Source organism: Parasteatoda tepidariorum, chromosome 12 (genome assembly GCF_982258835.1).
Source record: "Parasteatoda tepidariorum strain Cologne lab strain chromosome 12, Ptep-v5.0, whole genome shotgun sequence".
Classification (NCBI taxonomy): domain Eukaryota; kingdom Metazoa; phylum Arthropoda; class Arachnida; order Araneae; family Theridiidae; genus Parasteatoda; species Parasteatoda tepidariorum.
Window position 1 is genome coordinate 35,152,578 of NC_141766.1, and position 539,923 is coordinate 35,692,500.

The 539,923-nt window shown below is 29.7% G+C and overlaps 7 protein-coding genes, 1 long non-coding RNA gene, 18 other non-coding genes and 1 pseudogene across 28 annotated transcripts; 3 read left to right on the forward strand and 24 right to left on the reverse strand.

The window, feature by feature from the left end:
• Positions 1-408: 408 nt before the first annotated feature.
• LOC107443352 (E3 ubiquitin-protein ligase goliath) lies at positions 409-56,058 on the reverse strand. The gene is made up of 7 exons (XM_016057197.4): positions 55,828-56,058; positions 39,737-40,189; positions 23,336-23,589; positions 18,560-18,631; positions 15,267-15,349; positions 13,112-13,208; positions 409-1,294 (listed from the first exon to the last, which is right to left on the reverse strand). The coding sequence occupies exons 1-7, from the start codon at positions 55,877-55,879 to the stop codon at positions 857-859; spliced, it is 1,449 nt and encodes a 482-aa protein (XP_015912683.1). The 5' UTR covers positions 55,880-56,058; the 3' UTR covers positions 409-856.
• Positions 56,059-64,950: 8,892 nt separating this feature from the next.
• Positions 64,951-117,025, reverse strand: LOC107443337 (uncharacterized). The gene is made up of 7 exons (XR_015430731.1): positions 115,776-117,025; positions 78,684-78,810; positions 76,132-76,250; positions 75,641-75,796; positions 73,343-73,646; positions 67,554-67,700; positions 64,951-66,121 (listed from the first exon to the last, which is right to left on the reverse strand). It is a non-coding gene; the product is annotated as an uncharacterized LOC107443337 (transcript).
• Positions 117,026-132,846: 15,821 nt separating this feature from the next.
• LOC107443350 (torsin-1A) lies at positions 132,847-155,706 on the reverse strand. Its single transcript, XM_087156171.1, has 5 exons — positions 155,264-155,706; positions 149,051-149,316; positions 140,829-141,004; positions 135,237-135,361; positions 132,847-133,958 (listed from the first exon to the last, which is right to left on the reverse strand). Exons 1-5 carry the CDS (start codon positions 155,457-155,459, stop codon positions 133,699-133,701), a joined length of 1,023 nt encoding a protein of 340 aa, XP_087012297.1. The 5' UTR covers positions 155,460-155,706; the 3' UTR covers positions 132,847-133,698.
• An 8,429-nt stretch (positions 155,707-164,135) lies between these two features.
• On the reverse strand, positions 164,136-177,124 carry LOC107443342 (uncharacterized). Its single transcript, XM_016057170.4, has 6 exons — positions 176,978-177,124; positions 174,947-175,084; positions 171,510-171,656; positions 169,819-169,933; positions 169,069-169,213; positions 164,136-165,811 (listed from the first exon to the last, which is right to left on the reverse strand). The coding sequence occupies exons 1-6, from the start codon at positions 177,030-177,032 to the stop codon at positions 165,740-165,742; spliced, it is 672 nt and encodes a 223-aa protein (XP_015912656.1). The 5' UTR covers positions 177,033-177,124; the 3' UTR covers positions 164,136-165,739.
• Positions 177,125-177,205: 81 nt separating this feature from the next.
• On the forward strand, positions 177,206-180,709 carry LOC147801012 (uncharacterized). Its single transcript, XR_015430983.1, has 2 exons — positions 177,206-177,299; positions 178,118-180,709. It is a non-coding gene; the product is annotated as an uncharacterized LOC147801012 (long non-coding RNA).
• Positions 180,710-200,666: 19,957 nt separating this feature from the next.
• LOC110283395 (uncharacterized) lies at positions 200,667-232,675 on the reverse strand. 2 transcript variants are annotated; one of them, XM_087155930.1, is made up of 3 exons: positions 232,488-232,654; positions 208,805-208,840; positions 200,667-203,655 (listed from the first exon to the last, which is right to left on the reverse strand). In XM_087155930.1, exons 1-3 carry the CDS (start codon positions 232,567-232,569, stop codon positions 203,471-203,473), a joined length of 303 nt encoding a protein of 100 aa, XP_087012056.1. In that variant the 5' UTR covers positions 232,570-232,654; the 3' UTR covers positions 200,667-203,470. The 2 variants fall into 2 exon arrangements, with proteins under 2 accessions (XP_087012056.1, XP_087012057.1); XM_087155931.1 differs by lacking the exon at positions 208,805-208,840 and having other exon boundaries at positions 232,488-232,675.
• A 3,886-nt stretch (positions 232,676-236,561) lies between these two features.
• LOC107439018 (zonadhesin) lies at positions 236,562-403,602 on the reverse strand. The gene is made up of 63 exons (XM_087155985.1): positions 403,343-403,602; positions 390,003-390,121; positions 387,654-387,788; positions 384,966-385,233; positions 382,594-382,709; positions 380,349-380,557; positions 378,579-379,120; positions 376,640-376,885; positions 375,387-375,622; positions 373,900-374,007; positions 371,130-371,274; positions 368,358-368,522; positions 364,865-365,078; positions 362,221-362,330; positions 362,041-362,133; positions 357,739-359,533; positions 355,406-355,599; positions 354,782-354,861; positions 354,089-354,179; positions 351,793-352,043; positions 351,261-351,354; positions 349,610-349,686; positions 348,679-348,775; positions 346,194-346,276; positions 344,933-345,032; positions 342,867-342,949; positions 341,888-341,984; positions 340,895-341,071; positions 339,742-339,918; positions 338,469-338,552; positions 335,490-335,662; positions 332,505-332,601; positions 327,629-327,714; positions 317,377-317,565; positions 314,938-315,114; positions 311,414-311,687; positions 308,574-308,753; positions 307,141-307,311; positions 303,866-303,948; positions 300,917-301,178; positions 299,210-299,386; positions 297,617-297,790; positions 297,367-297,540; positions 296,322-296,404; positions 291,437-291,616; positions 286,667-286,837; positions 285,276-285,446; positions 284,790-284,883; positions 283,282-283,364; positions 280,603-280,764; positions 276,165-276,258; positions 275,881-276,054; positions 272,558-272,829; positions 261,637-261,739; positions 261,418-261,503; positions 259,822-259,968; positions 252,827-252,980; positions 251,488-251,720; positions 249,497-249,601; positions 247,961-248,125; positions 243,676-243,786; positions 241,771-241,951; positions 236,562-236,807 (listed from the first exon to the last, which is right to left on the reverse strand). The coding sequence occupies exons 1-63, from the start codon at positions 403,437-403,439 to the stop codon at positions 236,611-236,613; spliced, it is 11,466 nt and encodes a 3,821-aa protein (XP_087012111.1). The 5' UTR covers positions 403,440-403,602; the 3' UTR covers positions 236,562-236,610.
• Positions 263,314-263,474, reverse strand: LOC147801013 (U1 spliceosomal RNA). Its single transcript, XR_015431028.1, has one exon. It is a non-coding gene; the product is annotated as a U1 spliceosomal RNA (small nuclear RNA).
• Positions 264,858-265,019, reverse strand: LOC122269168 (U1 spliceosomal RNA). The gene has a single exon (XR_006225017.2). It is a non-coding gene; the product is annotated as a U1 spliceosomal RNA (small nuclear RNA).
• LOC122269167 (U1 spliceosomal RNA) lies at positions 266,028-266,162 on the reverse strand (annotated as a pseudogene).
• LOC122269173 (U1 spliceosomal RNA) lies at positions 267,463-267,623 on the reverse strand. Its single transcript, XR_006225022.1, has one exon. It is a non-coding gene; the product is annotated as a U1 spliceosomal RNA (small nuclear RNA).
• Positions 269,180-269,341, reverse strand: LOC122269170 (U1 spliceosomal RNA). Its single transcript, XR_006225020.1, has one exon. It is a non-coding gene; the product is annotated as a U1 spliceosomal RNA (small nuclear RNA).
• LOC122269175 (U1 spliceosomal RNA) lies at positions 270,580-270,740 on the reverse strand. The gene has a single exon (XR_006225024.2). It is a non-coding gene; the product is annotated as a U1 spliceosomal RNA (small nuclear RNA).
• LOC122269172 (U6 spliceosomal RNA) lies at positions 313,281-313,387 on the forward strand. Its single transcript, XR_006225021.2, has one exon. It is a non-coding gene; the product is annotated as a U6 spliceosomal RNA (small nuclear RNA).
• On the reverse strand, positions 319,909-320,069 carry LOC122269166 (U1 spliceosomal RNA). Its single transcript, XR_006225016.2, has one exon. It is a non-coding gene; the product is annotated as a U1 spliceosomal RNA (small nuclear RNA).
• Positions 320,555-320,715, reverse strand: LOC147801014 (U1 spliceosomal RNA). The gene has a single exon (XR_015431027.1). It is a non-coding gene; the product is annotated as a U1 spliceosomal RNA (small nuclear RNA).
• On the reverse strand, positions 321,200-321,360 carry LOC147801015 (U1 spliceosomal RNA). Its single transcript, XR_015431023.1, has one exon. It is a non-coding gene; the product is annotated as a U1 spliceosomal RNA (small nuclear RNA).
• Positions 321,836-321,996, reverse strand: LOC147801016 (U1 spliceosomal RNA). Its single transcript, XR_015431020.1, has one exon. It is a non-coding gene; the product is annotated as a U1 spliceosomal RNA (small nuclear RNA).
• On the reverse strand, positions 323,103-323,263 carry LOC122269174 (U1 spliceosomal RNA). The gene has a single exon (XR_006225023.2). It is a non-coding gene; the product is annotated as a U1 spliceosomal RNA (small nuclear RNA).
• LOC147801017 (U1 spliceosomal RNA) lies at positions 323,749-323,909 on the reverse strand. The gene has a single exon (XR_015431022.1). It is a non-coding gene; the product is annotated as a U1 spliceosomal RNA (small nuclear RNA).
• Positions 324,394-324,554, reverse strand: LOC122269169 (U1 spliceosomal RNA). The gene has a single exon (XR_006225019.2). It is a non-coding gene; the product is annotated as a U1 spliceosomal RNA (small nuclear RNA).
• LOC147801018 (U1 spliceosomal RNA) lies at positions 325,038-325,198 on the reverse strand. Its single transcript, XR_015431024.1, has one exon. It is a non-coding gene; the product is annotated as a U1 spliceosomal RNA (small nuclear RNA).
• Positions 325,683-325,843, reverse strand: LOC147801019 (U1 spliceosomal RNA). Its single transcript, XR_015431030.1, has one exon. It is a non-coding gene; the product is annotated as a U1 spliceosomal RNA (small nuclear RNA).
• LOC147801020 (U1 spliceosomal RNA) lies at positions 326,328-326,488 on the reverse strand. Its single transcript, XR_015431025.1, has one exon. It is a non-coding gene; the product is annotated as a U1 spliceosomal RNA (small nuclear RNA).
• LOC147801021 (U1 spliceosomal RNA) lies at positions 326,975-327,135 on the reverse strand. The gene has a single exon (XR_015431019.1). It is a non-coding gene; the product is annotated as a U1 spliceosomal RNA (small nuclear RNA).
• Positions 403,603-412,679: 9,077 nt separating the features above from the next.
• On the reverse strand, positions 412,680-444,954 carry LOC107439021 (alanine--glyoxylate aminotransferase 2, mitochondrial). The gene is made up of 13 exons (XM_016051476.3): positions 444,715-444,954; positions 444,236-444,306; positions 441,295-441,479; positions 434,237-434,360; positions 433,556-433,650; positions 430,487-430,580; positions 426,139-426,333; positions 425,659-425,751; positions 423,891-423,960; positions 421,527-421,675; positions 419,514-419,663; positions 415,854-415,952; positions 412,680-412,990 (listed from the first exon to the last, which is right to left on the reverse strand). Exons 1-13 carry the CDS (start codon positions 444,749-444,751, stop codon positions 412,889-412,891), a joined length of 1,464 nt encoding a protein of 487 aa, XP_015906962.1. The 5' UTR covers positions 444,752-444,954; the 3' UTR covers positions 412,680-412,888.
• A 10,095-nt stretch (positions 444,955-455,049) lies between these two features.
• Mic26-27 (MICOS complex subunit 26/27) lies at positions 455,050-480,272 on the forward strand. 2 transcript variants are annotated; one of them, XM_016051475.3, is made up of 8 exons: positions 455,050-455,496; positions 461,598-461,720; positions 466,038-466,160; positions 468,697-468,751; positions 473,850-473,945; positions 477,239-477,385; positions 477,504-477,643; positions 480,095-480,272. In XM_016051475.3, the coding sequence occupies exons 1-8, from the start codon at positions 455,482-455,484 to the stop codon at positions 480,119-480,121; spliced, it is 726 nt and encodes a 241-aa protein (XP_015906961.1). In that variant the 5' UTR covers positions 455,050-455,481; the 3' UTR covers positions 480,122-480,272. The 2 variants fall into 2 exon arrangements, with proteins under 2 accessions (XP_015906961.1, XP_087012282.1); XM_087156156.1 differs by lacking the exon at positions 455,050-455,496 and adding an exon at positions 460,181-460,367.
• Positions 480,273-539,923: the final 59,651 nt, after the last annotated feature.

Sequence of the window (539,923 nt, forward strand, 5' to 3'; positions counted from 1 at the left end):
TTTATACAAAATACAGGTAGCAAAAATTTTAAAAGGATAATGACCTATACATTAATCTAAAATATATTTTTCAATTTTCAGGAAGGGAAGATTATGTAACACTTCAGCTTGAGAAAAAACATATAAAAGTATACTGAAGTTTAAATAAAATTTCATGAAATTAAACTATTAAATTTTCAAATTAAATTATAAATTAAAAAGAATTTTAATAAATAATAATTAAAGTTCATTCAAATAAAAAGGGTGAAAATAGTAAAAGCTACTTTTTCTTCATATATGTCATGTTCCAATTATCAAATAATTTTTAAGCAGCAAGGTTTAAGAAAAAAAAAACACTTTGACATTTTAGTTTGATAAAGGAAACTTTAAAGCTGCGCAAATTGACGAAAAATTACTAATCAGATGATATTAGATTTATTTTTTAATAACATTTTGACTAGATTAACATCAATTTAAACAATAACAATAGAATTTAAATATACATAAGATTAACAAAAACTACAGATCAATGTGAAAAAACTTCTTTAGGAAGATGCATTTAATAGAATAAAATAAAACTGTATTTTCTTATGATTAAATAAATCTATCAATGAAACATATTAAATCAAAATTTACATGTCAACTAATCTGGCCCTTTTTAATTTTGTAAAACGTATGATAAAATATTTTAATTACTAAATTTATAAACAATAAAAGCAAATACATTTGGTGCACACATCTATAAATAGGATAATCACTTAGTAAATAAGGTGGTTTAGGTAAATATCTAATATTTCTATAAGCAGATAATTGCATACATTACTTCTAACATACACTATCAATATTGAATACAGAAAAATATAATTACTGTTTAAAATTAATTTTCAAAACTTAAATCACAGACTTCAAAATTTGCCTCTTCAGTCTTTATAATAGTTGGATTATATGTGACGGACTCAAGGCTTTTAGATTTAAATCTATCAGTTAATGTTTTGGGAAAGGGAGATGTCCACCTTTCTTCACTACTTTCATAATCGGCTTCAGAAGGCGAATCCATTGTATTGATAGCAACATCTGCTACATCAACAGTTGACGTAACAAATGATTGCTCTCCAACAACAGCATTTGGATCTAATGAAGATAGACTACAAGGAGAAGTAGCTCTGTCTTCTCTTCTAGGGACAGCAACTCTCACACTGGAACGACGATGCTGATTTTGAACTAAGACAATTTCATGTTCTGTTAAACTTAGACGAGTTGTCCTATATTCATCGTCATCATCTATTTCAAGAACACTTTCTTGACTCCCAGTATACTGCAATGAAAACAAAATTAGACAAACAACTTCAATCATACATTAATAAGCCATTTAATTTTTAACTGCAATTTGATAAACTGTCTGATTTAACCCATTTTATTACACAGGCAAGGGGAAAACAAGATCTAAACACAAAAATGGCATTAGCAAAGAAAATAAATAGCACAAGCAAAAGAATTCATAACTTTTTTCGTTTAATAAAAAGAAAGATTTCATTTAGCAACAACCTTTACACAAGGGACACCTTTAAAGAACTACCATATGTTTATGCTAATCTTTTCCATAGGATTTACATGGGAGATAATATCTTAGAAATGATTTCTGAATTCCTGGTATGAATTATTTTCAGGGTAAACTGTTTTCACTTTTCCTACTCAAACTTACAATGGATTTTCTTGCTAAATATAGTTTAAAATGTTGTTGATTTTATATATGTTGACAAAAATGTAGTATTTTTATTTACATACAAAAAACTACAAGAATTAATAAAACACAAATCAGAGATATGTGAAGACAAAGTTAAAAAGTAATTAGATGTCACTGAAATGAATTTAGGCTGTAGAACAAAAACTATTCTGATGTAATAAGAATTCTTCTGACATAGAGCTTTTGCTCTTAAAAGTAATGAGAAGAACTGTATTATGAAACTATTGATATTGCTATGAATCAGAAGAAGAAAATTTGTTTAAAAAATAAGAGCCAAGAATAACTGATTTTTATATGTATAAGTCAAATTATAATAAATAGTAGGCAAGTGGAATTTATATCTTCTTATTTTTAGTCTTACATTTTTGTTGTTTGATATTGTTTCCAATTAATTCATTTTAAAATTTTTGAACAATAAATTTGATGATAGCTCAGAATAATGTGAATAGTGGCTACAACTTAACATCACTTATAAAAGGAACAGTACATTCCTAAAAGGTATATATATATATATATATATATATATATATACAGGGTGTCCCAAAAGGTCGTTTACAAACTTAACATGCTAGTCTGTCATATCATGATGAACAAGATTTACATAGGAACTTGTGTCCGAAAATTAAAACTGAGACCGCTAGAGGGCGATAAGTGCAGGTTTGGATGAGGAGAAAAAAAATGATATCGATAGCGGTGTTAATATGATTTTTATTATAAAACATCATTACATCACAGCAAATGCTCAAAATTCCTTCCATTCGCCACAATGCACGTTTCACAGCGTCGGCGCATGGATTCACGAACCCGTTCGAATTGGCCAGGAGTGTCACGGACACGTGCTGCCGCTTCCGCGATCCTGGCGATAAGATCCATGTCCGATGTTACAGGTGTCTCGTACACTATGGACTTCATGTGTCCCCACAGGTAAAAATCCAGGGGAGTCAGGTCGGGGGATCGCGGCGGCCATGGGACTGGTCCGCCTCTACAGATCCAGCGATTAGGATAAATCCTATCGAGGTATTCTCGAACAGCGTAGCTAAAGAGGGCAGGCGCTCCATCATGCTGAAACCAGGTGTTTCGGCGTGTAGCGGCTGGAACGTCACCCATCAGATCCGGCAAAACTCTTTCTAAAAAAATGCGATAGGTATTTCCGTCGAGGCGTTCAGGTGAAAGGTAAGGGCCAATCAACATGTCACCGATAATACCAGCCCAAACGTTTACGCTGAAACGTTGTTGATGTGCATGGGCACGTGTACATCTTGGGTTTTCATGCGCCCATACGTGCATGTTGTGCAGGTTCACGACACCATCCCGTGTAAAGCAGGATTCATCAGAAAGCAAAATCCATGATGGAAAATCTGGCTGTGCGTCCCGCTGTTGCAAATACCAACGTGACAATGCAATGCGTTTGGGATAATCGTCAGCGCACAAAGCCTGTACTTTTTGGAAGTGGTAAGGGTGTTGCATGTCATCGCGCAGTATGCGCATTATGGTGGAACGAGCTACACGCAAGACACGTTCGCCTTCTCGGAGACTTCTTTGCGGGTTGATGGCATACTCCTGTAGCACGGTTTCCTCTACGACAGGTGTGCGTGTAGCACGTTCTCGACCGATGTGGCTACGTGCTACGAAAGCACCTGATTCACATAATCTGCGGTGCAATCGTCCAAACAAAACATGACTTGGCTGACGTCTGTTTGGGAAGCACTCAAGGTACGTCCGTGCCGCGGCTCGTCTGTTTTCATCAGCGGCGCCGTATACGTAATGCATGTCGGCTATTTCTGCGTTACTAAACTCATTCATCCTTCTCCTTCAACGTCCACGCCTGAAATGACTGTTTTTCCCACTCTCCCGTTTTCGTGCAATTATCGCCCTCTAGCGGTCACAGTTTTAATTTTCGGACACAAGTTCCTATGTAAATATTGTTCATCATGATATGACAGACCTGCATGTTAAGTTTGTAAACGACCTTTTGGGACACCCTGTATATATATATATATATATATATATATATATATATATATATATATATATATATATATATATATATATATATATATATATATATAATTTATAAAAACAATTTAATATTATGCAAGTAAGTCCGAAAAATTTCTTTCTACAGATTTACGCAACTGATGTGAAAATGAGTTCAAAAATTGCCTGTTGGATACTTCTTTATTCATTTTTTTAAAAGGCAAAGAAACAAAACACAAAAACGATAAAAATTGCGTCATATTTTTCTATTTGTTTCCAACTAAATTTTTTGATTAATAGAAACATATGGTAAAGAATAAAGGATTTAATACCATAAAGAAAAAAAAAGAATCAGTTTTTTAAAACCATTAGAAAATTCAATTTAGAAAGAGCAACAAACTTTATTTTGACTACTTCTATAGTGATATGAGTAAATAGTTCAAATATTTCACTAGCTTTATTATAAAAAAATCAAAACTTTAAGTTGTTGAAGTAATTTGTAAAAACTTGAGAGCCACATTGAATCAAATTCGTTTATATATATGTGTGCTGTTTAGATGGTTGGGTATTGAAAAATAATTAAAAGGGTTAAATTAATGTGAATGATTAAAAATTACAAATTTAAAAAAGAAAGCATGGCGTGTGATGAAAATTAGTGGTAGTCCAGGATGGTCAAGAATTACTAAATAAAATGTGATCAAGAAAACATACCTTAGCCTAGATAAAATCACCTGTAAAAAATAATCCTTAGATGCACAAATGAAGGAGTCCAAATCGTGAAGATGTAAGGCACTAAATTTCATTTAAAATTCTTTAACTTTTAAACACAGCATCATCTTTTTTCAAGAGAAGTGGAAACCGTTGGTTGGTGGGCAGTCGTTAACTCAGTATCACAGAAATTAAATATACTAGGCAATCGGTATCACAGAAATTAGTGATCTTTTCGCAAATTGGAGTGGGAGGCGGGGTGCACCAAAACTTCCGTCAACCCCTGGTGGTTTGAAAACAAATGGATGACAAATTTTTACAAAAAAGGAGCAAGAATGATCGGTAAGTTCTGTCCACGTAAAATGGCGTGTGTCGTCATTCACATCTCCCAAGGTTTAAATCGTATTTTCTTTGTAGAGCACGATAAAAAATAAAAAAAAACTGGAATTTTTCTTTGTAAAACTTTAAAAATTAAGAGTCAGTTAGAACTTTACGGGAATATAAAGATGAGCATGGCTGTCGTAGCAACGTCGTTCGAAAAGAACATGTTGAAGATGTAGTTGGGTTATGAGGAAGCCAACGCTTAAAGCTTAAAAAATGGCAGTGAAGAAACACATCAATGGTGATGATGACGCCATGTTAAATTTTATCCCTGACCTCAGGTGAGGGGGGAGATGGAAAAAAATGCTCCTCGCGGGGACCGTAACTTTGCACTCAACTGAACTCGAATGCTAATGAGCGTCTTTCGCTCCTCATATTTATAGAAATGCTTGAAAGTTAAAGTACAATGACCTAATTTCTGAAAGTTTAGTTGTTACTGAAATTAAAGTGAAAGTGTTTCTCTCCCTAAAACTCAGCTATGGTTAAGAGCACTCGTAGCCTTCACGTGGAGATCACAGATACCACGCCAGGTGTTCTTCCAAGAAAAAGGGTGAGAATGGAATTTCCGGGGAGAGTGTCCCAATTGCACTAAGGCTTTAAGGGGCGATGTAAGAATTGGATCAGGATTTACTAAATTAGCCTGTGACTCGATGTCACAATGTAGTACTAATTAAACTTGGATTTGAATGTTGCACGAGTGAGTTCTTTATTTTGAATATGGCTCAAAATTCTTGTTTTAGAAAATGAACATAGCTCAAAATGTACATTTAAGAAAATTTACTCAGCTCAAAATATATATTTAAGAAAATAGACACAGCACAAAATGCACCTATTCAATGCTAAACTGAAATTTTAACAAATGAATTTGGAATTTGGCTTATTTTTCTAGGCACTAAAACTAGTCATTAGGGAGCAAATTTGAATTCATTACAAAAGGCAATTCCAACAAAAGTAAACCAAAATGTCAATATTTCAAACTTCAGCAAATTCTACATATTTTATAAAGCTTTAAAGCCTAAAATGTATATTTCAATGTTATGTAAATTGTTTTCTATTAAATTTATACCTACATTTTCAACCAAAAACTCATGTTTAAATTTTTAACATGTGAAATTGAAGCCTTAATTAAGTAATTCATTTACATATTTAATATATTTCAGAATTTTATCTATATTTTTAGAAGCATAATAATACAATAATGTGATAAATTTTTCTTTGATAAATATAATTTTGGCGATTGAACAATTAAAATTGGGCAATTCTTATTATCTCTGCAACACAAATTAAACAAAAGCTAATATTTTGTAAGAACTAAGCAATATTATTTAAAATATTTTCTGATCCTTTTAGTATTAGTAACATTAAGTTACAAGACCAGGACAATTTTTTTCCAACTTACAATAAAAAAAAAAAACTGGTTTTCTAGACGTAACATTTTGCATTATGAGTGTAGCATACTTTCATTTTTATGTCTGTAACGAATCAAGATTTTAAATTTAAAAGAAAGTTAATGCTGTAAATGACACTAATAGACATAAATATAATATAAAAGTAGAACAGGCCAAAGCCTTTTAACTGTTTCTGTTTGAATGTTTATGTTTGCCTCATAAGTAAGGTGATCTCCAAAGCAAGGAAAGAGGTTTAATAATTTTTATTATATAACAAGCACTATTTTGTGTATGTCTCAGAAAAGGAAAATTACTTCACACCTTTTATAGCCAGTTTTTCAGAGCAAAGGTGGTGCTTTATAGTGCTAATATTTACATTTTGGCTTTAAGCTGGATTAAAAGTTAACTAAATTAGTTAACAGTTAAAGAAAATTTGACAAGTTGTTCATTAAAGCAGAAAGCAGTGGCAAACTGGGGGAAAAAGCGTACTGGGTATAAAACTTGGCCAGTATTTCATAATTCTTGCCCTCTGCATACATAATAACAATTAAACTAAATTAATGTATCACATTTAATTAAATTTACCGGGTTTAATTAACTAAATTATATTTAACTAAATAGCAACCAAATTTTAAGAGTTCTGTGCTGGATGACAATACAAGTTTCAATTTTTCTTCAGTCCCTGCAAGCATACTTCATTGTCATTCTATATCCAAAAGAATTTATCACCAATAAAATTGCATTCAATTTTTGACTAGCAAGAGTACCTTAATTTAAACTGGATCTTTATGTGGAATGATAATATAAGTTTTAATAGTTTCCTGATTGCTACAAGTAGAATTGATTGCTATTTTATGGTAAAAAAGAATTTGATCAAATAAAATTCCAATTACTTTCCGACTAACTAGACTGATCAACCTCAACTAGAGCTCTGTGAAGAATGACAACTAAAAATAAGTTTAAATGATTTCTTGGTCACTTTAAGCAGAATTTTCACCAAAGAGAATCAATGAAAGTTTTGACCTCATTTGAATATCTAAAAGTTTCAAACGGAGTTGAGAATAAATGTAGATTATAGTAATCATTAATTATCATAGAGTCTTTAAATATTCATCACTCAAATTCATTACAGCAATCATTAATCGATTATAGTAATCAATTACTTGTGTTTGTGATTAAAGCTCTTCATAATTTTGATTACAATTGTTACTGTGATAAGTAATAAAAATATACGGTTACATGTAATCATGATTACATGTTACCCTAATTATAAATGTTCAAAATACATGTAATGAGTAAATACATGAGCAAAATATATAAGTAAATTTGACTGTATACAGTATGTATTATTAAACACTATTGATTGTCGAATGTATGATAGATACATTATGTACATTTTACTTAGAATCACTTATGTACATTAAATGTACATACATAGTATTACATACAATGTAAACATGTATGAACATACATGCATTGCATGTTGCTACAATTTCCATATGAAATTTGTATACAATATATATGGTTATACATTCAGTTGCATACAATATATATCTGCATATACATTGAATGTACATGTTTAATGTACACACATATATAAAGATAATATACATGCATTCTTCCCCTATGTATAATCTTTGCTCTAGATAGACCATTGGTGTAAGAATTGAAAACATAAATAATATCAAACATTCTCTATATAGACTGAATTTGGAAAATGGGTCAAAGCTAAATTTATATCAGTTCATGAGATTTCATTGAACAGGTTAATAAAGAACCTTCTGAAAATTCTGGAAAAGTTTCAATAAAAACTTTTATGGTCGTCCAGGGAAGGCTTAGCAATAAAAAAAATAATAATAATGAATTTAAAAAACATTAGCTAGACCTATCACAGATTGAAGGGGAAAACTTTTCTGATTTTTTTTCTTTAATAATATTCATTACAGCATTGTAAGTAAATTCTTTGGCAATAACAAAAATAAAAGCAGTACTTATTTCATATTCACTCACAAACTTGGTCAAAAATTGAACTTCTTACTTTATAAATTTTAATGTAATAATGTCTTAAATAAAAGATGTTAACAAAATATATTTGTAAAAAAATATGCCAGTTAAATTTCTTCTTGATTATCAAATATATTCATAAAATCATTAAGACTATTTTTTCCTAGTTATATGTCATTTTCCATTTGTAATCTTTTATTTAATTGTGGTTTCCATTTTGCAAGAACGAATCCATAATTTAAAATCATAGTGTTACTTCCATAACACCAAATATTACATTTGTAACAAATTTAGGTTTCTCATAATTATTACAAGTCACAATATTTAAAACTTGAATGTTCTTGAAATATCATAATCTTCTTCTGATAAAACATTAAAAGCTTTTAAATTTTTATATAATTCATGGAAATACGTAAATTAATTGCTTACATTAATTGCTTCAATTTTGACATTTGTGTGTTATTTCCATAATAGTAATTTCTTAAAAAATTTTCTTAATTCATGAAAATCAAAAACTTGGAACAAGTGCAGAGGAAACCAGATGTAAACCCGAGAAATGATATTGCCTTAATAGTGGAATTGCCAAATGTAACTTTTCATATGATTTCATTGAGTTACAAAATAAAAGAAAATTAGAGCCAGTTTCATTGAGAATTTTTATTTTCCCAAAAATTTTTTTGAAGCTTGAAAGATTATTACCAAGAAATATAAATATGTCTCAGATGTGAAAAAAGTCTTTCCTCTATTGTGCCATGGATTTTATAAATATTTTGCCCACAGAAAAATAAATTTAAAAATAAGTTTCAAATGGCTTTTACAAACTATAAAAATAGTTGATGAAAATGTAATGTATGACAATATTTTAATATGTTTTTGACCACCATTGCATATTATATTTGAAAAAAGTGCATCTGTATAAATATTCTTCTGATCTCTAAATGATAAAATAGCATTTAAAGACTAAAATTTCTGCGAGTATTTATGCACATTTACTACTATTATAAATTTATAATAGCTGTTGCAAACCTGTTATTAAGATATTATTTGAAATTAATCTTTTCACCTAAATTAGGCATCATTTAACATCTTTAAGATGTTTCTAATCACAACAAAGTAAAATAGATGGTCTTTCATGGTTACAACTTCTAATAACTTTGGAAACTTACAATTTTAAATAAGATAACAATCAATACAGATTTAAAATTACATTTAAATTTAATTATACGTTCAATTTTAGTTCCTTATTTTGCAGTTATAAAATGATATATAGAAAATGAAGAAATGGATTTAAAAAGTTTTTAACATAAGCTACCCTACAATAATGGAAGAGACACTTCCAGTTTTTGACATTTTTTTAAATTTCTCAAAAAATACTTAAAGGATTATTTTGTAACTTTAGTAATGTTTAATTCATGCGATTTTTCATACTTAGAAATAAAATTTAAAGGTTTCAGAGGTTTGAGCGGCCTACTATAAATTATGAAAGAAAACATGTATTTTTGAACACCTTATGCCAGAAAATCAAGCAATAAGCTTGATACTTGTGTCTTGAGCTTGTATCTTGTATCGATAACTTTAGTTGCTATTTTTAATAACTGCATAAAGTTTCGTAAACTTAGAGTAAATATTTATGAAGAAATTGACATTTTTATAAAAATTAATTTTTTCGCCTTAAGTGTTTTTGTTATAACCTTACAGATATTTTTAGATTAATTTAAGATTAATTACAAAGTTTGCAATCAAATTTAAAAAAAAAACTGCACAAGTTATGAGTATTTAAGCTAGTTCTTTTACACAGCACATCTACTGAAAAAGTTTTAAAAAGTTTTTTAATAATTTTGTAGTAAATCGTATTTGGCAACTTAAAAAAATTTGATTTGAATATCTTAAAAATTTAAAAAGTTTTAGGCTATTTTCTTAGTAGTTTTAGTACTTTTCAAAAGAAAGCTCAAAATGATCAGCGGTTTTTACAAAGAAATTTTCTTGAGAAATTTGAAAAAAATCTCAAAAACTGAAAGTGTCTCTTCTATTATTGTTGGGTAGTATACATTAACATTCCTATAATAGAACTGTAGAAAAATTTTATTTCCAAGATTTATGCCATCATAATAATAACAACGAAAATAAAGATATCTATAGAGTATTATTTTCATACCTTTTAAATATACTACGCATTTTTAAAAAAATATTAAAAGAAATAAATACAAATCATAGCCCAAATAAAAAAAGAATTTCAGCCATATTGTCAATGTTAAAAAGCTAAAGGAACAGAAAGGTGAGGAAAAAGACTCTAAATAGAATTAATTAAAAAAAACTTGCAGAATCAAGAAAAAAAGTTTTTTTTTGTATCAAAACGAAAGACAGAAGTGTTTTTTTCCTTCTAAAATGGGAGTGGTTCTCTTGTGTTCAGCGACTCAAACTATTAGGCATTCTCCACAGTTTCAGAAAAAAAATTTCCTGGTGGTAGGAAGAGTAATATATTAACAAATTAGAATTAATAGACTTTTGTTTCCTGCCAAACACAAGTAATTTAAACAGATACATATAAAGTTGTACAAAGGAATGCTTATGTACTTAAGGTTCAATAAGTTATTTTGAAAAATTCTGTTTGTTTAAAAAAAATTCTGTTTTAATTCACTATCGCTGAAAAAAATAATCCACAACAGCGCAGCCATAAATAGTAGGAGTCTCCAACTAATAATGTTTTTTGTGTGCATGTGTCTGTGTGTTTTTTGTAAGATACTTTTTTATGAATTACAAAATTGTGATCATGTGATGAAGAATTACAAGTGTTAAAAACTTTTTTGATTTTTTCCTGGGAACTGCAAACCCCAAATATGCCTCTGAAATTAAGGAAAGAATGGACTAAAGTTGTTCTTTCATTGCCTCATTGTATGATCTTCACTTCGAAGGAAAACCACCACTACAATTTTTCTCTCTTAGAATATGGAATGCTTCCCTTTCTTTTTCACTTTGTTAAACACAGTACAGATAAAAAAAAGTACATATTTGTGCTTCAATTATTCTACAGAATTGAAATTGACGTTTAAAATTTTTTAAACGATATTCGGGAAAAAATGCTTAGTCAGTGTCGAAAGATCCCAAATGTGAAACATTGGTTGAGAAGTAATTGTACAGTTTTTATAGCAGAAATTTTGGCACGTTAAATGACAAAAGAACAAAAAAGACAATGTTCATGATTTAATTGATCATAATTACACTGGACAAGATACAAGATGCTCTGATGGCTACAAAACCAAAGACATTCGTAGATTGCGATGGCATAGTGGCAGACCAAAAAACATCTATGAAACAAATCCATAAACTCTTTAATAAAATTTAAAGAAGTGAAGGAAAAGAAAACAATGGAGAGAAACAGTAATAGGGAAAATTCTCAAATAACTTTACAAAATACAAAAATTGGAGAGACATCAGCCTTCTTTGAATACCAGGAAAAATAATAGGAAATTTTTTTAAAAAGTGAATCAAAAATTAAACTTATGGAATACTGTGAGAAGAGCAAGCAGACTTTTGTAGTTAAATCAGGATGATTTAACACATTTTAAACTCAGAAATATTCTTGAGCAAAGGTTAAAATTTAATGCATGTTTATGCATAAATTTCAGTTTACAAAATATCATAAGAACATACAAATATAATAAAGGGTATGTATGATAGCAGTCAAGAGTGTGTCAAAATTAATGGACAGTAAACTGATTTCTCTTTGGTATAAACTGGGGTGAAACAAGTATACATTTTCACAGGATTTTTGTTTATTTTAGTAATTGACTGGATTACGGAAAAACCTTAAAAGATAAAAAAAAGAGAATCAGATGGAATTTCAACACAATTCTTAAAGATCTTAATTTTGCTGATGACACTGTACATTTTGCATCCTAACATTAAGACCTTCCGTTTAAAACACTTTTAATAAACTATCAAAGAGTGTAGGTTTATCTTTAAACAACAAAAAAAACTAAAACAATAAATTTAAAGAAAAATGACAAATTTAAAATTAAAAAGTAACAAATATATGATGTGGAATCATTTAATTATCATTACTGTTGTAGATAAAAAGATAGCAAGAGTGAAGATATAATGCAGAGAATGATTAAAGCCAATGCATGTTTTAAAGGACTGCAAAAATTCTTAAGAACACCGAATATTAAAATAAAAGCAAAAATAGAAATTTGCAAAACAATTGTCAAAGCAGTTCTACATTATGATTTAGAAATATGGAAATAGAAGAAGAAAAAAATAGAAAAACAGAAACCTTTCAGAACAAATGCTTCAGGTTTATTTTTATAATTCTTTGGCCATACAAGATAAGAAACGAAAATCGAGAAAAATCAAAATAAAGACAACAGAAGAGGAAATGTTTACACGGAGATGGAATTAGCTTGGCCATGCACTTAGAATGCTCAGAGAAAAAATAATATCTGTTGCTCTCACATGGGCCCCAAAAAGAAAAAATCACTAGAGGAAAACCTATGCTTACTTTACAGTGCATGATGTCAAATGAGTTAAAGATCTTTGGGATTTCAGGATGGGTGTTGCTAAGGAGATAGAGGCCATATTGATAAGATGGAGAGATATGCTGGACGCTGATGTGCCCAAAAAAACACAAAGAGGACAAATAAATAACATAATTGTACATAATGAAACAATTATGTTAAATTAGAGAAATTGTTTTTTTTTTAAAATGTCAGAGATTTTCTAGAAAGATTTACGGTTCTACCGAATTATATAAGCAATAAGTTTAATTTTTTCCACAGAAATAGCAGGCACAATAAATAGCGACTTCAAAGTTAATCATGTTATGAAATAAAACAATATAATTTATAATTATTATTAATTGTTAAAAACATAAAGGAAAAGAGTTAAGATATTAATGATGAAATAGGTACACATAAAGTTATGTGGAACTTACCACCAAACCAAAATGTAGGAGAATGTCTAATTTACACATTGGGCAAGACCTGTGTTCTAATAGCCAAGGATCAATACAAATTTTGTGAAAAGAATGCCTAAAAAGAAACATAGATATTTGATTTTAGTTATGTCATTGTAATTGCTTAAAATAATTTTTTAAAATTATATACTGATAATCTAAAAAGTAAAGTATGCAAAATGTGCATTATTAATTTTTTTTCACATTATTCTACATTTGTTATACCATATTTCAATTGGTTAGTAAGAAAAAAATTTGGAACTAAGCGCATGTTTGACTGATGTCATTAGACTGTGCTTAGTAATAAGCTTATTTTTTTATTGAATTCACTTAAAAGTTTATCAGTTTTTTGATTAATAATGTTGTTTTTATTGAATCTAAAATTTTTGTAGAAAATATTTCCAACAAAATGGCAATTTTTCACTTCAACTACAAAAATTACAAATATAATAAAGTAAAACAATATCCTCTGTGAAATTGAAACTGCATTAGTAATGTTATACATTTTGTTACATTTTTCTTTAATTACAGGGAAAATAGAAAAAGTTAGCAAGTTTATGTGTATAATAAATGTCATTTCAAAATAAACACCATTTAGATATAGTAAAGGGTTTTTCCCTGCATATCTGTAGTTTTATTAATGCAAAATATACTGTAGTTTTTCACTTCTAAATTGACTTTCCAAGAAAATTTTATTAAATATATACATTATAGATTTACATAAAAATAATAAAAAAACAGTGGTGTTTTTCTGTTCTTTAAATTTTTCATTAAAATCATTAGTAAGCAATTCACTTGCATTATCTGGGATGGTCATATCACCCAAGGTTGTCAGTAACATTCCTTCTTATTTCAAAAGAAATAACGACAAGCATAAAAATAAACTTAAAAATTTCATACCAATATTAGGTTTAAAGAGAAAAAAATTAATTTGTTTAAAACATAAGGTTTTTATTTATTTATTTATTTTTTGCTTCACAAATCTAGGTTTACAATTTTTTTATTATGCTTTTTAGAAACTTTGTGAATGCTGTTTATTAGCATGCTAATCATAAACAACAAATTATCAAAAATTCAGAAATCTAATAAACTGCAAATCTTCAGAGAAGGCAATCTTTTAATCATGAAACAATAAACTAAAAAAATATAATATTTTATTGTTGCTTAAATATAGGGCAATTTTTTTATAAAAATATAAAAAAGAATTAAAGGAAATTATTAACAATTTAGTTTATATTTCATAAAATTTCTGAAGTGTGAATTTTTTAAACTTTATTATATATTAACCATATCTTCAAGTATTTTAAATATTGTTGTAATATGTAATAAAAAGAAGCTAATTGCTTTGAACTTTTTCAGCTTTTCTTTCTAAAGACTGAATGCAAATTGATAATTTTTTATTTAAACTTAATAACAAGACAAGAAAACAATAATATTTTAGTCATAAAAGTTAAATTACACCAAAGTGAAAATATGCCCCAAGATAATAAAATAGTAAGCTTGAAAAGCTACTTTTATAAGTGCAAAATTCTTCACCACCTGAAATCACTACAGGACTGCCAACTACTATGGTTTTTGCGAAATATTTCATAGAGTGGTAAATAATTAAAAATTAAAACTTTCAAAATTTTTGATAGTTTTGCGAACCTTTTAAAAACTTCATACCAAAAGAGCCTGAACAAAGTGGCACTTCATATGACCTCATAATCATTTTATGTAGTTATTGGGAGAATAACTTCAAACCAAATTTACAAAACTAAGAATCATACGTTAAAACATGAATTCAGCTACATGAGGAAAAGTTTCTTTCAAAAAGTGTAAAAAGTTGGCAGCCCTGTTACTATCACACTCTAATGTGGGAATCCTTGTTTAGTACATCTCAATATAAAAATAAATAATATTAATTTAGTATTTTAGATATATAATATCTTACAACATTTAGATATTTAAACTAATATTTGTATAAGTTTTAGCACATAATTTCTAAAAATTACCTATTAAATAAAAAATGAAATGCCTTTTTTTAGATTATAATAATAAACTTTTGATTAAATTACTTTAAAACTTGTAAGGATGAAAAATGTCTGTGTACAAAATTAGATCAGATAAATTCAACATAGTAATTAAAATCTACCTGCAAGGAAGAGATCTTATAAGTTCTCCTTGTTGAAAGGATTCTATACAAATTGCACAACATTCATAATCTTCATCTTGATCCTAATAAAGAAATTAGGTCAATAGATATTGGATAATAATTAAAACTTTTATTTTAAATAAAAACTTAAACAATTTTAGAACAACTTTCAAAAAGTAAGTACAACAGTATATAATAACAACACAATATACAGGGTGTCTCAAAACTCATAGTGCATTTGTTAAGGAGTGATAGAGGACAACTAGTCAAGCACAAAACAGCAGATAATCCATGGTTGGAATGCAAGTCATAAAGCACTAGAGCATGAAATATGCTGTGTCATGAAATGATGAGAAAAAAAAGACAGAGATGGAATGAAAAGAAACTGATAAAATTAAGAAAAACGTTTTATTAAACAAAATCAAATTAAACAACACTAAGTTCTATATGACAGGAACTGTTCAAAATTGGGAACATCAACATTAACACAATCTTCCTACCATAAAAAGAGTGACTACCACCACCGTACATTGGCAAAAACACCAGGCATCCCTCTTATGGTATCAGCAGCTACGGATATCCAGGCAACAAGATCTTCAGAATCTGTGGAACTACTGTCACAGATGAGACTCTTCATGTGACCCCAGAAGAAAATGTCCAGACATATATATTTTAAAGCCCAGACTCAGAATAAAAGTCTGAGCCCTCTAGTGAATTACGACTTGTGTTCAGAACATGGATTGTATGGTGTTTTGTGCTCGTCTAGTTTTCTTCTAACACCCCTAACATATGTACCATGAGTTTTGGGACACCTAGTATAAAGTTATAAGCGGTAAGAATGAGGCCCATTCTCTAACTAGTGCATATAATCTCCACACTAAGGCCGGCTGCACACTGAGGAAGCGAGAGGGAGGTGAAAAACCCCCAGTTTGACTCTCGCCTCTTGACCAAATGGGCTTTTAGGAGGTGAGCTGAAAAAAGGGCTGCACATTGAGGAAGTGTACTCTTCCTCAACGAAGGCATAGATTCAGCAGATATTTGCGTGTATATATATATAGCATAATAAATAAATACAAAAAGGAAAAAAACGTGAAGAAAATTAAGAAAAACAATAAGTTTTATTTACTGGGCATAAGCTGCAAGTGAATAGAACTAATATATATAAATCTATCTATCTATCTATATATATGCCTAGCGATATAGAAAATATTAACAAAGTCTAAATTAACTGGAGAAAAAGTTTTTTTTTACTCTTCATTCTCAGATGGCGAAAAGCTATTTTCATTAATTAAATTAAAATGTTTAAAAAAAATTTCTGGACAATTTTAAGAAGAAAATAACTTTTAAAAATGAGAAAATAAACAGCTTTTCTTTTCTTATCTTTTTTTTTTAAAAAGAAAAAGAAAGGTTTATTTATTCTTGAAACTGATTGCTAATTTCTTAATAGTTCTCATTTCTTAACAGTTTTTTAAGAACAATTTTTGGTTCACAGAACTGATACACAGAATTTTGGTTCACAGAATTTGCATTTAATGTAATTTAATTTAGTACTATGAAATTGCAATTTAGCAACACTAAAGGAAAAGTCTTCATAGATATTAATTACCAAATACTATTAATTAAAAATATTTTTAAAAAACTTTATCGAAATTCATTAAAAAATAACTTTCAAAATAGAAAAAGAAATTAGAACTAAAAAAGAGCGTCTTTTTAATAATGTGATTAATCAGCTTTGAAAACTAATTTTTGATAGCATAATTTATGCCTGTAATATATTAATTAAGAACAATTTTGCGCACTTAAAATTGTTCAATGAGCACTTTTTAAAGTTCTTATTCAGTATACTACAAATTTATTTCTATTTGCTAAATAACAATTATTTCTTTAAATCATATAAAATAAAATCCTTGTATGACTTTATTGTAAGCAACTTCTAGAACAATATTGTCAAGAATATTATCCAAGAGAAAATTACTGAGAATTTTATAACTCTATTGAAATTATTTAATGTAGAGAAAAATATTATCACTCTCTTCCATTAAAGGATTTTGTTCAAAACTTATATAAAACTATTATTAATTTATTATTCGATTAACACTGTAGTTTAATTTTTTTTCTTTTTGGAAAATAGAAAGTAGACACAAAACTAGTACAGATTCTATTTAAACTTCAAATTGTCAGTGAAAAATAATTAAATTAATTTATTTATACGAAATATTATTTATTACATTTATATCCATAACATTACATTTATAACAAATATTGTTAATTCAATTGAGGATCGTCCCTCATTTTGAGTGAAACAAAGTCTCATGCAAAGAGGAGGCAAGGTTTTACAGGTGGCGAAAATAGCGTTGAACCTATTTGAGAGGTTTGTAGGAGTTTTTAGCCGCCTGGAGGGAAAAAACTCTTCACTCCCTCAATGTATGCTTGCTAGTAGAAAACTATGGGAAACAAATTTACCCCACCTTACGTATTCTTCTCGTTTCTCACTTGCCTCCTCAGTGTGCGACTGGCCTAAGAGTCTGAAAAAAGGCCAGGCAAAAAAAAAAAAACAATAGAAAAGGCAGAATTTCTAAGTGCTAGCAAAAGAAAGAGCAGCATTGAAAGAGCAATCATTAGTTTAAGAGATGAAATAAAAAGAGCAAGTGACAAAAACCTTAAAAATAATAAGATCAATAAGAAGACACCCTGCTGTGACAAAGAACTGATAATAATGTGGGGAAAAAATAAAAGAGCTCTCAGGCTCAAATTCTTAAAAATGTTCAGATCAAAATGAAAATAGCAATATAAGGTGAAATTTAAGAAATGCTCAATGGATTAGTCTAAGAGATGATATAAAAAGAGCAAGTGACAAAAACCTTAAGGCACCCATGTGGGAAAAGGAACTGATAATAATGCCAAAAAAAGAAGAAAGAAAAAAGAAAAGAGCTCTCAGCTTCAAATTTTGAAAAAATGTTCGGATCAAAATGAAACACAACAATATAAAATGCAATTTAAAGAATACTCATTGAAATCTAACATAATGATTAGAATAAAAAGCTATTATTATAACATTGAAACAATTTTTATTAAAAAAATATATATAATTTTAAATAATTCCAAAAATTTAAATAATTTCCTCCATTAAACTAAGAGAAAAGGTTTTGAATAAAAAAAATATGCATTAAAATTGGGTCAAAATTAAACAAAATCGTTATTCTGATTGGGACTCTACTAACAAACATTTACTGCATAATATTCAATAAAAGTTAAAAAGAAAATTGCAAATAATAAATGAAAATAGAGCTTACAGACTCATCAGTTTTGACTGTTTTTACAGGAATTTTATCTAAAGCTTTTTTTGCTGCACTGCATAGCTTTCTCTGAAAATAAAAGCAAATTGATAAAAATATACATCAAATATAAAAATCCATATTAAAAGTACACAATGACAGTAATATCATAAAAAGGTTTTTAACTTATTTTAAATTGGTCATTTTCAATTTGTTCTTTTAGGGATGGACACTTTACGCGGAGGTATCACAAATGAATGACAAGATTTTGAATATTTATATTTTTGAAACTGCGACCCATACTACAATAAATGAATAAGTGATACATTGAATGGAAGCGTTGAAGGGTTTAAAAAAGAACAATCTTTCATGAGCATGGTTAAGAGGATGAGGCAGGATTTTACTAGAATTCAACACGAATCTATGACAGTTGCTGCCTTTGAGCTCGGAATTTTTCAGAATGAAAGGGAAACTATTTCAATAAGTTTCATTTCAGGATACATTATTTAAAATTTGAGAAATATAAAAAGAAAACAGCAAAATTTTCTTGAAACATTGTTGTTTAAATTCATTAAAGTTAAAAACAGAAAAAGATAAAACTCAAATAACACATTTGCACAAATTAGATGTTTATTGTGTAACAAAAGATTCACACATATTTTGTATCGAAAAAAACTTACTTTGATGTTTTTTTTCAATATGTGCAATAATAATTGTAATAAGTGTAATAGTTTTAAATATATAAATATTTAAGGCATGGTCAACTATCTGTGCTAATTCACTTATTTCATTTAGGTAATAGTCATTCTTAACTTGTATTTTAATTTTTTACAATAATATTTGATTTCAAATTAGTTTTCCAGATTATCATATATTTTTCCAAAATTATGCTTAAAAAATGAATCAAAACAAAAATAAATAAATAAATTAAATAAAAAATCTTCAGTTGTTAGAAAGTGCATTCTCTTTTAAATCACGCAAGAGTTTTTAAATAAAGAAATCCACTTTCATCTATCCTCTCCTTAAGGAATTTGAAAATATGGCTTTTCATTATACTATTACCATAAGTCATTCACTAGTAAGATACAAAAATTTTCAGAAATATGAAAACTGTATTTTAATAAATAAAAAAAAAGAAGATAATTTCTTAAGAACAATATGATAAGATGTGTCACACTCAGGTTGGTATTGTTTACACAATTTCGTTCAAAACCACAAAGATCTAAATATTTTTTTAGAACATAAGAATTTTATTATAAAAATTTCAAAAAATGTTTTTAATTTTTTTTACGACTTACTTATTTTAGTAATTATTTTCATATTGTTCACAATTTATATTCACAGTATGCATATTTTAGAATATTTTCAAAACAGAATGAATCAGACAAAAAAAAAAATATATATATATATATAGAGTACATTCACAATTATACTTTCACAACTGTTAAGGAAGAACAACACAGTAAAATTTTGTGAAAAAGAAGAATGTTTCAATGGATTTTGCAATGATTACAATAAGCTTAACTGAAATTTTTTTTATCTTATTCTACATATTTTTATTTTAATTTTATCAAATTAAAAAATTAGTGCATTTTTAATAGAATGTCATAACTTATTTTCTAAATTATCCATAACTTGTTGTAGTTAGAAGTAAAAAAAAAAAATCATCCAAATTTGATTCCCTTTTGATCTTTTCAAACTACGTGGATGCAATTTTTGTTGCAGATATGATTTTTAAAAAAAATAATAATTTTCACAAAATGGCAGCGTTTTGAAAAAATATTCAAACAATGACATAAAATAAGTTGCATTTTCGAACATAACTCAAAGTCAGACAACCCAACTAAAAATTTCTTACGCACATAGAATTATATTCATTGTGAATATTGTGAGAAAATTAATTAGTTTAAAATTGTATTTAGAGATACAGCAAATAAAGAAAACAGTTTCGAGCAAATTGCTTTTAAAGTTTTGTAATCAATAATGCAAATAAATCTATAAAATTTTGCAACAAACTATAATGCAAACTATATACAAAGTCCATAAGATGCTTCTTTTCCATCATTTTAAGCCGTCTCAAGTGCTGACATTTTCAAAATGAGCAAATATATATGTTACTAATTTAAACTAACAGAAGCGCTTTCTGTTTACAAAAAAAGCCTTCATTTATAGAACAGAACAGTATATATTTTTTAAAATTATAAATGTAAGAATTTTTTTAAAAAAAATCTAAATATAAAAGAATACATATTCTAATATTATTGGCAATATTCTCCTGTTCTAAAAAATATTTGTATGGTTAACTTTTTTTAAATTTTTGCTATTTGGAAATTACTTTTTATAATATTAATCAAAAACTCTAGCTAAAGGCTAGAGTTTCAGATTGCAGAATTTTTTATTCTCAAAATTAGTGCAGAATTTTCTTATTCTCAAAAGATAATAGAAAAAAAATCACGAGCGTTTTGTTCCACCTTTGATATGCAAGAAAGGAATTTTCTGAATATAGTTCTGCAGAAAGGGGAAAAAAAGTTCTGTGAAAAAAAAAATTTTTTTCGAAAAACTCTGCTCATAAAAAAACGGAACTTCTTTGTTTCCCAAATAAAAAATCCTTCTGCAAGAACTCTGTAATGTTCTGTGACATCTGTGACAATATCGCCACGATTCTGAATGGGGGGGGGGGGCATCAATAATTGAATTTGGCATTGGCAAGCAATCTCTATTAAAAGATATGCAGTGGAATTTCATGAAAATTGGGTAATGGTATAATAAAATAATAGAAATTTTACTTAGCAAAAAAAAAAAAAAAGTTCCGTTAGGCAATCCTAGATATAACATTCCCTACAGCTTGGCATCCCAAATTCCTAGACTTTAATGCTTTTTACTTTTGGCTATAACTACACACTGAAAGATAGAATAATACATTATGGGTATATTCGCTACCACCAGTGGCATAGTTTTAGGAAGGGTTTGGGGGTACAAAACCCCTCCGAAATTATATATATTACTTGATTAACTAACTATTGTATGGTAAGTAGGATGTAAATACAAAAAAGTTTCATTATTCAGTTTTTTGTAGTTTAAACGTTTAGAATATATATATTAGAGGGAAATAGGGCCAAGGTAGCCAAGTTGGCAGGACACTGAACTCAGGTTCGTGAGAACAGGAGTTCACATCCAGCCGTCCGAAAACTCTCTGTGTAGTAAATGGTGACTGGTGCACCTTGAATATGTCGGGTCATAAAGTCCTCCATGTTGCCATAACAAATTAAACTCTGGGGGTGCTGAATTGGAGATTGAGCGTTCTATGGTTCAGGTCAAAATTACAATTGCAGATGAATGAATGGATGCATGACCCTATAAACAGGTATGACGTATGGGTGAGGCAGGAAGACGAATTCTTCGTCATAGATGGCGCCATTGGAAAACAAGAACAGTTGCATCCCATCTGCTTTAATGGCCAAAGACAAGAACAATAGGAGGAGATAACCAATAACCCCGTCGAACATGCATTGAAACTATGTCACTGGCTACCACACACTGCTTTCAAGAAATAAACATGGGATCTCATGCTTTCAGATGGTATTAGACAGCACAGTATTGGTTAGTTTCAGAAATAAGGCGAAATGTAGAAATAAATAATAAATAAATAAAAATAAAGTTAAAATAAGGGTTTTGTCTTTCGACCCCACTTCTGACTAAACAGTTGAGAATCGGGATCATATTTTCCAGGTAGAGGATACCAGAATGCATAAATCAGAAACTGTCATAAAAAAGTATATTTATTCAGTATAAGTTCGTATTTTTGTTAGATTTTGTAACTTAAAATATGGTTTTGACAAGGAAATTTAATATTTATATCTTGGACCATTATGATTACACGTTAAAGCGCGAAAATCTGATAATTAGAGTTAAATTTCATACCATGAGTCACATTTTTATTTTTATTTTGCACACTCTTCAAAGAAAAGCAAAAATTTTTTTTAATATTAGAGAGATTTTGCATAGCGATACGGTATCCCGCTGCCTGTAACGGTAACGTTATTTGATCTTCACAAGCTTCACAGCGTATGAGTGAAAATTTTTATGCAAACTGCAGAATCAAGGTTAGCGTTGTGCATAGCTTGAGAAAAACGCTATGCAAAATCTCTCTAACAATATTATTCGTTCGTAAACGCTAAGTTTAAAAATTGTTTTAAAAAGTGTTTAAATCACGTTAAGAATATTAAAAAAAAAAAACTTTCGTAAAAAACGTAAATTGGGGAACTTTCGTCTGATAATTGAGAAGCTGAGAGTATGAACATTTTAGAGACATTTTAGTGAATTTTGAGAAAATTAGTGAATTTTTAGTAAATTTAGTGAATTTTTAGAAAATTTTATACGTTGATAAAGAAATAAAGATAGTATTGCTTTTATGCTTTTGTCCGCAAGGCTCAACTTGGCAAAACTTTTGAATTTTCAACAATAATTTAAACTGTTATAACAATAATTTGAATCAGTTATAAAAAAAACTGTTTTTTTTTCTTCCTTTCTTTCAGATGCACTTGAAACCCTTTTCCACTCTAAAAACATTTAAAGACTATTACTTTGTACCTTCATCTACTGAGATTTACGAAATTTAATAACATACAAAATAAATTAATGTTGTATAGATAAATAAGACAAAAATAAAGTCTTTTCCCGAGAAATCTCATATAATTTCAAGGATATCATTTCAAATCTTCTTCTACTCTGCTAAAAATCTAAGAAACGTTATTTTCCCCCAAAACAAATATAAATACTTAAAATATAACTTACCGATAACATTTCCTTGGCATGAATATATCGAAATCTTTGAATGTAATAGAAGATAAGCCATGCAAAAGATATGATCATGAGAACGATGAAAGATAAAGAAACAAATAACACAGATGTCCTATTTATTTGTCCAAATCTAAAAATTCCACGAGGTCCAACACCGATTCTCATTATAATGCGGGTACCATTATCTACTAAAGATGCTAGTTGTTCTCCCTTCCTTTCGTTTATCACTACAAATGTTATCCGGTACGCTACAAAATAACAAATCGATACATTAAATAAAATAATTAAGTACAGGAGAGAAAAACATTTATGAGTAATGCATTACAAATGTCATGCGGTAAGTTACAAAATAACAAATCGATACATTAAATAAAATAATTAAGTACAGGAGAGAAAAACGCTTATGAGTAATACATTACAAATGTTATCCGGTACGCTACGAAATAACAAATCGATATATTAAATAAAATAACTAAGTACAGGAGAGAAAAACATTTATGAGTAATACATTACAAATAATATCCAGTAAGTTACAAAATAACAAATCGAAATATATTAAACAAAATAACTAAGTACAGAAGAGAAAAATATTTATGGGTAATAAATACACTATAAATGTTATCAGGTACGTTACAGAATGACTAATCGATATATTAAACACAATAATTAAGTAAACAAGAGAAAAACATCTATAAGTAATACACTACAAATGCTAACCGGTACGCTACAAAATAATTAATCGATATAATAAACGAAATAACTAATTACAGAAGAGAAGAACCTTTTATTTATAGGCTCTACTTTAAGTCAGGGCTTTTTAAACTATGGGTAAAGATAAGCCGTATGGTTAAACTTTGGGGTCGTAAAAAATATGAATTGTAATATATTTTCTACATGGTGTGTGTGGGGGAATAGTTAAAAATATTATTATTATAGGTATATTGCTGCTATATGGAGGGAAAAAAAACTGAACACCTTAACAAATTTTGACCAACAGGGATCGTGTTTTCATGTACCAAGAAGCAAATATAAAAATGCGATTAAACATGTCAGTTTGTGCTGATGATTTTTTAAGTTATAAAACAACACACAAAAAATGTAACTTCTCTGAATTAAAACGTAGCTTCTTTAATTCTTGACCTTCGAAATATGGTATCAGTCGCAATCTGGAAAAACAATTTCTCAATAAGTTTGAGATTTTGGCCATATTTCTGTAAATATTCAAGAGAAAATGAAGTAAAAGTAAAACAAACGTAAAGGCTTCACAATTGTGTGACCAATGGCATGATTGCGGCAATGCGGCCAGCATTGCGCATAGGCCACCTTTACTTCCCAGATAAACTAGTATCCTTCGACTTGAAGCTAGAAGGGCTTCAAGCCGCCACTGGGAATCGAACTTCAGTGCTTCACAATGACAATTCAGTGCCTTAACTACTGAGCCCTAGCGGCTCTAAGAGAAGATACAAAAAAAAAATGACCTCACTTCTTAAATTCGTTTATCCAAAAATAATTTAATAGAAAATGTCACTTTTTAAGCTTATTTATTTGTCAATAAAGATCGATACATTTTTGAATTGCAATTTATACAAACCTTTACAATTTGAAACAACAAAACGCAAAATATAAACTAAATAAATATAATAAATTTTGAGAAATGAAAAAAAAACGTTTTTTTTTTCTTTTAAATTTTTTATAAGTTAAAAAACTATTTGCCGATATTTTTTTTCAAATTTCACATTTTTTCATTTAAAATATTATAACTTTAAATGAAGTAAAAAATTTTTACACAGAACAAATCAAAATTTTTTTTCATATTTTTTAAAAATTCCCCACAATTTGAAGGTCAAATATTCGAATTAGTCAAAAAAATAAATTAAGAAGAGGAAATACGATTTTTCTACTAAAATTATTGTCTGCACGATTAATACCTAACGTTGTCATCAGCACAATTTATTTAGTCTAACTAAACGATACGATTAAACCAATGATTTACTAAGACTGCATCTTAGTACACGAAAATTCAATTACTAGATCAAAAGTTATTAATTTAAATCCATTTTTTTTTATTTTGAGCACTGTACTTTGCTTTTATTTGAATGTCTATAAAATCTCAGATTTCTAATCAAAGGGTATAATAACATTATTTGGTTGTTGCTACACAGCCAGAGATTAAATGCAAAATAATAACAAAAATGATTTTAAAAATATGTTCATCAAAAAAATTTTTGAATATTTTTTATTTATTTATTCACTATTATTACTTTTTCCCTTGATTTATTCATTTATTTATTTATTGTAAAAAGCTGCAATTAGGGTAGATTTCTCTTAAATACTTGTTTTGTTAAATGTCATGAAACAGTAAAGTGTAAAACTTTTTTTTGCATTGGTTGAGAATTAGGAAATAATTAACAATTTAGGACGAAAACTGATTATTAAGATTTAAAAGGGGAAAAGAAAAACCGGGTTTTTAAGCAATTGTTGAGTTAGAAATACTGTACATACATTCTTAAGCAAGACAAATTACTGATTAATGAAATAATAAAAAATTTAAAAAAAAAAAACGCAGCAATGATTAGATTAAATCAAAGTAAAGATTGAAAAAAAAGAGAGGAAAAATAGATGTTCATTCAAAAAATACCGAAGTTAAAATGGAAAGATAAAAATGAGAATTGATTAAAGTCGTGTTTTTAAAAATAATCGTCTGTTAACATAAACTTTAATTTTGTAACTCTAAATTTAGAAACTTTAACAAAATAATGACAGCCAAAAATGCAGCTTTGTTTCCTTTGACATTTTTATCAGTTTTACTTTTAGATATGTCAATTTCATAAATTGACATAATCATGTCAAATTTATAAAATGGTAGTTTGTTTATAAAGTCAAGGTTTCTAAACTGTAACAGAAGAAATCAAAAGTTGATTATTATTTTATGAAATAATGTGCAAGTATTTAGACATCTCACACGATTATATCTGCTAAAAGAGCCCTCTTTTTGCGGATATAATCGTTTGAGTTGGGTTTGAGTTATATCTTTTCCTTTTTTTGTTTTCCGACAGTTAAATTTTTTTTTTAATTTTTTAAAATTTTAATATTTTTAAAAAAAATTTTTAATAGTTTTTTTCTTTTCTTTTCATAATCTTTATACTTTTTTCATGCGTCTCTATATTTTCAACTTATATTTCAAAAAAAGCAATATCGTTCCTAAATTCTGGTGAATCACAATTGAGGAAAGCGGGGTTAAAAATATCAAAACAAGTTGACAAGTTCGATTTTTTTGATAATCACTTTTCAACTACTCCTTTTGATTTTCGTCAACATATATATACAGATTATGATGCTTTTATCCTTCCTCTCTAACCTCAATAGCAGTACGCCAGATTTAAATAATGTTTATTCTTGTAAATAATGTATGCTATACTCTCGGCGACCAAAGTTTTTTATACGGTCCCGGTGAAGTGTCAGTTTCCCGCCACAACAGTAAAAAAAAAGCATGCTCATCTTATAGTATTTAATAACTTACTGTTTATTTAGGTCTATAGACTTTGGAGATATACATTTTTAAATAATATTTTACAAATTGTGAAGTTTTTCCTTCTCAAAAAAGTATTTGTGCTTTCAAAATCCGGCATATTATGCTCGTTGAACTAAACTTTTTTACAACTATTATGACAATTATGTATTAACTTAATGTGACTGCAAGGTGTTACACCTTTTTCCATTTAAATACTATTTTTCGAATTTTAATACTTGCACATTTTTTACTTTTTTCTGCCAAGTATCTAAAAATATACAGGGTTTTTAGAAAGACCCTCCTTAATATGCATTTTTAGAGTCCTTATCAAAAATGAAATATATATATATATATATATATATATATATATATATATATATATATATATATATATATATATATATATATATATATATTTGTAATAACAGGGCTCCAACCCTGTTATTAGTGTCGTATTTAGCTTGAAATAATTGCAGTCTTAAGCCATCATACGTTCTAAACAGGTTTATTTAAATATAGCTGGTATCGATAACAGTCACGTCCCCACTCCTGCAAAGGAGGGGGAGTGGACAAGACTCCGGACAATTCCGGCACAGCTTATCAGGATCACATTATGATGAAAAGGACACGCAAAACTATGCGTTCTTAGGTTTTATACCAACATAGATTTGAAGTAAAAAGGCACATTCGTACATTCCTTGTATCCTTACGCATTAAGGAAAATCATTTCTGCTTCCTTATATGGAATTGAAAAAGGGAGCGATTCTAAAAATAACTCTTCCCTTGAAATATAAATCTATTTATATTTCAATGGCATGTTTTCAGCCTTGAATTCCTAAAATAGAATCTCTCTACGCTTATTCTTTAACAAAGACATTTTATGAAAACGAAAGAGTTTTAGTTCTTTTATTAATACAAAAGTATTTACTTCTTGTATTACATCCCCCCCAAAAAAAATTTTGGTGAGCCAAAAATAAAAAAAATTTAGAATACTTTAACTTTAAAATTTTTAGGTTGGTACGACTGTTCCTTTTTCCCTACTACAAACATTTTTTTCAATTATGTAAAGAAGAAAAAAATTATTTACAATGACAAAAATATTAAAAACATGATTATGCAATTTATCTATTTAGTAACTAAACAGAAAGAAAAATTAAACATTTATAAAACTAACCTACTAAAATTTTCAAAAAAATTTTTCACACAAAAATATACAACATTTTATGGAAACGAACTGGACAACAAGTGTCATTTAATCAGAATTTAAGATTCTGTGTGGTTAAAAATACTTCCTAAGCTTTGATACGATTTTCCACCCGTACTACTGGTACCTCGTCGCGCCTGGAATGCTGGAGAGTGTCCCATCCGATGACCCTACAATTCCATAGTGCCACAAAGTTGGAAGAAACATCAAACATGGTAGTGATTCGACACCGAGTGATCCTACAATTCTTACTACTCAAGTTGTGAATTAAAAAGTGAATGTGCGCGAATCTTAATCATGAATATTCATGAATTGCTACGATTCAAGTGCGCGAAAGGAAAAAAAAAAAAAGTGATATATTTTTTCTTCTTCAACGATATAGATGAAGGTCAAAAGTGTAGCAAATGGAAAGGATTGACTGTAGATATATTTTTTTTTCTCTCTCATTTTTTTTTCTTTCTCAATGTTGTGATTAAAAATTTTAGTAATATTAGATATGAGTAGTAATCTAAATATTTTATTTTGAATAATGGAATAGAGTATTATTATGATTAGATTGAATTTCTTGTGTTTATATATATTTTTTTTATATATAATATTGATATAATATTGTTTAGTGCATTTAAAATGTTTTTGAAGAAAAAAAAAATAATAAATGTGATTCAAACGTCAATTAAACTAGTGACGGCAAACTAAATTAAATTTTTTTTAAACTTTTGTTTTCTAATGATTTTTTTTTTTACGTTCTAAACAGGTTTATTAAATATAGGCTGGCATTGCTAACAGTTGACGTCCAAGCTGCCTACGGGAGGGGAATGGACAAGACTCCGGACAATTCCGGCACAGCTTATCAGGATCACATTATGATGAAAAGGACACGCAAAACTATGCGCTCTTACGTTTTATACTAACAGAGATTTGGAGTAAAAAGGCACATTCGTACATTCCTTGTAACCTTACGCATTAAGGAAAATCATTTCTGCTTCCTTATATGGAATTGAAAAAGGGCACGATTCTATAAATAACACTTCCCTTGAAATATAAATCTATTTATATTTCAATGGTATGTTTTCAGCCTTGAATTCCCAAAATAGAATAACTTTACGCTTATTCTTTAACAAAGACATTTTATGAAAACGAAAGAGTTTTAATTCTTTTATTAATACAAAAGCATTTAATTCTTGTATTACATATATATATATATATATATATATATATATATGTCATACAATAAGTAAATACTTTTGTATTAATAAAAGAATTAAATCTCTTTCGTTTTCATAAAATGTCTTTGTTAAAGAATAAGCGTAGAGAGATTCTATTTTGGGAATTCAAGGCTGAAAACATACCATTGAAATATAAATAGATTTATATTTCAAGGGAAGTGTTATTTATAGAATCGTGCCCTTTTTCAATTCCATATAAGGAAGCAGAAATGATTTTCCTTAATGCGTAAGGTTACAAGGAATGTACGAATGTGCCTTTTTACTTCAAATCTAGTGTTGGTATAAAACGTAAGAGCGCATAGCTTTGCGTGTCCTTTTCATCATAATGTGATCCTGATAAGCTGTGCCGGAATTGTCCGGAGTCTTGTCCACTCCCCCTCCCGTAGGGAGCGTGGACGTCAACTGTTAGCAATGCCAGCCTACATTTAATAAACCTGTTTAGAACGTATGAGGGCTTAAGACTGCAATTATTTCAAGCTAAATACAACACTAATAACAGGGTTGGAGCCCTGTTATTACAACCCGACAGGATTATTACAAGTCGACAGGATAGTTGCTTCTTGCGGAGAAAGTTTACCCATTTTGACTGCTTCGTGGAAATTTTCCATCACCCCCGGAGGAGAAAAAAATCGGCAGTGAAAAAAACGTTGAAGGAAGGAAGGATGGCGATTTTCCACCCGTACTACTGGTACCTCGTTGCGCCTGAAATGCTGGAGAGTGTCCCCTGAAACCAGTGAAAGTATCCCATCCGATGACCCTACAATTCCATAGTGCCTCTAAGTATGAAGAAACATCAAACATGGTAGTGATTCGACACCGAGTGATCCTACAATTCTTACTACTCAAGTTGTGAAATAAAAAGTGAATGTGCGTGAATCTTAATCATGAATATTCATGAATTGCTAAGATTTAAGTGCGCGAAAGAAAAAAGAAAAAAAAAGTGATATATTTTGTGTCTCTCGTCAACGAAAATAGATGAAGGTCAAATGGAAAGGATTTACTGTAGATATTTTTTTTTCTCTCATTTTTTTTTCTTTCTCAATGTTGTGATTAAATATTTTAGTAATATTAGATATGAGTAGTAATCTAAATATTTTATTTTGAATAATGGAATAGAGTATTATTATGATTAGATTGAATTTCTTGTGTTTATATATATTTTTTTTATATATAATATTGATATAATATTGTTTAGTGCATTTAAAATGTTTTTGAAGAAAAAAAAAATAAATGTGATTCAAACGTCAATTAAACTAGTGACGGCAAACTAAATTAAATTTTTTTAAACTTTTGTTTTCTAATGATTTTTCAAGATTTAACCTCATAAAAAGTAAAATTTTTCAAAACTTTCTTTTGAACCAAACAATGAAAAGTTTTCAAATAAACTTAAAGAAAGTGTAATACTTCTTTTAATTTTTCGGACTTGGTCAAAACTAAATATTCCTATTTTAAAAAATGTGAAACCCAAACAAACGGACAGTTAACACTTAACAAAATTGTGAGACTCCCTTATTACGATAGGCCAAATTGTTAACTCAGCTAGGTTTTTATAATTGATACTGATGTACCATATGCTTTAGTAGGGTTGTAGACTTGCAGGGATTTTTGTTTGTTTATTGATTGTGTCGGGCCAGTTGTTATTCTATTTGGTAAGAGACTGATCATCTCTGCTAATTCTAAAAGTGACAACTTATCTTTGCACATTAAACAGCAGAATTCTCAAAATGTTAAGGTTAAAAATGGTGAAAAAGATGTTTCAAAAAAAGTAAACATCGAAAAAAAGAAAAGAATGATGCTTCAAAAAAGTAAGCATCGAAAAAATGAATGTTAAGGATGTTTCAGTAAAAGTAAACATCAAAAAATAGAAAGAAAGAATGTCCAAAAAGTTCAAAAGATTCGAAGATAGATCTAGGTAATGGATGCGTTCATTATCAGGTTAATATCGACGAAAAAATATGTAAAGGGTAACAAAAATAAAAAATAGAAGGAAAAATAGGAAAAAGAAAGAATGGACCAAGAAACTGATTACAAAAACAAAATAAATGAAAAGAAATTTAAGTAAACAAAATTTTGAATAAGTTCATGTATCAAAGCATAGGAAATATCACAAACAACAAATGTTGAAATTAAATTCTAAATAAATGACACTTGTTGTCCAGTTCGTTTTGCATAAAAATTTTGTATATTTTAGTGTGAAAAATTTTTTTGAAAATTTTAGTAGATTAGTTATGTAAATATTTCATTTTTCTTTTTGTTTAGTTACTAAATAGATAAATTGCATAATCATGTTTTTAATATTTTTGTCATTGTAAATAATTTTTTTCTTCTTTACCTAATTGAAAAAATGTTTGTAGTAAGAAAAAAGGAACAGTCGTACAAACCTAAAAATTTTAAATTTAAAGTTTTCTAAATTTTTTATTTTGGCTCACCAAAAATTTTTTTTGGGGGGGATGTAATACAATAAATAAATACTTTTGTATTAATAAAAGAATTAAATCTCTTTCGTTTTCATAAAATGTCTTTGTTAAAGAATAAGCGTAGAGAGATTCTATTTTGGGAATTCAAGGCTGAAAACATACCATTGAAATATAAATAGATTTATATTTCAAGGGAAGTGTTATTTATAGAATCGTGCCCTTTTTCAATTCCATATAAGGAAGCAGAAATGATTTTCCTTAATGCGTAAGGTTACAAGGAATGTACGAATGTGCCTTTTTACTTCAAATCTAGTGTTGGTATAAAACGTAAGAGCGCATAGTTTTGCGTGTCCTTTTCATCATAATGTGATCCTGATAAGCTGTACCGGGTTTGTCCGGAGTCTTGTCCACTCCCCCTCCTTTTCAGGAGTGGGGACGTGACTGTTATCGATACCAGCTACATTTAATAAACCTGTTTAGAACGTATGATGGCTTATGACTGCAATTATTTCAAGCTAAATACAACACTAATAACAGGGTTGGAGCCCTGATATTACGTATATATATATATATATATATATATATATATATATATATATATATATATATATATATATATATATATATATATATATATATATATATATATATATATATATAGAAATCAGAGAAATCACACTATAGGGCAAGGGAATGTAATAAACAACCAGATAGGTTTGATTGCGGGGTCAACAGAGATAGGTTGAAAGACGACTAATAGAAACACCTTAAAGTTTCAACTTCCAATTAAATCAGCTTTGACGTTTATTATGTTCGCTTCCTCTACTGTAAATTGTCAGGCTCCGATAGCGTTTTTGCTTTATCCATCTAAAATACTAATTTGCGACCTCCATATGTATACTTTTTGTTTTTATTATGAAAGAGATTCTAAAAATGTACATTAAGGGCGATCTTTACACAACACCCTCCATACTGTATATATTAAGTGCAGTGACTATTGATCATTCTGAATAGATCTATTGATTCCCAGCTACTCACATTTTGAAATGTTTAAGAATTTTAGAACAAACACCTAAATTGAGTAAATTCATAATTTTATCTAATGACAAGAATTAACGCAAGTTATTGCAAAAGTTGCCATAAATATTTTAATAAATTATTTTTTCTAACCAAAACCACCAATTTTGGAGCAAATCTTACACCCACCCACCCACAAAATGTTTCTAATAGTATCTAGATGTTTACAGATAAAGGTAAAGCATTTCAGCAACAGCCCATTTGTGGACATCATGGATGTCCATAATTTCGAGACGAATGTGGAAATGTAGTCAGCATTGCGCACAGGCCGCCTTTACTTTCCAGACAAGCTGGTAGTCACTGATCTAAAGCTGGATGGGCTTCAAGCCGTAACAGAGGATCGAACATCTGTTCTTTACAATCACTGAGTAATCACTGATCAGCTGTATGGAAATGATAATAATAAAATAAAGATTCAATAGGACGATTATTTGATAATATTTTTAACAAATGGCAGCACTGGGTAAGCTTTATTTTACTGCGAGAAAGATTTCTTTTAAAAAAGATTTTATTTTTATTACTAGTACCAATAGTATTTCAATAATATTTTACTATTAGTATTTCCAGTATTGAATTACTATTTTATTCTTAATATTACTAGTATTTTATAAGTATAACTAATATTTTATTACTAGTAATTTACTAGTATTACCACTATTTTATTACTAGTATTTCCTGTATTTTATTTTATTACTAGTATTTTACTAGCACTTTATTACTATTTTATTGCTAGTAATTTACTAGTATTTTATTACAAGTATTTACCAGTATTACTAGTATTTCTAGTATTACAAGTATTTTATTGCTAGTATTTTACCAGTATTAATAGTATTTTATTATTAGTACTTAACTAGCATTACTAGTATTTCATTACTAGTATTTTATTTTATTACTAGTATTTTACTAGTTCTTTATTACTACTATTTTACTAGTATTTTATTACTAGTAATTTACTAGTGTTTTATTACTACTATTTTATTACTAGTACTTTATTACTACTATTTTAGTAGTAGTAATTTATTAGTAATTTCTTACTATTTTATAACTAGTATTACTAGTATTTCACTAGTATATTACTTGTATTTTATTACTATTTTATAACTAGCATTTTACTAGTATTTTATTACTAGTATTTTACTAGTACTTTATTACTACCACTTTATAACTAATATTTTACTCGTATAACTAGCATTTTATTACTTGTATTTTTATGCCTGTCAAAATGTCACGTCGAAACATCACTTCAAAAAAAAATCTATATCTAAATCTATTAATTCAAACAAAAACAGATTAAAGTAGGTTTTTTACACTCAAACTTGGGGGTCGTAAGTTTGATCTTGGTGGCTCACAAAAAAAAAAACGACGTGTATACGCAGATAAGTGCATATTAAATCTGATGTGGCTGAAAGTCCTCTCATAGTTTTTAGTGTTAGGAGAGAGGGGGTACTAGCTCAAGCGCTGTCCATGTCGTCTGACCGGGATCAAAATTATGTGGCACTCCTACCATGGCCGTTAAAAAATAGAGCTCTAAAAATGAAGCTAGATGCTAGGCCATGCCTGGGTGATGATGATCCTTAAAATAATTTTTCAAATATTTTAAAGTATTTTCTTATGTTTTAATAAACTTTTGTGATACAATAATTAAAATATTTTCTCAAGTATTTTAAAGCATTTCAGGGTGCGTAGACAAATTTTTCTACAAAAAATAAGCATCTTTCAAGTACTTTTTAAGCACTCAAAAAATATTTTTAATCATTTTCCGAAAAAAAAAATCATAATTACGATCAGTGCAGTAATAAAAAAAAATTTTTTCTATCGTTTAAAGCTCTTAATTTATAATCATAAAATCAATAAAATTTAGAAACATTTTAAAAAACTTTACATAATCATGATAAAATAACTAGTTTCTGATAAATATTGCAGAAAAAAATGTGAAGATCATGCATTTTTTGTAATTTAGAACAAAAATCGATACGGCAAAAAAAAGATCTCTTTTTAAAAGATAGAAAATTAAGCACTTTTTACAAACACCGAATAAAAAAAAAGCACCTTTAAGGGCTTTTAAAAAACGTTAATGAAAAATAAGCACATTTAAAGCACTTTTTAAAAACGCTACGCACCCTGCATTTTCTTATGTTTTAATAAAGATTTTTGCAATAAAATATCCATACTTAAAATAAAAAGCATTTGAAAGTATTTTCTTATGTTTTAATAAAAATTTTTTCCATAAAATATCCATCCTTAAAATAACTTCTCAGATATTTTAAAGTACTTTCTTGCGTTTTAATAAAAAATTTTAATATAAAATATTCCTCCTTAAAAAATAAGTTTTCCACTATTTTAAAATATTTTCTAATGTTTCAATAAAAATTGTTACAATACAATATCCATCCTTAAAATAATTTTTCAAATATTTTAATGTTCTTCCTTACGTTTCCAAGAAATATATCTGCAATAAACTATCGCTACTTAAAATTATTTTTGAAGTATTCTAAACTATTTTATCATGCTTCAACAAAAATGTTTGTGATAAAATATCCACCCTTAAAATAATTTTTCAAGGATTTTAAAAGTATTCGCTTATTTTTTAATCCCAACTTCTGAAAAGTGCCCTTAATTAAATCTAAGAACAAAGTGAAAATGACATCAAAGATATTGACACTATAATTAGTTTTCGAAATCTGGGCTTTTATGGAGCATAACCGACTTATAAACGCTAGCAATTAATTTGAAAAATATTAAACAGAATTATCAGTCACTGAACAAGAAATTTATTTCCCTTAATTTCATTTACTAGACAATGCCTATTTGAACCTAGACAAACAACTTAATAGCATCGATTGCGAAGACAAATGGTATGCGAAAAGAAATTGTAAGTCTTCAAGACAAATTAAATTATATATGAAAGGATTCTTTGACCTAATTCAAGTTAAATTGTTTTTTAGTGACAGGTTGTGAAAATAGAGATGGGAATCAAGAGTCTTTCAAATAAATAAGCAAAATAAATACCAAACCCGAATATTTGACAATCTTTGACACAGAATTTTAATAGTTTTCGTTATTTTATATTAAATTAGGTCAACACAAGTGAAAAATATTATACTTAGCATTTTAGTAATTGATGGTTATAAAATACAGCATTCAACACCGGTATCTTTTGGGCTCAAAAGTAAAATCTTCCAAACAATAATTTTTCAAATTTAGAGAAACATTCATTCAACATTTATTCATTAAAATCTAAGAGAAATATTTAATCAACATTGGGATTTATTTAATTTACAAACTCAATTATTGATGAATTTTAAAATATGAATGTAAAATTTTATATATTTGGTAATCATTAACACTTTGAAGCAGAATTTTTATATTTTTCATTATTTTATATTAAATTAGGTCAAAATAAGTGAAAAATATTATATTTAGCATTTTAATAATTGATGGTTATAAAATATAGCATGAAACACCGGTATCTTTTCTGAGCAAAAGCAAAATCTTCCAAACAATAATTTTCCAAATTTAGAGAAACAGTTCATTAAAATCTTAGAGAAACATTTAATCAACATTGGAATTTATTTAATTTATGAACTCAATTATTGATGAATTTTAAAATATGGAAGTAAATTTCTCTTCCAACTACTTTTATTGAATTATATATTTTAGTACAAATATAATTCAGATAATTTAACACCTTTTTTTCTAACTACTAGTCTGTTTTTTTTATAATTAAAAAATACCAAAATACATTTTTGCTTGTAATTAGTGCATCAGAAAAAAATATATAAAAGGGACACCGGTGTCTCATCTGCGTCAAAGGGTTAAAGGAAGCTAGAATTGGAAATAGGAAGAAGACATCTTTAAACCCTTAAAAAAACGCTTATTACTATTTGATTTATTAAAATCTGGAATAAAATTTTTCAAGAATTTGTTGTGTTTTGTGAGTTGGAATTTACTATAAACTCACTAATTTATTGTATGCATAAATGTATAGTAAATTATATATATATATATATATATATATATATATATATATATATATATATATATATATATATATATATATATATATATATATATATTGTAAAATAAACATTTTTTTTAAAAACATCAGATATACATATGCAAGATACTTAAAAAAAAATTTTAAATTTAGAGAAATATTAATACTCTTGTTTAATTACACACATGTTCTTTGCATAACAATTTGTCCTTAAATAATTTCAATTTCTAAAAAAATTAGTTCTTAATAAAACAACGACAAAAATGTCACATGAAATTACCAAATAATTTTAACGGAAATTAAAGAGAAATTTCTATTTTCAACATATAAACATGTATTTTCGATAGCATTTCATGCTATATTTGTTCAAAGTCTTATTCATGACCAAATTTAAAAAAAAAAAAAAAAAAAAAAAAAAAGAGTTTTAAATAATTTTAGCTTAATTTTTAAATAATTCATTTAGGATATCTCTTCTTAGTTCTCCAACAATTCCAGTACGAAATTGGAAGAATTAATTTCTTGTGCATCCGCATAGCTGATACACAAAAAAATTAGGTTTATTTCTTTATTTATTTATATATATATATATATATATATATATATATATAATAATTAAAAAAAATGAAGGAAAGGGTGGGCTTTTGAAAAAATTAGAATTGTTAATTCTCTAATCTCTCTAATTCGAATCTCTCATTTTTCTGAAATAATAATTCTAAATTAGATTGTAATTAAAAATAGACTCAAATTGAAATTAGATTCGAATAATTGAAATTACATTCTCTAAAATAAGGCATAGTTCTTTCACATATATTTCTAAGAATTGAGTAGATTATACAAAACTTTTATTATAAAAAACAAAACAAATAAATTGTTGCAATATTTGCTTGTAGTGGATAAAATTGGATATTTGTTTCTGATAAAACTTGATATCTCTTGGTTGCAGAAGCTTTGTTTCCACAAATCAAGCATTCTATATATTAGTGTGATTATAAAATAATTTCGCCAAAACATAACATCTTGCGAGCATACCGTTTGAAAGAATGAAATAAAATTCAGTCTAAAGGTATAAGATACTCATTTAAGAATAGCGTTTAAATCGTTTATCTACTTCTAATGACAACGATAGGATATTGAATTTTTCAACACCTACATTTTCTTATAGAAACGTGATCCCCACAGTAAAAAAACTTAAAATGGAACCGGAAAAATGATAAAGACGCTAAGCAGAAACGAAGAGAGCAAGCCTATGCATGCAGCATGCAAGCCTATTATTTTCTTTTTCATCAGAGAGCGCTTTCAGTATCGAAAATTTTTCATAAAATACTATTTTTTCATCGCTGCCTAGCGCCGACGTTTTTGATGGTAAAAATTTAGTTCCAACTTAATTTTAAATTTTTTACTGGAAAGATTGATGAAAAGAGTAGGTGTTGCTATTTTTAAATTTCGAAAGTAGGATAATCCTAATTAGAGTAGTTTGAGAGTAGGATAATCCTTATTAGAGCAGTTTGAGACTAGGATAATCCTTATTAGATTAGTTGGGATAATCCGTGGGATTGGGCAGGATAATCCTTATTAGTACTAATCTTGAGCGCATAGCTTATAATTTTTTTTTATCAACTTTAGTTTCGTTCTTATGATCGGTATGCATACTAAAATGTTATATGTCGCAGATATTTCATTACCACCCGGCATAAAAAAATTGTAAGACTTTTTTTCTTTTTTTTTTTTTGAACTAAAATTTAAACTTCGATAGACAATCTTTTTATATTAATTCTATTATTAACTTGATGTTCTATTTTAGTATACTACAATGAGAATAGTGATGGGTTTAGTCTTCGTTCAAGGATTGGATTGGGGTTCGATTTGCCGTATTAAAATCCGGGTGTCTAATTGGACTGCACTATCTGTGATCGTGTCTTATTGGTTCGGAATTCACTCTATAAAAAATCTCCCCGACGGTTTAAAAACCGAAAAATTTCACGCACGATTTTAAAGCGTGGTACTAAGACTGAGAGATTATTTCCAATATCTGTCCTAGGAAATAAATTCTGGTAGTGTAATGCGCGCATGCGTTAACACTGTCGTCATATTACCATTAAGATGAATTTCAAACCATCGCCAATAGTCCATTAGTGAAGCTTTTGTACGACCTTAAGCCCTTGACATATCATTTCTTGATATAAAAATGATCTTTGATTGCACTGAAAACAACAATTCGCAACGGAATGTTGACAGAGATGCCACTGCTCCGGACACGCCAAAATAATTAAATAACGGTAAATAACTACAAACTAAATTTTGCAAATATTTGACAATTTTTGCTTGCTTTTTAAAAGGTATAGCATGACATAACTACTATAAAGTGGTGAATTATATAAGCCTACGAATTATTTAGAAATAGTGATGGATAAAAATCTACTAAATTGAATTTATTAAACCAAGAATCACAACTGATAAACTACCACTTCAACATATTTTTTTGCTGTCCGGAGCAAGTTGGCATTTCTGTGTTGAAGACGCTTGAGACACGTCAATTATTGTTTTGACATAAGAAACAAATGACGTCTCCCAGACGTCTTCGTATGTCAAGTGGTTAACAACAAAACCAATCAACTTAAATTCGAAAGTAAACCTCTTCTTCTTTCACTATGAAATTAACAGAGATGCCAACTGCTCCGGACAGGCCAAAATAATTTAATAATATATGCAAATATTTGACTATTTTTGCTTGCTTTTAAAATGTATAGCATGACATATATACTCTAAAGTGGTGAATCATATAAGTCTACGAATTATTTAGAAATAGTGGTGGATAAAAACCTACTAAATTGAATTTATTAAACCAAGAATCACAATTGATAAACTACCACTTTAAAACATGTATTTGCTGTCCGGAGCAAGTTGGCATCTCTGAATAAATGTTTCATTTAAATCTATGAACTGAATTGAATATAAAACATTACCTTTACGTTCAACTTTAATGAATCTTGTACTGTGACTATCGCTATACAGCACAGCAGCAGACGCATCTTCATCAGCAACATGTTTCAACTTGACTTGATCACGACAATTTCCATGCTTGATTAAAGCAATGAATGGCTCCTTTGGCAAGTTATCGGTGTCTAATTTATCACATGCTTCATGGCTGGTATGGTTGTTACTTGTAACGTGAATAACAGTTCCACTAACTTCTTCCGTTTTTCCAGGTAATAATTTTCCCATTTCTAAATGTTCTTGCACAAGTAAACCAGAAGCAGGATCAACATAAGTCAAATTAATTATGGCAGAAAGATATTCTTCAGTCTCATAGCCAAAATTGAATTCACTCATAGCACAAGAATTAAAATAATGGCACTGCAATGAAATAAGTACTAAGAAGAGCATACCCTTTGGCCTTTGTATCCTGCTCTGTCCACCTAAGAAAAAAACATAATTCAATATGAAAATAGTGCATAATTTTTGACAGGGCATTTTGTATAACTCGGAAAAGAGAAAAAGGCGGCAGTTCCATATTTAAATAAATAATTCTAAGATACTGAAGTGATAAGATGTTGCTTGATTAAAAGAACTTAATTGGCTTCAAAAATATACAGATGAAAATAAAAGTAGGCCTGTTTCAAGCTCTTAAAAATAGGAACGACTTGCCAGACGTGATTGAGAAGAAACAAAAGTGATTAGAATGATCCATTTTTAGTTGCCAACGAAAAATGGAAAATAAAGGTGAAAAACAAAACTAGAAAAACAGTAGTAACCCAGAGTGAAACAAAGAAAAAGACAGAAATACAGAATAAGAAAAACCATTGTAGTTGAGAGGGACGAATCAGTGAAAATGCATTTCCACGCGCTATGGAGAGGAGGTGAGAAACTAATGTCATTAGCAAGGGAAACAGCATTCGTATGAATGAAACAAGATTCCAGGACATCAAGATAAACTGATAAGACTGCGGAGGAAATAATTTCAGCATCGTCAAAATTGCACATTGTTGGAATCTTGGGATCCATCTCAGATCTTATTTGATGCCCTGGAATCTTTTTTTTTTTTTCCTTCATATAAATGCTAATGCCCTTGTTAAAGACATTAGTTCTTCCTCTCCGCTTCAAAGGGTGTTGAAATTCATTTTATCCTGATTCACGCCTCTCAGTCACAGTAGTCTTTCTTATTCTGATTTTTTTTCTTCATTTTTATTTTTGCTTTACTCTTCGCTACTGCGGTTTTTCTAGTTTTGTTTATCACACATAATTTTTAATTTTTAATTGGCAACTTTACGTTTTACATTTCAATTCACTTTTGTTTCTTCTCATTCACGTAAGGCAAGTCTTGGGAATGGACGCCAATTATCCATCTGCACATTTTTGAAGCCAAGGGAATTTTTTAATTAAGTAATATTTCATGTCTAGTTTAGGGAGGTCTACCAAGACTTATTAACAGGTATAACAAATAAATCAAATTTGTTTTGAACGAGCGCAAAGGGACCGCAATATTTGCTCGCTATAACCAAGCGCTTGTAAAAAAACGGATTCGTGAAGAAAAAAAAATCTCAAAAGATTATATACATACTTATTAAATTATAAATAAAATTCTACAGAACAGTTCGAAAATAATTAGTTAATTTGTTTTGAACTGTTTTGTTTTCTCTTTAATGTTATTGCTCTTTAAACAAAACTCATCGCGCAATAATTTCTTTTTCCTTTGCACCCCTGCTTTCTTAAAAAGTTCACATGTTTTCTGAATGTATGACTCATATTAACTTTCAATTGTCTTCGAATAGTTAAAAGAATTTCTCCAAGAAGTATTTAGCTAAGCTGGAGAGATGGAGCTCGTAGAAATTTTATGAATCACAAAAATATTGCAGTCTAAAACCGGTGTTTGCTTATAAAAAACGAGGTATGTTCTAATAGTTTTAACATTGTACCAACCATATATTTTCAATTTATTCGTTAAATCCAGGTTCTTGTTAAATCAGAGCTTGTTAAAAGCAGAATTGCTGAACTTATGTCAAGCCAAAAATAAAAACCGCTTTATTTTTTTATTTTTAACCACATAAAAACCGGCTAAAATTAAAAAAGCCGGCTATTATGATAACTTATATTTTTCAAATGTTAATTGCTGCATTGATGTGATTGTATGTTAGGAAGAATTTGAAGAAACCGCTTTAACCTTGGAAGCGTTAAGAACAGTAATTTTAAACAACTTAGAACTACATTTGAAAATCAACTTATTCAATGCAGCATAAGCATATAAATAAAACAAAATTAACTATAATTACTAATTGTAGAACTTCTTAAACAAAATATATTAATTATTTCGAACAAATCATGTACAGTTTTATGAAAAATACTGAATTTATAGAAGATTTAGAACAATTTTTAAAAATAATTATTCTGAATCAATTTATAGCACAGTTGGGATGAATTAGAATAGGATTGATAACAATTTCAGTCAAAAATTTTTGGTTTTGAAGCAAATATGGAGCAATAATTACATCATTAAAAATAATAAAATTTTATTTATTTATGGACCAAAGGCCTTTAAGAGAAAATTAAAATAATACCATATTTTAATTTATTATTTTACTGAATAGACATTAATAAAAAAATTTTAAATACGTGCAAGGTTAATTTTGAATAGTAAAATATTAAAAAGCCAATATTTTTTTTGTAAATAAAGTCAGTTACAACCAAGGAGTTATAAAATCAAGGAGCGATTAAACCAGCTAGTTATAAAACCAGTTTTTTAATTAAAACCAGTTGCCATGTCCTTTTCAGAAGGCCGTGTTTTATACAATCCTGGTTGCAAGCGAGTACATAATATAAGTAAGTACATATATGGGACTGTTTTAACACCTCCTAGAAGAAAGAAAGCCTTCTCACAGGTTAATATAAACGAGAAATCCGATCCTTTAATAGTTAATGGGGAATTTATCTTATTTTTCCCCCCACTGCGCAGTTTAGTAGTCTGGGCGGTATCACATCTTTCTTATTTCCTCTATTGCGCAGTTTATGTTTGTTACATCGGACTACTAAAGTGATCCGTGCAGAGGCCCTCTCTCTTCTAGGATATGTAGACTGTTTCCTATGTTGAATAATAACAGTTAATAAGTCTTGAAAATCACGGGCATTTATTTTTTCCGAAAACAAGATAGAAATGAAATGGTTTTACAACCAGTTTTCTCACTTTTACGGGGTACAAACAGACCTGTAAACTGTCAAAACACGATTAATTGATAAATAATTTGAAAACTCTTTTCTATAATTTAAACTGAAAATTATGAAAAAGTGAACATTGAAAGGTGTATTTTTTTTTTTAAATAAAAAAAGGTATTTATTTAAAAAATGTTTTACCCCCCCCCCCCCGAAAAAAGATACTTATAAAATTTAACCAGTTACGAATAATCCTAACAAAGTAAATATTTGCGGTAGTAATCAGAATTAAACCTATAAACACAGATAATGTTACCAGTGGGTAATTATTATTTAAACAGTGAATTATTTTTTTTTCAAAATAGAATATGAATAAAAAGGAAGTGTTTTTAAGGGATGACAGTTATTTTTTTATTGGGATTATTTTTTTATTGACGTTTATTTTTTATTGGGATTAAATGGCAAGCAGGGCGGGCCGCTCTTCAAAAAGTGCTTAGGGAGAACACTGGCAAAACGTTGGCATGAGCTCCAGAAAAATTAGTATATCTTCGTTTAAATCTAGAGATAAAGCGACAAAACAGTTTTCATGAAAAATTGTTAGCCCAATTTAGGAAGGGAAAAAAAAGCATTTTTAATGAAAACGGAAGAGGGGGAAAGATATAAAATAATTAACTCAAATTTGATGCCGACAAAATTTAATCTATAATTAGCTGTCTTCAGGAACGAGATTAGTCTGAAGAATATAATAGTGGAACTGCCAACTTTTATTAATTTTTCATAAGACTTTTAACCGTATATTTAAAGTAGCAGCAAAATTAATGCTTTTTTTAATATCTTGAATTTATTAAAATGCTTTAAACATGTATATAATGTATACCACAGTTTTGTGAAACTGAAAAGCGTTTGTTATCTTATTTTAAAATGTTCAAAAAGTTGTTCCTACACTGCATTATTTGGTCTCATAAAAATTTACAAAAATTAAGAATTATTTATTGATTTTGATAATTTTTACGTGGCTGGAAAAATCTCCCCAATAATGGCAATTTTTTTAAAAAAGTTTTATAGCTATTAAAATATTTAATTTATTTGTTCATTCTAAAGCCCAGATAATTCTTTACGGTAAGATGATTTATATAGTTTAAAATTATAGCTTTGCTTGCTTCTGTTAAATTTATATTCTTATTAATGCGGATAAGTTCAATACCTCCTAGAAAAGAGAAAGCCTTCTTATAAATACCATAAATTAGGCATCCGATTTTTCAAAATTCCGAACGTTGGAGCATCTTTCTTATTTCCCCCGCAGCGCAATTTACGTTCGTTACGTCGGACTAATAAAGTGATCCAAGTGGAGGCCTTCTCTCCTCTAAGAGGTGTTTGATAAGCTTGTCAGAAAATAGCGAAACGACTGCAGTAGCTACGTATGTTCGTTACGCCGGACTACTAGTGTGATCAAAGTGTAGGCCTTCTCTCCTCTAAGAGGATTTTGAAAAGTTTGTCAGAAAATAGCGAAACGACTGCAGTAGCTACGTATGTTCGTTACGCCGGACTACTAGTGTGATCAAAGTGTAGGCCTTCTCTCCTCTAAGAGGATTTTGAAAAGTTTGTCAGAAAATAGCGAAACGACTGCAGTAGCTACGTATGTTCGTTACGCCGGACTACTAGTGTGATCAAAGTGTAGGCCTTCTCTCCTCTAAGAGGATTTTGAAAAGTTTGTCAGAAAATAGCGAAACGACTGCAGTAGCTACGTATGTTCGTTACGCCGGACTACTAGTGTGATCAAAGTGTAGGCCTTCTCTCCTCTAAGAGGATTTTGAAAAGTTTGTCAGAAAATAGCGAAACGACTGCAGTAGCTACGTATGTTCGTTACGCCGGACTACTAGTGTGATCAAAGTGTAGGCCTTCTCTCCTCTAAGAGGATTTTGAAAAGTTTGTCAGAAAATAGCGAAACGACTGCAGTAGCTACGTATGTTCGTTACGCCGGACTACTAGTGTGATCAAAGTGTAGGCCTTCTCTCCTCTAAGAGGATTTTGAAAAGTTTGTCAGAAAATAGCGAAACGACTGCAGTAGCTACGTATGTTCGTTACGCCGGACTACTAGTGTGATCAAAGTGTAGGTCTTCTCTCCTCTAAGAGGATTTTGAAAAGTTTGTCAGAAAATAGCGAAACGACTGCAGTAGCTACATACTATGCTCTTTACGTCGGACTACTAAAGTGATCCAAGTGGAGGCCTTCTCTCCTCTAAGAGGTGTTTGATAAGTTTGTCAGAAAATAGCGAAACGACTGCAGTAGCTACGTATGTTCGTTACGCCGGACTACTAGTGTGATCAAAGTGTAGGCCTTCTCTCCTCTAAGAGGTGTTTGATAAGTTTGTCAGAAAATAGCGAAACGACTGCAGTAGCTACTTTTTTTCGTAGTTTGAAGTGCAGCGTACAATTTTTTTTAGAGTTTGTGTAATGTCATTCAAAATAATAGTAAATTGTAGCGATTCCAGACAACTACTTTTAACGTTCTTCTAGTTACGAAACAAGTTGCAAACGCAACTATTTTTTCGAATCTGATCAATGCAACTCTTCTTGGGTTCATCAATTAAAAAAATGAGAATACAGAGCTTTAATTAGAATTATGTCTGATGCTCAAAAGCGGCAAGTCTCTTTCATAAAGGAAGCTAAACCTTCAAATGCGAATGTACATTGCACAAAAAAATAAACGGACCGCCCAGAATAACTTTTGATCTATTGATCGGATTTTCACATTCTAGGACTCAATCTTAATGGCTCGAGGAGGTGGCCTCAAATATACTAATGCTAATTAAGACGATATTTTAAGTTACGAAATCAGACACAAAAACGTACTTCTCTGAATAAACATACATTTTTTTGAGGGATTCGGATTTCTGCTCCCCGTCCCCAAAATACAGAAGGTAGCCGAAATCTGGGAAATATGGTCCAATTAGTTTGGTCAGGAGAGAGATCCAAAAGTTTGGACCCCCTTAATGTTAATTTCACTTTTTGCGTATTTCGCTAGATCTGGAAAACTTTTTAAGCGAATTGAAAACATTGTACACACAATTGTAAAACTTGTTTATCCAAGGATAATTCCATTCCAAAAATAACTTTAAGTAAATATTTATTATTTTTATTGAAAAATATTAAAAATATTCGAATTGTAAGGTATACAATTTTTTACATCATTTCAGAGAATGTAATTGTATGTGGCAAAAATACAAAATGCGAAAAAAATCGGTTGAATAGGTCCTGAGAAATGGAATTTCAAGAAAGTCAAATACTTAAAATTCGATTTCGCAGGAACAGATTTGGCTCAAATTTTGAATTTTTGCCGCAAAAAATTACATTCTTTAAAATGATGCAAAAAATTTTATGCCTTACAGTTCAAAAAAATTCTTTTTTACCATTCTTAAATAAAATAATAAAAAATAATCAATATTTACCAAAAGTTATTTTTTGCATGGAATTGTCTTTAGATAAAATAATTTTATAATTGGGTGCAAAAACTTTTCAATTCGCTTAAAAAGTTCTCGAGATATAGCGAAATACGCAAAAAGTAAATTTAAAATTAGGAGGTCCAAACTTTAGAGAGCTCTCCTGACCAAATTATTCGAACCATATTTCTCAGATTGCGGCTACCCCTATATTTAGGGGTCAGGAATCCGTCGAAAACATGACACTCATGACTCATGAAAACGTACACTCATGAAACAATGATATCGCAATGAAATATATTTCCTTTGTAATTTTGGATGTACTTTATTTCTTTGAGGAAATAAAAGAGCATTAAACACTTAACAATAACGCAAATAATTGATAATTTCTTAGCATTTCTTAAATTAATTATTCGCTAAAAAGTTGAGGGTTAAAAGAACGAGTTCGTAAAAAAATGGCTTAGAATAACAAACTGATTTATGTAAACGTGACTAAATATTTTCTAATAATACCTCGGGTTTAAATAATTCTTTACACAAAACCATTGTGAACATAAGATTGCTAGAAAATGCTGGAAAATATTCAAAACAATTCTGAGTATTCTCCAGCGAAGTTCCTAAACGTAGTGAATACATTTCGAAAGTAGTTGGTAGTCATTACATTTTTAAAAAAAAGTAGAGTAGTTGTAGTTAACACTACATTTGTAATAAAGTATTTGTAGTATCAACGTGTTTAGTACTGCTATAAAAGCATCTCTGCTCAACTATTAAATCTGATATACAAAAGATGGTAGGTAAACGAATCTTTTTTTTTTCTTCAAATTTTAAAGATCTTGCTATCATCAAAAACTATTTTCCTCAACAACCGCATATGCTGGTACTTATCTATATATCTTAATTTAAAAATAAAGATCTCAACACTGCATTTCAAAGCTTTTTCGCAAAGCAAAATACAGTCAAACCCCGCTATAGTGAACACGGCTTATAGTGAACGAAATGCTCGGTTCCGTGCGTTGCTATACACGTATAATGTTATTTTTAGTGGATATAGTGAACCAAAAAATTGAGGAAGTTGGATATAATGAACTTTTTTCTGTCTTCGACTGATTCCCCCCCCCCCTTTTTCTTTGTAATAATTATGAAATTTCTACTTCAAAATAAATACATATACCGATTTTTAAAACCATCTATAGAAACTACTTTTATTTGCTCGAATGGCAGGTTAGACAGGCTTAAAAGGCGGAATAACAGATATTCAGTAAAAATTATCTGAGAGGCGGGAAGTGTTTCCATATCTGATGTTGAGGATTGCTCATCAGCTAAAGATTACAAATTTTTATTTGTACGCAAGACGAAGAGTGATAAAAATAATAAATTTTTTGCTACTACATAATATTTTTCAGTCATTTATATGAATATAATGTAATAAAAGGGAGGAGTTTGGGAACCATTAGTGAAATTGCTTGCGTAACGGATATTCTGAACTCCCGGTTATGGTGAACCGAAATTTCAGTCCCTTGAAGGTTCACTATAGCGGGGTTTGACTGTAATAAAAAAAGTCACAGTTAAGTTAGCCTTACGAATATGGAATTTTACGCTATATATACCACTTGCTGTAAAGAATTACCTGAGATTCAGAAAGAACAAATAGCTTAAATAATTAAAAAATTATTACCACTAATTAGACGAGAATTTTTTACCTACATGAGAATTATCAAAATCAATGAATAATTCCTAATTCTTACAAATTGAGAGCTGGGATAATTCAAAGTTGGAGTAACTTAGCATTTTAATAATAAACTTAGACATACAACTTCAGCATTTTAATAATTTATAATTATAAAATACAGCATGAAACACAAGTGTTTTTTTCTGCGTTAAAGGAAAAATCTTCCAAACACGGAGCACTTTCAAATAATAATTTTCCAAATTTTCATTTATTTACAGTTATTTAAATCTAAGAAAAGATCTAAGATCTATTTATCATTGAAACTTCTTTCGTTTAAAAGATCAATTAATGATACATTTTTGAATATGAATGTAAAAAAAAAAAAAACTATTTTTTGAACTTTATACTTCAGTAACTATTCACTTGTTTTTTTTAATAATTTAAAAATACTAAAATATATTTTTGCTTGTAATTAGAGCACCAGAAAAAAATAAATAAAAAGGACACCGATGTCGCGTCTGAGTTAAAATATTAAAACGCCCTTTTTTTTAAGCATGTGAAAAGTTATATATACAATAGTTTATCAATATATCAAATCTTTTTTCTAATGTAAATTTGACATTTATTTTCACCAACCTATAAATAATACAAAGCCAATATAAGTTTTAAAAATAACAATTTTAGTGAATAGCACTAATATAATTCTAACTTGTCAAGACTCATAAATCCAAGATTAAAAAACGTACCAAGCTACGATTTTTTTTAGATTAAATGATAGAAAACGTTGTCATAACTAATTTGGGTGGAGCAAGTTACTTCTATAAAATATGTCGTTCATTTGTAACTTTCCCCCTACTTCTATAAATATCACAGCAGGCACCTGGTAAAAAAGTCACGCAAAAGCATCAACAGAAAATGACCTACATAAATTTTCAAGTAAAAATTCAAGTTTTTAGATTATAAGTTACACTGAAGAAAAAAAAAGATTTTTTTTCCAATTTCATTGCCAGCATTTCGTATAAAAATATAATCCTTTCCTTAATTCTAAGATGATACTTATTCTTATCACATGTAGCTAAGCCGTCGTAAGAGTCGGGAAACGGGGCATTTGCCCAGGGCCCACATTCTTTTAGGACTCAGAAGCAGCGGTTTCCAAAAGGTGTTCAGTGGAACCCTAGGGTTCCGTGGAAAGATCACAAGGGTTTTGTATTTATCAAAAGCATTGTATTTAACAAATTATGATTTTTGAAACTTTTAATTGTATTTATGTTCCGTCAATAACCCAATATTTATACTATAGTTGACTTATTTTAATGAAATTATTTAAGTAAAATATAGAGAAAAAGAAAAAAGGCAATGCATTAAAAAATAATGAAAATGAAACGCATGTATAAAATTTGTTTAAGCAATTGTTGCTGTTTTATTTTGTTATGTTGTTGTATCAAAATTTGTTGTTATTTGTTTTGTTTTCCAATTGAACTATTCAATCTGAAATAAAAGAAAACTAAATGCAACGATAAAGAAATATGCTTCTCTGATGACCATTCTCAACTTTTATAGCAGTTCTTTTTCATTTTCATTTCAACTTTAAACATAATTCAGCTTATTTTATTTATTTTTCAGCTGATGAGTACACCAAAAACAAATTCCGAAAAAAGACTAAACGCTGTTTCGTGAATTTAACTGACATAAATTTTAATTTTAAGCCTAGCACTGATAAAAACGTAAAAATTTGATCCTTCACATTTTTGAAATAATTAAGTCTTTTTTAGGTTAGTATGCTCACAATTACTATTGAACTTTATTTATAAAATCGAGGTTCCGCCAAATGATGGCCAATCATTTAGGGTCGTCCCACAGCCAAAAAAAATTGGGAACTGTTGCTCTAGAGCAGGGGTTTCCAACTTACATGAGGCCGGGGGCCGCAATTAAAAACACCAGTCAAATGGTGGGTCACAACTTTATCAAAATTTTATATAGGACTCTTTTATGTTTGAAGGAACATTAAATATTGCTGTCAGATTTTCATAAAAGTTTTTTAATATTAAAAAAAAAGACAAAATAACAAGCATTACAAATAATGCTTGTTACGTATCATTTTGAATCTTCTCTTAATCTGAAACTTAGTGACAATTTTTTTTTTACTTTCAAATTTAATTCTGTGATAAATTAACATTTTTTCGACTTGTTAGGAATTATAGCAACAACTAAAAAATTCTCGAGCACCTGAAATTAATTTTTTTTTTCTTTTTCGCTCATGCGATATTCAATTCAAGGTATTTAGATAAAACATGATATTCATTCCCTCTTTTATGCACTTTAAAATTTGCAAATGTAAATAATTTCGTCCAAAATGAGTGGTTTCAAAAAGCTAAATTGGAGAATCTCTGATACGCACATGCTAAATTATATACACAAAATAAAAAAAAAATTTAAAAAAAGAGAGCAACATACACGATTATTTTTGTATTGGAATAAATATTTTCTTGGATGCAAAACCTGAGAAATAAATTTTTTTTGCACCGTTGGTATGTTAAGTTTCACAGATGACAAAAAAGTTTTTTTTTTTTAACGAGAAAAGTATTTTAAGCCCTTATAGATTTTTTACGAAAATTGTCCGCTATGAAAACTAATATATTTTAGTTCGAGGGTCACAAAAAAAGGCTCCGCGGGCCGCCAGTTGGAAACCCCTGCTCTAGAGGACCCCCACATCGGTGATATTAAAAAAAAAAAAAAGCAAAATTTAAATTTGTTTTAGACATTTAATTTAAGCATTGAAAATTAAAAAACCTTGCTCTCTATATTTTATTATCATTTAGAGGTAATATCATACATAAGTTGTATATCATATAGAGGTAACAAAATATAAGGTAAAACTCTCCACATTTCTAGAGGAGGCACCTCAAAAAATTTCTCAAAATTTAAAATTGGAAAATAATTTATCTAACTATTTTTAGATAATTGTTTTTAGAGTTACCATTCATCTCAAAATCGTAACTTTCAGGAGCACTTATGTTGTGAATGAAATATAAAAATAAAACGATAATAAAAAGTTTGAAGAAAAAAAATTAAAAAAAGGTTCAGTCATTCGCTTTTAGGAATGAAATAAAAAAATATATATATCACATATAATTCAGTAATATATACGCGATAGCCGGTTATTTTGTGTTTGATAATATTAAATTACGTATATCGAAATACCTGGAAGTATTTTCATTCACAATCAACTTTCGATTATTTTGCAATGTTCGCAGTCTCTGTTTAAACAAAATTTATGCGGATCAAGCAGGGAGAAGAGTTTCGGAGTTTCGCAAAACAATGGAGCACAGTGAGATAAATAGGCGATTTTTAATTTTTTGTCGGCTATGGAACCCTAAATGACGGCTATGGAACCCGTCGTTTAGCGGAGCCCCGACTTTATAGATAAAGTTCATTTGTGATTGCGAACATACTAACAAAAGAAAGACTGCTAATTATTTCGAAAATGTGGAGAATGAAATTTTTACATATTTATCAATGCTAGCCTAAAACTGAATATTTATGTCAGACAGTTAAATATACAAAACAGCATTTAATCTTCTTTAGAATTTATTTTTGGTGTAAGCTGAAAATAAATAAAACAAGTTGAACTGGTTTCACGTTGAAATGAAAACGAAAAAGAACTGCTATAAAAGTTGTGAATGATTACTAGAGAAACATATTTCTTTATCCTTGCATTTTGTTTTCTTTTACTTTAGATTGAAAAGTTCGAGTGGAAATACTAATGCAAATTTTGCACATGCATATGCTTTTCATTATTTTCTTATTATATTGCTTTTTTCCCTATTTCTCTATATTTCCCCTAAATAATTTCATTAAAATAAGTGAAATATTAAATAAATATTGGATTATTGTCGGAACATAAAATACAGGTTTTAAAAATCATAATTGGTTAAATAAGAGTCCTAACTTTCGGAACACTTGTCCATGGAATCCTAAGGATCAACGGAATACCTTTTTTGAAACCGCTGGGATAAATTACCGATAAATTGGCAGAAAATCATGATATACTCATTCCTTGCCAGTCCATTTCAAACTTTTTTTTAAAGAAATAAAAATATGACTAGGAAAAAAAACAAGCCTATTTTAACTTTTAAAAATTCTTATTTATATAATTAAATCAGTAGCATTTAAGTTTCATCGAACATAATCGAGTCCCCTTTTCGTTCTAATTTTGGTGGTTTTCGTAAAATTTGAAGAACGCTTAATCGGTATTTCTAACTAAACAGTTACATGCCATATCATAAATATAATTTAATTAATATTTACACATATATTAATTATTTACAATAATAAATGCATGTTGGGAAATGTAATTTTTGAGACCTAATAACAATTTTGAATAAGATTTAAAGAATATTTATAAAACTGTATTAAATTCAGAAAATATAAATTATTATTTTTTATTTACTTTTTTATCGTTTTGTACAACTTAACTTTTAATATAAATAACTGTAAACAATAAATGTAACATCAAGTAAGACATTTTTCATTATAGGCAGATAAAAGAAACAATATTGTTGATTTTTGCAATTGGGGCTTAAATTACATGAGGACTCAATTCCTTAACTTTTTTTTTTCTTCAGTGAAGTTTGATATGTTAACTGGAGTGCAGGGAAGCTGATCAGTATTGTGTTCCGAAACACACCGACATTGCTATTTGGAAAGAATGAAGTTAAAACTCTTTTCTTTTTTTTTTTCTATTTTTGCAAAATTTCTGTTTTTCAGAGCAAATTATACATGTTACTTATCTCTAGTATATCATTGATGTTTATTGTTGCATATTTGGAAGTATGTAACTGTTACTGTGTTTAATTATATAAAGTAATCAAGGCTATTATTCAGCATAAATAGCATTTTCTCTGTTAAGGAAAAAATGTTTGAAGTGTTGATTATGCCTGGATTTAAGAAAATATGTTACATTTCAAATCAAAAATATATGCACATTTTACACTTTGTTTTTCAAAACTAGCTGTATGTATTAAGGTTCCCACCTCTTTCTTCCTAAAAATTAAGCTTTATTTGCACTTATAAATTCTTCTAGAATGTCAGACACTAAAAATATACCAATAACTTTAAGGGTGTTAGTACTTGCTTGCATTTTCTATTTAACCAGAGGATGCTTGTTAGAGATAAGTTGGGATTCTCTTTTTCCAAATTTTTAAAATTAAATATTCAAATTTGTTGTCGCAACTCAGTCTTTAGAAATAGAATAGTAATTGAAAAAATATCAACTAGCAATGCCTAAAAATCAAGGCTATGTCTGGAAAATTATTTCTTCCAGGATACTGGAAAAATCAGAAGAAACTGGACAAAATGGAGGAAACTAAAAATGGCCAATGCAGTTGTTTAGCAATTTGTATTATAAATACAGCTTCAATTTCAACAAAATAAATTTAATATAGTAACACAAAGCTGAAAGTTTTTACATCTAATTTTTAAAAAGTAACTCCACTTATTTATTTAATAACTACTGTTATTTATTAAATAACTACTCTTATTCATCTCAATTCTATATAGAAATTTAAAATTTGAGTATTATGTTTTTTAAGAGTCGTTTTGAGTATTCATACTTAACAGAAGTTGATTATAAAAATTAGTATGCTAATTGTTTATTTGTAAATACAAATATAGTATTTGATATTTAGAAGGATGTTGTTTGTTTTTTAATTTAGTTGTATTAATAAAATTTGATTATGCTATTTTAACAGTTCTTTATAGAATTAGGTTTAACTACACTCATTTACATAAAATATCAACAACAAAAAAAACTACCCTTATTTTATAATTTCTTAAAAAATACATTAAATTATTTTTGTTCCCATTTATTGCATTTTAGTTTTCTCATATTCAAAATGATATATTAAATAGCTTGGAAATTAGCATTTTATTTTATTTTATTTTATTTTATTTTATTTTATTACTAGATTGCAGTTATAAATGATTCAAATTTTTTTTTTTTAATATTCAATATTTCTTTTTAATAAGGAGTTTCTTTCATTTTTTCTAATTGGGTTGGAAGAAACATATTTCGTACTGGGCAGTTTTATCTTCCATGGAAGAAAGTTGCCACCCCTCCTGAAAATAAAAGGGAATATTAAATGTCCAAGAGAAAACCTAAAAACTATTATATTAAAGCATGCCCTATCTCTGATACTTAAGTATAGTAACAAAGCATAACTACATCACACGCACAATTACTTTAGTAAATTAACCTAACACATAATCTCCTTTAAAAGGAGGAAAAATTAAATGTCTAAGAGAAAACCTAAAAAACTACAACTTTAAAGTACACCCTATCTCTGATACTTAAGTACAGTAGCATAGCATAACTACATCACACACACGGTTACTTTGATAAATTAACGTAACACATAATCGTCTTTAAAAGGAGGAAAAATTAAATGTCTAAGAGATAACCTAAAAAACTAATATTTAAAAGCACACCCTATCTCTGATATTTAAGTACAGCACCATAGCATAACTACATCACTCACGTAAGTTACTTTGGTAAATTAACCTAACACAAAATCTTCGTTAAAAGGAGGAAAAATTAAATGTTTAAGAGAAAACCTAAAAAACTACTACTTTGAAGCACACCCTATCTCTGATAATTAAGTACAGCACCATAGCATAACTACATCACACACTTACTTTGATAAATTAATCTAACACATAATCTCATTTAATAAGCTCATGTATGTTTTCAACGAAGATAAAATAAAATATGGATGCTAACCGAATGTTATTCAACCTACAGCTAATATCAATTTGTTAAGAACACAAACAGAAAGCTCTTAAATGAGTGACACAAACTGGGAAACAAGTAGGCATAGAAAGCATATTTATCTGCAAATACAACAGTATTTACATAAAAAATATAGATATTATATGGAATATTATGAATAATAACAAAGGTTATTTGATTTTGATGAAATTTACTTATTGTATATTTCTATGGAATTAAAGTCTAAGTCTAATCCTACTTAAAACTATTGGGCACATTCATTTCTAGAACCTAAGTACTTCAGTATACTATAGAAGTACATCACACGCTAAACTTACGTAAAACATAATCTCCTCATTTAATAAGCTCATATATATGTTTTCAAGAACAATGTAAAAAAAAGCCAGACACTATTTTGGTTATTAGTAGGTTATTAAATTTTATTTAATAACCTACTGCTGATATCTTTTAGTGAATAACACAAAAAGAAAACTCTTAAACAAATATTTTAAAATTTTAGAGTTTTAAGCAACCATAACTGATCAAAGTTTCAACAAAAATATAATCAATACCATAAATTATTTTGCTAATTGAATGTTAACTAACTTACTACTGACATAAATTAATAAATTATGTAATAGAAAATGAGTAAATGAATGGTGTAGATTGTGAAAACTGCAATAAAAGAAAAGTACATTTATCTGAAAATCAACAGTACTTCCACTGAAATAAAGAGTTTCACATTGATGTTATGAAAAGTAACAACTTTAATTACTTTGATTTTATTAAATTAACTGATCATGAAATTTTAACTATCAACAGCAAAGAAAAATATCAAAATTGCAAAAGTTGTCAATTTCTGTGATTTAATTTTTTTGTTATTTTTATTTTAATCAATCACACAAAAGATGTTAAAAACTACATAAAATGAATGCGCTACTTATGGATCTGAAAGTGTAAACAATTTAAAAAACAAAAATATTTAACGCTAAGATTGCATAAAACCATAAATATGCAAGGAATGTTTATAAATACTCACATCTGGAAAAATAATTAAACCTTGCAATATTAATGTTTCCGAACCAATCCATTTCTGTAACTTGATTTTTTAAAACTTTTATTCACGATAAATTTTATCTAACCAAAAGTTTTAAGCACCTATAGTACTTCAAATATCGAACTGAATGTCCAGATTGATGCATAATATACTTTAATTGTTTACTGTTTTAAAACTGCGTCTGCTCAAGTTCCGAATCGCGAGCATACAGTTATAGTCAACATGGGCCAATGGCAGTAGCCGAAAATAAGCAATACCTCGGTGGCCAAAGCATGTTTTCAGAGCCATTCACACTACTTATAATTACCCAAAATGCGCGCGCTAAGGTTTAGAAATTAGCTCGAACATGCATGATTGCATTAACATGCGAATGAGGATGGGAATTACATAGTGAGAATGCTTTATAAAGAGTCATGCAATTAAGGGTCGATCTTACTGAATGTGGTTCACGCACTTCCGATTACTGTGATGGGAAAATGAGAACCTGATTCGTGGAAAATATTTAGTGGTAAAAATCTTACCAATCAGATTCTCAATTCTCTCTTTCCTGTAATCGAAAATGCTTGAACCATATTCAACAAGAATGACTCCTTATTGCAATTGCTTATTTCTTAGGCACCGTTTTCACTGTATAAGACAAAATTGTATTCAAATGAGAACCTGATTGGGGAGTTGTTCGCAGGAATATTGGCGATCGAAATGGGCTGCAGGTGGCGAAGAGCAGAACTCTCTACCTATGGCAACACTTGACATGCTTTCCCCATTAGCGTGTGGAAAGTCATAGAGAAAGGAAGTACGTTAGTTTCTCTCTTGATTTTCATATACATTAAAATTATTTAAGTTAGAAAACTGCGATACTGAAAACTACATTCAACAAAGTTCTAAAGAAAAGTGTCACGGAAATTTTAAAAATATTTTTATTAAATAAAAAGGAAAAATATTAAGAAAAGGGAAAACATCGTAGTACATCCCTATACAACTGAAAAGAGGAAGAGAGGGAAGAGAGAAGGGCTGAAGGCATGAAACCGGTTTCTCCCCAGATGGCGTATTCGAGTGTTGCGATCACCAATATGAAACCTGTTTCAAAGAGACTCAAATTTTTTAAAAAATGATTTAAAAAAATTGCCAAGTGGCCATCATCATGATAGTGATATACGTATTCTGAATAAGCATCTACAGTGACTGAACAGGTAAAAGATCCGATCGTACGATCAACAGGTAAAAGATCCGATACGTTTTTGTCTCTGATTTCATAACTTAAAATATCGTCTGTATTTATTAATTAGCATATTTGAGGTCACCTCCTCGAGCCATTAGGATTGCATCTTAGAACGTAAAAATCCGATCATTAGATTCAAAGTTATTCTGGGTGGTTCGTTTTTTTTTTCCTTTTTTTTTTTGCACACTGTACAGCGGTAACATAAGGTTGGACATTTTGTGAGTTATTTATTATTTTTTGCAATGACAAAATTCAAATGAAACTGGTTTCAATTTAAAGAGTCAGCGTCAATTTTCTTAAACACCCATGATAAACAAGAAATGTTTTTCGAAAGTTTTAAAATGACATTTGTTTTGTCACAAATCTGCTAAGTATTTGTGTTTCCAAAATGTAATATTCAGAGCATGAACAGCTCTGACTTAGGGATGGACACTTTGTGAAACTTTTTGTAATTCGTTCATTAACCACTTTTATTGTATGCAAACAATGCGTAAAAAAAATCTCACGCAAAGAAGAGCTTGTTTGGTGAAGTATTGGCGATCAAAACACTCGAATACGCCATCTGGGGAGAGACCGGTTTCATGTTTTAAGCCCTTCTCCCTTCCCTCTCCTCCTCTTCTTAGTTGTATAGGAATGTACTACGATATTTTCCCGTTTCTTAATATTTTTCCTTTTTATTTAATAAAAATATTTTTTTAAAATTTCCGTGATACTTTTCTTTAGAACTATGTTTAATTTAGTTTTCAGTTCCACATATTTTTTCAACTTTAAAGATTTTTATCTATATGAAAATCAAGAGAGAAACTAACATACTTCCTGTCTCTATGACTTTTCACACGCTAATGGGGAAAGCATGTCAAGTGTTTCCATAGGTAGAGAGTTCTGCTCTACGCCACCTGCACCCCATTTCCATCGCGAATAAAAGAGGGAAGCGAAGAAAAAAAGGATTACCCTGAATAACTTTTGATCCAATGATTGGATCTTTACGTTTCAGGACTCAATCTTATTGTTCAAGGGGATGACCTCAAAGATGTTAATTAATAAGTCCAGACGATATTTTAAATTATAAAATCAGACACAAAAACGTACTTTCGCTGAATAAACGTGTCTTTTTTCCCAACGGATTTGGTCTATCTGGGAAATATGTAACCAATAGTTTGGTCAGGAGAACGGTCCAAAGTTTTGACCTCCTTAATGTTAATTTTACTTTTGGCTTACTTCGCTATATCTCGAAAACTTTTTAAGCGAATTGAAAATTTTTTGCACACAATTATAAAATTCGTTTGTCGAAAGATAATTCCGTGCAAAAAATAACCTTTATTAAAAAAAGTTTTTACTTTATTTTTTCATTTAATAATGGTCTAAAAGATTTTGAAGTGTAAAGTATACAATTTTTACATCTTTTTAAAGAATATAGTTTTGCTTGGCAAAATACAAAATTTGAGCAAAATCGGTCGAATATATCTGACTTTTTTAAAAACAATTTCTCAGGAATTATTCAACCGATTCTGCTCAAATTTTGTATTTTGCCATATAAAATTATATTCATTAAAATTATGCAGAAAATTATGTATCTTAAAATCATGTACGAAAAAATTTGAATTGTACAATTCAAATTTTTTCGACTATTATTAAATAAAATAATAAACAGCATACAATATTGACTAATAGCTATTTTTCTGCAAGAAATTATTTTTAGATGAGCAAATTTTATAATTATGGGCAAAGATTTTTCAATTCGTTAATACGTTTTCGAGATATGGTAAAATACTCAAAAAGTGAAATTAATATTAAGGGATCCAAACTTTGGAGTGTTCTCGTGACCAAACTATTGGAACTATTTTTCCCAGATTGCGGCCGCTCCCTATATTTTGGGGGTCAGAAATCTGAATTCATCAGAAAAAAAGGTAGGTTTATTCAGAGAAAGTATGCTTTTGTGTCTGATTTTGTAATTAAAATATCGTCTGGACTTATTAATTAGCATATTTGAGGTCACCCCCTTGAGACATTAAGATTTTATTTTATTTTATAACCGTCGTTGAACAGCCGACCCAATTTCATGGGTTTACGACTACTAACGTTCAACTCCGTAGCCTTGTAATTTTGAACCAATCCAGAAGACAAGGATACTGCTGGATCAGTACCCCCAGAGGTATTGATTTGTTGTGGGAACATGGAGGACTTTGAGACTCGACAGATTTAACGTGCATCAGTCACCATTTACTACACGGGGAGTCTTCGGCCGGCGAGGATCGAACCCACGACCTCTTGGATATGGGTCCAGCGCCCGATCATTAGATCAAAAGTTATTCAGGGTAATCCATTTTTTTTCGCACTGTATATGCACTGAATATAATATTTTGGGGTCTAAGCAAGTTTTATTTTTCTTATTTTTCAAAAAATTTTGATTGTTATGTATGGAAGTGTAAAAAAAATTGATGCCCCCTCTGTTACATGAAACCTGTTTTAAATGGACTCAATTTTTTTTTAGAAAATTATAAAAATCACCAAGTGGTCATCATTATGATAACGATATGCATTTTCTGAATAAGCAAGCATCTTCATTTACTAAACAAGGTTTTTTTTCCAACTATTTTTAAATATTTCTTGTTATATATGGGAGTTTAAAAAACCAATTGGTGCTCCCTCCTTTATATGCAACCTGTTTCAAATAGTTTCAGATTTCGTAAAAAAAAATTAATGTTGGTTTTCTTGCTTGAATTTAAAACTTGTTAAAAATCCTCAAACATTTATCTGTTTATGTGATTTGAGTTTTATATCTCAAAACGCTAAATTGTGCATATTCTATCAAGAAAAGAAATAAACTTTTTGCCAAACACGGTAGACTTCAAAATAAAACTTAAAAAAGAAGATAATAAGAAAATAAATTTTAGAAATCTCACTATATTTGCTTAAATTTTCACATCGAGCTTACTAATTAAATAATAAAGAAATACTTTTTTAAGTTAGACCAAATGGTCATGTTATTTTCTGAAAGAGGAAAAGGGAGCGATTTTTTTTTTTGTTTACCTTTCGAAATTATATAAAGAAATTTCAACGAAAAAAGAAAAAAATCTGAAGTACGTGCTTGGAAATTTATTGAACCTAAAACTACTTCAAAATTTCATAAAAAGGAATTGGTTAAGATTCTTCAAATACAAGTATAAGAGACTACGAAAATTTATAGTTTTTTTGGTGACTAATTTTTCTTTTACGTTCAAAAAGCTGAAGATAAATTATTTAGTAACTCCAAAACTAATTCGAAATTTAAACGAAGTTAGACTTTTTCACCTTCAGCTACAGAGTACCTGGTTGCAAAGAATCATTATACTGCTGCTAATAGTTTAATAATTTGACTTACACATTTAAAAAAACTTGATCATTGCCTTTAAATGACTAAAAACTTTTTGACCTCATGCATAACTTCTTTTATAACAGAGTCTTCCTCAAACATTTCTCTAAAAATGGGTCAAATTTCATATTTTTTAATGTTCTAGTTTTTACGTTATGGTAAAAAATCTTAAGAGGCGGCATTTTTCTGAAACGGTAGTGACGGTTCGGACGTTAGGAACCTTTTTCTTTAATGAGAAAGATTAATATTTGGATATTTTAATTTAATAAAAATATATATGTATTTTATAATTTGTATGATTATGACTAACAACTGAGCTGTTAATAAAGAATAAAAAAAATGATCTAATGCCAATTTCCGTAGCCGTTCCACTACAAAATAATAGTTTAGATTTTGAAGATAGTAGACAAATTGTAAGTAAATTAGTTATTTATAGCCTATGTATTTTCCTTCCTTTTATTAATTTATATATTTATTTTTTGAATCATTGAGGATTGAAATAATTTTTCACCGTGATATTTTGAATATTTTTTTCTCATTAAAATCTTTTAGGGCAATTTTTTTCACATACGCAAGTAATTAAATTTTAGCATAGAGAAGGAGACTTTTGGTAAATATAGAGTGACTCACGAAGTTTAAAACGCTAAATTATTATTTCCTCTTCAAAGTATCCAAAATACGCAGAAAGGAAGTTTTCTTGTGTTGGCATTTTGATTTTTTTCTCTGAAGACAAAGATAATATATTTTTATTTCAGGATTTAAAGTAGCATCTAATTGTTTTCACTTGAACTTGGATATAAATGACAGAGATAGCTGTCCTGTAATAATCAATAAATAATGATACTAAAAATAAGCATTTCGTATTTTAAGATTACGAAAGCCATGTGTAAACATTTTTTTTCTCCACTTAGCAGTTTATGAAACCGTTACCCTTTAAATTAAATAAATCTCAAACTAAATGTAGATTTGAAGAAAAAATAGTAATTGCATTAATTATTAAAGAAAGCTCATTTCTTTAGGAATGATGATTTTTCATTTCGATACTTGCAGACACTATAGTTCTGTTTGAAATTTTTTTGGAAACTTTGTTGACCCATAAATATTATTTTTTTAAAACTCTTGGAATTGCATTGCCTTCTATTATGATGTTCAACTTAATAATTAGGGCATGAAAAAATATTGAAGGCCTCACCACAGGTTCTTTTAATTTTCTAAAAAAATTAGAAGACCAGTAGATTTAATAGTTCTTACCCAGATGTAATAAAAATTGTCGACCCTTATTTTACAACCTCCGTTATGACACAACTATTTGTTCTGGTTTTCTGTTTAACATAAATAAAATTTATGATTTTGCTTACTCTGAAAAAAAAACCCCTAAAGAAATGGTTTTAAAGGTTTTTATTAAATCTAAAATGATGTATTTATCTGGAAATGTGGAAATGTGATACATAAAACTTCCTTTACCCACTGTTCAAAATTCCGGATTAAATTACGGTAAAAGACCTTGGCACCCTGAGTGCAGCATCCCTAAAACCCATTTTTTACCGTAAAATTTTAGATCGTAGTTTTTTATAGTAATGTTTATTTCATTACAGTAATTCAGTGATTTTACAGTAAATATTACCGATATTTTTTAAACAGAAAATTTTGTTTTTAATAAAAGAAATAAATTATGTAATTTCTGAGCTCAAATCTGCTGTATTTCATAAAATATCAATAATATTAGGTAATTCTAGTGAGTTTGAAATGAAAATTTGTTTTAGTTATTTATAAATGCACAGATGGTTGACCATGTAAAGCGGAACGCAGATGGCGCCAGGGGTTAAAATTCGTCCTAAGATTTCTAGTTTACAACATTCGATTGATTTTTACGCATAAGCTTGAAAAAGCGGGCTATCCAAGGTTATTATATCTATAGTGATTATTTTTTTATATTTTTTATTTTGATTTGGTTATTCTAACTGTCACTATAACTATTTTTTATCTATAAGTGGACGTATCAATTTTAAGTCCAACTATGTGTATTTTAAGTTGCAATGCGGTTAGCAGGGAACATTATTTTTCTGAGCTTTTCAATTCTTATAATGATTTTCTCTTATTTGTCTGTCCATTATGGGGCCTCAGGCCACTGTCAGTTTTGGTTTTTCCAATGATAACAGAAAGGCTCCTATGTGTTGGAGGGAAGTGTGTCACCTGATAAAGTGCTGTCTTGCCAACACACATATCTTTATTTTCATTGCTTTTCCCTGCTTTTTTGAATATCTAAATAGTGATTATAATAAACACGTTATTTTAATTTAAATTTCATTGAAACAAACAACAAATGAATTCGGAAGACGCCACAAGGATGCTATGATGCTATAAAAAAAAAAATTAAAAAAATTTAAAAAAAAAACGCAATATTTTACACTAGTATAGCCAATAAGGGATAATACTCAAAACCCGACAAACTTTACACTTTATTTATGTTGTGACATTAATTTTCTTAAATTTGCTTCAGTCTCAAGATCTGTTAGAATTCAAAAATTACAGAAAACTCTTATGAGTGGTAAAATGACGGGTAAATTAAAACACAAATCACGATGAAAAAGGGATACTCCGAAAGTTTTCTAAACTGCTTCTGGTTGTAAGAAGATTGTTATTGTTTACATTCAGTCAACCATCCATTGTTAAAAAAAGGTGACATGGCTGCTAGGTTTAGAAAGAACTCGCTTTTTTGACAGTCCTGATTTGGTTTCTTTTTACTTGTTTATTACTGTTTGTTTTTGTTGCAAGCCGTGCACTATCATATTAGTGTTAGCATATTGTTCGAGCAGGGAGATTAAGTTCATTTTATAAATTATCATTTAAGTTTAAATTTCAAAGTTACTATATTGTTGACAAGGGAAGAATTTTCTATAATAGCGACTCTTTTTTTTTTTCAAATGACAATTTTTACGCCTTGAAATGACAAGTCTTCAACTGACGATTCTTATAACGACTCTTTTTAACACAAATAATAAACCAGATAACAAATACACTTATACAAGAAACACTACTCAAGAGAGTCACAAAACACAATAATCACGCTGTGAGCCAAATGGTTTAAAAATGAGCTAATTTTCTATTTTACTCCACTAGTCGGGTAATCGGGTGATTTGACTTTTTCAAGAAAAAAAATCCCCGATAAAATAGTAGTACATCTATGACTTTTCAGAAATAATATATATTACACATTTTAATAAAATCTAACAGTTTCTATGTTGTTTTATCTCAAAGAGGCCTTCGAATCTTAACTTCACGGTCTAACTAACACCTTCTATAACTGAAAGCCTCCACACGGTTTTTTATAGGTTGTCCGATCAGACCACTGTGAAGGATATCAACTTTCCGAACGAGTCATATAATACAAAATCTAGTTAAAATAAGAAAGTGGTAGCAAATATATGACTAAAAATTTGTTTTATTTATGAATATTATTGGTTTGCATACCTGCCAACTTTTAATCCTTTCAAGGATGATTTTCTCCAGTGGTAGTAAATTTACATTTAAAATGCAATTTTAGGCAGTAGCATTCGCTGTAATTTAAACAAGCTTATGCGGATGACTTCAGTAGTATTACATATTAATGTATATGCATAATTTTTCTAAAAATAGTGGTGGATTAAAAATGTTGTAAATTAAGCTTATAAATGCAAGGAATATATAGAAAGCATATATTTTACTACCACTTTAAATATAGAAATAAAATTTTACGCCAAATGCGTAAAAGTTGGCAGGTATGGGTTTGCCTTATTCACTTGTCAACCACTACAGATTCAATTCTCAAATATATATGATGAATTTCTCTCACTTACATTTATAAAAGGTTTTGGGTTCATGCGCACAACTGGTTCACTTTTTTAACAGTCTGCACTGACTACTTATGAAAGACTGCGGAGGCTTTTTGATGTAGGAGGTCTAACCCTACTTGTCCCTACAGTATCTATATTTTTATTTAAATGAAATACCCAAGAAAATAACAATATCTCTATATTTAAAAAGTTATTGTATGATTGTTTCCTCAAACGTGATGTTTAACAAAATGGAAAATTATATCTACTGTTAATTTTAAAAGGGCAAACTCTCATAGAAGTCTGTCAAGTTCTTCCCCTGTTACTACCGGAGACGATTCGTCAGTTAGGCGACTGGCCTGCAACGGAATGTAATAATTGATTAACTCACTCCCACTGACTAAAGATTAATGTGGGTTTGAAGGCGAATATCCTAATGGGCGATTCTCCCAATATTTTCCTTTCCATAGCTTGTTGAGATGTTTTTTCGGAATCTAAAAAAATATTATTTGGAATAAATTACCAAAACTGTATAGGGATAGGGGCTAAAACATTGAAATGGGGTTGTTTCTCTTTAAAATTCTTTTTATTTTCGCAAATTTATTTTGAATTGAAGAACAAATTAATAATCTTAACTTCTCTTTTTATTTAGTATTGGTATGTTATGTTGGCATGCGTTGCTTCATGACTATCGTAAATCAGCTGAAGAAAGAAATAGCGAAAAAGCACATATAAAATTTATTTAAGCCATTTGAAATAAAAGTCAAACATGTCACTTTGATAGAAACAAAATAAACAAACATATTCAATTAACATTTTGAGCAATTGATATTTATAATACACTTAAAGCATTTATCACACATATTTGCTTCACTTTTAATTGTAAAAATTTTTTTTAATTGTAGTTCTGTGGAATCTGATGAAAGTAATAGTATCTTTGAGTTGCCATTTAATTTTTGTAGTATTTCTTAAGATCTTTGAAATAGTTTCTTAACTGATTAAATTATTTTTCTGAGGGAAACAAATTTCATGTGTATTTAATGAGCAACATTGAATTCTAAATTACTAAATTGTAGCTTTGATATTTTAGATTACTGGATAATTGATTTTAAAAATGAAAAATTTTTAGTCGTTTTTCAAATTACTTTAACTACCTAATTTTGAAATATAAATATAACAGCGTGGTTGGATTTTGTTAAAGGTGTAAAATCCCTAGAATTAAAAAAGTTTCTAAGAACATCTTCAAAAAATGTATCTAATGAAGTTTTCATTGCTGGTTATTATTTTTTACTTGTAAATTAAAAGCTGATTTCTGACCGTTAAGATAAGAAATAATTTTCCATGCTAAAAATATTGGAAATCATTTTATCATATTTCAAATAACTATAAAAGTGTATTAGTTATATCTTACTAGTACCAAAATACGAGATGTACGTATCTCGGATCAAAATAAGTGAAATGATTTATTTTAATTTCATTTATTCATTTCACCAGAAAAATACAGCATTTGATTTCTTTGGTTTCTAAAATGTAGTTTAAAAAAATAATTAACATCAGAATTATTAAATTTAAAAAAAGTTCATTTTAAGCATTTTTTTTTTGTTTGCAATTTTGAGTGTTTATGTTTTTATCTTTTTTTTTATTGTGAATGTGATACATATTTAAAAATTATAATATATATAAGGAACATCTTTTCGTAACATATGTATGTATATATATATACACATATATCGATAATTACAATTAAAATAAAATACAGCTTCTTTTTATTTTTCAAATTGGTTGCTACGGATGCATCTCCACGACTTTAAAATTTAAGGAACATCTTTGAAGTGTAATACAGAGATATGGCATGAGCAGAATATAAGAACCATGATAAGTTAATATAATTTCCTGAAAAGAAAAAAAAACATTTACTAAAACAGGAACAATTCTACATATATATTATTATTATTAAAACAAACTAAATATTATTTATTGTATAACATACGATTGGTTATTATACACTACAATGTTACAAATATTAAGAACTGATGAGTGCGCTGAGGTGACTGCGTATACTAAGGTGACTAAGTTTTGTAGTATTTGTAGCTGCATATGTAGAATTGAATTTATTGTTAATTAGACATTTCATGTACCGATCAGCTCTAAATGTTTAAATATAGCAAGACTGAAAAGAGCAAGAACTGATACGAAAATCTCTCATCATAGCATGTTTTCAGAAAGATCCAAATATCAATGATTGCCAAGATTTTTTTTCAACGATTATAACTTATGAAGAGGACTATGTTTTCATTCTGCGAAATTAAATTATGAATAGTTTAGTGATGAATAGTTTATAATTTAGAACAGTAAAAGCTTAACTCAAATTTATTACTTCTCAATGAAATCAGCTAGCTATAAGCGAAATAGTTTTACTACCAATTTTTACTTTCTTGCCTCCTACTTTCAGCCTTGTTATTAGTATGGGTAAAACTTCTGATTAAGATGCCTGTTATCGCAGACAAATATAGGCACTCCTTTAATGGGTATAAAACTTCCGAAAGCGTTAGGGAGCTACAATTTTCGAGGATGGTAGTTTCAAGAGTATATAGAGAATAAATGGATGGTGGGAAAAGAATATAACAACTAACGAGTGGACAAACTACAAAGTACACCGTAAAAAGTTATGATTTACAGATGTCACCATTTTTGGTGTTGAGGGAAACCAAATAAATTTTTAAGTGCAGAACTGTAGTTATATCTCGCAAAAAAACTATATGGAATTGACAAAATAACAGCGTTTTGAAAGAAATTGTGCAAATATATTACTAAAAAAGTGTTCGTTTTTTAAACGATATGTTTTTACAATGAAATCATAATTTGATTCGAATGTGCATGAAAATACATGTTGTCAGTGAACAAACAAGCATAGATTGAATAAATAAATAAATAAAACTATAACATTGAAAAAGCAAATAAAAAATGTGACTATATGCACTGTAAAAATTTCAGTTTTCCTCACCATCAAAAATGGTGGCAATTATACACCAATTTTTTTGCAGTGTAAAATTAGCTTGAAAAAAACTTGTCGTGAGAATGCTCGGCCGTATTGTATGTAGCTAGAAAAGTCATATATTAACTCAATTGACTACCCACTGATTAACAACAACCACAGTACTAACTATTTTTGCAGTTATCAAAGTACTCTCAATGAGCGCACAAAGAAGCACCGCGCTGCACAATATGCATTTGTATATTATTGTCTATACCTAATTCAATGGCTTTTCAGTGCTTAGTTCAACTGAGGTGATTTGCTATCTGTTACTTTAACAAACAAACGTACCTGTTCCAGTGGCACTTGTTAACTCAACAAGTGTAGCTGTTAATGCATCTGCGGTCTTTTTAGCAAATTGCAATTTTTCAGGAGATATAACGGTAAGATCATCACATTTTGAATGGTAACATTTCTTCATTTGACCTCTGAAAGGACCTATTGATAAAAAGAGAAAAAATAATTATTCTAGGCTAGATTATTTTTAATAATATTTCGTAATATTTTCTTTGCGTGTCCTATGTTAATAGTATTCAGCATTGATCAATAGATAAACAAGCATTTAAAGAATTCTTTTGTTTAGATTTTAGCATTACCTCAAATTTATTTCTCATTTATTGGAGTTAATATGTAGTGTAAGTTCTCTGCTTTCATTTATGGCATATTACGGTATCCTGGAATCAGATTATACTTTCACCTTCTCCCATATTACCTAACATATCAATTCCCTATATGAAATATATAGTAGCAAGGAATTGAATTGGTAATGAGTACTTACCATTGAAAAAAATTATTTGTTTTAAAAGTATTTGAGGTAGAAAAATTCGCATGTTTCAAGCACGCAAAACTGGACCTTTAATTTCAAGACTCACCACCTGAGAATGATAAAAGCAAAACATATTTGAAAAAGAACAACATACAAAGCTGCCAACAAAAAGTAGCAACGAAAAGAATGGTGGAAAAAAAAAAACAAAGCAGAAAACCGCGGTAGCTGATAGAAACTGTAGAGGCCCAAAAATTCAAATCAGGATACAATTCTACACAGAATGAAAGGTACGTGTGAAAACTGATGTCATTAACTAAGGAATCAGCATTCTTATGAATGAAAGAAGATTTTAGAGCGTGAAATTGGGTTGATGTAACAAGCGTGGAAAGAACTTTGGAGTTATTAAAAATAAATTTATACTCAGGGTCCTGACAATCGATGATTTATTGAATTCTAGATGTCGAATATATCTGTCACGTTTCCTTAATTTATATTTTAGAGCGCGCTTGGTTCGTCCAATAAAGATAATGTTGCATTAGCTTGATGTGTGGTAAATGCCCCATCGATTATCAACACTGATACCTTTATCGCTAGTTATTAATTTGAAACATTTTTTAGTTAAATTTATTCATTAAAATGTGAATTATGAAGCCTATTATGTAAAGCGCTCCCGCAACTGCCCGTTGTGGACCAAGGGGGTCATGGAGGTTAAGGCCCCACAATTTCGTGACCACAACGCATGATTGTGGCAGTGTGATCAGCACTGCTCACCGGCCACTTTTACTTCCCAGACAAACTGTTATCCATGGATCTGAAGCTGGGAGGATAAAGCTGGTATGCATTGTAAACTGTATATATTTTTTTGCCAGATTCTTAATCCAAACTATAATTTAAGTTATGTTTTTAATTTCAATAAATTATAACTTTGAACTCTCTTCGACTAAGTTGCATAATTCCTAAAGATAATATTAAGAAAATGTTTACAAAATAAAACTCGAAATATTTTTTGTTATTCTCGAATACTCATAAAAGACAATATTTAATTTATAATATCCTTCCATTTTCCTAAAAAATATCTAACTCGAAAAATGATTGTATAAACATAGTGCTTCGTAATCGTTACTCTTAATATATATTTTTCGATTCAAAGTCAAAGAGAAAGCATGCACATTAGAAATCTAAATGAATATTTTAGCGAAGGAAAAAAAAATGCAAGATACATAACCTCTTCATTATCTCGATCCACATATGTGGACCTTCGCTTCTTAACATCTAAAAATACGCTATAAGAAAATTTATAGCTTTACCCTCACTGAAACATTCGTGGAAGTTTAAGCTTCTTTGAGTTTCCAATAGATACAGAACATGTAAGTTATTTGATTAGAATTCCACATAAACAGAAGTGATTTTCACAAAACGAAGCTAAATCCATTTGCTGGAAACGTAAGTAATTTTAAATATTATATAATTCAGATATTCTAAAAATAATTATTCTCCTTTTGACGTGGTCTGTGATCAGCATGAAGCCTTTAAATTTATATTTACTTAATATTTAAAAATAATACAATCAAGAACATGCAGGTCCACGTATGTGTACTTCTGTACGCATGGCGAAATTTAAGATAGCGTAGCAGTCAAGTAAAATATCATAGTATTATGAGTATTACATTTTATATCTATATAGTAATATTTTTATGAGTATTTTAATTAATTGTTCTATATTAAGGTACATTTATATATTTAATAACTTTAACTTTTTGTGTTTTTCCCATGATTTTGAAATTTAAGCCCCAAGAATTAAATATTTTTTAATGTTATGATTAGGACTGGGCTATAAATCGATATATCGCGACATATCGATTTAACGCCTATATCGGCAAACCGATACAGCAACTTTCATTCCAAGCGATGCATCAGAAATCTGATTTAAGCCGTCGAGTGAAGAAGACGATATAACGATATAGCGATATAGCGATACACGCAAGGACTTTCTCTTACGTTCCGATGCCAACTCGCGCTGTGGAAAACGATATTGTTTTAGTTATGTTGAGACGGCCTTGACTGATGAGCGGTAGAATCAGAATCACTTTTGAGACCTTATATCGTTATATCACATGTTCGTTTTCGCACCTTCGCGATTTGAAATCGTTTCTTGTAGATTATTTTCAATAGGATTAACTTCGTGATCGCCGTCGTAACCTTGTTCTGAACGCAATCTATTATTGAAAAGAATTTATAAAGAAAAGTTTCTTCATTAATTAGGTAAGTTTTTTATTTATTTTCGGACAAAACTTTTTTTATATTTTTAAATGTGAAAATTATCGGAAATCTAATTTAAGGTACCCATAAGGAATTAAATTACAAAGTAAATAAATTTGTTAGGTTATTTTTTTACTTTCTTTTCATTTATTAAAAACCTTTCGGATAAAACTTCTAATAATTTAATGGGCTTCTATTACTGATTTTAAATTTATAAATCTTGAGTTGTTTTTATTTTTAGAAATAAAGTTAAAACAAAACTTATTTTTTGGACATAAGTCAATAAACTTTATTTGTTCAAAAGAATTTGAAAAGCTTGCGAATTTTATTCATTTCTTTTTTTTTTTTTTTTTTTTTATCAATCACTACTTCGTTTTATTAGCGAGTAAAATCATTATTTTTTTTTAATTTTCGTTTTATATTATTAGTTAATTAGCTAAATATATTACCGAATATCACAATTCTTTTGTTTTTATTTTTAAGAATTTAATTAAGAAACTTTGCCTTACTTTGTTTTTCGTTCGTTCATTATTTAATTTAATTTAATTATTTATATGAAATAATAATAAAAATAGTGTTTAAGAAGCATTTTTTTTCTAAAATTTATTTAGCTCTTTGTTTTAAGCATACAAATAATTTTTTAACGAACTTATTTTTTAAATTTTGTTCCTATGCTGTTAGGTAAATATATTGATAAATTTCACTTTTATTTATTTTTTTATTTTTAAACTAAGAAATCTTTTGTTATTTGCGTGATCATTTTTAGAAAATATAACAAAACTTGTGTTTACTTCTTCATTAAGAATTTGAACATTACGATCGAACTTAATAATTCTGTAATTATTTACGCATAATAGTACAAGCAAATATTGATTTGTTAAAAAAAGTTTCTTTTTTTTAAAAAAAAAATATATTTTTAACACTTTGTTTTAAGTGTATAATGAATTTCTTAACAAACTTTTTTTTTAATTTTTTAAATTTTCTTTCAATAATTTCAGCTAGATATCTTTATAAAATTCCCTTTTTATTTTTAAACTGAGAAATCTTTCAGAGAACGAAAATTTTAAGAAATTATTACAATTCTTATGTTTACTTTTTAGTTTAAAATTCGAACATTTTTAATTTTAAACTTCGGCTTTTAGTCAATCTAACTTTTATTTTAATTAAAATATATTTTGAAATTTTAAAATCAGCTTTTGTTTAATAACAATATTTTTTTTCATTAAGACTGTTTTAGGGGTTAACTTAAATTAAGACTGCTTATACCTTATAAACGATAAAGAAGTGCAAATATTTCATTCTGTATCTACACACATTTTTTCAATAAATATTTTAAGTAAGATTTGTACATCTTAGTCAATTTATTTAATATCTTTCTTTAGCAAAACATACATATTTTCAAATTTATAAATTTATTTAAATCAATATGCGTATGAAGTCTTGATAGAAATCTGACTTTCTGTGCCTTAAAGTAAATGAAATTCAAAAATACTATATCGCGATACATCGCTATATCGCGATGCAAAACTGGCGATATATCACGATATATAATTTCTAATATCGCCCAGTCCTAGTTATGATTAATGTTAGATTATTTTCAATAATTATTTATTTTGCGTGGTTTGCATTATTAAAATAGTTTTGAAACTGAGATTTATTGCAATATTTCATTGAACTTAGATAATAGTATTTAAAAAAATTTTTTTTTTGATAATTATTAAATATATTCATCGTTGTATTTAAATAGACCATGATATAACAATATGCATCATTGTTCTTATTTTAGGTGCAGTTTAACATTTGAAATATTTATATTCTTTTACTTTGCTAAAACCTGAAGTCCACGTATGCGCACCTAAAATTGTTAGTCCTCTGGCAGTATAATTCCTATTTTGTTTATCTCATGGCAGTAAAATCGAAATTCGGAACAGTGAAATATTTTTTTACTATATTCCTTTATACTTTATACTTCGGAATCTTTATCTAGAGAGGTAGGATTAAAATCATCAAAACATGTTTGATCGCCAACTGAAACTTGAAGATGATTTTGAAAAACACCTTTCATCTCCACACAATATCCAATTAGACACGTTAAGGTTTTTTCTTAACCGGTAATGAGCGACCATAAAAAGGGGCCTGTATTTTATAACCGTCCTTGAAAAGCCGACCCAAATTTGCTTTGGGTTTACGACTACTAATGTTCAACTCCGTAGCCTTGTAATTTTGAACCCAATACAGAAGACAAGGGAAATGCTAGTCCAAATATTGAGAGAAATTTGCCTTCGTGGAGGACTTTTTGATGGGAACTAACCCGCATTTGCCTTACATGGAGAGAAAAACCACTAAAACCTCCCGCTGTTAGCTTGACGTCAAGGGGACTCTAACCCATGATCCGTCAACCACTGAGGGTATTTTACGTCAGCACTGTGATCGGTGCGAGCCGGATGTGGAATTAGTATCGACCAGCCATCGCTGGGATTCGAACTCGGTTCACCTCATTGGAAGGCAAGCGCTCTATCCCCATAGCAACCACGGATCAAAGGGGCCTATATGTAAGGAAAACGCACATGAAAAAATTTAAAAAAATATATTTGTTCTTATCAGGAGGATATTTTCTTCTTTTATTTACCACTTTGGTTTCAAAAACGAACTCTGTCTTTAATTCAAATCAAAATATAAAGTTTATATTATTAACATATTCTGGTAGAAAAAATGACTTGTTTCTGCAAAATAAATTTAATCAAAGAAACACTTGTGCTACCACTTTTTCTTTTTTTTTTATGAAAGAAACCGCCCTTAAAAAAACAATAGGCCTCAAATGGGGTAATATCATCTTCTTCGTTCAATATTAGTCAGATTTTAATAAAAAAAAAATTTCCATTTTCTATCTCAAGTATTTAGTTTGGAATTCTTAATGTGCAGATTCTTTTGACCTAATTTTTATAAGGTTTTTAAACATATATATTAAGGGCAGTTTTTACGTATCACCATCTGCAGTTGGGGTTTCCATAACAAATTTGAAGCTAATGGGTCAGAAAAAAAATTTCTTCCTCACCTGTATCTGTTAATAGAACAGCATTCAAAGATTCTGGGAAATGAGAAGATGAATTATGGTACCAGAATGTTGCGTGGTCACTTGTTAAAAAGTTGACATGTTTTTCAATCACAGATGGTTCTGGTATAGAATTTCCCATGTCTACTTGTAAGTTGAACAGTTTGTATTTGCTGTCTCCTAAATCTTGCCATGCATTCATGAGTTTGTCACTTAAATTGTTATCCATCTCATTTCTTGATATCATAGCCAGAAAATTGCCTCGATTTCCAGTATTATTTACGAAATACTTGAAACCTGGTAAAGACTTAAAAAAGATAATATAAGTTCTTCATAAAGCCAAATGAGTGCAGATAATAATTATAAAATAATTAGAGTTTTTCCATTTCACTGGCGCAATTAAATTCAGCTATTTAATTTATCTGTGTTTTACAATTGTTTTATTAAAAAAATAATAGTAACCTGAAAAAATAATAAAAAATAATAATAATAAATAATAATAATAATAATATTAAATAATAATACAAAAAAATAATAAATAATAATAAATAATAATAAAAATACTAATAAAAATAGCAATAATAGTAAACAAAATAAATTACATTACATTAAGAATTACATTTGAATTTACTTGAGCCCGGTGACTTTATATTGGCAATTTTATCTCCTGCACCGGTGAAATTGAAAAGTACGAAATAATAAGTTCTTCATATGGCAGAATAAATACATATAATAATTATAAGAATAATTAGATATTTTCCATTTTCCCGAAGCAAGTAAATTTAGCTATTTGGCGTGCGAACCTTGCAAAGAGCAACAAATTGATATGATATTAACTCCATAAGTCCTCAAAAGTTCCCCGAAGAAATATCAAAACAAGCACCATCAACAAGAAATTATGAATCTTGCTGTTTTCATGTCAGGTAATCTAGGTTGTTACATCATCCACTGGAATAGCCAAGAATGTTTTTCAAACGAATTGTGATTACTATTGGTCCGGTGGCAAATTACAATGTCATTTTTCAACCGTTATTAGAATACATGGAATACACCAAAGGTTACACATGACCACCAAGCTACAAGCTAACCGTATTAATTTGATGATTGGTCCATTTTGAACAAGAATCCATGCCATGAAGAAACATTTTTCATGGTTATGGACCCATCATTAATTTAAAAGAGTACTTTTTGAGAACTAGGATATTTGACTACTTCTTTGAATATGCGTCTCACTCAAACTCAACTATTAGCTCTTACACACTGAAATGACTCATATAATTAAGCTATTTCTTTTCAGTCATATACTGTTTAACAAAATAACACTTTCCACCTCTTGTCTAGAGCACCGTAAGCTTCTATAGTTAAAAGGTTAAACTATAGCTTAATTTTTCGGATAAGTAAACATTTAGAGTATGTTTTGATTCGATTTGGCATGCAAACTATTAAAATCTCTCTTCTTTGAAATGTACCGTTTTTTGTTCTATGGCAGCAAGCAGTCTTAAATTTTAAGGCGTGAGTAATTCTTTCCTTTGAAAGATAATACGGTACAACCAATATTTTCACAAGCCCTGAAAAAGAAATGCAGCCTATTGTCTCAAGCAGCGCCTTTTACTTTCCTAATGCAGTGCTGTAAAAAGATGCACATTTATATATTGCTAAATTATTCCCTTTTGACACTTCTATGTATATTTATAATTAGTTTTATTACATCAATTTATAATGAAGATGAATAATGCGGTGATGTCATTACATGAACATCTATATATTGCTAAATCATGCCTTTTGTCACTTTAGTGTATATTTTTTTTGCATCAATTTATAATGAAGATGAATAATGCAATGATGTCATCACATGAACATATATATATTACTAAATCATGCCTTTTGTCACTTCAGTGCATATTTATAATTAGTTTTATTGCATCAATTTACTATGAAGATGAATAATGCAATGCTGTCACCACATGCACATTTATATATTACTAGGCATGCCTTTTGACACTTCAGTGTATATTTATAATTAGTTCCATTTTTGACCTCAATTTTTGACATTACTGTTTGAAGAGTTGGTTACTAGTTTTGATTCGAAAAAATTACTTAAAATTTGAGATACATTCGAGTTTTTTTTATTTACAAATTGAGTAAAATATAGTTATTCTGGAAGAGGATATATTCAATTCTTCACGAATTTCTCACTATCAAATATAAATATACATGGTGTTCCGTAGTACCGTACTTAACATATAGCATTAGTACAAACAAAAAGCAGTAATTGAAATATTTACATGGAAAGAAACTTACTTCTGCATAATCTATTGGAAGCTCTTGAGTGTTAGGAACATCATTATAGTTAAGAATGCCATCTAAGATAAAAGCACCTTGAAAACGTGCTCTTGCTCGTTTCAACTCTTCTGGTATCAAATAATGATCAACAAAATAATTGCTTCCCATGGCACCCTATAATGAGAAATTGATTTATTAACATAAATTGAAGAAACTGGAAACCTGAAAATTTCACATAGTTTTAAAATAGAATATTTGATGCACCGATTTTTAATTTTTTTAATTTATAATGCAGTAAAATAGGGTCAAACCTGAATATCTAAAAGCCTTAATAAGCAGAAAAACGTCAAGTACCCTTCTCTTAGTAAGAGATAAAATGTTGCAAGAACTCAACATGAGTGGGAAAATGTTGCATGAAACTTTAATATTGCTATCTAAACAAATAGGGTATTGAATGCAGCTCTCATAGAATGATATTATTTTCATCATTTTAAAAATAAAATACTTACATTTTCTTCGTGATCAAAAGCTACAAACATAAGGGTATGATTAAGTCTGCAACGAGCTTCGGTTATAATTCGAGCTACTTCTAACATCACTGCCAAACCACTTCCATTGTCATCCACACCTTCAAAAATAAATTGATAAAGTTAATAAAAATTTAAATAGGACATAAGCTCAATTACTGTTCAATGCATAAATCTAAAATTTGACTCTCCTTTTATTGTTTGATAGGTAGGTAGGTACTTTATTTACGTCGCACTAGAGCTGCACAGTGGGCTATAGATGACTGTCTGGGAAACATCCCTGAAGATGATCAGAAGACATGAAATCGCAATTTTGATACTCTAAAGAGGGGATGGCTCCCCTGCTTTAGTAGCCCGACAACCTGCACGCGAAGTCGAGCAATTTACAGTATAACAGTTTAACGAGGACCGATACTATACGCACCCTCGGTTCCTAAGCAAATTAATCGAAGTGGTCACCCCCTCAGCTTGCTAAACGCAACCACTGATGCTTGACTTCGGTGTTCAAGTGGGAACCGTGTCTTTGCGATCAGTCCACTGCGGGACTTTCATTGCTTGAAAAGTAAAAGAAGTAAATATTTAATGCTACTGAAATTTCGAAGCTATGCATGCGTAATATTGTCTATAATATTTATTTAAAAAGGAAATAATCGATTTATCCATTATATTTAAATTTTTAAGCATTAAATATGCATAAAAGAAATCACATTACCTAAACATTGTCACGGAGTCCATCCAGAAAGAAGCACATTTTAACTCACAGTTATTGTTTTTAAAATTACCCAACAGCTTTTAGTAACCGGCTTTAAGCCGGCTACTTAACCCCTTCCTTCTCGCTCCCGTGATATTGACGAGCTGGAGTGTTCAGTAGTAACGCGCCAATAAGAATAAAACTAATTCATTTCTTTTGCCCGGAAAACATTTTATTTCTCATTTTGCACAACAGATGGCAGTACCAGGATATTTTTAAGGTAATTATAAATAGTTAATTTATTTTAAACTAGATGTCAGCACTAATCAAATACCTGTATTTGGCAAAATAGGCACTTTTATGACCGTTTCCGTGAAAATTAACCGATCGTTAAGAGGTTAACATGGCAATTATGGGCAAAGTGATTTACTTAAAAAATGAGAGTTCAATAATGCTTTTCTTCCTGCTACTATTTCAGTTTAAAAAAATTATAGTATCCTGTTAACAGTTTAAAATTTCAAAGCTTAATATGACTAAAATATCCTGTCTGTCAGGCATGCTTCGTTCTTTTCTAAAATAAAATCTATGAACGAAATACAGAGGATAGACAAAAATATGGAAGCACCTTTTTACAAAGTCTCAGAAAGGCCAACTGCTCCGGATTCGACAAAATATTTTAAAAAATGATAGAGAACTACAAACTAAAATGTGCAGATTTTCGGTTAATTTTGCCAAATTTTTACAAGGCTCAAAACGACTTGATGGTAACAAAGTGTTTAACCTCAATTAAACCTTTGAATTATTTAGAAGTACAGGTGAGTAAAAACCCTAAAAATTGAATTTACTAAACCAAAAATCATACATTAAAAGACTACCATTCGAAAATATTTATCCGCTGTGCGGACCAAGTTAGCCTCTCTGAACTTTATGTAAATAAATTTTCATTTAGCAACAAATGTTTTAGAAAATTTTACGTGGTCCAATTTGAAAGATCATACTTGAAGCATTTTAGAAATAGTAATATTTTTACCCATAAAAATTTTGCATCGATTAAAATAGGCGTAGGAAGTTAAGAGCTCTTTTCCGTTTTAATGCCTTTATAAATTAAAATCATTATTATATAAATTTCACAATCCTATAGTATTATTTCAAAATTTCTGGTATTTCCTCTAGAAATAAATTATTAACTTCCTTTCCTCATTTTGGCCGATCCAAATGTCGCATGAGTAAAAAAGCACACCATGCTTCAAGATAGATCTTTTAAATTGTGCCAACTGTTTTGCTATGTAAAATCTTCCAAAACATTTGTTGCTAAAAGAAGGATTACTCTTATATTAAGTTAGAATAGAATTGCTTCCATATTTTTGTCCAACCCCTGTAATTGGCGTACCAGGTTTTGGGTTTTTTGGAAATCACACTGGCAAGTTTTCTTGCCAACCTGCGTTCATTTCTATGATATCAGGGGTGTCAATTTGCTTCGCGTTGTAGGCAATATTTTTTTGTCGTAGCAAAATTTATGAATTAATATAAGATTCTTGGTAGTAAATTTTATTTAAATTTATTTTACCAATTTCTACGCAAAAGTAATTCAAACGTTTCTATAAACTGCCCTTTTGTTCTTGCTGTCACACGATGAGCCATTCAAATTGTCGGCTAAAATAACAAATATTCTACAAGTTTTAGTTTTTAATTCATTGCTACTTTATAAAAAATAACGAAAATACATATGTACAAATATTTAATTTGATTCAGAATATTAAATTTGTAATTATAATTTAAAAGTGAAGATTTGGTAGAGGTCGAGAGACTACCACCAGGGACTATATCTGTGACTACCACTTACCATTTGAATCTGGTACAGTATCGTAGTGAGCACCAACAAGTACGATTTCATCATCCAATCGACCTCTTTGAGATCCAGGAATTACGCCAATAAGATTTACACCTTCATTAGTTTCTTCAGTTCCATTCTGCAAGAAATTAAGAGACTCTTGAGACAAAAACATAGACAATGACACAATTATTTTGCATAGACTGATAAATTCTTCAATAATAAAAAAACACTAACATAGACTGGCAAGCATTTTATAGATAAATAAAATTTAAAAGAACTCTTTAAAACGATTATTTTTTAGAAAATAACTGATATATCAATTTCATTTCACGTTGTTTCTAATTGGGTCCTCCTTGGTCGAGTGGTCTCTACTAAAAGTTCTTTATAATTTGTCTAAAGTATGAACTCCCCTAGCCATTTGTTTTGACCCAGGGTGGTGACTATGGTAACAAGGTATAACTATTTCAAGTAGGGGTGTGGGGTCATTGTTTAGGGCTGGTTTTGACTCAGGTAGGCGAGAGAAAGGGAATGTTAGTCCTAGAGTGAAGAGAAGCTACCCTACCGAAATGCGTTATTCTTGTTTCCATAGCAACAGATGGCCTCAGATTTTGTTTGTGGGGAGAGTTCTTACAGTAGACAAACTATAGAGTGAAGGTTGCAGGTCAGAATCTCACCGTATACTTGGATGTATTTTTGTGATATCCTTCTCTAATTTGTGCTATCTGTTCTTCATCTTGGTAAGTGTTTATAAGCCGTCATTTTATGTGAGCATTCAAATCTGCTTATGTATGAAGTAAAAAATGCATAAATAAATTGTTAATAATATTCTAAGTTAACTGACATTAGTCAGTTAAGCTCCCTTTAGTTGTTAACGTTGAGGAAATTGATTACAATCGATTGGTAAGGCGATAACCTGCCCTCAAAGTTGAGCACTTTACAGTAGAACAGTTTAACGAGAACCGAAACCGTGCATCCTTGGTTCTTATGCAGGCTGACAAAAGTGGTCAATCACCCGCTTACTGACCGCTTGCCAGTGATGCTTGACTTCGGTGTTCTAGTGCACTCTAAAAACTGTACCTCTGATTTCAGAGGCACATTTGAATCATTTGTGCCTCTGAATTTTAAGGGCACAACGTACCTTTAAAAATGAAAGGCACAATGTACCTCTGATTTCAGAGGCACATTTGGATCGTTTGTGCCTCTGAATTTTAAGGGCACAGCGTACCTTTAAAAATGAAAGGCACAATGTACCTCTGATTTCAGAGGCAAAATCAGATGTACCTCTTAACTTGGAAGGTACATTGTACCTTAGATTTTGCTTTTATGTACCGCTCATTGAAACAAGCATTTAGTGGTACCAAAACCTGTTATTTACCAGATTTGAACACATTTTTTTTTACCTATTTGTAATTTGCTAGCATTTTATATAAAAAGGGACTTTCTGTTTGGTTTACACTATTACCAAGATATTAATTATAATAATTCTTAATGAAAAATATTTCTCAATTCTATGAATATTGGCCACTTGAAAGTAATCATTTCAAGGGATTCCATCTAAGGCTTTTTCATAGACAATTATAAAATATGTAAATTTATACCATTTCTTTAATTATGTAGCGTTTAATGATATTTCAACAACTACAGTAATGCTTTTCTAATCAGATATAGGTACAAAAAGATAATATTTATTTCTGTTAAGCCAAGTCAATATAATTCATGGATTTTTTTTCTTTTCCAAAAAGCATCCTCAAAATGGAAATTTATTATAAATTTAGATATTTTTTAAATATTTTGAGATTTCATAAAATAGTTTTATAAGGATCAAAAATTAAACACTAAATATCATGAAATCTAATATCTTTTATTTTCACACATAAACAACAATTTTACATAATTTAGTAACAGTTGCTATATGATGTATACAGTTGCACAAATTTGGAAAAACATAGAATATTTTAAAATGATAGATGTAGATTTTGACAACTTGGATATTTTATAACATGAAATATGCTTAAACAAATGACTTAAAAAGTGTAAAATGAAAGATTTCTTTCCATTGAAATGAATTTTTTTAAAATCCAGATTTTGGCGAAACATATTAACCCGTTAGGCGCCATCATTCCCATTTTGGGAACATTAGCTTTCAATTTTTTTAGAACTAACTGTACTTAATATTATTTAATCGATGATTTTATTTGAGCTCAGAATATATGAAAAGCCTTCTGCAATTTTTTTGGAAAGCTTGTTTCAGAATTTTTTTTAATTGTATTTTAAAAAACGTGAAATTCTGCATTTTTGCCCCAATCATTAAACATGCATTTGTTTTATAAATATTATTAAAATAAAAATTACTTTCGTGCTTAAACTTGATTACAACAATCGGATATAATTCTCTTTTCTATAATCCGAATTTCGATGTCTACAGTATTTCTTAAAATGTCCTCTTTCACCACAATAGAAACATTCACGTTCAGATCTAAATTTCTTCACAATACTTGGCGAATTCCATTTCTCATTAAAATGTTCTTTCTGGCGATCGTTATTACACGGAATAGCTTGTGGATCATACTAAAAATTGGCAATGAGATTTTCTTTAAAGTAATAATAATTATCATCCTAAATTTCTGACCTTTCAGCAGGAATAAGCTGTAAAGCACACGAAAACCAAAGATCGAAATTCACACTAAATCTCTTCGCTTTCTGTTCAAAGAGTTCGAAGTACCGTCGAATTCCACACTTCTTGGCATCAATTTTAAACATCTCATTCACTAATTTTTTCTAAAGTAGGAAATCCTTAATAACAATAATATTTGTCACCAATTCTTTCAAAAACTTAATAAAACATTTCTGGAACGGATCCCACCCCTGCCACCAATTAATACATAGCTGTAGCGTATCAAGCTATATTAAAGAACTGTTCAGTTTTTTTATAAAAACATTTTTTTCACACCACAACAAATACAATAACAAATATAAAGTACCCGTAACGGGATAGTTAAATCTTATAAAGGAAACTAGAAAAAGTGCCCGTAGCGGGATATATGAAAACTCACCCGTAACGGGATAGATAAAATATCATAAAACAAACTAGATAAACCCGTAACGGGTAATATGAAAACTCAAATTCAACACAAAACTAATTCTAAAAAATCAACAACTTTCTGCTGTTCTAATTTTATCGTCTGCTTTTATTATTTGTATTTCGTCATAAAATATTTCATTAATGTGCGCATGCGCTTCTTCTCCGTTACATCGTACCGAAGAAAAAAAAGGGAAGCCCATTTGAGAGGCACAGGGAACCGGTAAAATCCTTTCGTACCGCGCATTGACTCGCGTTTGCTTTGGTGCCTTTCATTTCTTGTGGTGCCTCTCATTTTTAAAGGCACATTAGTTATGTGCCTCTAACGCGAGAAAATAAAGGGTACATTTAGCTTGTGCCTTTTATTTAAGAGGTACAGTTTTTAGAGTGTGGGAACAGTGTCTTTACAGTCAGTCCACTGTGGGACTAAAGATTTTCGTTTGAGTTTCCCATTAACGGTAAATACCCTTTTGTACTGTTTAGATTTTTGAAAAAATCAGAATCGTAACATGAAGATAAGACAAAAGCATGAAGTTGAAAACATACTAGCTATCATCAAAAACTGGAAAAGGAAATAATTAATTTCAATTGAAAAAAAGTAATAAAATATTGAAATAGTGATAAAAATCAAGATACAATGCAAAGATTTTGGCAAAACTATAAAATTACATTAAAACTGGAGGAAATGGAAACGTGAAATGAGCATAATTTGAGAATTATGAGAATATGAACTATTAATCATGAGAATATGTAAAATAAAAAAAAGCGTAGTCTGACAATAAAAAAAAAGAAACGACTGTTGAAAATAAATACGATATTCAATGTTTTCCAAACAAAATACAATCACCAATGGTATCAATGCAATACGCAAGTTTCAGTACTAATTCACGAAATGAAACATATTACCATACCGAAAAATAGTTAATTCCACTTCTTTAAAGAGAATTACGAAAAGTATTTCACGTTTTAACATTTATTTCTCATTTATTGAAATCGTAACTAATAAGTTTTGTCTTTGAATACAAATCTTCATAATAGTTTTACACTAAAAAGTTGAGATGTTGAAAGCATAAATTGTACTTGATTGCAGTTGAAAACGTTAAAGACCGGTCATTTATAGCAATTTAGAAGGAAGTAAGGTAATAATGAAACATATTATCAAACCGAAAAATAGGTAATTTACTTCTTTAAAGAGAATTACGAAAAGAGTTTAACATTGATTTCGTATTTATTGAATTCGTAACTAAAACGTTTTGTCTTTGAAAATCCATCATCATTATAATTTTACACTAAAACGTTGAGATGTTGAAAACATATAAACTGTACTTGATTGCCGTGGAAAGTGGTAACGATGGACCATTTACACTGAATTTAAAGCAACTTCCAAGGAAGTAAAGTGATATTAATCTTCCTATCATGAAAACATCTGCTTAGGCACGTTTTTCACATTTTTATCCTTCATTAAATTCAAACCACGATTCTAAGTGCTCAACAAAATAAATCGCAATTGCATAGGTGAAGGTATAGTTTTCCAAGTGTTGTTCAATTTATTTCTTCATTTCGGGCGAAACAGAAATTTCTTTTCCAGATGTTAACATATTGAATGCCACGCAAATTTTACATGGCTCGCCTGTCTGGCTAAACGGCAAATAGCTACGAACTAAATTTGCAAATATTAGACAGATTTTGCTAGTTTTTAAATGGTTTAGCATGACATATCTGAAAAAAGTTGCGAATTATATAAGTCTACGAATTGTTTAGAAATAGGGATGGATAAAAATCAACCAAATTGAATTTATTAAACCAAGAATCACAATTAATAAACTACCACTTGAAAATATTTATTCGCTGTCCGGAACAAGTTGACATCTCTGTGTATATGAATAAAAATATTTTTGTGTGTTCTATATTGCATTAATTTCTTCAAACCATTTTAGTAATGATAATAATATTAAAAAAATAAAAAGTTTACACGAATTATGTGTTTCTAATCTTGTCTTGGCCAGTCACCGGTGACCCCCGTGACACTACGAACAAACTCAGTGCCGGTCACCGGTGACCCCCATCACATTCAACGTGCTAAACGTCTTTTGGATGTTTTTGTCAAGCATAAGAACAGGTGTTCTGATAAGATTTCGCAACCAAAATCTCGAGGGGCAAAATCTCGAGAACGAAATCTCATACAGACGAAATTAGGCGTGGATAAGATCTCACGCGGACAAAATCTCGCGTGGATAAAATCTCACGTTGACTAAATATCACGTGGATTAAATATCACATGGATTAAATTTCGTACGTGAACTATATGATAACAGAAAATATCATATCAATGATGCTAAAAATTTGATTATGATCCTGCTTATCTCTTTTCAAACGGTTGATTTTTAGAAGATAGAATATTTAGAATTTTAAATATTGATGATTATGGTAACAGAATAATGCATGACTGCATCATTGGTATTGAATATAATTTGAAATTGCAAGTTTGCGAACAATCTTGTTGTGAGATTAACAGTATATTTTTATCTTGCATATTTTGTAAAATATTTAAATAAATAAATTTAAAGAAAAAAACTTTAATCACCCCGCTATTGATCCCAAGTCCGAGAAAAATGAGATGGGAGCTTTTTTTAAAAGATGTCCTGTTACAAAATTAATAATCAGTATACACGGTATTATGTCCACGCGAGATTTTGATCTCTCTCGCATTTGAGATTTTATCCATGCCAGATTTTGACCTCGAGAGATTTTGACCACTCCAAATTTTGTCATATATATATATATATATATATATATATATATATATATATATATATATATATATATATATATATATATATATATATATATATATATATATATATATATATAACTAAGAACTAAAATTTACAGATACTTGTCTAATTTTACTTACTTTTTAAAAAGGTTTAACATAATTTAACTATAATAAAGTGGCGAAATATATATTGGAATTAGCGTGTGTAATTCGAATTATTTAGAAACAGTGGATAAAAACCTAATGAATTGAACTTATTAAACTGAGAATCACACATTAAAAAACTACCACTGGAAAATATTTCTCCGGCCTGATTTAGTTGAGGTTACGTTGGGAATATAAAGATAGATAACTTTGGAGAACGCTCTTAAATTAAAAATTGACTTAGATGCAAGGACAGGCCTGCCAGCTACTATGCTTTACGTAAAATATTTAACAGAGTGATCGGAATTTTAAAACCAAAGTTTGCGGAATTTTTGAAAACAATTAAAAGGCTCACCACAAAAGCTAGAACAAAAGGGCGTTGCATATGAACTTTTAAATTATTTATATGTAGTGGTGTAGGAAATGAGCTTAAATGAATAAGAAAATGATACATTAAAGCATTAAGTTAGCTACCACTAGAATAAAGTTTTACAAAAAGCGTAAAAAGTTGGCAGCATTGCAAGGAGGCCAATTTTATTCCAATTGCATTCCAATTACCAGAAAGAACCACCTTAAAGACCACAATACAAGACGAAAGGGGAAAAAGGCCGCTAACGGCCCCAGGCGCCCAGATATATGTCGATGATGATGATGATGAAGGAGGCCAACTGTTCCGTTTTCAGCAAAAAATTTGATAAAATGGGAGAAAATTAAAAACTAGAACTAGTAAAATTTTGTTAACCCTTTGCACTCAGAAGCACTAAATCATTTTAAATACACAATGCAGTATCCTTATGCAATTTTAACACTTTACCGACCGGCCGTCGATTAATCGACGTTTTGTTCTCAGCGCTTACCGACCGGTCGTCGATTAATCGACGTTTTGTTCTCATCGTATACCGACCGGCCGTCGATTATTCGACGTTTGCTCCCCAGCGCTTACCGACCGGTCGTCGATTAATCGACGTTTTGTTCTCATCGTATACCGACCACCCGTAGATTATTCAGCGTTTGCTCCCCAGCGCTTACCGACCGGTCGTCGATTAATCGACTTTTGACCGATCTGTGGTGACTACGTTTTCCACCAATTCAGCATGCCCTGAAAAAAATTCAGCTGTCGTTTTCTCGAGTGCAGCTGGGTGCGACCAGATTTTCCTGCGAAAAGAGTCGGGATTTTTCATCGTGCAGCTGGGTGCGACTAGATTTTCCTGCGAGGAAAGTCGGGATTTTTTCATCGATATGAAGGCAGGGATGCCAACTGCTCCGCTTTCTGGAAAAGTTCTAATAAAGTGGTAGCAAAATATTTTGTAAGATTAGTTAAAGAAAGATAGTTACGCCTACTTTTTAATACAGTAACCAGTATATTGATGATTTAACGTTGCATTTTATATCATATTTGTAATTTTTGATATTTAGTGGTGAAGACTGCGCGTCAGTCTAGGCCGAAACCGAGCCGGTGTCTCGGACGATCTGCAGCTGAACGGGCGGTGAAAGGGCATAGTATGTTCGAACCGCTACCGGTCGGTAAAGTGTTAATAATTCTTAAAATATTACGGTTAATTACAAAGATGCGTTTTACATAAACCACTGGATTATTTAACACGTTGAATGCCACACTAATTTTACATGGCTTGGCTGTCTGGCCAAATGATAAATACTAACTAAAATAACTACTAACTAAATTTGCATATGTTAGACAGATTTTGCTAGTTTTTTAAAAGGTTTAGCATGACATATCTGCACGTTCGTTGTAGTGGAACTGGGCGTCTGAGGATTTACGGCCCTTTATGACGTATCTTTCTTTCTTTTTTTCTTTCCTTGTTTATAAAAAATTGGACACCTGGCCCACGCAGAAAATTTATGACATATCTGAAAAAGTGGTGAATTATAAGAGCCTACGAATTTTTTATAAATAGTGGGGATAAAAATCTACTAAATTGAATTTATTAAACCAAGAATCACTATTAATAAACTGCCACTTGAAGAAAATTATTCGCTGTCCGGAGCAAGTTGGCATCTCCGTGTTTATAAATAAAACTATTTTTGTGTGTTTATATTGCATTAATTTCTTCATACCATAATAATACCATACGATAATAATATTAAAAAAATTAAAATTTTGCTCGAATTATGTGTTTCTAATTATCTTGGTTTTGCCGGTCACCGGTAACCCCATGGCGTGTAAACGTGTTAACTTTAAACCAAAATTACTAAAACAGGAAACTTACATTAAAACAAAAATATTGCTACCGCTAGAAAAGATCGGTGGTGGCTCAGGATTTAGAGCGTTCACCTTCCAATGAGGTGACCCGTGTTCGAATCCGAGCGATGTCTGGTGGATACGAATTTTACATCCGGTTTACACCAACCACAGTGCTGACGTAAAATATCTTCTGTGGTAGACGGAACATGGGTTAGAGTCCCCTTGCTGTCAGACAAACCGTGGGAGGATTTCGTGATTTTCTTCTCCATGTAACTCAATTACGGGTTAGTTCGATCAAATCAACCACCACAAAGGCAAAAATTTCATCCAATACTTAAGCCTGGAGTTCTCTTGTCTGCTGTATTGGGTTCAAAGTTAAGGCTACGGAGTTGAACATTAATAGTCGTTGTTGTTGTTGTTCATTTACGTCGCTCGAGAGCAGCACAATGGGCTATTGGCGACGGTCTGGGAAACATCCCTGAGGATGATCCAAAGACATGCCATCACAATTTTGATCCTCTGAAGAGGGGATGGCAACCCCAGTTTCGGCAGCCCGACGGCCTGCACGCGAAGTCGAGCACTTTACGGTAGAACAGTTTAACGAGGACCTATACCGCACACCCTCTGTCCCTACGCAGGCTGATCCAATTGGTCACCCACCCGCACACTGACCGCAGCCAGTGATGCTTGACTTCGGTGATTTGCTGGAAACAGTGTCTCAACGATCAGTCCACTGCGGGACCATTAGTAGTCGTAAACACGAAGTTCGGTGGGCTGCTCAACGACGGTTATAAAATAAAATAAAACTTATATACGGGCGTTGAAGAAACTCTTTTATTGTATTAGTAACAATTATAGTTTAAATTTTATTTTATTTTTAAAAACAATGAGTAAATCCATTTTCTGCAGAGAAGGTCGAATGTATATTTTTACACTGATCCGAAAAGCTCCTTCATGGGAAAAGTAGTAGTTAAATCTAGTAAATATTCACTTAACGCATTTCCATGGGAATAGGACGGAAATGCAACATTTTGTAATAATAAGAAAACTACCGCTATGAAAAAAGTGGAACAAAGCTGAAGGAAATTTTCTTCAGATTCGCAAAAAAATGTTCAATTTTAAGAAAATATTTATATATGGGTGCCAAAACCACTAGAAATGTGTTAACAAAGCTCAAATGGATGCTAACTTTCGCAGTCTTGTGAAACTGTAGCTGCCACTTGCTAATTTTATTCCAGGCTATAGCAATCTTCAGGGATGCTACAAGCGACTGAAAATGCAAAAAAAGTCCTAGAAACACAATTAATTTTTATTTATTTATTATCCCTTAATTATTCAATCGTAACTACCACGACGAATTACATTTCAAATTATTCATATTTAAACCTAAAACGTTATTTTGCGTAAGATACGTATTTCTTTAGACTATACTTTTATATCCAGTTTGCATTAGCAAACTGGAAGAAAAAAATATAAAAAGGTTTCTGCTTTTAATCTTTTTTAATAAAACTTCGAATTTTGGTAGTCACCATCTCTTGCATTGTCAGTCCCCTGTGTCAACCCTTAACCGCGCTTCAGATCGATTTAAAGATATTTGTACTCATAATATATTGTGGTGGTCACGAATAATTCAATTTTCAAAGCAAATGCTAAGACTTGAGTATTTAAGCTACCACTCTTTAAGGAAGGAAATGTCCCCCAAATGGAAAATTAGTGCCTAATGGGTTAAATCATCACTTCCTACATCAGAAAGACTTCACACGGCTTTTTATAAATAGTCTACGCAGACTATTTAAAAAGTGAACCAGTTAAGCGCATGAACCCCAAGTTTTATTATAAAAGTAATTGAGAGTAATTTATCTTATATATTTGAGAATTGAATCTGTAGTGGTTGACTAGTAAATAAGACAAACTAATCATATTCATAAATAAAAAAAAATTAGACATATATTTTCTACCACTTTCTTATTTTTACTAAATTTTTTATTAAAGGACTCTTTCGTATACTGTTTTACCTTCATAGTGGTCTAATCGGACTACCTATAAAAAGCCGCGTGGAGGCTTTCAGGTGTACTAGGCGTTGGTAAAGCTAAATGATATTTTCTAGCGTACTTAGTTTTCTAGAGTAAGTTTTGCTTTAGTAATTCTAGTGTAACTAGCGTATTCAATTTTTTTTAAAGACGAGCCTCTTCCTAATTTCAGCGAGAAACTGAGATATTTTATTAAATGCAAATTTCTTGTTTCTCCAAAAAAATTCAATTCAGAAAAATAATTAAAAAAACATAAATTAAATTAATATATTAAGTTCAAGGATTTGAGAGTATTTAATTCCTAAGAATTAAATAGCTAAGTTCCCAGTCTGTTAATCTGAATATTCCTTTAAATGGACACATTGAAATGTTTGGACAAACAAAAAAAAACATCTATCTTCCTGAATAAAAACATTTATCGCCCTGAATAAAAATATTTATCTCCCTGAATAAAAACATTTGTCGCCCTGAATATTCCCTTAAATGGACACATTAAAATGTTTGGACAAATAAGAATTTTTTTTTAAATAAAAGCATTTATCTCCCTGAATAAAAACATTTGTCTCCCTGAATATTCCCTTAAATAGACACATTGAAATGTTTGGACAAAGAAGAAATATTTTTTTTTAAAAATAAAAGTATTTATCTAATTTTAAAAACTATCTGAAAGAGAAATTGCGTAAGTTAAATCTATCACTTTATCAGGTTAGAATTTTTTTAAGTATTGACAGATTGAAAAGTATGTTTGAAACATTGACTTTTGTCTAGCTCAATTAATAACATTCTAGCTAAATTAATATTCAAAACTAAACAACTCCTTTTCTTCTAGGCATTTCTTAAACTGCACTTTGCAAGCATTGGTCTTGATAATGTTTTTCCTGGAAGGTCACTTTCGCGGAAAGTAACCGCTTGCTCCACCCTTCAAACATACGATGTCAAGGGCCTTAGACTATTTAAACCACAATGATTAAAAAGAACTTCTTAGTTCAACTGTTGGAATTGAATTAACCAGGAAAATGCGCATGACAACTTTTAGAAAGGAATCAAGAAATATTTCCCAAGAATTAGGAACTATCAAAGTTCAAATAAAGAAATACACTTATTTTCCTTGATATTCGCTTATTTTTTTGTTTTAGTTGACATTTTATGATTTAAACACATAATGAGGTGCGAAAATAAAATTTAACATTTGCGAAACCTATTATGAAAATTTCCTATCTTCTAAAACTACATTAATTTTTTTTTTAAATGTAATCGTGAGATTACATTAAAAATGGGTGTGTACTCGATCTAAATAATTAAAAATCTTTTTTTAATGCAAATAAGCGTAACTTCTTATTACGCCATCTTGGGAAAAATTAATTTATTTATTGTTATATTATTAGGTCTTGAACTTACTGAATTAAAAATGAGTAGGAGTTATGAGTTGTTGTAATTTAATTAGTTTTAAATACGTTTTAAATTGTTCTTTTTTCTACTGAACTAATATACAATGTGTGTATTGTAATCGTATATCTAGCGGTAACTATTAAATAATAAGAAGATATGCAATTAAACAGCTTTTTTAAATTTATTATCATGTTCTGTCAGGCGTTCTAAAGAATAATAATTTCATCTTTAACCTCATTTTTAGTGCGTTTCAACAGTATACATTAAATTAAGGTGTTAATAAATTTTTAAAATCCAATATCTGGTTCTTTCCCACGTAACGCTTTATTATTATTTTATTAACCCTTAAATGCACGCCCAAGACTGTGCCCTGATCTTCAAAATAAATAAATAAAGCAAATAAACTAGTAAATAAATAAATAAATAATTGTAGAAAAGTTGAAACTTGAAAATAATTGTAAAATCTAAAATTATTTAACTAAAGTTTACGAACTTCGGTGATTTTTTTATTCCTAACTCAACGTGAAATGCACGTTTGAATATAGACATAGCTGAAAATAGTATTCAAGAAAATAGATATAGTTTTAAATGCGTGTTTGAAAAGAATGGACATAATGTGAAATGTGCCTTTGAAAAAAATAGACAGGCTCAAAATGTGTGTTTAAGAAACTTAACATAACACAAAATTCGAATTTTTAATGCTAAACAATGAAATGAATTTTTAACATTGCTCCTTAGAAATGAGCATTTAAAATCAACCTGAAAATTCGCTTGTATTTTTTTTAAAACTTAACGAAGAATAAAGCTAAATTTTTTAAAAGTACCATACTCAAAAAGAGTAGTTTAAGAAATGGAACCAAATTTACTTTTTAATTACGAATTTTAAGCAATGTCCATTTCCTAAATCATGCATTTAGTGCTTTTCAATTTTTATAAATACACTTTTCAATTTAATTCCATTCTAAAAATTCTGTATTTTAAATTGAGTCCGAAATAAAAAAGTTCACCACTTTTTTAAGATATAAAAAGTTTCAGAAAAATATTTTGAAGCAAACGTTTTTCCGGAAGTCAGATTATTTTAAATAAACTTTTTATTTTCTTCAGAAAACTCTTATTTGATTTAAAATAAAAAAAATACATAACATCAATACGAACCTTACTTCTTTATTTCACAATACAATATAATGATGAGTCAAAAGCATTTAAAATTTATTTTTTGACCTGATTTTTCCCCGACCTCATCAGAAACTCTTAAGTAATCTTTGCCTTACTTTATTCTAGATTATTTCAATTCGATCAAGTCATTGAAATCGTCCTTTTAAAGTTTCTTTTGTGTTTAAAACAAGTTTCATCTTACAAAGAATTGAAAATAAAAATGTGTGAAAGGTATCAAATATCTCGACATATTTCGGTTAACATGTCTCGACAAAGAAGATAATTAAATTTGATTTCCTGGTAATCTTTGCTGGAGATAATAATTTTCGGATTCTATGGGAACTGGGTTATATATTTTTAATACTTTTAGCGGAATATATTAATTTTTAATTTGAAATGAAATTAGAACGAATGGAAGAATTATAAGATTATTACAGCAAAAATAATTTAATTTAGCACGTTGAATGCCATTAGGGTCACCGGTGACTGGCGAAGCCAAGATTTTTGGAAACACATATTTCGAGTAAATGTTCAATTTTTTTACTTTATTATCGTTACTAAAATGGTTTGAAGGAAATAATGCAATATAGAACACACAAAAATAGTTTTATTTACATACACAGGGATGCCAACTTGCTCCGGACAGCGAATAAATATCTTCAAGTGGTAGTTTATTAATTGTGAATCTTGGCTTAATAAATTCAATTTAGTAGATTTTTATCCTCCACTATTTCTAAACAATTCGTAGGCTTATATAATTCACCACTTCTTTTAGATGTGTCATGATCTCAATCCCAGTGAGTTCTACTTTTATTTTCAAGACTCTCAAGTTAAATTCACTGAACTTTTCACATCAGACTTTTACTTAAGTTAAATTAAATTACATTAAGAATTATTTTCTGATAATATAACCAATTTATGCATACATATATATCAACTTTGCATGTTAAATTCTTTTGAAAATTCTATTGTATTTAATGAGCAATACTTCTCTGATAAAATATATTCACTGCATTTTCTCCAAATATGTTATTTCATCATGTATCAAGGTATGATTTATCTATATTCATCAATTATGCCTTTCATTTTTCAAAAATCAATTACTGTACATATCAAATCATGTTTTATCTTTATTTTTAATTTAAGTCTACAATCAATATTTCTAGTGTTAAGTCAATTTGTCATATTAAATTTCATTGTTTTATTATTTCACAAGCAAACGGCTTAATTTTTTTATGGTTACCACAATGTATTCGAATGAACTTCAATGTATGTCACAATTAAATATGTGCTAGTTAAAATATAGAAATTTAATTAGTGAAATATGTATCAATTTATGTTATTATTTATTTATGTCAACTTATGTATATATATGTCAAATTATGTTTATATTTATATATATCAACTTAGATTCGATGAATCAGATATTCAAATGTTATATTTACTCAAGCAAAGTGCTTGTTTTTCTATTAGCTACCACATCGACTGCTAAATTCAAAATGTTATTACTATAAATTTTCTGTAAATTTCTAGATGTATGGGATAGGGGCCGCTAAGTGGCCCAGGTGCCCAATTTTTGTAAATAAAGTAAGTAAGTAAGTAGATGTGTCATGAGCTTGGTGCAATATCTCCACATCACTCCTTAAAAAACTCAAAATATGCCAGAATAAAATCCTCAGGAAAATAACAGAAGCAAGATGGTTTATCAGAAATAAAGACATACATCGTGACCTCAACATAGATTGTTTAGATCATCATATTGCAAAGCTAAATTTCAGACTTTTTTGAAAAGACCATAAATTGTGACACCGCAGGATTCAATGAAATTTTTACTTTTGAAAACTTAAGAGAAGACATAAACTTCAGGCCGATGGCAGCTCATTTTTGTAGAGACGTAATTTTAACTAAAATACAAAATATTTAATTTCCTTATACTCCAATTGCATTCCAATTACCAGAAAGAACCACCTTAAAGATCACAATTCAAGACGAATGGGAAAAAAGCCGCTAACGGCCCCAAGCGCCCACATATATTTTGATGATGATGATAGATGTGTCATGTTAAAGCTTTTAAAAAACTATCAAAATCTGTCTATTATCTGCAAATTTAGTTTGTAATTATTTACCGTAAGGCCAGACGGGCAAGCCATGTAAAATTAGCGTGGCATTCAACGTGTTAAAAATTTAAGCTAGTTTGTGGCATTTCATTTTACGATAATTTTATCATAGCGTCCTTATGTAAACTCAGGTTCTACAGCCTATGATATCCTAATGGTCTTTTCAAATTTATTTACACTGCTTGACGATTGCTGAAGAATAGTTACATTTTTCAGAAGAATTTGATTGAATATGTTGATTAATGAAATAAATAATTAAATTAAGCTGAAATTTGGCACTAAGAATCTCTGATTGCGATGAGACAAAATCACAGTCAAATTCAAATTTATGAAGATAGTGCTGCAGATTCATTCCGTAATTTCTACTTATGGGATTACACTTAAAAGAGAAGTTTATTAAAAATGCCGCAGTGAACTTTACAAAAGCTACCAACTCGAATATTTTTGTCATAGTAATGAAAATTCGAATGAATTAAGTATATTAATAATTAAGAAGACATCTGTTACATCCAAGAGCAGGTGATAATAACACTTTAGATTATGTTGCTTTAATTATCTAAAATGCAAAACCTGCTGACTACTTCCTTGATGAAACGTGAGAAATTAAGAAAATATGACAACAGAGCGCATGATGACCTCCAGAGAATAATGACAGAAAATGCGATTTTTGCCTTAAGTATTGGATTGTTCGAGATGTAATTTCGTTTTTTTCCACAACAAGGGACTTAAATATATTTTATCACAACTAACTTCACCTTATAGCCACATAATCATTATAGATTTTGAAAGCTGATATTACAAAGCGTTCTTATGAATAAGTTCGATTGCTTCTGCTCAGTAGTTTTTGATTGGTTCCCTTTCAAACATGGAAGTGAAACGCAGAATTTTTAACGTATTTAACTTTTTTACTATAAAAGCATAAAAACGCTGTTCAAGCAAGAAAAGAATTTTCCTATATGCATAAAGAAGATGAATTAACAGCGCGTCAGTGCCTAATCTGGTTTGCTAAATTTCGATCTTACAAAATTTTGATTAACACGTTTGCGCCGGGAAAAGAGAAAATACTGGTAGAAGAACTATTTCAATATTAGATAATATTCGGGAGGAGTTAATCTATTCTCAACAATTCACTGTAAGGAAATTTATCACGGCGAAGAAGCAATTCAATATAAAAATTGCATCCGTTAAAAACAATTGGTAGTTATGTGTTTTTATTATTCCCGGGAAAAAACTAAAAAATTAAATTTATTGTTACCAGTTTTTACTCCGGTGCGCTGCCAAGATGAGACAATCTTGCGTGACCCACCGGTAGGTCACCCCGGTGTGAACGTGTTAAGATGCCTGAAGATGCACTAGGCCAGTTTAAGCCGACACAATAAATGCATTAATTGATGAAAACAGACGAATAACAGCTCATGAGGTGGCTGAGAGATTAAATTATTGAATTCGACCATTCTTGATCATTTGAAAAATCTAAGGCTTAATCTCAAAGCTCAACTTATGGATTTCTCATGTTCTTACGGAAAGAAATTTGCGACGTCGAATTGACGTCTGTGATTTGCATCTCAAACGTCAAGAAAATTAGCAATTTTTGAAGAGAATCGTCACTGTGAACGAAAAATGGATTGTCTGCAATATTTGCTCTGGTTTCTACAAACTGTTTAGGCGGTAAAACCTTTACTTCACATAAAAAGTTCAAAATCGCTTGCATCAGTTTTTTGCCAGAGGGGAACAAATATTTTATAAGCGTAGAATTATGCAACTGCTAAAAATATGGCAAAAGAAATTGGACCAGAAAAAACAACATATGAATTAATAAAATATTATTTCCTTTTAAGAAAATCGCTTGTTATTTTAATAAAAAAACACCATTACTTTATGAACAGCTTAAGAACTTAAAAATGAAATCACTTCCCTTTTTTAAAAAATAGATAAATTTGAAAATACCATTCAAAATTTTCTCACATTAAATTTCTTTTTCCTTTTTCAATTAAAAACAAAATACTTTTTTTTCTCTATATTTTACACATATTCATACTTATTTCCTAATAGATGAGAAAATTTATTTGATATGATATTTAATTTAATAACATCTTATTAATAGATATTAATTTTCTTCAATATTTTCGTAGTCAGAGTAGTCATTAATTGCAAATATTAATTAATGTTCAATTAAAAAATATTTTTTCGTAGCCGACCCCAAAAATATTATTCTTTGTTAATTAAAAATTCAACGTTATAATTAGTTGAAAACCAATACAATTCTAATTTCCTTTTATTGTGATTGAAAACAAGCAAGCTTTGATATGGGTTTAGACGTTTGAGTTTTGAATAGGTAAAAAAGAAATAAAAATTAATTTATTTAGATAAAGATGCTCTGTCCTAAATTTTGTAACCATTTCTAAAGAATCAACTCACTTTGAAAGCAATTCAAGTTAAGACTTCTTTTTCCTCTATTATACATCAACTAACTAGGTGAAAGTAATCAAGTTTTAAATTATAATACCTTATTTCGTCACGATTATTTAACTATTTCCGAAGTTGTGAATTTTTTCTTAGTTATATCTTATGAGTTTTAAAACTTGCACTTTGAGGAATACAAAGATTAGTAATTGAGAAAAGTTGTTTTTCGGGGCAGTCATATCGATAATTAGGTTAAATCAAGACCAAGAAATCTTTATAAAAAATTAAACAATGCAATTTATTTATATACAAACTTATTTCTCATTAACATTAAAGAGAGTTTTCAAATCTAAAACAAGAAAAAAGATAACTAATTTTTGTTGCGTAAAAGCAAAAATAAATTCAAGAAGTTTAAAATGTAGGTTAAGACATGTTCCTAAAAATAAAATGGTTTTATGTAAAAATATGTCATCATTAATCCATCCCTTTTGATGTTGCGATGTAGTAATATACAGTTCGCCAAATGTAAAAAAAAATCGTATTTTTTTAATTCGATTTCTCAAGAATTATTTGACCGATTTCACTCAGATTTTGTATTTCGCCATGTAAAATTAATTTTTTTAAAATAATGCAAAAAATTGTTAACCATACAACTCCAAATTTTTTCGACTATTTTTAAATAAAATAAGGGGGGGGGGGGGAAATACATATTTACTAAAAGTTGATTTTTCATGGAATTATTTTTGAATAAACGAATTTTATTATTGTGTGAGAAAAAATTTCCAACTCGTTTGAAAAGCTCTTGCGACATGGCAAGACATAGCAAAAAGTGAAATTTACATGAAGGGGTTCAAACTTTCTACCCCTCTCCTGACGAAACTATTGAAACCATTTTTCCCAGATTGCGGTCACCCCCTATATTTTGAGTTTCAGAATACCGAATCCGTCGAAAAAAAGGAATGTTTATTTAGAACGTAAGATTTTGTGTCTGATTTCGTAATTTAAAATAACGTCTGTACTTATTTATTGGCATATTTGAGGTCACCCCCTTAAACCATTAAGACTGAGTCCTGGAATATGAAGATCCAATCATCGGATCAAAATTTATTCAGAGTAGTATGTTTTTTTTCTTTTTTTGGCATTGTACAAAGTATTTTTTTATACAAGTTGTAAGGAAAAAGCGTTTGAGCGAACACTATATCAAGGGAGAAACCGTTCATAACAAATTCTTTTTCACCTATATAGTTAACTTAAAATTTAAAATAAAGAAATGGTAAATTCAGACAAACCTAGAATAAACCAAATGCTGAAACTTTTTCTTAAAATATCAAAAAGCAAACAAACTATGAGGGGATGACTTAGAATTACTCAGCGGGAAAAACCATGCAATAATTATTTTGTATTTTAATATTTTGAAGAAATTTATTCAGCATTTGAAACGTCTTAGTTTAACCTAGTTTTACCTGGACTCATTTTTTTCTAATTTTAAGTTTCAAATCAACACTGGAAGTGAAAAAGAATTTGCTCTGAAAAGTTCCTCCCGCTCAAACATTTTAATAATTTCTAATGTGATCGCAACTTCAGTTTAAAAAATATTAAAAATGCATAGTTTCAGATCGAAACATAACTACTTATATTAATATATTTTGAGAAATACGAACGTTCTTGTTACACTGAGAAAAACTTTAAAATGAAATAATTAAGCTACAATTTTGATTCTTTGTGAAAAAAGTATACGAGAGAGTATGAGAGTTTTAGCGGTTAATGGGTTAAAGCTATGTCCTTCTTTATGGCTGAACTGAACAGTCAGAAGGGGAGGAAATGTTAAATATACTTTTAATAATATGTTTAATTTTCATAAATGAACTGATTATTGTTATTAATTTTACACAGCAACAACTTTCATAAACTGTAAAATACAGATTAGAATAGAAGAAATTTAGTGGGCGTTATTCTAGAATTTCTTTGGATTTTTTTCTACTACAATACTGCTATCCAATTTTTAAGGAAGTTTATTTAGCATTGGACATTTGCTTGCATTTTGAGTTGTGAAAAATATCTTTATTTTTGCGTAATTTGCATGTTGATTTTCTTTAACACGCATTATAAGCTGTTCCCATTTTCTTAAACATTTATTTGACGCTATGCAAAGTTTCTTAAGCACGCATTTGAGTTATGCTTATTTTCTTTTAAACACACATTTCTAGCTCTTCTTATTTTCTTCAACATGCATTTTGAGCTGTTCGTATTTTCTTAAACATGCACCTCAAGCAATGCCCATTTCTTCAAACACGCATTTGAGTTACGTCTTTTTTCTTAAACACGCATTATGAGCTGTTCGTATTTTCTTAAACATGCATCTCAAGCTATGCTCATTTTCTCATACACGCATTTAGTTATGTCTATTTTCTTTAGCAACGCAGTTTGAGCTATATCTACTTTCTTAAATACACATTTAGAGTCATGTCCATTTTTAAACACACTTCTTGAGTTATGTCTATTTCGTTAAATACGCATTTTGAATTACATCTATATTGTTACACGCTCATTTGTGTTAGGTCCAAAATAAAAAGGTTACCTACGAAATGCCAATCTTATAAAAATGCTTACTTTTAGAAATAACTTGATGTGCAACAACTTAAAAACAATGCCTCGTACTCTTATCTTACACTGCTCACAAAGTAGCTTCAACATCATGAAATGCATAAAAAATACTCATTTATTCAGTGTTTAGTATTGTACTCGTTCGTGGGTTTATCTAAGTTTTCAAAGCCGATTTGCAATTATGTTTCACTGTATTTTTCTTCCTTTATTCATTTTATACTACATTGTTTTAAGTTATATCCTTGGATTTAGTTTTTTTGAATGCATCTCCGTTAAGTCGTGCATTTTAAATCTTGTTTTGTTCTTACGAAAAGTATAATGCTTTGAATCTTACGAAATAATTACTTGTTTTTAACTATTTTCATATTCCTTGAGTGTCTACTCGATGATTAAAATTAACATACTATCTATATGCTACCTGCTACATGTGTTGCATATCTGCGTATTATCACACTATCTATGTGCTTGCGTATTTATGTGCAAATCCATCCTTTAAACTATTTAACTAATTTTAACCAAATAAAAACACTCATAAGAATTGTATTGCATGATTATTATAACATTTTCATAAATCTGAAATGTTATGTTTGCAAAATACATGATTATTATAACATTTTCATAAATCTGAAATGTTATGTTTTTAAAATAAAGTTATAGGAATCTGAATTTTTTGTTCTTTTCTGTTCATTTAGTTATAATTTTATGAAAATAATTGAATGATTATTTCAGTTATTTAAAAACTGTGTGTAAATCCATCCTTTAAACTATTTAACTAATTTTAACCAAATAAAAACACTCATAAGAATTGTATTGCATGATTATTATAACATTTTCATAAATCTGAAATGCTATGCTCGTAAAATACATGATTATTATAACATTTTCATAAATCTGAAATGTTATGTTTTTAAAATACATGATTATTATAACATTTTCTTAAATCCGAAATGTATTGTTTCAAAATAAAGTTACAGGAATCTGAATTTTTTGCTCATTTAGTTGTAATTTTGCGAAAATAATTGGGTGATTAGTTCAATTCTTTAAAAACTGAAAATTAGTAAATCTTACGTAAATAACAAACTCTTTTTCAGTGTTTCAAAATTTATGAATAGCAGGATTTAATGTTTTTTTAAGCAAAACTTTAAGGAAGAATTTATTCTCTATAAAACTTCATGAATCAAACTTTATGATTATCGTACTTTTTCAAAAAAACAAAACTTTAAATAATTAACATTTCTAGATGAAAAAAGTTTTTTCCTTGGATTTATGAATTTTATTGAATGATTGTTTTTCACTTTTTATTATACTCAAAATGTAATAATCGCAGTCACATGGTTGGGAAAAAAATATTCTAAAATTTAGAAGCAAGAAAGTTTTTGCAATGCCAAAACTTTTTAAGGAATTTTATAATAAAGGGAAACAATTTTTTTAACATATATATTCCTAACACCTATGTAGCAGAAGAGAATCAAAACATAAGCAAATTTATTTTATTGTTTACTAATTTTGAAGTATTATAAATAAAAACTAAATATTTTTGAATAATTTGATAAAAGAAGAGTTTAGTGGAAGAAACAGGTAAGTGACGTTTTCAGTGTAGCTATAATCAGGTGATGATGTAAAAAGTGGTATGCGAACTATTTTACTATGGATTTATTAATAATTCTTATTTAATTAATAAAACTTTCTGTATTTTATTTTCTATTCTCTAATTTGAAATAAAAAATCGTGCAAGCATACTCAGAATTAGTGTGGTTTTGTAATGTTGAAATTAAAGTAAAAGCAAAAACTATTCTGTTACATTATAAACGTACCCATAACATTCCATAATTTATTTTCCCTGACTACTAAATACCCCTGAAAATATCCCTTACCTGCTTCGTCCACTAAACTCTTCAACTCAAGTTTTTCCTGATTCATCTCACTATACGAAAAAAACATGTAATTATTTTATTTAAAAAATGTGGTTGCTTGTAATGGTTTATGGTTGTTTGTAATCAATAGTAAACAACAGTATTTTTTCGCGATAATTAAAAAAAAATATTATGTTTTTAACCTTCCGTTAGTCGCGCGCACCTCACAGGTGCATCCCTACTGCACTTCCACCTCCTTTGCCGTCAATAGATTTTTCCGGGGGTCGAGCCTAATGTTATCTTCCTAACTTTGGATTACTCAAATGTCCGTGTAAAACCGACCTTAGAACATGTCGATGGAGAGTTGGAACAGCTCAAATCACCCCTCTGGTGCAGCGCGACCATTGACGCAAGTATTATGAATATAATATTTTTATGAATTAAATATATATATTTTATCTCATTTTCTGTCCTTCTCAACGTAACAGGTATAAATGGTCAAGTTATATACACAGAAAATGGTTATGGAGTAAAAAACCGCAGAACCTTCTTGCGTCAATTGGTGGAACATCTTTTGATGGAGGAAGAGATCCGACGCGGGAGCAAGAAAAATTTATCTTCGGTACTTCGCTAAAAAAGTTTTTTGATATTTATCTCTCTAAAGAGTCTTAAATTGGTAACAATTAACTATTTAAACTAGACTAAATTTCATTTGGCTTTCAAAAAATCAGAAACACCTCATAGATGCAACGCGATTAACCATGTCGGAAACAAGTGCGCGACTAACGGAAGGTTAAAAGATGTAAATGCTTACACAGAGAAATAAAGTATGATCAAAACTATCATAATATAGTAAAATTTACAGTGTTTGTGGTTCAATGGGAACACCAAAGAGCTCAGTAGTTTTTACCGAAGTGCTTTGGTAATATAAGGGGGAGCGGAAAGTAATGTCGTTTCGGTTCATTAAGTATTCGTTAGTCTTAAAAACCAGTAAATTTTTTTCGAACCATTTCGATTCATTTTCGATCCGACATTGAAAGGTTGTTGATAACGAGGGTGAATACATTATTGATTTAAAATAAAATCTTCATAACAAATATCAAATGCATCGAAACGACATTACTTTCCGGTCCCTCGAATAATTTTGGTAAAATTAACAATAAAATATGGTTTTAGTAATACGTGATAAAAATTGAAAAATGTAGTAATATTTGGTAGTTTTATCATGATAACTTAGAGTCTGGCATAAAAACCATTTATTTGGAAAAAGTTTTCTTTTTAGTTTTGTACTTTTTACTTAATGTGTGTTAATACGAACTATAATTTTGAAAACCAGCATTTTCGGTAAGCAATCATCACGTGGACGGAAAATCACCAAATGAATGGTTTAAATACCGTATATTTTGGTTTAATAAACCAGAAGTAGTTTTTTTTTTTTTAAACCAGAAATGCACACATGCAATACGGTAATTTTAACTGGAATTTTTTCTCCGTGTATAAAAAAACTTACTTTTATGCTATATGTTTTTATATAGAGTGTAAATGATGGAAAGAATCTGCTGTTTGATTACACAAAATATTTCTCATTGTAAACAAAAAGGTCAAAATCATTACCAGTGCTTCAAACATGGCAAATGAGACCATGAGTACAAAAGAAAACTTCTGCATGAGTGATTTGGACAAAATACTTTCTTTTGAATTTTCTAACAGTAGCGGAACGCTTTCCATTCAATATTCAACTAAGCAAAATATTAATTGAACAGTTATTATTGTAAGTGTTAGGATAAATTAATACTTCTAACATAGACTTTATTAAGTAGTTTCAAAAACATTAATCTAAGCAAGCCAAATTTTTTTTCAAGTATATTAAACAGTTAAATGATGAGTCATACAAGCGATTCTCAAACTATTTACGTAATGCGTAGTTTATAATGTGATGCTTTTAATAAAATGATTTGTGATTAAGAATAAAAAAAATAACAAATAATAAATATTCTGAAATTAGCCTCTTAGGCTTAGGCCATAGTAGAAAACCTCATTTATTTTCTTTCAAAGGTGATATTTTTATATCATACTGTTTCTTAATACTGTTTCCAGTTAGGTATCTAAAAAGTTTCTTAAATGTCCTCTAGATCACAGCAGATTACACAGAAACATCTTTTTGCTGGCATGGAAATTGCTGTGTGTTTCACCAAAAATGCCCTTCACCAAATAATTTTAAAATGTGGCTTATCATTATATTCCCCCATGGTCATCAATTACATTTTTAATTTAGGAGTAAATTTAAAATAAATTCAAATTTAAAGAGTGTCATTTAGCACCCTTAAGTTAAGAATGATAATATTTAATTTTTGTTATGAAATGGCTTCAATCAATACAGCATTAAGAAGCACTTTTTCGAAATTTGAAAATTTTGCAATAAACTCCGCTCTTTAGTATTGTTTCTAGGTACATACTTTTTAAGTTTCAGTAATTTGCACCAAAAAAACCATAATAGTGGTAATCTTGATTTTTAAAAAAAGCTCTTCTGAAAAACTTGAAAATGAATGTGATTGATCATAATGTTACATTATAATGTTCCATACATATATAAAACTTCATACAGCAGTCATAAATTCCGAAAAAATTTAGCATAAAACTTACAAATCCTGTTTATAAACAAAACAACAAAATAAGACAAAAATGTATTAATTTGTTTTGCTTTGAAAAGTTTATTTACAGAACGCAATGTTATTATTTTGAATTAGTGTCAATTCTCGATAAACAAGGTCAAATGAATATTGAAATAATGACTGATAATCACGTATAGTTATGAAAAAAAATTCAAGGATTTTATTTCAATTGCTAAAACCATTTTAACACGTTCATTCTAACTGTTCATGAACACAATATGAAAATATCTTGCTCTTAATCTGTTAAGAACTGCTATATTTTCCATTTCAAAAGTTTAGTTAATTTTTTCAACAAAACTCGTTTCTATTAAAATTTAAAAGTTAAGTGTGTTCTTATCATTATATCTAAATGCTTTGAATTGTCATTAGAATTCTTACTCAGTACCGAAAAAGAATAAGGAATTTAACCATAACGGTAATTTTATTTTCCTTTAATTTCTCATAAATACTTTCAAAATTTAAATGAGATGAAGATTGAAACAATCACGCAAAGCAACACTTAAAAACCATTTTTAAAAAAGGTTTTATTTTCTTTCTTTCTTTTTTAACCTTTATTCTTTTGCGGTTTCCTTAACGAATCGCCATTAAAGAGAAAATGCTCGACCTTTTTTTCAAATTGCTTTCTGAGAAAAAAAAGTACGGTCAAAACTAACAGAACATGCCAAAATTTACCATGTTTTTGGCTCTATGGGAACACCTAAAAACTCGGTAATCTTTACCTAAGCGCTTTGGTTATGATTCTGGTAATATTAACAATGAAATATGATTTTATTATAAGTGATAAAATTACCTAAAAGTGATAAAATTTGGTGATAAACCTTAAAGTATTTATAAAAACTATTTATTCGATTAAATTTAGTGTTCAGTTTTGTATTATACAAAAAAGTGGTAATAAGATCTATTATTTTAAAAATCAAAATTTCCGGTTAGCTGTTACCATATGAATGGAAAAATCAGCAAATAAATAGTTTAAACACCAAATAATTTTTTTTAAAACCAGAATAATAGTTTTCTTAATCGAAAATGTCATTACAATACAATACGGTAATTTTACCAGAATTTTTTTCTTTGTGCAATATTGATTTACGAATATCTCCGGCAAATCTGATATCCTTAAGCCTGAATTTTAAATGATGATAACATATGAGCCATAATTTTTAAGAGTGGAACAAGTCTATTTGAAGCTTTAAAATAGTTTATTTTTATTTATTTTTTGATGTTCCATAAAAATGTAGTATTATAAACGTCACCTAAATTGATTAGCCTATGATAATATTTCTAAATTCATTGAAACACTATCTCTTAAGAGTCTGGAAAATGGGTGAGGAGAAGTATTTATTCCACTTATAAAAATAACTGCATGAATACGATTTTTATCTGTTACTTGGAAGTAAGGCTCTTATACTATCAGAGCTGACCTATCAAGCAATATTGGAGCAAACAAGTTCGCAAGTTAACGTTATGTTAGTATTAGCTATGTTATTACAGAGATGTCAACTGCTCTGGACACTCCAAAAAAATTTAAAAAACGGTAAATAACTACAAAGTAAATTTTGCAAATAGTTGACAATATTTTCTTGCTTTTTAAAATGTAAAGCATGTAATAAATACTATAAAGTGGTGAATTATATAAGCCTACGAATTGTTTAGAAATAGTGGTGGATTAAAATCTACTAAATCGAACTCATTAAACCAAGAATTACAATTAATAAACTACCTCTTGAAAATATTTATTCGCTGTGCCTATGTTAGCTCTTTGCTCCAACAATAAATGATAAGTCGGCCTGTCTAATTCAGAAGCTCTACTTGGAAGAAATCAAACGCATTAATGCGATAAAAAAAACTATAAATATAACTACAGAGAAAGTATCTATTTATACTTTATTATCTCGTCTATACAATTAGCGTACTTAAGGTTAGACCCTTGAACCATTAAGATTGCATCTTAGATCGTGAAAATCTAAACATTAGACAAAAAGCTTTTAAGGTACCGCACTGCACGCTAACTATTTATTTTAAAATGTTTACTCTTGGAGTAAAAATTCTAGTTAGATTATCGTACTGTGTGGTAATGACAGACGCCCGGCGGCTGAGTGGTAGCGCTCCGTGCTCCCGTGCCACAGGTCCTGGGTTCGATCTTCGGGACGGGCAAGGTTGACTCAGCCTTTCCTCCCTTCAGTGGGTCGATAAATGAGTACCAAGCATGTTGGGAACTAAACACTGGGGGTTTCGCGTTCGGCTGACCACCTAACCGGAACATCTGCTCCTGCACCCCAGAGCCCAAGGTCAAGAAAACTGAGATGATCACAGTAGGCCTTGGCCCTCTATGGGCTGTCACGCCACTGAGTTTAGAGTTTATGGTAATGACATTTCTAGTAAACAAACAAAAAACAAAACAAAAAACCTAATTCTGGTTAATATAACCAAAATATAAAACTAACCATTTCATTTGTAATTTTTCCGTTCATATGCTTAACCGAAAATTCTGATTTTCATATTTATAGTTTTTATATTTATAGTTTTTGTATTTGTAGTTTTCATATTCATATAGTTTTATGCCATTCTCTAAGGTATATGATAAAATTACCAAATTTTATCATGTATTAAAAAACCGTATTTTATTGCTAATTTTACCAAAAATCATTACCAAAACGCTTCGGCAAAAATTAAGGAGTGTTTTAGTGATCCCATAGAGCCAGAAACACGGTAAGTTTTACCCTATTCTGGTAGTTTTGACCATACTTTTTTATCAGCGCTCGAGACCCTTGAACCATTAAGGTTAAACCCTTGAACCATTAAGATTTTATCTTAGTACGTTAAACTGCAATCATTAAATAAGAAGTTATAACGGTACCGCGCTGCATACTAGATATTTATTTTGAAAATGTTTACACAATCTAACTACAATAGATATAAATGTTACTTTTCACTAAATTCATTTTACATACTTTTAAGATAATATAAGCAGCTTTGACATACTGAAACGTATTCTATGAACAATTACTGTTTAATTTCCTTCATTATTCTTAAAACCTTGAAAATCTAAAATCGCCATTTTAATACATCATTCTTTCCTCTTTCTTTTATATTTGGTCAATGATGTGTCCATTTCTTCGTTTATAAATCTTACAAAGCTGACCCATGTCCTATCTCTTGAATAGTAATTTCGATTTTATCATTATATGCTTCCGTTATAACGCTTTTGAATTGTTCAAAGCAGAATTTGAGTTTGCAATAAAGAAAACTTCACAGTTTCAATAGATGTTTATTTCTATTTCAATAGATTATCTTTTATTTTAGTTCAAAAGATGTATTTATTTTTTAAATTTACTTTCCGATATTGCAAACCAGTTTACTCATTAAAACATTTTATTTTTGCTGTTGCTACTTAATAAGGTAAGCTGTGTTACAATAATGGAAATAAATACTTCATTTTAAAGATTTGTATAACACTTTTTTTCTAAATTGTATTGATTTGTTCACGAAATGCACCAAATCAAAATTATTCTTTTTCTGTGATATAAAGGAATTAAAATTTAATAAATGCACAGAAATAAAAAAAATCATTTTTGATGATAAAAGACCAAAATATCTGTTTTATCCCATGCAAAAGACCGATTTGGATTTTATCATTATATGCTTCCATTTTTAATACTTTTGAATTGTTCGAAACATTATTTGAGTTTGCAAAGTAGAAAACTTCAATTTTAATCTACCAATTATTTTATTTAATGAAGTTTCAATAGATTTTTATTTATGTTTCAGTAGACTAACTTTAATAGGTTCTTCAGAAAATCAATACGAAAAACATTTTGATACTAGAAAACAGATAATATCTGTTTTATCCCATGTAGAAGAGCAATTTAGATTTTAATTATTATATGCTTCCATTTTTAACACTTATGAATTAGTCAAAACTGTATTTGAGTTTGAAAAGAAAAAAAAACTCTTCCGATTAGTTTATTTTACTAAGTTTCAATAGATTTTTATTTATGTTCCAGTAGACTGCCTTTAATAAGTTTATCGAAAAATCAATACGAAAATCAGTTTTGATACTAGAAGACCAAAAACATCGGTTTCATCCTATGTAGAGGAGCAATTAAGATTTTATTATTATATGCTTCCATTTCTAACACTTTTGAATTGTTCTAAACAGTATTTGAGTTTGCAGAGTAGAGAAATTTACTTTTAATTGACCAATTATTTAATTTTATGAAGTTTCAATAGATTTTTATTTATGTTTCAGTAAACTACCCTCAATAAGTTTATCAGAAAATCAATACTAAATTAAATTTGATACTAGAAGACCGAAAATATCGGTTTTATCCTATGTAGAAGAGCAATTAAGATTTTATTATTATATGCTTCCATTTTTAACACTTTTGAATTGTTCAGAACAGTATTATAGTTTACTTGACTACCTTTTATAAGTTTAATAGATGAGTATTAGTAATAAATTAAATAGAAATATAACATATTATTTGTGGTTTGTTGTCAATGATATTGAAAACCATTTTATTGATTTAAATTATTTTTCTTTTTGCTGATGTTATCTGACAAAAAAAAGCCACATCATAATAGCGTAAATAAGTACTTCGTGACTTAGCTTTTTTTAAAAAAAAAAAAAAAAATATTTTTTTAATTGTACTCAGGCTATTATTTGATGACTATTTCATACCATGAAAAAAACGGTTTTTAGATAATAACATACTTTTTAATGACTTTTGAAGGTTCGTAACTGTTATAAGCGTTCACTGTTATGATTTCATTACAGTTACTGTTAGGTTTCAATTTTCATAAGTTATAATTGTTGTGAGTTCGTAATTGTTATAAGCTATCATTGTTTTGAATTCATAACATTTACTGTTAGGTCTGCAATTTTATATGTTATAACAACTGTTGTGTGTGAGTTCGTTGCAATAACTGATATTTTATAACTGTTGTGAACTCATAACTGTTGAGTTCATAACTTTTATAAGCTCTAAGTTCTGTAAGTTCGTAATTGTTATAAGTCAGGGATGGGCAAACTTTTTTGGTCGAGGGCCAAAAATCAAGAAAAAAAATTTTGGTGGGCAAGTAAAAACTTCAATATTTAAAAAGAAAAAAAAAGCGATATACAAGTTTTAATTTAAATATTTAGTGAGATGAAGAAATTGCGATTTCATTTTTAAAAGCTCCTTATATTAAGGTTCGCAGTGAGACATGCTTATTTTAAGGAACAAGGCTAAATGCTTTTCTGTTAGTCTACTTCTGAAATGATTTTTTCTAAGGTTCATAGTTGAAAACTCTTGTTCACGTATATAAGATTAAACAAGCATAGCACTGATTTTCTGGGCATGAAATATTAAATTTTGGAAACTAGCTTTTGGTAATGATTTGTAAAACTTTGGCATATTTAGAAACAACTGCTTCAGATGATTGTTAGATTGTCCGCTCTTTGGAGCGTAAAATGCGCAGTCTGCCAAATGTGAAGAACAATTTACCTGTATTAGATTCCATAAGTCAGCTCCTCGCGAAAGACAAACGCTAGTTGGAGCCAATCTACGTCTATTCTATAAAGAACTTCTGCTTTCAACATTTTACCAATTGAAGCTGTCTGTGCTAACTATTTCCATCAATTTATGTTTTGTAGAACAAAAATAGAGAAAGTAAAAATGTCACCAGTACTTTGTTAAAAAAGGAGAAACAGAAATAATTTTAAACATAGTCGACAAGAAAATGGATGTATATTGTTTATATTTGCCACTGATCGGAAAATAAAAATTCTATCCGCGGGCCGGATAAAATCTTCCGGCGGGCCACAGTTGGCCCGCGGGCCGTAGTTTGCCCATCCCTGTTATAAGTTATCATAGTTTTAAGTGAGTAGCAGTAGCAGTTACTGTTAATTTTCGTCCATATCTTGCCAATGCCTTCTATGCAGATTATGAAAATTGGATAAAATTCCTTTATGAAAAAAAGTCACAATTTAAAAAAAAATTAAAAGTGTTAATGGTCTTTGTTTTTTAATATTTATAAAGTATCCCTAACAGTCGAATCACCGATCATCAAAAAAAAACTAATAATCATTCAGATATTTAAAATATTTGTTCGTTTAAAAGAGCAGTCAAGTCTTTTCAGTAAGATAACATGTATAGTTTAAAATTAAAGCTTAATTTCGAGTTTAGGGACTTGAACTGTGATGTTTTTTTATTCCTTGGCGAACTTTGTTATTAAGTACAGTAACTTTGCTTAGCTTATAAAAATCATCTCATATTTACAAAGCTCAAAACTATTTAACAAGCAATAGCCAGAAATCTTATTGAATACGTCCTATGACTCTAGAGCTTTACTTCTTACTTAAATATGAAGCTTAAAAGAAAGTAAGTTCATAAATGTGAAGAAATTTTTTTTTTAATTTGGTGAATTAAACTAAAATTATAAAAATCATCTCATATTTATAAAGCTCAAAACTATTAAGCAAGAAATAATCATAAATCTTATTAAGTACGTCCTGTGACCTAGCTTTAAATAATTGCAGAAAATGCGATTTTTACTTAAATATGTAGATTAAAGGAAAGTGAGTTTATGAATGTGAAAAAAATTCTTTTTTTTTAAAATTTAGTGATTTAAATTGAATTTATAAATATCATCTCATATTTATAAAGCTCAAAACTATTATCTAAGCAATGACCAGAAACCATATTAAATCGTCGTAAGACCTTAGCATTAAATAACAGTAGAAAATGTGATTTTTTTCCCCTAGAAACATGTAGCTTAAACAAAACTAAGCTCATAAATGTGAAGAAAAATATTTTTTTTAAAATTCAATTAATTAAATTTATTAAAATTATAAAAATCACCTCATATTTACAAAACTTAAAACTATTAAATAAGCAATAACCAAAAAACTTTTTAAATCGGCGTGAGACCCTAGATTTAAATATCTGCAGAAAATGCAATTTTCAATTAGAAATATGTAGCGTAAAAGAAATTAAGTTCATAAATGCGAAAAAAATATTTTTTTAAAAATTCAGTTAATTAAATTTAATTAAAATGTTTGATTTATTTTTTAATATCAGATAAAAAGGGATACATTTTAATTTTTAGTTCTTTTTAATCAATGTAGAATGTTTTTATTGAGTATTTTTATTCCTTTTAGTCATAAAAAACAAACTCACAAAACTCAAATAATAAGAAATTTATAAGCCATGAAACTGTCCAAAAAGTTACTCGGATCAAATTTTCCACCAATCTTATCATTTTTTTATTGTTACTAAAGCGTCCCACCAATGAGGGTAAAACCAATTACATTTTTACGTAAGCACTCTCTTAGAGAAAACATACAAACGAAAAAACAAATTTTAAACTATTAACTCAAAATAATCTATTTAAAGAGATAAAATTTTACAAAGCCTTGACCAATATATTGGATGCTGGATTTCAATGGGATAATAAAAGAAAAAGATTTTTTTAAACTAAATAAATTCTATTTTTTAATCTCACTCAAACCTAGATCCAAATATAATATTTTCGAAAAAAAAATATTAGCTCCTATTTGTTACCTAACAGGTTTCATGACCGATTTAAATATAATGAAATTCTGAAATAATAAAAAAATCGGCAATTTCAAGCCTTTAATTTACATTTTTCTGAAAGATCGTCTGATTTATGATTTGGAAACGATTTCCTCAAATACATAATTTATAGAATTAATTTTACTCGCAAAATAAATAGGCGATGCACCCTTTCGTATATTTAAAATTGCGGAAACATTAGATGCGAAACGAAAGTAGAGCATTGAAGGAAAAAAAAGTGTTTATGATGTAATAGTTTATTTTCTTTTGTTACGAAAAACGAAGAAGATAGGGTCGCATCATCATATACTGTTTTAAAAAGAAAACAAAGAAAAAGAAAAATGTAAGTCAGTTGCATCATATCGTCTGGCAAATCACTAGTTTTTTCGCAATCGAAGCTATCAATTTCTTTTATTGAAACGATGAAATCACTTTTCGTGAAATTACAAAATTGCTTTTGCCAGCTCTCTAAGAGAAAAATACTAAATTTTACAATTAGATCGTTTGTTTTTTATCGATCACGATCATAAATATAGGTTAAAAAATTTTTGATATTAATTTTTTAACGGGATTCCAGAGAAACAATTTATATTGTTTTCTAAGTTTCCGGCTTTATTTTATCTATTTTCACTGTTTCTTCAGAATTAGTAAATGAGGTTATTTAACAATGAAATTATGTTTTTTTGTGGTTCAATAAGTTTTAAACTTTTAGTTTCATACTTCATTTTATAACATTTAATAAAAATTTAATTAAAATTGTGAATATAAATATTTATGATACTTTACAAAATGAACTAATTTATTTTTTATAATAATTTGATCTTACGAATTACAAAAAGAAAAATTTTTGATTAAAAAATAATTTTCTTAATTTTTGTTATGTGCTTTATGTTTTTTAATTATTTTAGTTCAATTTTATTCAAAATAATCAAATTAGATAAAACTATATTTAAATAAAAGTATACTTTGTCAGGAAAATAAGTTTTAGTTTAAATTTCAGAAATCGTTTTATATAGCGGACATAATATTAAAATTGTGAGTTTACACTGTTATGATACTTAACGAAAATAATTTTATTTATTTATTCATCTTATTAACTTCTTCCCTACAGATGGTCTTTAGAAAATAATTTATATCGTTTTCTCACTTTTTTTAAAAAAAATTTTATAACAAAAATTTAAAAGTATTTTATATCATTTTCTAAGTTTTAAATTTATCTTTTTGGTATGTTATGTATCATATTTGCTCAGAATTATCAAATTAGTTAATGCTATTGAAATTTTTTAATAATTACATTTAAAAAATTTTAGAACATAAAAACATTTCAGTACGATTTTTTAGTATTGTTGCTATTTTTACGAGAAATATTTTTTATCAAAACCAAATTTCATTGCATTTTTCATATAGCCACGCTAAATCTTGCTTTTTTGGGGGAGGGGGGGGGTGAGAAGGCCCCTAAGAACCCTGCGCCTAAAATTCTACAAAATTCATGGAACACCGTAACAGAAGTAAAAATTCTGAAAAATAGCATGGAATGAGATGGATTGTTTAAAGTAACAAACCTATTTATATTCTAAGACCTTTAACCATATTATTATGCAAATTTGCTGCATTCTTAATTTGATGATAATTTTAACAATGTGTCTGTTTCAGTTGTATCATAGAGTCGTTTAATCGGATTTAAATGGTTTAATTTTCACTATATAATATGGTTCAATTCATTCCAAAAATTTTAACATTGAATACCGAAAATTTGAAGACATTTTTGACAGCATTCAATTGATAACAAATATTTGATTTTTAATTTAAGTTCTGACTTTTGGACAACAAAATTAAATTTCATAATCGAAGACTTATGCTTTTGTGAAAGATTAATAACTACTCTGTCAGTAATTTTAGAGGCTGTTGAACCTTAATATCGTTCAAACTTGTTGCCACCTTACTATATGGTACAAAGTTGAACCATAGTAGCGTACTTTTTAAACTTGATAAAACGATACTAGATTATGGTTAATATAGTGCAAATCTGAACTATAGTATCGAATTTCTTAAACTTGATTAAACGATATTAGTTTAGAGTTAGTATAGTGCAAAGTTGAATCACACACGGAGAAAAAAAATCCGGTTAAATTAATATGCTGTATGGTACTGGCAATTCCGGTAAAAAAGAAAAACGCAGTTCAGGTTAATTAAACCAAAATATACGGTATTTAAATTATTCATTTGGTATTTTTACGTTCATGTTGTAACGTTTACCGGCATTTCTGGTCATCAAAATTATAGCTCTTATTACCACACATTTAGTAAAAAATACAAAACTGAAAAGTAAATTTAACCGCATAAATGACTTTTATGCCATGCTCTAAGGTATTAAAAAAAATACCAAGTTTTATCTCCTATTTTTAAAACCATATTTTATTAATTTTACCAAAATCATTACCAAAGCGCTTCAGTAAAAACAACCAAGCTTTTTGATGCTCCTATAGAGCCAAAAACACGGTAAATTTTACCATAATTTGAAAGTTTTGACCATACTCTTTTTCTTAGTGTAGCATCGTACTTCTTTAACTTGATTAAAAGATACTAGGTTATAGTTAATGTGGTACTAAGTTGAACCGTAATATCGCTCTTCTTTAACTTGATTCAAACTTGTGCTTCTTTGACTTCTTCAAAGCTGAACCATATTATCGTACATCTCAACCAAGATTACACGATTCTAGAGCTCAACTTGTACGCCAATATAATTAATTCAATTTAACACCTTATTATGTCTGAAGCGAATGTGAACCAGATTATAATTCAATGTTTAACTGATTTTTCTGACTCGAACTAACTAAGTCAAAACTTTATTTTTACATTTTTTTAAATCAATTTTGAGAATAAAATGACACAATTGTTGAAAAGTAGAAAACCCTGCACCGTAAAGAACCATACGATATCACTTTCTAAAAAGTCAAAATATTATTTGACCTCATCATTAGTCCAAATGACCACCGTCAAGATATCTGTAATTATTACACAAATTTATATTGGGGAAATAAAATAAAAAATAGTAAACAATATAAATATAGTTTTGCTAATTTTCTTATTAATCAATTTTGAGTATAAAATGACAGTATTGTCGAAAAGTAAAAAACTCTTCGTCGTAACTAACCATACTATATCACTTTCTAAAAAGTCAAAGTATTATTTGACCTCATCATTAGTCCGAATGACAACCGTCAATAACAATAGGACAATTAAGAAGAAAAAAAAATCGCTCACGGTGATTAAGAAATGTCAAGGTTAAATACCTTATATTTTGTATATATATTTGATTCCATCACACAACAATGTCCTTCAATAAAGATAGAAGAAAACAATCTAGCTTAAATCAGAAATAATTTTAATATTTTTTGCATGCATTTATTTAATTATATCACTCTGTTTTGTTAGGGTGAAATATGAGGCAATAGCTTGCAAAAGAATAACACTTTATTACACAATCAATATAAATATCGTATTACCAGCATTATTTTATTGTTATTAATTTTTCATTTATTTATCTGATCAATTATTAAGGTCCTAAATTTTCAGAGAACTGTGCAGAATTAATATTGCATATTCATATCTGCCAACATTCACTCTTTTCGAGAATGGATTTTCCAAGTGGTAGTAAGACAATTACCGCAAAACTATCTTCCTCAAAAATATATTTATATTTTAATCAGGTTGAAATTCGCTATTGTAAGGACTAATATGCTTTTATATATTTGTTGTAATTATTTAAATGTAGTGGTGGTCAAACTGATTTAAAATTATTAATATAATTCAAACAGTTTAGTGAAATAACATGAATTTCGCTAGCACTTTAAATATGAAAATAAAATCTTCCGGGAAAGCCGGAAGAGTTGGCAGCTATGCATATTTAAAGACATTACCAATCCATTAATTTCAATCCAATACCTATTACATATACACATTTCAAATTTTTCCAATATTATTATAATTTAGGGAATTATTTATTTATAATTAGGTTTTGTTAAATTATTGGAGTATATAAAAAACGAATAAGAATTTTATTTTTCGAATGAAAATAAAAAATTAAGGAACCCACAGCAAACATTCCATACATTAAAAATGAATATGATTTTATATAAATTTTTTTTTTTTCAAATAAGAAATTATTTGAAAAAAAAAAAGAAATCATTATTTGTTATTTGAAACAAATTCTGATCAAATCTGAAACGAACAATAAGAACAGTGCTTAAAAAAATAAGCGAAATACCCTGAATAACTTTTGATCTTATGATCGGATTTTCAAGTACTATCATTCAATCTTAATGGTTTGTGGGTGGGACCTCAAATATGATAATTAGTTATCGGAGACTACATTTTAAGTTAAGAATTCTGACACAAAAATGTACGTTCTCTGAATAAACATACCTTTTTTCCAGACAGATTCAGATTTCAGCCCCTCAAAATATAGAGGTAGCCGCTGTCTGTGAAGTATGGTCCCAATATTTTGGTCTGGAGAGGGATCCTAAGTTTGGACCAATCGACCAATTAATGTTAATTTTACTTTCTGCGAATTTCGCCACATCTCCAAAAATTATTGAGCGAATTGAAAAATGTTTACACACATTTAAAAATTGGCTATTCAAAGATAATTCCAGGCAAAAAAAAATTTAAATTATTTTATTTAATAATGGTTGAAACAATTTTGAATTGTAAGGTATAAAAATTTTTGCATCATTTTGAATAATGCAATTTTATATGGAAAAATACAGAATTTGAACGAAATCAGTCGAATAGTTCCTGAGAAATCTAATTTTGTCGTAATTTAGTGGATTAATTAGTGGAAATCATAATTTAAAAAGAATTCTCAAGAATATTATTACATAAAATAATAAAAAAAAATAATAATTTTTAATAATTATTTTTTACGTGGAATAGAATAAATGAATAGTTATAAAAGTTTTTAGCGTTGAAGTTTGGGAAAAGAGATTAAGGAAATATTTTTAATTAAATAAATCCAATACAATTTAACCGCAAAAATGAAATAATTTTAAACTAGCATTAAGTAAATATTTAAGAATCTAAAAAAATTATAATAAAATAAGGAAAGGAAAAAACTAACATACCGCACTAGGCATCAGAGGTGTAGTGAAATTTTGAGTCCAAACTTGCAATCCGAAATTCCTAAACTTATTTATGATATCTTCTCTGACTTTCTCCTTACTTTCGGGATTGATAATATGCTCTCTTGGAAAACTAAACATATTTTCAATCATACTTCTTAAAGAATGGATATCAGTTCCAGACACTTTACAAGGCTCAGTTTCATTTTCATTTCTTTTCCCAAACCATCCACCAAAGAAGCTTGTCGAACTTTTCTTTTCCTGTTTTTCCTCTTCTTTAATTTTAGCCGAAGCTCTGTTTGCGCTACTGGCTTCTAAATCATTATCTTCATCGCCAACTTTAGACACTTCTAAATTTTCATTTTCATTCCTTTCTCGATCTGGTGCTTCGAAATCAACGTTAGGGACTTCTGGCGATGTTTGGCGCACATCTTCTTCAGTCGCCATTTCATTTGTTTCAAGAGATGTTGGGATTGAATTTGTGGCAGAAGATGTTAAAATACTGCTGGTAGTATCAGGAGCTGTTCGGATGCTACTTGGACGAGATGTTGTTTCTGCACCAGTGGTATCTGGCATAGGAATCATTCCATTTGTATCATCAAAAGGATTCTTTCTGTCGATGCTATTTGAACCAACTTGATTTGGATTTTGCGGCACTGTCTCATCCCCGACGCCTTTAGGAACTATGTTATTTGTATTTTCGTGCGGATTTGGAAGGTTTCCTCGATTGGTTTTTCCAGGAAAACCAAATCCAAACGTTTGAGGGAATCCAAAATTATGACTGTTGGCGTCTTTACCAAAGACAACATTAGTCATATGACGAATATCTTGAGGCAAAACCTGATTTGGCAACTCATTATTGTTGTTGTTGTTATTATTAGAGCTATGTTCAAACCACGTATATTCACTATATTCTTCAACATGAACGTAATATTAGGATCTTGTCTATGTATCATTTGCCTATACCTATATGTCGTCTTGGGTGCTCCACCTTGCGAAGAAAATGGCTGGAAATTATACTGCTGATTCCACCAGAACGGAAGAGCACATTCTTGAGATATATCAGCTAAAAGTAATACTTGTACTAACAAGTACCAAGGAAATGCCATTATTCCTCAATAAAATCTGATCCTAATTTTTAAATTATTACAAATTTGGCACCACGATTTAAAGATTAAAATGCATCAACAAAAACTTGCATGATAGCTAATATTCGAAAAATGCAGCATTCAATAAAATCTTACTCACAAATGAGCAGAAAAAGCATTCAAACCTCGCTCTATATGCTAAAATAAGTCAACAAAGCTTGAAGGAAAATGAAAGTTCGAACCAAAAAAAATGCCGGTAGAGAGAAATCGGAAGATAAAAAATGAAGTTCAATAGGCTATATGATCTTCAGAGACAAAGTATCATCAAGTTCAGCATGAACGATTTTTGGTCATTCATAGATAATCATTTCCAGCAGCTATGCGTGTTGTCCATCCTATCTCAGAGAGTGAAGTAGTGAAATTGATAGACAGGTTTCGCTTAGCACGTGTTGACCTACATTAGAAACTCTTTCTTTATCATTCATTTGGTCAGCAAACAAGTTTTGAGTAAAGAAACTGTGTCCTTTAACTGTCGTTGCAATAAATCTCCCGTGGGTTTAAATTTATTTTAAAATTTAAATAAATATCAATAGAAATTTAAAGTTCAGTGAAGTCTCTGGTTTATGGGCTTGAAACGCTTGAGCCACGACGGGCCATCATTAACAGTGATATAATTACAATAATGGATAGTAATGTTTCTCAAGGATTTAAAAGATTCTTTCGAAATTAAGTGTGAAGCAATAAAATGAGTGGCATTTATAATGAAACAACTAAGTTTATGTCGGTTTTTAAATTTCATTTACTTGTAGATAACGGTAAAAAAAAAACTTTACTAGATAATTTTTAGCAAAAAAATTAAATGGAAACTAATAATGAATCTATATGGGAATATTTTATTTGATCAATTTTTTCAATATAGCAATTTTTGAAACTCGAAAAATAAATTCATTGCAATTATATTTCATCTTACTACATATTTTTTTAAATAGTATTAATATTTATTTAATCAATTACTTAAATATAACAAATTTTTAAAATACGAAAATTCATTGCAATTATATTTCGTTTTATTACACGAGTCTTTAAATAATATTAATATTTATTTGTTCAATTATTTAAAGGCAATTTTTAAAAAAACAAAATTTCGTTGTAATTATATTTCATTTTATTACATGATTCCTTAAATAGTATTTATTTGAAAAAAATTTTAAAACACGAAAATTCATTGCAATTATATATCATTTTATTATATGTTTTTTAAATAGTATTAATATTTATTTAATACATTTTTGAAGATAGTAAATTTTTAAAACACGAAAATTCATTGCAATTATATTTCGTTTTATTTCATGAGTCCTTAAATAATAGTATTGTTTATTTGTTCAATTATTTAAAGATAGCAATTTTTTAAAAAACGTTAATTCATTGCAATTATGTATCATTTTATAAGATGATTCTTTAAATAGTGTTAAGATTTATTTAATTAATTTTTTAAAGATAATAAATTTTTAAAACACGAAATTCAGTGCAATTATATATCATTTTAGTATATGTTTCTTTAAATAGTATTAATATTTATTTGAAATTTTTTTTAAAGATAGCAATTATTAAAACATGAAAATTCATTGCAATTATGTTTCGTTTTATTACACGATTCGTAACGTATACTTTGGTTCAGCATATGTTAAACATTATATTTATAATTTTTCTTCGACTTGTTCGACTTATACCATATTGTACATTGAAAAGAAGAGCAAATTAAAATATATTTCTCACTTATGAAATAAAGATAGAACTTAAAAGTTTTCACTTTATATTTTCCAAAAATTGACGTTCCTGGGGATTCCCAGGGGACCTTATAAAAATTTAATATTGGTAACGATAAGTCGTTATTTTGTATGGACTGATTATAATTATATGTTATTTTGCAAAGAAATTTTTTTTTATATGGAAACTTAGTCCCACAAACGTTAAAGTAGTATCATATAAAAAGGAAATCCTTACTCCAATTAAATTTTTCTAAGAATCGAAAAAACGTTAGATATTCGGCATGAAATGAGATTAACACAAATTATAAATATGCGGTTGATACAAGAAATGATAATTCTCAACAAAATGTAATTAATATTGCCTTTAACATCAATTATCTTGGATGCGAATAAGTTAGATTAATTCTAAATACTGATTTGATGTATGAAATAAATGGTTTATGAATTAAGTTTTATCAGAGTCGAGCTAACCATTGAAGGTAACACCTCACGTTAAGCAAATACAGGTTGATTTCACTAATAAAAATCCCCCACAAAGACCAGCTTGCTTAATTCGGTCTTACATATAACTCGGATATTCTCTAGCAAAGTTAAAAATTAGATTGATAAATGAAGAGCTTAGTGGATTAAGTAGGTAAAGTGAAATTTTCAGGGGTGTTTATTTAAGGTTATATCTCAAGCAACACAAATACGGGTTGATTTCACTAGTAAAAATCCCCCACAAAGACCAGCTTGCTTAATTCGGTCTTACATATAACTCGGATATTCTCTAGCAAAGTTAAAAATTAGATTGATAAATGAAGAGCTTAGTGGATTAAGTAAGTAAAGTGACATTTTCAGGGGTGTTTATTTAAGGTTATATCTCAAGCAACGCAAATACGGGTTGATTTCACTAGTAAAAATCCCCCACAAAGACCAGCTTGCTTAATTCGGTCTTACATATAACTCGGATATTCTCTAGCAAAGTTAAAAATTAGAACGATAAATGAAAAGCTTAGTGGATTAAGTATGTAAAGTGAAATTTTCAGGGGTGTATATTAAAATTTACATCTCACGTAACACAAATACGGGTTGATTTCTCTAATAAAAATCCCTCACAAGAACTAGCTTGTTTAATTCGGTCTTACATATAACTCGGATATTCTCTAGCAAAGTTGAAAACTAGAACGATAAATGAAGAGTTTAGTGGATTAAGTAGGTAAAGTGACATTTTCAAGGGTATTTATTAATCAGGGAAAATAACATAATATGGTTGCAACAAAATGGGTAAGTTAAATAGTTTTTGCTTTCATTTTAATTTTATCAAAATTAATCCCTTTCAGTTTTTAGTATGCTTGCATCATTTTTATTCCAAATTAGTTTGTGGTAAATAAAATAAGGATTTTAATGTCTAGCTTGTTTTTAGGATTATCCTGACTTATTACAAATATATCATCATACCTGCCTATTTTTACTTTTTCTGAGAAATGCAAGACGCCCGGTGGCTTAGCTGTAGCGCTTCGCGCTGTCGTGCCACAGGTCCCTGGTTCGATCCTCGGGCAGAGCAAGGCTGATTCAGCCTTTCATCCCTTCAGTGGGTCGATAAATGAGTACCAAGCATGATTGGGAACTAAACACTGGGGATTCCGTGTTCGGCTGACCACCTGACCGGAACATCTGCTCCTGCACCCCAGAGCCCAAGAAAACTGAGATGGGCACAGTAGGCATTGGCCCTCAAGGGCTGTCGCGCAGCTGAGTTTAGTTTAGTTTTGAGAAATGCAAACTTTTCAAAGTGGTTGGGAAATTATAAAACGAATTACAGACAAAAATATTTTTTTAAAATATATTTCCAAAATTGAAACATATTATCGTAAGTTATCGTACATTTATATATCAGTTTTATTTATTCAAATCCAGCGATGGATAAAATTATTTTAAATAGGGTTAGGATACAGTTAGAAAAAAATTTAAAACTGGTACAAGTTTTGTAATAAAGAAACTGAGAGTTTTTATACGTATTAACTTCCATTTTAGAATTAAAAAATCAAATCTACATATTCCGGATTAAAATATAGTTACTAAGAGATTCAGATAATTGCAAACATAAATAAAATGCATAATATCGCCTTAATTTTACTAAATTTTTTGTTTAAATTAAATTTATATATCCAAAAATTTAACAAAAAAGCATAAATTTCACTTCCGCTTAAATGATAAAAATAAAATCTTCCGGAAAATCCGGAAAAATTTGTATCTATGGGAGTTTTAAACATTTATAAACATTTATCTAATGGAATATAACATTTATCTAATGGTTTATGAACATTTATCTAATGGAAACATTTCTATATTAATTTAATGTAAGCAATTTTTCGTTCAGCTACAAATATTTCGAGAATTTTGATAGTTAAAAACTGATGGCACAATTTGAAAGATAGCGCTAACAATTGAAAGATCATGACCAAGACAAAAGTCATGAATCATGATCAAGACAATTTGAAAGATCATGAAAGATCTAAGCATTTAGAAATTATGTTATTTTTACCCATGCAAAATTTGGATCGACTAAAAGGAGCGTTAGAATTAAGTTAAAAACTTCTTTCTAGCTTTTACCATCAGCAATTTTCAAATCAATCTATAGGATTGAAATATTTATAATAGAATGCTTTTTTAATTATAGTGGTAAGGAAAAAGGAAATCAGCTTTTATCTTTATGCACTTATTTTGGGTGATGCAAATTTTGTATGTTTATAAAGGACACCATTTCTAAAAGATTCAAGAATCATCTTTAAAATTATGCCAACAGTTTTGTCATGCAAATTGATTCACCTTCCATAGAAGTGTTTCCTTTTATTTTGTTCAAAGTATGTAACAGTCATGGTGGCTCAGGGGATAGACCGTTCACCTTCCAAAGAGGTGAACCGGGTTCGAATCCAAGCGATGGCTGGTCGATACGAATTCCACACTCGGCTCGCACCGACCACAGTTCTGACGTAAAATATCCTCATTGGTAGACAAACTAAAGACCCTTTGACACCAGGCGAACCATGCAAGGTTTTCGTTGTTTTCCTCTCCATGCAACGCAACTGCTGGTTAGGTCCATTAAAAAGTCCTCCACGAAGGCAAATGTCTCCTAATACTTGATTCAGGAGTTCCCTTGTCTTCTGGATAGGGTTCACAATTACAAGGCTATGGAGTTGAACATTAGGAGACGTAAACCTGAAATTAGGTAGGCTGTTCAACGACGGTTATAAAATAAAATATAAAACCCTTGCTTGTAGAGTCGATGTGGATAGAGCGCTCGTCTGCAAATGAGATGACTCAGGTTCAAATCCCAGCAATGTCTGGTCAATTCGAAATGTGCTCCCGACTCGCACCAACCATGGTGCTGACAAAAATATCTTCATTGGTAGACGGATCTTGGGTTAGAATTCCCATGCTGTTAGGCTAACCACTGGAAATTTTCGTGGTTTTCCCTTTCATGTAATGTAAATACGGGTTAGTTTCCTCAAGAAGTCCTCCACGAAAGTTAGTTAATCCCAATGCTCGATCTAAGAGTTCGATTGTTTTCTGGTTTTGGTTCAAAACTTCAAGGCTACGGAATTAAACTCAGAACTGGGTCAGCTGGTTAAATTATTTAAAAAAAACTGCATGTATTTACATGTGAAATATCTTTAACATGTATTTTTTTTAAAGCTTAAGTGAAAACTAATATTATAAGGCTTTTGCTTTTCTTTTTTATAATCTATTCAACACTATTTCATTTTATTTTATAACCTTCGTTGAACAGCCAACCCAATTTTATGGGTTTAAGACTACTAATATTCAACTCCGTAGCCTTGTAATTTTGAACCCAATCTAGAAGACAAGGGGATCGAAACTCCTGGATCGAGTACTGGGAGAAATTTGCCTTCGTGGAGGACTTTTTGATGGAGCTAACCAGCATTTGCGTTACATGGAGAGGAAGATCACGAGAACCTCCCACGGTTAGCCTGACGGCAAGGGGACTCTTACCGTTGATGGCTTTTTGCTTTCCGACTACAAACATTCTTACTTTAAGAAACAAAATTCAAAGCTTTGACCATTTTTTTATAATTAAAGTACAATATCTCTAAACGTACAGCTAAAGGTTTCATGATCTAAAATTTATATATAAGTATAAAATTATATTATATCATCGATAGTTCAATAGCGTTATAAATATTCGTATGCTCCCTTAGAACTGTTAGTAGTTTTTGTTTATTTTAATCAAATAATGAAACTGATTTAAGCAAATTATGAAAACAACATTTAGAATAATAATAAGTCAAAATGGAAAAGTGTTGTAAGCAGCTAAAACCAAATTTGTCTTATTTAAAGTATTTAGAAAGATGGAAACACAAATTAAGCAAAAGAATAGAAGAAGTTTTAAATATATGCATGTTAGCATAAACAGCACTTCATCTGGGGACACACTGTTGACTCACAGGAGCCTTTCTGTTGTCAGTAAGGGTTCAATCATTTTTTGGTATTACCCCTGACGACAGAAAGGCTCCTACTTGTTAGCCCACAGTGTGTCTCCTGATGAAGTGCTGTTTATGATAACATACATATTTTTAAAAATTCTTCGATTTTTTGCTTGATTTTTGTTTCTAACTTTCTAAATTGTTTCTTTATTTTTATTCACTTTTTATGAGGCGTGATTGCTCCGAGGATAGAACGTTCGTCTTCCAACGAGGTGAGCCAGGTTCGAATCCCAGCGATGGCTGGTCGATGCAAATTCCGCATCAGGCTTGTACCGACCCCAGTGATGACAAAAAATATCCTAAATGGTAGACGGATCACGGGTTAGAGTCTCCTTGTCATCAGACTAGCCGAGAAAGGTTTTACTCTCCATGTAACGCAAATGCGCGTTAGTTCCACCAAAACGTCCTCCACGAAGGCAAATTTCTCCCAATACTTGATCCAGAAGTTCCCTTGTCTTCTGGATTGGGTTCAAAATAAAAAGGCTACGGAGCTAAACATTAGTAGTCATAAACCCACAAAATTGGGTCGGCTCTTCAATGACGGTTATAATTATAATTTAATAATATGCATTTACTTTTAATATTTTTATTTATTTATTTTCATTTATATACTTTTATTTATTTATCAATTTTTATTTATTTATTTTCATTTATATACTTTTATATATTTATCAATTTTTGTTTATTTATTTTCATTTATTAACTTTTATTTATTTATTTTAATTTATTAACTTTTATTTATTTATTTTTATTTATTTGTTTATTAATTTTTAATTTATTATTCTATTTTTATATAAGATATGGTAAAAATGCAAACAAACACAGCTTGCTGTAAATAGTGAGAAAATCTCATAACATGCAATAATTTTAAATTGTAAAAACTTGATTAGCAAAGAGGGTTATAAAAAGGGTGTGCTGTTTTAATCACCTAATGTCAAACAAGGTCAAAAAACTATTTTAATGTTTCACAAATGGGCGTGAACTCACAATCAAAAGTCCTTCATTTTGCAAAATCACGGTTAAAATTGAGACCAGACGAACTGACGCATAACATTTGCATGTTCTTGTAAATTAAATCGTTCTTAAATAAGAAACATCCAGACAAATTGACATTAATCTTAAGTTTATATCAGAAAATTAAGAAATTATTACGTATTAGGAAAAATTTAGTGATTGCGACCAAGCTGCGTAAATTTAATTCACATAATGCTAAAAACAAATTAGGGGTAATATTGTTCAGGAAATTAAAATGTTTAGTCAATGGAATGAAATGTCTATTGGAATTGGTGAGAAGTATGCAATGGAAAAAAATTGGTGATTGTGGCAATCAGCGTAATAGATCCTCCATGGTGCTGAAAACAAATTAGAGGTCATATTGTGGAGGAAATTAAAATGTTAAGTCGATGTAATGGAATGTCGATGTAAAATCTATGTAATGGAAAAATTTGTTAATTGTGGTGACTAGCTTAAATGAAACTGTCATGGTGCTGAAAAACAAATTAGAGGTCATATTGTTTAGGATATCAAAATGTAAAATCTTTGTAATGGAATGTCTATGTAAAATCTATGCAATGAAAAAAAATTGGTGATAGTGGTGGACAGAGTAAATAAAACTCACATGGTTTTGAAAACAAATTAGGTGTCATTTTGTCTTCGAAATTAAAATGAAAAGTTCAAGTAATGGAATGTCTATGTAAAATCTCTATAATGAAAATATAAACGCAATGGAAAAATTTGGTGATTGCGGTGATCAGCTTAAATGAAACTCTCTTGGTGCTGAAAACAAATTAGAGGTCATATTGTTTAGGATATCAAAATGTAAAATCTTTGTAATGGAATGTCTATGTAAAATCTATGCAATGAAAAAAAAATTGGTGATAGTGGTGGACAGCGTAAATAAAACTCTCGTGGCTTTAAAAACAAATTAGGCGTCACATTGTCCTCAAAATTAAAATGAAAAGTGCATGTAATGGAATGTCTATGTAAAATCTCTGTAATGGAAATATAAACGTTATGGAAAAATTTGTTGATTGTGGTGACCAGCTTAAATGAAACTCTCATGGTGCTGAAAACAAATTAGAGGTCATATTGTTTAGGAAATCAAAATGTAAAGTCTATGTAATGGAATATCTATGTAATTGAAAGGTGCATGTAATGGGAAAAAAATTGTGATTGCGGCAAGCAGCGTAAGTAAAACTCCTATGGTACTGAAAACAAATTAGGGGTCATGTTGTCCAGGAAATTAAAATGCCAAGTCGACCGATAAAAAAAGATACAAAATCAATATTAATAACTTTATACATAACGATTACAATTCTGTATATTCAGTTTCAAACTCAAGGGTCAACAGCATTCAGCTTTAATTTATTTTTTACATAATGTAGGATATAGCATTTTTTTAATGAAATGTTAGGGATTTTAAATTAATAAGATACTCTTTCAGCAAATGAGACATGTTTTACATCAAGCTGTTCCTAAGTATTGTTTCCAGATGGATGAATAATTCATAAATTATTAGAGTTACCACTAGATAGCAGACAATAAAGGGGAACCTTTATTGCCGACATGAAAATAGTAGACCAAATCACTTCACCAAAATGCTATCCTGAAAAATTTAAAAATGTGACATATTCTGATATTGCCGAAAGCCTTTCAAATGTATAACCGTCGAGGGCTAGTTTATCACTTTATTTTATTGTATAACCGTCGTTGAGCAGCCGACCGAAATTTGGGTCTACGACTACTAAAGTTCAACTCCGTAGCCTTGTAATTTTAAAGCCAATCCAGAAGACAAGGGAACTCCTGGATCAAGTATTGGGAGAAATCTATCTTCGTGGAAGATTTTTTTGTTGAAACTAACCTGCATTTGTGCATGGAGAGGAAAACCACAAAAACCATAAAAACCTTGCGGCAAGGGGACTCTGACCCCTGATTGGTCAACCACTACGGATATTTTACGTCATCACTGTGGTCAGTGCGAGCCGGATGCGGAATTCTTACGGACCAGCCATTGCTGGATTCGAACATGGTTCACCTCCTTGGATGGCGAACACTCTATCCCATGAGTCTCAAAGCTTTAGTTAGCAAAATCATAGATTTTTAAAAATAAATTTTCCTTCTGTCAAGCGCTCTGAAACTTAGAGGTCCCAGGGCTTAATTTGATAGGATTTATTTCAATTTTATAAGAGATAAGTTATTCTGTATAGTAAGCAGAAGAGCATGCATAAGCATCGAAAATAAATATGTTTATTTATAGTTACACATAAAGTGTTACAGTGTAATTTGAACCTGTTACCTCCATTCGTCTCACCATTCGGGAGAATGGTAAAACTACTCTGTCAGGGAGGCATCAAGAGCATGTATAAGCATCTAAAATAAATTTGCTTATTTATCTTTACACATTAAGTGTTACAGTGGAATTTGACCCTGTTACCTCCATTCGTCTCACCATTCGGGAGAATGGTAAAACTACTCTGTCAGGGAGGCATCAAGAACATGCATAAGCATCTAAAATAAATTTGCTTATTTATCGTTACACATTAAGTGTTACAGTGGAATTTGAACCTGTTACCTCCATTCGTCTCACCATTCGGGAGAATGGTAAGACTACTCTGTCAGGGAGACCCTAGTAAAACGAATTAATAAAAAAAGCACACTATTCCAAGTATTTATTTATTTGCTTTTACCCATGCATATGCACGCTTGTGTGCTTATTAAAAAGTATGACTAAGAAGTCCTAGTCAAGTTTAAGAACAGTAGATGTCTCTAGTTAAAGAAGGACATTGCAAAGATGCATATCCATTCTTAAGTGGAGGCTCGAATTCTACCATATCTTTGAGACGCCCTTCCTTAGTTTGTGCTTTTTGTTCTTCAACTTGATGAGTCCTAATAAGCTGAATTATTAACTAGGCACAAAAGTCTGTATTTTTAAATGTGACAATAAATAAATATAAATAGGAAGTTGCAGAGGTAATTTGCCTTCGTGGAGAACTTTTTTGATGGAAATAACCTGCATTTGCATTACATGGAGAGGAAGACCACGAGAACCTCCCACGGTTAGCCTGATGGCAAAGGGGCTCTAACTCTTGATCCGTCTACCATTAAGGATATTTCACGCCAACACAGTAATCAGTTCAAGCCGGATGCGGAATTCGTATCGACCAGCCATCGCTGGAATTCGAACCCGGTTCACCTCATTGGAAGACGAACGCTTTATCCCCTGAGCCATCGCGGCTCTGTATCAAGGCAACGCCGTTATTGTTGTTGTCGGCCATTAAGGCAGAGGGGGTACGATTGTTCTTGTTCTCCAGTGGAGCCATCTATGGCCAAGAATTCAACTTTTGCCACATGCATAGGTCTCACCAGTTTTATAAGGCGTCACACCCATTCACACATCGTAATTTTGACCTGAACTAGAGAACGATCAATCTTCAATTCAGTACTCCCAGAAATATTATTTGTTATGTGAACATGGAGGACTTTGTTACCCGATAAATCTAATGTGCACAAGTCACCATTTACTACACGGGAAATCTTCGGCCGGTTGGATTCGAACTCCCATTCCCATGAACATGAGTCCAGTGCCCTGCCAACCTGGCTATCCCGGACCCGGCAACGGCTGTCACCTTTGTATTCCAATAATTTTGCTCCCAATTCCAAGGATATCTGAATTAGGAATGAAGTTAAACGCTCCATTACAGAGATTTTTTTGGGTGACACTAGTGTGCATTTCCATAAATAGAGAAGAATCCATCTGTTATCCAGATGACCATAGAACTCTAATGCAAGTTTTTTAAAGAGTACATTTTGAATTCAACGAATCTGGCACTGTTTTAAAAATTGATTTTCCGAAAAACTATTTATCGCTTAAAATTATAAATTTCATAGAGCAAATTTGTGAAATAAATTTCGAAAATGTTCCTAGTAACCTTTAAAATACGATATTTTATTGTAATTTCTTTTTAAAAGTTACTGCTTGAAAGCAAAGTAGGTATTACCATTTTTAAGAATGACACTTGCAGAAAATATTTTTCCCTTAAAATACAAGTTTTCGCAATAAAAATTTACGAAATTAATTTTTTATATGTTCTTAGTAATATTAAAAACACAGCCACGTTTTCGCCTATAAAACTAGATAATTAATAGCAAGATTTTTAAAAAAGTTACAGCTTGAGTGCAAAGCATGTGACAGCATTTTGAAAATTAATTTTCCTAAAAACTATTAATCGCTTAAAATTATAGATTTCACTGAGCAAATTCGTGAAATTAATATGTTATGTGTACCTAATAACATTAAAAAAAAAATTAGTAACGTTTATCCCATTTAAAACACTGTATTTTACTGCAATTTTTTTTTTTAAAGAAAAAGTTACTAATTGAACGCAAAGATCCGGCATTATTTTTAAATGACACTTGCAGAAAATATTTTGGTTAGTTTTTGCGATATAAATCTGTTTTTAGAAACTTTTACCCTTCTAAATCATGATGTATTATTGCAATGTTTTAAAAAGTAGAATTTTTCATGCGAATTTTTTTTTTTTTTGAAATTGGTTCCTGTAAAAAATTTTCATGGCTAATTTGGATTTCGCAGAACAAATTTCAGAAATTAATTTCGCAAATGTACAATACGCAAAAAAAAAAAAAAAACGAACCACCCTGAATAACTTTTGTTTTGTTTTTGAATGATCGGATATTCATGTTCTAGGACTCATCTTTAATGATTCGAGGGAGGGTGACCTTAAATATGGTAATTGATTACTGCTACAATATTTTAAGTTACGAAATCAGAGACAAAATCATACTTTCTCGGAATAAACGTACCATTTATTTATTATTTTTTTTACGGATGCAGATTTTTGACTCCCAAAATATGAGAATTAGCCGCAATCTGAGGTCCCAATAGATTGGTCAGAAGAGCGCTCCAAAGTTTGGACCCCTAAACGTTAATTTTACTTTTTGTGTATTTCGCTATATCTCGAGAACTTTTGACACGGAATGAAAATATTTTGCACACAATTATAAAATTCTTTTATCTAAAGATAATTATATGCAAAATATCACTTTTAGTAATTATTTATTATTATTTTATTTAGTTACGGTCGAAAATATTTTGAATTGTAAGGTATAGAAATTTTTGCATTATTTTAAAGATAATTTTACATGCAAAATACAAAATATGAGCAAATTTTGCCATGTAAAACTATATTCTTTAAAATACCTTGCTATTAATCCTTTTACACCTTACTATTAAAATTTTTTCGATCATTAATAAATAAAATAATAAATATTTACTAAAAATTATTTTTTGCATGGAATTATCATTGGATAAACGAATTTTATAATTGTGTTTATAATTTTATTATTGTAAATTGGTATATTTTCATAAAAATAATTATGCCACGAAATTATAGATATCATTAAGCAAATTCGTGAAAATAATTTCAAAACTGTTCCTTGCATTGTAAAAATTTAGCTACGCTTAACGTTTCCCTCAAGAAAGCTCGAAATTCTACTATCATTTTCGCAAAATTTAGAGATTGGCACTCGTAAAAAATATTCATGTCGTTAAGTTTGTGAAATTTATTTTTAAAATGATCCTTGCAACTTAAAATTTTAGACAAATAATTGTTCATTCTCTAAATTTAAGTTTCCAAACTATTGAGGCCAAATTAACTCGATAACAATGTAGACAGAATTTACCTTTTTGTCTGCTAAATGAAATTGAATACCTGTTTGTAATAGAGCATCTTAGCTCTAAATTCAATTAGATAAAGATTTTTTTTTCGCAACGGGAAGTTTATTTTATTTTATTTCTGTAATACAAAATTAAAATTTTTTTTTACATGTTTAAAAAGATAAATTCATTTAAGTTTCATTCGTAATTTGTTCCCAGTTAAAATATCTTTTTTTTAAACGATTTTCTTGTGTTTTGCTTGAGAAACAACCCATTTTAGTGTCCAGTTTTATTCTATTAAACTTTATATTTGACTGTTTTTTTTTTATTCAAAAAAAATGTTTTTACGTTTTTAAAAGACACACCCATAGAAGATATAGGTTTCGGGCAACAAATTTGTGAAATTAATTTCTAAAACTTCTCTTGTAACATTGAAATTCAGCTACGTCTTCATCTAGAGCATAAATAATCGCTGGTTCCATAATTGGCCCTAAATTTTAACTCTTAGTTAACTAATTCTATCATATGCAACATGATGTACTACTTATGTATGCTCCTCACACCTGTTTACTAAACTGCAAAATATTTTTCCAAAAAATTTAAAATAGTACTTCGTTAAAAATTCAAAACTTGATTAAAAAAATTAAAATGTCTCCAAAAAATTGGCCTATACTTCTTTGGGGTCAATACTATAGTTATAGATTTCTTATTGCAGAGGGTGAAATTAATTTCTAAAGCTTATCTTCTAACCTTTGAATTCTGCCATGTGGCATAAATAATCCCTCTGTGGTATTGGCACTAAATTTTAACTCATAGTTACCCAATTCCATCATGCAACGTCTACCTAACATCTGTATACTCTTCACATCCATTTACTTCACTACTAAACATTTTTGAAAACATATAAAATATGTAGTACTTCATTAAAAATTCCAAAATTGATTTTAAAAAAAATTACAATTCTCTAAAAAATTGGCCAATATTTCTTTGGAGTCAATATTATGGATATTGGTTTTGTGCCGCAAATTTGTGAAATTAATTTCTAAAACTTCTCTAGTAAAGTTGAAATTCAGCCATGTTTTCTATAATAGCATGAATAATCCATCTATAGTATTGACCCCAAATCTTAACTTATAGTTACCATGCAACATCTACCCATGTATGCTATAAGCATCCATTTACTAAACAACTAAATGCTTTTCGAAAATATTTATAATATTTCGTTAAAAATTTAAAAACAAATAATAAATTTAATTTCTCTAAAAAATTAAATTTTTTTAAAACTTTTTAAGAATTTACATTAGAAGGGTTCAAAGATTGTAATAGTTGAAAATTTTACATGCCTTTAAAAAAAAAAATTTCTTCAAAAAAAGTTAAGGTCATGGTTTTTAAGTATTTTAAAGAAATGGTATATACATATAATCGTTCTTATAATGGCATAGCAAATTATTTTTTATTTATTTACTCTTTACTGGTCTGCAAAACCCCTAAGTGACTATATAAATTGATTGGATAATCCATGATCTTAATATACGGAAGGATACCAACATGTCCATAAATTTTATTCTCAAATTTTCTTCACAAATTTAAGAAATAAAATAAGAAAAACTAAATGTTACTTTTGTGGATTTGAGGAAGCTTAAAATATTCATAGACCTTGGTTCTTTCCATAAATACTGCAACAATTATAAACCCCAAATGCAAGGATTTTTTCTTGTAAAATGTACATAATAAAATGTACATGCAAAATGTAAAGGGTTTTTTTAACGGTGGGCACTGAAGCTGTCATTTCTTTGCATGGAAGGTGCCGGAAGTGTTGCTCATTTTGCATTGCCTGGTGAGCACCTTGTGACCTAAGTCACGGAGGCGAGTGATATTACCCACACCACAATGCCACAGATACCCGTTTATAGGGAGGGACACATTTACACATAACAGAGGACAACACACAGAGAGAAACATCCATGCCATCCAAATGTAAATGCACATCTTGTAAAATGTACATCGAATTTTCATGAACGGATTTTTTGAGTATTGAGAATTTCTTACTCGAATTGGAAAATATTTGCACACAATTACAAAACTTGTTCATTCAAAGATAGTTCAGCACAAAAATTTTTTTAATTTTATTTTAATAAATAATAGCAGTAAAAACTCTTTTTTGTAAGGTATACAAATTTTTACATCATTTTAAAGAACAATTGGTATTTTTAAACAATTGGACATATTTGGTTCAAATTCAGTATTTTTCCTTAGAACATTACATTCATTAAAATCATGTAAAAATTTGTATATATAACAGTTCAAAATTTTTAAGTTATTATTAATTAAAATAATAAAAAAATAGATAACACTACTAATAGATACTTTGTTGTATTTATACAAATACTTGATTTTGCGTAATTCAGGTTCTGAAATTTTAAATCTGAAATCAGTTTTGCTCCTAAAGCTCGATTTTTTTAAATGGCATTTATACTCTATTTTTTGTAGAAATGTACAAGTTTAAAAACTTTACATAGAACAGAGGGTAGCGTAAATGTTGAGACCTACTTCGAGGGGAGTTAGGCCACATCATCAGGATTAAAACTGGAAAAAAAAAACCTGTGTCCTATGTTATATGAAGAAATTTTTGAGATTAATTTTACTTTTTGCTTGAGAAATATAGCAAACTTAGTATGGAAGAATTTCATTTTATTTTATTTTTTAAGAAGGCTTATTTTTTCTGTCTTCAGCACATGAAATCCCATTCAAGCTGAACAATTGTATTAAACAAAAACAAAAAACACAATTTTAATAATTTAAATCAATAAATTTTCTTAAAATATACTAAATCAATATTTAAATTATTGATTTCACTTATTTGATTTAAATTAACAGCACACAATGAAGCAGGGAGCAATTTTGTTAAACAGTACTTTGCTGAATCAGACTATAGTAGTACTACAAAAGGGAAAGTCATTATATTATGATTAATATTATGATCATTAATATCATTAATATTATGATATCAATATTATCATTAATATTATGATAAAAGTCTAATTAATAAAAGATATAAAATGAACTGATTAATTATATTACTTTAATAAGACAAATATACATTTAATATAAAACTCTCAATTAAAACAAAGACACAAAACATTTTGCATTGCACTGTATAAGTTAAGAACATAAATGCATCATAATCATGTCAGTTATAGAATTTCCAGAAAATATTCACATTATTAATAATGCTATTTGAGAAATAATTTGGTTCTTAAAACTAACTTCCAGTAAAAATTTAAAAGTCGAAAACATGTCTTAATCTTATAATTTAACAAAAAAAAAATGAAAAAGTTTTAGAATATATCAAATAAAGTAAGAATATAAATGCATTATTCAATACCCGTAATAGAATTTCCAGACCAAACAATTTGATAATTGAACTACATTATTGATGAAACAATTAACTTTTGCTAACTAACTTCCATTAAAGACTTTAAATAACTTATCTTCATTTTATTAATTATGTAAAAATATATTTTATTATATCATATAAGGTAAAGATATAAACGCATTATATTCAATGATATAGAATTTCTTAAGAAAATACTCATATCATTAAATCATATTATTTGATAAACAATGAATTTTTCAAAACTAAATTTCAAATAAAGAGTTAAAAAAAGATAACATATATTTATCTTTTAATTGACAAAATTATTTACACTTTTTAAACATTTATAGAAAAAATAATTTTTTACAGCATATTAAATGTCAAGCTATAAATGCATAGCTAATGTTACAAAATTTATTTACAAATCTATATGTATGTCTAGACATTAGAAATGTTAAGAAAGTTTACTTTGTACATGAGATCAAAATACAACCAACACCTTAAACCACTTGACATTTTAATGTTTGCAAATTATATCAACTTTCAAATTCATAACCATATATATCAACTTTACTTCCAACCTTTTTACATCCAGATGTAGAATATAATTGAAACTCAGGAGGATAATAGATCAACTGTTCCTCGATTTTATCAAGAATTTCATTATTTGCATTTAACCCTCTGTTTCGCATTTCATTTAAAATACATTTTCGTACATGCTGTTTCTCTAAAGGTAAAAATGGGATATAGACATCAATTAGATTTCGCTGAATGACTTCACTATGGTATAGTCCTCCTAAATTAAATAAAGATAATCACTTTAATATGATTTTTAAAATTGCATTAATATAATGTAAAATCTATAGTGATGAGAATAAATCATAAAGAGAATTTTTTAAAAACAATATAATTTTGTACAATAAGATATTACTACTCTAGTAATACGGGGGTTCCTAGACCTATAATTAAATTTACAGACTATTCAGAGATTTGTTCAATTTTTTAAGGCCATTTAAATAAAGATTAATTCATCATAAATATTTTGCCAAAGTAGTTAATTTTTAAAAGTTTCATTCATTTTTTTCTTGTTTAGGTTGAATATGCCAAGGAAAGGTTCAAAAAAAAAAAAAAAAAAAAAAAAAAAAAGAGGCACATAAATTAACTTTTTTCTGTAGTTCTCACAGTTTTATGTAATCTTTAGTGAAATAATTAACGGCAATAATTTTTTCTGCTAATGACAAAAAAAGAGAAGAATAGTATTCAAATTTTTGAAAATTAATTTAATACCAGCTGAATTTTTATGAAAAATATACTCAGGCTAATTTAGCTGAAGTTTACTCTTTTAACGATTTCTACCTAGAAATGAAAAAAAAATTGATGATTACAGTAAATTCAAAACCGTGGACTATAAATTGGCACTAAGACATAAAACCAAGCATTAAAACCATTACACAACATTTTAAAAATTCAATTTTTGAAAGTTAGCTTTGCTTCAAGTAGTTTTAAAACAACATAAATAATTTCAAACAACTTAATTTTAGATTGACAAACTTTAATACAAAACAAAATTTAAAAGATTATATCAAAAACAAGAAATTAATTTAGAAAAAAAAAAACATTATTGTATTTTATAATATCATTTTCTAATGTAAAACTTTAATGTATCTTCATAATTAATGCAATAAAATAGTAAAGTTTATGAAAATTCTTTTACATTTTTGTTAAAGAGCAAAAAAAAATTTGCATTAATAAAGAAATTCATAGCCATATATTATATAAAAATTATAAATATAACGGGGGCATTTCTAGAGAACAGTGATACGTAAGGAAACCTTGATTAGAATCGAAATTGGAGGTACTTTACATAAAAATCAGAGATTTGTTAAATAGAGCAGTGTAATTTTAGAAAGTAGATGATGAAATAAACAGGGACTATATATATGTTCCCATTCTGTATATCATTCCCAAAGTTTAAAAGCAATATTATTAAAAAAAATTAAAAAATTTACACAGTTTTCCTACTTTTTTTTCAAGAATTACTATTGAATTACTGAAGTAGAAACAAAAGACTAACCCTTTTCGTTAAATGCTCCTTTGTTGACCAAAGGCTCTATATCCTTCATAACTATGTCTTCTCTTTCTTTACCTTCCAACCAAAAGTTTAAAGCCACTTTAGTAATCTCGCTTCCACCTGCATTACTAAAAAATACATAAAATTAATTAAATTAGCATGTGAAATATTTAAAAACAAAATAAAAAACTTATATCTTGCTGTCACCTGAATGACTTAAAATAGATACAAACAGGGATGATAGTAAACTTAAGTAAAATTTTCCGAGCTTTATTTATACATCCCATCCCCGAAAAAAATACTCTTATATTAAAAAGAGTGAACTTTATTTTCTTTTTCAAATAATGTAGTTCAAAAGTTTTAATTAAGAAACTCTGGTATAGAGTAGAAAATAAAAGTTTATAAATCATTATAACAAATAGAGTATATGTAGCTTGCAACTCCAATTAGCTTAGACAGAAACTGGTGGGGAAAAAATATAAGTTTAAACTTTGAAATAATTTAGAGCAATTTTTTAAACCAAATAGTTTTTTTTAATTTTAAACCTCAATAATATTTTTGTAAATGATGGTTCAAATTTTTTAGATCTATCAGCACAAAATTTTCAGACAGCGAACACTCCTGCACTAAGTGAAAATTTAAAGAACATGGAACAATGATTTTGGGAACTTGAGCGAAAAAAAGCTCCAAGTGGAAAAGATAACAAATTAACCTTTTAATGTTGAGTAGCTACCATTTCAATAATTTTTAAAAGCCTATACTAAAGTTTAATCTGGCCTGGACAAAAACAAATTTATCAATAAAATAGTTTTAATGCCTGAGTAATAAAAAATTGAGCACAAATTGCTTTGAAAAAAAAAAAAAAAGATTTATATTTAAGATATGTGATGAAAGAAATCAGAATAGCTAAAGTATTAATGAATAAAAGCATACAATACAGCTGCTTAAATGTAACACAAATTATAATTTTAAAACTATACATAACCTATTTTGATATATATTGCTGTCAATAAATATCTTCATTCACATATACATCACTTTTATTAAAGTTAATATTTAACCCACTTTCGGCCAATGGTGCATAAACGCACCATTTTAATAAATAATTTTTTATTAATACCGTGGCGAATATTCTTGCATAATTTTATTTTTCTGTTGTTTAAAAGGGTTCTAAAAACATCTATAAAATATTTGTAATTCAATTGGAGTAAATAATTTCGGTTGGGAAATTTTCAAAACATGCTAATTTTTGAACTTGAAATGGTTATTGAAAAAGTCCATTATTTTAAAACGTATAATTATTCCACTTGCAATTTATTATATGTTTTTATAATGGGTTAAAATTGTAAGTTCTGAAAATAAAATTGAAGTAAAACAAATGTAACAAAAAAATTACAAAATTTTCATTCAAATTTAATGGTGTGTTAACGCACCATTGACCGAATCTATGCAAAATAGGAGAAATTTGAAAATCCACTTTTTATGCAAGGTTTAAGAGTTTTATTAAAGTTTTGTTGTATATTCAGAGTTTCATTAGTACCATTGTTAAGTTTTTATTTTTATCAGTTTTATTGTGCTGAGGCTAACAGTGTTCGACAAGATATGCCATAAGGAACAAGTGTTGTTCTGAAGTTTCTTAGCGTTGTTTCAATGCCTGCGATGGAAAAATATAAGTTTTGATAACTTTCTCTCCTCCTATACTTTATTTGAAATTTTGAAAGAAAAGGGTTTCTTTGCATGTGGCACAGCTCGCGAAAATCTCATAGGTGTATCATCTCAGTATATTGGATGACTACAGAAATAAGAAGAAGAAAAAAGAAAACATTATGGTTCCTACGATATTGCTTTCAGCAAGGATACAGAAACATATGCAATAAAATGGAACGACAATGCTGTGGTAACAATTGTTACTAATAACGGTGTCATTTTGCCCCTTGTAAATGCGAAACGATACAGTAGCAAAGAAAGTAAAGAAGTTTATTTTATATATATATATATATATAACCATTGTTGAACAGCCGAACCCAATTTTAGGGTTTACGACTTCTAATGTTCAACTCCGTAGGCTTGCAATTTTGAACTAAACCCAGAAGACAAGGGAATTCTCGGATCAAGTATTGGGAGAAATTTGCCTTCATGGAGGACTTTTTGATGGAACTGACCCGCATTTGCATTACATAGAGAGGAAAACCAGGAGAACCTCCCACGGTTAGCCTGACTGCAAAGGGACCATGATTCATCTACCTCTGAGGATATTTCATCAGCACTGTGGTCAGTGCCAGCCGGATGATTATTCGTATCAACCAGTCATCACCAATATTCGAACCGGGTTCGCCTCATTTGAAGGCGAATGCTCTATCCCTTGAACCATCGCAGCTCAAGAAAAGAAGTTGTGATTTCACAGCTCAACATTATTTTGGATAACAATAAGCATATGGCAGGTGTAGACCTGCATGAGAATACTATAGCTAAATACCACATCGATTCCAAGTAAGAAAAGGTGGTGGCCACTATTTACAAACATCATTGATAGCGTTATAGTGAATTTCTGGAAGATGCATAGAATTTTAACTAGCTCAAAAATATCACTTATAAGACTATAGATCTTATACAGCTATTGCCCAATTAAAATCTGAATCCATCTGGTGAAGTTTCATTACAAGTTACCCCTTCAAACAAAGGTAGCCCATCATCCGTAGCTCAACTAATAGAAGTACGGACTGATAGAATCGGACATACAATAAATGGGCATGGAAAAAAAAGTCAACAGATGATGTAAAGTGTGCAAAAAGCACAAGATTAATTTATTCATCAAATGCAAAGTCCATTTGCATTCAAAATGCTTCGAATGTTTCCATTAAAAATATAAGCGTTGAACTAAGCGAATTGTTCATTGATTCGGCCAAAGGTGCGTAAACGCACCATTTTATTTCTTAAATAAAATATTATTTTTCATGCACGAAACTTATTTTTTGTCTTAATGAATGTAATTTAAACATATTTCAATGAAAATAACATTGCATTTTACAAAATTTCTATCCTTGGCCTAAAATGGGTTGATGGATCTTTATTTATCATTTCATTAATTAAAATAAAATGGATAATGGAATTATTGAATTATTATACATTGAGCAAATACTTTTCTACTTGCCATACTAGGAAAAAAATTAAACACACTAAGTGATTGAAGGCTGAATAAAAACTGATATAAAAAATAAGGAGAAATTTTAATAACAATTTAATTGACATTGAAAGATGCCAAGAAAACAACTGCTATTGTTACATATTAGTACTGCAACTATCAAAAAATTATATTCATCATCGTCTGTTAGTTTTCTTAATTCTGATGTTACTATGAAATAAATCAATATGTATATTGTAAATATTTAAGCTTTGATCTAAAATATAAGATTACAAAATTAAATTTAGTCTGATTAAGTTACTTTCCAAAAACTTTTTTTTAATAATTGTTGTTGGCAATGAATTTCCAACAACAGACATCAAAGTATTTCACACCAATTAAGGACATGATTCCAAAATGATAAGTATAAAATGATAAACAAAATTGAAATGATTAAAAAATCGTATCAACAATTTTGGGTATAACACTAAATAACTAAAATTGAACTTAAACAATTTATCACTACAATCAAATTTAAAAACTAAACTCAGCGGCGCGACAGCCATTGAGGGCCAAGGCGTACTGTGCCCATCTCAGTTTTCTTGACCTTGGGCTCTGGGGTACAAGAGCAGATGTTCCGGTCAGGTGGTCAGCCGAGCGCGGAACCCCCAGTGTTTAGTTCCCAAGCATGCTTGGTACTCATTTATCGACCCACTGAAGGGATAAAAGGCTGATTCAACCTTGCCCGGCCTGAGGATCGAACTAGGGACCTGTGGCACGACAGCGCGAAGCGCTTCCGCTCAGCCACCAGGCGTCACAATCAAATTTGCTGTATCATTTTTCAGTATGAAAATTATTATTGGATCAAAAGAAGTAACTAAATGTAGGAGAATAAAATACAGACATGTGATTGCTGGAAGAAGAAATTAACTGATTTTTTTTCAGTTCTAAATTTGTTATCTTTTTATGAATTTAGAAAATAATAAATAAATTATCTTTATGCTCAAAAATAACATTTATAAAATTTAAAGAAAGAAAAATTTGTGTTGAATAATATTTTTTTCAACACATAAAAGAATATATACATTGAAAAAAATTACATATTCCTTCTTTTTTGCACTTTTCAAGTCATTAGCGCATGAAAAAAAATGGGCGAAAAAAGATTGATGATAATATCACGTGTATGTACAATGAACTCACATGAATCAGGCATGTTAAAAAAGGGTTAATTAAAAAAATTAATTATGTGTTGCAATAAAAAATATCAAGATTTTTTAAAAAAAATATATAAAAATAAATAGTGATAACTGGGAAAAATGATAGAATTAACGTGTTAAATGGTGAATGCTTAGGTACTGGTAAGGGCATAATAAATGTCTCATTAACAAGATTTTGGATAAATAACGAAATTTAAATTTTAAATCAAAGGAACTCCAAGAAAATTTTGTTGGAATATAAATTATTGAGAGTACTGAACTACACTTTCACAGAGCTATATGTAAAAAAAAATGCATCTCACTAATAATTATGAAATAGTAATTTATTCCATCCTTTTAAATAACAAAAAAGTAAATAATGTTGACATCAGCGAATACCAACATCAAATTTTGGAATCGTTATTAATCGATACACAGAGTCACACTGAACTAAAAGTGCACACATTATTTTAGTCACAACTGAGTAACGTCATTTCTTTTAACCAGTCAGCCCCGTGGCAGAATTTTTAACTTTCTGCAACCAATTCTCTCTAGTACTAATACCTTTCTAATTTTCAATAGTAGCAAATATATGTTACAAATTTAAAGTTACAGAAGCGCTTTCTGTTTACAAAAAAGCTTTTATGTATAGAATAGAACAGTATATAATTTTTTTAATTATAAATGTAAGAATTTTTTTTAAATTTAAATATAAAATAATACATATTCTAATATTATTGGCGATATTCTCCTGTTCTAAACAATATTTGTATTGCTATTTGGAAATTGCTTTTTATAATATCAATCTGAAATTCTAGCTAAAGCCAGTCATTGCAGAATTTTCTTATTCTTAAAAGAAAGTAGAAAAAATTGTCAGCATTTATTCTGATGTGTGAGAAAGGCAATTTTTGAATATAATTCTGCAGAAAGGGGAAAAAAAGTTCTGTGGGGAAAAATATTTCAAAAAATTCTGCAGATAAAAAACCCAAACTTTTTTGCTTCCTAAATAAAAAATCTTTCTGCGAGAACTCTGCAATGTTCTGCGACAATGCCGCCGTGTCGCTACGATTCTGCCACAGGGCCAATCAAGAGTACTCCAATCTGTAAGAAACTAAAAATAAAGTTTATAAGAAATATGTTTATTGTACCACAATTATTGATTCACTGAAATCTGTGAATCGACGGTCTTGAGATTGGTAGAATTCCACGAATTAGCAGAAGAATCACATGCCTGAAAATAATATATCACCCACTTTCAATTTTCAAAAAGAATGTTACCTCAGAAATACAAAAATGTTCCTTCTATAATCAATACCATCAATATCCTCATAAAAATCAAGAAAGGGCTTCAATCCATCAATCAGACCAGGGTGCATTTTATCTACTTCATCAAAAATGAACAAAGATTGCCCACATTTTTTTGTATACTCTGCAATTTCCCTTAGTAGTCTTTCCTACAAAATTTTGAAATAAAACTTAGTGACATTTAAAGATAAAAACTAAATTGTAGAAATTATTATTAAAGTGCAAGTAACAGCTTTTTTTAATGAATGCTAGATAAATAGAAAATAGAACAGGAAATAATGATATGTAAAGTGTGCAAAATGAAAAACAGACCAACCGGAATAACTTCTGATCTAATGATCGGATCTTCACATTTTAAAACGCAATCTTAATGATTGAAGGATTTAACCTTAACCCCTTCCTTCTCGCTCCCGTGAAAATGATGGGGATAGATTTTGCCCGCTATTTCTTGCTCCCGTGATGTTGACAGGCTGGAGTGCTCAGTAGTAACACGCTAATAAGAATAAAGCTAATTCATTTCTTTTGCCCGGAATACACTTTATTTCTCATTTTACACACCTGATGGCAGTACCAGTAAATTTTTAAGGTAATTGTAGATAGATAGTTAATTTTAAACTAGTTGCAGCACTAATCAAATACTTAATACAAATACAAAAGCCAAAAAAATAGGCACTTTTATGACCGTTTTCTTAAAAATTAAACGATCGTTAAGGGGTTAAATATGCTAATTAATTAATATGAACGATATTTTAGGTTACGAAATCAGACACAAAAACATACTTTCTCTGAATAAACATATATTTTTCCAAACGGATTCTGATTTATGACCCCCAAAGTATAGGGGGTAGCCGCAATCTGAGAAATATGGTCCTAATAGTTTGATCAGGAGAGCGGTTCAAATTTTGAACCCCTTTATGATAATTTTACTTTATACATATATCTATTCATTTAAAAAGTTCTCGAGATATGGTGAGATACAAAAAAAAAATTAAGATTAAGGGGTCCAAACTTTGGACCGCTCTTTGGACCATATTGCTATTGTATTTTGGGAGTCAGAAATTTGAATCCGACAAAAAAGAGGTATATTTATTCAAAGAAAGTACATTTTTGTGCCTGATTTCCTAACTTAAAATATGGTGTACCTTAATTAATTAGCATATCTGAGGTCACCCCATCATTAATATTGAGTACCAGAATGTGAAAATCCAATCATTAGATAAAAAAGCTAGTACCATGAACTATCGGGAATGGAATGAAGATTCCCGGCTGGAAAGTGAAACTGGGAAAGTTTGGTTCCATGAATGCTCAATACTGTACCATGAACACTCCCTTGGAATCAGATATTCCACGATAACTCACTCTCAGGGCGTGGCTAAAATTTAACCAATCACACAATTTACTTTAGATTTTCTTTTTGAGTTTGGCAGCATTAGCATGAGTAAAACGAAACGAGCTTCTGCTATTTAGATAATATTTTTGACTACTTATTGTTTTATTTTTATAATGTTTTTTGTTTTCATTAGACTAAAAAAACATGAACTGCGAATACTTTGAAATATTCTTCAATTTATTATACATATAGTTTTATTAATTAAAAACTGTCATATTTATCATGTATAATTCATAAAATAAAATCATTTTTTCATAATAAATATTTCTGATATATCCCTTAATACGTTTTCATTATTTATTTTAAATATTTTTCAAAAAGTACAACTCTTAAAATAATGATCATATTTTAATGAATTAAGATTCAAAATTTCGTGCCTGAGAACTGCAAGTAGATAGATTACTAATTATACTAGTTTTTAAATCAAAACTAATTTCCAGAAAGAATTCAAATTTTATCAGACAAAAAAAGCTTACCTTGATCTCTTTGAAATTAATTTAATTTCAAAAAAGTTCATTAGTTTTCAATTAAAATTGTAACAATATGAATGACTAAAAAGTTACTACTTTGCTTATTACTTTGGTTTATTTGTTACATTATAAAAGTGACTGTTTTGACAGATAGTTAAATAAATATGTTCACAAGAATATAATTTCTAGAACTGCGTAAATTTTTTTTCGTGATTTGTAAAATCATTTTACGTATGAAATACTTAAAAATTATAGTTCAGGGAACTACTTCCGCAGCTTTTATAGTATATATTTTAATGGAAGAATGAGAATAAAAATTTTTAAAATGAGTAAGAGAAGAAATAAATACAAATTTCATAAATATTTTTTGAAACATTTTTATTCTTTTTTGTATTTCTAATTATAAATAAATTGTTTACTTTATAATACATCATGCCTGTAAAAAAATCCTTTAAATGTGCTGCCATTGGTGTATAGTATAAAGAACTATCGTTCGAAAGGAAGTTAAATATTGTTAAATTAAAAGTTCATCGAAAGAAAATTAAAAAAAGAAATGATTGGAACTTCAGAAAAAGGTATTGGCCAAGTAATACATCCCGTAATAATAACATAGAAATAGTAACAATTATTATATAATGAGAGCATAATTATTTTTAGTTTGCCGTAATTTCTTAGTTAACTCTGAAAGTATCTTTTCGTTCACACATACTAATGAAACAAAACATTTCTCTTTTAATTATCGTCTTGAAAATGGCTCGGGCACGTTTATCTTTTAGAAATTTTGTTATCTTCTCTTATGAAATAGAAAAAAATTAAGACATTCATCGACGAAATATCGTATTTAGTCCTTAAAAATTCATCATTCCCTCCTTGGAACGACGATTCCAGGTGCCGGAGACTGGTTGGAATGAAACCGATTCCAATTCCAGCCGAGAAACTCTTTCCAAGGTGTTCGTGGTGGGGGGATGGTGGGGGGTCCCGTTGGAACGTGACGTCATTCCCAGATGGAATTTCATTCCATGGAGCTCATGGTAGGGTTCCAGGGTGGTTCATTTTTGATTTTGCGCACTGGTTATTCAACTTAGAATAAGTAATGTACAGAGAAAGATTAATTATGAATTTAAAAAGAAATTCAGGTTCAACTTGAATATTCAGCATTTACGTAGAGACGATATGCATTTTTTCTCGAGCAATGTGCAAAAAACATGTTTTGTTAAGCAAGATAATAAAAAAAGATGACAGAAAACCTGTTTTTGTCAGGACTGAAAGGGGGTGAACAAATCAAATGAGGTTTTCACTGGATGCTTAGCTATTTAGCAATTTAGTATATATTGAGACAATATTGTTTTGAAAAATGCTCTATATATAATATAAATTGATAAAGTTAGAATGTCAAATATTGTCAATTTTTGTAATGGTTTACATTACAATGGAATAATAACAAACTAAAATATATTTTTTTTAGATGGATGCTCTTAGCTTAGAAAACTTTTACTTAATCATATTAACAGAAATTTCTTTGAAAGAGTTTATCTATTATTCAGATATAATATTTTGAGTACATTAAAATATGCATTTTAATGCACTACACTCAATTAATCTTGCTCCAAGAACTTGAACATCGAAACTTTCACTTTCAAATTCTTGGACTTCAAAATAAGTATTTTCATCAGTTTAAAAATAATATTTCCCCTTAATCTGTACAAACATAAAGAAAAATATATTGCTTCATAAGAAAAAATTACTAAATATAAATAGCAACTGTCACCAAGTAAATTAATCCTATAAATAAAAAATAAGTCACTGTTAAAATGAACTTATTGTTAAACAACTTTTTTAATGCATTGGAAATAGTATAATAATTAGCCAACTATTTTTAACATAATGAAATTATGGAAATAAATATAAGAATTCTGGTATTAAACATGATGTATCGATATTTTCTCTATCAGTATATTGAGTATTAATCTATTATTTCCTTCAGACAAAAGCTGTACAAAGTCATGTTTTTACAGTGTTTAACAAAATTACATCTTGGACATTAAATAAAACTTTCCCTTCTTCAATTTTTCCTCTCATTTAATTGATCGGGTTTTCTGAACACTGCAATGAAGAAAAGTTCATACACTACCTCTGCATGAATGCTATGTGTTATTAGTAAAATAAATAGTATACACATTGAAATTTAATGTCAAATAATGCCATAAACATTCTCTACATTTCTGTTTTTAGACAAGATGAAGAAACTCAGTTTACAAATTGTGTTGCATAACTCAAAAAATACTTATTGCATCAAAAATTGTAAAGGAAAAAATGTGTTTAAAAACATGATATTTTAGTTCAAAAATGATATCCTGTGCTATCAAGCTTTAATTTCACTTTAGAGAAAGTAGAAATTGTGTTTTAACACTAATCTGTATTAAAATAATAAACAAACATATGTTAATAAGCTTAGAATGACTTGTGATGTAGTAATACAGTAGAGAACCAATTATCCGGGATGCTCGGGACCATCGCTATCCCGGATATCTGAATTTCCCGGTTTTCTGGATCGACCAAAAAGTGTCGATAATCGATGTTTTATCGCACCCGAAGTACAAGGAAAAAGTGTAATGCATAAAGTAAGAGAAAAAAGAAAGGTACTCCTAACTTTAAAAAGAAAAATGGTAGAAATATAACATTTAAAAGAATAAAAAAATTTGCAAGTTTAGACAAGAAATAAAGTTTAAAAAATACAAAATTCTCATATTTATTTTTTAAAAATAATTACAATTCCTAAATTAAATAATATAAACAAAACCAATGATTAAATAACGCAATATATTTCATACCTAATTATACGGGGGGAAACGATAAAATAAAAGGAAAACTTATTAATCTAAATAAAAACACTTGAAAATTATCGAACCGAAACGATAGTTAAAAAAAGCACTAGCATAAATATTAAAACCCGGAACAAAGCAAGATCAACGGAATTCAAAAAAAAAAAAAAAAAAACCCTAATGGTAAAATTTATGAATAAAAAGAACTAATTTATTGAGTGCGAAATTTATCGCGAAAAGAAAAAAAATCAAACGTAGTGGAATCAGAAAAACAAAACTGCAATCTGCTTCATAAAATAATCCTAAACTGCTGTTTGTAGAAAATGCAACACCATGAAAGAATCATCAGAATCAAATGAAATTTAATGCAGAAACGACTTGTACTGATACAAATAAATGATGAAATTTTCAAAACAAAAGAAACAAATTAAGCGTCCGAAATCAGTATTTGGTGCAGCCACCACGCGCTGCAATAAGTGCTGCTATACGACGTGGCATGGAGTCAAACAGATGTTGAATATCTGCTTGAGGAAGAGAATTCCATATCGCTTGTATGCGCAACCAAAGTTCGTCTTTGGAAACTGCAGGACGCGGATCACGAGTGAGACGCCGACCAACCATATCCCACACGTGCTCAATAGGCGACATATCCGGCGAATAAGCAGGCCAAGGAAGAAGTTGCATGCGTTGTGCTGAACAGAAGTCTCTAACAGTCCGCGCAACATGTGGGCGTGCATTATCCTGCTGAAAGATAGCTCCAGGGATGCCTTGAAGGAAAGGAACGACTTCGGGCTGTAGCACTTCACGGACGTATCTGTTGCTATTGAGATTACCCTCAATTCGTATCAAATTGGATCGTCCATGATACGAAATCGCACCCCAGACCATAACTCCGGGTGTTCGACCACTATGTCGTTCAATAATACACTCAGGAAGGCAGCGTTGACCGGCATAACGTCTAACACGAACACGGCCATCATGGGTCCACAAATTGAAGCGTGATTCATCTGAAAAGACAACTTGGTGCCAATCAGCTCGCCAGTCTCTGTGCTCCACAGCCCACTGCCGACGCAGCCGTCGATGATCCGCCGTGAGGGGAATCCTGTATAATGGCACCCTTGCACGCAATCCACGGCGCAGCAGACGACGACGAATTGACGAAGCCGACAATTGCACACCTGTAGCAGTAGACCAATGTGCTGCCAGCTGTCTGGAGGAAGCTGTGCGATCATTCACCGCCATGCGGAGCAGGTGTCGATCATCGCGCTCTGACGTCACTTTCTGTCGTCCAGTGCCTGTTTTTCGAGTTGTTCGGTGCTCGTCGGTCCACTGCTTCCAAACTCGCATCACTGTGGAACTGTTCCGCTGCATACGAGCTGCTATTGCGCGATAGGAAAATCCTCCTTCTCGAAGGCCGATTATCCTCCCTCGTTCAAACTCCGTAAGTTGCTTGAATTTCTTATTCTTCCGTCGTGGAGGCATACTCAGGTCTCACTAAACGTTTGCCACTAACAAATAATCATAGACTATTTTCAACGTCCCGCTACAGCACTTTATTTATACGCTTTCAGCATCAATTCAGAGGGCGCTGCGCGCGCCACGCACGCGCGATGGCTCTGAAACTTTATTAATTTGCATAATATCCTATAATTGACATTTGCTGCGAATTTCATTTGATTCTGATGATTCCTTCATGGTGTTGCATTTTCTACAAACAGCAGTTTATGTTTAAATTAATAAACAATTCTCCTTTTATTTTATTTTTTTTGTTGATAAAAACAAGATTTTTAATTACAGCAGATGTGATTCCACACCAAGAAAAACTTGCAATTGATACCGCTCTTCCAAAGAATGAGAATTTATTCAAAAGAAAAAGATTTTATTTTTATTAGTCGATGTCAAATAAATATATTTTTCTCTTTTCTTTTTCTGTTCACTGATATGCATGCAATGCATTTTCCCCACCCCCCCTCGTAAATCAAGCAGAAAACGAAATCAGTTTGCCACACCCTTGAGTTTGATTGACGGCCTAAAGGAAAAAATAAAACATTCCTCCCTTCCCTGCCTTCAAGGTCACGGAGGAAATGACGTTTCTCTGGGTAAACGGGGAAAAAATTTTTCCCCTTCCTTACATTTTCCTCTACTTAACTTCAAGGATGAGTCCAATTTGCGCTTTTTTCGTTCTTGTTTAAAATGGCGGGAAAATTGAGCAAAATTTTTCCCGGTTTTCTGGTTTCCCGGTTATCTGGATACCGGATAGATGGTTCTCTACTGTATTTCAGAATTGAATTGAATTGAATGTAGGGTTTAGTGGCACAAAGTCCAAAGGAGGACATGCTGAGCCAAACAGTACGGTAAAACAGTTAAAAAGGCAAAGTACATGCACCACTTTATTTGTTGTACAATTATAACTGATAAAATGGTATAAGTTTGTAAATGGTACAAGTTTGTAAATAGAATCAGATAAAAGGTATGAATAAAATCAGGTAAAAGGCATGAATAAAATCAGATAAAAGGTGTGAATACGATATAAAATACATGAAGTAAGTAAAGTGTTTGCGAAAGTGAATAAAATTGCAAATGTATTAAAACATTTATATACAGTTAAAAATACCAACAGCACGTAAATATGCAAAAATGTTAGGATGATGAATATCATCTAACAAATCCTGCATACATAAAATGGAACTCCCAAAAAACGTTAAACGAAATTGGTCAAAACATGGAAATGTTATTAAAATGTGATGAATCGAGAGAGGAACGTTACAGGTATTGCATAGAGGAGGAGGCTCTCCAAACAGTAAGTAGAGGTGTGCTAACCGGGTATGACCAATTCGAAGACGTGTAAGCTTAACATCAGCACTACGCAAGGGCAGTACTGGCAAATGGCCCAAATCGGTTTTAATGCTATGCAATTTATTAAAAACTTTGAGATCCCACTGTTGTTGCCACAATGATGTCACAAATTTCCGAATATGCAGTTTTACATCAGAGAAAGGTATGGACAATGGTAAAGTAGATGTGGCAGATCGTGCAGCTGAGTCGGCTAGGTCATTCCCTGGAATACCAACATGACTCGGTACCCAGCAAAATAAAATCTCAAAGCCATTCTTCTGAAGAGTGGTTAACAAATAAATAATGAAGCATAAAATTGGATGAGTGTCACAGTGAAACTAGTAATATTTCAGAATTTGCAACATTTTATGTTACTTTCCTGGTCTGTGTATTCTTAAACATCATGACTCCCCAAAACACACACACAAGGGGCTAATACAAGTATATACCAAATACCATTTTCCAAGATAAATTTCATAGTTTAAAAAAAATAAATTAACTTTAACCGGAAACAACATAATAATTTGGAAAATTATGATTAAACATTTTTCTCATTTAAAAATATGATTTTGAAACAGAGAAAATTCTATTTAAAATGCTGAAAATAATTTTAAAATATTTAATGAATTTCAAACAAAAGATATTGAACATTAAAAGAGATATTATACAAATTATTACTCTATATTTTTTTGTATCTTCAGCATGAGGGAAATCTCTCGTAGCAATGTACCAGTGAACAAAATCACTCTTTGAACCTTCTTCATACAAAGTATCAGCCAGAATTTTAGCAACAAAGTTCTTACCACCACCTGTCCAACCATGAAATGCCATAGATAGTGCTTTTTTTGGCTCTTTTCTCATAATGTGAGCTCTAACTGCATTAGTAACTGTTGATGCTACAAGATGTTGGCCAAATAAATGCTTTTTAAGATTGGAGTCAAGATCTACAAAGAAATAAATATTTTTTGCAAACTTGTTAGTAAGAAATATTTAATAAATTATAACTATATTACACGTATAACTATGCTTACTAACAAAATATTTTGTAATATACATGCTTTTAAATTTTAAAGCTTGACCAGGATAGCAGTAAAAGACACATATGCCAGTAGATAATATGCTTTTCATATCAAACTTCTACTGTAGTTTAAAAAATTAAATAAGCTTTTTAACTTAATAATATGTACCTCTATATGCTGTTTAAACCTGCTCAAACAAAAGTAATTATTTTCAATAATTTAGTGTAATTAAGCCTCTCTTTATTACTAAAATTACTTTACAAGAAGTCCACTATTCGGATAAATTCCCAAATCATTGTCAAAATACAGATAAGTCTTCCATTATTACAACAAAAAATTTCTAATCGAAATGCATTTTTCTGCTTTTTCAGTCAGCAATATTATATGTAAAAGATTCAAGTTGAAGACATTTTTATTTATTTCAAGTATCAATATAGAAATAAGGAAAACGAACATCACTTCCTTCTTACAAATTTAACGTCTTATTTTCATAAAGTAATGTTTGGGTGACTATTAACTAAGTTACCTTCTCATTAAAAAAAAAAGTTCAATTCTAATTTATAGAAATCCTGCTGCGTACTTCAAAAGAATGTGTCCTTTGTTGACCATATATTTATTATACCCACTTATTTCCAATCTTGACAACTTACTATTAAAAGCAACCTTCACTGTTTTCAAAGTATTGCACTTCATTTCAATTTCTTGGAAAAACTTCTTACGATTTAGAAACTTATTGTTCAAACATTCCTGCTGCAAACATTCTTAAAAACAGCCTTTCATTAAGTGCTGTGCTACATAATTCAGTCTACAATCTGTCGGCAAAAGAAGTCTACTCTAGACATGTATTTTAAATCAAAATAATTGTTTAAAATAAAAGAAAAAGAGGTAAATAAGTTTTTTTTTCCATTTTTTGTCTCCTTATTGCTATTGAAACATTCAATGTGTACTACTGATAAAAACAAACTCACTATAGCTACTATTTCAAGTTTAATAAATTTAATTGTCGCATTGCAAATGCTTTTACTGTATTTACAGACTAAACCTTTATTTTCACAAATAAATTCAATTATTATTTCATTTTTCAGTTTAATTGGTCACTTAAATTAAAATCTATACTCTCATGAGTATTTTATTTTCAAAGTTACCCTACTGTGTGAGACAAAAAAAAACAGACAAATAATTTTTTATATAACTTGGCAAAATATAACAAATAATAATTAGAGTAGATTTTTACTGATAAATAAATTTAATTGGTTTCAAAGTGGCCGCATTTTGTAGCAATGCAGAGGCGTAGGCACTTATTAAAATTTTCAGCAATAGGCCACATGTTTTTTACCTTTAGTCTATCACATTCCAGCCAAAACAATTATTTCAGAGCAGGGTTCCCACTCTTTTAACAAAACAAAAATTAAGTTCTTTTAAGGACTTTTTTAAAAAAAAAATAAAGGACTTTTTTTAAAAAATTAAGAATTTTAAAAATAGTATGATTGTTTATCATCGAATAGATATATAACATCAATGACAGTGCCAATTATTTACCTTTCTTTAAAAAAAATGCAATAAATAAAAATAATAAATAATAAACAATTTCAATATAATGAAAGTACTAATATAATTGAATTAATTAACAGGGTTCTATAAAGTAGGAGCAGGCAACTTTAGCCAACCTGGGATACAATTTTCCTTCAGTTTTGTCCAAGCTTCAGAACCTTTTGTTAAGACCGGCCTGACAAGAATTTTGTAAATTAAGAACTTTGTTATTCTAGAAATAAACCTAGATTTAGTAAATTTTCTCAGCCCATAGAATTTAACAGATAGAGACAGCTCTATTTGAAAGATAGAGTTGATTTTTTATTTCTGGAGACAAACTGTTGCTATTATTATTATTACCTTAAATAATTGCTGTTATAAGAGATTTCTTAGTCCAAATCTTTCTTTTTTTACTTACAGCAAAATATTTACGACGATTAATTCAAAATTATGAAGTTTAAATAGTAATTTTTAACAAGTTTTTGTAAATGTTTTGTGTGTAATGAATAGCAATTTTTATTTATTTCAAATACACTTTCTGATACATTTTCAGAAAAATAATACCAATAAAATTTAAACATGATAATGATGTTATGGGAAATTTTTTTGTTCAATAAGTTTTGTTTTCCTATTTCCCAGGATTTAAGAGAGCTAAGCAAAAAGAAGGCTGTGTAACATCTTTTCAAACTTGAACACAAACATGAGGAGTGCCTTGTATGGATATAATGTTTCCTATCTGAGCTGAATTAAATTTACATAATTATGAGAAGAATAAGTCATATTTGCATTTAAATTTAAATAATAAGGCTAATTTATATTTTAATTACTAATATTTAAATTATATGAATTTAACAATTGCATAGGGGGTCGGCCTATGGATCTGGTATAGCTCCGCTATCCCAGCAGGGATTGGAAACAACAATTACAAAATTTTAAAGATTTGAAATAATTTTTGAAAATAGAAAACCATTTCCCTGGTCATATACTATATTCGTAGAAGTTAGTATTGAGATATTATTTAGATTCAAGTAAAAGTATTAGTTAAAATGAAAATAATTAAAATCAAAGCAGAACACCAATTTGATAAAAATTATAAGTTTAAAAAATGCCCAAGCATAAATACAGTAGCTAGTGGACGTTTTTTCAAGAGGTTGCAATCTTTATATATATTCGCACTAGAATCTAGCTTGGCATCCATTTGGAGTGCACTTAGATGTAAACAGACTCTCTTCATAAGCATAATGGTTTTTCCTAATTTACAAGGAAGTATATCAAACATATAAGTTAGTTGAAGTTAGTCATTTAATTGAAATTAAGATAAATAGTAATAATAAACTAAATAAAACCAAATTATAAGGAGCTAAAGAATTATTAAAATCATCAAATTGGGTAATATAAAACAACATTCATGAATAAAACATGTAATATATTTGTTGTTTTTGTGTCCATGGATTTGTATCCATGGACATTGAAAGCCTGTATGATTGCGGCTGCTAGCCTCAATGCCTTGAAGCTATATATTTTATACCTGATTATAAATCTAAAACAAACAATAAAATACAGGGAAAATGTTTTTAATGAAATTGAATAAAAACATTTAATTACCAAAAGATAGTTAAAAGTAACATAAATATTATAATCCAGGACAGGGCAGGGTATAATGAAATGAACTAAATTAAATATATTTTAAAATTCATGAATAAGTAGAACTTATTTATTCACTGCAAAATGTATTGTAAAAGGGAGGAGAAAAAAACTCAAAATGTAGCGGAATCAGAAATGTATCACTTATAAAAAGATAAAACTGCAATCTGCTTCTTAAAATAAATATTATTTAGCAATAAATAAATGTATGCTTATATTAATAAACAATCTTCTGCTTTTATTTCTTCATAAAAGCAGACAATTTTTAATGAAAGTAAATATGACTCCAAATCAGGCCACATCAATATTCTCAGGACAGATGTTTCAAGTTCCTTAACTCGCACATCCAAGTGACATCATTCCAGAAACCCTTAAGAATAATAAAAGAATCTTGAGGAAGCACCCAATGACGGTCAGTTCAGGGAAAATCCTCTTTTTAATCCTCTATTGTGCAAACGCAAATTACGGCATTGAAAACGGAAGAGTGAATTTCTGACATTTGAAAGGGTGTCAAATTCCCTGACACATTTTTCCTTGACTTTTTTTAAAATCTTGTTTTCCCCCTGTGTACAAAGCCTGAAACCCTCAGTAAATATGTAGCTTTTTCTATTTTCAACTTCTTAACATTGAATCTAGAACATAAGAGCATTGACCTTCAAGAACTCTCTTAAGTGAAATTAATCATTATTTGGGCATAATAGAGGTAAAAACTCTGAAATCCTCTCGTGGTTAGCCCGATGCCAAAGGAGCTCTGGTATGTTTCTACCAAAGTATAATTTGCACCAGCACGACAATTGATGCTAACAGGAAGCAAAATAAAGCTTGATTATATGTGTGTTTCATTCAAATGAAGACTTAATTTTCATGAAAAAGTTGCAATTAGTTTTGTCAAACCTATAAGTACGCTTATTATTTTGGATTTAACACCTAATATTTTAAGCGAGTGCACACATTTTAAGGATTGTTGATGACCCTATTCTTATTTACAATTTAATATATAATAATCCAAAAAATAGAAATCGTAGAGATTTGGTAATCGGTATTACTGATATTAATTAATAGGTACTGTTTCAATATGTACTATATATACTAATATACGTATCCCAATACCGATTAGGAGTACTGTGGAAATAGGTATTTTACAGCCTACTAAATGGAATAAGTACCGTAGAAAAATGTTGACTGTAGTAATCTTTTACTATCAGGAGTTGGTCTGGAGCAATAGAATGATGCCGAATGATTGTGTCCACATGTCTCTTTTTAATTTTGTGCATGATTTTGCAATGTTGATCATTACGAATTTATTGATCATTTAATTTTATTTGAAAAAGAAAAACAAGGATTTAGCAAAGCAACAATAATAATAAACTGAAAAAGTTGCCTAAGCACAAGGTACTATTCATTTTCAACGTGACTTTGCTTTGAAAAAAAAATTACATTTTTTACTGTTTGCAATGTGCCTTAAACACAAACTAATGGGAACCAGAAACAAAAAAATTATATGATGAAGCTGTTTAAGGATTATTTTCCATGTCTTCTTTAATTATTGATTCATAAAAAAAAATAATAATAATAAATTTTTAAAAAAAAATCCACTTTAATGTAAGGAAGCTGCTGTTTCAAGTTTTTTGTCTTCTCCAATTTTTTTCCTTTCGTTGTCAAGCAAGAGATTTTCTATTGTTGTTTAATGACTACCTATTTGTTACAGAGTCACTTGGTTCTTCCATCCACTGAATACACAAATAAAGTTGCTTAGCCAGTTTTTCCACAGAGTATCTTCGAAATCAATAGATTTATCAATATAAATGAATGTTATATATTTAAATGAAACTAAAATAGGAACTTTTCACAAGCAATCCCAATTCTTTTAAAAATTTCACTTAGCCAGTTTTTCTACTAAGCTCTTCAAATAATGTAAAATGTCAATATGTTTAATTATTAGTTTAAATTGCTGAAGTTTATATGTGCAATTTTATGTTCAGTTTTATAAAATATTACTACTTTAATGGATTGTTATTTCTATTGTTTTTAATACCATTGCTAATTTATTCTTGAATTTTGTAAAATTAAGCAGGTTTTTTTTCTTAGTTCAAAAAATTTATGAAATTTTTACCAATACAAAAATTTTACTTTCTAAAAACCTTTTGAAAAGTTATTAAAGCAGGGAGATTTCAGTATAGTGATCTGAGGCAGAATGATCACCAAGTCTTGGCTATTTCCGGGCAGCGGCCTTCGAAAAACTAAAAAAAGATATCACAGAAAGGGACCATTAGGTAACTCGTAGCAACCCCCGAGCAAGCATCCATATGCTTTCTTTTTTAAAAAAATAGGACGTTTAAAATCTATTTGGCATCTTTGCGATTGTAGTTGCCACGACAGATCACGATACGGAAATATCCCCGGGGGTGGCTACGAGATATACCTTTCACGTTGATCATTTTTAGTTTTTTGAGAGCAGCTGTTTGGAAGTTGGACATGGACTTGGCGATTATTCGGCCACAGATCACAATACGAAAATCTCCCCAAGAAACCGCTGTATTTTTGAGAGAAATTACAAACCAACAAAACTATATTCTGGGGAAATATTAGGCTCTGAGAATCTTCCGCACAATGGGCAATAGCCTGATATCTTGCATAGCCATTGCAAATTTCATAAATTAATAAAGAAGCAAATAAGAGTAAAAATAAAGAAACTAACCAGTAGCAGTAAAATTATTCCATTTCTGGCCGCATTTTTCCTGCCAAGGCATTTTGATATAAATACCATAATAAACAGAAGAAACCAATGCTCCGATAGCTACACTAAGACCCGTGGTTATGGGCTCAATACAAGAAGAAAAAGGCAAAAAAACTAAACATAACACAAGGCATATCTTATATGAGGAAACAGACATGTTTATTTTAAAATTTTATTGCTTCGAACACATATGTCATTAATAACATATTCATTTCGTCATTTCTGACATGTTTTAAATTTCAAAATTGATCAATATTGATAACTTTAATATTTGCTAGTGATATTCGAAATTAGTAGGCTTGATCACTAAGAACTCCTTTAAAATAATAAACTTGCTGCTCAAACCGATCAATGAAAAATTTTGATAGCTTAGTCAATTCGCGATCGCAACACTCGAATACGCCATCTGGGGAGAGACCGGTTTCATGCCTTTAGCCCTTCTCCCTTCCCTCTCCTCCTCTTTTCAGTTATATAGGAATGTACTACGATATTTTCCCTTTTCTTAATATTTTTCCTCTTTACTTAATAAAAATATTTTCTAAAATTTCCGTGATACTTTTCTTTAGAACTATGTTTAATGTAGTTTTCAGTTCCATATAGTTTTTCAAGTTAAAAGATTTTAATCTATATGAAAATCAAGAGAGAAACTAACGTACTTCCTTCCTCTATGACTTTCCACACGCTAATGGGGAAAGCATGTGAAGTGTTGCCAAAGGAAAAGAGTTCTGCTCTACGCCACCTGCAGCCCATTTCGATCGCCAATCATTGAACCGATTCTTCTGAAAACCGATCGCAAAGAGGAAATGAATAGATTCTTTTGAGGAACCATTCATACTGCATGATATTCACGCATCTCCTCTAATCAACGTCAAGAAAAATGGAGAACGTCATTAGTGGGTTTTTCTTTTCTTTTTTTTTAATAACGTTAGGCACTGAACTTCTCGTTCTTCGCCTTAGAAGATGCCTAAAATATTGCTCAATTATCGTTACCCGGTGGGCACCTGTAACCAAGGTCACGGAGGCGAGCAACATTACCCGCGCTACACTCCCGCAGATACATGTTCATAGTATGGGTCACATTCACACATCAGAGGACAACACACAGAGAAACATCCATGCCCTGAGTAGGATTCGAACCCGCAGCCATTGGCTTCGCAGTCAGGCACTCTAACCACTCGGCCACCTGGCCAGCTATGTGGGTTTTTCATGGGAGAATATGGATGGGTGATCGTGTAAAGCTAAGGGTGGTGGCGCTAGTGGTAAAATTGCTCTTTCAAAACTTCCGGGTTACTGCTTCCGATATATTTTTACGCCGCAGATTGAAAAAACCCGCCATCATATTCACATGTACCGAGTTCTTTCTTCCAGCCTTTAAACTTCAGCATTATCATATTAATATTATAATCATTGGAATATTTTCTAATTAGGCTAACTTAAAAAGGTATTTTTAAAGATATTTTTGGAGACATTTTATTCAAATGTAGCCAAATAAGGAATAAAATACAAAACATGGCAAACCTTAAGAATTATTCACAATGAGATATTAACTTTCCAAAATTTGTTTTGGCCTTACGACCTCTGAGAACAAAACAAATATAATATAATAAACAAATATACGAATAAAACAATAACAAAACTGCATAGAATATTAGGCTTGTTCACACATCGCCTCGTAGTCATAACATAAGCGGAGGGATACACCGGAAATTTTCTAAATTTCTTCCGGTTTAAGGACGCTTGTTATTGTTTACATTAGACCACCCATCCATATTTTAGCAATCAAACTCTCGAATACGCCATCTGGGAAGAAGACCGGTTCCATGTTTTTGGCCTTCTCCTCCTCTTTTCAATTGTATGGATGGTGTTTTCTACACTAGGGAACGCTGCAAGCTTGGTACCGCCTTAATTTCCGGGTTACTGTTTCCGTTGTATTTTAAACCCATTTGGCATCATTGCGTTTTGAGATTCTTGCAAACAATGTATTTGATTACTTATTACTTGTGTTTACAATGCTAAAAATCTTAACACTAACGTAAGATGGTGCACAGCTTGCAACAAGAACAAACAGAAATAAACTTATGGAAGAGGCCATATCAAGACTGCCAAAAAAGCGAGTTATTCAAAATCTAGCAACCATGTCACCATTTTAACAATATATCTCTAAAAAACTAAAACAAATTTTCACTTCAAACTCACCAGAATTACATATTAACATTAATATCTTATGAAATATGGGTAATTGTGATGGCATGTCTTCGGATCATCCTCCGGGATGTTTCCCAGACCGTCGCCAATAGCCCATTGTGCAGCTCTAGTGCGACGTAAATTAACAACAACAACAACAATGAAATATGGCAGATTTGAGCTCAGAAATTATCTAATTTATTTCCTTTATTAAAAACAAAATTATCCGTTTGAAAATATCGCCTATCAGAATATTATGTAGTAAGCAGCTGCAACCGTTTTAACCGGAACTAGAGTAGGTGCCAAGCTCGAGATTATTATTGTCCCCCTTTCTTAATTCGCGATCGCAACACTCGAATACGCCATCTGGGGAGAGACCGGTTTCATGCTATTAGCCCTTCTCCCTTCCCTCTCCTCCTCTTTTCAGTTGTATAGGAATGTACTACGATATTTTCCCTTTTCTTAATATTTTTCTTTTTATTTGATAAAAATATTTTTTAAAATTTCCATGATACTTTTCTTTAGAACTATGTTTAATGTAGTTTTCAGTTCCATATAGTTTTTCAAGTTAAAAGATATTAATCTATATGAAAATCAAGAGAGAAACTAACGTACTTCCTTCCTCTATGACTGTCCACACGCTAATGGGGAAAGCATGTGAAGTGTCGCCATAGAAAAAGAGTTCTGCTCTACGCCACCTGCAGCCCATTTCGATCGCCAATATTTTTCGTATATAATTGTCCCAAATATTTTTTTAAATTTTCAAAATGCTTTCTTTTAGAGCTACGTTCTATGTAGCTTTCAGTTCCGTATAGTTTTCTAACTTGAAAGGTTTTAACGCATTAGAAAATCAGGAGAGAAACTGACGTACTTCCTTCACCTATGACTCTCCCCATGCTAATGGTGAAAGCATATGAAGTGTTGCCATAGGTAAAGAATTCTGTTCTACGCCACCTATAGCCCATTTCGATCGCCAATTCTCATTTTCCTTCATTCAGGTAGCCCATTGTGCAGCTCTAGTGCGATGTAAAGTAACAACAATAACAACAACCTTTATTCAGGAGAAGGAAGCATGTTAGTTTCTGTCTTGAATTTCGAATAGATTAAACTTTTTAATCTAGGAACTGAAAACTACATTAAACATAGTTCTAAAAAAAAGTTCTTGAAATTTTAAAAACTATTTTTTAGAAACTATTAAGGAAGGGGAAAATATCATTGTACATTCCTATACAATTGAGAAGAGAAGGAGAGGAAAGGGTCAAGACATGGTACCGGCCTTCTTCCCAGATGGCGTATACGAGTGTTGCGATCGCGAATAGTCTCCAGTTGTAACTAGGACTGGGCAATGTAAAAATTTTATATCGGGATATCTCGTCTGTTAGATATCGCGATATAGCGATTTAACATATATGTTTGAAAATTATAAATCAGAAATCTTTAAATCAATCAAAAATAAATAAAAGGAATAAATCTATAACAAAAGAATATGTTAATTCCAAAAAAATACTTCTGTAACATTAATAGCGTTGCTTAATTTTTTCAATTAAAATAATGAAAATGGATTTACTTAAGATCGATGTCTTAAAGTAAAATAATACTCAAGCTTTATTTTAATTTCTTTTTAAAATTAAAAATGACTTAAGATATTTCGGTTTGAAAATAATAATAAAACCAACAAAATATTTTACTGCATTAAAAATAGAAAAAGAACTAACAAAATATTTTGCATACATGTATTAAAAATAGAAAAAAAAATAAAAACGAAAAAAAAAACGAAGAAATTTTCACTTAAATGAAACATTTTTTAAATTATATGTTGAAAAAAACGTACGTTTTTTTCCATTATGCTTTTGAAACATTATTATACCTTCTTTTATTTATTTATTTAAAATAAAGTTGAATTGACTAATGGTCAAATGGTTTAAATAAACGCATGTTTTATTTATTTATGTATGTTTTATTATTATTGTCTTTCTTGAAAATAAAATCTACTAAAGATTTATTGGTTTAAAAATAATACTTATTATCTAAAAAAATATCAAATGGACACGTATTAAAATAATTTTAAGAAAAATTTTAAAAAATAGTTAAAAGCTCTATTGTTTATTGGCGATCGAAATGGGCTGCAGGTGGCGTAGAGCAGAACTCTTTTCCTATGGCAACACTTCACATGCTTTCACCATTAGCGTGTGGAAAGTCATAGAGGAAGGAAGTACGTTAGTTTCTCTCTCGATTTTCATATAGATTAAAATCTTTTAAGTTGAAAAACTATATGGAGCTGAAAACTACATTAAGCATAGTTCTAATGAAAACTATCACGGAAATTTTAAAAAATATTTTTATTAAATAAAAAGGAAAAATATTAAGAAAAGGGAAAATAGCGCAGTACGTTCCTATACAACTGAAAAAGAGGAGGAGAGGGAAGGGAGAAGGGCTAAAAACATGAAACCGGTCTCTCCCCAGATGGCGTATTCGAGTGTTGCGATCGCCAATTGAAAACTGTCAAAACAATGCTTAGCTTTTAAAAAATAAAAATTTAGTCGTTTTAACTAGAAGCCAATTTTTTTTTTATAAAAAATAATGCAAACTGTGTTTCAATTTCTTTTATAATTAAAAGCGACTGAAGATTTATTAATTCAAAAAGAATCAAATTATTATAATGACGTGCATTAACAGTGGAAAGACTGAAACTTGGTATATACCTGCCCAAAAGCAGTCAAAATGACTGGATTGTGAAAAAATAACTATTATGTAAAGAAATTTGTTTAAAATTAATTGTTACATTATTTACAGTTATATAACAAGTTATTAGTAAATATTAACAATAAAAAAAATTCTATTTTGTAGAATAAGTCATAAAATTCTAAAAAATTGTGTCATTATATACATCATTGTTTTTCTAATTGAAATTAAAAAGCAGTCAAAATGACTTCCTTGGGCAATCTAGTGTTAAATAAATTTAAAAATAAAACTAACTTTTTGTAACAAAGTATAAATTACTTAAATACAAATTACCCATATAAAATTGTATGGCTTAAAATGAAAAACAATAATTAAAAAATCAATGCAGAATCTTTTTTTTATTCACAATTTCTTTTCATTAATAGATTGAGTTCAGAACGAAAATTTAAGATAACAGGGATTGAGCAGAAATCGCCAAGTAGCAGTAGATCTACTAAAAATAATTGATAAGAAACGTTAAATCCCGAGAGACAAAAGAAAGTGACGAAATAATGCACAACGATCACTAAATATAATAAGTTTCACTGAAAATAATTTACAAGAAACGTTAAATTCCGACGAAATAAAAAGCACAGCGATCGCAAAATAACTTATGCTGAAACGGAAAACCCCAAAGACAAAAATGGCGCATAAAGAAACAAACCATTACGTTATATATTTCAAAACTGGTCCTTGTGCGAAACCGAGAGTTCTGATTCAATTCGCTCTTCATCATTCAACATCACGAAACGAACAGTCTTCGAAGCTAGACGAAATCAAAATAGTCTTCGTTAATGTGGTGACAGCGTTAGCGTAGGCAATGATCCTTGCATGTTAAATCGATAAACCGCGAGCTTCGTCTTATATCGGAGGCCTAAATTAGATTTCTGATGCATCGCCAAAATCGAAAGTCACTATATCTGCGTGTTGATATGTGCGTTAAATCGATATTCCGCAATACATCGCTTTATTACCCAGTCCTACTTGTAACAGACTACAATACTGATGAATACATAAAGCAAACTTTCAAAATATATTAATTCACAAATAACAAAATCCTTTTAGACAGGGTTGCTAACTTTCGACGCTTTCTTGGAAAATTTTGAGTGGAGCTAAGTTTATGTTTTATTGTATGATTCTTTGTTTTATAAATTTGATTTAATATTTTCTACAGCACTATGAAAGATAATTCAAAAGCGCATATGAAACACCATTTTTCTCCAGCTATTTCGTGGTGAGGGTTTTAAAATTTTGAAAAAAATAAACAAAAATTATGAAATGTTTAGTTTTTAATTAACTACTCAATAAAATATTTTGCAAAAAGCTCCTTTTACAGACACAAAAACATTAAGAAAAAATAGCGACTCAGATTTGTTACTTTTCTCCTCTGTATCCAGTAATATAAGTAAAAAATCAAATATTCACAATTGGACAAGACTTTATTATATTTTCTCAGGCAAATATATACATATATAAACAGCAATGCTTGCATACATATATGACTCAAAACATGGCACACACGTGACAAATGAAAAATACATTTTACTATGAATACAGCTGTGGTACAATATATACAGTGACAAAACGAAGGAAAATTTTCACAAAAAATATGTTTAAATAATATTACTTGCTGCAGGGTGTAAATTTAATTGTAATCTTGTAGATGTTTAGTATCAGAGATTCAAACAGTTATCACAGAATGTATTTATAATGAAGTTGTGAATAATTTTATTGTGTTAGTTTTATTTCAAATAATTAAATATTAATTCAGCATAATGAGTAACATTTCACAATATAAATCAATGAAAACAATTGTAATATAAAAGTGTGGAAGTATTTAAGTTATGAGTTTTTAAGAACAAAAAATCCAACTTATTTTTTTTCCAGATAAATAACAGTAATAATCTACTGGCACTCATCAATTGGCTGTAAATTATCTGAACACACAGACTAGCCTACATTTATTTTTAATCTGTATTTCATACAAGAATATAACTAAGCAAACCTAACAGTCCAATATAATAATACATTATGGGTAGTTAGAAGAAGGTGTCTAAATAGTACTTCTAGTTTTTAAATATTTTTAACAAAAAAAAAAAAAAAACATTTCAAAAGAGGAAAACTTGAAAATAAATTTTAGTTTCCATCCAAGAATTAATTTTTAAACAAAATTTGTGACAAATAATAATCACATACATAAAATAATTTTTGTAATCACACACATTTGTTAAAAATGTGCTAAAATCAGCGTCAGCCTTTTGACTCTTTCAGATTATGTCTCCTTAAATTTCTTTTTAACAATAAACAATAACATTGAGCCTCAGTATAAACAAACAAAATGCATCTCACGTTAGAAAGAATTAACTCAATATAAAATGTATTTTTTTAAGCTCAGTTAACTAAACCCTAGACAATAGTGTAAATAAACTCAAATAATAAAAAAAACGGAACATTGTTCACATGTTTGGATAATCGAAATTTCTAGATTACTAATTATAATATAGTATACCAAACTCAACTTAAATGCTTGCTGTCAAACTCAAAAAGATTTTTTTTTATAAAAAAAATTAATATTAATATTAGAAAGATTTTTTAATTTGGATCAAGACAGGACAAAAAGAAAGTCAAGAACAATAAAATTACTGGAAAAAATAAATTTTTAAAACAAATTACACCATCTTAAAATTTCTTTCACTAATACATTTGAGAATGATTTAAAAGTTGTAATTTTAAGAAAATAACAGTGAAAAAAGATACAAACAAACAATGATGGAATATGTCAGAAAACTTAAAAAAAAAAAGAAGTTTTTTTCTCCTTAATTCTTCAATAAATAAGAAAACAAATTATTAAATAAGAAAATTGAATTCTGGTTTCCTTAAACATCATATTACTAAAACATAAATTAGAATAATAGTTGGACACTTTTGAGTTTTAATATGCTATAATTTTTCAAAACATATTTTATTCAAATGATGATATAGATTTAGGAAACTTTAAAAAAAAAATAATAATTAAAAATATAAGTGAGAACTAGACTTTTTTAAAACAATAAATGAGTTCCACATTTCAACTTCATGGGTTTTTTAAACAAAGTGGGTAACAATGGTTCCAGCAAAGGAATTTTTTTTATGGCACTCAGCATTGAAACTTAACAAGTCAAACTTTTACATGTTTTACAAGTTAAATATAACAAAATTACTTTGAATATACTAACCTTTAAACTTTAATATTTTCATAAAAAGCAGCATTTTATAGAAAAACTATCTAAATGTAAGAAAAATATGTATTTTTGTAAATGAAGAAATCATTTACAGAAACAGTAATATTCAGGCACATATCTATCAGATATATATCTTGAATTTCTGTCTATTTTTGCAAATGACATCACATTACAATGCGTTTGTACAAGAAGGTAAAAAATGTCTACAAAATTAAAAAATATCATTTTTAAGGAAAAATAGCTTATAAAAATTATTAATCTTTGTTATTTTATATAAAAGTTACCTTCAGATATAACTTCTGTAAAGTTAGAAGTAACTTTCAAGTAAGCTTCACGTTTAATATCTCATAAGTTCACCTACAGTTCAAGTTCATATATTCTACATATATGCTTATTTTCATGAACATCAAAGCACATTGTATATACTTAGCATGCAAAAATAGGTAAATAATGCATACTAAATTATAAAAAAAGTGCAGTAACATCACATTCAAGATAAAATAGCTCAGACAAAGGAGTAAATATTACAAACATTATACTTAGATTAGACTTCTATAACCTTACACCAGTAAGATTACTATTGAGCTACCAGCAATTTTTATAAGTATCTAAAAATAAGCTACAAATAAGTAATTCTCAATGACATAATTCAATGAAAAAATATCTTAAATAGATACATTATTTAGCATATATCACTGCTCATCATATTATGTTTGTACAAAAAAGTATATCATCATTTATATTAAAAAAAGAAAGCTCAGATTAAGAAATATTATCTAAAATATTTATAAAAATTATGTTTAGTTGTCAGACATCTATAAGGTTAGTATCAAAAATACTGTTAGAGGTGTATTACAATGTGACTAATAATGTGTAACTGAGATGATTTAAAACTCCCTTTGATTTTAAAAATCAACTATAAGCAAAATTATTCATATAATGATTAACAAAAACTATGTTTAGCTGTCAGACATTGATAAAATTAGCATCAAAATATACTGTATATAGTGTGACTAATGTGTGTTAATAGTGTTCTGTGTGTGTTATAGTGTGACTAATAATGTGTAACTGAAATGATATAAAATTTTCCTTGATGATGAAAATCAATTATGAGCAAATCTATAATATTTCTCTAAGCAAAAAGAAGCATTTTAAGCTCAATTATGACACATTTAATAAATGAAAACAAATATATCTTAATAAATGATAAGGATTTCAATGCGAAGTTGTCAAAGATAAAAAAATGCTAGCAAATGTAAACTGGTATTGAATCTCTTAACAACACACGGATACCAGTTTAAAAAGATAACTTTTAAGTCAATTATGAATAACATATTTTTTTATAGATCATATTTATTAAAGTTAATATTGTTAACCCTCCATAATTTAGATCTCTGAACAAGCTTGTGCAGTTTTCCCTACAATACACAAGATTCTTTTCAAATAGCACAAGGAAAAAGCTATTTGCTATGCAGTGAAAAAGGTGGGTAAAATGGCAAAAAATTCTGAATTCAAATGTATTTGTTTCTTACAAGTTTCCTCGATGAAATAAACATAATTACTTTATTTACACTACTTTTATTTTTAAGAGCAGCTTCAATGTACTAGCTTAGCATTACAAATTGTTTCTTTATTCTTTAGTAACACTAGTTTAGAGGGCTTATTTTTCTTGCATTTTAAACTAATCATATGAAAAACTCAAATTGCTTAAAAAACTAATTTCAGATAAAAAGATAATTTTGAAATCAAATAATGCAGGCAATCAATGATTAATTATTATATAAGTGGCCATTTAAAGTAAATGTTGTAAAAAAATGCTGCATTTTCATTAAATCGCTATCAGGAATTTTGAATTTTTGCTTTATTGAAATATAAATACTAGTAACAATTACAAAAAAAAAATGTGTAAGAAAAAAAAAAGACTACCATTAATAAAATTTATCAATTCCCTAGAAAATATGACATAAGTTATTTATTTTATTTCGTAATACTGGAAAAATTCAAACACAAAAATGATATATATAAAGAAAACTAGTTTAGAAATAATTGAGCATTTAATTTACAAGTCAAATGAAAATTTAAGCTATACATTTACATGATTAAATGCTTTTTTCTTTTTTTTAAAAAAAATATCTGTAACGAAACTTTAACCATCATATCACATTATACTTGAAAAAGATGACTTAATTTTTCATTAAAGTAATTACAAATTGACAGAGAAAAAACTGCTGTAAAAAATATGTATATATTTTATCAAAAATTGGTTTGAATGTGGCACTCGAAAATTTCCTTGATAAATATTCCAATCGGGTCAAGTTTTCGTTGTTTGTTCCTGGGAAATAACTTCATCATATGATGGTGGTGGATCATGATCTTCAGAATTCTGAAAAAATAAGTAAATTCAACATAATTAGCTACTTTTTATAGCACTGAGAATATTGGAATCTATAATATATAATGCATATATAAATTACATTTATTGAAAATTCATGTTTTTACTTTGTTAATGACATGTATACATGTTTTTTTTCTCCAAAAAATTTAAATTTTTTGCATCTGAAAAGTTTAGTTGTACTTTTGTTGAGAATACTAGAATAATATAGATATATTTTTTTGAGCTAGTTGTCAGAATTTTAAAAGCAAAGATGAAACAAATGTCAAAGGTTTAAAATTTTTTTTAAAACTTTCAACTTATTGGCAGGTTCATAAAATTAATGTTTTATACAAGAACTGATGTTCTTCAACTTTTGGAGAATTCTTATTCATCCAATTTATTTAACTTTTCCTGTTATGAGCTGAATTAAATCAAAAACATAATGTTCATAAATATATTTTTTTATTAAAAAAAGTAAAAAAAAAAAAAAAATTAGTCAGCAGTAAAACAAAAAATGTAGACTTTTGATTCCTTTTAAATGCACTTTGTTTACCCACAAACAAATTTGTGGATGTTGATTATGGCTTTATAAAACAATTTTGGAATACAACAAGTTTAATTTTTACGATAATCAAATGAAAAGTTTACTCCAACAGCAAGAATTAGCTATACCGCATTAAATTCTATAGGTAAGCTCGAAAATTTGTCCCGTCAACTATGTCTGATTTTTAAAAAAATGGAAAACAGGAAGAAATAGTTACTAGAGTATCTCTTGGTCATGAAAATGTGACCTATGTTTAACTTAAAAAGGCCAACACCTTATGAGGCGTAAAAATCTAGTACACTAACTTCTTTTTCGCATTGCACTTTCTTTTTCAAATAATGCATCAATTCAAGACATTTCTATTATGACTCCCCATAATTAGGGTTTATTAAATCATGAGGATAAGAGTCAGTGACAGTATAATTTTTATAACAAAATGTAAAGTAGTAAGTTAGAAATTATATAAATCTTACATTTAAAAAAAACATTCACACTTATGGTACGAAAAGCAAAGTTTAAATTAAAACCATATAATCAGTGTGATTTAAAAAATAAATTAATTCATTGTTAGTCATTACTAATGTATGATATTACATAATAGAGTCAAAGTAGAATAGATACATCATTGAAAATATAATGTAAAACATTTACCACAGTAAGTCTTACATGAAAAACATTAAGCTCCAAGATATATAGCGTCATTATTTATTAATTTAAAAAAGCAAGTTGATGTTTCAACAAATTATTATAAAAAACATATTCAATTTATGTTTATTCATTTGTTTCTCTTGTTAAAAAGTTTTATAATCAGAATTAATTTAGAAGAACAATATTAAAATACTAACCACTTGTAATAGTTACAACTATGATCAATTACAATATTTACATTTTTAATTCCTAAGTATTGTATTGAGCAACTGTTCAATATGTTAATAAGTATCAGTATTTGTATGTTTATAAGTTTTTTTATTTTACCAGGAACCTTCAAATAGAGTAAGACAAAAACATGCATCTTCTGCGTTCTCTCTCATTCCATTAAAATGAAATGATTTTATTTTCTTATTATAATTTTTAAACTGTTTATACATGCATGCAGGGTACCCTAAAAGTCATCGTATATACGTAAGAGGGTGGAAGAGAACAAGTAGATAGTCACAAATCAGCATAAAATCCATGGTCGTAACACAAACCGTAAAGCTCAAGAGCATGAAACATGCTGTGTTACAAAATGATGGGAAACAAGATGCATAGAGGAATGAAACGAAATGAATAAATGAAGAAAAACATTTCATTCAACTAAATGAAATTAAACAACACTAAGTCCACCATCACAGAAACTGCACAAAATTGCAGGCACCAACATTAATGCAGGCGAAACAACAGAGATCTCTTTTAGGATGTCAGGAGCTACGGATATCTGGGCAACAAAGGCTTCTGCAGATTTATGGGACCGTTGTTGTGGACGAGGTTTTTCATATAATCCCAGACAAAAAAAAGGGCAGACATGACAAATTGGGCGAGCAGGTCGGCCAATTGATTGGACCATCACAACCTATCCATTGACCCAGATACATGATATCTAAAGTGTTATGCACATCCACGATGTCATGGAATGTTGCTCCATGGTGTTGGAATCACGTGTGATGTGTGCTGAAACACGGTTTAATAGTTTGGGCAACACTTCTTAAAAAATCACAAGGTATGGATCTCTATTCAGGCATGCTGGTAGTAGAAATGTCATTATCAGATAATTGTGCACAATGTCTTCACATCAGAGGCACATATTATAGAAAAATGCTCGCTGTGCAATCTTTCAGCTTCCCTTGAATTGCTATTGGCAGCTTTGCGCATGTAATGCATCTCGGCTTTCTCCTGACTTGAATTTGGATTCCTAGCATCAGTGATCCACAGAGCGAATGAAGACAGCAGCTAAGAACAGCCTGATAATGGCAGTCACTGGTTGGTGCTTTCTAGCGCTTTATAACTTGAGTTTAGACTATGAATTGTGCTTGTCTAGTTGTGTTCTCTCACAACTACCATGAGTTTTGAGTACCATGACTTTTGAGACACCCTGTATGTATAAATTTTGATTGGCAGCGTAGAATTTTTTAAGGACGGTATTTGCTCCATGAATTTTTTTTGTTTAATACTAGAATTTAGAGCAACTTTCTCTTTCATAACTATTTATAAGATTAGGTGCAATGAACTAAATGGGTTGGTATTATTGCATTAACCATCAAAAAAATCTTAATTTTTGATGTAGCTTGCATAATTTTTGTTCATAATTTCAAATTTCTTTCTTTCCAGTACCTTTTTCACCCGTATGAATTCGGTAAAATATTGGGCTTACAGAAAAATTTGCAATAGGAGCCGACAGAAAAAGGTGTTGAAAAAGTTTAATGCCTTATGCTTTGATATTTTCCATACTTATATAGTGCAATAGCAGAAAGCTAGCACAAAGTTTTTGAAAAGCACAAAGTTTTAAAGTTAAGTAATTGCGCTAAGTTTTTGATAATTTAAATATATTATCTTGAGTTTGGAACATGTTTTTTTTTTTTTTTAAATAAATTTAAACTTTGCATGCATCCCAGACAGCTAAAAACAAGTTAATAAATTTTAGATGCAATTCTGTTGTTAGAAATAGTAAAATAAATGGGACACAAAACTCTATAACATTAATTCAAATGTACAAAGAGTACTACATTCATTAAAAGTATTTTACTTTTAAAACCGTATCATAATTAGGCAAAGCTTCGTCCAAATGAGGTGCACTTGGCAGTGGTCTTTGACTATCCCTACTTGTAGGTAGATACTGAGAACGTGATGTCACATTACTTCTACCAAATATACCAGGGTATAAATTTTGCCTGAAATACAAAAAGATAGTTAACATTACGAAACATTTAAGTGAAAAAAATTAATACATTTTTGAAATGCACTATTTCCCTAAATTTTTAATACAATAATTATTTTCTTATAAAAGAAAAACTTACAAAACTACAGCATTATTAGTGTTAAAAATCTTGACACAGTCTTTTAAATAAGTTAAAAACTTAAAGTAGTAAGAAGTAACATAAACACAGAGCACAAGAACATAGTGTTTCAAAATTTATTTCACCATACAATACAATAATATCTAAGTTTAATATCCAATTCTTAAACAAAAAAAGTAATAATTTCTGAAAAATCATAATATAAGATCATTATTTTTTATGAGAAAAATAGGTTTTTTAAATTGCTAATTTGCAGAAGCGCTTCAATATAATTTAAACTTGCAGTTTTGATGCATAAAATTGCCTAGATAACATATAACTTCAACTTCATAATTCAAAACTATTTGAATTATTATTTCATACAAAACTATTTTAACCATATGTATGTAATAATAAAAATAATTATTAATCTTAATTAATATTTTTTTTGATAAATAAGTTTTATTATTATGCAATCAGTGAAAATTGAAAGTAATTACCTTTTACAAACTTGCCAAATAACTAAGCAGAAACAAAATATACTAGCAAAGGCAAAAGTAACCCCTATTACTGTAGGAAAAACTCTATTTGTTGGCTTTGGAGGCTCTCCACCAACTAGAATAAAAATATGAAACAAATAATTGAAATTTCCATCATAAATTATGCAGGGGTGATTGTGAGTCAAAGTAAAAATTCCGGAAAATTTCTTGAGTAAGAAAAAAAAAATCTGTTTAAATTGAAAAAAAATTTAAACAAGGTTTTTTTCCCTTCTTCTCAATATTTCTAGTCTTACTTAAAATACATTTAAAATTTTACACATACCTATACCATTTACACATACCTATGATGACCTGGAGAAGTAATTAAAATTTATAAATACGTCTTTCTTTCTTGAGTTTATGATTATAATAATTATTTACTGATAAAAAATGAATATTAATCCTGAATATAAGCTTATAAAGTATCTGGCTCTCCCTTACAAACAAATAAAGTAAACTGTGCTTTTAAGTTTCTGTGCCCATGATCCACATACCACAGAGGATATTTTACGTTAGCACTGTGGTCGGTGCAAGTCAGGATCAGAATTTGTATCAACCAGTCATCACTGAGATTTGAAACTAATTGAAGGAGATAAATTTTAATTTAAAGAAAACCAATAAAACAAATCAGGGATAAATAAAATTATACTAAGATAATTCAAAAGGATCATCTTCAAGAAAATGGTAAGATAAGGATAGATTCATTGAATTAAAATTAATTAGAGTTTTTATCTGAAAATATTTTTCAAAACAATTCTTATTGAAACATGAAAAATATTTATTACTTATTTCACATTACTTTTTTTGTATCTTTCTTAGTTTTCTTAAGAAAAATTATTGTTTTTAGTATGGAGACTGAACAAATTCATTCTCATGCTCATAAAAACAACAAAATATTAGTTTTTGTTTAGTAATTAAATTAAGCATTCAGTCAATAATTTTATGTAAAATGAGGTATTTGACAATCTATTCTTTTATACAAATTCTAATATATTCATAAATAATCATCATCAAACAAAAACTATTTGAATGCAATATTTGCAAGGAAACATATCTGTGAAATTTTCAAAAAATTTTACTTTTTATAATTATAAAATTTAACGGTTCATACTTTTGAGAACATTTACTCAAAAATAGAAATTCATTCAAAGTTAAAAAAAAAAAAAAATAGTCAAGAGGAAGGGCATTTTGCACCAACAAGCATATGAACAGAATATGATATCATAAATTTTAAATGGTGCGGTCTTAAAACAATAGAATTCAAACTAGTGAGTAGACAATCCACCCAATAAATGTTTGGATACTTTTTGTTTAGAATGCCATGATTTTGATTAAAAAGCATTTAATAAAAAATTCTACATGCAACAAAAATTACTTCAATGCAAGAAAATTACTTTTTGCAAGTATATGCAACAAAAATTAAGTTTTCAGATGTCTTCAATGATAAGTTTTAAATTCTTTATCATAAGTCAACTTAATTTAGCATAGCGTATTTATTAGCTATGTAACCTGTAAAACGCAACTCTTTCAATACACATTAAAAAAAGCTTTATTTATCATTTTCAACTCTAAAAGGTATTATTTGTGATAAAAAAATGTAGCAGTAGTTATTTTAAAAAAAATACACGTAAGTATAACAAATATTTACTTACTTTTCTCACATGCCTTGTCGCCTTCATTATATATAAACCCTGCATGGCATTCACACGTGCTTCGATATGGCAATTGTGAACAATAGGAATTACGGTCATAATATGAACATTCTTCTGAATAATCACATTTCTCACTATATTGTTTACCTATAATTAAAAGTTTAATGTAATTCACAAGAAAAAAGTAAAAATGAAATGCATAGTTTAATTCTGCGAGTAAGAGGAGCAATGAATGACAACGTGACCGAATAAGAAGCAAAATATTTCTTTTCAAAATTAAAATAGTATCATTTACAACTTTTTGGAAATTTAACTGGTTGCTTATTACATTGTCAAGATAAATAAACAATAAATTCAATAAAAATTGATATAAAATGAAATGACATTAAAAAGTTACATTCATAAAAATTCAAATCACTTCAATGCTCAAAACATGTTGCAAATTTGTTTTTAGTCATTCAAAATATTCTATCATGTTTTGTAATTGAGCAAAAAGGTAACATATTTGATTTAAATCACCAACAACCTAAATTTACAAACATGGGTAAGGTCAATCAGATGATCAAAATGTTAAAATTAATATTTTTATGCAAATAAAGTGTCATTTTAAAAGGTAAAAAGCAGAAAATTTATAAATAATAACCTTTAACTTATTAATATCAGTTTTCAATGAGCTATAAGGCCATAAAATGAAGAGCTACATCATTTGAAATGTTTAACCATTGTGAGTGAATCTCTAGCAAATACAGTTTTTTGTTGAAAACTTCACAGCAATAATAAAAAATGTTAAAAATTTTTTAATAAAGTAAACTGGATCAACACAGGTTATCGTACACAAATGTGTAGAAATGTGCACATTGTAATTAAAAAAAAAATCCAAAGATGCACTTTTGATAGTTCATGTTCGACAACAATATTTATTATTAATTGTTAATTATTTTATTTTTTTTTTTCGTTGAAAGATTCCATGCCTCATTTGTATAATCTATTTTAATTTTAAAAATAATGAATACTTTTAATATAAATTTTAATAATTAATTATTTTTATGTCAGATACCATTGTTTTTCTTTTCAATACTTTTCATTTATTTTTATCCTATATTTTGCTGTCTCTCTATCAATTGATATGAAATATGAATAAACCCTTCTAAATATTCTTTTGCATTTATTTAGAATAATATATTTTTCCTTAGAAAAATGAAATCTGCGTAGCTGTACAATACTTAAATAGTATTTATATGAACTTAAAACTGATTTTGCTTAGAACAGCCAAAAAAAGGCATGTAATTGTAACAAAACTGTTTTTTTGATTTGGAATACTTCACAGACTTTTTTTTGTATTTGTTTCTTAAGGTGAGCAATTCAGGTTTGCATTCAGAAACCATTCTTAAGTTTAAGCACATGTTTATACTTAGGTAAGTAAGAATGCTTGCTAACTACTTATCGTACGCATTCAGATGTAAGTACTAGACCTTGTTATGACAAGTAAAAGATATAAATAGATTAATATCGTCAGCTTTGATTTATAAAATACAGTAGGGAACAGATTATCCGAAACGATCGGGACCATCGATATTCCGGATAGCTGATTTTCCGGTTTTCTCAATCGCCACAAAAAGTCGTTTTTTTTTATAGTTAAACCCAACTAAAAAACATTTTTTTAAAAATAATCTTAAAAAGAAGAAAAAACGATGAAGTAATACACTAATGATTATTTCCAAAATGATGGTAAGGTAAACATCTTTCAAAAAAGAACGAAAAATCCTAAAATCTTATGAGGAAATTTTTTTTTTTTTTTAAAATGGCGGGAAAACTAATCGAATTTCATTCCTTTTTTTTGGTTTTCCGGTTTTCTGATTTCCAGATAACGGGTTCTGTACTGTACAATACTTATAAAAACTGTATCAAACAAATATTTAATTTTATGAAAATAAAGCAATAAAATTATCAATTTCCAATCTGAAGTGAGAAGATCTTTTTTGGAGAAAATTTTTCAAAGATAGTTAATATAAATTTTTTCTTCTTCTTCATTTTATAAAACAGTAACATATTTTTGAATAGATTTTTTTATTGTATAGTTAAAAATTACAAAGCTGCAGTTATTTTGGACAATTTTTTCCTAAATTAAAAATTAAAGTTTTCAGACTTACAATTGTTATCATTAACTTAAATTTATATCCAACCTGAAAATTTACGTGTAACACCAAAAAGTTAAATTCTGGCACCGAAGTAAAATTTTTTAAATGAACTATAGATTATTTTTACAAGTTTAGAACTGCCTAGAATGCTTCATTATAATGATAGCTTCTAAAATCAGCTAAGTTTACATTTGAATTACAAATAAATTCACAGAGTATTGATAATTGTAAATGAATGTGATTTACGTCTGACATCAACAATTTAATCTGTTTAATTTCAACTTACTATGATCAGTTTTTATAAAACAAATGGTTTTTTGATTGATCACAGCATACTAAGTAATTGATATAAAAATCTGATCATTGTAAACTTAACTTAATTTTTTATGTTTGACACTATGGAATTGCCCATATGTGAAAGTTATTTTTGAGATAAATGCATTTAAAAAGCAGGGAGCAATTGACAAAAAGGTTAAAAAATAAAGTTAAAATTGTTAAATTTGCAAATGGTTTCTTTGTGTGATGTCAATGATATATTTCTACAAATCAAGGAAGATTTAGCATTTTTTTGTTAAAAATATTTGTATAAACAATAACTTTTTCTTAAACAGATTAAAAAAAAACCCCTTCTATTTTTAAGTGATTCATTTAAAATTAGCAAATCCTTTGATACATGAACATGAATTCAACCATAGTTTCTTAATAGTGTAAAGTACAAGATTATTATTTTTTTTTCTTCAAAAACCTGCAAAATCTACAGATTTATGATACACAAACATCTAACAATGAATTATAAAAACAATTATGAGAAACTAACATAATATGAAAATTCTTTAGCAGTTCATAATGGAGTTATAATTAATATAATATGAGAGTAGTAGTTATATGTCATGAAAAATGAACATTTGATAAAACTCTCTATCTTTAAGATATAAAAACCAAGAATCATGAAAAAAAAAACAATGAGAATTCAAGATTTGTAAAGTTTGCAGTTATATTACACAAAGCAGTAGCTGAACTTCAGAGGAAACAAGTATTGTTAAAAATTCTCCATTTTTATTATGCTAAAAGAGAAATAATGAGAATCTCGATTTTTAAATTCTTTTGAAGTTAAATCACACAAATCGAACAGTAGTTAAATGACATGAAAAACATGTATTGTATATTAGTCCTTATCTTTAATACATGTCTTTAATAATAATAGTATTGTTCGTTGTTATTGTTATTGTATTGTTATTGTTCGTCCATTATCTTTAATAATAATAGTATTGTTCGTTGTAAAAAGAATATTTAACATACCTTTTTTACATGAATGCACAGATATATTCACAGGAAAATCTGGTTTACATCTGCAGATATTTTCTTCATCACAATAGGAATTGCTAGCTAGGCATATTCTAAATATTTTATTACAAGGCTGCCCAACATGATTTCGACCTAAATGAAAATTAATATTCACATTATAAAATACTCTGGCTATGTTAATATGATTTTAGACCTATATGAAAATGTTTAATATAGATTTCACAAAATCAGATACTTTGACTAAATAAGTGTCATTGTAGTGGAAAAGATGTTTATAACTGATGCCTTATAAACCAAATTCTAATTATGATCAGTTTCAAATTCTATAATCTAAAATTCTAATTAATCATCTTATATGTACAACAAACTTAAAAAATTAGCTAAGAATAATCATTATATTTTATAATAATACTCTACAAGGTTTGATCTAGATGAGAAAAAATAGGAGAACATGGCAAAAAATTATATTTAACACAGATAAGGAAAGGTTAATTGATATTACATTAAGAGAATGTAACGAATATAATACAAATGTTTTGATACAAAATACTAGTTAGCGAAATTGAATTTTGCAACTTGTCATGCCTGTACATGACTAATAGTTGTGGACATGACTAATTTAAAAATTCCTTAATAATTATTTAATATTTTTTTTAAAAATCATTCATAATAATACAATGCAAATAGTCGAAGGAAATAAAATTTTTAAGAAAATATATCTTTTAACTGCTTTGATTTAATAAAACTTGAAAATAAAATCATTAAGAAGTAAACATGTTCTCTTAAAAGTATCCCATATTTAAAAACTAAATGTAAAAATGACGTTTTTTCTATCACTAATTTTGCAAATACATTATATCTCCTAAAATATCATGTTTAATTACAAATATTAAATGCTGCAATTGCATAATTTTTTTTTCTCGCTTTGTCATATCCGCAACTTTTAAACTCAATTTTAGCATTTTATGCGATTTAAAGAAAGTGTATCATGTTTTTTAAAAAAAAACTAATTTAATATTTATAAAATACAGTCAATGACTTTTAATTTGATATATGGTTAGTTAAATTTATCGAATAAATTTTTTTTTTAGCATGCCGGGCTACAAATAGTGTGGAATTATCCATTAGCTTTGAAATAATAAAAGTTTTAAAAAAGGCAAGGGGTATAAATTTAAATATTGTATTCCAATGACTGTTTCCCATTGTGAAATTATTAAAATTCTTATGCAAAATTATAGTCAGTTCTTACACATTATTATAACCTTAATGCAAAAAGATGATTACAAATATCACTTTTAGAAGCTTATATTAAAACTAAAGCAAAAAAAGCAATTAAAATATAACACTACGAATTCGAACTAAAGTGAAAGTATCTTAATGTTTGTCATGAAAAAAGAAAAAAAAAAAAACTGTAATGGAATCTCGTTATTGAAATCAAACATAGGCATAATAATTTTTGTTTGACGGTAATAAAACTCCTTAAATATTTCAACGAGACTTCGAACTGTTTGTTTGTAAATATATTAGAGATAAAACATATGCATATATTTTATTTCTATATATTCATAATAATAAACAGTTCAAATAACAGATAAAATATATGCATATATAATAAACAGTTCGCGCATAAATGACACGACGAAATTTAAAGAAAAAAAAACCCCTCACGAAATGGGAAAAATAAATAATTTGAGATTGAGTATATAAATGATCAGCAACGATTTACATTACCTTGATTTAATTGTAAGTTCATTAATGATTATTGCAAAATATAAATAAATGTATAATAATTCGGAAAATGATAAAATTAATGCTGCAAGAAAATCATAAAATTCGAAACATTTCCCTCGTATAAACTTTTTACTACGCCCGATATCAACAGTTGCGACACTGTTTTATTTTTTGTCTTCACAACGTTGTTTACATACTACAAGGAAAAATAAATATTAAATTTAAACAAGAAAAACAGTAACTAACTACGAATACCTAAGCATTATGGTTAACTATAATTATTTAAATAATTACCTTCTGATATGAGATTTAGAAATAAGAGCAGTAACAGTAGGACACTTGTAAACATTGCAGACAAACATAAACAAACTAGTATCCATTACTACAAAGAAGAAACTTATTGAGTTTCATAGATATAAGGAACCCGTAAGAGGAAGTGAAGGTCCTATCTTCCCGGTGGCAACGAAAAATGGGTTACTTTTTTCAATCATCATGGCGACTTTTTCTATCTGTTAAATCGCCACATCGCCAGCGTTCGTGTGCATATTTGTTGTGATGGCTTGTTAATTCACGTGTAGAAATTTTGTTGCATGGGATAGATAAGTAATCTGTTTTGGTAGGTATAAATTATTAATATACTAATTTTATGTAATCATTTTATTTATTATTAGCTAATTAAATGTGAAAACATTGCATAAATGTTTATATATTACGTTCTATAATGCGTGAACATTATTCTCGTGTTATTTTTCAATGAGAATGAATTTTATAATGCATTTATAACTCTACTAGAAAATTATTTTTATATGCTTAGCATTAATTGATTGAGTGGTTATTGTTTAAAAAATTCGTTAAATAATTTTTGCAGAGGAAAATTTCTGAAAACCAAAAATGTTTTCATATTGGAATATTTATTCTAACGAAGGTTTTGATCATTAAAAATGTTTTAGTAAAATCAGCGTTAATATAGCGAAAATGAGCTTGCATAAATTTTAGGAAATTATATAGTTTTTTATTTATGTATAATAATAAATGAACTTATATGGAGATAAATGCTTGTGTTTTGTGCTGTTTGTCATTAGAATACAAACAGCACATACTAAATTTTATATTATGAATAGTTTATAATAAGGAATATTAAAATATGAAGGTTGTATTTAGCTATATTAAGAAAAAGTGGTTATTAAAGTTATGAGTATTTTAGATCTACAATTCATCTTTATATATTTCTAAATTTCCTAGCAACTATCATAGGAATTGTATGCCTTGCATTCAAAATTGATAGATGAGATTAATGTATTTAAAATAAATTAGTTAACTCTCTAAAAAAGAGTAACAACATATTGGGATTTTTTGTCACTGTGAGAAATTTATCTCTTTTGACGTTGTAATTTTTTAATACAAGTATTGTTAATGTTACTTTTTTTTCTCTAGTGGTTCATGATTTGATTCATGTATAGGAATGACTGGAAGCATGTCTGTGTACCACATGCAGTTGGCCGATCGTGGAGAAGATAAACTTGGTGAAACAATAGCTAGAGAACTGCCTATTTGGATAGTTTATTAAACTTTCTATATAGATGTTTTTAAAGTGGTTTTCTTTTTATTGTTTTTTCCAAGTTCAGTATAACAACTAAAGCTCACTTGCAAACTTAACTAGATGTTAATTACTTTCTAGGGTATGTCATTCATTAACATTTTCAAGTACTTAAAAGTTTAAGAATGCTGACATTACTATATTATGTTCCTCTTACTGCAATTAATATTGCATTGATGACATCAATAAAAGTTAAGTGACACTGACACTTTACAGACTCCCGAAACTGGTAAGTTCCCATTTTTGGGTTAAACATTGCAGTTTCATCAAAATATTTTTAGTTTAATTTTGATCTTTAAAGATATGAAAGTTTTCTGTTATGCATATATGATCAACTTAACTTCTAGAAATTTTATAATATTTATATTGCCAATTATTTATAATTTGCCCTTTATATGGATATGTTTCTAAACATTTGGAGTTTTCATTATTCTCCCTTTGTTAGTTGTGTGCATATAATCATATGAAATGTAATCCCAAGTTCTGATTTTCGCAATTCTTGCATTGTTTCTCTGGTTCATTTTAATTAAAGCTGGAAATATTTTTCTGTTAAAATTGATTAAATAGTAACTTACAATTCTATTATAAATTATAGTAAAATGTAGTTCATTAGTCAAATAAAGTTATTGTGGAGTAAAAGTACAGTTTGTTAAAAGTAAGATTAATTTTGTGTATGAAATGAAAAAAGCACATATAATGTATCAAACAAATGCATGATCTTATTTCACAGCGTGCATATAAACTCCTCTCATATAGCATTTTTATATGGTATCATTTTTGTGTAATGAGCTTTAGTAATGAGATAAAAGTTATAAATATTGTGTTTTATGAATGTTTTTAACTGTGTAAAAGCTAGTTATTGTGACATCCAGGATCATAACTTTTTTTCTTCTAAAATGTTCAGAATTTTCTTTTTAAATAAATTAATAAAATCTTTTAAATATCTTTGATTGATTAAGTGCCTATTAATATTCAAAATTATGAGTAAACATAACACATAATATTTCAAGTATGTTGTCAATTTTAACTGGAGAATATTGCAATTTTTCTATTTTGATAACTAGAAAAATCTCTAAAATTCCCTTTGTGTGAAATATTTAGTACATTCTGCTACAATTATCATAAAATTTATATTATTTCGTAAAATCTACTGGATTTTTTCATATCTATGTTGTCAGCTATGATTTCGCAATTTTTCAGAGGAGAGTTTCGTCAATTTGAAATATAGTTATTAAGATTTATACTTATGTTTATGAAACATTATTTTTTTCGTATGCTGGAAATTTATTTAAAAAGGAAAATCCATGCAATGAAATTCTAGAAACCACATTAACTTTTACAGGTGTAAACAATAAATATTTCAGTTAAAATTTCTGCAATAAAGCAAGAATAATGAGCATTTTTCATAATTTGTCTAATAATTTAGGCAATTTAGTTCAGAACTATATTTAGGTAAATGTATTTCCTTAAATATCTTTCTATTTTTAAGTCTACTCTACTTGATTAAGCAAACTAAAGTTGATAAATTTATTGTGTTATGTTAGTTGTAATGTTCTCGAAAGTTTAAAAAAAAAAAAAAATTCTGTTAATGCTTAAGCACATATTTATGTGTCTAAATATTTGAATCTTAAAATTATATTAAGCATTTTATATCTTGTCTTTCTCAGACTAATATTACTGTCATGCTTAGTAGGTAAGTTTAAAGATAAGTCCAATGTTCTGTATGACACAAAATTCTATAAAATGCAAATTAAGTTTTTTTTTAAGATATTGTTTTAATAAACTTTGAAAAAGTTACTATTAATCTTATAAGTAATATTCTATAGTGTTGAACGCCTAATTAAAATTATTCGTAGGCTTTAAATGAAATTATTCTGAATTTTTGTTTTATTTTCAATTGCACATTATTTGTGAAAAAAAATTCTTTTTTTTTTCTTTTGAAAACCCAGACAAAATTTAATAATTTTCTCTTCTAAACTAGTTTCTTTAAGCATGTAAAATATAACGTTAAAAATTAATATAATAGATTTTCATATAGAATTATTGGGTGAATTATGTTAAACTTCCATTTTTAAATTAGATGTTTATTGTAAATGACAGTTTCTTGGATTGGGTAGATTTACATAATAAGTTTTTTCTTGCCTGACAAGAGCTTACTGGTACTATTTGAATGTAATGTTTGAAGAAGCTACCACTAAGTAATAATTTTTAAAACCGTTCTATCAAGGAAAGAATCCTTATGTGCAAAATTCTTATTTATATTTGTTATTTGTATCTAAAACTATTTTTTGTATGCTTATTAATACATTTATTTGAGATTATGCATTTAGGTGAAGTGTATTTAAGTTGTGATGTCTGTCTGCTGAAATTTCAGAAAAATGAAAAACTGTGCAACTATTTTATTAAATAAAGTTTTAAATTGTTCATATTACCAGTAGTAATTTTGACTTCTTTCATTTATTATAGCTTCGTACTTTAAAAAAATTTATTGAAGTAAAAATTCATACCCAATGCAGCTACAAGAAGTTGATTACAGTATCTTTGTACAATAAATAAATAAAATTAGTAAAGATATTTTATATATATATATATATATATTTTGTAAATAATGCTTAAAATATTTAATTGAAAAAATCTGCTGAGATATGTTTTGAGTTATCACTTTTGAAATATGAAAACAGTGTGTAAATATCAATTTGCGATATCTACCAACTTAAAATTCTACACTTTTAAATTTTATTAATTTTTATTGCAATTTTTCAAATAAATTTTCTATCCAATTTTCTTTAATATTAGTGCATTTTTTAAGCGTTTGATCTTCAGGTAATGAAGTAATTTGGGAAATTCTATACAAAATGCATTCAGATCCATTAAAATGGAACAATTTCTTAGTAATAACTCTACTTGGGACAATTTCTCTGCTTCTGAGCAAACACCTAGAACACTTTTCAGAAGAATACAAAATACTTATAAAAAAAAAAAAGCATAATACACTCTGAAAATAAAGGTTTTACTTTTTTTTATGGCACATTTCAATAAAATTATTTTTTCTCTTGTGAAATAATGGATGTGGAATTTTTTAAAATAGCCTTGAAATATTTGAAGTATTTTGTATGCAATTTTTTTTTAGTTTATTAAGAGTAATTAATTATGATGTTCTAAAATAAATTTAGGAAACCTTTACAAGTTCAGACCATATATATATATATATACAACTGAATTTTATAACCATTTTGAGTGTAAAAGGGGTTCTTTAAATCTTGTTTTTAATTTATAATTTTAGAATTGTTTTCAAAAATAAAGCCAGAATTAACATTAGCGGTCGCAGATTACTTTTCAAACAAGGAAGAAAATAAGCTTTTTGAAATCTGATGAATCATCATTGAGGAAAGCAGGATTAAATTTAAAACTGATATTCAAACATTTGCCTTTCACATCCTCCAGGTTTTCTTAAGCAATCTGCCAGATTTTATTGCTTTAAAATTTCGTATTAATGATTTTTCTGATTTTCATAACGTTTCTGCGTTAGTTTTGTTGAACTTTATTTAGCAACGCATGTATGAGTTTTCATTTAATTTTGCGCATCCTAAAAAAGAATATTAAAAACTGTGGTATCAGAGCTTCTTATATATGAGCTTATCAAAATATATGATAGCATATATATAAAAATTTTAGTTCAAATAATTAAGTAAGATTACAAAGAGTTTTAAAATTTTGTTAAATATTCTTCCCCAAGCCATTAAAACAAATAAATTTTCTAAAAATGTTACTATTCCGTTCTCACCTTTCACCTGATGCGTGTAGAAGATTCGCATCATAATATATATTTGTAATTATTAGATTTAAGATATCAATAAAAACTAAGAAAATACTTAATTATGGATCGCATTTTTCTATCATCCTTTGTATTTTGAAGCATTTTGCAATCTGATCCTTCCTAAATACGCTGCTTCTCCAAATTATTTGACGGTCTAATAAAGTATTTTAGAATACATTCGATGCAAATATGTCAAAAAATTTCACGCGACGTATAAAATTAACCAGTAAAAAAATATAAAAAAGATATTTTGTTTCATATTAACTTTATTTCAACAATGGTTAAAAAATATAATAAACGCAGCGGGAACAATTTTTCAAATAGACATTTTTTTTTTAGAAACTAGTTCATTTTAGATAAATAATCTCTTTGTCGAGAACAATCAAAATGTAAAAAAGCTAAATACAGTTTTTTTTCATTCATAACTTATTTCCAAACAGTTTTGAGAAAATAAAGACATTTCATCACATACATTTATTATTTAACCGTGTAATTATTAGATATGGAATGTCCTTAAAAGCTAGAAGAATAAAATTGCATAATCTGCCACTTAATATTGTTATGCATTTGACGCAATCCGGTCTTATAAAGTCGAAGCGAAATTTTTTTAAAGTTATTTGATAATGAAATAAAATAGTTTTCAACACCAGCCTTTGCTGAAATTTAAAAAAAAATCGTACGCCATATTTCACATTAATTAGTAGTAAAAGAAGGATACATCGTCTGAAATGGAAATTATTAGTTAAAAATTCTAAGAACATTTATCATAGGCTATCAAGAAATTAATCCTTGAAACAAATCAGAATATAAATTTTGAATTCGATAATGCTGTAAATTATTTAAAATTGTAAAAGAAAAAAAAATCAATATTGAACTTTTGATTTCAACAAAGGTGTCTTTAAAAATTATTTCTCTGTATTAATGGAAAATAAAGGTAATTAAAAGAAAATTAATCTTTCGTAAATAGCAACCAACTCCAATTATAAACGAAATAAATGCAACATTTAAATACAACAATTAACAATGATGCATAAATTTTGTAGCATTATTAAATTTAAACTTTTATTTTGCTAAATTACATATGAATTATATAATTTTGAATTCATAAAAATATTATTTTATGGATTTAAAGAAAGAATTTTAAAAAAATCAAAAGTTTTGAAAAATTTTGGGGTTATGGCACGTGTTTCCTTAGGTCCCTTCCCTAGGAATTAATGATCCTAACAAATCAGAAAATAAATTTCGAATTCCAAATCATCCTGCCAGTTTCGTAGATAATTTGAATACTATGAGACAAAATTTATTTATATTACCGTGAATTAAAGAAATTGGTGGTTGTTAACTTCCACCGGTGAATGTTGACAATAACATAATCGCTTTGGTAAATGTCCGAATTATATACTTGCTCTGGTTAAGTGCAACTACCCCAACTATTTTAAAGGTTCAGTGCCACTGCCCGGTATGTCCTACATCGATGTTTTTTTAAGGTCAAGTGCCACTGCCCAATATGCATTAAATCGGTTCTCCGAACACTGTTGTTTCACCCAATCTATCCCAAGATATTAAAATAGCGAATAAATAAAATAATATTAACGAATAAATTAATATGTAATGGGATGTAACAAATATTTCGGACATTCACCAAAGCCACTATGTGATTGTTGGCATTCACCGGTGAAAATCGACATTCTCTTGATTTCAGTCATTTACGGTAACAATTATGCTGTAAAATATTTGTCAGAAGTATTTGAATTAGTATGCAATTTTTAAAAAAAATCTTTAAATGATACTTTCACGAATTGATAACACTTACATGAATGTGATAATCGTTAAATTAAAAACCATCTAAACTTTTTAAATTGTTAATAAAAAATTATCTTTTAGGGTGAAAAAAAAATTACTTTGAAAAATTACATGCTTACTACGCCTATGCTTAAACGAAAAAGAAGAAGAAAGAAAAAGAAAACAAACAAAAAAAAACAAGATCATTATTAAAATCTGATAATTTAATTTCAGTCACGTATAGCATGTATGTAATCAAAATCATAAAAGACCAGTTAGTATGCCATAGACTAAATGGGGAACAAAGGATATTATTTGGATTACTAGATTTATTAGTTTGACTAATTGAATTATTACTATTTTTCTAATTAATTATGAATCCATTTATGCTGTGATTATCCTTAACATTGACTCCTAAGATTTTGATAAAATTCTGACTGAGACATTTATTTGCGACACCAAAACTTAAAGTTTTTAATCAAATTGCGACTTCATGTGCCACAAGCATTTTTAAAATATGTGAACAGAGTGTTCCGTTTCCTCGTTCTTAATATAAGTTGTTTAAATATTAATTAAGAATTTAATCTAAATAGTACGCAATTAATTTCGTACTATTTAGATTAAATTCTTAATAAAATAACCTATAATTATAGGTTATTTTATTAAGAATAATTATAGGTTAATCTATAATTATAGGCGACCTATAATTATAGCAAAGAATATAGAGGGGTTCTATAATATTCTTTGATTATAGGTCGCAGGCTAATATGCGAGGAAGTAACAAAAAGATAGTTGGAAACTATCGAGTCCCTAAAGATGAAAAAATGGCAAAACCAATTTGATTGCTTAATGATTCTTAGATATAGTTCTAACGATCGCCTTTCAATTTTTTTCTGTTTCACATGAAAATCAAATATGTGTCGTTATTTACCCCAACTGGGATTCGCTGGTTTTCGCAGATAATGTTTTGTTCTCGCTTAAATTTTAATATGCATGAAATTTATTTGCAGCCTCTGTCTATAGTTTCTTTTAAGTATAATTTTGACTATAATTTATTTTCCTTCTTCAGAAGAAGTTAAAAAGCTGAAGCGTCAAAACAACGAATTTTCGAAGGACCATTCTTTTTCAAAAAAGGCTATCATTACACACAAAATAATTTTTAAAGCTATAGATTAAGAATTCGAAAAATGTTCCCCCCCCCATTTGTTTAAATTTAAATATCTAAATCCATAAACCAACTCATCATGTATATGTGACCAATATGTTTCGTTATTTTCACAGAATTGTAAATGCATGTAAATAATGCTTCTTCGAAGAATGTTGAGGGCATTTTCAGCGTGGGAGGAAAAGAAAATCTTTGATGTCAAGCTTTGTGCTCTCGAAATGGTGTTCAAGCACAGTAAAATCAACACGAACTACAATTCAATTCGTAATCAGTCCCGCAGTGGACTGATCGTTAAGACACGGTTGCCAGCAGATCACCGAAGTCAAGCATCACCGGCTACGGTCAGTGTGCGGGTGGGTGACCACTTGGATCAGTCTGCGTAGGGACCGAGGGTGTGCGGTTTTGGTCCTCGTTACACTGTGCTACCGTAAAGTGCTCGACTTCGCGCGCAGGTCGTCAGGCTACCGAAGCGGGGGTGCCCTCCGCAGAGGATCAAAACTGTGATGGCATGTCCTCGGATCATCCTCCGGGATGCTTCCCAGACCGTCGCCAATAGCCCATTGTGCAGCTCTAGTGCAACGTAAATTAACAACAACAACAACAATTCATAATCAAATACTTTTAAAGGTAAGTGTAAAGCGAAATGTCAACATAACAGCAAGGAATTTTTCATACAAATTAAACTATTTTCTAAAAATTATTTTTGTTTTAAGTTTTATGAAAGAAAGAAAAAACATTATTTAAATTATAAAAGTTTCATTTTCTTCAATAGTCTTTTCTATTTCGGAAAGATTTGCTGGTCAGAATATATTAGCAATTGTTTCCACACTTTATGACATAGTCAGTAAATTCTTCTTTTAAAATGTAAAAATTTTTTAAACAACTTATTTTTCAAGGGAAAAAAAAAAAATTCATCCCTCCTAAAATTAAATTTTCTTTTTTGTACACTCCTTTCTATTTTCATTTCTTTGCTATAGAGATTTACTAATTCCATCACTAGATGGCAGCTCTGCATTAGAGTACACTCTACTAAAGGCTTTGTTAGTAGTTTAGAATTGTAAAATTAAATTATCAAATTAATTATTAATGCGCAATTAACTAAGTTAATACATATTTCTAAATCGAGTTAAAAGTTTTATTAACTTTGATAGTAAAAATACAATTTATCGTCCATTTTTTATATTTTATTATATTGTTATATTCTAAATCAGAACTAGTACAACTAAACACTCAACAAAAAAAAAATGGTAGTAAATTTTTTTTAAACGCCAATAATAAGATAAACCACAAAAATAAGGTAACCCTGAAAACCGGTTTTTCGTTGCCATCGGAAAGATAGGACCTTCACTTCCTCTTACGGGTTCCTTATATCTACGGCACTAAAACTTATTACTTCTGCTTTTGACTTGTTGCCAAAATCATAATAGAAAGTTTTGAATAAATGGCTTCCTATAAATAAAGTAGGGCAATGGCAAATTTCAAAGAAAAGAAATTTGGTTAGACTGGTTGGGCTTCAGAGGAAAGGGTTCCTACACGTACATAAGTTTCATATACATAACTTTTCTATACATACTTACATTCCATATCATTCCATTCCAATGATTGAGGTCCCGCAGTGGACTGATCGTTAAGACACGGTTCCCAGAAGATCACCGAAGTCAAGCATCACTGGCTACGGTCAGTGTGCGGGTGGGTGACCACTTGCATCAGTTTGTGTAGGGACCGAGGGTGTGCGGTATTGGTCCTCGTTAAACTGTGCTGCCGTAAAGTGCTCGACTTCGGGCGCAGGTCGTCGGGCTACCGATGCGGGGGTGCTATCCCCTCCGCAGAGGATCAAAATTGTGATGGCATGTCTTCGGATCATCCTCCTGGATGTTTCCCAGACCGTGGCCAATAGCCCATTGTGCAGCTCTAGTGCGACGTAAATTAACAACAACAACAACCAATGATAGAGACCTTGACCATTCACACTGAGTGCAAAAAAATCCCTTAAGCGAATTTGGAGATGCGAGCGCGAACCTGATTAGTGAGTTTTTCGCCGGAAAATATATTTCGCCAATCAGATTTTTGCACGCATAAGCCTTTTCCCCCTCGTAATTATGTGAATGTTCCTTAATATCCAGTTTTTGGTAAATCAATCTGTGTATGTGAATCAGATTTAATAGTTTGTTTGATGGAAGTCACAAAATATGCAACTGTTGTTGTGATAACTAGTTGGTTCGCGTATCGACTGCATTTCTTAAGAGTCACTGTTACGTACACATGCATGTATGAATAGCATAATACTTTACTATTTTATCATATACATATCTATGAGCAGATAGGATACAAAGAGATTGCCTTTATAGCGTGATTACATGTTAAAATGATGGACCCAGTGTCGTCTTGAACATTGCACATGCAGCTGTGTGCATTAGCATGCACAGAGGTGTGCACACCACTGTGTAATCAAACATATAAGAATTCACTTCCCATATGACTCACTTCCTTCGTTTTTCCTCAAAGTGCAGTTAGCATTATGGAGCATTCTCACTGGATGTGACTTGCATTTACGATCGCCCGCCAATTCCATTCGCGCAAGAGCGAGCAGTTCTTCTTACATGAAATTTCTAATCATATACACGAGTGTCTGGGGCAATCATCTGTAGTATGAATGCTAATATGATCGTTTATCGTTCATCCATTGATGATACGTGAGTACAGCATTGGTATGCACGCGTCATTAGCAATTATATGCACCATAGCTTTGCAAGATGACACAAACACACGTCCTTATCCGTTTGACTCATTAGATTGCAACAACGCATCACACGTTTATGATTAACGAGCCCTTTTTTTAAAACAGAAAACCATATATTCCGAGTTGTTTTGTGATGGTCTTAATGACAATGTGAATAACGGTTTTTGACTTTCATTCCTTTAATTTTGAAAGGAAAAGTTACTAAGGCTTTTGAGGGTAAATGTTAGTGATCTCATTAGTTAAGAAAATCCTGTGGTCTTTCTGTAGTCAACTACGACTATTTAATTACAAATGAATATTTTCCATCGATTTTGCATTGAAGAAAGACTTTAGGCCCTCAAAACCTCTCCCAGATACTGGGCAAACAAACCTCTCTGCACCAAATGCGAAAAAGATCAAAGTAAAAAACACGAAAAAAAGTCAACACAAAAAATATTAGCAAAACAAAAAAGTTTATTAAAATGTATTCAAAATATTTGTGTGAGGCTCTTATTTAGAGTGCGCTTTTTTGGCAATCTCTGAAAGAGATCTACAGCCTCATGACGCAGTCAGAGTGCACTAAAGACGATGCTATCAATGATTTTTTTAGAATTGAAAGTTAATAATTAGAAAAAAATTTCGTTTTGAAGAAACTAGGCATTTCAAACAAACAAACCTCTTCTACTTTTATTAAAGCTAACTAATTATTAAGACACAAAATTGAATGAAAACTTAAACGAAAAGCATAATTGTTTATTTACTTAAAATAGTTTTATCATTCATAATTGGTAACTTTGTTTTCACACATAAATATGTCAGTAGTGATCAGTTTTATTGACTCTAAATTTTTTTCATCGATCTGGTTTTCATGACGCCTAAAACACAAGTGGCATTTCCTCACCAAGAAAAATGTCACTGACTAAACTTAAAATCGTATGAGAAAAATCATGAACCTTCGATAACATTTTGAAGTCAATTTAGGTACCCCTCAGAACGACCAACCTCTATTAACGACCATTTTACTGTGAAACAGAGATTGTTCGCTAATCAGAGGTTTCACTGTAGTACCTTATTTACGTCGCACTAGAGCTGCACAACGGGCAATTGGTAACGGTTTGGGAAATATCCTTGCGGATGACTCGAAGACTAGCAATTTCCGTTTTAACTCTCTGCAAATTAGATGACTCCCCTGCTTTGGTAGCCCGAAGACCAACCGAGGACCGATTGAAAATTTTAACGAGTACCGATACAGCTCTCCGTCGGTCTCTTCGTCTGCAGGCTAATCAAAGTGATCACCCATCCGACCGCTAACCGCAGCCAGAGACTCTTGACTTCGGTATTCTGCTGGGAACCGTGTCTTACGATCTGTGGGACTGAAGAAATAGAGAATCCTATAGTTGGCGTGCTCTCAGAGGTTGATCAAATCGTCTGATCATAAAAAAAGAGATGTTATGGCTATGTTAGAAATCATTCTCGCTTACTGCATGCAAAAAATTCACAAGCGATAGTAGCGATATAAATTCACGCACTGAAAAATCGCCGATCAGGTTTTCATTCGCATACGGTGAAAAAAATCCCCAAGACGAGCTTTCCGAGTGGTAGAAATGGACAGCCAAAATAATTTTAAAACCAAGAACTTGGATTCACAAAAAATTTTTTTAATAAAAAGTTTTAAAAATATCTATGGTTATTTTTAATTAAAAAGTTAAATTATTTTTAAATATTAAAAAAACTAATTTCAAAAATATTTGATCGTTATAAATAATATTATATTGATCCACAAAAATGATTCGTACAGAGTGAAAAGTAAAAAAGGTAAGGAAAAAGATTTTTGATCTAATGATCGGATTTTTACATACTAAGTTCCAATATTAACGGTTTATAGGGGAGACCTCAAATACGCTAATTAGCTAGTGCTAAGTACTTATTAAGTTGTGGAAACTGTCGCAAAAATGTACTTTCTCGGAATAAACTTATTTTTTTCGTAACAGATTTGTATTTTTGAGCATCAAAATATAGGGGTGCACATGTGGCCCCAATAATTTAGACAGGAAAGCGGACCAAAGTTAGTGCCCCTTAACTGTCATCGTGAAGAACTAGGGTTTGATCCCTAGTGGTGGCTTGAAGCCCTTGTTAACTTCATGTCGATGAGTATCAGCTTGTCTGGGAAGTAAAGGTGGTATGTGTGCATTGCTGACCACATTGCCACAGCACTGCCGTTGGACACAAAATTGTGGAAGCTATACATGCATTACCCCCTCCCCCACAACGGGTTGCAGCTGAATTGCTTTACTTATCACAAAATTAATTAAGAAATATGTATAATTTAAATACCTATAACTCTAATTATATATAAAAAATATAAATATGTCATTTGAATTTAACATTTACTTAGTAATAACATTAATACTTAGATAGGATTCAGTGAATATGCTAATAGAGTTTAAATCGGAGTCTAATATTTCAACGACCAACTTCACTGCTCTGGTGAAGACATCTATACTAATTAAAAAGCTTGAAATGTTAGATAATGAATAGTTAAACATGATTATTGAATTACTTTTGATTTAACCCTTTAACGGGCCCTTTATTTCTAGTAAAGGTAAATTAAAGTATTTTTGGAATTGAAATTGTTTTAAGAACAGTAATTGATATTAAGAAAAAAAAACTCATTTAGTTTATAAAAATGCAATTTTTTCGGTGGTAAATATATTTAACATGACCTATTAGGAACTTACTGACTTTTATTTTTCTTTATTTATAAAATAAATTCTTTAAATGCTACAAACTTCAAAAGGAATTATGTATTTTATAGCTTTTATACGTTTTTTAAAAGTGACAAATGGTTACCAATTTTATTCAAACTCACTTCAAGAAAGCTGAAGTTATTGAAAAATGGAAACCTAAATTAAAAGTGGTAAAACGTGGTGGTAAGTATACTTACCACGGCCTTCAAAAGGGTTAATGATTGGATTACCGCGTTCTAGGATTCTATCTTGCTGGTTCGAAGGGGTTGTATATTTGAAGTCACTTCAAATATGCTCATAAATTAGTGCAGACGATATTTTAAGTTACGAAATAATTCGCAAAAACGTACTTTCTCTGAATAAACAAACCTGTTTTTCGAAGGATTCGGATTTCTGACCCTCAAAATATAGGGGATAGCCGCAAGCTGTGAAATATGGTCCCATAGTTTGGTCACGAGGACAATCGTAAGTTTTGACCCCTTAATGTTAATTTTACTTTTTGCGTATTTCACCATATCTTGAGAACTTTTTAAGAGAATCGAGAATTTCTGTATTAAATTTTTTGAATTTTATCTCGAGAACTTTTCCTCTTATTTATAGTCTTAGTTTATCCAAAGATAATTAGCAAATATAGCTTTTAATAACTATTTATTATATTTTTATTTTATTTAACAGTAGTTGAAAAATTTAGAATAGCAAGGTATTCAATTTTTTACACCATTTTAAAGAATGCTATTTCAAATGGAAAAATACGAAATTTGAGCGAAATTGGTTGAATAGTTCCAGAGGAAATCAAATTTTGAAAAAGTCTTATTTTTAAAATTTGATTTCTCAGAAATTATTCAACCTGATTTATCATGTAAAATTACATTCCTTATAATGATGTAAAAAATATTGTAAACCTTTCAGTTCAAACTTTGTTCGATTGTTATTAAATAAAATAATAAAAAATTAATAAATATTTACGTAAGGCTGTTTTTTGCATGGAATTTTCTTTGGATAAACGAATTTTATAATTGAGTTGAACCCTTAAAAAGCTCTCTTATGTCGAAATAAGCAAGAAGTAAAATATACCTAAAGAGATTTGACTGCGTTCCTGCCAAACTAATGCGACCATATTTTCCAGATTACGGTTACCCCCCCATATTTTGGCGGTCAAATATCCGAATCCCTCTAAAATAAGTATGTTTATTCTGCGAAAGTACGTTTTTGTGTCTGATTTCGTAACTTAAAACTGTCGTCTGCTTTAACTTATTAGTATATTTGAAGTCATCCCTTCAAACCATTAAGATTGAGTCCTAGAACGTGAAGATCTAATCATTAGGATCAAAACTTTGGGTGGTTTGTTTATTTTTTTGCGCACTGTACATTATTTGAATTATGTAAGCAGTAAGATAGGAATATGAAAAAAAAAAAGCAAACGTGTTTCACCGTCTAAGCGGAAGCATTTATAATTTATCAGACAGTGAAAAAAATGAATAAATAAATAAAATTATAAAATATATTGTGTCAACACATCCTGTCAACTCCTTAACAAGAAAATAAACTGAAATCTTCGATGAGTAGTATTTCGGGTGTTCATAAGATTGATTACAGATAATTTCCTTGCACTTTGAACTAGGAATTTTAATTAAAAAGAAAATTTTAAAGAATACTTTTTTTTCTTTCATTATGTTTTCTTGCATTACTGTCTTAACTCATAACTTCTAAACATTCCTAAACCTTTGAAGAAAAATCTAATCAAGTTTTGTACGGGTCTACCGATTTATTTTGAAAGATTATTCAAACGATTTTTCAAATTGGAAATTTAACGAAGCATTATTTTGGACCTATTTCCACGAAATTTCATCATTATAGACTCTTATAACCGTATTTTATTTAATAACCGTCGTTGAACAGCCGACCCAGTTTTTGGGTTTACGACTACTAATGTTCAACTCCTTAGCCTTGTAATTTTGAACCCAATCCGGAAGACAAGGGAACTCCTGGATCAAGTATTGGAAAAATTTGCCTCCGTGGAGGACTTTTTGATGGAACTAACCCGCCTTTCCGTTACATGGAGAGGAGGACCACGAGAACCCTCATCCGGTTAGCCGGACTGCGAAGAAACTCTAACCCATGATCCGTCAACCACTAACGATATTTCACGTCAGCACTGTAGTCAGTGTAAGCCGGATGCGGATTCGTATCGACCAGCCATCGCTAGTATTTGAATCCAGTTCACCTCATTAGAAGGCGAACTCTCTATCCCCTGAGCCACTGCGGCTTATCATTATAGATTTTTTATTCTTATTTTATAACCATCGTTGATCAGCAGACCCAATTTTGGGTTTATGACTACTAATGTTCAACTCCGTAATCTTGTAATTTTGAACCAATCCAGAAAACAAGGAAACTCCTGGATAAGTATCCCCAGAGGTATAATTTTTATGAGAGCATGAAGGACTTTGTGACTCGACGGATTTAACGTGCATCAGTCACCATTTACTACAAGGGGAGTCTTTGGTCGGTGGGGATCGAACTCACGACATCTTGAACACGGGACCAGTGCCTTACCAACCAGGTTATCCCGGCTCTTCATTATACACTTGTAATATTCGTGTCAACCACGCTCAAATAAAAAGTTTTTTTTTTTAGGAAGAAAAATAATAATAAATACGAAGAAGGAGTACATTAAAACGAGAAGTTGTTCCATATTTTCTTCCGAGTGGCTCAGGCTCTTCGACTCAATAATACCCTAGTGATCATTCATCCTATTAACTGTTTGCACTGTCAAACATAGTATATAACACTATTTGATTTCGTTGCCATTTGATTTCGTAAGCAATGTTGTCACTATCTGAGTAAGAAACTTTCGTGAGTGGGTTACGAGAGATTATTAAGTCTGACTTTTCATTTAAGTGCAATCAAAACTACTCAGAGAAGTAGTATAGCGAAATCATTAAACTCTTCATTCAATCCAATATAAACTGTAAGAAATTTTTCCGAATAAAATGGTTAAATAACAATTGATTTAATTGTTATTTTACCATCTTCAAACAAAACAGTTAAATAACCATAAATAAGATGGTATTCAAACTGTTAAATGGGAAAACAACCGTCTGTTAATTGTTTTCACATGATGCGGGTGAACAACCAGAATTTTATCACACCAACTCGACTCACCTAATAAAGTCACTTAGTTCCTCGCAGCTGGGTGCATACCACAGCCGAGAGGACTTATCTGTAAATCTCATGACTGACAGAACAGGAGTTCGTGTTCCAGCGTTGACACCACAGTATTTCCTCCATTCACTTCAACACATGAAAACTTTAGAGTGTTCTGCACTCCCCAATTTGTGATCCTGGATTATTAGAATGTGGTACTCTCGTACATGCATAGATGGCAGCACCATAAAGCTGCTTAACATAAACAAGTCTAGTATTCCCCATCTCTTGCGATAGGTCATCAATTGATATACATCAATTGTTGTCAATTGCATCAATTGATATACATCAATTGTTGATTGCCAATACATTAATTGCATATATTGCATCAATTTATATACATCAATTGTTGGTTGCCAATACATCAACAATACATAAAGATCCTTAATTTTGAAGCTAAACTGAACGGATTGGCAGAGGTAGACTAGGAGATTCGTCCAAAAATTAAAAAAATATATCTACCACAAGAGTACACTTGAACTTGGATCGGAAATTTGGTACAATAATCAAGTTAGAACTTTAGCCAGATTAAAGAAAATCGAAAGAATTCCTACATTATCCAAGGTCTTACAAGAAATAAAAATTCTTGTTTTTAGAATTTTCTAGAAATAATATTAATTTGATTTAAATCGAAAGACAAGATTTTCTTAATGGTAATGGTTTCTTAATGATTTGGGTTTAGAAAAATGTTTAGAGGTGATTTATTGATCATCTATATTTAGTAAAGGTGAAAGTTAGGAGTTGCATATTTGCGATGTGGATCAGTTATTACTATTTGGTATTGAGAAGAAATAATAATATTTGTTTTTGGATTTTTCAAGATATAATTTTAATTCAATTCAAATCTAGAAACCATTTTTTTAAAATGGAAATTGACACGTGTTTAGAAAAATGTTTTGAGGAGATTTATTGATCATCCATATCGGATAAAGGTCACGGTTAAGTCATATTTGCGATGCGGATCAGATGTTATTAGCTGATAACGAGAAGAAATGAAAATGTTTGTTTTTAGAATTTTCTAGATATAATTTTAATATGATTTAAATCTGGGCAACATTTTTTTTGATGGAAATGACATGGGGTTTGAAAAATGTTTTGAGGAGATTTATTGATTATCTGTATCTGATAGAGATAATCAATAACGTTAAGAGTTGCATATTTGCGATGTGGATCAGTTATTATTACCTGGTATTGAGAAGAAATAGTAATATTTGTTTTAAAATTATTTTAGTCATAATTTATTCATTTAAATAAAGGGACCATTTTTATATGGGAATGATATGAATTTTGAGAAGTTTACACTTTAGCAGGCCTATAATAATTAATTCATTCTTCAATAATTAATTGCTTTTGTGAGAAATTTGCATAACTGTATCGTTCTAATTGTTTGCTCAAATATCTGAATTCTAAAATACTGTACGCTATTTTTCTCATTCTGATTAATGCATATAAAAAATAAATGAAGATTAATTTAATATACCAAATCAAAGTATATATTCCCAAAGACAACGCAGAAAATAAACTTGAAAAAAATATTGCGTTAAATAGAAATGAAATAAATGAAACTGTATCGTTTTAATTTTTTGCTCGAATATCTGAATTCTAAAATACCGTACTCTATTTTTCTCATTCTAATTAATGCGTACAAAAAATAAATGAAGATTAATTTGAATATACCAAATCAAAGTAAATATTCCCAAAGACAGCACAGAAAATAAACTTGGAAAAATATTGCATTAAATAGAAATGAAATAAATGAAACTGTATCATTCTAATATTTTGCTCGAATATTTGAATTCTAAAATACCATACTCGATTTTTCTTATTCTGATTAATGCATATAAAGAATAAATGAAGATTAATTTGAATATACCAAATCAAAGTACATATTCCCAAAGACAACATAGAAAATAAACTTGGAAAAATATTGCGTTAAATGGAAATGAAATAAATGAAACTGTATCGTTTTAATTTTTTGCTCGAATATCTGAATTCTAAAATACCGTACTCTATTTTTCTCATTCTAACTAATGCGTACAAAAAATAAATGAAGATTAATTTGAATATACCAAATCAAAGTAAATATTCCCAAAGACAGCACAGAAAATAAACTTGGAAAAATATTGCATTAAATAGAAATGAAATAAATGAAACTGTATCGTTTTAATTTTTTGCTCGAATATCTGAATTCTAAAATACCGTACTCTATTTTTCTCATTCTAATTAATGCGTACAAAAAATAAATGAAGATTAATTTGAATATACCAAATCAAAGTAAATATTCCCAAAGACAGCACAGAAAATAAACTTGGAAAAATATTGCATTAAATAGAAATGAAATAAATGAAACTGTATCATTCTAATATTTTGCTCGAATATTTGAATTCTAAAATACCATACTCGATTTTTCTTATTCTGATTAATGCATATAAAGAATAAATGAAGATTAATTTGAATATACCAAATCAAAGTACATATTCCCAAAGACAACATAGAAAATAAACTTGGAAAAATATTGCGTTAAATGGAAATGAAATAAATTTTTCATATCATAGAAATGGGTTAAATATACAAATGTCATTTATACTTCTTCTCATGAATACATAGATCCTAATAAATTATTTCGAAAATGCATTTTTGGAGGTCGAGTCTAAAAGGGTTCACAGGATCAGCGAGAAAGAAGGTATTTGTATGTCCAGACAGGATACATAATTCACACATAAAAAAAAAGCTGCTTAAAGAAATGAATTTCCGTAAAGAAGCCAACAACATAAAAATCACCAAAGAAGCTTTATTTGTGTATCTGTAAAATGAGGTTTTATATTCACACATTAAGAGACATATTAAGAAACGTTTTTCTCGCTGTATTAGAAAATTGATTCAGAAAATTGTTCTTAGAATGCAAAAATTATAGAAAAACGAAAACTATTCACATTTATTTACTTATTTCTTTGATATTGAAATGTTGTTTTTTTATTAATCCTTTAATTTTAAATTTAAATTTCAAAATAATATTATCAAATACATAATTTTAAATATCAAATTTCAGAAAGCTACCGTTTCAAAGTATTCTAGAAATCGATTTTGTATTCTCTGAGATTTTTCTCGGTTTTAATAAGACTGTGTCTTATTTTATGTTTGTCCCATTTTTTTTAAAATTTTGATTTTTAATCTTTCGTTTTACTTTTTTGTTTTTATATATTTTATTTTACTAATTACTTTGTTTTCTACTATTGTATTTCTTTAAATTTTAAATTTTTTTTATATTTAAATTTTTTATAGTTTGATAATAAGAGTATTTTAATAAAGAAATAAATAAACAGAAATAAATAAATATTTTACTCTTAGAATGCAAAAATTATAGAAAGACGATAACTATTCATGTTTATTTACTTATTCCTTAGAAATTGTAACCGTTTATATATCATTTATGTTTTGTTTTTTAATAAATTTTTTTGTCAAAAGAGTTTGGTTAATTTTAAATATCAATTTCAGAATAATATTTTCAAATACATAATTTTAAGTATCAAATTTGAGAAAGCTACCGTTTTAAAGTATTCTAGAAATCGATTTTGTAGCCTCTGAGATCTTTCTCGGCTTTAAAACTTGCCACTTTAGGAGCAAACAGATTTTCTTTAACAAATTCAGGATTGTGTCCTATTTTATGTTTGTCCCAATTTTTAATTTTTTGAAAATTTTTGTTTTTAAATTTTTGCTTCACTTTTCTATTTTTTATATATTTTATTTCACTATTTACTATATTTTTTTATTATTTTCTTGTTTTTTATAGTTTGATAATAAGAGTATTTTAATAAAGAAATAAATAAACAGAAATAAATAAATATTTTACTCTCAGAGTTCAAAAATTATAGAAAGACGAAAACTATTGTTATTTATTCACTAATTTCATAGAAATTGTAATTGTTTATCTTTCATCTATGTTGTTTTTTAATTAACATTTTTTATCAAAAGAATTTCTTTAATTTTAAATATCAATTTCAAAATAATATTATGAAATATATAACTTTAAATATCAAATTTGCCGTTTTAAAGTATTCTAGAAATCGATTTCGTAGCCTCTGAGATTTTTCTCGGTTTTAAAATTCGCCACTTTAGGAACAAACAGATTTTCTTTAACCAATTCAGGATTGTGTCCTATTTTATGTTTGTCCCAATTTTATTTTTTTTTAAAATTTTGTGTCTTATTTTATGTTGAAGAGGAATGTATAAGGAGCGATTTTCTTTTGTGTGTTATACGTTCATTTATTTGATTATTTCTTATCGAGTTTATTGATATTTGTAAGCATAAAATTTATGTATACAGTTATTTATAAGCTCAGAAATTCAAGTTAATGGCCAATTATTTACCGTGGGTACAATTTTGAAAAATTCCGATCCATAATCCCCACCATAAAAATGACCCTAAAAAATCAAATTAATTTTAGGAAATAAGCGGTATGTATTTCTTTTTAATAGTCGATCTCAATTCTGAAAATATTTTAGCATATATTAACATGCATTAATGCCCTTATAAAGTAATATTGTTCATCACTACGTATAAACAGTTCAAATAATTATACATTAAAATAAATATATTAACTTAGTTCCACATATATTGTAGTGTTTTAAAAATTTAACAAAACTCCTCAAGCTTTTATAGAGTGTTATATAGAGAGCTATATAGAGTATTATATAGAGTGTTATAGCAAGCTTCTATAACGTGTTTTAAAAATTTTAAAACACTCTGCAAGCTTTTGTTTTAACTTCCGACCATTTCTAAAAACTTTTGTAGAAAGTGATGCAATCGACATTTTTTCATATGGAAAAATGCTAAAAATTAATTAATTAATTTAAAAAAAATTTAATAAGACCTTATTATTTTATGTTATCATAAAAAGTGATTAAAATAATTTAATGGAAATTAATATATTTTTTTTTAAATATTCAGTCGCATTTGCGAGTTTATTTTCTTTTAAGAAGTGCGTTACTTAAATAAATATTCCACTTTCTGCCATTATTTAAAGCTTGGGACTCAGAAGGATATATTGCTGTTGAATAATTTATAAACGAAACAATACTGCCTTTTATTCAAAATTATTATTTAAAAGTGAGAAATAAATAAGTACATTTTTGAGAATAAACTTCAATAATAGGCTATTTTTTAGAATAGTTTTCTTTGAATTTTATGTCTTTGTTATTGAATAAATAAGACATATTTTAGCATTTTTTGCTTTTTGCTTTGTTTTGAGATTTGATAAAAGATTCAAAAGCTCGCTTAGTGTAAAATACGAAAATCTTCTTTATTTAATTTAGGCTTATCCTCGTGTTAAAAGAATAAAATTAAAGAAAAAATAATAAATAAAAATAATAAAATACATTGTAGAAATTACTAAAATAAATCTAAAAATCGTTTTAAAAGTTTTGATTTGGGTCCAATATGAATATCTGAAGTTTATACCTTCTTATAAGGTGAGCTTTAGCCGTATTTTGTATTTACTGGGAAGATAAGATCAAAAGGTGTTAAACACTGCAATCCAGACAAGTGAGGTATTGTTTACTATGCAGATTTTACGCTGAGTCGAATAAAACCAAACACAAGGCTAAAGAGTTAAGAATGAATATTTTATGCATACATTTTTAAATGTGCTCATTTACGCTTCCTATATTGCTGTCTAGATAAGTTAGGTATAGTTTCCTATGTATTTTCGAATAAAATGGGATAAAATTGAAGATAACCGAAATATTAGCTTGTAAATTAAGAGGTCTTTCGGAATAAGAAAAATAAAATCTTTGATTTATATCCTTTATGCAAAAACCTGACAACTTTATGCAAACCTGATAACTTTATGCAAACCTGATAACTTATGCAAAAACTTGATAACTAATCATTTTATTAGGATTTCATTAGAATGAGAGTTAAAAAATGCTCAAAAACAATGTTTCAGTTATATTTTATATTTTATAACCGTCGTTGAACGGCCGACTCAATTTTATGAGTTATACGACTACTAATGTTCAATTCTTTAGCCTTCTAATTTTGAACCGAAACCAGAAGACAAGGGAACTCCTGGATCGAGTATTGGGAGAAATTTGCCTTCGTGGAGGACTTTTTAATGGAGCTTACCCGCATTTGCGTTACATGGAGAGAAAGACCATGAGAACCTCCCACGGTTAGCCAGACGGTGAGGGGACTCTAGCCCATTATCCGTCTACCACTGCGGATATTTCATGTCAGCGCTGTGGTCGGTGCAAGCCGGATGCAGAATAAATATCGACTGGGATTCGAGCCAGGTTCGCCTCATTGGAAGGCGAATGCTCAATCCCCTGAGTCATAGTGGTTCATGTCTCAGTTACATAGCAATGTCAGACGTGAAAATAGTTATAAGTAAAAAAAGGTAATACAATATAATTTTTATAACTCTAATAGCTCCTAACTATTGGATCTATCGACTAGATTAAATTCAATTCAAAGTAAGATAGAACATCAAAAATGATATCTCTCTTCTTTAGATATCAAAATCTAAGTTCAGTCAACCATATTAAGTTTTATTAACCATTTATTAAGTAACCATAATTTTTAAAACTGTTTCCGTATTCATATTTTACTTCCTCTGAGCTGGTCTATTTAAAAATACTAGCTCAAAAAAAAAAGATTCATGAATTTATTAATGAAGTTGGAAAAAAGTGAAACATTTCCGCAACAGTCCGTCGAGGGCCAGGCTATCAAAAAAAGCTAAGGATCAACAATTTCGTGACCATACCCAAATGATGTTGACAATGTGGTCAGCATTGCGTACCATCTGCCCTTACTTACCAGAAAAACCAGCTTATGAATAAAGTTGTGAGTGTTTAGAATTTGGGCTTAAAGATGAATTATTAATACTACCCTGAAATTAGATGAATTCGTGAAATTAAAAGTAGAATGAAATAATGCTACAAACAACATATGTATGCTACATCAAAAGTGTTTTATTGTGCTTCAAATTTATATGCATTTGCTTAAAGTAATTAATATTGCAAAAAACACAGATATACGTTTTATTAACAGTAAACTTAACTTAATTATTATTTAATATTGCATCAAATATGAAGTAATGAATATCGCAAAAACATTGGTATTCTTTATCAGTTGTATCTCATTTCATTGTACTTTAATTATTCCATTAAATTTGAAGTAATAAATATTACAAAAAACATAGATATTCTTTATTAACAGTATTTTGTTTTATTGTGCTTTAATATTTCATCAAGTTTGAAGTAATAATCATTATAAAAAGCATAGATATTCTTTATTAACAGTATTTTATTTTATTGTGCTTTAATATTTCATCAAGTTTGAAGTAATAATCATTATAAAAAGCATAGATATTCTTTATCAATAATATTTCACTTTATTGTGCTTTATTATTTCATCAAATTTGAAGTAATAAATACTACAAAAAGCATAGATATTCTTTATTAATAGTATTTCATTTCTTGAGATTTAATATTTCACTAAATTTGAAGTAATAAATATTACAAAAAGCATAGATATTCTTTATTAACAATATTTTATTTTCTTGTGATTTATTATTTCATCAAATTTGAAGTGCTGAATATTGGAAAAATATAGATATTCTTTATTAATAGTATTTAACTTTATTGTGCTTTTATATTTCATTAAATTTCAAATAATAAATATTGCAAAAGAAAAAAAAAGACTGATATACTTTATTTCAGAAGTTCTCAATCTCCATTCTGCGAAACACTTGGTGCTCTGCCAAACATTTCGCAGTTTTTTCCCGGAAAAGTAAGATACGTTAAAAAAATGAAGTTAATGAAAAGAATAATATGAAATTTAAAAAAAAAATACTGTGCTATTTCTTTGAATATTATTAGAATCAAGTAAAAATTGGTTATAGTCGTTCAGTTGCAGCTTTGTCTGTGAAATTGAAGAAAATGAAATCACTTTCAGGTTCTTTATTTAACAAAGCAAATTCATATCAAAAGTCAATCCAACCAGAATATCAGCTAAATATAATCCAATTATGAAGATCAAATTAACATCGTCCTTCATCGAAAATTTTGTTTAACGCAACCAAGTAAAAATTAGCAGCATATGTTAAGTATCAGAAAATAAAGTATCAACTTGTGGATGATTTCTGCACTATTTATTGTGAATTTTTTTTTCGCGTATGACTTTAGCGTCATTAATTTGAAACTAGTCCAAATTACAAGCTTTTTAAGCCGAGAAATCTATTGTTCTACAAGTTTAAATGACGAAAAGATTTTTCATAGTTAGAGCTATTTTGTCAATCAACTTACTAAATACAATAAGTAGCTGTGAGACAAAGTTAAAGGTTCTTCTTCTTGCAGAAAAAGGAAATTGCTTTCTCCATGTTAACCTATGGAAAATAATAAGTACGGAATTTCCTTTTTCATTCAGTAATTATTATGTTTGAATAATTTTTGTAACATTTGAACAATTCAACAACAATTTGTAACAATTCAATTGATCTTAGCTAAATCTTTGACAGAGAATTTTTATTAAACAAAGTTATCATATTTTTTTTCAGTATTTTGTGTTAATTAAGATCAAAATAAGTGAAAAATATTATAAACTTTTTTATAAATTATGCTTATGAAATACTGCTTGAAACACTGGTATCTTTTTCTGCGGTAAAGGTGAAATCTTTCAAACACGAATCGCTTCAAAACAGTAATTTTTCAAATTTATACTTATTTTTTATTATTTAGATCTAAGAGAGAAAAAATATTTCATCATTGAAATTTCTTTAATTCAAAGAATCTTTATTGATAAGTTTTCGAACATGAGTGAAAAAAACTTTTTTCAAATTACGTTTTTTGGATTTTATATTTTAATATAAATATAATTCTGATTACTTAACAAATTTTTAGTAAGTATTAGCCTGCTTTTTTGTAATTAAAAAGTAGCAAAAAAATATTTTTGCTTGTAGTTAGAACATCAGAAATATATATATAAAAAAGGACACCGTTGTATTATTTGCGTCAAAGCGTTAACGAATTATTTCCATTAAAAGAATTTAAAAGAATCCATTAAAAGAATTTGAAAGAATTTAAACTTTGAAAGGTTACGAAAATATTTCAGAAGCTTGAACTTTGATTGACTTTAAACAGGTTTCAAAAATACCTAAAATATTAAAATTAAAAATATGATAATTATGATCAATTGAATAAATTTGAATGAATAAAATGAAACAAATATTTTTAAAAAATATTAATTGGTTACGAAATAAGTAAGAGCATACCATAGGTAAGTTTATATGGAGGAAGTAATCTCGTCTTTTAATGCTCCGCGAATTTTCAATTTCAAAAATACTCCGTGATTGATAAAGTTTGAGAACTTCTCATTTATTTCCTTTTTTTGTGCTCTAATATTACCTACATTAGTTAAATAATTTTAAATGTTGGAAAAAACATAGATATGCTTACGTAAACAGGCTCATTCTATTATACTTTAATACAGCATATAATAATTTAATGTAGCAAATGTTGTAAATAATATAGATATGTATTAATGGTGATTCATTTTATTGTGCTTTAATACAGCATATAATAATTTAATGTAGCAAATGTTGCAAATAATATAGATATGTATTAATGATGATTCATTTTATTGTGCTTTAGTACAAAATCTATTAATGGGAAGTTTTTTTGATTAACTTGGATTGAATTGGAGGTGCGATGATTTCTACGCTAGGTGCATTTCAATTCTTGGAGAGCTTGAGAGTTTTAATTCTGCCCATCTACCTTCTCTTCCAAAGCTTTAATGTTGTCTGTGAAGCCTTTTAAAATATCAAATGCATCTCGTTCAGGGATACGATAGTCAACAAAAGGAACAGGCTCCCGAGCTCTTAAGATTTGTTGCCACAGCAATGGCAACGGGACAGAGCCCGCACTACTACGTTTTCCATGTCCTGAAACAAAAATAAACAGCATTTAAGAAGCAAACAAACATAGATTTCATTTTATTTCATAACAGTCGTTGAACAACCGACCCAAATTTGGGTTTACGATTATCAATGTTCAACTACGTAGCCTTGTAGTTTTGAACCCAATCCAGAAGACAAGGGATCTCCTGGATCGAGTACTGGGAGCCTTCGTGAAGGATTTTTTGATGGAGCTAACCTGCATTTGCGTTACATGGAGAAGAAGACCACGAGAACCTCCCACGATTTGCCTGACGGCAAGGGAACTCTACCCCATGATCCGTCTACCACTCAGGATGCTTCACATCAGCATTGTGGTCGGTGCAAGTCGGAGGTGGAATTCGTATCGACTGGGATTCGAACCCTGTTCGCCGCAATGGAAGGTGAGCGCTCTATCCTCAGAACCATCGCGGCTCAACAAACTTAGAATTTAAAATGGACTTGACGGGGAAAAATCTAGTTTTGCAATTTTTTTTTGTAGACAATATTGGTTAAATGACTCATCCAATTTTATATGACTGTTTATTTAAAGCAGACGACGGATGACGTAAAGTGCGAAAAAATAAATGAAAAACTCAGATTAACTTTTGATCTAATGATCGGTTTTTTATGTACTTAGACTCAACCTTAATGAATCAAGAACCTAACCTTAAACACAATGTAAGAAGTATCGACACTTTCAGTGCATCATCCTTAAAATCAATTTTACCTTCAAGTCCCTCTCTACCGTAAAATATTATACTGTAATTTTTACAGGGATATTTATTAATTTGGTGTGATTCTGTTATTTTACATTGATGATTATTGTAAAAACTACAGTACGTCAAATTTTTGTTCGGTCTCATTTTCCACTAAAAATGGATTTTACCGTAAAAAGTGCAGTAAAATTTGATCAGGAATATTATCAGGAATTATGGTAAAATTACGGTACGGTGAATATTTTTTTATCTGATCAGGAATTACTTTTCGGTATCTCCGTAATAAATGACGTAAATCAAAATTTTGTATGCACTATTATTAAATTGTTTATCCAAAAATAATTCAATTTAAAAATTATTTTTCATAATAATTTATTATTTTTTATTATTTAATTTACTAATGGTTAAAAAAAACTGAATAGTTAGGTTTAAAAATATTTTACACCTATTTAATACGCATATTTTTAAATGATAAAATCCAATAATATTCGAATTATAATGAATAAATTCGAATAATATAATAAAGATGAAGATTACAGAACAACCTATGTACAGGATGATGACTACCTTTAATATATAGCTCTAGAATCCTTGTTAAATATAAAATAACAAAAATATGCAACATACACAATTGATATTTAAGCCGTGAATGCCTTTGAAATATAACAAGGAATGTGGGATTGAAAATATCACAACATGGTTGAAACCCGGAAGAAAAAGAAAGGAGTTAATAGACATACTTAGATATACCTCTAAGACTTACTGGGTAATTAAACTGGTTTTTATGTTTTCCCCTCCCACCTGTCTCACTAGTGTTTCGAGAAATTTCGGTAGCATTTTTGTTTCTTCTATACTTAAAGATTAATTTGTGACTCTAAAGTGTACACTTTTTTGACATGTATTACAAGTTTACAAGTATATTAAAAATATGCTATATGGTGATTGTCAGATCAATGATATGGTGATAGTCAGAAACTATTACAGTTCATTTAATTTTTATTTAATATTTTATGATCAATCTTTCATTGCTTATTTTTTTCTTTGACTAATATTTTAATTTAAAAATTCAATTAATGTATAGAGAACGTTTTTTGTGTGGATTTAGCAAAAAAATTCATACTACTTCAAACACGAATTAAATTTTAAACTGTGATAAATTAATTGAAGTTTTATTTGTTTCAATTATTATTATGAATTAACTCGAAAGACGTTATTTAATCCTAGTGTCCTTTAATTACATTATGAGCTCTCATTAAAAAGTGCTTAACATCCCTTTTGACAGAAGGAGACGAGATTTAAGAGCAAAATTATTTCACTCCTTATGAACATTAATACTTTAGTAATTACCTACATTATATTACGAGTTTTTATGAGCTATATTGAAGTAAATCAGCGTAGTAGGCTTAATAGGCTTAGCAAATTAAGAAGTAGTAGTAAATAACAGGATGGCAGGCAGACAATCATGATTTTCCACTTGAGGGGAAATAATAATTATAAATTGATATTAATGATATCCTTCTTTCATCACGGCATTATTCATTTTGAATTATCATGTTTTACTATCTTTTTGTTTCATTATTTTTGTGAACAATCATCTCCTCAAATCATTGAAATTATATAATTATCCAAATTATGAGGAATAAATAGATTATTATATTAAATTACGTTTGATGAATAGCTTTCAATACATTCAAACATTTCAATAACATTATTTTAAACTCGAAACAATTACGTGAATTTAAAATTTCTGAAACAAAAATAAAACAATAATGAATTAAAAGTATGAATTAATCTTCTTAAAAATAGTCTTTTTTCTGATAAAATTTTTTATATTCCGTGAAATATTGAATAATAATTGGATGAGCTAATATTATTAATAATTATATCCTAACAATGAAAAAGAAAATATTAAAATTCAAATATGAAATATTCAGTGTATTCCGTAAGTACAACCATTAAATACACACTCAAAATCCTTGAAATATGAATGAAAACACATTAGGTATCGCAAATTAATATGTGAATAAAACAAAAACGCAATCAAAATCTTTCAAATCATTCGTGAGGAAGTCGGAATTAAAAGCATCAAATCCAGTTCAATTGCAGGATAAAATTTTAGTGTGCTTCTAAGAATTACTTATCAACTTTCTTTTCCCTTCCTTCGGCAATCAAACATGTTTTGATATTTTCAATATAGCCTTCTATAATAGAGATTCATTAGATTTCGAAAGAATTTTGCCTTTTACTCGTGCTTTATATTAGTTTGTGTTCACTAATTGTGTATATACTTTTGTTTGTAAAGGATTTCGAAATTATATATTAGAAGTGATCACTACAGAACACCCATGTACCAAAAATATGATAAACTTAATAATTTCGTATTGCAATACTTTTTATTAAGTGGATTTCTTATTGAAATAATGTTCACATAGTATTATTGAAAAACGCACTATACACATTACAGCATGAAGAAAGCCTCTGGTTCAAAATGCATATCTTGACTAATGTAGAAGTTTTAAACTGAACACATTACAAGACTAATATAGAACTAGTAAACTGAAAAATATTTATCTCGCTGGAAACATATATTTCACCGAAAAATATTCTTTCTAGTAAAAATCTCACTAAATTGATTAAAAGTAGCGGATAACATAAAAGCTAATTTTAAATGTTAATTTTTTTGCAGTCATTCGATGATGGATTGTTAATGCTTATTTTCAGCACAAAGTTTAATTCTATATAAATAATAATATAAAAATACAAACCCATAGAAATAAACTTGAAAGTCAACTAAACATGAAAGAAAATTCGTGTAAAAAAAACTTAGAATTATGTATTTTAAAAAAGGTGATCAAATCGAAATATTTCCACTCAGAGAAAATTTTACTTCATCAACGAATGCATTTTGCTTAAAATTGAGTAAACGCTGTTTTGATTTTGAATCGATGGGGTTTTCAAATTCGATTATTATTTGTTTCGGTGTTATTTTTGCACATTTTTAGTTTCCGGTTTTAAAGTAATAGCATACAGAGAGGGGATAGAAGTGACTACTAATAAATATATATTTACTTTTAAGCTGACTTTTAGTCTGAAAATGTATCAAACTTTACCTGCATGTAAAGGATAAAGAGTCATATATAAACTATTCATTCCTATTTTATGTAATATGGTGACCTTCTGGAGAAAAATTTAATAATATTTATAGTAAGGAGCAGTAGTAACAAGCAAACTATAAGACAACAATTTTATGATGGATTGCGAAAATAAAACGAAAGGCTATAGGACAGAAAAAGAATACATTTCTAATAACCTGAATATTTAGTAACAGACAAAAAACAACAACAACAACAACACGTAAAATGTTTATTTAACATGCTCTGTAATTACATTCAAGACTTACCTAAATAGAGACAGAAGTGGCAAAGGAACAATAAACAGAAGTGACATTTTACATATTTAAATGGAGTTGTTAGTCAAAAAATGTATGATATAATAATTTGGATGACTTTAATAGTTTTTAAGAAGGAAAAACTCTTTGTACAAAAATAAATTGGATACAAAAATCGAATTTTTTGAGAATAGCCCATAATAAGTTATAATAAGTTATACACTGTTAGAATTTTGATCCTAAACTTACGGTAAAATAACCAGCAGCAGCCTGTTTATCTGATTGATTACCCGTAAAGTTTACGGTTAGGAAAAGTTCTTTACCTTTACGGTTTTGATACCGTTTACAATAGGTATGGTTGAAAAGCCGTGAAAACAACATTGCATGGTTTTGTAACTATTTACAACTAGCATGATTTCAAAACCATGAAAATGAAATTTAACTGGACATTGGAGTTTGGTTGCGGTTCAGTCTAGTTAAATGAACCGAAGAAGGTGGCTTACTTAGTTTATTTGATGGTGTGGTGCTGCCATCTATACGTGAAAGTGAGTGTCTTATTCCTATAGTCCAGAGTCACCAGTCAATATTGGGATTCGAATCCCCGTTCTGCCGGTCAAGAGATTGACAAGTTATCCTTATCGGCTAACGTATGTACACAGCAGCAAAGAACTAAGTGACTCCATAAAGTGTCCACACACTTATTATAAGATTATTTGGCATCCGAAAATAAGAACATAAATTACTAATCCTTATTGCATGACTTAGCTTCCAGCTTTCAAAGAACGTTAGTTTGATTCTAATAGGCGTAGGGTCAAGTTTGCGCTGGTAAAACTCTAATTCTTTAACCGTAATAGGTGAAAATGGTCAATAAACGATTTTCCTCACTGCTTACTGATTAGCAACCCTCTTTTTTATGGTTACTTGACTGTTTTGATTGAATATGGTAAAATAACGATTAAATAAATTGTTATTTCATAATTTTTTCTGAGAAATTTCTATCAGTGTATCTCTTATGCAATTGTTAATAATAAGATTATTAACTCTTACTTACCTCCTAAGCAAGAATGACCATAGCTTTGGCAGCTGCCTTTATTGATAAGGAGAAAAAAAAAGAAAGTGTTAATTTCTATGGAAGTAAATCCCAAGTTTGTTAAAAGATAATTAGAGAGTGTAACAGGGAAACAAAAAATTTGGAAGTAACGAAATTTATACGAATCAAAATAAAAAAATTTTTTTTTGACAAATTTTATTTGCACTAATAAACAAGAAAAACACGTATTTTAAGTGATCACATACAGTAGGCTACTAATACTTTTATGTAAAAAATTGTGACACTCACTTAAGGTCTTTTACCCTTTTTTTACGGTGTACCATTTGTACCATTACATGTGGTCCACATGTTGTACCAGCCGTAAGCAAATGGCTAATATGTCATCGGAAAAAAAATATGTTATACCAAGTAATCCGGAGTTGAAATAACTGTACGGTGTACCATTTGTACCATTACATGCGGTCCACATGTTGTACCAGCCGTAAGCAAATGGTTAATATGTCATTGAAAAAATATGTTACATCAAGTAATAAAGTTAAAGTATACCGTATTTAAGTCATTCATTTGGAAATTTTTCATTTCATATGGTAATTGCGTACAAGAAATTGTGGTTTTTAAAATTTTACATCTTTTTACCACCCATTCTGCACAAAACACGAAACTGAAAAGCAAATTTAACCAAAAAAGTGGTTTTTTTGCTATCATGATAAAATTAGCAAATTTCACCTCATCTGCCAAATTTTATCACTTATTATAAAAACATATTTTATTGTAATTTTATCAAAATCAAACCAAAGCGCTACCGTAAAAATTACCGAATTCTTTGGTTTTCCCATAGAGCTGGAAACATGGTAAACTTCACAATATTCCGGTATTTTAGGCCTTACTTTTTTCCTCAGTGTAGCTATTAGAATGGTGTTTTCCCAAAACAATGCTTTCATATCGTCAAGGTCCCGCAGTGGACTGATCATTAAGACACGGTTCCCAGCAGATCACCGAAGTCAAGCATCACTGGCTACGGTCAGTGTGCGGGTGGGTGACCACTTGGATCAGTCTGCGTAGGGACCGAGGGTGTGCGGTATTGGTCCTCGTTAAACTGTGCTACCGTAAAGTGCTCGACTTTGCGCGCAGGTCGTCGGGCTACCGAAGCGGGGGTGCCATCCCTTCCGCAGAGGATCGAAATTGTGATGGCATGTCTTCGGATCATCCTCCGGGATGTTTCCCAGACCGTCGCCAATAGCCCATTGTGCAGCTCTAGTGCGACGTAAAAGTAACAACAACATCATATCGTCAAGATTTGCCTTAATATGCTTGAGACTTACTTAAATAAAAATTATTTAATACTAGAAAAATGCTTAATACTTAGAAACCTAACATTTACTAACATAAAATTTATTTGAAATTTTAACAGCAATTATAATATTAGATAATCCAATTGGCTCTCGTGTTTTTCGATTCGTCTTCCACATTAGTGTTTCGAAAGATTTCGATGACGTTTTTGGTTTCCACTAGCTTAAGTATTAATGTGAAATCCTTAATATATGTATTTTTTTAATAAAAAATCACTTTGATGACTAAGAGACACGCTGCATATGTTTCTATTTTATCCGAGATCAATTAAATTTCTTAAAAATTTTATTCCATTCTTAGAAAAAAAAAAAAAACAATTGAGTTCCCTTTAATACGAGTAACACTCCGTTTGTCAGAATTAAGCTAAATGTAATTGATTGTATTAATCAATCTCTGTTAAATTAAGTTAAGATGGTTTCTTTTGATAAGGAATACAGTTGTAATTAATAACTCTAAGGAACAATTCTTTTTTGCTTTCTGTTGCATATGATTTTCTTAACAAATTTTGGATATTTCCTCTTCGTTGATTTCAAATATGCAATCGGTTTCGTTCTCCACGCTACAGATTTTTTTTAAAAAAATGATATTTTTAGTCTATTATTTGCAGAAATGTATTAGTTTAAAAACGTTTCATATGACAGAGGGTCGCATAAATGCTGCTACAAACTTCTAAGGGAGTTGAGGCACATCATCAGCGCTCGAACCCATATCCGGAAATATCATCATACGCTGCTAGGTGCGCTTTCCTATTATGAGCTGCTTCCTTGTGTGCTTCTGAACAGGTCATAATAGGCCCTTAGCCGGTACGACGACATTTCCGGACATGGGTTCCTAAGAATGTTGATGTGCCCTAACTCCACCCGAAGTTTGTCGTAGTTACACGACTCCTTGTTACATATAACGTTTTCATACTTGTACATTTCTCCAATAAATTGACTAATATGTCATTTCAAATGCAGTTTTAGCAGTGAAACCAATTTCTGATTTGAAATTCCCACACCTGAATCAGGCAATATCAAGTATTTGTATAAATGCAACAAAATTCCCCAGTGTAATAAATGTAATCATAAAATTGTAATTAAAATTTTGTGATAATAAATTATGATTGCATGATTAAAATCATAATCGGTTTTTATGACTACCTGTGATAAAATACACTTTGTCCAACTCAGCCGTATGCAAGGGGAAAAAAATATTTATCGAAAATTGAATTAGTACCAATAAAAGTCACAAATTAAAAGGGAAGAAATTATTGTAAAATAAGCAGTTTCAGAGTTGGGGTCAAAAATTTTCTAAGCATTTAAGGATTTTTTAAAATAATTTTGAAAAATAATACTGTTTGCTCTCATTAAATGATTTAAAATTTATATTTGCAATTGAATTAAAACGCAAAATTATACTTAGTTTTGCATTTTCCACCTTTTGAGCTGAGATTTTGAATACTTTATTTTAATAGCCAATTTTCTCAAATTTCTCAAAAACGTGAAAACGATATTTTTCATAAACTGAAGAGATAGCTAAATATAATTTGGAATATGAATAAATTATGTATATTTATATATATATTATATATACTTTGTCTTCAAGAAATTGAAAATTTTATTTTAAATTTCGATATATAATTTTTTTTAACTGTGTTGAAAACCTGCAATTATAAAATTAGCATATTTTTTTATAACTTTAAAATGCTAGTAGCAAAAATGAAGGCAAATTTAATTTTGTACAATCTTAATAAAAATAGATAGAGATTGGTAATATTAATGCATAAGCCTTACAGAAATATAAGGTATTTTTGAGGTTGTTTTGAGGTTTATTTGAAGTTGATTTAAAAAACAAACTTAAAAGTTCAATCTATCAAGATACAATTAAGGTGTAGGAAGTTGTTTTTTTCACACTTGAGGTTGTTTTGAGATTGATGAAAATCTACTTTAGAACAACCAGCTTAAGGAGGTTGTTTTTGAGGTGGACCAATTATTTTTCTACACTTCAAGCAAATACTTATATTTGAGGTGTGAATAATTTCACCGGATCTACATTAAAATTAATTCTGAGTTATATACGAGGTTGATTTTTTGATGTGAAAATGAGGTTGAAATTGAAGTTTATTAAGGAGGTTACTTTTGGTGTAAAATATAACCTCATTTTATACCTTAGGGAAATTATTTTACATCTGTCAACCTCAAAACAATCTCAAAAACATCTTAATTTTTTGTAAGGGAATATTTTAAATTATAAAAAAATTAAAAACATCATATTTTTAAAATTTTAAAATTTTTAATTAAATTTATATACGGTTTGCTCGCATTAAACGATACCGAAGTGCAAAAAAATAATATATGCATTTTTAAAAATAGTTCCAATAGCCATTAAAAACACGTGAAATATTTTATATAACAGAAATGCGAACTACATATCTGAAACTACATATCATTAAAATATGAATTTAAAAATGGCACGCATTTGATCTTTTTTATAAAAAAATGATCGGCGACTTATAAGCATGTTTGATGTTTGTAAACCCTTTGTATAATTTCTAGGAAATCATTATTTTAGATGATCTCATTCAACGGTAAATATTCGTGACGCATGATTTTCCGGTTTGCAGTTACGCATAGAACAAAAAAAAGTCTCACTTTTTCTTTCACTTGGAAATAGATTTCTTGGAACTGATATAAATATAGATGATTAAATTTTTGAGAAATAGTCCTATTTATATCAGATGGACTACCTATTTGTGCGATTTTCTCACAATTACAGGAATTCCAGACTGTGCGGAAGCTTTTGGAATTGAATTGTATTTTTTTTCTTCTAACCTTTATTCATGATTATGATTCATAATATTGAGGATTTTTGTTTTTCGATTTTCGTAAAAAAATAAAAGTTGTTGATAACGAATCAAAGAATAATATAGACAATTATTATGATTTATTTTATTCTTTTCAAATAGATAATTCCTTTTTATTTTTCAAACTTGCAACTTTTTGATAAGTTCAGCAAATATATGGTTTATAATTGATAATTTCAACAAATAAATACAAATGGTTTGATTAATTTTAACAGCAATATTGAAGCTACACTGAGAAAAAATTCTGGTAAAATTATCGAATTGTATGATAATTACATTTCTTTATAAAAACCATAATTCTAGTAAATAAAACCAAAATATATGATAATTAAGCTATTCATTTAGTAACTTTTCCGTCCATATGGTAACGGTTTACCGGAAATTTTGGTTCCTTTTACGATAAATATTCATGATATGTTTGATAAAAATATATAACTGAACAGTAAATTTAGCCGAATAAATAGTTTTTCTGCACTGCTGTAAGATATCATTATAAAATTACCGAATTTCACCACATTTACCAAATTTTATCGCATATTATAAAACCATATTTAACAATTAATTTAATCAAAATCATTACCAAAGCGTGTAGGTAAAAATTATTGAGCTTATTGGTATTCCCATAGAGTCAGAAACATAGTAATTTCCCCCATATTTTGGTAATTTAGACTTTACTTTTTTTTTTTCAGTGTATGATTGCAACAATGGGTTTATTCACAATTTGCTTCAAAACACTATACAGCTAGATATCTAAATGTATATTCTTTAATTAATTAGCTAATAAGTCAAATATTTATTTAAAATTTTAACATAACTACTTAAAGTAAAAATATAATGTCTTAACTGATTTTATTCAACGGTAATTAAAATTTCGATGTTTATATATTTTTTATTTTTTGAAAACTATTTAAAAGATTTCTTTCACATTTTGGTCATATAGTAAATCAACATTACATAATTCTAAATAACTTTTTGTACTTTACAAATTAAAAATTTTGTGATCAATATTAAATTTAATAATAAAAAGTAATAAATAATTCACAAAAATGCTTTTGTTTAAAATTATTATTGCATAAATTAATTTTTAATTGTATGCAAAATTTTTAATCAGTTTTAGTCGATACCGTTTATTTAATTTTTGTTATTTAATTAATGTTTAATTTAATTTTTAATCAATTAGAGATCCAAAGTCGATACCGTTCTTTACTAACTATGAGGACTGAACATTCTAAATTGTGTGCAAGAAATCTGAATTAATTGTTATTGTTGTTGTGGTCGTCTGCCATTAAGCAGAGGGGGTGAGATTGCTCTAATTTTCCAGTAACGTCATTTATGGCTAAGAATTAAACTTCTGCCATACCCATACGTCACACCCATTTATAGGGCATACCCATTCATACAGTCAATCATTCATCCACAGATCGTAATTTTGACCTGAACCAGAGAACGAGAAATCTCTAATTCAGTAGCCCCAGAGGTATTGATTTGTTTTGGAAACATGGAGGACTTTGTGAAGCGACAGATTTAAAGTGCACCAGTCGCCATTTGCTACACGGGGAGTTTTATCTGAATTAATTGATAAAAGGATATGCCTTTTCATATAAAGTGTGTCTGATTTCGTAACTTAAAATATCGAATGCACACTTCATTAATTAGCTCACCTAAGGTTTACCTTCAATCCATTAAGATTGCATTGTTAGTACACGCAAATCGGATCATTTGATCAAAAGTTAATTAAAGAGTTTATTTTTAATTTTTCACGTTGTAAATGCAATTAAAGTGATTCAGAGGAAAATTGACGAGTTTAAAATGTTTTGATAAAAAAGTTTTACACTACACGCTTTTAGCTTCTCCAAATGTATAGGTAATTATTTTTTTATATATATATTTGTAATTTATAGTTAAATTTATTATTTATTATGTAAAATTAACAATTAGAGAGCCACATCGCTCTACTAACTTTTCCTTTTTTATATATAATCGCAGTTGAACAGCCGACCCAATTTTATGGGTTTACTAGTGTTCAACTCGGTAGCCTTGTAATTTTGAACCCAATCCAGAAGACAAGGTAACTCCTGGATCGAGTATTGGGAAAAATTGGCCTTCGTGGAGAACTTTTTGATGGAGCTAACCCGCATTTGCGTTACATGGAGAGGAAGACCACGAGAACCTCCCACGGTTAGCTCGACGGCAAGGAGACTCTAACCCATGATCCATCTAGCACTGAGGATATTTCACGTCAGCACTGTGGTCGGTGCAAGTCGGATGCGGAATTCGTATCGACTGGGATTCGAGCCCGGTTCGCCTCATTCGAAGGCGAACGCTCTATCCCCTGAGCCATCGCGGCTTCTCTCTACTAACTATAAAGACCGAACTTTGTGTATCAAAAGTCTGAATTGATTGAAAAAAAGATATGCTTTTCCATGGAAAGTGTGTCTGATTTCGTAACTCAAAATATCGAATTTGCTAATTAATTAGCACACCTAAGGTCTACTCTCAATCCATTAAGATTGCATCGTTAGTATATGCAAATCGGATCATTTGATCAGAAGTTGTTCAAAGAGTTTCTTTTCTATTTTTTGCATTGTAGTTACAATTAAAGTCCTTCAGCTGAAAATTGACGGTGTTTTTAAAATGAATTAATAAAAAAGTTCTACACGCTTTTAGCTTCTCCAAGTTTATTTTATCAACCAACCTTAAAAATACACTAGTATGTTTCATGAGATAATTATACATACAAAAAAAGTAAGAATTGTGAGAGAAAGAAAATTAATAAGTTTTTGATTAGTAGTTTGATAAAAAAGTTTAAGATGAAATTAAAATTAATTTTTAAGTTAAATTTCCACGATTTTTTAAACTTTTCTACATTTTGCATCAGTGTTAAAATTAAAACTTATTACCATCAATTAATATTATGTGTACAGATATTACTTAAATTAGTATTTTTTTCATAATTATGCCCGTATAGTGAGTAACAGTACATAATTTCGCAATCTTGCTCTAACCCAGTGTTTCCCAAACTTATGAACTTTTTGTACCCTTTCTAAATTTTTCGTAAGGCTGTACACCACTAATAAAAAAATGAATGTATTTTTTACTATAAAAAAATTGCAATAAAGTTAAAAATCACAACTGGCTGTGACACCATTAATTATTAACTGTTAACTCTGCAAAAAATAGCCGATAGAAAAATACATAAAGGTAAATTTTCATGACTAGATTTGTTTTTAAATAAATTTTTTGAAATTTTTGTCAGTTGTAAGATATTTCGCATAAGAACGCATACCCCCGCTAAACTGTTCCCGCACCCTTGAGGGTACGTTTACCATACTTTGGGAAACCCTGCTCTAACCTATAATACCTAAAATTTTGAAAGTTGCTAGAAACGAAAAAAAAAAGTTATCAAAATCTAATGTACATAATAAAGGCAATGACATTAACATATACAATAAAAAATATTCGCATATTTGAATAAAATTATATTTTTTATCAAGTAAAACGTTGATAGTATAGTAGAGTCATCATTTATAAGTTTCCTTATTTGCACAAGGAAATAGTAAATATTCATCTGTGGTTACTACCTGGAAGGTCAAAGGTATTATTTCTACGAAAATAGAGAATGCTTTCAGTTTTCTTCTTATTCATTTGCATTTCGGAGATACAATGAAAAGAATCCTTTTTCATTTCGTGAGAGTTCAGATTAATTTCGCTTTCGTAAATATCTTAAAGTACTTTGCCAACAAAGAAAATTATTATTTTTCTAGAAAAACTTATTTTTCTTGAGTTCCTGTGTAAAATAAAGTGAAAAATATTTAAGTTTCTGAGAAATAAAGTGATCTAACTATAACGGGTTCCGGATAATTTCAATACTACAGTCATATATTCACATATATTCAGTCTTTATGGGGGTGATATCTACTAAAGATTTGTATTATTTTAGATTTATTTTTTTAGGGGTATACTATTTCATAGATGTATTTTAGCTACTTACGTTACACGTATTGTCACGAACACATACAGACAGTTTTAGTCTTTGTGAGTTATCTCTTTATTTTAAACTGTTCAAATATACTTCTATATATACTTCTATATATAAATATATATATATATATATATATATATATATATATATATATATATATATATATATATATATATATATATATATATATATATATATATATATATATATATATATATATATATATATATATATATATATATATATATATATATATATATATATATATATATATATATATATATATATATATATATATATATATATATATATATATATATATATATATATATATATATATATATATATATATATATATATATATATATATATATATATATATAATAACACAATAAAAACAAGAATAATAAAAGAAAGAGAGATTAAAGAAGAAAATTAAGAAAAATAAGTGCTATTACTTATTTTATTTTAAATTTTTTGCTTTAATAAGTTCCATTTTCGGTTCAGTTTTCGGTGCCTTTCACACTATTGATATATTTTGCTTTGACTATATTTAATACAACATTAGAAAACACTTTTTTTTATATAATCGTGAGAGCTGATGGCGAGAATATATATTTTCCTTATTTTGTTTTCTGTTTTTTTTTAATCTATGAACATTTATAAAAATGTTTTTTTTAAATAATAATTCTTTTTCTTCTTCTTTAGAAGAATCTTTACATCTTTTTTCCTTGTTTGCTCCATATTTTTAACAGCTATTAAAATCACAGTATACAATTATTGATTCACGATATAATTGTTATAATGTAGTTATTGAAATTTAAGAAAGTTTTCAAAGTTTCTGAAGAATCTAAATCATTTAATTAAAAAGTATGATGTGTGAAAAATTTCTTTTCGTGGCATATCAATTAATTTTTTAAAATTATCTAATTATATTCGAACAGACATTTATTCACATTTAATTCATGCACAAAGACCAGAAACGAATCTACAGTTAAATTCATATACTTGATAAAGTTTTGCGCTTTTTCGCTCCCCTTTTTGAAAAGTATTTTAGTTTAAATTTTCTATGGAAGAAGTTTTTGAAATTTTGTTTATTCTGCAGTTTTTTTAGAATTTTTTATTATTTTAATTTATTGCATTAATTCTAAATCCATAGGTTTTTAAATTATATATTTTTTATTTTATTTTACATTGTTTACACAAATTTTTTTAAATTGCATTTGTGTGTGTTCAATCCCCGTGAAGTATTTTTACATTTATTTAACTATTTAATGAAGTGTAAATATTTTGAATTAGAAAATTAAATTAATTAATATCACACAGAACGTTTTAAATGCATAGTTGGTATTATATATATTTCTTAAAATAATTATTGAGAATAAGATAACAATCCCTAGAAAGTAGGTGACACAAACGAGCATTTAATAAAAAATTCAAATTAAAAATAATGAATCCTAAAGCAGTAGAATAGTAAAATTGACATTAAAAAGTTTAGTAGACACAGTTATTGCTTTGCTCTGTCTAATCACTTCAACAAAGAGAAATAAATCGGACCTACTTTCTATTTCCCCATTGTGTTCGATTTTTTTTTCAGTGAATGATCGTAGTACTAATTTATCAGTTTTAATAGTGAACATAAAACTAATTTATTAAATTGAATAGCATTTTAAATTTTTTCTCAGTTTAGAATTAATTATGTTTTTCTGTACAGTTATTCCCTCGTTTTTAATCATTCCAACAAAGAGAAATTAATAGCATTTACTTTCAATTTCATCCCTCATGTTAAGTAACTTTAAAGTTTTTAGTTCGATTTCAGTGAGTGACCTAAGAATTACTTTATTAGTTTTAATAATGAATACAAAACTAATTTAATAAATTGAATTAGCATTTTAACATGGGAAATTTTGTCATATTCTAGTAGTTTTAAACATAATTTTTTTTCTCAGTGTAGTCTAATTGGTGACTGCTTAAAAAAAAACTTTTTATTAAAATATTTTTTTCGTTTTTAACTTCGAAAATACCCTAAATGCGAAAATTTTTTACTTCATTCTTCTATTAAAAATAAGTTTATGAATAAAACATTTTTCTTTAAGTCATATGTACAATAAAAAGACAGATAAAAGATAAATGTTTCTTTCGGTTATTGTGAATCAACAAAAAATATAATAAAACATAAAACAATTACATAATGCAACAGAAAATTTAATAAGTTAATTAGAAAATTCAGTCTTTTTTACAGATAAAAAATTATGAACTAAATAAAAAAGTTTTCGAATTTAATTCTTTTCTATTCTACGTTTTTACTGAAATGCATTTCACTACTTTTACACAGCTGTAAATTTATTACGTAAGCAATTACAACAAACAATTACATAATACAACAAAAACAATTACATAAAACAACAAAAAAATTAATAAGTTAATTAGATAATTCAGTGTTTTTTACAGATAAAAAATTATGAACTAAGTAAAAAAGTTTTATAATTATAATTATTTAATTCTTTTCTATTCCCCGTTTTTACTGAAATGCATTTCACTACATTTACACAGCTGTAAATTTATTACATAAACAATTATAACAAACAATTACATAATGCAACAAAAACAATTACACAATACAACAAAAACAATTACATAATACAACAAAAAAATTAATAAGTTAATTAGAAAATTCAGTGTTTTTTACAGATAAAAAATTATGAACTAAATTAAAAAGTTTTCTAATTTAATTCTTTTCTATTCTACGTTTTTACTGAAATGCATTTCACTACATTTACACAGCTGTAAATTTATACTAAGAGAAATAAAATTTATTTCCTGGTAGCTGTAATTATCTCTCTCACAGCAAACAATTGCGAGGTTTTTTAATGGTCGAATTTATTTCAGGTTATCTGACTCAAGTTTTCTCTCCGTTGCATGCAAACACGTCATTAGAAAATATTTGTCTCATTTTGTTGCGTGATGTAATGAAACGTGTACAAGAAAACAAACCCCTAAGTAACACATTTCCATTAAGTGTTACTTAGTATTGATGTATGAAGATGAAGAACAATGCTATGTTATTTTTATTTTAGTAATGATTCAATTAGTTGATAGATATGACTACTGTTTTTTGTTATAAATGCATTGATGATATCTATATTTTACTCTTTAATTTAATTCCGGATATAGATTATTTGAAAGACAGAGACCAAAAAAAATGCACGATTCAACTTCCGGTACATATTTATTTTTGTTGTTTTTTTTTCATTATGTACTGAAAGTATGGACTAAACTATCGGCATACAGCAAAATTTATCATGTTATGGAGACACATATCCCCATAAACCAAAATCTCGGCAGTTTTTACCGAAGTTCTTAGGTAATGATTTTGGTAAAATTTAAGATAAAATAATGTATTTTTTAACCATATAAATGTTTTTTTTTATCATGTAAATTTTTTTTTACCATTTGTTTGGTATAGAAAAATCTACCGGAATATAGCAGAATTTATCATGTTATGGAGACACATATCCCCATAAACCAAAATCTCGGTAATTTTTACCGAAGCGCTTTGGTAATGATTTTAGTAAAATTAACAATAAAATAATGTTTTTTTTTACCATATAAATGTTTTTTTTTACTGTATGTTTGATAGCTTGGTATGTTCGGTATGGACAAAACTACCGGAATGTAGGAAAATTTATCATGCTATGGAGACACATGTCCCCATAAACCAAAATGTCGGTAATTTTTACCGAAGAGCTTTGGTAATGATTTTGGTGAAATTAACAATTAAATGATGTATTTTTTTACCATATAAATGTTTACTTTACTGTATGTTTGGTAGTTTGGTATGTTCGGTATGGACAAAACTACCGGAATATAGCAAAATTTATCATGTTATGGAGACACATATCCCCATAAACCAAAATCCTGGTAATTTTTACCGAAGCGCTTTGGTAATGATTTTAGTAAAATTAACAATAAAATAATGTATTTTTTTACCATATAAATGATTTTTTTACTGTATGTTTAGTAGTTTGGTATGTTCGGTATGGACAAAACTACCGGAATATAGCAAAATTTATCACGTTATGGAGACACATATCCCCATAAGCCAAAATCTTGGTAATTTTTACCGAAGCGCTTTGGTAATGATTATAGTAAAATTAACAATAAAATAATGTATTTTTTACCATATAAATGTTTTTTTACTGTATGTTTGGTAGTTTAGTATGTTTGGTGTGGACAAAACTACCGGAATATAGAAAAATTTATCATGCTATGGAGACACATATCCCCATAAACCAAAATCTCGGCAATTTTTACCGAAGCGCTTTGGTAATGATTATAGTAAAATTAACAATAAAATAATGTATTTTTTACCATATAAATGTTTTTTTACTGTATGTTTGGTAGTTTAGTATGTTTGGTGTGGACAAAACTACCGGAATATAGAAACATTTATCATGCTATGGAGACACATATCCCCATAAACCAAAATCTCGGCAATTTTTACCGAAGCGCTTTGGTAATGATTATAGTAAAATTAACAATAAAATAATGTATTTTTTACCATATAAATGTTTTTTTACTGTATGTTTGGTAGTTTAGTATGTTTGGTGTGGACAAAACTACCGGAATATAGAAAAATTTATCATGCTATGGAGGCACATATCCCCATAAACCAAAATCTCGGCAATTTTTACCGAAGAGCTTTGGTAATGCTTTTGGTGAAATTACCAATAATGTTTTATTTTACCATATAAGTGCTTTTTTAACCATATAAATGGTTTTTGACCATATGTTTGGCAGCAAATGAGGTAAATTTTAGAAGTTTTACTATAAGCCAGTCAGGTGGCCGAGTGGCTAGCGTGCCTGACTGCGAAGCCAATGGCTGCGGGTTCGAATCCTGCTCAGGGCATGAATGTTTCTCTGTGTGTTGTCCTCTGATGTGTGAATGTGACCCATAGTATGAACAGGTATCTGCGGGAGTGTAGCGTGGGTAATGTTGCTCACCTTCGTGACCTTGGTTCACAGGTGCCCACCGGGTAACGATAAATAAGCAACACTTCCGGCATCTTCTAAGGCGAAGAACGAAAGTTGAGTGTTTGCCGTTATTAAAGAAAAAAAATATCATAATGCTTACAGTCGTACTCTTCAACCTTTTTATCACCTCAAACCGGTTAACGCTTGATAATTTTACCACTGCCTGCATAAGGGGGGGGGGGGCATTGATTGTTTATATTTAAGATAGTTTTGATATAATAATTTTAATTGCATTTAAAAATGCCTTCGAAATGAAATACAACTGCATGTGCATTATTGGTGCAGCTTTATGTGATGTCTCTCAGCTCCCGGTTAACTTCTCGTCCATGGATTGTAGTACAAACCCGAGAGAAATACTCCACAAGAACGGGAGCTTGAATCCAACTGGCCGAAGACTCCCCGCGTAGTAAATGGTGACTGGTGCACGATAAATTTGTCGGATCACAAAGTCTTTTACGTTCCCATAGCAAATTATACCTCTGTTAGTACTGGATTGGAGATTGATCGTTCTCTGGTTCAGGTCAAAATTACGATCTGAATGAATGAATGGGTCCACCTTATAAACGGGTGTGACGTATGGGTGTGTCAGAAGTCGAATTCTTGGCCATAGATGACGCCACTGGAAAACAAGAACAATCGCACCCCTTAACTTCATTGCCTACGACAACTAGTAATACTCCACAATAAATAAATTGGAAATAATGCAATGTTCCTTGGTTGGAAATCACTGCTTCAGATGCGCTACGTAATGCTTTTAGTAAAATTTTCAATAAAATATGATTTTGTAATAGGTGATAAAATTTGGTAGCTTTAAAAAGTTAAAGCATGACATAGAAAACATATATTCGGTTAAATGTAATAATAGTTATATGTAATGATTTGTAATAATTAATAACTGTGTATCAATGTGTCATGGTGGTACCACCTGTTGGGAAGATAATAAAAGTAACTGAGTTCGAATCATATTGAATTATACCGATTTCTCTTTGCTTTCTTTTAATAAACTAGCAAAAATACATGGTTGAAAATAAATAAATTGGAGTATGGAAGTTATCAATGATTTTTATGCCATGCTCTAAGTTATGATAAAAGTACCAAATTTTACCACATTTACTAAATTTTACTACATATTATAAAATGATATTTTAATGTTAATTTTACAAAATCATTACCTAAGAGCTTCGGTAAAAATTGCCGAGCTTTTTGGTATTCTCTTAAAGCTAGAAACATGGTAAATTTTATCATATGCTGGTAGTTTCCTCCATAATTTTTTTCTCAGTGTATTTTTAATTATTTATTTTCTCGTTTTATGCATAAATTTTAACATAAGAAATTGATTTTACCTTTGGAATTCTTATGATTTCTTTTTGACGAATTGATGTATAAAATAAATTGAAAAAATAAATATCCTTCGATCTACGCATTAGTTTCACAAAAACCTATAAACATTTTTTTTTAACTTAAAAAAACTAATGCGCATTTTAAAATGCGCTATAACATTGACATTAATAAGTTTATTTTATGCAGAAAAACTTGACAGCTATATATTTTTTCGCTGCTAATAGACTATTGTTTGAGAGGTATATCATTAAGCGATACGTTTTCTTAAGAAAAGCGAGGTGTTTCTAACTCATTACGAACGTCAAAACTGAAATAACTGGTATATTATAGCTACTGTCTAAATAAGAATAAATGGGACAAGGAATAACAGGCTAATTTGAAGTTTTTCTAGTTATCTTAGTTGATGTGACGTGCTCGTTCTTTTTCTCTTTTTCTTGAAAATAAATAAAAATTTATGAAGCATTGTTATTTTTGAATACTGCTTTGTTTGCCGTTTGAGTTATTTATTTTATTTCAAATAACTATAATGAGTTAGACTTTTTCTAATTTACTTATATTAACATCAGCGTTGCTTTTAAATCGAAACTTTAATCTGAAGTTACTCGCTTTTGTGTTAAATATAATTTATGGATAGAGACATTTCACAAATACGAGTTACTATTTTCTTTTCATTATATTTTACAGTTTAACAGCGTTTAGTTAAATAAATTTAATGTGCTTTTTACACCATTATGTTGGATTTATTTGCTCAAATATTTTACATCGTAAAAGTAATAGTGTGTATATAATATTTATTTACTTATAAGTACTGTAATGGATTGGATTTTCTCTTACAGTAGTTGTAAAAACCATTGAAGGTTTCAAGAACTCTTTAACTTTTTGAAGCTTTAATGCAAACATGTCAAATAAATTTCTTTGCAGGTCGAATTACGAACAGTTAATATCCTTGTTTGAAGAATTATATGTCAATGTTAAACACCGACATTTTATTTTTTATTGAATGATAGTCGCTTAACAGTCGATCCAAATTTTCGGGTTTACGACTACTAATGTTCAACTCCGTAGCCTTGACATTTTGAACCCAATCCAGAAGACAAGGGAATTCCTGGATCAAGTATTGAGAGAAATTTGCTTCGGGGAGGACTTTTTGACGGAACTAACCAGCATTTGCGCTAAATGGAGAGGAAGACCACGAGAACCCCCATGGTTAGCCTGGTGTTAAGGGGACTCAAACCCATGATCCGTCTACCACTGAGGATATTTTACGTCAGCACTGTGGTCGATGCAAGCCGGATGCGGAATTCGTATCGACCAGAGATCGCTGGGAATCGAATCCGGTTCACCTCATTGGAAGGCGAACGCTCTATCCCTTGAGCCAACACGGCTGTAAACACCGACATTTTATATTCGTCGTTGAACAGGAGACCCAATTTTGGGTTTACGACTACTACTGTTCAACTCCGTAGCCTTGTAATTTTGAACCAATCCAGAAGACAAGAAAACTTCTGGATCAGTACCCTCAGAGGTATGATTTGTTACAGGAACATGGAGGACTTTGTGACCCGACAAATTTAGCGTGTACCAGTCACCATTTACTACACGTGGAGTCTTCGGCCGTCTGGGATCTAACCCATGACCTCATGGACATGGGCCCTAAACAACGACATTGTGATACATTGTCGCATTGAAAGATGCATGAAATAACTGTTAAATATCATTATTTCTCAATTACACTAGCCTATTTCTACAATCAGCATGGCATTTCAGAGAAGTGTACTCGGTGCACAGGTATGAAAATTCCTCGTCTTATAAAACATCATCGTAAGGAATACAGAGCAATGAACCTTAACCTCACAATAATTTCAAAGTAGGGTATACCGGGCAAGGGTGCTTAATTTCTGTTATTATTATATATTATTACACTGTAGGAGTACTACCACATATTACACTTCACAACAAAATATTTGTTTTTATATGTTTAAATATATTTTAAAACATATAAAAGCAAATTTTCTGTTTTCGCGTCTCTGAAACTGGTACTGTTATTACTCTAATCTTTCTTAATTTTATGTTAGCTTTACTTCAATTATTATTATTGTCAAAAATTGCATTAAATAGGCTTAAAATAGTTAATTTACGTAATTTTATGATTTTGTGATATCTTAGCCAATTTGGTCTCCATGTCATTAAATTATCATGAAACAGATATTTTGGGGCCTACTTAAATGCTTTTTGGACAATAATACCTGAAAAATATTAACATAAAAAGGATATTTTTAGAAGAACTGTTTTAAGAGCGCATAAACAGGCAGTTCATAAGGAAGAGAGGCCCCAAGCAGCATACGATGACATTTTCGAACATGAGCTGTTAAGCAATATTCAATCCTTATTGAAGTGTATCAAATTTGAAACCGTTGCACTGAATAACCCTGTATATAATTTATGCTTGCAGTTAAAACAATACCCTCCTAATTCAGCAAACTGTTAGTTCTGATCATTAAAATTTCATACATGGTACATCTTAGCGAAGCTAAAAGGAACGACAGTAAACGACCTTTCCTAGTAAAAGAATTAAAATTGTCGTAAATTATAATATTTCCATCGAAATATTTATTCATCTCAATCACATTAGTTCAACTAGCTCCTCGCATCTTTCGAATTAATCTGAAAGATAAGACCTTCTATTGAAAGACAAAATGTTATCTTTTGTTTTTGGAAGTCTGACGCCTTCTTGACTAAAAGCCAGTGTCTTGCCATCAAAAACATTTGCGACAGTTTTGACAGAGGTCTTTATGTGACTCACAAGACATAAAGAAAAAGATATCAAGAAAAAAAAGCTAAGTTATCTTCCTTAATCGTCTTGGCGATATCTTAGAAAGAAAAAAAAAGCTCCTGTGAACAGACTTGACAGCACGATACAGATTCAGAAGATTAATTATCAGTTAATTTTTTTTCTATTTTGATCTCACATGCTCCAAAAAACAAATTATGCGGTGCATGACTTTATGGTCAGTTGTAAAATTCGCCGAATAAGGCTTTATTTGTTAAGATGAAAAGATTAATTTTGTTCAGCTGTTCGGAATTGTGTTACATCCGCTGAACTTTCATTATTAGAACGTACATAAAGCTATTAACCCTCTGCGGTATAGCTTATATTGTTTTAGCTTACCCACTGAGAACATTCACAATTTCGGAGAATATTAATTACTTAATTAAATACTTGAATGATATTTCCTCTTTTCGATTTAAGCTATTTGATTTTTTTATTTGGGGATTAATATTCTAAGACAAAAACAAAGTTTTATTAGCATAATTGAAAAATAAATTTAAGCTATTAACCCTCTGCTGTAGAGCTTACATTTTTTTAGCTTACCCACTGAGAACATTCAAATTTCGGAGAATATTAATTACTTAATTAAATACTTGAATGATATTTCCTCTTTTCGATTTAAGCTATTTGATTTTTTTATTTGGGGATTAATATTCTAAGGACAAAAACAAAGTTTTATTAGCATAATTGAAAAATAAATTTAAGCTATTAACCCTCTGCGGTAGCGTTTATAATGTTTTAGTTTGCCCACTGAGAACATTCAAGCTTCGGAGAATATTAATTACTTAAATAAATACTTGAATGAGACTTTCTCTTTTCGATTTAAACTATTTGATTTTTTTTATTTGAGAATTAATATTCCAAGAAAAAACAAAGTCTTATTTGCATAATTGAAAAATAAATTTAAGCTATTAACCCTCTGCGGTAGCGTTTATAATGTTTTAGGTTTGCCCACTGAGAACATTTAAATTTCGGAGAATATTAATTACTTAATTATACTTGAATGAGACTTTCTCTTTTCGATTTAAATTATTTGATTTTTTTTATTTGGGAATTAATATTCTAAGCAAAAACGAAGTCTTATTTGCATAACTGAAAAATAAATTTAAGCTATTAACTCTCTGCGGTACCGTTATAATGTTTTAGTTTGCCCACTGAGAACATTCAAATTTCGGAGAATATTAATTACTTAAATAAATACTTGAATGAGACTTTCTCTTTTCGATTTAAACTATTTGATTTTTTTACTTGAGAATTAATATTCTAAGCAAAAACAAAGTCTTACTTGCATAATTGAAGAATAAATTTAAGCTATTAACCCTCTGCTGTAGAGCTTACATTGTTTCAGCCAGCCCACTGAGAACGTTTAAATTTCGGAGAATATTAATTACTTAATTAAATACTTTAATGAGATTTTCTCTTTTCAATTTAAACTATTGATTTTTTTATTTGAGAATTAATATTCCAAGAAAAAACAAAGTCTTATTTGCATAATTGAAAAATAAATTCAAGCTATTAACCCTCTGCTTCAAAGCTTACATTGTTTTAGCTTACCTACTGGGAACATTCAAATTTCGGAGAATATTAATTACTTAATTAAATACTTGAATGATATTTTCTCTTTTCGATTTAAAATATTTCATTTTTTTATTTGAGAATTAATATTCTAAGAAAAAACAAAGTCTTATTTGCATAATTGAAAAATAAATTTAAGTTATTAACCCTCTGCTGTTGGGCTTACATTGTTTTAGCTTTCCCATTGAACGCTTAAATTTCGGAGAATAATAATTACTAAATTAAATACTTGAATGAGACTTTCTCTTTTCGATTTATATTTGATTTTTTTATTTGGGACTTAATATTCTAAGCAAAAACAAAGTCTTATTTGCATAATTGAAAAATTAATTTAAGCTTTTAACCCTCTGCTGTAGAGCTTACATTGTTTTAGCTTACATTCAAATTTCGGAGAATATTAATTACAAGAATATTAATTATTCTAAGCAAAAACAAAGTCTTATTTGCATAACTAAAAATGAATTTAATATTCCAAATATCATGTTTATATTTGAAATCAAATTTAAGTCTAAAAAACTCTTAATCATTGACAATACGTATCTGTTCTACTAATTAGTTTTTATAGCATAAAGGGGATTATTAAAACGGAATGATGTTCTTAAAATCTAAATCTTGCATTACACAGAATAATTTTTTTAAGAAGTCGTGAAAAAGTAAAAATCTCTTTTTTAAAAATGTTTTCTTAAATTTTCTTGTGAATTAGCAAAGTAAATACAAATTAAGCATACAAAGTATAAATACAATATAAATATAAGTATGTAAAAAGTTTAATGAGCTTGCACAATTTTTTTCAGTCCTTCTGGAAGATATTTTAAAAGAAAAATATTAAAAACTTAGAAACTTTAAACTGGAAATAATTTAGTATTGAATACAACTGAAAATATTGACCTTTTTAGTTTTAATATGTATTTGATATTTTTTGTTATTAACGTTTAAAAAAATTTCTGTATGAAGACTTTATATGAACACCGAAAAGCTTGATGAATTTTTACTGCAGCACTTGGTTATGAGTTTGGTAAAATAAACAATAAAATATGGTTTTATAACCAGTGAAAAATTTGGGTGAAAACAACAAGTGAACAAGCGAAAAATACTTTTCATTTTTTTTCCTAAGTGGATGGTAATAAGAACTGTAATTTTGAAAACCAGAATTGCCGCTAAGCCTTTACCATTGTAACGGAAAAATTATCAAATGAATAGTTTAAATACAGCATATTTTAATTTTACTAAATAGATTCTTTTTAAACCAGGAATGTAATTACCATTTAGTACAGTATTTTGATCAGAATTCTTTTCGATTTGTACAAAATATAAAGACAATTTAAGCAATATAAGTATACAATATTGTTCACACCTCATCCGCGAGACATTTTCGAAGAAAAAAGTTCAAAATTTCAGAACTTTAAAATAAAGATGTTTTTAATAATTTGATATAACTGACAATATTTACTTTTAATTTTAATTTTTTAAAAATTTCTCTAAAATAATCCATACTCCAATATATCTCAGTATTTTTTGCTATTAGCATATAGGAATTAAAAAAAATTTTTAAATTTAAAATTGCATTAAAAAATTGCTTAATTTTTAATTTTCTCGTGAATCAGAAGTAAATACAAAATATGCATACAAAATGTTCAGACAAATATAAATGCGATATAAGAATAGTAAAAATTTTTAATAAGTAGACAAAATTTGCTCACTGATCTTCTAAATGACATTTTCAAAGAAAACAATTCAAAATTAAGAAACTTTAAAATATAAATCTTTTTAGCATTTAAATAACTGACAATATTAACCTTTAATATTAATTTTTTTAAATTTTATAAAACTTTGTCTTCAAAAATTTCGATAAAACTAAAAAGCTTTAAAATCTTCGGAAATTTCTGCTATTAGCATTTAAAGTATTAAAAACATTTCTAAATTAAAAGTTACATTTTTTTTATTTCACTATTATTTTATTATTCATATATCCCAACTCAAAATAATATTTTTTATTTCCTGAAAACAAAATAAAATTAAATATCTAGTATATATGGGAGAATTTTATATCTTGTATGAATCAATTTGATAGGAAAATAAAACTCTTAATTGCTTACATTTAAAAACACAGTCCTGTTAGAAATGCTCTAAATTGTCATTCTTCTTATGGCAAAATAGCGGGTGTTTTTGAGAAAAATAATTTATTATAAAAATTAACAGTTAATGTATTTAGTTTAAAAAAATGTGTATGCTTGTTCTATTTTGGACTAGTCTAAGTAATGAAAATCGGACCGGACCAAGTTATGTGTAAGGTCAGTTAGCAAAAATACATTTCTGCTTGAACTTTGTCAAACAGAATACGTAAACATTTTAATAGTCTTAAAGCAATAATTATTTGAAATATTCCACAAAAATATTATTTAGTATTGTATTCTGATTAGTTTAATTTATTTTAGCTTATTCAGGATGCTTGAAAAACGAGTTTTAATTTCCTGAATATCTAAATGCATTTAACTAGCAAATTTAAGAGAAATTAACTCAAAATGAGTGTTATCAATGAAAATTAAATAAATAAAGGAACAATATTAGCAATTATTTCTGAAAATGCATATAATTTTTAGACTGAGTACTAATTAAAAAATACGCAATTAGTATTTAAAATTTAAAAACTATGCAAGTATAAGCAAGCAAAATATTTAATAAGAATACAATTTTTTTTATAGATCAATAGATTACAGGTATTCAATAGAAAGAAAAATTCAAAACATAAAGATATTTTAAAATAAAGATATTTTTAGTATTTGATATAACTGACAATATTGACTTTTAGTATAAAATTTTTTTTAAAAATTTTTTAAAATTTCTTATGCTTCAGTTTGTCATCAGCATTTTTTGCTGTTAACAGTCAAAAAATTAAAAACATTTTGAACTTAAATTTGCACAATTGTTATTTCATCATATTTCAAAAGCTTTATATACCAAAATAAAAAACAAAACTTTTTTAATTTCCTGAAAACAAAAGAAAATAAAACTGTAAAAATTTCTGAACCAAATTACAGAAAAAAAGTACCGACACTTATGGTGCTGGTGCTTTATACCGTAAAATTCATTTTTACCAGAACATGTTACGGAACAAAAAATCTGATGTACCTTAATTTTTACAGTAATATAAAACCATTGAACCACTCTGATTAAATAAATAATACTCTAAAAACCACAGTATAATATTTTACGGTAAAAACGGATTTCACGGATGGTGCACCTAAAGTGCTGATACTTTATACCGTAATTTCAACTGGAATTTTTTACAGGGAAATATATATATATATATATATGGGAGTGTTGTAAAATTTACAAATAAGAAAAGGAAATAGGCCCAAGATACAACGCCATTGTGTACCATAAAATTATTTTCTGTACTTGAAAAAAAAAATTTTTTTTGAAGTGTGTAACAGGAAACGTTCGCAAAACATTACTATTGACAAATGTATAACATATTTGCTACAATATTTCGTAAATTATTTTAATTATAATTTTTTGCATAAAAAAGTTTAAATTGATCGAAAAAGCTACATTCTCTGCTTATCACTAAGTTGATTTTGAAAAGTTGATTTTGAAAAAAATTGATTTTGGAGAAAAAAAGTATTCTAACTATTAGTACATCACTCGCATTGAATAAGAAGGAAAAAACGAAACTTGTTTTTTATTCGGATATTAACATAATTTTTTCCTCAATTTAAAGAAAAATAATTGCATAATTTTATTTAAATAATAAAACAAATCTTCAAATTTTCGAATTTTTTTTTTACCTGGAACTTTTGAACTCGCTTTTCAGTTATGAAAAACTTCAATCTGATAAAATTGCCCCATGGTTCTACAGCTTTATCCTCGAACTACTGCAGAATGTCTGCAGTTTGAGAAAATATCATCCATAGTGCACTGAGTAAAACAAATATGGTCAAAACTATCAGAATATGGTAAAATTCACAGTGTTTCCTTTTCCATGGATAAACCGAAAGGCTCAGTAATTTTTACTAAAACGCTTTAGTAATGATTCTGGAAAAATGAACAATAAAATATGATTTTACAATATGTGGTAAAATTTGGTAAATGTGGTAAAATTTGGTAATTTTATCATGTTACCTTAAAGCATGGCATGAAAACCAGTTATTCCGTTAAATTTACTTTTCAGTTTTGTATTTTTTGCTAATTGCTTGATTTGCAAAATTAAGGGATAATTTTGAAAACCAGAATTTCCGGTAAACCGTTACCATAAGGACAGAAAAATTATTAAATGAATGTTTTAGATGTCGTATATTTTGATTTTATTAACCAGAATTTTGCTTTTTTTAAAACCAGAAATATCAATACCATACTACGCTAATTTAACCAGAATTTTTTTCTCCCGGAAATTAGGGCAATGTATTAATATTTTAATAAGTTATAAATAAAAGAATTTTACTCCTAACTACATATCAGCAATTTGAACAATCATAAGAAAGATCAGGCAGAGAAATTCTTATGTTCTCCAGATCTGATAAAAGTTTTATTAAAATTCTATTTTATTTAAAAATATCCTGCTTTAGTTCATTACCACTGAAACAAACATTTTACAAAAACTTCAAATAATGTAGGGTATGGCCTCCTTTTTTCCACATGCCGTCATTTTTAGCAAATGCATATTAACTACCGAATTTTATAGATAATTAACTGATAAAAAATGGACATTTAAAATATAGCTACTTACCTCCTGCAGGTGTAAGTCCGAAGCAAGTTATAATCAAGAATGTTGCAGCAGTAAAGAGCATGATTCGGCATAAGAAAGACATTGCAAAGTTGATATGCAAAGCTAATTACGTCCTAGGTCTGCTAAAATTAATTGATTAAAAGACTTCGTCTGACAAAACCTTCAATATTTATAGGCTATCTTTTTCCCACCCCCCACCAGTTGCCAAAAATGAGGGGGAGGGCAATCAAGCATGCATTAAAGCATACAGGATGCTGAAATATCATTGTCATGTTAAGCACTTTGAGCAAACGTAAGATGATAATGGAATTTGTTCGATACTCCCAGCGGGGAATCTGGATCACAGGAATGTACTTAACAAAAAATATGTTACGATCCATATTATTAATGTTTTTAGATGATAAATAACAAAAATACTATGGACTTCTGTTCCTCAAATGGAAGTAAGATCCCTTTGAGAATTATTGTATTCTAACAATAGTTCGACATATGGCATTTTAATTTTTTTTTAATATAAAAATCAAATATGAATCTACATTAACCATCCGCTTGATTTTTCTCGAAAGTCCAAATTTTAAATTAAATTCATTCAAATTCTCTCTAGTGGTTTAAAGTATTATTCAGAAAAAAGGTTTTTAATATACAAAAATGCTGTAAACAACATTTAAGGATTAAGTCGTTTAAAATGTTTTTTGCACAGTTTGTCACGATCGTGGTAAATAATTATTTAATCTCCTTTGACAATTCTAAAATGAATTTTAAGTGGGATTAGAGTTTGGAAAAACTTTTTGAATAAAGATGGAGTTTTTTAAGCGGAAGAAAAAATATTTATAGAAGAACTTTATCGAAAATGGATATTTTTTTCTATAAGAAAACGAAGAGAATTCACGATTTTCAATAGCTCTAAAACTAAATAAGCTTGCAAATAATTTCATCGCTTGATATTGATTTTAGAGTTAAGTACGAGAAAGAATTTATAATAAGACTGAATATAAATTTAAATAAATTTCTTTTTGGAGATCTTTATAAGTTCCCCTTTTAAAATTGAAAAAATCTTTATTTTCAAGAGGAGAATATAAATTTAATATCGCTCAAACTGATTTTACTGATTCGTGAAGAAAATAACTATAATTAAAAATCAAAATTAGTTATATCGAATTTTTATTTTTTGAACTGTTACTTTATAAGAAGAATTAAGCAGTCAGTTTCTTCTGCTTATTGTTAATGCAAATTTTGTATGATGCAAAAGTAATTTCTTTTGAAACATTAAATTATGCTTGTTCATAATTGACTGGTAGTTTAAAAAAATAAAATTTCCGAGGCAATATCAATCGAAGAAAGTTATATCTTTAAGGAGGAGAGACTATTGCTGATGCAAATTTTGCATGAGGAAAAAGTCACTGTTTTTTAAATCTTAGATTATGCTCGGTCATAATCCACTAGTAGTTTTAAAACATAAAATTTCTGAGGCAATTTCACTGGAAGCAAGCAAATTTTATTTCTATAGAGAGGATATGAAGAAAAAGTCATTGTTTTTGAAATCTTACATTATGCTCGTTCATAATCCACTGGTAGTTTTAAAACACAAAATTTACATGGTAATTTCACTGAAACAAAATTTTATTTCTATAGAGAGGATACACTATTGTTAATGCAAATTTTGTATGAGAAGAAAGTAATTGTTTTTGAAATATTGGATTATGCTCGGTCATAATCCACTAGTAGTTTTAAAACATAAAATTTCCAAGGCAATTTTACTGAAGCAAAATTTTATTTTTATAGGGAGGATACACTATTGTTAATGCAAATTTTGTATGAGGAGAAAGCAATTGTTTTTGAAATATTGGATTATGCTCGGTCATAATCCACTGGTAGTTTTAAAACATAAAATTTCCAAGGCAATTTCACTGGAGGAAAAGTTTATTTCTATAGAGATAATGCAGAGCAATGCTGCCTTTTTGCTCCTTCATCTATCAAAATGATTTTTTGATCATTTTTATCTAGTGATGTGACTACTTTGACAGGAATAAAGGACAATGGCATAAGAAAAACAAAAAGAGTTGATTACCAAAAGACGTGGTTATTGTTAATAATTGCCGATTATTGTTAATAATAACAAGACAAGGATGTTTGTTTACACTTTCCCGATATTCCCTAAACTGTAGTTTTTCTAAGATTATGAACCCTCCTTTAAGTGATCCACTGATAATTTTACTGATCTATTCAAAGTGTGAAACTCAAAACTTCTTTCTAGAATAAAAAAAAATTAAATAAAATACGAAAATAAAAGGTAGTTCAATTTAAATAATAAAATAAATCATTTAACTTAAAGTATATCTATCTGTAACTATTAGTTTCCCTTATGATTTATTGATTGAATTTATTTAAAATGTTGTCTGCAGTATAGCAATTAGCATGTTATATTTTCAGTACATAATTTTGCTTTTATATTGCCTTTATTTCATCACAAGGAAGTGAACATCATGAAATGGAGAACTCTATCTTTAAGTAAATGTTTATTATTTTTTTTCAGACAAAAATTATGCTCAAGAGTCAAAATGTAGTTTTAATACCTATTTAATCGAATAAAAAATTTTTTCTTAATAAATGTGATTGAATTTTATTAATGGGTATCCTGTCAAAATCTCGCAAGGACAAAATCTCAGGCGGTCAAAATTAAGCTGAACAAAACTTCTTTAAGATATTTTCTCACTTTGGCAAACTATTGCGGAAATAATTTTAAAAAAAGATTCTGTACTCACGAGATTTTGTCTATTCAAGATTCTGTATCAGTAGCACTTTCTAGAATATTACAAACAAGTCCATCATGCAAACTAGAGTCTGTCCTAGCTAGATTTTGTCGATTCAAGATTTCGTATCAGTAACACTTTCAATAGTATTACAACAAGTCCAGCATGCAAACAGGATTTTGTCCTCGCGAGATTTTGTCTATTCAAGATTCAGTATCAATAACACTTTCTAGAGTATTACAAACAAGTTCACCATACAAACAAGATTTTGTTCTCGCGAGAAAAATCAATTCCTAACTTTGTCCTCGTGAGATTTTATCTAAGTGAGACTCTGTACTCCTAACATTTTCTAGAGTATAGCATACAGACAAGATTCTGTCTCATCGAGATTTCGCCAATGCAAGATTCCGTATTCGTACGCTGTGTCCTCGAAGCTCTAATTATATTTTTATAAATAGATACGAATTAAATCATGTAATGGATTTCAATGAATTTGAAATCATTTAATGAATAACGAATCCCTGCAAGCATTGTATCAAAATATAATACATCAAAATATAATTCTTCATCATAATTTATCTTAGCAAGACTCTGTATACGTTACACACTCTAGAGTATAGCAAACAAACAAGATTCTGTCCAAGCGAGATTTTACCTATGCAAGATTCTGTATTCGTACGCTTTGTCCTCGAAACTCTAATTATAATTTTATAAATAGATACGAATTAAATGACTTGAAATGAATTTGAAATCATTTAATGAATAACGAATCTCTGCATGCATTGCATCAAAATATAATACATCAAAATATAATTCTTCATCATAATTTATCTTAGCAAGACTCTGTATTCGTTACACTCTCTAGAGTATAGCATACAAACAAGATTCGGTCCCAGCGAGATTTTGCCTATGCAAGATTCTGTATCCGTACGCTTTGTCCTTGAAACTCTAATTATACTTTCATAAGTAGACACGAATTAAATGATTTAATGGATTTCAATGAATTTAAAATCATTTAATGAATAACGAATCCCTGCAAGCATTGTATCAAAATACAATTCATCATCATAATTTATCTTAGCAAGACTCTGTGTTCGTTATACTCTCTAGAGTATAGCACAAACAAGATTCTGTCCCAGCGAGATTTTGCCAATGCAAGATTCTGTATCCGTACGCTTTGTCCTCGAAACTCTAATTATAATTTCCTAAATAGATACGAATTAAATGATGTAATGGAGTCCAATGAATTTAAAATCATTTAATGAATAACGAATTCCAGCATGTATTGTATCAAAATATAATACATCAAAGCAATCTTGAACACTGTATTAAATAAAACGTTTATTTACATTACAATATGAAAAATATGCAAATTATGGGCAACGTTCTGGACGAATACATCTTCCATTGTGAAGTACTTTATCTGCAGAACATTGGCATCCAGGAACGCACGGCTTAAAACACTGAGACGCTAATAGTTCGATGGGCATGTTTATATTCTCGCATGTTCTCGAACATGGTGGACCACACTCATCAAACACTAAGCCTTCTTCTTCAGAACAATGAATGCCTAATGAGAATGATCATAAAAATCAAAATTATTTAGTGAAATGAAAGTATACATTAATGAAAGAAGAATATCGTAGTTGATGCATAAAGAACATAGAGAATGACTGATTACTTATGTCCATGCTGCATTATATGATTTAGTTGCAAAATTTCAAGGAAATCTGGAGTTAGTATATAAAGAATTACCATAGCAAAAGCAGCTAGTAGTTTTTACCGATTTTAATAATTTTTATACCAGCCGTTTTGCTTCAGATGGAGAAAAAAATTCTGATAAAATTATCGTATTGTAATGACATTTCTAAAAAAAAACACATTTCTAATTAATAAAACCAAAATATACGGAATTTGAAATATTTATTTCGTAATTTTTCTGTTTATATTGTAAAGGTTTAATCATAACGATATAATTATATCAACTGTTTCGCGTCACGAGAAGAAAAAAATTCCGGTAAAATTACTATATTGTATGGTAATGACATTTCTAAAAATTAAAAAAAATATATAATTCCGGTGAATAAAACCAAATTAAAGCGTATTTAATCCACTCATTTGGTAATTTTTCCGTTTATATGACAATGGTTTTCCGGAAATTCTGGTTTTCAAAATATTGTTTATAATTACCACACATTTTAGCGAAAATACAAAACTGAAAGGTTAATTTAACCGAGAAAATGGTTTTTTCCCATACTCTAATGCATCACGATAAAATTATCAAATATTACCGCATTTACCAAATTTTACCACAAATTATAAAAGAATACTTTATTGTTAATTTTACCAAACTTATTACAAAAGAGCTTTGGTAAAATTTACCGAACTTTTTGGTGATTTCACAGAGCTTGAAACCGGTAAATTTTATCATATTCTGACCACATTTTTTTTTCTCAGAGCAGGTTTTGCAGGTATATGAATCCCAAACTGGGCAATTTAAAAACATTTTTGACTTCTATTTTTAAGGCTACTGTTTGTAAGAAAATGTCATAAAAGGAAAAAAAGTGAAATTTTTATTTTTTAAAAGTAATTGAGAGAAAATAATCATATATATTTGAGAATCGAATCTGTCGTGGTTGACAAGTAAATAAGACAAGACAAACATATTCATAAATTAAAAACATATATTTGCTACCATATATTTACTACCACTTTCTTATTTTTGCTAGATTTTTTATTAAATGGCTCTTTCGTAAACTGGTTTACCATCATAGTGGTCTGATCGGACTACCTAGCAGAAATCGTGTAGAGGCTTTCAGTTACAGGAGGTATTTGATGTGATCGACTTTTACGACGGTAACACATTTGTTTCTGAAATCTGATGCTTAAAATACAATAACAAAAATTCCTAATCTATAAGATAAATACAGGCATAATAAAAGTAAAGTTTTTATAACACAATCAAAATTTTTATGTAACAACAATTAAATTCTTTATATGTCACTATGAGCGTTCCATTTTACAAGGCATAAGACTTCCACGGTTGAGTTCCACAAATTTAATTTTCGGTACTCAACGAATTGTGGAGTTACTGCAACGCTTCCTATAACTGAAAGCCTCCACACGGTTTCCTATAAGTAGTCCGATCAAACCACTATGAAGGCAAACCAGTTTACAAAAGAGCCATCTAATAGAAAATATAGTAAAAATAAAAAAGTGGTAGCAAATAAATGTCTAAAAACTTGTTTAATTTATGAATATCATTGTTTTGTCTTATTTACTTGTCAACCACTACAGATTCAATTCTCAAATATATATGATAAATTCTTCTCGATTGCTTTTAAAACAGAATTTGAGTACATGCGCACAACAGGTTAACTTTTCAAATAGTCTGCGCAGACAACTTATAAAATACTGAGTGGAGGTTTTCGGATGTAGGAAGTGATGGTTAATGACGTATTTCTAATGATTTAGTCGTAGCCTGGGGAACAAGACCAGGATTCCAATCTACAAAAGTCATAAATGAGAACAGGCCTAAGAATTACGCCATCCCTGTCGGGATTGCACAGTTCAAGAGATGATCGGGAGAGGCTATCACAGAGTTTAATGTACTACAAATTGGAGAAGTTTTCTGTTCCTTTTCAGAAGATAGACACTTAATGTGTTCATTTGCAAGCCGACTAATGGTAGACACAACAACTCTATCAGCTTTGATGATAAGGGAACTACCTGGAATTTGCTTGTTATCTCAGGGATCAGTCATTGAAGCATTTCCTTACCAAGAGATCAGAAATATTTCTTTACCAGTTTCTTTGTAGGCAAGGTAATAAGAATTTGATTTATTAAATTCACCACTATTTTGTTCAAAATAAAAATTACATAGTTACGCTTCAAACAAACATTGAACTGAAGTAGATAACATGTGCACTTGGAACTAGACGAAGAGGTCTCGGCCTCTGACTCAGAGAACCTGAATAGAAGCAACAAGGAGTATCCTGTTGGAAAGAAGAAAAAAGCTCGCTGATGTTAAAGAAACTAATGATACTAATGATATCTTTCCTCCCATGACTACAAAAAGCTGCTCTCCTTCTGAATCTCTTTCCCCGCTGGAGTCCACCACTTCAACTACAGAGAAGAACACCGAGAAAGCATTGGAATCTTCGACAACTGTCAGTGTTTTAGATGCCAAGGGTTTGGACACTCTTAACGTTCCTGCTCTACCAAAACCAAGATGCATGAAATGTGCCGAAAAGCACTAGTCATATCAGTGGGGAAAAAGACGAGACACACCAGCCAAATGATGTAACTGCATGAAAAATCATACCTCCAACTACTATGGGTGCAAGGCTCGCCCCAATGGAAGGATCCCCCGGGCAAAACCAACTTCACCTGCCTCATCAGCTCATCGACTCGTATCCTTAATGAAGGAATAACAAGATCTGCTGAGGAATGAAGTGCTACGCCTTCTTCAAACCATTCTCAAGGGGATCTCCCCAGCTCAATGATGATCAGTCCTGTCATGTTCCTGCAAAGACTCTGGAAATTTTCTACATTTCGGAACCTTTTCTTTTGGTTTTATGACTCCACATCACAGAACATTACAGAATCGATTAATCTGTTGGTGGCGCTTCGTGTCAAATATCGAGATACACCTGATATCCAGAATCCAGCACATTGAATTAATCCATCAGATACATCCTGCCAAATCCTACAGAATATAGAGTCCGCTGGCCATATCACCTTACAGCATATAAATACACAGTCAGAACTCAATGATCATCTATCCACATGAATACTCCTTTACTTCATTTGCATTTCACCATCTCATCGAAACACCATAAAGTTCAAGTTAAATTGCCTCAGCTTTAATACAGTTCAGTTCAGAATATCGAGTTATCCGGTTTTATCCTCATCCAGATAATTCCAATGAAGAGAAGAAATGGTGATGAGAGTCTTCTAACGATTTTACAGTGATCTTCAAAGATGAAAATAACACCAGGGAGAAGCTACAGAGCACTACTCAGATTTACTTTCAGCGGTCAATCAAGATCGAGCATTTCTGTAGTGGGCGTAGTTCGCTCAACGCTTCCACTGCTAGAAGTTCGTCTACACTCAAAGATCTTGCAACAACGCAGCACGATGTGTAAAATGTGCAGGCTATATCACGGAAGTTTCCTCTATAGAGAGATCTACACCAGCTTTATGTGCAAATTGTGGAGAAAACTATACTACCAACTACTTAAGATGACCTTCACGCCAGTATTCGAAAAGGAGCCTTAGAAGCAGCAATAACATCTGATCTAGTAACACCAGGTCCCAAGACAACAGAGGTTCCATTGCTCTCACTGCAAGACTGCTTCTACTAATTACTGAGCTGGAGAAGTTAATTAAGAATGAAGTAGTTTTTAAATTACTTCAAGGACTTGTCATTTCTAAAGATCTTCATCAGCAGCATCGAAGTTCCACTTAGCGAGCAAACCAGCAAATCACCGGTCTCCCGTGCACTAGCCCCCCCCCTTTTCTCTTAGATCCAGATGCACTCAATTTCATGATCTCTACATCAAGACTTTTCTTTCTTTCTTTAAACAAAACTGGGTGCCTAGGCCGCGCAGCGGCCCCTACCCCATTCATCATGAAAATTATATACAGTGAATAAAACATTTTGAATTATGTAACAATGCGGTAACATTATAATAAAGTAACCATAATTAGAAGTATGTACAAACTTGATCGGAGATTTACATTAATTGCCATTGAAAAATGAATACAGCCATGATTAGATGGTCTACATCAAGAGAGGGCTGAAAGCCCATATATATCAAGACGGAAAAGAGTAAAAACTGGTAACAAATAAATTTCATTTTTTAATTTTTTTTCGGGAATAATAAAAATCTCTAACTACCTATTGTTTTTAACGGATACAATTTTTATATTGAATTGCTTCTTTGCCGAGATGAAATTAATTACAGTGAATTGTTTATTGCTAAGAATAGATTAACTCCTCCCGAATATTATCTAATATTGAAATAATTCTCCTACCAGTATTTTCTCTTTTCCGTCTCGCTTTCAGGCCTGCATCAAGATGAAAAAGTAAAAAGCTCTCGGAATCACATCAAGAGCAACATTCCAAACATCATTATTTGAGAGGAAAAGAGCAAAAATTTCCTACCATTCTGAAGAGATCATATTATTTTATTTATAAATAATATTTTTTAACAAAAAAAGATGGAAAAAACATTGATTTAAATGCTTAAAAATTACGTTTTGCTCATTATTAGATAATAGTGTTTCATATGTGGTTCGAACTTTTTTTTTAAATATTTATTATAACAAATATGAAATTAAGGCTCAACTTAAATATTATACCAAATGTATACAAAATAACACTCCATTTTGAAATTGAAAATGAAATTGTCAATTTAATCAGCAGGTCAACTTGTACTATTTATTACTGCTTTTATTAGAAACCTAAGTTAATAGAAAGGTTTTATTTTATCAAAAGGTATATTTTAATCATCTTATTCTTAACTTACCACACAGTCCTTCACTTCTCCAATTTAAAATAACACCAGCTTTCGAACATTCTTGAGAATAAGTGGATAAAATATCACACAGACACTCGTCATTTTCTGAGCAAGCACACACATCATATACACATGCGGCAAAATATGGTTCTGGACGAATGAACTGATGACAAGGAGCAAATAAACTTTGCTGAAAAGGAGAAAATTTTAACAAATATTTTTAAATTAGAAAACAGAAGATCTTTTTAATATAATGTCTTTTGTACTAAATGCCATAAATTTCCATTGCGGATAAGGATTTAACAAAGAAAAGATAGTTCCAGAAACGCTCTACTAAATGGTCTACTAAAAATGAATTAAATCTAAAATTTTTCGCAATTGTTAAACATAAAATATATGGCGTCAAAAATCTTTACTTATTATCCAAAATTCCATATTTGCTGTCACTCGTTATTCGCTATGAAGTAATCATTTCTGCAATAGCCCATTGTAGGCTATGCTTTCCCGAGTCAAAATTCTTGATGGTCCTATCAAAAATTAGATGGTTTATGTTAGTTTCAGTGCGACTCATTATGGTCCAATATCATTTAATGGTCACCATCATCCAACATCTTCCCTTATGAGTTCGTGAACTTATATGTACGTTATTACAGGTACCGTAAACCGGGGCGAGTCTACCCATTTTTTCAGTTTGTCAACTTTCAAGTGGTCAAACTTTTGTAAATATTAAAGAAAAAAGGCTTTCAATAGGTGTTTCGGAATCGCTATTTATCCCTCTTTAAAGCTGTGATATCGATTTCAGAAAATATTTACAGTTACGCTGTTACTGTATATTTTTATAGAACTGCTGACAAATCTCTCGTATGGGGCGAGTCTACCCATTCTACTAAAATGAATGTTAACATTGTAAATAATCAAATTTTACTATTAAATTGTTATTTTAGTTACTATTTAGGATATTTATGAAGTAAAATTGATAACTTTATTATATATTCCATTTTTTTTATTCATAAAATAACACAAATTGAGTATTTGATCGATTATCACATTTTGATCACAGTTTTGTTTTTATAATCATTAACATTATAAAATAACATTTTTTTCTGACTATTGTTGATAAAAATAAATTAAAATTAGTATTGTCATTGTTTGGCTTTTATCCTTTGGATAGCTTTTTCCATCTCAGGTGGCATTTTTTTGTAACATTTAAATCCATTTGTTTTGCGAATATAATTTCGAACCATCTGTAATAATGAATAATAATTTATTTAACTTGCATTAAATAAAAAAAGCTAATTTTGTAATATAAAAATTGAAAAAATAGGTAAAATAAACATATTTTATATTTACATTTATATTTAACCTATAAATTTTCTTATTAATGATAAATTTATCAATGCTGAATTAAAATAATATACTCAAATTCATTTAAAATGACTTAATTTTAATATAAACAAAGTTCTAAATTATATTTGGCTTTTTGTTCACAACAGCGAAACTTACATTCTTTTCGTTTTTTCTCATATAAAATTAATGTAATCTTAGTCTTAGATAAGTTTATCACTTAACCAAAGTGAAAATAGTAATAATAATAATATACTTACGGAGCACCAACTAAAAGTTGGCTGATTTTCAATACAAATCTCTCAAAAGACGTTTGAACAGGTCGGTTAAAAAGACAGCAAATAAATAAAAACGGATCAAACTACTACAGCGCCATCTTCCTTATAGTCTGAACTAAGTTCTCCGTCGGTAAAATTTTTTTTATTTGCAATTTAAAATAGTGAAAATTAAATAAAACTAAAATGGATAGACTCGCCCCTGGATGGGTAGACTCGCCCCGGTTTACTGTATATGATGTTTTTACAAATCAAATAAAATTTTACAAAGATTATTCATGAGTGAATGTTTTACTTTTAGTATGGAGCATTTATTATTTGCCATCTTTCTGATTCGATAACCTCCTTTGGAGCAAGGATCTATGTCCACAGATTCTGTGCAGCCACTTGGTTGAACCTCTCCATACTGAAATACAACAAATTAAAACTAATTAATTTACTGTCAACAATAATAGTGGGGAATATCAAAATTTATATTACTACGTATATTGCCAAAAATATCAACATTTCCTGATTTATTGCGTCATTTTCCCCATTTGAATACTTTGGATTATTTTTGCAATGGCTAACATTTTTATTGCCTAAATGCAAATTTTTTTTCCAAACGTTTCGTAGATTGAACGAATAAGTCATACGGTTTTTATCTATAATCATGATAGTATCGCATCATCTTATCACATTAGATAATTATCGTTATTGCGATATATCGTAAGAAAATGTCGACATTTCCCGTTATCTCTCTCAATTTTCCGAATTTACCTAATTTGCACTGTTTTTTTCATATGGCAAAATTTTAGCTCACCAAATAAGATAAAAATATTTTTCAAACTTTTCGAGGGTTTTTACAGAGTAAAACTGATATGAAACTTATCGACACTCACAATGATATTTCTGTTAATACTTATCATGATATCATCGTATGCTTCAATTATCGTTATCGATAATCTTAGATTTAGAGAATTATCTGAGTAAATTTGACACGCAATACGACTTATTAATAAGAAAATAAGTTAAATAAATATAATTAACACGTATAGTTACAGACTTACAGGGAATTACTTCTTCGCAAGAAGAAATTAAAGTCAGATGAAGGATCTGACAAAACTGAGTGATGCAGTATAGAAATTTTTTTTCCTCTTAGTGACAAAAGCATGACATTTGACAAGCATGATTAGATACTGGGAAGCAACGGTACATTCCATATTTCAGAGTTATTAACACGATAGAGAAGAAGGAGAAAAGGCTGAAGGACCTAAACATTGCTATCTAGACAAATGCAATCTTTTTCACATGTATTTTTTAGGCTGAATCGAATAAAAACCAATCCTAAGTCAAAAATATCAATGGTTAAAATTTATTTAAATTTTTTTTGCATTAAAAATACAATTTAGCTCCTAGATTAAGTATTGGGATAAACTAATCTTCGTGGAGGACTTTCTGATGAAACTAACACGAATTTGCTTAACTTGGAGAGGAAAACCACGAAAACCTCCAAGTGTTATCCTAGTGCCAAAGGAACTTTAACCCATTACCCGTCTGCCACTGAAGATATTTTACGTCAACACTGTGACTTGTGCTAGCCGGGTGCAGAATTCGTATCTACCAACCATTATTGGAACTCGAACCTGTTTACCTCATTGGGAGGCGAGCGCTCCATCCTCTGAGCCACTACGACTCTTGTAATTTCTCTTACTTCATATTATTAAGTTTCAAAATCTAACTTTGAAAAATAAAGCTTAATTAACTGAAAAAAATATTGTACCGCGCATTCGCTAAATATATTTCGCCTTGCATTTTTGTTGCGTAATTTTACTCACTACATTGCGCCTGTAACATAAAATTATCATATTTCCAGAAATAAAGAAAAGGAATTTCTTTCACCTGTTTTTAAAAAGCTCTAGAACCGAAGTAAATATCAATATAACACACCACTGTATTGGATACAGAGAGTTCTGACATCATAAAAAGGAATTATTTTATTTTACCGTTTTGGAAAGGTAGCACAATCAAAATAAAAGTTGAAGTTAGGGCTTTTTATTTATCATAGCAGTACACAGTACATGTAAGCTTTTCGTAGTGATTAGTTGCAATTGTTAAGACTCAATACAATATCTAAGTTCTTTTTCAAATAACACCTAAATACAGTTGAAGTTCTCTTTGCAGCAATTCTAACAAAAGAACGAGCTTAAATTAAGATTCAAGGACTCCTTTTTATGACTTTGACTAATTTAATGCCTTTAATCAAATGGATTTTCCTTGCAGTTTCAGCGTTATTCATCGTAGATTAAAGACATAAAAGTGCTTGAAAGTTCCTGCAATTTTTATTTAAATGAAAACAATATTTAAAAAAATTTTGCGGTTACGAAATTAATTGAAACGCAGCATTTAAACATCATTATTTTGATGACTGTAAAAAAAAGGTCGTCTTTTTTCGTTTTATAGAAATATATGGAACTTATCTAATTGTTTACAGTAAAATGTAGAGGAGAGTGAGCGAAGGGGGATTCCAATTGACAACATCATCCTAAACTTTTTTAACTATTTTGTTTGTTTTGTTATGAAAATAGAATTTTTAAAGAGGTTAAATTGCTTCAAGTAAAATCACCAATTTATGCAGAAGGAATTATGATTTTCAAACAAATATAACTTCGAAGTTATTGGTCATTATAAAGTCAATATTCTTCTTATTTAAGAAAAAAGTACATTTTGTTTGAAATAACATTATTTTGTTATCGAACAATTTTTCCTAAAATTTATATAAGTTATGGATTTAATATATAGATCAAAATTGTTATAAATATATAATTTTCTTACGCTTTTTTTCTTTTTCTAGAGTTTTACACTCTTGTTTTCAGCAGGGGCATCTAATACAGAGATAATCTCGGGACGCTAATTTGCAATCCAGCCGCCTTTAACGACTGAAAACCTTTTTTGGAGATTTTTCTCTTGGCTAGACTTGGTCCCAATTATAATGCAATCTCTTGTTTCTATTAAACATTGTTACCTGAACTAAAAATAAAGTCAAGGAGAAAGTTGTTTCTTATTTAAGAAAATACCATTGATCGGGTTGTTAAATGCAGCTGGATTTTATAACCGTCGTTGAACAGTGAATCCAATTTTGGGTTTACGGCTACTAATGTTCAAGCCTTGTAATTTTGAACCCTATCCAGAAGACAAGGGAACTCCTGGCAGAAGTATTAGGAGAAATTTGCCTTCGTGGAGGTCTTTTTGATGGAACTAACCAACATTTGCATTACATGGAGAGGAAAACCGCGAAAACCTTCCATGATTAGCCTAATGGCAAGGGGACTCTAACCCATGATCCGTCTACCATTGAGGATATTTTACGTGATATAGTACTATGGTCAGTGCGAGCCGTATGCGGAATTGGTATTGATCAGAGATTCGAGCCCGTTTCACCACATTGGAAGGCAAACGCTCTATCCCTTGAGCCACCACGGCTCAATAAAGGCAATAATGGTCAGTTGTTTGTTTCTCAAACGTCAAGAAAATTATCCATTTTTGAAGGGCAGCATCACTAGGGGTGAGAAATGGGTTGTCTACAGTATTTGTTTGGGTCTCTACGAAATGCTTTAGGCCGTAATAACTTTACTTCAAATGAGAAGATCAGAGCCATGATAGCTCAGGTTATAGACCGTTCACCTATCAATGAGGCGAACTGGGTTCGAATCACAGAGATGCTTGGTTAATACGAATTCCGCATCTAGCTCGCACTGAACACAGTGCTGACGTAAAGTATCATCAGTGGTAGACGGATCTTGGGTTAGAGTCCCCTTGCCGTCAGGCTAACCGAAGGAGGTTTTCCTGGTTTTCCTCTCCATATAGCGCAAATTCGGGTTAGTTCCATCAAAAAGTTCTCCGCGAAGGAAAGTTTCTCCCAATACTTGATCCAGGAGTTCCCTTCTCTTCTGGATTGGGTTCAAAATTAGAAGGCTGCGGAGTTGAACATTAGAAGTCGTAAACACAAAAATTTGGTCGGCTGTTCAACGACGGTTATAAAAAAATGAGAAGGTCAGAGCCAGGATAGCTCAGGTTATAGAGCGTTCACCTATTGATGAGGTTCGAGTCCCCTTGCTGTCAGGCTAACAGTGGGAGGTTTTCGTGGTTTCCCTCTTCATGTAAAGCAATTGTGGGTTAGTTCCATAAAAAGGTCCTCCACGAAGAAAAATATCCCCCAATACTTGATCTAGGAGTTCTCTTATCTTGTGTTCTCGAGTGGGTTCAAAATTTCAAGGCTACGGAGGGCAACATTAGTAGTTGCAAATCCAAAAATTGGGCTGGCTGTTCAACGACGATTATAAAATAAGAAGGTCGAAAATCACCTGGATTTGTTTTTTTTAATGTAAAGTACAAAAATTTTATGAGCTAGGAATCATGTTATTACCTGAACGATGGCAACAGGTATTGGACCAGAATGGACAATGCATAATTGAATAAAATATTTTTTCACTATACGAAAGTTTTTTATTTTAATACGGAAAATACGAAATTACTTTCCGAACAACTCAATAGTAGTTTATCAACAAATACGTTTTATTCTCAATTAATTGAAAGCTTACTTTCCAGCTATTCCCAAACATAGCTTCGGATGTCGCAGTTTGGTTGGTTGGTGTTCTCATATCATCTTCCGGATAGTAATTGAAATTTCCACAAAGGCCACAAGTTTTGCCCCTATATATACCAGATACAGTAACTTCCACGAAGCCATCACCATTCCACAATACCTATTGGAATTATTTTTAAAGAATGTAATAATCACAGTAAAAGAACTTTATTAAATTAATAATCCTTAGAAACTGAAGCGGAAAAATATACTTCTCTACAGAAAACTTCATTAGCTTACACTGTTAGAATTTTCTCTCTAAAATTATGGTAAAATAACCAGCAGCAATGTGTAATCCAATTAACCGTCACGTTTAAAGTAAAGAAAATTTTTTTATCTTTACGGTTTTAAAACCATTTACGACTTGTATGGTTAAAAAACCATGATTACAAAATTACATGGTTTTTAAACCACTTACAATTAGTAGGGTTTCAAAATTGTTAAAAAGACCTCATTAGGTGGGTATTAGTTGGTGCTATAATATTCTGGTTATTTAACTGTATTAGGTGAAAGTAGTAAATAACCGGTTTTTCTCACAATTTACAGTTTGAATACCATCTTATTTATGGTTATTTGACTGGTTTGTTTGATATGGTAAAATAACAATTAAATAAATTGCTATTTAACCATTTTTTCCAAGGAATTTTCTAACAGTGTAAGAAATAATGGTGGAAAAAGTCAACATGTTAGTTGCTCTTGCTCAAGACCCATCACATCTGAAATATGTTATGGATCTTGAGAATGAGCGCCTTGTTTTGTTCACTTTTCCAATTAAATTTTGAAACTAATGAAGTTTTTCATTTACATTGAAAGAACGATGGGTTTTAATGTTAAGGTGGAACAAAAAGTAAAAATAAGACAAATTCTTCATTTCCGCCTTACAGAAATGTGACTTGTTAGATTTCTAAAGCGTTTTTGTTCTTTAATCTCCTAAACATTAATTTTCGGATTACTTTTGTCTACCCTTTAGATAAAATAAGTTAAAATACATAAGGGGCAGTCCATGTATAAAAAATCAAGGACAGTTACAGTTTCGTTTCTAATGCTATTCTTACAAGATAATATTAGAGTTTAATTACGTTATGTTTTCTTAATACAAAAATATTCAAAATAATTTCCATTATTCTTAATTTAGAGTGAATAGCCAATTTTTTTCCAACCGGCAATCGAAAGGTGGTTGCACAAGACTTAGGTAGTTGAATTATCTTCATAATAACTGGATGAAAAGAGAAAACAAAATTAGATCACGTGGCACCATATTCTGAAGAAATCCATGCCCCATCTAGGGCTGTAGTGCCATTGAGGAGGGAAAGAAGAATGTATTTTGCAACATGTGTATTTTAGGTAGAATCTCCAACTATTACTTTTTACAAACTGTATAATGATTGATAGATTTTAAACTGGGGATGAAAGAAATGGGAAAAAAATATAATTCAATCATAAATTTATTTTTAAGTTTTTGATTTTGAGACAATGCTAATAAAGTACTCACCTGAACGCCAACGTCAGTAGTTACTAAAACGGATGTACCAGTTTTTTCAACATATAGAACTGGTTTTTCAAAATATGGCAGTTGTTCAATTAATTTACCACGAAGCTAAAAGGAAATTTTTTTTTCAATTACCAAATATCATGAGGGAAAACAAAATTATCTTGAAATGAAAACATTTTTTTTACATGGAGAAAAATCAATAAATTTCTTTTCTATCAGGCGAGTTCCTCGGATTTGAACCAATTTTAAGAAAGTCGTGTATTTAAAATTTGATTTCTCAGGAGCTACTGATTTCAGTCATTTTGTATTTTGCCATGTAAAATTAAATTCTTTAAAATTATGTAAAATATTGTATACCTCACAATTCAAATTTTTTGGACTATTATTAAATTAAGCAATAAAAAATAATAAATACTTACTAGAACTTATTTTTCGCAGGGAATTATCTTCTGATAAACGGATTTCATAATTTTTTACAAAATTTCTTAAATTTGAGTTATCTTGCAAAGTTCTCGAGATATGGGCGAAATACGTAAATAGTGAAATGGAGTCTAAACTTCGAACCACTTCTTTGACCTAACTTTTTGGACCATATTTCCCAAATTATGGCTACCCCCTATATTTTGAGGGTCAGAAATCCGAATCCGTTGAAAAAAATATATGTTATTCAGAGAAAGTACGTTTTTGCGTCTGATTTCAAAACTTAAATTATCGTATGCACCAATTTATTAGCATATTTGAGGTCACCCCTTCGAATCATAAAGATTGAGTTCTAGAATGCGAAAATCTAATCATTTTAGATCAAAGGTTATTCATGGTGGCTTGTTTTTTATTTTGCTCACTGTACATGTCATTAAGTATATCTTTATATTCAAATATATCTTTATTTTCTGTTGTATTTTCTATTTATCGCACATTTATTAAAAAAAGTTGCGACTTGCACTTTAATATTAATTTCTACAATTTAATTTTTTCCTTAAAAGTCACTAAATTTTATTTTAAAATTTCTAAGGAAAGACTACTAAGGGAAATTGCAGAGTATACAAAAAAATGTGGGCAAACATTGTTTTATTTTGTTGAAGTAGATAAACGAATTCGGAACTGTCGAAAATAAAGACATGCTTGTCTAGAGAAAGTACGTTTTTGTTTCTGATTTCCTAACTTAAAATACAGTTTGCACTAATTAATTAGCATAATTGAGGTCACTCTATTTGACCTTAACAACGAAGTGAAGAACGTGAAGATCCGATCATTAGATTAAAAGTTATTCAGAGTGGTCCGCTTTTTTCCCTTTTTTTTCGCACTGTGCTTTGTTTACATATCTACAAACTTTAAATACTTGAATCCTAATAATTAGGAGAAATGAAAAAAAAATTCTTGCTGAAATTGCATTTAGTGAACGAGAGAATTTTGAAGCCATTTTTTTCTCATTATTATAATAGCAGTCATGAAGTTTTATAAGTCCTTCATGTTCCCATAACAAATCAATACCTCTGGGGTACTGAATTGGAGATTGATCGTTCTCTGGTTCAGGTCAAAATTAGGATCTGTGGATGAATGAATGAGTCCGCCCTATAAACGGGCGTGACGTATGGGAGTGGCAGAATTCAAATTCTTGGACATAGATGGCTTCACAGGAAAACAAGAACGATCACACCCGATCTGCCTTAACTGCAACAAAATTAAATTGTATCATTTGTTGATTTAAAAGCCAATCAGGTTCGACACACACGCTCGACGTCGCTTACAGGTATCCAAATAAATCCGATTTAAATCACATGGTTAGGCATAATCACTTCACTCCTTCTCGAGTTGCAAACACCTAATTATCAATCTCTTCAATTATAAACTTGATCAATACAATAACAGCCAAAAAGTGATAAAAAATGTAAACGCTATTCTTATATGCATGGACATAAGATATTTCTACATAATAGAAAATACATTTCCCAGTACTGCTAAGCAGATAGTACTGAAACACAATTACTCACATAGACAGATGGTCCAGCTCGCAGATCAACTGATGCGTTTTGCAAAACAAGGACCACTCGATGAGTCCAAGAGACCCCATTAAATCCTCGATCATTATTTTCAACTACAATGGAAAATTTCTGAGTATAGCAATCTGCGGTCAGAACATATCTGCATGTTCCTTGAAAACTTATACTCGCTCCATCAAATGTTCTGTAATGTGGATCTCCGAAAGCAAGGCATGTTGCTGGTCCTATAAAAAAACAGATAAAAAATAAAATACTAATCAAAAACTATGCCATAGATCTAACTCAAACGTATGGATGGATAATAAATTGTTTATCTAATAAAACAAATCGCTGTGTAATAATATTACAGGGACATTTGTGAAAGAAATAATAACATCCGGAAACAATTATTTTTGTCACAAGAGATTTTTTAACAGATTTTAGATACTCTCGTATCGTCGATTTCAAGTCTGCAATCGGTTTCTCGGGCCGGGATACCCTGGTTGGCAGGGCGCTGGACTCGCGTTCGTGAGAACGGTAGATAAGCCGAAGACTCCCCGTGTAGTAAATGGTGACTGGTGCGCGTTAAAGCTGTCGGGTCACAGAGTACTGCTTGTTCCCTTAATAAATTATACCTTTTGGGGTACTGGATTGGAGATTCATCATTCTCAGGTTCAAGACAAAATTACGATCCGTGAATGAATATGGATGCATGAATGGGTCCACCCTATAAACTGTATATGGGTGTTGCATAGGTAAAATTGTTGGCCATAGATGGCGTCACTGGGAAACAAGAACTATTGCACCCCCTCTACCTTAACCGACAACAATAACAATCGGTTTCTCTCTCCAAGCTACTACAGTTATCTTATTTTAAAGTACAGTTATCTTATTTTAAAATGGACGACAGGAACATATAAAAGTAACAGGAGGCCACATAAATGTTGAAAACAAAATTCTAGGGGAGTTAACCCATGCCCAGAAATGTCGTCATGCGCCTCAAAAAGCGCTTCCCCGTAATGATCTGTTTCTTTGCGTTATTTTTCAAATGTACTTCAAAAATAAATTTAATTTTTTTATTATTTGTTTGCTCAAAAATTACTTTTCGCAACTCTTATATATACATTTGTGAAAATTTTATACATTTCTATAACTATGAAATAATTAATTCGTATTAAAATGCAATATCATAGAGCAATATCATATCATAGAGAGATTTGTAATTGAAATTAATTATAAAAAGTATCATTTTCTTCAAATGAAAAGTAGCGTTTGTAGAGCAAAAAAGGATATTTCAATTCTATTTTTGACACTTTTCGTTATACAAAAATATAACTAAGTATGAACTTACGTGGTATGCATTTAGGACAACATTGTCCAGGATCGACTGATGGAATTTCATCGGATGTACAATGCAATGGTATGCATCTTTCATTGTGGCAATTCATTTTACCATGAATACACTGGCAAGTTGTACAAGGATCAGGATTCCAGCTTTGTCCGTTCTATTTAAAAAAAATTGACATAATGAGTTCAATAAATTCTTTCTTACTTTCAGCTCATATACCTGTACAACAGAGTGTCTTAGGAGTCAAATGCTTTATATTGAATAATTGTCTACTCACAAGGATTAAAAAATATTCACCTAGAATCTCTATTTTCAATTTTAATCGTTCTCCTTGCTGAGTTGCAATCCATTTTGAATATTTGGTTACTTTGTCGGTCAATTCAGAGGGTTTAATAGCACAGTAACCAGACGCAGATATGCAGCGCTAACCACTAACGAAAGTACTGTTTACTCAATAGCTTTTTGCTGGAATATTGGGCTTAATGACAAATACATTTAGACTAGCGCAGAATATGAGATTTAGACTTTGATCCTGATGGAAATTCAGTCTGGAATTGGTATGAAATTCATGGCCTTCCTTAACTACAGACTACAACAATTACATAGGAATAAACAATTTTCGAGATTAAGTTTTTGTTTTTTAGTCACAGGTCTATAGGTGACTGCTCTGGCTTTGAGTGACCAGCCCTTGACACGCTTTCAAGTACAAGTATTTGACCACAAGGAAATTGTAGTTCCACATCTTATATTCTAAACGGCATGCACGCGAGAATATTCGGGGATCTCACCTCCCCGAATCACATAAATATTAGAAAGATGGAAGAAACAGCAATTTGTTTGTAGCCAAGAACTCGTGCCTGAGCGCTTGCGGAGACGAAAGAATTGGTCGCTCTCGGCTTTCTTACTCTTCGTGTAAATCACATGCAAGTTAGTTTTACTCATAAAGTTCTTCACGGTGAAGAGTTTGTTTCAATACTTTTCCCAAAAGATCATTTAACTTGCGAATTGGAAATAAATTTTAAATTATGAAGTTGAATGTTAAGAGTGGTACATTCCCAATGTGATTTAGCCAATCATCATTCACTATCGCAACGCTCGAATTTGGAGAGAAGACTGGTTCCTTGCTTCGCCCCTGCCATCTTCATCTCCTTCTCTTTTCAATTGCATGGGACTGAACTACGATATCTCTCATATTTTTCGGTATACGATCATTATTTTTCGTCTTTTAATGTCAAAAATATTTTCTAAAATAAGTTCCAAGAGAAGTGCGTAGATGATGCACAAATGGGACGACATTCACCAGAATGGGACAAAATCCTCCAAAAAATTCTTAAATATCTATTTGAATTCTTTAAAGAGTCATATTTACTTCATAAAATGATCCACTGTAGTCACAAGAGAAGTGTGTAGATGATGCACAAATGGGACGACATTCACCAGAATGGGACAAAATCCTCCAAAAAATTCTTAAATATCTATTTGAATTCTTTAAAGAGTCATATTTACTTCATAAAATGATCCACTGTAGTCACAAGAGAAGTGTGTAGATGATGCACAAATGGGACGACATTCACCAGAATGGGACAAAATCCTCCAAAAAATTCTTAAATATCTATTTGAATTCTTTAAAGAGTCATATTTACTTCATAAAATGATCCACTGTAGTCACAAGAGAAGTGTGTAGATGATGCACAAATGGGACGACATTCACCAGAATGGGACAAAATCCTCCAAAAAATTCTTAAATATCTATTTGAATTCTTTAAAGAGTCATATTTACTTCATAAAATGATCCACTGTAGTCACAAGAGAAGTGTGTAGATGATGCACAAATGGGACGACATTCACCAGAATGGGACAAAATCCTCCAAAAAATTCTTAAATATCTATTTGAATTCTTTAAAGAGTCATATTTACTTCATAAAATGATCCACTGTAGTCACAAGAGAAGTGTGTAGATGATGCACAAATGGGACGACATTCACCAGAATGGGACAAAATCCTCCAAAAAATTCTTAAATATCTATTTGAATTCTTTAAAGAGTCATATTTACTTCATAAAATGATCCACTGTAGTCACAAGAGAAGTGTGTAGATGATGCACAAATGGGACGACATTCACCAGAATGGGACAAAATCCTCCAAAAAATTCTTAAATATCTATTTGAATTCTTTAAAGAGTCATATTTACTTCATAAAATGATCCACTGTAGTCACAAGAGAAGTGTGTAGATGATGCACAAATGGGACGACATTCACCAGAATGGGACAAAATCCTCCAAAAAATTCTTAAATATCTATTTGAATTCTTTAAAGAGTCATATTTACTTCATAAAATGATCCACTGTAGTCACAAGAGAAGTGTGTAGATGATGCACAAATGGGACGACATTCACCAGAATGGGACAAAATCCTCCAAAAAATTCTTAAATATCTATTTGAATTCTTTAAAGAGTCATATTTACTTCATAAAATGATCCACTGTAGTCACAAGAGAAGTGTGTAGATGATGCACAAATGGGACGACATTCACCAGAATGGGACAAAATCCTCCAAAAAATTCTTAAATATCTATTTGAATTCTTTAAAGAGTCATATTTACTTCATAAAATGATCCACTGTAGTCACAAGAGAAGTGTGTAGATGATGCACAAATGGGACGACATTCACCAGAATGGGACAAAATCCTCCAAAAAATTCTTAAATATCTATTTGAATTCTTTAAAGAGTCATATTTACTTCATAAAATGATCCACTGTAGTCACAAGAGAAGTGCGTAGATGATGCACAAATGGGACGACATTCACCAGAATGGGACAAAATCCTCCAAAAAATTCTTAAATATCTATTTGAATTCTTTAAAGAGTCATATTTACTTCATAAAATGATCCACTGTAGTCACAAGAGAAGTGTGTAGATGATGCACAAATGGGACGACATTCACCAGAATGGGACAAAATCCTCCAAAAAATTCTTAAATATCTATTTGAATTCTTTAAAGAGTCATATTTACTTCATAAAATGATCCACTGTAGTCACAAGAGAAGTGTGTAGATGATGCACAAATGGGACGACATTCACCAGAATGGGACAAAATCCTCCAAAAAATTCTTAAATATCTATTTGAATTCTTTAAAGAGTCATATTTACTTCATAAAATGATCCACTGTAGTCACAAGAGAAGTGTGTAGATGATGCACAAATGGGACGACATTCACCAGAATGGGACAAAATCCTCCAAAAAATTCTTAAATATCTATTTGAATTCTTTAAAGAGTCATATTTACTTCATAAAATGATCCACTGTAGTCACAAGAGAAGTGTGTAGATGATGCACAAATGGGACGACATTCACCAGAATGGGACAAAATCCTCCAAAAAATTCTTAAATATCTATTTGAATTCTTTAAAGAGTCATATTTACTTCATAAAATGATCCACTGTAGTCACAAGAGAAGTGTGTAGATGATGCACAAATGGGACGACATTCACCAGAATGGGACAAAATCCTCCAAAAAATTCTTAAATATCTATTTGAATTCTTTAAAGAGTCATATTTACTTCATAAAATGATCCACTGTAGTCACAAGAGAAGTGTGTAGATGATGCACAAATGGGACGACATTCACCAGAATGGGACAAAATCCTCCAAAAAATTCTTAAATATCTATTTGAATTCTTTAAAGAGTCATATTTACTTCATAAAATGATCCACTGTAGTCACAAGAGAAGTGTGTAGATGATGCACAAATGGGACGACATTCACCAGAATGGGACAAAATCCTCCAAAAAATTCTTAAATATCTATTTGAATTCTTTAAAGAGTCATATTTACTTCATAAAATGATCCACTGTAGTCACAAGAGAAGTGTGTAGATGATGCACAAATGGGACGACATTCACCAGAATGGGACAAAATCCTCCAAAAAATTCTTAAATATCTATTTGAATTCTTTAAAGAGTCATATTTACTTCATAAAATGATCCACTGTAGTCACAAGAGAAGTGTGTAGATGATGCACAAATGGGACGACATTCACCAGAATGGGACAAAATCCTCCAAAAAATTCTTAAATATCTATTTGAATTCTTTAAAGAGTCATATTTACTTCATAAAATGATCCACTGTAGTCACAAGAGAAGTGTGTAGATGATGCACAAATGGGACGACATTCACCAGAATGGGACAAAATCCTCCAAAAAATTCTTAAATATCTATTTGAATTCTTTAAAGAGTCATATTTACTTCATAAAATGATCCACTGTAGTCACAAGAGAAGTGTGTAGATGATGCACAAATGGGACGACATTCACCAGAATGGGACAAAATCCTCCAAAAAATTCTTAAATATCTATTTGAATTCTTTAAAGAGTCATATTTACTTCATAAAATGATCCACTGCAGTCACAAGAGAAGTGTGTAGATGATGCACAAATGGGACGACATTCACCAGAATGGGACAAAATCCTCCAAAAAATTCTTAAATATCTATTTGAATTCTTTAAAGAGTCATATTTACTTCATAAAATGATCCACTGTAGTCACAAGAGAAGTGTGTAGATGATGCACAAATGGGACGACATTCACCAGAATGGGACAAAATCCTCCAAAAAATTCTTAAATATCTATTTGAATTCTTTAAAGAGTCATATTTACTTCATAAAATGATCCACTGTAGTCACAAGAGAAGTGTGTAGATGATGCACAAATGGGACGACATTCACCAGAATGGGACAAAATCCTCCAAAAAATTCTTAAATATCTATTTGAATTCTTTAAAGAGTCATATTTACTTCATAAAATGATCCACTGTAGTCACAAGAGAAGTGTGTAGATGATGCACAAATGGGACGACATTCACCAGAATGGGACAAAATCGTCCAAAAAATTCTTAAATATCTATTTGAATTCTTTAAAGAGTCATATTTACTTCATAAAATGATCCACTGTAGTCACAAGAGAAGTGTGTAGATGATGCACAAATGGGACGACATTCACCAGAATGGGACAAAATCGTCCAAAAAATTCTTAAATATCTATTTGAATTCTTTAAAGAGTCATATTTACTTCATAAAATGATCCACTGTAGTCACAAGAGAAGTGTGTAGATGATGCACAAATGGGACGACATTCACCAGAATGGGACAAAATCCTCCAAAAAATTCTTAAATATCTATTTGAATTCTTTAAAGAGTCATATTTACTTCATAAAATGATCCACTGTAGTCACAAGAGAAGTGTGTAGATGATGCACAAATGGGACGACATTCACCAGAATGGGACAAAATCCTCCAAAAAATTCTTAAATATCTATTTGAATTCTTTAAAGAGTCATATTTACTTCATAAAATGATCCACTGTAGTCACAAGAGAAGTGTGTAGATGATGCACAAATGGGACGACATTCACCAGAATGGGACAAAATCCTCCAAAAAATTCTTAAATATCTATTTGAATTCTTTAAAGAGTCATATTTACTTCATAAAATGATCCACTGTAGTCACAAGAGAAGTGTGTAGATGATGCACAAATGGGACAACATTCACCCGAATGGGACGAAATCCTCCAAAAAATTCTTAAATATCTATATGAACTCTTTAAAGAGTCATATTTACTTCATAAAATGATCCACCATAGTCACAAGAGAAGTGTGTAGATGATGCACAAATGGGACAACATTCACCAGAATGGGACAAAATCCTCCAAAAAATTCTTAAATATCTATTTGAATTCTTTAAAGAGTCATATTTACTTCATAAAATGATCCACTGTAGTCACAAGAGAAGTGTGTAGATGATGCACAAATGGGACGACATTCACCAGAATGGGACAAAATCCTCCAAAAAATTCTTAAATATCTATTTGAATTCTTTAAAGAGTCATATTTACTTCATAAAATGATCCACTGTAGTCACAAGAGAAGTGTGTAGATGATGCACAAATGGGACGACATTCACCAGAATGGGACAAAATCCTCCAAAAAATTCTTAAATATCTATTTGAATTCTTTAAAGAGTCATATTTACTTCATAAAATGATCCACTGTAGTCACAAGAGAAGTGTGTAGATGATGCACAAATGGGACGACATTCACCAGAATGGGACAAAATCCTCCAAAAAATTCTTAAATATCTATTTGAATTCTTTAAAGAGTCATATTTACTTCATAAAATGATCCACTGTAGTCACAAGAGAAGTGTGTAGATGATGCACAAATGGGACGACATTCACCAGAATGGGACAAAATCCTCCAAAAAATTCTTAAATATCTATTTGAATTCTTTAAAGAGTCATATTTACTTCATAAAATGATCCACTGTAGTCACAAGAGAAGTGTGTAGATGATGCACAAATGGGACAACATTCACCCGAATGGGACGAAATCCTCCAAAAAATTCTTAAATATCTATATGAACTCTTTAAAGAGTCATATTTACTTCATAAAATGATCCACCATAGTCACAAGAGAAGTGTGTAGATGATGCACAAATGGGACAACATTCACCAGAATGGGACAGCATTAACCATAAAATTTCAAAATGTCAATATGAACTCTTTAAAGAGTCATACTCAGGGGGAAAGCGAGACGGAAAAGAGGAAAGGCTGGTAGTAAAACCATTTCAGTTATAGCTAGTTTTGGGGAGGAGTTTACTTATTCTTTTTTTAAATTTTTAAACAATATCTACTTTATCTTGGAAAAGAAGCAGTTTTATATATATGCCAGAATTATAAAAGAAATCTTGATAGTTACAGATATTTCATTTTTTTCGAAAAAAATGCTGGAATGAAATGTTTTACGTACCAGGTTTTTCTCTTTTCCGTCTTGCTATATAAGGGCTTTCACCCATGGTCATACTTACTTCATGAAATGCCCCACCGTAGTCAAAAGGGAAGTGTGTAGATGATGCACAAATGGGACAACATTCACCAGAATGGGACAGCATTAACCATAAAATTTCGAAATGTTAATATGAACTCTTTAAAGAGTCATACTTACTTCATAAAATGATCCACCATAGTCACAAGAGAAGTGTGTAGATGATGCACAAATGGGACAACATTCACCAGAAGAGCGATGCTTAATTTCATTGGATTCACAGTTGATTTCTGGACAGATAGTTTTCTCACATTTGATAAAACCATACTAAAAAGACAACGTATTTTTGTTATAATTTCATACTTTGAATCACAAATACATTTTACAATGGGAAAGGTTTAATTTATTTTCAAGATTTAAAGTATACATTTATATAGCTCTAATTTTAGCTAATACAAGACAAAAATTACGGAAACACTTCTATACAAACTCTATATAAACAATTTTTCTTTTAGCAGAGCAAAACTGTATAGATGAACAAGAATTTGCTGTTGTTGATAGATTATTGGACGACTTTAAGACGTCTTTGAAGATTATTAAACGACATTTGAAAGCTTCATTTTAGAGAATATCAAAACTGAAGTAAATTAACAAAATATCTTTTTCTCTATTAATCACTGTAAACAGCCCTTACCATGGTGAAGACTATCATTTTGGTTCACTTGTTGTACCATCAGTAGGCAATCTGATTAAAATAACATTTTTTAAAAACATAGACAATGGTTCAATACTTATAGTATTTAGTTCATTAATACTATACTATAAGTATTTATTTCAATACTTATAGTATAGTATTTTAGTATTCTCCAAGTGCCATTTGCTATATATTTTAGAGTTCCATAAGTATAGAACCTTAGTGGAATTGACTGTTTTTAAACAGGTTTTTTTTCCAAACTTTTGCTTACGACTGGTATGACAAGTGGACCAGGATTCCAGGCTTCACCATGTACTGTAAGCAGAGGTTAATGGAAAACGATATTATGTCATTAATTTACGATAGTTTTGATTTGTTCTAAAATTGATTCTGTGAAGTTTTCCAGTTGTGTAAGATTTTATATTTTATAATTTTTTAACCGTTGTTTAACAGCCGACCCAATTTTCGGGTTTACGACTACTAATGTTCAACTCCGTAGCCTTGTAACTTTGAACTCAATCCAGAAGACAAGGGAACTCCTGGATCAAGTATTGGGAGAAAATTGCCTTCGTTAAGGACTTTCTGATGGAACTAGCCCGCATTTGCGCTACATGGAGAGAAAAACCACGAAAACCTACTCCAGGTCTCCTGACGGAGAGGTGATTCTAATTCGTGATCCGTCTACCACTGAGGATCTTTCACGTCAGCACTGTGGTTGGTGCAAGCCGGAGGCGGAATTCATAACGAACAGCCATTGCTGGGATTTGAACCCGGTTCACCTAAAAGGAAGGCGAATGCTCTATCCCCTGAGCCACCACAGTTCCGAGTCGTGCAATAATAATCAATTGTCCAATAAATAATCGCTGATATCGTCCAATAATCAGTGAACAAGAATCAATTCCTTTTCTTCTAGTTAGCTTCTTTAAAGAATCGCCAAATACAAATGATGTTATCAGTAAATGGCACTTAATTCTATTTATAGAACGAATTGTAAATTAAGTAAGTAAACTATGGTTGATTTCATAAAATATTGAAATAATAAAAATACAGGTTTGTAAGATTATATCAAGAAATGTACTTACGTCACAAAAGCATCTGTTACAAAGATCGCCATTTTGATGCCATGAATCTCCATGTAAATGGACTTCATGTCCTTCAGAAATACAAACTAAATGAAAAAAAGTAATAATTGATTAAGATCATGCTTACTAATGATTATTTAAATCACTGAACTCAAGACTGTTATTAATTATTAAAATAGTTGAGCAATGTAGTTTAGATAGTAAAGAGTTTTAACCAACCTTTACATTTAGGACAGCAATCTTTCTCAGTTTTTAGTATCTCAGCAGGAGGGCAATTTAAAACTGGACAAAATTCTTTCGAACAAATCCACATAAAGTTTTCCTGAAAAATATATTTGACATCACAAACCATAAAGTTGCAACTAGAAAAATTATTTAAAACAATATATAAATTAATTATTAAGTTCCATTTGTAATTATAATACAATACATAAAAAAGTTAGTTCTTATTTCAATTCAGTTACTGAATTCACAGTGTACAAGCATGGTATTTGTTATTCGTATAAATAAATATGTCGTTTAAAAATTTGGTACGTAATATTAAATTGGAAATTATCTTACAAAATATTAATGCTTTCTGTCTTATAAATTGTGCATATCTTTTCTTTTTAAAGGTTTCTTGAGCTACTAAAGTTTTGGTGGTCAGAAAAAAGAGCACCGGACGAAAAGCCTGAAAAAACATCCGAATTAAAGCACCGGAAAAAAGCACATCGTTGGTAATTTTATGACCTAAACAAATTTAATGCCATGGGGTCACCGGTGACCGGCACTGAGTTTGTTCGTAGCTCCACGGGGTCACCGGTGACCGGCGCACCCAAAATTATTAGAAACACATAATTCGAGTAAATTTTTAATTTTTTTATATTATTATCGTTACTAAAATGATTTGAAGAAATTAATGCAATATAGAACGCACAAAAATAGTTTCATTTATTTACACAGAGCTGCCAACTTGCTCCAGACAGCGAATAAATATTTTCAAGTGGTAGTTTATTAATTGTGATTCTTGGTTTAATAAATTCAATTTAGTTATATTTTTATCCAAAACTACTTCTAAACAATTCGTAGGCTTATATAATTCACCACTTTTTTCAGATCTAATATTTGCAAATTTATTATGTTGTTACTTACCGTTTGGCCAGACGGGCTAGTCATATAAAATTAGAGTGTCATTCAACGTGTTAATTCTGTTTTGAGTTTGTTTTAGGAACTGCTTGTATTCCAGATCATTATTCGTCTTAAACATGACCGAATTTAATTGAGAGTCATAATTGCTCACTTTTAAACTGATCACGCAGACTGAAAATTTTGCAACATTTATTTAAATACCTATGAAAAAGAACTTTTGAGTCCACCATAAATGAACGAAGAATTTCTTTGGTGCTTTTTTTATAAGCATCTAAAATAATTTTACTTAGAGTTAGCAATAAGAGCTCGGACAAAACTACTAACAAATATCAATCACAACTGAATGTTCAAGACATCGGGGGCCCATTCTAGCAGGATTACGCTAGAACGGACTTTAATTCTCAGCTCAAAGAGTTGCAAAGATTTATGCATAATTATTTTCAAAGGTATTAAAAGCAAAATTCAAAAAGTTTCATTTCAGAAAAGTTTTAGAATGTAAAAAAAAGGCATTTTTAAATATAAATGGGGAGGCGTGCAAGCAGTGACAAAAATTATGCACCCCAAGTAACCGCAATTCATGAAAATGGCGAACGCTTACCTCTCGTCCTGTAATGAGATACTCGTACTCAGAAGAGCCTCCTTAATGATAATAAACGAAATTGAAATAAAAAACAAAATAATTCCGTCCCGTTATTCTAAAGTAAAGATAAATATCAAAACCCTTCATCTAAATGCTCGTAAAAATTAAACAACTTTTTGTTCTATAACATAGGACAGCGCGTACGCTGTCCCAACTACCAAAAATTACACACCCCAAGCAACCACAATTCGTGGAAGTGGCAAGCGTTGATCTCTTGCCGTGCAATAAGAGACCCGTGCTCGGTGGAGCCTCCTTGTTGATCAAGGCATCCCCGGTGCCAGGTAAGTATGCAAAAATCAATATTGGTGGAATATTAGAGAACAACAATTTATTTTTTAAATTGGTAGATCATAAAAACTATTATTTTAAGAGTTTTGTGGGAAATATCAAATTGGTAGATCATAACAACTATTACTTTAAAATTTTTGTTGGGAATATCAATGAAAGCAATCATTCATATAACAAGAATGCAGAAAAAAAGAAAGAAAAAAAAAGATAGGTCAGCTGCCTCTTTACTAACAATTCTGTGGATCCTGCGATACATCCAATAAAATCAATATTACACTATATTCAAATCTTGAAAAATCTTTTTTGCACATTAGAAAACTATTATTACAAAAATAAAATTGTTTTTTTTTGTTTCTCACATAATTTGACTTATAAATTATTAACAAATTAATTACGTATAATCCCTATACGAACAAGTTTCTTTGCAGCATATCCCTTTTAAAAACGAAATCTTTAATTGAATACGTTAAATAACTTACAAAAGGTTTTTTCACAAAACGAAAATGTTTTCAAACTGTAACAAATCTTTTGGAAAGTTATTTAGATAATTTAAATTTTTATTCTTTTCATATGCGTCAACTTTCCAGAAAATTGCATTTAAAACCTAATTTCTTATCAATAAATTAACTCTCTCTAAACAATAAATATGCCAACACTTTAGATTAAAATTCAATACAACATACAATAACTCATCTTTTAAACTGTTATGGCATGTTTACAGTTAAACCTGTTCTAAGAACGATTCAATTTACTCATTCCAACGACTGAATTTATACGTGGCATCAAAAAGAAATCAGGAGAATTTCAGAAAATAAAACACATTGCTCAGTAAAGTGCAGAGGAAAACATGATGTATACTGAAAACTAAAGTGGTAGATTATTTGTGCTCAAAAATGTAATTTGTAAATTTTTATTTCAGTTCAATTATTCTGTTTATCAATCGTAAGAGGTGTCAATTACTTCAAACACCACACAACAAAAGATATTGATAAAAAAAATATACATAGTTTCAGGGGTGAAAGCGAGACGGAAAAGAGGAAAGGCTGGTAGTAAAACCATTTCAGTTATAGCTAGTTTTGGGGAGGAGTTTACTTATTCTTTTTTTAAATTTTTCAACAATATCTACTTTATCTTGGAAAAGATGCAGTTTTATATATATGCCAGAATTATAAAAGAAATTTTGATAGTTACAGATATTTCATTTTTTTCGAAAAAAATGCTGGAATGAAATGTTTTACGTACCAGGTTTTTCTCTTTTCCGTCTTGCTATATAAGGGCTTTCACCCATGCATAGTTTTAACTAAAAATGAGGTCATGCCGCAGTACGGACAGGTTTTTTGAAATGCATGTACGGACAAAATTCAAAACTTTTTTTAACATGGAAATGGGACAACGCGTGCGCAGTCCCAACTACCGATAATTATGCACCCTAACCAACCACAATTAGTGGAAGTAGCGAGCATTGATCTCTTGCGGTGCAATAAGAGACCTGTGCTTGGAGGAGCCTTCTTGGTGCTCAAGACATCCCACGGTGCCAAGTAGTTCACATTCGCAGAACATTAGACAGCAACAATTTATTTTTTCAATTGGTAGATCATGACTACTGTTATTTTTCAATTTTGTTGGAAATATCGTTTAAAGCAATCATTCATATCACAAGAATGTGAAATATTGAAAGTCATCAACCCTTTAACTAAAAAAATATGTGAATCCAGCCAAACATCCAATAAAATCAATATTGCACTATATTAAAAGTCTTGAAAAATCTTTTTCACACATTAAAGAACTATTATTACAAAAATAAAATTGCTTTTGTACATAATTTGATTTGTAAATTATTAACTAATTAATTACGTATAATCATTGTAAAAGCAAGTTTCTTTGCAGCATATCCCTTTTAAAAACGAAAACTATAATTGAATACGTTAAATAACATTCAAAAGGTTTTTTTCAAATAAGAAGTTGTTTTCAAACTGTAACGAACCTTATCTTCCTGGTTTTAAATTCTATTTTTTAAATTTTATATACGTTAATTTTTTAGAAAATTGCATTTAAAACTTTGAATTTCTAGTTAATCAATTAACTCTCTCTAAAAACTACACATACCAACACTTTACAATACAACATACAATAACCGATTATGGCATGTTTACAGTTTAACCTGTTCTAGGAACGATTCGAATTATTCATTCCTGCTAATCAATTTAAACGTGACATCAAAAAGAAATGGGTAGAATTTAGGAGAATAGAGTACATTGCTCAGCGAAGTACAGAGGACAAGACGACGTATACGAAAAACTAAAGAGGCAGAATATCAGAGTTCAAAAATTTAATTTTCATTTAAGTACAATTATTTATACAGTATTAAGTACAATTATTCTTTTCACTAATTGTAAGAGTGTCAATGAAAGTAATTATTTCAAACACTATAACAATAGATATTCATAAAATAACGAACATGGTTCTAACTAAAAATGTGATGAAACCGCGGTATACGAAGATTTTTCGAAATGAATTTATGGACAAAATTCAAAAACCTTTCTTTTACATACAAACGGGACAACGCGTACGCAGTCCCAACTACCAAAAATTATGCACCCTAACCAACCACAATTTGCGGTGCAATAAGAGACCTGTACCCGGAGGAGCCTTCTTAATGATCAAGGCATCCCCGGTGCCTAATAAGTATGCGAAAAACTGAATTCGCAGAACATTAGACATCAGCAATTAATTTTTTAAATTGGTAGATCCTGACAACTATTATTTTTCAATTTTTGTTGGAAATATCGTTGAAAGCAATCATTCATATCACAAGAATGTTAAATATTCATAAGCCAACAGCCCTTTTACTAAAAACTCTGTGAATCCTGCCATACACAGACATGCCAACTGCTCCGGACACGCCAAAATAATTGAAAAAACGGTAAATAACTACAAAGTAAATTTTGCAAATATTTGACTATTTTTGCTTGCTTTTTAAAAGGTATACCATGACTTAAGCACTATATAGTGGTGAATTATATAAGCCTACGAATTATTTAGAAATAGTGGTGGAAAAAAATCTACTAAATTGAATTTATTAAACCAAGAATCACAATTGATAAACTACCACTTTAAAATATATATTTGCTGTCCGGAGCAAGTTGGCATCTCTGCATACATCCAATAAAATCAGTATTACATTATATTCAAAGTCGTGAAAAATCTCTTTTGCACATTAGAGAACTAGTATTACGAAAATAAATTTTCTTTTGTACATAATTAGACTTGTAAATTATTAGCTAATTAATTACGTATAATTCCTCTACAAGCAAATTTCCTTGCAGCATATCCCATTTGAAAATGAAAACTGTAATTGAATTCGTTAAATAACATTCAAAAGATTTTTTTTCAAATAATGAAGTTGTTTTCAAAATGTAACGAACCTTTTGGAAACTTATTTTCCAAGTTTTAAATTTTATTTTTTGATTTATACGTTAATTTTTTAGAAAATTGGAATTAAAACTTTAAATTTCTAGTTAATCAATTAACCCTCTCACAATACAATAACCGATCTTATAAACGGTTATGGCATGTTTATAGTATCACCTGTTCCAGGAGCGATTCGAATTATTCATTCCAGCTAATCAATTTAAACGTGTCATCAAAAAGAAATGGGTGGAATTTAGGAGAATAAAGTACATTGCTCAGCGAAGTACAGAGGACAAGATGACGTATACGAAAAACTAAAGAGGCAGAATATCAGAGTTCAAAAATTTAATTTTCATTTCAGTACAATTATTCTTTTCACTAATTGTAAGAGTGTCAATGAAAGTAATTATTTCAAACACTATAACAATAGATATTCATAAAATAACGAACATGGTTCTAACTAAAAATGTGATCAAACGGCGGTATACGAAGATTTTTCGAAATGAATTTAAGGACAAAATTCAAAAACCTTTCTTCTCCGTGCTTGATAAATTAGGAAACCCTTCTTTTACAAACAAACGGGACAGCGCGTACGCAGTCCCAACTACCAAAAATTATGCACCCTAGTCAACCACAATTAGTGGAAGTAGCGAGCATCGATCTCTTGCGGTGCAATAAGAGACCTGTACTCGGAGGAGCCTTCTTAATGATCAAGGCATCCCCGGTGCCAAGTAAGTATGCGAAAAACCGAATTCGCAGAACATTAGACATCAACAATTTATTTTTAAAATTGGTAGATCATGACAACTATTATTTTTCAATTTTTGTTGAAAATATCGTTGAAAGCAATCATTCATATCACAAGAATGTTAAATATTCATAAGCCAACAGCCTTTTTACTAAAAATTCTGTGAATAATGCCATACATCCAATAAAATCAATATTACATTATATTCAAAGCCTTGAAAAATCTTTTTTGCACTATTATTTTAAGAGTTTTGTGGGAAATATCAAATTGGTAGATCATAACAACTATTACTTTAAAATTTTTGTTGGGAATATCAATGAAAGCAATCATTCATATAACAAGAATGCAGAAAAAAAGAAAGAAAAAAAAGATAGGTCAGCTGCCTCTTTACTAACAATTCTGTGGATCCTGCGATACATCCAATAAAATCAATATTACACTATATTCAAATCTTGAAAAATCTTTTTTGCACATTAGAAAACTATTATTACAAAAATAAAATTGTTTTTTTTTGTTTCTCACATAATTTGACTTATAAATTATTAACAAATTAATTACGTATAATCCCTATACGAACAAGTTTCTTTGCAGCATATCCCTTTTAAAAACGAAATCTTTAATTGAATACGTTAAATAACTTACAAAAGGTTTTTTCACAAAACGAAAATGTTTTCAAACTGTAACAAATCTTTTGGAAAGTTATTTAGATAATTTAAATTTTTATTCTTTTCATATGCGTCAACTTTCCAGAAAATTGCATTTAAAACCTAATTTCTTATCAATAAATTAACTCTCTCTAAACAATAAATATGCCAACACTTTAGATTAAAATTCAATACAACATACAATAACTCATCTTTTAAACTGTTATGGCATGTTTACAGTTAAACCTGTTCTAAGAACGATTCAATTTACTCATTCCAACGACTGAATTTATACGTGGCATCAAAAAGAAATCAGGAGAATTTCAGAAAATAAAACACATTGCTCAGTAAAGTGCAGAGGAAAACATGATGTATACTGAAAACTAAAGTGGTAGATTATTTGTGCTCAAAAATGTAATTTGTAAATTTTTATTTCAGTTCAATTATTCTGTTTATCAATCGTAAGAGGTGTCAATTACTTCAAACACCACACAACAAAAGATATTGATAAAAAAAATATACATAGTTTCAGGGGTGAAAGCGAGACGGAAAAGAGGAAAGGCTGGTAGTAAAACCATTTCAGTTATAGCTAGTTTTGGGGAGGAGTTTACTTATTCTTTTTTTAAATTTTTCAACAATATCTACTTTATCTTGGAAAAGATGCAGTTTTATATATATGCCAGAATTATAAAAGAAATCTTGATAGTTACAGATATTTCATTTTTTTCGAAAAAAATGCTGGAATGAAATGTTTTACGTACCAGGTTTTTCTCTTTTCCGTCTTGCTATATAAGGGCTTTCACCCATGCATAGTTTTAACTAAAAATGAGGTCATGCCGCAGTACGGACAGGTTTTTTGAAATGCATGTACGGACAAAATTCAAAACTTTTTTTAACATGGAAATGGGACAACGCGTGCGCAGTCCCAACTACCGATAATTATGCACCCTAACCAACCACAATTAGTGGAAGTAGCGAGCATTGATCTCTTGCGGTGCAATAAGAGACCTGTGCTTGGAGGAGCCTTCTTGGTGCTCAAGACATCCCACGGTGCCAAGTAGTTCACATTCGCAGAACATTAGACAGCAACAATTTATTTTTTCAATTGGTAGATCATGACTACTGTTATTTTTCAATTTTGTTGGAAATATCGTTTAAAGCAATCATTCATATCACAAGAATGTGAAATATTGAAAGTCATCAACCCTTTAACTAAAAAAATATGTGAATCCAGCCAAACATCCAATAAAATCAATATTGCACTATATTAAAAGTCTTGAAAAATCTTTTTCACACATTAAAGAACTATTATTACAAAAATAAATTTTCTTTTATACATAATTAGACTTGTAAATTATTAGCTAATTAATTACGTATAATCCCTCTACATGCAAATTTCTTTACAGCATATCCCATTTAAAAATGAAAACTGTGATTGAATTCGTTAAATAACATTCAAAAGATTTTTTTTTCAAATAATGAAGTTGTTTTCAAAATGTAACGAACCTTTTGGAAACTTATTTTCCTAGTTTCAAATTGTATTTTTTGATTTATATATATACGGTAATTTTTTAGAAAATTGGATTTAAAACTTTAAATTTCTTGTTAATCAATTAACCCTCTCTAAACACTACACATACTGACAATTCACAATACAACATATAATAACCGGTCTTATAAACGGTTATGCCACCTGAGCGATTCGAATTATTCATTCCAGCTAATCAATTTAAACGTGTCATCAAAAAGAAATGGGTGGAATTATGAGAATAGAGAACATTGATCAGAGAAGTACAGAGGACAAGATGACGTATACGAAAAACTAAAGAAGCAGAATATTAGAGCTCAGAAATTAAATTTTTTATTTCAGTACATGTATTCTTTTCTATTGTAAGAGGTGTCTATTATATAGTAAAATTCGTTAAAGAAGGATAATTACACCTACTTTTTAATAAAATAACCAGTAGATTGATGCTTTAACGTTGCATTTTATATCATACTTATAATTTTTTATAGTCAGTGGTGAAAAAAATTACTTAAAATGAAAAATACTAAACTAAAAGTAACTTAAATTTCGCTACCATTAGAAAATACTATTTTACAAAGCGGAGCAAGTTGGCATCTCTGCAATTGCTTCAAGCACCTTAACAAAAGATATTGATACAATAATGAATATAGTTTTAACGGAAAATGTTTTCACGCCTCGTTATACGAAGGTTTTTCGATACGTATTTGAGGACAAAACTCAAAACCTTTATCCTCCGCGCTGAGAGAAATTAAGAAGCCCTTTTTTTTAAATACAAATGGGACAGCGCGCACGCAGTCCCAACTACCAAAAATTATGCACCCTAAACAACCACAATTCGTGGAAGAAGCGAGCGTTGATCTCTTGCTGTGCAATAAGAGACCTGTGCTCGGAGGAGCCTCCCTGATGATCAAGGCATCCCCGGTGCGAGGTAAGTATGCGAGTTTTCAATTTGGCAGAATATTAGAGCACAACAATTTATTTTTTAAATTGGTTTCTCATAACATTTATTATTTTCAATTTTTTCAAAGTATCTATGAAATCAATGATTCATAACACAAGAATATAAAATATTGCTAAATCCGCTGCCTCTATACTGAAAATTCTATGAATTCTGCAATAAATCCAATAAAATCAATAGTTCATTCATTATATTCAAATCTTCTAAAAAATTTTAGCACATTGCAATAATATTATTATAAATAGAATTTGCATTAGTGCATAATTTACTTGATAAATTATTAACTATTTAAACACTTTTAATCTCTCTTCAAAAAGTTTCCTTGTAGCTAATTCTTTCCGATAACTAAATTTTTATTTAAATGCATTAAATAACACCCGAAATATTTTTCCTGATAACGAGATTGTTTTCTACCTGTAACGAAATTTTTAGAAATTTATCTACTTAATTTTCGAGTTCTTTAGATATTTAATCCTTCAATTTTCAATAAAGTTTCATTTAACACTTTTTTTTTTGTTCAACCAATTAACACTCCCTTGAGCCTGTTTCTAGGAACCACTCTAATTATTCATTGCAATGACATGACTCATTTTAAACATATCTTTATAATTCGTATTAATTTTATTTTTTAATTTAGAGCCACCAGGATCGTGGAGCTTATTTGATGTGGAGTATCCTTATGGGCATCCTCTATGGAAAGTATTTTGATGAATTTTTTTTCTCTATTTAATATAATTTCCTTGATCAATTCTTTTCTTAACCCCTTGGGGACGGGTGATTCAGAAAAGCATTCGTACAAAATCAGAATCAAGATGCAATTAAATAAAAAACGGTAACTTAAATGTAGTCGTTACTAATTTGACAGACTTACTTTGCTTTTATTTTAATTATTGTTAGTTTAATCATATATATAATCAATGTTAATTCAAAGTATAACTAAATAGTTTTATTTTGAACAAAGTAATGGTGAATTAAATAAATCAAAAAATTATAACTCCGCCTACAAATAAACTGATAAAGAAATACTTTGATTACCAGTTTTATCTTCTTAATCTGATTGATACGGTTTTTTGCTGTCACGTATTTGTGACAGTCGGCGCGAAAGGGTTAATTTAAAGCCACCAGAATTGTGGAGCCTCCTATACGTGGAACATTCTTTATGATTAAGGCATCTTCTGTGAAGTATTTTAATAAGATTCTTTTTCTCTAGTTTTTTTCCCAATGCTCTCTTCTTTGATTTTAAGTTTTTTAATTATTAAATTTGCATGATCCCGCTTGCATTGGTTAAAAATCTTAAATTTTTAGAAATGCCGATTAAACTATAAAGAGCTTTAAACTCTTCAAATTCACCAAGTTTGCTTTTGTCCAGCAACTAACAGTGATTGTTTTTTAACGACTCTTTAAACAAAATCGACAAAAAATTTAAAATTTTAAAATTTGACATTCAATTTTGGAATATTTGAATTAAAAACAGTTTGAATGTTTGATGAGATATTATATTAAGCTACACAAAGTATTAGCTTCTGTTGGAGAGAAAAACCAAACTTTAAAGGAATGGTCGAAAATCATTTTCTTCCAACAAATACTATCTCCAAAACTTATCTCTGCATTTCCTTTTAATGACCCCTTATTTCTCTAGAAATCGAAAACCTTAGATCACAATATTTTGATATTTTAACATTAGTTGCTCTTGAAAAGTAATTTATAATTCTTAGTAAAAATGCAGGATTTTCCTACACTGTAACATTTGTATGTAAAAGAAAATATGTGAAAAATACTTAAGAACCCTACTTACAGAGCATTGACAAGAAAAGCAAGGATCAGGATATGGATAGAAAAGTTGCCCAATTTGGTCCCGTGTGCATGAAGAACCAAAAGCTGCACAAGTAGGACAGCATTCACCATTGCTTGGAGGTTTGATAGACTCTTCTGGACAGTTTATTAGAATAGGACATTCATGTGTCAGACAGAATATATTTCCAGAATCACAAACGCAAGAATCACATGGCTTGGATGGAGGTATGAAACGTTCGCCAGATTTATACTTGACCCCATCTCTTTCACAGCCTGGAAAAGATATATAAAGATTGGTTTAGTTGTTAATGTTGCAAGAGGGGAGATACACTATTGGCAAAGGTCTTTGATTTGTCTTTAACCCGTTTTGTCCCGAACTTATATATTTAAATGATACAAAAAGTGGTTTTATGGAAAAAACGGTATAATATAATATCGAAATTAATTGTTTTTCTACTGTTAGGGCATTGAAAAAGTCTTTGATATATCAAAAAGTACTTCGTTCGTTCGTTGTTTTAGAACTGGGCATCTGAGGCCTAAATGGCCCTTATCCCATTCATCATGAAATATCCCAACGGGACATACATAGGAAAGTTGTATTGGTGGTTCGGAAAAGAACCTGAAATGCGATAAAATAATGAAAGGCATCATAAAACATGTAGCAGGCTTGATGGTGAGGCTCCTTATCTACGTCTTTAGGGCTGGGAGATGAGTAATGAGATGATCCTTAGGAACTTCACTGCACTGCTGGGGGCATATCAAAAAGTACTTGCTCCTTATTCTAGATCTACTCAGAAATAACTAAATCATTGTAGTATCTGAGAATATCTTAATTCACCCAGATAAATGAAAATGCTGAAAAAAGTTTCCCACCACAATGAACGTTTTTGAAAAAAGGAACTGTCCTAAATATATAACGCTGGGCGTTAACCGGTTCATGATGGTCCAAAGACAATACTGGGTAATGCGTGTTTTACAATAAACAATTTATACTAGGCCTGAAAGCAAGAAAGAAAAGAGAAAAAACTGATATTGGAAATATTTCAATAATTGATGATTTTTGGGTGGAGCAAATCTATTCTTAACCCTTTACAGTCGAGAGGTGACTGTCAGTCACCACTGTCACATCACCTCCTACATCAGAAAGCCTCCACCATACCTGCCAACTCTTCCGGATTTTCCGGAAGATTCTATTTTTATATTTAAAGTGGTAGTAATTAGATACTATTTTTTCTTTTATAAACTTAATTATTAAATGATTTTGATCACCACTATTCTTACAAAAAGTAAGCACATATATTAATATGCATTACTATCATGGTTGTCAACTTAAGTTTTCTCAAATACAACGTATTTGTTTGCTTAAAATTGAAGTTTTAATTCCATTTTAATACCACTGGGAAAAATGATAATGGAAGGGATTAAAAGTTGGCAGGTATGCTCCACACGGTTTCCTATAAGTAGTCTGCGCAGATTATTTAAAAAGCGAATCACTTGTGCGCATAAATCCAAATTCTATTTTAAAAGGACTTGAGAGAAATTTATCATATATATTTGAAAATGGAATCTGCAGTGGTTGACAAGTAAATAAAACAAACCAATTATATTCATAAATTAAAAAAATTTCTAGACATATATTTGCTACCACTTTCTAATTTTTAATAGATTTCATATTAAATGGTTCTTTCACTAATTGGTTTACCTTCATAGTGGTCTGATCGGACTACCTGCAAAAAACCGTGTGGAGGCTTTCAGTTACAGGAGGCGTTGACTGTCACCAATAAATTACCCACCACTCTAAATGTGAGATTTTTTTCACCTTAATGTTTAGTTACCACTTCATTTAGTGATCTCCGGGTATTCTAAGGTAAATTTGTAAAAAAAAATCTTTCAAAATGTTGGTGGTTGCGTCCATTTTTTTTAACAGCTGAGAGTGCAAAGGGGTAACAATAAACGATTCATTGGTATTAATTTTTTTTCTAGTGGAAAAAGCAATTCAATATATGTACTATATATGTTAATTGATCGGGTACGGCTCTATCTTTCCTTGGCTGCTCGCACCTGCATCTAACCCCGTAAGTAAGTTTCTCTCACACCTACCTTAGATTAACTCCCCTCTTATCAGTTCAAGATCATTAGCCCTGGTATATATGATAGGAGAGATAATGGTAGTAATAACCTAATCCAAAAAAGGATATTCTGACTCTTGTATAGGGATAAAAGTTTATTGAAAAATTAAATAAAAATATAGTAATAAGGAAGGTTATACAAATAATAGAGATGAGTAGCCTTAAATCTCTAAAGATTGATAGATAATAGATTATTTAAGAGATTTAAGCGCCGCTCATATGTGTCTGTGTGTGCTCCCGTGTCAGCCCAACATGCGTTGCGTTTCGGTTGAGCTAGACTCATATATAATTGCTAAAAGATATCATAAAAAGCATAAGTAGAGAAGCAGGATGTATTTAGAGAAGCTGGCAAACATCTTTAATTCGAGAAATTTTTTTTTTCAGTTGACATGATTGATATTTTAGAACAATATCTCTATTTATTTTGAAATTGAAAATTATATTTTATAATTGATATTTTTGTGTCACCTTATTTTTTCAATATTAATTTTCATCATTTTATAAATTATGCCTCATTTTTTGGTATTTTTTCATACATGAAAAATACTTTTTCATCTTTTCAATATAAGTTAAGTAATTTCCAGCAAACTTATTCTTATGTTGTATTGGAATGGAGGAAAGAGAAGGTTTTAAATTTATTTTAGCGCTTTAGTCATGATAAATTACTCCAAATAGTCCAAAAAACTGTATTTGAAAGTACTTCCTATACAACACTATTTGTCCATAAGACGTCTAGACGTCGTATTTTAAACATGGATGAATAGTAGATGTTTTTAACTTAATTTATTGATCCATAATGATTGACGTACAAATATCTGGTAGACAGTCATATAATAGATATAATGAGGGCAAAATATATGACGGAAGCCTACGAAACGACTATCAGAAAAAAAATAGAATGTCTCCTTAAGATTGAAAATTATAAATAAAATATTTATTGTTGATTTTAAAGAAGAGCGGAAATAATTTGTGAGAAAGATATGTTCCCACTTTGCCGACGATCGAGGAGACCTCCCCGTTTGGCAGCAGTTGCAGCTGTTAAAAATTTCACGGTGGTTAGTTTATACACATGCGCAGTTCACTCTGTCGGCATAGTATTAAGATATTTATAAATTAAATATGGCACATTATAGATATTTATAACTTTTTTAACACTTTTCGTGTAAGTTATGAGCATGTTTATAAATTTGTTTACCAGGGCATCTGGGACAGCAAAGACCTGGAACGGGTATCGGCTCAACACATTCTACAGGACACACAATATTTGTACAGGAAACTGTTCCTCCTTTGCACATACAGGATAAGCATGGATTACTTGTAGAAATCCACATTGCATCGCTTTCATATTCATTACCTTCGTATACGCAACCTATAAAATTTTATACTTGAATCAACCAAAAATGACAAATATAAAAAATACATTTTATTCATAATATAACTAACGACCAATAAAAGTATAGTAAAATATTTTCAGTTTACCTCTGCATGTTTCACAGCACTGCCCTGGATTTCTGACTCTCAGTTTACAATTGAGTTCTGGGCAAATTTCTGATGAACAGTGAACATTACCGTCCTATGTGTGAAAAAATTAGAAACCAGTAGTTATCTTTCTGTTAGAATACCATAATAAAATATCTTTACAAAGGTAGTAATAAGTTTTTAGCCTAACTATGTTAAAAGGGTTAACTTTATTTTTTTTGTTGTTGAGAGAGAGAGAGGGTGACAGAGGGACAACGGAGTCAATTTTCAAAAATACAATCCTTTGAATCCTTCAAAAAAGTAAACAAATAAAAGATTTAGCTGATTAAGACTATTTTTAATGATAAGATGTCAAAAGTACACCGAGTTGACGAAAGTCATGGAATACCTCTTAATATCATACCGAACCTACTTTAACACTATGAAGTGCAGTAACTTGACGTGGCATAATCTCAACAAAGTTTCAAGTTTCTGGCAAAAATATTCAGCGGTATAGCTTCAATAGATGTCAGTAATTGCGTAAGTGTTGCTGGTGCAGGATTTTGTACACGAACTGATCTCTCAATTATGTCTCCTAATAGTTCGATGGGATTCTTGTCCTACGATTTATATCGTCAAATAATTCGCTAGAATAGTCTAGAATGTTCTTCAAATCAATAGTGAACAATTGAGGTCAGGGACATGGCGCATTATCTTCCCATAAAAATTTCATCATTGTTTGGGGACTTAAAGTCCATGATTAGCTCCAAGTGGTCTCCAAGTAGCTGAACATGACCATTTTTAGTCAATGATCGCTGTGATTGAACCATAGGACCCAGTCCATGTCATGAAAGAGCAGCCCACACCATCATGGAGCCACCACCAGAGCGCACAGTGCCTTGTTGACAACTTGGGTTCAGGGCTTTGTGGGGTCTGCACCACGATGAAACTCTCCCATCAGCTCTGACCAGCTGAAATCGTATCTCATCTGACCAAGTTACAATTTTCCAGTCGTCTAGGGTCTAACCAATATGGTTACGAGACCTGGAGAGGCACTGGACGTGATGTCCAGTCGTCTAGGGTCTAACCAATATGGTTACGAGATCTGGAGAGGCACTGGACGTGATGTCGTGCTATTAGCCAAGGCACTCAAGTCTGTCTTCTGCTGTCATATTCCATTACAGCCAAATTTTTAGTCACTGCCCTAACGGGCTCGTCCATTGCTCATCCCGCATTAATGCCTCAGGTTATTTTACGCAATATTAATGGTCGTAAACACTGACAATTTTACGCACACGTCGGCAGTCTTGATCATTAAGAGCAGGCGGTAGGTCACTAAGTTGTTCATTTTGTGAGGTTAGGTCAGAAATTTGGTATTTTCAGCACACTCTTGACACTGTATATTATGTGGTTATTACTCAATACAAGGCCGGGATAACCTGGTCGGTAGGGCGCTGGGACATGTCCGAGAGCTCGTGGGTTTGAACCCCATTGGCCGACTGATGCACGCTAAATCTGTCGAGTCGCAAAGTCCTTTATGCTAACATAACAAATCAATATCTCTGGGGGTACTGAATTGGAGATTGATCATTCTCTGATTCAGGTCCAAATTACGATCTGTGGATGAATGAATAGATGTATGAATGGGTCCGCCCTATAAATGAGTAAGGCAGAAGTCGAATTCTTGGCCATAGATGGCGCCACTGGGAAACAAGAACAATCGCACCCCTCTGCCATAACAGGAATACGAAAACAACAACATTACTCGATATATATATATTAAACAAGATAATAATCAATACTACCTAAATTATGATAATTAGGAACTTTACATATTTTTGAGATCGTAAATTATTAATAATTTAATATATTGTCAGTAAAAGAGTTAAACTGAATAAAAAAAATGTGCAGCAAACTTGTTAAGATAAAAAATTACCAGTGATCCATCAGGGTTGACGGTTAAAGTTCATCCCAGAATTGCTCTTTTCGGTCTGTGACCAAAGTGAAACTGCTCCTGTGAAAGAATCATTACAGTCTTGACTAAGTCTAACTTTTATTTATTCAGGAAAAGATCTTCAGATTTAGAGATTCCTAGGATGCCAGTATTTCTCAGTCAGGAGGTTGGTGGTTGTTAAATTAACTTGCAGATCCTCTATATAATCGATCAATTGCTTACATCTTTGTTTTATTTTAAAATCTACTGAGATCGCCATTCAGGTGCAGAGTGAGCCAACGTGTGGAGACGCCAACATGGATCTCGCGTCCCTTCTCCATGTGCTGTATGTGTGGGATCCAAATTAATTTTAAGTTACTGAAGTCAACAATAAGTTAAAAAAAAGTAGTTGCATATTTAAATTATATTTAATCTTTTTAAAAAGAGGCCCGGATTTCCTGGTTGGTAGGTCACTGGGCCCATGTCCAAGAGTTCGTGGGTTCGTTCCCCGCCGGCCGAATACTCTCCGTGCAGTAAATGGTGACTGATGAACGTTAAATCTGTCGAGACTCAAAGTCCTCCATGTTTCCATAACAAATCAGTACCTCTGGGGGTACTGATCCAGGAGTTTCCTTGTCTTCTGGATTTTTTCAAAATTACAAGACTGAGTTGAACATTAGTAGCCGTAAACCCAAAATTGGGTTGGCTGTTCAGCAACGGATATAAAATTAAAAAAAGAGATAAGCAAATAAAATCTTTGTAAAAAGAGCATAAATCCCAGACACACAACGGAGAGAAGCACTAACAAAAAAAATGAGAGAAAAAATTACAAGGAAGGTGGGTAGGTTAGAACTTTATTTACGTCACACTAGAGCTACACAATGGGCTATTGGCGACGATCGGGGAAACATCCCTTATGATGATCCGAAGACGTGCCATCGCAATCTTGATCCTCTGCAGAGGGGAGGGCTCCGCTGCTTTGGTAACCCGATGACCTGCGCGAAGTCGAGCACTTTGCGGTAGAACAGTTTAACGAGGACCGAAACCGCGAACCTTCGGTCCCTACGTAGGCTGATCAAAGTGATCACCAGCCTGCTTACTGAACGCATCCAGTGATGCTTTACTTCGGTGTCCTACTGGGTGCCATGTCTTTACAATCAGTCCACTGCGGGACTACAAAGAAGGACTAAACTTCTTTTAAGAAATCAAATCAAAGGAGTGAACTGCAACTGTCACGTGGATCGGAGGTATGCTAGGTTCGGTTACAGTTAGAACAAAGAAAATCATCAAAATAAAAAGGTGATAATGCCATCGCGGGAAAAAAACGGAAACTTATAAAACTCAGTTAAGTTTGTGAAACGGAAACGGTTGTCTAAAATGTGATGTGAGCAACATCATACTGTAGATCTAGTAGTGTTGAATTCCCTCACAATTTCTGAAATGGACTGTCCCATGCGTCTAGCTCCAACTACCATTCCACGTTCAAAGTCTGTTAATTCTCCTCCTGTGGTTATAATTATATCAGAAACATTCTCAGATGAATAGCTTGAACACAAATAAAAGCTTGACACAAATAAAGTATTGCCAGTGATATACATTTTGTACGCGATGCTACCGCAATCTGCATTTTTACATATTGCTATCCCATGACTTTTGTCACCTATTTGTATTAGAAAAAAATTTAGTTTTTTTTTGTAATTCAAGAAGAGTAAAAACTATTTTGAACTTTTCAGACTAATTTAAAATTGTTTTGATTGATGCTAAGGATATCGCAGATTATAAATGTAAAAAGAAACAAAAATAGTTTACAAAAATTTTTTTGAACGCAGAAACGCTTTTAACTTATTTATTTTATCAAATTCTATCGTAGCCAACTTTAAAAACGTTGAAAACTCAGTTTGCTTTTTTGAAATTACTGAACCGATACTAAAAAAAATTTTTGTGTGAATATTCGTATAAATAAATTTCTTTTAATTTTGGTAAATTTGACTTTTAGGATTTAAAATTTAAGAATATTTTTGTTAAAAAATTGTTTCTAAACTTAGAAAATCAACCGCAGAAAATTTGAAAAAACCTAGTACTAAAATGTGCATCAAAATATTAGAAGCAAAACACAAAAAAAGTTTTTGAAAATAGATTTTTGAAGTAGTTTTTGAGAAAACTAAATTGTAGGTTGATATCAAAATTGTTTGTATATAATAAATCTTTTTAAAGCGTGTTCTTAAAAAACAGGACCAAAACAATTTCTTTTTAGAAAACTAATTCGTTACTTTCTCAGAAAACTGTAAAAAATTGGTAATTTTTACACGACAAGATCCTTAATAATAAATCACCTGTATTACAAATTGTAATTTTGTACATTACTTAAAATAGAACATTAAAATAACTACTGATTGGGAGGCTTTAGGATGCCATAAGAAACCTATTTAAAACTTTCAAGCTGGAATTTCTTAATTATTTGCATGTTTTAAAATTATTGTAAAAATTGAGTTAAAAAAAATTATTTTTGGAATTATAATTTCTTACCTTGCATTCACATTTTCTACAAGCATCAGGTCTAAACACTTCACCATTGGAACGGTGGATGCTTTCAAAAATGCAATCATCACACATTGAGCAACAAGGATCTGGTACTGGATGAGTGCAATTTCTTGTACAGATTTGCCTTTTACAAGCAACTTCTCCTACCTAGCAGATTAAATGCTAATGTATTACACAATTTATAGTCAAAAATTTATTCGATGAATGCATAATGGAGTAATTATTGTTCAAACAAAAAATGACGCCAGCAAGCAACTTCTCCTACCTAACAAATTAAATGTTAATATATTACACAATTAATAGTCAAAAAGTTATTCGTTGAATGCATAATAATTATTCTACAAACAAAAAAAGACGCCAACAAGCAACTTCTCCTACCTAACAAATTAAATGCTAATATATTACACAATTAATAGTCAAAAATTTATTCGATGAATGCATAATGGAGTAATTATTCTACAAACAAAAAATGACGCAACCTTTCTAGGAATATCAATCTATTAAATTATTCTTTTATTATTCTACAAGGATTAAATTGTTATTGGAACAATTAAACAAATTAAATTGTTATTTACAATTGTAATTAATTGTAATTGTAATTGTAATTAATTGTAATTAATTGTAATTGCAATTAATTATAATTATTAAATATAATTATAATTATTAAATATAATTGTAATTATTAAATATAATTATAATTATTAAATATAATTGTAATTATTAAATATAATTATAATTATTAAATATAATTATACTACTATGTATCAGAACGTGGACTGTGTTTTTGTGGAGTAAAAATTAAGCATATCGTGCAAAAAGGAGGAAAAGGAAGTCCTTAAAAGGAGGTAACTAAAAGGAGGTAACTCCCTCCCAATGAGGTAACTTAGGTTCGAATCCCAGCGTTGGTTACACGATATAAATTCTGCTCCCGGCTTACGCCGCCTGAAGAACTGATGTATAAAATATTTTCAGTGGTAGACGGATTATGGGTTAGATCCTCAATGAAGTCGACGACAGTGAAGAAGTTTTCGTGGTTGTTTTCTCCATATAACGACGTTTGCTCCAATGCGTGATCCGGGAGCATCCTTTTTATTTTATTTTGTAATCGACATTGAGCAGCCGACTCAATTTTGAGTTTACGACTATAAATGTTCAACTTCATAGGCTTGTAATTTTGAACTCAATCCAGAAGACAAGGCAAGTTCTGAATCAAGTAATTGGAAGAAATTTGCCTTCGTGGAAGGCTTTTCGATTGAATTAACCCGCATTTGCGTTACTGGGAGAGGAATACCACGATAACTCCCGCGGATAGTTAGATGAAATGGGGATTCTAACCCACAATTCATCTACCACTGAGGTTATTTTAGATTAGTACTGTGGTTATTATGAGCTTGTAGCAGTATTTGTTTGCCCACATGTCTGGGATTCAAACCCGGGTCACCTCATTGGGAAACGAGCGCTTTATACTCTGAGTCACCATGGCTCCTAGAAGCTTCCTTGTCATTAATGTAGGGTTCATAATTACTAAGCGGGGTTAAACTGAACCCTAAAATGGGTCTGTTGTTTAACACTGGTTATAAAACAAAATAAACGATAGTTTACTAAGATAATATCTTTGGTTTTAGGAGATTTTACTTAAATGCTCTAAACAATTTGTGCACGCTACATTTAAAGTTACAAAGTCAAGCCCTAAAATGTATTTTATGAAAAGTAACATACTTTTTTTGGTGGATTGAGACTTATGAACATCAAAATTTACAGGACAAACGCAATCTAGATTATATAGTCCTATGTGGTTCAAAGGTTACAGCTCTTTAATTTTAATTTAAACATCATTTCATTATATATTTATTATTCATTATCAATATTCATTATCATTATCATTATTCATTATCATTATTCATTATCATTATTCATTATCATTATTCATTATCATTATTCATTATCATTATTCATTATCATTATTCATTATCATTATTCATTATCATTATTCATTATCATTATTCATTATCATTATTCATTATCATTATTCATTACTCATTATCATTATCATTATTCATTATCATTATTCATTTTCATTATCATTATTCATTATCATTATTCATTATATTAACATCATTTCATTATATAAGAAGAAACTGCTTGAATTGATTTGCAGTAACAAAGAAGACTTCATGCAAAAAATGATTTTTTTTTATTATTACTGCTTTTTTATTATTTTATTTTGTCCCTATAAAATGATTTGTAACTGTTTTATTGAAATGATAAAAAATATTAATTATTAAATGATAAAAATTATCTTATTTTGTAATGATAAAGTGAATTGTAAGTTTACATAAATTTCACATTCTCTTAAATATCATTGTTTTAAATGACAAAATCAAATTTTTAGTGATAGTGGAATAATGTATAAAGTCAGAAAAATAATTCTAGCGGAAGACAAAAATTATAAAAATTTTCAGATATGTTTGCTTGCAGGACAGCATTTCATCTGAGGAGACACTGCCAAAGGCAGAATTTTTGATTTTGCACCTGTTCAGTGTAGAACTTCATCATGTGATCTTTTTTTCGACTAAATTGTAGATAAACTACTAAACAAACTACTTAAAAAATTGTGACCAATTCATTTTATAGTAATAAAGAGTGACTAAATATGGTATTTACCTGGCAGATACACTTTTCGCAAACATCATCAGGGTGAGTGAATTCTTTGTTTTGTTCGAAATGAATTCCTGAAATAATGCACCCTGAAAATAGTAATGAAAATCAACAACTTTTTCGAAGAAATATTCGATATTTTATTATTAAATATTATTATTGTGATTTTTCAGTTAAGGTAATGGTTATCTGATACAGTCACAGTTAAAGAAGCTTTTTTTGAGATTAACATTTTAGATTTTTTAGTTAAGATAATTTTTTATGTTACAGTTAAAGAACAGGTAAAGATTTTCATGGTTTTCCTTCTTTATAATATAAATACTGTTTAATTTACTTCAAAACTTAAATCAAATAGTAAAAAAATCCCCATTGATTGTTATCACTGATATAAAAAACTTTAATATTAGACACATGAGTAAAATAAATCCCCATTGATAGTTATAGCTGATATAAAAATATTTAATATTAGACACATGAGTAAAATAAATCCCCATTGATAGTTATAGCTGATATAAAAATATTCAATATTAAACACATGAGTAAAATAATCTCCATTGACTGTTACAGCTGATATAAAAATATTTATTATAAGACACATAAGTAAAATAAATCCCCATTGACAGTTGTAACTGATATAAAAATGTTTTAGTAATTACCAATGAATAACATACATCCCCAAATTTTTTGTATTTATACCCTAACATCTAAAAAGAAGGATAGGTATACTTTGAGCAACATAGACAAAAAAAAAAAGAAGAGAAAAACGTGAATAAAATGCAAATAAAGTACATGAATGGACATACTATAGTTTCGGGTTTTCTAAACAAGAACCTTCCTCAGTGTCTAAACACTAAATGGTTACGGTTTTTTGATATTTAGACACTATAAGGAAGATTCTTGTTTAGAAAACCGAAGTCCATGTTATGTCCATTTCCGCACTTCGTTGATTTTTGCTTTAATATATTCCAACAATTTCTATAAATTTTTGAAATCCTGCTTAACAGAAACGGCTTGGCTTTTCTATTAAGAAATCTAAAATTTTGACGGGGAAAGGGCTAGAAAATACAGCGGATGTTGAAACATTTGTATTGTCTGCTAAGTGACTCGTTGTATAGCGTTGTTATACTGAAAGATTGAGTTGTTATTTGGACATAATCTTTTACTGGCGTTGTTATAGTGAAATGATGTCCAAATGTAGGCATTAAATCTCCAATACTCAGATGAATTCAACAAAGTACTATTTTACTATTGTATCAGTTATTTGGAAAAACCTATAATTTTTCCATGTACTATCCCTTCCTATTAAAACAACACATTCATAAAATGCAATTTAAATGAATTATGGTTTTCTTTACCATAACCTAATAAAAAATATGCTTGAAACTACAACAATGATCATTTAATCAGTGAAGCCATTATTTCAAACTGATACCAAATCAACTTCAATATTAATTTTAAAAATGGACTCATTGTAAGCATGAAATCTTTGTTAATTATTTATAAGTTGTACTTACCTGGACATATAGGACAACATGTATTTGGCATTAAAATAGGATTACTGCAAATAGGTTGGCTGCATTGCAGAGAGTGGCAGGTAACTGTTCCATTCTTCAAAAATTGTCAAAATTAAATTAGTTACAAGAAATGCGATTGCAAATTCAACAGTCAAAAATACAATTGCAAATTTAAAACACAACTAATTTAATACACAAAAATACGACAGCAAATTCACCAGTCAAAAATACGATTACAAATTTAATACACAAAATACGATTGCAAATTCAGCAGTCAAAAATACGATTGCAAATTTAACGCACAACTAATTTAATACACAAAAATACGATTACAAATTTAACGCACAACTAATTTAATACACAAAAATACGATTGCAAATTCATTAGTCAGAAATACGATTGAAAATTCAATACACAACTAAGGTGATTGAAGAATAACAAGATCTATGATAAAATTTTGAAAATTATAAAAAAATCAAATCTTACTTTGCATATGCACTCGTCACAAGGATTACTAGAAGATATAAATATTTCTTGGTTAGAATAATTTCTTCCTTCAAAAGAGCATCCATCACAGATTGGACAACATTTTGAATCAAATAATGTAGGATGAAGACATTGAACGCATGAATGTCTTGCACATGCTACTTGTCCCTTCTGGAGGAAAAAAACAAGGAATAAATTTAAAAAATTTGCAGATGAAAATCGATAGAGGGTATTGTGTAATGATCACTCTTTATCATGTCATTTTTGAGCTTAAATAGTATATTTTACTGTAAAAAAATCTTTTCAAACAGCTCACAAAGTTTGATTTTATATACAGTTCTTCCATTATTTATTATTTGGACTCGAAACTTTTTAATTCAACTTTTATATATCGATAAATAATTGTCAAAATATCAAGAAAGTTTGATAGGTATTATTTGAAAATCTGTACTATTTTACTGCATGTATTTTTTTTATTTTTTATAGAGCCATTTACGTATTAATCTCAGAACTTTTTGACCATTTCCATTTCCAAAGCCAAGTGAAATGCCATTTTCAAAGTCTTAACACTTATTATTAAAGTCGATAATAGCAAAGGAGAGACTAAAATTATCAAAACCATTTCAGATGACTTCATTGTTAAAGACTGTGTAAAACCAGATGGTAAAATGTTCATTCCTTTTAATTTTCTTACTTTTTTTTTTAGATTTCTTTGCTTTTTTTTTATTCTAAACCATCTGATGAAATGTTGTGCATTCATAACGAGATTGTAAAATAAAATTATATTAAAAGCATTTGACTACTACTATTTTGAAAATCCTATAGAATCATTACCGTCAAATGGTTAATTGAATTATGAAACAGATACGGAATATAATTTTTTAAGAAGGTTTAGAATGTAATGAAGAAATCATATTCCATTTTTATTTTATTATTTTATTTATTTGATTGCAGAAATCTTAAAGTTTTGATACTAAATCATCCGATAATAAGCTGTGCAGTCACAAGGAGGTAGTCTAATGAAATGATGTTAAAAGTATTTGATTATTAATATCTTATAGAACATCTTATGCAAAAGCATAAACATTAACTCTTTAATTGAATAATAAAATCAGGGCTGAACGTAAGCTTCATAAAAAGGTTTATTATGTAATGAAAAATATTAGAAATGCTTGCAAACATAAGCATGTTTCGCATGGATTTTTAGGTTTTCTAAAATTCTTAATGTCTGCATAAATTTGTTCATGATATCAAAAGTTTGAGCAAAGCAAGACAGCATTCTTATAGAAGAATGACCATTAATTGATTAATTAAATTAAAGAACCGAAGCAGAACATAAGTTTTTAAAAAAGGTTTATTATGCAATATAAAAAGAAATTAGAAATACTTACAGAACATAAACAAGTTTCGCATGGATTTTTAGGATTTGTAAAATTCTTATTGTCTGCATAAATTTGTTCATGATATCGACAGTTTGAGCACTCAAGACAACATTCTCCGGGAGCTGGATTTAAGCAAGTTATTGGGGGACAATCTCTAACGTCACATAAAACATCACCATTCTGAAATAAATATCACAAAAATACAAAATTATATACAATATTCTAAGTCTGGGTGCAAAATCTACTAATTGCACATGTTATTAAGAAAAAATTTGAATTAAATTTAAAAATTTATTAGCTCGATGTAAACTTCGACATGAGAGCACACGAACTTTAAATTTTTCGTTAGCAATAGAAGAAAATCAAAATTAAATTTAAATTTATTAAAAAAAAGTTAAGCGGTTTCCTAGAAAAAAGTAACTCTTTTACATTAGCTTGATTTTCCACGCTTTTTAAGTAAACAGAACAAATACTACTCTCATCTAGGACTGGGCTATAAATCGATATATCGCGACATATCGATTTAACGCCTATATCGGCAAACCGATACAGCAACTTTCATTCCAAGCGATACATCAGAAATCTGATTTAAGCCGTCGAGTGAAGAAGACGATATAACGATATAGCGATACACGCAAGGACTTTCTCTTACGTTCCGATGCCAACTCGCGCAGTGGAAGACGATATTGTTTCGTTATGTTGAGACGGCCTTGACTGATGAGCGGTAGAATCAGAATCACTTTTGAGACCTTATATCGTTATATCACATGTTCGTTTTCGCACCTTCGCGATTTGAAATCGTTTCTTGTAGATTAGTTTCAATGGGATTAACTTCGTGATCGCCGTCGTAACCTTGTTCTGAACGCAATCTATTATTGAAAAGAATTTATAAAGAAAAGTTTCTTCATTAATTAGGTAAGTTTTTTATTTATTTTCTGACAAAACTTTTTTTATATTTTTAAATGTGAAAATTATCGGAAATCTAATTTAAGGCACCCATAAGGAATTAAATTACAAAGTAAATAAATTTGTTAGGTTATTTTTTTACTTTCTTTTAATTTATTAAAAACCTCTCGGATAAAACTTCTAATAATTTAATGGGCTTCTATTACTGATTTTAAATTTATAAATCTTGAGTTGTTTTTATTTTTAGAAATAAAGTTAAAACAAAACTTATTTTTTGGACATAAGTCAATAAACTTTATTTGTTCAAAAGAATTTGAAAAGTTTGCGAATTTTATTCATTTCTTTTTTTTTTTTTTTTTATCAATTACTACTTCGTTTTATTAGAGAGTAAAATCATTATTTTTTTTTAATTTTCGTTTTATATTATTAGTTAATTAGCTAAATATATTACCGAATATCACAATTCTTTTGTTTTTATTTTTAAGAATTTAATTAAGAAACTTTGCCTTACTTTGTTTTTCGTTCATAATTCGGTCATTATTTAATTTAATTTAATTATTTATATGAAATAATAATAAAAATAGTGTTTAAGAAGCATTTTTTTCTAAAATTTATTTAGCTCTTTGTTTTAAGCATACAAATAATTTTTTAACGAACTTATTTTTTAAATTTTGTTCCTTTGCTGTTAGGTAAATATATTGATAAATTTCACTTTTATTTATTTTTTTATTTTTAAACTAAGAAATCTTTTGTTATTTGCGTGATCATTTTTAGAAAATATAACAAAACTTGTGTTTACTTCTTCATTAAGAATTTGAACATTACGATCGAACTTAATAATTCTGTAATTATTTACGCATAATAGTACAAGCAAATATTGATTTGTTAAAAAAAGTTTCTTTTTTTTAAAAAATATAAAATATTTTTAACACTTTGTTTTAAGTGTATAATGAATTTCTTAACAAACTTTTTTTTTAATTTTTTAAATTTTCTTTCAATAATTTCAGCTAGATATCTTTATAAAATTCCCTTTTTATTTTTAAACTGAGAAATCTTTCAGAGAACGAAAATTTTAAGAAATTATTACAAATCTTATGTTTACTTTTTAGTTTAAAATTCGAACATTTTTAATTTTAAACTTCGGCTTTTAGTCAATCTAACTTTTATTTTAATTAAAATATATTTTGAAATTTTAAAATCAGCTTTTGTTTAATAACAATTTTTTTCTTCCATTAAGGGTGTTTTAGGGGTTAACTTAAATTAAGACTGCTTATACCTAAACGATAAAGAAGTGCAAATATTTCATTCTGTATCTACACACATTTTTTCAATAAATATTTTAAGTAAGATTTGTACATCTTAGTCAATTTATTTAATATCTTTCTTTAGCAAAACATATATATTTTCAAATTTATAAATTGATTTAAATCAATATGCGTATGAAGTCTTGATAGAAATCTGACTTTCTGTGCCTTAAAGTAAATGAAATTCAAAAATACTATATCGCGATACATCGCTATATCGCGATGCAAAACTGACGATATATCACGATATATAATTTCTAATATCGCCCAGTCCTACTCTCATCTTAATGATATTAAAAAGATTCTTTTCTCAAGCATAAAAATGGAACACTCTCCATTTTGTCTGTGATCTTCTCCAGTTTTTATAATCATATTTTGCTTATAACAACATTCAGTTTAATTATTATGAGTATGTAACATTATTAACATTGCCATTAAATATGATGAATAAAGTAGGACAGTTAGTTTAAACCCTAATATCTTTAATTCAAAGAAAAATGATGATATTAAAGGATTAAAATTCTACTTAATGACACTAAAGAATGTTTCATTTTAATCTAAAATTTAAAACCAAACTCTTCAGTTTTAGAAACGATTCAATAAGAAAACATGTAATTTTATTTTGTTTTTGAAATATGATTTTTTTCATATTAATCAGTCTTTTCTACTATATTTGTTAAAAAATAAAAGTAAAAATATAGTATTGGAAAGAATAATAAACATAAGAGAAATAGAAAAAAATAAGCTAAAAACTAATATATAAAAATGAATTAAAGCGAGAAAATTTATTAACCACTTGGTGCAGTTTGGACAACGGTGCAGGGCTCGAAAAAACTCAAAAATTTTACCCGTCCCCGAGGACGGCTTGTCCAACAATGCACCCGTCCTCCTTTGAAACTAACCCGTCGCTTTTAAATAAATAAAAATATATTTTTCTCTTATTTATTACAAACATTTATATAAATTGCACAATGAATTAGTCGTTACTAGGATTACATTATACTGTAATAAAAGAAATACTAGGTTACTAATAGTAGCCTAGTACTTCTTTTATGAAATAATTTAAATGACAAAAGTCAAGTTATCTGGAATGTCAATTTATCCGAGGGTACTGCGTTTTTTAAATGAATCAAATATGACGTTTGCCAGTTCAACAATCAAGCCAATGATTTACAGAGGTTTCTGAACAGAAATCTGAAAGGGGTTTTCCATTTAGGTAGATGTTCATAATTGCTTTTAAAGCTTCTTGTTCAAGACCAGTACGTATTGTGTTTTTTTGTAAGTTTATTGCTGCAATGTAAGTTTATTGCTGCAAAGCCCCTTTCAACCGCTGCAGTACTCCCAGACCGAGAAAACATCAATATATACGCAGTATGTTGCTGTATTGTGGGTCATTTTGCTGCCTTGTAACTTACAAGACTCTTGTAAGATAACAAAAATTGAAAATGTATCACGAACATTAACGGGAAAATGGCCGTCCGCGCGGACGTCGGATTCGAGAAATTCGTTGTCCGCGGAGAATTTTTGACCGTCGAGGACGGGCTGTTTTTCGAGCCCTGCAACGGTGTTCCTTTTATGTATTCTTTCTGACGCTCTAATAACAAGCAAAAATATATCTTGGTACTTTTTAATTACAAAAAACAGCCTAACCGTTACTAATTTTTTTTAATATTATCTCAATTACATTTGTACTAAAATATAAAATCAAAATAGGCAAATAATAATAATAATTTGAATTTTTTTATACATATTCAAAACTTTATCAATAACTGATTTTTTAAATTAAGGAAATTTCAATGATAAATAACTATTAATTTATCTGAATAAATGAAAATAAGTGCAAATTTGAATAATTATTGCTTGGAAGGGATACGTGTTTGGAAGATGACACAGGTGTTTCATGCAATATTTCGTAATCGTAAATTATTAAAATGCTAAATATAATATTTTTCACTCATTTTGATCTAAATAAATACAAAATAAGGACAAAAAAGTAAGAAAATTTATTTAATAAAATTTCTGCTACAAATGGTTAAGGACTGACATTTTTGACGAAGTATAACGATTTAATAATAAAACAATACTATTAAATAAAGAACAATTTTAAAAGTCAAAATAAATGAATAATATTTCAAATTAGGAAAGAAAATTTTACTTAACTATTTTGTCCGTAGATTCATATTAAATTAGATAATTTATAAATAATCATAAGGAAATGTTTGCAAATCAAAATAAATGCGGAAAAAATTAAAAAAAATTTCGATGCCAAGGGTATGGTTCTACTGAAATTAAGCTTTTTTGATTCTATGAACGATATACATATTGCTACCAAGATTTAGAATTATTTTACATATTTACTTTTTAAGAGTGAGTTCGATCATTTCGATGTAGAAACTATTAGCTTATAAAACTAACGCATTCAATTCTTAATTTCTATTTATAAAGAAGTTTTTTTAAAAATTTAATTAGCAATAGTCCAATAATTATTTTTATTTATTTATTTAATTATTATTCTTTTTTATTCACTTATGAATATGCCTATAAAAAATAACGCACTAAATATAATTACGTTGCAAGAGCATTCTTTGCAAGGATCACTTTCGTCATTAAACACAGCGTCAAGTTCATATCTTAGTCCATTATAAATGCAATGATCAGGACAGTAAAGGCAACAGTGTTCGTCATCTGTAATGGGATTCATGCAGGTAACAGTTTCACATGGCTTTTCTGAACAATAAACTGAACCTTCCTATTTGGAGAGAAAATAAAGTAATAGAGTAAGTGGAGTAATAGCAAACTAAAGTAATAGAGTAAGTAAAGTAAAAGCAAACTAAAGTAATAGAGAAGAGTAAAATTAAAAATTTAAAATATTTGATATATTTAATATATTTTATGCTAATTAAAAATTTAAAATATTTAAAGATTAGATTTTGTACTTTAATAAATTTTTTATGAACTCTTTTTCGTTAATTTTTCATAAAAACTAGACCTTACGTAAAAACTATTATAGATAAAACTTGACCAAAAATTAAACTTTCTCCAATAAAATTCGCACAAACATCTGTTTTACTGTTTCAAGTAATTTGAAAGTGTGAAAATTAGAGAACATTTTTCTGGAAACGATTCGAAACTCAAGTAAATGAGAAGTAACCAAGGTTTCTAAAAAAACCTTGTTTAAACCTTGTAAGCCTTATATAATGATTAACCCCTTAACGATCGGTTAATTTTCAAGAAAACGGTCATAAAGTTGTCTACTTTATTGGCTTTTGTATTTGTATAACGCATTTGATTAGTCCTGACTAGGACTGGGCGATATTAGAAATTATATATCGTGATATATCGTCAGTTTTGCATCGCGATATAGCGATGTATCGCGATATAGTATTTTTGAATTTCATTTACTTTAAGGCACAGAAAGTCAGATTTCTATCAAGACTTCATACGCATATTGATTTAAATCAATTTATAAATTTGAAAATATATATGTTTTGCTAAAGAAAGATATTAAATAAATTGACTAAGATGTACAAATCTTACTAAAAACATTTATTGAAAAAATGTGTGTAGATACAGAATGAAATATTTGCACTTCTTTATCGTTTATAAGGTATAAGCAGTCTTAATTTAAGTTAACCCCTAAAACACCCTTAATGAAAAAAAATATTGTTATTAAACAAAAGCTGATTTTAAAATTTCAAAATATATTTTAATTAAAATAAAAGTTAGATTGACTAAAAGCCGAAGTTTAAAATTCGAACATTTTTAATTTTAAACTAAAAAGTAAACATAAGATTTGTAATAATTTCTTAAAATTTTCGTTCTCTGAAAGATTTCTCAGTTTAAAAATAAAAAGGGAATTTTATAAAGATATCTAGCTGAAATTATTGAAAGAAAATTAAAAAAATTAAAGAAAAAGCTTGTTAAGAAATTCATTATACACTTAAAACAAAGTGTTAAAAATATTTTTTTTTTTTAAAAAAAGAAACTTTTTTTAACAAATCAATATTTGCTTGTACTATTATGCGTAAATAATTACAGAATTATTAAGTTCGATCGTAATGTTCAAATTCTTAATGAAGAAGTAAACAGAAGTTTTGTTATATTTTCTAAAAATGATCACGCAAATAACAAAAGATTTCTTAGTTTAAAAATAAAAAAATAAATAAAAGTGAAATTTATCAATATATTTACCTAACAGCATAGGAACAAAATTTAAAAAATAAGTTCGTTAAAAAATTATTTGTATGCTTAAAACAAAGAGCTAAATAAATTTTAGAAAAAAAAATGCTTCTTAAACACTATTTTTATTATTATTTCATATAAATAATTAAATTAAATTAAATAATGACCGAATTATGAACGAAAAACACAGTAAGGCAAAGTTTCTAAATTAAATTCTTAAAAATAAAAACAAAAGAATTGTGATATTCGGTAATATATTTAGCTAATTAACTAGTAATATAAAACGAAAATTAAAAAAAAATAATGATTTTACTCTCTAATAAAACGAAGTAGTAATTGATAAAAAAAAAAAAGAAATGAATAAAATTCGCAAACTTTTCAAATTCTTTTGAACAAATAAAGTTTATTGACTTATGTCCAAAAAATAAGTTTTGTTTTAACTTTATTTCTAAAAATAAAAACAACTCAAGATTTATAAATTTAAAATCAGTAATAGAAGCCCATTAAATTATTAGAAGTTTTATCCGAAAGGTTTTTAATAAATTAAAAGAAAGTAAAAAAATAACCTAACAAATTTATTTACTTTGTAATTTAATTCCTGATGGGTGCCTTAAATTAGATTTCCGATAATTTTCACAGTTAAAAATATAAAAAAAGTTTTGTCAGAAAATAAATAAAAAACTTACCTAATTAATGAAGAAACTTATCTTTATAAATTCTTTTCAATAATAGATTGCGTTCAGAACAAGGTTACGACGGCGATCACGAAGTTAATCCCATTGAAAATAATCTACAAGAAACGATTTCAAATCGCGAAGTTGCGAAAACGAACATGTGATATAACGATATAAGGTCTCAAAAGTGATTCTGATTCTACCGCTCATCAATCAAGGCCGTCTCAACATAACGAAACAATATCGTCTTCCACAGCGCGAGTTGGCATCGGAACGTGAGAGAAAGTCCTTGCGTGTATCGCTATATCGCTATATCGTTATATCGTCTTCTTCACTCGGCGGCTTAAATCAGATTTCTGATGCATCGCTTGGAATGAAAGTCGCTGTATCGGTTTGCCGATATAGGCGTTAAATCGATATGTCGCGATATATCGATTTATAGCCCAGTCCTAGTCCTGACATCTAGTTTAAAATAAATTAACTATCTACAATTACCTTAAAAATATCCTGGCACTGCCATCTAGTGTGTAAAATGAGAAATAAAATGTTTTCTGGGCAAAAGAAATGACTTAGTTTTATTCTTATTGGAGCGTTATTATTGGACACTCCAGCCCGTCAATATCACGGGTGCGAGAAATTGAGAGCGAAACCTCACTCCGTCATTTTCACGTCATTTAAACACAAGCGTCATCGAAGCTTGAACGCCTTCCTGAATCAGCAGATTAAAGGCAACTATTGTGAAACATCTTGCATAGCATGTTTTATACAGTATGGACAGATGAAAAGCAGCCAGTAAAACATTTAAACTATCACTGATAACTTAAATTTAACTTACATATTTCAGTAGTAACTTACATTTATTTTCTTGCCACTTTTATTTTCGCCACCCTGCTTTAAAGCGTGCTTGAATGAAATAAGTCTCTAACTTTCAAGGTTGTTTTCTAAAACTATCAGGTTTCAAACTTGTAAATTCGAAACTACTTATTCAATTTTCGTGCAATTTATTTAAAAATTTAACAGCAGACTCATAACTATTTTCATTAAGCTATTAAATCAATTATATTTTAAGTTATTAAATACTAAATCTTAACATTAAGAGTAGTTTTTGATAAAAATAATTAAAAATTAAATTCAAACAAAAAGCATTTCAAAGTAAGCGAAATAAATTTTTAGTTTTTTTTTATAAACATTAAAAAAAATAATAAAAATAAAAGCTCGATAATATGAGGACAGCAGGTTACTAAAAGTCTGATATTGCAACAATTTTCCGTCAAAATGCTAATAATAAAGATACAGATTGCATGTTTATAACAAGTTTAAAACTACTTGACCTCCGTTATGGTGACAAATGTTTAACAGGGAAACAAATTTTCCGCTGTTCAAGTGAGGAATACTATACAAAAAATGGCTAAATGGGAGACATTTTTATGTATTTTTAGTATTAATAAAGAATAGGTGAAAAACGGACATCATCTCACCTTACTTCCTACCTACAATATCAATCACTTATGCTTATAAAATTAAAGTTAGGGAAATTATCAGTTAAGTTATCTTGCTCCTTCCGATAGAATACTTTTACAAATTTGTGGACCTCATACTTCAAAAGAATACACCACATATCTACTATACTTCTCCTATTATCCTATATTATTTCCCTTCTAGCCCGCTTGCCCGTTTTCTATCGTAATCAACATTCAGTGTTATTAATAATGTCAAAAACTATTGTACTTCATTTCATTCTTTTTCTCCTATTTAAAATTTAAAAATTGTATTTGCGTATCACGACAAGCTCACTATAACGTCGATTACATTTGCTATTGAGAATTATCGTTCTAACGGAAAATGTATATGCTGGTGTTTTTGGATAACTTGCTAATCTGGATAATAGATCTGGATAATCTATCAGGCTAAAATCCAGATTAATAGCGAAGAAAAAAATTCTGGTAAATTTCTCGTACTATATCGTGTTGTAAAATTTCTAACAATAAAAGTAAAAATAAGTAAATAAATAAAAATTTTAAAAAAATTAAAAAAAATTTTTTTTTCAATAAAACCTAAGATATACAGTACTTAAAACATTCATGCGGTAATTTTTCCGTTTATATGGTAACTGTTTACCAGAAATTCTGGTTTTAAAAATTATAGTGCATATTACCATACATTTAGTAAAAAATATAAAACTGAATAGTAAAATTAACTAAATAAATGTTTTTTGTGCCATGCTCTAAGTTATCATGATAAAATTGCCAAATTTTACCACATTTATCAAATTTTATGATAATTTATAAAGCCGTATTCTTGTTAATTTTACTAAAATTATTCCCAAAAGGCTTCGGTAAAAATTACCGAGCTCTTTCTTGTTCTCACAGAGCCAGAAACACAGTAAATTTTTTACCATATTCTGGTAATTTTGACCACCACACTCTGTTTCTCAATGCCAAACTTTGACTATATATGCTAGTTAAGTGACAGCAGTTATAATAGTTATACATATTCTGTAATTATTTATTCCGAGGAAGAAAAAAAACGCCATTTGTTAGCTTAAAATCATTCACTTGCTTGATAATAAGGTTTGGATTTCTGAATTGATAAACTTACCATGCAAGCACATTCTGAACAAATATCTTTTGGATCATCAAACTCTGCACCAACATTATAAATTTTACCCTCATAAAAGCAACCTAAATGAATAAAAAAAAACATTAAAATTATCGTATAAGCGATTTCTTTTGAAAGAAAATAGGATGTTTTGAAAACACCAAACATATTATCGATATTTTAAGAATTCTCATTAAGAATGAAGTTAAAAAAAATATTCAGATTAGAGATCGCATAAAACAAGTATACAAAACTCACGCAAGTATACAAAAACTCAAATAAAATTCTAGGAATTAATATTGAAAAGTGATGTTAAAAATATCAAAACCTGTTTGATTCATGGAAGGTGTTTATACTGTTTGTTTTTACCTCCTCTAAATTTAGACAATCAAACAGACTTTCATGTTTTTAACCTTGTCTTCTGTGTTAATAATTGTTAGTTTTGAAACAGTTTTTATTTTTTTTCTTTATGCACGTATTAATTAGCAATCACAAATAGGCATATTTTAAAACTAGGTTTTGACAAAAATGCAAAAAAATATTGTTGCCCTTCAGGATCAATAAAAAGAGAAAGAAGTGCTTCTAATGTCCGCACAGATTAAAGAGTAAGTACATGTACTAACACGAGAGTACCGAATTGAGATTACATCCATGTGATCTTATGCCGCTGGAGTCAGAAAGGCTAGTTTCATGTACGGTACCTTGGGACGTGAATGGAGAATCGTGTGATAACGTATGCTTTATTACAGTCCGGAACAGGTTAAGGCAACACCCCCTGAAAGAGAGAAGGCCTCCGCACGGTTTACCATAAACGAAAAATCTGATTCTTTAGTAGCCCGGACGTAGTGACATTTTTAGTATTTCCCCCCATTGCGCAGTTTAGTAGCCTGAAGTTAGTAACATCTGTTTCATTTTTCAACTACTGCGAATTATGCGTTCGTTAAGTCGGATTACTAATTTGATTTGTGAGGAGGCTTTATCTTTTCTAGAAGTGCTGGTTAAGGGCGAAACCCTGTATATTATTTAGAAATTATAGAAGCGATACCTGAGTCACAGACAGGACAACAATCCTTAATAACGGGATCAGTGCAATGAACAATGTCGCAAGCTTTCGGATTGCATTCAATATTGCCTCCAGTACAAATACAGATTTCACAGGATTTAATGGAAAATTCAATCTCTTCTCCAATGTTATAAATTTCACCATTGTGCGAACATCCTAAAAACAAAAAATGGAGTCTAATAATTTATTTTATTCAATAATATTTAGGAACAATTAATATTTTTATTATTACCTGAATCACAAACAGGACAACAGTCTTTTATGATTGGATTGGAGCATTCTACTTCATTGCAAGTCTTTTGTTTGCATTCTATACTACCATTTGTACATATGCAAGTGTCACAGATACTTTCAGGTATCAGTATTTCAGATCCAAAATCATAAATTTGACCATTATACAAACATCCTGAAATATAGTTTCGTTTATTTAACTTATCTTTGCTTTGCGAAGAATTTCATTGGTATACAAAAAAGGATTTTTAGGTTTGGTTGATGATTTCAAGAACAATTGGGCTGATTTTAAAAATAATTGATATGAATATAAGTTAGAGTAATACTAATAGAGAAACCAATTGACAGTTATAATACGAACTTATATCGTGAGTAGCACTAATGCTAATCTTTTCAGGGGTATGGTTGGCCATGACTCTATTTGAATGGACGGCAACGTGCGTCTACGTAAAGCTCACCTAATCCAAGATTTCCAGACAAGATATCCAGACTTGAACTTTAAAGAACTTTTGGAGAAGACGATGGCAATTCACAATTCCTTTTCAACTATCACCCAGAGGTTCATGACAGTAACTCACAATCTTCCCACAACCATAAAGAGCTTCCAAACAGTAACTCACATCTCCCTCCGACTACTACTCAGGGCTACATAACAGTAACTCACGATTCCCCTCCGACTACCACCCAGGGCTACATAATAGTAACTCATGATTCCTCTCCGACTACCACCCAGGGCTCCATAACAGTAACTCACAATTCCCCTCTGACTACCACTCAGGGCTACATAACAGTAACTCACGATTCCCCTCCTACTACCACCCAGGGCTACATAACAGTAACTCACGATTCCCCTCCTACTATCATCCAGGGCTACATAACAGTAACTCACAACTTCCCTCCGACTACCATCCAGGACTACCTAACAGCAACTCACAATTCCCTTCCGACTACCATCCAGGGCTACATAACGGTAACTCTAGATTCTCCTCTGACTACCATCTACGGCTTCATAACAACATTGCTGAAAGATTGAAAAAAACGACACAGGGCTTTGGTTCAAGCTTCCAGGTTGCAAATCTGTAAGAGAGAACCTTTGTTTTTTTGTTCAATTATTTCTTTAAAATCACCCTAAAAGTTCTGTAGATAATATACCAAATCAGAAATTTTTCTTCATTTTGAACCCAAGTATATAGATGTAACGTTTTTTTATGTATCTCTGTAATATATGAAATAAAAAAATTGGTCCCATTTTAGGTCGTAAGTTGCATTTTTAAGTTTAAAAAAAATGACATTTCAAAACTTTTACCAATCGTTATTAAGACGGCAAGAACAAGGGAGGGATTTAAATCATCATTAAGACCAACCCTAGTACATGCTTGGGTTTAAGTGTTCAGATTTTCAACCTGTTCTTATTATTGCTTAAATTTAAAGAATCTTAAGTAACAAACTGTGATTTTTCCAACCCACGTTACTTAAAATCACGTCTATATCCCCCGAGAATTCAAGAATAAAATAAAATAGTCCCTATTTGTATTCGATCTACTCTGGTATCTTAGATAAAATGTAATTATATTAATAACTATTATAAACATACCCATATTGCATACAGGGCAACAATCGATAATTACTGGATTAGAACAGTGTATTTCCTCGCAAGTTTTTGCATGGCATTCAATATTGCCATTTTTGCAAGAGCAAATTTCGCAAGCATTTGAGCTTATGTAGTCCAGAACTTGTCCATCTGGTATTATTTCACCATTTTGAGAACAATCTAAAAAATAAATTTAATGTTACGGAAGTTTTTATGACATGAATAAGTAATATTTGCACACACGAAGAACTTGCATACTAACATTTTCTCTTATTTAGGAGAACAAATTTTCTAACTTAATTTAATTTAAAATTAGTATTCAAATATATTATTTTTTGAGAAGAACAAAGATTACAATAAGTAAATAAAATAAAATTTAGTACATTTCCAGAGAAACCAGCTTGCTCCGGGCTAATGATAAATATTTTCTAGTGACAGTGTGTATGATTCTTGGTAAGTAAATTCATTTTATGGGGCTTTTACTCACTACTATTTCTAAATAATTCAAAGGCTTATTACAAACGCCTTTTTGTGACAGCTATGCCGAGTTGAGCCTTCTAAAAAGTTGCCAAAATTAACCGAAAATCTGCAAATTTTGGTTATAGTTCTCTACTGTTTTTTAAAAATATTTTGTGGAATCAGGAGCAGCTTGTATCTCTGTCTTTTTTGTTTCGTTTATGTGAAGGCGTTTTTATACAAACAGACTAAAAATTAATCTAATAAAGTTATCTCTTATTCATGTGAACAAATTTTCTATTCAAACGAACTAAGAAATAGTAAAATAACGTTTATCTCTTATTTATGTGACGAAATTCCCTACCACAATTATTTAAAAATCGGTATACTAATATATTATCTTAAGAGTGAGAAAAAATATTTTCATATTTTGAATTGAGCCGACCGGCCTGTGTAGGGGGCAGGAAACTGTCCTTGCATCAGAAAGGTTCTGGGTTTGAATCCCGGGCAAGCCATGGATGTTCCTTCATTCTCTGTACTATCTGTCCTCACTGTGGGAGCGACGTTGGCCCACCTAATATGGTGCCCCTGAAAGAGAGGCCAACAGAAGCGCCTTGTATATGCCTGAATTGACGGATGTTAACACAGGTGGGCATTGGGGAAAAAAAAGAAATATTTCGAATTGAAAATTAGTATATAAAAATTTGCTTTTATTTGTAAGAACAAACTTTATAATTATATGTGAAAATTAAATTAGTACACTAACATTTTCTCTTATTTATGCGCATTTTCCTACAAATAGTTTTATAATCAGAGTTATAGTTTTTTCTTAGATGATTTTGAATTATAAATTTTTAGTTATATTTTGCCATTCTATAAATGATTATGTATTTTAATAATAACGCATCTGAATTTAAGAATTTTCGTTTTATATTATTTTGTATATTTTTGCATTTATTTTGTTTATATTTCACACAAATAAAAATTACACATTACTGCTGAACTGGTAAAAATACTTATCAGCATTTAACCGTATATTTACTGGTAAATATGTCAATAAATATGCTTGTTACATGTATGCCTGTGGTTTCAAGAGTACTTTTAAATAACTCATAAGAAGGAAAAGAAACATGCAAAATAAATTAATAATTGTTTAAAATAACTTCTAAATGTGCAAATCTGAAATATTTTTGCAAAACTTTTGAAGGCAATCTAAGACTATTAAAAAATGTTTTTAATAAATCTTAATCTCACCTCTGCATGTAGGACAACAGTCAAGTATAATGGGATATTCACAGTCAACTTTCGGACATTCTTTATTTCCACATGTAACATTACCATTTTGACAAGTGCATTCGTTGCAAGGATTTTGAGGATTGGCAAATACTTGCGATTCAGCGTAAATTGTATTATCAAACCAACAACCATCAGTGCATACAGAACAACAGCTTGTTTGAACTGGGTGAGAACAACGAACTGCTGGGCAACTTCTTTCAAAACAAGTAGTTCTTCCATCCTTTTTAAAACAAGATTTTGTGTAAAAATAATATGATAATGGAAAGAATATGCCACTTAATTTTATAACTATCTCTGAGTGTGAAATTTGTTTAGATGAAAGTTTTGAATTACACATGATGTGGGGTATCATAGATGTCTAGGGTTAACTAATGATTGTTAACTTTTTTCATCTATGATACCCCTGCCATTGTCGAAACATTGATTCGAATTTAATTCGATTATTCCGTGATAATGTAGTTTTTTGTATTCGCAAGTGTTGTCGGGGATGTGTTCCAATAAAACAACTGATCGTTTTTTGAATAGAGTTTTTAAGAGGGAGCAGTCGTCTAAACGGATCGTGCTTAGAATTCCGAAAACTGTTATTCTACAGTCGAATTTCCATTCGGATGGTGATGAACTTGTACTGGTTCCAGGTCGAGGCATTTTAGAAGGAAACTGGCACTGTTGGTGATGAAAAAGGATGAGATGATGCTGACTACATTAGATCCTTTCTGAGTTTGTTATTTTCGTTCGGAACGCACTGCCTTTTTATATTCATCTTCAAGGCTGTTTTCCTCTTCAGACAAGTCTCTCTTCCTCTTTGAGTCCCGCAGTGGACTGATCGTTAAGATACGGTTCCCATCAGATCACCGAAGTCAAGCATCACTGGCTACGGTCAGTGTGCGGGTGGGTGACCACTTAGATCAGTCTGCGTAGGGACCGAGGGTGTGCGGTATTGATCCTCGTTAAACTGTGCTACCGTAAAGTGCTCGACATCACGTGCAGGTCGTCGGGCTACCGAAGCGGGGGTGCCATACCCTCTGCAGAGGATCAAAATTGTGATGGCATGTCTTCGGATCATCCTCAGGGATGTTTCCCAGACCGTCGCCAATAGCCCATTGTGCAACTCTAGTGCGACGCAAATAAACTACAACTACAACAACATTTTCCTCCTTGAACAAGTGTTTTTCTAGAACGCTCGACGTGATCCGTTGGTTTATTTTTAACTTTATTGATCTTGTCTGGGATGAACAAGTATCCTTCGGTTTAATTTAATAAGTGATATAATTGATATGGTTAGTTAATTCCGTAATTAATTACATTTTCTTAATTACTGAAATAAATCGATTGTCTGATCTGATTATTGATCTTGTCTGAGATGAATAAGTATCCTTCGGTTTAATTTAATAAGTGATAAAATTGATATGTGTAGTTAATTTCCTAATTAATTAAATTTTCTTAATTACTGAAATAAATCGATTTTTTCCTTAATTTAGAAAAGCCTGCTTGAACATCACTACCTCCTATCCTGCACGTTAGGGTAGGAGGGTGTATAGTGTATCTAGCTCTAATATGTATGACGTAAGATATGACGTTATGAGAATATTAAGCTAGTAACTAAGCCCTCCCTCCTCTCCTTCAGGGATAGAGCTAGTTACTCTATGCAACCTCCTTCCCTGAAGGGAGTGTGGAAAGTCTGTATACTAGATCTTCCCCTTACAGGAAGGAGGGAGTATAGTATGTCTAACATAAGAACTCTTCCAAACATTCGTCTGGATCTGTGGCGGTGACCATGGTAACGAGGTATGATTATTTTAAGTAGGGGTGCTGTGGTCACTGTTTTGGAGTGGTTCGGCAAGAGAAAGGGAATCTCTTCGAATTATTGTGTTAGTCCTAGAGTGAAGCTACCTTCCCTAAAATGCGCCATTCCTGTTTCCATAGCACCAGACGGCTTCAGACTTTGTGGCAGAAGGAGTTCTTAGCTTAGACAAACAATACTGCTATACTAGAGAATCCTCTATTTATTAGATGTAATGGACTACCTATTCTCTCTCATACAGCCCCGCCTGTTCTCCCTATACCCCCCATTCACCCTCTATGTATCCCTATGTAATATAAGCTATAGGAACAAAGGAGGTTGACCTCCTTTGTTCTGTGTCTGAGTTTGAATATAGTTCAGAAGAAAGTTTTGAATTATACGTGGTTTATGGTATTATGGATGACTATAGTTAACTAATGATATTAACCCTTAAATGGGCCATTTATTTCTAGTCAGGGAAAATTGAAATATTTTTTTGAATCGAAATTGATAGAAGTAAAAAATTCCTTTAGCTTATTAGACAAAATTAATTCATATTTAAATGACATTTTTTAGTCGTAAGTATGATTATCACCACCTCTTAGGTGTTATAAAAAGTAGGAAACTTAATGACATTTATTTATTTTTATTCGTAAAATAAATTTTATGAATGCCACCAACGGAATTTTTGTTATAACTTTCATGAACTTTCTAAAACTGGCATATTGTTACCAATTTTATTCAAACCTACTTCATCAGAGGTAAAGTTATTTACAAATGGATGCCCAAATTAAAAGTGGTGAGCTAGTTTACAATGTGCTTTTAAAATTAAAACTTTTATTTCATTTATCGGTTATGTTTTATTCACTGGCAAATATTATTTTTTGATATTGAGTTATTGTAATTTTTATTATATATCGAGTTAAAAAAATAAATCAAATACGAAATAGAAAATATTTAGCTTCTAAATATTTTTAAAAAAAAGTTAAGGAAATTTTTGACATTTTTAAAACAACATTTTATTCACATTTAGATATTGTTCATAGATTTAAATAAATAAACATTACAAGATAAGACAATAAGACCAGAAGTATTATTTGTATTACCATAGTTATTATTTATCTTACCATGCAACTGCAAATTTCACATGCATTTTCTGGATGAGTAAAAACTGCTCCTGACTCATATGTATCTTCATAAAAGTAGCACTCTGCAATACGATAAGATTTTATTTTAATAAATTATTTTGAAAAAAAATAATAATAAATGAAACGAGATGGGATAGGATGAATTATATGAATAGAAGAATGAATTCCTTTAAATAAAAAACAATGTTTATTTTGATGATTTTTTTTCCTTTTACAGAGTAATTTTGTAGTGAAGTAGTTCTTTAATGTTTCACACAACAATGCTTTCATTATTAAAAAAAATACAAATGGCCGGCAGATGGCGTTTAACAGAATTCTTTATCTATGGTAACACTTGGCATGCTTACAGCAACATGTAGATAGACATAGGAGTATGAAGTATGTATGTTTCTATCTTGATTTTGAAACCGAATAAAAAATTTTATGTTTAGAGGCTATAGGAAAACTCAAAACTGTATTGTTCCTAGTGGTGAAAATGGTTATTTTATAATCGACTTTGATCAGCTGACCCAATTCTAAGATTACGACTATCAATTCAATATATCTGTTCAATACCGTAGCTTTGTACTTTATTACCCAACACTGAAGACAAGAGATAGACATTGAGACAAACTAGCTTTCGTGGAGGTCTCTTTGTTGGAACTAACCCACATTTGCGTTACATAGAGTAGAAAGCCACGAAAACCTCCCACGGTTAGCTCAAGGGAAAGAGGATCGGGTGCAAGATTATTGTCAACCAGCCGCAGTTGGGATTCAAACTTAGGTAACCTCATTTGAAGGCGAACGTTCTATCCGCTGATCCACTAGAACTTTGAAAATAGGCATTTTATTTTATTTTATTACCGGCGTTGAGAAGTTGAGTTTACAACTATCAGTGTTCAACTCTGTAGATTTAAAATTTTTAACTCAATTGAGAAGGCCAGTGAACCCTTTGATTAAGCATTGAGAACTACCCATCTGGAAGACTTTCGTATGGAGCTAACCCACATTTGCGTTGTATGGGGAGGAAAAACATGAAAAGTTTGCCAGACTGCGAGGTGATTCTAACACATGATCGTTGCAAGTTAGGATCAGAATTCATATCAACCACTCATCGCTGAGATTCGAACCAGGATCACCTCATTGGGAGCTAAATGCTCTTTCCCCTGAGTTACCACGGTTCCAAAATCACCATTGGAGAAATTTTAAAATGAATTTTAATCACTCCTAAAATGAAAAGCATTGTGGAAGATTAAAAAAAAAAACAGAATTCATCATCGAAATGTCCTACATGCGGTGCTTAGCAGAATTCTTTACTTGACGTTATTTTTTGAAGCTCTGCCATCAAGGAAAATTTAAAAAAAGGCCACAGTTTAAGTGCTTTACACTTAAAGCAATGCGATGATTTTTAACCCTTTGACGGTCAGGGAAGTGAGCAGTTTTCGTTTCATTAATTCGCGCAGTATTACGAGCAAACAGTAGTCGAAAGTGGCAGCTGTTTTCCACCGCCGTTCTTCCGAAAATGTCACCCTTCTCCGGCGATGCCAACTGCTGTGCTCTCTGGAATTGTTATAATAAGGTGGTAGCAAATTATGTAGTAAATTTCGTTGGAGAAGGACAGTTACGCCTACTTTTTAATAGAGTAACTAGTAGACTGTTGCTTTAACGTTGCATTTTATATGATACTTATAGTTTTTGATATTTAGTGGTGAAAAAATTACTTAAAAGGAAAAACACTAAACTGAAAGTAACTTGACTTTCACTATCACTAGGAAATACTATTTTACAAAGCGGAGCATCTCTGGATGCGGTAGATAGCTCGCCTCAAGCGTTTTAAAAATTTCTTAAAGTACTCGTAGTACATAAATAACAGTTTTTACGTACTTCTCGTTTTTAACATAGCCAATGCAGAATAATAATGGCGAACGAGCTCAGCTCGACAGTGCGCATTGGGGAAAAATTTCACTACGCGAGTAGTGCTCGTTAATAACCATTACGGTCGAAATCTTGCTCCCGAGCGGAACTCGTTTGCGCGCATTATGAGGCACGATTCAATTGCGAGCAGAACTCGTTCATAACCGTCAAAGGGTTAAGCTATATGCATCATCCTGCCGTGAGGAATTTCCTGGGCTTTAGAATGGACACCTAGCACAAATATTTTAAAAGTTAAACTTTTTTAATTGCCAATTTGGTGACATTTTCCCTCCTAGATTAAAATATTCAAAATCACTGCCTTATTTTTAGTTTTTACAAATTTTTATGATCCCAAATACCATTGGAGTAAGCTTTTAAGTATTAAAAAATCAGACCACAAGCGCTTTTCATTTTCACATAACTGTGGCGATTCTCTATATGGACTTTTTGCACCTTTTTCAAAATAAGCATGGACATCTCTGGTTTTAGATAGGCTAAACTTGATCCAACTAATATGATTGATTGTTGCAAATTCACAGCAATTATAAAAATAGCTTATTATTCGCAAGGAAGCATCATTTCATAAGAGACTTCGAAAAACAGCCTCAAGGCAGCACTATCTAGCATGCTTTCAGCTTAAGCATGTGGTGAGTCATAGGAACTCTTGTTTCCGTCTTGATTTTGAAACAAATTTTAAAAAAAGTAAGCATTAAAAACTATATAGAACTCAAAATTATATAAAATATAAAACTTAACTACATATTTAACCCTTTCGCGCCGACTGTCACAAATACGTGACAGCATGAAACTGTATCAATCAGGATAAAAAGATAAAACTGGTAATCAAAGTAATTCTTTAGCAGTTTATTTGTGGGCGGAGTTATAATTGTTTGATTTATTTAATTCACCATTACTTTGTTCAAAATAAAACTATTTAGTTGTACTTTGAATTAACATTGATTATATATATGATTAAACTAACAATAATTAAAGAAAAAGCAAAGTAAGTCTGTCAAATTAGCAAAGACTACATTTAAGTTACCGCTTTTTATTTAATTACAACTTGATTCTGATTTTGTACGAATGCTTTTCTGAATCACCCGTCCCCAAGGGGTTAATACAATCTAAATGTGAAAAGTATTGTGCATGGTGAAAACAATGTAATACATTTATATACAACTAATTTAGTGGAAGGAACGAAAAAAGGGAAGATCCAAGACATGGAACCTTAGTTTGCCCCAAGAGAGGTATTCGAGATAACTATTTGGAATGTAATTTTAAAATTAAAAAAAATATCTCTACAATTTTCATTTCTTATATGTGTCGAAATGTAAAGATGGGAATAGTCAAAAATGTAGAACCTGCATTTCTGATGTCACACATGTTGTTCTGGGTATCGAGACAATCATTATTAGAACACTCTGATAATTCGCAAATTGTATCTGGGTATTCGCAAAAACATTCGTTGCAAGGGTTGTCAGGATCTAGAAACCTTTCACCATTAGGATACAAACGGCCTTTAAAGAAGCACTCTGAAAATGAAAAATAATTTTCCATAAAAAATAACATTTTTCATTAAGGTAACTAGTAAATAGAGATGATAGTTTATGATTATAGTTATGCTCTCCAGAAATAAAACTCTCCCTTTTGACAATTCAGCAATTCTTGAGTAGTATTTCGTTCATTTTAAGAATCATTTCGTCACGAAATCACTCGATTTGTGACGAAACGCGAACTCTCAAATGTATGAGGAAATCGTTTCCTCAATTCGAAGACCTCACCATAATGCATTGTTAACTAGAATGACGAACCAAGAATAAATACTAGACAATCGAAAATAAACTGACAAATTACGCTGACCGGTTTGTACGGGGGTCAAGATGTTGTCCTTGTACCAAGAAGATGAGTTCAAATTCCTCTTCGGGTATGGGTGCAATTTATTTATCTGTCCTTGTGTTGTTTCATGTGCATGGTACACACGTTAAAGTGACTATTAAAAAGTTATATACATTAGGCAATACAAGTTATATACATTAGGCAATACAAGTTATATACATTAGGCAATACAAGATATATACATTAGGCAATACAAGTTATGTACATTAGGCAATTTTGGAAAAAAAAAGAAAGACGAAATATTTCCATTATTTTGACGAAATTCGTTTCCTGGAAGAAGTGACGATAGTTATTTTGTCACTTTGACGAAATTTTTGCTCGGAGCATACACCAAGAAACAGTTTCGTCAAAAAGGAGAGTTTTAGGATAATCGAGTATCCATTTTTTACAGTGTAATTAGCAAACAAATCGATTAGTTGATTAATTATATAAATATGATTCTTTTTTTAAGAAACTTTCTTATTGAATCAACTGGTATAAGTTCTTATCCCAGCAACAGTTGTTATTTTCGGAACATACCTTGTAAAAAGTTTTTTTTTTTGGAAACAAATATGTTACATACTGCTAAAAATGTCAATAAATCAATAAAAGTCACAGTAATTATTATTCCTCTAATTCTTTCATTTATGAATAATAAAATAGATTCCTGAATCTACGTTTGTATAATGTCAGTCAATAATTATTTTCATGTCAGATTAAAACTTAGGACTTTTAAATGCGTATGTACAGTGTGCAAAATAAAAAAGGACTTACTCTTTATATGTCGGATTTTTATGCAATTACTTGAAATCTTAGTGGTGCAAGACACAAAAATTAAGTACACTAGTTAATTAATAAAAACGATAAATTGAATTACAAAATTAAGTATATCACCTTCATAAGTATATAATTTACTCACCTTCGCAAACTGGACAACACTGTCCTTCAATGTAAATAGGTTTCAAGCAGTCTGGAACCCCAGAGCATGATTTCTGTTGGCATGATATTATTCCTGTTTGGCACTGGCATTCCCGACATGTGTTATGTGGATCATAAAATGTAGCATGATCAAGATAATTCTTTTCACCATAAGAACAACCTTCAAAAGTAAAACTTATTCTTAATAAGTTATAACTAGTAAAACAGAATATTCAGGGAGAAGAAAAGCCATTCCTTTACTAATTGACTATATTTGCCCTTAATTGTGGACACCATAGTCATTGACTACTGGTGATTCCAAATATGAACATGAAACCAATCGAACCCAAATGTGGACACTAAACAGATTGATTAATAGTCACCCCAATTACGGATACCTAACCGATTGAAAACTGCTGCCTTAAATTATGAAGACCAAAGTTATTCATTATTGATGCCCCTAATAATGTATACCTAACTCATTGACCCCCCGATTATAGATATAGATTTATTACTGATTGTCTGATTATAGAATTATTTCTGATTGCACCAATTATGCAGATTTGGTCTATCATATCATGATGAACAAGATTTACAATAGAACTTGTATCCGAGAATACAAACTGGAACCCAAGTGGGCAATGTTCGTAGGCTGATAAGAGAATAGGAAGTGTAACGATTTTACTCGACGACGTTGCAGAGGAAGGATGAATCGGTTTACTAACGTAGAATTGGCCAATATGATATACGTGTATGGTGTTGCGAATGGAAATGGACGAACAATGGAACAGATCTATTTTAGGACCCAAACAGACTTCAACCAAGTCATGCTTGTTTGGAAAATTATTTCGCAGATAGCATAAGCTTGGAGTTTTCCAGGTTTCGTTGTGACATCGGTTGAGAACCTACTACACACACACATGCAGTAGAAAAAGCTGTATCACCGTAATTTGAGAAAAAACCCGGACACAAGCCTCCGAGCAATCGAACAGGTCTTGGGCAATCTGCACATACTGTACGAGGACTTGCTACACCCCTACACGTCAAAAGAATGCACTGTGTGAGGACAATTATCTTTAACTAGTTGTATTCGCACGATGGTTTTGGCAAAAATGGATCGCAAGTCAGATTTTCAATCGTGGATTTTGTTCACTGATTAAGCATCTTTTACATGGGACGGTGTTCTGAGCCCGCATAACATACACGTGTAGGTGCATGAAAACCCGACGTGTATACGTGCCAATACAACTTAACAACGCTACCCAATAAAAGTTTGGGCCTAAATTATACGTGGCATGTTACCTGCTACTCTAACGCCCAGACGGGAATACCTATCATACTTTTTTCGAAAGAGTGTTGCCGGATCTGATAGTTGGCGTTCCAGTTGCAACACGCCAAAACATGTGGTTTCAGCATATTGGAGCACCTGCACATTTTAGTAACACTGTGTGGGAATACCTGGATAGGACATATCCTGATGACTGGATTGACAAGGGTGAATCAGTCACATGGCCACCGTGATCCTCTGGCCAAATTTCCCCGGATTTTTACCATGGTGTACGAGACGCGAGTAACATTGGACACGGATCTCATTTCCAGGATCGGAGAAGCTGCAGCATGTGTCCGTGACACACCTGTCCATTTTGAACGGCTCCATGAATCTATGCTTCGAGGTTGTGAAGCTTGCATTGTTGCAAATGGAATGAATTTTGAACATTTTCTATAGTTTAATAAAAGTCATATTAACACCTCTTTCGACTTCATTTCTTACTCTTCCTTTACGCTAGTGAGCATTGTTTACACAGTTTACATTTTCGGATTCAAGTTCCTATGTATATCTTGCTTATCATGATATGACAGACCAGCACATTAAGTTTGACAACTATCTCCTGTGACATCCTGTAGATTTATTATTTATGTCCTGAATTCTGGACACCAAACACATTGACAATTGGTGTTAACAATTATGGACAGCAAGCTCATGGACTCATTGTGCCGGTGCTACTAACTATTGAACTGGTTTTACCTTTTTGGAATGATGGAATTTACATTATAAATATTTTTAATATAATTTGTTTGACACTTGCATGCCATATTTTTAAAAAAATCCTACAAATAGCAAAATTCAAAACAAATTAGCTTTCAGTTGTTTTAAAATTACTTCAAATAAGTGTGGCTTAAACTTTTCGAAATTTTTGCATTCAAAAATAGTATTTCGATTGTTAGGAACTCTATGAAATTGATACACCTATTAAATAACAATTTTTGATAAAGCATAGATCCTTTAAAAATGGAATATTAATTTTTCTTGGTCACTAGATTGAATAAAGCAAAAATATTGCAGCTTCCAGCCTTTCGTCCTAAGAGGATTAAAAATTATGTTTTAAAACCTTTTTAAAAAGTATTGTCACTTAGGTAAAATGGAGACTTAGGTCCATAATGACGTTTTAGCTAACGTCACACTAGAGATAGGACTAAATTGCATTGTCCATTAAAATTTCATGACAAGGTGGATTTTAGCCGAGCATACAAGACGTTGCGTAAAGAAACGTTATAATGACCCAGATTTAAGATTATTTTCACCTTAAGACTAGCTTTATTCAAAGATTTTCAAACGCTTGAAAACCCTAAGACAACCTCGATTTAAGGTTTTTATGTAAAAGGTTTTTTTTAAGGTTTTGGATTAGAGTAATGTGCGTAGAATAGAGTAGATTGTCACAAATCTCGATTTAAGATTCGAAGGTTTACACATAAACTGCATAAAAAAGTGTTTTAGGTTTACATTAAAAGGCTTTTGCTGAGTGAAAATAAACCTTATTTTGTTATCTGGGATATGTTTACCTTCGCATGATTCACAGCAGTGTCCCAATTGTGGATTTGAGCATTCCGTATTCAAACAAAGAACAGGATGACAGCTAAACACTCCATCAACACAAACACATTCACTGCAAGGATTTTCAGGATCTAATACATTCTCCCATGCATCATATGTTTTACCTAGATGATGGCATTTCACTTCAGGACTGCATATTGGACAGCACATTCCTTCTAAATTCTCTGGATGCATGCAAGGTAAGGGATCGCAGACTATTGTATCACATGATACAGAACCATTCTAAATAGAATAATAATTACAAGATAATAATAATTAATTATGGATAATAATAATAGAATAATAATTAATTATGGATAATAATAATAGAATAATAATTAATTATGGATAATAATAATAGAATAATAATTAATTATGGATAATAATAATAGAATAATAATTAATTCGCAATGAAATTCAAAACATATTTTATTAAAAAATATTTGATGTAACCAGATTTTATACGTTTATCATTAATGAATAGGATATCACCTATGCTATATACTACAACTCTAATGTACATTGAGCAAAATAAAAAGTGGAATTCCCTGATTAACACCGGATTTGACCGGATTTTCACTTACATTCCCTGTCGAAAATATTAGACGCACTATACGATTCAATGTAAAATTGTAATTATCAGTTGATAATATACAGTTTTCACGTGATTCGAACGAGTGACGACAACACAATAAAAAAGATACTGCTTTTTAGACCCACTGGAAAAAGAAAGCGGGGATGGCCGCGGTTGAGATGGGCTGACTCAGTGGAGTCTGATTTTCTCGCAATTAATGAAAAAAATTGGAGATCAAAGATAAATCGGAAGTTTTTTTATTTTATTTCCAATGAGCTGCACAAGTGCGCACACATGAGCAGACCTAGTGCGTTCTCCAGAAGTGGCATCCACTCTTTCAAGACCACCACAAAGGGTGAGATACCGTTGGCCATGTAAATTTGGACGTCTACTGTCTGCCACACTAGATGTCAGCACCGAGACTCTTACTTGGATGCTAAAGTGCACTAGGAATTTAATTTTGCTGGAAATGCCAAGAGTAAATCGGAAGTCGTCATGGAGAAATTTTCAGAGGAAGGCATTGGCTCACATTGGGCTCTCTGGCCAACTATGATGATGATGAATATATAGTTTTATTGATTTTAAGCTGTTGAAACCGGTTTGCACTTGCTTACGTTCTTGTATTAATTGGTTAACATTGTAATGCAATATGCTAAAAATAAATACAAATAGGAAGTATATAAAAAATCTCCTGAATAAAACCTCATTACATGTATGTTTAAATATAAAGTATTGCATATAAGCTCGTGCTAGATGTAATTAATAAAAAACTACAGTGTATCCCATAGTTTGATCTACTTATTATAATATAATAATATAATACCCAATGTAATAAATATTATATATTTATATAACATATCACCTAATTTATCCAAACGTCGAATTTATATTGCATATCACCTAATTTAACCGATTGATACACGAAAGCAAACAAGTGCAAACCGGTTTGAGCCGAGTAAAAACAATAAAGCTGTATATTATCCCCTGATAATTGAGATTTTACATAGAATCTTATAGTGCGTCGAATAATTTGGCTAAGGGCTGTATTTTTAGAGTACATACCAAAAGGAGTCAAAATCAGATGCACATTTCTGAGTCTTAGATGTTTCATAGAAAAGAAAATCAAAATCTAACGAACACTATTTAGGACATTCATCAACATTTTTGGTTGCCAAAAGAAATTCAGAAGAAGCGAAAATCTATTTCTAGAAATACCCCCAATTTTAGTCTTTCGAGTAAACAGACCTTCAAGCTTACCCGTTTTGCTTCGGCAGTTCATAGTATACTAAAAAATGGAACGATGCAAAGGAGATTAGCATGGCCCCTACGCATGGATGATACGCATATTCAAGAAACAAACCTCCTTTTTATGAAACGCGATGGCACAGTGTTCGAGTGCATCCTGAAATCCTGTGCATCCTGTCATCCTGAAGGATATAGGTTGTCTTCCTGGTAATGGCGTGTAGTCCAGGTATAGTTTGTCTATATAAAGAACTCAGGAGATAGAGTGCTTGCCTCTCAATGAGGTGGCCCGGGGTCGATCCCAGTGATAGCTCGCAGATTCGAATTCCACACACGGCTTGCACTGACCACAGTGCTGACGTAAAATATCGTCAGTGGTAGACGGATCATGGGTTAGAGTCAAACTGACCATGGAAGGTTTTCGTGGTTTTCCTCTCCATATAACGCAAATGCTGGTTAGTTGCATCAAAAACTCTTCCATGAAAGCTAGTTTCTCTCAATTCTTGATCCAGGAGTTCCCTTGTCCTCTGCAGTGTGTTCAAAATTACAAGCCTACGGAGTTGAACATTAGCAGCCATAAACCACAAATTTGGCCTGCTGTTCAGCAACGGTTATAAAATAAAAAATAAATTACACAAAGAATTTCTTTTCCCACCATCTGCAACTACTGAAACAAGAAAATAGCGCTTTTCAAAGTGGGGAGCTGCTCTCTCCCGTAATTCTTTAGTCTCGCCGATCTGAGCTAAATTCTCTCTTAAATATTGACCCAACTACGTGAAATAGCTAAACCTTGTATCCATGATTACCATCACCACCCCAGATGAATACTATAGATCAAATCTGTGGGTGCCAGTTTCTTTGGGAAGAAAAAGCAACCGGTACACAATGCTGACCTTGTTGCCCCCATCATACTCTTGGTTTTGAAATTAAAAAACATTATTCAAGATCTCCTTGACCGACAAATTTTTGTCTTAATAGTTATTTGCCAGATTTTGATAACGTTTTCTTTTTTATAAGCTTAAACAGTGATTTGCAAAATCTAATGCGAAAATAATGATTAAGGATTCTAAAAGGTATATTAAGGGTGGTGATTATGGAACGTCCTATATTTGACTATCTCACATATCACGAATATTCCCTCGACAAAAATTCATTTGATTCTGCATGACACCTATTTATGGACTTAATATGATCATATAAAGTTAATTTTCGATAATCTAGTATACAAAATGCAAATGAAAATATTTTATCACTTGAGCCTGCATGACACCTATTTATGGACTTAATACTATCATATAAAGTTAATTTTCGATAATCTAGTATACAAAATGTAAATAAAAATTCTTGATCATTTGAACCTGCATGACACCTACTCATGGACTTAATATGATCATATAAAGTTAATTTTCGATAATCTAGTATATAAAATGCAAATAAAAATACTTGATCATTTGAACCTGCATGACATCAATTTATGAACTTAATATGATCATATAAAATTAATTTTTGATAATCCAGTATGCAAAATGCAAATAAAAATACTTGATCATTTGAACCTGCATGACACCTATTTATGGATATAATATGATCATATAAAGTTAGTTTTTGATAATCTAGTATACAAAATGCAAATAAAAATACTTGATAAAACCATTGATGAATATTAGTTTTTAATACCTGACATTTACAGATTTGGCACGGATCGTCTTCATGAGTAAATTCTTGCCCATTTCTATACAATCTATGAGTAAATTGACAATGGTCACATTCAGGACAACATACCCCGAATGGGGCAGCTGGATGTAAACAAGATGTAGGTGGACAGCTAGCAGGTTGGCATCGTATAATTGAATCCTATAGGAAAAAACTGATAATTATATACATATACAGAAATATTTTGACGTCAAGCATGCGACTTAAATTATAAATTTCAATAATCTGGGTACAAATTAATCTGTATTTTTTACTTCCTATCTTATTAGTATTTTTTGTTTGATGTTCACCTTTTTTTTTGTTTAGTAATAACCCTGGAAGAACAGTTTTCTGATCCAAATTGCTGCACCATCTTCATAAATTAAAATTTATCTGCTCGCAAAACGCAAACAAATTTAGATTACTATTGTAAAATTTACACTCACCTAAACTTACAGCAAAATTTGAGTTTGTAGATAGTAGATAAAAATTAAATGCATGTTTAAATTTAATTTGAAATTTATATAATAAGGCTTAAAAGAAATATTTAATGAAACCATAATTATCATCAATATAACTAATGAGGAAAGCATTGGTATCTAGCTCTAGTTGATACAATAAATAACTCTAAGATACATAACTCCAAATAAAACTGTTTCAGGCTATCATTGGAATATTTTGGCTTATTAAAAAATTAATAGCGGAATTTGCACTTGTAAACATAGGATTGATAAAAAAAACATATAGACTTTTTTAAGTTTAATTTGAAACTTACACAATAATACTTTAAAAAAAATAAGAAAAATAAATAATAATAAGGCTTAAAAGAAAGATTTAATGAAATCGTAATGATCATCAATATAACTAAAGAGGAAAGCATTGGTATCAAGCTCAAGTTGATACAATAAATATCTCTAAGATACATAACAACAAATAAAACTGTTTCAGGCTATCATTGGAATATTTTGGCTTATTCAAAAATGCACATGCGGAATTTGCACTTGTAAACATAGGATTGAAAAAAAAATGTGTAGGCATTTTTAAATTTAATTTGTAACTTGCACAATAATACTTAAAAATATTAAATAAGCCCATAATTAGAGTTTCTAAATATTAAATGAGGTTTCTCTAAATATAAAATGAAATCAAAATATGATACTAATTTATCAGATTCAAAACTGAAACATGTGTAGCAATTTGAAGTTTGGGTAAAAAAATTTAATATTTTTTCTCCCTTTTTAAAAATTTTAAATGGGTTTTTATATTGAGTATGCAATAATGTTTCTCTTTGTTGCAGTACAGTTGCTCCTGGCTCCTGCGCCAGTAAACTATTTAATAATAAAAATCATAGTTATTTTAAAAATATAGGACAGCAATGTTATGAATTTAATACAAGGTAATTCATTCACTCAAAGCAGGTATACATTATTTTAAATAATTTTCGTCTATATATTCTTCAATTACTATTATTTAATATCCAAACTTTTGATGAAACTGAACTTTAAATAAACACTATTTAAATAAATATTATAATAGCACTAACAGTTCTTTAATTACGTTGCTCTAGAGCTGCTTAATACGCCATTAGCGACATCTGGGAAACATCCTTGAGAATGATCCAAAGGCGTACCATCATAATTTTGATCCTCTGCGGAGGAGATGAACCACCCGTTATGGTAGTCCGACGAACTGCATGCAAAATCGAGCATTTTACGGCAGAATAGTTCAATGAGTTATAGTTGGTCGCTTCGCAGGCTGATCAAAATGATCACCCACCTGCTCACTGGCCGACAGCGAGTGATACTGGATTTCGTTGACCTACTGGGAGTCATATCATACAATCAGACCACTGTCTCCCATGTAATGCCCCTACTGACCCCCATGTGACTAGGGTTCGAATTCCAGAGGTGGCTGTTCGATACGAATTTCACGCACGGCTGCGTGACGGTACTGACGTAAAATATCCCCTGTGGTAGACGGATAATGAGTTAGATTCGCCTGTCGTCAGACTAGCTGTAGAAGGGTTTCGTGGTTTTCGTCTCAGTGTAGCGCAAATGCCGGTTAGTTCCCTCAAAAAATCCTCAAGAATACAAAGTTCTTCGAATACTTGATCCAGGAATTCCTTTGTCATCTGGATTGGATTCAAAATTGCAAGGCTATAGAGTTGAACATTGGTAGTCGTAAACTCAGAATTGGGTCCGCAGTTCAGCAACGGTTGAAATAAATAAATAAAACAGTCCACTATGGGACATAAATATTATAGAATTTTGATATAGAAAATGGAAATACTATATTATATAAATTTAATCTTAATTTAATATTAATTTAATCTTAATCTATATTATATTAAGTCTATATTAATTTAATCTCAATCTATATTATATAAAGTCTATATTAATTTAATCTTTCGAATTGAGAACTCACCTTACAAGTACAGACGTCACATTTATTTTCAAAGGATACCCACACTTCGCCTTCATTGTGAACTTTATTATTGTCTTTTGTGTCCATGCAGTAGTCAACGCATTCTTCACAGCATGTATTTTCTAATCGAACAGGATTTAAACAGTTGAGTTGAGGACAAGGCTGCTTATAACATCTGATGTTGCCATTCTAACATAAAATAAAAATTACAATAGGAATTACACAAAGCTGCTCATTTAACTACTCTAAAGCAAAATAAAAATTCCAATAGGGCATATACAAGGTTACTCACATTACCATTCTGTCACACAAAAAAAATCCGAGTAGAACTAATGTTGGGTTTACACAAGATTGATTAAATTAAGAGCTCATACAAAGCTACTCACATTATCATTCCAACATAAAATAAAAATCTCTATGCGCCTTACACTGTTAGAATATTCTTTTTGAAATTACTGTAAAATTACCGGCAGTATTCTATTTATCTAATTAACCGTAAATATTACGGTTAGGAACATTTCTTTACCTTTACGGGTATGAAACCGTTTATAATTGTTATGGTGAAAAAACTGAAAAAAATTGAATTTCAGCTGGACACTGGAGTTAGATTATTTTCGGCTTTTCATTAGATAATGGATATTGTAGTTAGGTTGCGGTTTAATTGTGTTTTGTGAAGTGAAACGTGGAATGTGGTTTTGTTAATTTAGTAGTGTCATCTATCGTATGAGATGGAAAGTACTAGACTTTTGTTATCTATGTGCGAATGAAAATTTCGGTTTTAATAGTCTATGGTTGGTCACCAATTGTGGAGCGCAGGACTCAGAAAACTCCACATATGTTGATGAAATACTGTGGTGCCATAGCTGGGATTTGGCTTACAGCCGGGCATGAGATTGCTAGTTAGTCCCCCTCTACTAAATTATGTACCCAGCTGTAAGGAAAGAAGTGGCTTTATAACAAGCACACTACATGCATATTACTATAAAATTATTAAACATCCAACGATGGAAAATAAAAATATGAAAATGTAATTTAACTCTTTTTCGCAGAAATTTCTAACAGTGTATAAAATACTCCCGGCATTACTATTCTAAGATAAAATAAAAACCACAACAGGACGTAATACAAAATTGCTCCGCAACGCTAACATTTTAACATAAAATATAAATCACAAACGTACATATGTAACGCTACTCACATTGCCATATGTATATAAAATAAGAATTTCAATTGGACTTATATAGATGTTTAAATTAGAAGAAGACGTTTCAGAATTGAATTTTAAATGTGTAGAAATTGCTCTTTTTATTTAATTTACAACGCAATTTATTTATTTTTATAGTATTTTTTAATTTCCTATAAAATTGCACATTATTGATTTGTATTGTTGTGATATCTTATTTCTGTAATAATAGTTCTTATTATACAAATTTATATTCTTGTAAAAAGGAAGTTAAAAAATATGCGGGCCGTAAGCTAACATTGGGGCGAAGGTAAAACTTTTCGAAAATTGGGAATGGTTTGATTGGAAAGTCATTGATTGATGAAGAAGTTGAGGTCTAAAACATCAAAACCTGTTTGGTTGCCGGAAGAAATTTTGAAAGGTCTGTCATTTAAAAACTTTCAATTTTTCAGCATTTTAACTGGTTTTGATAATTTTAGACCCACATTCTCAATAGTTGTTCGTAAGATTGCGATAACGCTCTTGTCTTCCTCGGTTAAATAATAATTGCTAAATGTGTAAATCTATATATATATATGTATAGATATAGATAGATAGAAATAGAAAAGAAATCAAAAATCATATATAAAACAGTTAAAAACTACAATTCGAAAGGAAAGTTGCGAAATGGAGCAGAAATTCCATAAGAAAATTGAAAAAAATAGAAAATTTCAAAGAATAAAACAATAAAACTACCAAATGTTTTGCACCCTAAACAACCACAATTCGTGGAAGTAGCGAGCGTTGATCTCTTGCAGTGCTATAAGAGACTTGTGCTCGGAGGAGCCTCCTTGATGATCAAGGCTTGCCCGGTGCCAGGTAAGTATGCGAAAATTCAAATTGACAGAATATAAGAGAGCAACAATATATTTTTTAAATTGGTAGATCATAACAACGTTTATTTTTCAATTTTTGTGGGCAATATCAATGAAAGCAATCATTCAAATCAGAAGAACGAAAAATATTGATAAGTCAGACGTGGATAAAAATCTACTAAATTGAATTTATTAAACCAAGAATCACAATTATGAAACTGCCCCTTGAAAATATTTATGCGCTGTCCGGAGCAAGTTAGACTCTCTGTGTAGATAAATAAAACTATTTTCGTGTGTTCTATATTGCATTAATTTCTTCAAATCATTTTAGTAATGATAATAATATTTAAAAAATTAAAAATTTATTCGAATTTTGTGCTTATAGCAATCTTAGCTTCACATGTCATCCCCAAGGCGTTCAACGTGTTAAAAACAAAATTCAAATCCTTTTTGACCGCGCTCTGAGAAATTATGAAGCCTTTTTTTTACATACAAATGGGACAGCGCAAACGCAGTCCCAACTACCAAAAATTTTGCACCCTAAGCAACCACAATTCGTGGAAGTAGCGAGCGATGATCTCTTGCAGTGCAATAAGAGACCTGTGCTCGGAGGAGCCTCCTTGATGATCAAGGCTTGCCCGGTGCCAGGTAAGTATGCAAAAATTCAAATTGACAGAATATTAGAGAGCAACAATATATTTTTTAAATTGGTAGATCATAACAACGTTTATTTTTCAATTTTTGTGGGCAATATCAATGAAAGCAATCATTCAAATCACAAGAACGAAAAATATTGATAAGTCAGACGTGGATAAAAATCTACTAAATTGAATTTATTAAACCAAGAATCACAATTATGAAACTACCCCTTGAAAATATTTATGCGATATCCGGAGCAAGTTAGACTCTCTGTGTAGATAAATAAAACTATTTTCGCGTGTTCTATATTGCATTAATTTCTTCAAATCATTTTAGTAATGATAATAATATTTAAAAAATTAAAAATTTATTCGAATTTTGTGCTTATAGCAATCTTAGCTTCACATGTCATCCCCAAGGCGTTCAACGTGTTAAAAACAAAATTCAAATCCTTTTTGACCGCGCTCTGAGAAATTATGAAGCCTTTTTTTTTTACATACAAATGGGACAGCGCAAACGCAGTCCCTACTACCAAAAATTTTGCACCCTAAACAACCACAATTCGTGGAAGTAGCGATCGTTGATCTCTTGCAGTGCAATAAGAGACCTGTGCTCGGAGGAGCCTCCTTGATGATCAAGGCTTGCCCGGTGCCAGGTAAGTATGCAAAAATTCAAATTGACAGAATATTAGAGAGCAACAATATATTTTTTAAATTGGTAGATCATAACAACGTTTATTTTTCAATTTTTGTGGGCAATATCAATGAAAGCAATCATTCAAATCACAAGAACGAAAAATATTGATAAGTCAGACGTGGATAAAAATCTACTAAATTGAATTTATTAAACCAAGAATCACAATTATGAAACTACCCCTTGAAAATATTCATGCGCTGTCCGGAGCAAGTTAGACTCTCTGTGTAGATAAATAAAACTATTTTCGTGTGTTTTATATTGCATTAATTTCTTCAAATCATTTTAGTAATGATAATAATATTTAAAAAATTAAAAATTTATTCGAATTTTGTGCTTATAGCAATCTTAGCTTCACATGTCATCCCCAAGGCGTTCAACGTGTTAAAAACAAAATTCAAATCCTTTTTGACCACGCTCTGAGAAATTATGAAGTCTTTTTTTTTACATACAAATGGGACAGCGCAAACGCAGTCCCAACTACCAAAAATTTTGCTCCCTAAACAACCACAATTCGTTGAAGTAGCGAGCGTTGATCTCTTGCAGTGCAATAAGAGACCTGTGCTCGGAGGAGCCTCCTTGATGATCAAGGCTTGCCCGGTGCCAGGTAAGTATGCAAAAATTCAAATTGACAGAATATTAGAGAGCAACAATATATTTTTTAAATTGGTAGATCATAACAACGTTTATTTTTCAATTTTTGTGGGCAATATCAATGAAAGCAATCATTCATATCACAAGAACGAAAAATATTGATAAGTCAGACGTGGATAAAAATCAACTAAATTGAATTTATTAAACCAAGAATCAGAATTATGAAACTACCACTTGAAAGTATTTATGCGCTATCCAGAGCAAGTTAGACTCTCTGTGTATATAAATAAAACTATTTTCGTGTGTTCTATATTGCAATAATTTCTTCAAATTATTTTAGTAATGATAATAATATTAAAAAATTTTTCGAATTATGTGCTCATAACTATCTTAGCATCACATGCCACCGCCAAGGCGTTCAACGTGTTATATACAAAATTCAAACCCTTTTTGACCACGCTCTGAAATATTATGAAGCATTTTTGTTTACATGCAAATGGGACAGCGCAAACGCAGTCCCAACTACCAAAAATTTTGCACCCTAAGCAACCACAATTCGTGGAAGTAGCGAGCGTTGATCTCTTGCAGTGCAATAAGAGACCTGTGCTCGGAGGAGCCTCCTTGATGATCAAGGCTTGCCCGGTGCCAGGTAAGTATGCGAAAATTCAAATTGACAGAATATTAGAGAGCAACAATATATTTTTTAAATTGGTAGATCATGACAACGTTTATTTTTCAATATTTGTGGGCAATATCAAGGAAAGCAATCATTCATATCACAAGAACGAAAAATATTGATAAGTCAGACGTGGATAAAAATCAACTAAATTGAATTTATTAAACCAAGAATCACAATTATGAAACTACCACTTGAAAGTATTTATGCGCTATCCAGAGCAAGTTAGACTCTCTGTGTAGATAAATAAAACTATTTTCGTGTGTTCTATATTGCATTAATTTCTTCAAATCATTTTAGTAATGATAATAATATTTAAAAAATTAAAAATTTATTCGAATTTTGTGCTTATAGCAATCTTAGCTTCACATGTCATCCCCAAGGCGTTCAACGTGTTAAAAACAAAATTCAAATCCTTTTTGACCGCGCTCTGAGAAATTATGAAGCCTTTTTTTTTTACATACAAATGGGACAGCGCAAACGCACCCTAAACAACCACAATTCGTGGAAGTAGCGAGCGTTGATCTCTTGCAGTGCAATAAGAGACCTGTGCTCGGAGGAGCCCCCTTGATGATCAAGGCTTGCCCGGTGCCAGGAAAGTATGCGAAAATTCAAATTGACAGAATATTAGAGAGCAACAATATATTTTTTAAATTGGTAGATCATGACAACGTTTGTTTTTCAATTTTTGTGGGCAATATCAATGAAAGCAATCATTCATATCACAAGAACGAAAAATATTGATAAGTCAGACGTGGATAAAAATCAACTAAATTGAATTTATTAAACCAAGAATCACAATTATGAAACTACCACTTGAAAGTATTTATGCGCTATCCAGAGCAAGTTAGACTCTCTGTGTAGATAAATAAAACTATTTTCGTGTGTTCTATATTGCATTAATTTCTTTAAATCATTTTAGTAATGATAATAATATTTAAAAAATTAAAAATTTATTCGAATTTTGTGCTTATAGCAATCTTAGCTTCACATGTCATCCCCAAGGCGTTCAAGGAGTTAAAAACAAAATTCAAATCCTTTTTGACCGCGCTCTGAGAAATTATGAAGCCTTTTTTTTTACATACAAATGGGACAGCGCAAACGCAGTCCCAACTACCAAAAATTTTGCACCCTAAACAACCACAATTCGTGGAAGTAGCGATCGTTGATCTCTTGCAGTGCAATAAGAGACCTGTGCTCGGAGGAGCCTCCTTGATGATCAAGGCTTGCCCGGTGCCAGGTAAGTATGCAAAAATTCAAATTGACAGAATATTAGAGAGCAACAATATATTTTTTAAATTGGTAGATCATAACAACGTTTATTTTTCAATTTTTGTGGGCAATATCAATGAAAGCAATCATTCAAAGCACAAGAACGAAAAATATTGATAAGTCAGACGTGGATAAAAATCTACTAAATTGAATTTATAAAACCAAGAATCACAATTATGAAACTTCCCCTTGAAAATATTTATGCGCTGTCCGGAGCAAGTTAGACTCTCTGTGTAGATAAATAAAACTATTTTCGTGTGTTCTATATTGCATTAATTTCTTCAAATCATTTTAGTAATGATAATAATATTTAAAAAATTAAAAATTTATTCGAATTTTGTGCTTATAGCAATCTTAGCTTCACATGTCATCCCCAAGGCGTTCAACGTGTTAAAAACAAAATTCAAATCCTTTTTGACCACGCTCTGAGAAATTATGAAGCCTTTTTTTTTTACATACAAATGGGACAGCGCAAACGCAGTCCCAACTACCAAAAAATTTGCACTCTAAGCAACCACAATTCGTGGAAGTAGCGAGCGATGATCTCCTGCAGTGCAATAAGAGACCTATGCTCGGAGGAGCCTCCTTGATGATCAAGGCTTGCCCGGTGCCAGGTAAGTATGCAAAAATTCAAATTGACAGAATATTAGAGAGCAACAATATATTTTTTAAATTGGTAGATCATAACAACGTTTATTTTTCAATTTTTATGGGCAATATCAATGAAAGCAATCATTCAAATCACAAGAACGAAAAATATTGATAAATCAGACGTGGATAAAAATCTACTAAATTGAATTTATTAAACCAAGAATCACAATTATGAAACTACCCCTTGAAAATATTTATGCGCTGTCCGGAGCAAGTTAGACTCTCTGTGTAGATAAATAAAACTATTTTCGTGTGTTCTATATTGCATTAATTTCTTCAAATCATTTTAGTAATGATAATAATATTTAAAAAATTAAAAATTTATTCGAATTTTGTGCTTATAGCAATCTTAGCTTCACATGTCATCCCCAAGGCGTTCAACGTGTTAAAAACAAAATTCAAATCCTTTTTGACCGCGCTCTTAGAAATTATGAAGCCTTTTTTTTTACATACAAATGGGACAGCGCAATCGCAGTCCCAACTACCAAAAATTTTGCTCCCTAAACAACCACAATTCGTTGAAGTAGCGAGCGTTGATCTCTTGCAGTGCAATAAGAGACCTGTGCTCGGAGGAGCCTCCTTGATGATCAAGGCTTGCCCGGTGCCAGGTAAGTATGCAAAAATTCAAATTGACAGAATATTAGAGAGCAACAATATATTTTTTAAATTGGTAGATCATAACAACGTTTATTTTTCAATTTTTGTGGGCAATATCAATGAAAGCAATCATTCAAATCACAAGAACGAAAAATATTGATAAGTCAGACGTGGATAAAAATCTACTAAATTGAATTTATTAAACCAAGAATCACAATTATGAAACTACCCCTTGAAAATATTTATGCGCTGTCCGGAGCAAGTTAGACTCTCTGTGTAGATAAATAAAACTATTTTCGTGTGTTCTATATTGCATTAATTTCTTCAAATCATTTTAGTAATGATAATAATATTTAAAAAATTAAAAATTTATTCGAATTTTGTGCTTATAGCAATCTTAGCTTCACATGTCATCCCCAAGGCGTTCAACGTGTTAAAAACAAAATTCAAATCCTTTTTGACCACGCTCTGAGAAATTATGAAGCCTTTTTTTTACATACAAATGGGACAGCGCAAACGCAGTCCCAACTACCAAAAATTTTGCTCCCTAAACAACCACAATTCGTTGAAGTAGCGAGCGTTGATCTCTTGCAGTGCAATAAGAGACCTGTGCTCGGAGGAGCCTCCTTGATGATCAAGGCTTGCCCGGTGCCAGGTAAGTATGCAAAAATTCAAATTGACAGAATATTAGAGAGCAACAATATATTTTTTAAATTGGTAGATCATAACAACGTTTATTTTTCAATTTTTGTGGGCAATATCAATGAAAGCAATCATTCAAATCACAAGAACGAAAAATATTGATAAGTCAGACGTGGAAAAAAATCTACTAAATTGAATTTATTAAACCAAGAATCACAATTATGAAACTACCCCTTGAAAATATTTATGCGCTATCCGGAGCAAGTTAGACTCTCTGTGTAGATAAATAAAACTATTTTCGTGTGTTCTATATTGCATTAATTTCTTCAAATCATTTTAGTAATGATAATAATATTTAAAAAATTAAAAATTTATTCGAATTTTGTGCTTATAGCAATCTTAGCTTCACATGTCATCCCCAAGGCGTTCAACGTGTTAAAAACAAAATTCAAATCCTTTTTGACCACGCTCTGAGAAATTATGAAGCCTTTTTTTTTACATACAAATGGGACAGAGCAAACGCAGTCCCAACTACCAAACATTTTGCTCCCTAAACAACCACAATTCGTTGAAGTAGCGAGCGTTGATCTCTTGCAGTGCAATAAGAGACCTGTGCTCGGAGGAGCCTCCTTGATGATCAAGGCTTGCCCGGTGCCAGGTAAGTATGCAAAAATTCAAATTGACAGAATATTAGAGAGCAACAATATATTTTTTAAATTGGTAGATCATAACAACGTTTATTTTTCAATTTTTGTGGGCAATATCAATGAAAGCAATCATTCAAATCACAAGAACGAAAAATATTGATAAGTCAGACGTGGAAAAAAATCTACTAAATTGAATTTATTAAACCAAGAATCACAATTATGAAACTACCCCTTGAAAATATTTATGCGCTATCCGGAGCAAGTTATACTCTCTGTGTAGATAAATAAAACTATTTTCGTGTGTTCTATATTGCATTAATTTCTTCAAATCATTTTATTAATGATAATAATATTTAAAAAATTAAAAATTTATTCGAATTTTGTGCTTATAGCAATCTTAGCTTCACATGTCATCCCCAAGGCGTTCAACGTGTTAAAAACAAAATTCAAATCCTTTTTGACCGCGCTCTGAGAAATTATGAAGCCTTTTTTTTTACATACAAATGGGACAGCGCAAACGCAGTCCCAACTACCAAAAATTTTGCTCCCTAAACAACCACAATTCGTTGAAGTAGCGAGCGTTGATCTCTTGCAGTGCAATAAGAGACCTGTGCTCGGAGGAGCCTCCTTGATGATCAAGGCTTGCCCGGTGCCAGGTAAGTATGCAAGAATTCAAATTGACAGAATATTAGAGAGCAACAATATATTTTTTAAATTGGTAGATCATAACAACGTTTATTTTTCAATTTTTGTGGGCAATATCAATGAAAGCAATCATTCATATCACAAGAACGAAAAATATTGATAAGTCAGACGTGGATAAAAATCAACTAAATTGAATTTATTAAACCAAGAATCACAATGATGAAACTACCACTTGAAAGTATTTATGCGCTATCCAGAGCAAGTTAGACTATTTGTGTAAATAAATAAACTATTTTCGTGTGTTCTATATTGCATTAATTTCTTCAAATCATTTTAGTAATGATAATAACATTTAAAAAATTAAAAATTTATTCGAATTTTATGCTTATAACAATCTTCGCTTCACATGTCACCCCCAAGGAGTTCAACGTGTTAAAAACAAAATTCATATCCTTTTTTGACCGCGCTCTGAGAAATTATGAAGTCTTTTTTTTTTTACATACAAATGGGACAGCGCAAACGCAGTCCCAACTACCAAAAATTTTGCACCCTAAACAACCACAATTCGTGGAAGTAGCGAGCGTTGATCTCTTGCAGTGCAATAAGAGACCTGTGCTCGGAGGAGCCTCCTTGATGATCAAGGCTTGCCCGGTGCCAGGTAAGTATGCGAAAATTCAAATTGACAGAATATTAGAGAGCAACAATATATTTTTTAAATTGGTAGATCATGACAACGTTTGTTTTTCAATTTTTGTGGGCAATATCAATGAAAGCAATCATTCATATCACAAGAACGAAAAATATTGATAAGTCAGACGTGGATTAAAATCAACTAAATTGAATTTATTAAACCAAGAATCACAATTATGAAACTACCACTTGAAATTATTTATGCGCAATCCAGAGCAAGATAGATTCTCTGTGTATATAAATAAAACTATTTTCGTGTGTTCTATATTGCATTAATTTCTTCAAATCATTTTACTAATGATAATAATATTTAAAAAATTAAAAATTTATTCGAACTATGTGTTTCTAGAAATATTGGCTTCTCCGGTCACCGGTGACCCCCGTGGGATTTAATGTGTTTAAAATCTTTCATAAACTTTAAAATGTAACAAAGTTTTATCAAGAACAATTATTATTTTTATTTACTTACAAGACACTCACACATGAGGCATGGCTCATCTGAGTTAGGTATGATACGTTCTTTATTTTTCATAGTTCTTCCTTCATAGAAACAACCTAATTTTACAAATTAATAAAATTATAAATGCACGACATATTAGAAAAAGCAATTAGGAAAGAATATGAGACAAATTTATTTTTTAACTGAAAATTGCAATAATGTTTAAAATTATCAATTAACTATTGTTTCAAAATGTGGTCCCAAAGTGGGAATGGATCATAAAGACACGTTTCGCATTTGAAAACCAAATTAAGCAGCACTGGTTGAGGTCAATAAGCGGGTGGGTGACCACTTTGATCAGCCTGCGTAAGGACCGAGGGTGCTCGGTATCGGTTCTCGTTAAACTGTTCTACCGTAAAGTGCTCGACTTCGCTCGCAGGTTGTCGGAATACCAAAGCAGGGGAGCCGTCCAACACCTCTTAGAAGAACGAAGGCCTCAGCGCGCATCAATTTAGTAGTCCGATATGACGAACATAAACTGCGCTGTCGATGAAAAAGAAGAATATGTCACTTCGTTTGGGCTACTAAGTTGCGCAGTAGTGGAAAATACGAAAGATGTCATTAATTTTGGACTACTAAAGGATCAAATTTCTTGTTTATGGTAACCCATGCTAGGGCGTTCTCTTTTCTAGGAGGTATTGAGTCGTCCCCTCTGCAAAGGATCAAAATTGCAATGGCATGTCTTCGGATCATCCTCAGGGATGTTTCCCAGACTGACGCCAATAGCCCATTGAGCAGCTCTAGTGTGACATAAATAAAGTACCTACCTTCAAAATATGAAAAATCAGATATAAATATTGAGATCTAAGCGATCTCACTATCTATAATTTAACACATGCAATAAAAGAACACAAACACTATAAGCATTTCACTAACTAGGCTTTCCTTGAATTTTAATTGTTTTTTCTTCTGATGGCAGGCATTGAACTCTCGTTCTTTCGGAAGATGCCGTAAGTGTGGCTTTTAACCCCTTGGGGACGGGTGATTCAGAAAAGTATTCGTACAAAATCAGAATCAAGTTGCAATTAAATAAAAAACGGTAACTTAAATTTAGTCGTTACTAATTTGACAGACTTACTTTGCTTTTATTTTAATTATTGTTAGTTTAATCATATATATAATCAATGTTAATTCAAAGTATAACTAAATAGTTTTATTTTGAACAAAGTAATGGTGAATTAAATAAATCAAAAAATTATAACTCCGCCCACAAATAAACTGCTAAAGAAATACTTTGATTACCAGTTTTATCTTCTTACCCTGATTGATACGGTTTTTTGCTGTCACGTATTTGTGACAGTCGGCGCGAAAGGGTTAAGTGTGCCGTAAGTGTGGCTGTCCGTTGGGCACAACCTTAGTCACGGAAACGAGCAACATTACCCACGCCATGCAGTCCAAACACCCGGTCATAGGACGCAGCACATTCACACAACAGAGGACAACACCATACCTACCAACTTTTAATTCCTTCAATTATGATTTTTCCCTGTGGTATTAAAACGGAATTAAAATTTCAATTTTAAGCAACGAAATACGTTGTAATTGAAAAACATTGAGCTGAAATAGTTGAGAGTAACGCATAATAATATATATGCGTAAGTTTTTTAAAAATAGTGGTGATCAAAATCATTTAAAAAATAAGTTTATAAAAGAAAAAATAGCATATATTTACTACCACTTTAAATGTAAAAATAAAATTTTGCGCCAAATGCGTAAAAGTTGGCAGGTATGCAACACGCAGAGAGAAACGTCAACGTTCTACGTTGGATTTGAACCCGCAAGCATTGGCTTCGCAGTCAAGCACCCTAACCGCTCGGCCTCTTGACCGAAAATTTTACACTGGTTATCATAAATTAAGGAAAAATCACAAAAATAGCGATAACTCTTTCAAAAGTAAGCCAAACCGTGCAAAATTTGCATATGTTGTCCACTAAGAGTAGCTGAGTAAAATTGCAATATGCAAATTAGTGGCGCTGCACTCGGCTTACGTCATCTGCCTGGAGCATAAAAGTCCAAGTTTGAGAGAAAGCACACAAATTTTACTGTGATTGCGACATTGAAAATCTGAGATAGCCAATTCGTAATAATGACCTCTAGGCATCATTTGCCTGAAAAACTACGATGGAGAGCCATCGGGAGACTAGAGGCAGGGCAGAGTCAATCAGAAGTGGCCAGATGGCTAAATGTGAGTCCATCTGTGGTTCATAGACTTTGGAGGCAATTTCAAACCACAGATTCGGCATCTAGGAGGTTCAGTCAAGGACGGCCAACTGTTACGACCAGTGCCGATGACCGATATTTGACATTAAGTGCACGCAGGAATAGAACCGCTACTCCGACACATCTTAGATCCTCTCTTGCTGCAGCCACCGGAAGGTTGGTGTCAACGTCAACTGTGCGCAGAAGGCTCCACGAAGGTGGTCTGTATGCGAGACGACCAGCCATTTGCGTGCCGCTCACATCACGCCATAGGAGAGACCGTTTGCAGTGGGCCCGACAACATGTCCACTGGACGTCAGATCAATGGAGGCCTGTTCTCTTTACGGATGAGTCCAGGTTTAGTCTAGAAAGTGACAGTAGACGTTATTTGATATGGAGAGAACCTGGGACCCGTTATCATCCATCAAACATCCGTGAAAGAGATGCATACGGAAGAGGCAGTGTCTGTGTTTGGGGAGGCATATCCTTAGGAGGGCGCACATACCTCCATGTCTTTCCAAGGGGAACCGTGAATGCTCAGGTTTATCGAGACAACATCCTTGATGCTTATGTGCGCCCATATGCCGGGGCAATTGGTGATTGCTTCCTGTTACAGGACGATAATGCAAGACCACACAGAGCTCGCATTGTTGATGATTATCTTCAACAGGAAACAATTACTCGCATGGAGTGGCCAGCTCGATCCCCGGACTTGAATCCTATCGAGCACGTTTGGGATGCTCTAGGGAGGCGTGTATCTGCCATCAATCCGCCCCCTCAGACCCTTGCCACGCTTGCAACTGCTTTACAAGAGCAATGGCTCTCACTTCCTATTGAACTGATAGACCGCATAATTGAAAGCATCACACATCGCTGTTTGTGCTGTATTGCTTCTAGAGGCAATCATATTCCATATTAAAGGTACTTTTTCTATTGCAAACCGATACTTCCAATTTGTTTATTTTATACATGTGCTAATTTCTATACTACTATTAATGTCTGATAATTTCTTTTTATGTTGTTTAATACCTTACTATGTGTTGTATATTGTGGGTAAGTTTCATAAAATTCCATGTGTAATTTCTTGAGTTATCGCGATTTTTGTGAATTTTCCTTAATTTATGATAACCAGTGTAGTTACAATTGCATCCCTGCCAACTTTTAATCCATTCGAGGTTGATTTTTCTCAGTGGTAGTAAAATGGAAACTGAATTACAATATTCGGCAGAAAAATACGTTTTATTTTGAAAAAGCTTAAACAGACAACCATGATAATATCACATATTTATATATATGTTTTATTGTTTTAAGAATAGTGGTGGTTAAAATCATTGAAAATTAAGTTTATAAAAGTAAGGATAGCATACATTTACTACCACTTTAAATATAAAAATAACGTTTTACGCAAAAACCGTAAAAGTTGGCAGGTATGTAATTGTAGTTACACATTGAGGATTGCATCTAGTAACGACTCTTGATATCTTTGCAGCATTCTGAGTAGCATAACTGCGCAATGACCTTTCGAAATGGTATCTTTCAAAACAAGGTCAAATAAGCATTGTGATCTAAAATGAAACCATTGCTGCTGTTTATGAAATGAACAACGAAGTAATTGAAGAATTACAACTCTTGTTATTTGTGGAGCATTTAGAGAGAAGGAACAGGGCAATCATCTTCAGAAGTTTTCTCTTTAGTTACCCTTCGAACAAAAATCCATTTTTGGTAACTACAGTCGAACACCGCTTTAATGAACATGGAATATTATGAATACTTGGTTGTGATGAACATTTTGAGTGGCCCCTTCCGAATTTCCATTTAACTAATGTTATTTTGTACGCTTATTATGGACAGCTAAATAATTGGAAGTACGTTTATAATGAACTTTAATTTCATTTCTACAGTTCTTTTTAATTTCCCCAATTTTAAATTTGCATCAGATGCAATTGCAAATAACGGCATTTCGTAACATTTTGTCAAATCTTACTCTAGCACGCTCGTCGCTTATAAACTAGGGTGGACAAGTTGTTAAATAGCCCATTCACCCCTCTAAGATAAAGAAATAAAAAAAAAGATATGTTAGCAACTTTTATCTCAGAAGTGAAATTGATATTAAAAGACCTATTTTTTTTCACTGAAAGAAATGAAAGCTAGAAAATATTTAATTCCTAACTAAATGTTGATACGGAAATTGGTAAACTCATCCTAAAATCAAACTATAGTTAATCGAAAGGTACTAATTTTTTCTATAGAATGTAAAATTTAATTTATAAAATATTTCTTTAATATTCGATGTATTATTTATTTAATTGGTAAATAATTTATAAACAAATATGTACTATGGTAATCAATTTTTCCAGCAATACTGCTGTCATTGGCTAAATAATAATTTTTAAATGATTTGGATATAGTGAACCCCCGTTTATGGTTAACTTATTTCTGGATCCGCAGACAGTACACTATAACGGGGTTTGACTGTATTTAAAAGCCTTGATCAATTAGAGATGAAAATCAAAACATGAAATTTTGATCTTTTTGTTGGATATTTTAAGGGATTTTAATCATCATATGTCGCATCAGATGTTTATTATCACTTAATTTCAAAGACAATTTTTTAAAATTTAATTTTAGTAACATTTTTGTCACTTACCATCACATACTGGACAACATTGATCGGGTAGTTTTACAGGGTCACTACATTGAGGATTGCATCGATCATCACGCCTTTCACAGCTAACAGCTCCTTTCTAAAAGACAAAAATTCAATGTATTTCCATTTTTTTTGCATAAATTTTTTGTTAGTTCAAAAGATTATTAGTTAATTAATGATTTTTAATAATTTGAGAAATAACAAAATTAATTCTGATGCCAAACCATTGATTAATAAGTGCACAATAAAACATAACAAAGATTAGTCAACTGAAATGGCTATCAAATTATTTAAAAATCTCGACGTAAACGAAAATTATTTATTTCCCTCATTCATTAAGCATTCAATAATATCATATACTTGCCTTATTTTCTTCAAAATCATGCAAATAGCTTGCATTTTCTTAATCTATAGGACACCATCTGGATGTTAAATACTCCTGAAACCTGAAAATTTAACAGAAATGTATGAATACTTTTTGTATGAGTGTTCTATATATGAAAATATATAATTAGCACGCGTAACATCCAGATAGCTGAATCATAGGCTAAGAAAAAGCTTTTTATGCTATTTACACTTTATTTAGAATTAGAGGAATTAGAAAAGAAAATTGTTGGCTTATTTCGATGCTTATAGGTTTCTATTTCTTTAATTTCTAAAAGTATTATTCAATTACATTATATTAGTTTTATCATATTATTTTGATACTATTTTGCAGTCTTATCAAAAAAGAGTTACTTTTTTTTAGCATTTTGAGTTGTGAAATTTTGCTTTCTAACTGTAATAAACATTCTAAGCTGAAAGAATAAACATTCTAAGCTGAAAAAGTCTGGCATGAAAAAATAACATCTGAATCAACATCTGAATCAAGCATGCAAATAGCTTGCATTTTCTTAATCTATAGGACACCATCTGGATGTTAAATACTCCTGAAACCTGAAAATTTTACAAAAATGTATGAATATTTTTTGTATGAGCGTTCTATATACAAAAATATATATTAGCATGTGTAACATCCAGATAGCTCAATCATAGGCTAAGAAAAGGCTTTTTATGCTATTTACATTTTATTTAGAATTAGAGGAATTAGTAAAGAAAATTGTTGCCGTATTTCGATGCTTATAGGTTTCTATTTCTTTAATTTCTAAAAGTATTATTCACTTACATTAAATTAGTTTTATCATATTATTTTTATACTATTTTGCAGTTTCAAAAGGAGTTAATTCTGTTCAGCATTTTGAGTTGTAAAATTTTGCTTTTTAACTTTAACAAACATTCTAAGTTGAAAGAATAAACATTCTAAGCTGAAAAAGTCTGGCATGAAAAAATAACATCTGAATCAAACATGATAGTTTGTCTTACTCGAATAGAAATTTGAAATAGCTTAGTATTATTTATAGCAGTTTTTAGAGCAAATTATCATTGCTGTTTAATATTTTTCTTAATTAATATATAAATATGCTTGCAAGAAACAAAAATGAAGTAGAACATTAAAAAATAAATGAAAAACTATATTTCATACAACCGTTAAAAAAAATCAGAAACCCGTCAGTTTTCTGTACTATGAACAGTGCTAAAGAAAAGAAGAAGAAAAAACTCGACCAACCCAGAATAACTTTTGATCTAATGATTCACAGTCTAGGATTCTATCTTCATGTTTTGAGGGGGTGACCTCCAATATGCTAATTAATTAAGGCAGAAGATATTTTAAATTACGAAATTAGGCACAAAAACGCATTTTCTCTGAATGAACATATCCTTTTTTTTTAACGTATTCGGATTTCTAACCCCCAAACTATAAGGGGTACCCGCAATCTGGGAAATATGGTCACAATGGTTTGGTCAAGAAAATGGTCCAAAATTTGGACTCCTTAATAGTAATTTTATTTTTGCATACTTTACCATATCCCGAACACTTTTTTTTTTTAGCAAAACTAAACATTTTTGCACACAAATATAAAATTCGTTTGTCATTCAATGATTTCCCAATAAAAAAGACTTTTAGCAAATATTTGTTGTTGTTTTTTGAAACTTTTATTTAATACTAGTCAATAAAAATATGATTTATAAGTTTTCACAATTCTTTACATAATTTTAAAGACTGTAATTTTACGCGACAAAATATAAAATTTGAGCAAAATTGATTTGATAGTTTCTGAGAAATTGAATTTTAAATATACGACTTTCTTAAAATTTCCTTTCTAAGGAACTATTCGAATGGTTGCTAAATCATATTTAATATATATATATACATATATATATATATATATATATATATATATATATATATATATATAGCATATTCAATAGCCTTTTCATATTAAATAACCTTTAGCATATTAAATAGCCTTTTTCCACATGGAATAACGGAATATGTTAAAAATGTAAATAAAACTCCACATTTAAAAGAAATGACAGAAAAGAAGTCCTATGAGGAATGATAAAAATGAGAGAATTTGAAATATCTTCTGTTATCATGTACTTTAAAAAGCATAGGTTAATTTTGTTTTATTATTTCAATTTGCATATGAATACTTAAATATACTCGTAGGATATATTTCTTTTTCTTATTCATTTCTTTGAAACAACTTTCAGGTAGGAAGGGAATTGTGTTGATTTTTTTGATCGCACAATATTTTCAATAATAATAAAAACGTTTTCTTTAAATTTTTTATTTTTAAAAATTGCTTTTGTCATTGAAGTGATGTTCTATTCCGATATAGATGTAATATAAAAAAAATCCTTTGAAATTTATGCCTTGTTTTAACTAACAAAAAGAATTTTATCGTGATATTTGGAAAGAATATTACAATTATGCTCACATAAGAAGTTCTATAAAAAAAAAATTTGTTGGATTTTGTATTGGACAAATTATTTAAGTATTTGGATTCCTAAAGTTGCGTTTTTAGAAACGGTATAGAATTCTAATTATAATATTAAGTTAAATAATTTTTTTTTAAATAATTAGTTATTTATCATACTTACATCGCATAAACAAGAGTAGCAAGAATCTGATTTAGGTGTAAACCTTTCTCGATCTTTGTAAACCAAACCCTGAAAGTTGCATTCGTCACATACTGGACAACAATTATTTGCTTCTTTTCTTGGATTTGAGCAAGTGACAGTCGGACAGCTTACGGATTCACATTCCATATTACCTAATATACGAAATAAGTAAAGCAAAAAGCTGTATTCACACTGTAAGAAATGGATACTCATTCATATTTCACAAAACTTTCTTCGTTTTTGATGATACTGTTTTCTGGTATATGCTCCGAGCAAAAATTTAAAAAAAAAAGAAAAAACTGTCATCAGAAGTGAATAAATAAGTACTTTATTTTATATTTTATAACCGTAATTCAATAGCCGATCCAATTTTATGGGTTTACGGCAATTAAAGTTCAACTCCGTAGCCTTATAATTTTGAATCCAATCCAGAGAACAAAGGAACTCCTGGATCGAGTATTGGGAGAAATTCGCCTTCGAGGAGGACTTTCTGATGGAGCTAACCCGCATTTGCGTTACATAGAGAGGAAGACCACGAGAACCTCCTACGGTTAGCCAGATGGGAAGGGGACTCTAACCCATGATCCGTCCACCACAGAGGATATTTCTCGTCAGCACTGTGGTCGGTGCAAGCCGGATGCGGAATTCATATCGACTGGGATTCGAACCCGGTTCGCCTCATTGGAAGGTGAACGCTCTATCCCCTGAGCCATTGGGGCTCAATAATAAATAAGTATTGTCACTTTTTCAATATAGCAAATTTCGTCAAAATTAAATATATATATTTCATCATTCCATTTTTTCCAAAAAAAAAAAAAAAACTCGTAGCGCCTATTGTACCTAACTTTTCTACTAATCACTTTATCGTGAGCACCGTACAGGTGGATCAATGTAGCCCAAACAATACAAAAAAGAGTGATAGAACCGAAAGATAAAATACACCGATGCCCAAAGCGGGATTCAAATCCGGAATCTTCCTTACTCGCGGGCAACTCTCTGACCACCAGGCAAGACGGTCGACTTTATCGTCACTTTATTTTCATCGTCTACTCTTCATTTCACATCTCCCACTGCACTACAATGAGGTTCCGTAATTGAGAAAACATTTATTTGAAAGTTCATGTTTCGTCACAAATCACGTGATTTTGTGACATAATGATTCTCAAAATTAAGAAAATACAGCTTCAGAATTACTGAATCATCAAATGTGAGAGTTTTATTTCTAAGAGTGTAAGTAGAAGAAAAATGTTTTTTTGGCATACATAAAGTTTAAAATTCTGAGCTTCTTATTTTGCAATAAAGGGCCGTACAAATATTTTGTAAGCACGTAATGGGGAGAGAGAGGGTTTGTAATTTGCTTATTTTCGCTAATAATGAGAGAGAAAAAGTGTAAATCCATATATACCCCCTTATTTGCATCCTTTTTAAAAAATAATTACACAGAAAAATAATGAAAAAAATAGAAAAAATACACATGGAAAATTTTTTAATTTTAAAAGAAATTTATTCTGAGAAAGTAAAAGTTGAATAACATTTCTGCAAGTCGTTTGAAAATTATGTAAAATGAATTAAAGCATAAAATTTGTTCTATGCATCTTTTACTTGAATTAGTCCTTAGTCCTAAAATTCTTAAAATTAGATATTACTATAGTGGAAGTCACAGTTAAAGCAAAAATTAAGAAGGATTATTGCATCTTTCCTAAATAAGAGAGGGGTTTTGTGATTTCCTAGCACTTTTTTTTTTTAACAAGAGGAAATAACTAAAATTGCCAAAAACATGTTTACCTAATATTTGAACTGCCTTTTAATCTGATTTATTGTTTCAAAACTCAAAGATGTTTCTAATGATCGCCCTTTTCCTCTGGCAAGATGACGGGCTCATGTTTTTAATTTCGGCATCGTTATTAATGATTCCTCTGGTTTTCATTACTTTTTTCTATTTTTCCTAACTATTATTTCGTGACTCTTAACGTATATATTCTTTCAGTTTTTGAAAAGCATGACTAAAATTTGTAATAAGGGTGGTGATTACAAAACACCCTGCATTTACAAGAGCTTAATTAATTTCCCTGTAATGATTTTGCCTAAATTATAACATATAATGAAGTGCTGAGTGGATTCCCAGAAAAGTGAGATTTCCAATCATGCTAAAAAAAAGCCGTGGTAGCTCAGGGGAAAGAGTGCTCGCCACTCAATAAGGTGACCAGGGTTCGAATCCCAGTAACGGCTGGTACATTCGAATTTCCCAACTGGCTCGCATCGACAACAGTGCTGACGTAAACAACAGTGCTGGATCATGGGTTAGAGTTCCCTTGCGATCAAGCTGATTGTGAGAGGTTTCCATGATTTTCCTGTCATTGTAACGCAAATGCGAGTTAGTTCCATAAAAAAAAAATCCTCCAGGACGGCTAGTTTCTCCCAATGCTTTATCTAGGAGTTTCCTTGTCTTCTGGATTGGGTAAAAAGTCACAAGGCAAAAGAATTGAACAACGGTAGTTTTAAACTCAAAATTGGGTCGGCTCTTCAAAGACTGCTAGAAAGGAAAATCAGGGTAAACAAAAGTAGTATACAAACGATTTTATCATAGATTTATCAGAAGATGGGCTGATAATTCCTTGTCTTATTTTAAGTATAACTACATAATTTGAAATAAAAATTATGCAAGAATAATTAAAGCTTATATGCATTAGTTAAATTTAAATTAAAGTAAAAGCAAAAACAATTGTTACATTAAATTACCCATATTGATGCAACTACTTTATGTTATTTTCCCTGATTAATGAACACCCCTGAAAATGTCACTTACCTGCTTCTTCCACTAAGATCTTTATATAATTTTAAAAAATTTCACATTTACAGACTTAGCTACGAAGTAAAGGGTAAGATATAATGCTGAAAAACAATATAACATGGAAAAGGAATACTAAGATACAGGTTTTATTAAAAGTATTTTTTTACCTCCATAGCAAACACATCTTCTGCATCGATCGCTTGATGGTATCTCTTCACTGTTTTGATAAATTCTACCCAAAACCTGACAGCCTAGATTAAATTAGCTTGATTAATTATTTAAAATAATTTTTTTCCTGAAACATATATGAGCGTTTGATTTTAAAACCATTTTCATATTTAAAATAATAGCTGTAACTAAATCATATTTTTTTCTTGAATAAGTTTAAACAACGAAGAAAAATATGACATAAACAGAAATATTATTCTTTTTGACCAATGGTAAACAAATGTTTCCAGTATTCAAATACAGAGGGAAACAGAAAAGCACCTAGATGCCGAAGAAAATTACAAAAAACTCTGTAAAAAAGGGGTTGACCGACTAATAGTTCAAAATAAAGATATTAAGGCTGTTTTTTGAAAGCTCTGTCGTCATGTGAAGTAGTAAATAATATGCTATTTCCTTAACAGTTGTGAATTTGTAACATGTATTCATAACCTTTGGGTCAAGTTTAGGTTCTCTTTGGCCCGAGACTTTTATGCTATTTCTGAAAAGGATGGAAATGTCAACATAAAAAAAAAGTCGCACTTTTTGAATGTAAAAAATGCTTGTAATCTAAATTTTATGTGTTTAAAAAGTTATCTGGGAGCATAAAAATTCGCAAAAACTGAGAAATATTTACTAGTTTTAATAATTTTTATGTAAGTAGAAAAATCTTGCGAAATTGGCAATTTCTTTAAAAAAGTTTGATAACTTTCAAATAATTCAAGCTATTTGCCCTTTCTAAATCTCAGATAGCTCTTTATAGCAAGAGGATTTATATAGTATAAAATTATGGCTAGTAAAAAATAAATAAATAACGATAATTCAGGTTAATAAAATCAAAATATACAATAATCAAACCATTCATTTGGTAATTTTTCCGTCGGTATGGTAATGGTTTACCAGAAAATATTGTTTTCAAAATTATAGTTCTTATTAACACACATTTTGTAAAAAACACATAACTGAAAAGTAAATTTAACCGTTTAAATGGTGTTTATGCCATGCTTTAAGGTTTCATGAAAAAATTACCAAATTTAATCACACATTATAAAACCATATTTTATTGTTATATTTACCAAAATTAGTACCAAAGAGCTTTGGTAAACATTTTCATGCTTTTTGATGTTCCCATAGAGTTACATTCTTTATATAAATTATGTAAATTATTAAATAATTCTTTGTGGCATTACATCATGTATAGGTAAAATTGACATCTGTATTATAACTTTTTTATACCATTGCACTCAGGACAGCAAACTTCAGGTTTCATCACTGGATGTGTGCAAGGAATTTTGCAAGTAATTCTCTCACATTTGGTGACGCTATCCGAGCAAGAGCAGATTTGACAGATGTCTGAATGATGAATCCATTTTTGGCCATGTTCAACAACTTGACCTACACTATTGACACAACCTAAAAAATAATCATAGCATAAAAAGCATTCTTATGGATCAAAATATATAAGATGGTGAATAAACAAAAATATTTAACCTTAATTATTATTTGAAATACATCAAAAATTACTTTATTATGAACTCCTCAAATCATTGCACAGCAAAATCATTAATTACACCATCGTTATTAATAACGGTTGCAGTTATTATGTGCTTTAAAATGAGGCCACTACCTGGAGAAAACTGAATAGAACGAAAAAACAGGGAGTTACAGGGAGTTATAGAATAACTTGATGAGCAACTATCATTGATATAGCACAAAAGAGTGAAAATCCTCACTAGGAGAAAAAAGTTTATCACTAAGTGATATTGCAATAGAGATACTCCCCTAGAAGCAAAATAACTTGGGCCCTCATTGGGCCAATGTTCATGAATCTTGGCTCAGCAAAGTTCAAAGTGCTTTTATTTTTCCGATATTGACATTATATAGAATTTTCCGATTCACCAGATATTTTACAGCCACTTTACAGCCAATATCGGTCTTACATAGAATTTTCAGATTCGCCCGATATTTTGCATTCATTATTTAGCCAATGTAGGTTCTATATTTGCCAATGTATGCCCTATATAGGCAATTCTAGGACAAATTTAAAAAATCTAGATATCCCAATATTAGTCCCTCGGTGCATGTTCTTATAGGACCCATATCGAGCCAGTTTTGAACCCAATTGTGGCCAAGGTAAAATTGTTGCTATGGTCTTGTACTGAAATGTCATTTTACTACACATAGACGCCATTTCTATAACTATGACTTCAAACGTTCTGAAGTTAAGAAAGTGGATGCGCACTTCAGTGTGCAACCTGTCTTTTCAGATACATCAAATTAATATCTTTTTTATCAATAATAGAATAAAAATCTTTTAAAATAATTTTTATTAGTTATAGATAACTTAATAAGAAAGATATATTTTGGGTGGAAACTTTATCAGTACAACCTTTACAGACTGAGCAGCAAGAACCAGCCGGTAGTTCAGTAACAGTACAAAGAAGAGTTGGACATTTTTCTCTCACGCATGTAATATTTCCTCTTTGACATTGGCAACGTGAGCAAGGATCATCTGGTGGAGAAAACTGCATTTTATCTGGAACTAAATGATTCTTGTATCTGCAATCTAAAATTAATTTAAAAATTCACGTGAGCAAAAGTGTATGGTTGGTTATTAATATAAAACTATTAATATAATTAATTAATATTAAAATATTAATCTAATTAATTTAAATTTAAATATTTATCTAATATAATATAAATTCAAATTTAAATATTAATCTAATTAATTTAAATTGAAATTAAAATATTCATCTAATATAATAAAAAGTAAAATTAAAATATTTTTCTAATATAAAATAAATTTAAATTCAAAAATTAATCTAATTAATTTAAATTTAACTTAAAATATTTATCTAATATAATATCAATTAATATTCAAATATTAATCTAATTATTTTAAATTAAAATTAAAATATTTATATAATATAATATAAATTAAAATTCAAATATTAATCTAATTAATTTGAAACCGAATACTAAATATTTCGAGCATTCAAAAGTAATATTAGATAGATCAATTATGTAATTATTAAAGCTTAGCTACTAAGCATTATTATAATAAATCATAAATTATAAATTATAAATAATAAATCAGAAATAATAAATCATTATAAATATTTTTAGATGTATATCTAAACAGAATGTCAAATATTTACCGCATTCAAAAGTGATATTAGTTGGATTAATTATGTAATTATTAAAGCTGAGCAACTAAGCATTATTTTAATAATTCATAAATAATAAATTGTAATAAATTTTTTTAGATTAGTATTAAAATCAAATATAAAATATTTTAGCATGCAAAAGTATTATTAGTTTAATTAATTATATAATTATTAAAACTTAGCTGAGTATTATTATAATAATATTGAATATATACCAATACATGATGAACAACATTCACCAGGTGGTTTGACACCATGCGTACAAGTTTGGTGAGGACAACTTTCTCGTTCAGAGCACATAACAACTCCATTCTAAAATATTGTATAAAAAGGAAAATGTTATGAACTTATACAAGGTGATCTTCAATAATTACCCTTAGCATCTATTTTTTGAATCCTTGACAAAAGTGTACACATTAGAGATCACAAATTATTATTTAAGCGAAAAAGAATATTATCGAAGTTAAACGAAAATGTACAGAGGAAATCGGACTAGAAAATCAGATCATCAGAAATCAGATTGATTCTCTGATGAAATTTCGAACTTTTTCCAAATAGTTCCACTACTTTGTTCCACACTCAAACAAATTTTGATACTTTCAGTCACATCTTATAGTGAATTGTTAGATTTTGGTATAGGATTTTATCAGTTTGTGACTCAAATTGCTTTTTATTGCATTTTTGACATTGATTCTAACAATATATATTTAGAGTGGCCATTACGGAACATCCGATTTCATAATAGAAACAAGTTACACATTTTAAACTGAAAAATTAAGAAAATAATATATTGCAATAAAAATATAATCATACTTATTCTAAAATACGTGAGTTTTTATTAATACAACAGAAATGATTAATTTTCACATCATAGAACTCTTACAAAATCAATACATTTTTATATGTCAGCATAAAATTTGAATTCTGATGACATTTTTACTGTCTTTGAAAGATTAAAATCTGAAAATATATTTTCAAGTTTTCAAAGAGTTAAGGCAAAATTGAAGCAGTATGAGCTTTGTTCATGCCTGAAGCATTTCCTGGTAAAACTATTAGTACTTTTTTTCTCAGATGTTCAAAGTAATTAAGTTGAATGCATTTTGTTTATAAGTATTTATATTTTCTATTCCAATATTTTGGAATTGAAGTTAAAGATATATATTTCATTAAATTTCAATGTGTGAAAAGACTTACCATGCAAACACACGTTTCGCAAGAATCATTTGAAATTTTCCATCTTTGACCATTGGTATACTCTTTATTTTCAAATGTACACTCTGAAAAGAAGCAAGTACAGGCAGACTTAAAATTAAATCAGCACTAATTTCTTAAGCACAAAATATATTTTGACCTGGATCCCATATTATCCCATTCGAAAACATTGTGTGTCCCGAAAATTAACGATGATTTAAAGAACAATTTAAGAAAAAAAATGGAAAGAGTAAAAGGAAAAGTACTGTTAACTGCGTTCCGCTTAAGAAACCAGAAAATTTATCATCCCTAAGTTTAAAAATTAAATGCAAAGTTCATCAATAGATGGGGCTGTTGACTAAGAAAAATTATACAAACCTAAAAAAGCAATGTTTTCAAAATAATGACTATTTTTATAGCACAATATAACCACCAACATTACGTAGTCTACACTGTAAAAACTTTCAGAAACTAATTTTGACTTGACAAAAATGTTTCCGAAAATCTCAGAGAACAATTTTTCAATATCGATCAATTGAGAAACATTTCCGTTATTTTCAAAAGTAGGAAACTGAATCGCATTGACACAGATTCAGTTTCAGATACCGTAGCTACCACTACAAGTGTTAAATTCTATTTCACTAGTATATAAGACATGTTAACTCGATTCTATCTTGGAAGATCTTTCGATAGATAACGTTGACTTTACTGGTAACGAAGTCCCACAAGAGGTTTCCGAAATATTCAGAAACGCTTATGGGAAACGCTTCATATTAAAAAAAATTCGAAATTACAAATAATGCTTCAAAATATTAATGCAGTACTGCAAAATGTTTCTGTATATTGCAGAAAGAGGTTTCCGAAATATTCAGAAACGCTTCATATTAAAAAAATTCCGAAATTACAAATAATGCTTCAAAATATTAATGCAGTACTGCAAAATGTTTCTGTATATTGCAGAAAGAGGTTTCCAAAATATTCAGAAACGCTTCATATTAAAAAAATTCCGAAATTACAAATAATGCTTCAAAATATTAATGCAGTACTGCGAAATGTTTCTGTATATTGCAGAAAGAGGTTTCCGAAATATTCAGAAACGCTTCATATTAAAAAAATTCCGAAATTACAAATAATGCTTCGAAATATTAATGCAGTACTGTGAAATGTTTCTGTATATTACAGAAAGAGGTTTCCGAAATATTCAGAAACTTTCTTGAAAACTACATGCACCGTAGCTACCCCATGTATTCAGAAACGTTTCGTGATATTTTTTACAGTGTACTGACAACGTTACGCTGACAAATTACGTCATTAAACTGAAATGGTTTAGCATACAGCAGTAAATTTTGCTTTACAATGTTTCCGACGGATCAGCGCCCTCTGTTGAGGAACTTTGTAACTCATTTTGAAACTTGATGAGAATAAAGAAATATTTTGTTTAACAGAATGCAGTAAAATAAACATTCTATATGGTTCGTATTGGCAACATTAATGGCTAATTCGAATAAGCGATCCAACTCATTTGATTCGAATAACTTTTTACGAATTATTTGATTCGAATCACTTCTCATGAATAATTTGATTCGAATTTACGGTCCGAAACATTTTATTGCAATAGTGATTAAAATTGCTTGATTCTATAAACGATCTGAATCAGTCAATTGAATTAGAAATCTCAAAACATTTTTCTCTAATCAGTGAGCTGAACCACGAGATTTGAATCAGTAATTCGAATCAGTAAATTCGAAATATCTATCCAAATTACTTGATTCCAATCAAATAATACCTAAAATATTTTTCGTATAATTTACTTCATTCCAAATTGCTATATATTTTTAATTGTGGTCATTTAAAAAGAATACAAAGAAACTACATTATTTATTAACTACATTATTTTTTTACCACAAATGTCATTACCGACAGTACAGTAAATTTACCACTTTTTTTTTCTTTATGCATTATTTAAGAAAAATAAATTTATTTTAATTTAATGCAATACACTCTTACTTTCATTTAATTTAATACAATACACTCTTACTTTAATTTAATTTAATACAATACACTCTTACTTGGGCATTGTGGACAACATCCACCTGGTGGAAACACAGGAATTTCACATGTATCTTCTGTATCTGGACATTTAATAGGTTGACAACGAACTATACTTTTCTGCAAAAAAAATCAGTATATTTTCTTTAAAAACTATATCCGCATTATTTCAGCTAAGAACTACGAAATTATATTTATTATTGTAACTTTAATTATTGTTAAAGTATTAACTTCAAGATAGTAATGGAATTAACCATTAAATATGTGTTCCACTAAACTAGCGTTTTTGGTTAAGGCGTCACCCATACCGCTGCTAGGGAGCTGCTGGGTTTTGAGTGCGATCCTAGCAGCCGATTAACCGGCTTGTATAAATACAGAATGTTTCATGTTTAATCATCTGTAACTGAAAATACTCTCTTTTGTTGTTATGTAAAAGTTTGGAGAAAGGTATACCAGCTGAAGCATTGTCCTTTTCGTCGGACCGATGTCAAAAATAGGTGAAATTCTGGCCATGACTTTTAAAAGGGCCCAGAAAATTTAGATGCTTATCCATGATTGGTTGTGTACTGTAAAAAAAATCTGTTTAATTTACAGGAAAAAAAAACTGTCAATTAAAAATGGACGCCAGTTCCTTAAGCATATAAGTACTGTTATTTTAACAAATTATCTCCATTATTTTAACAAAAAAAACTCTGTTATTTTAACATCAACAACGAATTTCGATAAAATAAGTACGACTGCAGTGCGTTCGGTGCGAGCCGAGTGCAGAATTTATATAACCAATCAATGTTGAGGTTCAGACCCAGGTCAGCTAATTAGAAAACGAGCGCTTCTGTGTCTTGAGCCACAGCAGCTTTAGGGTTTTGTCATAAAGTAAAGTTTTAAATTGTCTTTATCTAAGATGGCTTATTAAAATCGTATTTAAGTGTAAATATGCTTAAAACTAGATTGCCAAATTCGCAGATTGCAGCTAACTCTTATATTTTGGGAGTCGGAAATCGAAATCCGTCAAAAAAATTGTATGCTTATTCAGCGAAAGTACGTTTTTGTGTCTGATTTCGTAACTTAAAATACCGTCTGCTCTTATTACTTAGCATATTTGAGGTCACCCCCCTCAAACCATTAAGATTGAGTCCTAGAACGTGAAGATCCGATCATTAGATCAAAAGTTACTCAGGGTGGTTCGTTTTTCTGGTGCACTGTACATATAAATGTAAGTTTTATTAGTGCTAGCACCTAATCATAAACTAGAGTGCAATAACTCCAAAAAAAATATCTTACTTCGCAGGAACAGTTCATACAAGGATTAAAACTGGGTTGAAAAATGGTACCATCTTCATACACTTTTCCGTCATACTGACAATCTAAAAATAAACAAAAATCACATGATTGTTGTTGTTATCAATTCTTCGTGATGCAGTACTAGCTAGATCAGATTCATGCGCCCGTTAACTGTGGAAAAATCAAGCATCAAATGCGGTTGCAAGGATTAATCTTTGAGTTCTAGATTCATGCAAGCAAGGATACAATCAGGAGAAACAGGATTGATTATGCACTTTGTACATGAAGGGAGGACCCTGCTCCTAGACTCGAAGGCCATTGATTTCAAATGTCTGCTAATGAGTCGCTAATGAGTCGTGATGCAGCATTTCAATGGAATCTGTCTCCCTTTAAATCCAAGACACCACCTGAGCGCTGTCGAACATACCAGAGGTGGACGAGGGGAATAATGATTAATAAGTAATCTTCATACACAGTAAAAAATGGATACTCAAATTTCATGAAACTTTTTTCGTTTTTGATGAAACTATTTCCTGGTATATGCTATAAGCGAAAATATTGTCAGTGTGACGAAACAACTGCGATCACTTCTTCCAGCGAACACCTTTCGTCAAAATTAAGGAAATATTTTGTCATTCCATTTTTTTCTCCATAAAACAAAACTCGCTGCACATAATGTATTTAACTTTTCTAATAAGTGCTTCGTGGACGCCATGTAGATGGAACAATGTCGCCTAAGCAACACAAGAAGGACAGATAAAACAGACTGATAAATTACATCACACCTGAGGCGGGATTCTAACCCTACATCTTCCTGATGCGAGACCAACTCCTTGACCACCATACATCCCGGTTGACTTTTACCATTTTAATTTCGATCACGTAGTCTTCACTCTTGTTTCGTCACCTAGTTAATAATTTTCCTCTACGATGAAGTTTCGAGTTGATGAACTATTTTCGTCATACATTTGGGACTCAGGGCTGAAAGCCCATATATATCAAGACGGAAAAGAGTAAAAACTGGTAACAAATAAATTTCATTTTTTAGCTTTTTTTCGGGAATAATAAAAATCTATAACTACCAATTGTTTTTAACGGATACAATTTTTATATTGAATTGCTTCTTCGCCGAGAAAAAATTACTTACAGTGAATTGTTTAATATTAAGAACAGAATAATTCCTCCCGAATATTATCTAATGTTGAAATAGTTCTCCTATCAGTATTTCCTCTTTTCGGTCTCGCTTTCAGGCCTGTTGGGACTTCGCGTTTCATCACTAATTACGTGATTTCGTTGCACAATAATTCTCATAATTAACAAAATGTAGCTCAAGGATTTCTGAATCATCAAAAGTGCTGAGAGAGTACAAACAAATCAATACAGTAAAACTTCAATAAAATGAGTATGAGAAATGAGAAGTTGACTATTATGACAACTTTCCAAGTCACTGTCAAAAGTCCAATAATAAAGATACAAAAATGAATTTTTTAATAAGCTGAAAATTACTAGTCTATCGCTATTGCGATAATTATTTTTAGGAAATGCATTTCTACTGTTTTAGTGAGCACAGGTGAGTACTTCATTTACGTCGCACTAGCGCTGCTCGCTAGCCTATTGCCGACAGTCTGGGAAACATCCCTGAGAATGATATGAAGACATGCCATCGCAATTTCGATCCTCTGCAGAGGGGATCTCATTCGGGAGGCTAATTTCTCAATTTAGACACAGATATGGAGGAAAGGATATTTCCTCCAGATCCCTGTGTCCATCTACTCAACGATAGACCAGATGACTTTCGATTCCACAGATTTTACGAGCACATATATCACTTGTACTTGGTGGGTCTTAATAGAGTCGAGAATCGAACTCCGCTCCTCCGGCCTAGAGTTAGATTCTCTAAACACCGGACTAATGCGGTCCTTTAAGTGAGCAGTATTGTACAAAAAAAATTGCATTTATATTCGTTGTTGTTGTTGTTAATTTACGTCGCACTAGAGCTGCACAATGGGCTATTGGCGACGGTCTGGGAAACATCCCGGAAGATGATCCGAAGACATGCCATCACAATTTTGATCCTCTGCGGAGGGGATGGCACCCCCGCTTTGGTAGCCCGCCGACCTGCGCGCGAAGTCGAGCACTTTATGGTAGCACAGTTTAACGAGGACCAATACCGCACACCCTCGGTCCCTACGCAGACTGATCCAAGTGGTCACCCACCCGCACACTGACCGCAGCCAGTGATGCTTGACTTCGGTGATCTGATGGGAACCGTGTCTTAACGATCAGTCCACTGCGGGACTCATTTATATTCATTTATGCTATCAATATAGAAAAGGTAAAAATTATTATGATTTCATCTTAATTTGTAACCTTTTATGTATATAATATTACCCGTGTGTGACCATTGTACTATTTTTTTATTATTTTGCGCACTATACAATTACAAATAACCAATTTTTTGTTGTTGTAGTAAATGCAAACATACCTTTCTGACAAAGACGGCAGCATTCTTCATGTTGAGCATCAGGGTTTTTGCAAATAGAATGAAAGCAGTCAATTTTCTGGCAAGCAATATTCCCTTTCTACTGAATAAAGAACGAATAGAAAATTAAATGCAATACAACCTGATTTATTTTTTTCATTAAAAAGTTATCTTCAAGTGAAATATATCTTCAATAATATATCTGCATGAAACGAATCATACCGAACTAACTAAAAAGAAAATATACTTCAATTAAAAATTTTATTATTGTTTCATAAAAAAATTAGAAAGAAAATCAGCAAACTGCGATCGCTCGAAACATGACGCTCTATGGGAAGACGAAACATGGAATTCGCGTCCAAACGAGAAGCATCGTATTTTACACACTCGAAATATACAGACATTTTTCTATTTCTAATATGAATCATGATGAAGAAGTAATTAAATGATGTATTAAACGATGACTTAAAAGATTTCCTAATAATGGTCAATACAAAAGAATAACAAATTATAGAATTATTAATTAATCAATTAACCCTTTAAGAACTAAATTAGTAGTAAATGATAGGAAAATTTAAATTTTTCACCATCTTTTATAAATTGAGTTATAAACCTTATTGAGGAAAAGCTTTATTGTGTTGCTTATAATTTTGATAAAAATCTTTATTAATGAATTGGTTATAATTTTGACGAAAAACATTATTCATGAATTGATTATAATTTTGATGAAAAAATTTTATATCAATTTTCAAGCTTTGTTAGAGTTTTTAATAATGTAATTAAACAGCCTATGGTTATTAATAGATAATTTCTAAATGCTAATATAAATAATTTTATGTTTAGGTATTGAAATATTTATAATACTTTAGCAATTTCAATTATTTTTATTTCGTCAAAACAATATATATTTTTTAAATAATTAAAATATTGTTACCTGACATACACATTCGATACAACTTTCAGGGTAAAATTCTTCCGAGTGTTTCACATAATTTCCTCTGTATTCGCAATCTAAAATATTGTATTTAATTTATTGATTATAACATCCAGTAAATTTCTTAAGCAAAGATGTAAACAGTTATGTAATCAAAATTTACAAAATAAATTCATAATTGTAACGAGGTTCATGCATACATAATCTGACTCTTACAAACAATATCAGTCTTCTAATTAAAAAACGGGAAATTAAACTGCTTTGAACACAGAATAATTGAACATTTGAACAGTAAATTCAGCGCAATTTTAAAAAATGCAATTTGTTTATAATCGAAATCTATGAATCTAATTTCAGATACAATGTGATTCGTATTCACTTACCTTTCTTGTTAAAAATGTTGAGAGATGTGAATTAATAATTAAATAATTTATGTCTAAAGAAAAAAAATATATAAAGCAAAAACGGAAGGACGAAGGATAATCCAATAAATACAGTGTTAGTGTGCTAAAATCCGATCATTAGATTAAAAATTATAAAATTGTTCCGTTTTTTATTTTACTCACTGTATAGAAAGACAAAATGGCCGGTCGATACGAATTCCGCACCCGGCAAGCACCAATCACAGTTCTAACGTAGCAAGGGGACTCCGAATTTCGTGGTATTCCGAATTTCGTGGTTTTCCTCTCCATGCTACGCAAATGCGGGTTGGTTCTGTCAAAAAGTCCTCCACGTAAGCAATTTTCTCCCAATACTTGATCCAGGAGTTCTCTTGTCTTCTGGACAGGGTTAAAAATCAAAAGGCTGCGGAGTTGAACATTAGTAGCCGTAAAACAAAATTGTTCGGTTGTTCATCCATAATTATAAAATAAAATAAAATAGTTGATTAAATATGAACAATAGTTGATGTCAACGGCCATACCATGATGAAAATACCGGCTATCGTCCGATCACCAAAGTCAAGCATCATCGGGAACGGTCAGCACTTGTGTGAGTGACCACCTAGAAAACCGTTGGTATACCTTTTGGGTCGGGATAGCCTAGTTGGTAGGGCATTGGACTCGTGTTCGTGAGAACGGGAGTTTAAATCCAGCAGTCGAAGATTCCCCTTGTATTAAATGCTGACTGGTGCACGTCAAATCTGTCGGGATCACAAAGTACTCCACGCTCCTATAACAAATCATTACCTCTAGGGGTACTGATCCAGAAGTTCCCTTGTCTTCTAGATTGGGTTCAAAATTACAAAACTATGGTGTTGAGCATTGGTAGTCATAAACTAAAATTTGGGTGAGCAATACAACGACGGTTATAAAATAAAATAGTTGATTTTGAAAAGGAACATTTTTTTCATTTTGTTCCAATAAATTTGTACATTATGATAATTCTGGACATAGATTAAAAAAAAGCAGTTTCACTTCTACCCCTTAAGCAAATTTTATTATCCACAAATTGTAAATACAGAAAATATGTGAGGTCGCTTATCACTTTATGCAAACTTCAGTTTCAAATAATATTAATATATTCAAGAAAACTTTGAACTACTTCTTCATCAGCAGAAACTCTTCACAAAGATAATAAAAGTATTCGCACATTTAAATGAGGAGAAAAGATTAAGAAGATTACCTCTTAACTTAGTAAATAAATGTCCTACCTTCGCAATGTCTGCAGCATTCTCCTGGAGTTCGTGCCGGATATTGGCAACCAGGTAAGGAACATTCGATGACGGTACAATGAACATTACCACCCTGTAAGATCAATAATTTTCTAAAATACTCAAGAAGGTTATACAATAGTATAACAAATGATTTTAATGACTTTAAAAGTTAGTCAAACATTGAGTATTTTACTATAAACTGGACTAGTAAAAAAGTATTAAAAATAAAGTGACCGCCGACATCAAAAAATTATAAAACCGGTAGCAAAATGCCTAAGAAAACATTCAAAAACTCACCTCTTTAATTTTCGAATTACTTAAAAAAATTATGAAATGTTTAAAAAAATATCCTTCAAAAAAAAACCACGTCTCTATCTTTCTAGTTATTAAAAAAAAATACTTATTAAAAACAGTGTGGGGGGCCTTCTGATGTAGGAGGTGATAATACAGCTAGCCAGAAATATATTTAGAAAAGAGCCTACGGTACTCCCTAGAGCAGAAAATGCCATCCATTGATTTAGAAATTTACCTTGCATGTGCAGTTGTGACAAGGACTCTCTTTCCAATGAGAATTTTCCTGATGAGGTCCACACATCGAGCATTTTGGACAACATTCTCCTGGCAAAGTCACAAGAGCGCTTTCCATACATGGCTTCATTGGATCACATGTCACAGAAGTGCACAGTATTGAACCCTTTTGACATAGACATTTTAAACAGGGATTGTGAGCATCTATAAAGTCTTGTCCATTTGTATACATTATATTATCCTTTTTACAGCCTAAAAAACAAAGAGAAAGTTAGTGAATAAAAAAAGAGGGATTTTACGTGATTTTATTTTACTTTTCAACGGGATCCTTTTGGATTTCCGATTAAAAATGTTCAATTCTATAGTTTTTCAAGTTTTAGGCCAACACAGAAGACAATAGAGCTTCTGGGAGCTACTGTGGCTCAGGGGATAGAGCGTTAGCCTCCGAATGAGGTGATCCAGGTTCAAATTCCAGCAGAGGGTGATTGATACGAATTCTGATCCTGGCTCACACCGACCACAGTGCTGGCTTAAAATATCTTCATTAATAGACGGATCATGGGTTAGAATCCCCTTGCCGTTGGGCTAACCTACGAAAATTTTTATAGTTGTCCTCTCCATGTAACGCAAATGCCATCAAAAAATCCTCCCCGAAGGCTAGTTTGCTCCAATACTTGATCCAATAGTTTCCTTGTCTTCTGGTTAGAGTTAAAAATTACAAGGCTGCAAAGTTGAACATTAATAGTTATAAACTCAAAAATGGGTCGGTTGTTCAACACCGGTTATAAGATAAATTTTTAAAAAAAAAATTCGAGCCTTGGCACTATTTTAGCAAATTCTTATATAAAGTTCCCGCCTGAATCTAAGTATGACCCCCATTTTCCTCCACCACCCGCCATTTCTAGGAATACCTTTCCCTATTATTTTATCACTTTTTAATAATTTTATGAATAGGGGTAAAAAGAAAGAATTTAATCATTAAATTTTTAAATTTAATCATTCATTTTTTAAAAAACGAGAGCTACTAAAAGATTGTTTCGTCTGGATTTTCTCGCAATTTCTTAATTTATTTTCTACAAATTCCAGTTTTCAGCCCCTTTTACCTTTCTGAAAGTCCCCCAAATTATAACATTTTTACTGTCACAATTTTTTCTAAAAATTGAAGGGGGAGAGGTCCTAAAGTTCTCGTAAGAAGGATATAATCTGTTTCAATGATTCAGTACCAAGACTGCCCTCTCTATCAGATATTTTTACTAAAATCATGGATAAACAATTATTTTTACTGGTGTTTTGAAGGAAAGGAAAAAGTTTTTAAAAATTTCAGGGAATAATAGAAGAAAAAGTGATCAACTTTAATGATTTCTTTTTCATTACTTGAGAAGTTCAATCCCTTTAAGTCCTGCAGAGGACTCGTCACTAAGACAAGGCTCTCAGTAGAACACCGAAGTCAAGCATCACTGGCTGCGGTTAGTGTACGGGTGGGTGACCACTTGGATCAGTCTACGAAGAGACCGAGGTTGTGCAGTATTAATCGTCGATAAACTGTTCTACCGCAAAGTGCTCGACTTCGCGTGCAAGTCTCAGGCTACCCTCTCTTCTGCAGAGGATCGAAATTGTGATGGTATGTCTTTGGATCATCCTCAGGGATGCTTCCCAGACCGTCGCCGATAGCCCTTTGTGCAGCTCTAGTGTGACGTAAATAAACTGCAACAACAGCAATCAATCCCTTTATGCTACCTCCTAAAATCTCTCTCCTTGTTGCAGATTTTTTGATGTTTCAGAAGCATTTCTCTTTCAAGTCCTCATAAAAAAATTAGAGGTTAAAATAATTCAGATCTTCCAAATCAAAGTAAAGGTCACAAAATTAATGAAAAGTGATTAATTTATTGCTAAAGTGATAAAATTAAGAATAAACTTAATGGTGTTCCCAAAAATAGTGTATGGAGAGAGAAAACAGAAACCATATTAGAATTCAGGTTGTTTCACATAAGAACCAAATGGAATAGTTTAGGGACTATTTATAATGCTGCACAATGGGATTTTGGTCTTCCTACTGCTTAACTTAAGAAAAATGGTGAAATAATATTTAAATAAAATTTATTAAACCGTTCAATTTTTTGCACTATACGTTTTTGCTACGTATTCATGACTTCCCTTTTCATCAAAATTGACAATTTTGAAATTTACCGTTAATCAGAAGTTTTATAATCATTTATAAAAATTCTGATTTTTTATTGAATCTAGGAAAATTTAAAATAACACAACTTCCATCCAAAATATTAGAATAAATATCATACCATCACAAATTGGGCAGCAGGAGCCTGGAACAACAATAGGATGATCACATTCTGTTTCACACTGAATTGATGAGCAAGAAACTAATCCTGACTTTAAAAAAAAAGAAAGATTATTGTTAGCTTGAAAAAAATTGTAGCTAAAAATCATAGCAGAAATTAAACCTTTATATTTCTGTGAAAAAGAAATTATTAGTTTCTTATAGTATAGTCCGAGCAAGCCAATACTTTCATATTATTGAAAGTAAAAAAAATCGCATTGTGGGTTATTTTTTATTTTATTTTTTTAACTGTGATAGAAATTTTATACCTAAAAATAATATTTTAAATGAATATCTATGAATTAATTAACTTACTCGATAAAAATTTAAAAAAAAAAAAGAGTTTCTCCAAAAACGATGAAAAGTATTGTTCTTTTTGAAGGAAAATTTGAAATAATATTGTGTAATAACTTCCAGCACAAAAATATTTTCTTTTAATAAATTATTTTTTTCATATCTTATATTATTAGAAATTAATTTTAATGCAATATCCTCATGTTTTCAAAGCCCGTAAAAGTTCATACACGATTAGGCGGTGAAGGAGTGCGGAGATCGGGTGATCTCAGTATTGACTTATTGGAGGTGAGTGCATGCACCCATATTTACCACAAATATCAAACTGTTCATGAAATAAAAATAATAATACTTTTACAACCTGGCAATTGCAACTGTAGCACGAATCTTCTTCCCAAACGTCTCCATCAACTTTTATATTTCCGTCCATTGAAATACAATCTGTAAATAATGGTCAGGTTCACACAGATTATTAAAAAAAAGTTGACTTTGTTTATTTATTAAAATAGATAATAATTTTACTTGATTAAAAACTTCACTCGCTTTAAAAAAATATACAAATAGGAAATTACGGTCGACATGTTTCAAGCTCTCAGAAATGACGCCCATTTTCAAGATTTGCCAGACGTTAATGAGAAAAAACAAAAGTGATTTGAAATATAAAACGTAAAGTTGCCAGCGAAAAATGGAAAAATAAAAGTGAGAAATAAAACTAGGAAAACAAAAGTAGCCGAAAGTGAAAAAAATATTAAAAGCAGGACAAGAAAAACCACAGTGGTTGAAAGGGGCAAATCAGGGTAAAATGCATTTCCACGCGCTATGGAGAGGTAGTGAGGAACTAATGTCGTTATCAAGGGAATATCCAATTTGTATAGTTGCAATTTGTATATTTTTGAAGTGAATGAACTTTTTAATCAACTAATTTCTCACCATTTCAGTTTCTTGGGATTATTTTTTTAGATAATGATCTATTTCTTAATCTTACCATTTTGATTGCAAGATGTTGGTTTCTGTGTTATGACATTCAAATAATTTGCTTCACACGACCCGCAGCCAAAACTTCTGCATCGAGCACTTGGGACAGTTGGGCAGACAGCAGAATTGCAAGTATGAAATGGACAAGGTATCGGAGGTTTATTCAAATCACATTTTGAGTGATGATATAGACGAAAACAGAATCTATATATAAAAAAATAATAATAACAATTATCTCATGTATAAGCTTGAGGTAAAATAATTGTTTCATTGACAAATTGATATTTCCGCATTTTGTTTACAAAAGTCTTTGGCAATCTATCACTAGGATATTTTTTATATGAGAATAGAGGTCGATAGGGCGCTGGGCCCATGTTCAAGAGTTCGTGGGTTCGATTCCCTTCGGCCGAGGACTCCCCGTGCAGTAAATGGTGACTGGTGCACGCTAAATCTGTCAAGTCACAAAGTCCTCCATGTTCCCATAGCAAATCAATACCTCTGGGGAAACTGATCCAGAAGCTTCCTTGTCTTCTAGATTGGTTCAAAATTACAAGGCTACGGAGTTGAACATTAGTAGCCTTAAAGCCAAAAAATTGTGTCGGTATTGGGTATATATATATATATATATATATATATATATATATATATATATATATATATATATATATATATATGTGTGTGTGTGTGTGTGTGTGTGTGTGTGTGTGTGTAAAATGATGCAGTCGGACCGAGCAGGAAAACAGACACAGGATTTTAATTAAATCAGAGTAACTTTTATTTGATCATTCTTAGTTGAGTGTGAGCGACGAAGTGATGTTTACTCCATCAGCAAACAGTTTTTCTGGTAGGGAAAATCTTGCAAAAAATCCTAAAATGTCTCTATTTAGGGAAAAGAGGGAAATCTCAGAAATTACTATTGGTTAATGAACTTGCTCGAGTGATTCCCACGGCTTAAAAGGGAAAAAAGATCTTTATTTAAATTTATGTATAGTTGGGCCAAAAATAGATTTAGAAACAGGATGTAGCTTTTAAAAGTGTGAGAAAGTATTTCGATTTGAATAATTAATTAGTAATAAAGTAGAAGTTGTTTTATAGCAAAGAAACTAACATAAAAAGATTAATAAAAGCTTTTTATGTTACATATATATATATATATATACATATATATATATATATATATATATATATATATATATATATATATATATATATATATATATATATATATATATATATATATATATATATATATATATATATATATATATATATATATATATATATATATATATATATATGAAGATAGAAAATTTATTAAAATATTAATAAAAAGTTAGAAGAAAACGCCAGTATGAAAGTAAATTAAAGAGTTTAATGACAGAAAAGTTTAAATGATAAGGATAAAAAAATACTGAAAATGGGAAAATAATCCTGTTACTTAACAGAAATGGTGCTCCTGTTGCGTTTTCATTATATGTTTTTAAATATCTGTGTTTTGCATATCGCTAACAAGTCCTAAATCTCGATAGCCCTAGGGTTCCATGGAACACCATTTGGGAACCTCTGTGGTAGAGAATATAGAAGCTGTGAATCCGCTTACTCTATCAGTAGATAGATTATTTATGAATGAGAATATTAATAAAGGGAGAATGATTGAATGTGATCAATGTGATTGTTAATGAATGGAGAAAAAAGTGTAAAAATAATAATTTAAATCGAGAACGCTTTTAGTAAAAGGGACCCAGAAATAAGTCCTGGTTCCAAATGACCCATATTTTCATAAGTATCCCAGAATCACTATATGAGTCAAGTTATAATGATAGACATTCTATCAGTAAATATATTTTGTTTTACTTTATAACTGTCGTTGAGAAGTCGATCCACTTTTTTGGTTTACAACTTCTAATGTTCAACGCCAGAGCCTTGTAATTTTAAACGCAATCCAAAAAGCAAGGGAACTCCTGGATCAATTACTAGGGAGAAATTTGCCTTCGTGGAGGATTTTTTGATGAAACTAACCCGCATTTGGGTTACAAGGAGAGGAAAACCACGAACACCTCCCACGGTTAGCTAGACGGCAAGGGGAATCTAACCCATGATCCGTCTACCACTGAGGATATTTTACGTAAGCACTGTGGTCGGTGCAAGCCGGATGCGGAACCCGGTTCACCTCATTGGAAGACAAACGCTCTACCCCTGAGCCATCGTAGCTCTATCAGTAAATATAGTAAGAAATTTATTTATCAATATAAAGATAGATCAACTATAGGTAAAACAAAAGTTTACCTTTCTATATGAAAAAATTATTTTAGCAATGCAAAAAGTATATTAAAATATATATACCTCTCATCTGGCGTTGGTGCCAACCAAATTTGGTTTTTTCCAAAGAAAGGAGAATATGAATCTTCTACAGCAGCAGAAATGTGAATTTTTCTGTCGGGATTTACTCTATTCATCCAATAGAGATTTAACCACCATTCTGGAACATCGGATATACCAAAACAAATCGTTTTAATTTGATCAAGTTCCTCCGGATGTAATGTATTTAACTTCCGTTTGGCATTTTTCATGAATATCGGATAAAAAGGACCATTAAAAAAGTATGAACAATTATTTGCATCACGCCCGTTAGAATCAAAACCGTATATGTCATAGCCATGAAAATCAAAACCGGTCGGTCTATAACCTAATTCACTGAATTCCTCCCAAGGAGATGGCATTGGAATAGCAGCAGAACCATCAAGAGAGTTTGGAAAACAAAATCCCATAGAGTTGCATCCATATCTATCAAACCCATAGCGATTGAATCCTTGTTCATCGAAACCTGACGCATCTAATCCATCTCGATTAAAAGAATTTCTAGAAAATCCTGTTTTTGTATATCCCATGCGATCATATCCAAAGGAATCATAACCATCTACATCATAGCCACTTATATCGAATGTTTTGAATTGCGAGTTGTCCATATATTTATCATGAAAAGCAGCCATGGAGTCATCGGTACATGGTGCCCCTTCTGTGATTTCAATGTAATGTACACATAGCTGAAATTCACTGAGAAACACATCATCAGGCAGTACACTAAAAGGCGCCAAGGGTATATATCGCTTATCTTGTGGGTAAGTCAGCAAACGGTTTGGGTCTCTAGCGACCCATATATCCCAAAGTTTATCAATAAAAGCATAATGAGCAAAGAAAATGGGATCATATGCAGCTTCAGCTGTTGCCATGTGTCCTCCAACAAATAAATGAAACAAGCTACTGATCTCCTCGATTTGGTAGTTAAATTCCTCATATGTTTGCAATCTTAAAACTTTTTCAATCTCTACAGCGTTTGGCAAAGACACTGAGAGATTAAAATTGCGTCTCAAACAAGCACTCCAATATGGTGGTTCGTGACTTTTAAAAGGGTGGTTCCTAACGCAATAATTTCTAGTTCTGTCACCATTCCCGCCGAAAATATTTGCCTGCCAAACAAATGATGAATCTAAGCTTCCAACATCCATAGTCCATTCAAAATATGGTAACGTGACCGAGCAATCGATTTCTTGTAATTTCATTTCGACTAAGCGTAAATAATATCGAATCCATGGCAAGAAATATGGGTTTCCATGAAACTGTGGTAAAGCATTTGTAAATATATTCGTTAAATTTTGCCAAATTGATGGATGACCTTTTAACGCAAGGTACTTAACAGCATCTTGAAATCGTTTCAAATCTTCAGTTGTCATATCCCTAATTTCTTTGCGCATGCTCACTGTAGCACACGGGCAGGAAATTCGACCAGTTTCCGAACATTCACAATTACCACAACCAATAGGGATTTGCTCATGTATTGAGTAGATATCATGAAGAAAATTGCATCCGCATTTCTTTTCACAATTTACTTCCTCGCATCTTTTACCAGGTGTAAAAGATATTACTTGGTACGATGTTGGCGAATCTTTCTCCATCTTCTGACAGTCTTTCAGATTCATTGCTCTGCAATCAAAATTCCATCCATTACTTGTACCATAGTTATCCCATCCTTCTACATTATTGCCTTGACAATTGAAACCTGCTCTATTATATCCTTCATTATTGTAACTAGACTCACCAAATTCAATAATTCCATCATAATCTCCGAAAGAATTGTATCCTAAAAGTTTAATAATTCAAATAATTATAATTTATAAATATACAATGAAATTATATAGTTCCTTTGCTCATTTAAAACATTATCACTTCAAAATTTAACCTTAGTAGACTCCGTTGAAATGACATCACAAATCACCACTCAATTTTATACTTTAATATTTAAAAACATTATTTTTGGTCATTTAATATGAAATAAAAAGATTGCATACTATTTGAGAGGGGCTGTGTTTGGAAGATTTTACCTTTAACGCAAAAAAGATAGAAATACAGCAAACGCAGAAATACAGCATGAAACGTGTTGTTTCATGCAGTATTTCATAACCAAAAATTACTATTTTTTTCCTTATTGCTACTTAATTTAATATAAAATAATGAAAAATCTCTTTAATACAAATTCTGCGTCAAAGCGTAATTTAACGTAGTAATTTACTCAGAGTGCAAATGATTAAGAGGGTTAATTAGTGCAAGATACTAGGCTACAACTCCTTTAACTAAAATAAAATTGTATTTTGTAACGAATGGGTAACATTTATGATAAATACTAATGATTAAAAGAGTAAATAAAAATGTGACTAATACCCAGTGAGTATTTGGAATGTTGGCCGGGATAGGCTGGTCGGTTGGGCACTGGGCCCATGTCTGAGAGTTCGTGCGTTCGAATCCAGCGTTCGAAGACTCCCCGTGAAGTAAAGTGACTGATGCACGTTAAATCTGTCGAGTCGTAAAAGTCCTCCATGTTTCCATAACAAATCAATACCTCTGGGGGTACTGGATTGGAGATCGATAGTTCTCTGATTCAGGTCAAAATTACGATCCGTGGATGAATGAATGGATGTATGAATGGGTCCGCCCTATAAACGGGTACGATTTACGGTGTGGCAGAAGTAGAATTCTTGGCCATAGATGGCACCACTGAAAAACAAGAACAATCGCACCCCTTCTGCCTAAACAGGCATACGTCAACAACAACTTGGAATGTTTGTAACTTCAATGCGTCACCGTTTTTTTATATAAACCGTTTAATGGAGTGTATTTTCTGTATACATTAAACGACACTCTGGAAGACAAAACGACTAAAACAGAAAATTCAATACTTGCTAAGGTGGTTCTGTTGATATTTTTTTCCTTGATGAGTGGGGAATTTCTCAAACAATATAGTCAAACAATATGTCGAAGAAAATGTAGAAAGTATATAAGATTTACTGAGAGTTGTAATGAATATTAATGAGAAGGTGTATACTTCCTTATTCTAAAAACATCGCAGTAGATTAAATTCAAATTTTTACAGGCACCAAAAACCATATTTTAGGAAGCCAGCTTGTCATGAAATAAAAATAGTTAAAAATACTAAAATGCAAATGTCAGTTAAGTGACCTCTTCCCTCGCTATCTTAGATGTCAGGTAAGACCTCATTTTAGTTGTTTTTATGTTCTTAACAAGCATTTGACAGACTATTATTCGGCAGTACCGAATAATACCTCTAAAAAGAAGTCGAAAATAAAGACGTTGGTTAAGATTAAGTCTATTAAGAGAATAAGTCTTCGAATGAATTTAAGAAATGGCGCTTTAGAACTTTTAGATATTTTATGGATTTTTCTCAAAAATGTAAAGCAATAAAATAATGCGATTGGTAAGTAATCGGTTGTCTGTGTTTAGATTTTTTTTAAATTTTATTTTATTTTTCTTTAAACTGATAACAACTAATTTATGGGATGCAGAAAAAATCTGATAACTAAAACCACGCAAAAACAAAGATATTTATCTAAATTCTAAAAACAGACTGACGAACAATACTGAAGCTGACGTACAATACTCTTCAAAACATGCTGAATTATATGCACATAATTTTGTGAGAAAAACGAATAATGTTGTTGTTTCTAATGAAACTTGGAAACGTCAAGCTCTCCAGCCATTGGCCTTGAGAATTCAATCAGGAAGGAGCCTTTTCGTTTGACAAGAGAGCACCACAAGGGTGAAAGCACGTCTTAGCTTTGCACCCTCCAGAATGACGGCAGCACTACTCAGTCGTGAGGCTTCTTCCACAATTTAGACATAGATCTGAAGGGGAAGGAAATTTTCTTCAGATCAACCACTGGACTTTCGATTCCAAAGATTTCACGAGTACGTCAACCGCATGTACTCGGTGGGTCTTGGCGGAGTCGAGTATCGAACTCTGACCCTGCCGGACCTGAGTCTGATTCTCTAACCACTGAGCTACCACGCTCAAAATAAGATTGTAAAATACCACATGATTTATATTTATATTTTAATTGAATTTCGGCCTTGTATTTAGATGTTTCGAAAGATACTAACGAACTGAGAAATATCCATCGTCAATTAATTTGTGAAAATGTAATAAATATGTGTAGAAGGAGATTTAGAGCTTTACTCTCCGTCCCCACTTCTTTGACAAAAAATGTCTCTTATAAAAAATGTAGATATTGTTGTAACTTGGCACTTGTTTTTGGTCCACCCCAACTAAAACATCTAATATTTTAAACAGCTTACCAGACAAATTGAACTTAGTTTTAATGTGATATCCATCAAAATTATAGCCTTGTCTGTCTAATCTGGATGCATTAAATCCTTTTTTATCATAACCTAGAAAACATAATAAAACAGATTATTTAAAGTTGGTAGATTTTTGCAGGAAAAAACATTTTTTTTAATTTATATTTAGATAAATACCTTGATAGTCTAATCCATTAAACCTGAAAATTCCTTTTGAACCACCAAAACCATTTTCTGCATTTCGTTTCTCGTTTTCTTTTGATCTTCCATCCAAATTAAAACCATACCTAAAGCAAATATGGTAAGATGAGGTGCAAAATATCAGATTTGAGCAAGGTTGGTATTTCGACTAAAATGCTATAATTGAAAGATTAATGAACTAGATACATGTTATCGTTGTTTCATTTACTTCCAAGTACACAAGTCGATATCTTTTACATTGTTGCAAAAAAATGAACGGATTACCTAAATAACATTTGATCTAATTCAGATCTTTACATTCTAGGACTCAGTTTAAATGGTTTAAAAGGGTGATTACAACTGTGCTAATTAATTAGTGCTGTCGAAATCAGCACAAAAACGCAGTTTCTCTGAATAAACGTATAATTAATTTTTTTCGACAGAATCGGATTTCTGACCCCCAAAGCAAAGGGAGTTTAGACCACTTAATGCTAATATTTTACTTTTTTCGTATTTCACCACAACTCAGGAATTTTTAAGCGAACTGATAAATCTTCGGAACACAGTTATATCCAAAGATATTCTATGATATAACTTTCAGTAAATATTTATTGTTTTCTATGTGAGAGTGTGTGTGATTATATTATTTAATAATGGTCAAAAATTTTTTGAATAGTAAGGTATAAAAAATTTTACATCATTTTAAAGAGTGAAATTTTAAATGGATAAATACAAAATTTGAGCGAAATCGGTCAACTAGCACTTGAGAAAAAGAATTTTGAAAAAGTCGAGTTTTTCTTAAATTTGAGTTTTCAGGAACTACTCGACCAATTTTGCTCACATTTTGTATTTTTCCACTTAAAATTGCATTCTTTAAAATGACGAAAAAATCGTATTAATTTTACTATTCTTAAATAAAATGATAAAAAAAAATAATAAATATTTACTAAAAGTTATATTTTGCATGGAATTATCTATGGATAAACAAATTTGATAATTGTGCGCAAAAATTTTTCATTTAGCTTAAAAAATTCTCGAGACATAGTAAAATTTACATTAAGGGGTCAAAACTTTGGACAGCTCTCCTGACCAAATTAATGGGATCATATTTCACAGATTGCGGCTACTTCTTATGTTTTGAGGGACAAAAGTCTGAATCTGAAGAAAGAAAGTAGACGTTTACTCAGAGAAAGTACATTTTCGTGTCGGATTTCGTAACTTTAAATATCGTCTGCATTAATTAATTAGCATATTTGAAGTTACCCCCTCAAACCAACAAGATTGAGTCCTAGAACAAGAAGATCCGATCATTGGATAAAAAGTTATTCTGGGTGATCCGATTTTTATTTTGCTCACATTACAAAATATTTTTTATTTCGGCCTTAGTGGAAGCAAGTTTATACATATATCTATGCAAACTGGGTTATAAGAAATATAGAAGGTGTTCCATAGTTACCGCTCCTTATCTATATTTTTAGACATTATTTATGTATTTTTAGATATATTTATCTATATATTTATATTTTATCGAAGTAAAGACAAAAGAAGTTAACACGTTTGGCACACAATATGCAGACATGCTAACTTCGCCTGTTTAAACTTGAGATTTTTGTTAAATACTTTAAGTAGTAAAGTTTCATTCCTTATCATTTTACTTTAAATTTAATAAATTTAATGTACAATAATTTGAACCACTGCAATATATAAACAATTTTAACAAATATATACGACCTTTCATTTGGTTTTTATAAGTTTTAACCCTGGTCAAATAAAACAAATTGAGTGGAAATTAAAGGTACTTCGCAACCACGTAAAACATGGTGGGGAGTTAAGGCATCTATAAGTATGTAACTGAGATTTTTAAAAAAAGCTATCAAAATATGACAATCCTTTATTGAAGAAGTCTGGTATCAAAACAAAAAAAAATCTGATTGTCTTTTAAAGTTTGAATTTTCTAATTATATTCTTTTAACCCATCCTTTTTTCTCGCACAATCAAACGTCCTGCCTCCCTATTTTTAATCCTGCCTCCCTATTCGTTTGACTTTAATAGCATTTTTTTAAACTTCCCTATTTGAATGTTAATTTAGGTCTTTTGATGAGAATATGTTTTCAACGTCATTTTTAACAAGGATTCTAAAATATATATTTACATCATCCCGTTATCATATATTAAATATCATCCTGTACATTGTGTATTGTTAGAATTAATTCATAGCCTAACTGAATTCTAGGAGCATTCGAAATTAAGTGGAGAAAAAAAAACAAAATTAAACTTTACCAATATTTGTATCAATACCGAAAATATTAAATATTTTTTTAATTTTGATTAAAATATATTTTAAAACATGCAGGGTTTGAGTCAATACAGTGATAAGCCACGTTTTCATAACTGTTCAGATGCGTTTTGGGTGATAACACCATGATTTCCATGCGCGCAATGAGATGTTTTTTTGAATTGTGCTGCTATCTAGTTGGAATTTCTGTAACTACATAATGTTTGGAAAATAATATGTTTGGAAACAATACTAAGGAAAAGATTGATCTAAAAAATCCCCTTAAGAAAAAGAGTGGCTTATCATTACATTGCTCCAAACTCTTCATATAACTAAAAAATTTAAAAACTTGGAAATAGTTTTAACCTGTCATATCCATCGGTGGTATATCCTATTATTCTGTTAGGAAACAGAGGATATCTCCAACAGCAAGCACCAATCATGCAAGACACGCGACAAGCATAATAAGAAAAAAAATTATTTGCATTTCCAACACATCCTTGATAGAAAAACGATACACAATCTTGTTTCTGAACGTCAAAGTACCAACGTTTGATAGGAGAACCACAGCCATTAATCACTAAATAAGGGTATAGAAAATAATAATATTAGTATAAATGAAAGATAAAATATGTAACATAATAATTAGTTAGCATCAGATGAGTTCGAAACCAATAATTTTATAGCCAATACAATAAAATTTGTGGATATTAATTCCAATTCAATTTGTTTATAGAAGTTTTAAGCATTGTCTTATGAATAGATGAGAAAGTATGCGTTATTATGGCTCGCTTGTGCAGTATTACGTGTAAGCAATTTCAAAAAAACATTTGTATTATTATAGCTCTTTCATGTAGTATTATGTATGAGAAATTTCAAAGAAACATTTGTATTATTATAACTATTTTGTATAGTATTATGTAAGAGAAATTTAAATGTATGAGAAATTTTAAAGAAACATTTGTATTATTATAGCTCCTTTGTGAGTTTTAAGTTCTCTATTTTGGTTAGTGATTAAAAATTACTTCATGTAAATGTAAGAATTTCAATAGGCTATGCAGTGCAAGCCTATTTCTTTCCATAAAGATTTGATAAACAATACTGAACACAAATGTCAACTTTGGAGAAAATCAGAGGAAAAACAGGGTTCCTTGTGACGTTAATATGTTAATATATATATATACAAAGGAAATTCTGATTCAGATTCCGTATGAATCACTTTCGAGGAAAGCGTTTTCAGCGAAATGAACACACTTTTTTGTTACTACAATTAGCATAGCTATACGGAAACTGACATGCATTTGTGTTAAAGCTTCATGTTTAGATTGTCTAACCATAAAGTTGTTATACAAATTAACCAAACTAATGCGATGACTCAGGGGATAGAGCGTTCACCTTTGAATGAGGTGAACCGGGTTTGAATCCCAGCGATGGCTGGTCGATACGAATTTCGCATCCGCCTTGCACTGACCAAAGTGTTGACGTGAAATATCCTCAGTGGTAGACGGATCATGAGCTAGAGTCCCCTTGCAGTCATACTAACCATGGGAGGTTCTCGTGGTCTTCCTCTCCATGTAACGAAAATGCTGATTGGTTCCATCAAAAAGTCCTCTATTAAGGCAAATTTCTACGATCCAAGAGTTTTCTAGTCATCTGGATTGGGTTCAAAACTACAAGGCTACGTAGTTGAACATTAGTAATTGTTAACCCAAATTTAGGTCGGCTGTTCAACGACGGTTATGAAATAAAATAAAAGCTAACCATGAAGTCAGCTGATTTGGCTAAGACTAGGGCTGCCTTTTCTCACCATTGGGGAACAGTAAATGCAAAGAATCACTATACGAGTGCATCTACGCCATTCAGTTCTTGACTTAAGATTCATTCTATATTCAAAATAATAACGACATATTTAAGCTGCAATAGATTTTCCTTTATTTTTGCTACATGCCTTACTGTTAATATCTTATAGCCTTTGCCCGAACACTATAATACAGGTTACAAGCAATTATGCTTTATAAAATTGTTTTTTCTTTCAAGTAATCTGCAAAAAAAAAAAATTTTTTTTAAAATAACGTAATAAGCTTACATCAACAAGTTAAAGAGAATTATGATCTTTACATCACCATCATTAGAGTTAAAATACAGATTTTCCTCAATGATGATGGTACTAGCGCAAAATACCGCGCTTGAACTTGTTCATTTATGTTTATTACGTCGAATCTATGTTAGTCTACTATCCTACTTTTTTTGGATAACAATATGTCATTGAACTGGCAACTGTCTGTAGCCAACTTGTATTTATGAAGCGAATTTAAATTTTGTTTATAAATACTGTTTAGTTTAGTAATTTTACCTTATTTTATAACCAATTTTCGGGTTTCAGACTACTAATTTACGTAGCCTTGTAACTTTGAACCGAATTCAGAGGACAAGAAAACTCCTGGATCAAATAATAGGGAAAATATGCCTTCGTGGAGGACTTTTTGATGGAACTAACCCACATTTGTGTTATATGGAGAGGAAAACTACAAAACTCACCCACTGTTTGCCTGGCGGCAAGGGGGCTGTAGCCCATGATCTGGCTGTCAAAGAGGATATTTTATGTCAGCACTGTGGTCCGTTCAATCCGGAAGCGGAATTCGTATCGACTGGCATAGCTGGGATTCGAACCCGGTTCACCTCATTGGAAGGCGAATGCTCTATCCTCTGAGCCATGGCGGCTCTAGTTTCATTCTTGTAAAGAATTCATCAGATGTTAGTTTCTTGGACTGCACCTATTTGGAATTTCATAACTTTATTTTCCAAAAATGGGTATCTACCGCATCGATCAGACGCAAACCAGGAGAATTAAGTTACTTAATCTAATCATCATCAAATTGAACCCAATAAGATAGATTGAGCACTTATTTAGATCAGACCCTAGGAAAATGTAAGTTATTTTTGAGGTTTATATGAGGTTGCTTTTAAGTGTCAAGGTTGATTTGAGGTTTATTCAAAGTTGATTTCAAAAACAACCTTAAAAGATCAACCTTCCAAGGTATATAATCAAAGTGTATGAAGTTGTTTTATTCACACTTGAGGTTGATTTGAAGTTGAGGGAAATCTACTTTAGAGCAACCAACTTAAAGAGGTTGTTTTTTAGGTGTGCGGAATAACTTTTTCTACACTTCAAGCAAATACATACATAAGAAGTGCGAATAATTTCCCCCGATCTGCACTAAAATTATTTTTTATTTATATAGTTTATTTCGTGAGGTGTAAATGAGGTTGAAGTTATTTTTGGTGCAGAACATAACCTTCTAATTGTTTTGAAATCGAGGGAAATCTACTTTAGAGCAACCAGCTTGGAGAGGTTGTTTTTTTTGGTGTTCGGAATAATTTTTTCTGCACTTCAAATAAATACATATATTAGAGGTGTGAATAATTTCCCCCGATCTACAGTAAAATTATTTTTGATTTGTATAGTTTATTTTGTGAGGTGTAAATGAGGTTGAAGTTATTTTTGGTGCAGAACATAACCTCATTTTCTACCTCATGTGTATTTTTTTTTACATCTGTCAATCTAAAAACAACCTCAGAAACATCTTTTTTTTGTAAAGTGAGGATAACAGACCCACTAAGACGCGCTCTCAGATAGTTTGACCTACACTTAGCCTCTTCTTCTTTGACCTTCACCTTCAGCTGGTTTGACGACGTCGAGAAAGATTTGAAAACATTTAGGGCGACTAATTGGAACCTGCGTGCATCTGATAGACTACGTTGGAAAAAACGTGTTAGAACGGCTCTGGCCTACTCTGGACTGTAGTGCCCAGAAACAGAAAAAGAATGTTTAATTAGAAACAAACTACTTACTACTTACATTTTCCTTGATCTAGGGGTAAAGAGCAACGTTGAACTGAAAGCTGTTCACAAAATTGACCCTCAAAACCTGGCTGGCACTCGCAAGTTATCAAATGTGGAAGAGTTGGCCATTCAGATGGTTGGCAAAGGCCACCGTGTTTACAAGGATTAGGACTGCAAAAATCTACAATAAGCATAATTATAGTCCTTGAATGTAAATATTTGAATTTAAACTGCAAACATGAACTAATAATATTAATTCAAGTTTATTTTAAAACATACATTTAAAGTATTACAGCCTGTCTCATATTATCAAGCACACAAAGAAATTCATTCCAATAATATTATACAGTCAAAAAATATGTGCCGTAATAGCGGTAAATTCTCCAATTTAAATTCAAATTGATTTTTAAATTAAATTAAATTAAATTTATTAAAATTGATTTTTAAATTTAATTAAAATTGATATTTAAATTTAATTAAAATTGATTTTTAAATTTAATTAAATTTAGCTTAATTAAAATTGATTTTTAAATTTAATTAAAATTGAGTTTTAAATTTAATTAAATTTAACTTAATTAAAATTGATTTTTGAATTTAATTAAAATTGATTTTCAAATTTAATTAAATTTAATTTAATTAAAATTGATTTTTAAATTTAATAGAATTAAATTTAATTAAAATTGATTTTTAAATTTAGTTAAATTAAATTAAATTAAAATTGATTTTATTATTTAATATTGTGCTTTTTAAAAACTTTGATTAAAATGACTATTTCAAAAATTTAAGCACGTTAGGAACTTCTTGATAAATGTGGAATTGGATGTTTTTCTTGCAAAATATGATGACTGGCAAATCATATCTAATCAAGAGCTCCAACACTCACAATGCTGAAAGCAGCAGAATTGATTTTTAAAAAAATGAAGTTTGGAAAATCTATAGGTAAAAATTCAAAAATAAGAGTGTTTCTAAAATTTCTAGATTTTAAATAATACCATTTTAAGGCGAAATATTGATCAAGTGTTGAAGAAAAAAGATGATTTCGTATGAAAACCGAAATGAGGACAGCACCTAAGCTGGTACCTCCGTCTCCAAACTTCCACACTACAGCCAACGAGAGAATTTTCAGCCACAACAGATCTAACGTGCACCTTGCTGCGATACACGCTTGGTTGTTTGTTTTATCGGCCACCAGGAATTTTTAAATTTATAACATTATGGTATGCACCGAAGAGCCATTACATTATAACCACCCTCCATCTATAACAATGAACTCGCCCAGGTTTTCATGGTTTCTCGCCCAGGAACAATGTTTTCATGGGGCACATTAGGACCCATAATCCTCATAGAACAATTCCTGACGTCTGTAAGCTACTTGAACATAGTTGCAGACCAGGTTCACCCATTCATGGCAACAGTTTTTCCAGCTGGGGATGGTGTTTATCAACAGGATAATGCACCATGCCATAAGGGTCGAATCGTCGAGGAACATTCCAGTGACTTTCAAATTATATCTTGTCCCCCAAATTCAACTGACCTTAATTCAATAGAGCACTTGTGGTCCTACTTGGAGAACCGAATTCGTGCTGCCACGCTATCCCCTTGCAATGTGAGGGAATTGCAGGACCAGTTGGTGAGCGCTTGGTACCAGATACCTCAGACTACCTATCAGCACCTTGTGGAATCAATGCCACGGCGGGTGCTAGCAGTTTTGAGGGCTAAAGGTGGTCTTACAAGTTGTTAGCAGGGTGATCATAATGTAATGGCTCTTCAGTGCATTTTAAAAGCTTTTTCATTTGCTTTATATTTTTTGAAATACTTTTGAATTAACTATGTTAACTTTTCTTAATCTTAATTTTTCTTTAAGTATAACTTAAAGTATTTTTGTAAAGTATTTTCTTAAAGTATTTAAAGTAATTTAAAGTATTAAAAAAACTTAACTTTCAAAATTAACAGAATATAACATATTAAAAATAGTTTTTAAAAAGAGTAAACTTATTCAGAGTTATTCTTATTATTTATAATGGTCGATATTTTACGATCAATGAATGACCGACTCTTTTACCGGTGTATAAGTCGACAGCCTGATTTTTGCAAAATTTTGGGTGTTTAAAAAGTCGACTCATACACCGGGATATACAGTAGTTTTAAATGCCACTAGAAACTTTTTTTGAATTATTAATTATTTCTCAAAGTACAATATGTTTTAAATATACTTCAAAAATCAAATTAAAGACAACAACAAAAAAAACATGAGATTGACCAAATTCAATTGTTTTTGGAATGAAAAACAGGAAGATTTCCACCAAGTATCATTCTGAGAGACTTTAGGCCCACACTACGGAGGCTAATTTTGATGATGCTCTTTCTATTTATTTATTGACATACGTAAGTTCTGTTATTGTATCAAGGATAAATTTTTTAGATAGCTAAAGGAAGGTATGTGCAAAACTTAAAAAATATTGCAGGCAAAAGATTTTGTAGATAAGTTTCGTTTTTTATTCATGTCAGTGGTTAATCTGCTTTAAAATGTATATTTTTTAAGTAAAACGTTGCTAAATACTTCCAAATAGCTAAAAAGTAGTCCTATAATAATGAAAATGTTTCTAGGCTATTGAGTAGTTTTAACATATTTTAAAATCACCAAGGATTGAAATTTTTTCTGGTGTCAAAAAATCAAACTAATTTAAATTTTTGTAGATTAGGTTTCATACGATATCTAATGAAAAACAAGACTTAAGTTGAAAAATATGTTTAAATATAGAAGCTTTCTTAAGAATATGAACTTTACCTAATGCTGATTCTTTGCATTCTATATCCTGATTATTCACGTGACAAGTTAGGGAACAATTTCCACATAAAGAAAGTCTGCATGGAGCGTAAGTGTAATAAGGACACTTTGATAGAGCTGACTCATCACATACGGGTACGGAAAGCTAGAAATATTCAAATATGTAATGTAAATTAAACATTTATATGCGTGTATAAGTGTAATAAGAACACTTTGATAGAGCTGACTCATCACATACGGGAACGGAAAGCTAGAAATATTCAAATATGTAATGCAAATTAAACATTTATAAGCATGTATAAGTGTAATAAGAACACTTTGATAGAGCTGACTCATCACATAAAGGAACGGAAAGCTAGAAATATTCAAATATGTAATGCAAATTAAACATTTATATGCATGTATAAGTGTAATAAGAACACTTTGATAGAGCTGACTCATCACATAAGGGAACGGAAAGCTAGAAATATTCAAATATGTAATGTAAATTAAACATTTATATGCGTGTATAAGTGTATTAAGGACACTTTTATAGAGTTGACTCATCACATACGAGAACGGAAAGCTAGAAATATTCAAATATATAATGCAAATTAAACATTTATATGCGTGTATAAGTGTAATAAGGACACTTTTATAGAGTTGACTCATCACATACGAGAACGGAAAGCTAGAAATATTCAAATATATAATGCAAATTAAACATTTATATGCGTGTATAAGTGTAATAAGGACACTTTTATAGAGTTGACTCATCACATACGAGAACGGAAAGCTAAAAATATTCAAATATGTAATGCAAATTAAACATTTATATGAGTGTATAAATATGCTTATAAAGTATTTGTTACCTAAGAAAATATTCATCTGTATAAGTTAAATGAAATGTTCACTTGTAAGTAAAAATATTGGTATGCATATCCTGACTTCTCCCTAGGAATAACAAAGGGCAGGGCGCTTCCTCAGAGTAAAGGGCACTTTGAGTTTTGAAAAGGCACTCACTTAACATTTTGGAAATTTATCAAAATGTGTAATATTATGTATTAACTAAATTTGATACTTAACAATTTTTAAATTACTTTCTTATACTATTTTCTGTACATATTTCAAAAAGTAATTCTCACTCATTATTAAAATAAGAGAAAGATTTATAGTCTATAAAGATGATTAAAGGCAAGCCAAAAGATAATCACTGTGCACAAATTTTTTTTCAAACAAAGTAAACTAAAAAAGAAATCATTATTAATAAATAACTTGAAACCTTTTTTTTTTTTTTTTTGGTAATTTAAGCTAAAAATTATGAGAGAAAAAAATTTAAAGATGTCATTTTCTTTTAAAAAAATTTATCAAAAAATAATTTCAAAATTTAAAATCACTTAAATTCCTTAATATAACTCCGAAAAAAGAGAAATTTAACCAGTTGAAAATAATTCTGGCAAAATAAACATTTGTAATGGTAATCAGAATTAAAACTATAAAAACATTTAATTTAGCCAGTGTGTAATTATTATTTATACAATTAATTATTTTTTTTTAAATGAATTATGCATATAAAGGCTGTATTTTTATAAGATGGCTGCTTATTTTTACAAATAGGGTGCATCAAAAGGCAGGCAGAGCTGGCCGCCCTTCAAAAAACTCTCAGGAAGAACACCGCATATCAACTAATATTGAATCAAATAATATTCTACAGTTGTAGTTAAAATTGTCCTTTTTAAATAAAAGGTATATTAAGCAATATACACTTATTGCCATAAAAATTGGCACACCTAAAAAGAATTGTTTTACATACGCAAGTATAACACTGATATATGTAAGTGATTAAAAAATCAAATAAAATCAGCACCCGGCTCTCTCCGACCACAGTGCTGACATAGATATCGTCGGTGGTAGACAAATCATGGGTTAGAGTCCCCCTGCCGTCATTCCAATCGTGGAAGATTTCGGTTGTTTTCCTCTCCGTGTAACGCAAATGCGAGTTAGTTCCATCAATATTAGTGCAATAATATCAAAAGACCTTCACTAAGTTAAAATTTCCCGCAATACTTGATCCAGGAATTCCCTTGTCTTCTGCATTGGCTTCCAAATTATAAGGCTAAGGCTCAAAAATTTGAGACGACTGTTCAACGGCAGTTATAAAATAAAACAAGCAGTGCTCGGTGCAAGCACACACAGCAAGAGTGTCACAAGAATTCCTCCTTGATGCTACCACCTTTCCCTGGCCTGCACGATACCCAGATTTGCCACCGAACAAACACATCTGGGACCACTTGGAACGGCAAATTGACCAGCTTCCGAGTTTAGTTGATTTAGTGCTGCTTTTACAGCAACTTTGGAACTAGATACTGCTGAGCATCAAGCAAAAAGCGACCCACTTTACTGTCCACACGTAAATTTTTTTCTAAAACTTATTTCTTTATATATTTCAGAATTTTCATTCTTTTTTTTAGCTTCTAATATTTTTGTGCTATTCAAATTTTAAAGCCATGTTTAAATGTTTAAATAGAATAGTAGTTATCGATTATAAGATCAACTGATGCATTCATTTACCATATCTCAGTCATATTACATTTTTTATAGATTATGTTACTGATTAGGCAATCTTCGAGATTAACATATAAATTATTGAACTATCATACTGTTAGTTAATTTAAACCGAGTAATGTATTTCTATTATTATTCCTCATAATATTAATTTATATATGGTTGGCACTTTGTTTATTGATTATTTTAAAATTTCAAACAACTGACTACAGTGTGATATTCTTACCTCATTAGAAGAGCAGGAATTTTCAGAAGGATTACTTATTTCAGGTGAAAGGAAAATATCTGCAGTGAAGCAAAATTTATCACACAATTCTGATTTCATTGTAACTGGCTATAGAGAATGCAGAGAGAAAAAAATTTACAATTTCAGAAAAATATTTACGGTAAAAAAGTTTAAGCATATTATGAGGAAAATTAATTATAGAAAATTAAACACGCTTTATGAGAAATTAATGTAAAATTATTATTGAATTGTTCGCAAAGTGATTTCATTTTTTCCCAACCAAAAACTTCCTTTTAATTTTTCAGTCAATTTCACACTTAAGCTGCATAATCATTATATATTTTGACAGCTGATACAGTAAGGCTTGTTTGTGAAAAAAAAGTTCTAAGGTTCTAGTAAAATAAGTTCTAGTTAAAAAAGGGTTCTACGCAGTAGTTTCTAATTGGAGCCTTTTCAAGTATGAAAAGTGAAAAGTAGAATTTTCAGCATATTTTTCTTTTTTACTATCGAAAAATGTATAAATGCTGTTCAAGCAAAGAAAAAATTATCCGATGGATGTGTATGGAGAAGATGTATTCGTTGTATTGGTCAGTGATAAAACTGATTTGAAACATTTCGATACGGCAAGCAAAATTTCGATCCAGCAAGCAAAATTTCGATTACGATGCACAATGATGCACCACGCCGTCTTAAGCTGACGAAGACAAAATGAAGGTAATAGTTGATGCAAACCTAAACAGCTCGTGAAGATCATGAGACATCAGATTTATCGAATTTGACCGTTCGTGATCATTTGCAAAGCCTTAGATTTAATCTCAAAGTTTGACATATGGATTCTTCAAGTTCTTACGGAAAGAAATTTGTGCCGTCACATTGACGTCTGTGATTTAATTATCAAATATCAAGAAAATTATCCATATTTAAAGCGCATGATCACCTAAGACGAGAAACGGTTTGCCTATAACACTGTTCTGTACACAGTTCTGTACTTCTGTGCAGTCAAAAATCCCTTGAATCAGTTCTTTGCCAGCAAAGAAAAAAATTTTATGCCCCTGGAATTATGCTACTTCCAGAAAAAAATGGCAAAGGTTATTGGATCTGAATGGACAATATATGATTCAATTAAATATTTATTCACTATAATAATGTAAGTCTGTCATATTTTTAAAAAAATTAATTTACTTAAAGAACAACCCAATAATATAAGTCGATCAGTTGCAAAATTGCTCAGCACCATGCAGAATTTTTTTACCCACTTGAATTGAAAATAACTTGTTTACAAACAGGCTTTCATTCTGCTCTGTATTTTTTACAGACTACGAAAATAACTTAGATTACAAACAGTCATACATTTTGCTCTATTCTTTACAGGAAGCAAAAGTACCTTCAATTGCAGAAGTTATTTCATTTAGAAAAATTAGAATGGTACGAGATTTGCAACTGGACGTCTCATATGATGATATTAAATAAAATAGAAAAAAAAATACTTGAAAATTCGAATGCATCTCAAAATCATCAGGTTGGACATTCCATATCTGATTTGTGTAAGTGGTAGGTAAATCGGAAGGAGACAAGCATGTTCTCGGAAGAGTTTTTAGAAATGTTTCTTCCTGATTATAAAGAACTGATTGAATTCTACGTCCAGCATCTAAAACATTTCGAATCTCTTCTTCATTTCCACACTCGTAAGCACATCCAGATGAATAACTGTTCTGATATGTCGCTGTAATAAATAAAAAAAGAATAACAATTATTTTTTATTTTAGGTACCAGAAAGTTTATAAATTCAGACTCTCTCTAAAAGTGCCAAAAAATAATGTAATTTAAATAAAAACGAATGGAATTACTTTTTAATTTCAGATACCAGAAAGTGTATAAATTCATACTCTTTCTAAAAGTGCCAAAAATAATTTTAATTTAAATGAAAAAGAATGGACTAAATCAAAAAACAAGGTGAATAAAGAATAAATGAAAGTGCAGAAATGAGCATACTATAGTTTCAGTTCTTTAAACAAGAACCTTTCTCAATGTCTAAACACCAAATGATGTTTGAAAAGTAAAAAGACAAACACGAGCAAAGTGATTTAACCAATAGGAACAGAGGACCAAGTTTGAACTAGATAATAACAAAAGGATCTAAGGATCTATCTGACGGCAAGGGGACTCTAACACACAGTCCGTCTACCACTGAGGATATTTTGCGTCATCTTTGTTGTTGGTTCAAGCTGGCTGCGGAATTCGTATCGAGCAGTCATTGCTGGGATTCGAACCCAGTTACTTCATTGGGAGACGAGTGTTTTATCCCTTGAGCCAACACGAAGCACCCGACAGTTTTATCGTGCATTCGTCTCTATTATAAACACGGGAAGTCTACGGCTATTGGGATTCGAACTCACGACTACTAGGATATGGACCGACACCCTACCAGCCAAACTTTCCCTGCCTCCAAATTGTTTTACAACACCTGATTGATAGAATGTGGCAATAATGGCTGTTCTTACTTTCCTAACCCGCTAAATATGCACAAATCGAGTATATAGGCGTCAGGATCTTGCTAAATATAATATTTTACATTAGGAACTAAGACATGTTTCCTATATTTATGTAAACTTTCCTTTTTTAACTTATAGAACTCAGTTAGAAAGATACAATTGTATGATGTAATTAATGTATAAGAGAATTATTCCTTGGTTAGACACATAATTTATGTGAATATAAAAAATGAAACAATTCAAATTACCTCTGTTTGAAGTTGAGAAACTTTCTCTATTTGCTCCTCTGAATTCTTCGGAATTATAAGATACACAAAGGTTCTTTTCAGAATCAATAAGAAATTTTTGTTTTGTATTGAAGGGTATTAAATTTAAATCCAATATATCAGCTCCGTAATTTTCTAGGCTTTGGTGGATATGACGCTTTTCCCACTTCCAGAACAGCATATCAATATACGCATGCAGAGAATAATAGATTGGATCAAAAGGACTGTCTAGAAAATTTAAAAAATATATACTTTTAATTCAATAAAACCAAAACACGAGTATTAAACAGTGTGACTGGTGATTGTATTATATACTCTCTCTGCCATATAACAACTGTGTCAGATGGATATATTTCGCGAATTGTATACATTAATTAATATGATTCAATCGTGTCTCCTGAATATCAATATTTGCATGTAGAGAATAATAGATTGAATCACAAGGACTATCTAGAAAATTTTAAAGAAATATATACTTTTAATTCAATTAACTAAAACATGAATATTATACAGTGTGACATGTGATTGTATTACATTACTATCTAGAAAATTTTAAAGAAATATGTACTTTTAATTCAATTAACTAAAACATGAGTATTATACAGTGTGACATGTGATTGTGTGACATGTAACAACAGTGTCAGATGGATATATCTCGTGAATTCTATGCATTAATTAATATGATTCAATCGTGTCCCCTGAATATCAATATTCTCATATAGAGAATAATAGATTGGATCAAAAAATTTTAAAGAAATATGTACTTCGCTTTATTGTACTGCTTTTAAATCATTTATAACTCAAAAAATCAGTATGTAACATCTGCTATACAGCAGTTCTCACTCTGTTTATCAAAGTTTCTGCTGAAAAGTAATTTTTTACGCAAAGGAAAAAATTATATATAGTAGTTTGAGTTGTATCCAATGCTCTTATTTGCTAAAAACTAAGTATAAAAAATAAATAAAATATGTCAGTAACAGCAAAATGAAAATTTAGAGATATTCCTATGCTAATTTATTTTTCTCTATTATTACATAATAACTATTTCTAACGAATAATTAAACAATGGCATTTATTTGGACGCAAAAGCTATCGTAAAACTTTATTAATGCAAAATCATTGTAAATTGACAAATGAATTACACTGATTTTGAATTTTACAGCACCGTTGCAACTGAAGTTCTTGGAGGTATACATTCGCATATTTTGTTTACAACTAATTTATTCTTTGACACATTATCCAGGGTGTTCCGCAATCCTCACCGTCAATATGTATTTACGTTTTTTTTTTCTTTAATCATTGTCAAAAATGAAGTTAAAATTATTTACCCATTAGAAATATCTCAAATTAACGCAGTGACAAAACAAAAACGTTGTCAAGATTTAGATAAATTATTATTGAGGAAATTGTGATTAAAGTTCTAAAAATCTCCTCGATTGGTAGAGGACATTAAGATGAGGTTGAAAGCAATAATCGCTACTTATAAACATTAAACTGGCTTAAATATTTTTATCCCATCTTCCTCACTAGTAATTTGGCAGATTTCGATCACGTTGTTTTTTTTTTCTATTTAAGTTTATTTATTTTTTTCAGGGATTCTTAAAATATACGTTATTGCCCATGATTACGAAACATCATGTATACATATCAATGATTGGAATAGTGCTTAGTTGGCTTCTACGGAAAGAAGCATTGGTGCTTTGCAAGCTTTCTCTTTATGTATTTTTTCTTAATTAATAGTTTATTGTTATTATGATCCTGTCACGTGATTGATCTTCAACTCTTTGCACCTAGATACACTGTTCTTATTCACCAATCATCTCCCATTAATGTAATATTGTTTATCCTTACCATACAATTAATAAATGACAGATAAAGTATTTTTTATGGAATCAAAATGAAAACACAAAATTAAACTTACTGGTAGTTTCCATATCCCCTCCTATAAAATTATGCAAATAACTAGAAATTCCTTGAAGCGCTGTCGTGAATTTCATAAAATCTGGTTTTGTTAAAGCTAAAGCTAGATCTATCATAGTTGGTGAATTTCCGTTTGTTTTTACTTTTCTTGTAATGCAAGGTGTCCAAGCAATTTCGGTATTTGGAATGAAACGTTCTTGACAACCATTTTCATTGCAATGTGCTGACCCAAAGAAATCTGGTCTCCAAATTATTGAAGATGATAAATTACCAGCATCCAAAGAAAAATCAAAATAAGGAATGGTGATGGAACAATTCCATTCTTGCAAATGTCTCTCAACAGTTCTAAGAAAGTATCGATTCCAGAATAGGAAATATTGAGGAGAGTTTGCGTGCATCACGTGGGTAACATATAAATTTCTGAAAGATGTCCACAAACTTTTATCCTTTCCTTCATAGAGATGAGATATTGCTTTTTGGTATTCAAGGCGTTCAGCATAGCTCAGGTCACGAATTTCTCGGCGTATGTTCAGAGAGGGACAACTAAGAAGAAAATAATAAAAATGGGATATTAACTTGTCTATCACCTCCAAAATCCTTCGAAAAATTAGAATCAAAATAGATTCAAAAAATTTTATTATATCTTAGCACCAAAAATGGTTGCAACTACTTTACACCAAAAGTGGTGCAATGAAACAAACTCTTGGTGTATCAAACATCATGGACAATTCTTAGTTTTGTTAAACGCCTGGAATGTTCTTATATATTTCAGTTCGTGTTCAGTAGTTGCCACCATTTTTAGTGTTCAGTAACACTAAAACTTATAAGTTATAACAGATGTATAAAAATTTTCACTAAACTGTAACTATATTTATTCACTAAACTCCATAAAGAGAGATGAAAGAAGAAAAGAAATCGAAAAAATGAAAAATAAGAAAAAGCTTTAAATATAAACAGAGTAGAAAAATTTTTCCTCGAATATTAAAGCTTATTGATATAATTCCTAGAGTATACTCTTTTAAACATAAAGGTTATTTTTTAACCCGAAATCATAAAGGAAAATAATTTAATTTTTAAACCAAAATTTTTTGCATATTTATATGCCTTGAAACGCCATCTTTATGGTTATAAAGTGATAGTTATAAATTTCATTGTAAGTTTCAATAACTAAACGTTTCTTCATAAAATATTCAAATTGAACTACCCCATAAAAAAAAATTTCTTATTGATTTTCAAAATTATCTCCTTATCTTAATTGTTATCATACTTCCTTGTTTTTTTTTTTTCATGTTTTGCAATAAAAAGCAGAAAAATGAAATGAAATAAAATAAATGCCCTACAGAATTTTGATAACAAAAGAAGCGATAAAAGTACTGTGTTTATTTTTATGTCCCGTCTTATTATTCTTTTAAAATATATTCGAGTAAAATAAACATTATAATTTGACTTATACTTGATCTAATAATCGGAAAGAATTGTCAATGGATAGAAACTGAGGTATGTAGAGAATTTACAAATTGGCATTGTTGTGCACATAAATATGAATACAACTAATATATTTTTTTTTAAAACTTAGGTTTAACTCTTAGGACTAATTTAGGACTAATAGATCAAAATTAATGCAGAACTCTATTTACATGAATCGAGTGATAATTTAATAAACATGAATGTATCTTAAGGCTAATATAAATGAATTTATTGATAGCTTAAATATGGAAGCCCCGATTATATCAATCGATGTTCAAAATTTCTGAAATGGTAGTCAACTTACGTGCATGAGATATGTTCATCTAAACATTCACATTTGTCGCATCCAAATGAAAATTCTGATCCAGGACTATATAGAGATATTCCTGTATGGCAAACTTTTGATGCTATCATTCCACAGCCTTCAGGGGGACATTTTATTCCTGGATAATAGCCTAAGACTTCCACATTTTCATCATGACACAAAACTTGGCAATTTTTCATTGTTTCAGCCTGCATATAGTATATAGATAATTGGAAAATGTCTTAGTTATGTTCACACACTGATAGCTGAAATCAGTCTTTACAGTAGTAACATGTTAAAATGCGAAATATCTAAAGAATACTAGATACCGAAATCAGTTTTTACAGTAATAACATGTAAAAATGAGAAATGTCTGTAGAATACTAGAAGCCGAAATCGGTTTTTACGGTAGTAACATGTTAAAATGTGAAATGTCTAAGGAATACTAGAAGCAAAAATCAGTTTTTACAGTAGTAATTTGTTAAAATGTAAAATGTCTAAAGAACACTGATGGAAGCCGAAATCAGTTTTTACAGAAGTAACATATAAAAATGAGAAATGTCTAAAGAATACTAGGATCCGAAATCAGTTTTTACGATAGTATCATGTTAAAATTTGAAATGTCTAAAGAACACAAGAAGCTGAAAACGAAATGTCTAAAGAATAGAAGCCGAAGTCAGTTTTTAAAGTAGTAACATGTTAAAATGTGAAATGTCTAAGGAGTATTAGAAAGTCGAACTCAGATTTTCGAATAGTAACATGCTGAAATGTGAAAAGTCTAAAAAGCGCTAGAAGTCGAGATCAGTTTTTACAGTACTAACATGTTAAAATGTGAAGAGTCTAAAAGCATTCATAATTCTACGTTTTTAAGAGGAGATTAAAAAAAATCGAAGTTTGAACCTAATGTCGGCTATTCAGAGTAACGTTTAGTTAGAACCCGTACTTACTACATGTATGGCAGTAAATAACCAATCGGATCCAGCGCTCGAATCCCCAGATCAATGAAAGCGAATTGATTAATCACTGAATTAATAAATAAGCATATCTAGTGTCTAGTCACCGAGCCTATGAATAAACTAAATCAGTGAATCAATGAAAGAGCGGATCAAGGAATTAGTGATTATTTGACCTGAATTATTCATTAGTTGGCAGGTTTATTGATTCGTTAGCCCACTAATTCACTATTTTATTAATTCACCGACTCATTGTTCCCTCTGATTCATCAACTCGCTCATTCTATGATTCTATGATCTTACTCGATATTTTGTTTACTCGTTGATTCGTTACTTCGTTTAATCGTTGATTCGAGGGTATTTAATTCACTGATTAACTCTTTAAAATATTGGTTTTTCAATTCACTTATTTATCAATATTCCCATTCAACAATTGACTGATTTATTGATTCACTTATTTTTAAAAAATTAGCCGATTTATTTATCGTTTTGTTCAGTCGTATTTTTCTACCTTTATACCTATTTTATTATGAGTAATTTAGTTACGAACTGTTACACGTATAGTAAGAACATATTTACAGTAAGCCAGATTTTGATTCGGGTCTTTCCTATACTGTAAAAAAATTTCTAAAAATAAAGAAAGAAAACCGAGAATTTTAGTAAAAGTACATAAGTGCTTGTTTAAACGCACATAACCCAATTTCACGTAAACAGATTTACAAAAAACGCAGTGTTCCCGAATATTTCTCCAAAAGTATTTTCTTTCAGATATTTCAATGTATATTGTTGTTTATTTCATAGCCAGGTAATCACCCATGAGCGTGGTGGGTAGAGGCTTCGCCTACTACGTCATCGAGTTGGGTTCGTCGACCCCTTTTAAAAGCTGGTTACTTGATTGATTAGCACGTTCTTCGATCATGCCTTTGTCCTCCAATCGTCCCCACTCTTATATAATATCTCTGTCGGTTAAAGAACCGAAAATGTCTGCAAGTCGGGAAATATTTACTGATTTTTACAAGCTTCATTTGTGAAAATTTACTAAACCTTCTGTGAATATTTTTCTGTTTTTCTTAGGAAGATTTTCCGTTTTCAATTCTCTTTAATTTTACATGATACTCCTAATAAAAGATTTTCAGTAAATTCTCATGTAAAATAGTCACGTCTCCGTAGTAAGAAAACGGAATTGGGAATGATTATGTGTGCTTCGCAATATCACTAGAAATTATGCTTAAAAATGGATTTCGGCTGTTTAGAGTAACATATTTAATTAAATGTTTAAAAATTTGTATTACCTGGCAAATTACATCGTGTAAATCTCCTATCTTCATACGGTAACAGCAAGTTCCTTGTAAGCATGACGAAGAACACTCCTCAAAAGTCGTGAAGGTTGAACCATTTTCAAAACAGCCTAAAAAGTTTTGCTTGATTAATAGTGATGAGATTGGCTCATATTGAACGGAAATCTGGCTCAATTTCACATCGTAATTAAGGTTCTAACAAATTTAAACCATCTAAATTATTCAACACGCAAGAAGGGAAAATTTTTCGAAGAGTGTAACGTGTAGCGCAGAATGTTGTAGCATTTTTCTTTTAACCTCTTTAAGAATTAACTAACAGCTCCAAATGTCTACACTATTTTTGACAAGAACTCACAAAATATATATTAAAGGTATCTTGCATACGTATTGTTAAAATAGTAAATCGGAGGAAAATTAAATGCGTAGTATTTTCTGCTTTCATGAAAATATTTATTTTAAGAAAATGCTAATTAATGTATATGAAAGCAATAATTTTTCCAACATTTTAACCAGTACATTCCTTTTTTTCGATGCATGTTTCATTTAAACAATGGTGATACCTTATTTAATCTATAAATTCTTTTAAAACTATTTGTTACATGCATTCTAAAATCACCCATTAAAGATGGCGTTTGGGGAGTTCGCTGTATTATTCAATTTATGTATGATACATTATTATGACTATTTTTTTTTCATTTTATAGTTTTTAGTTATAATTCTTTGAGATTCTTTTAAAAATTATTTGTCTTATCTGAGGAACTAGAATAATACAGAAAAAAAGTGGAACATTTTTATTTATTTATTAAAACTGCTTCCATTAGTGTTTCTTTTTTATCTATTTTTTTTTATTTCGACTACTTTTCCCATTAATCTATTAAGATCATTTTTTTTTTTTTCGGTTTTGAGTACTTTTCCTACTGGTTCATTAAATATTGGGGAATTTTAAGCTCTTAGATTAGGAAAAACAAAACAAAAATCGCCGTTGGATTAAAGGGATTTACTCTTCAAAAGTTTTGCATATTTAGGGATTTGCTTTATTACCCCCCCCCCTCCAAAAAAAGTAATAAATAAAGTGATATATTGAAAAAATATTTGTATTCGGTGGAGAAAGCGAAATTGTTTTTTTTTTTCAATTGATTCATAATCTTCTAAAAATAATCAAAAAAAAATTATATGAAGAATTTTAATAAAATAATAAACAGTAATAATTTAAAAATACCATTTTGAAATCAGAAATTGTTTTAAATGCTAAAAACAAAAAAATGCTGGGGGAAAATTAAATTAAAATTAGGATAATTTTAATTCAAATTAGCAATAAATTATTAATATTACAGTAAAATATTTTCATTTATATCAAAAATCAAAAACATAACTGTTTTAAAGTTTTCGCATTTTGATTTATTTTTAAATGGCTCGCAGAAGATTTGTGAACAAGCTATACGTTATTAAGAAATGATGCATGCAACATCACAAATTAGGTTAAAAAAATATATTCATAATAAAAATTCGATGCATGTATTAAAAAAATTTTCAAAAACGTGCCTTGAACCATCTTAAAAAAGGGATCTAAGACTTTGAAACAAATATTCAACTTACATAATAAATATTGATGCATGCAACATCACAAATTAAGTTAAAAAGATATATTCATAATAAAAATTCGATGCATGTATTAAAAAAATTTTTAAAATTTATCTTGGACCATCTAAAAAAAGGGATCTAAGACTTTGAAACAAATATTCAACTTACATAATAAATATTCCCAAGATACTGAAGTGATAAGATATTACTTAATTAAAACTTCATTCACTTCAAAAGTATACAAATTGGAACTTATATCGAACAAACAAGACGCGCTTTAAAATTTAAACTTAAGGAACACGATAGATATGTCCGCTATCAAGAATGTGAGAAATTATTAATTGCTGCGCATTGTTGGAATCTTGGGCATAAATTCAATTTTGAAAATGCCAAAATTATTTCCACCCCAGTCACATCAGCTCAACTTGATGTGCTGATTCCTTTATTAATGACATTAGTTCCTCACCACCTCTCCATAGCGCTTGGAAATGCATTTTACTCTGATTTGGGCATCTCAGCCACTGTGGTTTTTCTTGTTCCATTTTTCATCTTTTTTCTCTCATGACTACTGTGGTTTTTCTATTTTTTGTTCCTCGTGTTAATTTTTCTATTTTTTTGAAATTCAACGTTATTGAATTTCAAAACACTTTTGTTTCTCCTCATTCACGTCTGTCAAGTCTTGAAAAGGGGCGCCTTTTTTGGAGCGCTTGAAACATTTTGGCTGTTATTTCAAATTTGTATATTTTTGAAGCGAGTGAAGTTTTTAATCAAGCAATTCAGCTTACCTGTTTTTGTTGATTTACACTGATTTGAGTAGGAATCAAAGAACCAAATAGACTGATTATGATTGCAGTTATTTCCTGTTCTAGTAGGAGTGCAACTAGTAATTGATTGTTCACACAATGGACCTGAAAATCCATTTGGACAATCACATTGAACTGAATGGCTTCCAAGAGAATTCATACAAGCCCCACCATTCAAACAAGTATTTTCATTACATTGAAGTTCACAGTGAGATGAATGGAAAGATGTATAGCAATTTATTCTATGATTCTGAAGGGGAAAAAATATGTCTTTTAAATAATGAGATTGACAAATCAAAAAGTGTTAAAGTTATTTAATTAATTATAATTGATTATCGCTAATTAAACTTTTATTGAAATTCTTTTTTAAAAGAAAAAGACTAAGTTCAATATAAATTTGTATACACTGAGGATAAATATTTTAAAGACAAGCACACTGTAAAAAATTGATGCTTAAATGTCATGAAGCGTCCCTCATTTTTGACGAAACCGTTTCTTGCTATATGCTACGAGTGAATATTTCGTCAAAGTGTCGAAATAATTATCATGGAAACGAATTTCGTCGAAATTAAAGAAATATTTTGTTATTCGATTTTTTTACCAAAAAAGTCGTGGTGCACAAAGTATCTAACTTTTCTAATAATCTCTTTATCGTGGGCACCATATAAGAGGATTAATGTCACCCTGACAACACAAGACACAAGTCAAAATTCTTAGTTTTTCCATCAAAACATTTTGATGGTTTATGTTAGTTTCAGTGCAATTCATGATGGTCCAACATCATTTGATGGTCACCATCATCCAACATTTTCCATTATGCATGATTCATGGAATTTTTTAATACACCAACAGACTTCCATCATTCCATGATGGAAAACGCTACTTTAATGCTATGATGGTTAACCATCAGGAGAAGTTTGATTCTTATCGACCAATAATCCATGATAATTCGTGGTGGTCAACGATGGTTCCAACTATTCCATTTTTATGATTGTTTAATGGGAATTCTTGCTGGTTCTCAGGAATATAACATCAAAACAGTTTGGGTCTTTTATGTTGGACCATCATAAATCTGTCCGAATTCCTACATTAAGATGATGGTTGTTCATGATCGTTCCAACATTTAATTTCTAAGATACTGTGATGGAAATTCGTGATGGTCCATAATGGTACAACAATGCATTTTTATTGATGGGTTAATAATATTTATTGTTGGTTCAGCAGGAATATACCATCAAAATATTTTTTTAAATGTTGTTCCATCAAAAATTAGTCCGAATTCATACATTGGGGTGATGGTAGTTCAAGATCATTCCAACATTTGATTTCTACCATGTAGCAAAAAGACTTGATTATAGCATAAGAACTTTATTTTCGATCGTCTATTATTCTAGTTTCGCCACATGACCAAATTACTTTTATAATTAACGAAATATAGCTCAAGGAATGATATAATAGGTAAATTTATTGATTTAAAATATTTCTGTTCCCTGTAACCTTTTTTCTAATGACAGTTGATCAAAGGAAAAAATATTGGTTAATTAATTTGAAATCAGTACTTGAGTTGAACAATATTTTGAATCATTTGATTCGAATAACGCGAGTCACCATTGTTTGTTTACGTCACTTTATTTGCATCACTGATCCGAATCACTTTATTCGAATAGAGATCTGAATCACTTGAATTGAATCAGAGTTAAAAATCACTGGGCTCAAATCAGTGATCATCATCACTTGTTTGGAACAGTAATTTGAATCACTTGATTTAAATAAGCAATCCGATGGTTTGATACGATTCAGCGACCCATATCACTTAATTTAAACCACTCTTTTGAATCAGTTGTTTACTTTTACAGATCACTGATCCGAATCACATGATTTAAATCAGTGATACAACTCACTTTATAGGAATTCTTCGACGGACTTGCTTGATACATATCACTTGATTAGGATAATGGTTTAAATCGCGTGATTCGAAGCACCAAACAACTGATCTGAATAGTTATTTGAATTAGTTTATTCAAATCACTGATCCGAATTCCATGATTTGAATCTCTAATCTGAATCACTGATCCAAAAAGTAATTTGAATCACTTGGTTTCAATCTAATCACCTGAATTAAATTAGTAATCCAAATCACTTGATGAATAATTTTTTTGAATATTAATTTGAATCATTCGATTTAAATCATTGTGGTGAATCATCTGATTCAAGTACCTATCCCGAATCACATGATTTGAATCACTTATCCAAATCACTTCATTCGAATCATTGATCCGAATCACATAATTCAAATCATTAATCCGAATCACTTGATTCAGATCACTGATCTGAATACTTTATTTGAATATGAGATCTGAATTACGTGATTCAAATAAGTGATTCAATAATCAACGATCAATAAAAATATGAATAACAAGCATTTATTATCATTTTTATTATCTAGGATAATAAATATGTATTCTTGATTGCCTTTTGTCTGCTATAATGGTTAAAAACTATATTTTAAAAAAAAATCGCGAAAGATATAAGTTTTAATAAATGTCTAGTCTTGAATGAAGTTCGTTCTTTGTAATGATTTTATATTATTAAGATAAAGATTTCCGTTTTTTGTTTGATTTTAAAAATGGTTTGAGAATATTTTTTCTGAAAAAAAAATTTTATATTTACCTCACACCTGCATGTTGTACATGGATCTGGATACCATATATCTCCATTAGCATAAAATATGCCTCCTGATTGGCAGTGTTGAATAACTCCACACTGGCCGGATAAAGAATTTACTTCTAACTGTAATTCTGTATTCTAAAATGACAAAATTGATTACCAAAAAACCCATCAAAATGTATAAATATTTTAAGCGTAGTTATCGATAACCACAAATAAATGAGTATACGCTACCTGAGTCAACACATCCACACGGTTTTTTATAAATAGTCCGATCTGACCACTATGAAGGTAAACCAATTTATAAAAGAGTCATTTAATAGAAAATCTAGTAAAAATAAAAAAGTGGTAGCAAATATATGGCTAATTTTTTTTAAAATTTTATGAATATTATTGGTTTGTCTCATTTACTTGTCAACCCCTACAGATTCGATTCTCAAATATATATGATAAATTTCTCTCAAGTATTTTTAACACAGAATTTGGGTTCATGCACACAACTGGTACATATTTTAAACTAGACAATAAACGTAGACTACTAATAAAAAACCGTGTAGAGGCTTTCTGATGTAGAAGGTGATAGCTGAGTCTGTTTTGACAGCTGCACTAAGAAAAAAAAGTATGGTCTAAACTACCAAAATTTGGTAAAATTAACCATGTTTCTGGCTCAATGAGAACACCAAAAAGCTTGGCAATTTTACCAAAGCGCTTTGGTAATTATTTTGGTAAAAGTAATAATAAAGTATGGTTTTAATAATATAAGATAAAATTTAGTAAAATTTGGTAATTTTATCATGATACCTTAGAGCATGACATAAAAACCATTTATTCTGTTAAATTTACTTTACAGTTTTGTATTTTTTACTAAATGAATCAGTGTGTAATCATTGTTACCACACATTCAATAAATGTGTGATAATAAGAACTATAATTTTGAAAACCTGAATTTCCGGAGAACTGTTATCATATGAACGAAAGAATTACCAAATGAATAGTTTAAATGCTGTAAATTTTGGGATTTACTACCAAAATTATTGTTTTAGTTGTTTTTTGCCGGAAATGTCATTAACATTGAAACGGTAATTTAACTAGAATTTTATCTCCGTGTAATATAGCTTCAAAAATAGTATAGCTTTATTCCCTATAAAAAAAAATTTAACAATTAAATATGCATGAATAAATAAATACAGCTGTGAAAATGAGAGTTAAACCAAAGTACTCAAACGGCATCAGTTTCCAAAATAAAAATTGTCCCAAAATGAAAGTTCAAAAAATTGAACACATCATTTTATAAGACTTGTATGCAATCTCACAGGCAAATGAAACGTAAATCAACTTATAAAACAGCTATAACTTTTTTTAATTGATTCTATTACTATATATTAAAGGCGGAGATTAAAGAACACCATACATAATTTAAAAAGTGTGCCTAAAAAATTTAATTAAACTGCAAATCACATTTTATACAAAATGAAAGTTTGTGAAAACGCATTATTATTAAGTATTTGAAAATTTCAAAAATTACTTTAAAACCGTTAATTTGTTAATAGACCAGCTGAACGGGGATTCGAATCCCAGCGTTTACACCACTGTATTTCCTCCATTTCATCAGCACATGATACGTTTCCAGGGTCCTGCACTCCTCAATTGGTGACCGTGGACTATTGGAATGCGAAACTCCCATTCACGCATAGATGGCTGCACTGAAAAGCTACTTAACACAAAAATATCTAGTATTTTGAATCATTCACGACAGATGCCATGACTAGATAAACTAATTAGGCCACATTCTACTGTTCACTAGGCAAAACACAACTCAAACTCCAAAGTCCATTACCTAACGAAAATCTTAACGTAACTCCAGTGTCAATTAAATTTCATTTTCACGGTTTTGAAACCATTCTGGCTGTAAATGGTTACAAAACCGTATAATTTTGCACACATGGTTATTTAACCATACCATTTTTAAGCGATAAGGTTTCATAATCGCATAGTTAACCAAATCTTTAAAGGAAAAGAAATGTTCCTTACGGTAAATTATTGCTGTCGGTTATTTTACCATAATTTTTGAATGAAAATTCTAACCGCGTGAAATTGCCCTTAAACGTACAATTTTTAAAACAATGCTAAGATGATGATATATCTGAATATTTGAATGATTGTCTTCTTTCATTTCTATTACATAAATTCAATATTTATAGCTTCCATCTTTCAATAAAGCTCCGAAAAATGCATGCATACTTAATTAAGAAAACTATTGTATTTCGTTCAAAGTAGTTGATATTATATTGTTTGAAATATTTCAAAACCCAGCAGAAAAAGCGAAAGAATAAAATAGAAATGCTTTCTTACTTTGTACTTAAAAAAATCCAATTCTTGCTGAAGTTTTTCATTTTCTTCTTTTAAATAAATTACATGATTAACACAACTATTTGAATATTGACTACCAGAAAAGGAACTAATTTCAGAATCTGAAAAGTAAAAAAAAATTTAAGTTACTATTATAATTGAGGCTATTGTTCAATTACATTCATGCTTTTTTTAAGTAACTATCATTATTCTAATTTTTGTTAAGTACTGGTAATGGTCTTTTGATCTTTATCTATTTCCAATTATTATTAACTATCTATGGACATGGTATATCTCATGAACACGGAGATGCTACTTGCTCCATTTTGTAAAAAGTGTATATATATATATATATTGCGTTATTTGCGTTATTTTATTGTGCATTTATTGCGTTATATATATATATATATATATATATATATATATATATATATATATATATATATATATATATATATATATATATATATATATATATATATATATATATATATATATATATATATATATATATATATATATATATATATATATATATAAATTTTCTAGTGGTGACGAAATTAAAATAAAAAATACTAAACTAAAAATCACTTTAAGTAATTTTTCCACCTGTACACATCAAAAATTCAAAGCATCATATGAAATACAACTTTATTGCAATTATCTCGTGGGGACACTTTTAAAGAGTGGGCATAAATATCCTTATTCAACATGTTTTGTTATTTAATTCGCTACTAATTTATTAAAACTTTTATAAAACTTTTATTTAGAAATTTTAACTTTTAACGTGTAACTTTTAAATATGTAATGTATTTGAACTATTTAAAAGCTTTATTACGTTAATTTAATACATTAATTGGAATAAACATGCTTATTGTTTATTTGGCATTTCGAATACGAGTACTTAAGATATTTATTTTATTTTATAACCGTCTTTGAACAGCCGAGCAAATTTTTTAACGGTTCAACTCTGTAGCCTTGTAATTTTGAACCTAATACAGAAGACAAGGGAATTCCTGAATAAAGTATTGGAAGAAATTTGCCTTCCTGGAGAATTTTTTGATGGAACTAACCCACATTTGCGTTACATGAAGAGAAAAACCATAAAAACCTCCCACTGTTAATCTGACGGGAAGAGGACTACATGATTCGTCTACCATTGAGGATACTTTACATCAGCACTGTGGTCGCTGCGAACCGGATGCGAAATTCGTATCTACCAGCCATCGCTGGAATTCGAACGCAGTTCACCTGGTTCACCGCAGTTCATTGGGAGGCGAATGCTCTATCCCGTGAGCCACCACGGCTCTAGATGATTTATTGCATGTAAACTATTTGTAAGATTTTTTATTAATAGGTACATAAGCTGTTTGCTGTTTCTAATGACACTTTAGTTGCAGAACAGCGGTGCTGCCTCACCAATCCAGATAGTATATAAAGACTTTACTATTTGATGTTCATCGCTAATCTTCTGCTACCAATTGCTAGCATGTTATTTTGTTATACAACTATGTTTTGTTGGTTTATTAAATATACTAAATATAATTCAAAGTTATCCTGAAAAATCCTTAACGAAGGCAGATTTCTCCCAATACTTGATCCAGGAGTTCCCTTGTCTTCTTGATTGGATTCAAAATTAGAAGGCAATTCAAAATTAGAAGGTTAATTAGTTATCGTATACCCAGAAACCAGGGTTTGCTGTTCAACGGTGGTTATAAAATTAAATATCATAGGTAAAAATAGGTAAGAACCCTTATGCGATAACTGTTACTCATGGACATTATGAGTTTCTATTGATGAAAAATACATACCGTCATATACTTTGTGCAGGATTTCGCAGTTTTTGAACTTTGACATGTAAAAAACTATGTTAATTCAAACTTTAGTAAAATTTATCGATATTATATTCATAACTGAACTCAGACGAGAGAATTTGATCAATATTGGCATTATTTGTATGTAATATTTACAAATAATAAGTCAAAACATACCTTGCACAAAATAGCCCGCAAGTGGGGCTACTTTGTGCAGCGATAGGAATTCAGTTTAATAATCATGTTTTTAGTAAAATATTGATATAAAATTGTTAAAAAAGTTAATTGTTAACATTTTTAATAACAAGATATGTAAAGATATTAGTTTGAAAATAATTTTCAGCTTTAAAAAACCATTTTTTATAAAGAATTTTTTCTTAAAAATAATGTTTATTTCAAAACATTTGAGTTTAGACAAAAGGAAACCATATACATTTTTGAACATTGAAATGGATGAAATTTTAAAAATAATAATTATTACATATTCATTAACATTTATAATATTGATAAATTTGAACATAACATGCTTGAATGAGCACGACCGAACTTGCTCTTCAGTTTCTGTCAAAATCACCTGATGTCCTATAAAATATATTTTTATGTGTTAAATCGTTTGATTAATTCATTAGAAAACCTTTGAGGAAGAAAAATAATAGTTTACCAGCACGTTTCACGTGTTTCTTGTGACTTTTATTAGAGATAGTATTCCTGTGGATTTTATATTTCCGAGAAGCTTCTGCAATCGACATACCACCAGCAACTGCTTGCAAACATTGTTGCAGCTTTTTTAAAGTGGAATCACGGTAATTTCTCGTTTGAGGTATTTTTTTTATAACATGTGACAATTTTTCTGTCGAAAAAAAAGCGAATGAAACTTTGCACAAAGTAGCCCCACAGTGCATTTTTTTCTCATTTTCCGTTTATTTGTTATTAATTTTAAATTTTTTTTAACGCTAACATGATATAATTGTTTATCAATGTAAAAATAAAAAATTTTGCACTTACGACAATTGTTTTATCAACGTCTTTGCATTTCACAGCTAAAGTTTCCACGCACACTTTTCGACATCCGACGTTCTCGGAAAGTTGTTAACATTGGATAAACAAAACACACTCTGAGATTGTTTTAAAATTCGAAAAAATGTTTGTAGTAGTAGAGGAGACTTCTATCTTCAAATTCCACACATTTTTAACGTGAAAAAAAACATAATACTGAATAACAGCACTTGAAAAGTGCCAAATTCGAATTTGCGCAAAGTAGCCCCACTTGACGGTACTTGAAAAAGAGCTTTAATGTTCAAAATTATGATTATGATTAGACTTACAATCATAATCATAATGATTTTATTATGATTTGATTATGATTATGATTTGATTATGATTATGATTTGATTTATGATTAGATTATGATTAGACTTACATAATAGGATTATTTTTCAATTTTCTATAATTTAAGAATGTATTACAGTGATATCTCTAGAGAAAACCTACAGCACAAAATATCTATCGGTAAAAATGGGTAAGAACCCTTATGCGATAACTGTTACTCATGGACATAATGAGTTTTTATTGATGAAAAATACGTAGGGGTGAGTCGGGTAGCCCCACCCACCTAAGGAGTTTTGCTTATATTTCTGTATAATATTGAGTAATAATCAATATTTTTGTATGTTTCTATTGTTTTACCATCTAGTTAAATAATGCAAAAAGAATAAACCAAAAAAAGAATAGTTTAACTTAAAAAAATAGAAATTTAAAAAAACATGTTTTTTAGCTCCTTTCAAGATGTGTCGGGTAGCCCCGCCCAGTTACAAAAATTGGGTTTTTTGGCTATTTTTTCAGGTGTAAATGAGAATGACCAATGTATCGACAATAGATAAACCTCATTTATCATTTTTATCACAAAATTATTTTATTTATTACATATTTATATACTTTTAGTGAATTCTATCATTTAATAACAACAAATGTCATGCTTTTTATCATTATTAATGTATATTAATATATTATAATATTAATACATATTTATATTAAATATTTAACGAAAATAATTTAATTTAAGTAACAATAATTAATAACAATAGTTGCTTTTCTATATAAACTTATTTGGTTGATCTCCTCTTATAAACTTAATATAAAATACTTTTTATAAAATTACAAATTCACTTTGTATTTTAATTGCATTCAAATGCTTCTGTAGATTGATTCGTTCACAAATAAGTAAGCAAATAGCTTATCATAATATTTATGATTTCTTGATATTAAATTTAATTAGAATATATCAATTACATTTTAAAAATATTTAACTTGCATTTTTAAATATATAAATTTTTGCATTTTTAAATAGATAAATTTATGTTTCATATAATATTAAAACATATTGGTAATTGATATATCCTAATTAAATTTAATATCAAGAATTCATAAATATTATGATAAGCTATTTGCTTTCTTATTTATTTTCACTCATTTGTTAACGAATCAATCTACAGAAGCATTTGAATGCAATCAAAATACAAAGTGAATTTGTAATTTTATAAGAAGTATTTTATATTATGTTTATAAGAAGAGATCAACCAAATAAGTTTATATTGAAAAACAACTATTGTTATTAATTATTGTTACTTAAATTAAAATATTTTCATTAAATATTTAATATAAATATATATTAATATTATAATATATTAATATACATTAATAATGATAAAAGGTATGACATTTGTTGTTATTAAATGATAGAATTCACTAAAAGTATATAAATATGTAATAAATAAGATAATTTTGTGATAAAAATGATAAATAAGGTTTATCTATTGTCAATACATTGGTCATTCTCATTTACACCTGAAAAAATAGCCAAAAAACACAATTTTTGTAACTGGGCGGGGCTACCCGAAATCCAATTTTTTTGTAAATTTGTAATTACTAGAACAATTTTTTACATACAAACTTCTTTCTTTGTGCAAATTAAACTTAAGACTACATACTTTAATGCTGTATGTATAAAAAAAATTATTTTTTTAGTATTAAAATGAAGTTTAATCGAAACATTCAATCAATTTTTCTTAATTTCATGACTTCTGTATTCAACATATTTTCAAAACTATTGCTTACCATGTTACCAGCTGCATAAATACTTGAAACTTTGAAAATAATCTTTTTTTAATATAACAATTAATGTCCGATGGCCCATTGACTTGAAAAAATATTCTATACACATGAAATTGACTGTGGGCGGGGGTACCCGCTTGGCGGTGCTACCCGACTCTCCCCTACATGAAAAAGAGCTTTAATGATCAAAATTATGATTATGATTAGACTTACAATCATAATCATAATGATTATGATTAGACTTACAATCATAATCATAATGATTATGATTAGACTTACAATCATAATCATAATGATTATGATTATGATTTGATTATGATATGATTATGATTTGATTATGATTTGATTATGATTTGATTATGATTTGATTATGATTTGATTATGATTTGATTATGATTTGATTATGATTATGATTAGACTTACATGATAAGGTTATTTTTCAATTTTCTATAACTTAAGAATATATTACAGTGATATCTCTAGGGAAGACCACATCTGTGTAACGACCTCCTCCATTTACTATCATTTTTGGGAGGTACGGAATTTTTTCCGTAGACTTCATGTAAAAGAAAACCTTTAGAAGAAACCATCAAAACCTCTCCCAGCGATCGGGTAAACCTCTGCACCAAATGCGAAAAAGGTTAAATAAGAAAACTCGTAAAAATATAATAAGTTGTAAAAAAATAAGTAGATTTAAATGTATTCAAAATATTTATGAATGTCTATTATTTAGAGAGCTCTTTTTGACGATCTCTGAAAAAGATCGACGATATCATATTGCATTCAGAAGGCGTTAAAAACGATGTTATCAAATATTTATTTTCAGATCTGAAAGTTAAATTTCAGAAAAAAAATTTTTTTTTCAGAATAAAACTAAGCGTTTCAAGCAAATAAACCTCTTTTCATTTTTTTTTAAAGTCAGCTGATTTTTATATAAAATTAAATGCAAACTTAAACAAAAAATATAATTGTTTATTTATTTAAAATTGTTTATCTATTTAAAATAGTTCTATAAATCATAATAGGAATTTTTTTTCTGGAAAAATTACCGTACTGCATGGTAAAAACATTTCTGGTAAAATAAATAACAATTATGGTAATCAAACCAAAATATGCGGTACTAAAACCATTCATACAATAACGTTTTCTGTTCATATGGTTACGATTTACCGGGAATTCTGGTTTTGAAAATTATAGTTCTTATTGTAGCACATGTAGTAAAGATACAAAACGAAAAGTAAATTTAAACCGAATAAATTATTTTTATGACATGCTGGAAGATATCAGGATAAAGTTACCAAATATTATCACATTTACAAAACAGTAACACATATTATAAGACTATATTTTATTATTAATTTTACAAAAATCATTACCAATGTGTTTTGGTAAAAATTCCGTGGGTTTTGGTGTTACCATAGAGCTAAAAGCATGATAAATGTTACCATATTCATGTGGTTTTAACCATACTTTTGTTGGTTTTGTATGATTAACAGCAAAAAAATCTTTAAAAATATAGTTTACTAATATATTATTTGCCGAAGTAAGATTTTATTTACATCGCACTAGGGCTATTGGCAACAGTCTGGGAAACAACCTACATATTATTTAAAAATATATTTAAAGTATGAAAATATAGCCCTCCAATGAATCGTATATTACTATGTTTCGTAAATATATGAACCCATAAATACCATAAACTGAACGTGTAAATTTTCCGTTACTCTTTATATTTCGATAATAAAGAAGTAGAAATAATACTAACTCACGAAAAACTGTAAGATATACGTTGAATATACTATATATAAGTTGAATATACTAGTACCTAATTACCAACAGTAAATAATTATTTTAAGTATTAAAAACTGTCTTCGCAAATTTTTCTTTGTGATATTCATAAAGCATTCTTGTTGTTTATTTCATTTTTACTTTTTTTACTTAGATTTCTTAAAAAATAGCTTTAATTTGAAAGTATTTTAAATAATTTAAGTCTCTTAAAAATGGCTTACATACGGGTCCAATGGCTAGAAAATCGGACAGCGGTTCGGAGGGACTGGGATCTGGTCCTAGACTCTGCTAAGACCCACTGAGTACATGCGATTAAGGTGCTCGTAAAAACTGGGGAATCGAAATTCCCGTGGTCTGTCTCTGACCAGTACCATGGGTACAGTGATCTGGAGAAAATTGCTTTCCCTTTTAGATCTATGTCTAAATTAAGGAAGTAACTTCACATATGAGTATCGCTGTCGTCTGTGAGGCTCTGAGCTAAGACGTAGTTCCCCCTTGCGGTGCTTTCTTGTGAAACGAAAGAAGCACCTTCCTGACTTAATTCGTAAAAAGCCTATTGTGGGCGAGCTTCGCTTTTCCGGTCCTGGATTCGAAACTCGGACAAGGCATGGATGTTCTATCATTCTCTGTACTATCTGTCCTTACTGTGGGAACAACGTTGGTCCACCTAATATGGTGACCCTGAAAAAGTAGCCAACAAATTTGCCCTACTGATACCTGAATGACAAGCGTCCATCCGGTTGGCATTGGGGGAAAAATTCTAGAGTCTGCTAGACCAATGCCTCCTATAACTTAAAGCCTCGACACTGATTTTTGTAGGTAGTCTGATCAGACCACTATGAAGGTAAACAAGTTTACGGAAGAAGCATTTTATATAAAATCAAGTAAAAATACGATAGTGGCAGCAAATATATGTCTAAAAATTTCTTTAATTTTTGAATATGATTGGTTTGTCTTATTTACTTGTGTCCCATTACAGATTCAATTCTCAAATATATATGATAAATTTCTCTCAATTATTTTTTTAAAAAAATTTGGATTCATGCGCACAACTGGCTCACTTTTTAAATAGTTTGCGCAGACTGCTTCTAAAAACCCGCTTTCTGATGTAAGGCAATGGCTAGACTCTTATAATTGTAGAAGGTTATATAATTATCAAACAATTTGTGTTTTCTTTTGGCAAGATGAATTACCTTTTTATGACAAACCACTAACTGACGTCAAAGAAGGTTTTTTTATCGAAGGATATCCGACTCTAATCGAATTCCAATCTTCCACCATTAAAAGTGGTTGATTAACGCAGTGTTCGTCACTCTCTATTTCAAGACATGGATCCATATCACAAATACATTCTCAGAAATAAAACTCTCATTTTTTTATGCTGTAGCAATCCTAGAGCTGTGTTTCGTTATTTTTGACCAATTTTTTCATTATGAAATCACGTGATTTATGACGAAACGTCTACAGTCTCGATATTTTACGAAATTTTGATTGTATGCTCTATAACTTTAGCTCCTTTTATTTAATGCTGAATATCCTAGTCAACGGTGTTAATCGATATGTAAAATTAAATATAATGTTGTTGAAGAAATTGGTAAGCTAATAAAACAGGTGAAAATAGTAATTTTCGCAATTTGTCGAAATATTCAGATGGAGCATTTAACGGGAAACGGTAAAAATTCCTGAATTTTGAGCATTCATTTTGTTCAATACTTCCACGACGAGAAAAAAAGTCAAAACTACCAGAATATGATCAAATTTACAGTCTTTCTGCCTCTATGGGAACACCAAAAAGCTCGGAATTTTTCACTGAAATGTTTGGTAATGATTTTAGTAAAATTAACAATAAAATAAAGTTTTATAATATGTGATTCGATTTGGTAAATGTGCTGGAATTCGGTAAGTTTATCATGATACCTTGCAACCTGGCATGAAAACAATTTATTCCATTAAATTTATTTTTCAGTTTTGTATTAACAATAAAATATGGTTTTATAATATATGATATGATTTGGTAAATGTGCTAGAATTCGGTAAGTTTATCATGATACCTTGCAACCTAGCTTTTTCGGTTAACCGTTACCATATGAGCGAAAAATTTACCAAATGAATGGTTTAAATTCCTAATATTTTGGTCTCATTAACCAGAAATATGTCACTATCAGAAATGTCATTACAATACAGCACGGTAATTTTACAGGTTTTTTTCCTCAGTGCATGAATAGACATGCTTTTTATTTTTCGACGGATTCGAACTCCTTAAAAAAATGGAGCGTTTGGAATCTTTAATTTTAATCCGTACACCAATCAAAAGTCTAGGCCCTTTAACACTGTAATTAAGTCGAAAGCAATATATAAAGTCGTAGTCATGAAATTTTGAACCCAATCCTGAAGACAAGAGAACTCCTGAATCAAGTATTGGGTGAAATTTTGCCTTCGTGGCTGATTTTTTGGAAGAGGAGAACCACGAAAACCTCTCATGATTAATCTGACGTCAAGGGGACTCTAATCCATGATCCGCTAACCACTGAAGATATTTTACGTCAGCACTGCGGTCAGTGTGAATCGGGTGACGAATTCGTATCCACCAACCATCGCTGGAATTCGAATCCAGGTGACCTAATTAGGAGGCAAGCGCTCTATCTCCTGAGCCACCACGGCCCAAATACAAATAATTATAAAAGACAAGCGAATGTCTGAGTACTATGTCAAACTGCTCTTTCTTTTCCCGTGTGCAGAAAATTGTCCTGAAAATCATCAAGCGCAATTAACTTACTACAAAAAACTTACATCGATATAGTGAAAAAGAATCGATGTTTCCAATCGATACTTCTTTTCTATTATGCTATACACCGAAGAGGCATTACATTATGACCACCCTCCATCTATAACAATGGGCTTGCCCAGGTTTTCATGATTTCTCGCCCAGGAACAATGTTTTCATGGAGCACATTAAGACCCATAATCCTCATAGAACAATCCCTGACGTCTGTAAGCTACTTGAACATAGTTACAGACCAGATTCACCCATTCATGGCTACAGTTTTTCCTGCGGGGGATGGTGTTTACCAACAAGATAATGCACCATGTCATAAGGGTCGAATCGTCGAGGAACATATCAGGGACTTTCAAGTCATGTCTTGACTCCCAAATTCACCTGACCTTCATCCAATAGAGCATTTGTGGTCCTACTTGGAAAACCAAATTCGTGCTGCCACGCTACCCCCTCGCAATGTGAGGGAATTGCAGGACCAGTTGGTGAGCGCTTGGTACCAGATACCTCAGACTACCTATCAGTACCTTGTGGAATCAATGCCACGGCGTGTGCTAGCAGTTTTGAGGGCTAAAGGTGGCCCTACATGTTATTAGCAGGGTGGTCATAATGTAATGGCTCTTCGGTGTACTTGGTTTCAATAATTCCGTCCGAAAAATGAAAAAGAAAATTGTCTTTGTTTTACATTCTTATTAATTTATTAGTTAAATAAGGCAACTGCATACATTGTTCTTATGATAAAGTACTTAAATTTTTGCTTATCCAAACCATAATTAGATAATTAACTTCCTTACTGGATATTAGTATAAATCATTACTTTTGAGAACCGCAGTTACTTATGTAATTACCAAAACAGGAAAATGGGGCTCGCTAAAACACAATTCGATGACGATAATAATATATTACTATCAATAACAATAAACTAAAACATAAATTGAAAATAAGTAACGATACTATGAGACATCGATACTTTGTTTTGATATTATCGTATAATAGCATTGATATTTTTTTCGATAATACCGATATTTCGGTACTTTTTGATGCTAAATATCGATGCTTTTTCTTGATTCTATGTTACTTAATGTTGTAATTGAATTATTAAATTTTGCATCACAATAAACTAGCTGAATTAGTAAAAAATTACTAAAAATAAAATTTGTTGAAACATAAAGCATTGATTTACTAGTTGCGTCTTGAAATACCGCCACCGGATCAAAACAATACTATTAAAAGCAGGAATTGCATCCGGCATGTAATTGTTTATTTCATTATTTTGATAAAGAACTTCCGTTCAGCTTTTTCTCATTTTAAAATATATAAATCAATAATAAATTATTGCAGATTACATTTTGATTATTTCTTATAATTTCAACTATTATTTTTTTTAATTTATTTATTTATTTATTATTTAATTATTAATTTATTTATATATATTTTTTTTATTCATTTTTATTTTATTTTTTGAAAAACTGAAAGTAATTACATAAATCTGAGGGTCAATTTTCATTTACTTTTGGAAAATTTTACAATGCATCAAAAAAAAAAAAAAAAAAAATTCCGACAAATACTAAATCAAGCAAACAACGTTATAAATGAGTAGTAATGTGGGGCAATATCGGAATTTAAATATGGCATAAATCTTCAGATTATATTTGACGATTTATCGGGATATTTTTACACTTTAAGAAATGTAGATTATTTTTACATTGGTCAATATTTTCCTAACCCAAATGTAAATATTTAAAAAATTATAATAGATAATTATCTTTATCGTTAAGATTCGATAATAATATGATAATATTAACTATGCTTATCATCGTCAATAATGATCACGGTATTATCGTATTCGATACTTAATATTAAGCATGATATCCATGATGTATCGTTAGAATATCTTTTAATATATCGTTATCGAGATGTATTTTTTTAAAGAAAAATATCTAAATACCTTCGAAATTATTTAATTATATCGATCTCAACCATTACCTCCTACGTCAGAAAGCCTCCACGCTGTTTTTTATAAGTAGTTTGCGCAGACTATTTAAAAAGTGAACCAGTTGTGAGCATGAATCCAAATTCTTTTTTAAAAGTTTACTTACTTACTTTATTTATGAAAAATTGGGCACCTGGGCCGCGCAGCGGCCCCTATTCCATACATCTAGAAATTTACATAAGTTTAAAGTGATAACATTTTGAATTTAGCAGTCGATGTGGTTGCTAATTTTTATTTTTTTATTTTTAAAGTAATTGAGAGAAATTTATCAAACGTATTTGAGAATTGAATCTGTAGTGGTAGACCAGTAAATGAGACAAACCAATCATATTAAAAAATTAAACAAATTTTTAGAAATATATTTGCTGCCACTTTCTTATTTTTGCTAGATTTTCCATTAAATGGCTCTTTCGTAAACTGGTTTACCTTCTTAGTGGTTAGATCGGACTACTTATAAGAAACCGCGTGGAGGCTTTCAGTTATAAGAGGCATTGGATTTGCCCTCAGAGTGAAAATGAAATCAAACTTTAACCCCTTGAAGACGGGTGATTCAGAAAAGCATTCGTGCAAAATCAGAATCAAGTTGTAATTAAATAAAAAACGGTAACTTAAATGTAGTCGTTGCTAATTTGCCAGACTTACTTTGCTTTTACTTTAATTATTGTTAGTTTAATCATATATATAATCAATGTTAATTCAAAGTATAACAACTTTAAAATTCTTTTTGAAATTATGATTACTTGCTTCATCAATATTATAAAAATAATAAATTTAGATTACCTGGTTTTTTAATATTTTACGCTCTTATATTTCTTTTTCACTTACGGTAAATTTAATAATTAAAATCAATCAATAATTTAATACGGTTTCAATTCTTACAATATTAAAGCTAAAGAATTTATAAATAGTAGAAAAAAATTGCGTTTTTAGACTTTTAGCGGACAAACAGAAATCACGAAAAAAAGCACTAGAAAAAAAGAACGGGAAAATACCAAAAAAAGCATTAATTTATCAGTTATATGAATTTAACGACCAATTTAATTTGAACCTTTGAACTTTATGTCCTTAATTATTTATACGAATGGAATTGGGTAGTTTATTAAAAAAAAATTAATGTGCAAGAGTTAATAGGAAATTTACGGAATGAAATTTTTAATATTTTTCTTTTGTAAATTTCCTATAATATCATTATTATGCAAAATGTATAAATTAGAATACTCTCTCAGGAGATTAATTTCGTGTGAGTTAAGTATATTAACAAAAAAGATGGAGTTGTTTCAGTTAAATACAAATTGTAAAAAATTAATAGATAAAAGATTATTATTTCCATATCAGAATTACAATCAGTATAATTACGAATTCGGAACATTTTTAGGTTAGCTCAAGAGTTCTAATCTTAGTTTTAAAAAATAATATGAAGCCTGAAGAAAAGCTCCTTTCTGTAAACTATAAATTAATTCGCTAAAATTAATTAATTTATTAAAAAAATAATTAAATCTGAATAAATATTTAATTACATTGAATTCGGTCTGGAAGTCCTCCCTAATTTAAACGATTGTTACACTAAAATAATTTTTAACAAAGAGCTTTTATTCTAGTGCTGTCTTTTTTTTCTTCTTTTTTTTTTTGTAAATTTCCGTTAATATTATTATGCAAAATGTATAAAATAGAATAGTCTTATATATTTTTTTTTTTTTTTTTTTTTGTAAATTTCCTTTAATATTGTTATACAAAATGTATAAATTGGAATAGTCTCTCAGGAGATTATTCTAATTCATACATTGCTTTTTTTTTTCTTTTTTTGTTTGTTTACCAACGTATTTGAACTTCAAAACAAATTGGAGTGAAAAAAAAAATTACTTACCTCTGTCTGTGTAAGTATTGCCAAATACACTTCTATAATCCCAAACATATAAAACACAAAGCCAAAAAGTAACTGCACTAATTAATTTGCTGTCCATTTCAGAGTAAATTTTTTATTTCAAAAATTTTTTGAAGTTCGAATTTTTTTACTTTCAAATCATGAGCATTATGCAATGGACTGAGTATATTCCTTGCGACCAAATAACAGTTTACCGACTCGCTAGTGTAATTTGATATCGCACTTCCTTTGAAGTACACAACATCCCCATTCATACAACCTTTGACCTTGTTACTTCCCTTTCGTCATACTTAAGATTTGAGAGTCAAGAAAGGATCATGATAAAAAGGGGAGCAATTTATCAGGAAATGAAGTCTTATTACTTGGACATCAAGACACCAACATTTTAAGAAACGCTTGAATAGCGTAACGCTCTGACACCTCAAAGGTCCACCGCGCTTTAAGCATCTATAATTATAAGTGTAATCAGTTCCCCAAAACAAAAACTTCTTTGTCGAGGAAAATGAGAGAATTTTGTTGAAGAATATTATACCGCTTTTATAATAAGAAAATATATTAAATTCCTTCCGAAAAGATTACCTGACTTAAAAATGTAAATGTGATAGATAGACTGAGAAAATTCATTAGCTTACCTGAGTCGTCTTATCTATTTCGATGTTTTGGGATAAATTTTGTGAAACTTTATTACTGTTAACTCATACGAAACATAAATTTTTCGACCTTTCCTTCAATTTCATTAGTCAAAGAAAATCCTGAAGAGAATTTTTTTTTAAAGAATATTATGCTGATTTTTTTATAAATTTAGATTACCTGAATCCTCTCATCTATTTCGATGTTTTGGGATAAATTTTGTGAAACTTCCTTTATTATTGTTAACTCATGCGAAACATAAATTTTTCGTCCTTTCCTTCAATTTCATTAGTCAAAGACAACACTGAGGAGATATTTTTTCAAAAGAATATTAAGCTGATTTTTTAAAACGAAAAATAATATATTAAATTTCCAACGAAGAGATTACTTATCCTTAAACTAAAATTTGATGGACAGAGAAAACTCATTCGATTTTCTTTCCCTTCTGAGTCCTCTCATGTATTTGGATAATCGAGGGTAAATTTTGAGAAACTGTTGTTAACTCACATGAAACATAAATTTTTCGTCTCTTCTTCTCAATTTCCTTTGTCTAAAAAAACAGCCAAAGAGAATATTTTTATGGAGAATATTAGACCACTTTTTTAATAAAAGAATAAAATATTAATTTTCCACTGAAATTACCTGTTCTGAAACTGAAAAAGTGGTGGATTAGGAAAATTCTTTAATTTTACTTTACTCGAGTCATTTCATCCATTTCGATGTCTTAGGATAAGTTTTGTGAAACTTTATTGTTAGCTCATGCAAAACATAAATTTTTCGTCTTTTCCTTTAATTTCATTAGTCAAGGAAAACCCTGAAGAGAAATTTTTTCTAAGGAATATTAAGCTGCTTTTATAATAAGAAAAATAATGTATTAAATTTCTAAGGAAGAAATACTTCTCGTCAATTTAAATATTTGATGGATTGGGAAAATTCATTAAATTTTCTTTCCATTCTGAATCCTCTAATCTTTTGATTTTTTAGGGTAACTTTTGTAAAACTTCCTTTATTATTGTTAACTTATGGTTAACACACGCGAAACATAAATTTTTCGTCCTTTCCTTCAATTTCATTAATCAAGGATAACCCTGAAGAGAATTTTTTTTTGAGAATATTAAGTTGCTTTTTAAATACGAAAAATAATATATCAAATTTCCACAGAAGAGATTACCTATCTTTAAACTGAAAATTTGCTTTCCCTTCCGAATCTATGTATTGGATAAACTAGGGTAAAATGTTGAGAAACTATCATTGTCGTTAACTCATATGAAACATATATTTTTCGTCCCTTCTTTCTTTATCCTTTGTCAAGAAAAACGACTGAAAATAACATTTCTATGAAGAATAATAAACCCCCTTTTAATAAAAGAATAAAATATTAAATTACCTGCTCTAAAACTGAACAAGTGATGGCCTAGTAAGGATTTTCAAATTTACTTTCCAAGTACTCTCATACATTAACTAGTAGGGTAAACTTCGTGAAAAAAAAAAAACTTCCGTTGTGAACAATGCTTATTCTAAAGACATCTAAATCACACATTTTTCGTTCATGCACATTCACAATGCGATTATCTGGGTGAAATTGAAATCGATTTTAACCATAAAAACCAGAGTTTTAAAATGAAAGACATCAAAAAAGGAAAATCGTCAGAAAGGGAAGAACAAAAAGAAAGAAAAAGAATTATACAAAAAGAATTGGCTCAAGTGTAAAAAATAATATTCTAAAGAAAGAAAAAAAAAAAAAAAAAAAAAAAAACATTAAATTTCCTCTAAAAGATCACCGGCCCTAAAACTAAAAATATGATGTATTGAAAATATTCATTCAAGTAGCTTTCTCTTCAGAGTGCTTTCATCAATTAAACTAATGAATGTATTTTACTGCGAATTTTTTGAAACAATAACAAACATTATGAAACACAAATTTTTTGTTTGTGCATATTCACAAAGCGATTGTGTGGGTAAAACTGTGATTGGTTTCGACGTTAAAAAGCAAAACTGTTAAGTAAAATAAGTTAATAAGAGAAATTTAAAAAAAAAATAATAGGAAATTGAACCCTCGTTATTGAAACTAACTGAATAGTCACAAAATAGCACTCAAAAATAATAGATTAATAATTTTCAAGGAAGAGATACCTGCCCCAAAACTGATACAGTAATTGATGGAAATAGTCATTGAATTTCCTTCCCCTTCTGACTCCCCTTTTCCATTATGATAAATCGTAAATTTCATAAAATAAACATAGTTAGAAAAACATGTGAAGCATCCGTTGTTAACAATACGATTAAAAAAACAATTGTTTTGGTAAAATTAGGATTGATTTTACTCTCAAAAACCCAAGCTTTGAAGTAATAAACGGACGAGTAATTGTGAAATTAAAAAAAAAGGAAGAAATCGGACTAATTTTGGTTATTTGCTCAAAATGAGACAATTCAACAAAAAATAAGCACCTTTTAAGTACTTTTTAAGCACTCAAAAATATTTTTAAGCACTATATTCTTTAACAAAATACAAAATAATTTTCAAAGACTTTACATGATCGTGATAAAATAACTAGTTTCTGACAAAGAACTTTCTTTCTTGATCATATTAGCCATTATAAAATGATCAAGAGATTTTTCGGTTCGACATCAGTGGGAGGAAAATGAAACCTGAAATTGAGAATATCTTGCAAAATGCAGCAGATTTGCTCATGAGAGTGCAATAATCTCACCGAACCCACTTCAGGAGACGCACATGCGGACTCGCAAGTATTTAATCAATCATGTAAAATGATTGGCGCTTTCATACGCTATAGACCGACAGTACGCCGAAATGAATTGTGAAAACGTTGAATAGAAAAATGTGAAAAGCATGCTTTTGCATAGTACGTGGCTCATTTTTTAAAAGGGAAAATTAAGCACTATTTAAAAACGCCCAATGAAAAAAGCACCATTAAGGGCTTATAAAAAACGAAAATCGAAAATAAGCACCTTTAAGTACTTTTTAAATACGCAACGTACCATGTTCTTCGTTATTAAGCAATTGTTACAATCATATAGTTTTTGTTGCTCGCAGAAAATGTCCTAAAATGAATAGTAAAAGTAACACATTCCTGCGAAAAATCGTTATGGCCCTAAGACGATGGAAGTCAAGCTCCACAATTTCAGGACATACGTCATGATTGGGGCAACGTAGCCAGCATTGAGTACAGACTGCATTTACTTCTAAGACAAGCTGGTACCCATAGATTTAACTCTAGATGGGCTTCAAGCCGTCACTGGGGATTGTAACTTCGAAACTTAATCCCTCCCCATGGCAGCTCCGTGCCTTGACCACCCAAATCGTAGCGGCTCAAGATACATCATAAACTATTTTATATGCTTTACAGGGTAAAATTTATCAATTTTTTTTAAAAAAAAAAAAACATTAAAACTACTGTTTTCTGCTGTAGAGAATACAATATGTTGTAATTTAAGAAAGATAGAAAAAAAAGACCAACGAGGAAAATAAAAAAAAAGTTAAAGAAAAATAAGGGAGAACTATACAGTTTGCTGCGTTTTGCTTACATCAAAAATTTTATTCTCCATTGATTTCAAATTTTTACGAAGTTCACAAACAAATGGCCCTGCTAATTAAGAAAAACAATTCAATGTTTTCAGACTAACCATCATTTATAGCATGGTGTAAAATTGACAGATATCCGATTAACTATGTCAGTTGAAACAGCTTGACTTGCAATAGAAAACACTGTTTTAAAGTTTTTTCAGTCACCTGTTGAAAAACAGCGCAACCAATTTTGAAGTTCAGCAAGATCAGACTTTCTACTTTCAAAAAGAATGCAACAAACTGTACATATCTATTCTCTTCCTTTTGTATATATTTTCAACTCAAAATGTCAAAATGTTTTCTAGTAGCTAATTATTGTTCAAGAGGGGGGGGGGGGCGGTAAAAAAAAGAATTCAATTAAAATTTTCTGCATCGTAATTAAAAAAGGAAATTAAAAATAAGAAAAATTTTATTTATTTTAAAAAATATTTTATCTTTTGATTTTTTAAAAACAAAATAAAAATACAGCGAGTTTGATTTTACTGTCCTTAAAAGTAAAAATATCAATATATTGCATGTGTAATGTAGTGTGCTTTTCACATAATTTCAAACCAATATACATTATATGTTTATATATTTTTACAGATTTAAATATTTTTAAATACGAAGTGCATTTTGATCTATTTTGAACATTTGACTTTTTGATTAAAGTATTCTCTCTGGGTACAACACAAAAAAATTTATGAATATAAGTTCATAGCCCTTAAAATAATACAAAACGCAATACCGAAGAAACTTACTAGATAATGCTAACTAATGCAATTTGCACATGGTGAGTGCAACTCCATGATAATGAGCATGGCTTTTGCCCTTCAAATATCACAGCATTGGCAAGGAGTTAGTTAGGAAAAATACTTTAGAGACTCATTTTCCAAGAACTCACAGATATAAACAGAAATAAATCATGGTTTATACAGATTATTGAAGTAAGTACAGAACCCGTTATCCGGAAATCAGAAAACCGGAAAACCAAAAAACCGGAACGAAATTCGCTAAATTTTCTCGCCATTTAAAAAAAAATTTTTTTTTTTTCTTCATAAGATTTTACGATTTTTCTTTCTTTTTTTAAAGATGTTTACCTTACCATCACTTTGGAAATAATCATTAGTGTATTACTTCATCGTTTTTTTTTATTTTTAAGATTATTTCCAAATATTTTTTTTTTGTTGGGTTTAACAATAAAAAAAACGGCTTTTTGTAGCTATTCAGAAAACCGGAAAAAGCAGTTATCCGGAATAGCGATGGTCCCGACCGTTCCGGATAATCGGTTCCCTACTGTACTTAGAATAGAAAGAAATCTGTGGCAATGCTCTATCTTATATCTGGACATGACTGACTTTTGCAATATTGATGCCCTTGCAGTGCATCAATATTGCTCCTTTCCTAGCCCCTTACACAATCTTAAGGAATATTTAGGCTTACCATATCTCCACATTTACCCTGCTCTTTCTCTTATCTTGCCAAAAGAGCTAATAAATGCCCTGAATTTATAGAAAGACTGATGCCAACTTATAATTTCTATTGTATTTTGTTGGATGTTCAGTAATCTTGTAATGAGTTGCAAGAAAAAAAATATTTTTTGTCAAATACCGTAAGTACATAAATATTCATAAAATTCTTAGCTTCATGCGCATTTTACCTCATCTATCTCATTTTATCAATTTTTTATCATCACATTATAATATTTAATTAAGAATTGCTGTTAACAAACTGTAAATACTTCATGATCAAAATTGCAAAGTTTTAGTATATTACATTCAGCATTCATAATACAAATAGAAAATCTACCTCATCAATTTGTTTTTCAGATTGGATTGTAGTAAACAGTCAACTTTTAAAAGTATAGCTTTAATAGGAAATGTATTTATTGTATTTAAATTTCATAAAAAATTTTTGTGTTTAAATATATTGTCTAACTATTACATTATATTAAATTTTAAAATATTATCTCAGTTTTAGATATAAAAAAAATTGCGTCTTCCATCCTTTAAGATCGATTCTGTTATCTTTTCCGTCCATTTACAAAACATATTGTTGTCTCTGTTTGCATGCCAAATCCATAGTTTATAATTTTCCAACTTAAATATGTTACATTTAAAGCTAGAAACAATAAAATGGCTTTATATTTGTTCAGAACTCAATATTCTAAATGAAACAAAGGTAAACAAAGACATTACCCAAACACAATTACTTTAAGGTCAATCGCAATGAGTTTTAGAGTTTAAATATTTTCTAACATAGAATAAATATATGAAGAAAAAAATTTAATTTTGCTACAATTAAATAAATATACGAAGGTTTTAAAACAAAAAGATCTCAAACAAGCAATAAAAATAAATTTTTTTTTAATTATAAAATCAAGAATACTGCAATTGTAAGCCAAGAAGTAGTATCACCAATTATAAAGCAAAGAAGTTGTTACCCAAAAACCTCCCAGGTTTAGGGGATTCTAACCACCTATCCCGTAAAGATTGTAGCTGGCGAGAGTCAGGAGCAGAATTCAAATCAACCAGTCATCGCTGCGATTTGAACGTGGGTTACCTCATCGGGAGGTAAGCGCTCAATCCCCCAAAGTCCTATCTCTAGCACTTTAAACCAAAATAATACATTTTCCATACAAATATTTTTAAATAATTACGATTCTGATCTTCACCTATATTTTTTTCAGAAATTGAGTAAAAAAAAAAAAACATTCCTTTCTTTTATTTTTTCAACTGTTATAAAAACTGTAAACACAAAAAATTTTATTATTTTACAAGAATCCCTTTAAAAAAATTTGAAAAAAGAAATTTTCATTAAAAATACTTTAAATCTCTATATTCTTACTAATTTGGTGACAAATTATTTGACAAGCAGCCAGCTTTTATGTAGCAATACAATTCCTTGAATCAAGTTAAAGTTATAATATTTGTAAGATAATTTAATGCTCATTAATACACTTTCATAAGGTCAACAATAAATTGATTTTGATTTGATTGATGAACTTAAATTACAAATGCTTCACTTTGTTCTAGAAAAGCATGAAAATAACATTTGAGCTTTCATTCAGATTTATTGAAATTGATAAAGTTATTTTTTTATTTGTTTAAACATTTTATATGAACTTTTCTTGTGAATATTAAAAAACGAGTAAAGAATTTTTTTATTGAAATACTACAAATGACCTCCATAATGATCACCCTTAACATGTATTTTTATAATCCTCATAAAAAATAAGGTAAAAAATTACGCAAATTAATATTTAGGTAGGAACAAAAATGTTTTCCCAATTTGACCAATCATTGTTGAAAATAACAAGAGCAAAGTAGGAATTAAAATAATCTTAAAATAATCTTAATTTGAGGAAAAAATTAAAAGGCAACTTTTATCAAAAGATGAACAAATTCTGATCTTAGTAGACAAACTATATGACTTTTTGATCATTTAAATCCATCCTGAGCTCTTCCAAACCTTGATAAAATTAGTCAGAGTTTAAAAAGGTCGTTTAGTTTTTCACTTAAATATTAATTTGCAACCCTTAAAATTTGTTACTTCATAATTTATGCTCCCTTTATCAGAAGATTACTAAATGTAAATATTAAGGGTAATTATTAGGCAACAGCTCATATCTTACTCTATACTTTTATTTTAGTGATGACATTATTTATGTAAAATTTGAAGGAAGTTCTTAACAGAAATGACAATAAAATAAAGTTAACAATTTCTATATCTTAAGAATCTTAAAAATAAAGTTTTTAAAAACATACAGATTAGGGTTCACAAATTTTAATTTAAATAAGAAAAAACAAAAACATTAATAAAACTCTGACAAATGTTTATTATAAAGGATGTATTAAAATCATTAACAAATAGTCTGTCTTGTGGTATAGGGATATATTTGTTTCTTTTTAGGAACAGTCTTTAAGCTTCATCTATATATGAACTGGTTTTAAATAATCTAACTTTTACCTCTGCTCTCATTAACCTAAATGATGACCAGTCAAAGTATGGAAACGTTTCTGCAAAAATAAATAAATAACAAAAAGAACCATCTAAAAATTTAATTCAAACTTGTTGTTTTAAAATTATGGGACTGATTTTTGATATGCTATCTTTTCATTTTATTATAAGTGAATATTTATTTAATGCTATCTTTTATGCCCAAAATAACAGTGTCAAGCTTAGAAGACAAATAATTTGGCATATGCTTTTGTTAGAAAAGCAAATTAAGTCAATAAATCAGAATCTTTTCATTCCTGTACAAGGCAAGTTCTTCATTAAACTTGGTAAAACACTAAAGAAATTTAAGAAAGATTACTAAGAGTTTAAATTAATCATCCATCAAGACAATTGATAGAATTAAATATTCTAAAATTATGAATAAAGCACAGATGACACAAAATATTTGCGCTTTATTAACATTATTAACTTTATTCATAAATAGCATAAAGTATACCCTATCATCATTTAACAAAAACCTAATTAGTCATAACAGTTCTTGAAATAAAATTCAAAACATTTGTTCATGAATAAAATGGATCAAAATTTATGGATAAAGTAGGATATTCATCTAAAGAATTGATGAAAATTCCTTTTAATGCAAACATGTTTTTGAAATAGAGAGATTGTGTTGGATCTACAAATAAACTTTAATCATACATACTAAGTTTCTCTAACAAGACAACAATATTCTAATTCAGCTAAATTTTACCTAAGAAAAGATACTTAACTACTCAGACTAAAGGAATTCACTTTCTGCCTCATAATTGATGTTGAAAGTTAAAGTACTTTTTTATTAAAACCAAGATGAAATGCAAAAGTAGTTCTCTTGTATACAATTTTGTAAGCATTTTGAAAATCAAACAGTTTGCACAAAAACAAATAAGCTAAAAACCATATGTAGTTAGTATTTAATTGTAAGAAAGAATTAATTCATGCAATATCCCAATATACAAAAGCACTTGAAATATCAGCTTAGAAAATACAGCGTTTTAAAGCCTATTTTAGTTCCCAAGTAAACTAAATTATCTTATTAAATATGTGTAACTTAATTTTAATTAAGTAAAAATAAAATTTAAAATATGTGGATTGTATTTTTCAATATAAAATATAACAAACAAAAACTTTTAAGTTGAACATAGAAATATAGATTTATTAAAATTATAAAAATATACAAGATTTATAAAATTTGCAACAAAATTGTCAAAAACTGAGCAGAACTTACAATAAATAAATCTAGTTTGTACCATAATGTATTTTGCTTGCACCATAATGTACTTTGTTCGTACCATAATGTATTTTGTTTGTACCATATATATATTTATCAGAATTAATTACATATTATTAACAACTTTTGAGATAGCAATATCAAGAACTTCAACGCAAAATTTCGCATCAGTACTTGTAATGCACATAGGAGGCTTGATTCTAAATACCTGAAACAAAATATTAAATAATTATTTCAATTTTCTAAGAAAATTAAAGACTGTTGAAAAATTGATGTTTTAAATGAAAATGCAATATTTGAGGAGTCCAGTTCTAAGACAAGTACACTGCACTAATTTCATATAAGCAGTGTTTAAATAAACACTGCTTTTATGAAATTACTTTACTTTCAATTCAAATTACCTAAAAATTTCAATATTTTAGAGAAAAATATTAGCTAATGCACTTAGTATCATGGTTTATAACATTCTTATTTCTTCCTTTTGTCAAAATTTAGCTGATTTTTCCATAATTAGCACACAATAATTATAAAGCATTAAATCATGTGAACATGATATAAGTATATAAGCTCTTTTGAGCATGAAACTTTTTTTCCTGGGTCTTTTTTTTCCCACTAAAATATAATTTTTCAAATTTTTTAAAATTCTTTGCATTTTTGAAAAAAGGACATGTTCTTAAAAATATTACAATTTATTTTACAGAAACAAAATATTAGTGTCAACCACAAGACATTGTAAATATTAATGTTTTTATTTTACAGAAGCAAAATATTAGTGTCAACCACAAGACATTATTAATATTACTGTCTTTATTTCAAAATGAAATCATGTGAGTGTTCTGATTTTTAAAACTTGGTAGCTAACACTAAAATATCCAATAAGACTGATCATAAATATTTTACCTTTTTTTCATAAATACACATTTCACATCAGTGCAAAAAGTTGCTATGTCAGAGAATGAGTTAACACAGCCTCGTGTACATTAGATGTTCTTAGTTAACACTGATTACAATGCTAAATTGGATATGCATTTTATAATATATAAATATCTATGACTTAAACATATTCTATAAAATATATAATTTAAATATATAAATGGACCCGCTGTATGGTGGTCAGGGGATGGACCTCATGTCAGACAGATCCTGTGTTGGAATCCCTATCAAAAGCATGAATGTCCTTTCCCTCTTTTCTGTACTATCTGTCCTTCTAACTGTGGGGATAATATTGGCACAACTAGTATGGTAAATCTTGATAGGGTATTCAAAATTTCCTTTTTAATAACCGAATGATGAATCCCAATATATGAGTGGGTAATAGAAAAAAATAATCAAAACTAAGAATTGAAAATATTTTGATATAGTAGGAAACTTTTTGCCTAATGTTAAAATTTCAACAGTTATAAAGAAATCAATGGAATAATTATACGAAACAGAAATTTAAAAATAGTTTTAGAGAAATACAGTAAAAGCTCATTTAATCAAAAAAATATAATGGAAAATTTGTTTCAATAAAATAAGGGTCACATTACAGATAAATAAAACATTCTAATATCACCACATTAGCACACAACCTTATAATTAATTTCTTTACAAAATATAATAGTTTCAGTACAAGTAAGAACAAGAAGTATGTTCAGTACAAGAAGTAAGTTTGAGGATCAACAAAATTGCTTATTATCTTTCAATACTTTCATTAAAAAATTTTAGAAAAATTACATATTTTTTATTCTTTATAGCATTGCTACACGAGAACTACAATTACAATGAAAATATTTCATGTAAATTATGAAATTTTCAATAGTTCAGTGGTTCAAATCTAGAGAGAAGAGGATGTTTTAAAAAGATGGCTAAACTTGCTTTGCAGACAAGAAACCATGGCCAAAAATATAAAGATTATCAAACTTTTATTTCATATGCATAACCAGAACAAATGTATTTAGATGTTTTTTATGAAGATGAATGACTACTATGCCTTTTGCAAAATATTTTTATGAGTGGTAGATAGTTAAAAAACCAAAGTTTTTGGAAAATTTGGTAATTTTCTCAACATTTTAAAAGCCGCATTACAAGAGAGATGGAACAAAGTGACCTTTCATATGAACTCTTAAATCATTTACATGTAGTTTTGGGAAAAATAACTTTAAATCAAATTTACAAAACAAAGAATTTTACATTAAAACAAACTTAGTAATCACTAGCAGAAATTTTTGTAAAAAGCATAGAACATTAGCAGTCCCGTAAAAATAGAAAATAAATAGCTGGAAAATAAGAGTAATATATTTTGTTTATTAAAAACTAATGGCTTCACATAAAAGGCTTTATAAAAAAAAATCATTAATAAATTCAACAATGATCTGTTAAAATCTCAGTTAATTTCTTTTAATAGTAAACCTGATAATTCAGTAAATGTGGAATTAATAAAAAATTTTATTACTTTGCAAGTTTGAAAAAAAATTTCAGTACTGTATTATTAGATTATAATAGCATATGACAAAATTAAGCAAACAGTGTAGGTATTTATCATACTTGATAATTTTGAGAGTCACTTTACAATTTTTGACACTGATGCAATTAGAGGATTCACAAAATTTTAAGTATCATTCCAGAACAGAATTTATATTTTGCATACATTTAAAAAGTAAAATAAAGGCATTAAAAATATTAATCGTAAAGCACTTAAAAAAGGGATTATTGTCAAAGAGTTCAAGCTTGACAATGTCTGGGTAAACTTCATTGAAATTAACTTTAGCACACTGCCACCACTTTTACTTTCAAAAAAGCTAGTATTAATTGATCTGAAGCTGGGTGAGCTTAAAGCTGCCACTTAAGTTAGGACATTTCAGAATGGCAGTTAAATGGCTTAGCGACTATACCATCTCAACTCAAAAATATCAATTAACAATATACTAATTATGTGTACTTGTTACAGAAATGTATTGTCTCTGAGAGCCAATATTATATTTCTCTTGTTTTATCACAGGCTTAATAAGGAAAACAATTTCTCTAAAAAAGTTAAAAAAAATTGCAGTAATTTCAGAATATAAAATATATATTTAAACTCTGGCACTTACATTTTTATAGTGACCACCGCGTCCTATAAGCAGACCCATGTCTTTGGTTTCTTCTAATATTGATTCCATTATATCGGAGGATAAAGGTTGACGACTTTCCTAAAAATGTCATATTAAAGTTCTAATCTATTCTTTTTTTCCACAAAAAATAACAGATTTCAATCTTATTATTTAAATTACAAAAAGCTATTTTAATCTTATCACTTAAATCACAAAGAGATATTTAAATTTTAAAATTTCAAATTGCGAAAACAAATCGGAAATTTTACAAACATTATAAAGAAAAAGTGTAAAAAGGAGAAGTTTAAATAAATAAGGTCTCATCCGTTTTATGTTTGTTACTTTTTGCATAAAAAAATAATTGATTCTTAGGTAATTTTAAGAATATCTTAATAAACACATCATTACTGTTAATGACAAAAGTGCATCAAAAAGGAATATTAATGGGTGGCTCGCAAACAAAAAAATTGCAGAGATAAAGGTATTAAAACTCAATATATTTAACAAATCTTAGCAGTTTCAATCAAAAAAGAGAACATGTAGGTTTAAACACTTATTCTAAAGCATATGTACATAAAATTTTAGGGAAATCTTGTCCCCCATTCCCAAATCCTGTAACCTGTTGTGAGTTTACGGAAGTATAACCCACAGAAGTGTTTTTTCAAAGGGAAAATAATGGGCTGATTGGTGGCTGATCATGCTCAAGAATTTTTCATTTGAAATCTTACAAATGTTTAGTTTGATTGGGAAAAAATGACACTGCACATCTTCATCTTTAAATAATGTTCACGTGGTGCCAGGCATGGTGCGTAGTTGCCAAAGGAATCAGCTGGATGATGTACACAGAATCGGCAACCTTGTATCGTTCCCCAGTATTTAGGAAGCTTTGAACTTTGCTCTGTGCACACTCATACTTAATTTTACTTTTCTGTTTTTTATCTTGTTATTTTTCAGTTGCTAATAAATGTTTAGTTAATTTTTGTCATAGTTTTCTTCAACTTAATGTGAGAGGGTTCCTCCCCCTCATTCATATCAAAATAAAATACTGTTCTGATAGACTCAGATAAAGTTTGTGAAAACGCAGCAAACTAAAAAAAACTAATAAAAATAAATTTCTTGAAAAACTAAATAATAAGAATAAGTTTAATGTTCTGATTTCTATTTCTATTCTGATTTTTATATTCAATAATTGTGATACACGTCATAATATCATGAATAATGTCATTGAAAGCATACATAGCAAAACTGAAAAATAGATATTTAAGACTTGAAACAATATCCTCTCCTTGTCAGCACAACAGCCCCTTGCAGGCCTTGGCTGCCTCAACAGCTGACAAACGCCAGCACCTCCTATCCATAGCAAATCCCTTTTAATCATTTCCGTTTTCAGATCATTTCCGATGGCTTTGGGTCATATAGTAAGGGGTCTGCCTCTGGGATGTAACCACTCAGGGCTCTTAAAGGTGACGATTCTCATAGCGCTATTTTCAGGGCTTCTCCATATATGGCCCAGCCATCTCAGCCAATTACTGAGGATTATTTGTGTAATTTAGGGCTGTTCATAGAGTCAGTAGAGCTCGAAGTTATACTTGGTTCGCCAGCATCCCCTTTCTTGAAGTGTGCCAAAGATGGCTCTGAGGATCATTCTTTCAAAGGTGTCCAGTGTCAGCTGTATATCTGAACTTAGGGTCCAAGTTTTGCTTCCATAAAGTAGCACAGGAAGTATCAGTGTCTTATAAAGCTTTAACTTAGGAAATAATATGGTGATAAATAAAAATTCTGCATGGAAATCACCAAGAACATTAACCACTCACAAAGATGGCTGAAAGTAGATGCAATGAGATGTATCACAAGTAAAACTTTTTATACTATGGGGAATAGAATTACTTTATAACTGTGATGACAGTTTAGATAATTTTGAAGATGATTCAAATAAAAGTAAGGATTACCACCCACAACATGGTGAATCCTCCTTTTATAAATAAAATTAAATATATATTAATTGCGGCCTATATTTTTGCCCAAGCAAATTTTCTCTGCTTAAGTTAACTTGTCATCAATAGTTTCATAATGTTAAAGTCACAAAAATGCTAAAAAAAATTCTTAATAAATGCTTAATAATATTAAACAGAAAACTCTAAACTCAAAATTTGGAAAGCATTAAGCAAAAAACATTTTTTCATGTGAAAAGTCTACCATAGGTGTGCCCAATCAACTATGATTTTTTTATGGACAGATTATAAATTAACAAAATTAAAAGTTAATTGTGGTTTGTCATTTTCTGCCACAACAGTTTTTGTCTGCTTAAAACAAACTTGTTGAAAATATTTTTATGGTGTTTAAGCACAGAAATGTTAAAAAGATATTCTTAATATGCGTATAATATTAAAAATATTACACTGAAAAATCTAAACCCAAAATTTGGAAAGCATACCAATATTAAGCTAAAGAAATTTTTTGATGTGAAAGGTCTTCCAACACATGTGCAATCTAGTATGGTTTTTTTAATGGATTGATTTGAAATTAAATCAGTGATACAGCTGATGATGGCATAAGACATATTTTGTGTTTTCAATTTGCATGCATAATATGAAAAATTATATAAAAACTTTTTTATAATTCACAACGGACAATAAAATCAGCCATAAGAAATTGCGTTCAGAAAGTATAGTATATATTATTTACAAATCCATGGTAACATGATCTCTTATTCTCAATTCTATAATATAATATGATCTCAAATTCCAAAATATTATTATAATATTATAGAATTTTTTAAAGCGTAAAAAACACTTTCCAGGCTTACCATTACATCGTCTTAAGCACCTCATTTGTTCCAAAAATTCCTATTAAAAGCCCTTATTTCCAAAACCACATTTTTGCTTTATTTATTATCAAGAGAGAATATTTCAAAATAAAACTAAGTTCAAGCAGGTTTAAAAATCACTCTTCAAAGGTTTGAAAATGAATTATGCTAATATGATAATAAAAAAAATCTACATTTAAAAGTGCATTTTATACAAAGTTAAACATGTATGCTTGCAAAAATGTGAGGTATAGCAGTTGAATTGCATTCATAATTTTTATGACTTTTGAGAGGAACAAAAATAATGGGTTGGTTAGGGATGGAGTCAATTCCTAGTATAATTATAAAGCAAACTTGCTAATCCTTTCACTTAAAAGGGGATAGGAATAAAAGTTTAAATTTGGGCACAAAATGTCTTTAATTGATACTGTTAGTGCGAAAATAATAAAGAGTATAATGCTGTTTTGCAAAAGTCTGCTACCTTTTGATTTGATGAAGTTGCGTGTATGTTTTCTGTGAAATAATGAAGATCTTGTGATCTCTTACAATGGAAACAGATTTAACACAAAAAATATGTTCAAATTCGTCCTCATAATCCATGTTTATGTGCCCTGAAAAAAATCTAGTAATTTTATGACATTTTTCTTTTTACTCTAGTAATGAATTGCATACAAAAAATGTATTTAAATAACACAAATTATATTACAAATATTTCATGTCAGTGATATTTGAATTAAGTATTATATAATGTGCTCAGTACACTGACACTGAATTTTTCTCACTTCACCTAAACATTATATGACAATAAAAAAAATTAAAAAAAACTATTAAAATTTCAAAAATTAAATTCATACTTTATCTTTCACCATTTCAATACCAATCATGAGGCCTTTACCACGAACATCACCCACTATTTCATACTTTTCCCTCAGTTTGGCTAATGAAAGAAGAAGTTCTGTACCAACATGATGGCTATTTTCCATTAATTTGTCTTCATCAATGGCCTAATTTTAAAGGAATGAAACATAGATATTAACAGAATGACATTTATAAATGCAAATTAGTTCTAAAAATGTTATTCAAAATAATTAGGATATCTTCATCATTAAATTACTTTGCTTAGAAGATATTATGTAAAATAAAATTTCATATACATTTCTCAACAGAAAGAACCCAATAAAGTGCTAGAATATAATGGCTTCCAGATAGGCATTTAAACATAGAATGGCTTTTTCACAGTGCTCAAACTTGGATATAAATTTCGGTGAACTTCTTCATTAAAACAAACGCAGCATTTAGCTCAACCAACTTTATTTCATAGAGATCTGTGTTTCAAAAAAACTACCTCATGTATGCAATGTTTACTTAAAACAGAAACCAGATAAATTTGTTTTCAGAATACAAATAGAAAGTCTTGCAATTCTCTAAAATTTTAATGTGTTATTTAAAGTTATATGAAAAAATTAAGCATAATAATTGTGCAAGTCAATTATAAGATTGTACAAAAAGTGAATTTAGTTTAGAGAATTTCCTTTTCTGTTTATGGAAATTCATCAGTATTAATTTCCCATTTCACACATTATTATAGAACTGATTTTTAATGGGCACATATTTATAAAATTCAACAAAAAATTGTCCATTTCCTAAATGTGATAAAAAAAAATTCATTCAGTTTAACTTTCTGAAATGTACCTTTTATAAAAATCTTAAAATAAGAGATTGGAACCAAATGTATATTTTTTCTGGTGTAAATCCAGACAGTTAAAAAATTTTAAAAAAATATTTAAAAACTAGAGATTTTTAATTTAACGATCTAGAGTAGTGTTTGTGATGAATTAAAGTGCAGTCAGGGACAGTTCAAAGTGATATGCATAATCTACCAATGATGAGGCACATTGATAGTGGAATCAACATAGTCTTGTTTACTGGTAAAGAAAAATGAGCGGTAAAGTTACTAACATCTTTTATTTATTAAAATCATTCCATAATGTTCACAATCCTGAAGAAAACACTTTCTAAATATATAGTAATACCAATTCATGAGCTCAATTTTTACAACTTCAGCCAGTGCATGCATATCCACATTTATTTTAAACAGCAGTACCTTTTTAAAAAAAACTGCTTTATACAATTTATCTTCTTAAACTTTTAAACATTTCCTGAGGTCAAACTGAGAGGCCATGGACAGATAAAAAAACCACCCAATCCTAACCCCACCAATTTTAAATCTGAGGTGCACGTGTATATTGACACTTAGGAACATGGAAAGAGATCCAGTATTGGTGAGTTATGCAGAAATAATAGATACAAAAATAAAGCCAATCTTGTGTGATTAGCTTTAAATTTAAATAAACTTGGTTACAAATTAATCACCATAAAGACTGTTTGAATTTAATATAATCCTGCAACCAAAAAATTTTCTGTGCTAAAAAAATAAAGACACTTAAAAAGAGTAATATTCGTATTATCACGGCATTGAATTAAAATATTATACACATGTATTAAATAAAAAACTAGTTGCTACATTTATTAAAAATGAAAAGAATTGAAATATTTACTTTTATGCAATAGGATAAAAATTAGTTGATTTATTAAATTAGAATAGGATTAGAAATAATTAAAAAAAGGATCATAAATTTATGAAATCAAGAAAAGTTAGGAAATATGTAATGAGGTAAGTTAATAAGTTAAATTATATTTTGTGCTAAGTTACTGACTCAGCTCAAAATTCAATGTTGATTTTATGTACTAAATCAATGTTTCTTCTACATAAAAATTGATAAAAGTATTTGCTTGTAACCTGTTTCAAAAGCAATAAAGAAATCATAGAATTATTTTAATTAAACAAAAATTGAAAAACACATTACATCCAGAACAGCTGATCCAACTGCACATGCAAGAGGATTGCCCCCAAATGTATTAAAATTATTAGCTTTTTTCATGTGATCAGATATTTCTCTGCTAGTAATAACAGCAGCAAGAGGAAATCCATTTCCTATTCCTTTTGCAACAGAAACTAAAAAGAGTGAAGAAAAAACAGTTACTCCTTTATAATTCCTTTTAAAACTTTAATGCAACATACTCCTTACATAATAGCTAAAAATTAACTATAAGTAAATTGAAACTTAACTGTAAGTAAAAAATAATTTTTTTTTCAAATATAAATACATATGCAAGAAAAATTTGGGAAAATAAAAAGCCTATGCAAATGCCCAAATCAGCATCATTCTTAATTTGAAGATTTTGATATTAAAATATATACTAGATAAATTTTAAGACTTGTACAGTTTTATTTAAAACACTTAAAAACTACTGTTAGCTAATGATAAAATTAACCATATTCAAGACTTTGTACTCAAATAAATACTGGCTTAAAATCTAATAATTTATATTTGTTTTTGTGACAGAAGAAATAGAAATTTTATGAAACAGCATTCTAACGATTAGTTTAAGAAATGCTGCGAAATCTTTATGAATAAATCATTTGCTTCAATAAATAGAATAAGTTTTCAAACTTTCAGTATATGATGCCAAAAGAAACCAAATATTTAAACATTGATATTAAAAGTAGAAAAATAATTATAATTAGTTGTAATTAATTGAATGAGTTTAATTCGATGATTAGTTAATTAATCAAAAAATAATTATTATAATAATCATCAATGTCGTAATAGGTTTACATCTTGTGATTCATTATTGGAACAATAGCCAGGAAGAAGTACTACATAGATAATAATATAGGTTACTGTTTAAGAACATCAAAGTGCCAAATTTAATACCATACGTATGTGATTTGCAGAAAAATGTACTATGTAGTAGTACACAATTGAGGACCACAAACTTAGTAATATATATAGATCCATTCTAAACCAAAAAATAGGACTACACATTATATAGTAAATGGCATTGTTTTGCACAATGATAAACTTTTTGGAACATTATTTAATATGCAAATATCTATCTTCAAATTGTTGCTTTAGCTTTTTTTGGAGGGAGGATCACATACTAAGTGTCTCCCAATTGGATAACTTTTATTTTAGAACGGTCAGATAGTGTATTTCTTAAACGATAAATTATAATCAAACTACATTAGATGCCTGATTTTATGTTTTCCATTGGAAAATGTAATATGTAAGAAAAAATGTAAGCATATTTTCAAAAATTGGTACTTACAAGAAGAACTATTAGAAAAAAGGAGTAACCTTATATTTTGTTTTTAGATAAAATTTTTTAAATAGTAACTATTGTTAGAAAATTTGCATTTTGATTTACATTACTTCAGAGATTTTTGGTTTGAAACTCTTGTTTGTACATGATCCAATACTTGTAACTCATTTTAATAATTTTTTTCACTATCATTGGGAGCAGGCATTCAATCAGATATGAAAGAAATTAAAAAGTAGTAGGATGTTCGTTGCAATCAACATACATGTCATTCACTTTGAAAGATCTTCAGAAATTTTATTTCAACTAGACCAATGTTCCCATTGGGTACCAAGCCTTTGTATTTTAATCCATTTGTAATGCATTTTAATCAAATTGTCAAGCACTGAAGCATTTAAAGTCAGAGATTCCAGAAGATTTGTTTTTGCTTCAGAAACACCTTGCTGCTCACCGAAATAAAGAACCATTTGTTTAGTGTAATATTTAAATGATTGGATAATTTCAATATTTAAAGGTTTAAGTTTTCTGGAAAAAATTTCAGTCACAAACTTTGCTAATTAAGCTCACATACTTTCTTTATCCATCCTTCTGGTTGTGTCTCAAGGAGGAAATTAATAAACAAATCGTGCTTTAAAAAAAATTTAAAAAATGATGTAGGAAGATGTACAAAAAAAGACAATGTAAAAATGGGATTCCACTGTATTAGAGAATGATGAAGTTGAAGAAACGAAGACAAATATCTCTATAAATTCTGCAAACAAATAAAAAATACTTTAAAAATTATTTCAAAATTTAAATACTTTAAAAATTATTTCAAAATTTAAATACAATAAAAATTATAATAAAAAAATACTTAAGCTTTCTAAGCATTATTTCTCTGGGCATAGTAGCACAGAATTTTATTTGGTAAGCACTACTTTATCTTGGGCAAGCTGGTTACAAGAACGCATTCAACTTAAAATTTGAATTAATATTTAGAGGACTTAAGTAAAATAAATTAGCATTATAAGAACTACTTTCAAGAAAGGAAAAGTACTCAAAATAAATTTATAATTCTTAAGAATTACTTATGTCTGGAATAACACCATGATTCTCGAAGCCCCAATACTTTCCTGTTCTTCCAAAACCAGTTTGAACCTAAAATATAACAGATGAAATAATGATAAACATAACAGATGAAAAATTGATAAACATAACAGATGAAATAATGATAAACAAATCAATAATCGATAAACAGCATAGTAAAGAGACAATTTTTGACAATTCTTTCCAAATTCAATATATAATACCTACATAAAATCCCAGTAATAAGCAAAAAAACATTTAAAAACAGCATTTACCATTTATTTAAAACCAAGCAAAAAAATCAGCTAAAATAGTAATACGTGTTAAGAAATTATTAACTTGAAGTTCATATGAAGTTAATAAAGGAAAGCTCAGAAATATATTTGGCCCTTAAACAGACTATTTGTAACCATGATTAAAAAATTTATTTTGCATGGAATTGTTACTAAAGGTAAAGACACAGACAAAAAGGCATCACAAGTAGTGTGCACTAAAATGCCTTAATAGAATGTAAATGACAGAGCCTGCGTGTCTACGTAAAAGTGTCAAATGTTTACTAATTTAACTCAAACATACTTCCTCAGAATTGAAGCGACTAACAGTTAACAGAACAAACTAAAAGTGGCAAAATGGTTTACCAAGAGCGTAAAAAAATTTTAAAATTGATAGCCAGTATTATAAAAGATTTTTTAAAAAAAGAATAAGTACAAAAATTAATATAAACACAAGTAAAATAACATTTTTAATCAAAGAATTTAATGATAAAATTTTCAAATAAAAGTAAATTGCCAGGAAAATATCTACAATTTGATAGACTCACAATACAGTAGTTTTTAATTAATATTATTTTTATAACTGATTGCATGTATGTTTATAAGATCCTAAACCATCTTTTAACAAGAAATTTTTGTTTCAAGTATTAAAAAACTACAAAGATGAATTTGAATGTTATCAATAAAAATTTGAGTCATGAATAAAAATTTGATGACTAAGAGCACAAGGGGACAGTACATTAATTAGGACGGAATATAAATACAGTAGGGAACCGATTATCCGGAACGATCGGGACCATCGCTATTCCGGACAACTGATTCTTCCGGTTTTCTGAATCGCTACAAAAAGCCGTTTTTTTTATTGTTAAACCCAACTAAAAAAAAAAATTTTGGAAATAATCTTAAAAAGAAGAAGAAACGATGAAGTAATACACTAATGATTATTTCCAAAATGATGGTAAGGTACACATCTTTCAAAAAAGAAAGAAAAATCCTAAAATCTTATGAGGAAAAAAAATTTTTTTTAAAAAATAGCGAGAAAATTTATCAAATTTCGTTCCGGTGTTTTGGTTTTCCGGTTTTCTGATTTCCTTATAACGGGTTCTGTACTGTATAAGTAAAAGATGAAATACAACAATTCAATACAATATTTTAAAGTAACATACAACTGTGCCAAAATGTTTGGTATAAATAAAGAGGGAAAGCATCTCTTTTCAATATGTTCCTCAAATTAGAAAGCTTAATTTCAGTATCAGCAGCTAATTAGTTTTTATGGAATAAAAGTGAACATAATAGTAAAAATTTAATGATAATAGCACAGATAGGATGTTATTACCTTATGACAGTTGGGATTAAAATTTATTAAGCAAAATGTGTTGCTAACAAAGTATTTTTTGAATTTTGTGGACTATAAATATAGAGAAAAAGTTAAATAACACACAACATGTCTTAAAAATAAAAACAAATATAGTCTAATAATTTATAAAACAATAGTTACCTCATCAAGAATAAGGAGACCACCATGTTCATGAACTATTTTTTGTGCCTTTTTAACATAATCTCTGGGAAACTGCACAGTGCCACCACCACCCTATTGAAATATAAAAACAAATCTTGTGTAAAAGGATCTTATTAATGGGTCAACTGTGGGCATTTTTCCCAAATAGTTTATTAATGTTTTTTTTTTTAACTAAATTAGCTTGTTAAATCACATATGGTGTGAAATAGCATTAGAGATCTGTTAAGTTTTAATAAAAACATTCATAAACTAATTTAGAATGTTTAAAATATAGCATTAATTCCTATTTTTTCAAGAAAAATTATGACATTCTTTGTTTTAAAAATAATTTTTTTTTCAACTGAAACTTTTTAGTGATAGTATGTAGAAGTATTTGCTCATTTCTCACATATAACACTACTAATCAGTATGAAAGGAAAATGTTATGGATAATTTTGTCATTTAGGAAGATTGATTTACCTGTATACACTCAAGAAATAAGGCAGCAACTCTATTTGGTGTTGATGATGCTATAGTTTCCTTAAGTTGTTCAATATACATATCATTTGCAAAGCACTGACCTTCTCCACAAGAACATTTTCTATCGACCTGAACAGGAGAGTCTCGGCAGTTTGAACCTCCCCATAGTCCTCTGTATGGATTAGGATTCATTACCTATTAAGAAAAAGTCAAAAATGCTCTACAGTATCTCATTTTTAAAAAATTAAAGAATTATTTTATAGATATGAGTGGGAGATAAAAAATACTAGTTTAAATTGAAGGATTAAAGAGTTATGTGTATCTTCATGGTATAGCATAAAATAGTTTTGGCAAATGTTCAAATCTTGGAATATTCTAGGACTTTTCAGTATTTATTATTAGATGAACATACATACACTTTTAAGATCAAGATTTATAAATTTGAAAGACATTTTATAAGGAACTGTCTTCCTAGAGACGAAGGAGTAAAAAAAATTCCCTTCTTCATTGAGGTTTCAAAATTATTATCATTATTATTATTTTCATGTCTGTAATGAAAAAAATTTTTAAAAAATATCTATTATGAACTGTTTTAATAAATCTGTATATGATTGAGAGGAAAAAAGTCATAAGCACAGAGGCAAAAATGCACTTTACTATTCTTGTTTTAAAAATATTCAATAAAAAAACTTTTTAAATGTAAGTGAAAATCATAATTAAATTTTAATATTTTAGTTAGTTTATAAATATTAAAATTTTTTTCAATATATCAACTGATGTGAGTTAATCAAAATAAAATGATTATAATTTAATTAAAAATAACCTGTCTCCAGCACACAGTGGGCCAGCATCCAAGGTTTTGTGGCCAAAATTAGTATTTCAATAAAATTTGTTTCAAAATTTGTATTTAGGAGTTTTTATGTGCAGGTAAATTGAATTCATAGTTGAAATTTTGAAATACACTAAAAATACCCCAAAAAACAAAATGGCGGCTGAAATATGGCAAGCAAAAATAAATGTTTTCCAGTATATTTAGTCCACCTTTGCAATACGGGCTAAATGGGCAGGTTTTTTCAAAAGAAGAAATATCAAAGAAAACAATAAAAGAAAGTTTAGCTAATTACCTCGTAGAACTTTTTGGAACTAATTTTCAAACATTGTAAAATCTCAAATGATAATATATAAACTATAAGTTTGTCAAGAGTATTAACTAATCCAACAAATTAAAAAATTTTACTATAATTTAACCCTAATTATTCTGATAAAAATGTAACACTAGGGTGAAATTCCTAAATACATTTCGGAAATAAAAATTTTAAAGCTACATTTAAAAAAAAATTTTTAACATATTTCTCATTAAACACTCATCAGTTAAAAAAGTAAATTATAATGTTTGGAATGATTATGAATACTTAATTTAGGATATATTAAAACTGCCTACACATATTTTAGTTGAAAAATTAATTTTTTACTTTAGGCCAACGATCATAATCTCCTGGCCCACTTGGCAACAGAATGGTGAAATAAAGTTAATAATGCAATTCCAAATTTTGAAAGAAAATATTATTTAATAAACTTATCAATTTTTTAAAAGTTAATTCAAAATACCTTGGAGCAAAGAAACTAATATTCACTTAGTTATCAAAGCTTTTGATCAATTTTGAAAAGCAAAATTTTAAAAATAAAGAATACAATAAAGCTGCATTGTTTTTGACAAGTTTACTAATTAAACAGAAGAAATGAGCAAGGAGAAGAAAAAATGACTATAACACACACTATTTTAACAGTGTAATAAATAATTGAAAAATATTTTAAATTTATTATACTAAAAAATAAAATGAAACTATAAGCTCCTTGAAATTATTTGTCCATGTGGTTGTTGTTGCTCATTTATGTCGCACTAGAGCTGCACAATAGGCTATTGGCGACGGTCTGGGAAACATCCCTGAGGATGATCCGAAGACATGCCATCACAATTTTGATCCTCTGCAGAGGGGATGGCACACCCGCTTCGGTAGCCCGACGACCTGCACGAGAAGTCGAGTACTTTACAGTAGAACAGTTTAACGTGGACCAATGCCGCTCACCCTCGGTCCCTGCGCAGGCTGATCCAAGTGGTCACCCACCCGCACACTGACCGTAGCCAGCTGGGAGCCGTGTCTTAACGATCACTCCACTGCAGGACCATTAGTAGTCATAAACTCAAAGTTGGGTAGGCGAAGTTGGGTTGGGTAAAATAAAATAAAACTTATATACGGGCGTTGAAGAAACTGTTTTACTGTATTAATAACAATTATAGTTTAATGTATAAATTTCAGTTTTAAAAACAATGAGTAAATCCATTTTCTGCAGAGAAGGTCGAATGTATATTTTTGCATTGATTCGAAAAGTTCCTTCATGGGAAAAGTAGTAGTTAAATCTAGTAAATATTCACTTAACGCATTCCCACGGGAATGGGACGGAAATGCAACAGATTAAAAAAGTGCGGTTGAAGTTAACCTATTTGCATCATAAGTAACTATATATTTACTTTACAAGTATAGATATAGTAGCATTGAAAGAACCCATTGCTTTACAATAAAAAGTGCATGCTTTTTGTATGTCAATGGATATGGAAATAATATGACCACATGAAATGAAAAAATAGAGGTAACAACTGAAAATAAGAAATGTCTCAGAGTTGGAAAAAACTCAGCAGTTAAAAAAGAAAACAGTTAAGGTGATAATTAGTGCTTACTAATATTTTATAGAAAAAAATTGCTGGTGATTTGCACACACAAAGCAAAGCATGCCAATTATTCAAGTTAATACATTTTTATAAAATCATTTGCTTTTACAGTTTTAATGCTTACATATTTATAAGAAAATCTTTTCAAAAATTAACTAAAAGAACACCAATCCAAGAATGAAACATTTAAGTAAACAAAACGAAAGAAATAAGGTTGGGGACTCCCACTTCACGTTTAATGGAGCTACAAAGTGGAGGTGCATCTAAAGATAATGACAAAGATTTTTTATATTTTGTCTTAATGTATTTGATATTATCATGTAAAACCAAATAACATAGATCAAAAATGAATCATTTCTAAATAAATAATTCACTTACGAAACCAATAGGCTTAACTGGAAGCGCAGCTATTAAGTTGTCATATGCACTGATTTTAACTTCGCATATTTCTTACGCACTTTGTTTCAATTTTATAAATGAGAAATAAGTACATAAATTTGTATTTTTAGCCTAAAGTTTAATTCCTGAATTGTGAACTAAAAAAACTTTCCTAGTTTAAGCAAATTTTAAAAAAAATGAAAAACAATCTTGATAAGAAATGAAGTAACTTAAACAATTAAAACAACAATTTCATGAGAGATTAGCTTGTTTCTATAGAACAAAATTATTTCAATTCAGAACTGTATTAATAAAATGATACATAAGCTTAAAATATTTTCCAATGTAAAACATAACAGGAATATGCATTTATAAATCATGTGGAGCATAAACATGTTTTTCAATTAAAAATTTTGAATGAAGGTATTCGTCACCTCTATGCAACAATATTTAACAGGTTTTTATTGCATCATATTACTACTAATCTGAATAACAGTACATATGATAAGAAATATATAACTAGTTCAGTGAATCAACAAAGAACAGTGAAGAAAGAAAGAACTTTAAAATGTTAAAATTATCAAAAGTCCCTAGACATGCTTAGGTTAAATGTACATGACTTTTGAAAGATCAATACAGTAGATAATCAGTTCTTTAAAAAATGCACTAATGAATTTCAACTCAACAGTAAGAAATTCTCTTAACTACATATGCATTTTTTTTTCATAATGTTGTTAATTTTAAGCTTCAAAAAAGCAACATGCAAAAATGGAAGCACAATATAAAAACAAATTGACTTTAGAGAAATAAATGTTAAAAAAAGTTTAAAGTAAAAATACTTTTAATATTTAAATATATATATATTTACTAGTAAACCTCATGCCAAAAAAAAGATCATTCAATCAGTAAAACTACTTCTACAAGATTTCAAGGTATATTACCACTCTAACAAAACAATCTTAAATAAATCATGAAGTGAAGAGATTCTATTAAAACAGTACATTCTTGAAAAGGAGAGCACAAAGAATTCTACTCCCAGTAATTATGGCACCTAATATAAGATAAGAAGCATGAATAAGAACACTGAATTAAGATTTAAAATATATTGCCTTTAATTATACAAATTGTGAAAAAAGTTCAAATATATCACTAAAAAAAGCTTAGGCAACAAAATCATACAACTCAACAATATAAAATAAGAGAAATCTCTGAAATGAACACAGTAGGAGAATGAATACTTACATGATGCACACCAAATCCTTGTGGACAACTGTGTTTCCAAGTACCCATTCCACACAATCCACCTGAAGATGGAGTATCACCATGATATGAGTTTCTAAAAGTTGAAAAACTTAGATGAAATAATATAATCATTACAAGCACTACTCATGTTGATAAATTAGCATTCTAAAGAAGTACAAAACATAATAAACTTAAATTAAAATAAACACAGAAAAACAAGCAAAAAGAACACAAACTTGATGACAACTTCAAATATGTAAATCATATTGACCCTCTGAGAAATAGTCATAGCTTTTTTTCTGAACCTACAGCAGCAAACTTTCACACATTAAAATAAAATAAAAAATTTGTTCATTAATGAGAAATTAACACATGGAAAAGAAATTTCAGTACAATTTTGACCAGGGGCTCAATGCTTGGAGGGTTAAAATGAAACTTATTTTGTATAATGTTTATGTGAATAAAAAAAGTCCATTCATACTTCATATAAAGCAGTAAACTTAAGAGTTATTTTTCTAAACATTATGGTACAAATATACAAAGACTTGCGTAGGCACTCAAATTTTGTCTTGAATCATCAGTTTTTACAATAAATTACCTAATGCAGATTTTGGAGAGAACTAAAAACTTTTCTTGGCGCAATTAGCCTTAAGATATGACATTTTAAAAGATTTACCATATAATTTCCTTTCATAAAAATAATTGAATAAAAGACAACGTAAATAATAATTTATTAAAAAAATTAATTGGGAACATAATTTAGTTTAATGTCACAAGAATGAATAAAAAATATTCACAATATCAATAATTTTTGTGTGCAAAAAAAATTAAATATGCCAAAAAAAATCAATTTAAAATATTAAAAGTAACCAAAAAACAGAAAAAATGAGACATAGAATCAAAAATATTAAAAAAAAAATCATTCCAGCAAGAGCAAAAAGATGTGTTACTTGACCAGTATTCATTGCAAAAAATGATTTTTATTACCATAAACAGAAAATCAAAAATGAAGATTCCTTATAGCTTTATTTTATTAAATAGTTATCAAGCAATAAACCAGCATAAAAAATGACTCAAAATTAACTATTGTAAAGTATATGCAATACTTAAAATAAAAGCATTGTCAATATTTTAATTATTAGCAGTTGTCTTAACTTAGCAATATTGTAAAAGCTAGACCATGCAATGTTCCGTTCCACAAAAGTAGCTTTTTATATGTAGAAATTGTGATTTTGATTATTTCATGCGAAGAAATAATATAGATAAAATTTGAAATCCTTCAGCATTTTAATATTCTAATTCACATAAAATTTTAATGTTCTATTTCACATATAATTTGATTTGTATGTATGCAATCTAAAAATCGCACATTGTATTTCGTATTCACACAATTTAAAAATCACCTATCGCAATTCGTATTCACACATCTGGAAAAAAACCAAGCATTGTGCATATTCATGCATCGAGATTCATAATTACGCAATTCAAGAAACACACACGGCAATTTGTTAACATTGCAATTTGCATTCACACAATTTAAAAATCGCATATCATTGAAAGAAACAACACTCTCTGGGATGAATTTCTAAAACTGATGAAGTTATGAACCCTAAGTCTAATACTGCTCACATCTACAGCATCTGTAGAAAGACTACTTTCCAGGATGAATTTGGTATGTTTAAAATTGAGGAGCAGTTTTTCTACTCAATCATTAAATTTTCATTTATTGGCCCCCAAAAACTGTAAGATTATCAAGTAGATCTAATTATCCCAATATTTAAAATTTTTGAAAACTGCAGGACAACTTTTTAAGCCATTTTCTACCTACATGAGCCATTTTATATAATTTATGATCATATGCTCAGAAAAAATTTGCATATTGTTAAATTTTTCAATTGTAAAAAAGTGTAATCAAGATAAGTATTACAAAGTAATGTAAATTTGAATTAATTGTAAACATATGTGTGCATTAAAGCTAGTAAGTGTCGTGCTAAATAAGTAGTTGTCATAAAGAATTATAAATAAATATCTTTAAAGTATTTTATTATTAAGGAAAATTGTAAGGAAAGTTAATGTTTCTTTTTTTTATCTTTACTTTGGAAGACATTTTCTCGTGGAAAATTATGATGCACTAAAAATTTTCACAAAAATATAATATCATTAAAATTTTTCATAGAAATGGGTACGTATTAAGTTAAAAATCCTGGATTAGCATCTGCAGTACCAAAATATTGCTAAAATCAAAAAGTTCAGAAACTGTTTTATTTTAGCAATACTATATGTGAAAAACAAAAGGAAATCTTAGCAGGTAATAATATTTGTATATTTGCTGAAGAGGCAAACAATATGTTTTACTTTTCTTGCTACAACAAAAAGCTGTACCTATTATGAAATATATTTTGAAGTTAAAGTTATAACAAGATTTTAAATAAATTGTTTAATCCTGTTATGAACAATAAAATATATTCTACGTTTTTATTTTAAAGTATTTTTAAATGAAATTAAAAACAGTTTAAATATTAATATATAAATTAAACAAAATTTAAATATTTATTTACTTTAGCACTAAAGTGGCCAACTTCACATGCATTTATATTTCTTATTTGCGACAGTGAATTATTCTAACAAATAAGAACAACATATTCCAATAAACAATGCTTGCACATAAATAAAATAAAAGTATTTTTATTTTAAAACAGACAATATATAAAAAAGTTATAGACACAATAGAAACAAAGGATTAAACATAAGTATAATATTTATTGATCATCAGAAGTATAAAATTTGGAATATGGAAATATGATCCAAAATAACGAAGGAAAATTGATTGCTAATTACTACATCCTTAATTGTCTTCTTTTTTTTGTTCTTTTTTTTACTTTTACTGCAGTCAAATTTCTATGAGGTTATTAAACTTGACGTATACATACCTGAATTTTATAGTTTTCAATGGAAAGTACTTAGAAAAAGATTTTACTATGTAAAGTAACAACTGTATTTACAATACTAGAATACACCTGAAAAACGGCAAAAAAGAATGAAAAAGCAAGCTGCATTAAACAATCCTACCTCAATGATAAAACATCAAAGGAACCAGTACTGAGTCTGGCAAGCTCAAGAGCTAAATCATTTGCTTCAGATCCACTATTACAAAAATAAACTACCTAAAAAAAAACTTTATAATAAGAGTTTAATTGATAAACAAAAACTAACATTGACACCAATTGAGAGTAAAATATAATTTTAATAATTTAAGCAAAATACCTTACATTTATAACACTTAAAAAAGAGGCCCATATTTTTATGTTGCACTATTCTTAATTTTTTAATACTTTTTTCCAAAAAATAGATGTATTATAAACTGTCATTAAAAATTGTTGTAAATTAAATTTATTAAATAAAAAATACAATGGTAAAGCAAAAAAATTTCCCACTGTTTAATATTCAAGAAATAACTCTCTCTAAAATTAAAGAAGTTGGCATACATGCAAAATCAGCATGATTATCTTTAATAACACTATTTATGCCTTTATATATTGCTATTTTACTTCATTTGAAATTGGAGAAAAGAGAAATGCATATTTTATGCTTTAAATAAATATAATAATGTTTCTCTTGACTGTTACATTCACATTTCCAAAAATAATAATAACAATATTGATAATAAAAAAACTAATTTAATGCAATTAATCAGATATTTAAAAAAAACTATACATAAATGAACCACAGAGAAATAAGCAATATGAATACCTTTAGAGGCTCTGGAAGACGAGCTACTAATTTTGTAGCATACTCATGAAGTTTTGGATGCAAGTAGATGTTTGTTAAATGCCATATCTTATTCATCTGATCTACTGTTGCTTTGAGTACTTTTCTAGAAAAGAAAGACATTTTATATTAAATACAAATATAATATTTTATATTGCATACAAATATTAAGTACGATTTTAAACATCATAAAAACTTAAGAATTTTAAAACGATGTATAATAATTTATTTTTAAAGTAGGGAAACACTAACTAAAAATACAATCGATATATCAAATGTCCCCTCTGTATGCACAACACAAAAACAAAAATAAGTTTAAAGAATAACTTAGTCAATTCTCCAGGGTGAACGCCTCACATTAGATAATATTCGAAATTCCGAGCTATCATTTAGGAATAAGCAATTTTCTGCTCCCCTCCTAAACCAGGCTCTAATTTGCATCAAAAGTATTTTTTTTTTTTTTTAAATCCCTTTGAAGCAGATATTCTACATTTGTATCGACAAACTTTTGTATGAGAAGTGGGAAACATGAGATTGAAAAATAGCATTCCTTTATGGCTTTTAACTAAGGATTGATTATATTACTCTGAGCTCTTTATCATATGATTGTATTGTGCATTGCAATAACTATTTTTTAAGAGTTCTTTATATTTCGGGGATCACGCTTTCATATAAACATTTGAAATCAAAATTATTTATCACTAACTTCTTAAAATTTGTAACAATAGTTCAGGAGATTCTAAATGAACTAAGACACTTTTATGTTTCAAAAAATGATGAATTTAAAGTTATAATGTTTAACCAATTGATAATGCATCACTAAGGTCTGATGAGGCAAGGTACAAAAGTAGTAACTTTCTAATAAATTAAAGTATAATTTAGAAAATATTTAAAATTTAAACTTAACAATGCTATTTCTTCAACTATTATAAGCTTAATTATGCTATTTCTACAGTGAAATTGTGATCTATTTTGTTAAAAAAAATTTAAAAAATTAAATAGTTTTCACCATTTAGACATTATTTTTCTTCCTTTTTTCGGTGGTAAACAAGCTAATTGTAAATTTTATATTATCCTAAATCAATAGCAACAACGATAACTTATTTTTTTTTATCTGGCATCATTACTACATAGCAAGCAGTTTTTTTCTCCACGCTAGTCAATGGGAAGGAAGTGTTTTGAGTCAAAAATTCAGTAAAAAAGTTTTGAGATAGTTGACACTGGAAAGATTGCTGATTTAGATTCAAGTAATTAAATCATGAAAGGCTGATCATTAACCTTTAGGGGACGGAGGGGACGACAGTTGTACCCTAAAAATAATTTTATTTTAAGACGGTTTTGGTACAGCATTTGTACCACACATTTCTTTCCCCTTTCACTGTCAAACTTGCTCTTCACCTCTTGATGATAAGTGGTTTAAGTAGTTCCCTCTCTATTGTTAAGGCTTCGAGGGGAGGATTGTAGGAGGGTTTCGTGAAATTTCGCATTGAAGGTTGGCATAGATTGAACATCGGTGTGAAAATAATACAGCCAAATATTCCTTAGCTGTCTTTTCTGTTTTTTCCTCCATGTTAGTAAGTTATTTTAGCAATTCCGATGGCTCCTCGTAAGCGAGATTTGAATGATGAAGAGATCTGCAAACTCTTAGATGAATTAGATAAAGAAAATTATGCAGATAGTGATTCTGATTGCTCTGATGAGGAGGATGACGTAACTGTAAAAACAATTTTTGGAGAAGATGAAGAAATTAATTTAAAAAAATAAGCAGTGCTAAATTTAAAATATTAAGTATTGCAATATTAAAATCTATCGATAACTATTACTTGCAAAATTTAATAAAGAACAAAAATATTATTATATATTGTTAATCCAGGAATATATATACAGTCGACTCGTGTTATAACGACCCTGTGAAGGAGTCCCAATTCACGTCCATAAAAGATAACGTTATTTTACTCTTGCTATAACGACCGTAAAAAAGGTCAACTCTTAATATAACGACCCTCTCTGAATTTGAACACAGCTCTTTTCTAACTTCCTATTGGAAACTGGGGTTGAATGGTTGACCTTGAACAAGCACACCTCCGTTAAGTCCTGTTAACATGTAACTTCTACAAATTAATGCACATCAAAAAATTAATGTCTTCGTCTAATGAAGCCTCGTTTATGTTCCTCGGTTTACTCTTCTTTATAATACTGCAGATTATGTACATAAAAAAAAATTCGTTATATATACCGCAAATTATGTACATCAAAAAACTAATTCATTAGAAACTAGATTTTTTTTGTCACACTATGTTTTTCAATCTGTACTTTAAAATAAAATTCTTAATAGTTAACAGTTGTAATTCAATTGTTAAAATGTCATTATGTTTTAATAATGTATGTATCTTATCCTTTTTTGGTTTATAACATGTATACCACAAATAGTATATGCATGCATTATGACGTTTAAAACCATTATGTGACCGATTTTCAGAGGAAATTTGCTCATTTTGATATAGCGACCATTTGATATGACGACCAGACTGGGGCAGTCCCGATGGGGTCGTTATAACGCGAGTCAACTGTATATATAATCTTATGATTATTATATAATAATCTTTATGACACATAATGAAAATAATTAAGAAAATACAAGTGCTTATAACAAAATTTGCTATTATTATAATATTATTTAATCAAAAGTATTAGTCTTCCTTGCAGACTAGCTTGGATGTCTATAATTAGATATTTTTCTATTTTATAATATTTGGATTTTCATAAGTATGTTAACTATAATATTGAAATTTGAAAAAAATGAAATTTTACTTCAAGCAGTTAAACAGTAGTTTAACAAAACGTAATTTGGAATAAGTGAATAGGGGATTTATAAATTTACCGTATAATTATAATTGTATATTAAGTTTTGATGTTTTGAATTTATTAATTTTTTTAATTGTATAATAAACCTTGTTTAAACTATGTAAGTCTTCTTTTTTTTTCAAACGAAAATTTTAATTTTCTACAAATTCTTGAAATAAAGAATTTTTATTTCTCGCTAAACATAAAAATTTGTTTTATGGTTTTTGATTTGTAAAAAAAAAATTTTTAAATATCCGTTACTATGAGTTTTTAATTTAAAAAAGTAAATTACTAAAAAGTCGGAATAAAGTATATTTAGATGAAATTAGTTACTAATTTATAAATAGTTACAAGACTTTATTTTATCAAAGTACATCTTTTCTTGCGCAGTTATTGGATTTGTATTTTTATCTAATATAAAATCGATAATAAAAAAAACATAGTACAAAGGAAAGAAAAAAAGGTCTAGAGTGTTATGAAATATTTTAGAAATTCCAATGTTTCTTAAAACATCCTAGTTAATATAATTAAGGTGAATAGAAAATCGATAAAAATAAAAGCAGCATTACAGAATTTGAAATTGAATTGAACTTTATCATAAGACTTTTTAAAAACAAACTGAAATTTTTTTAAGATTTCAAAAAAAATAAGATCGTGCATTTTTTTATATCTAAATATTACATAACTTGAAAAAATGCTTTATAGAGTTGCATTATATTATAGGAAATAATAGCGTAAATTAATAAAGTTCTAAACAGCAGTCAGCTAAATATTAAATGCAAAAATAATTTTTACGTTTATAAAAAAAGTTTTGTACTTCTTTATATTTATTTCTTTTAAAAAAATATTTTCAACAAAGTTACATATTTATCTAATTTCTTTAAAAAAAAATCCTTCAAAATACTCCTGCATTAAACTTGTAATATAAATATTTTTATTTTTTTAGTCCTTTCAATACAGCTAAAGAAACTGGACAAAATAAGCCGAAATTTTTTTCTACTTTATGCAAAGCTTTTATATTGTGTAGAAAATTATTAACTTTTATGAAAATAAATTCTGTACTCTTACAAAGAACATAATCAATGTAAGTTTTTATATTTCTTTTTAAAAATTCTAATGCCATGTAAGAGAAATATTTCCGATATATAATATTCATTCTTCTTAACTCTTGTATGATTTGCAAATTCAAACCCCTCATCAATTATTAGCTAGACTGTCTACTTTTTACAATTACATTTTGAATGTAAGCATTTCCTTTACTTTCACACATTTCCAGCAATTTCTTCCTAATGGAAACAACCAATAATTCTACGTCCTATTGTCAGGTTTAACTTCTGGGTGTCTCTTTTCAAGTATGCCACGTTATGGTCTCTTTTCAAGTATGCGACGTCAAAAGAAATCTCATATATCATGTTATAAATTTCTTTCAAGTTCCTATGAACTTTCTATTGGCGCTAGCACAGCTTGTTGCCATGCAACTTACTTTTCACATAATGAAATTATTATTTCTTCTCTAAAAGAGAAAGATACCGAAACCAATTAAGTATTGCCACTTCTACATGCAAAGTGCTATTTCTTGGTGTATGGGGTTATCTTGTCAGAATAAATATTCTTGATAATATATATTGAGGTCTGTCGTTTTTAAAATTCTTAACAATGATTAGTTCACAATACCTGAGGAAAAGACCACACCATGATCAACGGAAATGCATGTTTTACCTTGAACCAACTGTCAACCAAGCTTGTATAGGTGTGTCTTATAACAATCGATGACTTTAAAGTTTTCATCTTCACATGCAGGTGTAAATTGTGAAAGACTTCAGCTCTGGGAATATTTTATTTTGTACTAAACTTTTCTAATATATATTCTAATCTATATATATATATATATTCTCTTATAAACAAAACACAAATTAGGAAAAATACTTCTTTCTGCCTAATAAATAAATTTAAGGAAAACATTAGAAAATGAATCAGTTTAAAATAAGTAACTCTGATAATTAGTGTTATTTTGCTTTTAATAATATATAATACATTATTTTGAAAATATATTAGACTTTAAGATCTGACAATAAGATCTTCAGATATAAACTTAATAGAAACGTGGAGTATATTTTTATTATTTAATATATTTGTTGGAAAGGATGCTTTTCTTTAAATTTATTGTAAGCATATTCTTACATATTTTTAGAGTCTTTGCACTTATTATTTTATGTAAAGAAATATTCTGGTAAAATATTCATGAATTCCTATGAATACACGCATGATGTAATTCTAAAATAAATAAAAACAAAAAGCTTTCTGAAAATTTTTATTTATTTTTCATATTAAAAATTTAAGTAATTTGATATATCTAAATAGTATTTTTCAATGTCAGCACAATTTATGTATATAAAAGTTGGTAGCTTTTTTTTTGTACAATATTATTTATTGAAAAAAAATTGGTCTCGAAAATTTTCAATTTTGTTTTTCTGGTTACAACTATTGATTAAATGAAAAGAAAAAAAGTAAGCATTTTTGTTGAGCAAAAAATATTTTATTTATATATTAAGTGTTAAGTTAAATTTAAATAACTTTTTATTCAGCGTGAACGTTTCTCCAGGTAAAGGTTGAGAAAAATTTTAATAATAAAAAAAATTTTCTTGCAGAGGACACTTGATGCATTTATAATAAAAAGTTAGTTAGGTCAGTTTAAGTATCAAAAATACAAATATTTTGCCCTTAAACTTTTATTTACTAACTACTAGTTTCCACAGAGAAATTTCCAGAGTTTTTCTTTTCTTCCAGCTTTTTACATTTTTTATATAAGAATAAGCATATTCATTTAAGTAAATGTAATATGACTTCTTTTCTTTAGAAACATATTTTGCATCTACAGTTTCCTATGACTAAAGTTTTAACAATAGAAATTGAATATTAGCTCATCCAAGCTAAGCGATGTAGCATAGGGAATGATATGAAACATTTAGCATAAAATAAGTCACGTGATATATACTATTTAGTTTTGACGAAATTTATTATTATTTATTTTTTTAAGGAGGTACAGAAACTTTTATCTTGGAATTTTGTTAGGAGTAATTAAAAATGAGACAGCCCCTTCGTGTGTATATATATATATATATATATATATATATATATATATATATATATATATATATATGTATGTATGAAAGGTAGGTAAATATGAAAATGAAATAGAAATAATGTAGTTAAAAAAGTATATATGTATGGTATATTTAACATATATCATATATAAAAGGATATATTTTTACAGAAAATACTTCGCTTACTCAAAAATTATTAACTGGATAAATTTCTTTCAAGAAACCACATGATATAATATTATAAATTATCTGCCGGAATAAAATTTTTGTCTCGAAGAATATTTATATTACAATTTTGTATGAATGTAATGTATGCGACTTTAAATTTTAAAAAAAAACTCAAAGAAAGATAAAAAAAATCCATTCAGTAAAAAAAATTTATGTAAAAAAAAAAAATCTACATTCGACCAAATTATTTTGACGGATAAATGAAATAAACTATTAGATTCGAAAAAAAACTTTTGAAGTATCAGGCGCATCTTATTTCTAAGTGATCCAAAAACTATGCTTTTTAAAATTAGCTATCAGAATAAATTTGTTTAAAATTTTACAACAATAATTTATTTATATCTTTCAAAAACAGTAAAAAACGCTTTTAAAAAAATCAGTAAAAATTCTAAATAACTTTTTAAATATGAGTTTGATTTATTATAGAGAAAAAGTTTGTTTTTCTCGTAAAAAAAAAAAAAAAAAAAATCGAAAAAAAAAGTTCTATTTTTTACTTTTTCTCATAATTTGTTACATGTTACAGATAAAGTATGCCAAAATATTCATAACTAAGTCAAAATGTTTGCCGATAACGATGCATGCTGCAACCCTTCTACTGCTCCCTTCTTGGAGAGTGATATATAAATTACAACAAAACGGTACCCATTCATAAGTGGTTAAAGTAGTTACCTCCCACTGACTAAGTGAGGGGCTGAATTTCTGCAAGAAAGCGCCGGACAGAGAGGAGAATTTTTTCACCTGAGTAACCGCATCCCAAAGGTTAACCAACTTTATATATAGGATTGCAAATACTCAAGACTGTGAAACAGCCGACACAAAACTTTCATAAATATGAAAAAAACTCCAAGAAAAGACATAACTCACGGATGGCAATGCCCAACACTTGTCGTAACAATACCAGCATACATATCAAGATATCTTTTTCCTGTATGGTCCCATACATATTGCATATGCCCCTGTGTTATCATTACTGGTTTTCTATACATCAGAGGAATGTAATCGCTATAAATATGTTTCCTAGTCTTAAGAACATCATCATAGCTGCCACCCTGTAACGAAAGTGATAACTAAACTTTTAATTTGCTTTATTTTTCGACATCAAAATTTCACTAGTCATACAACAGTTATTTTTCATTACATGTACATTAACTCAAGGTTAGCATTTCATCAGGACAAACTTCATTCTTCCAGGGTACTGGAAGAAAGTGGAAAAAAACAGAAGTAGAACATACTAAAATACACCAATATTTAAGAAAACAATTCAACATTTTAATTGTAAAATGAGAATACAAAAAATGCTATTCTCCTAAGTTTTAAAAGGCAAGAATGGGTACTTTTTGGTTATAAGGACTATGAAACAAAAATAGCCAACACATAAAAACAATGTCAAAGTCTGATTTGCACAAATCACCAGATACTGAAAATACACATAGATTTATTATCAACAATATCATGATCATTAACAATATATATTAAACATGATAAAATCATGATCATTATATATAACTAAAATTATCAAACCCGTTAATAGCACAATCGTTATTGCAAGTGTTGATAAATTCAATTTGAATAACAAAAATATTGACCAATGTAAAAATAATACAACTTAATTCAATTGGTAAAATATCAAGATATATATTGTTAAATATTGATATTTTTGACAATACATCACAATATTAAAATAATTACTTAATAGTTAAAAGAATAAATTTTCATGTTGGCAACAACTGAGAAGATCATTTGCCCAAAAGAATGTTCAAATAGTGTTATAACTGCACTACAAGACACACAATGAAATAAAATACAAACTACATGATGAAATAACTGCAATGCAAAAGAAAATATTTGAATTTAATTTATTGAAATGGTATAAATTGAAATTTTTTTTAAAAGAAAAATTCTGCAAGTTAAATTAAAATGGAAAACATTAATTTAAATTTTTTTTTACTTATTGAAATAAATCAACATGTATATCACAGAATTATCGAGCAAGTCCCGTCTTGTATTTTCTTTTTAAATTATTTAGATACTTTAGAATCTAAGGTTTTGTCAAAGTTGCATCCCTTCTTACAAATTTTCATTAAAAAAACCAGTTATAGTCAGTTAACGAGAATTCTGTGACATGATAACAAGCTGTGAAAAAATTTTAAAAAAAGTGTGAGATCGTTTTCTTCATAGTTAAACTTAATTTTTCTCAACAATTTTTTTTAAAAAAAAAATAGGTTTAATTATGTGTGCAAAGCCAAAATGAATCTGCAGCATACACTGTGATACCTCACTATTTCTGCTAAAAAGGTGACTCCAATACAAAATATATATATATACATAAAGTCGGACTTCTATTTAACAAACTTCCATTTTGAGAATTTCTTCGAAGAACCAAGAACATTTTGGAAATTTCTTCGTAAAATAACTTCCAAATAGCGAAATGAATTTTCTATTTAACGAACTTTTCATTGAGATTCACTTTCTGTATTTTCTGAAATATTTCAGAACACTTTAAACTTGTTAACGCATTTTATGGGGGAAATGACCATGAGTTAATTTTCGAAGCCACTGCTTTATGTAATGTTTTACTGCTTTCTCTAAAAGTTATTTTATAGAAAGCAGTAAAATCTCTTTCCCTTTTTGTTTGCATTTCAAATAAAAAACTCAGTTCAAGTTAAAGGATTTTATCAGTAGCAATTAAACATAAGAACGCATGTGGTAATGTATGTATAAAATTACTTTTGTAATAAATGCAGCTATAATTTTATACATAAATTTAACTTTTTATTTTAGGTGAAAATGTATGTAGCATAATAGTGAAACACTGGATAATGTTTTGCTCTATTTTTGCTTTCCACGCAAATTTCTTTGATGATTAAGATTTATAAAATAAATAGGACATAATAGTTTACAAGATAACAGTGCATCAATTAATGCCTAGTGTTTTTGAATATAGAATCTGTTTTGTGTTGTTTATGTATTTTAAAAGGTGATTTTCCATTCAACAAATTTACCATATAACGAACTTACTATCGGGATTTAGCGACTTCGTTAAATAGAGGTCCGACTGAATATATACCTATATAGCCTTATCTTTCTGATTTCCAGTAAGAAAGTTATAGCTAACTTATTACTTATTCTATGAGTCACTATTTTCAAGAAGCTAATTTCATCGTTTGCAAAGCAAATAAATAAAAAAAGATATTCAAATGTACAATTATTCAAAAGATAATTATTTTTTATTTGATTCTGATAAATTTCGAGTGAATGTTATTACAAATAACTTGCAAGATATTTATTTAAAAATAGGAAGCCTAATTTAAATAGAAATCATAATTTCAGCATCATTGATTTGGCTTCACAGTCTGGTCATATTATCTGAGCGAATGTTAATAAGTATACTGTTGATTATTAATTTGAACAGAAAAGATAACACTAATAATATAAAATTCAACACATAAAACACAATAGAATGAATACAATAACCTAGAAATAAAAGAAATAACAATGTCCTCCGCTGTGTAAATGGTGCAAAGATATTATCTTTGCAAGTTGATCTAAAAATTGTTTCAGGAGCTTTATTGCTAAAAGACCATTGGAAAAAATTATGATGGAATTCAACAGCCAAAGATGTAAGATCAATAAAATAGATTAAAAAAGACATATTGTAATTATGAAACATTTTCATCAAGCAGTATAAAATAAAAGGAAAAGCTAGTTTCATTACAAAGCAAGAATGATTTACATAAGATCATTTTGTTAAATCATTTATTAAATCAAAAATAATATTTAAGAAATATTAAAGCAAAAATTATACCTTATAAGGTTCAGGTGTAAAAGAAAGTGCAGGTAAGCTTGGTATTGTAGTTGAACTGCTGAAACATCTGGCTGCAAGTTACAAAAAAAAAACACATCTTATGTCTGTTATTATTTTCATTTTACATAATTTAAAAGAAACCTTAAGCAAATAAGATAATAACAACTTTTATAGTAAAAAAGGGGGTTTTTTAAGAAGAAGAAAAGACGATTTCATTTAAAAAGACATAGAAATTGTTCTAGTTATTGCTGTGTAAACAACTCGAGCAATTTATAAGTTGTTGCTACATATGGGTAAAAAAATTAATTATTTCGCAATAAACTCCATTTTCTTCTACCTTTTAAACAACTTATGAAAGTAAGAAAAAATATAAAAGGGAAGATAAATCACATAAATAAAATACAAGATTAAAATTGTATATTTTTAAGTTTAAATTGTATATTTATAAAAATCAAAGTATAAATATGGATAGTTTTTACCTAACCAAAATGTCTTGGACATGCGGAATAAATTCATGGTTTCAATTGAAAAATTAGAAGAAACAAACGAAAAGAGAGATAACGAGGGCTTCTAGTCTAATACAAGTGCATATCACTTGTGTTTACATTTGTTTATTCAAATTTCACGATATTACCTCGCTTGAATTTCCGTATATAAATAAAGTGATTGCGCATGTGCCGTGACGCAATGAGCAGACGAACTTCTTGTTGAATACGCCCCCATGCTCCGAACCTATGACCTTTGCTATTATAGCTCAGAAGTTAACTCGGGTCGTTGATTAGAAATAAATTATCGTACCTAATTATGTAATAAAAAGAATGACCTTCGATTTCTTTTATTTATTCAGACTATACTATATATTTATACATGTAAACTGAACTAATTATGTTATATAATTCAAAAGATAAAAGAATAAGAAATCAAATTTTAAAGTATGGAAAAAGAGTTGACCGAATTGCTGCATTTTCTACAGCATACTAATTATTTTATTCTGTTTTTCTTCACCTTTTTTCAAAAATTAACCTCTCTTTCATAGATAAAAGCTTTCAATTTCATTTCAAAAGTTCAACATTTGACTTTATTGTCCAATTTCACCACTAGATGTCAGTGTACCCATGCAGAAGAAAAATATATACAATCCAAAAAAAAATTAAAACGAAAGAGGCTATTGTGGCGCTATCTGTTAGTATTTAAATGAAATTATATAATTCGCAAGTAATTTCATTTAACCTATTTTTACTCATTAGTTTATTTTTTTACTAGAATAATTGTGTACGAATGAGATATTCAAAATTCATCTATGAATATTAGTAATATTTTTTTCAAGTTAAGAAATGAAATAAGTTTCATTATATTTATTATTCCTGGACATTTCATAATATCAATATTGTTGAAACCTCTTTTTTTTTTTACTTCGTGATTTCATATAATAATGAGTTATAAATAAAATATTTTCAACAAGATAGCAAAACTCAAGTGGTAAAACTATATAAACAATATTAATTTAATCATTATTAAAAAAAAATACTATTCAAAAGTGAAATATATTTTCTCGTGGGCTCTCATAACCTTTGAAGTGCTCTTTCCCAATTGATGTTGAGTGATATTTTTCAATCATATTCTTTTTTAATTTATAGAATTGATAATCGATAGAATACTTACTTTATCAAAAAATATACAATTAAATATTAAAATTATTCATAATAATAAAACTTAATAAAAAAATTCGAAATTATTGTAAAAAGTGAAAAACAATATAAAATAAAATATTATATGGATATATACAGCAGAAACTTGAAGTAGTTAGTAACTTTAGCACTTATTTTTATTAGTTTTAATAACTTAAAGATAAAAAATATATATATAACACCATGAAAAGTTATGGTGAAGTCCTTTTCAATTAACAAACCCTTTTTTTAACAGTCGTTCTGTCAGTGATTAAGGATTTGTCATGAAGTTCAAATTAACGCAATTAAAATTAACATATTTATAATTTTTATTAATAATGTTTTACAGACGTTTAGTATACTAAATTTGTATAGTATTATAGAAACGTTTAGTACATTAAATTTGAATAGTATTATTTGAATACAAAATATAAAAACATTACTGTAAAATATCATTTTATAAAAATATTGTCATAGATGCCCAGAGTACTGAAATCATAGAAAGTAATTTCAGCACGTATTATAATGTTTTACAGATATTTAGTAATTTGAATTTAAACAGTATTTTAAAACATGAAAATATTAATATGAAAATATTAATATAAAAATATCGTTATAGAAGTGCAGAGTAATAGAATAATAGAAAAAACTTTCAGTACATACAATTATGTTTTACAAACATTTAGTAAATTGAATTTGAATAGTTTTTCTTAAAATATATAAATATTGCTATAAAAAAATTATATCATAAAAATATTATATTATAAAGATATTATAATATAAAAGTGTTGATTACGAAATGCAGAGTAATACAATCATAAAAGGTAATATAAACTCATAATATTGTTTTACAGACATTTAGTAAATTAAATATGAATAGTATTTTAAAATATAAAAATATTATGCTCATGTGCCAAATCTGAAAAGTAAATACATTTTCAGGAAGAACTCAAATAAATAATGAACCATCAAAGTATGACTAAAACGATTAATAATGAATTCATGACTCACGAACTCATGAATCATGAGCACAAAATCATGCAGGACCGGATTAAAAACTAATGGTGCCTGAGGCTCATGGGTAAAGTGGAATCTTATATACTTTAAACAATTTTAATCCATTTTAAAAATTAACGAAACATTACATTTACTGTATTTAATTTGACCGTTATTTTTAAATTAAGTTTAAAAGTATTTAAATTATATATGACCAGACAATTCATTCTTGTATAAAATAAATAGAGGATGTGAAATAACTAATAAAAACGAAGTTATTACTATTCTAATGTATCACGGGGACCAGATAGTAACATCTTTTATGCGCATTTAGATATTTGTTTGTCATTTATCAGCTCACAGTGCGCTTTAAAGTCGAGCCAACGATATTTTTATAATACAGTAACCTGTTTACTCGTTTCCCTCCCTCCCCCCTCCAATATATGATAAAATGCTCAGCCAAATACCAGAAGAGGTACATATCCGGCATTGTGCGCTTTTTGAAATTCATAAATGTAGTAACGCAAGCTTTTCCCGACTAGTACCGATTAGGAAACCCAGGGGCCCTCACCAGGGGGGAAGGTGGGCGCACGATGCGCCCACTTAAAGCTTGGGGGGGATTTTTACACTAAATAAAACGAATAGTTTGGGGGGGATTTAGAGTTTGCCCAAGAATGCGCCCAAGAGCTAGGGGGGATGGGGGCCACTGAGGAAACCAAACCCTAACAAAAAGTTAAATGAAGAGTGTAGGAGCTACTACTTCACCCACCATACCCACCTGCTATCGGATTTTGATCACTAGAACTTACCTAAGTTGCAAAATATTTCAAAATTTGGAAGATGACTAAAATGCCCTTTTTAAATATTTTGCACAAAACGAAATTAATTTTTATTAATCTGCATTAAAAACTTGTATTCTAGGTGACAAAAGGTCGTTGATATTGAAGATGAACCCTAAATTGATTAAAAATAAATACTTATTCAAAAAATTTCTGTCATTACTTTCTGGTCTCTTTAATATTTACTGTTACAGTTTTTGAACTTATTGAAATAAAAAGTATTCTTTTGAAATAAATATAATAGGAATTTCTAAGTCTAATAAATCTGAAGTTTAAAAAAAAGTAGGGTCTTTCATCATTCAGTTCAGTTTTGGGGAAATTTTCATTAACCCTAGAAAGACAACTGAGCCCTTTTGACCCTTCTCGCTTTATTGTTCAGTGATTCTAAAAACAAATTACTGAAAATATTGAGTGCTCCTAACTTTTCCTAATTTGATCCAATTTAAGTCCCTGTTAAATCATTCATGTGTTAGCCTCATAGGAATGTATGTAGAGAAACTTACACCTAGAATTACAGGATGCTCCCACGCAATACCTCCTAGAAGAGAGAAGGTTTCAGCTTGGGTTACCATAAACAAGAAATTTGATCATTTATTAGTCCAAACGGAAGGATAACTTTCGTAATTATCCCACTACGCAGCTTAGTTGCCCGAACGTAGTGCCTTTTTTTTTAAATTTCCCCCACGGCGCAGTTTATGTTCGTTATGTCAGACTACTAAATTCATCCTTTTCTCAAGTTTTGAAAGCGTATAAATAATGATTTTTATTTTGTCCCCAAGGAGCAAAAAAATAATAATAATAATAAAGTAACAGGTGTTGATTACACTTTTTTGGAAAATTGAAGGATGAGAGTTAAAATATTATGAAACAGGGAGTGTAAATTAATCGAAACGAACACTGCTTTGAAATTAAGAAATGTCATAGAATAATAAATAAATGTAAAAGAAATAGTAACGACGCTTTTCTGATTTGAATTTCCATATTTGATTTATTAACACAGGATGAAATTATAACTTTTTTTAAAAATTTTTTTTAACGTATGTATATTATTTTAATTCTGGAAAAGGTGAGATGATCAAGTGAAGTAGGCTTAGATAACATCGATGGTTGGCGAGCGATTGTGAAAAGAGAGCATTGCCGCCTCTGATATAACTTAAATAAGAGTAAATTTATTAGTTTTTGAGTTATTTTAACCTTTTAACGTGGGCTCGATAAGAAGACATCGAGGTTTACTGAGGGGCTCTTTTTGCCACTGCGAGAGGGAATCGCTGATAGTGAGAAAAAAAATGTAGTGACGAGTGTGATGCAATTTTTTCCTCTCGCTATTTTTCTTTACTTCATTTGCTAACTCTTAGAACATTATAGTAAGAGATAACAGGAGGATCATCAGAGGAGGTTTCCCGTGCTTTTGCATAATTCGAAAAGAGCGAGAAATATCTTTCTGCCTTTCTATTAGATTCAGTGTTAAAAAGAAAAGAAAAAAAAAACATTCCAAATACCGACTCCTTAGAAACGATCTGCCTGTCCTGTATTATAGTAATTTATACACGTTACTGCATTCATTCACGAGAAATTTTTTCTATCTTGTTGTTTTCATGTTTATTAACATGGAATTCAGATTGAAAATAATTTATTAATGTTCATAAGTATTTTTACACTAAATATTAAAATAAGAACGTAAGAAAAAATAGCTTTTTCTTTTCTGCAGTAGTATCAATTATCCGCTGTTATATTCACAACGAATTTCGGCAAAAACAACATTATAATTATAAAGTCGTAATGTAAAACAATAATATTTAGTTTTTAATAATTATAATTATTGCTCTCATTAATAACTATTAGATAGATTTCAATATAATTTCAGTAAATTTCTTAAATAATTCACATCCAATTTTTATCAAAAGTCTTTTAACAACATGTTTAGTTTAAAAGGTACTTAAAATTTTCTTAAATGTAGCTTCTCATTGTTTCACAGTAAGTCTAAGCTATAATAGAAGGGATTTAAGTTAGAGCAGATGCAAGAAAACACCAAATGTGAGCTCTCGGTTCATTATAGAAAATTACAGCGAAATTTTTTTTTCTATTCAGTTATCTTGTATTTTATATTCTCTCTCAAAAATTAAAATTAATTTTTTAGAAGAAAACAAAAAATAATTTTTTTACGTATAAACCATCATAAAATAAATAGTTAATTATATTAAATAAAATTTCTTACCCCAATAGAAAACCGAATTTTTCCCCTGTGTCCTTCATTGCAAGAAAATGTTATTGTAACAGAATTGCTAAGATTGTCACTATATTCTTATAAATTAGGAAGGATATAACTCAGCGCGCAAAATAATTGCTACATGCCATTTCTTTTATTATAGAAATTTTTGCGACTCTTAAGCAACATTTTAGTGAAATAGTACTTCTTCAACTTTGCTTGTCTTTTAATAGGGTTCCTCAAACATGTAACGCATGATTACTTTTCATATAATTAATGTGCTTCAGTAGTAGATGATTCATATGAACAATCAGATTCAAATGATTATGTGATTTTCTTCTAGTAATAAATTTCACAAAAATAGCGCACCTTGCATGTGGATATAAAAACACTGAAATAGCCACAAAAAATCATGGTTATTTATAAAATTTAAATAAATAAATATGTAAATTAATGAAATAATATTTATGATTTCATTTTATTATTAGAAAATGCAATAGTATAACGAATTATTAATTTTTAAAATATGTGATAATTAAAATGTTTATATAGCCTGAAGTATGAATGATGTTATAGCTTTTGAGTAGATATGAATGATGTTTCCAATAAAAATGTAAGCAAACAGCAGTGGCAAGCACTTGACCTACTCATCAGTTCATTCTTCTGTTGGTTGGCTTCGAATTCCCGCTATCACGAACACGTGTCTATCGCTTACTAATCAGTCTTTCCCTGTATATTTTTACTTTACACCCATACATTATGCACAATCGTTGTTAATACTAGCCGCTATTCTAACATATAGAAAATTAGATAAAAGAAAAAGCCCACTAAAAGAGTCGAGAACAATTATGCTCTGTTCTTTATTTACCCTGTTTTTTGTTGTACATTTTAACATCAGCATTACTGATTCAAGTCATATGATATTGCGGCGATCGCAACGCTCGAATATGCCATCTGGGGAGAGACCGGTTTCATGCCATTAGCCTTCCCTCTCCTCCTCTTTTCAGTTGTATTGTTGTTGTTGTTACTTTACGTCGCACTAGAGCTGCACAATGGGCTATTGGCGACGGTCTGGGAAACATCCCGGAGGATGATCCGAAGACATGCAATCACAATTTTGATCCTCTGCGGAAGGGATGGCACCCCCGCTTCGGTAGCCCGACGACCTGCGTGCGAATTTCAGTTGTATACGAATGTACTACGAAATTTTCCCTTTTCTTAATATTTTTCCTTTTTATTTAATAAAAATATTTCTTTAAAATTTCCATGATGTTTTTCTGTAGAACTATGTTTAACGTAGTTTTCAGTTCCATATAATTTTCCAACTTAAAAGATTTTAATCTACATGAAAATCAAGAGAGAAACTAACTTTACTTCATTCCTCTATGACTCTCCACACGCTAATGGGGAAAGCATGCGAAGTGTTGCCATAGGTAGAGAGTTCTGCTGTACGCCACCTGCAGCCCATTTCGATCCCCAATAGTAGTTAAAACAAAAATTGAGTTCTAAAACATGCCTTTTACAGTTTCCCCTATTTATCTAATTGATACAATTCACTTAAAAAACCTATTAAAAAAGGGGAAAAAAACATATTGAAAATAAATAAAGTGATTCTGACATGATTCACATCGGGACTAAAATCTTCTTTTACCAATTCGCGATCGCAACACTCGAATACGCCATCTGGGGAGAGACCGGTTTCATGCCTTTAGCCCTTCTCCCTTCCCTCTCCTCCTCTTTTCAGTTGTATAGGAATGTACTACGATAATTTTCCTTTTCTTAATATTTTTCCTTTTTATTTCATAAAAATATTTTTTAAAATTTCTATGATACTTTTCTTTAGAACAATGTTTAATGTAGTTTTCAGTTCCATATAGTTTTTCAAGTTAAAAGATTTTAATCTATGTGAAAATCAAGAGAGAAACTAACGCACTTCCTTCCTCTATGACTTTCCACATGCTAATGGGGAAAGCATGTGAAGTGTTGCCATAGGAAAAGAGTTCTGCTCTACGCCACCTGCAGCCCATTTCGATCGCCAATGCTAATCAAAAGAAAAGATTAATTTAAAAAAATGTTACATTAGATTTTGTAAAAAATAATAGATAAAATAAATACGACACGAAGTGAAATATTGGAAGTGGTTCAGTGATGTTGAAACCCATGCTTTTAAATTTTAAAAAAAACCCGGTACTGTCGAGACCATAGAGTTGAAATACTGGGTAGAGAGAGTAGAATAACCCCCGACCCGTGGACAAGATAAAGTCACGTGACTGTAGCCCAAACTTGCCGTTCACTGAGACCGCTTCGATTCCCGTCCATTCGTTTAGCATTGCGATCGTCTGATGCAATTAACTGTCTGTCTTTTAAACTCAGAAATAAGAATGGTACAAAAGTCCTGAGCATTTTGCTGCACGGAGAAGTTTTCTACGGACTGTCCGATAACTTTTTACGAGAAAGGGCGACATTTTTTTTCACTTTTTTTAGTTTAAAAATGATTTTAAAAAATTTCCGATACTCAGTCATGCTCTGATAATCATGTTTTATTTGCTTTAATAATCAATTACGCTCGTTTTTGCTCACTTTTTTTGCATTTAACATAAGTTTTTATTGTTTCTTAAACTTTAAACTTATAATGTTTAAGTATATTTCAATATATACTCTATTTTTAGCTGAAATAGCTGCAAAGCTTTGTTGGCTTCCTTGGCGAGATACTTTAGCGCCAAGGAACAGTTGAGTAAACTTTCGGTTTTGTTTTAGTTCTCTTTAAATGTCGATATCATTTCTGTATATTCTGAAGATTTTGTATATCTTTACCTCTTGATTACTAAAACCCAACATTTATCTTGTTCTAAAATGTTTCCTTTAAATATATATGTTTAAATAAAAAATATGGTACATAAGAAGTTGTGTTTTTTAAATTACATAGGAATGCCTAAAAACCAAATTATTTGTGTATTCTTATATGTTTGATGAATAATTTAATTCTATGAAATATTTTTAGTATTTAAATATAAAATTGTGTATAGTAGTTTTAGTGTTAATTTTTAATAAAATTATATAATTCTGTTACTATACATGAAATGAATACAAATTATGTACTATTTAGAAAATAAATTAAGGTATATTTAATATAATCATTAAGTACTTGTTTATCTTCTTTTTATTTAAAAATAGTTGCTATATTGGAAATACTTTATTTTACTAGTATATTAAAGCGTAGAATTAGTTTGATTTAGTGCAACAAATTTAGAAAACATAACATAGAAGTAGCTAAGTTGTATAGGAGTAAATTAGTGCAGTAAATTAGTGCATGTTATGCATTGGTATGGAATAAACTGCTCAGACGGCCAAGGCTAACAGCTGGCTGTGGTGCAAAGATTTAACATCGTGAACCTTTCTTGTAAAATTTCAACTGTTTTTACCTTTATATAGATTGTATATAGTTAATTTGCAGCTGGCTAAAGGATATAGTTTTAAATGCACTTACTATTTTTAAAAAAATTACATTTTTCATGGATGGGCATTGTAATTTTCTTAATGTCCATAAAATGATTATGGTTCTTTTATTTGTAAAGTAAAATATTTTTAACTGTTACTTTTTAAGTTACTGGTTTTCTGTATAAAAATTATTAAATATACATTGACCTATAATAGTTGCATAAATTAACCTCATAAAAAGTTGCATAAATTGCAATTTCTATCACAAATAAAAGTAAGATATTTTAATTATAAGTTCGTCATTAGTTTCAATCTACATTTAGTACAAAGTAAAAATTCTAATTGCTTTCTCCTTTATTTAAGTATTTTTTGTTTAAATTTCGAAAGCTTTTCTACTAGTCTCTTTGTGTGTACAATTCAAACTTCCTAGTAATTTATGGAATTAGATTGTACATGAAGTACAAAGTAAAATTTCTAATTAAACTCTTTTATTATTTTCTTTGATTAGTTTAATGCTTTTAATCTTATATTTTTCTCTATACGGAGCTGAAAACTTTTATATTAGAATAAATATTTAATTTCATATTTAGACAAATTGTTGAGTATTAAGCTAAAATGCAACAGCAGTTCATTTTTGAAAATATCTATTTTAAGTGTCAGGAAAAAAAGAAGTCAAAATTCTAAATTAATAATGTAAATAATCTTTATTGTATAAATAATTTAATGTATTCAATATATAAATAAAATTCTAAACGTAATTAAATTTAATCAAAAATATGTTTTCTAACTAATCTATTCTACTAAAAACGGGTTTTATTTTCCCCGAAGCTATTTTTCCCGAAATTTGATATTACCTCTCCAGCAGTCTCTTGGTGAGCATAAATAAAAATGATAAAAGTGTTGCAACATTAACGTTATTTCTAAGCATCGAACTTTTTTCAGACAATCTGTTTAATTTTACAATTTGTTTTATCTAACAGTGTTATCTTAACTTTTAAAACGTAAAGATTAAATTTATTTTTTAAACGAACTTATGTTTCATTAAAAAAGAAAGGCAACATTTTCAAATTCACATTTTAAGCCCTGGTAGATTTAAAAAAAATCCTGATTTTTGTATCGAAGTTATTATTTTTTTAAAAAAAAATAACAATAGTTATTTCAATATATATTGTTAATTTTTTTTAAAAATAGGTCTTTGCAATAAAAACATTTAAAAAAAAATTTCTGAATATAGTAATAAATATAAGTGATGCAGAATATCGTTTTTTACTTTTATATAATGAATAAATTTTAAGGAATAGTGTTAAGGGTACAGACGAGATCTACTGATTTTTTTTAAATAAAGGCAGTACTTTAATTAAAAATTATTTGTTAAGAAAAAAAAACTCCTCATGTTTTAAAAACCCATTTAATAATATTAAAGAAATGTGATTAACGAAAATATTTTTTTTTCTCTCTTTCAAATGCTCCGATTATTTGCGCATCGGTAATATCGAAATAAAGCTGTTTAAAAACTTAGTGCGCCAACATTTGTGATACTGCGCCAAGTATTGCACTTTTTCCATCACGTGATTGTAACTCTTTGCTTGCTATCTGTGGCGTGTCTTTTCGGAAGGAATAAAGCGAACTTGGTTCCTCTACCTACTATTTCAACTCTATGGTCGAGACCACATGAAATATTCAAAAGTGCTGAAGTAGCCAAATCCATAACGATAACGATGCTATTACGGTCGCGATGCGAATAACAATAGAATTAACCAATGAAATTTGTCTATTTTGGTCGGCTGCCAGACGTTTTTGCAAAAGCATTTAAATCTTGATCTAAGCAGAAAAAAGTGGTCGAAAACTTTCCAGATTTATATTTTACGTAAAGTAAATAAAGACTAAAATGACCGCTAATGCTTGACCGAGTGCTTCTGTAATTTTTCATGAAATGATAGCTTGCTAAGAATTTGGTTGTGCCTTCATTTAAATTGTAATGAAAGATAAAAGATTTTTATAAATTGTATATAAGTTGTAAGTGTCTATCATCATTACGAAATTTAAATTATTTTTGATAGAAAACATAAGCGAGATCTCGTGATAAAATTGAAAATAAAAATGACATCTTCAAAGGTAAAATTCATTTCATCCTTTTATGTGTCGACTTATTTTGAGTACGAGATAAGAAAGTATTTATCTCAAAATGAGTCAATTCTGGACGCATTTATATGGTAAAAGTGAGCTGCCGGAATTAATTTGTATTTACAATTTAAAACTTCCCTGTTATTAGCCAACGTTTGTAATACTTTCATATAGTTGTATGACAACACACTTGTTTGTTTAAGAATAAGCTAAAAAACAGGACTTTTATAGTGTAAAATTAAATTTATAATTTGCTGTAGTTTAGATTATTTTTGTTCTTCATTTTGAATTCTATAAAGTGTATATGTTTATCACATATATGTGTACTACGCAATTTTATAGTCATTATTGTTGTGCATTTTTTTAGTTAACCATCAATGAGCTTAAACGCACAAATGACTCCATAATGTAATGTTGACCAAACCAGTATTTACCATGGTTTTTATCAGCATTTACCATGGTTTTTAACCATCTTGAGAATTCTGCTGAACTTTTCAAAAGCATGTACCTTTTGTCGATCATAATTGATCGCGTTGATTATTTTCTATTTTAATTGCTAACTATTGAGATAAACATTCAGTGTCATTGGTGAAGTCAAATATTGCTGATTATTGTATGTATGCTGAATATTGTATGTAAGCAGAATATTGTACTTAAGCAGACTTTGTTGAATATTGTATGTAAGTAGACTATAATGCATACTTTTCAATTGTAATTTAAGAGACAGCTTACATCATATTATTTGTTGAATAGTTACTTAACCACAGATATATGTATATAAATGTGTAATTATCTTACAGTATGAAATTAATATATTTTCCCATTAGTTATAAGTAACAAACAAGTATATCTGTAAATAAATAAACAAGGGCTAATAGTATTTACCAGGTTTTCCCATGGTTTCAACTCATAAAAACCGAACCCTGCTATGGAGATGTCTATATTACCTAGGGTGACCCGGGGTAATTCACGATCACTCTATTTCTGGGGTAAATAATGATCACCTAAGTTTTATTTCAAATTTTTTTTTTTTTTTAAATTTAAGACATGGACAAGAATGCTTGTACACTTTACTAAGGTATAACTACATTTACTTAATAATAATTTTTTGTTTAATCTAACAAAATAAGTATCTTTTAAACTGCTTTCTGTATTTTCCATTTCAAAGATGGGTTTAAAAATGTACACATTTCTGCAAAGATCCACCTTCTTCTCTTAATAATAAATATTTTGAGTCACTTTCTTTTTCTTTAATATGAAAGTAGTGTAAGCTTTTGTTTAATTGTTTCACATCTACTGTTAACATTATAATTGATTATAGGAAACTAAATCAAATGTTGCCCCCTACACATGGGGTAATTATTGACCACTGGGGTAATTCCTGATCATTGTCATTTCTTCTTATAAATAGTATATAAAATAGCTTATAAATACCTAATTGTCTTTTCTTAAATAACAGTTCATATTTATGAAGTGGAACAACTATAAAGTATATTTTAATTGTCATCACAAAAATTGTTTTTGACCGTATACAAGACTGTATTCTGATTTGCACCATTTCTGGTTTGTCTGACCTTGCTTCTATCTTAATTTTATGTGTATACATCGTTAGAATAATTTTTAAGTTTATAAATTAGCCTAGTATAATTGTTAGAATAATTTTTAAGTTTATAAATTAGCCTATTATAAATATGGTGAGAAATTATAAGCCTAAAAAGGATACTAAGCTTCTAGAAAACAAAATTAGTGAATTTCCTTTAATGATTGAAAATGAAAATTTCAGTGTGAGAGCTGCTGCCAGAGCTGTTGACATACCTTACTCAGCTTTACACTTTCCCTTAAAGAAGTTAAAAAATCCAGCAAAAGTAACCCATGTGGGAACTCTCTTATGTTTCAGAAGAACATGAGAATGAGTTGACTGATTGCCTAAAATGTATGGCACGATGCAAAGATTTTTGAAAATTTAAAGTGTTAATCGTTCTTCTTGCTTTTAAATAAATCATTTTATTAGCTGCTTAAACATATCTTTTTGGTTTATTTGTTTGATCTTGATGTCTTATTTGTTAATTACCATTATATAATTATTTTTAAACAGCCCCTTTACAATAAAAACTGGTGATCAGTAATTACCCCAGAAGTGATCAGGAATTACCCCAGAAATGATCAAGACCAGGGGTAATTCCTGATCACTAAAAATTTAAAATCTTTTACATTCTAATTAGATTTTCAAACAAAAGAAGGTGGCATTGGACTCATCTCATATAGCCTCAAACTTCCAGTAAATATTAAAATTCTATTTTGAATAGTTTTTTCACAAAATAGATGTTTGCGTTCTTTGATCAGGAATTACCCCAGGTCACCCTATGTTTTGCGAGATATTAGTATGGTTTAATTGTTAACCCATCTCTTAGTATGCTAATTATTTTCTAAATTAATATTACAAAGTAATTAGTTTACTTACGAATTTTATCACATTTTAGGTCTTTATTTATTAAATTTGATATATTTTTATTATGTGACAAATTTAAGATATACTTAATTTTTAGCTTTTTTTTAAATTTATTTAAGTTATTATTTCTGTAACAATTTGTACTTTAGAAATTCTATTAATGGTTTCTGTACAAGATTTATTTGACCTGCCTCACAGCTTACAATTAGTATTCATTTTACTTAATAAAATAAAAATCAAATTTCACTTAATTTATAGGTAAAATAATAATTTCTAATAAATAAATGTGTAGTATAGACTTTTGGTAATGTAGCTTTTGTTTTAAATTTTTTTTCATTATATAGTTAGAATGTAGTTCAGTTAATGAAAAGTTATCAGAAGTATTCTTAGCGGTGTCAAAGAAAATGGTCTCTTGAAAAGATGTTTTAACTCTGAAATTTTTAGATTATATTCATTGAAATTTATAGATTATATTGATTGAAATTTATAGAAATATATAGAGCCTGATGTTATCAAGAGAATTAAAATTAAAAAAAATGAACTGGGCTGCTCATATTGCCAGAATGGATGAAAAAGATCCAGTGAAGAAAATGTTTGTATGAAAGTACTTTATTTGTCAAAAAAGAGGATGGCCAAAAAGCTGGGTTTTAATTAATTTTACTCTTTCTTTTTCCTCGCTTTTATATTGCCTTTTCTTTGTTAGCCAAATATTGGGCAGAATGAATAACAAAAATTTGTTGAATAGTTATCATTTAAAAACAAAACATTCCTAGTATCTTTATTATAGTTATATCAAGTTTTTTAAGTATGTCATTCCAGTAAATAAGTTTGAAATAAGCATGGAAATGGTTAATTTTTAATAGCTATTGTATATATTTGTATACTGAAGTTCAGCTAATTTTTTGAATTAAGTAAAAGTGGATTTTTATTTTTGTGGAATTAATTTTTTACTTGTCATCTATTTTTTTTTCAATATCAAAATTTTTTCTCTCTCTCCAGATATGAAAAAAAAAGAAGTATTATAGCCCTTATGCATATGAATAAACATGCTTATAAATTTTAGAAAATGCACTCTAACCTGTTTATCTCGAATCTCACGGGAAAAGCGAAATATTTGCGATAAAGAGGTTTTGAGTTAAACAGGTACTTTAAAAAAATGAAATTTAATTAAAAATTTAATCTGGTGTAATGTTTTTACCGATAAAAACAGTCAAAAACCCACCGTTTTCTTTAATTTATGGCATATAGCGGACAATATATTATTTTCACATAATTGCCTTTATAAATGAATGTTGTAAATGATTGCTATTGATTTTGCAACTATATACATGTATTCTTATAGAAGGATATACATTCATATAGAAATATTGTAATATACTTATTGAAAATAGCGATATTTACTTCTATCATTATAGCTTGATACGCAAAGGATTCAAAATTTTGCGCTTCCTAATTGTTAGAAATAAGCAAACAAAAAAGCTTGGAACCATTAATAAATTCAGGAACTAAAAGGAAGAATTTAAAATTTGGCATTTCTTAAATATTAGAAATAAGCTAAACAAAACTTTCAAAACTTGTAACTACTAACAAACTCTTAAGTCAAGAATGACTTGACATTCTTCAGTAATGTAATATGCCAAACAAAATGATGCTTGAAAATGTTGAAAATTTTGTTTAGTTTCCTAATATTTTACTTCAAATAGTATGTTTTGATATAATCATGTTGGGAAAATGAAAGAATCTGTTCTTAAATATCTTTTAACAACTTTTTTCTAATTTTATTGCCCAAAAATAAATTAATTTTAAATTATAAGCAGTTAAACTCAAATAAAAATATAGTTTTACCAAAACTATGGGTTTTTGACTGAGGGGTTTTTGACATGACGGTAAAAACCATGGTATAAACCGATAAAAACTGTCATGTGTCAAAAACTTGCCAACCCTGGTTCATCATCTTCACAGCTATTCTTAAAACCAACCTTTTTAAAACCATTTTGGATAGTTTTTAGCAACACATTTCTCCAGGCAAAACAGTCATTCTCATAGCATCCAACACATTTATTTTTGGAAGAGAACATTTTTCATCAATGGTATCTACAAGTTTGCATACCAACTGCTTTTTATAGTTCACTTTAAAACTCCTAATTATCCTTTGATCCATTGGTTGCAATTTTGAGGTGAAAATGAATTTCTCTTTTAAAATGAATTGCTTTTTTATCTGTGTAGAAAAGCTAACCTCTGGTGGTCACTCCGACCTACTCATCAACCCCTCACTTATTGCCAGAATCAATGCATTCCTTTCTAGCTAAGGAAGTACAGGGATAGTGATTAAAATTCCAAGAAACACCCCCAACCTGTTCATCTCTACTTCCTGTGGGTTCACGAAATTAATCTCTGTCTGCAAGTTCTACTGGTAAAGAAAGTTTTGTCATTTGTGCTCTATTATTAGAAATTCGAGAAACGGTGGTTTAAAAAAAGAAAAAATTAGAACATGGAAAATACATTGATTTTAGACAATAAATGTAGGGAATTTTAGAAATTTTGAGATATAGAGGTTTTCGAAATAAAGAGGTTCAAGATAAACAGATTCAAATGTATACACTTTATGATTACATCAATTCTTTGATTCAAGCACCAGATTTGATGGTTTTCAACAACATTGAAAACATATTTGAGAAAAGTAAACATATGTTAATGTCTAAGCAAATTCATAAATATTGAAGAAGAAAAAATAATTTTTATAATGGAAAAGATCTAATAATATTTTTTTAAAATCTATCTTCATGGAAGTTACTCACCTGAGAAATGTGTGTCCAATATAGTTTCCTACAAAATAGCTTCTAAGCTTACATTCATTATTTTTTTATTAAATTCCTTCTTGCAACTATTTGATGGATTTATTAAATTCCTTCTTGCAAGCACCAAATTTGATAGTTTTCAGCAACATTTAAATCATATTTGAGAAATTTAAACAAATTTTAATGTAAACAAACTCATAAATATTGAAGAAGAAAAAAACTTTTTATAATATAAAAGATCTAATAATATTCTTTTAAAATCTATCTTCATGGAAGTTACTCACCTAAGAAATGTGTATCCAATATGGTTTTCCTACAAAATAGCTTCTAAGCTTACATTTTTTTTTAATTTTATTAAATTCATCAATATTTTAGGGGATCAATATTCACAGAATGAAATCTTTTAACTAAAATTCAATTTCACAGCTAATTATTTTTTACACTTAGAACAATTTACCAAGTCATATTAGTTCCACAAAGAACATTTTCAAAGAAACAATTTGTCTCCAAGTATCAATTTCAGTTCTGAACATCCATATTGCTTTTTGGTTGATTTCCAAATTTCCTGCTTATCCAGGCAGTGTAGATAGATTAAAGAAAACAAACAGGGAATGGGCTTTTTCTTCAATAATTGTCTAGGAAGTACCAGGCAACATCAATATCTTTGCTCCTCTTATCACAATGTACATTTTTTTCATCACTGTGAGCACCTGAAACACAGATGCTAGTTTACCTTCTTGCAACTATTGATGGTGATAAAAATTTACTAAAATATGTTAAGTGCTAACAAAGCTTAGTCTTTTCTCTTGAATGTTTAATATTTCCTTTTATTTTCTTATTTTTAGGTAATTGGTTTATTTGCTGGAATCAGTAGCTCAGTTGCACTATATTCTTTTAATAGTCTTCAGGCCAAAGAAATGATTGACTGTCATGATTGTAGAATGAAACGACTTCCTAAAGCTCACGAGGCAAGTATTTTTATATCAAATATTTTATTATAATATCAAGTTTTATTTGCTCTGTGCATTTACAAAACCATTTTTCTTTTTTACTTATTTATGTTTGATAGTTCTGTATACAGAAGAACATTTACATCAGAAAAGTTGTTTTTATGTTAAAAAATGTGTCAGGTTTCTTCAAAAAATTTTTTTCATTAGTGTGCTGATGCATTGTTAAGCAAGAAAAAAAGTATAATTAATTAATTTTCAAGGCAATTTTTACTCATATTAGCATGATGTTCGCCACAAATTGCTCTGGAACATGTTGGACAAAATTTTACGGAAAGCAGGGTAAAACACACAAATTTTCCTTTTTCTAATTTCAGATTGTTCAGAGGGTCAAATGATCATATCTAATTTCAAAAGTTCATTTACAATTGTTGTTGAGCCAGGCAAATTGGTACATTGAGTCACTTCTTCATCCATACAGCAAGATCTTCACTTAACTGTAGTGGGAACTTTTTCTAAATAATGCTTTTTATTTTATTTTCAAGCCATATTATGCACCTATATAACATGTGCATTCATTAAACTGAGATTTATCACACCATAGAACACACAGAGGCCATCGTTGTGTTTTCCTACTGAATGACATATTTTTACTCACTATGGCCTCTTTATTAGAATTACAAAACTATCATTTTTAATTTCTTACTTTTTTCAACATGTTTAGTTCTTTATGGAAAGTAGACAGAAGAATAACACATTTATTTGTTTTTGTTTTATATGACATAAAAGTTTTGGCTTGATCAAAACAATACATTGACATTTCAATTCTTAGAACTTAACTACATAAGTTCAGGGGGAATTTTCTTCGATGGATTCAGATTTCTGACCTCCATTAACTGCAAGAGTTCAGGGGGAATTTTTTTTTAATGGATTCAGAATTCTGACCTCCTAAATATAGGAGGTAGCCACATTCTTGGAAATATGGTCCCCATTTTTTAATCAGTAGAGTGATCCAAAGTTTGGACCTCATTATATTAATTTTATTTATTGTGTATTTTGCCATATCTCGAGAATTTTTTAAGCGCCTTGTTAATTTTTTGTATATAATTATAAAATACATTTATCCAAAGATAATTTCATGCAAAAAATAAATTGTAGATAATATTTATTATTTTTTTTATTATTTTATTTAATAATAGTCGAAAAAATTTTGAATTGTGAGGTGTAAAATTTTTTACATAATTTTAAGGTAAATTTGCATGACAAAATGCAAAGTTTGAGTGAAATTTGTTGAATAGTTCTTGACAATTCGAATTTTAAATGTACAACTATGTCCTAAATCTCTCTGCTAAGTGCGAAGACATCTTTTCCTCTTCTTTCTACTCTAGTTTCTTTGGCATTAAAGCTTTGCACTGCTGATCGTAAAATGTTGTATCAAATCACTCATTTGTTGCTAAATGATTATTTTTCATAGCTGCTGACAAAACAAGTATTCCCAATAAAGCTGTAATTTCATCAACACAGTTCAGAATAATAATCTTTATGAATTTTAGAATCTAGGAATGAAAATCAATTATTTCCAGCATTTCAGGAGTAAAAAATTTAATGGGTCTAGAGGAGTTGAAAGATCTTTTTGTGTGTCCTTTGATCCTCAAATAAAATGAATAATATTTCTAATTGCAGTCCCTGTGTTGTTTGATTTAAGAACAGAGGACCACTTTGACTTGTCTTTGCCAGTGAACTGAATTTTGCCCAGCATTTGCCACACGACTAAAAAAAAAAAAAATTCTTTCAACCCAATCACTTTTATGTGATACGTTGCGATTTTCTTTTTAGCACGATCTTTCAATATCCTATTTTCATCTTCCTGGGTTTCTTTTTCATGCATTGTTTTTTCTTAGTCTATTGTGATTTTATTCTTTTTCGTTACCTGTGAATTCATTTAATTTCAATAAAACCTTCTTCAGATTAATCCCCAGAAGTGGAATTTTCTTTATTACTTAGCTCTTTAAATAGTTCACTGATAGCCTGAAGTGTACCTCAAAAATTTTCTTTGCAAAAATACTTTAACATCTACATGGCAACACAAAAACAAAACTAAATTAGATTTTCTAAGTCAAATGTTACAGTTAAAAATTCGTCTGTGAGAGAATCTTGTTCTAAAAATGCCACCTGCAGAAATATTTTGCGAATGAGGAATGATCTATTTGCTGTATGCAAGGTCACAAGAGTGTAATAAGTCGCACATTCTGTTTCTTGTTTTAGGGAGGAAGGTAGTGAAGATTATTTATTTGAGCTTTACCCGAGAGACGAATGAGTTGCATTCTAGTGTTAATCTAATAAGTTTTTAAAATAATTGTAAATATTTATTACTTAATTTGTTAAGAACATCTTAGTGATCAATTATTAATTTCAGAGTAAGAGATAATGATCACTTTGAATATGTGTTAATCTAATGAGCAATCAGTTGCATTTTTCCGAATTTAGGTAGGTGGTACCCAGATGATATGGTAATTTATTAGTTTTTTTTTGTACGTAATAAACATATTTTTCTTTCAGTGCATTTAGATTCTACATCATCAAAAAAACATAGTCAATGTTTTTCTTAAAAAATTTTTAAATGTTTAGTGGTACAAATTTGCTGGGATTTCAATTTTCTTATTTTCTCTGTTTAAAATCTTGATTTTTCTTTTCTCCTAGAAATTCCTACAGATTTTTTCCCAATGAATAATTAAATCTAAATTCAGTATTGAGTTAATACTGTGTTGAAAATTTTTTTTGATAGATAATGTAATAAAATAATGGGAAATGATGTAATATCACACTAAAGCGCCAGTCTTTTCAGTTGATTTTTTTAAAAAAAGAATTAACTGATAGTTTTAAGACTGCAAAAAAACTTATATGTTGAGTTGAGAGACTGTCAGGCAATTTTACAGATTGATTGAGGAATTTTGTCAATTCCACTTGATTTGTTGCTTCAGAATTTTTTGAACTTATGCATAAATCTTCTTTTGCATAAAACATTGTTTTTTTGCTTAGAATAAGAACTTTTTTAGTTTCCATATCATAAAATTTTAAAAGGTTGAATTAAGAAGTTAATTATTTTATTATTTTTAAAGGATAAAGTAAATCTCATTTGGCAGAGTTTCATAGTAAAAGTAAAAGGAAATGGAAACCAACAATTGATTCAATGGATCCAAAATAAAATCAGTTAGGGTATTTATCTATAGTTTATTTTGAATGCTATGCTATAATCCCAAAAGCTTTGGAATTAAGCTACTGGCAGTGGCACATAAACTATATAGCACAAAGAAAAATCACTAGAAGATGAAGAATTATTGTTAAATTGTAATTAACTAGTCAACTGAGACATCCTACTGTTCGGAATTATGAAAATTTAAACAACTATAATAAATAAATGACTTTTCCTAATTCTTATATCCGTTACTTTAATTTTGTTTTCAGAAATAAAAGCTTTCTTATTCTTCTGAATTGTAATTTTACTATGTTTATAACTGTCTAGATAGTTTTTCATTCATCAAACACAGAAACCACATAAATCAAGTTTTTTTAAAAAAGAAATTACAATAATTAGTGGATTCATAGTCTTATAGCAAAAAATAGTAATTAAGCATTGGAGATTTGATCTGAAGCGAAATTTTAATCGGTGAGATTGATATTAAATAGATGGATAAACCGTTTTTTAATTATTTTTTTTCTTTATTATTTGCCAACAATTAACTTTCAGTGTCTTGCAGGGCTTCTGAAATATCTGATTAAATTGTTAGTAATTAATACATGTGCTAAAAAAATTTCAGAAGAAAAGTAAATAAATATTACATCATTTAATTGCTATTGTAATTGAATTTAGTTTTTTTCCTCATTGCATTGTATTAATTTTTATATTGAATTATTCACATTAAATTGATGATGTAAAGTTTTGTCTTTTTACTGTAAATTGTTCAGCCTTAATAATTCAAATTATATCACGCCTTTCAAAAATGATCATTAAATAAGAAGCCAGAAAAATATTTTTAGCTTGTTTGCAACATTAAAATATTCTTAGTATTGATTTTTTGAATTGTACAAAAAAGAAAGAACTTATGTGGCTTAGATCTTGATGTGTAGTAAAACGTTGTAGTAAGGGGTAGGTATTGTTTCTTAGTCAAAATGTATTGTTATAGTCAGTTACAAATGTTTCTTTGAAGTGCATTTTTCATTTTATGGTAAATTACCAAAAATAAATTTCACTTGCCATGTCAAATTTTAATTACACTTTATTAGTATCAACATTTTTATTTCCTTTCATCAATTTCACAGATTTTTTATGTATTTTAGCTTCCACTTTATGACAAAAATGAAGATATGTGCTTAGAATATGATGGAAAAACTAAATTGCCATTAATATCTGAAATTTCTGGTGTAAGGCAGCAACTTTCTGGATTAGCTTCTTACCTTAATGTAAGTCATGTGTAGTATTACTTTTTAATCTTTTGCTAAAAGGGAAGTAATAAAGAAAAAACTAAAATTTTTTACATAGTTGAATTATTTATGCGACAGAGTATCAAGAATTTGTAAATAAATGTTGAAACAACCAAATAATTTTTCATTCAATATTTCAGAGAATGTGTTTTTACCTTTTAAGAACACCATCAGATATTTAAAATGGTACAACAAATGGCTATTGCGTTATTTATGTCCAGATTTCTATTTTATTTTTATTGAGAAAAAGTATCACTTGCTGCAAGTTCTTTAATTAATGTAGTTGCACAGATTTGGGCAATTAAGAGGGACTTCTAATTTTCAACATCCGTATTAATTTGAAATCTATTTTTATCATTAAATATTTGTTTTCAGTGTAAATTTGTCTTGGAAAAACTATTAGAAAAACTACTTTGTTTGTTGGATGTGTTAAGTAAAAGACAATTAAAAGAACTGCGAAAATTATATAGTCATTGTGCATACTTAGACTAAATATTAAGGATTTGCAAATAATTTTTTAATAACTTTACCAAGTAAACAAATGAACTAAAAGTATGATTTCGAGAAAGAAAGAAGAAAGTAACATTCGAGTTTTTAAATTATGAATTAAATTTTCAGTGTAGAATGTAGAAAAACTATTCTCTATATTACTGTCACTCACTTAGCGTACTTAGAAAATTGTAGCCATCTTTACTCTCGAGGACACAGGTTGTTACAAGCTTACCACTACCAAAAATTTGTATCGAAATCTATCTAGTTTATTGTTTCTGTTTGAAAATTGCCTACAATTGTATTGTTGTTACTGCTTAGTTACTTAATTTAAATTCTATCTTTTGATTGTCTGTTCATTCAAGTTTATTCGACTGCCATTTTGTTTTAAATTACCAATATTTATACAGTGAAATCTGCATTAGTTATTCATCGATAATCCAATGTCGAATTAGAAATTTTTTTTTTTATTGTTCCTTTCTAAGTTGGCCACAATTGTTACTCACACATGTGGTCAACTTGAACTTGTTTCTCTGTATTTCAAATAAAACTTATAACATCAATTTTAATTCCATCAAATTGTTCTTGTGAATTTAATGAAAGGTTTTTATTAGAGCAATTTTAAAACATTAACAATATATATTAACACAAATAACAATCTACTATCTTTAGGTGTTTAGAACTTAGACAAACATCAGTGCTACTAGATAGACCTCAACTTGTCCTTACATATCCATAAAAAATAAATAATAAAATAAAATAAGCAATAAAATAAATAACTAAAATAATGAGCTCACATAAAAAATACTTTAATTTTATAGAGAAAGTAAGTCATGCATAAAATAAGTCATCACTATTCTCAATAGAATTTATAAAATATTGATTGTATGAATATGATACCCATCAGAACTTTATAGTCTCAAGGAAATGTTAAACATTAACAATTTGTTTTATAACTAGTTGAAAATGTTAAGGAATCAATAAAAATTATGAAAGACTCGCTTGCAAAATTGATCGAAACAGAAAGGTGATAATTGAAGAACAAAGATTAATCATAAAATGGCCGCTTCGAAAGAAATATAAACAACTATATAGTTCCATAGGTGATGTCAGGGCTCGAAAAAACCCCCAAAATTTTACCCGTCCCCGAGGATGACTTGTCCAATAATGTAACCGTCCTCCTTTGAAACAAACCCGTAGCTTCTAAATAAATAAATATATAATTTTCTCTTATTTATTACAAACATTTATACAAATTGCACAATGAATTAGTAGTCACTAGGATTACATTACACAGTAATAAAAGAAATACTAGGTTACTAATAGTAACCTAGTATTTCTTTTATGAAATAATTTAAATGACAAAGGTCAAGTTATCTGGAATGTCAATTTATCCGAAGGTACTGCGTATTTTATATGAATCAAATATGACGTTTGCCAGTTCCACAATCAAGCCAATGATTTACAGAGGTTTCTGCACAGAAATCTGAAAGGGGTTTTCCATTTAGGTAGATGTTCATAATTTCGTTTAACGCTTCTTGTTTAAGATCAGTACGTAATGTACTTTTTAAGTTCATTGCTGAAAATTTCCTTTCAACCGCTGCAGTACTCTCAGACAGAGAAAACATCCATTCCACCATGTGCAGTATGTTGCTGTATTCATAGATTAGAGGGTCATTTTAGAAGTGAGGCGCTAGACTCTTATAAGATAACAAAAATTGAAAATGTATCACGAACATTAACGGGAAAATGGCCGTCCAAGCGGGCATCGGATTCGAGAAATTCGTTGTCCGCGAGGACTTTTTGACCGCCGAGGACGGGGGATTTTTCGAGCCCTGGGTGATGCTCAACTTAATCATAATCCTATCATATTCTAATCATTAATCATATGCTGCCAATTAGTAATGATAATAGGAAAGTTATATTAGGGGGACTTAAAAGTTTAGTGGTAGATGAAGGGTTAAATTGTAGAAAATTATTCAACCAACCAAAAAGGAGAAATTATATATTTTCATATATTTTTCAGGTATTTAAAGATCAAGTTGTTCATGTCTATGAAACTGGTATTGCACATTCTCAAAGTAAGATAGCTACAGAAATGTTGTAAATAACTTTATTTTATTACTTATATTTTATACTATTTATTTTATTACTATTTATTTTACTATTTCATTACTATTTATTACTATTTTATTACTATTACTATTTTATTACTATTTACTATTTTATGACTATTTATTTTATTGCTTTGTATTTTTTTAATGCATATCACTGCCAAAATACTTATTTTGGCATTTATCTCTTATCTTCATTTGGAAAAAATTTGTCACTCTAAAAGCTAGTGAAAAGTGGAGAAATCGATTAAAAAGAAAATATTTCAGCCTTGGCTCTAAGGATCCAATTTCCTGCTCGATCTCCGGCTTTTATAATTTTTTAAACCCTTAGAGAATAGCAATTAGTAATCAGTTACAAGTCTGATTTTTATGCTTAATAATAATTTTCAAAATAACAAGAAAAATAGCAATAAAACACCTATCCTAATGTTAAGTAAATTAAAAGAAATTAATTATATTCCTATATAATATATAAACCTCAAGGTGAATCTAACAGATACATCTCTTTTTTTAAACTATCTAAAGATTTTTATATTAAACCTAAACCATTCAAGAGAAATTATCAACTAAATTCAACAGTTGACTTTAAATATAGTTCGCTCACCAGGAGTTGGTACTTGGTTCCATCTCCTCAGACAAAGAGTTCATTTCAGCACGGGAGTAAGAGGAGAAACATATTCGCGCTTGAAATTGAGACAACCCTTAATGCATGCCAAATGCAAACAATGAATTTTTTTTAGTCACTTACTTCTCTTTATCATCTGCTGCTATATCTTTCGTTACTCTAGCTAATTAAATATATTGCAGCAAAAGGCCTCAAAAAGGACAAACTATTCACTCTAAAGAGAAAAATATAAAATTTATTAAATATTTAATGTTAAAAAAATGCACATAAAGATTTACGAAATAAATATTTTTGTCATGCGATCGCCAAATAAGCAACTTTGTTCAGAATTGTTCACATCCTTCTCCCAAAAATAGCAAACAAGAGGGAGGAATTGGACTGTTGGTGATAGCTTCCAAGATATGAGATGCTTGCAAAAACGGTGCAATCTGAGTGCATCATCAATTGTAAATATTTAACAGCTATTTCAGTTCCCAAATATTGTTCATTAATAAATATTTAAGTATTATAGCTTATGATTTTAACTTTTCTATTTTTGTGAGACGGAATAAGTGACAAATAACTGATTCAATGAAGAAAAGGAAGCTTCATAATAAAAATGCCCCCTAAAAGCATCATCTGTGGTATCTTTTAGAAAAGTAGTATTTTCTGTTCTATAATGTTATACATTTTATAGTATTTCAAGACTAATGCTTGATTTTTTTTGTGGGAGTGAAGGGTGGGATTGAATATCAACTAAATCTGACAAGTGCAAAAAATAAATAGATTAGTAAAGAAGAGGCTGAGCGATCTTAAACATTTTTAAGTACATACCTACTTAAGAATTCTAGAAGAGAATATGATTTTCTTTTTATTTTATTATTGGGAAACTAAATATAATTTTATTCTGAAATTTAATTGATTGAATTAAGAAAATAACACTCCTGAATCAAAAATCCCATATGAAAACTTCAAATGTGGTATCTGTTGAATTGTTTTTTTGTTCTGTTATGCTGTACATTATTCAGAATTTATTTTAAAATCAATTTCAGTTCAATTTTAAAATTAATATATGTTTTTTTTAATCTGGTGGGCACAAGTAATCAATACATTTGTTTAGAAATTCTGATGTCTACACCCATTGTTCATTGCATCTATTTTATAATTTATTCCAGTCTTGTTATATTGTTTTTATGTAAGCTCTATTTACCAATTGTGAATACAGAAAATAAAGATTCTTAATCAAAAATGCCATCTGACGGAATCAAGTGGTATCTATTGAGAGTAGTGTTTTATTTTCTGCTACATTGGATATAATTTAGTACTTAACCAGAGTGTAGCTTAAAATTAAAGCTAGTTCATGAATTATTATTTTGGGGAGGGGGCTTAATATCAAATTAATCTGAGAAATGCAAGAAATAGGTATGTTAGTTAAGAGATCATACAGTATTAAACCATTGTTCACAGTCCTTACTTATTAATTATTAGAGTCTTGTAATATTGTTATGTATATGTTGTTAGGTATTTTAGAATGCAATTTTATCTTTTTTATGATTATTGTGGAACTAAACACTATTTGAATGTGAAACAGGATCGATTAAATTTAAAAAAATTGAACTTCTGAATCAAATGCCATTTTGTTTTTACCAGGTAATGCCCTCTATTGTCTCAAAATTAGTTGATGTTCAATTTTACCTGGTAAAATTGGCTGGAATTTTAATTTTTCGTGCATTTATATTTTTCCAGGTGCTGAACACTAATTCATATTTTGCAACCAAATTTTTTTTCTCTCCAGAGTGTATATATTTTTTTCAGAATAAACCTTAAAAAATCTAGTGTTTTTCATATAATTTTTTATGATTTGAGATAGAAAATTTCTGATGGTATATTTGAAAAGTAAAGAAAATTTCTACTAATTCTATACCTACAATGTGTCAATAAAGTTATAAATCAAAGAATTATGAGTATAGAAATAATGGTTAGAGCATTGGAATAATGTCTCTCTCACTACTTCAGCATAGAAAACTAGAGAAAAATTTATAAAAGTTTGAAATTATAAAAAAAATTCTTTGTAGAATCTAGTAACATGTAACAAAAATATTTTTACCCTCTGAGGGGAAAACTTTCCCACTCCTCCCCAATATTCATGATTTTTTTAAACCTTCCCCCATATCATAAATTTTAAAGGTTCTTTTTTATTTTTTGCCTATTTTCCTAAATTATTTTACTTAATTTAGACTTTTAACAATATTTATGTGGATTTTTGGTTTCTCTTTTTTCAATATGCTTGTAAATCAAACATGGTGTGTGAGTTTTTTCCTCACTTTTATTATATTTTTTTTTGCAACAAAATTGCCTATCAAAGTGTCTCATCTCCTAAAATCAAACATTTTAAAGGCATTTTTTATTTAATATTTTATGATCTTTTTTTTTTAATTTTTAAGCAATCAAAATTTAGAATATGACGTGAATGAAAAGTTCATGTGAAGCAAAAATAATATTCTAAGAAAAATAGTTTTATTTAGTATAATTAGTACAAAGTTGATTACTATTTGTAATAATTATGTCCAAAGTTTCCTCTATGGTGATTACCCATTTAGATTTATTTTCTAGGGGGAAATAATATTATTTAAAAGTTGTATTTTTTTAAAAAAATTCTAGGTTTTTGATGAAAAAGCAAAATTTTATTCTCTGAGTCATGATATTAAAATTTTAAGAATGAATTGCTAAGCAATAAAACTATAAACTAGTTGAATAAGGTATTTAGATTATAATCTTTTATTTTTACCATTATCTTACTGTTTTCCCAAGAAGAGAGAGACAGGAAAGGGTATTTGCACATTTCATTTGATCATTGATATCACATGAAATGAATGTTAAGGCAGGAATGATAGTTGTTTTATGAAATGACGGTTCTATGGATCATTGATTCCGTATTTAAAAAAAATGTCAGAATGAAAGGGAGATATTAGGCATATTTTTTATCTTTATACATTCATTTGGGCAATGATTTTAACTTGAATGTACAGGTTAAAGTTCTTTAGTTACATACTAAAAAATGAATAAATCTCTAATTTATTTTTTTTTTATCTAAAGTTTCAGTATATTCTTTCATTATTTTCAAAATAGTTTTTCTTCACTGCTCAAAAAATAATTTTTATCAGTAAGATTTTGAAATATCTAAAAAGAAATATTTTTTACCAACTTTAGAAAAATTATGATTTATATTTGTTATATTTATATGTATGCTGTAACTCTTCTTTTTGAAATTGTATCTGTTTTCATGGGCTTTAGACAAATTCTGGTACTTTTCATCATCACAATATGTTTACCTTTTTTCAATGTTTTTTTAAATTTTTTTTTATTGATGCTTCGTTTATTATGTTTGAACACTCAAACTCCTAAATTCTATTTTCTGAGTAACTACTATTGTTAATTCTAAGATTTCACTAAATTCTTTGAGGCCTTCTGGTGTTGCCATGGATCGCCATCAAGCCTTCCTTTTTGAATCCTCTTTTTCTTTTGCTGAGAGGTCATGTACGCACACTTAGAGCCTACAGTATTCTCCGATTGCCCCCTGACGGGGTGGGACGGGGTTAAGCTTTGATTTATATTTGTTTGGATAGATGGATCTGACTACTTAACAGATCCAATATTTTAGGTCATTTTGAGCCTTGGTTTTGAGAATGTTTTGATATTTTTTGTGTGAAAGAAACATTCCTTTTTACTTATCCTTTTTCACTCATGGTACACTCTTCTGCTAAGTTTATTTTTTATTTTTATTTTTTTTTTGCAAAATGCTGTGAGAAAACAAGACAAAATTATGTAAATAATAACATCATGTCTTTTTTTAAAATTTTTACAATTGTTTTGATCTATGCAAACATAGAGAAATACTTATTAAAAGAAAAGAAAACGTGACAATCCTGCTTAGTAAGCAAATGATGAAATTAACAGGAAAAAAGTTATGTTAAAAGTTAAAAATGCACATTTATTAATTGTCATTAAGCAGACAACACTCTCTACCTTTAAAGAAATAACATTAGATAAATTTTTCAAATGAGCTTTTTTTTTTTATATAAAATAAATAATTTATGTAATGAAAAAAAAAAAACTTTTTGAAAGTGAAATACCAGATAGCAAATGATTTTCTACAATCTTTCAAATATAGAGGTCTGACTGTATCTAGTTCATGAAAATTAACATTTAATGTATTTCAAGTTTTTAATTTTGATACCAAGCAATAATAGTATGCAAATCTAAATATGTTAAAACTAAAAATATTTTTATGAAAGTTATTTCACTTGCCTCTTTCATCTTATCATTATATTAATTAAATTAATACTATCAGTGTCTTTGTGTCTTTTAACAGTTTTGTAATTTATGTTTTATAGTGCACAATATGTGTAATATATAAAATTGTTATGAATAGTGCTGTTATACATACTTTTTGCATTTTAGGTAGTTATGATTATCTAACTAGTGAAGAAAATAAGACAACACGTATTTTAGCCATTTGCTCTGGTGGTCTTCTTGGATTGCTTTTAGCAAGGAAGCGTAAGTGTTTTGCTAAGCAATATTTCAACTATGTATTTGTGTTGCTAAAACTATAGATATTTTTTAATAACAATGTGTCAATTTGTGTCAGTATTTTTTTGAGCAGGTTTCTTATTAAAGTTAGTATTTTTTTTTTTAAATATTTTTTTCTGTTTGTTTTCAAAATGAAATTATGTAAAGTAATGTGAGGTTTATCTGACAAATATTGAAGAGGCAATATTTTTTAGAAGAAAATAAATATCAAACCTTTTCTTGTTTAAAATAAATTACTTCTCTTCTAATACTTAATTTGTATTTGAAAATGGAGAAAGTTCTGATGTAGTTAGCATTTTCAGTTTTAGCAAATATCGAGTTTTTTATTTTAATTAATGTTCTGATTGCATTTTAATTACATAATATACAACTCAATAACCATACTTTTTGCTAGGTTCATTCTATTATTGCTTTTGTTTTCAACATTCTCATTTTGTTTTCAACCTAATCTTCATTCTCATGCATAAGAAACTATGTAAATGTTATACTCTGGTAATAAATGTTTGTCAGAATGTTGCGTGTTCTGACAAATCTTAATAGTGGTAAGAGAGCTTCCATTACGTCGAAACCCATGACTAAAAGATGAACTTGTAGCCCTACAAATAGTGAGGTTATTTTGAACATTTGTAGTTACATTAGCAACTTGTTCAGTCAACTTTGAAACTCAGAAAATTTTAATGCAGCATTATGCGTGATAATGGAAATGACTGAAGTTTGCTCTGCAAATTTGAAAATTCAGTCAGCTATAGTTATCAATTTGCATAACTGCTTGTTAGAAGCAACTAACACTAGCTTGGCATTAGAAGGCTTTCGATCCAACCACTCTGATATCAGCAAATCATCAATCAAATGCTTCACAGCTAAATCTTGCATTCGTTTTAATTATAAAATGATCTCTGGTCAACAAGTTCAGCATCTTATAATAAAGTTTATAATTTTAAAGTGTTGCTCTCAGCCTAGGTTTCAGTGAACCCACCTTTTGAAACAATATAAATGATTTTGTGGTTCTATTCAGATCTTGAATAGTATCCAAAATGTGAGTGTCAAAAGCAACAATGACATGATATTTTGTGTTATCTTTCTTAATGTTGGTAATTTCAAATTGGGCTTCAATTTGTGCAACCCATAGTTATGGATTGTTTTTTCTGAAAAGTGGTGGTTTTGCTACAAATCGATCAATTTATCACTCTGGTTTTGTTTCTGAACTGCTACCTCCCCTCAACAGCATATTTCTTTAAAGTGAAAATCCTCCCTTTCCAAAATCAGCTTACTTAAGCTCTCTGCAAATTTGCAATTTATTCTTGTTGATTAGCTTATGTGAAGAATTCTATCTGTGCACTGGTTTAGAGGCTATTAATTAATCCAAAAACAACACTGGGTTATTACAAATCTTTGGCAGAATGTTGAATATTCTAATTTAGCATTTTGAAATAAATCTTGTACCAAAGATAAAAAATTGAAAACTTAACTTTTAATAAATGTAAATAAATTCATTTATATTATTTACATCATGTAAAATTTGTGATATCATTAGAATTATAGATGAAGGTTAACAATAAATAAGAGAAGAAAAGTAAAATAACAAGTTTCTCCTAATTGTTACTTAAATTCAGTTTGGTTCAGGTAACAGTTTTGATTCAGCACAGAAGATTACAAGTTCGACTTACCAGTTCTGAACTACATGGAACTCAGACTAGTGATTCTCAATTACAAATGACACAGGGAACCGCTAGAAGGTCAAGAATTGAATCTGTTATTCATGGGGCTGCAGTTGGCTGTAACAGCTCTTTGGCACTTGAACTGTGTTTTTTGCTTTGTTCCATCAAAGAGGACTAAAAAATAAGTTGTGCTGATTGGAAAACTCATTATATCATTTTTATTTAAAGTACAGTAATTTTAAACTAAACTGTTGCTTCATTATTTTTAAATAATAATGTGCCTTCTCGGCTGCTATATCCATTATTTAAAAATCATCTCTCCCCTAAGCTCTCACTTGTTTTGCACATAATATCAATTTTAATTATAATCTATTTTAAATTTGGATCATTTGTTTTCATAGTCCACTTCTTCTGAACCTGCTCAAGTCTAGGTAAAATTCTTCATTGAAATCTGAGTGATCAGAATTTTCCTCTGCCATTCTTTTCAACTCAGTTATGATTTTGACTCCTCAAAAAAGAAAATGTGTAGTGATTACACTTTTATAGAAAGAAAAATTGTTGAACACTTCGAGGCTGATCTTCAACTCTCTGTCCCCTTGGCCCATGTCAGCCATTGGAAAGTGTTCACAGGTGCGCTGCTTCAAGGTGTGGGTTAGACAGAAGTTAGCTAAATAGATGTTAGCTAGAGAGCACTCTTGATTGTGTCTTGGCGAGGGTTAGCCTCTGTGGTGTTGTCTTCTCTCCAGAATAAAACTTCCTGCCGAATACTCTTCCAATGACTGACACAATCAGGGATGTTCATGGCGAAATTGAGAAGATTCCTTATCTCCGCTGGAACTTCCTTAGTGGCAATGGGAAGGGGGACCAGCTTCAATGAGAAAGTATGACTGGTCCTTCCACTAATGATCATTGTTAATTCGAAAGGGCATTCAAATATTGATAAGTGAACATTATTATCATTTTAATTCTTACATGAGTTCTGTGGAGAAATGTTATTTTGTATTTGTGTTATTTTTATATGTTATCTATTACGACTTCAAAGGCAGGGAGCGTAGTGTTTTCAAAAAGTGCTTAAAGGTGCTTATTTTTTATTTATGTTTTTTAAAAGCTTTTAAAGGTGCTTTTTTTTAATTCAGGGTTTGTAAAAAGTGTTTAATTTTTTCTTTCTTGTATCGATTATTGTTCTAAATTACAAAAAATGTATTATTTTCACAATTTTCTCTGCACTATTTATCAGAAACTAGTTACTTTATCATGATTATGTAAAGTTTTTGAAATTTTTTTAAAATTTTATTGATTTTGAATTTATAAATTAAGAATTTTAAACAATAGAAAAAAATAATTTATCTTATTACACAGATCCTAATTATTTTTTTTTTTTTTTTTGGAATGTGATTAAAAATATTTTTTGAGTGATTAAAAAGTACATAAAAGGTGCTTATTTTTTGTTGAAAAATCTGGCTACGTTCCCTGAAAGGGTAAAAATGAACAATTTATTTGATATTTTTAACATATTTCTTAATTTTATATTTTAGAAATATATTTAAAAACAAAATAGTTCCATAAAAAATTTATTTGTAAACCCTGTATATTTTATTCCAGGTGGTATATTTAAAAAAATAATATACACTTCTACTGGAACTGGTCTTGTTTTTTCTGCTTTCTATCCTTCTCTTGCTATGGATTACGCTTCTACTGGATGGGAGCATACTAAAACTTATACATTTGATGCTCTAGAAAAATATGGAGGTAAAAATGTTTGCATAATTTCCAATGAAGGTTTCTTTTTTTTTCCTTATAAAATTGTCAAAATTGTTGATATTTTCATATATTTTTTTTAAATTTTATTTATTTATTTTGCTTCTAGGATATGACACTCAAAAATTGTCCAATGACTATAATGAAAAAGTCGAGGCCATTAAAAGTACATTGAAACTTGAGGGTGTTATGGACCAGTTAAAAGAATGGTTTGATAAAAATAAAGAAAAAGTGGCCACTACATGGAATGTAAGTATTTATTTAGTTATTGACTATGTTTAAAATGTTAGCTGAAGTGTTAGCTTAAATGTTAGCTTCAAAGATGTGTATTTATATGTTTTTATTTTAGTTTAAATTAAAAACACATACTTAGTTCAAATTTCAATTTTCTGCTAGGATGTTATATTTTGTGCAGCATAATTTAAAGATTAGGTATGTAAAAAATATCTAACAAAAGAGAAATTTAAAATAATTGATTTATAGTTTATTGTACTTTTGCATATTATGCTAGTATCTTTGCAAGTTAAGCATCTGCTACAATAATGTCAGTTGGTTAATTGGTTACCTTTATACATAACTATAAATGTAATTAGTAAAATTATCTGTTTTTTATAAAATATTATATAACTTTTGTTTATTTATCTTTTCAATTATTAAATTCATGATATTTTTCTTTAGAATTAGTAAATTTTTTTGTACCTGTACTGCCCCATTTAATATAATGTCTCAGATCATAATCATTTTAGTTTTGTCGCTTGTTACTGAGTTGTGAATGAATGCATTAGATATATAAGTTAACCAGCTTCAATTTCGATTTTTGTGTAACTATTACATACGAAGGATAACATGTTGATCTTTAATATAATGTCTCTGATCATAATCGTTTTAGTTTTGACGCTTGTTATTGAGTTGTGAATAAATGCATTAGATATATAAGTTAACCAGTTTCAATTTCGATTTTTGTGAAACTACTAGATACAAAGTATAACATGCTGTCCTTACGGCGCAAAAGTGCTAAAACAGGTAGCTAAACAGTGTTAGTGTCTACCAAAATTATTTATAGAATACTAATGTTTTCAACATCTAATTATACAGTGTTGCTGTTTTTAAAAATTTTAAATCAATAAAGATAAAATGTAAGGGACAAATTTATATCTTCTTTAATGCCAAACTTGCTTAAGGGGAAAGTTTTTCAAGTAAATTATTTAATGTTAAAAACAAGTAATAACATGTTTCTTTGAGGGAGTAACATTAGAAAGTCTTAAGTACAGATTTAATCTGAAAGCTAAACAGTTTAAATTGGTGTTGCTATGTGACAAATCTGTAAGGAAAATTAAATGAAACATGTAGCTACAAAATCTTTTGAAAAACGTTAATGTTTATTCTGAAATATTTCTTGCATATGTGGGAAGTCGCGTATCCGGAATTGATGGGACTTCTGGAAGTCCGGATATTAGATTCCATATAATAGACCCCTAAGATAAACAAAGCTTAAAACGATCTGAATCTGAGAAGCAAAAAATAAATAAACATTATTTTTCAGGCAATAATGTTTTAGTATTAGAATATCTAATCAATCAAAAACAAAATATTTTAAAAAAAATATTATTGCTTAAAATATAGAAAACGAAAAAAAAAAATTGGCAGTTATGAAATTATTAATTGCCCTCTCCGCCATTTTGAACTAGAACGACTCAAGCAAGAAGGGGAAATTCCCATCATTCATTAAGGTGGGTAGGTGGAGGAGAAAATTCTTCTCTCTTTATTTTTTCTTTCGTGATTGAAAGTGACTCCCCCTCCACGTTAACATTTGCTTCGTTTACCCTTTTTCACAGTATTTCTTCTTTACCTAACACTGTAATAAAAAGGTTCCAGGAAATGCCTCTTTTACTAGCCAGCTGCATAGGAAAGTAGGGTATTTTCTTTTTTTAAAGTCCCTAAAGGGGCTTTTTTCATATGGTGTTTTTAAAAAGGGCTTAATTTTCCCTTTTAAAAAATGAGATTTTTTTCCTTTACCATGTCAATTTTCGCTGTGTGTCATGCAAAAACGTGGTTTTCACATTGCTCTATTCAATGGTTCCACAATCCATTTTGGCGTACCATCAGTCCGTAATAGATGATAATGCGCCAATCATGTTACGCATGTGATGAAATACTTGGGAGTCCACATGCGTATCTACTGAGCTAGATTCGGTGAGATTCTTGCACTCTCATGTGCAACTCTGTTGCATTTTGCAAGATCATTCATTTCACATATTTTATTTTCCACCCTCTAAAACTGAACTGAAAAGTCTCTAAATCTTTTTATGGTGGCTATTATAATCAAGAAAAGAGTTCTTTGTCAGAAACTAGTTATTTTATCATGATCATGTAAAGTCTGAAAATAGCATTTTGTTAATGTATATAGTGCTTAAAAATATTTTTTGAGTGCTTAAAAAGTTCTTTAAAGGTGCTTATTTTTTGTTGAGAGATTTGGCTACTCACTGTGATTTTGCTGTTCAACTTAAGTTTCAAAAACTTACTAAGATCATATAATATATCAGTTTCATTAAACAGCCTTGAACAGGTTTCTTGTGATTACTTTCCACTTGCACATGAAACTTGTCTAAAATATTGAATAAAGTAAAACTAAATAAATTAGTGCCATATTAAAGAACTGTTCTAATGCAAAATCTTTTAAATATTCTTTCATTTTTATAGATGAAGACTGAGTCTAAAGAAAAATAAGCAAATGTTCCCGATAAATCACCAAAAGAAGATTGACTTATATAAATTTGTAAAGAATTACATTGTTTAGGTTTAGTAGTTTTACTGCTTGATCAAATAGTGCTGTATTATAAAATTTTCAATAAAGTTGATATTTTATTAATCTTCAAAACCACTCATATTTTATTAATTAATTTTATTTTTCCATTTCAATCATACATAATCTTGAAAATTCATTACAAAATAATGAAATGTTAAATATCGAGTTTATTAAAAGTAAAATTAGAGGGATAAACCATTACTGAAAATTGCAACAGGTTTAAATGTTTAAAATTTTTATAACAATGCATATTATTTGTTTAATTTTTTGATGCTTTTTTCTCATAAATACAAATCCTTTCGTATTGTCAATATCAAAAGCATTCTAATTTTTATTTATTTATTTTTTAATTTGCTATATATAACCCAAGATAACAAAAGGTTTATTCATAAGATTATTTGACTTTTGCAAGTTCTAATTAAGTTACATAAGATTAGCTATCAAGGTTCTCTGGCTTGCGAGTAAATGTTTCCCAGTAATAGCAAAAGTTGTATTTTAATGTATGATTCTTGGTTTACTAAATTAGATTTATAAAGTTTTAATTATTAATTTATAAGGTCTTGATAACATTAATTTAAGGTGTTATATAAAACATAGGTTATTTCAGGGTGAAACTTAAAAAATTGACAAAGTTAACCAAAAATCTGCAAATTTTAATTTATAGTTTTCTACCACTTTTAAAAATCTCTTGTGAAAACCGGAGCGATTGGTATCTCTGAAAATTACTTGCTGATAATTGACTGCTTAACACATTAACCAATTCAGCTTTGCACTCTCTTTTTACAAAAATGAACTAGTAGTTTTTCCTCTTCGGTAAAGGTGCTTCTGCACTAGAATTTTAGAATGGACTTTGCTTATTCATGATGCTCTATTAGTTAATCGACAAAACTTGTTTTTTTCTCCTGAATTTTTTTCAAAGAGATAAAAGCTGGTGTCTCAATCATTTTATTTTTTAATTTATTTCGAGGAGACAAGACTTGTTCTCAACAGCAGTTTTTCATCTCTACTAAACATTATTTTCTTCCTCAACAAGGAATGGGTTAATCAGACATAAATTTTGTCGACAAAAAAAAGAGGAAAAAGAGAAATAAACATTACTGGAGAAACTCGGGGTCGTGGAATACGTATTTGACTAAAAAGACTAACCTCTTGCTAGATTCTTTACCTCTTAAGGGAAAACAATATTGTATTAGATTTCATTCATTATTTTAATTTTAAAAATCTGGCAAAGTTGGGAAATTTTGCCACTTGCAAGCCGCCAAATGTAGCATTTTTTAAAGTGGTCACTTTTTTAAACGTGAGAATTTTTTCATGAATTAAAATTTTAAATATTATTAAAGGAAAACCTGTTAATATTAATAAAGTTACACATTTATTTTAAGCTTTTCTTAACATATGACAAATATTACAAGGTTTTATTTCTAAAGTTAAGAAAAGTTTTAAGAAACAAGCGTGAAATAAAATAATAATTTTCTGAATATTCATGAAATATTCATAATAATTCCATATTTATAAAAATTAATTATAAAGATATCCACATGGGAGGGGTCATTTTCGACGAAGAAAGTGGTGATCGGCTGTCGACGGCGGACAATTTTTTGTTCTTCATTTGTTATATTTTGTTGCTTCGTGGCCTGTGATGACAGTTAATTCCGCTCTATAATGCTAAAACATCAAATAAAATGTACGTCAGAATCAATACAATTTAGCGAGATATTTCCCCCCGCATATTTACAAATTTTTGACGATGGATCTTTTCTTTGTAAGATATCACAGTCACATAAGACACAGACATGTCTGTCTATATCATACTTTCCTGCTGAAGAGTATTTCGTAACATTAACGAAATTTATGTAGTCTCAACACATTGCTGACCGATCACGAGTTAACTCGTGTTTTCGTGGCCAAGCGTTGATGACCGGTCACGAGTCATAGCAATCATATTAGCAGTGATCTTGTGGTGACTATTTTTAAAAGAGGGCATAATTTTCCTTACTTTTCAAGTTTTACTACTTAATTCTGTACCAATTAATTATAACTTTACGAAACGTGATATATTTTCAAAACTTGTGGTGTACCATTACACGTAGGTGATTGTTTTACTTTTTATCATACGAAAAAGAAATATTAAGAGTTGAATAATAAATAAAATTTTTTAAAATTTATTTATATTGTTTTATTTCCACATCCACTTTCAGAAACAATAGCTGGGCACATGGGGAAATTTTCAGAAAAGTTGCCGGTCAGCTATGTGTTAAGTTTATTTATTTTTGCACACATATATATATTCGTTCGTCGTAATTTTTATTTCTCAATTGAAGTTGTAGCTATAGCTGAGATGCTAACTGCTCCGGACACTCCAAAATAGTTAAAAGAACGGTAAATAACTACTAAGTAAATTTTGCAAATATGTAACTATTTTTGCTTGCTTTTTAAAAGGTATAGCATGACATAAGTACTATAAAGTGGTGAATTATGTAAGCCTACGAATTATTTAGAAACAGTGGTGGATAAAAATCTATTAAGTTGAATTTATTAAACCAAGAATCACAATTGATAAACTACCACTTTAAAATATATATTTGCTGTCCGGAGCAAGTTGGCATCTATGCTATAGTGACAAGCTTGATCCAACTTTTATGAAATCTTGCTTACCACTTTTTTATAATTTTAATCTATAATAACTGTAATGCATATTTTGGAAAAGTTGTTCTTGGTTCTTATTCAGCACAACTTAGATGAAGGAGTCGGGTGTCCGCTGCCGCGGGTAGGTACTCCAGCAATTCACCTATTAAGTCAAGGAAAAGTTGTCCGCATGCAATGTGTTAAACTTTTTCCACACCTAACTATCAGTGACCCTTAAACTAATCTTTAAAGATTCTTTATTTAGGAACCACTCAAGCTCAGGAAATTTTCACCCACTAAATGGCAGATTTCGATTTCTACATATTTATAAGATCTACGGGAAAAGTCTGTCCGCGAAAGAGCTCGCCCCATTATACAAGAATGCAAAAGGTGCCTTTGTAAGAAATAGTGGTAGTGCATTTATTCTTGAATGAATCTATCAGATGTATCACTAGTACTGTCGAAAATTTTGTTTCAAGTTTGATTACGTATGCACATGTTCTTTTACGCCGTATATGCTCTGTCTCTTTAAGCTAGAACAGTACCATTGAGTTAAAGGTAAATACTCTACCACTTTCTTTTATCAAAGAACCTTTTGCAATACTGTTAAGTGAAGCGTGTACTTTCGCTGTCAGAATTTTTCGATAGACCTAATATTTGCAGAGCTCAGGAAAAATGGCAATTAAAACGGAATTTGAAAAAGAAAGAAAAAAAGAACTAGAGTAAAACCATTTTGTTTAACCCTTTCGCACCGACTGTCACAAATACGTGCCAGCATAAAACCGTATCAACCAGGGTAAAAAGATAAAACTGGTAATCAAAGTATTTCTTTAGCAGTTTATTTGTGGGCGGAGTTATAATTGTTTGATTTATTTAATTCACCATTACTTTGTTCAAAATAAAACTATTTAGTTATACTTTGAATTAACATTGATTATATATATGATTAAACTAACAATAATTAAAGTAAAAGCAAAGTAAGTCTGTCAAATTAGCAACGACTACATTTAAGTTACCGTTTTTTATTTAATTACAACTTGATTATGATTTTGAACGAATGCTTTTCTGAATCACCCGTCCCCAAGGGATTAAGTTTCTCTTCACTACTCATCTAACCTCATACCTGCCAACTCTTCCGGATTTTCCGGAAGATTTTATTTTCATATTTAAAGTGGTAGTAATTATATACTATTTTTTTCTTTTATAATCTTAATTTTTAAATGATATTGATCACCACTATTCTTACAAAAATTAAGCACATATATTAATATGCGTTACTATCCTGGTTGTCAACTTAAGTTTTCTCAAATACAACGTATTTGTTTGCTTAAAATTGAAGTTTTAATTCCATTTTAATACCACTGTGAAAAATAAAAATGCAAGGGATTAAAAGTTGGCAGGTAAGTAACCTCCATCTTCTTAAAAGCACTAGCTCACCAACTTATATTTGCAAATTATGTTTATTTAATAATAAACTCTTATTTTAAAAGGCAATCTGAACTTTTTACTGAATTAACAATGCCTTAACACGTTGAATGCTACGCTAATGGCTTGGCTTGCCCGTCCGGCCAAACGGTCAATAACTACAAACTAAATTTGCAAATATAAGACAGATTTTGTTAGTTTTTTAAAAGGTTCAGAATGACATAACTGAAAAAAGTGGTGAGTTATATAAATTGTTTAGAAATAGTGGTGGATAAAATTTTTATTTAATTATAACTTGATTCTGATTTTGTACGAATGCTTTTCTGAATCACCCGTCCCCAAGGGGTTAAAGCCGGTTTTCGAGATATGTAAATTAAATTTTTAGTGTTCTTAGTTATAAATGTCATTATAGAAAACATGCAAGAACTTTAAAGACTAGGGCTCTTTCGTAAACTGATTTACCTACATAGTGGTCTGATCGGACTACCTATAAAAAACAGTGTGGAGGCGTTGCTAGAAGTCGAAGAAAGTGGCAGGTCTGTATTTTACCCTTTTGAAGGCCATGGTAAGTATACTTACCACCACGTTTTACCACTTTTAATTTAGGTTTCCATTTTTCAATAACTTCAGCTTTCTTGAAGTGAGTTTGAATAAAATTGGCAACCATTTGTTACTTTTAAAAAACGTATAAAAGTTATAAAATACATAATTCTTTTTGAAGTTTGTAGCATTTAAGAAATTTATTTTATAAATAAAGAAAAATAAAAGTCAGTAAGTTCCTAATAGGTCATGTTAAATATATTTACCACCAAGGAAATGGCATTTTTATAAACTAAATGAGTTTTTTTATATCAATTACTGTTCTTAAAACAATTTCCAATTTCAAAAATACTTTGATTTACCTTTACTAGAAATAAAGGGCCCGTTAAAGGGTTAAGTTACCAAGAATTCGTCTGTTTAAATTATTAATGTGTCGCTAGAGGCATAATTCGTTTAATTCTAATTTATTAAAATAATAATATATTAACTTCATTACCATGCTAGAAAAAATATTTTCTGAAACTACAGAAAATTAAAATAGTTGGATGGTATGCACTTTAATACTTTTGACGAGACCAGGCACAACAGGTGCCTGGAATCGTCACCACAAATCGAACAAATCGTCAGTGACCTTTTTATTCGGGAATCTGCCCAAAATGCGTTTTCAAAAAAATGGATTCAGCTCAGACTGTGTGTTGAAGAAAATGAACATAGCTCGAAATGCATGTTTAGGAAAATGGACACATCTCAAAATGCGTGTTTAAGATAATGGACGCAGCTGTAAATGCGTGTTTAAGAAAAGGGACACAGCTTGAAGTAAGTGTTTAGGAAAATAGACACAGCTCAAAATGCATGTTTAAGATTACAGACACAGATGTAAATGCGTGTTTGAGAAAAGGGACACAGCTTAAAGTAAGTGTTTAAGAAAATGGACATAGTTCGAAATGCGTGTTTAAGAAAATGGACACAGCTCTAAATGCTTGTTTAAGACATGGGACACAACTTAAAGTATGTGTTTAAGAAAATGGACACAGCTCGACAAGCGCCTTCTCAACCAGAATTTAACAACTGAACGAGGGATTTTGTACTTACTTTCTTAAACACTAAGCATAATTATTACTGATAAAATGTCGGAATATTGGGGCAGGGTGGCAGGATATATTACAGATGAAATTTTTCAGATATCTCTTCATATTCAGAACACTGAGTGATAAAGTGATGTTAAAAAATCTAAATTCGTACAACTTAAATTTAATACGATTATTGTAAGTTCATAAGACTCGTGATAGCTTTGTAAAACAAGAGTTGACTTTTAATATTTTTTCAAGAAACACTATTTTTAAAAAAATTGTACTAAGGGATGTAGGCAAATAGACAACTTACAGTCTGAATTTCTATCCCTTATTCCTTCTCTCTTTCTGTTTTTTTTTCTCTTTTCGATTATTTAAAAAAACAAAAAACAAAAAAAAACAAGCGAATTTCATGAGAGAAGATTGAAAAAAAAAAAAAAAAAATAGGAATCAAATCATTTCCGTCAACTATTCCGGAATAACGGAAAATTTTATTTTTATATTTAATGTGGTAATCAAATTTTTTACTTAATTCCTGCTTTAAGAAATTAGATGCTCTTTAATTTGATTTACTTTAATTTTATCTACCATTATATTTAGATAATTTAAACTTATTTGCTAGGTATCTTATTGAGTTTCTAGTGGTACGGCATTTTTTCTTAGGGTTATATGACGTTGCTCCATTTTCCCTCCACATGCACCACAGCTCATTAACCCGTTTTGTCCCGACTTTATATATTGAAATGATACAAGAAGTGGTTTTATGGAAAAGGTGGTATAATATATTATCAAAATTAATTGGTTTTTCTAATGTTAGGGCATTCTAAATGTCTTTGATGGATCAAAAAGTACTTGCTCCTTTTAATTCTAGATCTAGTCAGAATCTTTCATAAATTATGGTATCTGAGAAACTTTTAATTCACCTAGATAAATGAAAATTCTGAAAAAAATTTCCCATCACAATGAATGTCTTTGAAAAAAGGAACTGTCCTAAATATATGACGCTGGGCGTTAACCGGTTAATTTCAATATTAATTCCTTGATTAACATACAGGGTAACACCATAACAATTTATCGGCATTGTGGTATGCGAGCAACTCTTTCAGAGCCACTGCCGCGTGGTTGATTAATTGGTAATTTTTAGTTTGATGAGCAAACCCAGAGGAAACGAATGGTATTTACCAGGAAGCTGTTGGAAATCACGCACTTATGTGAATAAAAGGTAGAGAAGATAAATATTGCTTACCTTTGGTTTGTGCATGGTTACCTGTGTTGTCTTCACTTTCTTTATTTCAATAGTGCTGGAAATACATAGTGCGACTTATTCAAGGAATTAGCACGTTGAATGCCATGGGGGTCAGCGGTGACCGGCACTGAGTTTGTTCATAGCGCCACGAGGGTCACCGGTGACCGGCGAACCAAGTTTATTAGAAACACATAATTCGAGTAAATTTTTAAATTTTTTATGTTATTATCGTTACTAAATAGTTTGAAGAAATTAATGCAATGTAGAACACACAATTTATTTATCTACACAGAGATGCCAACATGCTCCGGACAGTGAATAAATATTTTCAAGTGGTAGTTTATTAATTGTGATTCTTGGTTTAATAAATTCAATTTAGTAGATTTTTATCCACCACTATTTCTAAACAATTTATATAACTCACCACTTTTTTCAGTTATGTCATTCTGAACCTTTTAAAAAACTAACAAAATCTGTCTTATATTTGCAAATTTAGTTTGTAGTTATTGACCGTTTGGCCGGACGGGCAAGCCAAGCCATTAGCGTAGCATTCAACGTGTTAAGGCATTGTTAATTCAGTAAAAAGTTCAGATTGCCTTTTAAAATAAGAGTTTATTATTAAATAAACATAATTTGCAAATATAAGTTGGTGAGCTAGTGCTTTTAAGAAGATGGAGGTTACTTACCTGCCAACTTTTAATCCCTTGCATTTTTATTTTTCACAGTGGTATTAAAATGGAATTAAAACTTCAATTTTAAGCAAACAAATACGTTGTATTTGAGAAAACTTAAGTTGACAACCAGGATAGTAACGCATATTAATATATGTGCTTAATTTTTGTAAGAATAGTGGTGATCAATATCATTTAAAAATTAAGATTATAAAAGAAAAAAATAGTATATAATTACTACCACTTTAAATATGAAAATAAAATCTTCCGGAAAATCCGGAAGAGTTGGCAGGTATGAGGTTAGATGAGTAGTGAAGAGAAACTTAATCCCTTGGGGACGGGTGATTCAGAAAAGCATTCGTACAAAATCAGAATCAAGTTGTAATTAAATAAAAAACGGTAACTTAAATGTAGTCGTTGCTATTTTGACAGACTTACTTTGCTTTTACTTTATTTATTGTTAGTTTAATCATATATATAATCAATGTTAATTCAAAGTATAACTAAATAGTTTTATTTTGAACAAAGTAATGGTGAATTAAATAAATCAAACAATTATAACTCCGCCCACCAATAAACTGCTAAAGAAATACTTCGATTACCAGTTTTATCTTTTTACCCTGATTGATACGGTTTTATGCTGGCACGTATTTGTGACAGTCGGCGCGAAAGGGTTAATGAAAGTTATACGTTTCATAACTAAACAGCTCCACCCAGTGGTTACAATAATAAAAAGTGAATTATTGAAATGAAAGATTAGTGATGAAATATATATTTTATGACAGAAGCCTGGGTCATCACTTACAAAGCCACTGACTTAGTAACATGTCTTTTGACTATTACTGCTTTTCATTTGATATTTTCATTTTACGTTTTCAGTTTAGTGCACATACGTATATGGCTTGTAAATATATTATCTATTAATCTCGATTTATTTTGTATATATATTCGCGTATTAATCTCGACTTATCGTGCATTTAAATTGTTTTGCTAATTTTATTTTTATTTTTATTTGTCACTTCGTATTTTCAAATTGACTACAACTTAATCACAACTTTTTCATAAGACTTGACTTCATCATAAGACTACAACTTGTTATTTAGCTTATAACTTTGCCCTTTGGTGTCCCCACTCCCTTCCAATCTACTCCCACTTCACATATTTTCCCATTATCAACAAATCATCACACAGTGGCTCACGGAATAGTTGGTTTTCCTCCCAATAAGGTGAACCGGTTCGAATTCCAGCGATGGCTTGCCGATACGAATTCCGCCCCCAGTTCGCAACGACCACTGTGCTATCCTCAGTGGTTGACGGATCATGGGTTAGAGTCCCCTTGCCGTTAGGCCAACCGTTTTAGGTTTTCGTGGTTTCCCTTTCAATGTAACTCAAATGCGGGTAAGTTCTATCAAAAAGTTCACCACGAAGGCAAATTTCTCTCAATACTTTACCCAATAATTTCTCCCAATACTTTTTCCTTGTCTTTTGAATTGGGATCAAAATTACAATGCTATGGACTTGAACATTAGTAGTCGTAAACCCAAAATTAGGTCGGCTGTTCAAGGACTGTTGTAAAAAAAGTCATCACAGACGAATAAGTAAATGTACTGAGGTACTGACTCTATTTCTAATATTTTAAGAGCTGGCTAAAGTGAAATATATATTCGCCTACAATTTCACTTCAATAATTACTTAATAGTCATAAAATTTTTTGAACATGCGTAAAAGTTCACAGGTTTGGTCAAATGCTTTTACCATTTCCTTAAGCAGCTATGTCTATTTTCATAAACATGCATTTTGAGCTACGTCCAATTATTTACACACAGGGATGCCACAGGTGACTAAAAATGCAAAAGGTAGTAGAACCTCAATTCATTATTTTTTTTTTATTATCTCTTTAATATTCAATCATAGACACTCTTCAACATAGACACAATCAACACTTCGACTTACATTTCAAATTATTCATATTTAAAACAAAACAGTCTTTGCATTCACTTTCAATGGTAAACTGAAAAATTATGGTATACGAAAGTACTAATTTTAACCTCTCAAAATTCTGACTTCTGTTAGTCACCACTTTTTGCATTTTTAGTCGCCCATAGCATATATACATATATAGTCAACTGCGGCACACACACGCACACACACACACATATATATATATTGTATGAATATATATGTATGTATATATACACACACCTGCCAACTTTCAATCCTTTCGAGGATGATTTTCCCCAGTGGTAGTAAAATGAAATTTTAATTATAATTTCAGGCAGAGACAGACGCTGTATCTTGAAAAAGCTTAACCGGTTAACGCCCAGCGTCATATATTTAGGACAGTTCCTTTTTTCAAAGACATTCATTGTGATGGGAAAATTTTTTCAGGATTTTCATTTATCTGGGTGAATTAAAAGATTCACAGATACCACAATGATTTAGTTATTTCTGATTAGATCTAGAATTATAAAGAGCAAGTACTTTTATATCTATCAAAGATTTTTTGAAAGCCCTAACAGTAGAAAAAACAATTAATTTCGATAATATATTATGCCACTTTTTTAATAAAACCACTTTTTGTTTCATTTCAATTTATAAATTTGGGACAAAACGGGTTAAGCAGACAACTACGTCAGTATTACATATTAATATATATGCTTATTTTTTTAAAAAATTAGTTAGTGGTTAGTTTATTTTTTCAAACATTAAATATATAAATGAATAAAATAAATAATAGGTAAAAAGAATATCTTTTTTATTATCAAAATTTTGTCTTTTCCGAAAACTATCTTCCATGATTTGAGATTTCATTAGCCATCGATGTCAGTCAATGGTGACTGACAATGAGAGTTCTACTTAAGCCGCTTTAGACATCGGTGACTAATAGTGTAATATATGATAATAAAGTAAAAAAATTACGTTGTTTTAAATAATTACTGATAATTTATTTAATTATTTTTAGGTACACTTTTTAATTGAAATTTTACTTAACAACACGAGTGGCGTTCAACGTGAATTGTTTCTTGTTTTAAAAATATTGTTTAATAATGATTTTAATTGACACGATATACAATCAAACTAAACAATCCTGATTTCATGGCTGGGCTGAAAGCTTTCATATACCAAGACAGAAAAGTGCAAAAACTGGTAAGAAAATCATTTCATTTCAGCTAGTTTTCGAGAAGATTAAAATATGCATGACTGCTGAGATTTTTTACATTTACAGTCACAGTTTTTTACAGTTACAGTAATGTATATAGAGAGAGTTTCTTATCTGAGTAAATGTAAATATTTTTTATACCAGTCGTTGAACAGCCGACCCATTTTTTTGGGGGTTTGCAGCTACTAATGTTCAACTCCGTAGCCTTGCAATTTTGAACCCAATCCAGAAGACAAGCGAACTCACGGATCAAGATTAGGGCAAAATTTGCCTTCGTGAAGGACTTTTTGATGGAACTAACCCCATTTGCGTTACATGGAGAGTAAAACCACGAAATCCTCCCACGGTTAGCCTGACGGTACCACTGAAGATATTTTATGTAAGCACTGTGATCTCTGCGAACCGGGTGCCGAATCCGTATCGACCAGGATTCGAACCAGGTTCAACTCATTGGAAGGTGAACGCTCTATCGAACTGCTCTTAACCCTTTCGCGCCGACTGTCACAAATACGTGCCAGCATAAAACTGTATCAATCAGGGTAAAAAGATAAAACTGGTAATCAAAGTATTTCTTTAGCAGTTTATTTGTGGGCGGAGTTATAATTGTTTGATTTATTTAATTCACCATTACTTTGTTCAAAATAAAACTATTTAGTTATACTTTGAATTAACATTGATTATATATATGATTAAACTAACAATAATTAAAGTAAAAGCAAAGTAAGTCTGTCAAATTAGCAACGACTACATTTAAGTTACTGTTTTTAATTTAATTACAACTTGATTCTGATTTTGTACGAATGCTTTTCTGAATCACCCGTCCCCAAGGGGTTAAAAGTAAATATTGATGAATAGTTAATAATTAAGAATAGTAAGATCTTATTTTATTCCACTCTAAACATAGAAAGAAACGAACTGTTCTTACTTTTAGCCCTGATGCGTTTGATCTTACTTTCAAGTGCTAACGAAATTAAGGAAATTTTTCTTACTCAAACTCGTATCTGCTAACTTTTCCGGGTATTTCGGAGAATTTTATTTTTATACTTAATGTGGTAGCAATTTTTTGCTATCTTATTAAATCTGCATGCTTGATTCCTACTTTAAAAATTTTGATTTAATGTACTTTTAATTACCACTTCATTTAAATGGTTTAAACATATATAATGAGGGCCAAATAGTTTCTTTTCTGTATTTAAAATTATAGCAACACGTGAACTAAGTATTTGTCTACCCCTGAAGGGTTGCAAATACGACCAAAAATGCAATAAGAGGTATTAAAACGAGTAATTTTTTTAAGAATAGTTCTTCTGGTTTATAAATGAAAGTTAGGGTTACGGTGGACAATATATGCAAAAAGTGGTGACTGATAAACTTCAAAATTTTATTAAAAGTGATTAAAATCCGCTGCTTTTTCTAGAATTTTTTTTCCAATTTACTATAGGAAGAGAATGCGAAGAATGCTTTTGCTTTAATTATGGATAATTTGAAAAGTAAGCCTTAGTGGTAGTTACGATTGAATAATTAAGCAGATTAAATAAATAAAAAGGAATTGCATACCTGCCAACTTTTACTCCTTTCGAGGATGATTTTTCCCAGTGGTAGTAAAATGGAATTTAAAGTACAATTTTAGGGAGAAACATTCGTTGTATTTTGAATAAGCTATAACAGAGTATCACGGCAGTATTGCATATTAATATATATGCTAAATTTTTTAAAAAATAGTGGAAGTCAAAAAAATTATAAATTAAGTTTATGAATGCAAGAAATATATAGGAAACCTACATTTTACTACCACTTTAAATATAGAAACAAAATTTTACGCCAAATGCGTAAAAGTTGGCAGATATGGAATTGAGTTTCTACCTCTTCTTACAATTTTAGTCGCCTATGTCATCCCTGCCACTGTGAAAAAGGATATTCGAAGCGCGTAAAAGTTGGCAGGTATGCTTTAGCTGTTATTTTACTACCCCTTAAAATAATTTTGGATGTTGGCACTGGATTGGCATCCGTGTATTTTTTCTCTCCAAATGATATGCAGAGCCGTGTTGGCTTTAGGGGCCTCCCAATGAGGTGACCCGAGTTCGAATCCCAGCGATGACTGGTCGATACGAATTTCGCAACCGGCTCGCAATGACCAAAGTGCTGAAGTAAAATGTCGTCAGTGGTATACGGGTCATGGGTTAGAGTTGTCTTATTATCAGACTAATCATAGGAAGTTTTCGTGGTTTTCCTTCCCAAGTAATGCAAATGCGGGTTAGTTCAACGCCTCCTATAAATGAAAGTCTCCACACGGTTTTTTATAGGTAGTCCGATCAGACCACTATGAAAGTAAACCAGTTTGCGAAAGAACCATTTAATAGAAAATCTATTAAAAAATTAGAAAGTGGTAGCCAATATATATCTAAAAATTTGTTTAATTTATGAATATGATTGGTTTGTCCTATTTACTTGACAATCACTACAGTTTCACTTTTCAAATATATATGATAAATTTCTCTCAATTACTTTTAAAATAGAATTTGGGTTCATGAGCGCAACTGGGTCACTTTTTAAATAGTCTGATCAGACCTACTTATAAAATACCGTGTGGAGGCTTTCTGATGTAGGAGGTGATGGTCAGTTCTGTCAAAAAGTCTTCCACGAAAACAAATCCGAGAGTTCCCTTGTCTTCTAGATTTGGTTCAAAATTACAAGGCTATGGCATTGAACATTTGTAGTTGTAAACCCTAAATTGGGTTGGCTGAATTCAGCGAAGATTATTAAATAAAATAAAGTGATATACAACTCTTTAATTCGATTTTAATTGTGATTGTTGTTTTGACGAAAGTCATAAGACTTTCGCATTTCTGCAATTAGAAGATACTTTGCAGTGTAAAAAAATTCACTAAAAAAGGGAAGAAAAATTATGTGACATCATATTAGACAATTGAAGTACGTAATATTCCCTATCCAAAAAATGTATCCTTTTTGTTTCCCGCCTTCCCCGAAAAATAACATCAAATGGAAGGGGGGAGTTGGTACATCTTATGACATAAAAAGTTCACCTCATGCTCTTCGTAGCTTTATTTTAAAAACCTTCATAAAACTTCACTGAAAGATTTTTAGTTTTCCCAGGACGCTGGTAAGTCTTAGAAAAAGCCTCAAAATAAAAAAGTGTCGAACAAAAAATATTTTTAGAAGTTTTACCTATTATTTTGAAAGTTCCTTTTTTCCCTAGTTTTTAAAAGCTTTTTATTTTATTTTTTAAAGCTATTGTTTGATCTTGGAAACCTCATTAATTTTTGATAATTAATAACTTTGTCAAATATTTTAACATAACTTTTTACTTCATCACATTCCCAACATTAAGCATCCGATCTATATCAGTGTCAGCCCCGTAAAATTGTATATTTTTTATCCAAGCCCAGAAGACTAAGTAACTCCTGGATTGGTTATTGAGACAAACCATCACCTCCTACATCAAAAAGCCTCCACACTGTTTGTTATAAGTAGTCTGCGCAGACTATTTAAGAAACGAACCGGTTGTGCGCATGAACCTAATTTCTGTTTTAAAAGTGACTGAGAGAAATTTATCATATGTATTTGAGAATTGAATCTGTAGTGGTAGACAAGCAAATAAGACAAACCAATCATATTCATAAATTAAGCAAATTTTTAGACATATATTTGCTACCACTTTCTTATTTTTACTAGATTTTCTATTAAAGGGCTCATTTGTAAACTGGTTTACCTTCATAGCGGTCTGATCGGACTAACTATGAAAAACCGGTTTCAGTTGTAGGAGGCGTTGGACAAACGCACTTTCGTGGTGGACTTTTTTAAGTGAACTAACCCGTATTAGAAAAACTGATGATAAGGGGACTCGAACTCATCTTTCGTCTACCAAGACAGTTAAAATTTTTTATCAGCACTGTGGTTGAGGCGAGTTAGCAATAAATAGATTGGCCACTCAAGTTCTCATATCAAATCAGTACCTCTGGGGGTACTGAATAGGAGATTAATCTTTCTCTGGTCCAGGTCAAAATTACGATCTGTGGATAAATGAATGGATGTATGAATGGGTCTACCCTTTAAAACGGGCTGTGACGTGTGTGTGTGTGACTGAAGACGTATTCTTGGCTACAGATGGCGCCACTGAAAAACAAGAAAAACGCACCCTCTGCCTTAAATTCGCTTTGTTTCCCCAAGCAGGCTTGCTGGTTAATTGACAAGTGGCATTAGAAACAACAACAGATTTAATAGATCCCCTAACCCATCCCGGCATTTGATGCAGCATTTATAAAATTTATCTTCTTGGATTAAGAGTTAACTGGGACCAGGAAACGATGGCTATAATTTACATTGCCATTTTTTTTAAAAACTTATTCCATAAGCCGGAATGGCGTAGTAAACAAAGGTGACCCATATCGACAATAGATGGTAATAAAGGCTAATTAAAGAGCTAATGAGAAATATCTACCAAAGAGGAGCCATTAGGGGATAGAGTCTCCTTGCCCTCGGGCTAATCATGGAAGGGTTTCAGTGGTAGTTAAGGGTTAGTTTCACCCAAAAAGTCTTTCACGAAAGGCAAAACACCCCAATGCTTGAAATTACACGGTTATGGAGCTAAACCTTGGCTTAGCCACAAATTCCATATAGATCGGCTATTCAATGACGGTGATAAAATGAAACCATACATCTTTGCTTCGAAGCCATTTCGTTGCAAACTTCCTTTTTTTCCCATTTTGTTATACAATCTGAAAATCCTTTTAAACTAATTTAAAACTTATTCAAGTACCTTCAAAGAATTAGACTATTCGAATTCAGCCTCTTAAAATCTATCGGAAAATTTTATTTTAATTTACAATTTCGCGTTGCCCTTGGTTATATTTCTTTATAAATTAAAAAATAAATATTGTTTTTACAATTACACTGAATAGCATATATCTTTTGCTTTCTGTTGAGATTTTTGAACGAATTTTAAATGTTTTCGCATCACTGATTTCATATCTGAAATCGGTTATTCTCCAACAAGCTTAAGTTTTTGTCCAATTCAATAATATACTTCTTACCAAGACTTTTTTTAAATTTCCTCGAGTGAATACTAAGTGTCCCCACTGCTCTGCTACGTAGGGATTGGTAGGAAGAGACGATAATACATTTCAATTTATGAAGCGATAAAGTAATATCATATATTTTTTGTCTTGAGTGTTATTTTAAAAGGATCAGACAAATGTATATGTATGTATATAAACATATACGTGCTTTATGAATTTGCATATTCAGACAAAAAATAAACTAAACTAAAAGTAACATTTTGATTTTTCGGAATGAAACTAATTTCAAATTTGAAATCCCACACCTGAATTCGGTAAGATTCGGCATAGAAGTGTTGCCATTTCTTATGTTGCTTATGATGAAAAAAAATTGACGGAATAAATAGATCTGAAGACATTTCCTCTTTCAAAAATAAAATAAAATAAAATATATATATTCCTACAACGGTTTTCAAACATTTATTTACAAAATCTACTAAATTTTGTGAGTCTTAATACTTTATCTCAATTGAGACAAAGAAAGTATTTAAGGATTAAACTTTAACATGAATTTAGGGAAGAATTTCGTATGAAATATTATAACCATAAATCATTTTAATATTGTTACATTTTGAAGCAATGCAAAGATAAAGTTAAGGATACAGCCCCAGGAGTATTCTTACAAACATACGGAAATAAATAATTCCTTGAAGTGTGCGTTGTTGGGAAAGCAAATTAGAGTCATTGAAATATAATGTTTAGAAAAAGTGGAACAATTTAGAAATGAATGGGGCTATGTTGTAGGTGGACATGGTAAGAAGAAAGCCCCAATCTCTCTCTCGAGGATTGGTCTGTGATCCATTTGTTTTGATTGAAGCGACAAAGCGATGATCCCTTAGGGGTTCGAAACTGAGGTATCATAGCAGAGTGGGGCTAAGTCCTACAATATTTTAGAGGTTTTCCGCCAGCTGAGCTCAGTCGTAAAAAGAAACGTCCAGGGAGGATGACAAAAATTGCCTATAAAAATATTTCAGAGCCATTTGTTTCGCCTGGGAATAGAAATTTCAACCAAATCAAGAAGGATTGTAAGTTTTTTTCTTTGTTCTTCGTAAAACAACTAATAGGATCTATTAGAAGCGAATATTTAAAGTTCCTTTGCTTAAAATGAAATAGAAAAATTCGTTGCGACGTTCGTGGCAAAATTATATGTAAATTCGAAGTAATATGGAAAAAATAAAATTTTGAGATTTCCCATTTCTTTTCAAAAGATAAAATAAAGTAAGCAAACGAAAATAAAATAAGTAGATAAATAAATGAATAAACAAATAAATAAAAAACAAATCATATTTGTCAACTGTTGCGGGCTTCAAAATTTCTTTTCCTAGTGGTTGTGACATAACTAGTGAAATTATACAGTGGGGATTTCATTCACCTTCCACCATCACTTTTAAAAAATGAAATGATAAAGTAAATAAACAAAAATGAAATAAGTAAATACATTTTAAAAAAATCATATCCGTAAACTTTTGCGCACTTCAAAATTTTTTTTCTTCCAAGTAGTAGTGAAATAAATAGTGAAATGATATAGTGGGCAAATATTTAATCCCCCTTCCGCCATCACTTTTGAAAATTTAAATAATAAAGTAAATAAACAAAAATAAAATAAGTAAATACATTTTAAAAAAATCATATACGTAAACTTTTGCGCACTTCAAAAATTTTTTCTTCTTCCAAGTAGAAGTGAAATAAATAGTGAAATGATATAGCGGGCAAATATTTAATCCCCCCTCCACCATCACTTTTAAAAATTTAAATAATAAAGTAAATGAACAAAAATAAAATAAGTAAATACATTTTCAAAAAATCATATCCGTAAACTTTTGCGCACTTCAAAAATGTTTTCTTCTTCCAAGTAGTAGTGAAATAAATAGTGAAATGATATAGCGGGCAAATATTTAATCCGCCTTCCGCCATCACTTTTAAAAAATGAAATGAAGTAAAGAAAAACAAAAACAAAAAACTAATTCATATTTAGTCACCCGTGGTAACCCTTCATTAAATACAAAAATAAAATCTTCCAGTCCAACTTAAAATACATCAGTTTTAAGTTTCATTGGGAGTAGCGAATTAATTGTAACTTTCAACAGTTAGTACGTATATTTACTTAAAAATTTTTTTACGAAACAAATATTGGGGAAAAGAGCCGTAAATTACTTCAAACTCCCGGATCTGGGTTTATTGGAATCACATATATTTGCAGGCGTGTATGCTCAATTTAGGCTTTTAAACCTTTGTCAAGTAGAAGGACAGGTAGCACAATACGGAGAAGGACAGCATGAAGATACATTCAGCGTAATAGCGGGATCCGAGCACGCTACCTCCACGCTTTGCATAGCGTTTGGTGGGCGATACCGCTCGGCCAGGGAGGCCCTAGGCACGGATCTGTATTATCACTAACGTACACGATTATTCTAATATACACGGTCCCGCAGTGGACTGATCGTTAAGACACGGTTCCCAGCAGATCACCGAAGTCAAGCATCACTGGCTGCGGTTAGTGTGCGGGTGGGTGACCACTTGGATCAGTCTGCGTAGGGACCGAGGGTGTGCGGTATTGGTCCTCGTTAAACTGTGCTACCGTAAAGTGCTCGACTTCGAGCGCAGGTCGTCGGGCTACCGAAGCGGGGGTGCCTTCCTCTCCGCACTCCGCAGAGGATCAAAATTGTGATGGCATGTCTTCGGATCATCCTCCGGGATGTTTCCCAGACCGTCGCCAATAGCCCATTGTGCAGCTCTAGTGCGACGTAAATTAACAACAACAATAACAACAAATCCAATATGCACGAGTTATTCTAGAGAAAATTAGGGAAAATTGTGGCAGTCACAGATAATTACTTCTTCTTCTTCCAAATGAAGGTAGAAATCAAACTTGCTTACAACTAAGGTTTATATATATATATATATATATATATATATATATATATATATATATATATATATATATATATATATATATATATATATATATATATATATATATATATATATATATATATATATATATATATATATATATATATATATATATATATATATATATATATATATATATATATATATATATACATACATATGAACATGGTTGCTACGGGTGACAAAAAGTGGTAACTAATGAAATTTTAAAAGAGATTAAAATTTGAAACTTTTATAGCATATTTTTTCAGTTTACTACTGAAAGTGAATGATGCAGAGACTATCCTATCCATCATGATGTATTATTAATTTTCAATGATCCTTCGTTGTAGTGGAACTGGGCGTCTGAGGCCTTACTGCCCTTTTCCCTTTCATCCTGAAATTAAACTAAGAAATATACATGACAAAAAAATTTTCAATTAATGCTTTTGCTTTGAGTAGAATAATTTGAAACGTAAGTTATAGTGGTAGTGACGATTGATTAATTAAAGAAATAATAAATAAATTAAAATGAATTGTGTTTCTACCACTTTTTCCATTTTCAGTCTCCTGTGGCATCCCTGTTTAAGATCAAACACATACCTGCCAACTTTTAATCCTTTCGAGGATGATTTTCCCCAGTCGTTGTAAAATGAAATTTTAAATACAATTTTAGGCAGAAACATACGCTGTATTTTGAAAAAGTTTAAGCCGACTACTACGACAGTATTACATTTTAATATACATGCTTAATTTTTTAAAAAATAGTGGTGGTCAAAGAGATTATAAATTAAGTTTATAAATGCAAGGAATATGTAGTTAGCATACATTTTACTACCACTTTAAATATAAAAATAAAATTTTACGCCAAATGCTTAAAAGTTGGCAGGTATGCAAACACCTAACACAGGGCTGCTTGTTACTTGAAAAACATTAACAAAGAACTTATAGATAAATAGCAAATTTGCTACCACTATTATAAATTTATAGTAACTTTGGGATCTGCGTTTAAAGCGATTGTGACACCTCAAATAGAGATTCTAACACCATTATCAGGGTTTTTGAACCCCCCGAAAAAAAACTGGGGATATTTTAAAAAAACCCATTAAAACCCAGGCTCAAATGGGTTTTTATAAGCATAATCAAAATCTGCCCTTATCTAAATTGTTATTTTTTATTTGACTTATAAATATTAATACATATTAACCAAATGTACATAACCCTATTTTCAAAACTTAGTGTATTTAGATAACTATGTATGTAACTTTGAATTAATATAATAATATTCTTGCTTCAAGATAAAGAGAAATAATTTTTTAAACAATAATTTGAGCTTTTTTATGTTATTTGTTTTGAATTAAACAGGTGCAGAGTAGAGACTGGAATAACTTCGTCTTTCTTTTATCTGTTTAATAAATAAGTTTTTAAATACGAATAAAATAAGCATATATAAGTGTTATAACAAAATATTGAAAATAGTATTTTTGTTTTAGAAAATATACAAATGAATGGATTAAAATATTTTGTTAGTAGTTATATTTTAATATTACAAAATAATGATTTAAATACAACAATTCAACAATTATAACAATTAATCAAATATAACAATTAAATTTCAAACCATTATAGAATTCTGAATAATAAGAAATGAACGTTCACTTATTTTGAATTATAAGTCTTATTTAATAAAGGTTCACATGATTGATTAATTATTTTATTCACATTATTAATTATTGACTTCACAGCAAAACTAATTCTAAAATCTTGAAGAGCAATTCAAAAAACTATTAAGAAAATATTTAAATAAACAGTTATGTAGCTAGTAGGTCTGCAAAAGATTTACCTTTTAAACAAAAGAAAAAAAAATAACGAAACTATAACTTAAGTATTTAAAAACAAACAAATGAAACAGAAAACAGCATATTTCTCTGACCCCAATATTATGCTTTTATTTCTAGTCAAAGAAGGAATGAATTTAAGTGCCTTTTACTTATACCATCATGAAAAGAGGACATCACATTAAAATTAAAGCCTTTTTTTTAATTTTAATTCATTATTTAATTACTTTCCTTTAAAAATTTTCCTTTAAATTAAAGTTTTTCTCTTGAATTAAAATTTAAATCTGAACAGTGTTAAAGTAGGTAACATCTTAAAAATGCCAATAAAACCCAAACCCCCCTCCTCAAAAAAAAATAAAATAAATAAATAATAAATAAATTTAAAAAAAACGTGTTGGATTATTTTTTTAAAAGAAAATCTGGATTTTTTTAAGCCCTGATTGTCTTGATTTTATATTATAACCTGCGTTGAACAGCGGGTCCTTTTCTTTTTGGCTATACGACTGTCAGTCTCAACACCGTAGCCTTGTGATTTCGAACCCTATCTAGAAGACGTTGGAACTTCTGGATCAAGTATCGATAAGAAAAAAACCTTCGTGGTGGACTTTCTTATGAAACTAACCCTTATTTTTATTAAATGGAAAGAAAAACCACGAAAATTCCCTCGGTTCTCACAAAGGCAAGGGGATTCTAGTTCGTGACCCGTTTATCATTGAGGATATTTTGTGTCAGGACTGTGGTCAGTGCGAGCCATGAGCATAATTCGTATCGACTAGCAGACAATTCAATGCTAGAATACGAACCTAAGTCACTTCATTGAACGGTAAGCGCTCTATCCTCTGAGCCACCACGACTCAATTTTGTTTTATTTTATAACCGTCGTTCAACAGCCGACTCAATCTTGGGTTTACGACAATCAGTGTTCAACGTCGTAGCCATGTAATTTTGAACCCAATCTAGAAATCAAGAAAACTCCTGGATCAAACAAATTGAGACAAAATTTTTTGAGGGAACTTACACGTATTTGCATTGCATAGAGAAGAAAACCTCGTAAACCTCCCACTGTTTGCGTAGTAAGGGTATTCTGATCCATTTACCACAGAGGATATTTTTTGCCAGCACAATTAGAGAAGTGATCGTGTCTAAGAATATGAAAAACATTTTCAAAAAAGCCCTATTTATCCTATAAATATTATTTCCTCCACGAATGCCTATTACGTACATAATCAGATTATATATCTTTCTTCGCTTCAGACTTTACGAAAAATAGTTTAATATGCATACAGTATTATTATTTATATTAATAAAAATAAAAGAAACTCCATTCATTAAAAGAAAGATAAAAAAAATTGAAAAATTCATGATTGAATAACTTAAGCTATTTCTAACCAGGCATATCATACAACTTTACACCTATTTCCCGGCTTAAGGGATTTATTTTTTTACTGTAGTCTATTATAGCATTAAAGGAAATTTTATTTTGAAATATAGAAGGGATTTCAGTTATAAAAAAGATTTTATTTATTTATTCGCTTTTGAGAATTTATATGTTGATGCAGTGTCTGCACAGGAGATTTTATAAACACCGTATGACATTACAAGTTTTTTAACTCTAGAAAAAAAAACTCCCCAGACAATTGCGAAATTTTTCCATGAATGAGTGGTAATACAAAAATTCGACTATATCCGAAAACCAGTGTCGAAATAAGTTAGATTTAAACATTGCAGAAATGAATTACATTTATACATTACTGAAATGAATTACGTTCACGCATTGATGTAATCAATTACGTTCAAACATTTGTGCAATGAATTACATTTATATAAATCTTAATGAACTGCATTTATACATTTATGAAATGAATTACATTTAAACATTGCTTAAATGAATTACATTTATACACATCTGAAATGATCATTAAACATTGCTGAAAGGAATTCACATATGCATTTCTACAATGAGTTATATTTGTACTTTTTTGAAATGAATTGCACTTAAACATTGCTGAAATGATTTACATTTATACATTTCTGAAAGAATTACATTCATACAATTCTGAAATGAATATTATGTTTAAATGACGGTGTTAGGTCATGTTACATAATTTGGTAGAATTACGCATGTTTTGGTAAAATTTTATTTTTTAAAATTACACTTATTTACCTATTGTCACCAATGTTTATATAATTTCAGTTATATTTCAATCATATCATTAAAATGACTCACACGCGGGTTTAGACATACTCACAAGCCCAATATGTAAAGCACCATGTAAAGTAAAGCATTCCTGCAGCAGCCAGTTGTGGTTCAGGGGATCTTGGAGATTAAAGCTCCATAATTTCGTGGTCAGAATTAAGTACCGACTGACTTTACTACCCAAAAAGCTGGTAACCCCGTGTAATTTTAGAGAAATAAAATAACTCTGTCACAGTCGTCCAAACAGGGGTAACTTTGGCACCCTATTTTTCAAGGACTAATAATACTTTAAATACGTGTGTTGTCATTTTATCATTTAAAAACGCTTATTTATGGTTAATAATAATTTAAAAGGTCTATTACTATGACTACCATGTTTACTGAGGCCTACACTAAAAAAAAAGGTGCAAAAGACCCGATTTATGGTATAACTTATGGGTATTTTTTATACGTATTAACCGCGTATTATTAAAAATAACTTGATGAATCGTACTAATATCAGTTAAAAATTAAATTAACAATAGTATAGTATTAAAAAGGAATAATTGATAAGCATAATTTGAATATGTTTATATTTAATTAAAAATGCGATTATGAAAATTTAATAATACATCTTTTATAATAAATTAAATGTATTTATCACGTTTGCTGTTTTAGGAGTAATGAGATTGTAATCATCACCATAATGATAAGCGATATAACCATATTAACTATAAAGATAATATCAAAGAAAGTTACCATAGGTTAAAATTTATTTCTTTTCGTCATACATTTCGATAAAATAAAGAGAATATCTCAAAATCGTATACCATCTTAAAGTTCAAATCAGCTACCGTTTTAATCAGCTACCATTTAAATCAGCTACCGTTTAAATCAGCTATAGTTTAAGACAGCTTTTGTTTCATGCGATGTCATTTATTCACACTTTGTACTAGGTTAATGTCCAGACAATTAATTATTTGTTATAAATTCAGCACATAAAAATATGAATTTAATTCACATTGTTTGTAAACGAAAGACATATATCCGTGAATTTTATCATTTAATAAATTAGAAAAAGGTTAAAGTTTATTTCTTATGTTATACATTTTGATAAAATAATGAGAATATCTCAAAACGGTATACCATCTTAAAATTTAAATCAGCCTTTTTTCATGCAATTTCATTTAGTCAAACTTTGTACGATTTAAATATGTAACCAATTAATTATCTGTTATGAATTCAGAACATAAAAATATGAATTTAGTTTACGTTATTCATAAATTAAACATATTTTCGTGAATTCAGTCATTTAGTAAAGTAGCATAGGCTAAAATGTACTTTTTATATCATGCATTTTCATGACATAGTGAGAATAATTCAAAACCGTATACCATCTTAAAGTTAAAATCAGCTTTTTTTTATGCGATTTAATCTAATCAAACTTTGTACGATGTAAATATGTTTTCAATTAATTATTTCTGATAAATTCAGCACATTAAAATATGAATTTAATTTACATTATTTGTAAATGAAGCAGACATATTTTCATAAATTCAGTCATTTAGTAAATTAGCACTAGCAAAAAAATGTTTTTATGTCGCACATTTTATAAAATAATGAGAATAATTCAAAACCGTATATCATCTTAAAGTTTAAATCAGCTTTTTTTTTCATGCGATTTCATTTAATCAAACTCTCTACGATGTAAATATGTAACCAATTAATTACTTTTTATAAATTCAGAATATTAAAATATGAATTTAATTTACATTATTTGTAAATGAAACAAACATATTTTCATGAATTCAGTCATTTAGTAAAGTAGCATAGGCTGAAATTTATTTTTTATGTCATACATTTCGATAAAGTAATGAGAATAACTCTAAACCGTATACCATCTTAAAGTTAAATCAGCTTTTATTCCTGCTATTTTATTTAATCAAATTTTGTACGATGTAAATATGTAGCCAATTAATTATTTTTTATAAATTCAGCACATTAAAATATGAATTTAATTTACATTGTTTGTAAATGAAGCAGACATATTTTCAGGAATTCAGTCATTTAGTAAATTAGCACAGGCTAAAATTTATTTTTATGTCACGCATTTGATAAAATAATGAGAATAAATCAAAACCGTATACCATCTTAAAGTTTAAACTGCTCCGGACACTCCAAAATAGTTAAAAGAACGGTAAATAACTACTAAGTAAATTTTGCAAATATGTAACTATTTTTGCTTGCTTTTTAAAAGGTATAGCATGACATAAGTACTATAAAGTGGTGAATTATGTAAGCCTACGAATTATTTAGAAACAGTGGTGGATAAAAATCTATTAAGTTGAATTTATTAAACCAAGAATCACAATTGATAAACTACCACTTTAAAATATATATTTGCTGTCCGGAGCAAGTTGGCATCTATGCTATAGTGACAAGCTTGATCCAACTTTTATGAAATCTTGCTTACCACTTTTTTATAATTTTAATCTATAATAACTGTAATGCATATTTTGGAAAAGTTGTTCTTGGTTCTTATTCAGCACAACTTAGATGAAGGAGTCGGGTGTCCGCTGCCGCGGGTAGGTACTCCAGCAATTCACCTATTAAGTCAAGGAAAAGTTGTCCGCATGCAATGTGTTAAACTTTTTCCACACCTAACTATCAGTGACCCTTAAACTAATCTTTAAAGATTCTTTATTTAGGAACCACTCAAGCTCAGGAAATTTTCACCCACTAAATGGCAGATTTCGATTTCTACATATTTATAAGATCTACGGGAAAAGTCTGTCCGCGAAAGAGCTCGCCCCATTATACAAGAATGCAAAAGGTGCCTTTGTAAGAAATAGTGGTAGTGCATTTATTCTTGAATGAATCTATCAGATGTATCACTAGTACTGTCGAAAATTTTGTTTCAAGTTTGATTACGTATGCACATGTTCTTTTACGCCGTATATGCTCTGTCTCTTTAAGCTAGAACAGTACCATTGAGTTAAAGGTAAATACTCTACCACTTTCTTTTATCAAAGAACCTTTTGCAATACTGTTAAGTGAAGCGTGTACTTTCGCTGTCAGAATTTTTCGATAGACCTAATATTTGCAGAGCTCAGGAAAAATGGCAATTAAAACGGAATTTGAAAAAGAAAGAAAAAAAGAACTAGAGTAAAACCATTTTGTTTAACCCTTTCGCACCGACTGTCACAAATACGTGCCAGCATAAAACCGTATCAACCAGGGTAAAAAGATAAAACTGGTAATCAAAGTATTTCTTTAGCAGTTTATTTGTGGGCGGAGTTATAATTGTTTGATTTATTTAATTCACCATTACTTTGTTCAAAATAAAACTATTTAGTTATACTTTGAATTAACATTGATTATATATATGATTAAACTAACAATAATTAAAGTAAAAGCAAAGTAAGTCTGTCAAATTAGCAACGACTACATTTAAGTTACCGTTTTTTATTTAATTACAACTTGATTATGATTTTGAACGAATGCTTTTCTGAATCACCCGTCCCCAAGGGATTAAGTTTCTCTTCACTACTCATCTAACCTCATACCTGCCAACTCTTCCGGATTTTCCGGAAGATTTTATTTTCATATTTAAAGTGGTAGTAATTATATACTATTTTTTTCTTTTATAATCTTAATTTTTAAATGATATTGATCACCACTATTCTTACAAAAATTAAGCACATATATTAATATGCGTTACTATCCTGGTTGTCAACTTAAGTTTTCTCAAATACAACGTATTTGTTTGCTTAAAATTGAAGTTTTAATTCCATTTTAATACCACTGTGAAAAATAAAAATGCAAGGGATTAAAAGTTGGCAGGTAAGTAACCTCCATCTTCTTAAAAGCACTAGCTCACCAACTTATATTTGCAAATTATGTTTATTTAATAATAAACTCTTATTTTAAAAGGCAATCTGAACTTTTTACTGAATTAACAATGCCTTAACACGTTGAATGCTACGCTAATGGCTTGGCTTGCCCGTCCGGCCAAACGGTCAATAACTACAAACTAAATTTGCAAATATAAGACAGATTTTGTTAGTTTTTTAAAAGGTTCAGAATGACATAACTGAAAAAAGTGGTGAGTTATATAAATTGTTTAGAAATAGTGGTGGATAAAATTTTTATTTAATTATAACTTGATTCTGATTTTGTACGAATGCTTTTCTGAATCACCCGTCCCCAAGGGGTTAAAGCCGGTTTTCGAGATATGTAAATTAAATTTTTAGTGTTCTTAGTTATAAATGTCATTATAGAAAACATGCAAGAACTTTAAAGACTAGGGCTCTTTCGTAAACTGATTTACCTACATAGTGGTCTGATCGGACTACCTATAAAAAACAGTGTGGAGGCGTTGCTAGAAGTCGAAGAAAGTGGCAGGTCTGTATTTTACCCTTTTGAAGGCCATGGTAAGTATACTTACCACCACGTTTTACCACTTTTAATTTAGGTTTCCATTTTTCAATAACTTCAGCTTTCTTGAAGTGAGTTTGAATAAAATTGGCAACCATTTGTTACTTTTAAAAAACGTATAAAAGTTATAAAATACATAATTCTTTTTGAAGTTTGTAGCATTTAAGAAATTTATTTTATAAATAAAGAAAAATAAAAGTCAGTAAGTTCCTAATAGGTCATGTTAAATATATTTACCACCAAGGAAATGGCATTTTTATAAACTAAATGAGTTTTTTTATATCAATTACTGTTCTTAAAACAATTTCCAATTTCAAAAATACTTTGATTTACCTTTACTAGAAATAAAGGGCCCGTTAAAGGGTTAAGTTACCAAGAATTCGTCTGTTTAAATTATTAATGTGTCGCTAGAGGCATAATTCGTTTAATTCTAATTTATTAAAATAATAATATATTAACTTCATTACCATGCTAGAAAAAATATTTTCTGAAACTACAGAAAATTAAAATAGTTGGATGGTATGCACTTTAATACTTTTGACGAGACCAGGCACAACAGGTGCCTGGAATCGTCACCACAAATCGAACAAATCGTCAGTGACCTTTTTATTCGGGAATCTGCCCAAAATGCGTTTTCAAAAAAATGGATTCAGCTCAGACTGTGTGTTGAAGAAAATGAACATAGCTCGAAATGCATGTTTAGGAAAATGGACACATCTCAAAATGCGTGTTTAAGATAATGGACGCAGCTGTAAATGCGTGTTTAAGAAAAGGGACACAGCTTGAAGTAAGTGTTTAGGAAAATAGACACAGCTCAAAATGCATGTTTAAGATTACAGACACAGATGTAAATGCGTGTTTGAGAAAAGGGACACAGCTTAAAGTAAGTGTTTAAGAAAATGGACATAGTTCGAAATGCGTGTTTAAGAAAATGGACACAGCTCTAAATGCTTGTTTAAGACATGGGACACAACTTAAAGTATGTGTTTAAGAAAATGGACACAGCTCGACAAGCGCCTTCTCAACCAGAATTTAACAACTGAACGAGGGATTTTGTACTTACTTTCTTAAACACTAAGCATAATTATTACTGATAAAATGTCGGAATATTGGGGCAGGGTGGCAGGATATATTACAGATGAAATTTTTCAGATATCTCTTCATATTCAGAACACTGAGTGATAAAGTGATGTTAAAAAATCTAAATTCGTACAACTTAAATTTAATACGATTATTGTAAGTTCATAAGACTCGTGATAGCTTTGTAAAACAAGAGTTGACTTTTAATATTTTTTCAAGAAACACTATTTTTAAAAAAATTGTACTAAGGGATGTAGGCAAATAGACAACTTACAGTCTGAATTTCTATCCCTTATTCCTTCTCTCTTTCTGTTTTTTTTTCTCTTTTCGATTATTTAAAAAAACAAAAAACAAAAAAAAACAAGCGAATTTCATGAGAGAAGATTGAAAAAAAAAAAAAAAAAATAGGAATCAAATCATTTCCGTCAACTATTCCGGAATAACGGAAAATTTTATTTTTATATTTAATGTGGTAATCAAATTTTTTACTTAATTCCTGCTTTAAGAAATTAGATGCTCTTTAATTTGATTTACTTTAATTTTATCTACCATTATATTTAGATAATTTAAACTTATTTGCTAGGTATCTTATTGAGTTTCTAGTGGTACGGCATTTTTTCTTAGGGTTATATGACGTTGCTCCATTTTCCCTCCACATGCACCACAGCTCATTAACCCGTTTTGTCCCGACTTTATATATTGAAATGATACAAGAAGTGGTTTTATGGAAAAGGTGGTATAATATATTATCAAAATTAATTGGTTTTTCTAATGTTAGGGCATTCTAAATGTCTTTGATGGATCAAAAAGTACTTGCTCCTTTTAATTCTAGATCTAGTCAGAATCTTTCATAAATTATGGTATCTGAGAAACTTTTAATTCACCTAGATAAATGAAAATTCTGAAAAAAATTTCCCATCACAATGAATGTCTTTGAAAAAAGGAACTGTCCTAAATATATGACGCTGGGCGTTAACCGGTTAATTTCAATATTAATTCCTTGATTAACATACAGGGTAACACCATAACAATTTATCGGCATTGTGGTACGCGAGCAACTCTTTCAGAGCCACTGCCGCGTGGTTGATTAATTGGTAATTTTTAGTTTGATGAGCAAACCCAGAGGAAACGAATGGTATTTACCAGGAAGCTGTTGGAAATCACGCACTTATGTGAATAAAAGGTAGAGAAGATAAATATTGCTTACCTTTGGTTTGTGCATGGTTACCTGTGTTGTCTTCACTTTCTTTATTTCAATAGTGCTGGAAATACATAGTGCGACTTATTCAAGGAATTAGCACGTTGAATGCCATGGGGGTCAGCGGTGACCGGCACTGAGTTTGTTCATAGCGCCACGAGGGTCACCGGTGACCGGCGAACCAAGTTTATTAGAAACACATAATTCGAGTAAATTTTTAAATTTTTTATGTTATTATCGTTACTAAATAGTTTGAAGAAATTAATGCAATGTAGAACACACAATTTATTTATCTACACAGAGATGCCAACATGCTCCGGACAGTGAATAAATATTTTCAAGTGGTAGTTTATTAATTGTGATTCTTGGTTTAATAAATTCAATTTAGTAGATTTTTATCCACCACTATTTCTAAACAATTTATATAACTCACCACTTTTTTCAGTTATGTCATTCTGAACCTTTTAAAAAACTAACAAAATCTGTCTTATATTTGCAAATTTAGTTTGTAGTTATTGACCGTTTGGCCGGACGGGCAAGCCAAGCCATTAGCGTAGCATTCAACGTGTTAAGGCATTGTTAATTCAGTAAAAAGTTCAGATTGCCTTTTAAAATAAGAGTTTATTATTAAATAAACATAATTTGCAAATATAAGTTGGTGAGCTAGTGCTTTTAAGAAGATGGAGGTTACTTACCTGCCAACTTTTAATCCCTTGCATTTTTATTTTTCACAGTGGTATTAAAATGGAATTAAAACTTCAATTTTAAGCAAACAAATACGTTGTATTTGAGAAAACTTAAGTTGACAACCAGGATAGTAACGCATATTAATATATGTGCTTAATTTTTGTAAGAATAGTGGTGATCAATATCATTTAAAAATTAAGATTATAAAAGAAAAAAATAGTATATAATTACTACCACTTTAAATATGAAAATAAAATCTTCCGGAAAATCCGGAAGAGTTGGCAGGTATGAGGTTAGATGAGTAGTGAAGAGAAACTTAATCCCTTGGGGACGGGTGATTCAGAAAAGCATTCGTACAAAATCAGAATCAAGTTGTAATTAAATAAAAAACGGTAACTTAAATGTAGTCGTTGCTATTTTGACAGACTTACTTTGCTTTTACTTTATTTATTGTTAGTTTAATCATATATATAATCAATGTTAATTCAAAGTATAACTAAATAGTTTTATTTTGAACAAAGTAATGGTGAATTAAATAAATCAAACAATTATAACTCCGCCCACCAATAAACTGCTAAAGAAATACTTCGATTACCAGTTTTATCTTTTTACCCTGATTGATACGGTTTTATGCTGGCACGTATTTGTGACAGTCGGCGCGAAAGGGTTAATGAAAGTTATACGTTTCATAACTAAACAGCTCCACCCAGTGGTTACAATAATAAAAAGTGAATTATTGAAATGAAAGATTAGTGATGAAATATATATTTTATGACAGAAGCCTGGGTCATCACTTACAAAGCCACTGACTTAGTAACATGTCTTTTGACTATTACTGCTTTTCATTTGATATTTTCATTTTACGTTTTCAGTTTAGTGCACATACGTATATGGCTTGTAAATATATTATCTATTAATCTCGATTTATTTTGTATATATATTCGCGTATTAATCTCGACTTATCGTGCATTTAAATTGTTTTGCTAATTTTATTTTTATTTTTATTTGTCACTTCGTATTTTCAAATTGACTACAACTTAATCACAACTTTTTCATAAGACTTGACTTCATCATAAGACTACAACTTGTTATTTAGCTTATAACTTTGCCCTTTGGTGTCCCCACTCCCTTCCAATCTACTCCCACTTCACATATTTTCCCATTATCAACAAATCATCACACAGTGGCTCACGGAATAGTTGGTTTTCCTCCCAATAAGGTGAACCGGTTCGAATTCCAGCGATGGCTTGCCGATACGAATTCCGCCCCCAGTTCGCAACGACCACTGTGCTATCCTCAGTGGTTGACGGATCATGGGTTAGAGTCCCCTTGCCGTTAGGCCAACCGTTTTAGGTTTTCGTGGTTTCCCTTTCAATGTAACTCAAATGCGGGTAAGTTCTATCAAAAAGTTCACCACGAAGGCAAATTTCTCTCAATACTTTACCCAATAATTTCTCCCAATACTTTTTCCTTGTCTTTTGAATTGGGATCAAAATTACAATGCTATGGACTTGAACATTAGTAGTCGTAAACCCAAAATTAGGTCGGCTGTTCAAGGACTGTTGTAAAAAAAGTCATCACAGACGAATAAGTAAATGTACTGAGGTACTGACTCTATTTCTAATATTTTAAGAGCTGGCTAAAGTGAAATATATATTCGCCTACAATTTCACTTCAATAATTACTTAATAGTCATAAAATTTTTTGAACATGCGTAAAAGTTCACAGGTTTGGTCAAATGCTTTTACCATTTCCTTAAGCAGCTATGTCTATTTTCATAAACATGCATTTTGAGCTACGTCCAATTATTTACACACAGGGATGCCACAGGTGACTAAAAATGCAAAAGGTAGTAGAACCTCAATTCATTATTTTTTTTTTATTATCTCTTTAATATTCAATCATAGACACTCTTCAACATAGACACAATCAACACTTCGACTTACATTTCAAATTATTCATATTTAAAACAAAACAGTCTTTGCATTCACTTTCAATGGTAAACTGAAAAATTATGGTATACGAAAGTACTAATTTTAACCTCTCAAAATTCTGACTTCTGTTAGTCACCACTTTTTGCATTTTTAGTCGCCCATAGCATATATACATATATAGTCAACTGCGGCACACACACGCACACACACACACATATATATATATTGTATGAATATATATGTATGTATATATACACACACCTGCCAACTTTCAATCCTTTCGAGGATGATTTTCCCCAGTGGTAGTAAAATGAAATTTTAATTATAATTTCAGGCAGAGACAGACGCTGTATCTTGAAAAAGCTTAACCGGTTAACGCCCAGCGTCATATATTTAGGACAGTTCCTTTTTTCAAAGACATTCATTGTGATGGGAAAATTTTTTCAGGATTTTCATTTATCTGGGTGAATTAAAAGATTCACAGATACCACAATGATTTAGTTATTTCTGATTAGATCTAGAATTATAAAGAGCAAGTACTTTTATATCTATCAAAGATTTTTTGAAAGCCCTAACAGTAGAAAAAACAATTAATTTCGATAATATATTATGCCACTTTTTTAATAAAACCACTTTTTGTTTCATTTCAATTTATAAATTTGGGACAAAACGGGTTAAGCAGACAACTACGTCAGTATTACATATTAATATATATGCTTATTTTTTTAAAAAATTAGTTAGTGGTTAGTTTATTTTTTCAAACATTAAATATATAAATGAATAAAATAAATAATAGGTAAAAAGAATATCTTTTTTATTATCAAAATTTTGTCTTTTCCGAAAACTATCTTCCATGATTTGAGATTTCATTAGCCATCGATGTCAGTCAATGGTGACTGACAATGAGAGTTCTACTTAAGCCGCTTTAGACATCGGTGACTAATAGTGTAATATATGATAATAAAGTAAAAAAATTACGTTGTTTTAAATAATTACTGATAATTTATTTAATTATTTTTAGGTACACTTTTTAATTGAAATTTTACTTAACAACACGAGTGGCGTTCAACGTGAATTGTTTCTTGTTTTAAAAATATTGTTTAATAATGATTTTAATTGACACGATATACAATCAAACTAAACAATCCTGATTTCATGGCTGGGCTGAAAGCTTTCATATACCAAGACAGAAAAGTGCAAAAACTGGTAAGAAAATCATTTCATTTCAGCTAGTTTTCGAGAAGATTAAAATATGCATGACTGCTGAGATTTTTTACATTTACAGTCACAGTTTTTTACAGTTACAGTAATGTATATAGAGAGAGTTTCTTATCTGAGTAAATGTAAATATTTTTTATACCAGTCGTTGAACAGCCGACCCATTTTTTTGGGGGTTTGCAGCTACTAATGTTCAACTCCGTAGCCTTGCAATTTTGAACCCAATCCAGAAGACAAGCGAACTCACGGATCAAGATTAGGGCAAAATTTGCCTTCGTGAAGGACTTTTTGATGGAACTAACCCCATTTGCGTTACATGGAGAGTAAAACCACGAAATCCTCCCACGGTTAGCCTGACGGTACCACTGAAGATATTTTATGTAAGCACTGTGATCTCTGCGAACCGGGTGCCGAATCCGTATCGACCAGGATTCGAACCAGGTTCAACTCATTGGAAGGTGAACGCTCTATCGAACTGCTCTTAACCCTTTCGCGCCGACTGTCACAAATACGTGCCAGCATAAAACTGTATCAATCAGGGTAAAAAGATAAAACTGGTAATCAAAGTATTTCTTTAGCAGTTTATTTGTGGGCGGAGTTATAATTGTTTGATTTATTTAATTCACCATTACTTTGTTCAAAATAAAACTATTTAGTTATACTTTGAATTAACATTGATTATATATATGATTAAACTAACAATAATTAAAGTAAAAGCAAAGTAAGTCTGTCAAATTAGCAACGACTACATTTAAGTTACTGTTTTTAATTTAATTACAACTTGATTCTGATTTTGTACGAATGCTTTTCTGAATCACCCGTCCCCAAGGGGTTAAAAGTAAATATTGATGAATAGTTAATAATTAAGAATAGTAAGATCTTATTTTATTCCACTCTAAACATAGAAAGAAACGAACTGTTCTTACTTTTAGCCCTGATGCGTTTGATCTTACTTTCAAGTGCTAACGAAATTAAGGAAATTTTTCTTACTCAAACTCGTATCTGCTAACTTTTCCGGGTATTTCGGAGAATTTTATTTTTATACTTAATGTGGTAGCAATTTTTTGCTATCTTATTAAATCTGCATGCTTGATTCCTACTTTAAAAATTTTGATTTAATGTACTTTTAATTACCACTTCATTTAAATGGTTTAAACATATATAATGAGGGCCAAATAGTTTCTTTTCTGTATTTAAAATTATAGCAACACGTGAACTAAGTATTTGTCTACCCCTGAAGGGTTGCAAATACGACCAAAAATGCAATAAGAGGTATTAAAACGAGTAATTTTTTTAAGAATAGTTCTTCTGGTTTATAAATGAAAGTTAGGGTTACGGTGGACAATATATGCAAAAAGTGGTGACTGATAAACTTCAAAATTTTATTAAAAGTGATTAAAATCCGCTGCTTTTTCTAGAATTTTTTTTCCAATTTACTATAGGAAGAGAATGCGAAGAATGCTTTTGCTTTAATTATGGATAATTTGAAAAGTAAGCCTTAGTGGTAGTTACGATTGAATAATTAAGCAGATTAAATAAATAAAAAGGAATTGCATACCTGCCAACTTTTACTCCTTTCGAGGATGATTTTTCCCAGTGGTAGTAAAATGGAATTTAAAGTACAATTTTAGGGAGAAACATTCGTTGTATTTTGAATAAGCTATAACAGAGTATCACGGCAGTATTGCATATTAATATATATGCTAAATTTTTTAAAAAATAGTGGAAGTCAAAAAAATTATAAATTAAGTTTATGAATGCAAGAAATATATAGGAAACCTACATTTTACTACCACTTTAAATATAGAAACAAAATTTTACGCCAAATGCGTAAAAGTTGGCAGATATGGAATTGAGTTTCTACCTCTTCTTACAATTTTAGTCGCCTATGTCATCCCTGCCACTGTGAAAAAGGATATTCGAAGCGCGTAAAAGTTGGCAGGTATGCTTTAGCTGTTATTTTACTACCCCTTAAAATAATTTTGGATGTTGGCACTGGATTGGCATCCGTGTATTTTTTCTCTCCAAATGATATGCAGAGCCGTGTTGGCTTTAGGGGCCTCCCAATGAGGTGACCCGAGTTCGAATCCCAGCGATGACTGGTCGATACGAATTTCGCAACCGGCTCGCAATGACCAAAGTGCTGAAGTAAAATGTCGTCAGTGGTATACGGGTCATGGGTTAGAGTTGTCTTATTATCAGACTAATCATAGGAAGTTTTCGTGGTTTTCCTTCCCAAGTAATGCAAATGCGGGTTAGTTCAACGCCTCCTATAAATGAAAGTCTCCACACGGTTTTTTATAGGTAGTCCGATCAGACCACTATGAAAGTAAACCAGTTTGCGAAAGAACCATTTAATAGAAAATCTATTAAAAAATTAGAAAGTGGTAGCCAATATATATCTAAAAATTTGTTTAATTTATGAATATGATTGGTTTGTCCTATTTACTTGACAATCACTACAGTTTCACTTTTCAAATATATATGATAAATTTCTCTCAATTACTTTTAAAATAGAATTTGGGTTCATGAGCGCAACTGGGTCACTTTTTAAATAGTCTGATCAGACCTACTTATAAAATACCGTGTGGAGGCTTTCTGATGTAGGAGGTGATGGTCAGTTCTGTCAAAAAGTCTTCCACGAAAACAAATCCGAGAGTTCCCTTGTCTTCTAGATTTGGTTCAAAATTACAAGGCTATGGCATTGAACATTTGTAGTTGTAAACCCTAAATTGGGTTGGCTGAATTCAGCGAAGATTATTAAATAAAATAAAGTGATATACAACTCTTTAATTCGATTTTAATTGTGATTGTTGTTTTGACGAAAGTCATAAGACTTTCGCATTTCTGCAATTAGAAGATACTTTGCAGTGTAAAAAAATTCACTAAAAAAGGGAAGAAAAATTATGTGACATCATATTAGACAATTGAAGTACGTAATATTCCCTATCCAAAAAATGTATCCTTTTTGTTTCCCGCCTTCCCCGAAAAATAACATCAAATGGAAGGGGGGAGTTGGTACATCTTATGACATAAAAAGTTCACCTCATGCTCTTCGTAGCTTTATTTTAAAAACCTTCATAAAACTTCACTGAAAGATTTTTAGTTTTCCCAGGACGCTGGTAAGTCTTAGAAAAAGCCTCAAAATAAAAAAGTGTCGAACAAAAAATATTTTTAGAAGTTTTACCTATTATTTTGAAAGTTCCTTTTTTCCCTAGTTTTTAAAAGCTTTTTATTTTATTTTTTAAAGCTATTGTTTGATCTTGGAAACCTCATTAATTTTTGATAATTAATAACTTTGTCAAATATTTTAACATAACTTTTTACTTCATCACATTCCCAACATTAAGCATCCGATCTATATCAGTGTCAGCCCCGTAAAATTGTATATTTTTTATCCAAGCCCAGAAGACTAAGTAACTCCTGGATTGGTTATTGAGACAAACCATCACCTCCTACATCAAAAAGCCTCCACACTGTTTGTTATAAGTAGTCTGCGCAGACTATTTAAGAAACGAACCGGTTGTGCGCATGAACCTAATTTCTGTTTTAAAAGTGACTGAGAGAAATTTATCATATGTATTTGAGAATTGAATCTGTAGTGGTAGACAAGCAAATAAGACAAACCAATCATATTCATAAATTAAGCAAATTTTTAGACATATATTTGCTACCACTTTCTTATTTTTACTAGATTTTCTATTAAAGGGCTCATTTGTAAACTGGTTTACCTTCATAGCGGTCTGATCGGACTAACTATGAAAAACCGGTTTCAGTTGTAGGAGGCGTTGGACAAACGCACTTTCGTGGTGGACTTTTTTAAGTGAACTAACCCGTATTAGAAAAACTGATGATAAGGGGACTCGAACTCATCTTTCGTCTACCAAGACAGTTAAAATTTTTTATCAGCACTGTGGTTGAGGCGAGTTAGCAATAAATAGATTGGCCACTCAAGTTCTCATATCAAATCAGTACCTCTGGGGGTACTGAATAGGAGATTAATCTTTCTCTGGTCCAGGTCAAAATTACGATCTGTGGATAAATGAATGGATGTATGAATGGGTCTACCCTTTAAAACGGGCTGTGACGTGTGTGTGTGTGACTGAAGACGTATTCTTGGCTACAGATGGCGCCACTGAAAAACAAGAAAAACGCACCCTCTGCCTTAAATTCGCTTTGTTTCCCCAAGCAGGCTTGCTGGTTAATTGACAAGTGGCATTAGAAACAACAACAGATTTAATAGATCCCCTAACCCATCCCGGCATTTGATGCAGCATTTATAAAATTTATCTTCTTGGATTAAGAGTTAACTGGGACCAGGAAACGATGGCTATAATTTACATTGCCATTTTTTTTAAAAACTTATTCCATAAGCCGGAATGGCGTAGTAAACAAAGGTGACCCATATCGACAATAGATGGTAATAAAGGCTAATTAAAGAGCTAATGAGAAATATCTACCAAAGAGGAGCCATTAGGGGATAGAGTCTCCTTGCCCTCGGGCTAATCATGGAAGGGTTTCAGTGGTAGTTAAGGGTTAGTTTCACCCAAAAAGTCTTTCACGAAAGGCAAAACACCCCAATGCTTGAAATTACACGGTTATGGAGCTAAACCTTGGCTTAGCCACAAATTCCATATAGATCGGCTATTCAATGACGGTGATAAAATGAAACCATACATCTTTGCTTCGAAGCCATTTCGTTGCAAACTTCCTTTTTTTCCCATTTTGTTATACAATCTGAAAATCCTTTTAAACTAATTTAAAACTTATTCAAGTACCTTCAAAGAATTAGACTATTCGAATTCAGCCTCTTAAAATCTATCGGAAAATTTTATTTTAATTTACAATTTCGCGTTGCCCTTGGTTATATTTCTTTATAAATTAAAAAATAAATATTGTTTTTACAATTACACTGAATAGCATATATCTTTTGCTTTCTGTTGAGATTTTTGAACGAATTTTAAATGTTTTCGCATCACTGATTTCATATCTGAAATCGGTTATTCTCCAACAAGCTTAAGTTTTTGTCCAATTCAATAATATACTTCTTACCAAGACTTTTTTTAAATTTCCTCGAGTGAATACTAAGTGTCCCCACTGCTCTGCTACGTAGGGATTGGTAGGAAGAGACGATAATACATTTCAATTTATGAAGCGATAAAGTAATATCATATATTTTTTGTCTTGAGTGTTATTTTAAAAGGATCAGACAAATGTATATGTATGTATATAAACATATACGTGCTTTATGAATTTGCATATTCAGACAAAAAATAAACTAAACTAAAAGTAACATTTTGATTTTTCGGAATGAAACTAATTTCAAATTTGAAATCCCACACCTGAATTCGGTAAGATTCGGCATAGAAGTGTTGCCATTTCTTATGTTGCTTATGATGAAAAAAAATTGACGGAATAAATAGATCTGAAGACATTTCCTCTTTCAAAAATAAAATAAAATAAAATATATATATTCCTACAACGGTTTTCAAACATTTATTTACAAAATCTACTAAATTTTGTGAGTCTTAATACTTTATCTCAATTGAGACAAAGAAAGTATTTAAGGATTAAACTTTAACATGAATTTAGGGAAGAATTTCGTATGAAATATTATAACCATAAATCATTTTAATATTGTTACATTTTGAAGCAATGCAAAGATAAAGTTAAGGATACAGCCCCAGGAGTATTCTTACAAACATACGGAAATAAATAATTCCTTGAAGTGTGCGTTGTTGGGAAAGCAAATTAGAGTCATTGAAATATAATGTTTAGAAAAAGTGGAACAATTTAGAAATGAATGGGGCTATGTTGTAGGTGGACATGGTAAGAAGAAAGCCCCAATCTCTCTCTCGAGGATTGGTCTGTGATCCATTTGTTTTGATTGAAGCGACAAAGCGATGATCCCTTAGGGGTTCGAAACTGAGGTATCATAGCAGAGTGGGGCTAAGTCCTACAATATTTTAGAGGTTTTCCGCCAGCTGAGCTCAGTCGTAAAAAGAAACGTCCAGGGAGGATGACAAAAATTGCCTATAAAAATATTTCAGAGCCATTTGTTTCGCCTGGGAATAGAAATTTCAACCAAATCAAGAAGGATTGTAAGTTTTTTTCTTTGTTCTTCGTAAAACAACTAATAGGATCTATTAGAAGCGAATATTTAAAGTTCCTTTGCTTAAAATGAAATAGAAAAATTCGTTGCGACGTTCGTGGCAAAATTATATGTAAATTCGAAGTAATATGGAAAAAATAAAATTTTGAGATTTCCCATTTCTTTTCAAAAGATAAAATAAAGTAAGCAAACGAAAATAAAATAAGTAGATAAATAAATGAATAAACAAATAAATAAAAAACAAATCATATTTGTCAACTGTTGCGGGCTTCAAAATTTCTTTTCCTAGTGGTTGTGACATAACTAGTGAAATTATACAGTGGGGATTTCATTCACCTTCCACCATCACTTTTAAAAAATGAAATGATAAAGTAAATAAACAAAAATGAAATAAGTAAATACATTTTAAAAAAATCATATCCGTAAACTTTTGCGCACTTCAAAATTTTTTTTCTTCCAAGTAGTAGTGAAATAAATAGTGAAATGATATAGTGGGCAAATATTTAATCCCCCTTCCGCCATCACTTTTGAAAATTTAAATAATAAAGTAAATAAACAAAAATAAAATAAGTAAATACATTTTAAAAAAATCATATACGTAAACTTTTGCGCACTTCAAAAATTTTTTCTTCTTCCAAGTAGAAGTGAAATAAATAGTGAAATGATATAGCGGGCAAATATTTAATCCCCCCTCCACCATCACTTTTAAAAATTTAAATAATAAAGTAAATGAACAAAAATAAAATAAGTAAATACATTTTCAAAAAATCATATCCGTAAACTTTTGCGCACTTCAAAAATGTTTTCTTCTTCCAAGTAGTAGTGAAATAAATAGTGAAATGATATAGCGGGCAAATATTTAATCCGCCTTCCGCCATCACTTTTAAAAAATGAAATGAAGTAAAGAAAAACAAAAACAAAAAACTAATTCATATTTAGTCACCCGTGGTAACCCTTCATTAAATACAAAAATAAAATCTTCCAGTCCAACTTAAAATACATCAGTTTTAAGTTTCATTGGGAGTAGCGAATTAATTGTAACTTTCAACAGTTAGTACGTATATTTACTTAAAAATTTTTTTACGAAACAAATATTGGGGAAAAGAGCCGTAAATTACTTCAAACTCCCGGATCTGGGTTTATTGGAATCACATATATTTGCAGGCGTGTATGCTCAATTTAGGCTTTTAAACCTTTGTCAAGTAGAAGGACAGGTAGCACAATACGGAGAAGGACAGCATGAAGATACATTCAGCGTAATAGCGGGATCCGAGCACGCTACCTCCACGCTTTGCATAGCGTTTGGTGGGCGATACCGCTCGGCCAGGGAGGCCCTAGGCACGGATCTGTATTATCACTAACGTACACGATTATTCTAATATACACGGTCCCGCAGTGGACTGATCGTTAAGACACGGTTCCCAGCAGATCACCGAAGTCAAGCATCACTGGCTGCGGTTAGTGTGCGGGTGGGTGACCACTTGGATCAGTCTGCGTAGGGACCGAGGGTGTGCGGTATTGGTCCTCGTTAAACTGTGCTACCGTAAAGTGCTCGACTTCGAGCGCAGGTCGTCGGGCTACCGAAGCGGGGGTGCCTTCCTCTCCGCACTCCGCAGAGGATCAAAATTGTGATGGCATGTCTTCGGATCATCCTCCGGGATGTTTCCCAGACCGTCGCCAATAGCCCATTGTGCAGCTCTAGTGCGACGTAAATTAACAACAACAATAACAACAAATCCAATATGCACGAGTTATTCTAGAGAAAATTAGGGAAAATTGTGGCAGTCACAGATAATTACTTCTTCTTCTTCCAAATGAAGGTAGAAATCAAACTTGCTTACAACTAAGGTTTATATATATATATATATATATATATATATATATATATATATATATATATATATATATATATATATATATATATATATATATATATATATATATATATATATATATATATATATATATATATATATATATATATATATATATATATATATATATATATATATATATATATATATATATATATATATATATATATATATATATATATATATATATATATATATATATATATATACATACATATGAACATGGTTGCTACGGGTGACAAAAAGTGGTAACTAATGAAATTTTAAAAGAGATTAAAATTTGAAACTTTTATAGCATATTTTTTCAGTTTACTACTGAAAGTGAATGATGCAGAGACTATCCTATCCATCATGATGTATTATTAATTTTCAATGATCCTTCGTTGTAGTGGAACTGGGCGTCTGAGGCCTTACTGCCCTTTTCCCTTTCATCCTGAAATTAAACTAAGAAATATACATGACAAAAAAATTTTCAATTAATGCTTTTGCTTTGAGTAGAATAATTTGAAACGTAAGTTATAGTGGTAGTGACGATTGATTAATTAAAGAAATAATAAATAAATTAAAATGAATTGTGTTTCTACCACTTTTTCCATTTTCAGTCTCCTGTGGCATCCCTGTTTAAGATCAAACACATACCTGCCAACTTTTAATCCTTTCGAGGATGATTTTCCCCAGTCGTTGTAAAATGAAATTTTAAATACAATTTTAGGCAGAAACATACGCTGTATTTTGAAAAAGTTTAAGCCGACTACTACGACAGTATTACATTTTAATATACATGCTTAATTTTTTAAAAAATAGTGGTGGTCAAAGAGATTATAAATTAAGTTTATAAATGCAAGGAATATGTAGTTAGCATACATTTTACTACCACTTTAAATATAAAAATAAAATTTTACGCCAAATGCTTAAAAGTTGGCAGGTATGCAAACACCTAACACAGGGCTGCTTGTTACTTGAAAAACATTAACAAAGAACTTATAGATAAATAGCAAATTTGCTACCACTATTATAAATTTATAGTAACTTTGGGATCTGCGTTTAAAGCGATTGTGACACCTCAAATAGAGATTCTAACACCATTATCAGGGTTTTTGAACCCCCCGAAAAAAAACTGGGGATATTTTAAAAAAACCCATTAAAACCCAGGCTCAAATGGGTTTTTATAAGCATAATCAAAATCTGCCCTTATCTAAATTGTTATTTTTTATTTGACTTATAAATATTAATACATATTAACCAAATGTACATAACCCTATTTTCAAAACTTAGTGTATTTAGATAACTATGTATGTAACTTTGAATTAATATAATAATATTCTTGCTTCAAGATAAAGAGAAATAATTTTTTAAACAATAATTTGAGCTTTTTTATGTTATTTGTTTTGAATTAAACAGGTGCAGAGTAGAGACTGGAATAACTTCGTCTTTCTTTTATCTGTTTAATAAATAAGTTTTTAAATACGAATAAAATAAGCATATATAAGTGTTATAACAAAATATTGAAAATAGTATTTTTGTTTTAGAAAATATACAAATGAATGGATTAAAATATTTTGTTAGTAGTTATATTTTAATATTACAAAATAATGATTTAAATACAACAATTCAACAATTATAACAATTAATCAAATATAACAATTAAATTTCAAACCATTATAGAATTCTGAATAATAAGAAATGAACGTTCACTTATTTTGAATTATAAGTCTTATTTAATAAAGGTTCACATGATTGATTAATTATTTTATTCACATTATTAATTATTGACTTCACAGCAAAACTAATTCTAAAATCTTGAAGAGCAATTCAAAAAACTATTAAGAAAATATTTAAATAAACAGTTATGTAGCTAGTAGGTCTGCAAAAGATTTACCTTTTAAACAAAAGAAAAAAAAATAACGAAACTATAACTTAAGTATTTAAAAACAAACAAATGAAACAGAAAACAGCATATTTCTCTGACCCCAATATTATGCTTTTATTTCTAGTCAAAGAAGGAATGAATTTAAGTGCCTTTTACTTATACCATCATGAAAAGAGGACATCACATTAAAATTAAAGCCTTTTTTTTAATTTTAATTCATTATTTAATTACTTTCCTTTAAAAATTTTCCTTTAAATTAAAGTTTTTCTCTTGAATTAAAATTTAAATCTGAACAGTGTTAAAGTAGGTAACATCTTAAAAATGCCAATAAAACCCAAACCCCCCTCCTCAAAAAAAAATAAAATAAATAAATAATAAATAAATTTAAAAAAAACGTGTTGGATTATTTTTTTAAAAGAAAATCTGGATTTTTTTAAGCCCTGATTGTCTTGATTTTATATTATAACCTGCGTTGAACAGCGGGTCCTTTTCTTTTTGGCTATACGACTGTCAGTCTCAACACCGTAGCCTTGTGATTTCGAACCCTATCTAGAAGACGTTGGAACTTCTGGATCAAGTATCGATAAGAAAAAAACCTTCGTGGTGGACTTTCTTATGAAACTAACCCTTATTTTTATTAAATGGAAAGAAAAACCACGAAAATTCCCTCGGTTCTCACAAAGGCAAGGGGATTCTAGTTCGTGACCCGTTTATCATTGAGGATATTTTGTGTCAGGACTGTGGTCAGTGCGAGCCATGAGCATAATTCGTATCGACTAGCAGACAATTCAATGCTAGAATACGAACCTAAGTCACTTCATTGAACGGTAAGCGCTCTATCCTCTGAGCCACCACGACTCAATTTTGTTTTATTTTATAACCGTCGTTCAACAGCCGACTCAATCTTGGGTTTACGACAATCAGTGTTCAACGTCGTAGCCATGTAATTTTGAACCCAATCTAGAAATCAAGAAAACTCCTGGATCAAACAAATTGAGACAAAATTTTTTGAGGGAACTTACACGTATTTGCATTGCATAGAGAAGAAAACCTCGTAAACCTCCCACTGTTTGCGTAGTAAGGGTATTCTGATCCATTTACCACAGAGGATATTTTTTGCCAGCACAATTAGAGAAGTGATCGTGTCTAAGAATATGAAAAACATTTTCAAAAAAGCCCTATTTATCCTATAAATATTATTTCCTCCACGAATGCCTATTACGTACATAATCAGATTATATATCTTTCTTCGCTTCAGACTTTACGAAAAATAGTTTAATATGCATACAGTATTATTATTTATATTAATAAAAATAAAAGAAACTCCATTCATTAAAAGAAAGATAAAAAAAATTGAAAAATTCATGATTGAATAACTTAAGCTATTTCTAACCAGGCATATCATACAACTTTACACCTATTTCCCGGCTTAAGGGATTTATTTTTTTACTGTAGTCTATTATAGCATTAAAGGAAATTTTATTTTGAAATATAGAAGGGATTTCAGTTATAAAAAAGATTTTATTTATTTATTCGCTTTTGAGAATTTATATGTTGATGCAGTGTCTGCACAGGAGATTTTATAAACACCGTATGACATTACAAGTTTTTTAACTCTAGAAAAAAAAACTCCCCAGACAATTGCGAAATTTTTCCATGAATGAGTGGTAATACAAAAATTCGACTATATCCGAAAACCAGTGTCGAAATAAGTTAGATTTAAACATTGCAGAAATGAATTACATTTATACATTACTGAAATGAATTACGTTCACGCATTGATGTAATCAATTACGTTCAAACATTTGTGCAATGAATTACATTTATATAAATCTTAATGAACTGCATTTATACATTTATGAAATGAATTACATTTAAACATTGCTTAAATGAATTACATTTATACACATCTGAAATGATCATTAAACATTGCTGAAAGGAATTCACATATGCATTTCTACAATGAGTTATATTTGTACTTTTTTGAAATGAATTGCACTTAAACATTGCTGAAATGATTTACATTTATACATTTCTGAAAGAATTACATTCATACAATTCTGAAATGAATATTATGTTTAAATGACGGTGTTAGGTCATGTTACATAATTTGGTAGAATTACGCATGTTTTGGTAAAATTTTATTTTTTAAAATTACACTTATTTACCTATTGTCACCAATGTTTATATAATTTCAGTTATATTTCAATCATATCATTAAAATGACTCACACGCGGGTTTAGACATACTCACAAGCCCAATATGTAAAGCACCATGTAAAGTAAAGCATTCCTGCAGCAGCCAGTTGTGGTTCAGGGGATCTTGGAGATTAAAGCTCCATAATTTCGTGGTCAGAATTAAGTACCGACTGACTTTACTACCCAAAAAGCTGGTAACCCCGTGTAATTTTAGAGAAATAAAATAACTCTGTCACAGTCGTCCAAACAGGGGTAACTTTGGCACCCTATTTTTCAAGGACTAATAATACTTTAAATACGTGTGTTGTCATTTTATCATTTAAAAACGCTTATTTATGGTTAATAATAATTTAAAAGGTCTATTACTATGACTACCATGTTTACTGAGGCCTACACTAAAAAAAAAGGTGCAAAAGACCCGATTTATGGTATAACTTATGGGTATTTTTTATACGTATTAACCGCGTATTATTAAAAATAACTTGATGAATCGTACTAATATCAGTTAAAAATTAAATTAACAATAGTATAGTATTAAAAAGGAATAATTGATAAGCATAATTTGAATATGTTTATATTTAATTAAAAATGCGATTATGAAAATTTAATAATACATCTTTTATAATAAATTAAATGTATTTATCACGTTTGCTGTTTTAGGAGTAATGAGATTGTAATCATCACCATAATGATAAGCGATATAACCATATTAACTATAAAGATAATATCAAAGAAAGTTACCATAGGTTAAAATTTATTTCTTTTCGTCATACATTTCGATAAAATAAAGAGAATATCTCAAAATCGTATACCATCTTAAAGTTCAAATCAGCTACCGTTTTAATCAGCTACCATTTAAATCAGCTACCGTTTAAATCAGCTATAGTTTAAGACAGCTTTTGTTTCATGCGATGTCATTTATTCACACTTTGTACTAGGTTAATGTCCAGACAATTAATTATTTGTTATAAATTCAGCACATAAAAATATGAATTTAATTCACATTGTTTGTAAACGAAAGACATATATCCGTGAATTTTATCATTTAATAAATTAGAAAAAGGTTAAAGTTTATTTCTTATGTTATACATTTTGATAAAATAATGAGAATATCTCAAAACGGTATACCATCTTAAAATTTAAATCAGCCTTTTTTCATGCAATTTCATTTAGTCAAACTTTGTACGATTTAAATATGTAACCAATTAATTATCTGTTATGAATTCAGAACATAAAAATATGAATTTAGTTTACGTTATTCATAAATTAAACATATTTTCGTGAATTCAGTCATTTAGTAAAGTAGCATAGGCTAAAATGTACTTTTTATATCATGCATTTTCATGACATAGTGAGAATAATTCAAAACCGTATACCATCTTAAAGTTAAAATCAGCTTTTTTTTATGCGATTTAATCTAATCAAACTTTGTACGATGTAAATATGTTTTCAATTAATTATTTCTGATAAATTCAGCACATTAAAATATGAATTTAATTTACATTATTTGTAAATGAAGCAGACATATTTTCATAAATTCAGTCATTTAGTAAATTAGCACTAGCAAAAAAATGTTTTTATGTCGCACATTTTATAAAATAATGAGAATAATTCAAAACCGTATATCATCTTAAAGTTTAAATCAGCTTTTTTTTTCATGCGATTTCATTTAATCAAACTCTCTACGATGTAAATATGTAACCAATTAATTACTTTTTATAAATTCAGAATATTAAAATATGAATTTAATTTACATTATTTGTAAATGAAACAAACATATTTTCATGAATTCAGTCATTTAGTAAAGTAGCATAGGCTGAAATTTATTTTTTATGTCATACATTTCGATAAAGTAATGAGAATAACTCTAAACCGTATACCATCTTAAAGTTAAATCAGCTTTTATTCCTGCTATTTTATTTAATCAAATTTTGTACGATGTAAATATGTAGCCAATTAATTATTTTTTATAAATTCAGCACATTAAAATATGAATTTAATTTACATTGTTTGTAAATGAAGCAGACATATTTTCAGGAATTCAGTCATTTAGTAAATTAGCACAGGCTAAAATTTATTTTTATGTCACGCATTTGATAAAATAATGAGAATAAATCAAAACCGTATACCATCTTAAAGTTTAAATCAGCTTTTTTTTCATGCGATTTCATTTAATCAAATTTTGTACGATGTAAATATGTAGCCAATTAATTATTTCTGATAAAGTCAGCACATTAAAACATGAATTTAATTTACATTATTTGTAAATGAAGCAGACATATTTTCATAAATTCAGTCATTTAGTAAATTAGCATTGGCAAAAAAATGTTTTTATGTTATACATTTTGATAAAATAATAAGAATATTTCAAAACCGCAAACCATCCTAAAGTTCAATGCACTTCTAAAAAATGCAGACATTTATTTAAGTAATAAATGCTGCAAGAAAATCTTCTCAATTCTCCTTTTAACCTCCCATTAAATTGAAAGTGGATTTCTGGAGCCTTCCCGAAATTTCTAGCAATTCCCACTTCTAACGGTTCGTTTATTGGGTTATTTATTTCCAGTTCGTTGATGTTTACGACCGTTCGTAAAGTGTGTTGATCTTTTTTGATGAGAAGATGTTATTAACTACAGTGGGTTTCTTGTTAAATGTTCCCTAGAAAATAGATTTATAGTGGGTAAACAAAAGCAATTGTGGGTAAAAAGACAACTAAATATTTAGTTGTCGTTCTTTATTAACAAAACAATTTAATCTCGTTTAGTTTAAGAGTCAGTTTCATTCTCATTTATGCTTTCTTGGAGCGTCAGCCTTTGGAAATTTACAATCGCGCAGTTATAGTCAAAGAAATTTCTGTATAAGGAATAAAGCATTTTCTAATTCTTATTTAAAATAACGAAAATAAATTTCATTTTTTAAATATTATTTAGTTGACATACTAACATTTATATAATTTTTTTTATGGTTTAAATCAGCCTTTTTCGTGCAATTTTATTTATTCAAACTTTGCACCATATAAATATGAAACCAATTATAACACTGAGGAATAAAGTTTTGTAGCATAAGCAAATACGTGATATTTACATTTATGCAAATACTTCGTGTGTGGGGATTTCAATTCTGGAATTAATTTTACTCCTAAAGCTACAGATTTCTAAAAATAACTTCTTTAGTTCATTTTTTGTGGAAATGTACAAGATTAAAAAAGTTATATATAACAGGGGGGAGGCGCAAAAATTGCAACAAACTTCTAGAGGAGTTACGGCACATCTCAGGATTAAAATTTCACTGAAACCCATACCCAGAAATATCGTCATACGTAGTTAAAGTGCTTCCTTATTATGGCCTGTTTGAAGTACACGAAATAACAGTTCATAATCGAGAAGCAACCCTAGCGGCGTATGACGAAATTTCCAGGCATTGGTTTTTATACATTTTTAAACCTGATGATGTGCTCTAACTACCCTGGAAGTTAGTCGCAGCATTTATGCGACCCTCTATAACGCATAACGTTTTACTACATTTCAAAAAAAATATATATATAATGAAAATGTCATTAAAAAAAGAGCTTGGAGAGAAAAACTAATCACAGATATGAAATCAGCTATGCAAAAGTCTATATGATCTGTTAAAAATCTCATGCAACAGAAAAAACTTGCTCCCCGGTGTTATCTGTTATAGATTTAGAACATAAAAATACGAATAAAATTTACGTTATTTGTAAATGAAACAGGCATATTGTCGTGAATTTAGTCATTTAGTAAATTAGCATTTAAAATATCCCGGATTTATACGTCTCCCACTTTCTACAGTCGTATATATACGTCATTCACTATCCAAGCGTACTATTGCATCATCCGATCTCTAGTGGCATTTTGCGAATGACGGTGAAGAGAAGGGCAGGCATGCGCTATGCTTGTATCATGTTAGCACCTTAATTTATATATATATATATATATATATATATATATATATATATATATATATATATATATATATATATATATATATATATATATTAGCAATTATTTTTATGATTGCCCTAATCGTAATGGTAAATTTTAAAATATATAGAGGCAAATTTTAAAAATTGGGTTAGTTTAACTCCTCTGATTTTTCAGATTTTTTTTCGATACTTGAAACCGAAGCTCTCTTGTCTTCTGAGTCATTTTCAAGGTTATAAAGGTGAACATTACATTTATGCTGGTTGATTGATAATTGATGGCAAGGAAGTGAAATATCATTAACATTCTCTGTTACAGACTTTATAAATTATTTACACTATAGCAAATCGTCTTAACCCTTTAATGGGCCATTTATTTCTAGTCAAGGTAAATTAAAGTATTTTTAGCATTGAAATTGCTGTAAGAATAGTAATTCATATAAGAAAAAAAAAACTCTTTTAGCTTATAATAAATTAATCTAAATTTTAAAGTATATTTACCACGACCTATTAGGAACTTATTGACTTTTATTTTTCGTTATTTATAAAATATATTTTAGAAATGCTACAAACTTCAAAAGGAATTATGTATTTTATAACTTTTATATGTTTTCTTAAACTAACAAATGGTTACCAATTTTATTGAAACGCACTTCAAGAAAGCTGAAGTTATTAACAAATGTAGACCTTTATTAAATGTGGTAAAAAAGTTCACCACGAACTTTAAAAATTGGTGCTAAGTGTACTTACCACGGCCTTAGAAAGGGTTAAATACAGAAATTATGTTGTGTATTCGCGAAAAAAGAAAGAAAAATGACAATGGAAAATGAAAAATGAGAACACGTTAAGATTTTGTAAAAGTTTTTGTGTACAAATATCAAACATCAACAGTTGAAATATTTTCCATAGAAGTTGTTCCCAGTAGAACATAAAAGTTTAGTGAGTAAGCGAATGGGTGTCTACTTCGATCAGCCTGAGTAGGGACCGAGGGCGCACGGTATCGGTCCTTATTAAACTGTTCTACAGTGCTCTACAGATCGTCGAGCTACAAAGCGGAGGAGCCGGGATGACTCTTTCGCTGTGGAATTTCTTCGCTTTGGAAATCGAGGAAGGGATTTCTGCTGAGGATCACAATTGTGATGCCATGTCTTCGGATCATGTCAGGGATGTTTCCCAGACCGTCGCTGACAGCCCATAGTGCATCTCTAGGGCAACGTAGATAAAGTAACTACCTATCAACCTATTTCCCGAAAAAATATAATAATAATAATCTAAATAGCGATCAACGACTTTTGTAACTAAATGATTTAAGTATTATTTTGTAGAACAATCAGTACACATTTCACTGTACGGAGTTGAGAGGCCTAATTTCGGACCTAAGCATTTCAATATGCTTCAATGCAAAAATATAATTAATTATTAAGTTGATTAAATATCACTTTTTTATATTCTTTATAAAGTGAAACTGTCAAAACAAAATTATTTTGGTACTCAACAAGAATTTCATGACAGTTTGTAATTTTTTTTGTTGTTAAAATTGCATTTTGTTCAATAAGAAATAATCTTTATAATAAAAATGAGAAAATGATAATTTATAAGATGATGGACATCTTAGACCAAATTACTTTTATGTTTTTTCTGAACATAATATAGCGAATACATAATAAAATATATTGTACATTGAATATATTTTACAACCGTCATTGAATAACAGACCCAATTCTAAGTTTGCAACTACCAATGTCGTAATTTCGAACCCAATCTAGAAGACAAGGGAACTCCTAGATCAAGAAATGGGAGAAATTTGCCTTCCTGTAGGACATTTTGATGGAACTAACCCGCATTTTAGTTACATGGTGAAGAAAACTACGAAAACCCCTCACGGCAACCCTATCTATCTACCACTGAGGATATTTTACACCAGCACCGTGGTCAGTGTGAACTGGGTGAGCAATTCGTATCGTCCATCCATCGCTGGTCACCTCATCGGGAGGCGAGTGCTGATACAACTCGGTTCTATATTATTTATTTAAAGATATTAAACCCATTAATATTTTAATAATAGTTTGATATCAATAAAATTAAAAAAACTTTCACACAGTAAAAAATTTTTACCGTTAGGCTACGGTTATTGAACGGCAAAAAATGATTCAGTTTCCAATTGTAAAAATAAATGTATACCAGTACAGCTAACTTAACCATAAAAATACAGGTCGGCCTGTTAATTTTTTCCCGTAAAATATATGGTGACTGGCCATAAAGTAACGTTATGCATGTAAAAGTTATCTTCAGCTCGGTTCTAGGCATTGTTTGAAACTCTGGCGATTTGTTTCACGAATTTTGGTAAACAGTGGAACAAGGCGAAATAGTGTAGTAATGCCATTTATCAAGGAAAAAAAGAATTGCTTTTTCGTAATCCGTGGTCACCAACGTAGAGAGAGTGTGAGAGAGATGTTCATTGAAGTTGACTGGGATTGAATCTGGTACCTTTGTGGCCGCAGCCTGATGCTGTTACGACCATGGGAAAAGATGTATAGCTCCGAATTGATAAATCATATAAATTAGCGGTCAAATCATTAAAATAAACGGTTAATAATTTAAATTAACGGTCAAATTCGTTATAATTACGAGTACTGAGCTTTTTCCATTAAGAAGAAAGCTGACGGTATAATTTGACTACCATCCCTCCTAGTTTTATGAAAATTGTTTTTGCGGTATGAAATTTTTAATAAATTAATCAAAATCTATTTGTTATTGAAATTTTCTAAATTAAATACATGCTGTGTTAAAAACATTATTATACAGTGTTTTATTATCATTTATAATTTTCATAATAATTTTTTTTATCATGTCATAATAAGAGTAAATAAAATTGAAAGTTTGTTTTATGATAAATGGAAAATAGATAACATAAGAAATTCGAAACAGGGCGTAACTTATTAAAACTATATGTATATTAAAAACAAAAATTGTTAATTCAGTTTTAAAATTTTATTTGTCCTTAATTTAAGGCACACAATTATTTTAAAATCGAGTGAGAAAAAATCAACGAATTGAAAATGGACGTTTAGTAATACAGTTTGGGTGATAGGAAAATGTCTGGTCAAAGTCTAAAGAGGTTTAGAGGAAGGATTCACAGTAATTCACATAAGGATTCACAAGGAAAAGTTGAGTGAAAGTGTTAGAGAGTGATTACTTCATCCCTTGGAGAAAGAATATACATAGGGGAAGAAGTCTAGCTTCCATTGACATATCAACCAGTAATGACATGTAAACCAGTCTCGCAAGGCTAGTGCGGTCCCTGCGTATGAAGGAATAAACAACATTTAGGGACACAACAGTAGAGATCCAAGCCCACCCTCCTCTCCTCGTAACCGATACTTGGGTTGGGGAAGAGTTGGAGCAAAGAAGGAAAGTTTTCTCTTTTTTTATAGTTGGTTCATTCTGTATTTTTACACTATTAATTAACAGTATGGTATTATTTAAGATATTTCCTTGATAATGCATTTACACAGAAGAGCCATTACATTATGACCACCCTTCATCTGTAACAATGGGCTCGCCCAGGTTTTCATGGTTTCTCGCCCAGGAACAATGTTTTCAAGGAGCACATTAAGACCCATAATCCTCATAGAACAATCCCTGACGTCTGTAAGCTACTTGAACATAGTTACAGACCAGGTTCCCCCATTCACGGCTACAGTTTTTCCTGCTGGGGATGGTGTTTACCAACAGGATAACGCACCATGTCATAAGGGTCGAATCGTCGAGGAACATTCCAGTGACTTTCAAGTCATGTCTTGGCCCCCAAATTCACCTGACCTTAATCCAATAGAGCATTTGTGGTCCTACTTGGAAAACCAAATTCGTGCTGCCACGCTACCCCCTCGCAATGTGAGGGAATTGCAGGACCAGTTGGTGAGCCCTTGGTACCAGATACCTCAGACTACCTATCAGCACCTTGTGAAATCAATGCCACGGCGGGTGCTAGCAGTTTTGAGTGCTAAAGATGGACCTACATGTTATTGGCAGGGTGGTCATAATGTAGTGCCTCTTCGGTGTATATCATCCGAGTTAATTAAATCTGCTAACACATTTTGACACAGAAGGAAAGAATAAAATGGTGGTTGGTGAAATGCAGCATATAAAGCAACCATGCATGTAATGTTGTCCAGCAACCGGCTCACAGATGACGTACCTCCTGGCTGTAACTTTGCTTCTTATGCGTATGCACTGGATCTTAGTTCACACGATGCTCTGCTCAATCGGAGTATGTTGCTCAGCCAGTAAGTTATTTTTCTGGTACAGCCTACCGCATTGAGCAGTTCCTAGTTACGTATTCGAAGAACTTGACTTCTTCTTTCTACATTCTTTGAGTGGATGGTCCGAAATACCTTATTTTTTTCCAACAAGTTGCTTTTAACTTTGTCCAAACATTTTCCGATCACCCTGTGCAATATTATACCATAACAGTGCGAATTAAACTCAGAACCCCTTTCTTTTTTATGCCCTTTCTTAAATGACATTGTGTTCCCCTCTGCTTTCTAGAAGTTTCGAATTATTTTTAGAAGTTAGGGTTCTAATTCGATGTAATTAGTGCACCGAAAAAAGAGGGAAAAAAAACATAACACCTTAATAACTTTTGATAAAGTGATCGGATTTTTACGTATTATAAAAATGCAATGTAAATAATTCGAGAGACTTAATTCAAATATGGTAATCAATTTAAATTTAAATATGCTATGTACGATATTATACCATAACAATGCGAATTCCACTCATAACCCCTTTCTTTTCTTATACCCTTTCTTAAATAATGTTGTGTTCTCCTCTTCCTTCTAGAAGTTGCGAATTATTTTAAGAAGTTGCGGTTCTAATTTGATGTAATTAGTGCACGGTAAAAGATGAAGAAAAAAAAACATAACACCTTAATAACTTTTGATAAAGTGATTGTATTTCTTTGGATTATAGAAATGCAATGTATATAATTCGAGAGACTAAATTTAAATATGCTAATTAATTTGTGCAAACGATATTTCAATTTTAATCAGACACTGAAACGTACTTTATTTTTAATAAAAATACCTTTTTTAGACGAAATTTGTTTCTTGACCCTAAAACTAAGGTAGCCGCAATCTAAAAAATACAATATCAATAGTTGAAGCAGCAAAGCAATCTGTCAAAAGCTTGGTACTCTTTTAAATATATTTTATTTTTTGTGTTTTCAACCATATCTCTAGAACTCTTTTAGAAAAGCAGAAACTTTTCGCGGACAATTTCAAAATTCGTTGTTCCTTTGATTATTTTGTGTAATAAATAAGTTATAACTTTTTATATTGTTTGCTAGATAATAGAAATTATATTTGCACTAAATCCATATTTCGGAATACATTGGTATATATTAATTATAAACAACTAATCTCCACTTCTCTGGTACGTAAGGAGTGTTAGAAAGAAGGTGATAATACATTGTAGTTTTATGATATGACAATACGTTAACCCTTTGACTCAGATGGGACAACAGTGTCTCTTTTCATTTTTTTTTCTGGATCTCTAATTTTTTATTTTATATATTTTGATATATTTTAATTACAAATAACAGTCCAATAGTCCCTAAACGTTTACTAGATTATTGGAATTATAACTGTACTAAATTCATATTTTAGAATATTTTGGTATATTTTATGAACAACTAATCTCAACTTCTCTGCTACGTAAGAAGTGTTAGGAAAAAGGTGATAATACGTTTCAGTTTATGATGCGACAATACGTTAACCCTTTGACTCAGATGGGACTACAGTGTCCCTTTTCTATTTTATTTTCTGGAGCTCTAATTTGTTATTTTGTATATTTTGATATATTTTAATTATAAATAACAGTCCAATAGTTACTAAACGTTTACTAGATTATTGGAATTATGTTTGTACTGAATCCATATTTCGGAATATTTTGGTATATTTTAATTATAAACAACTAATCTGACAATTTTATTACCGGCTGAACGAGGGTTCGAATCCCAGCTTTCATACCACAATATTTATTCTATTCCTTCAACAGATGAAGCTGCTCTGTGTCCTGCACTCCCCACTTAGTGAACCGGGACTATTAGAATGAGAAACTCTCACTCTCACATAGATAACAGTAACAGGGAGCTTCTTAACACAAAAAGTCTAATATTTCTCACTATTAATGGCATCACCAAATATGCTAATTAAGCCCCATTCCACGGTTCATTTGATAAAACACAATTCAACCACAACTCTAATGTTTATCACCTAATGGAAAGCCTAACACAACCTTACTTCAATGTCCAGTTAAATTTTCTTTTACGGTTTAGAAACCAAACTTTGTGTATAATTAGAAAGCCGTATTCATGGTTTTCTAACAATATCAGTTGTAAATGGCTTCATAACCGTAAAGGAACGAAAAAATCCTAACCGTAAGCTGAATAAACATACTGCTGCCTGTTTTTTTTTTTTTTTTTTTTTTTTCGTAGAATACCATAATATAGAATTTCATTAGAATACCATAATATGGAATTTACCATAATATAGCATTTACCATAATGAAGAGTTTTATTAGAATTTAGTATAGAATAATAATAAAAATAATTATTTTAAAGGCCATAATTCCAAATTTTAAATTAACTAACATAGTCAAATTTTTCAAATAAACGCTTTTTTAGTAAATTAACTTCTTTAAGATTCTTAGAAAATGTACTTTAAAAAAACACGGCAGTATTTTTTTAAAATTTTTTTATATTCAGTAGCCGAGATAATAAACGAACCCACAGGGCGAAAAATAAGAAACCATTGCTTTAGATCTAAGGAACAGCAGGGGATTAAATCATTAACATCTGATGTCTTGTTATTTTCGTTGAACATTCGAAAAGTAGATTTCAAGTCACGTATATCTGACTCAGTAAGGTGCATAGATTCAACAAATATATCAAAAAATAACTATCGTCTCTGACTTTTTTCTTTAAAACAACTTCTTGAATCAAGTTATTTTCCGATCCTTTTCACGTCAAATCATGATTAGAACTGCCTCAACTATTTAAATTTATTGTCATTCATTGTCATAACTAATAACTGCTTATCCAAAAATGTTAAAAGGACTTTACTTTTAAAAAAGATTTATGATAGTTTGAAGGTAAAGCTCGCTTTATTGCAGGATATTAGTTGCTCAAACTTTTAAAGACGTGCCTGGGCAGAAAACGATAGACATTTATAAGCATTTAAATTATAGAATTTAAAGCCGAGTGTATTATGACAAAAGAAGCTCGTAGTGGTATTTTGAGTATAAATCTACACATTTTTATGAGCTGGAAATAAAGGGTTTCACATCTTAAGACCATTTACCTTTGTCTTAATTCTCTCAGTTTGCGTAAATAACGTTGAATTTAAACTTGTTTTTGATTTATTCACTGATAACGTTTTTAGTTTTTTAAAAATATTTCTGAAAATTTAGTTCAATGTGTTTCTATCATTCATATATATATATATATATATATATATATATATATATATATATATATATATATATATATATATATATATATATATATATATATATATATATATATATATATATATATATATATATATATATATATATATATATATATATATATATATATATATATATATATATATATATATCATTCTAAGAGATTTCTGTATTCTCCTTTCTATGAGAAGCTTCTTTCCTGCGAAATAAAGCTTCCTAATTCACATTGGCTGGGAAATGCACCATTTTCCATGGTGGTTACAACATCTGACTATTGAGCCAAAGGTCCCTGGTTTAATCCCAGCAAGCACCAATGAGCATGTAGATTTCACAAATAAACTTTTACGAGCATAATGTTTTCTTATGGTAGGTGGCCATAAATTCAGCAGAAAAAACTTAGAAATTTTTTTTACGGTCATGATAGCTTTACGGGCATAATATTAATTTTACGATCTTCTGTAACTTGAACACTTTTTGCTGGTCACTGCCCGTAATCTAGCTGTGAAATTTTGCGTTACAGAATATCGTTTGAGGTCTCTTTTCATTCAAATTTTCTTCTTGTCTTTTTCACCTCAAATCAAGATTAAAGCTGCCCAAACAATTTTAAATTGTCAGTCATTTCCATAACTGACAACTGCTTACATAAAAATTTTAAGGGGGTATCAATTTAAAAAGATTTATAATTGTTTGATGGTAAAACTCGTTTTTTCTCAGAATATTAGTAGCTCAAATAGTTATAAATATGCCTGACAATAAACGATAGATATTTATTAGCATTAAAAAAATTAGAATTTAGAGACATGTTCAGTATAACGGTTACAAATCTATATACATCGTCGGTACACGCTTAAGAAATTGGAGATAGCCTTAAATACGTGTTTAAGAAAATAGGCAAATCACAAAATGCATTTTTTTAAAGTTGAGGATTTTAAATTTTAATCCTTACACCAATTCAAGATTTTGTTTATCTTTAAACATCAAGAACTAATCAAGATCTGAAGGTCTCGGACTGCGACGTCGAGGTGACTAGAATATTTATACTTAATATTTCTACTGAATATTCATGCTTATATTCATAATATTTTCATTTTATATGATCTCTTTCAGTGAGAGAAAGAGTCTAAATAAAAAGGTTCTTACCTTTTACAGAAAAGAAGAATATCATCTGCAATCAAAGATATCATAACCAGTTTTTTTCATTAAGTTATCAGTAATTAAGGTAAAAAGTTTTCATTTTATCTTTATGCAAGTTTCAGTATTCAGGGAAAGTAATTTCATTCATTTCTTTTTACTATCAGCATTTCAGTGCTTATGTCTGAAATGCTGCTATTAAATTATTTTTCAATATTATTTAGTTATTTAGATTCATAACTTGCGTTAAAGTAATTTGCGCAACTTTTGACTATAAATTTTATTAAAAAGAAAAAAAAACTTATGAAAATATCATAAGTTATGTGGTTTATTTTATGAAGGTATCTCATCTTAAATAACTCAAAATCTATATCTTATTTATCATTTAAACGGAGGCAGATTTAACCTTTACTTATTCTATAAGTCACATAAACGAATATAGCTTTACCTTTTTTACATGTTCGAAAACTATTTAGTAAATAATAAGTGTGAAGTTATATTGGTATAATAAATATTTATTGAGATTTTTAAAATTTGAATTTCAAATTTAAAATATTAATTTTTATTATTGATGTAAAATATAAAAATGGTAAATTTAAAAAAAAACGAGTAGGTAGCAATGAATTTAGATTTATGAGATGTTAACACAAAACAATTTAGTAGAAAAAATATTTTTAAAGTTAACTTTCTTCTATAATGTGTAAGCTAACTTCACAGTCAATGTTTTTCTTCCATAAATATGTTCAAATTTTGCCTTTAAATTGTTTTTATCTTTCAAAACTGATGAGAAAGAAATTATTAATTTGATTTGCCTGATGTAAACTAATTTATCACTGTAAAGAATTTTGGTTAACTTTAATTCCCTAAAATGAAAATATAAAATTAACAACGAAGAAAAGATTCCGAAAATTTCTCATTTACAAAATCGTTTCTGCATAAAATCGCTTTAAAAGAATCTTAAAACCACAGAAAATTCTTTTTGAAAGTTGATTAATTCTACATTAGAAATTCTTAGTATACTTAAAATATGACAGTTAATTTAAATGAAATTAATATAATGAAGGTAAATGTAGAATTTTTCATTAGGTAATTATAAGTGATTTGAGAACAATGATTTGTAATCAAAGAAAATTGCATGAATTGAAAATTGTCAGATATTGTTTATGCTTTAATTTAGCTGAAAATATCTGATTAATTGAAAAAGAATGAAATAGTTGAGTGAGGAAAAATGAATGAAATAGCTGAATAATTAAAGTGACTGAAATGAAATTAGATTGTAAAATTGCATAATAATTTAAGTGTAAAGATTATTTATGCTTTAACACAAATTAAAAATGGCTAAATAATTGAAAATATATGAAATAGTTGAATAATTAATATGAATGAAAGGAAATTTGATCGTGAAAATTGCGTAAAAATATAACGATAAAGATTGCTTAAAAGCTTTAAAATGAGGCAGCAATAGATGAATAATTGAAAATGAATGGAATAGTTGAATAATTGCAGTGAAATTTGGTAATGAAAATTGCGTAATGCTACAAGTGTAAAAACTGATACTAATACTTTAATTAAAGCTGAATAATTGAAAAAAAAATAACTAAAATAATTTATTAACTTAAATGAATAAAAAGAGAATAGATACAATAGTTACACAATTAAAGAATAAATACAATAGTTGAACAATTGAAAAAAAATTTAAATAAGATTTAAAATCAGATGACAAATCAAATTATTTATTAATTCGAAAGAAAAGAAATTTGACAATGAAAATCGCATAATACAGTTAGTATAAAGGATGATATTCGTACTTTAGC

Bases quoted from the DNA above. Each gene is read 5' to 3' on its own strand.
- LOC107443352 (XM_016057197.4), bottom strand. From the start codon at position 55,879: ATGGATTGGTTCGGAAACATTAATATTGCAAGGTTTAATTATTTTTCC. The intron at 40,190-55,827 runs GTGAGTATTTAT...TTTTTTTCTTAG, and splicing joins GTTTAATTATTTTTCCAGAT to GTGGACAGAGCAGGATACAA. The intron at 15,350-18,559 runs GTAAGCTCTATT...TTTCTTTATTAG, and splicing joins CAGTCAAAACTGATGAGTCT to GATCAAGATGAAGATTATGA.
- LOC107443350 (XM_087156171.1), bottom strand. From the start codon at position 155,459: ATGTCTGTTTCCTCATATAAGATATGCCTTGTGTTATGTTTAGTTTTT. The intron at 141,005-149,050 runs GTAATAATTTGT...AAAATTTTGTAG, and splicing joins AAGATACAAAAAAATATAGA to GAAAGACTACTAAGGGAAAT. The intron at 133,959-135,236 runs GTTAGTCTTTTG...TATTTAATTTAG, and splicing joins AGGAGCATTTAACGAAAAGG to GAGGACTATACCATAGTGAA.
- LOC107443342 (XM_016057170.4), bottom strand. From the start codon at position 177,032: ATGTTTACAAGTGTCCTACTGTTACTGCTCTTATTTCTAAATCTCATA. The intron at 175,085-176,977 runs GTAATTATTTAA...ATTTTCATTTAG, and splicing joins TCTAAATCTCATATCAGAAG to GTCGAAATCATGTTGGGCAG. The intron at 165,812-169,068 runs GTAAAATACTTT...TTATTTTTTCAG, and splicing joins ATTATGATACGGTTTTAAAA to AATTCTGAAGATCATGATCC.
- LOC110283395 (XM_087155930.1), bottom strand. From the start codon at position 232,569: ATGTCTTTCTTATGCCGAATCATGCTCTTTACTGCTGCAACATTCTTG. The intron at 208,841-232,487 runs GTAAGTAGCTAT...TTATCAATAAAG, and splicing joins CGGACTTACACCTGCAGGAG to GCAGCTGCCAAAGCTATGGT. The intron at 203,656-208,804 runs GTAAGTAAGAGT...TTTTTGTTTCAG, and splicing joins TGGTCATTCTTGCTTAGGAG to GACATGGAAAACGTAGTAGT.
- LOC107439018 (XM_087155985.1), bottom strand. From the start codon at position 403,439: ATGGACAGCAAATTAATTAGTGCAGTTACTTTTTGGCTTTGTGTTTTA. The intron at 243,787-247,960 runs GTAAGCTTTCAA...GTTGTATTTCAG, and splicing joins TGTTTGGGAATAGCTGGAAA to TATGGAGAGGTTCAACCAAG. The intron at 236,808-241,770 runs GTAAGTTAAGAA...CATTCTCATTAG, and splicing joins GAGAAGTGAAGGACTGTGTG to GCATTCATTGTTCTGAAGAA.
- LOC107439021 (XM_016051476.3), bottom strand. From the start codon at position 444,751: ATGAATTTATTCCGCATGTCCAAGACATTTTGGTTAG. The intron at 444,307-444,714 runs GTAAAAACTATC...TGTAACTTGCAG, and splicing joins GTCCAAGACATTTTGGTTAG to CCAGATGTTTCAGCAGTTCA. The intron at 441,480-444,235 runs GTATAATTTTTG...CTTTCGTTACAG, and splicing joins TTACACCTGAACCTTATAAG to GGTGGCAGCTATGATGATGT.
- Mic26-27 (XM_016051475.3), top strand. The intron at 468,752-473,849 runs GTAAGATAGCTA...TTTGCATTTTAG, and splicing joins TGGTATTGCACATTCTCAAA to GTAGTTATGATTATCTAACT. The intron at 473,946-477,238 runs GTAAGTGTTTTG...ATTTTATTCCAG, and splicing joins ATTGCTTTTAGCAAGGAAGC to GTGGTATATTTAAAAAAATA.